The following is a 553,435-nucleotide window of genomic DNA, read 5'->3' on the forward strand; positions in this document are numbered from 1 at the left end:
TGTGGAAAGTAAGCAACTGATTCATAAAGTCCTTGGGATTCAGACAATGATTAACAAATTTGGAAGTCCCTTACAGTAAGCTGACTTGTCAAATGGAAATAGCATATTCCCAGTACTCAACCAGGTTGGCCCAGCTGCATCTTGGGTTTACATGAAAAACTGACACTCCTTCACTGGTGGTAAATTACAGCACAGTTTGGGCATCTGTGGGGAAAATACTAAAGGTTTCTTGAACATTTCTCTTCTGATCAGAAGACTCTCCTCTGACATTGGAGACACTTTAGAAAACTGTTTGAAGGCACCTGTTAAAACAGTACACACAGATACCCTTTGGCCCAGCAATTTCACTTCTATGTATATATTAACAGAAATGCATAAATGTGTATACTGAAGGTCATGTACACCAAAAGACATGTGAGAATATTCTTAATACAATTATAATAATAAAAAACTGGAGATGGCTCAATGTGTAACAATAGAGTAAATTGTGGTTATATCCATACAAAGAAATATTGTACAGCTATTAAAATGAATGAATTAAACTTATAAGAACACGAATGAATTTCACAGATATGATCTGAGCAAAGCAAATCAGATAGTAAATAATAACATTTTATATTATTCCACTTACATAAAGTTCATAAGAATGCGAAACAATTTATGGTTTAGAACATGTTTACATTTACAAACTGGGGCATAGTGACTGAGAAGGACCTTGATGCTAGTAGTCTTCTTATTTCCTGATCTGGGTGGTGGTTATATGGATGAATTTGCTTTTTGAAAGTTTATCAAGCTGTTGAGCAATAATTTGGATAATTTTTCCTCTTTATTGTACTTTAATAAATGTGATTATTAAATAATCAGGGCAATTGATAATAAAATGTTGAAAAAGCTAGCACAAATACACAAACAAGAAAACTACACACTAATCACATTTCTTAATACAGAAGTAAAATTGTAATTTGTCAGATTCACCAGTAAATTAGAAGCAAACGTGCCATGATGAAGTAAAGTTTATTTCAAGAATTTATGTCTGGTTCAATATATCATCTCTTCTAAAGATGCTCAAATGCATTTGAAAAAATAAAATACTCATTTAAAATAATAATTCTTAGTACAACAAATATAGAAACTCCTTTATCTGCATATCTATACAGAGCAGCAACCAATATCACACTTGATTATGAAACAACAATAAAGACCTTTCCAGTAAATAAGCAAAAGATAACTATGTGTGTCACTACTATTATTGAATATTTCTCTAGAAGTCCCAGACAATGCAATAAGGCAGGAAAACAAATTAAATTTAAAGTACTGCCAACTTGGAATTAATACTATTTTTTATTATAAACTATATTACATGACTGAATAAAAATAACAACCAAGTGAAATAATAAATTCCATTGAATAAATATTTAATGAAATTAATGCTTAACATGTTGGATAATGATAAAAAATACATCAAAATCAAGAAGATTCTTGATTCTCTTAACTATAGCAAAATGAAAAAGAAGATTCTCTTAACTATAGCAAAATATAAATTATGGGAATTTTTAGGAAGAAATATATAACATCTATAAGAAAAGTATAAAATTTTGCCAAGGGTTATAAAAGATTAATTGCTGAAATACAGAGAAATGCCATATTTGTAAATAGGAAATATATCTAGTAAAGGTTGCTACTCTCCCATATTAATTTAATACTTAGAGCTATACTAATAAAAATACCACTATTTTGGAAATTTACAAAATCATCTCAAAATTCAATTAGAAAACATGCAGGTGAAAATAGTTACGAGAATTATGAGAGTGAATAAGGATGGATGACTCATGTTACACAACATTAAAGTGTGCAATGAGGCTGCAATAATTAAGATAGTGCTATCCTGGAATAAGAGTTGGCAGGCTAATGAAGCATCTCAGATATCCAGAAATAGGTATATATAGACATGTATGACTCTAGATGCAAAGCTGCAAGTGAAATAAATGGGAAATGGGTAGATTATCCCTACTATTTCCAACCACAGGCATCCATTCTATCATGCTCAATGCAGATACTCTGGTGATACATGTTCTTGTAAAATAGATGTTGTCATATTATCCATCCTTCCTGGTTCTTGCTTTGCCCACTCAGCCCTCTGATCTTAAAACCCATATGGGCTGCTGTGTGAAAATCTAGTCGTCTCTTATCTGAAACACAAGCACTTAGTGGTTTGTGTCTAGGACATTTTGGCTATTGGTTTTTTTGGACAATGGGCACCCAGATTGCCTCAACTTCTCACCATCAGACAACTTTTAATACAGTCCTGTAATATTGGTGATCTGGGCTGAAATATTGGAAATCACTTAGAATGTCTGGCCTTCTCCTTGACTATTTTATTGCCATTTAAGACTTGCATTTTCTCTTGGCCATGAGTTTTACCCTTTCTAGTATGAGACCCTTCCCCTTGGCAGAGAGGCATCCACCCTTTCTGAAAATTGGGTCAGAGTTGTTGGGAATGACCTTGCCATGAAGCATGTGCCTCCTGGCTGTGGTGTCTCCCTTTGTCTGCAAGGCTGGGCTCTGTGTCCCACTCATTGTCAACACCCTAAGATCCACCTGACTCATCTGGAGGTAAGGCAGATTTTAGAAAACAATGTGTGTTTTAGGATCAGTCCAGTAAGGATTGGAATCCCAGTTATGCAAACCACTATCTAAACAGCCTTAACCAAATCATGAAGACTTCCAAAGCCTCAGGTTTTAAATCAGTAAAATGCTACTAATAATACCGGATACATTAGAAGATAGTGAGGCTTAAATTAGGTAGCATATGGAAAATCTACCTGCTGTTATTTGAATATACCACCCTGTTTTTAGAACATACCTGGCTGCAGTTACAGTTTGCTTGTAGACTCTTCTATCCTGGCTCACTTCCTTATCTCCTTTAAATATTTGCTCAAATGCCACCTTCTCCCGGAGTTCTGTCTTGATTGCCCTATTGAAAATTGCAAACTACTCTTCTATTGCTCTCCAGTTTTCTTTTGGCCATAGCACTTTCACATTCAAAGGTTTTGGATAATTGATTTATGTTTATTGTTAGTTGTCTTTCTCCCTTTGCTGGCTCCTGTTGGAAGACCCAGATCTGTGCTTTGTTTACTGATGTATTCCAAGCACTTGGAAGTAATGCTTGTTTCCAGGTGGCTTAGAGTTCTTACTAAATAAACATTTCTTAAATGAATAGTTATATTTATCTTTGCTAAAATCAGAAGGTCCTGGGAGCCCAAGGTGTTTTGAGGGTGCCAGGGTGGGTGCTTGAGGAAGTCAGTCTTGGCAGAAGGCAAAATCATGATGAGGTCTGGGTTGGGGTGGAGGACTCTAGAGGGAGTCCTTATTTTTAGTTACCATCTAGGAGATCAGAGGCTCCTGGGGAGATAGGGGTGGTGGGGTGGATCAGTTAGGCTGAGTTATCTCTGCATAGGGTAGACACTTAATCAAAGTCTATTGGCTGGATTGGAGACAAATTGGCATGTGTTCGTCAACTTTAAATGAAGAGGCAACTATGCCTAGACACCAAGAAATCCAAGATCAAATGGGAAATATCGTGCTTTTTGTCCATCAGCCTGACAATTTGGAAAAGAGCTCAACTTTTTTTTTTTTTTTAAGATTTTATTAATGTATTCGACAGAGAGAGAGACAGCAACAGAGGGAACACAAGCAGGGGGAGTGGGAGAGGGAGAAGCAGTTTTCCCAGTGAGCAGGGAGCAGGCAAGGGGGTTCCATCCCAGGACCCTGGAATCATGACCTGAGTTGAAGGCAGACACCCAATGACTGGGCCATCCAGGTACCCCAAGAGCTCAACTTTTTTTTAAAAAAAGATTTTATTTGTTTATTTATTTATTTGTCAAAGAGAGAGAGAGAGCGAGAGAGCGAGCACAGGCAGGCAGAGAGGCAGGCAGAGAGGCAGGCAGAGGCACAGAGAGAAGCAGGCTCCCCACCAAGCAAGGAGCCCAATGTGGGACTTGATCCCAGGATGCCGGGATCATGACCTGAGCCAAAAGCAGCCACTCAACCAACTGAGCCACCCAGGTGTTCCCAAGAGCTCAACTTTTATCTAAAATCGATCATGGAGACTGATCCTTCTAGTAGTTCAAGTAAAAATGAAGTGTCCATCGGAAAGGGTGGCTCGGGCGACCGTATGAGCAAAGGAGGAAACCCATCCTCAGTTTTCAGGTCAGCAAAATGACACGGCATCTTCTCCCAAGGTCAGGGGAAGCCTGATACAGTTGTGAGTCACTGGTGACTTGGAGGTCAGCTCCATGCAGGAAGTCACTGGCAAAGACTGGGAGCTCAGGTCTGTGGGGCTGGTGGAGTGGAAGCCTGTTAGCTGGCTGTTTGAGCATGTCATGGAGCATGGGAGTGGAGCAGGAGGTCCGGGGTCCTGCAGACTCCTTCTACATTTCTTGTCTTTTGCGCTTCTCCTCCTCCACCTCCTTTGACACTGTCTCTTCCACCTTCTCACTTTCTTCACCGAGCTCCCCTTTTTCTTCCTCTGATCTAGATCAGAGCAGCTCATGCCTGGTTAAGTCTCAGAATCCCTTGGTAGGGGGGGACGTATAAAAACACAGACTGTGGGGACCATCCCTTAGATTCTCTGATCCCTCACTTCTGGGCAGAGGCCTGAGAAGTTACATTTCTAGCAAGTTCACAGGGGATGCTGCTGTTGCTGGTCTGGGGTTCACACTTTGAGAAACACTGCTCTATTGCCGGCTTGCCACCCACTGCTTGACTTCTCCCTGTGTTTCCCCATCCACCTCTGCCTGTCTGTCTCCTCTCATTGTCTTGTGTCTCTATTTCCTCACTAATCTCCCCATCTCTCCATCTGCTGCCCCTAACATCTCCAATTTCTCTTTTATTTTTGCGACTTGAAATCAGAAGCAGGATGGACAAGGAAATCCCAAGTCCTGTTACCCAGCATCTTGCGTCTTGGAATGGCATTCTCTTCTCTCTGACGTTCTTGGATGATCTTCGCCGGCCCTGGTGCTAAAGCCTCCCCGCGTGTGACAGTGACACCCTGAGAGCCAAGGTGGGGACTAAAACCCAGGTCTACCATATGGCAGGCCTTGTGCCTCTGCTCCTCTCTCCCACAGAGAATGCCTGGGAAACTTCAAAGACCACAGAAGTGGGGGGAGAGATGAGAGAAAAGTGAATCCATTAAAAGGCGTAAAAGCTGACAGTTTCAAAAATAATGATCTGGGTTTCCTCTTATTTAAAACTACCCAGCTGCCCCGCTGCTTTCATTGCCGCTGCAACTGACACTCAGCTACGTTTGGAATTAAAAATACATAAGCGCTTTCGGAAAGAGCTGCTAATTTGAAGGTCATTAGCAGCCAAAAACATATTTCTTTTATTTATAAAAAAGGCATGTAATAAAGCTATTAATATTTACTCTCCTCCCTGAGCTCTGGCACGCTTCCTTGCTGCCATGTAAGCTGCTGTCTTGCCTCGGCCCCCACCAGCGTGCCCTCCTGGTGGCCTTCACTTGCTTGCACCTGCCTTATCCCTGACACCTGTCCAAGCCCTCCAGCCCACACAGGAACCTGTGACTCGAAGTGGACCGAGATGGATGGAAATTTGCCATTAGAGTCGGTGAAATGACCCCGTCTTCCAGAGAGAGGGCATTTCCGCAGTTCAGCGCTACCGGGTTCAGAGGCACTTGCCTCAGTAATGAGGGTATTTGGGATAATTTCCCCTGTGGGCTACAGCTGGTGCCCTTGCTCCCTCTGGTCTGCCACAGCAGCCAGGCCAGCATGCCTCCCTGGGGCCACGGTGACGGCCCACAGTCATGCTAGCACCTAGCCCACCGTCCCTGCACATCTGGAGGGAGCCTTCCACACCTTGCCTGGTGCCCCAGGCTAGGACCGACTGGACTTCACACTGCTGTCAACGCCGTGCCCCAGACTCTGCATGTGCACCACGCTCGGTTTCCCTGTCCCCTTGTGGAGCCGGCCCTACTACACAGCCCCACCTCTCTACTCCCTCTCCTCAGCTGTTTGTATTATGAGGAAAATTACTAGAAGATCAGTCTGTCAGCAGCTTCCCTGCAAATCCTACTTGCAAAAGGCAGGGGGGGGGGAGGTGGAGAGGAGGAAGGAAAAAGCAATGAGGCTGGGGGTTGCGGTTGCCATAGAAATACAGAAATGGAGCTGACAACTGAGAAGCATTCCACGAGCACAGGGGATGGAGAGTGAGAGGTGCGTGAGGGGTGATAAACACCATGAGAGGGGCTGCTGATCACCAGGCAGTTACACCAAATATGCCTAGAGGAGACCATGCTGAGATGCGGTCCTGGCCTTGGAGCACAGAGCCTGCCACAAGGCAGGGCTGAGATCATGCAATCACGGGGCAGAAACCGCCATCCAAGTAGCAGAGGCACTCCAGAAAGGCAGCAAAGCACGTGGAGACCAGGTCCCATCCACCCTCACCCTGAGCAATGGAGTCCCCAACTTTCCGGTCTGGGTCAGGCAAGGCCCTTGGTTGGCTGTGTGACCATGTGATTCCTCCTGAAAACCTGACTGATGTGTGGCAGAAGAAAACATATTGATGCACTCCAGCTTAATGTAGTTTCTTTTCCCTGAGATTTATTCCTTTATTATTAAAGAAAAAAAAAAGTCATCTTGGGCTTTCTTAACCAATTTTCTCTCACTACTCTTATTTCTTCTAATTACATGTGTGAGGCAGTCCATCCCGCTTGCTGCTCTTCTCGCGCTGGAGAAGGGACGGACTCCTCGTGGAAGGTGAAGGGCGGTAAATCTTACCAAGCTCTCAAGACACCTCTGGGGCTCGGAGGTCACAGAGGTAGGCTGATGGCTCTGAGGGCCGGGGCAAGGGGGGCAGACAGCACGTGGATCCACGGGGTCATTTCATCGAGGCCAGTGACAGAGGTCCCCTGTGAGGGAGGGTGCTGGCAGCTGTGGGTCCTGCTTCTCAAGCCAACCTCTCCCTAGGCGGATTGTGCACAGTGAGGGGCTGTCTGGAAATGGCCATCGGATTCTGCCAGATCCCTCACCCCGGATGCCGACCCTTCACACACCAGCCTCCTCTCCCCAACTTGGGACTCCTGCCTCCATGGCAGCCCTTCTCACCTCATTCTGTCTCTCCTCCCCTGTGAGACTGTGGTGCCATTAGAGCAAGGACTGGGCCTGGCATTTACAGGAGTCGGTATTGATCTGTGAATGAATAACGCATGGGCAAATAGATATTTGGTACCTCTTAGAGACTCTCTTTGAGTCTTTCACTGCCACTACCTTCTCCCAAGTCACCTGCTTGCATGTATCTCCTTTCCCGTGATCCCATCGGAGAAGGTCCTCAAGTACCCTTATCAGCCAAGGAGACAGAGTCCATGGTGGCAGACTGTTCCCTTTCCAGATGCTTTAGTCCAGGACCATGATCATTTTCACACTGGTAGTGAGCCATCACCTACTTTTCACTTCATAGGTACATCCTGAGGAACTTCCTTCATTTCTAGTTTTCCATATTAAGGGTGGTTACAATCCAGTTACAGTACATGAAACCGCTTTCACAAATGACTGTGAGAGACCACTGGTAAGGACTGTCTGACAAGGCTGATCGGCCAGTTCCAGGATCGACATTCAGTTGGTAAGTCTTCTGCAAATATTTTGGGTTCCTGAACTTTGTCACAGTCTCCCTGACTCAAGCCACTGTCTCTCTAGTCTCCCTTAGGCAAGGTGTTTCCAGGTTGATCTGACTCAAGAGCAGGGGCTTCTAACCACCAGTTGGACCAGGCTTGGCACACGAAGGCCCATGTACCATATGCAGCCTGCCACCTGTCTTTGTAAATAAAGTTTTATTGGAACACAGCCACATCCATTCATCTACATATCATCTACGACTGCTTTCACACTACAATGGTGGAGTTGAATAGTTGTGACAGACACCAGATGGTCCACAAGTCTAAAATATTTACTCACTGGCCCTTTACAGAAGTTCTACCATCCCCTGGATTAGATCTGTTGCATGAGAGTCTAGAAGAGATGCTCTGGATTTTTTTTTTTTTTTTTTGCTCTCTGGCTAGTCACATGACTCAGAACCACAAATGGTTAACTGAATCCTATCACCACATGACAGTTTGCAAATAAGACCAAAGGAATGATGATCATGCCGATGAAATCAGCTGTACAGTTATGCCCCCCTGGGCCAGACAAGTTAATGCTTGGCAAACTGCCCTCTCTGTGAAACATCCTAGCAAGAGAAGAACCCCGTGGTGGGAAAAAACAATAAAAAAATTGTTAATTGTCAAAGTGGATGTCAGAGAGAATATCTTTCAAAGTTGCAGTGGACCCTTTGTGGTTGGAAAATATCAGGTTGTGAGTAAGACAAGAGGTCACCACTGAGCCAAGCAACCTTTCCCCCCACTGAGCGAGGTGGACTCAAGGCTTGGTGCCATCTGCTCTGTTCTGCAGGGAGACCCGTCACCAGGTGCCCTGCTCAGCTGCTGCATTTTCCTTGAGTGAAAGCACAAATAAAACCAAGTGAGCAGGTGGTGTAAACATGATTCCAAAGACTTGTAGGAGAAGTGGCCCAACCTTGAGCCTGGGGTGAGGTAAAATTCAAGAAGAATCATTGTAATCCATATGTATTTTTGGGCCTTTGCTTTCCCTGTTGGAGGCAACTGATGGCAAAGGGGCATGGATTCAGTTATTAGTTCATTTATTGAACAGATCGACTGTGTGAGGGCTGAGCACCAGGCCTGCAGATTCAGCCATAAAGAAGGCATCCTCCCCGGCTTGGAGAAGTTCCCAGTCTGGGATGGTGGGATTACAGATGCGTCAACAGAGCATCATAATACAGACAGCTGACACCATGATGGTGAGAAGCACAGGGCACTCAGGGCCTTGAGGACAAGCAGCAGACCCACGTGGAGGACCTCAGGATGCCCCTGAATGGAGCTGGGGCTTGAAGAGTGTCCAGGAGGCCACCAGGTGAGAGAAGAGACAGGTCAGGGGTTGCTCCGGCCAAAATTCTAGGACAATTGGCAGGGCAATGGGTGTTGTGGGAGGTGTATGTGTGTGGGGGGGTGTGAGAAATGCAAAGAGAAGTGAGAAGGATTCAGAGGTCTCTTAGCCTCTGCTTTTCAATCCTCTCCTTCATGATTAGTTTTTTGCCATATCCACTATTAATTGTACTATCATTTAATTGCTACTTTTTTCTTAAAAACAAGATACTGTTTTACTTGAATAAATTTATTTTGAAAGGAAACATCATAATACATGTGAAAAATGATGTATTTTATGTGATATATTTTTTCCGTTGTGCACATTAAAACATATGTATAACTATTATTTGAAGAATTTGGACATGTATGTCCTAAAGCCCACTTGCCTGCCATTGGTACATTCAGCACTCCTTTGGAAACCCAGCAGGTTGGCCTCTGGGTTTCTGGTTATTAAAAAAAAAAAAAAAAAAAAAAAAATTTCTGAAAAGTTATGAGTGGAAGAAACCTCCCCTATTGACTGATAGGCCCCAATACTGGACTTTAATACAAAGAAGAGATTTGGTTTAGTGTCAGGAAGACAGGCCCCTGGCCCATGAGAATAAGAAAGTAAGTGCCTATGCAACATATTGGAGAAGCTTCCAGAACCCAACCATTGGTCCAATATGACAGGCAGCCTGGAAATCCACCCAGGAGCAAGGCAAAGCTCGATTCCAATCTCTGTAAACATGCAAGGTGAAGGGCAGAAATGATTAAGATGACAGATACATGCAACTTTGAAGTTTAAGAAAAAAAAAAAAAAACCCCAATCCACAGAGGTTAAAGATTGACCTTTATCAGAAAGCAAGAAGACTTTTTACAACAAACCTCAGGCACTAATTCATTTTCTATTTTTAGGTCATGGTCCCAAATTCCCAAAAGTAAAATAAACTAACTGAAAGCTACTATTTATTGAGTACTTCTAAAGAACCGAGAACTAGAGCAAGTGATTTATATGTGGCCCCTCATCTCACCCTTGCAAAAACCTTGTGGAATAGATAATATTACCCCCATTTTACAGACGCAGAGCCTCAGAGTATAAACAAGTCACCTCTGCTATGTGCCAGGACGGGGGGTGACCAGGAGAAATTCCCAGATGTCTCGGCAGCAGAATGATGAATGATTCAGAGAACACACTCCAGGTAAATAACGTGGGTTCAAATCCTGGCTCTTCAGTGTGATCTAGAACAAGCAGCTGGAACTTCTCTGAGCCTTTTTAGTTAACTACTTTTCAAATGGGCATAATAATACCAGTTATATAAATACCGAGTGTTCCTGTTTCATAGCAAACACTCAAAAAAAAAAAAGCAGAAATTTCTATTACCAATTACATAATTAAATTTATGATTATTATTTTTGAGAACTTCTCAAGTGGCCATCATTCCAGCCCCTACCCCAGGAGCACCTCCTTTAATTAGCTGATGAAAAGATTCACTATAGATTCTAAATGTAGAACACTCCCAGCTCTCACTGCCAGACTGAAATATGGTATGGGAGCCCTAATCAGCTTATCTGCTTCTGAAAATCTCCTTATTGTGGTCAGAGATCCCGGAGATGTCTGTGATCAAACAGTGGAAGCCCAGCTGACATGCCAAAGCTCACAGGCCTTGAACACCAGGCACCTGCATGCTCTGTGTCCTGGGTCTGGACCTTTCATGGTGCATGCTGGGGGAGCAGGGCTGGGCTCTCACCAAGCCTATTGTTTCAACATGGGGCCAGGGCTGGGGTGGGGGGGGGTCTCAGAAGGTTAATAAGGAACCACAACAATCCAGGAAGAGGTGGGCTGATTGCTCAGATTTGGAAGCAGTGTGTTTGGTTTGTACAGCTTAGATGTGGGATACCTTCTGAAGTCTTTATTTCTCGCCCATGCTCCTGATGAGAGCAGTTAGGGTCCCCAGCTCACGTGTAGCTGCCCACCCGCTCATTCAACACTTGCCCCAGCAGCTGAACAAGTCAAAATTGCTGTGTACACTCAGGACCAGTCAGGACTGTGACCTGCAGCAGTGAGATCCTTCAAGAACAAACCACATCTCCACCTGGTTTAGTTGGGTCTGTCCCACGTGAGTGCTGAGGAAGCAGCAGCTGAAGAGGCTGGTGAACTGCCCAAGCATGCACCAAGCTTGAGCAGAAAAGCTGAGGGTCCTCCCTGAACCATCGGACCTGCCTTCCTGGCCCTGTAGCAGTCTCACACATGTTGGGTGAATGAATGTGTGGAGTTCTGCTTTGCTATTAACAGTTTCTGCTCCCCATCCCACTACTGTATTTCCTGGGAGTCTGGGATCCTGATCCTGGGCTCTGCCCTATGGCTAAGACCTAACCTTGAAGCACAGATATCCCAATCCCACTGTCCGCCTGGTTGGTCCTGTCATCAGGCCCTTCCATGTATTAGGATGTCCATGAACTTGTCCTGGTTCCCATCCCATGGTGACCAGCTGTGGCCTCTCACTACCATCCTAGCCCAGCCTCTTTCTCTGGGTACACCTTCACCAGACCCATGACACCTGAGCTGGGGCCTGATGGGCTTAAAGGCTTGGGTAGGGGGAGGGGAGAGTCAGGGGAGTCCCCAGAACAGGAATAGCTGTGAGTACAGTTGGAAAGACTCTGGACAGACAGCAGGTGTCTGCTGGTGGGCAGTCTGGTTGGAGAGGGCCTCCCTTTCGTGGTCAGGACTTTGAACTTTGTCCTGTTGGTGAGGGGTCAAAGTCCCATTGGTGGGGGGTAGCCCCAGAGGGATTCTGAGCAAGAAAGGGGACTGGGATGCTTCCTATTCATTTCTTAGTCAACCCTGACACTGTCTGTGCATCCCCTTCATCAGAAACAGGAATGCCTGTTGTCATGCTAGGTTGTGATGGCAAGGCCCATGGGTCCAACCTTGGCTCTTCCACGGTCTGCACAAGAGGCTGTGGGAACTAAGTAATGAGGAGACTGTGAGGAAGCTGGACAGTGAGCCGGAATTCTGCGAGGAGCTCATGCCATCCTCCTTTTTGTTCATTCTCCAATTCCAACTGGACGGGCTGTGCCATCTAAGCTGCTCCTCCCCCTGTGGCTCTCCCTGCCTTCCCGGCCCACTCTCCCGGTGACCCTCCTCTCTCTCTCTTCATGGATTCTGTTTCAGTAGCTTTCAAACATACTCAAGTTTTTCCCACTAAAAAAACCCACAAAATAACAATCACCAAAAGGGGAGGAAGTCCAGCTACCTCCTGATGTTCTTCTCCCCTTTGAAGTCAAGCTTCTTGAAAGGTTGTGATGTCCCGTCTTTCCTCAATCCAGCTACTGTCTTCTGCTGCAGCTGCCCTACGAAGGGCACCCATGACTTCTGGCAGCTAAATCTGTGGACGCTTTTCAACCTCTACCTTGTATTGTCACTCCTTGGCAGGGCTGGGCCCTGGGGCTACTGTCTCCCCTGAAAGGTTTTCCTTTGTCTCCACGGACCTTGCCCACTCCTGGCCTTCCCTCCTTCTCTGCAGTGGCTCCATTTTGATGCCTCTGTGAGCCTCCCTTTGCCCGGATATCTTTTAAATCTGGCTGTTTCTCAGGGTTCCATGGGGGCCCACTTCTCTCCTCACTCTTACATTCTCATGCAGTAAAAACTTCCACTCCCACAGCTTTAATGGCCATCTGGATAAAGGATGACTCCCAAATCTGCGTCATCAGCCCAGATCGCTCTGCTGAATTATAGACCCCTGTATCCAATGGCCCATGGGCAATTCAAATTCATATTGTTCTCCCCCACCCTCAAATTCTTCCTCCTGTGTATCCCTTATCTTAGTGAATGGTATACAAAGGCACTCAGTGGCCCAAACCAGAAACTTGTGATGTCATCTTTGACTCTGCCCTTCCTCTCCACTGACAGCCAATCCCCTTTCATCTTCTATTGATCTTACCTTCTTCATGTTTCTTAAATCAGCCCATCCCCACTGCTACTTCACTCATTCACCCGGGCTATCATCATCCTTTGCCTACGTTATCACATCACTCTCCTATTTAGCCTCCCAGAACTGAGTCTAGTACCCCACCCCCACTCCATTTTCCATTTTGTAACCCGAGTGATTTATATAAAATACACTTCCCTTGCTCTAACCCACTTTCCACCAACAGCATTCAGAAAAATATCCAGATTCCTTATGCCATATAAAATCCTTCATGATCTAGCCCCTGCCTCCCCCTCCAGGCACACACGTTCAGCACTCTAATCTCCAGCCTTGTTCAACAGCCTATCATCCCACAAACACGCCACCTTCTTTGTGGCTTTGGAACTTTTGTCCATTCTGTTCCCTCCACCTACAAGACCAGTTCTACCACTCCCATCTCCTTTCTCCAGTTGGTAAGTGCTTCACTCTGCTTGCAGTTTAGCAGACCCGCCTTCAGGGATGCTAGGACAATGGCAGCACAGTTCTTTGTGCTCCCAAAGCTCTGTCTATTTCTCTGTTGAAGTCATGTACAAAGTTGAGTCCTGCTAAAATGACTGTAACTGGAATTTGTCACCTATTCTGGGTCAGAAAGCCATTTCCAGAGCTCTCGTTTTTCTTAATGTACATGCAAATCTGAATTTAAATAGCAGAAAAGAAAACTAGAGAGAAGAGAATCTTTATATTTTAAAAGAACAAAATAGCATGGGCTTAGTATCTCAGTACCTTGGAAGTGGTTTGTCTGTCCGTAATTTTAGTTCCTTAATTCAATTGTTCCCCCCTCTGGGGAAAAGGTGACTACAGGAATCTTGGAGGAAGAGTAGATATTGAAAGGCAAAACACTCTTGGAAGAAAGTCCCGCCATCCTTTCTGCCCAGCCAGATATCAGCCTTGCAAGACAGGAACCCTGGTTCTACTTTCAGAAGGATGGGCTGCCCTCCATTGATCCTCTTATTTGCCTCTGTTGTACCGAGGACAGGGCTGTGTGCATTGCTGTACCCAGTGACTGACACTCGGTGGACTGCTGCTTTCCCCGGCCAGTCCTCTGGGGAAGACTGTGACATCGTGTGAAAGATGCGGACAGTGTTGAAGATGAGTGTGTTAAACTTTGCAAAACTAAAATTAGAATAGCTTACAATTGACAGCTGCTAAGAATAAGTTGAGAAAGATTGCAACTAAATACCTAGGGATTAATTTTTTTAAAAGGATGCTGCTTGAGGTCATGGACTTCTGTAGGTAAAATAATGATATGTAAAACTTTCTCAACTCAAATTTACTTAAGCCACCAAATACATATTGAGCACCTGCCATGTGTTAGGCAATGTGCTGCGTGCCGGGTATAGAGGTGACTAGGACATGACCTGAGTCTATAGTCTACTCTCACTCTGGGGATTGCCAGAAGTTTCTGGAAGAGAATGAATGCTGGGTGCCAAGTCATGACTCCTAGCAATAGCAAGGGCCTGCAATAGCAAGGTCAGCCCAGGAGGGATGCAGGGGTGAGGGGAAAGGAACAGAGAGCTCTCCTTTTCTCCCAGGTGTATCATGGAGGTCCATTCACCTCTGCTCAAAGTGGTCCCACCCTTCAGCGGGATCTGCAGAACACATCAAGCCCCACCTGCCCCCCACTAGGCTGGCACTCTCTCAGAGGGACTGAGAGTTGGTTCTCAGAGCCCGGTGAGCAGTTCTCATTTGGGAGATCTCTAGTCTTAAGGGATTCCCTGGTGGTGAACAAAGTTCCCATCTGACCTTGATCAACTTGAATAACCTTTTGGTGTGATCCAGCCACCCTGTCCCCCCTTTGGATGACCCTTCTGTGGCTTCAGTGAGCCCCCTCTCCCATGACCAACCTCCAGCCCTACTGATATCTTAGACCGTACAAAAACCTCTGGCTACTCTTGAAAATGACCCAGAAACTTCTATATGGACAACAAGGCATCTCAATGAGTGCGGAACTCCCTGTGACGTGGAACTTAAGCATGCTTTGAACCTTCTTGCTGGCAGAGAAACCTGGCTTCTTCACGTTTACTGCTAGTTCTCCATCATGCCCGTGCTTCTCCTTGCTTCACTTGCCAGGGACCTAATCATACTCTTACGCAGTTGGGGTCAAGGTCATTATCATTTCTGAAATGGTAATGAGGTTCCCAAGCTAGCTCACAAAGGTCTTCTTAGAACAAAATCTAGCTGTTAGAATCCTGTGTTTTTAACTGCACATTGTAGATTCTCACCCTCTTGCCTGATGTCTCACTCTTCCTGCCCTGACTATTCCTGGCGTTCTAGTTCTCAAACCTCACTGGTTTCTGTTCTATTCACAAAAGCATGGCCCAGGGTAACTTCTGTCCTTACTCGATTTGCATTCTATTTGGGAACCTCAGCAATTTCAATGATCCTAGGGGACCTACCTCACTGGCCCAGCTCCACACATAACTTTGTGGGGGGTGGGGGCATGGAGAGGTGGTAGGTGAGAGCGGACATGTGATTTCGGTGGTATAGGTACCTGTTTGACATCTCCGAGCTCCAGTGATCTCCAGAGGATAAAATAAACACCTGCTCTGTAGATTTATCTACTTGCTACAACCCTGCCTTCCTTTATTTGAGGAGGCCAGGGAGATAGCGCAGAGAGCTGGGTCATAGTCTCTAAGGATTTCCCGTAAATCACCTCCCTTCCCATAACCCCTGGGCCAGGAGCACTAGGGAAACATTGGCCACTGTTTTCTGTGCAGTCCTCACTCACATGATCCTTGGGGGCTGTGGATGTTCCTGGCAGAGAAGCCCCCTCTGTCAGCCATATCCTGGGCTACCAGCATGGCCATAGTTTCTGTCTTTTTAGCCTGACTCAGAGGGCCACAGGCCACCACCACTGGGCAAAGTGCTTTTTAAAGAAACCATCTGAATTGGAGTTCATCTGCCAGATGCAAAAGTAGCAGATCTAACCGAAATTCAGAAGCCTGGGATCTCACTACCAGTGAGCACTCTCCCCAAGGAGCTCTTCTGAGGGTGTGAGTAAAGTTTCCTGGCTCCAAATTGTCAACGGGCCAGATACCTCTGTGCAGGAGACCAGCCTCCCCCTTCGCTTTGTGCCCAAGAGGAGGGCGAGGGTTCATTCCTCTCTTTCTGGGTAGCTCAAGAGCTTTAACAGCTATCACTGCCAGGGTCAAGAACTTTACATTGATTACTAATTCCAGTGAGTAGAATGCCAAGATTCCCAAAGTGTGGTCCCTGGACCAGCAGCAGCAGCACCACCAGGCAATTTCTGCTGAGTCGTAAACTCACTGGTTGGGCCCAGTGGTACGTGTTTTGACACACTCTCCAGGCGATGCCAATGCATGTTCAAGCTCGAGACCCAGTGGGATCGTGATGAGAACAAGAGCCCAGTTGCCTGAGTCAAAATCCCTACTCCACCATTGTGTAATGCCGGAAGGTTCTTGTCTCTGTTCCTTCATCTGAAAATTAGGGGTGGACAGTTACCAGCTACCACTTTACAAGATGCTTGTGGGGAAGAGAGTTAGTAGATGTAAAGTACTTTCACCGCACTTGGCAGACAGAACCTGCTTAGCAGTGTTAGGCCCCATCAAAGGCTGATACTACTATCGGATTAGACACAAGAGGCAACAGAGGCTCAGAGAGGTTAAGGACGGACCCCGTGCTACAGAACTCCCCCCTGCCCCTCACTCTCTGTCTTCTCGGTGGGATCTTACAATGAAACCAAACCCAAGGGTGTGGCACGACCTTCACCTTGACCTTGCTTTGTGGACGGTCAGAAGGTGGGCTGGCATTGGTGGAGGCACAGTGAGAATTTTTGGGTTAAAGATGCTGTGTGAGGAATTGGGTGGTAAGTTAAAATTCACTCCTGTGGAAAATTAAGAGTAGATTAGCCAAACTGCCTAGACTTGTAAGACACTTCATGGATTGAGGTCTTTGGGGGTAATTAGCAAATTGTGCATGGAATTGGCAAGCTATTAATAAGAGGAAGTTTTCTCTTCTACTTGCTACATGGCTGGGTTGGGGCCCTTTGCAACCATAGACAAATCCTCTAAGACAGTTCTGTCCATCTCCTCTTAGACTCCAGGGGATAAGCACAAGGGTTATGCATTGAGATGGGGCCCCCTGGCATCAGAGCTGTACTCCTAGGCCCAGGAACCTCTCTGAAGGGTCTTCAGAAGGTATGACCTCCCCCTGTACAATGTTTCCTAAGACTGGGGGAAAAGGCTCATCTCACCTTAAATTTGCATTCAGTAAGCTGCATGGCTCCTTTTACTGGCTCAAGTCCCCCCCACCCACCCAACTGCGTGTTCACAGACATAGCACAAGCAAGCCGTCTAAAATAGGCTTCAGTGGTTTTTACAGAATTGGCCTGGATATGAACTTCCCAAATGCAGTATGCAAACTGAAATCAGGGCTGATGGTCTATTACTGGTGATTGTTTATATCTATCTGCCAGTGGCTTCGTAAGCTGCATATCTGAGGCTTCAAAACCTCATATTTTATTCAGCTCTCCCTTTGGGTTCCATCAGTGAGAGAGAGTCTAATATATTCTGCTTCTTGGGAATCACAAGGTACAGAAGGTATTCCTTCGCTCCCCTTTGTGGGGAAGAAGGACACCTGTTAAGGATTCTCCTAGAACTTGGGGATGGACCCACTGGGGTCTGAGAACACACACTCTGACACCATTCTATGTAAACCCAGACATGCTTCTGCTCATTTTAATTAGACAGATAAAATTAGCAAGGAGATTAAGAGAAAAGGAGAAATTAAAAATATTTAAATGTTAGGTGGAATTTACAAAAGCGAATTGAACAATGAGGTACAAGAAGGAATGCAGAGAAACACAGACACATTTGAAACATTCCTCGGATGCCACACGGCTTACGCCAGTCCACAGATCAGGTAAGAAGAATTCTCCCTTGCCATCTCTTGAATTGCAGATTTCAGGGATGTGGAAGAACATTCTCCAGAAACACTTTCCTTCTCCTTCTCTTCAGATGTTACCAAGAACAACTAATCAGTCAGTATCATTCTAGAATGGCCCACACTGCCTCCAATTCAAACCACTCACCTGTTTCTTGTCTGAATTTGCAAGCTCCTGAGAGTTTTTTTTTTCCCCTTTCATTTTATTTTTCTCCCTGCCCTCTCTCCCCATTGAGCCCATGGGCCAACTGGGCCAGTCAGAACACCAAACCAACAACACTTTCCAGCCCCTTGGGATTTTCGGGGGGCAAAGACTTCCTGGTTCTTCTTTCTTGTTTGCATCTGTTACGAACAAGCACAGTCATTTTAGAAGACAGACATACATGTGTGTGCTCCTGCACACAGAAACAGGTTTTTCTTTTTTTTTTTCCCCAATTTGTGGTTTCTTTTTCCTTTTTGCAGAAAATGCAAACAAAAGAGAAACAAGGTTTTCAATTGAAGGTACATCTCTTCTTCAATATGAAGACATTAATTGAATTGGTTGGATCCCCCATGCAGTGGTCAGCAAGGTCCTTTGGCAACTGACAGAACGACATCTGGAGACTCAGGAGCTGGGGTTTGCTTGAAGGAACTTCCCTACACGAGTCATGAGCAAAGGGAAACGGATGTGGGAGAAGGGAGAGGGCTCGTGGGGAGGAGTACAAAAGGAGAAAAGAAAAGAATGTCATTGGTGAGGAAGAAAATGGAAAACTGCCTGTTTCTTCCCTCTACCTCCTTCCCTTTCTTCCTGTGGATGGGTGACTCCAGACCCCCGAGGGGGGAGCGAGTTTACTCTTGGTTCCCCTGATGCATATTGTTTTGTCTTCACTTTCGTTGAACGTCACCTTTTCGTGCTTTTAGGATCACAGATTGGGTTTCCCACAGCATCTGAAACATGCTCTGTCACTGAGAAGTGAAGGTTGCCCATTAAGAACAGGTCCAATTTCTTCTTCACTGATGTAATGCATTTCTCAGTCAAGAAGCCCATCTTTCCAGAACATTCCACAGTGGTAAACCTCTGGTGTCCTCTTGAGCCTGGTCCTTTCCTTCCTCTCCTCCCCCCAGAAAATGAGAGTTCTCATGCCATTGCCGTTGGTGACTGACTCATCTGGACCCTCATAGAATGAATGCTGTTCAGGATTTTCTTCTGATGACCTGCCAAGGTGACCCCTATTCTCAGGAGGTCTCTGGGAGGGAGAAAGCCACACACAAAAAAGGCACTTTAGTGTTAGGGCAACATTTCACAGATCAAAGCTCGTCACAGAAGGCAAGTTCTTGAAATAGTTGGACAGACTAAATAAAAGTGTTTAAAACCCAACACTCAAGTTTACCCAAGTCTTTGGCAAGCGCCTACCTAGATATTTTCTTGCTTAATCTCACTTGCTTTATGCAGTGGCCCTCATCCCCAATGGCCTCTCCCACTTGGACAATCCTCGAAGTGTTGTGCCCTGTTCTTCACCTCTGGGTTCTGAAGCAGCCCCTTCCGTGTGTCCCTGACCCTACGTGGACTGGAACTTTCCTCTGTTGTTTTTTTGAATACACCAAGCATACACTATATGGGGCTTTAGTTATGCTGTGGAGCTTTCTGCCTAAATTAGTGATCACCCACTGAGATCGGAAAGACGTGGGGTTTGCTGGGTTTTCTGATGTTTTTCCCCTGAGTTTCCATTTTCTGCCTCTGTTTGAATTTTAATGTCATGAATTTTTAAGAAGGGTGATCTCAAAATAACTTTCAAATATCTGCCCAAGCAGGAATCCAAGTAATGTGTTTAGAATAGGGGTTTGGATTGGCTTCATCTTTAAGCTGTGAGTCTTAATAGGATCAAGTTCATGGCTTATATTTAATTTTGGGGAGATCCATGCACCTTTCCCTAGTAAATAAATATTTAGTTAGTAAATAAAATAATAATAATATAGCATTGTTCGAGCACTTCTCATGTGCTGTATACTATCTCATTTATACCTAATGAAGCATTTCATGAATATTGACAAACCACTCAAAGTCCACAATAGTTTAAGCAGTAATTGTTTCTCATGTGCATCCTGTAGGCAGGCAATAGGCCAGATGCTTTGCTTGCACTAGTCCATTAACCTCTCACCACAAACCAATGAGATGGGTACTATTACTGTTTGCTCATTTGTGAACAAGGCAAGTAGGGCTCAGAGAAGTTAAGTAACAAGCTCAAGATCACACAACAGACAGTTGGCAGTCGCGCTGGGTTAGAACTCAGGACTACCTGGTTCTTAGCCACGCTTGTAGAGCTGCTCTTAACTCTTCTTAGCTCCTACCTCTAGGTGCCTATGCTTCCCTCAACCCCTCCTTTCAGCTGGTGGTCAAGCACCTCCGGGCAGCAGCTGGCTCAGCTTGTCGAACTGTCCATGTCTTTTCAGCAAACACTTCTGAGAGGCATGCTTGAATTTGGAATTCACAAATTGTCCTGTAATCTATTTTATTTAGTTGCTCATGTACTTTTTCCATGTTTATCTCTCAAGAAACCAACTACATTGCTCCAATAGTGTGCCGACATTTTTTACTTTGAACTAAATCCCTTAATTTTTCCTTTTCTGGACCAAAGGAAAGTACTACATTTGATTCCTTTAGTTGAGGAGGATTAGGGGGTGATGGCCTCACACTCAGCCATATCACAGTGAGGAAGCATGAGCAGCCCACCAGCGTGGGCACCAACTTCTGCCCCTGATTCCAGGCTCTCCAATCCTCTAGGACATCCACTTTATCTCTGCAAGATGGGGAACCTGGTTTGCCAATGGTAAGTTCTTCTTCTCTTTTTGTGTGTTATTTGTTTGTTTGTTTGTTTTTGGTGGTGCCTGACAATAGTTTATGGTGACAGGGAGTGCCTTGTTTAGGCATCAACAGAAAAATGAACCTACATTTAAAAAATGAATTCTGCTGTTTTGTGGATCGTGGGCTAGATGCATGCTCAAGCCATCTTGTTGGAGAAAGTGGAGGTTCCATCATTTCTGGCAAGAATCGACCTCAGAGAGGTAGAGCAGGACTCCGGGAAGACTGACTGCAAAGCTGTTCCCCAGGACAGAAGCTGCTCCTCTGGGGTTCAGCTCCTGGGGCTGGATGGGACCACCCCTCTCCCCTGGGACCCAGTAGCTGGCCCACCACAGGAGGAAATCTCAGCACTTAGCATGGTGTCTGGGATATAACAGGGGACCCATAAGTGTTTGCCAATTGCCTGGAGGATTTACCGATCCTCTAACCTGGGAAATGTGTGTCACAGGCCACCAAGCCTCATATTGTCCATACGCATTATGGACCAGGTGGCCAGTGAGGCCCCCTCTAGCCGGGTGCGTGTATTCAAAATTTAAACCTTGCCAACTTCAGTCCAGTGCTTCCCAGCCTTGGCTGCACAAGAGTCACGTGGGGAGTTTTAAACATCCCGATGCCCAGAGCTCAGCTTATACCAATTAAACCAGAAAATCTAGCAGTGGAAGTCAGGCATCCATATATATATATTTTTAAAGATTCCCAGGTCATTTCAGGGTGCCACAAAGTTTGGGCATGATGTGCCGCCAGGGCAAACTGGTAGGAGGAGAAGGAAGTGGCCTTCAGGAGAGAAGGCTGTAGCTCCTGCTTTGCCACTCGTGAGCACTGAAGCTTCGGGTGCTAACTCACCTCCTTTCTGAATCTGCTGAGTGCAAGGGGGGAGCTAAGTAATTATTTCCCAAACTACCACACCACGAAACCCTGCCCATCCAAAAGATGGTTCAACAGTATTTAATAATTTTAAATAGGTTTCTTTTTTTCAGGATTTCTCATGGCCTTTACAATGCTAATATGTGTAGCGAATCTCCAAAAGAGTGATAAAGTGTTCAGTATTTCCCAAATTTATTTGACCGGGGGACCTTTTTTCCAAGGAGAACCTATTAACATTTCCCAGAACAGGTGCTGCTCAGAACATTCTTGGGGAAGTGATGGACTAATGGATGTTAAAGACCCTTTCTGGTTCTCATCGTATTTGAATAATTTTAGTTTCCGTATTCCTCCACCCTCCTGTGGGAGCTGCAGACTGGTAAATAATTGGTGGGGGAGGGAAACATCTGCTCATTCACGAGCGCTATCTAAGTACGGATCTGAGCTCCCCACACGTCTGGAATTGTTGCTGAATCAGTGCAGTACCCCTTCCTGCAATGTTGCTGAAGGTGCTGGCTGGCTGTGTCCTCTCCATCTGGATGTTCTTTTTGTTGGAGGAGAGACCCTTGATGATGAGACAAATGACCTATGGCTGTGACTCAGAAGAACTCCCCTTTGGGACCAGCATCGATCTCAGCCTCGCCACTCGAGCCCTCCATCTTTCCAGGGCCTTTCCCCACCAGGCCTGGTTCTAAACAGAAGTGGAGCTCTGGGGGTGAGGCCAGAGAGCAGAACTGGTCCCCTGAGCCACAGCACGGAAGGAGACTTGGTCCCCGCCCACAGGTGGCACAGAGGTGAATGCCCGTCACTTACTCTGATGTCATCTGGGTGACCAGCTGGAGGGAGGTGAAGCCAGCGGTGAGGAAGCTGTCCCTATACTGGACCATTTTGATGGCACTGAGCCAGTCATCCACGGTGGTGAAGGCCGTGAAGTCTGGAATGGAGCGGTCTAGCAGGGGCTGGGAAGGCCTGTGACAGAGAGACAGAAAGAGACAGACAGACAAGGGGGAAGTGAGCCCACAACTTCAAAGGTGTGTGGACAGAGCCACACTCTGGGCAGACAGCAGACTTCATGCAGGTTGAGAGTACCTTGCTGACAGGATGCGGATTACTGGGGAGACCTGCACTGACCCTTCTTTCCTTCAGAACTCTGGTGGTGAGGTGGCCCCTCCCCTGCCTGTGGGCCCTGCTACACTTCAGCTGGGCCAGACAGATAGACTGAGGCAGCATGCAGTCTGGAGGAAGAGAAGGCCTGTTCCTCCTTTGCAAACTGGGATTGAGGAGCTTCACCATCCAAGAATATGGTTCTTTTAAAAATATATGAAGTTTACTATAACCTTCCCAAATCTATAGGTAACATTTAGGTATAGGTAACATTTTTTTTTCCTGGTTCTGTCCTCAGCTAATTGAAATCAATGGAACAGAACAGCCCTCTACTGACCTTCTCTGGCACATTCTCAAAGCAAACACCCCACAAATCAACCCACAAAGCAGGGTTCCACCTTGACATATCCGTCAACCCCCAAGACCCATGCCCAGTCCTTCACCAAGAATTAAAGATGTGACCTCCAAAATCTCTTGAACACATCCATCTCTTTCTGCACCATTACTCCGACTTAGGACCCTATCTTCTCCATCATTATTGCTGCAATATTCTCCTGCCCATCTTCCTCACACATGTTCCTTCTTCTTGACATAAGGTCTACACTGTAGGTGGGCGTTCTTTGAAAAATGCAGGTGCATCATGTGAATAACCCTCACCCTGATCCCGAGCCATGTCAAACCTTTCAATGGGTGCTCGCTGCTCTGAAAATCCAGCCCAGAAGACTTCACAGGGCCTACAGACTCTGAGTGTCTGGCCCTTGCCCACCTCGCCAGCCTTAGCCCTGACCCAGTCCCCTCGTAGACTGGACTCTGAACACACTGACCCTGTCCTTCCCATCCTTGAGGCTCTGCATATGCTGTTCCTTGGCTGGGAACACCTGTTCCTCTCCTCAAATCTTCCTTTCATTTGGTTCATGCATTCCCTCCCTTCAGCACTCAACTGGAAGAACGCTCATCAGGGATGTGTCCCTGATACCAGGTAAGGTATGTGTCTATGCTATCCAACACCATGCACCTCCCTGTCATAGTGGCTATCAAGGCCTCAAGTCTGCATTCCTTTGGGTGATCCTCTGGGTTTGGCACTCCTAAATGATTCTAAGCTCCAATAGGGCAGGAATCAGGTCTATCTTGTTCATTTGATACTGTTGGCAATGGGCACAGAGCTTAGCATGTAAGTGCCCAGTAAACTATGGTTGAAAAGATCAACTAATCAGCCAGCTAACACTGCAGTGTTAGAGAGTAACGTAGAGCTGACTGTTGCTGACAGGAGCCCAAAGTCATTCTGTGCATTCTCTCCTAACAATCCAAAGGCTTTGTCTATGCCCCACAGCAATCAGAGCTTTTACTTGCCAATAAGTAGGCCAAGGTTCCAAGTCTGCAGCTCTACCTGGTGTGGTTAACAGAAAGGGTGCCTTCTGGAAATAGGATCTCCCAGAAGTGGGGCCTCGTTACCACTCCTCAATTATTACAGAGCCAGCAGAAGGTGGAAACCCAGATGGGTATCTTGATATCTGCCCATAGCCCATGCTGGGAGTGGGAAATACTTTAGAGAGGTGAGGAAAAAAAAAAAAAGGAAAGATGTCTTGGAGTTTCTTCCATTGGTGGATAAACTTAGGCACCTCACCCTTACTGTTAACATATCTAAAGGCTAGCAGCCTTGCTATTGGGCCTGCCCCCAGCAGTGCGACCACCCACACCCAGGAGCCACGCCATTCTGTGAAACTCACACGGCGGTGATGGTTGCCACAGTCTTGAGACTTGCCGGGTTCCGGATCATCTTGTCCAGGGTGTTGACAATCTCCGCGAAGCGGGGCCGGCTGTTGCGGTCCTTCTGCCAACAGTCCAGCATGAGCTGGTGCAGAGCAGCTGGACAGTCCATGGGTGGAGGCAGCCGGTAGTCCTGCTCAATGGCATTGATGACCTGCAGTGACGCACATGGGGACAGGTATGATGGGGTGAAGAGACACCAGCAGACATAAATTCATAAATTAGCCCTTAAGGATGGAGCTTCCCTGAATCAGGGGCTTTCCTTCCATGCTCAGGTACCTCTCACCATAATGGGCTGTATATGTACTTGGCCTTTTGCCCTAGACTGTGGGCTCCTGGAAAGTAGGGACCATGTCTCACTGTTCCTTCGTGTCCTCAGCATGTGCAGCAAGGCCTGACATACTGAATCTCTGTCAATGCTTCCTGAAGGATGAGCTTGTGAATGGCTTGAACTTCTCCTCTCTGTATCGGGACATCAGGCACCATTCTGCCTTGTTGGCAGCTGGTGGCACGGGGCAGTGATGGAGCAATGGCACTTGGGAAACCTAGTGAGTCTGTTAGTTCTAAAGGATACCCTGCGAAGCCTGCAGTGGCCTGGTCCTCACACTGCTAAGAGAGGGAAGGGATCAGCATTTGATAGAGAGCCTACTTTGTGTCAGGGCCCTTCTCGAAGCTTCCCGTGCTCTGTTTGCCTTCTTCTCCACGATGCAGCACCATGCATTGGGTTGAAGATAATTTGGCTACGTAAACTGGTTAAGTACAGTGACAGCGGTCAAAATAACACGGTGAGTGAGCTAAAATGAACCTTCCCGATCAGGTTTAGGTAATTTGTGCAGTCTCTGGGGGACAATTTTGTTCAGATTTCTAGATCTTTAAGTACTTCTTCCTACTTTTCATATGTTGTAAGAGTTTTTTATTTTTTTAACACCTTACTTCTTAATTTCCAATTCATTTAAATCAATTATGCTTCTTCTATTTTTTTTTTCATCATCGTGAAGATAATTGTAAACGACCCAGTGCTAAACATGTGAATTTATTATGGTTCCCTCCTACCACAATGGAAGGCCTGGAATACAATGAGCGCCTTGGAGTGATGTTGCAAAAATGTACCTATTGAAATGGAAATGTACTCACATTGTAATATTAGGTAAAAGAGCAGGCGGCATAACTGCAGGTTTAGTATAATCTTGCTTTTGGAAAAAAAAAAACAAAAATCAAAACAAAACAAGAAACAGTAATTACACCCATGCATACAAAAGACCTTGGAAAGATACATACCATGGTGTTAATGACGGTTGCCTCTGGGCAGGTAGACCCAGGAGTGCTCTTTATGTTTCTCTTTTTGCTTGTGTTTTTATTTTCTATAATAATTATACATTGATTTTATATTAAAATAAACAGCTCAAGCACCTTAAACAACAAAGGAAATAATTTGGAGTTCAGGGATTTTCAGGTGTTTTTGCCTCTACTTTAAAAAAATGTCACATTCATTTCATTCTTCTTCTTTTTTTTTTTTTAACCTTGTAGATCTGTCAGAAATTAAGCATTTTCAATCAGTTTATATTTTTACAAATTCTATGCCCAGTATATAGGACATAAAGTAGGGCATGAAATAATACGACCTGAAGTCATTAGAGATAATCAAGGTGTATTATTCCTTCTCTTCTAGGTGGTGGGAAAACCAACAAGCATACAAACCATACCGATATTAGCACTATCCACAAACTGGGGACTGGAAACATTCACTTTATGTTATGCCGCTGACAGATTTTTAGCCAAACTCCTGCCAATCAAATCACCTTCTCTCCTTTTAGGAGGGCATTACAGCCCCACTTCTCCAGGAGGAAACAGAGGCACACAGTGCAAATAACCTGCCTGGGGAACCACAGTTAGGAAACGGTAGGACTGAGAAGACATTGCAGGAGGGTCTGATTTTAAGTCTGGAGTATCCTGAAGCCCTCGTTCCCTAGGCTCTGTTGGGCTGCCACTGTAATCAGCCTGGAGAACAGTCCAGGAGTTGATGTCTTCATGGCAGCAAGCAGGGGTATGGAGCTCAACCAAGTCATCCATGAGGAAGGGTGGCCGGGGAGCCTTTCCATCAGCCTGGCTCATAAATTGGCACCTTTTTCCAGTTCCTTCTAGGCAGCCAGACTGAGGGGCCCTGTCACAAAGTCCCTAGTCACTGTGGAGACAAGTGGGATTATCCATTGAATGGCTCTTCTTGGGTTCCCTAAGGACAAGCTATGTAGGGCTAGCGGGAGGGTCTAGTGTCTATTCTCAAACCCTCATCAGGCTAGGGGCCCCCAAAGTCTTCCAGTGTAGGGCAGCTCACGTTCCTCTAAACTGCTGGCATCTCTGCTCAAATTATTTGATGCTAGAGCCCCAAATAGTATGTATTCCCACTGGCAAGCTTCTCTCCCATCTGCCCATAACCAGAGGGAGCACCAGAGTCCGGGCCCTTCAGCAGGAGGCCCAGCTCTATGGTATGACCCACTGACCCAAGCTTTCCTGGGCAGAGTGCCACGAACGAGCCTGGGGGACCCGTGCACACAGTGGATCATCTCTCTGTAATCTCTGGATCAAATGCAACCGAGCTATGCTTCCCATGTCTCCTCTGCACGCCCCCTCATTGGACATGTTGAAGACTGTCCTGCCATTTGCTTTTGTGTTTCCTCTGTTCGCTTGGTAGACCGTCTTTCTTTTCAAGAGGACATCAGAACCACTGATCCCTCCTCCCCACAGGTCAGCCAGGAGGCAGACCCACACACAGTGCTGGGGACGGTATAGCATCATAGCTAAGGACAAAGACATTGGTGGCCTGGGTTCAAATCAAAGTTTCACTTCTTATTTGCTTGAGAACCTTGGGAGAGTCACTTGACTTCTGGAAATTTCACAGATGAGGTTAGTAAAAAGATTAGATGACATGACGAGGCGATGTCCAGCACCATACACGTGAACAGCAGAAGGCATCATTTCATCAGATGGGGGCTGTCATTCCTACCACGTGTAACACAGTAGCTGTCTTGGCAAAGGGGGTTACTGTTGCACTTCTGGTCACTTGAAGGCCTAGAAGGTAGTGTTTGAGAAGCACCAAGCACATGGTGGGGGAGCTAATGAATACCAGATCCTTATTTCTCACCTTCCAAGATAGAGGATAGTCACACTTGTGTTTACAAAATGGAACTTCATGCCATTTGCTATTTCTGTTAGATCATTTTGTTGTTACTACTTGAATTGATATTCTGGAAGCCATGGATGTCTCTTGTACATTGAAAAAAAAAAAAAAAGCCTTTACTCTTCACCCCAAAGAAAAAATTATTTTGGTCATTAATTGATTTATCTGCTGCTTAAGTCTTTCATTGAAATGCTGTGATTTTGGAGAATTTGACTCTTTTTAAGGATCTGGGTATTTTCCAAATTTTATGAGTATATAACTTAAAATCAAATTAAAACATCATCATTTGAAAAAAAGAACTGTGGTCTTCTAGTGGGGTTTGGGGACCATTCTTGGTCACGCCTGCCTTGCTAACAGATGTGGAAAACAGGGAGGAGACAGGGAGAAGCCCCTTCCATCTGGCCAGCCAAGGGCTGTAAACACCTGCTACCATGTTTGAACTGTGTGAAAAGATACAGACCAAGCTTGGGGGCATAGAGTGGTCATCTGAGCAGACTCTTGGAATTCATCAGAGTGAGTCCTGGGTCCCTTTCCTTGGTCTGTAGCAGGTTGGGATAAATGGCTGTTGAAAACACTGGAGATTAGAACGAGATCAGATGGCATCTCCAGAGAGAAGGGAGAGCGAGGGTGTGGGAGTAAGAGAACCACATGAGGCAACTGTCACTCGGGCAGAATAGGTGGCTGGCTCCCTTGGAATGGTCTGCAGCAACCTTTGGGCCTGAAGGCCAGCACAAGCCAGCACCCTGGGCCCTAGGAGGCTGGGGCAGGGAGGGGGGAGGGGCCACCTTTGTTCCCCTGGACCTGGAGAAGGCAGAGGCTGGGAGGGGACAGGGGCTGTTGGTGTGACCCCAGTGCCTCAGAGAAAGTGACTGGAGCTTCTTGGGAGAGGAGCGGAGCCCCTCCCCGGGTCCTCCCATCCTCTGTGGGCTACCAGTAGCGCCCAGACAGGTCTTTCTCATTAGCGAGTCCGGCGGCACCTGCTCCACCTTCCGCAGGGGAGACCGAAGTGGAGAAGCTCAGTGTCGTGGAGGAACCAGGGCAGAGGGGGTTAAGTCGAGCTCTGATGTTTCAGTAAAACCGCAGCTCCTCTCCACAGACACTGCCACTCTCATTATCTCTGTCAATCAGATCCAAGCAGCAGAACTTCCAAGTTCTCTCTCTGGCTGACAAACTCTCTGTACATGTTCAAAGACCTTCCTGGGCTCCGGAAGCCCAATTACCAGCACTCCGACTTGCCTCTGCAATTCCCTTTCTTAAAGCCTTTCAATTGTCATCTGTAGAATCCTCTACTGCCACCACCTCCTGGTTTCTGACGAGTGGGGCTGCAGCCTGGGGCAGCCGCGGCCCCTCCTGGCTGTCTCTCAGGCCAGGCCTTTTCCGAGGGGGCAAAAGGCACCTCCTTCCATCCAGAGAAGAACTGCCCTCAGGGCCATGTTGAGGGGACTTGTCTGGGAGAAATACCACAAAAGTGGAATAAACTGCTACTTTGCATATATTCCTCTTCCCTTTGAGACGCAGCTCGAGAGTCAAATATCTGGAAAGCCCTCCTTACCTCCTCCTTCTAAGTGTTCCCACCACCCAGTGTACGTGCCCCCGGACTGTGGACACCCAGGGACAGAAGCGGCAAGCACCATGCCCAGCAGTGATGAGTGTTTGCTGAATGACTGATCTGGGAATTCTGGAAGTCTGCTATCGGAAATTCCATTTGTTTTCAGCCTAGGTGAATTCATCTGCTGAGAATATCTTGAATGTCAAATCTCGCCTGGCAGAAGGTTTCAGAATCCATTCTTTGTGTGCTGAATTGTTCTTAATAGGATTAAAGTCTCAGGGAAGGGCCTCCATGTTTCTGGATCCCATCTATTACTCTAACAGTCTGTATGGGACCGGGAGGCCACTGATTTCGTGAACGCAGCCTCGACATCAATTCTGACACTTTCTGTTTTGACATGTTCCAGGGGCAGAGGTGAGGCATGGATAATCAGAGATGAGAGGGGACCCAGAGGCCTCACATGGTCCTGAGACCTAGTTAACCTGCAACCCTTTTACCAGCGATGCCGCAGCACCCCTGGAGGCTGGGAGGAGCCCGTCCAGTCCCCACACTCCCCCTGGGAAAGCTTTCCCGAGCTCCTACACAGCCACCTCTCTTGATCCTCTCAGCACCTGCTGTGGCTCTATACCTCAGGTGGGACAGAGGGCTTGCCGAGGCCAGATTTCTCAAGTCAGCCATACCTCAGAGCCACAGAAGCAGGGAGGTGTGGATAGTCACGCTGGTTGGAGAAGTGTGCTGGGGATGGCCCTGCCCCTCCAGCTGCTAGGTTGGGAAATGCAATAACCGCCCCCAAGGGGATGGGCGGAGTAAGCGGAATGGAGGAATGCTGGTTTAGCAATCTGCTCCGCTCCCGAGGAAGGGCAGGTATTGAAAATACAGAAGCGGAATGGTCTGGAGGAACAGCCCAGGACCAAACGCAGTGTGGAAATCCAGATATGACTTTAAATTGGGGCTTTAGCAAAGCAAATCATCCTCAGAAGTCTTCCTCACCTTGCAGTGGTTATGAAGCAAAGGATCCCATCTGGAACACCTCTGCTTAAAGCATTCCAGATGACTCTTTCCCTTCCTTGCCCACCTCTGTCCTTGGAGGGAAACCTGGAGCAGTGCTGATCCCCTCTGCTCAGATAACTCTGCTCCTGTGGGCCATCTGAATGTGACCAGCTTTGGGAAGCCCCATCAGCTCCTCCTTCACTGAGAGGTGACAGAGCAACCCCCCCACCCCCACCAAAGAGTAGATTTTCAGCAAAGAAGGGTCCTTTAGGATTCCTGTCTTTAAAGCAGAGAGGTGTGAATGACGGAGAAACTGCAACCTGCTCAAGGCATCACATCTGTTAGAGCAGACAGCTCCGCTTCCCCTCTGTCACCCATGGCAGGACAGCACACAGCCTGGGCGCTTTGAAGAAGGGCCAGAACTCCTGCCATTGGGCCTGTCCTAGATCATGGTCCACAGTCATTCAGAACCAGCTCCTGGGGCTTCTGGGTTGGCCCAGGCACCTTTACGGGTGCCTGTGGGGCTATTGGCGTTACCACATCTCCATGCCGGACTCTTGGATTAGCCCAAACACTGGTGTCAAGGGGTTCCTTGTACCCCTGCCCGGACACCTCAGGTTCAGATTGTAAGGCCCTGAGCTGACACCAGATAGGAGGGCTGGCTTGCCACTGCCAATGAGAACCCTTGGCTGGGGATTCATGGCAATCGGTTACCGCCGATACTCACATCTTGGTTGGACATATCCCAGTAGGGTCTCTCTCCAAATGACATGACTTCCCACATGACAATGCCATAGCTCCAGACATCGCTGGCAGACGTGAACTTGCGGTAGGCGATGGCCTCTGGAGCTGTCCATCTCACGGGGATCTTCCCTCCCTGGAAGACAGAGAAGTTGGTCAGCCCAACTGTCAGGTTTCTAGTTGAAGGCAGGAGAAAATGAACTCGGTCTGTATGTCCTTTCCACTCCCCTCGGGCCTCCTACACCTTGTGAATTACGGTAGCCAGAAGAGCCCACCCCGTATGGCTAGCTTTCATTCTGCACCCACGTACAGGGGTTGGGTAGTGGTGGGGGATTTGTGTGGCCCGTGCTAGTCTGACACCGTATCTGGGCACACCTGTGAGGTGGTTGCTGTGCTGGGGTTTTGTTGGTCCCCAATTCCCTGCATGCTGATCCTAATGTTGAGTCAGGGGGAAGCAAAACAAACACAAAAAGGAAGAACATGGCAAGCAGTCCTTCCTGGGGGCCTTCTACTACAAGGTCACACCCTGCTGCCCCCTACCCCATTTTATTTGTGTTCCACCTGTTGGGGTTTGTGGGGGGGTTCCTCACCCTGCAGCTTGAGGACAGCCCTGGGCTGCACTGGGTTGAGCGGCCCAGTGCCAGGTCTCTGTAGGCGCTGGCCACCTTCCCTGCCTTTCGGTGGAGGTTGATATTTGGAGGCTGGAGATAGACTTTTCACTCCTATGTCTGCTTCTCCTTCTTGCCCTCCGAACCCACACTGGATGTTTCCAGCTTGGCTCTCTGCTTGGCCCTTAGCTTGTCTGCCAGACCTTGGCCTGTTTTGAGTACCTAAAGGATGGCTATCCTCCATTTTTTCCGTCAATGTTAGGCAGTGAGCTCTACTTCGTGCCAGGTCCTTTTTGAGGAGCTGGTGTTCCAGACATGAGCCAGGCATGGTCCCTGCCCTCAGGCTACACAGGGAGTGGGGAAGGAAGACAAGAAAACAGACACAGAAAATGTGTCGTTCGCAAGACAGAAAGTGAGGAGGGTGAGGCTGAGGCAGAGACAGGGTGTCTGAGGGCCAGAGTAGACGCCCTAACGTAATAGACAGTGGGTGGCGAAGGTGGCCACGAAGCCACAGGACCAGTGTCCTGAGGGTTTAAGAGCAAGCACCTGGAGCCTTTGCATGGGTCTGGAAACCAGTACAGCCCCATTCAACCTATGTGACCTTGGGCAAGTTACCTAACCTCTGTGTGCAACTCCTTCTCATCAGCAAAATGGGGGGAACAATCTCACCTATGTCATCTGATTGCTGGGGGGATTATGTGAGTTCCTATCCACACAGTGCTTGGGACAGGGCCTGGCATGCCCCATGCATGAGAACTGTTACTCCACTCTATCTTCAGTCCCAGGGGACAAGCAGCAGAAGTTCACCAAAGACGGGGGAGGAGGGAAGCCCACGCAGGTAGGAGTGTATGCAGGTGCCAGGATGAGAACGGGGATGATAACCAGCTGCAAGGGGGAGCTGGACATGGCTGGAGCTTGGCCACCCCTAGGGGGAGGGAGGGGCAGGGGCAGAGAGCAGGGGATGCCCTCAGCTCCTCGAGGTGAAGTGGGGGCACTTGCCAGCACTGCTCTCCCCAGCTCATCCCTCTCTAGAACAAATACGATCCTCATTCTCATGTCTTCCTGCCAAGGGGCAGGCTTTCCCTCCCCAGCCTTTCCCCCTGCCTGGACTCTGCCTGCACAATACACAGACTCCCTCCCTCCCCTCCACAGCGGACTCAAGCCTCCACCCGAAAGAGGCTATATTTATACTGACCGCTCCGGATCTGTTCCAGTCACCAAAGATGCATGTTGGACTTGGGCACAAATACCTCTAAAATGTGTAAGTGGTTAATCTGAGGGCGAGCAACAGAGAAAGGAGCAAGAGGCAAAGTGTATTTATATCTGGTTTCCTGACCGGGTCTGGGAGGAGTAGGGACCCCTACCCGGCTAGGACCTCCCCAGGTACACATCCAGCTTCCTGCAAAGGAGCCAGCCCTGATTTCCCCTGAGGACGACAGCAGGCCTTTGCTGTGGGAGATAGCCTCTGCACAAATGCCAGCGTGACAAATGCCTAGAGGGAAGGCCTGGGCCTCTGCTGCACTCAGCTGCTTTGTTCTCGCTGGCCCCAGAATAGCAGTGGGTTCACCGGCTTTATCTACCAGGCACCCACGTCTGGGAAGAGAGGGGCGAAAATTCAGCCAGTGAACCAGGAGTCATCGAATGCCTGGAGGCCAGGGTCCGCCAAGGGAGTGGACTCCGCACCCTGAGAAGGCTTGGGCCCAGGGGAGGGGTTTCTGTTCTCTCAGAATACCTGGGTTAAGTGAGGCAGGAGAGAGCAGGAGTTTAATTAATGTGACTGTGTGTGTGTGTGTGTGTGTGAGAGAGAGAGAGAATGTGACTGTGTGTGCGCGCGCGCACGAGAGAGCGAGAGAGAGAGAGAGAGAGAGAACAGGGCTCTGTGACTGAGTACTTATCAGTATGTGTGAGAGCAGAGTGGGCGATGGAGAGAAAGCTTGGCTGTGTAGGTCTGTGGGTAAGAGTTCGGGCTTATCTTCTGTGTGTCTGTGTGTGTCAGAGAGGGGGAGGGGCGTGAAGTGGCTCTTCTGAATTTCAAAGAGGTGGTTTGGGAGTCTGAAGGTGTCCTCTCTGCCAAGTCTGGAGCGGACCCCAGGGGCTGCCGGTGACAGCTGTTGAGTTGCTCCCTCTCGCATGTAAAGTGGCGGAGCGGGGCCCGCTGGGCCTGCTGGCAAAGCGCCTCGGCCCTCCCCGCCACCTTGCGCTGCCGGGCCTCACTGAGCACTGAGTCTGGCCTGTCACGGCCACCGCCCCCCACCAATCCCAGTAGGGAGCAGAGCCTTCCAGAAGAGCTGCCCTGGACAGACAGGTGACAGCTTGTCATACCAGCTCTCTCACTTAGCCGAGAGAGCAGGTCCATGCTGACCTCCAAGGCAAACAAGAGGAAGGGGAAGCGGGCGGGCGGCGAGGTGCAGCACAGGGATGGCTGCTTTCCTTCCTGGGAATTTTAAACTTCTCTCAGCCTTTCAAACATCAATTCATCTGTGTTGCCTTCTGATGCTCAGAGGTAATTATGGTGAGGATTATCTAACTTGTCTTTGGTTATGTGAAAGGAAAACTATTAATTTAGGTGTAGTGACCAGCCCCACGGAGGGAGACTGGAAGAAAAGTTAATGGAATGGTGTTACAGCAGGCAGGGGTCTGCTAGAGAGGACAGTCCTCCTGCTGGGAGAGAAGTCTGGGCCAGAAGGCCCAGGGCCAATGTACTCATATGATTGCGAAGTGCTCTAGGAGTCACTGGCTCTCACCAAAGCAGGCATGAGAGCACAGAGAATGTGTGATTTGGGAAGGAGCAGGAGGGAAGAATTCTCAGGGGTTGAGGAACAGCTGAGGCTCATTGGGAAGGAAACTGTGTCCACATGGGCAAAGAAAGGGTGACAGTGGTCTTCAAGGGTGTGCTGTCCCCAGCACAGGGTTTCTTTCTCCAAGACACCAGATGACTGCTATTGCCAGGGACGCGAAGACAGTCTGCATTCTGCAGGGACCCAGTTTCCCCAGAGCTGCCACGGGGCCACTGCTGGGATGTGTGGGAGGAAGAAGAGAAGAAAAGGGAGGAGCATCTCACCACCATCAAGGCCCTAATCTCCCCAACAAGACTTCAGACCCTGACCTTCCACATGAAGCTTTACACTGAGTGGTTGTGCTGCTGAGAAATTCTTCAAAAGTTTGAAATCCACTGCTTTAGAATAATCATGCTTTCATCCTGGTATAAGGCAAACTCTAAAGTGTGTGTGCGTGTGTGTAATTTGATGAACTAAGAGAAGATACTCAGCAGGGGATTAATTCGGCAGTGGGTTATACGAAGCTAACCCACACCTGCGTGGGACCACCAGGTCGAAGGTCTCCGCATAGAGATCCATCAGTCCCTCAGCCGCAGCCAGCCTTGCAAAAGCATTGAGGTGGGACCCACGCTGCCCAGCACCCTGGCGGAGAGGAGGCAGTCCGTGGTGAGACTCAGCTCCACTCTCAATGATCAGGGGATAGCCCCAGTGCTCCCCAGCCAGCTCACTCTCTTGTCACAGTGAGATTAAACATAACAGCTCATAGCTTTGGTTCTAAAACTCAGTCAATTGTGGAGCTTTGGAAGCCAAAGTCTGAGCATAACACCCATTCCCCTTGCTGACAACTTATCCCAGTGATGCCCATAAAAGTAACACTTGCGTGGGCGAGAGGCATTGCTACAGTGCTTTTCTCTGCCATCTTGTGTGAGATGAAGTCTCAGTGGGCATGTAGCAGGAATCAAGACACTCATGAATACTGAGTGTGGTGATAAAAGACTTGTCCGTCAAATACTGGGACCATGCTGCATGAGGAATCCCCTGGAAGTCTGGAAGCGATAGGTTTATGACCAAGAGCATCATGCAATATCTCTGAATTCCACAATAAACAACTCTCCAAAAGGTTTACAGCATATAAAACATATTGGGGTTGTTGGGAAGATCCAGCATGATATATGTGTGAACCACTCAATGTATTATTGTTACCATTAAACAAGATTTATTGGGTTGTGTTTGTTGGATTGTATCCCACTCAGCCCCCCTTCCCCAAAGGAATATGTTCAAGTTCTAACCTCCTGTACCAGTGAATGTGACCTTATTTGGAAACTGGGTATTTCAAAATGTAACTAAGTAAAATGAGATCATACTGGATAAAGAGGTGGACCCAGCAGCCAAAGACTGGTATCCGAAGAGGGTCCTGTGAATACACAGAGACAGATAGGAGGGAACAATGCAGGAAGATGGAGGCAGAGATTGGAATGATGTACCTGTGAGCCAAGGAAGGCCGAGGATTGACAGCAACAGCCAGAAACTAAGAGAAGGGCATGGAACAAATTGTTCCCTAAAGCCTTGGGAGGGAGCGCTATCCAGCCAGCACCCTTGGTTTTAGACTTCTAGCTTCCAGAACAGCAAGAGAAAAAATTGGGGTGGGGGGGGGGGTTGAAAGCACTCAGTTTGTGCTACTTTGTAACAGCAGTCACAGGAAACTAACACATTGAGTATATAAATGTTTCTCAGGCCCTAGCTTAGAAGCACTGTAGCTGAATTCCCAGGTAGCTCTGCCACCTCCTGCGGCCCTTAGGAGGCAGTGGGATTTGGGAGTGAGAGGCACTTCTACCATTTAGACTGAAGGCCAGCAGAGAAGCCCCGGCGCCCTCCGTGACATTGCCTCCGTGCTGGTGATTGGACCCAGCCTGGTATACACGTTCCCTTTGTTCAGCCACGTGAGCATTGTGTGGTGAGGATGTCAAGAGGCAGCTCCATGGCACTTCCCCCACTGTGGTAATGAGGACAAGTGTCAGAAGGCAGCCTTGACCATGACTTTCCTCCTACTCACTGGGGAGTCATGGCACTCCCGTGGGAGAGTCCACCCGCACTTTACCAGAGGGTCCGAAGACCCAGCTGGCTGCTCCAGGCCTAGGGAGCCACACCTGAGTTGTAGAGCTAGAGTTCAAGGCAGCATCGATACCCTTATTCCTGTCAGACTCAGAAAACCCAAACTGGTGGTTCTCCAACTTGGCTGACCATTGGAATCACCCTGGAGAAGGCTGGTTTTTTCGCTTTTTTTTGTTTGTTTGTTTGTTTTTTGTATTTCCTTTCTTTCTTTTTTTTTAAATGCCAGTGGGTATTCTAATTTATTTAGAATCTCTGGTTGTGGTGAAGCCTAAGCACTGGTAGGTTTTAACATTTTAACATGCTTCAGGTGGCTCTAATGTGCAGTCATTAGTCACAGCCACTGGCCTGGAACAGTGGTTCTTAAATCTCAGTGTACATAAGAATCTGGAAGTCTTGTTAAAACACACATCACAGAACTCTAATCCAGACTTTCGAATTTACCAGTTCTGGGGTGGGGAAAGGGGAGCGGGGTTGAGAATTTACATTTCTAACAAATTCCCAGTGTGGTGCCCACACTTTGAGAACCACTGTCATAGACCAGCCCAGCATAAATCAGTGAGGTTTCTTGATTACGGGCTCTGGGCATTGTTAGTGTCTCGGTTGAGAAGGATTCTGAGACTTCATCTGAGCTCAGCAAGGAAGAGGGCCATGGCTGATGAGCGATATCTGCCACGGGAGAGGGAATGAATGGCTATATATATGGTGAGTGTTTGGCAACACTGCACTAAGCCTTGAAAGATCTCAAAATGATGGGGGAGAAAATGTTAGCAAGCTGGTTTCACCAAAGTTTCCATCAAGTATAGTTGTGACCTAAGGGAAATGCAGGGCTTATTGAAGTGAAGTTTCCATTGCACAGAAAGTGTCCCTCCGGAGTGGCCTTTGGACACTCACTGTGCAGCAGTGACCATCCTGACCTGTGCAGCTGGTCAGCCTGGGTAAGACATCTACCATGAACTGTCAAACAGTCCAGACACTGATGGCCCTGTCCTCAGGGTGCATCTGTGGGTTACGCCTTCCTCTGGTTCCCCAGTCACTGGCCACTGCCCGGGACCAAGGGGGTCCAACCATTAAATTAAGAAGTTATATTAGAATGAATGTCTCTATTTAACAGCGCTTGGAAAGTACACTGACCCGTTTCCCCCAACCTAATCAGCAAAGTGATTTTTCCAGATAAGACCGGTATCAGCCAGGAAGGAAAAGCAGGTTCTGCCTAAAAGGTTATCTTTCTTGAGTGTTACCAGCTTCTAACAGCCAGTGGAAATGGCTTCTGGCTGCAGAATTGCAATTGAGTCTATATAATAAAGAGGCTGTTCCTGGTTCCCCAGGAAGCCAGGAATTTGCATGAAAACAGTCTCTCCATCTTCTGAGAGAGTTCATCTGGCCCTGCTGCTTATTTCTTTCCAGAAGCCACAATCTTGATGGTGACACTGTAATTTATTACCATGCTAAGGATTATGATACAACATACAGAGAATTAGAACTTGAGGTGGGAAACAGGCTGCAGGAACAGGTGAGCTTTTGGAGAGGATGGTCTTATTTGTCATGCAAATGACACAAATAACAGAGAAAAGACAACCCAAAAAGACACACTGCATTGGCTTCAGACAAAATTGTTTCTAAATAGAATGTTTTTCAAAGCTTTTCTTGAAGCATTAGTTGCTCCTCCAAAATGAATGACACAATGTATTTCATACTAGTAATAAAATATGTGATTTGAATAACTACAAATGGAGAGATTTACAGTCGGTGGGGTCCTTGCTACCTCTCCCCTGAGCTTTGTGAGTGCTGAAACCCTTCTGTGAGCTGCTGCAAAAGGTAATTGCAGCCCAAACATCATTTTCCAGCAGCTAGAGAAAGGCCTATTTGGACATAAATTAACTAAAAATATGCGGATGATAGTGTGTGTTTCATGTGTGAAGAACAGAAAGGCCACTCGGTGACGTTTCCCAGCTGAAAAAAAAAATTCTGTTCAACCAACCAGACGCTGTCTCTCTGTACTATAGCAGCCGGGCAAACAGCTGTCTTTTACTACTCGCCCTCAAAATAGTCCCTGATGGCTGAGATGTGGGCAGACATTCTTCTTATTATTATTTTTATCATATAGCACTTCTTGAGTTTATAATTAAAAAAAAAAAAAAAAGTGTGGAGGGCCCCAGATAAATAATTCACGGGCTGCCTTCATTCACTTGACCATGGGTACCTTCTCTGGTCCAAGCCAGGGAACAATACCACTTCTGCCCTGAAGAGGGCACTCTCCAGAGAATCTGGAAATGGTCATGGGCTCTGACCGGGCTCTGATCGGCTCTGACATGGCCCCTGACTGGGTCTCTCCTGGTGCAATCCCAGAAACCTGGGCCTTGCTCTCAATGATCCTGAAAAGCCGGCCTCTCGAGTGAGTAGTTGGATTAAGTGGCCCAGAGGGCTGTGGCTTCTCTGCTCTTGACCTTCCCAGAGGCTGGACTGATGGTAACTAGGGAGGGAGCCAGTGCTCAGCAAGAAGGAATCTGCCATGCCACTGAGAGGAAAACAGCCCAGCTCCCAAGGTGGGGTGGGGACGGCAGGCCTCTGGGACCTTTGGCTGACAAGGTTGTTGGGGAGGATCAGGGAACAGGAGAGGGGCAGGACTGAGGAAGGGGCTAGGCAACCACGCTGCTATCTCTCTACCTTCCCTTTCCTGTGCCATGTCCAGTACATACCCAAGGCTTCTCTGAAAAATACAAGAACGGTGCTTTTTCTTGGAGCCCCACTCCCACCCCCACTGCTTCACTGCTGCCTACTCCCAGCCCCAAGACCACCCTAACCAGTTACAGTTCTCTGCACTGACAACTCCTGGGCTTTCCCACTTGTCCCCACATCTCTGTGGCTCCTGTCTCTGTCAATTACCTGTGAGGGCCATCCCACCTTTGCCCCTGTGTCTCCCCCATGAGCTCAGGCACCACACTCTTCTTGCATTGCACTCCTGCCCTACGCATGAGGGCACTCGGGCTTCCTGGACTGGGCCTGCCCCTCTCATGACAATGTGGCCTCTGCTGGCACAGCTCAGAGACCTCTGTCCAGTCATGTGGGAAGCCTATGGGGTTTATTCCATCATCCTCACTGAGTTGACTATCACCCTTTAATTTTTTCCTCCTCTTCACCTGATGTAAGCATCTGACAGATTATCCATGGCAACCGTTTTAATAGATATGCTGGGTATGTTCCTTATTCACAGTGTAATTTTTGGTGCCTGACCAATGCCCACTAGCTACACTTGTAGTCTCTCTTCCTGTCCCCACCCTCCAATAGCTATTTGAAAATAATCAGTCACATTAAATAGCTTATGTTCTTCTGGCCTTCTGAACCACACTCCCTTCTTGGCATGGCTTTGCTCTCAAACAATCCCAGCAGTTATAACCAAGTCACTTAACCACTCTGTCTTACTGTCTCCACCTGCCAATAGGGATAATAATGCTTAATTATCTCAGAGGGGTGTATGAGGAGCTGCTAGCTGACGCTGGCAGAGTGTGAGATGTGCGGCAAGGCTGCTCTGCCTGCCTCCAGCCGTGAGCCCTATTCTCTGGGCCACATGTCCTCCTCTGGTGGGCATGAGGGGTGGCCAGGGAGGGCAGAACCAGCCCCAAAGACCCTTCGGGGAGGCCCGCTCCTTTCCATGTACCTTGCACATTGCTCATGTGAGTCAGTTTTCTAAAGTTCCTTATACAAGCACTGGGAGCTGGTGAGGAGAGAAGCGCAGCCTGTATCCTTGCCCCATCAAGGGTGGGGAGGGCACTTGAACCTGGGTCTTCCCATTCCAAATCCTGCACTGCCTTCTCCTCAGAGCGGTAATGGTATAAATGGGGGAATGTGTCCCTTATGTGGAGGGCAGGTGGCAACTTTTCTCTGACAAATGGGGGAAAAAAGGATTGGCTTCTGTTTACCTTTCACAGAACATGGAGCCCTGGACTCTCAGCCAGGTGTCCTGTCCCACCTGTGCTGTTCCAACCCAGACTGCCCAAGACCAAGTAAGCTTTGGGACACAAAAGGCCAGAGTGTACTGCACTTTCGGTATTTGGGAAACATTTGCTGAGATACAAGAATATTAAAGTGTATCTCCAACTGAAATGCGAAAAAAAACATTCAATTGCTTTCTTTTTAAAATAAAGCATTCACAAGAGGGTAAGTTGTACAGGTCAGGAATAAGAAGACTGATGGGACTCAGTGTGAGCGAGGGAACAGGGACATGGGCAAACTCTCACCAGCTGTGGTGGGAGTTAAATCGGCAAAATATTTTGGGAAATAAACTATTCTCTACCCAAATTTAAAATATGCAATTCTTAACATCACCACGAGGGGCAGATGAGCAACAAGGACACACCACCAGTTAAATAATATAGGATGCGTAACCTGGGTCTAATCTGACAAACATAGAAAAAGGGAGGTTTTATTTTTTTTTTTAAAGATGGTATTATTTAAAAATGCCAATCTCATAAAAAACAAAGGAAGGCTATGAAAATACCCCAGGTTAAAAAACTCTAAATGAACATGACACAAAATACAATATCTGATCTGAGACTAGAAGCTGCACTAGGAAGAAAAGGTGCTACAAATGACATTTTGGGGTCAGTTAACAAAATTACAATACAGACAGTATAGTATTCTTTATTGTAAAATAAATACTTTTATCCACATCAAATGACTGAAATTGATAGCTGTACTGTAGTTATATAAGAAAATGTCCCTATTCTCAGGAAACGCAGAAGGTTGCACTCAAATATATGAAGATGCAGAACCATGAGGTAGCCAACATTTCTTCCAAGAATTTAGAAAAAAAAAAAACAACTTCTATTTTTTGGGAGGCAGTGGGGAAGCAGACAAATGATAAAGAAATGGAGGTGAAGTGTTAATAATAGTGTTAATAATAGGTAAAGAATCTGGAAAAAAGTTATGAGTGTATCATTCTTATTCTTGGCATTTTTATTTAAGCTTGAAAGTGTTTAAAATATGTAAAATGTGCAAATTCTTCAGCCCAGGGATTTCTGTCCTTGGAATTTATTGTACAGAGATATCCATACGGGTGTGCAGAGACATCCATGTAAGAACATTCACTGAAACTCTGTTTGAAATGATACAAGCTACCAGGATGGCCATCCAGAGACAGCTAGTTAGTTTCCAAAGTTTCTTCATACAAAGGATGCCTGAGACATTGACAAGGACAGCAGAGAAAAGTCTCCAAAGGCATGAACTAAGGTACTAAGAGAGTAAAAGTTCACAGTCATGACATGTTCTTAAGTAACACAGCAAGAGGTGGTTTATATAAGATGAGACCATTTTGAGGACCCTCGAGAGATATACACACCCACACCAAACTATTGCTGACAGTGACTTCCAGGAATTGAGAAGGGAAAGTCTGTTTCCCTTTATGCTTTAAACACACTTTGATTTTTTAATGTTTTTAAGCATAGCTTTTATACATAAAACCATAACATTAAAAAAAAAATAAGGCATTCGAGAAACTTCTCTCTTCAGATGGGCTGACCTTCCAAGTTGGACTATAAGCTCCTTTTTCTCTGGCTGCTCTGAGATCAGTCCTCTCCAGGTGTGGGTGGAAGGAGAGGGGTTATGAGAGCCAAAAATCTGATGAGGGGGCTGGTGATAATGGCCACTAAGGAAAGGCTCAAGTCCAGGGTTGGTGGAGCAGAGACCAAGAGGTCTCTTTCCATTGTGAAGAGCTCAGCAGCCTGTACAGCCATATTGCTCCCTGGGTACACCATTTTCCTACTTGGTATCTCAGATTACCAGAGACATACTGTCACTCATTAATTAATTTCTTAATTCAGTTCACAAACAGTAACTGAGCAGTACATGCAAGCCTGGGGATACTGTGATAAAAGAGGAAGGCAGGCCAGTAGAGGGGAGAGAAGAATGCAGAGCTGGCTAGAATATGAAGAGTGTGGCAGAGGCTTAGGAGGGTAACTGAGCAGTTGTGAGTAGGGTGAGTAGTGACATGCAGCCAGGTGCAGGTTGGTAGAACAGCGCTGAGAGCACAGAAGAGGCTGGACCTTGGGCCTGAGTGTGCATGGTTGTTCTCAATCTCTCTCACCCTTTGGCCTCAGATGCAGCTGTCATGTGTAGGTCTGCTCGACAGAACCTTTGGTTGGGGTGCACTCAGGTCTCCAGCTTGATTTAGACTTTGGCCAATGTTGCCAGGATCTCATGTGTCCTTTCACTGATGACTGATGTATTTTTGATATGCTTTAGGATTTATACTACATTTCCCCATTCCTTAGAAAACCAACAATGGAGTTGTTTCTACATTCCCAGACCTAATTTCCCCAATCTGGTGGGTCTAGACCCCTGGTCTTCACCTCGCCGCCCATGAACAAATTTACCATATGGCTGTCCTAAAGGCAGATGGGTTCTTCACAGTGGGAAGAGAGACCCCTCACTTGAGCCTTTCCTGTGGCTCTTGGTGGCTGCCACCACCAGCAACATTCACTGGACTTGGGGCCTTCCTAATCTTGCCTCAGACTTGAAGCTCTGTCTAGGACTGCGGGGTCTCAGTTCCAGAATTTTCTGTAATTATGAGAGTCATGGCAGCACCTCCTGCTCAAGTCCAAAACACCCCATTTTTAGAGGGTTAAGATTCCATTTTATCTGGAGGCTGGTAAACTGTGAACCACCACCACCCAAAAAAACCCCAGTTACTATTTCCACTAGATTCATGGTCTCTCAAGGCCTTGAACCCATACTCACAATTTTGTGGGAGCCTAAAAGGTTCAGGAGATAATCTTCAACCACAAGTCACGAGAAGTCCTGGAAAGTACCCAAGATCTATGGCCTGTGCATGTGATTAAGATGATTAAGAAAAGCCTTCTCATCTGGTCTTGTTGAAGAGCCTCCTAGAGGTTCTACAACCTGTAGGAATATTTCAATATTTCCCAAGGCCTTTAAGACTTTCACATTTTTTGCGGCCTTTCAGGGCTGTGTTTTTTTCCTGTGGCAAAGGATGGGTGGGATTAGGACAGGTGAAGGACAGGACATTCCAGGTCTGAAGCAGAGCAGGTATGAAGGCGGAGAAGTAGGAATTAATGAGCCAGCTTAACTGTGGGCAGAGAAGAGCTTGTCTGTTTCCCCCTTCTTCTGCCCCCCAACCCTGCAAGTAAATCAGACTGTTTACATCAAAAGTGTGAGCAGAGTGGATAGCGATGGAATAAGACCAGGTCTGCAAAGCAACAGTCTAAAACAAGAATTGGGAACAGATGAGAATCTTAATGTTTTTAGCCAAAGGTCATTCCAAAACTTTCCCAGGCAAAAATCAAAGAGAATATGATCTTCAGAATGTTATTGGGCTGACTTTCCAAGTAGAATGAAGGAACATTGAATCAGATTATAGAACTACCATCCAAAATATCAGTGACAAGTGTGACATGGCGGCTGGTGTTGGAAAATATTCATTCTGCAGCCATAATAATAAAAATTAGTTCAGATCAGAGTCATCAATGGATGCTAAGGGGGGGGGGAGAATTTCCACGAAGAGCAGGATGTTTGCACAGCCTGTCTTCCCATGGATTACTTATCAGTTACCAGAGGAAAACAATGTAATGTCTACTGAGTGCAAATATATAGTGGAGAAGTTGGACAAAACTTTGACCAGGTGATTAAAATGATGAAGGGCACATGGATCTCCCATGTCTTGAGGTATAATAACCTAGGAAGTACACAATATCACTCATGCAGGATTATAGCCAAGAATGTAGAACCCGAAGCTAATTATGAGGAATACCAGAAAAGCCCCAAGGAAGATTGTTCTATTAATGAAAAAAAAAGTGACTGTGTTCCTTAACAACAACAACAAAAAAGTCAGTGTCACGAAAGACAAAGAAAGACAGTGGAATTGTTCCAGAATGAAGGAGATTGATTGACCAGACACAATAACTAAATCTGAGACCTGACCCTGGGCTGCAGGAGCTGGAGGGAATTCCCTTCCAGGAGAGACTGGTTTTGATAAACTGAAATCATATCTATTTTTTGGAAATCTTGTTCAAATAAAGTTTGAAAAAAATCTCCTCTCAGTTGATTGGGTATCTAAAGGAGTTCTCTGACCAAAGCGTGGCATTTCCTTTGAAGCTTTTCTTACAGGGAAGCCATAGAAGAGAAACTCAAGACATTTATATCATGGTTTCAATGCAGACAGTAGAAGAAAAAAAAAAATGGAATATGGACAGCATCCTAGCTTGGAAGCTCCCAAAAATGTAATACAATTTCCCTGGGATTTTCTTTAAAGACCAATATTTGGCTTGGTTTGTAGACTCTTGTGCAGGTCTGGAACAAGTATGATTAGGGACAGAAATAGTGACCACAAAAAATAACCTATTCTCATCACAACTGATTGCCTATGGTTTCCAAATACTACTTGTAGAGGCAGAATCCATTTGAAAGGAAAGCTTGGTAAAAGCTCAATATCTAAATTTGATGAAACAGAGACTGCTGTGGTTAAAGCAGAGCAGTGGTCTGGAGCCCGGCTCTGTCTCCCTATCACCCAGCTGAGCTCCTGACCACCCTTGAAAAATCACCTCCTGTGAAGTCCTACGCACTGAACTGTCAATGGAAATTTTAGACTGAGTAATGCTACATCATTTGAAATGTGATGAGAATATAGAAAAATTCCTATTAATCTGGGACTTGGAGAGAAGATCATGGGCCACATAGGCAGAGAGGCATTCTGGAGACTCATATGCAAGAGGTGACACCACATTTTTTTCTTTCCTTTAATGCACAGATACGAACATAACTGTTTTCATTTTGATCTTATTAATGACCTAAACATTTTCCCTGCCTCAAGTGGCTAGGCCTGCTGATGGTTCAAGTATTGATTATGCCTAAATAGAGTGCATGTTTCCTGAAAGTGACTAAACGGACTCTAATCTCCTAATCCAGGCTTTTCTGCTACAATGTCATATAGACATTTTGAAAAAACCTCATATTCTGCCAAATGGCACAATAAAATAACAGCCTATGAGAAAAAATTACATCTGGAGAAGACCATTTAAAATGTAACAAAAACAGGACACTCCTAATAAAAATGCCATATGTACTCCAGTGTTTATAGCAGCAATGGCCACAATCGCCAAACTGTGGAAAGAGCCAAGATGCCCTTCAACGGACGAATGGATAAAGAAGATGTGGTCCATATATATAATGGAGTATTATGCCTCCATCAGAAAGGATGAATACCCAACTTTTGTATCAACATGGACAGGACTGGAAGAGATTATACTGGGTGAAATAAGTCAAGCAGAGAAAGTCAATTATCATATGGTTTGACTTACTTGCGGAGCATAAGGAATAACATGGAGGACTTTGGGAGATGGAAAGGAGAAGTGAGTTGGGGGAAATCCGAGGGGGAGACGATCCATGAGGGACTGTGGACTCTGAGAAACAAACAGGGTTTTGGACGGGATTGGGGTGGGGTGTCGGGTGAGCCTGGTGGTGGGTATTAAGGAGGGGACTTATTGCATGGCGCACTGGGTGTGGTGCATAAACAGTGGATCTTGAAAACTGAAAAAGAAATAAATAAATAAAATAAAAACCCCCCAAAACCTATCTGCTTTTGTAAAAACAAACAAACAAATGGCAACATGGGTAAATTACAACCTGCATTTGCACCAGCCTGTCTGTCCTTGCTTCTGTAGCCTAAGCCCTGGATTTTGTTTTTCCATTTAAGAGACACAGGTCTGGGGGAGTGGGGGAGGGGCAGTCACAGCTTATAGAGATCAGTTTCATCAAAATTACGAATCCGATCTGGTGGGTGGACTTCTTTGCTCCCAAATTAAAATTTAACACGAAAGAAAATGCTTCCACAGTTTCCACACCTCCAGATGCACCAGGTCACAGAGTGGAAAATACAACCGTTCTAGAAATGCCTAAACTAACTCCTATTTGTGTAAAAGAAAGGTCTTTCAGCCAATGTTCAACTTTTTTCTTAAGGTGTTCTCCTTATAATAAGGTTTTCTCTTTCATTGTAAGAAACATTGTCCCTGATTGCTTCAAGACGTAAATAGTCTGGGATACCTGTTTGGCTTAGGTCAAGATCTCAGGGTCCTGAGATCAAGCTCCATGCGGGGCTCTGCCCTAGGGTGGAGTCTGCTGAAGATTTTCTCTCTCTCTCCCTGTACCCCTCCCCCTGGTTGCTCACTAGCTCATGCTCTCTCTCTCTCAAATAAATAAAATCTTAAAAAGAAAAAAAAAAGATGTAAATATCTGGGGGAAAAGCATATGAAACCATAGGGCTCCCACATGCACGTGCCCCCCATTTACCAATTACTGACTGAATGAGTTTGCATCGAGGCAGTGTAACAGAACAGGCTCTCTCCACTCCCGTTTTTAAAAAAAATTTTTTTATTTACTTATTTAAGAGAGAGAGCACAAGCAGGGGGAAGGGAAGAGGGAGAAGCAGGATCCCCTCAGAATTTTGAGCCATGGTAGGGAGCCTGATATGGGGCTCAATCCCAAGACCTGGGGATCATGACCTGAGCCGCCCATGTGTCCCTCTCCACTCCCATTTCTCTGAGGCAGCTCAGAGTTGGTGAGAGCACATGGACCTTTGTCAAGTATCCACTGGGCACCAGCTGCCCTGCTGGGCACTTAACGTATTTAATATCATCCAACTGTCACAGTGATACTGAGAGGTAGGTTTTTATCCCCATTTTACAGGTTAGAAAGTTGAGGCTCCTGAAGTAAATACTTCACACAGGTTACACAGTGTATTAGCAGCCTAGCCAGAGGGTTTCAGTCCCATTGCTCTCCAAGTTTCTGTTCTTTATATCACATTGGTTAGACTTTAGATTAATATCCTACCACTTGAGTTATTAACTAGTTTAATGGAACTAGTTCATGCACTGCTAATTATATTTGTCATGTGTTGTTGGAACAGATTCCTCTTCTCCACCCCACCACCCTAGCCCCAAATTTGGAAAAAATGAGTTTTACTGAGATCGAGAATAATTTATTCTATTTCATCAGCTTTTATTTTGTTACATTTTTATAGGACTTTAGAAATGTATTAAGTCGCATTCAACATAATATTTTTCCTTCGATCTTTACAATAATGTGATATAGACCAAGTATAATATACTCTTCTCATTTGACAAATAATGGAATGGAGCCTTGGAGAGGCTTACCCCAAGTTAACAACTGGCAGAGCCAGGACCCAAACCATGTTTTCTGGCTCAAAATTCATCCTTGTCTTTATAAGGGGACATTCTGAGGGGACCACCCTTCAGAATTACCTACCGTGAAGTCCTGTGCATTGAAATTGTCATTAGAGCTACTGGACTGAGTTATGCTATGTGACTTGAAATTCAATGAAAACATTGAAAAATAAAACAAGGAAAGAATGACTTTAGTGTGTTGGTATTGAAGAGAATGATTACTGGTAGGATAATGGGTATCAAAAGCCAATACAAACAAACAACCAAAAAACCCCTGAATAATGGATTTTATTTTATTTTTTAAATAGGTATTTTTTAAAGATTTTATTTATTTACTTGACAGACAGAGATCACAAGTAGGCTGAGAGGCAGGCAGAGAGAGAGGAGGAAGCAGGCTCCTCATGGAGCAGAGAGCGATGTGGGGCTCGATCCCAGGACCCTGAGATCATGACCTGAGCTGAAGGCAGAGGCTTTAATCCAGTGAGCCACCCAGGAACCCCGAATAATGGATTTTAAATGATAGTGTTTTATTTACTTACTAAAATAATTTTTAATACTGAGAATTACTTAGAATACTAATCATCATTTAAAGAAAATAGAACCATATTGTTTAACAGGAAAAAGTAATTTAGGGCGCATACTGGGGCTTCCCCCCGCCCCTACTTCTACCCCCACTTACCCCTTCTACCCCAGCATTTCCTGACCAAACCTTTGCCCTTTTAATTGCTCTAGGTCAAATATCTAACTACAAAGCCACTTAATACCATTTTATTGGTGACATTGGTTTAAAAGCACATGAACTCGCACTGCTTGGCAATTTGGGGTAGAGTCTCCCTAGATTTCCTGCCATCTGCTAGGATCCCTGGGACAGGCCAAATTTCTTCCCAAAGGAGAAGTTTCAAAAATTTCTGGAGCCTAAAGTCAGGGCCCCCTGGCCACTCCCGACTAAGTCACAGGTCAGAGCCCTGGACCGTGTGCCCAAAATATGCAACTGTGATAGACATGAAGTATGAAAATGTGCGTGAATGAGGCAGGCTCTCTTGGCCCATCAGGTGTGGAGCAGCAAAATGGGAGGCTGTGGGGCCAGCCCCAGGCAAAACCAGGCTGAGGCTTTGCATTTTCGTGGAGAATTCTCACATGATCAATGACTAGAAGGTCAGGCCTCTCTGGTCCCCGTGTCCCCTCACCTCCCCTCTCCCCACTGCTCAGCTCCTCCACCACAAGAGAATAAAGGAATGAAGCCCTGAGAGGTCACTCTGAAAAGGAAGCCAATGCTGACCCAGAAAAGAACTCTCCACCTCCAACAAAGCCAAGAGCTGGCCACGGAGGAGAGGAGAACAGCTTGCAACTCACCAGCCGCATCCACGGCTTTGGACTCGTCTTTCTTTTTCATTTTCTCGAACACCCAGATGGCATGTCTTCTCTAACTGAGCAATATTAGTGGAGGTCCACGTGCATCTTTTCTTTCTTTTTTTTTTTTAATTTTATTTATTTACTTATTTATTTGACAGACAGAGATTACAAGTAGGCAGAGAGGGAGTCAGAGAGAGGAGGAAGCAGGCTCCCTGCTGAGCAGAGAGCCTGATGCGGGGCTCGATCCCAGGACCGTGGGATCATGACCCGAGCCGAAGGCAGAGGCTTTAGCCCACTGAGACACCTAGGCGCCCCCACGTGCATCTTTTCAAAGAGAATCTTCTTTTCCTCTTTCTTATTCTCTCACTTTCTCCCAGGGAAAGGGTTTACTTGAACGCTTTTGTGGGAGGATTAAAATAAATTCTTCACCTCTACAATCCTCCTGGCCCGCTCCCCTGCAGCTAGACTGTATTTGGAGTGAGTTAGCGAGTGGCCTTTGATCAGGAGTCCTCCTACTCTTCCCTCTTCACTCTGCTCTCTCTTCTCTCTCCCTTAGACTCCCACTCTGACTCTATCTTTTACCTCTGGTCCTGTAAACTGCACTGGATGAGAGTGTCTTGGCTGCCTTTAGATTTCAAATTTGGCTTTCTCAGAGGAAGTGTAATATGCTCGCCTTTGAGAGTGCTAGTTTCGAGCTACTGGGGTCTTTTGAAAATCATTCTTGCTTCTGTGTGCTCTCGAAGGGCTGGGTTGAAGAGCCTGGTTTCCCTTTCCAGGATAAACACCTTGCCGTGGAAAGATTTGCTAGACCCACAGGCCTCTTTTAGTGAGGAGGCTCTGTTCCGCAAAGGGCTCATAGGCCAAGCCCTATTAGAAGGCCCTATGAGGCTGAGGGGCACAGGATAGGCATCTCCATCCTTCAAATCAACTTTTCTAACAATGATAGGACTCCTGAAGAACTAGAGGGAGGTTTGCAAAGACTCTTCGAATCTCATGGTTGGTCAGGGGTTTTGAAATTTGAGCAGTTCCTGTTAAGAGTACTTAACCCTTAGGACCACAGGTCTTTGAAGGCAGTGCTCCTGCAAAAAAACCCTACTACCCAGTGAACTCAACAAACAAGGATTCTAATGTGCTTATTTATTTATTATTTACTTATTTTTTACCTTTTGCTTAATTGTCATGCAGTAAGGTTCTCCTGAATCTGGGTAAATTCCAGATGTATATCCAAGACCCTTCATGTCATGTCCTACATTCCATCCTTTCTAGTCCAATTGTGCACCTGTCCAGTGATAAGGGTAGAGTTGGTCTCTTAGGACTTGAAGAAGCTTACTAGAGCTGCCGTAGTGCAGTACCATAAACTGGGTGGCTTAAAACAATAGAAATGTATTCTCTCCCAGTTTTGTGGGCTGGAAGTCTAAAATCAAGGTGTTGATATTGATGGGGCCAGTCTCCCTCTGAAATCCGTATGGGGGAATCCTTCCCTGCCTTTTCTAGCTCGCGGTGTCTGCTGGCAATCCTTGCCTTCCACTCTCCTTCTCAGTCATTACATGGCCATCTCTTCCTTGTGTGCTTCTGTTTAAATCTCCCCCATCTTATAAGAATACTGGTGATTGGTTATAAGGTCCACCTTCATCTGGTATGATCTTGTCTTAACTGGGTTACATCTGCAAAGACCTTATTTCCAAAAAAAGGGTCACATTCACCAGTATGGGGGGAGGTTAGGGCTCCAGTGTATCTTTTTTGGGAGAATACAGTTCATCTGATGACAGGACCCTTCTAAGACTAATATAGCATGATTTTACTGGCCAGCACACCCTCTTCCCAACACCAGACAAATCAGCCTGTTCAGTGAGCACACCAGCTACTTTCTTACCTCTTCAGTTCTGATCAGGCTATTATTTCTTTCTAGAAAACCCTCAACATCTAAGCCCTCATAATAATCTTATCCATTTATCCATCCATCCATCCATCCATCCTATAAACAATCACTGAGTATCTTTTATGTGCCCAGTTTTACTGCTTAGCTCCTATCTAACCCATCTGGAAGTCTACTCCATTCCCCTCTCATCTCAGCTGAAAGCCAGCTCTTTCCTCTAAGCCTGTGGCTCAACACTCTTATTTACTAAGCATTGAATCAGGAAAATAAGCCTACATCTTAGTGAATGATTTACAGACACTACTGCCAATCAACATATTAAAAATAAGTAAAGTTTATTTCCTTCTCTAGCAGAGGTCCTTGCCTCTTGCCAGAAATCAATGATCCCTGATTGATTGGCTCATTGACTTCTTAACTGACTCTCCTTGGAACCTCTGTTGAGAAGGTGAAACCTGGCTCACTACCCTCTGCTGGGAGCACATCATGTCAGGCACTCTCACAGTTCAATGACGCATTTCTTCACAGGGTTCCCCAGACCAGTCCCTGAAGACTGGTGTGTGGGTCTTATTTCTGGTTCTTCTTCTCTTTCTAGAACCCCAGAGTTCTGGGTCCAAAACTACTGTGGGCCCACCTGGGCGGCTCACACAGTCCCAGCTCCTCGGTGCTGACTCACCCTGGCTTGCCATTTCCCCCAACAACCCACGACTGTTCCTACAGTTGCCCTGGGCTTGAACACAATCTTGGCCAACAGCCTCCTCTCCTCCCACTCTGTCTTTGCTGTGACCCATTTGGGGACAGTCCCTATGAGGCACTGGCCATACTGTCCCCCAAATTCTCTCCTCGCTATCCTTGGGTTTCAGCCCAGGGGTTATTTCCTTGGGGTCCAGTAATACATACTTTATACATACTTCCCCACAATACGTGATTATAATTACATAGCTAATTGCTTAATTAGTTGTTTCATGTCATTTTTTTTTTTTTTTTTTTTGGGCCAGGAAAGAACAGCAAGATGCTCACGAGCCATCTGTGTGTTAACTGCTGTGCTTTGCACATACTAAGTGCTTCATAAAAATGTGGTGGCTGGGAGAACAGCTAGTGGAGGCTTTCATGGGCCTACACCCAGGCGACCGGCCCCTCCTCTGTGATGACAGGCATAATGACAGGCACAGAGGGAAGAGGGCTGGGCCTGCCTGGCCCTGCACACCAAGCTCCAAGCAGAGAGATGCGCTCCTGAGAAACCTAACTCGTACCTCACTCTAGCCCCCAAGGGCTCTGAAATCCCATCCTGATCTCACTTGTGCTAATAATATACTGGCCTTACTAATAATAATTATGCTGAGTCTTTTTTAAAAGGGCATTTCAGTCAGGGCCGGATATCCCTAACCGAGCATCTGGTGACAAAGTGACCCGGGAGAGATATCAGAATGAGGAGGAGGCAGGACTGCCGGAAGAAGAATGATCTGAGCTGTGGAGCACGGGGTAGAGTGGCATTTGAATGATTCCTCCTTCAGCTTAATTAATGCTACAGTGAATTTCCAGGGGACCAGGACTCGGTTTTATTCTGCCTGCAATTAAAGGGTCTTCCCTCCTCTCCTTGCTTGTCTTCATTCCTCTCCACTTTCCATCCACCCAAGAGATAGCCTGTTACCCAAGCTCGATGATTGAAAGAAGAGTGAGGAATCATCATTTGAAAACGGCCTCCTGAGGGAAGCTGTGAATCAGACAGGGAGGAAAATCGTGATTTAAATGTAAAAACCGCCAGGAACTATGCGGGGGCGGAGAGGGGGGGAGGCGGTGGTGAGCAGAGCAGGACGTGGGGTCACGGGTCTGAAAGCCAGCAAACCTTTTCAGAAGGTTGAAGGTCCCAGCCTGCGCTGAAACCTGTCAGACAGACGGACACCTGCTTAGGAGCAGCCTCTTCTTCAAGTTGGAGCTGCTAAGTGCAGACAGAGGTGCTTTCTGCTGAAGCCCCAAAGGAAGGATTATCGTCGAGATAATTTTCTGCTTTCTTTGCACCTTTTAAGCATTAGCTACACTGTAAGAAAAAACAATCTAGAACAGCACTATAGCATTGAGCCCACTCTTCAGCAGTAAGGAAAGGAACACGCCCAACTACCTATCGCCCTGCACCAGCTTAGGTTTGTGTCTGTGTATGTCCGCCTCTGGGTAGTCGAGGGTTTGTATGCACATTGCTCCCTGTGTCTCTGTGCTTTTATGCTTCTCTGTGCGTATACTATACTACCTGTGGGTGGATGGGTGTGTGCGCATGCGTGCCTACGTGTGCGTGGACACATGTTTGAGCATGCGCTTGCCCTGAGCGCCTTCCCTGGGTGTGTTGTTGGTGGGAGCCACTTACTCCAGGCTTTAGGAAAACACAGAGAGACTTCTGGCCCTCACCACAGAATTACCTAGCTAGTCTGTCCCCCGGGAGGGCTGTGAATGACACTGGTGGCACCTGGTGGAGCAGGGGGTCTTGGCAGCCTGGGCAGGGAAAGGCCTGTGCTCCCAGCTCTGCCCTGGGTCCCCTGCTGTTTCAGGGAACTGTGAGGCAGATCCGCCACTCCTCTGGCCTGTGTTAAAAGAGAAGGGGGCTCAGACTATTTACAGCACCACTTCTGAGCATGTCAGCTTCAGAGCCTGTAGGAGGCTGAGGCTTCGATTCCCTCCATCTTTTCTCTGTGGATCCCTCCTTTAAAAGATTCCCAAGCCTGTGCCCTAGAGAGGTCAGAACTCTCCATCCCAGACTTGGGTGATCCCCCCAGGCGCCCAGAACTATTTTCCTTCCTTAAGCACTTACTTATAACAGGCGGGGGCCAAACAAACACAATGCAAGAAAACCCTCTCTGGATTCAGCCCCACTCGATGGGCAGCCTTATCACTGATGACCGGAACAACGAGTACGACTGAGCTGTTCATTTATATGATTTTTATTCTATGGAACGGAAGACTCTCCAGACTGAGGGTAATCATAGAGATTCGCTCCCAAGAAACCGAACATGTACCTCACTCCAGCCCCCAGGGATCTCTAGGCCTGATTTAATTAAATCTTTTGTTTTGTTTTGTGTTCCTTCCAAAGCAGCTGATGAATGGGAGGGGGGTTCAGGCTCTGGAAACTGAGTTATCAGGGGAGCCAAGTGGCAGGATCAGAGAGGGTCTTGATCCCTGGAAGCAGGTGCTGGCGTGGGGTTTTGTGGTGGGGACCTCTGCCAGGACCGTGCCTTCCCCGCCTCCTCAGACAAAGGTGAAACTGGGCCAGAGGAACACAGGCTCCAGACTAGGCAGAGACGAGGCATCTACTTGTGGCCTCAGGGCCTTCACACTCTGCTGGGATTGCGGAGGGAGGAAGACTTCCAAGATGATGGAAAATACATTTCCTTTTCCAGTCTGACAAAATGAGGACTCTGTCAGACTTGCTTTGCTTTTTGAAAAATAATTGACATTTCCTGCAATGCAAGTATATGAAGTAAAATGTATGCTCCCTAAAATATCCTCAATGCAGTGGTCCTCCAAGCACGGTTCCAGAGTACTGGTATCAGCATCGCCTGGGTGCTCCACACTTCCCAGGCCCCACCTCAGACCTGCAGATCTGAGACCCTGAGGTGGGGCCCAGAAATCTGTGCTTTCCCAAGCTCTCCAGGGATTCTGGTGCATAGTGAGGTGTGGACACCGCTGTGGCAAGGCATGCAGTAACTCGGCTGCCTTTCTTCCCCCTCTGTCCTGAGAAGTTTTCTTCAAAATCCTTCCATGGTGATCCTATCTCAAGGGCCCTTAATTGTTTTGGTGAGTATCATTTTTTCCCTGGGATCTGGAGGCCCTCCGCTTTATTGTTTTCTCTTTTGGAGTGACTGAGAATAGGGAAAGTTAGAGGATTTTTTTTTTTAACCAGTTATCGTGTATGTCCATCTGTGTATGTCTTACATGAGGTACGGGTCCTGAGAGCATGAAAAGCACTCATGGCAGCATCCACAAGGGTCACATAAACTGTGAACAGAGCAGTACCTGGACTGGGGGTTGTTTCCGGTTTAACATATGGGGTCTTACGATTATCACAAATTCTCACACCTCCCATCTGATGAATGAGGAGACCTAAGGCCAGATTTCCAGAGCACAGAGCCAGTTTCCAGAGCACACACAAGTCCTATCATGCCCAAGAACTATCCTGCCATGCCAGAGAGCAAGAAAGTTCTAGAGAGGATCTTTTTTCCCCTTTTGCAGTTGACATTGCTGAAGGTAAGTCTCAGAGGGCAGCACAATATCGTAGAATAAAGGTAAAATTTTCTGTGAAAGCAAAGGCCCTACAGATTTCAGCACAGAATGGATCATGATTGGAACAGGTCCTATCCCCCAGAAACACAGTGAGGATGGAGGCTGCAGCCTACATGTGATTCCTGGGAATAATGGGGGAGGAGGGACAAGGTCCTGCCTCCATCATGATCTGGGATTACTGAAATTCATCACGGGAACAAGGGCCTCTGCAGAGCACAGGAGAGATGGGACTGGTCTTCCCCAACAGGTTCAGGATGAGCCATGGGGCTAGCTGCTCACAGGGATCACCTTCCAGGAGAGGCTGTCCCTTGTCCCATGGTGAGGATGAGCCCTCCACGCCCAGGGCCCAGAGCAGTGCCAGAGATGAATCTGACACAGATGGGGCAGATTCGAGAGGAAGTGCAACAGCCGAGCCGTCCCCAAGTCAGTCAAGGCAGTCAATGCGGGGAATGAGGGGCATGACAAACAGCACGGAAGGTATGAAAGATCCGGCAAGGGGACAACCATCATGGAAGGACAAAGGTGCAGGTGACAAATCATCTGAGATGCTTCTGCCTCCTGCCAGGAGGGGCAGACGCCCAAGGAACAGCTCTGTTTGAGGTTCACAGAGGAGGCCGAGGGGGCTGAGAATGCCAGCAGACATTAGAAGAGAGAAAACAAGGAGAAGGAGGGACTGGCAGGCATGGACAGCAGAAAGCATCAGAAGCTGCAGAAACACAGGGTGTGGGAGGAGCCTGGGCCCGAGACAAGAGGATGGAGCAGCAGGAAGAGCAAAGGGGAAGGGGCTGAGAGAGATCAGAGGCGCCTTGAAGATGGAGCGCAGTTCATGATGAAACAGGGAGGCCTGCCGGGAGCAGGGCCAAGGGAAGGCACAGCGCAAGGCTGGAGACTTCTCAGACAGACAGCCTGGGGCTCTGAAGGATGGGAGAGTTGACACTACTTTGGCAGAAGGAACCTGGCTGAATACTAAGAAGGGAAGATTTTTCTCACAAAGGGACTGGATGGGGCCTTCTCCTCCTGAGGAGAAGAGAAGCACGCCCTCATGGAGGATAACTTTTGACTTAATCAACAGAAAGTCAGCACACAGAGAAGATCTGTGGGATCCTGTTGGGGCTCTGTCCACCAGTGTGAACTGAGAAAGGGTGAAGATTGGGTTTGTGAGTGCACAGGAGCCCCCAATACAAAGAGTTAATCAAAGATGTGGCACCTGGGGCACCTGGGTGGCTCAGTGGGTTAAAACCTCTGCCTTCGGCTCAGGTCATGATCTCAGGGTCCTGGGATCAAGCCCCACATCGGGCTCTCTGCTCAGCAGGGAGCCTGCTTCCCCCTCTCTCTCTGCCTGCCTCTCTGCCTACTTGTGATCTCTGTCTGTCAAATAAATAAATAAAATCTTAAAAAAAAAAAAAAAAGATGTGGCACCTTCCCAGGTACGTGTGTGTGTGCCTTTTTTCCCTCTTGATAACAGAAGATAGGACCAGTAATAACCAGAATGAGGCCTCTGAAGTCAAACCTTAAGAACTGGTCTATAACACAGGCATGGTGTTCTGGAGTGTGGGCTCGTTTCCTCCCCAAATGTATGTACTAAAGCCCTAACTGCTGATGTGATGCTATTTGGAGGTAGAGCCTTGGGGAGGTGATTAGGTTTAGATGAGGTCACAAGGACAGGATCCCTATGATGGACTCAGTGTCCTCAGATGCAGAAGAAGGGAGATCAGACTTCTGGCTTTTTCTGCCATGTGAGGATTTAGGGAGAAGGTGACTTCTGCAAGCCAGTAAGAGGACACTCCTACCAGGAACCAAATCTTCCAGAACCTTGATCTTGGACTGTCCAGGCTCCAGAAGAACTGTGAGAATACGGGTCAGTGGTTCAAGCCCTCTAGTCCATGGTATGTGGTTAGGACTGCCTGAGCAAACCAAGACACGTGGGGCTATAAATCTGAACACCCTTCACAGGGTTCAGAAATGTTCTGTAAGTCATACAAGTATTAGAAAGTATTAGAGTTCAGACCAGCTCATGTATCTGTTCCTCTTAAAGGGCAGGAATGTTACCTGCAGTAACTCAGAACCCCTCCTTAGTTTAGCGGGTTTATTCCAACCATAAGAAAGCACAAAGGAACAAATTCTATCTGTTCATTATTCCAGGAGCCTGGTGGGAAAGAAATGATCCTGGGGCTAGAAATAGCAATTTAGAGAAGGAAGACCTGGGGAAAAGTATGGTGGAGAATTAAGACAGATTGAGAGATGAAAGCTGAGGGCCAAGTAGGGAAAACTAGAAAACTTTAATAGCTATTAATGAGGTCTTCACTTATAAAGTAAAGCAAGATGTATTAGAAGATGATGATGTTAAAAAGGTCTTGAAAGAACTGCATGAAATAGGGGAATTAAGATGGAATACAGAGGTCTTAAGAACTGTTTTACAGTATTGCTGATTCAGGGTAACAAGTGGAAGCTTTCACTTTTGGTGTGTTTGGGGGGGCGGCGGCTACACTTCCAACAACCAGACTCTCCAGCAAGTAACAACAAAACAGAAGAGAAAAGAAAGGGAAATAAGAGGACAAATGTAAAGCAAAACTGTCTGAGCTTTCCAGCAACTGAACAGCACAAGGTGTGTTTCAACTTTTGCAATTTTAGTCTGAGGATGGTCTGCCCTGTGGCTAAAACTCCATTTGAAAATCCCACATCCTTTTTGGGTGGAAGAGTGAAGGGAAGGAGCCCAGGATAATCAGGGTAGCTGGAGAGTTGGAGGCTGGGCAGGGGACTCCCTGGAAATAAAGCCAGGAAGAGGGAATCTCAAATTCTGCATATGAACTTTTCTTGTCTCCTTGGCTGACCCCTGAATCTTGCATGTATGAGACAGACTGAAAACCACAGGAACTGAGATCTGAGCTGTTGCCTGCTGCAGACATGACAGTTTGCAGGTGGAATCTCACCGAGTTAATTTCCTGTTAAATCAGAGGCAGCAATACCCTTTGGATCAATGTAACAGCACCTAGAGTCTCTACATCATAACATTCATAATGTATGTAATCCAAAACTACTAGACATACAAAGAGCCAAGGAAATGCAACCCATTTTCATGGGAAAGAAAGATGCCAACCTCAGGATGATCTCAGCTTTAAAACAGCTGTTATAGCTATGCTCAGTGAGGTAAGGAAAATATGCTTATGATGCATAAAAAGATAAAACACCCCAGTTGAAAACTGGAAACTATGAAAGAGAGATTAGTAAGAAATCGTAAGGCTAAAAAAGAGGGTATCAGAAAAAAAAATCACTAGTGGAACTTTCTTTTACCAAATGTAGATGGCAAAGGAAAGAATCAATGAACTTAAAGAGAGTTATAAGGAATAGAGAGGAAAAATTGGGGAAAATAATGAGCAGAGCCTCAGGAACCTGTGGAACAGTTTCACAAGTGCTATATACAGGTGCTTGTATTGTACATGGTGTCATTGCTTTGAGGCACTCTACACCTTCACTTTTTTCCTCTGCCTCTTTATATATTAAAAATCAGAAGTTCACACCAATGCCTTCAATTCCAATTCAACACCACATAATTCATTCTAGTTTTGATGTTTTCCAGATTTGTACCTCCTTTTCCAACAGCCATTATCTCCAACATATTTCTCAGTTTCCTTGTAAATAGTTATTTTCCCAACCTTGCTGAGTTGCCAGCTCCCTCATGGGTGTGTCTAGGTACCTGCTAGGGATGCCTCCCTTATTCAAGACATCTATCTTCCCTGGACCTGCCAAGTGGCTTTTGGTTAAATATTAAAGGAAGGAAGTCAATAAAGAATTTCATTTTGTTTTGAAAGAAAGGAAAAGAAGAGATTGGAAGGAAAAGGCAAGAGAAAAACCAGGTTATTATTTTTTTTAATACAAATTCATCATCTTTGTGTCATGTGTATCTCTCTATGTATGCACACACATACAAACATACACAGCCCTGCAATGACTTCCCGTTGCTCTAAGGCCCTCAATTCCATTACAAGGAACCAAGAGGCTGCCACTGATCTTCTTGGCCAGTTTCTTCCTCTTTTTCCAAATTCCAGGCATAGGGGTCCTGAAGCTCCTCTAATGTTCCATTTTCTCTCTTGCCATAGGGCTTTTGTATGTGCTATTTATATCCCTCAGGGTTCTAACCTACTCCTTTCATTTGGGCGAATTATTCTTTAAATCTCTGCTGGAGCACCATCTCCTCTTCTGAAAGCTCTCCTTAACTCTGCTAGGTATGGTCAGATTATATTGTTATTTATTGTTTTATTCAGGTTCTCACAGAATGTAATAGCTCTTATCTGAACTCATAATTATGCACTTATTTGCATATGTGTCTGACTAAAATCTCCTTTCCTCAGTAACCTATGAGTGATGTGAGAGTGGTAACGATGTCTCTTTTTGATCATGATTCTGTCCCTAGCTTGTGAGCAATAGTGGCACATAGTAGATGCTGAATAAATATTTTCCACATGAATAAATTCTTTGTATTTCTAGAAACACAAATTGTTTGAATAGCAAACATGTTATTTGTTTCTATTTTGGATAAAAAGCAAAGCCTGGAGAAATAATATGATAAATATAGTGAGGCAGGTGAACATAATGGCTGAGAAGAATCCTGAGAGCTCTTACGTCTTAGAGTTGGTAAGCTTCATCATTTAGAAGAAAAATGAAAACCACAACAAATGATCTAACTAATGTATACAAGAAAATCAGGTGGGGAAACCTTTACCTAAAACACTTTTTTAAATATAAGGCATGTACAGATGTTTGGTTCATATCATTATTTAGATGATTCACAGTTATTAAAATGTCAATCTTTTCAAAAGTAGAATAAAGGTCCATTCAAACTCCAAATGTCAGTGTATGTGTGTGTGTGCATGTTTTAGAATTGGAAAAAGTGATTTTAAATTATATATGAAAGAAAAGTATTTGAGAACAGCCAACAAAGATTTTTTTAAGGAATAATGAAGGATAACTTACTTTATCTGAACAGTAAAACTTTTGCTAAAGTTATTATAATCAAAATAATACAGATAGTAAAACTTGCACCAAAGTTATCACAATCAGAACAATATGGTTCGGCATAGAATAAAGAAATAGATTGATGGAACAGAATTGAGAATCAAAACATAGTTCACCCAGTGCTCATGCAACTGATGAATCACTGAACTCTACATCTGAAACTAATGATGTCCTACATGTTGGCGAATTGAATTTAAATTAAAAAAAAAACATAGTTCATATATGCAACTTAACATATGACAAGGATGGTAAGTGATTCAATAAAATATGGACAATATATTTCACACATGGTATTGACATAATTATCTATTTACCTGTATGAAACAGGGTAAAAATATATATCTTAATACATTTTCAAAAACAAGTTTGAGAATAGCCCACGTGCCTGTCAACAAAAGAATAGATACATACACAATGAATCACTACAATAAATAGGAACAAACTACTGCTGGACACAACAATATGTATGAATCTCACAGACTGCAGCCAGACAAGAGCTTATGCTCTCTGATTCTAATTATGTGAAGTTCTAGAACTGGCAACACAAACCTATGGTTGAGAAAAGAATCAGAATAGTGGTTGCCTGTGGGCATGGGTAGGGTTGAAATGGAATGGGAAGGCTTACAAGAGAACTTCCTAGTGGCATGGCCATGTTCTGTATCTTGACAGGAGTTTGGGTCATACTGTCATATGCATTCGTTAAAACTCTATAGACGTACACTTAAGATTTCTTCATTTCTTACCAAAAATCTCTGGGATGCAGCACAAGTGGTTCTAAGAGGGAATTTCGCAGCAATACAGGCCTAAATTCAGAAATAAGAGAAATCTCAAAAAACAATTTAACATTACACCTAAAGGAAATAGGAAAGAGCCAATGAAACCCATTGCTAGTAGAAGGAAGGAAATAATAAAGATCAGAGCATAAAGAAATGAAATAGAGGTTGAAAATACAACAGAAAATATCAATGAAACTAAAACTGGATTCTTTGAAAAGCATAACTGACAAATCTTTCGCTAGACTTACCAAGAAAAAAAGGGAGAGATCTCAAATAAGTTAAATCAGAAACGAAAGAGAAGAAGTTATAACTCATAACTCAGAAAACAAAAAGTCGTAAGAAAGTGCTATGAATAATTAGCAAAAATTGGACAAACCTAGAAAAAATAATAAATAGACTTTACCATCTTCTGAGACTGAATCATGAAGAAACAGAAAAATCTGAATAGACTTATTACTAGTAAGGAGATTGTATCAGTAATCAAAACTTCCCAACAAAGATAAATGCTGGACTAGATGGTTTCACTGGTGAATTCTACCAATCATTCAAAGAAGATGTAATACCCATCCTTCTCAAACTCTCAATAAATTTCAAGGAACACTTCTAAGCTCAATTTATGACACTGGCATTACACTTGTACAAAACCCAGACAAAGACACCACTAAAAAAAAAAAAAAGAAAGAAAGAAAGAAAAGAAAAAGAAAGAAAACATTACAAACCAATATTCCCAATTATTTTTAATTAAATATTTTATTTATTTATTTGACACACAGAGAGATAGACAGAACAAGCAGATAGAGTGTCAGGCAGAGAGAGAGAGAGGTCCCATTGAGCAGAAAGCCTGATGTGGGGCTTGATCCTAGGACACTGGGATCATGACCTGAGTTGAAGGCAGATGCTTAACCAGTTTAGTCACCCAGGTGCCCCTTCCCTGATGAATGCAAAAATCTTCAACAAGATATTAGCAAACTAAATTCAATAATACATTGAAAGAATCATATACTATGATCAAGTAAGATTTATTCCAGAGATGCAAGGATGGTTCAACATCTACAGGTCAATCAACATCATACACAGCATTAACAAAATGAAGGATAAAATCATTTCATCATCTCAGTAGATACAGAGAAAGCATTTGACAAAAGTCAACAACTATAACCATTTATGATGAAAACTCTCAACAAATTGGGTATAGAGGGAATGTACTTCACCATAATAAAGGCCATATGTGAACAAGCCCATGGCTAATATCATATCCAGTAGTGAAAAGCTGAAAACTTTTTGTAGAAGAAAATTAGACAAGGATGCCCACTCTTCTCATTTTTATTCAACATAGTTTTGGAAGTCCTAGCTGGTGGAATTAGGCAAAAAAAAAAAAAAAAAAAAATAAGAGGCATCCAAATTGGAAAGGAAGAAGTAAAACTGTATTTGCCGATGACATGATACTTTATATAGAAAACCCTAAATGTTCCACCAAAAAGCTGTTAAAACTAATAAATGAATTCAGTAAAGTTGTAAGATTCAAAATTAATGTACAAAAATATGTTGTATTTTTATACACTAATAACAAACTGTCAGAAAGAAAAATCATGAAAAAAATCCCATTTACAATCACATCAAAAAGAGTAAAATACTTAGGAATAAATTTAACCAAAGAAGTGAAGGACCTGTACAATGAAAATTATAAGAGATTGATGAAGAAACCGAAGATGTGACAAATACGTGGAAAACTATTCCATGCTCATAGGTCAGAAGATTTAATATTGTTAAAATGCCCATACTACCCAAAGCAGTCTACAGATTCAGTGCAATCCCTATAAAAATTCCAATGGCATTTTTTACAGAGCTAGACCAAATTATTCTAAAATTTATATAGAACCACACAGACACACACAAAGCCTCAGAGAGCTAAAACAATCTTGAGGAAGAAAATAGTCTTTGATTACCAACTACACTGCAAACCTAAAGCAATCAAACTGTACTGTACTTGCATTAAAAAACATAAAAACAGAAACAGAATAGGGAGCCCCGGAAAATACCCACGCCTACCTGGTAAGTAATTTATAACAAAGGAGCAAAGACTATACAATGAGGAAAGGACAGTCTCTTCAATAAAGGGTGTTGGGAAAACTGGACAGCTATATGCAAAAGAATGAAATTGAACCAGTATCTTATACCATATATAAAAAAATCCACTCCAAATGGATTAAAGAGTTCAATGTAATACCTAGAACTATAGAACTCCTAGAAGAAAACTGATGGTAAACTCCTTAACATTAATCTTACCAATGTTATGTATTGCACCTGGTGTCAAAAGCAGGGGACACAAAAACACAAATAAACAAATGGGACCACATCAAACTTTTGCACAGCAAAAGACACTATCAACAAAATGAAAAAAACAGGCTATAGAATGGGAGAAGATATTTGCAAATCATATATCCAATAAGGGGTTAATATCCAAAATATATAAAGAACTAATGTAACTCAATAACAACAAACAACCTGATTTTTAAAAATGGCTAAAGGATCTGAATAGACATTTTTCCAAAAAAGACAGACATAATGATGGCCAACAGTAGCATGAAATCTGGAAATGCGTCAACAAGACATGATGGAATGAAGAATGGACAGAGGGACAGATCAGATTGATAGTTATATAATAAATCAGACCCAGCAAGATACTAATTCTAAAACCCAGGCGGTGGGTCAATGGCTACCCTCTGTAAATTCTATCAAACTCTCTGTATGCTTGAAACTCTTCAAAATAAGACCTTGAGAAAAAAAAATTTCAGGTGTATTTAATATTTAAATAATAGAGCAAAACCTCCAGTAAGAGAATACAGGAAACTTTAAGAAGCGCTTTATAACCCTGCAGTAGAGAGAAATTTTTAAATAAACCAGAAAACCCAAGAAAACAAAGAAAAGATGCATTTTATTGACTATATGAATATTAACTACTTTTGGAAACCAAAGGATATCATCAACAATAGCAAAAGAACAACAGATGGGGGGAGGGGAACTAATTGTATCATATGTGGAGACAAAGGGTTAACATCCCTAATATAAAAAGACAACCTGGTGATTCACAGACCTGTACCCTGGGGATAAAAATATATGTTTATAAAAAATAAAAAATTAAAAGTAAAAAGACTTCCTATAAATTTCTAAGAAAATGACAAACAACCCAATAGAAAAATAGGTAAAAACGTGTACAGGTAATTAACAGAAGAGGAAACATGTATCCTAGCAACTGTGTGAAAAGATAGTAAAGTAGTATCCCTAGCACCAGTTGAAAATGCAAACCTGATCCTGGTGGTTGGTATTAAGGAGGGCACGTATTGCATGGAACCCTGGGTGTGGTGCATAAACAATGAATTTTGGAACACTGAAAAGAAATTTTAAAAGTAAGTAAATAATTTAAAAAAGAAAATGCAAACTTACACACGATGAAGTATAATTTTTCATCTTTGGGAAGTTTTTAAAGATTGATCACCTTTGCTGCTGGTAAGGATGGGCACCATACATTCCTGGCAGAGTGTAAATGTTCACAGACTTTTAGAAAAGCAGCTGGGCAGGAAGAATGCCCATCAGACACGCAGGACAGAATAATGAGCTTAGTATGATCCCATTTTCACAAAATAAAATTTTTCACATTTTGAACAATGAGAGAAGTGTGAGAAGAGATGCACCTAGTTATTAAAATTGATGCTTTGGGACATGGGTTGGTAAACTCTGGTCTGGTCACCTGAATTTTTGCAGCCCATGAGCTAAGAATGGTATTTATATCTTTTTAAAGGGTTACATTTTAAATGGTTATATATTTATCTATGTAATACCCTCTGTGTTGCCTCTTGGCCAACAAACCCTAAAATTCTTACTATCTGGCCTTGAAGGAAAAGTTTACTGACCCTGCTTCAGGGCAATTGTGATTTCTTGGTTACTTTTCCCCCCTTTACTTCTCTGTACTGTTTTTATTTTTATAATATATTGGGAGTGGACATAAAGAGAAGAGAGGAAACGAGGGAGACCAGTTAGGAAGCTACTAGAAGGCACCAGGTGAAAGGGACCAGGTGAAAGAGACCAGTGCTTTGGAATAGGGTGGGGACTGTAGCAAAGGAAAAAAAGGAGCAGATTTTATTTAAGCCTATGGGAGTTGTGGCGGGATTGGATGTGGATGGCAAGGCAGAGAGCAATTGAGGCTGTTTCCCAAATTTCAGTCAAGAGATGAGTTGGTGCAACCACAGAGATGCAGAGACTGGGGAGGGAAATGGAATAAACCAGGAGCTTGGCTTTGGACCTGTTACAGTTTCTGACTGGAACTGTGTGAACTAGGTGCTGGCCGTAAGTGACTAGAGCTGCTTGGGCTGTGGAGGGGGAAGCTGGGCAGGAAGCACAAATGTGAAAGGAACCATCATGTAGATGTCTTTCTTCAAACTGTCTGGAAGCAGTAGGGTTGGAGAAGAGGAGGGCACCAAAGATCTGCCTGGTAACACAGAACCCAACCCCACCAGCAACCACTTCTGCTGATGGATGTCTCTGATGCCACCATCCAATGCCTGGATTCCCCCACATCACCTGTTCCAGAATGTTCTTTTCCCATTGGCCAAGGAACACTCTGACCCCTCCTTACAGCCTATGCCCAGATGCTTGCCTCACAACCAGCTGCAGCTGTTTTCTCCATCTGGCACCCACCTCCCTCAGTGGAGAGAAAAGTTCAGGTCCCAGCCCCTCCCAGTGTGCCCTGCCACAGGTCACTAGCCCAGCCATGGGCAGCCACTTTTTATTCATGCCACGTTTTTACCAGAGAATACCAGGAAGGACTCACCAAGGAGCTGGTGTAGGTGGGGTCTGAGGTGTCATCCTGGAGGTAGCGGGAAAGGCCAAAGTCGGATACCTTGCACACCAGGTTACTGTTGACCAGGATGTTCCTAGCAGCCAGGTCCCGATGCACATAGTTCATCTCGGCCAGGTATTTCATGCCCGCGGCAATACCCCTGAGCATCCCCACCAGTTGAATCACCGTGAACTGTCCATCATTTTGCTGTAACAAGACGCAAAGGGCACTGGCATCAAGATGGGCCAGTGGTTAAGCAGAAGCTGAAGTACCATAGGCCTGCTGTTTGTTAGCCTCTGCCTGAGACCAGCCATGCTGCTCACTGTGCCCTTCTCCCTCCCCCACTCCCTCCCACTCCCACCCGCATTCCTCTCCTTGAACTCTCTGCTTTCTCCTCCTTGCCAAGCCCTGTCGATTCCATCTCCAAATTACATCTCAAAGCCATCCATGCCTCTCCATCTCCAATGCCTCCCTTCTAACCAAGTCACCATCATCCATCACCTGTAACAGCCTCCCCGCACCTGCCCCCCTCCCAATCCATTCTCTACACAGTGGCTAGAGCCATCTTTGCAAGACATAAATCAGACCATGCCACTCCCTGGCTTCGAGCTCTCTAATAGCTTCCCATTGCATTAAGGAAAAGCTCCAAATTCCCTCGCAGGGCCCATGGGGCCCCGAGGGATCAGCCACTGTCTCACCTGCCAGCCACAGTGACTAGTGACCTCTCAGTCTTTTTCTAAGCCAAGCTCTTCCGGCCTTAGGTCCCCTACACATGCCATCCCTGCTGCTCTTCCCCACAATCAACACTTACCTGCCTTCATGTCTCCCTTTAAGTGTCCCTTTTTCAGAGACAATGTCTCCTTAACTATTCCCTTGCTCCAAATATAACTAGCACTTTCTATTTCACTGTCTGTAGTGCATTTTCTTTTCTTTTCTTTTTTTTTTTTTAAGATTTATCTATTTGAGGGAGGAGTGGCAGAGGGAGAAAGGGAGAGAGAAAAAATCTCAAGCAGACTCCCTGCTGAGCACAGAGCCCGACACAGAGCTGGAGCTCATGACCCTGAGATCATGACCTGAGCTGAAATCAAGAGTTGGATGTTTATCTGACTGAGACACCCAGGCACCCCAGGGCATGCTCTTATTTTTCTTCTTAGCATATGTCACAAGTTTTGGGGTGTGTGTGTGTGCACACCTGCCTGTGTCTGTCGCTTGACTCTAAGCTCTTTGAAGACAAGACCCTCTCTATTGTGGGCGCCAGAGTGCTCCCAGGGCTAAGAACTTTAATGTAAATAGAAAAAGTTCAATAAATACATGCTCAATTTATGACTGCTCCATCTCACCGTTTCCAGAATTAAATGCTTAAGGCCTCTTCCTTGGGTCCTACCAGAGCTGTCAACCTTGACATTGGGATAACCACACCCACTGCAAAGGGGTCAGTGGCAAGAGAAGCACAGACACAGTGTCTGGCATGTGGACCCTCTTAGTGAATGGGAGCTAGGGCTTCTCCTCAGGCCAACCGGCAGTGCTGCTCTCTCTCCCGTCATTGGTGGGCTCACAATCTCCTTCATGGTTCGATGACACACCTCAGTGAATGAATCATCCTTCCTCCTGCCTCCCCAAAGTCCCTGAGTCTTGGTTTCTGCACCCACTGGTAATATCACTGGTCCCCATGCTGTCAACAACACATTTTCTCTTCTTGTCCAGGCCCAGCTGTTCTTCCGAAGGGCTCTACGTTGTATTCTGTAATCAAAGCATGGCCCAGGCACTGAGATGCTTTGACTGGGGGAGGGGTGGGAGCAGATGGAATGCCCTGGGTCTGCTCTAGGTATGGCTGGACACAGGGCAAGGCAGCCACTCCCCAGTGCTCTCAAGTGAAACACAGAAAGCAGAGGTGGTGGGCACAGCTCCCATTTAGGGAGCACCTGCTTCCTGTGAGTTGGTACACAAGGCAGTCGCACACACTACATCACTTAAATATGCATGCGCGTCTACGAAAGCATTTTCTATGCAACAATCAATAAGGGAAAAGGGAAGATTGCAAAGATACCCTGGTTATTAGAGAAAACCCCAGCCATCAAAAAGTCTAGCCACCATAGTACAAATGTTGAAGACTTCCTCCTGCAAAATTGTAAGCCTGGGTTTGTGTCCCAGGGTCCCGCCACTGGATCTGCTGGAGCGAGCCACCTGACCCCCCCCTCCACTTCTTCCCAAAACACCCACAAGAGGAGAAGCCTCCAGCACACCAGGATCAACACATCCCAGGTTCTAGGCTGCTTTTAACTCAAACCTTAACCCCCTCCCAGCCTGCCTGGAAAGCTCTCTCTGCAATATTTTCTTCTAACCAACTCCAAAAGGAAGTGCAGATCTGCTTTTTTGGAAAGTCTGCCTGGTGTTCGGCACATGGTGCCCATCTGCGAGAGCTGGATGGGCCGTGAGCGGTGCGAATCCTCCTTCTCACTAATGAACTTCAATCAACACCTCCTCGAGAACTTAGCCAGGCTCTTGCTAGCACCATTCATTTTCTCTAAGTAGATCTCTGGGGACCCGCTCCCCAGAAAGTTGTCATGCAACTTCCTTATATTAGAAAATGTATCTCAGCTGAGAGTCACAAGGGTCATATTTTTCCAATTCAGTTTGTTACTTCCTCTCTGTAAGTGTAGACAACAATGTGGTTAAAAATGAATGTCTCCCAAAAGAAGCCAGCTTGTAGATAGATTTTGGGGAGGGGACTGGTGGTGATTGTAAACAACGCTGGGAAAAGAAATGTTGAAAGGATGTGCGGCAATATGTCTGTTTCTACTTTAAATCATTTAAGCGACACGGAACAGCTTTACTATCTGATTTGTTTTAATATTTAGATCAGTCACCCTTAGAGTTTCTGGGGTTGACAAAGGCAGAGAAGTGGTGAAAAGTCCAGGCTTTGGAGACAGACAGACCCAGCCTATGGTCCAGGCTCTGCCGCTCATTGGCTGGATGCCCTTGGGCAAGTCACTTAACTTCCAGAGCTGTCATTCCTACACCTGTAAAACAAGTACACGGTGTCCATTCTTCATAGGATTTTGGTGAAGTTAAGTGGGACAATACATGTGAAAGGGCTTGGCTCAGTGCCTGTAAATCCTAAGACAGCAGCAAGGATTGCTGGTATTATCAGTCAGGCCAGAATGTCTCACAAACCAGCTGGCCCAGGTGCTCAGACAGCTGGTGAGAGGAATGGAGGACACCTGGGGCCAATACTCCAGGTTCCCACAGCTCCCTGGTGTGTTTTGGAGACATACTAGGACATCACCATAGGAGAACCTCGCCTGCAGTGCATTCTGAGCTCAATGGGTTGGCATCTGTAGTAGACCTCCCCCCGATAGTCCACACCCCAACTGTAATAGTGGACGACTGGGGCCTCATGATGCAGGCTGGATATTTGGGTCAGTTAATGAACAAACACGATTTCTTCCATTTCTTGACATTTGAAAGGCAAGTCATACTTAATGGAGTACATTTTGATCCTCCTTTGTGCGAGGCAGGGGATGGTCTATTGCTTTTCAGAGGAGATAAAGGAAGTCCAGAAAGTATAACTGATCAGACTTAAATCACTCTATGTAGCTTTGACTTAAAACAAGTCCAGAATAGTAAATTACTTCTCCACTGGCTTTCCATCTCTGATGGTAACGACTTCCTCAAATGTGTGGAGAAGAAAGCTGCATATAAGCTTTGTAGCAAAAAGTGACATGATTGATTATTGATGTCTGCCATGGTCACAGAAATAGAAAGTAGAGGCATGTATGCCTCAAATATGCTACTCTGATTGGAATCTTTTAACTCCCATCTGGGGTCTTTTCCATGGAATATGCTGACTTTGCAAGAGCTACACATTTTCTTCAGAAACTGCAGAGGAATCACATATCACGATAAGACAGGATGGTGCCTGTTGAGTTCATGATTTCGGCAAAACTTAAAGATATAAACACATGAAGATCGCCTGCCGTGTTCAACTCTTTTATGTTCAGTTCATGGGTGTAACTCCCCAAGAAGAATTTTGAAAGTTAGGAACACCAGCGTCCAAAGAGATATAAGACCATGTTTTCTTGATGACTTTGGAAGAGGATCAGCCTCCACGCTGATCACATGGTAAAAACACCATATAGAGAGAAAAAAAAAATACAGGCCTGGGTGAAGTCATTTAAACTTTCTTTCCTTCGTGAAGTGCTTTCTGCTGAAATTGCTTTCCAGCAAATTCACTGAAGCCACTTGCTGGTCCTTTTATTAGGCTGGAAGGATTTAGGTATTTCAACTTTCATTGACAAATCCACTTCAGGAAATGAAACCCTTATTTGATTTGTTTGAAGAGAATGAGTCATAGATTTTTTTTTTTTTTTTCTTCTTCAACTGTAAGAGACCTACCTCTCAAGATCAGCCAGCTCAAAGCATTTAGTTTATAGTCTGGGAAATTGAGTTAACAGATTTGCTCAAGGCCACCAGGTGACTCACAATGGATCCCTAAGCAGAACTGAGGTCTTGGGGCATCCAATCTGATATTCTCCTCCTGACCTCTGGCTTATGGTCATCTAGTTCCAGCCTATGAATGAGCCTCCATGATAAGAAATGTCCACATTTGACATTGCTCAGAAGCTTCTAAAAGTCTCCCAGTTATGACCATCTGTGGATGAACAAGCAGTGACCACAATGCCAAGCAAGACTATGGCATGGGAAGGACACTGATGAGGGCCACAGGGGGTGCTCCTATACAGGAGCCACCACATTGAATCCTCTAAGTTTGGGGGCCAAGAAGGAAATGTTTAATTGTGGACTTGCATGTTACATAATCCATGGTGCAGATACTTTAAAAAATGGACAATAAAGAACCTACTGAACATGCAGTTAAAAAATAATAATGCTTCTAATCCTTCCAGAAAGTAAGGATTCTATGTCTTGCAATGAGAGAGGGGCAGTGCGTGGGTGGTGAGAAGCCGTGTCCAATGTGCTCACTGGATCCCCCATACTTACAGCCTCTCAGACACTGACCTGGAGCCAGAGCTGCAGCCACTCTCCAAAGCTGCCATGTCCAGTGTAAAGCACCACGACCAGTTTGGTTGGCCGGGGGGCGGGGGGCAGTCAGTTGCACAAACTCTTTTCCTTTCTTCTCTGAATGGTGATCCTAAAATTATACTGCTTCCCAGAAGATGGGCCCTGCAGAACTGCACTGATGACCTACTTTTCAATTTTACCAAGCAGCAGATACATCAATTAATGTTGCTATGCTCCAGGGTTTGGTAGTAAGGCTGAAATTAGATTTATAGATTACCTGCCTCCATGCCGTGCGAGGAGTCAGAAACGCTTCATTTCCCCTCTCCTCCTGGCGCTGCCTGCTCTGGCTGTTCCTTCCTCGTCATCCCTTACCCTCCATTTCCCGCATTCCTCACTTGCCCCTGGCTCTTCTCCACCACCTGGGCTTCATCATCATGAAGAATCCTGGTGTCCCACATGCCCGCATGTCCTGGGCCCCACCCGGAAGGAGTCCTGTGCAGAGCGTCTGTGCAGGGTTTTGATTTTCTGCAGCCTTCTAGGAACGAATCTCCCCATTCCCCTGTACTTTCCAGGGAGAGAGTCTGATCACAGTCCTCAAGTCATGTTGTGACTCGGTGAAGTACAGTCAGGTGACTCGTAGGAAATAAATGGCTCCTAAAAAGGTCTGGAGGCTGGTTCTAGAAAATACTTTTTCTCCTAACATTGTCTGCTATTCACTTTTATTTGGCTGTCTTCATGAGATCTCTGATTACGAATTAATGCCCCCAGGAAAGCATGGTCTATACCCCACTCTGACATGAGGGGTCTGGCTATAAGAACGAGAGACCACGTACACTCAGGAAGATTCCATTTTTCCTGCCATTCCCAAACGCTCTGGTGCCAGAAATGGCTTTTCATGTTTTTCACTCAACCAGCATTTACCACGTGCTTCCTGGGTTAGGTACTCAGAGGGAAAGGGGGGTGTTCAGAATAAAGGGCGTTAAGCCGTACCCTCAAGGAGGCCATACTAGGCAATGTACATCGGCGCCACCTGTTGTCATCTCATGTCCCCCACCAGAAATAAGCCACTACTGCCTAAGCACCCAGAGGAGGCAAAAGTGCGTGCTTGCCCTGCTCAAGTAGCTTCAGTCTGGGCGAATGCAGCTTCCAGACAAGCTCCTCCATGCTGCAGACCCTCGGCCCTGAGTCACTACAGAGCTAGGCCGTGCTGGCTCTGGCCTTTGAACATACTGCTCAGTTGTTCCATTGTACCTGCTTGCTTCCTCTCCCCTTTAGTCTTCGGTATCAGTTAATTCTCCGTCCTCTTTAATGCTTTTCCTGCCTCCTGCAGGAAGATTTACATTCTTCTTGGCTCATGATACCTCTTCACACCACACACAGAAACATAAAGAATCCGGGCAGATGACTGCTGGACGCCTGGGGCACTAGGGTCCTCAGAGAAAGGACCGCTGGGGCATGCTGTAGTCTCTAAGATGGGGACAACAGGACCTCCCCCTCCCATCTCTTATGTGTAAGATGACATCATGTTATTGTCCTCATCAAAATGTGGGGCCCGTTTCCGCCCACCCCGAATCTGGGCATCCTGTCACAGTGGTGGAAGGGTACCGTGGGATTTGAAGCTAAGTTACAAAAGTGGTCCAGCTTCTGCCTTCTTCTCATGGAACATTCGTTCTTGGGACGCAGCTCACTGTGAGGAAGCACAAGCCGCCCACCTGGAGAGATGCCAGCAGACAGCCAGCATCAGCTGCCAGACAGATGAGTGAGCGAGACTTTGGATGATTCCAGGTCCCGGATCTTGAACTGCCCCAGCTGATACCCCATGGAACAGAAGTGTCCTCAATGAGCCCAGATTGCAGATTCATGAACAAAATAAATTGTGGTGAGCCACTGAAATCTTGGGTGACTTGTTAGTTAGCATCAGAGCAATGTCCCTTTCATTCTATAGGCCCAGAACCCAGGAGAGGGCGTGACCGCAGAGTCACCCCATGAATATTTCAAGACCAAGTGTCTGAATGATCCTTTGATCTACAGCCACAGCCACTGTTCAGTAGCTTTGGTGACAAACATAGCCTGCCGCTTGGTATTATCCTCACAAGTCCTTGCTCAGTAGACCCTGCTCTATTGAGATGCTGCCCATGCACCCTCTGCTCACAGTCTCCCCCTAGTCCCCAGCTGAGGCTTTGGTCCAAGGCAGGACTTGCTGGCTGACCTCTGTTCCACCAGCTGCCACTCCCCAGACACCGGCATTGTGGCTGTCCTTGCCACCCCCGCTGAGTCACTCTGCTGTCCCACAGAAAGGCAAGCGGTTCCAGCATGGTTCCATGTGAGCATGACTGACAATGACCATTTACACATCTCCCAGCCATAAGCCTTGAGGACCCCCACACCTCTGCTGCAGGCTGATTTGGAGTCAAGCCCAGAGAAGACCTGTGAAAGCTTGCGACAGTCTCTTCCTCTCCCACCCAGGAACGCCACCTTTGAGGGTGGGTGGCCCAGCCATCGGAAAGGGCAGCCTGTTTTATCTCTGAGCTGCAAATGAAGGGAACAGGCTGATAGGACAGTGCTGGGGAAAGGCAGTGATGGCCACTGGTGTCTGCCGGAGTCACACAGTTGCATCACAGGTGCTGAGAGTCTCCTCAATCTCTGTGATTCATGCAGGTGCCCATGGCCATCCTTCACCCGCCTCTATTCACTCATACTCATCCAACAAGCATTTATCAAGGCCCTACTCCACGCTATCCTCCTACTGAGGGTTCCACAGGCTCCTCTTGTTCTATGCTTTTAGGAACAAATCCGTCAACCCCGCTACTATTTCCAACGCCCACCCACATTTCATTGGGCGATTCCTAAGCAGCAGGCTGTCCTCATGCAGACACCCCCTCCCTGCATCCAACATGCCGTCCATGCCCCCGAGCTGCTCTTACCCTGAGGAAAGAATCCAAAGCACCGTTCTCCATGAACTCGGTGATGATCATGACCGGCCGACTCTTGGTGACCACGCCTTCTAGGCGGATGATGTTGGGATGGTCAAACTGACCCATGATGCTGGCCTCACTCAGAAAGTCCCGACGCTGCTTCTCTGAGTACCCAGCCTTCAGTGTCTTGATGGCCACGTAGATTTCCCTCTTGCCCGGGAGTTTCAGACGCCCCTTGTATACCTCTCCAAACTCCCCTGCAACAAGAATGCAATCATTACCCATCTCCTTCTCAGTCTGCGAAACCACAAGGGCACAACAGTGGTGGGCACAGTGGCGCTCAGAGTGGAATTGTGATGGAAGCGATAGGGATGGAAACCGTGTTCTCCCATTTTAACTACGGTATCCTGGCCCTGATCAGTTCACGGCAAACACAGAGGTTACACTAATATAAGTTCCTTGCCTCAGTTCTTCAAAATAGTTCGGGTAACTAAAATGAAATTTCAGAGTCTATGTGAGTTTGTTTTTTCCTCGCGTTTGGTTTTTCATTTGTGTCCCAGCTGAATAATTGAAATGAAATGGTCAGTTTCACTTTGGCAGACCATAATTCATTTTTAGCAGAGCCTGGCGCAAGAACATCCAGGGGCCAGGGGATATGCTCAGGTTCTTTAGTGCTCTGAATGAGATGGATAGCATTTATGTTCCTACACTGCCCTGAAAGCTTCTGCGTCTACTGGGTCGCCCAGAAAGCAGACCCTGAGAAGTCAGGAAGGGAAGTTAGCAGACACCGTGCAGGATCGAAGAGGAGGGAACAGGACTGGTCAGACTCCCAAACCATGAGGCAACCCTGACCTTATGAAAAGAAAGGAGGAAGCGGGCATGGATAAGGAGATCTCCAGATTGCCATGCCACCCTGGCTGCTGTGGGACTGTCCGTTTCCTCCACCCCTGGGCTACTCCAGAGTACAGAGCACTCATGTCAGGAAGGCCCAGGCTCTGGCCTCCCACCAAGCTCAGTCACTGCCCGAGGCTGCCAGGAAGAGCTGGCCTCTGCAGGGAAACCTGAGGCAGGTCCTGAAGCCAGGGAAGCTGGAAGCCAATGGCTCTCTACACCCCCGGCAGCTGGACAGGCCGTGGTTTCTCTGAGCGAACGTGAGCGGCACACCTCCACGCGTGCCACACCATTTCAACATTTGTGCGGGACCATGACCCAGAGTAAAAACAATTCCGGTGGCTGGTGTTTCATAGCTGCTTTACAAAATCTGTTGAATCTTCTTAAATGGGCTTTCAAGAGCCGTTCTGTGATCTCCCCAGCACTGACATGTGTGGCAAAGGCCTGGCGGGAGATGGGGCACGACAGCTTTCTGCTGGGGGGACCTTCTTCTCTTTCACCTTCAGCTTCTGGAGGAAAATGATGGCGCAAACCGGGGGCAGATCAACGACAGGCCGAATTAGAAAAGCAAGGTAACATCCCCTCTGTGATTTGGTTGGGAGTTCCCTTTGTTTTCTGCTGTGGAAGTCACTGGAAGGGAGCTGCAGGAAAGGGTTTCTTGCGTGAAACTGCTCCAGAGTCTGTGAGATCGATCGGAAGCTAGGGCCGGAGCAGAGGTTGACACAAGCACCATGAGGATGAGTTCAACGTGGACCTGAGGACACAGACCATGTGTGACACTGGTTTCGACAGGAATCAAATGCTGCTTTGCCAAACTGCTTGAAGTCAGATGGAGTCTTGTTCATGTTCCTAGCTTGTAGTGCCCACTGTGGTCCCTGGCATGGGGAGGTGTGTCTATCAAAGTGGGGAGAGCATATTTACTGTTCCCTGTTTGCTTCTGCTTTGTCTGCTCTAGGGTTATGACCTGCTGGAGACTCCTCTAACCAAAAAAGTAGAAGTACCAGTATTTAAAAGACTATTCACTTCAGCATCTCTTTCTACAGCAAAATATTTTAGCCCCACAGCCAGGGAATGGCTGGAAAATGACACATCTGTCCTATGGAATACCAGGAGCTACGGAAAACTAGTAGATGAGTCACACGCACTGACTTCAAAAGATGTCCACACTGTCTTGCTCAATGAAGAAAAAAAGGGAAAAAAGCTATAGAATGTGAACGCAGTATGTACCCAAATGCAGTGTGTGTGTGTGTGTGTGTGTGTGTGTGTGTGTAGAAGAAAAACAACGGGGAGGGCACGCCTGGGTGGCTCAGTCATTAAGCCTCTGCCTTCGGCTCAGGTCATGATCCCAGGGTCCTGGGATGAAGTCCAAAGCGGGGAGCCTGCTCCTCCCTCTGCCTCTGTGCTCTCTTGCTCTTTCTCAAATAACTAATTAAAATCTTAAAAAAAAAAAAAAAAAGGAACACAACGGGAAAAATCCACATAAAATTTATTTTTAACTTCAGATTCTTTGTAAAAACGGTTGCCCTACAAGGTTGGGAATAAGAGTGGGGAAACAAAGCCAATCAACTTAATCTAATTCCGTTTATGTTATTTGAATGGTTACAATGAGCATTATTTTTTGTTGTTCAACTGAGTAAAAATTTCTTTAAAGGTACTTCACAGCAGGAGACCTGTCAGACATGTGTGTGTATGTGCTTGTGTATAGTATGTGTGTATACACATGTGTATATATTTGCATGCACATGTCTACATGTATGCATATGTATGTGTATACGCGTGATCTATAATATGAGTGTGCATCTATAAAATCCATCCTTCTGACACCTTGACCTAGCGAGTATTCAGTAACCACGAGCTGAATGAATACAGATACAGACTGCACATTTGATAAATGTACCAACTGAAGACTATCGGTTAGTATTTCCTCCTTGTTGCTATAATAACAAGTTACATTTTCTTTTAGTAAGAAGACAGTGGTTGAAGGAAAAGATACGGTAATATTTCTTCTTGGAGGAGACCGGACAATGATATCTATTGACTTACCATGTGCCAGGTAATGTGCTAGGCTCTTTGCATATCTTATCTCATTTAATCCTCAGGGCACCCTCGTAAGTTGGGTGTCATTATGCTCACTTTACTGGTAAGGAAACTGGGCCACAAAGAAAACATACCCCGGACCCTTCAGCTGTGATCAGAGCCAGGATTGCTGTCGATGCTCAGCCCTTTTCCCACCAGTGCCCCTCAGCAGGCATGCTCAGCAGTTGCCTAGAGTCACCATCCAGGGACCACCATGCCCCAGCTGTGCTGTCACTGTCACAGCAACGCTTATGTGGGGAACCGCAAACGCAGTGGACCTAGCTCATAGACAGATCTCACATTCATGGAGACTTCCTGTCTGGGAGTCAGATGAGGTCAGAATTTTTAGGAATCAGGATCTTCGTCAACGTCTGCATCAATGTGTGGAGTTGGGGACAATGCCCCAGGTGATTCTGATGTCCCCTGCGACACACACAGGAATGCCCTGGTTTACAACTTCTCTTCTAAATCAGTGGTTCCTGAAGTTGGCCACCCACCACAGAACCCTGGAGAGCAGGTATACTCTGAGCAAAGTTAAGAGACCTGGATCCCACCTCTAGGAATTCTGATTCACTTGTCTGGGTGCTCCCTGAGCCTAGACATACTTCAAAGCTACGCACAGGATCAGTTACATAATTTGTGGGTCAGAACCAGGTGCAAAATGAAACTGCAGGGCTTGTTCAAAAATTATGAAGGCTTTATATACCTGAGTAGAAAGAAAGAACAAGAGGCAAGAGACCGGCGAAAGTGTGGCTTTGGCAAGTCCTATCTGCCTAGACTGGTGTGGCTCACGCTCCTTTCTGAAGTGACAACTGCTATTTCACTGTTTAACCCTGTGGTTGGCTGGTTTCCAAGTGCGGCGTTCCTACTCCTGAGCTTGAAGTTGTATGCTCTGCTGGCGTTGCATCATATAGGTTTTTAAAATGATAAAGTAAAAATGGACTCTCCAGAGAGGATTTTCAGGGCAGTGAATCCTCTCTGCCTGCAACTGTCACAGTGCCACGTGTCATTAGACCATTGTCCCAGTCCATACAATATGCGACCCCGAGAGTGTACACTTCTGTAAAGCATGGACTTGGGATAATAATGATGCATCACGGTAGGTTTATCCCCCAAGGTACCACTCCGATGAGGCCTGCAGAGTGGAGGACGCCGTGCGTGTGCAGAGCAAGGGGTATGTGGGCGATCTCTGTACCTTCCTCTTGATTTTGCTGCAAACCTAAAAATGCTCTAAAAAAAAAAAAAAATACAGATGTTCAAAGCATGTGGTCTCCTTGAGTAGGGAGAGCCAGGCTCAGTCGTCAGTCACTACGGTGGGAGCAGTGTTACTGCCAGCATGGGAAACAGAGGCTTCATACTGATTCTGTAGAGATAGCTCCTTTCCTGTCTGGCAAAGAAATCACTTCATATTCTCCAAGCCCAGAGGTTTTCGAAGGACCCACTGCAAAGAAAGCTACTTAGCCCACCGTCCTCACTAGGAGGCTGTGCTCCATCCTGTCATTACGTGGCCCCAATACTGGAAGAGGGACTAGGGCAGGGAGGGATTGGAGGGAGCAGCTCGTGTGGGCGCCAGCCTGGCCACCCGGCTCGGGGCACATCAACTCCCCAAGCTCAGCTTTCTCAGCCCGACACAATAAAAAGAAAGGAAGGACCACCGGGGCTTCCTAAGGGCGTGTTGAGTGTTGGAGAAGGTGTTTTGTAGACTACACATTGTGGACAGCACATGTGGGTGGCGATTTAAGACACCCACATGTGTGGGGGTGTGGGGGCTGGTACGTAGGGGGTGGACTCTGGAAGGAGGAGCAGGTTTCTGCAAACTAGTGGGACCAATGACAAAGCAGGGCTTTATGCTGGGGGTGGTGGGGAAGTCCGGCTGCCAGGTATCAGGGTTTGGAAGGTGTCCCTAGCTCTGCCTCGGGAGCTAAAGTGTGGGGACTCTGGTCCTCTAACACTGCCAAGGCTCCTAGGGAGTGGGGGTCGGTGGGCATACTGCCATCATTAGTAACAGAAAACCAAGGCCTTCTGTGGCTTACAACCTAAGAGGCTCTGTCCCCTTGCACTTTGACATCGGGTTCACACACCATTCTCAAGAAATTATTTTTGCTTCCTGACACCTTGCCTGTCTTTGTTGTTGCTGTTATTGTTCATACAGTCTTTTATTTATTTTTTATTTTTTTATTTTTTATTTTTTTATATTTTATTTTTTCCCTTTGCCTGTCATTAAGGCCAGAGCTTGCTGTCCAGGATGCTTTGATTTTCCAGGATCTGAGCTCTAAGAGCTTCCTTTTCCATGAGCTCCAAAGCACAGCCATACACTTTGCAGTTTTCAATAAAAGTTCATAATACCTAAAAATATTCTCCACAAATCACGCATTAACATTATATTTAAAGTAGATACTTATAGGAGATGACTGGGTAGTGGTTAGGGTTGATCATTTCTACGCTGATCCTTCACTGACTGATTGCAGCCAGCCTAATTTTGGTCTGGCTGGACTTCAGTTGGCATGCATCTTTGCAGCTGACCTTGGAGCCTCTCCTACCACCAGACCTCCCTTTGGTTAGGTCCTCCCTCTGGCTTCAGGCCAGTCTGGGGGCCAGGGGATCTCAGCAGTGGTTCTCCGGGTGTGGTTTCCACCCAATAGCAGCAGCATTGCCAGGGACCTTGCTAGAAAATGCAGATTCTCCGACTCAACCTGGATCTTCTGGTTCAGAAGCTCAATAGGTGGGGTCCTGTGACATGAGTTTTAATAGGTCTCGAAGAGGATTCTGACATTGGGCTCCAGTTTGAGAACCACGGCCCTCCAGGCTGTCCTCTGAGGGTAAGTTAGCCAGTTCCTACTTCTGTCCTCCGGACGGCTCCTGAAATTATCCCCTACAAGTTTTCAGCTCCTTGCCAGTTCCTCTTTCCTCCTTCCCTTGACAAAACGAGGAAGAAAGAAGTGGTTCAGCAGCATTAAGTGCCTCAACTATTATATATAAAATCAAAAGAGAAGAATTTTCAATTTTTGAAAATGAAACATATAACCTGCTAGCAGGTACTTCGACCGGTGGCTGTTGGCTATGTGCAGTGCAAATCTACACACATTTGCACTTTTTTTTCTTTTTCTTTTTCTTTTTCTTTTTTTTTTTTTTTTTTTTTAGCAGCAGCATTTTGAAGTCACAAACTGCCTTGGGGGAAGAAAGGAAAGCAGAGCTTCTAGTTACTAATTCAAGCTTCCACCAGAAAAGGAACTTCTAAAGAATAAATTTAAACTAGGTTTTAAAGTAGGATTTCCAGCTAGTTTTATCACACTAGCCTGGGCAAGGTAAGTAGGTTATGGCTAAACCAAGGAGAGTAAAACCATGGCAGGCGATCTGCCACCTCCGAGCCCCGCACCTGGGACAGACATTCCTTATTGATCACAGCGCTATTCCTCCTTTTGGCAGGGCTCCCCAGGCCCCATTACTGGGCGGACAAGATGGAATGTGCTTGATGGCCATGGTGTGCATGATACTTAATACCTACAGGGTGACAGTGAACTGATTATCTCTCTTCTTAGGGCTGGCAATGGTCAGGCGACAACTGCCCACCTATAGATGACATTATTTCATAACGTAAGCAAGCACATATGACTGAAAATGCTGCCTATCTTGGTTCTCATTGCTATCCTTAGGTAGGTAGCTGATTATACTGGAAGAAGATGACTGGAGGACGGAAGAATGTGTTCTCTCCAGCAAATGAGGGGCACCTACCCCACGGGCATACTGAATTCTAGGACGAATTGTCACTACCAGTAAGGAAGCTCACATATCCCAAACCCCCAGGCAGAAGTAACATCCCTGTATACTTCACTGCTCTTTCCCAGAACAGTGCCCAAAGTGGCAGCTATGTAGGGGGTTACATTCACCAGATTTGGTTGACTGTGTCTAGGTTTCAATTCTTGCTCTATTATTCACTCAGTTGGCGACACAATCTTTGGCAAGCTATCCTCTGAATGTCAATTTCCTCATCAGTTTAAACACACACACACACACACACACACACACACACACACCCTATCTCACATTAAGGGAGTGAAGTAAGGCAATGTTTGAAAAGTATGTCCACAGTGAGTGTTCAATACATTCCAGTTATTTTAATTGTAAGTACTCAGGACATCTACTTGATATTCTCTTCTTGAAGCCTTTCCTGTTGTGACTCTTATCTAGCATTGAGGCCACCCTCACTTTGATTAAGCCTAGGAAAATCAGACTGGAAGGTGGATTTTCTACCAAAACACCCCCAAGAACCCATCTTCTTCTTCAAAGGAGAGAACCAGGGAGCCTTGTTGGTCCATTCCCAATCAGTGCACATCACAGATCCCCAACATCCAACCCTCTCCCCATAAGCCTGCCTCTCTCTCAAAAAAGTTTTCTGTAAAAATGCTGAATTGGCAGCTACTGGAGTCAGGAGAGGAGATTTGTTAATAAAATACAATTGCCATATCTTCCTTTGGAAGCCTCCCTCTAGTGTCACTTCTACCTACATTTCCATGCACTTGACAGTCATGATCGGGGCTGCTGTGTACAGCTACATAGGTTGCATACTGCACAACCCAGACTGCCATTCATGCTGGAGGGCCCAATTATAGATAGCAGCCTGTTTGATGCTCTGGGTGAATCTGTGGATTGAACTGATCAGAATTAACCAATGCATTGGAGTTGATCTATGGGAGGGCTCCAATGAGTCAGATTCATGGTCATGAAGAGCTGATATTTGCCAGATGCCAGAAGGCCTGTGGCCCTCGTTGAAGAGACCAGTGATATCCATTATCTGCTGTGGGGGATGAAGGCCAGCCTTCATCTCACTGAGCCACTTCTGGAGCGCCAAGTGAATCAGGACTCTTCACCTTCTTCTAGGTTTTCTCCATTCTCCTAAGCTCTGCCTAGTCGCCCCCAATTTTCCTCCCTGCTCTACTCACCCCACCAAGGATCTACTTTCCTTCAACCATATGCAACAAACAGTTGATGGAGCTCCTGAGTGCCACACCAGGCCTGGTGTGGGACAAACAAAAACTCTGAGAATGCGTCCCCTTCATGGAACTTGGAGGGTGATGTTGAGAAACAGGGTCAGATGTTGAGAAAACCCACAGTTGCCACAACTCTTCAGCTTCAATACCTAGACTTGACTCTACTGCCTTTACTCACATGCATGACCACCAACGCCTACCCCTGGGGCCTGGCAGGGTTCCCTCCCTCCAACGGGTTTAATCCTGCGCCCCACATTTCTGGCCACAACCTTCATGTTGCCCCCCCCCCAATCGGTTCCATTCACCATGTTTGGATCCATTTCAGTTGAAGGCTACTTGAGCTACCCTACCACCCAACCATCCTCTCCACACTTCCAAGCAAAGTCCCATAACTTGTCTTCATGCCTCCGAGGCCTCACCCACTCTTCCCCATCATCTCCTTCTGGTCCAATCCAGACACAGCCTCTATCCAGTTTGTGTCCCTAGAGCCTCATTCCTGTCACCCAGCCTGTTTAGATGCCTACCTAAAACTCACCATCCTCCAGGGGATAAAATCCATACCCACGCCTCTGGAATGCCGAATCTCAGCCTGACTCCCCAGACTCAGTACTTGATGCTTACTGTCAGGAAACACCTACCTGTCAGCCTTCTCTCTTCCTTGTTCTCAGGATGTGTCATGTGGAGAGTCAGCCCATCCAAAGCCTTCACATCCTCAAGGGCCCTTAACGTCTCTCTTCCCTGGACTCTCTCCTGCCCTCAAGCCTCTCTTCCCATCTCCAGGCCCATGTGTTCCCTGGGGCCCTCTTTTCAGCTGTCAGTGGCCCACTGTTCTCTCGTGGACCAGCATGGTGTATGAGTTAGACTATCGCCCCACAGGGCAGGGGTTGACAGGTATTGTGCATTTCCCAGAATCCACCACAGTTCAGGCACAGGGTCAGTGTTTAATGAATGAGGATCTTCTTGAACTCTAAACAGAACCCCTTCAGCCACAATCGCAACCCATTTCTCGGGCCCCACACTCAACAGGTATGGGCGGGGTCCTCTGCATCCTTTGAAATAACCTTGCATGGTCTGCGAAGCTGGAATGTGCTAGTAAGTGTTCACTGGGGAGCTCTCCAGAAAGCAAAGAAATGAAGATCTCCCATTTGTAGCATTTGCCAATTCCCACCATGTAAACACCCCTACTGGGGCTGATGTGGTCCCATCCACAGGTGTCACTGAACACGAGGCTAGAAAGAGACATACACTATTAGCTCTTGGGAACTGGTGCCAGCTGTCTCTGGCAGCCTGCAGCTGGAAGGTCATGTTCATTTCTCTCCTTAAGTCATGCAATTTTCCTCTTCTGTCATTGTCTCATTCTCTAATGAGTTTCACAAAAATCTTGTTCTTTCTACCAGTTTTCATCTTTGAAAGCTTAGGTCAAAGGTCATCTCCTTGTGAAGCCTTCCTGATGCCCCTGCTCATTCCCAGAGCAAGGGACTGAATGCTGCTCTGGCTTGGCCCCACAGTGAACATATGACTGGCCGATATCCCACTAAGATTGTCAGAGCTCTGGGGAGGGGAGAGGGTTTCTGTTTGTCTATCTCGGGAGCCCCACGTCCAACATGCAAGAAGTATTCAATAAGAGTTTGTTGGGGGGGGTACCCAAGCAGAGAAAGGACGAATGACTTCCAAGCCTTCTTTTCCTGTGTTGTTAGGATCTGCAGCCCCCTTTTTGCACCCTGCTCCCAGTCAGTCGGGAGGTTGAGAGCGGCAATGCCAACAACACTGTCTAAACATTACCTTACAAAATGCTTTTCTTTTTAACTTGACCTTCACACCAGCTCTTTTAGCACAAAGTAAAGTCAGTCTCGGTGAGGCGGGGTGTGCAGAAGCAAGAGTGGGGAGAGAGGAGAAAAAGAACTGGAGAGTGGGGACTGATTCCAGCTAGAAGCGTCTTCTGGTAAAACTGCATCGAGTTACACATAGTGAATTAATATCCACGGGGATTAGCCCTGGAATTTCTGGATCGTGAGGAGGTGAGCGTCTGGTAGAGGGCGGTCGGCAGCGACCAGGCACAGGTCTTTACCTCGTACTGCTGGGTGTCTCCTGAAATGCTGGACGTATGCATCCCTCCTCACTCCCCCGTGAGCCTCGGAGAGGGCTGACCATCTCTGAGGAAGATGTACCAGCAGTGGCGGCCCAGGCTACACAAAAAGGGAAAGTAAAGGATGGAGCTGGGCCGTCGATTATCCCTTTATAGGCGGCCAGCAGTGGGTGAGCTCACCCCCAATCGTCACTCCCTGGCAGGGTCATAAAGTGAAAAGCCTTTTTACTCTTCCCCTGACACAGGAGGAAGGGGGCCGATGTGTGCTCTCTGGGGTGACATGCAGTCCAGAACATATCGCTCGAAGCACATGACATAAAAAACAACATTAAAATCACTAGCACCATTACCACATGACATAACAACAATTAATAACGTGAGGAAACAGGGCACAGGACTGAAAGCACGCCTCCCCGAAACTCTTTCAAGTTCACTGCAGAAATCTGAGCCCCTAGGAGTAATCCAATTTATCTGGTATCCAGCCTTCCAAGGCATGATCCTTAAATATGTCAGCATCTAAGGAGGAAGAGAAAATTATCTGCACAGAAGTGGAAGTCGTGGTTCGGTAACATATTTAATGAAAGTCAATGCGAAACACGGATAGACTCATGTGGATCAGATTACCGCCAGCGGGCTGGGACTCAGAGGGGCTGGTGGGAGGGGAGAGGTGTGTCCCAACAGGGACAGTTCCAGCAGCCCCCCAGAGATGCCATGAGGGCGGAGCTCTTTAAGAGAGAAGCCAGAGCATGAAAATGGTGGCCTAATGGGGCAAGCTTTCAAATGTGACTTCCAATTTCACAGATGGCTTTGTGACCCCTCAGTGCATTAAGAGAAGCAGTGAATGGAAGGATAGTGACTTTCCTCCTAAAGATAATACATGAAGTGGCTGTCTGTAAGACTTCGACTGAGTGTATTTTATCAAGTTAAAATGTTACAGGAAGAGGCAACACCATGGCTCTCCAAATATTCGTATGAATAAAGCACTTCTAAACGTAGGAACTAAAAAGACGACGACAGCATTATGCATGAAGAGAGCTTGAATAACGGCTAACAAGAACTGGAGAAGAAGAAAAGACAAACAATGTTGTAGAAGAAAATAAAAGTAGGAAAGAGGACACAAAGCAGACACCGTTTTAAGAAGATTCAAAACAGGCAGCAGAGAAGACATAAAGAGGTTACTCATAAAGTGATGATATTTGGGGTTATTTTACTTGTTCACTTTTTAATGTGAGTCCATTGCCAAATTGACTCAACTACTGATCCATTAAGGAAAGATGAAAAATCTAGGTCAGTTTTTAGGTAGGATCTCCTGCTCGGGCAGCTAGTCCTCTGCTGGGCTGAGTTTCTCTTCCAACATAGTAAGATGGTTGCATGCACACGTGTTTCTTGGAAGTGAAATCTGTCTTGGGTTACCGTCCTTATCATAGATCTTTTGTAGAAAATACACTTAGGGGGAGGTTTTTCTCCTAGAAACCGCGGTCCCTCTTCATTTTATCATGATCTCTCTCCAAATGCATTTGGGAAGGAATCTTGATCCAGAGCCCTGGAGATACTATCAGTGAGTGAGACACTATGTCCAGCTTCTAAAAATTACTGTTTCTTTCAGTCTTTTCCACTGTGTACCCTAGATCTCTCTCTCTGTCTGTCCACATTCAGTAGTCCATTTCCAGAGCTATGTCTGAGTTTTTTGAAACTGCAGCTGACTTCTCCGCAACACCAGTCAAGCTTGGCCACCGTGATCAAGACCCCCCCCAAAGATCCCTAGACACACGTTGCAGATGAGTCAGACTCATCTTCTAGGAGAAAGATGTTAGAAGCTCCTTCTCAGTGGGATGACTTTTTATGCTGAAAGAGAACACCTAGGACATTGGGAAGAAGATGCTTGGATACCAAGAGAACAGAAATGAGGGGAGGGGAGAGCCATACCTGCTCCGATGACCTCTTCGATTTTCACAAAAGATACATCAATCTCCTTGGCAAACTCCCGGACAGCTTCGTTGGGGTCCTCGTAAGTGAAGGGGTCAATGTAGATCTTCATCCCTGGGGAGCCTTATTAGAGGAGATAAGCAGGGTTAACATCCCAAAGAGGATATGGTGGTAAGTCCTGGCTGCTGTCCCCAGCAGCAAGGGTATGGCCGGGCAGGTTCCCCCCTAGACAGACTGCCTCTCTGTGCCTGGCCAGGCCTTCCCATCTCCCTTCCCTATGGGCCACACTAGCTTGGTTCTCTGTCCTCTACTTCTCCTCCATATTTTCTTCTCTTTTTGAGCTCTTGATGAAATGTGGAGCAGATTACTTATAAGTGACAGATCGGGACCAGTTCCCACACTGAGCACTCACAGAAGGCAAAGAAACTGATTGATGCCAACCAAACGCATTAGCAGAAAAGTGGTGGTAAAATGGTAGGGTAGATATCAATATTTATCAACTTGACAACTTCTCTGAGTGGAGGCCACCGCTAAGGTTATAACTGACGGCTGTGGCCGAGGCTGCAAGAGGGAGAAGGAGGGATTAAAACAAAGAGAGAGAAGGAGAAATTGCTATTAGAAAAACCTCAAGTTAGAAGTGTCAAGACAGAACACCAGAAGAGAAAACATGAAGAGAAAAGCTTAGAAAATGCTGATAGAGAAAAGAGCAAAGTCTACAGAGGAAAAAAAATGAGGTGGAATGAAAGAAAAATGGTAATGAACGCCCATGCCCTCAGACCCCCTGAAGTATGAAAAATGAATAAAATGGTGAATGAGAAATACAAAAAGGAATATAGACTTTGTCACTGATGTTTACAGTGGCAAGATAAATAGGTGTGCATGGGGACAAGAGAATTGTCACTGCAGAAAAAACACATTCAGAAAGCGGAGAAGAGGGGGACAAAAAAAGAAACGGAAGCCAAGAAACAAATGGATTCACTCACAATGTAATTCTCAACATGTCTGATGTGTCATTAGGCAAAAACTAGACACTGTTCACTTGGTGGTGGTGTGGTGGGCAGGAGAGGACTTTGAAAGCGGAACTACATGGTCTAGCCTGGCATCCTTGTGAAGGGGAGGAGGTTTGCCTGCCCTCTGCAGCTGTCTGGTAGGTGGAAGAGTCAGGTCAGCAGAGTAGGCAGAAAGGCACAGGTGCCGAGCGCCCCTGGTCGGGACCCAAGTCTGAGGCAGTCCCCCAGGTTCCCTGAGCACCATCTGCCCATCCCCACTGCACCTCATCTAGCTGACTCCCAGCCCTATATGCAGAGGCTAGTTCTGACATTTTTCATCCAAAAAACTCTGAGGACTCTATAGCTCCCCCAAGTTTGTGTTGCTTTGGTCATCCTTCAGGTAAGGATTCGAAGTGCTAGAGCACAGTCCAGAGGGAGAAGAAAGATACAGCAAAGAAGTGAAGGGGGATTTTTTTTTTTTTTAAGTCAGAGAGAGCCAGGTGCTCTGCCCAGAAGAACGACTCTTTCTGAAAGATGGTTCATTCCAAGTCATTAAATAAAATCACTCCTAGCATGCTAGGCTGCTTGCTTCAAGTTGGTCAAGACCATGGTAGAACGCTCCTTGGGAACCTGGGAATGACAACATTGACTATGGCATCTGTCAACTGAGATTTGGATAAAGCAGTCAGAGAGATCCCCACCTTTATGTGGAATGTTCTAATCTGTGGGGAATGTGGTGGGAGGGGAAAGAGTGAGAGAGAGAGAGGCAGGTGTTCTCCTTTGCTAACAGTGGACTAGGAGGAAAGTAGGGATGGGGTTCATCTCATTCTCATTTGGAATGAAGAACAACTGAAGAGCACGAACCATTGAAACCAGACTGAAGTGTCTAATGAAAGCAGATAAGCACCAGGCAGCCAAACTTGGGGTTCCACCAGAAGCAACCCCTGGGACAAGTTTCTGAGAGTCCAGTGGCTTATGTGAAAGATGCTCCAACAGCAGTCGGGGCAGGTGGTGGGGAAGTAAGATCAGGCAAGGCAGTCAGCCTAGAAAAAGTGTGTTTTCAAGCCACTTCCTCCCAAAGCAGGCTGAAGCCCCCAGAGAAGTTGGAGGAGCTGGTGTGGGTGACTACATGCTCCAGGGCTGGCCCACCCTGGACGGAGGGAGCTGTGCTGTTACCACCTAGGTTCCCATCAGCCTTCGGGGATGGCCGATCAGCCGCCATGCAGGTAAGCAGGGAGAGAGCTTTTTGGGGAAGAAACAGATGCAGCAGGTGGAAGGTGGCCAGCATGAGCTGAAGGGGTGAGGGCAGGAGGTAAGGCAACCACAGACCCACTCAAAATGCCAAGCAGACAGCAGGTCAGTGTCACAACCTGTGACTTTGCCCAAGTTCTGTGCTGTGCAGAGATGAGAGGAGGGTGAGAGCCAGATGCTGGGGCTGTTAGGCGAGGACAGGATCCCAAAGCCTCTTATTAGCCTGGCATAATGCAGCAAAGCCCCACCCTTCTCTCAGAACAGGTCTCTCTTCCGCTGGTGGCAAAGCTGGCACCTCCCTCCCACGGTGACTCTGATATTACAGAACATATTGCCAGTGACATACCCAGCCAAGCGCCTGATGTACACAGGGAGGGCTTGCACATAGACGTACTCATGGTGATTATCAGTAAACGGTTCTAGGAAGTGTTTGGGGAGGTAGGAAGAGGAAGCAAGGTGAGGTGGTCAGTGGAGGATGTCAGACACTTAGAGTTTATTAGTTACCTTAAAAATAACTACCTTGTTATTTTAGATCAAGGGCTTTTAAACGATGTATGCTAAGCTGTCCTACAGGAACTCTTCCGCAAAGTCTAATTAAACAATCTAGAATGTGCGGTAATGAATGGTTTGCAAGCACAGACACATATAAGGATGAAGGAGAAAGGATTCTGAGTTAATGAGCTTTACGGATATTAGCCCCCATCCATTCTGGGAAGGACCTGTTCCCAGAGGACAACAGCTCATCTGATGGGGTTGGCATTCTTCCAGGCCAGGAACAGGCCACCAAGTGCACCAAGATGTTAGCAAGTCCACACTTCAATGATGGGTGCAGTTTACTAACACGGAGAGGTTTGCTACTTTGCTGGCTTACAGAAATGGGGGTGGGGGAGCAATGTCACAGCTGATTTAGGTTGGGGCTCCTGACTGTCAGTAAAGCCCTTCCCAAGCAGCTGAGGGGGCCACACGGAGGAGCCTAGGAGGAGAGATGCAAAGTGCCTGTGAAATTCCACATCTGGGCGACGGTAAAAATCAGGACTTGTTTTCCCGGAAACTGAAGACACCATTGTCACACTGAGGAAGGTAAGCTGAAATCAGAGGTCTACCAAATGGCTGAGACGTGGGCACTTTTCCCCTGATGAAGATCTGAGAGGGCTGCCCTAGCGGAGGGTCCTGGCCTGACTCCGGCTGGGGACAGAGATCCAGCTCTCGAAATCGGGATAGTGATGTGACCAAGCAAGTGCCCATCACGGCTTCCTGGCATCTACCTCATCCTGGAATAACACAGCTCTCCAGACCTCTCTCCTGCATTACCGCTAGGCTTTCTCAAGTCCCTGAAGATGATGAGAAAAAAAAAAAAAAAAAAAAAAAAGGCACAAAAAAAAGAAAAAAAAGCCTTTAGCTAGGCAGAACAGGTCATTTGTCTTTTGGCTCATTTTGTGTTTCTGCATAAATCCTGCATCAGCCTGTTCCTGCTCCCACTTGCCAGTGAGCAGTTTTTAATTATCAGGAAAATGGTATTTAGTGCAATGAATCACCAGACAGTGAACAAGGAATTCAAGTCAGCTGCGGAGTCAGGCACAGCCAAACATTTGGAGACCAGCCTCAGAAATTGTTCTCAGATTATGAGTGTTGGGGAAATATTATCAGTGGTAGTAATAACAATATCAGATGCAATACAGCTCATAAGATAAGGCATTTTATAATGCTCCGGACGGTGTTTCACATTATTATTGTTGTTAATATTGTATATTTATACTATTTTACAGTTATCGACTTTTTTTCCTTATGTCTAACATAGGTTACATACCTTTGGCACAAAGACAGTGTGTATGGATCTAAACTTCTGATTGCTAGTGCCTTGAGAGACAGAAAAATTCTTCATTTTTATGCTCTTCTAATTCACTAATTTCTATTTAAAAAGGTGATTTGTAGGTATGTTTGTTCTTTGACCTCAAAACCCACCTATGCTATGGCTAGGGGTGCAGCCTGGACTGCCTCCAGCTTTAAAAGATCATAGTCTGAGGAAATTGGCCAAATCTTACCCATCAACCCCTGCTTTAGGCATAGAAGTCTGGGGACAAATGATTTAGCCACTATCCAGAGCCTTCTTGTGTGGTACAGAGCACTCCTGGAAGGAGAAGAAACTCCTGGCCGTTGTTAGTGACCCTACATCACTCCATAAGGGGGCATTCAAAAATGAAGCAGCGGGGACAAATGCTGGGGATGCTGGCAGATATGTGGGGTGTATCTAAAATGTCAGTTAGACCCACTTGCAAGTGTCAGGGTCTCAGGGCTGAGCAGAAGCAGGCTGGGAAAGGGCCATAGGAGTGGCCATAGTGGGTGACATAGGAGTACTGAGAGCTGAAGAAGAAGATGGAGTGCTCCTCTTCAGCCCTCTTGTGCACTCAGAAAGGACAAAATCAGTGCCACAGATATCTTGGGGGTTCCATGGAGAGCAGACAGCCTGGGAGGCTTCAAGAGTGCCAGGAACAACCTGATGCCCCTCTGTAGGCTGAGGATTCCTAGAACCCTACAGTATGGCTCCAGAGAGGTAGTGACTTGGCTTATCCTCAGTCACTGATAACTTGTGTCCCAGCAGGTTTGATGGAGCCATGGGAAAGAGCAAAGGGTGCTTCCTCAGATGCCATTCTGGATCCAAGGCAGACTTTGTCACCTTTGCGACTCACCTAAACATAGTCCAGATATCTAAGCACAAGAGGGAAGCAGTTTAGGGATCAACACATAAAATCTGGTCCCTGGGAGGGACTTCATCCAATGCTCGGCCGCGGTACATTGATTACCCCCTCATTAGCCTCAACGTCGACAGGATGCTGTTCTAGGGATTATGGGAGCTATAGAAAAAGCAGAGCTCATGAGGTTCTTCTGACGATGAAGTCCAGCAGTACTGGGGAGTAGTGCCGGAGAGTCTAGAATCAGGAGCCCACACCAGGCCATGAGCTATAAATGCAGCAGAAACCAGAGAAGACAGACGGCCGTGGATGCCAGTGTTCCAGGTCACTATTCTAGAAGGACATGTCCCACGGTCATGCACTGCGGAGGAAGAAGCCTGGAGCATCTCGGGCAAAGCCAGAGAGAAGCCCACCATGGCATGAATGAGGAGAACGTGGCCAGCTTCAGTGTGGCAGAAGGGGGGACCGAGCAGGCAAAGCACTTACGGACCATCACGGGAGGGCCTTGACCGCGAAACCAAAGGCATTAAGATAAATGCCATCGGACACACAGAGCTGACAACTCTTCCATCTGCAAGGAAGGGATGCACTGAGCACAAGGCATTGGGGAATGCCTTTGACCGGCAGGCTGCTGCGTTCACCTGGATGCTGGGGGAAGGGGCTGGAGGCAGACAAAACAGCTGTGGGGTTGTTGTAGTCGTTAAAGCACAAGATACAGGGTTTTCCACCAGAGTGCTGCAGTAAGGACAAATGAAGAGGCAAGAGAAATTTCAAAGGGAGGATTGGTAGCACTTGCTAAGCATTTAAAGATGGGGGATTAAAGAGGGACAAGAAGCAGCCAAATCAATGCCAAGACGTGTGGAATAAAGTGGCACTGTTCACCACGTAAGGGACTTTGGGCCAGAAACCCCATTGTCAGGGAAGTCTGCACGCGTGCTTTTGCTCTTTGAACATGCAGATGAAATACGTGAGTGCCCGGAAGTCTGTCATAACGCTCAGAAAGGAAACAGAGCCAGAAGTCTAAATCTGGAGTTACGGATTGAGGAGGAACACGGGTGGTGGCTGAAGCTGTTGATGTGATGGGCAGTTTCTTGGAATAAACCTACCAGGAAAGCTTGGTGGGAACTAGACACAGTCTGTTCTGCCTGCTTCTGAGGGCCAAGAAGAGTGCAATAGGTAGTTGGGGTTTTTTGTTTGTTTTGTTTTTTTTGTTGTTGTTGTTTTTGTTTCCAGGAAGGAGCAGAGTTCTTGGGTGCCCAGCCAGGATTTGGGGAAGAATCCAAGAGGGGAGCCCCAAGGGAGGCAAAGGGCCTCAGTGGAAAAGCAGGGATCTGAGGAGGATCTTCCTCCCTCCTTGTATTTGGAAGTTTCACCCATTTTAGTTTGTTCTTAAAACCACAGTAATTGCCTCAGACGAGTCTCCAGCAGAAGGAAAGCGGGCCACAGGCTACTTGCTATTGCACAAAGTACTTCAGGAAACAGAGTGTAACCTCTCCCTGCTTCTTGGCATCAATGACCAGCATAGACAGGTCTTTCCAGGCAAGGCCCGCTGGTTCTAAGCCATCGAAGTCTTGGGAACCCAAAGGCAACAACCAAGGCATTGCTCATAAATTTCCTTGACATTTAATAAGCACCCACTGAAAATCCTGCCACTTTTTGCCCCTGGGGGCCTTTCCTCTACTCCTCGTAGGCCCTCATTTACTCACAACCAGTTACCAACATTCCTGTTACCCCCAGAAGAGGTAGCCAAAAGAGTAGACTCTTTATCCAAAGTAGTCTGCCTCCTCCTCCAACAGGCTCCCCCTGACCTTTACCCCGGTGCCCAAGGTGATTTCCAGCGGGCTGGCTGCTGTTCCTCTACAGTTTTGAAATACATCTACCACCCAGAGTCAGGAAGGATGGGCGTGGAATCTTGGCGAAGATGTGTTTCTGGGTCTAATCTAGGCCAGTCTCCCACCTAGAGCAGCAGTAGGCAATCTAGCCTGTCCTTGAATGCTTCCAGGAACAGAGAGCTTACCTCCCCACAAAGCAGCCTGTCTCTGAGTTGGATAGCTCCAGTTGTGGTGGGGGTGCTCCCTACTGAATCAAACCTCTGCCTACTCTGATCTTTCCCTCGATGGTTCTATATAACTTCATGAAGGATGACAACATTTTCTCCTTTCCTTTGCCATAAAGGTATCATGCTTGATCCCTGCCCATGTTTCTCCAGCACCGAATGGGTGTTTCCAAGTCTCTAAGGTAAGAGATCAGAACTTGCCACCTTCCACGGGCAGGATGCTTGGACAAAAATACTCTTCTCGTAATGGAGATCACTGTAGATGTACTCTTACTAGCACAGAGGATAGTATGTCTGTGTATCGCCTCCTCTGACCTGGGGGACCACAGAGTCAGACAGACCTGAGTTTAAAACCTTGTTTTGCAATGAATTCCAAGATTCTGGACAGGATACCTGTCCTCTCTGAGGTTGTTTTTTCACATGCAAAATCTACTTCATGGGACAGTTATGAGGCTTAAATGAGTTACAGAAGTAAAGTGTTTAACACAGTAAGTACTCAAAACTGGATATTATTTTTACTATTATTTTACATCAATAACAGTGCTTGGCTCTTCACTTGGCTCTATATCACTCATATTAAACATGTGGTAAATTAAATACCTACACATTTTCACACAAACGAATAGCAAGTCAGGTCTCCTCATTTCTGTGTTGCTTTATTTTTGTTTTAACCTAAACATTAGATTCTAGATTTATCCCTCTAACATATCATCTTGCAGATTTCAAATTAGCATTCAAAGCTGTTGGATAGTTCTGAATTCTGATTGTTTTATACAGTGTTAGTTATGCTCTCCAACTGTTACCTACAAGCTTGATAAGCATCCCTCGGCTTGCTTGCACCTGACTCATGAATTTAAAAAACAATAAAATGAACAAGAGTTTGAATTGGACAAGGACTAGAATAAAGCTAGTGACTTCCTACCTGGCTGACAGAATCACTAACCCACTTTCTTTGGGTCTGAACACAAGCTCCGTACTCATTTTGCACTGCTTTCCCGTAGGAGATCATCATATATTCTTGCCAAAATAAAAACTCACTACATCTGCAATTCCTCTTGAAATCACTAAATGTATAACTCTAGTAAATGAGACGAGGTCCCCATTCTTTTTTCTTACTGATCATCTGTGTTTCCTCAGGATCACCAAATTCAGGTTGTAAATGCCCAGGACCCACATGCTTTGGTCTCTACAAGCATTTTGCAGGGATCAAGCTCACACTCCTGTTCTGTCATCTCAGTACTCTGTCCTCTTGCCCGAGGTGGAAATTAGAGCTTTCACTAGTCCCTGGTCACATACCCTGTTTGGTTTTGCTTTTCTCGAGGCTTGACAACAGCTCCGTGATTATTAGCTACAATTGCCTGCAACCCGGAGATGGTTGTGTTAGAGTTCCTTCCTGAAAGGCAAGGGCTTTCCAAACTCTTTCCTTCCCAAACTCTTTCCTTTCTCTCCCCCTGCCCCTCCCCAGTTCAGCCAACTCAGAAATCAGGGAGGCACCAGCTGCTATTGAGTGTGTAGTTGTACAACCTCCATAAATACCAGTAGTATTTCCCAAATGCAGAATCCACTGGAAATTTTCTAAGACAGATTCCCTGGCCTACTATTCACTGGTCATCCTGTTCAGGCAGTTTTTAGGCTGCCGGCAAGCACCTTCTGATATCTGGTTCCCCGAAATCATGAGAATACACAACCATCCGTCTGCCTCTCCTTGGACACTGGAAAAGCACGGTCCCACCCAACCTTGAACATGAACCACAGGCTTCCACGCTCTTCAGCCAAGCATCCAACACTGCATCCAATAGATTCTCTTCCCAACTTGCCTTCCCTCTAATCTCTCTCTCACCCCAATCCAGCCTCCCGTTGACACGCTTATTCACGTGCTGCAGGCTCAGAGGAGGGCCATGAACCGGTGTCCGAGACAGCACACTGCTCTCAAAGTGAACAGCTCTACCATGTCTGGACGGGCTAGAAAAGGTATTCCATCTTCAAAGGTTCCTGTTATTTCTCCTTCAGCCTTTGCATCAGCTTGAAAGGAGGGCCTGGGAGGGCAGGGACCACTGGCCTCTAAGGCACCCTGTGCCCTGCCTAAGGGAAAGAGGGGCGGGACTCTGATGAATGCAGTCGGGAAGCTGTTGTAGGTTTCCTGTCATTCCCTGGGCAGGAGGTCCTCAGAACTGCAGCTGCTAGCCACACCTCACCACGAGGGGCATGCATGTGGGCGGTCCAGGTAGAGTCTGTAATCCACAGGCTCACATGTGGATTAGACATAATTGACCTTTCCGCCTCCTACAGTGGGACCAGAGGAGGGGGAACCAACAAACTACCAGCCAGGTAGTTAGTCCTCCTAGGACTAGGGTTAGTCCCCACTCGGTTCTCACCTGCTGCTGATTGCCGGGCAGACTGAGCTTCTGCCACATGGAGAGAGCATGGGCTCCATAGCCAGACTTAGTGTGCCATCAACCTCTGCCGCCTAGGAGCTGTGTGACCAGGGTAAGTCACTTAACCTTCCTGCATTAGTGCCTGCCTCCCAAGGTGTTGTCAGGGTGGGATGAGTCGAAGGGAGCTTCCAGAACAAAGATCCCACCTTGAGGCACAAAATAGGCTTTTCTGTGGCTAAATATTCCTACTCCTTCCCCATCCTGGGCCAGACATGTCCTCCGTCTGAGTTGGGAGTTTTCTCCTCTGTTCCAAGTGTGTTGAGCTTGACTCCAGCTCAACAGCCTTTCAGCTGTGATTCTCCAACAGTAAGAGCCTGGATCATAGCGAGGGATGTGCACAGCAGAAAAAGCACGAATGCAGTTCAAGGCACGCAACTGTGAGTTTAGGGAAGCAGGTGGCAAGGAGGAGCCAGGGTTAGGGGACAAGATAAAAAGAACAGTCATGAACAGGGGCAAGGATGCTTCCAAAAGGTGAGCGGAATGGAAAAGAAGACAGCCTTCTAAGGCAGCCACGGGAGCAAACTCTGGCTCTGCCAGGGTCAGCAACCACGCAGCTCATCACAGGGGGTGCCATGGGCTCAGCCCCGCTTGCTGGCCGCAGCAGGCACCATTACTGCAGACAGAGGACTGGTTTCTCTGTGCATCCTAACGACTAGGGAGGCCTCCTTCTGTTGGCCTCAGAGGTCACAGAGTCCCCCCAGAGGGGCTCCGGCTGTTGTGGAAGCATACCTCTGTACATATGGCAGGCCTAGCCCACCCCTCCAGAGCAGGAGAATGGCCAGATTTCAGGTTGAAGTGGCCCAATGGGCACCAAGCTGCACTTGGACTCCATGCCTGGGGACTCTCTGTATACCCTGCCCAAAGAGTGACAAGGCTTAGCTTGCTTGTCTATTACAAAGGGGAGCTCCTTCTTAGGGTACCCCATTCTCACCCTAGGTCATCTCTAGGCTCCAAAATGGCATTCCTCCTCTTGAACCCGATGTGGCATCCTCCGCAATCAGGTGGACACAGCCATCTCTAAATGTGACATCAAAAGAGCTCAGAGGATGCCAAATTGGAACTGGACTTCACAGTGGCTCTTAGTATGGCCAGAAGTTAGCCCAGAGCAGGGGGTGGTTGGGAGTGATGTCAGAATCCCGAGGCAGAGGTGGGGAAGCAGGCAGATAGAGAAAGGCCCTCAGGTAATTCTGATGCTCAGTAGGGGGAGGGGTGTGGAACCCTCCCTTGAGAATCAGAGATGGTCCAAGTCTGTGTTATTCAGCTGAGGAAGCTAAGGCCTTGGCTGGAAGGGCAAATGCACATGTTAAAATAGGTAAACGCAACTGTAGATTTTGCAGTGAGGCTCAGAGTCAGGATGTAGGAAAAGATTGAGAACACAGCCCTGGGAAACCAGTTACAACTGGTTAAAATGAAGGACAGAGTGGCCAGGACAGGGAAAGAAGGAAGGTAGATGGGATTCTGAGTGTTGCAGGAACTTTTCTGGTAATCTTAGACGGGGGCCCCTTCTCCTAGTCCCGCACTGTTTGTGCTGCTGCTTGGTCCCCTGTGGGAGAGTTTCAACGCCCCAGAGCCTCCAGGGAGCCCCCACCTCCCTCCCAGTAACAAGTGCCTGGGAACAGCAGCCAGCCCCCGGGGCTCCGTCCTCTACAGACCCATGGCCGTTTCTTGGTCTTGGATTGAAAGCCTCCCAGAGAGCAAAGCCGATTTTCCAGAATAGCCTTTGTACCGCCCCAGCTGGCACTGGCTCCTCTGAGGTGGGGCTGCTGGGTGATGGTCCCAGCCTCACCTTCCTGCCTTGTTGAACCCTTGGAGAAGGGAAGAGTGTGGTCTGGGAGAAATTTTACCCTTGAGCCCGTATTTGCTCCAGGAGCTGCCCACGAAAGGCAGGCTGAGGGTGCGTGTGTGTGTGTGTGTGTGTGTGTGTGTCCACGAGGTCTGTCTTCCATGCTCACTGCTGAGCGAACAGGAAGAAAGGACGGGGGGTGGGGCATTTCACTGAGCAGGGAGGAGTTTAGGTGAAACGCAGCTTCCAGAAGGAGCCTGTGACAGAGCACAGTGCAAAGGGCTGGCATGGATTTCTGGGGGCATCAATGATCCCCATCATCGGGGAATTCAAAGGGAGTTATTTAGAATGAGAACATGGCCTGGGGAGCTAAGTTTTCTGGAAGTGGGGAGGTGGCCCAGCTGACCTACGGGGACCTTGTTCAGATCCTGCAATATTGTAATGACACAGATAAAAGAATCATTTTGACATAGGACTTTATACTGTACATTGGTGACAAGGAATTTTAGTTAGAAAAATATTACACATAGTTTTAAAAAGAGAGAGAGATGGGTAGGATAATGAGTGAGAAAAACTTTTAAAGGTACTGCTTAAAAGAAAACACTTGGGAGATACCCCAACACGCTGGCCTCTTGGGCTCTGCTATCTTTTTAATTCCCTGCATTCATGTTCTCTGGCTTATCTGTGAATTTGGCTAACACATTCCCCAGCCGCTCAATTGGATAAGATAAGGCAGAAGATGTTAATGGAGAACCCTCCATCCTTTCCCACTGAGTCTGATTTCAGGATTCATTGACTTGCTAAACCCAATCTTCTCCCTGCATTCTGTGTCCTATATGGGCTTATCAAGGTGGAAGATAATCTACCCAATGGGCACCCAATGAGTGCCCGCCATGGGCAGACAGCAGAAGGGGCGGGCAGTTTGTGGCTCCGGGGAACCTGCAGAGAGAGGCGTCTGCTGGGGCTCTGGGGGCGGGAAGGGGTTCTGCGGTTGGGACCAGCAAGTCTGGCTATAGGGAGCAGTCCAAGCGCTCACCTCCTGTACCCTGCGGTGGGTATGTTCTTTCTACTCACCTCGGCCGGTGCTATAATGCTGGAGCTTATCGCTGTACACAGCCTCTTTGCTGTAAGCCCGTTTCCTGCGGAGGCAAGCAAGAGGAGCTCTTTCAGCTGGTGCCCAGGCTCGCTGCCCTGCTCCGGTGTCCGCCCAGCTCCCCTGCCCCTGTGGGAGGCTCACTCAGGCGTCTCCCGGGGTTGGGAGCGGGAGCTCTCTCACTTGAACATTTAGCTCCCATCCTGTTTCCTGGCCTGACCACCACCGTGAGCACTCGGATCAGCTTTCCAGTCAAGGTCTTTCAGAGGCCAGGCGGGGCCGTGGGTCCCCCATCAGTCGGGGGCAGACATGCTGAGGACAGCCATCAGCTCGCGGGAACAGCTCCGGGGAAGCCAGCTCCACCGCTTTCCGCAGCAGCTGAATCTGGGCTAAGCCCTGAAGGCAGGAGCAACTGTATGAAAAATTCACAAGGCATCAGGGCCCGCCCTTCCGCAGAGCTCAGAGTTCCCATTTTCCTCCATGGCTCCCCTCTTGCCCGCCTGCCTTGTGCCCTCTGCCGGGGGCCTCCGCTCTCTAGCCAGAGGATGGGCTGCCGTGCAGGATGCGATGCTCAGGTGGGTCAAATGTAATTTGGGAACTGTCACTCTGACACGCAGGGGGAGTGAAAGGACCTTGGAAGACAGATGCTGTTGACTCACAGCCTCGCCCAGCTCTTCGGCACAGAGCAAACACATAATCTGGCAGATTCTAGGCTGCCCACGGAGTAAGACGGAGGGATGACCATGAGATGGACAGCATGTCTGCAGACCGTTAGGCCCCGTCCGGTCTGTGTGGCCCAGGAGGGGCCTGCATGTGGCAAGGGGCCTCCTGGATCTGAGGCGAGCTGGCGAGCATGGAAGCGGAAGGCCTACCTGCTGCAGACGATGGAGATGGCCACCAGTGACACTACGAACACCACCCCGGCGGCCGCTGAGCCAGCAATCAAGGGCAGCTGCTCCCTCAGCTCGGACTTGTAGTCATCTAGGGGAGAAAGAGGCATTTAAGTCCTTCCCACATGCCCTTCCCATACCACTGGGACTCAGCACAGGACACCAAAGACTTGATAAATAGACAGCTGCATGTACATGTAGAGTACAGCTTCTCTGCTTCAGAGCCAGAAGCCCAATGGAAGCAAAGAGTGATCTCCAATCACAAACAGGTAATAACAACTAAAACCAAATGACAGCCACCAAAAAAATGAAATAGCAGCGACAGAGAGAAGCTGAGAACTAAATGCTGATGACATCTGTCCCCACAGCAGAGGTGACACCAGTCCACATCCCTTCATCTGGAAGGTCTCTCCAAGACTGGTCAGTCACACTAAGAGGAAGACTGAAAAACCCCTGCGGGAGTATCTCTAAAACAAAAAGGTGTTGAAACACAGCAGAGCGCACAGACTCATGGAGCAGATTATTTCCAGAATATCTGCGGCCAGGCAGCCCTGCACCAGGTGCAAAGGAACGGCCAGAAATGACCCAGCACTCCACAGTTCCCATTCAAGAACAGAATCAAGGCCTCTGCCAAGGTCAGAACCATGCTGTATGACGCAGGGGGAAGGGAAGTCCCTGAGTCATAGAGGTCGACAGAGCTCGCCCAATGCCTGGCTTTCCTGCATGAAAGCCCTATGCTCTTGCACAAAATCTTTAGTCCCTCTGACCACAGACACTTTTCTGCTAACAAACAAACAAACAAACAAACAAAAATTAAAATGATCAAATTATGTGAGGCATATTTCATATCTACATTATCACAGGTGCCCCCAATACTAATACTTTTTGACCTAATCTGTACAGGCTGGTACAATAATAATTGTGGTCATTCTTTCACCTGGTGCTCCGGACGGAGGCACATGGAGATCAATATTATATGTTCTATTACAATGAGGGTTGCCAGATACACTAAACAAAAACACAGACCCACCATTTAAATTTGAATTTCAGATACACGATGAATAATGTTGTAGTCTAAGTATGCCCCAAACATTGTGCGGGAGATACTCGGACCTAAATATTGTTGACTCTTTGTCTGAAATTCTAATTTATTTGGCCATCCTATATTTTACCCGGCAACCCTAATGGCAGCAGTTCTCTTGAAGCAAAGCTCCCTGTGCCCTGCATCAGAATCACCTGAGCCCGATGATTAAATATGATTATTTCTGGGCCTCTCCTCAGATCTGCTGAATCAGAACCTCTGAGTAGAGAACAGGACATCTCCATATGTACCAAATACTCCAGGCGCTTCTCAGAGTTTAAGAACCACTCTTCAACACCGTGGGTGGAGAAAGCCTTCCAAAGACAAGGATGTGGTTCTTGAGGCCAACCACTCCATAGACAACAATTTTAAAGACTGAGGGTAGAGTCAATTTTCCTCAGCTGAGAGCGTTCTGGAACATATATGTTTAACAAAAAATAATTTGGCACCAAAAAAAAAAAAAAAAAAGGAAATTCAAGGAATCACAGTGAAGAGTCCATAATAAACATCTTTATAACTTAAAAACTTCATAAAGCAATGTGACCTTCAGTCTTTAAAACTGATTTCTAAAGAATGAGAAGCTTCAAGAACCGACATCCTTATCTGTAGAAGGGTCTTCTTCCGCTCAAGGAATTGAAGAATGACTCTCAAACACCAGGGAGCCTAAGAATCTCCTGGACTGTTTGATAAACATGCAAATACCATACTTTATGAGTGGGTTTAAAAAAAAAAAAAGACAGCTAAGCCAAAAGTAGGCACACTGTTGCTAACAGCAGCCCAGGGCCATGATGTCTTCGCCGGCATGTGGTGGTCCCCTGCCCCCCAAAGTGTGGTCTTTGACCCTGGGCAGAATCCCATGGGTCCTCCCTGCTCCAACGACCCTACCATTGATCACCCTTCAGACTCACCTTCGTGCTGAAGACAGGGCCTGAAGCCTCCGTGAACTTAATTACTACCGATGTGTGAACCTCAGTCATTAAGATAAATACTCCTGAATTTGGCCACTTACCAAAACTCTCTTACATCTAGCCCCTCTTGGGTTTATAAAACTTAACTGCCAAATGTAAAAGGAATAGTCTTCTTGGGAGAAATTTGTTACTTCTTGATTTGTCTAGCAGAACTGCCAAGGGCTCAGAGCATTCTGAGTTTTGGGTTTTTAACCCTGTGTACTTCCTGATGCCAAAGTACCCATAAATAGAGATGGTAAGTGAGGTGCAAAGAGAGGACAGAGTCCTTCGGGAACAGGAGACGACGGCCTGCGCTCTTTTCACACCGGCAGCGTCACTCATCTGAGCAAACTGACTGGCCTTTCTACCCCATCTCACCATCCTCAAATTATGAGTGAAGAGTCCCCTAAAAAATAAAAAACACCCTCAAAACGGGTTGCAAAGACCAAACCTATAGGAGCCAGCTCACGTGAAAGCTCATGTGAAAGCAGCCGGGTACAAATCACTGGGAAGGCGCAGGCCCGCCACAGGGGCAGCCCCCGCCCAGCTGGGGTGCAGAGCCCTCATGCTACAAGGCCCACCAGATATTGGCTTCTTTGTAATTTTTCCCAAGAATAAGCACACTATGGTTCTCATGTGAAATAATCTGATCTTTAAAATATTTCTGTTGGGGGCGCCTGGGTGGCTCAGTGGGTTAAGCCTCTGCCTTCGGCTCAGGTCATGGTCCCAGGGTCCTGGGATCTAGCCCCACATCGGGCTCTCTGCTGAGCAGGGAGCCTGCTTCCCCCTCTCTCTCTCTCTGCCTGCCTCCCAGCCTACTTGTGATCTCTGTCTGTTAAATTGAAAAAAAAATAAAAAATAAAAAAATATTTCTGTTGGATTTTTAAATTATTAAAAATTATAATGGGAGTAAATTAAAAAAAAAAAAAACACCTTAAGTCCTATCACATGCCTAGTCTGAGAATTGCTGGCCTAAAGTAAAATGTTCTGGAAGGGCAGACTATTTTGTACACAGTGTAAGTAATACATAAAAAATGAAAGGCTTTCAGTTGAAGAGGGTGAGGATAGACTGATATTTGGAAAACTATCAGGCAACAGCTCATAAACGAATAAATAAAATAGATAGATAGTAAGTAGATAAATAAAAGCACGCACCATGGTAAATGGCTGGTGAAGGGAGTGAGTGAGCCCAAGAAGGTAGCCAGCCCATGCTCAGAGCTCAGGCTTCAGGGAAATCAGATTTCCATGACCGTTCAAAAGGGTGATCTCAGAGGACTGGGACAGATAGTTATAATAGGGAACTAACAAAGCCCAAAGGTGGAAGTATTTTGGGGGACAGACTTTCTGGCCTTGGGGATGGTTGGGAAGACAGTGTCTGTTATCTCTGGTGACACAGAACCTACTGGAGTCCCATCTGAAGCTGCTTCAGATAAGCTGAGCTGCTGGGTACAAGGGACTGCTGGGTCCCCATTCTTGCCCCTTCCTGGGCACCTTAGCAATTAGGCTCGGGTGCTCGCTTCGGCAGCACATATACTAAAAATAGCAATTAGGCTTGGCTCCCAGTGCCCCAGAAGAGGAGATGAAGTGGGAGTGAGGATAAAATAGAGGAGGCACCAGGCCCTGAGCACATGGCCCCCAAGATTCGTGTGGGGGCCTATGACCTTCTGCTCATGGAGCAAAGACCCTTCGAAGGCCAACTCCTGAGATGCCAGCAGAGAAACAAGCCAGACTTCAGGCAGATGCCCTGCCTTGTGAATCACGAAAGTGTGCACGGCCCCTCCAGAGGCAAGGGAGCGGTACCAGAATGCAGTGACAGGTTGGTACTGGGGCTGCAAGGCAGCCTCTCAGTGCTCCCCCTGACTCCCCCTGCCCCCAAGTGCTGGCCCTGTACTAGTTCACTGGCCCGTCTCTTACCATCCGTCAGCGTCTGGAAGCACATCTTGCCGCTGAACTTGCCGTAGCCGGCCACTGTGCGGGCTCGCACTTGGACCACGTATACCATGCCGGGCCGTAGGCCGTCAATCCTTGCCGTATTGGTCTGACTCCTGGCCATTGAGGAGTTAAACTCATTGTGCTCCTGAAATAATGAGCAAGAACAGTTTGTAGCCGGCTCCTGAGAGCCCCATCCCCCGCTGCTCTGCCCTGGAGCTCCCAGGCCCCATGAGTGGGATGCTGCCAGCAGCCACAGGCCCTCCCTCTGAATGGGGGACGGTCTGGCCTGGACCAAGGGCATGAAGAATCAGCTGTGTTTCATGTCGGGGGGGGGGGGTTGCTCTCCAAAGGAAATCTCTGAGCAAACGGCTGGGCTCTCCAGGCCTGGCTGGGGGACTCACTGTCATTCTCTGCTCCTTTCCCTGCAAGGGTTCATGGACAGAATAACAGAACACATGCAGCTTTGCAAAACCCTGTGGTGTCTCAGGTCAGTAGAAGCAAACTGGACAACATCTGCCCTTTTTCTTGCTCCTACTGAGGCCTCGTCTTTTCTCTCCTCACTCAAAATCTCCCGGTTGGTCACTCCTCCCCGTGGCTGTTCTAGACCACCCTTTAAGCCCCCACAAGTCCTAGTCCTTAGCTGAGTGACTTGGCGTCCACTCTGCAACAGAGCCCGAGGCCATTCTGGATAGTCCCTGCTACCCGCAGAGACTTTGCTTCTGCTTCTCACCCTTCCGACTCCTCTACCTATCGGGGTCCCCTTCTAGGGTGCTTCCTCTTTGCTGCGGATCTTATGGAATCTTTCATTTCTGCCTACACGTTTGTAGCCTCCCATTTCTTCTGCTACTCTCGCCCCACCAAATCCCAACTTCTTTTCTAAAAAAAGATCTCTGACCTTCCCTAAAACTATGACCTAATAAAAACAAAATTCCTAAATCTACGTTGACAGGCCTGTCATGAGGAAGCAATTCTAATCTCACATCCCCCAAATTGCTACTTTGCTGTCCCTCCAGGAACCACACCCCCAGACCCACGGCCTTTGCTTAGGCTATTTTCCCTGTCTGAAATGCCTCTCTCCAATGCTCCGTGGCATGCTGCCGGTTCCCAGTGCCCACACTTCTAAGGCCTCCTCTTCCAGGAAGGCTTCCCATGGGCTGTTTTCATTGCTTCTCTTTATCGTTATATCCTACTCTCAGCTCCCTCGTAGATACCAGCCTGGCCTCTGGTCATTTCCATGTGCACATCCTAGAGATTGCGGGTTATCTCCAAGTGTGCAGGAACAAAGGTTTCGAATCTGGGCCTGCCCCTGTTTGCACCATCAATCTTGGAGCAGAATGGGGAGCATTGGTGAAACTGAAGAGCTTGGGTCACGGAGAGGAAAGCTCCCAAGCCCTGTGTGCACATCTGGGGCTCCCTGATGAGTTCTCGGCACAACGGTTGGAGAGGCATGGCGACAAATGCAGGGAAAGCTGATGGTAAGAGGTGCGTAAGCTATATGCTCAGACAAGCCACAGACGTTTGGGAAATTGACCCAGGACAAAAGAATATAGTGTGATGATTTTTTTTAAATGCCATTGTTTTAAAAATATAAAGACGAGGGTGACCTCATGTGTATTCACTCAATCTTCGGGCCAGGTAGCTGCATTCATGACACACTACCATGTGCGGGGAACTACACACAGGCTGCGGAGACCGAGGCATGGCCCCTTTCCTTGGGGCAAATGAGCAGATGCCGACAGTAGTAGTGACGGAGTGACTTGGCAGAAGGCGGCTTGGGGAACTTTGGGGGAACAGCAGAGGGTCACCCATCAGGCTGATAAGGAGGCTGACAGCGATCTGGCAGAAAGAAGGCCGTCCTCTACAGAAGGAATAGCATCCAGAGCTCTGGTCATTACTATCTCAACACACTGGAGATCTGTGACCCGAAGTTACAAAAAGCACCTTACCACCTTGCAAATTAGGATAAAATGCCATCGTTACAAAATCCAGGTAGCAGGCAGCTGTCTGGATTCTCTGGTTTTGCTGGAATCTGTGGAATTAGACGCCGCTTGAAAGAATCAAAACACTGACCAGTCCACTCTTTTCCTGAAAACTGCTTCTTGGTGTATTTGTCTTAGGATTGTGAGGACAAAAACATTACCCCAGAATCACTTTATAGCCCACACATTCTTCAAGAAGTTCAGTGATTAAAATGAGTCGTCCTTGTTCCCTCCAACACCATTAATCAACCTTAGACAAATGAGTGAGAGTGAAGAGCACGGTTGCTTGCCTTTTTATTTTTATTTTTTAATATGGTGTCATGATTGATTTTGTAAGCATGTACGAGGAGGAGACTAGCTGTTGAGGGCACAGACCATGGCGCCCGTCCCCGACACGTAGGACAGGGCTGACGCCAAACTGCCAGAGTGCTCAAGGATTCTGTGCTAAATGAATGAATAAACACCATACTTCACACCGGTTATTGGGACCCATCGATCGAGCACAAGATATTGCCAAGATCTGAAAGGGCTTCTAGGAGAAAATGATCCAAAAATATGAAGGGCAGAAAGTCCCAAGGCCTCACCCAACCCATTCCAGCCCAGACAGTTATTATGAAGAGCAAGTAAACGTCTGAACGCTTAATCACGGAGACAGCTGAGAGCAGGTGTGGCTGCCCCTCCCATGGTTTGCCTACAAGCGCTGACACCAGGAGTGAAAAGTGCTACAAGACAGTAAACAAGAGAGAATGATGAATGGGAGCATATTAAAATGGGAAGGAGATGAACATGGAGAGGCTCTGGGAGTGTCATCAGCTCGACGGCATCTGAGCTCTCTATTAATGAGCTGTTGGAGGAGGCCAAAGCCTCATTGATTCTATTCATAGAGTTGAAATGGAGAGGTGTGCCAAGCACGGATCGAGAGGGTGGCGTGAGGTAGGAGACCCAGGGAGGGTTTTCAGGGCTTGGAACACTATGGTCCATGGCCAGCTCCTGGTTTTTGTAAATAAAGTTTTATTGGAACCCAGCCGTGTCTGCCTTCTGATCTATTGTGTACGGCTGTTTTTCTTCTATGAAGGCAAGTTGAGTAGTCGGGACAGAGACCGTGTGGCCACCAACTTAAATATTTCTTCTCTGGTCCTTTACGCAAAAACTCTGCTGACTCTTGGCTTAGTAGAAGCTGCACAGAATGGAGGCATAGTGGTTTTGTTTCTTTGGATTGAACCCAGGATGTCTACCAGACTGAGTTCTCCTGTGTTTGCATCTTCTAAGACAGAATTCACTGGCCTCGTGGGGCATGGAGGCAGATCATTCTGCTTAGAAGTATCTGCATTTAAAATGAAGATGCGCTCTCATATTTCAGAGGCCACGTTCATTTTGAGATCCTCGGCATCAGCAGAATTATTATCCAGTTCAACACTGAGCTCAGAAGTTTGCGCCACCAGAATATAATAAGAACGTCCGTAGTTCTGGTTCTTTGTGGTGGTGGGCAAGTCATTGGACCTTCCTGGGACTTAGTGCCATCATCTATAAATTGGTTATACCTGGCTTGCAAGCATCTTTCTTTTATTTCTTTTAGGTCTCAGAGTTCATGGATCTGTGTATATCTGGCACATAATAGGTACTCAATGTATGGTGAATTGTGATCACTGTGGTTATTTCAAAATACCCTCGTAGGACAGTGTCTTTTTCTTTCTTTGCATTAGAAATGGTCTAGGCAATGGAACAGATCTTACAGTCCAGCACTTTGTAAGTGAAGTCTAGATAGAGTTCCATAGAAACCTACTGAACAGTAACCAATGCTTGGCCAAAGAATCTTCCGCATTCCCAAGGAAAGCATTGCATCCTCTGGAGTGAGGACTATAATACGCTTCACTGAGGTGTGGAAGGTGCCTCAGGCATGGAGCTGCTGTGCCCGTGTGTCTGTTAATGATTAGTATAAATTACTGAGAAGTAGGGACGTGGTCTGAAATGGGAGACTAAGCTTCCTTCATAGCATCAGAAGTTGAAGTTAATTACAGTGTTTCAAAAGAGGAAGTGTGCATGTAAAGGGAAAAGTAGCTGAGGAGCTGGGGTGTGGGCTGGGGAGTGAGGAGCCCCAGGACCCAAGCAGGCACCTGTCACAAAGCCCACCTCCATCCTGAGGTGGATGCCCTTGGCCCGTGGACAAGGTGGAGGGCAAGTGGCTCCCATGTATTCAGCCCCTCTCCAGCCCCGCCACTTGCCACACCTGGCTCTAGGCTCACTTCCTACCTGTGTGTTTGACAGCAAGTTTTGTTTTGCTTTGAACTTCTTTGTGCAGTGGTTCCTTTCCCCGTAACAATGATACAAATATTTACCACACTGGGTAGTGAGGAGAAAAGTAGGTAATGTTTACAAAGCTTCTGGTACCAGATAGGGGCAGACTAGGGAGAAATTCCTGTGATTTTTCTGAGATGATCTTCTAAGGCTCCAGTTCAAGTGTGTGTGGGAAGTCGGCCCTTGGCATCTTGTTGGTGATTCTGACATTGCATCATATATTGGTCACACGAGATTCCCTACTGAACTCTTAGGTCGACTTTGATGATGAAATGAGACTGTGTGGACAATTAATTGGTCCAAACAGATTGGTCCAAAATCTTGTGGAAACCCAACATGTACTTTAGTAAATGATAGAAGATACCTAGCAAACGAGGGCCCAAAGTTCAAAGCTGCTTACAAATCCAGATGGTTTAGATTACCCCCGATTCACTGAATTATCTGAATCTACTGTCTAGAAACCCTGATGTTCTCTAAATGGAACAGAATGCTCCCTAATTCTCACCTTGTTCATAGGTTCTGCTGAAAGGGCCAAAGGGCGTATCTCCTTACAGACTAGATTAGAGATCCATCTGGCCCTCCACTTTTGGGGACGTAAACTGCTCCCATTTTATGGATGTGAAAACTGTGACCTAGTGTGTCTTAGTAATTGAAGCATGGCTGCATGGCTGGTTAGCTACAGAGGGCACCGGAAACTAGGGTCCTGTTTCCCAAGGCAGTCATGTTCCATTGTTCAACACAACCTCCATGCCAGAGGGCTGCCGGTCTCCATCCCTGATTGTCTTCCGATTTCCACTGTCCCCTGGGTGATTCTGCCAGCCTTGGGGCTTTCATACCGTTTATGTGCTGACACATAAATTCCAGATGGATTTTCCCAAGCTGGTCCTCTCTCCTGGACTGAAAACATGGACCTCTAGCTTCCTGCTCCCCTCTCAGAGGTGTTTTAGACATCGAGTTAAGTTTCTGTCCCTTCCTTTACCTCAATCATGCTCTACCACAGCAAGTCCCCTTTTAGGTAAATGATCAAGGACATCTTTCTATCAGGCCGGGCACAAACCTTCCCAAGTCTGAACTCCAACCTGCTAGAAATCCAGCTGCTCTGTCTTTGGTTTCTGTATCTGAAATTTACTGTTTCCCTGGTCCTCTCTTCCCATCCCAGTGGATCCTCGTTCCACCCCATCATCCTTGTTCTGGCTGATTGTAATCTAGCAGGTTGGTTTTTAATGGGATGGCTGAATGATCCTCTTAAAATAGAAGTCAGATTTTGTCTGTCCTCAGCCCCTAACCCTGCTACAGAGTCCATCTCAGCGGGAGAGCTGAAGTTCTAAGGTCCCACATGGTCACCTCCTTTGGTTATCTCTCTCACCTGTCTGCTACTTTCCCATCGCTTGTACCACTCCAGTCATGCTGGTCTTCTTCCTGCTCCTAGAGTCACTAGTCATGACCTTGCCTCAGGGCCTTTGCATAGGCATCTGCCCCTCTCTCCCCCATTTCACAATAACCTCACCTCTTTCAAGTCTTTACCTGAAACCTACCTGCTCTAAAAGGCCTCCCTTTACCATTCTATTTAATTCTACAACCTGCTCCTCCCCCAATCCTGACCCTCTTGATCACATTTGCGGTTCTCTGCTTTTTCTATTTTCCTTTGCATGGCTCATTTTCTAACATACTCTATGGTATCCTTATTTATTGTGTTCATTTTCTGTCTCCTTCCATCAGAACGTAAGCCCCAGGAGGGCAGGAATCTTTGTTTAGATCATCAATATATCACAAATGGTACATGCCAAATAGCAGGCACTCGATAAATGCTTGCAGAACAAGGAAATAAATCTGGTGTTTTCAGAAACAGTGTGTTGGGTCAGTGTTTTCCTGGGATTTTGCAAATGGTACAGTTTAACATGGTGCCTCCCCCACAGAGACCAAGGGGGCCTGCTCCACAGGGCACCATTTCCCTCCTCTTGGCAGTGTGTACCCTGCTGTGGGTCCCAGGAACAGCTGCTAAAGAACAGTCAGTAGATAACACAGAAATTTCTATTTCTAATAATTTCTAGCTCATCCTTTTACATTTCCGTTTACATGTTTTAATCTCTATAAATATACTAGCACGGCGTTACAAGCATTTATAAATAAACAAACTTATATCGGAAGAACACGGTCCAACACTTTGGAAAACACTGGTCTGCAAAATTACAAAATCTTGGGAAGTTTCGGGGACACGTGGCAGTGTTGTGGCATCTGTGTCAGTACAGCAAACACACGCCTGGGAAAATGGAGTTAGTTCTGGCCCTACCAGCCCACTGAGCCATTTAGATAGTAGGGTAGACTGCAGCCATTTAGACAGCAGAAGATTCTCTCCTGAGAGAATGGCACGGACAGTGTCTAGACTTTGGGGAGTTTTGCCAAGGAAGACCCAACAAACCCTCCCAAGGAGCTTCTGGCCTCCATCAGCAGAATCCTCCTTCCCTCAGGACTTCCTCTAGCCTGCCCACCTGTGCCCTACGCGGACCACCCTCCACTGAATGGCAGCAGACCTCACCTTCTCATAGTACCGGATCTCATAGTCCAGGATGATGCCGTTGGGCTGCTCTGGCTGTGGCCATGACAAGGTGATGCTCCTCATGGTGGCACTGACTTGGTGCATGATGGGAACAGTGGAAGGGGCTGTGGAGAGAGGAGAAGACAGGGCAGGTGAACAGACCCTCAGTTAGATGACAAGTGTGGTCTTTCAGAGATAAATGAGGAAAGAAGTATCTCTGGGTTCAAACCTCCCCTTTCTTTCTCACCAGCTGAGCTCCCTGTGGGTTTTGCCTAACAGAGTACGGATAACAAAGGAGAGAAAAGGTGATACTTTAGGACTGGGAGCATACATGGGGGCGGGGCTGGAACGGGCACAGTATTTTTTGTGCAGGGAGGAGAAAGGCTTGACCCAAAGGAGATGGCTAGAGGAATCCCATGAAAACAGTGTGGCCTGGGGAAGCTGGAGCCATTTAGGGAGGGGGCTGAAAACCAGGGCAATTCTAGGCTTCCGACAGTGGGACAAGAGGGACAAGGGAGTTTCTGAACAGAAGGTGGAGAAGGAATCTTAATTTCCTGTTAACGGGAAGAGCTATTGTAGAGAGGAGAACCTGGAGATAGGGATGTTAATGAGAGAAGAACTGGTCACTGCAGAACTACTGCAATGGAAAGGAATGTTCTAGCAAATACCTCTTTCCCAAACTGCATGCAAGATTTTGCTGCACTTCAAAATACAGGGAGGAGGCATGTCTCAATGAGACATGAACACAGACAAACAGCCAAATTCATTCAGACTTCTGTCAGTTTTCCAAATGAGGGCATTTGCAACAGAGAGCTCACAAATATAAATGAAGAAATGATACACAAACCAAACATTTGGAAACAGGATAATAATTCCAAAATCTGTGAAGTGATTCCAAAACCTCTGTTCGGAAAAAAATATTATTTATTTCCCAATTCGACACTTTTCACACGCTGTAAGTAAAATGAAAACAGTCTGGAAATAACAAATGAGGGTTGTCTTTCTAGGGGAAGAGGCAGGTAATGGATGAGGCTTCCAACTGCGCTCTGCTCAGGGGCTGTTCCGTTTAGTCCTGGCACTTCTGCAGCGATAGGAAGGTCGTATCCTCACGCAAACCCCACTCCACACGGGTTTCTCGGGGGACTGTGGCGGAGCGACACTTACTAGCCTCACTTTAAATGAAGGGATTCCCGTCTAGAGCATGGCTACGGGTCTGGGCGTGGGGGTCACTTTGCTCTCTGCTCTCGGCTTGCTGGGCTCTCAGGGAGTACCGAGGACATGCTGGCCCCCAGGCCAGGGGTAGGGATGCTGAGTTCTTGTCACGAAGATGCTCACAGTCCTGGAAGCCCCAGGAGAGCACAGGGTGATACGTGGTGTTAGGAGGGCTTAGAATAATGGAGTCCACCCAGGACCCTGCACAGTTCCCATTAAGGGCCCCCAAAACACACTTGCAAGAGCTCCCACCCTTGGGAGTATAGCCGACTCATGGCCCCGGCTGCTGCCCTCGGAAGCCACTTAGAGCCCCACCCTCCATAGGCTGCTTCCAGCCATTGACTGAGAGCAGTGAGGATGCTTCCAAAGACCAATTCCTAACCCTTCTGTTGGGCAGCTTTCCCCCAAAGACTCCCCATCGGACTCACCGATACTTCTTTATACAGCGTGGTGGTCAAAGTCTTCCCATCCAGTCCTCTTTCCTGCCCTCTCCCCTTCATTGTGATCTGATGGCTCTCCTGGCTTCCTCTGGCCTCCCCTCCCATTTCCCCAATCTCTGGCACCTCTAATCCCATCTTGATGTCTGCTTCATGGAGGACCTGATTTTATGCAGTCCTGAATCCCCCTATTAAGGATTCTCTGCTGGGCCCTGCTGTGTCTCCAGGGACGGGTTGCTCACTGCCTCTGGGAGCTGTGGCTTCATACTTGGGTAGCTCTCACCAATTTGCGTGTCTTCCTATCCTTATCTTAAATTCGTCTTCTTCTCAACAGTCTCAGTTCCACTGACTAAAGTAATAGTGAATGCTCCTTCTTCCACGGAATGGCTTGTCAAATAGCTAAAGAAACTAGTTAGGTCTCCCCTGAGTTTTTCCTGCTGAAAAGAATGGCCAGATACTGTGAACATTTCTCCCATGACATGTAGTTACCCGAGGTGGCTCTTGTCCAAATGGGGCTCATATTGTCTTTTTAGGCATGTGGCCCAGAGGTAAATTCAATTCTCCCACTGCTGTTTAAGCAGCAAAGATTATTAGGGCAAACCTACCATCTCCCATAATCTGTGTATTATACATCTGTTAATGGGACCATCAAGTTGTTTTGTTTTGTTTTGTTTTTTGTTGTTGTTTTTTTGCATCAAAAACATGTTACTCAAACCATAAAAGACTCAATCTCAAAAAACAGACTGAGGGTTGCTGGGGGGAGGGGGGATGGGAGAGGGTGGTGGGGATATGGACACTGGGGAAAGTTTGTGCTATGGTGAGTGCTGTGAAATGTGTAAACCTGACGATTCACGGACCTGTACCCCTGGGGATAAAAATACATTATATATTTATTTAAAAATTTAAAAGTTAAATAAAAAAATTTTTTTTAAAATGCCCCTGCCATTTGATTCTGAAATTACTGTCAAATCTAAGCTTTAGGTTTCCTCATGGTGCGTTCCTCTTCTTTTGTTTGTAGAGTAAGCTTCTGGCTCTGACTACAGGGATCTACATGTATGTTTTTACCTTTATGGGGCTATATTTGGCCTATGAATCTGGTAAACTGAAACAATTTTTGATCCTGATTCAACCATCAAAGGCACCTTCTCTTCCTCCTAACTTAGCATCATGATCCAGATCCATTAATGAAGTCATTAAACAAATGTTCACGGAGCATCTGCCATGCGCCAGGCACCGTTCTGGGTTCTAGAGATTCCACAGTGAATGAAAAAAAAAAAATTCCCTGCCCTCATGGAGTTTATTTTCTAGTGGAGAGATTCAGAGGCCAGATGGAATTGACCAATCACAAGGGATTTTAAAATAGTAACAAGGGAACCAGTGGAGCAGGGGAGAGGGTTACAGAGAATGCCAGAGTATAGGAGGCCAGCTGGGAGAAGGCTGTAGTTCCAAACCACTGGGTCAGCAAGGCCTTGCCTGAGAAGTCGATGTGGAAGCATGGGGTGGGAGGAGGGGGGCAGACACGCACACACCTGGGAGAACAGCCTGTGAGAGGGAAAGGCCAGGGTCACAGTTCTAACCTGGGAGTAGCCCAGTGTTCCAGATGAGCAGCCAAGAGCCAGTGGGACTAGAGCTGAGATGAGGCTGCAGACAATGGCTCCTACCCCGAGTGAGATGGAGGGCCACGGGAGGGTGGTGGGCCAAGGAGTGACACCATCTGACCTGTGCGTTAACAGCCTCACCCTGGGCTGCACTGCAAATAGAATGCAGGGGCCGTGCCAAGGCTGAAAGCTCTAGCTTCACACAATTGCAACGATCCGGCTGCAAGCCTGTGGCTACTCGGACCAGGTTCGGAGCAGTGGAGGGGGTGAGAATGGGGGTGGTCAGATTCTGAATAGATTTAGCACCTCTCACTGGATGTGGGGTGGGGAAGAAATGGAAGAGCCCAGATGACTCCAAGGTGTTTAGCCTGAGTAACTGGAAGAGTGGGGCTGCCGTGAACTGAGATGTGGCAAGACAGAGTAGAAGCTTCTGCGCAAGGGCGCCTGGGTGGCTCAGTGGGTTGGGCCTCTGCCGTCAGCTCAGGTCATGATCTCAGGTTCTTGGGATCAAGCCCTGTATCAGGCTTTCTGCTCAACAGGGAGCCTGCTTCCTCCTCTCTCTCTGCCTGCCTCTCTGCCTATTTGTGATCTCTCTCTCTGTCAAATAAATAAATAAAAATCTAAAAAAAAAAAAAGAAGCTTCTGCGCAGGCAGATGCACAGATAGGAGGTCCAGACTGGAGACAGTGGTGTTAAGCCATCAGTATTTCAGAGATGCCGAAAGCTGCAGGATAGACAGAGGCCCTCGCGGGAATGAGAAGAGAATATATGATCTACGATTCAGGAGAGGAGGAGAAATAGCCGAGGACCCGGAGTAGGCAAAGCCAATGAGATGGCAGGAAGCAGGGGAGTGGGATTACCTAGAAGTCAAGTGGCAAGGAGTGTCCTCAGGAGGAGGGAACGTGTGAAATGAAACCGCGAAGTTATGTAAAAGGAAACCAGGAACTGAGCTTGGAGTTAGCAACAGGCTGGATGCTTAAGTGGGGATGGCTCATGGCTGGCATTCCTGACCTCAAGGGCACTGGGCAGAGCCAGGGAGAGGAGGAGTTGCCACAGTGTCTGGAGTCAGGCCAGATTACAAGGGGATCCTGGTGGGGCATCAACACAGGCGGTTTGGGGACACCCGCTTCCTCCACCCCTGCCACACTTGCTGCCCAGCTCCATGCTGCCCACAGCCCACGTGGACACACGATTTAATGTGTTGCCAACCACATCAATGCCATATAGGTATCCTCCTCTGCCTTGAGAGCTAAAGCACCATAGATTAGAAATTGGAAAGATTAACCTAGTGGCCTGAGGATTTGATGGACTTGGTTCTTTCCTTGGCCTCTAATCCCTGGAAAACCACCATTCAAGACTCAACATATTTGCCAACCACTGTGCCAAGCCCCCACTCTAGTCACTGGGGACAGAAGGATGAGTTAAAAAAAAAAAAAAAAAGTCACAGCCCTGTCCTGAAGATCCCTGGCATCTAGCTGTGGTTAGGTGGTAAAGAGGTAATCATGGGGCAGGTGATCCAGAAGCAATCCAGAGCCAAATCCGAGAAGAAAGTCCCCGTTCCACGGATGGCAAAGACCTCTGCAGCCAGTCGGTATGTGGACCAGGAAGAAGCTACCAGAGGGTAAGGGTCACCACTGCCCACACTGCTCAGATTTATGGTGATGACAATGTTCCCAGACCCCCTTGCGGGCTGTTTATCCTCACACAGGTCACTCTAAATGTCTTATGTTTTCATTGCGATGGGATTTAACACGTGGGAGGGTAATGGGAGAGTATTCCTCTTCCTCCCTGAAAACCAAGGGCAGCCTACATTTGGTACTCTGACATGGGTCATCACCAATCTGGTTTTTTGGGGTGACAAATATGGATTTATTTTCCTTCTCCAAATGCAAATGCCATCTCTAAATCTGGTGTTTTACGTGTTATGAAACATTCTTACAAAACAAAAAATAAAAAATGAGTTCAGATATCCATACAAACACCACCTTCTTCTGGCAAAATTAGGCAGACGAAAGAGGATTGGGAAGATAAACTCAAAGCAGCAGCCCCACGAACCCGAATATGCTGGTTTCAACAGGAAGTCTTGGCCTGTTGTCTTTTCTCCATAAACTTGCCTCCTCAGATGAAGAAATGGTTTTACTGAATGCTTGAAAGAGTCTCTCCCTCACAAGAGCACTTTTGACTAAATTGAACATTCTACGGAGAGAAGAAAATGAAAATAAAGAGCTCATAAAACTATTAAAATTTAGCAGAGAAATAAATATGGAACTTCTTTTAGAATTAATAAGAATTAGCTTAGGGGTTATTTGGGGGAAAAGGGCACTGAAGGCTCGAGAAGGTTCCTAAAGAGGAGATGCTCCAAAGCCCCAAATATGATCAAAATTGCCCTGTACTCCTTCTTAGCACAATACAGAGGCTGGACCTGATAAGAAATCAGGATGCAAAAAGAAGAGGGGGAGGCAATGCACAGTGTTGTGTCAAGCACCCAGACAAAATTAGCTGGGTTCAAAAAAGAACCGGCACCAGGAGTGCCTGATAAGGGAAGCTACTGCCAGTAATAAGAGGCCCTTTAGATGTGTCAGAAGCAGCAAGAGACTTAAACTCCACTGGTCAAGGGGCTCAGGGAAGGAGAAAATGCAAAGACAGGCTGAGTCAGTGAGTCACTGTCTCTTTTTCGCCAAGGAAGACTTTGGGGAGATCATACTCCCAAATTGCTTTTGAAGCAGGCAGATCCAAGATAGCATATCACATACAGCAGAGAAAGTGTGCAGAATGTTCTCGCCTGAGCTGACAAATGAGATGTGGATAAATTGCCGAGACAGGACGGCCTCGACTGCAAGTTATGAAAGAACTCACAGGTGACACAGGGCAAACAGGGGCCCACACTGGTCACAGGTCATCGCTGCCCGTGGCCTTGGCCAGCCCTCCATTTGTAAGGAAGGCTTCAGTAGTGTTTGTGGTCTGGGAGGGGGGGCGTGTATCTATCCCAGAGTCAACCCAGAATCCAAACCTTGAGTCTTTGTGTGTGGAACCATTGCTGTCCTTCCTCTGGTTCACCTGGACCATGTATTTTATGTTTGTGACCTTCCTAGACCCTTTCATTTAGTTACTGACTCAGTCATATCCAAAGTCTTCCTCTCATTCATTTTGTTTTCCTTATTTAATAAAGGCATTTCCACCCCCCCAACAATTAAGCACCTCAAATCCCAAAATATGAGAATGAGTTGATGCTTTTTTTCTAGGACAATTACTGACTTCTAATGCATTATCTTTGCTTATTAAAAATTGCTTCCTAATGTCTTAATTGATTTTTGTGTCAAAATAATTCTTTCAAACAGCTTTAACCATAATCCATTTGGGGATATAATAAATGATGTAACAGTTTACTGTATTAAATTATTTTATTTAAGATATCAAAAGTACTTAAAGCAGTTTTAAAAAACAATAGCAACACACACATACATTCAAAATTAAGTGGATCTATCGGAGAAAAATGCCTGAAGAGTTTATAGAAAATATGAAACTTGGGGTGCCTGGGTGGCTCAGTGGGTTAAAGCTTCTGCCTTCGGCTCAGGTCATGATCCCAGGGTCCTGGGATCGAGCCCCACATCCGGGTCTCTGCTCGGTGGGGAGCCTGCTTCCCTTCTTCTCTCTCTGCCTGCCTCTCTGCCTACTTGTGATCTCTGTCTGTCAAATAAACAGAATCTTTAAAAAAAAAATATGAAACTTGGGTTTCAAGTTTTGGCAGATTTCATCTTAAGGGAAAACAGTGATGCTTCTGCAGGTAGAAAGCAGACCAGGAACAGTCTTGCTCTGAGGCCACTTCTCACCTGCCTTAGGAGCTGGGGTGAGGGTCACGGCTGAGTCGCCTTCCCCTTGGCTCAGGTGACAGCCCTTGTAAGTCTCCTGGAAGATAAATGACCTCTCTACTTAGGGGGACCTTCATAAGTGAATTTTCCAAGGAGGCCCATAGAAAGAGCCCATCTGCATTGCTCACGATAATCCATGCTGGGCAGGTGGGGGAAGTATTTCCTGGCCCTTCTGCGTGGTACGTGGCAGAGGGAAGGTCGTCACAGCGACCTCTCAGAGAGATGCTGCTATCCCACACCAAACAGTGTGCTCTGAGGCTTAGGAATCTCTTCTAACTTCCTGGGCATATGCTTTTGCTGGGAGGAATATCCCTCAGCTGACGGACATTTGGCTTGTTTACACATTTTGGCTGTTGGGAATAAGGCTGCTAAGGAACATTCATGTAAAGTTTCTGTGCTGACCTAGGTTTGCATTTCTCTTGGGTTTATATCTCATTGTAAAATGGCTGGATCACATGGTAATGCTAACTTCTTCTATTCTTTCTAGAATAGCATTTTCCAGCCAAATTATTCTTGGACTAACCACCCACAATCTGTATACCACAGACCCCAGCTATGAGGAAAACTAGGCAGGGTGAGGAATAGTCAGGATCCTAGAGCGCAGCCCAGGGCAGTAGGAATTGGCAGAAAGAGAGAAGAACTATGGCCCCTACAGATGCCATAGAGACACGTGTGTTCCTATTCTGCCGTCTGCTTCCTGTGCGATCTTGGACTAAGTTCACTTAACATCTCTGGGCCTCAACTTCATCAACTATAAAACAGGAGTATTGATCCTTGTGTTACAGATTTTTTTGAATGTTCTGTGGATATGCCCTGTACTGCCTCTTGCTCTTTCTACCTAAATCTAGTCTGCTAGGCTATGGGATCTCAGCAACCACCTCACAGTCTCCTTCTGGGTCTACTCCTCTTTACATATGCAAAGCAATGCCTGGGCATAGCTCCTGATGTAAATGTGAAAGCACAACCCAGCGACAGTCCTGGGCATTTATCTGATAAATATCTTTGTGGGGATAAATGAACATGTCTACCCAGTCAAGATGGACATGATGGAGAAGAATGAGCTTGGAGAAGGGGAAGGTTCACAGCAGGGTTCCCTAGAGGTTGGAATGATGGATGCTCCAGAAGACAGATTGTTTCCTGTGACATCTCACGATGACCTAAAGTTTTTCTGGGAAGTAATCTAGGATGTAAACAATAGGTTCCTTGTCCTTGAGGACAGGGGGACCTTGTGACTCTGTGAGGGGATGAGCCATGGCCTACCCATCTGATAGTGTGACTCAAACCCAGGTGTCATGGATGCTTTCTTTGCTCTGTCCCTGCCTTTCTCATGGTCTTGTCACCTGTATCTCCTTACTCCTAACATCCTGTCCCACCTCCCTTGTACACTCCTGGGCCTCTTCATGTCACATTATACAGCAGCCAGATTACTCTTTCCAAAGCTTGATTCACGCATGTTATTCTGATGCTCAAAAACCTTCAGTGGGGGGTGCCTGGGTGACTCAGTCATTTAAGGGTCTGACCCATGATTTTGGCTCAGGTTATGATCTCAGCATTCTGAGATAAAGTCCCTAGTCAGGCTCTGTGCTCAGCAGGGAGTCTGCTTAAGATTCTCTCTCTCCTCTGCCTAACCCCATAAGGTGCTTGCGCTCATTCTCCCTCTAAAATAAATAGATCTTTTAAAAAAATATTCAATGGCTTCCCATTGGAAAAAGTCCCAATGTCCCTTCTAACATTTAACAGCATAGCAGCCCCTGACCAGTCCAGGCTGCCCCCCCATTTCCCCCAGAGGAGCCCATTGCTTTCTTTTAACTGCTCCACACACCCTGTCCCAGTAGAACCCAGCTTTGGAGGATCTCTGAAACATCTCTTCATGACCCAGTAGCCTTCAGAGTCACAGATCAGGCCACATGCTGCCCTGCCTTAGTCCCGCTTGACCACGCCCACCAGGGCACCTTGTCCCACCCCCCCCCCCAATTCAAAGCCCTTATTTTAGTGACTCTCATCGGTTGTAATTTCCACCTTGGGACAGTGCACTGTGATCTAACTTTCCAGTTGCTCATCTCTGCTCTCCATCACTGGACTGAACTCTTTAGGGCATAAGTCATGTCTTTAGCCTCTTCCCACCGTGTTAGCACATAATAGATGTTCCATAAAAGTGTGCCCTTACTGTAATGATTGCAGGCTCTTCTCTAACGACACTGAAGGTAAAAGGGTCAGAAAATCATGTACCAATACCTAACATGGATAGTGGCCCTTCGGGGAGGAAGGTGGGGTGGGGTGGGGAGGGGAGGCAAGGGTGTGAACTGCCTTCTACAGAGCACGCGGAGGACAGCATTGAGGAGGCTGCTCCCAGGGAGGAATACAGAGGGGGGCTGAATATAGCAGTTCTGGGAGCCCGGGGACAGGGGTGCCTTTACACGGCACAGAGCCAGAAGCTGGGAGGCTAGGGCTATCCTCACTTCACTGAAAGCTTTCAGCTGAAATGCTACCCTAACATTAGTAGCCTTCTAATTTTTCTTCTTTTTTAGGTGCTGTGGAATCCTTTCTCCCAACCAAATTTTCCTTGAAGCCTTAAAGGAGAAACAGCGCAATTCAGAGCTGCTCTGGGTGAATCAGAAGCAGGAGTCCCAGAGCCCTGAAGCCAGTCCTATTTCCTACGTCCCCAGCCCAGACTCCGAACAACTCACCAAGAGATCCAAAAATTCTGGAAAGCCTCCAAAAGCCCCCTTGAGGCCTCAGATTAAATTATGGGTGCTCCTAAAAGGCATGGGTGACAAGAGTGGGAGTGAGGGGTTGGAGGTGGTGGGTTACCTTTTCCTTACATGAAACACATTCTTCAGAAAAAACTAAAATCTCGATTTATTTTTTTTAAAGAGTATTTGGTTTTGTTTTGTTTTAAAGATTTTATTTATTTATTTGACAGAGAGAGATCACAAGTAGACAGAGAGGCAGGCAGAAAGAGAGAGGGGGGAAGCAGGCTCCCTGCTGAGCAGAGAACCCTGGGATCACGACCTGAGACAAGGCAGAGGCTTTAACCCACTGAGCCACCCAGGTGCCCCTAAAAATCTCAATTTAAATGTCAGCTAAAGACTTCAGGCCCACCAGTACGGAAGACAAAGAAAAAGAGTTTGCACAACGATGAATTGTGCAAATGACGAATTGTGTTTCCTCTGACATTTCTATTCTGGGAGATAACTTCAGGAAGGTGCTGCTCACATAACGGGTTCTCCCTCTGATGATGAAAACTCATTTCATTGCACAAATATGCTTGAATTTTACATTAGGAAGCCTGACTCATTAAATATTTTTGGTGCAGTAACACTTCTGGCCAAAGTAGATTAAACAAACAAGCAATTAGTTTGCAGACTGGATATGAATACAAAAGCAGAATTAATTATTTTTCTAATTATTTTCCTCTATTGTGGATATTGGCTTCTTGACTTCTGCTCCGGGCTTGCCTTGAGATGACCCTGACACGCCCTTCCAATCTTCCTCTTTACCTTGGAGTCAGCTAAGGACAGAGGACTGCTTTGAGGGGATGGCATCATTTTGATTCTGTTGTAGAATATTGGCTGAATCTCCCCCTGGGCTCAAAAAAGCAGGAGTGGGAGAGAAAGTGGGGGTCTTAGGCCCAGGTGGCTGAGTCAGCCCTATATCCCTGACTGGGGCTTCCTTCCTGGGTCCATCCACAAAGGTCCTGATTCCAAGCCAAAGGCAGGGGTAAGACAGCTGAGGGTAGGAGCTGGGGGCTGCTCTGGGGATGCAGGTTTATAGCAGAGGGTGATATTAACTCTGATGTGGAGGCGTTCTGTGGTGGGAACATCCAACTGATCCTGCTAGTTCTCAAAACGGGATCCTTGATCAGCATCACCTGGGAACTGGTGAGACATCCAGAATCTCGAGCCCCACTCCAGGCTACTGGATCAGAAACTCGGGGGTGGGGGAAGGGCTCAGCAATCTGTGTTTTAACAAGCCCTTCAAGGGATTCTGATGTACATTTCAATTTGAGAACTATTTGTCTAGAAATCTAGAAATTGGAATATAAAATTTTGAAAGGACATCTGAGGTTATTCAGTTTTCTACTAATTCTTCCAATTTATGGGTTTAGAGCACTGACGGTGAGAGAGGAAGTGACTTCCCTAAGCCCTTAGCAGGTGAGAGCAGTGACAGAAATGATGGTGCTGGCCATCTCTGCTCTCCTCCTACACTCAGGCTTCTAGCCCGGGGGATGCCCGGCACGGGGGAGGGCAGTGCCTCAGGGAGATTAGGGGAATCCAGACAGGTGGAAATGGGTGGAGCCCTGGGCCAGAGGAAGGAAGCATCCAGCTCATGGGGTCCTGGGTGGCCTCCTATCCCCACAACTGTATGGGTCTCCCTTCTCTTGACTCTGATGCCTGGGGACACCTGTGCCCTGCAGCCCTCTGAAATGTGGCAGTGGACAGTTTCATGCCTAGCACAACTCAAGGTCAGGAAGTGGGCTATGCCCTCCTTATTCCCAGTCACCATCTCCACACTGTGGCTCACCCTCTCTGGCACCCTCTGTTAAAATGTCACTGGGCAGAGCTGCCGCTCTTCACATTGGGAGCACTGTGTACTCACTCTTACCACCATTCCTGACTCACTGAAGACCTGGGTTTCTGTCTGCTCCATCCCAGGACTTGCCCTTTGGTGGATGACTTCCATGTCCAACCACTTCCTGTTCCCCGACCCCCACCACTCTTCCACATCTGCCCATTCTCATGGCACACCTGGATTCAGTTTCACCTGAAGTGGCTCCATTTTCAAAGCCACAAACTCAGGTCTTCTCCTTCCTCCCAGCAACCTCTGACAAGCCCCTGCAACTCTTGCTGGCTCAACCAGCCCTCTCGGCCTTGACTTCCACCCCACACGTCAGCCCTCTTCCTTATGGGCATCCCTCATTATCCAGCCCAGTTCCATCTTTGTAATAACCTAAATGGCAATAATCCCTTAACCCTCAGGCACGAGTCGCCTTTATCTTTTCTGAGGACACAGCCAGCAAAACTCATCTCAAGAGAGATCCATGATTAACTTCCTGCAGGGTCAGCCATGCACTGCTGAGAAGGTCACGTAACAGGGCAGGTGGATGGCTTCGTAAACACGTGATCCCCAGCTTCCAAGGAGCCCTCAGCGCTTCCTGGAAATGAGGGATTTCTCTCCTCAATCCCATCCCCCACTCTCTGCAACGGCCCTGCCAAACTTGCCATGCTCTTTGAACCACCGACCCCAGTACTTCGTGCACCCTCCGCAACCAAGCTCATCTCCCACGTTGTGGAGAAAATACCCAAATGCAGAAGTCGTACCTGGACTCCGGAACTCCAAATGTCCACAAATCACACATGCGCAGAACTGAATCCCCCCCTCCCCTTGCCACTGTCCCCGAACACTTCCGGGGCCCCTGGCATGTCTCCAATGTATTTGCAAACCATCCGCTCATTCTCCTGGTTTGTTTTCTCTCTTCTCCATGTCAGCTGTCTGTGAGACGCCCCCTAGGAAAGCTGTTCCCTAAGCCGCATTTCCAGTCCCCTCTCTGAGGACCTGTGGCCACGTTCAGCCCAACACCCACAACCGCCGACAGCCTTTCCTCCCTTCCAAATTGTGGCACCTCATCACCATGCCTCAAGGCTGCTTGTTGTGCTCAAACTTCACCCTGTTCCTGTGGCACAGCTGTCTCCCTTGTCCTTCCAGTCCTTGTCCTGGGCCCTCACTCTCTCCCAGGGTATCACATAAGCCAACAGACACCGGGAGGTCCTGTCCCCAGCCAGTGCCCTGCACACCCACCCCCTTCCAAGCTTCCTCCACCACAAGCAAACATGCACCTACAAACAAGAGACAGCCGGCTGGTTTATGAGGCACCACAAGACCATGAATGTTAAGTAAGGCCAGAGCAGAGGACACTGTGCTGACGTACAGGGGTTAGTGGAGGAGTGAGACCTGGTCTTTTCCCCTGGGAGCCATAAAGTCTATCAGGACAAGTACAGCCTATGTGCATGAAAAACTAATGCACGTGCAAGAACTCATTGTATCATCCTTGTAACTAGTACAGTTCAGAGACCAATAAGGATTTTGTATGGGGCAGATAGGCTCCCAGGGGGTCTTGTGCCCTTGAGCTCTTCTGGACAGACAAAGCATTTGCTCTGTTCTGAAAGGAAAGGAAAGAAGAGAAGAGAAGAGGGAAGGGAAGGGAAGAGAGGAGGGGACAGGAGGGAGGGGTGAGGATGGGAGAGAGGGGCGGAGAGGAGAGGGGAGGAAAGAGGGAAAGAAAGGCACACACATGTTAAGATCCTAGGGCTCCATTCTTTCGCCGATGTCCTGCAGCTGGGGCCTCAGAAGGAAACTGATCCCAAGGCCTGAGGGTTGGCCAAGAGTCTCCTTTGAACTGGAATAGATTTGTGGTCTGGTGTTGCCTTTATTTACCCAGAACATTTAATGCGCCTTTTTTTCTCCCTCTTTCACATCCGCTCAGAGAAGATGTTAATTTTCTGAAATTAAACACTTAGCTTGATTACTGTTTTGTTAATTGCGGCATTCAAAAACCCCTGGTGCTCCCGCCTGTTTAACATGGCTGGCGCTGTGAAAATGACAGGCACGGAGTTGGCACGCCGGTGGACAGACAGCGCGTCAGTACGCCGTCCCAACCACCCCCAGCTATGCATTCGCTCCAGTAGCTGGGGCTTGCCCACAGGGGAGCCGCAGCCCGGCTCATAGCACAGGGTCTCTCTGAGGGCCATGTTTTGGGAGGACAGTGCCACCAGGAAGTTCCAGGTCTCAGCCACATCTGGAAGAATGTTGGGGCTTAACTCCAAACCCAGCACCCGCCCAGAGATGTGTGATGAAGTGAAGACCATGGAGAGGGCTCAAGCTGCTCCACATGCAGACGCCTGAGCTGAGTCTAAGAAAGACTGAGGCTCTCATTCATACATTTGCTTGATAATTTATTAATCCCTCAATAAACATTTATTGACTTCTGTTATTTCAGGCATCTAGCTAGACACTGGGGAACAAGAGCCAATAAGACGGGTACAGGCATGCTGTCCTGAAGATTACTGTTGGGGCTCACGGAGCTGACATTTGCGGGAGGAGCGCGGGGCAGACACATCACCAGAACCCCTCCTCCCTCCCACCTCCTTTGCCAAGGCCATGGGGCGAACAGCAACTAGCTCATGATCCAACTAGAAGTTCTCTCCGTGAGGTTCCCTCTAGGAGGAGGGTTATTGCAATGTCATTTGGACTTGGGACAGGGTAAGAAACATACTACAATCTCACTGCCAGCAGCCTGTCCCATTTGCACTCAACAAAGCACGGACTTGCAGTGCCTGGCCCAAGCTGGAGTACAGTGAGCAAATGAGCCCCAGGCCGCATGGGGCCTTGCAGTCATCCTGGCCGGGAGGCAGGGCAGGGCATTCTCAGCTGTTCCCCAGCTGTCAGCAGCATCACCAGGCATTGCCCAGGACCGGAAACATGGAGAATACCCACACACGAGCATTGCATGGTCCTGCAGGTGATATCTGTCCATAAGAAGCCCAAACTGGTCAGTTACTGAGTCGTAAAATAGACCACCCAACACTGTCAGTGTTCAGCCTAGTCGCTATAGACTGAGATGTTCTCTCTCAATGTGACCACCTTCTAACCATCGGAAAGTGAAGGTTGGCACCACAGCAGGCTGTGGGACCAAGAGCCCAGCTGACGGGCCCCTAGTGTTGCTTCCCCGCTAGTTGTCTGCTCCCTTGTGACTTGTCTGGGCCTGTGACCCCAGTCCCAGTGAGTGCTGTGGACCAGAATGTGAGCTCCGCAAGGCACAGATTTGTGTCTGTGTTGTTTGCTCCTGTGTTCCTGGTGCTTCGAGCAGCGCATGATGCACAGAAAGCCTCAATAAATATTTGTTGAGAAAGAGAACAGACGGGAGCCCCTAGAAGCAGGAACCCATGAGTCAGGCTGTGGAAAGCAGTCACAAAGACTGTGTTAGATGAATGAATACATTCCCAAAGTTAGAGTGCTTAACTAAATAAATAAACCCCTTTGAGTACGGCTGAATCTCACTGTGCTCCTCTGAGTGGATTGGGGCTGCTGGCATCGTCCAAAGATTGTTCCCTTCAGTTTTCCTTTCAGTTTTTGTTTTGTTCTGTTTTTTTCTTTTCAGTTTTTCCTTTTAGGGGAGGGAGATACCTGGTCGGCCAGCTATCACCACCCCAGAGAAACATCTCTGTACTAACTCCGATGTAGGGACTGAAGGATCCTGGCAAGTACTTCTCAAGGTTCCCTGTGCCTAGCATGGTGTGGTCCCTCCCTCCTGAAGCTGGGGTAAGTGAGAAAGGCTGATTTCCCCTAGAGCTCACCATCTCGTGGAGAGCCCCAAGGTTGAGGAGGGTGGAAGCCAGGACTTTGATTAAGTACAGTGTCACCTGCTGACCTACTCAGCTCAACACACAACACACCGCGGTTGGCAAATATGGTCCGGACCTTTCTGAGACCACTTAAAATTTCCTTTTCAGTGTCAGGGCTTAAGAAACAATAAAAACAACCTTTTTAGAGTTAACAGTGGGAAGAAAGCAATGAAATTAACTATGAAATTGAATTAAGGACAGTGAAAATTTCATTTACTTAAAGGTTTTTAAACTGTTTTTTATTAATTTGAATGAAAGTTTTCTTAAAGTCATTCCAGTCTTTTTAAAGTTCTGACTCAATCTTTTCTCTACTTCGGAGCAAATTTCGCCTGCTAATTTCCAATGAGACCAGCCCCTAAAAATGAACTGGTTTCAGCATATGGATCTTAACACTCCAAATTTCTACAGGCAGCACTGTAATATTGTTTTAATATTTAATTTTGAGATTTACATAATATCTTTCCTCCAAAGAGCTCGATATATTGCAATATCATAAAATTCCTTTTCATATTCAAAGATTATTCTTTATGCATGCAAATACTATATTTAACCAAGGAATGATGCAAATTAGGTGATGTGTTCAGAAGAATTGGTGGTCTAGGTAATTCTTTTGTAGGAAAAGTAGCATCTCTGAGTGACTTTAATTGTCTAGGAGCTTCAATAACACCTTAAAAATGGACAAACTATAGGGGCTTATGACCATTAATGGAAGTAATGCAGTATCTTTGAAACAAAATTAAGTTATGGATTGTGTCTGTGGGCACAGTGAATATGTTAACATCCCACATGCAGTAGGCACAGTGGGTCACACGTGGACCGGGGGTAATATACATGTCAGATATAAGTAAGGCTGATGTGTTCATAAAAGTAAGAGGGCAAGTGCTGCTTCTCTAGACACACGAGGAGGAAAGACGGACGGGCTCCTCTGAGCGGCAAGGTCAGCCTGGCACAGGTCCATAGCTCTGGTTCCAGTGCCCTCATCAACTCCCGGGGACTTTGCCGCTAAGCCCTTCTGGTACCCACTCCTCCCTTGGAGAATGGACAAACCAATCCCTGTCATTTATCTGATGGGGATGACATCGGTCCCAAACAAAGTGATGGAGGGGCCTCGGAAGGAAACAGCTTTGGAAGAGAGTACAGCAAACTGCTGTCTGGCTCAGAAATGAGGCTCATCCCTTCGTCCGTAGCCTGGTTCACAAAGGGACTTTTTGTCCCATCTCATTTGCTTGTCACAACAGCTCTAGGAAGAAGGGTTCATTACTCCCATGTGACAGTTGAGATAGAAGGGATCATGGCAGTTCAGTGAACTTGCACGAGTCCTGTGAAGAGCAGAGAGGGGGTCCAACAGCAGGGTCCCTCACTCTACCTCTGCTGCACTGGACCCAAGTGGTGAGCAAGGTGGGGCGCCTGAGTGGCTCGGTCAGTGAAGCATCTGTCTTCAGCTCAGGTCATGATCCCAGGGTCCTGGGATAGAGTCCGGCATGGGGCTCTCTGCTCAGCAGGGAGCCGGCTTCTCCCTCTGCCCCTCCCCCCTGCTCATGCTCTCCCTTGCTTTCTCTCTCTCAAATAAATAAATAATTTTTAAAACAGAAAAAAAGAAAAAAAGAGGTGAGAAACGTGACTGCCCCACAGTGGAATAAGGCTAGACCAACACAGCACTCTTGCCATTCAGGCTTGGGTAAATCAGATTAGCCTTCTGAATCAGAGGTTACAAACCACAGCTCATAGGGCAAATCCAGTCTTGGGTGTATTTGGCTCTCAAGTGCTTTAAAATTTCCTAATTAGTTGTCAACATTTTATTATTTATTCATTTATTCCTTAAAGATTTTATTTATTTATTTGTCAGAAAGAGAGAAGGAACAAGCAAGGGGAGCGGGAGGCAGAGGGAGAAGCAGACTCCCCGCTGAGCAGGGAGCCTGACACGGGACTCTCTCCCAGGACCCCGAGATCATGACCTGAGCTGAGGGCAGAGGCTTCACTGACCGAGCCACCCAGGCATCCCTAGTCGTCAACATTTTAAATCTAGGTTTTCAGCTTATAGGTTCTGGCAGTGCGGAGCATGGCACCACTTGCCAGAGCAGAGCAGAGGCTGGCCTGTCCGTGGTTCTCTGCGGCCCTCACCACTCTACTGCCTGACGCTTGGCCCTGCTTTGCTCCTCTCCACTGCCTGCCTGGCCTCTTGGGCCTTTGACTGTGTTCTCTCTGGCTCAGATGGTCCCAAATTCACTGACTCTATTTTATTTTGTGGCAAGTTGATTTTTTAGATGTTCTGGTCTGATTTGTCTTATTTATTTTCCCCAAGATTTCCTCTGAGGTCCCCTTCCCCAACTCTGATATTCTGAATCTAGTTGGCAGGAAATAGAAGTAAAGTTTGTCATTCACTTTAATTCTCTCTGACAGCCAGATGATCTGGCCATCAGTCTGAATCTGGGGCCAGGTGCCAGAGAGTGGCTGGAGGAGTCAGTGGTGATAACAGCTCTGTGCAGATCGCTTGGCCACTGGAACAGAGCGTGTTCCACCTGATCTGGTCTATTTTAAACTCCAAGCAGCAGTATGCAGTGCAAGGCTGCATCCCCAAAGACCTCACGTAAATCTGAGCTTGCATAATTCATGACCAGCCCCAACCAAAGATGATGGACATTTTTTTTGACAGCTGAAGTAGCCCAGCTATGTGGCAATAGCTTAGAGAGAGCTTATAACTTCCCTGGCTCACCATAATGCGATTTTTGATCAGTCGGAGAATAAAATGGCCACGAATCTGAGTTTGAAACCTAGAAACATCACTGCCGGTGGTGAGATGTTGAGCAGATTCTGAAAGCACTCTGGCCCATTTCTTCCTCTGATCCACCTCAATTAGCCATGGGCTTGGCACACTGGAGGTGCTTAAAATGGTAATAAGGAACTCAGCATGGACTTGGCACAGTAGAGGTGCTCAAAATGGCAGTTTTCTGCCACTGCCTATGGGCTGGGTGAGGATTTGATCCTGTTACTCTCCAAGTGACACAATATCTTTGCGTAGTCAAGACTATAGACATGACTGGGGCAGTCACAGGAGACAGAAGCCCTCTGCCCCTCTCAGGACCCAAGAGATCCCTCAGTGTCCCCCCAGGGATGCTTGTCTCCGTGTGCCCTATGGATCAAAAGATGATTACAAAATCTCCCACACTCTCGTGTTAGATCAGCCCTTAGGGCCAAGAAAAGCCTCTTGGTAACTCCCTCTGGTGGACTGATGCCAACCATAACCTTTTTACTGGATACCTCAGTCAGCTCAATGAGCTGCCCGCTTCCACTGGGCGGGCCTCACGAGAATGGTGGGAGGCAGCATCAGTGTGGTGTGTCTGGGCAGCCCTGAGAAAGAAGGAGCATGACAATCTCGGATCTGCTGGACAGTTAGAGCTGCATACCCAGCTGCAGACATGGTCTGTAGCTTCTGGCCAAAGGAAGAGCCAGGCTGGAGCAGCAAGCCAGCCTGCCAGGATCGAGTCTGCTATTCATGAACATCAGGCTTCTGATCAAGTCCAAGACCACTTAGCAACCAACTTTGCCAAGCACTTCTCTCATGTGACCCTCACTGACAACCATGGTCAAGCTCCAAATCACCTCGGGGATCACTTAACAGACACACAGTCATCTCTGTCTCGATCCAGGGGCAGAGAAGTCTTCTAGGGTTCCGTGTCACAGAGACGTGGCATGACTTATGGACTTACATGGGTCCATCTACCTTGGCCCTTCATGTAGCAGAGTGATATGGCTTTCACGATGCCTGCTACTTAGTCTCTCTTTCACCTCTTATAAAACTTGTCACTTAGGGGTGTCTGGGGGGCTCAGTCAGTTAAGCATCTGACTCTTGATTTCGGCTCAGATCATGATCTCAGGATCGTGGCATCGAGCCTGGCATCAGGCTCTGCGATGGGCATGGAGCCAGCTTAAGATTTCCCCCTCTCCCTCTTCTCCTCTCCCTGCCTGCCCCCCAAAAGTGTCACTTCCCTTTGTGTTTCTCAACTTTTCTTGGACAGTACAGGCCCAAGTGTTTATTTTGGGGGATCTCCTCCTTTAAAGGAATGATCTGATGGTTAAAAAGTTTGCATTCCCACACAGCTCTGCCCCCAAGCATTGTGAAAGCACCACACTCCTCAGAGCCCCACAGCCCACCAATCAGGACCCGTGTGTCACCTTGTCATTTGTCTCGTTAGAACCACATGCCACCAAGAAGCACCCTTCTCTCATTGATTGTAAACTTTCTGACACCGGAATTCCAGATTCCCAAAAAGGGGACTCCAAAATCAGGGAAAGTTAAGAGAAAAGGGACTGTCAGAAGAGGAACAAAGGGCACGAGAAATCCACTCCTGGAGAAGCAAGTGAGTGAGGATGACGACAGCTATCTTGAATGCTGGCGATGCCGGGCCCCTTGCAGGAGACCCGATCCCTCGGCGTCTCTGCAGCCTGGGAAGGTGCAGATGGCAAGATAAGCAGATGGGCAGGTTCGGGAATAGCAGGGTAAGGAAAGGGAGGGGCAGGAATCAAAGCAAACCGCTATAAGTGGCAGGTTTGTTCGCACATTCTTAGAGAGAGAGAGCAGACAGCCAAGCCCAGCATGACATGACAGGCTGGCAGGATTATTAGTCCCAGAAGCTGGGACACTAAAATATTTCAGCCAGTTTTCCGCCTTAAACTCTCCAAGGGGAACACTGCTAACAAAAGCTGCCCGTGTTCCATGCTCCACGTGATCCAGAAATTACCATCGCCTTTTCTTGGGGTAAGACAGAGACTGTCACAACCTTTGTCTCCATGGTGCTGGGGCTCTGGTCACCAGCTGGAGGCTTCCACACTTCCACGCCTGTTTTCTCACTGCACACGCATGCATGCAAACACGTGACCAAACGCATGCATACAAACACGCACTCACGAACACACACTTGCTCACGGCAACAACGCAGCCATCTGGACAGCCACGCTCTCCTGCAACACCTTTTTTTCTCCTGAGTTCTGACAGCTTAAACCCAAGAATCATCTGCCATCAGAGCCGCCTGGTACTGAAAGAGGCAGAAGGAACCCGAGAATGGGGAGGTGAGGAGCAGACGAGGACAGAGTAGGGAAGAAGAGGTTAAGAAGGGGGAGCTACAGGGAGGGAGAGAGAGAGAGAAAAGGGATGTGCTTGGCTCCAGCTATTCCACTAACAAGCTGTCCTTCTAGCATCTGTTGATTGAGAAAAATCCATAATTCCAAATAAGATCACAGTCCACTGCCCACGACCCCCACTGCCTATAGACTTTCCCTCTGCATTCTTGCGCCGTCACCCCAGGAGGGGAGATTGCTCATTTCTGTCTAACTCCCTTGGTATTTACCGCACATGCACGGTACACACGCCTCAAACGCACCCTGCTGCAGATCTGGATTGCGTGTCTACATCCTGCAAATTCTGCAGTTAATGAGTTTTCTGGGAGGAACCGTGGTCTCCAGGTCTCACTGTATCCCTCACGGTGTCTAACCCACAGTTTGGCACACACATCAGAGGCTAACAAACTCTCCCTTAATAAGGAGGGAGTAATAAGGAAGGGAGTGAGTGCATGAATGGACTGGTTAGATGGATATAAAAAGAAATGGGTTGTTGCAAGAGGTGTAAAAAGTAATAAAGAGAAAAGGTCAGAAGAGTAAGAGATACAGAAATAAAGAGGAGAGAACCAAATGTGTTTTGAGCTCTGCGTGCCACAGGGATGTATGGGCTCTCGGCAGTGATCTATTGCCAATGATGTGAGGTCTCTATCGCAGTGTAGCATTCATCTCGGCAAGCTACACAGGAGGACACACTCTTGGATTACATGGTTTAATTGAAAAGTAACTCTATCACATGCTTTCTGAGATGTTTCTTTCATTGGGTTTTCTGATACAGTAGCACTGGGGTTCTTAATACCGTGCAGGGCTTCTGCCCATTCATCTACCCAACCCCCCACCCCTCTGTCTGTCCATCTATCTTTCCAACGGCATTTGTTGAGCCCCAGCTGAATGCAGAGTACTGGGTTCTACTCCGACTTGGATAGACGCCTCTGCTTTTGTCCTGAGCTCGAGAATATCCCTCAGAATCCAGCTCACCCTCAGGGATGAAACGCTACACCTGTTTCCTCCATGGCCATTAATGTCCGTGGCCTGACCCTTTCTCTCCTGTGAGGAGACCGGAAGGCAGAATGGGTGTGGCCACAGCTTTGTTCCTTCAGAGAGAGGGGCGGGGAGCCAGCCACACAGACAGACAGAAGGAGCACAGATGCCTTCAGACTTACCAGCTTGGTTCGTGGTGATGTTGACGGAGACATGCTGTGGGGGGAAGGGGCTCTTGCTGGACACTCCGTTGACGGCCTGGATGTCGAAGGTGTAAGGGGTGTGGGCCCACAGGCTGCTGATGGACACTCGGCACTCGGTCAGGCCCAGCTGCCGGGGCACAAACTCCACGTTGTCGTCGCAGCGGGAGCAGCTCCGACGGTCCGCGCGGCACTTCCTACAGATGATGTTGTAGGTCACATCATCACGCCCACCTGTCTCCCTGGGCGGGTGCCACTCCAGAATGATGGACGTCTCATTGACGATGGAGATGACATTGCGGGGGCCTGACGGGACACCTGTAGGAGACAAAGAGAGGCCCAGTGAGGTTGGACAGAAGCCTCCTCCTCCAGCCTCTCTCTGTCTTTGGTGTGTTCCCACCACACCATCGTCTTGCACGCATCGTCTCCTGCCCCTCAGTCCCAAATTTCCACACTCCAATCCATCCCGAGAAAATTGGTGGACAGAGATGACAACCTGCCCCAAACTCCCCTGGGACAACTTCTTTCAGTCATGTGTGCCGAAGGAGAGGAGATGCAAGGACCTGGCTTCGGGCGCTTTTGTTCTCAGGACTATGCCACTTCCCCTAGCCAATCTGAGTGTATAGTATGTATAGTTTACTATAGTATACTATAGTATATAATATGTATGTGTATTAGACACTTACTGGATTCCTGTAGAATTCAAGAGTTGAGGGACACAAGTGGCCCATCAAAAGCCCAAACAGATCCTGCACAGATCCAACAGGCATCCTGCACAAAACCCCACACAACTTGGGGTCTGTGTGGTGTATACATCTTGGGCTGTTTCTCTGGAGGACAGGCTGCTGGACCACCTGCACAGATGAATATTGACAGCGCCCAGCTTTGGTGCTTGAGGACAAGACGCAAAGTTGGGTGGGAGCTTCATACAAGCCACCATTTTTGATCCCACAACATAAGAAGAGCATAGGGGTTTGTTCCAGATACTCTACTGGCTGCTTTATACACATTTACATGGGAAGATACAATGATTAATTCAATTGTATAGAAAGGGAAACTAAAGCTGGCTATAGATCACGTGGTCTATAAGAACTGAAGCCAGTATGCAGACCCATGTCCCCCTGACTCCATAGCTCAGACGCTCCATGACAGCCCTATGCTGCCTGCTAATGAAACCAGCTATCTTTCCCTACTAAGAAAAAAGCCGTCTTCCAGTCTGGCCTTCCACCGGTATGGTACTCCAAAGGTTGATGGTCAGATCTGTTCCTAAATAACAGGAGATTTGAACAGACTCTCTCTCCTACAAACCAGCCAGGCTCACTGGGAGTCCAGGAGAGCAGCCCTTTCCCTGTGGACAGCTCTGTCTAAGGCTCCCCTTCATCCGGTGGCAAAGGTGGAAAAGCCTTGTTAAATATGAAATTCTGGAAAGCCTGGTCCTTGGTGGAAAGGCAACCTATTTCTGAATTACTGGCCACATTGCTGGACATTTGATGAAGTCAGAGAATCTGCCCCAAAACAGAACAGATCACAGCTCCTCCGCAGCTGAGCGCTGCCTATCCTCGATGCACCGCGATGCATATCACGGTGAAAACGAATCTTACCCAGAAGCCCCCCTTCTGAATGGTGGGTCTGCTGGAGCAGCCGCCCTGGATAGTAATGCATTCAGAATTCACGCACGTGACTGTCGCCAGCTGAACGAAGACATGTGTAAAATGGTTCATGCTGAAGACAGGAATCAAATGCCAACAAACAAAATGAGGGAATAACAACAAGGTCGGGGGGCACCAGGGAAGGATTCTGTGTTGAATCAGTCAGCAGCAAGCAGCTAGAGCAGAAAGCAAATATTAAATCGGATTCTATTAAAATGTGAAAGAAAATCAGTACGGTACTATATAAAGCCCATTAGACCTGAGCTAAAGCCCAACATTCCTGCACGCTTGTGACAGGGCAGGATTCATGAAGCATTTCTACTGGAGTCTTGCAAATAGCGTTCGAGAATACCCCACCCATCTGCCCAGGGATAAACATCCATCACCTCTCTGGAATCAGCGCGCAGCCCTCAGCCCGGCTGGGAGGGTGGTGGGCGCGGCGGTGGGCGGAGTCTTACTGGGTTGGCCGGCTCCACCCCACGCTGCGCTATTCATTCACGTGCATACTGGCCAGTGCCTGGCTTGGACACGTCTGTTTGCTCAGACAGATGAGATTCGGACCTCAAGCTCCCAGTGGTCCGCGCCACCGCTCCCGGGCTCCGCAGAGAGCCCAGCCTCTGCCACAGGCCACCATCTCTCATACTCATGATAGGTATGTTCCTCGAGGGCTCGCTTTCTGCCGGGCGCGGGGCAAATCCCCTAACACCGTTGTCTTAAAGCGTCCTTGGGACATGGTAAGGCTCTCACTGGAGGGCAGCCTTGGGCGGTGGCGCAGGGACCTGTACTGCCTGGGAGATCACCTGTGTGCCTTCTACTCCAGTCTGAGAGGCCCTGCTGTGCGGCAGGGGGAGGATACAGATGTGGTAGCAGTGAGGACCCCTGCTTGTGGTCCTGAGTGGTGGAAGCTTTAGTGAGATAAAGGCAGCAAGGGAGGAGCTGCTGGGAGAGGCTTTCCCTGTCCCTTAATCCAGTGGAGTCCCTAGCAGCTGGGAAAACCCCAGTCAGTGCTGTCCCATGTCTGCTCCCCACTTAGGAAGAAAAGCGGTGCATTTCCAGGAAGGTTATTTTCATATTTATTTAGAAATAGCCTTCATATAAAGCAACTATGGTCCCATTTTCATTCACGGCTGCATTCCAGAGAAGGGGGTGTGAATGGGGACCTATAAGTCCCACAGTTACTGAGTCCAGAACGGCATAGAGTGAATCTTTTCCTTTCGAAGAGCTCTGGGAGAACCCAATATGTTTTGCTGTGTGTCTGCAACCGTAGAGGTGTGTCTTGTTATCTCTGAGCCCAGCACAGTGCCTAGACTCACAGTGCAGGTGGCCCAACACTGGCTGTGATCCTATTCCTCACTCATTCATTCCTTTAACAAATATGCCAGTGTGGTTCTGGGCTCTCAGGGGTTAGGAAAAAGCTGAACAGAAACCTTGAGATAAGTGAGATAACTCAGGTAAGAATAAGGGTTCTGAGATAAAATAGGTTAAGATTGCCTCCCAACAATGCTTAGCTCCTGCTCCCTTTCTCAGAAGATCGGCTCCAGGCAGAGCAAGCTAGGGTCCAGTGTCTGGGTGCCTAAAACACCAATGGTCCCTGGTCTCTGTTCCATTGGCCTAATGCTAAGAGCCATGTATCTCCTGTGCTTGGAGAGTCTAACCAGAGCAGGTTCGGCTCTTGAATAAACCTCCTTAGGGGGAGGTGCTGGGCCATCCTTCCCCATCCAAACTGCACTCCCTGGGCTTGAGGCCTTACCCCTGCAGGGAGCATTTGTCCTGCACCAGAGCTCCCAGCAACATCCCCAGGAATGAGGCCAAATGAGACAACCACACAAAAATGCTAAAAAAGGGGGAGTAGAGAGGGAAGTCAGAGGGAGAAGAAAATCTGTCATCTCCGTCAGCAAAAGCCCTCAGTGCGTGCAGTGGCAAGGCTGGGAGCCACAGTCTCCTTGTCTAAACTCCCTGCTCTTGCGTCCATGTCCTCGTTTTTCTTAATTACATACAGACAGGCTTTTTGAAGCTTCTCTGATCTGTTGCCACGGTTACTACTGATGAAAGCTTCCTGTGAATAGGGCTAAAGAGACTCAGTCCTTTTAAAAGATGGGAAAACCACTGAGCTGGTTGAAGTGGGAGGGGCATTGTAGGTCCTGGGTTATGAGGTTGGGGCTCTGTATTTTCCAGAATGTGCCTGAGAGGTTGGCTCAGCCTGCATGAGTACAGTTGGTATTGGGACCCCAAAGAGTTAAACAGAAAACATCCTTCCGGAGACACAGGATTGGCCCAAGTGTTGCCATATTGAGAGAGAATCTCCTGCTTCTTAATGTGATTTAGGCCAGATGATTTCTTTTTTTTTTTTTTTAGAAGAATGGAAAGACAGGGTGGGTGGGAGAGAGTGGGTGAGTGTATTTGTAGGCATTAAGCTGGAAATAAGAGCCCTCCTGAGTAATCAAAGGGAAAATCTGCTGAAGATAGGTAAGCCCTGAAAGCCAATTCCTTTTTCAGGAATCTTAATAAGGCCTGTTTCCTGGTCTTGGAATTTAGATGTGAACTTCAGCCTGGTTCAAGGTGCCAACCAGGCAGGGTGCAGGCAGCTGTATATTGCCACAGCCAGGGTCTACAGCCTTGCATCCCTTCCCCTGGGGACCTGGTAGATGACAATGGTGATGTGGTAAAGCTTTCCTGGGCGCCCCCATGTGCAGGCTGGGATCATGTTGCTCTGTGTCTAGCCAGAGACGGTCTTTTCCACATTGTGTGCACAACCCCTTGAAGAATCTAATGAAAGCAATGAAGATTTTCCCAGAAAAATGGACAAATTCTTGAACACATGTGATTTTTTAGAGGCTCCCAGGGATTCATAGCTCCTTGTAACTAACCAGTGAATGTCCTTGATGTTCACAGCAACCAAATTCACAAATATTCTCTTGCTGGTGAACCTTGAGAAGACAATCTTCTAAGTCTTAATAGTTTCATCTGAAAAAAGTGGTAGTTTTGAGGATGTAATGAGATATTATACCCAAAGAGTTTAGCTGTGTGACAGGTACACAGAAGACCTCCATAAATATCATCTTCTATTATTAAAAGTATTGTCATTATTAGGTGATTTGGAGCCCCAAACTGCTCATCCAGTTAAGACTGATCTTATGCAGGCCCTCATTCCTTGAACAGAGACCGCATGTCCAGAACTGTGCTGGGCCCTGTGAAAGCCATGAAGATATGGCAGTTACAGCCCATGATGCTGGGAAACCCAGATGCTTTCTAGGGAGGTGAACCCCCTTACCCATGGTGTACTGGGAACTGTGGACACATACAGGTAAGGATCAATGTAAGCAATGCAAACACAAAGAGTTACAGATGTCTGAGAAAAGGTTAGATCAACGTGGAACAAATACTCAGGGATGGTGTCTGGGCGTCTTGTCTACAGGTTGGAGCTATAGAAGGAGAACACCTTGGAGGCTATGGGTTACGGGTTATGAGGTTGGGGCTCTGTATCTTCCAGAATGTGCCTGAGAGGTTGGCTCAGCCTGCATGAGTACAGTTGGTATTGGGACCCCAAAGAGTTAAACAGAAAACATCCTTCCGGAGACACAGGATTGGCCCAAGTGTTGCCATATTGAGAGAGAATCTCCTGCTTCAGTGCTCCAGTGTATATACTTTAGGTCCCCTAACACCTGTAAGCACATCCAGGAAGGGGGAGAACCCCAATCGTGGACATGGGGCTATATCTCCAGAATGGGTCCTGCTCTTTTTAACCTCTTTGTGCATCTTTATATCTGCTCCCTGACCGCCCAAGAAGTAGTCTGGCTTTGACATGGTATCTGGGCTTCCTTGTTCTCCCTTACCCTGTGGGCAGGGAAGGCCCTCTTTTACTCCCACAGCAAACTATGTCCTCTACTCAATCTTCCTTTAGGAGAAAAGGTTGAGATAGGGTCTGGGAAGGAACCAAGAAGGAGAGTTGATACTCAAGACTCTTAAATTTTGTAAGTCAAAAGAATGTAGAGAAATGTTCTTGTGACTGAGAAGAGTCAAGATGATAGTTTGGGAAACTGATTGGATACTTTATGTGGGCTAAGGGTTAAGAAGCAAAAAGAAGGAGATTGGAAAATGACATTGGGAAAAGGATGGTGTAAAAGGTATGGTGTGAGAGCCCAGGTAGTCCCAGACTGGTTATCAAAAATGGCAGTACTATTGGGACAATTCTTTACTTACTGCTCACCATGACATAGTTACATAAGGAACCATGTCTGAATAATTGGGAGGCTTCCTGGAGAAAGGGTGAAATCCTTTGAGATTTTATAGAAAGATAGACAGGAGTCAAGGACAGAGACAGAGCTGGAAATGGGGCTGTAGATGTATGATGAGGTCTTGTATGGAGGCAAAATGTGCAGAAAACTAGGTCAGGCTGGTTGTTATACCTTTGCCCTTAATATAGTACACAGGGCTGAATGCAGGATGAGTTGGAAGGTAACGTAAGCCAAACGAGAGAAATTTTGCAGAAAAATGGTAGAATTATTGAATAAACATGAAGTCAGTTTCATGATCAGTTGTGGTTCTTTCTTTGGTAACTTGTTGTTGGAAAACAATACCAAACAAACACACAAAAAACCCCTCTATTCTTTAAGCTCCATGTGTGACTATGATACTTCCCAGGCAAAGTTCAGCTCTCTCTCTCTCTTTCCCTCCTGAGACCAATTCCTCTTCCATTGTTCTTGCACGAGGTGTAGAATTCCTGGGAGAGAATGAGCACTGTCCTAGAGGAGAAGGTTGTAATGGGGTGCTTCATGATGGTTCAGAACCTTGGAGAGGGGCATATTCCTCTATTCAATAGTAACAGCTAAGAGAGGCTTGGGATCCTTACAGAAAGGCAGACCAAGGACTGTCTATAGTTTGTGGGTGAGAGTTCCAGCCATTTTGAACACCATTTGCTTACTATGAAGATAGTAGTGTGTAAAGTTCTGAGGTGTTCCTTCCAAAGAGTCATGCTGGAGGCCTGAGGCAGCAGGGCTAGAAAGCTGAGGGGTGGGGCAGGCACCCTGGTTGTTCCCTCAAAATGTAGGCTGTCCTGCTGGGGTAAGGAGGGGAGGTTGATGAAACCTGGGGAAATCATTGCTTCTCTTTTCCAAACACCTCTGGATCCTGATATTCTCAGAGACAATTTTATGCCACCTTTGGAAACAGTTTCAAATGAACCCAGGGACATAGGCTTCCTGTGGACAGACACCTGTGCCATCTGCATAGACATCAGAACAAGACACTGATTGGTGGAAGTCACTCGCAGCGTACCCCTAAGTGAGTGATTAATGGCGGCTGGTTTCCTAGAGCAGATTTCTGCAAGGGCCTCTGAAAGAGCAGAGATTTGGTTTCCATTTGGTGGTGCTCTGTATGGAATTCTGAGTTTTGTTTTAATAACAGACCCTGTAGGCAAAGTATGATCTTAGGTATTTGGGTATGTTCTTTGATAAAATCCCATCTTCCCAACATTTGATGTGGTAGAAACTATTACCCCCATTTTACACCTGAGGAAACTGCTGCTTGGAGATATTAAGGAGCTTGCCCAAGTCATGTGGCTGGTGAGTGGTGGAACCAAGACTTGAAGACAGGCCCGGCCAGTCCAAAGCTCATCCTTAGCAACTCTTTTATCCCGGGCGAGGGCACCTGAGGGCATAAGGTGTAGGAGGGATGCCCATGAAGGTGGGTGCTGGGATGGGGGATGGGTCTCTCAGGGTGCCAGGAAGCTCTTGTTCCCGAAGCATTTCGGGGGCTTCCCTGGAGACACAGAGCCACGGCAGTTCCAGCATTGCGCTGAGCAAGTCTGCACGTGTTGCTCATTAGGGTCTTGGAAACACTGGGCCTGTACTCAGGCAATTCTCCTAATCATAACAGTTACTAATAAGAAGAAATGATTAGTCAAAACAAGGAGGGACCCTGCTGAGAGGGATTTCGGGAGCATCAGAGAACCCAGTGTTATACATTTCACCAAACACCAATGTTGGTAGAAAGTACTCCTTGTTTCTCCTGCTTCAACGGAGCTAATTGTCTGAGAGAGAGGGGGTGGATTTCACTTTCTGGGAAACAAGACAGGGCCTCTAGCTGGTCTAAGCTGGAGCCCAAGTATCTAGTTGCTACAAGGCTGCAGAAGCCCTCAGGGAAGATAGCTGAGCTCCCTGGACCTAGAGAGACAGCTCATTTGAGTAGGATTGTCCCCCACCACTGCCTATGTGGGGGGAGGGACACAAGACTAAACTTCTATTCATGGTCAGAGGTGAGGCCAGAGAGAGGGAAGCTTTGACATGACTCCCTCCTACAGATTCCTTGGGAACGCTTCAAGGCAATGAAAGCTACAGGTCATGTCATCCTAAAGACACGGACTTCCAGACCTCTTTCCTAGCCCTGAAATGAGGCTCAGAGGCCTTGTGGAGTCGTGAAAGTAGCACATAGAGAAGATCAGGGCTGAGGGCCAGCTTTGCCACAGTGTGACCTTAGGCAGGTCACTTACATTCTCTGAGCCTAATCTTTCATTGACGTGTGACTGGTCAATCTGACACATTTAAGGAGACCACAATGTACTATGCCCTGTATATAAGATTATGCTGTTCATAAATTCACAGATACCTGCCCTGAGGAGTTCAAAGTCTCCAGGGGAGGTGGGCACCTCTACAACAGCCCCACTAACTGAAGGCTGGTCGAGATGCACCCCTAGAAGCATGGATTATTCATTCAATTTTCCTTGGGAATATACTGAAGGACCTTCCAGCCATTGTCCCTTTCAGTTCCTAAAGAAACTTGTGCTGTCCCTCTCCACGTATACAGGAAAGATCCGGGTTCTATAGACAACAATCCAAGGTTAAGGGAACAAGAAAGGAAACTGGGAAAGTAGATATTCCTCCCAGAAAATTATAGGTCATTCAAAATCAAGTCTTCATTCTGAGAATTCATAGACATAGTTATTCTCAGAACAGGGAGAAACCTGGTAGATCACCGTGTGTCCCTAGTGGTGAATGCCCTCTACAGTCCCTATGTGCTTGGCCAGCCTCTGTTTGATCCCTCCAGTGATGGGGAACTCACTACTCCCACCACTAAGGAGCCATCTCTTAATGATAACCATAACCTATTTAAAAATATATAATGAAGGGAAAGTACCTACTTGCAATAGCCACAAAACCCATAAAATACCTAAGATTAAATCTCACAAGGCCTGTGTAATAATACCCGCATGAGGACAACTATAAGACTTTACTCAAGGGCACAAAAATAGACCTGGTTACCATGCTCCTAGATGGAGAGGCATATCATAAAAATCATAAAACTGACAGACCTTCCCAGGGCAGTCCATACATTCAGTGCAATCCCAGTCTCAATTTAATAAGATTGTTAATGAAAGGCGCCAAGCTGATTTCAAAGTTCATCTTGAAGAAAAAAATGCTTGAGAATGGGCAAGACATTTTTGGCAAATGGATAATATGTAGGGGTTTGATTTATAAGTTATTGACATGTTTATAAAGCTATCATCTTTACAATAGTTTAGAAATGATGCCAGAACAGAACATTCTTTCAATGGGAAAAAAATAAAGATAAGTATATATAGGCATTTAGTAAATAATAAAAAAGGCATCTCACTAACATGTGGACAATTCAGGTGGAGCTGATGGGATGTTATTTTAATAAGATATAAGAACACTAGTATCCCATCTTAGACAAAAATAAATGCCAGATGGAGGAAGGTGCTAAACATAAACACTATATAAAGAATTGAAAGAAAATATAAGAGATTGTTTTTATACCTTAGAGTGGAAGGACAAACACAAAACCCAAGCAAAAAGTCAATACACAAATCCCCCAAATCAGAAAGAAAAAGATGGTCAGATCTGAGTTTAAACATTAAAAAGATCAATATGACCAAACAAAACAAAACAAAACAAAAAATACCCATAAATAGAGTTAAACATCAGCGGAGGCCTGGGGTGGGGGTGTGGGGGTGGACAGATGTCACATATAATTAATGGGCACCTAGAAATCACATTTTTTTTAGTAGAAAAGGGACAAGGGTAATAAACAGTTAATTCTCAGAAGACAAAATAAACTGGTCAAGAAATGTATGAAAAATACACACTGATTTACAATTAGGGCAATAGTAGTCAAAATTACTAGGAGATCAGTCAAATTGGCCAAAAGTAAAAGCTGGCCTGTGTGTGGAGAAGCAAGATGGAAACACTCGCGAGAGGTGTAGATGGGTTGAGTGTATGCGCCCACCAACACAGCCACTCTATTTCTGGGTGAATTTCTTCCACGAACACCAGCGTGTCTGAGCATTTGTGCAGTAGGGTTGTTTCTATTAGGGAACCGATGGAGTCAGCGCAAATACTCACCCAGGGGGCCCTTCTAACACAGCAGAGGGCACTGGTGCCTGCCCCTGCCGATTCTCTCTGCCCCACCCTCACAGAGGACAGACACCAGCATGCAGATCATGTGACGAGTCTTAGCCAAGGAAATGCCATCCTGTGCTGTTTCAAGTGGGGTGTCATTAGCTTGGGGCCATGCCACCTCAGAGACAGAGATCCTCCTTCCTGAGGGAAGCAGCCTCACCCTGAGGGGAGAGAGCCCTGAAGCCAGGCGGTGAGGCCTGGGCAAAAATTGGGCCCAGCCACTCACTCACTTACGTGCAAACCCTTTTGGGCTCCGGTTCTCTCCCTTGTAAACGGGGGATAACAGTAGCACTTAGCTTACATTCTGTGAGACTAATTGAGGAGATCTCCCATGTCAGGGACTCAGCACGGCCTCCCACGTGGAGAGACCTCAGTTCACACTGGCTATTATGTCCCTCTTATTAGGCACTTACATTCCCGATCTTATCAGTCATCGTGGAGCGCTGGAGCACATAGCACCTGAGGTCCACTCAGAAGAGGTCTTAGTCCCGGAGCAAGGGCTACGGGTAGGTGCACGGCTACCCTCATCGGAGCTCAGCACAGATCTTTCCACTGGGCACGGGCATGGACACTGCCCTTTGCTCACAAGGAGAGCAAATTCTCACCTCACACATGGTTCCCCCTTTGCTGGCCAGCAGACAGTGTGCTCTTTGTGGAAACTGAGCAGCCCCTCTATCTGTGCTCACTGAGCACTGTCAGGGTTTGGCGGCAACCACAGCATCCCACTGCCCACAGCCCACTTGCCCCTGTCAAATCGTCCACCTTCTGCATACGTCTGGCCCAGCACAGCCGGCCTGTACCAAGCTTCATCTCACTACACAGATGCCATGAAGGCCTCATTCCAGACGGCACAATTGAACATCCTTTGTCCCCATTTCCAAGGTGACCAGAGCTCAGAGGTGACCCAGAGGAACTGTTCAAAAGGCTGTCTTGGGCGTCTCTTGCAAGTCTCAGAGGGCAGAACTCCACTACCACCCTGATCCTGACCTTCCCTCTAAAGAACGGGGTGGGAGGACAGAGGGACCTTTGTGTCCAGTTAGCCTTTGGCTCTCTGCCCCTTATCCTCAAAGACAAGCCATTCTTCTTGATGTGACTTCAGAGTCAGAGCACCCTTGATCGAGTGGCATGGCTTCTGGCACAGGCTGCAGGGGAATCCTGGTCCTTCCACGGGCTGACTTCAGACTGTAGCCTTCTCCTTCTCTGCAGAGTCATCTGTGATCGTTTCTGGGGAGTCCAGCCTTTAAGCCCATAGCCAATCCCATTTCATAATAGTTCTCAGGTGTCTGGCTCTGATAGGGCACTTTCCAGCCAACTGTCTGGTAAGTTTCTCAGAAGATGAGACACACAGTTTCAAAATAAATCACTACAAAATGCCTGCAATCCCAGTCCTATGCCACACATAATTCAGAGAGCCTGGACATACCCAAACTGACTATGAGACCCATTTTGTTCACTTGGCCCACCTTCCCACAGAATTCAGAAGCCCTCGGAGCAGGCACCACAAGCCTCTTGTTTGTAACTTGCAGTTAGGGAGTGATCTCTAATTACTCAGGGGGCTTTTGTTCTCTGGACAATATTTGTATGCCTTCACACTAAGTTGAAATTGGCTTCCTTCTAAATCTTTGATGACAGGCCAAGACAACTGGTGTCCTGGTCTTTGTCACACACAACTGAAGCTATGGTGATGTATGTGGGTCTCTGGTTCAGGCTTCTTTGCCATATTCACACGTATTACTAAACCGGGAAATTTAGAAGGTCACAGTTCCGGTTTGGGAAAGGACTGGCTGATAGCAGGTTTCTAACAGAGCAACTGGAGGGCCAAGGAATGAAAGATGGGGGTAGAGCAAGGGACCACACCCCCTGTTGCCCATTATGGAGTTAAGGATTGATTCCGAACCTGACTCTCAGACAGGATCAGTGGTCAGTAGCAAGGGGGTGGGGTGGGGTGATATGGGATTCAGAGCTGACAGTGGTGACCTTGAAAGGTGACCATAAAGACAACAGTGGCCAGAAGTCTAGTAAGGAGATACATCCAGAACCCACTATGAAACTTGTGCTTGGCTCTGACTTGGGTGTCAGAAGTGGATCAGGGTCTGATATTGATCTACATAGATGGAAGGGAGGAAACTGGAGGAAGTCAGGAGGCCATCCGGAAAGCACCCGTGAGGATCTGGGGACCAAGGTGGTCTGCACAAATGATACAAAGATTTATGATCACATTAATATGTGGGTGGAGACAGGGAGGGATGCTGTCACAATACAGCCAACCAAGAATGGCTCTCCAGCAGTATTGCTCTAAAATGCCCCCCTCCACACTTCTAGTCTCTTCTTATTTTGGTCTATTCAATTTCAACGTGACCCAGGCTCCCCTCTTGCCCTTATTCACAGCAACCAAAACAAGGACAGTCCTTTACTGAGCACTTACCACATGTTTGACACTGAGTTAGGTATTTTCCATACATTATCACAGTGGGGACAATAACACACAATATCTTCATTTGATGGAAAAGAAATGGAGGTTCAGAGAGTTTCGGTAATCTCCCCAAGAGCATACTGCCAGGGAAGGGTGGCACCGAGAGTCAACCCTGGTCGATCTGCTTCCACCAGCCGGGCTCTTACCACTTGACCATGTGGGGCACCTACTGTGTTGGAGAGGATCCAAACAATCAGACCAGCGTGTCACAGGGCTTCCCGTCCAGTAGATGGAGAGAGAGCCCTATACCCGAATAGGACTAACCAGTGTAGAATATTCAAGAATATGCAAAAGCAAGGCATCTTCCTTCCTTCTTGGGGATGAGTTAAGATGGGGGCAGAGGACCAAGGATTCAGAGATCCTTATTTCTGATTGTCTGCAGGGAAGATTTAGGAACCAGGAGCTGCAGCTCCCATCAAATTCCAGCATGCCTCCCGGACCAGCCCCATCTGGAGCCAGAACTGGCAAATTTGGCATCGGAGCCATCGCCCCAAGACCGCCAAGGAGCGTCCATGCCACCACAGGGACCTAGAAACCCAATGCAGTCAGTTTCCTTCCACATTTTCAAACAAGAGAAGAGAGCAAGTTAAATGAATATATTTTACCACAATCCCCTCCTCTTTCTGAAACTGCACAGTAAAAGCAGTGCTTTATGGGCCTCCTGCCAAGAGGGACAAGAACTGGCATGTGTCTCTAAGTGTAAGTCAGGCCAAATGACATTGTTTCTTTTTCCAAATGTTTATGAGTCTGCAGAGAACAAGGGTATATAGAGAGTAGGACTAGGTTTCAGCAACAATAACTGAAAAAGGTAAACAAATCCTCGTGTACCAAAGGAGGAAATGTTCGCTAAATGGGAATGCTACTGCTTGGGTTTTAGCTCAAAGTAGGGTAAGTGACTCTAGTAATAGTCATAAAATAAAATAGTTTCTTTCCACTGGGTGCTTCCTGTATGCCAGACCATGTCCTAAATAGTATTATGACATGTAATATAGCCTTGACAACACAGGAAGGCAGACACCCATACCCACTGTATGAATGAGAAAAGGAAGACACAGAGATGCTGTGTCACTTGCCCCACATCACGCAGCTGGCAAATAGCAAAGCAGGATTTGAACCCAGGCACAGACTCTAGAGCCCACACTCCTAACCATCATGCTAACACTTCTCATTTGAAAGATGACAAAAATCGGTATTCAAAATAAGGTAGACTTGAAAGAGCCCTATGCATAGGTCCACAAGACAAAATTTCTGAAGTCACATTCATCAGGGCAGGAAAAAAAAAAAAGACCCAAATGGGGAGTATTTCCTGAAGGAACAAATGGGATCATTGGATATGTGGTGGCCCGGTGTCTGGTGGGAACTAGGGCATGAGGATTGCACCCCAGTAAACAGTCAACAATATCCCAGGCACAGGAGAAGACCCATCACATTTCCACCAAACCACGCTCTCGGATGAGGGTCGCATGGTTCTTTCTGGCTACCACACCACATCTCAAGAATGTTCTTGATCAATGTGAGAGACTCAGGAAAGGCCAGCTAGGCCGGTACAGTTCGGGACCTCATGTGTCATGGGGAACAAAGAACCTAACAGGCGTTTAGTCTAGAGAAGGTGATTCAGGAAGGATGAGGAAGTTGTCCTTAAACACTGCATCTGCTGGCCCAGGGAACATCGGTCCTCAGTGGTGGACCCACGCTGAGGAGGGGAGGAAGGCAGGCCCCAACCCAGGGGCCAGAAGGCTCCCCAGTGAGGGATGACAGCTGCCTGGTCATGGAGCTGAGCTGTCTTGCAAAATCTACCAGCTGTCTGTCATCGCAACATTCAGGTTGTTGGAGAGAGAGGTCGACACTGAGGACGGATTTGGGTGGCAGGACCTCGAAGGCGGCTCCGAATGTTAACAATTTGGGACTCCAAACGTCCTCGTGATGAAAAGCCCACAACAGAAATGGAGCGTGTCCCTGGCTGTCAGCTTAAAACTTTGAGCTCTCCAATGTCTCCTGAGGGTTAGACCCACTCGGGTCAACAACTGTGAAAGGAAACTGGAGATGATAGAAGTGTAGAAGTGTGTTTACGCAGGCAGCGCTGACCCTTCTGGAGATGGCAGCGACAGTTATAAATAGCTTTCAGCTGGCTGTCACCGTCCCTCAAGCTGCACCCAGGTGGACGAACCAGCCAAATCCAGGCAGCTGGCAGGGCGGGGCGCCCTCCGACTCTTGTTCAGCTATGACCCTTGTTGGAATTTTTCTTCAAGGAAAACACAGTCTGCCTCCTCTATGAAAACATAAATGATGTATTTTCTTCGTGGGCAGCATGCATCATGCATCAGAGTAAAATCAAGCAGCTCTTTACCTCCAGAATGGGAAACATGGGGTATGGCTTCCTAAAGCCCTGGTCAGCAAGAAGTAAAGCAACCCTCCCTCAATACATGGCAGTTCCAAGATTTACAGGGGTAGACACTTTTGAAGATCGGCCCTGAAGTACGTAGGCAGACGAACCAGCAGTCCCCAGCTGACAAAACTGGACCCCTGTCTCAGGAGGTCTGTCTGTGATCCTGGGGGAAGGGGTGTCTCCCTGACCTGTTGGTTTGCAGTTTGGCACCCCCAAAGGTTTCCTCTTGGCTGAGCTCTTGCTGGCTGGGGTGGAAGCCCAGCTGAGTAATGAGCCCATCAGCCCTTTATATCATTTCCCTGCGCAACCCTCTGAGCTCAAGTGAATGATCCCCACCATTCACTTTCCTTTTGCCTCAGTTTCCCTCTCAGCCCTCTCTGAGCCTGCTCTAATCAGGCCATGCTCCCTCTTCTGTTTCCCATCATTGCCCACAGCCCCAGCTAATGCTGTGTCCTGGAGTTTCTATACCACCCAAAGTGAAAAGGAGGCAGACACCGGGGGTGTTCTGAGAATGAGTGAGACCCTCCCCGGAAGCACACAACCACGGATGTACACTCACACTCACACCCATCTCCCAGCCCACCCCCACTCTTCCACATGCAAGTATTGCAGTCTCTGTCTCTCTCCAGCCTGATATACGGGCGCTAAGGGGAGGGGCAGGCACTGTGGTTCCTGTCTGCAGAAATTCACCTGATGGCCCTTCTCCCCCAGGAGCCATAAAGCAGAGGGCAGAGGAACTCAACCTAATTCTAAAGCAATGTTCTCAAAATTCAGCATGTTTCAGAATCACCTAGAAGGCTTGTTAAAACTAAGATCACCACCTCCCCTCCCCCACATGCTGAGTTTCTCATTTGGCAGGTCTAGGGAGGGGCTGAGAATTCATATCCCCAACCAGTTCCCAGGTGATGTTGAGGCTGCTTGCCCAAGGACTGTATTTAAACACCGCTGCAGGGAAAAAAAAAAAAAAAAAAAACAGAAACAAAAACCATCACAGGCGATCTTGGGGAGCATGGCCCAGGAGGACTCAAGACTGGTGGGAGAAGGTTTATAAGCCTCTGTCCTTACAGACTTTTCACAATGCCCCAAAGGCCATGAGGCCTGGCTGCAGAGGACTTCCTTGTTTTCCTGCCATCCCAAAGCCCTTCCCACCCTCAGGGGCCTGGTGTCTTCCTCCAATCCACCCAGCCTGCTGGGGAAGATCAGGGTCTGGGCAGCACCACACCCCTGACGCAGTCCATCCAGAAGGAATAACCCCTGCATTGTCGCAGGGACCAACCTTCTGCCCAGGACAGTTGGGATGAAAGAGGGGAGTATGTGCAAAAATGAAGCAGGAGCGGTAGGAGAGGGAAAGTGGAGTGTGCAGAGATTGGGGAAGGAAGAATGGATTTCTGTCCTTCTCTGGGGGTGGTCAATTCTAGAGTGAAAGCAAATCACCACCATTGCCATGGCTATTGGCAACAACCTCCTAAGAGCTACCAAATTTTAGCTCTCACATGTGAGTTCATGGCCTCAGAGGCAGACAGACCTGAGCCTTCACCCCTGGGCTTCACTGACATCTGTCATGTAATTCTCACAAGCTCCTGATGGAAGTTCCGTCCTGCTCACACCGGCTGTGCTGGCAGGGCACAATGCCAGGATTCATACCCAGAGCCCCTGCTTTACCACTCAGCCTCCCAGCTTCTCTGTGTGAGTCAGCAGGGGGGTCAGGGGGTCCCCGGGGTACCCCAGAGGGCTCACATGAGGGGATGGCAGAAAGTTCCAGAGGACAAGACAATAATCTCTCAAGCCCCTTCCTCATCACATTTCTATGATGAAAACTGCAGTGGGAGATCCACTGCATGTGAAGAAGAAATAAAGAAACAAGACAAGCACTAGCTTGTCTCTGTGATCCATCAAAGTTTCTTCCATGTGGGTGACAGAAAAAGGGTTTTGTGGTCAGAAATGTAACAAAGAAATTATTTTTACACCACTCCTTCTGCATAGTTTTTCACAGACAGCAATTTTATAAGGGATAATTATCTATTTTCACCTGCCTCATAAATTCCTCCTTTCCATTTCGTCCCCCAGTAAACTAGAAATTATTTAAAACTGAAGTTGTGCATTTTGGTGCTTGGCTTCACACGGCTATGCCCTTCTCCACCACTGCCCCCCTCACCGCCCGTGCTCCTGGCAGTTCCCTTTCTCCACTGACCCTGTCACATATGCCCCATGCTGTCATACCCTCCTGTGAAAAGAAGCATGTCTGATCCTGAGGAGGGGAACAAGCTCCTGCTCCCCAAGGACTGAAAGCCAGTCTTGCTGGCCACCACGCCTGCCTGGCTTCCTGGCCCCTGGGGAGCAGCTGGAGTCTGGAATGCTCAGGCTGTACCTCCTTCCTCATTCCACAGTGCATCTGGTCCCAGTGACTACCCCCTCTTTGTTTCCATCAGTCCAAGGTGACTGTGTGGTCTAGGGCCACACTATGGGTTCTGCTGGAATGCCCAGAGCAGGGGTCCACCTGGACTGGGAGAATGTCACTTTTTTATTTTTAGAGCTCCAACATCCTCGCATGCTGGAAGCTTCTGTATCTGCTGTAATCTTCACACTTTCCAGGGATGTAACTAAAGCAAGTGCTAACATACATTGAGAGTTTACTATGAACTAGGCATCGGGCCAAAGACTCTATAAAACTATTTTGCTTAATCCTAGCAGAGGTGTGAGGACGATGGAGAAGGAAGAAGGGAGGTGTGTGTCCCCAGAGCGGGATCAGGACCGCTACCAAACTGAAGCACAGGGCCCATCAGGCTCCCTCCTCTGACTTTACTCAGAGCTCATACTGGTCCCTGGGACACTACTCTGGGGAACATGCTGAATCCATGAAGATCGTCAAAGACAACACTGGACCCACAGGCCTGCTGCCAGGGACTCTCAGAGGTCAAGGGTGCCCTAGGTTCTCCCAGGACAATAAGAAGAAAATGAAGAAATGCCCACTCAAGGGTACAAAAGCCATCAGGCACTCTCGATGTTTAGATTAATTGAGAATAAATGAACACTATAGAACTACTATGAATGTATATGGGCTGATCCCAGGAGACTAACAGGATTCATTAAAAAATACTAATTTTATTGCACTATAGGTATTTTAGCTTTGTAAAAGAACACATTTTAAATCATGAGATTCCTTATAAAATCTTCAATATTGTCAGGGAATGAGTATGACTGATGATATAATCCCCGTTAAAGATGATGGCAATGGGCCAAGCCTGAAGCCTTCCAGACTTCAAAGCCTGAGCTCTGGGACTTCTCCACCACCCACCTAGACATTACACAAGCCCACTGAAGGACGAAGCTCCCCCTTACCTGGGTCTTCCCTGTGCCCTGCTAGGCCACAGTGGCTTTCTGGCTGGATGGATGGATGGGAAGCCTCACTTGCAAAGTTAACAATCACCTGTGCCCTCCCCTCCCCAACCACAGCCTCCCAGGGTGGGTCGGGCCCATGCCTGGCTGCCTTGCTCTACCTGAGAAACCTGTTGGTGCCCCCAAGGCTATAGTGCAAGGTCATGTCTGGCCTCAAGAGCTCCAGATATGCTTCCTGTGTCTGAAAAATTATTTACTGTGGTGATGTGCGATGCCTTTTTAAGAGAACAGATGGCACCTCCAATTAGAATGCTTTAAAAGGAAACCCTAATGAGATTATAAAAGCCAACAAATTGACTTTTTCATACAGTACTTCCCTGGCACACAATAAATCAAATATATAATGAGCCTCAATAAAATAATGGGTTTATTTACACTTGTTTTGCCTACTGTTGTGTTATAGCCCAGCCTGGCCTCTGGGTCCTTCATTAAGGGCTTGCTCCTGCAGGCCAGGACCAGGGGCTAGAAAATGCATCCATGAGTTTCTCTGGGGACTGACCACACAGACAAGTGTGGCTTGAACTTGGCAATTTCTGGTCTGGCCCTAGCGTCCCACATCTGGGCGCATAAGAAATAGAGAAGCATGGGAAGGGTGTAGGGATGCATACAGGCAAGTCTAGCGCTCATCCCCACTCTGGACGAGGTGGAGAGATTTTAGTGGGGCCATGGGGGATGAGGAAGAGGTGCTTACCCCACAGCTAGCTGGACCAGAGATGGGAGAGGAAAAAGCCTGTAAAGTGTGATCTTCATGAAATGAACTCAGGATACAGGTAGGCAAAGCAGAATGAGGGTCTGCAATGTGCAGACTGAAAGCTTTGGGACATTGCTATTTATTCCAGGAATTGGTCCTTTGGTTCAAGTGCTTCAGGTCAGGAAGCTGGAAGACAAGACTTGAGAGGTAGATGGGAGAGGAGCTGTATATCTATGAAGACAGCTCACATCAGCATTCTGAGCATTTGGTCATCAGCCTACCATCCATGTAGGTGACCTTAGGCAGGAGCTGGATGGATTTACTGGGTGTGTCTGCCAAAGTGGGAAGCTGGGGGCCCAGACTTTTATTTGCCTGAGTTAATCTACAGAGACAACTCGGACAGCAAGGCAGAGTTCATGTCAGAAGCAAATGGGAATGGTTTTAGGAAGGGAGATTTGAGACCCTGGGAGTACACTTTGGAACTCATGAAGACCAGTCTCCAGTATGCACATCCAGCCAGCAGTGATTCAATTTCGAAGGAAGAGCATTAAACCATGCTTCACATGCTCACTGAGACCCACAGAGGAACCCCAGAAATCAGTGGGGATGATACCACCACAGAAAGACAGGGACTCCAGTCAGCAGAAATGGAATAATTTCTGCTCATATCAAGCACCAGAGAGGGAGGTCTGGGGAAAATCCATTTACAAGAGGATGAGCTTTTCTTCAGTTCAAATCTATAAGCATTGATCGATCTCAGAACCTTGATCTAGAAGATACTTTCATTCCTCTTCTTTCCCCAGCAAAAGTTACATACTCTACAAGGCCAGAATTAAGTTCTTCTTTTCAGAGCTGAGTCATTTTTTTCTGTCCATCAAACTACAAGTGTTTTTGAAACATTCCCTTTGTGCCCTTCTATCCTGGGGGTGGGAGGAAAGAATTTGGTTCAAAGACGTAAAGGGAAGTCTAGGGAGTCAGGCAACAGCATCTAATGCAGAAGGAAGTTGTAGCAAAACTAGAGGCTGACCTGGAACACTGACTTCTAAATATGATGAGAATACTTAAAAAAAGAAAATCCCTGTTTTAGGACTACAACACTTAAGAGAGTGGGAACACGTTCCCTAAAGCACTGTGAAGTCAGAGTCAGTTCTTTTTATCCATCCATGATTGTGAGAGAGAAGATGAGACAAAATTCTCCCCTCTCCCCTCCCTGAACCCCACCCAGGAAATGGAGTTGCCCCCATTCACCTTTGGTAAAATGACTGCCTTCCCTTCACAACAGAGAATGGGAGAGAGGTGAAGCTGAAGCATGAGCTCCAGATTCTAAAATCTGCCTCAGAGATGACTGCTGTGGCCAGAGCTCTGGTCTTATCATTTGGCAGGGGCAAAGGTGCTGCACTCTACTGGGCACAGGAAGGGCACTGGAATTATTACAAAATACCTGGGCAATTAACAAAATTATTAGACTCTGAGAAGAGCCTGGACACTGAGATACAGGAAGTTCAGTGAAGATAGAGAATATTATCAGCTGTCAAGACCAAGCGGGCTTCTTGGAGGAGGTGGCTAGGAATTATTGCAACAGCCTAGTGGATCTTGATTTTGCACTCAAGAACTCTTGAGGCTGTCATTTTTAACATCTGGTGGACAGAAGGTGTCTTGCTTCAGTGGGAGGAACACTCTCCCATTTTTTTAAAAGATTTTATTTATTTATTTATTTGTTTGACAGAGTGAGCTAGAGAGTACAAGCAGGGAGAGCAGCAGCAGAGGCAGAGCAGGAAGCAGGTTCTGCCCAATGCGGGGCTCGATCCCAGCACTCTGGGATCACGACCTGAGCCAAAGGTAGACACCCAACCAACTGAGCCACCTAGGTGCCCCGTGAACACTCTCCCATTTGAGAGGAAGAGGTAAGAAAGAACATAATAATCTTGATTTTGTGCTATTAAGCATAGGGGCTCTGTATGCCCTGTCTTGGAGCTGTCCGCTTCAGCACCACAATCAGCATTTCTGCTTTGTGCTGCAATCTGGTGTTTTAGTCCCCCCTGCCTACCACTTGCACTGTCAGGGAACCAAACTTCACAGCCCAGAGTCCTTTCTAGACACTTACTAGTGCATGCCACTTCTGGGGGGTCAAAATCCGCACGGTAATAGCCGGTCCGACAGGTACAGATTGGAGACGCTTCTGAAGGGGATCTGCTGTTGGAGGGGCAGTGGGAGCACCCCTCAGCTTCCTGGCTGGCCTTGAACATCCCGGCGGGGCAGGCTGGAACACAAAGAGACCATCTGAGAATTAATGGAAGAGTGGCAATCAAAATCAATTCCTTCGATAGGGAAATTGAAAGATTCTGTCCCCCTTGAAAAAGATATTGAGATATACCTCCTTACACAAAGTGAGCACTTCTGATTGAGGAAACCCATATTTAATACTTCCAATTCTTTAAACATCCTTAGTGGAATACCTTCCATGGTACCAATGTTCTCTCTCACTTGAACAATATGAATAATGATTCTTCCCTTTCAGGTGTGTCGAGAGATTTAATTGAAAAAATGAATCTAATGTGTAGCTCAGTGTCTGGGACATAAGTGCTTTATAAATGGTTATTCCTTCCTTCTTCCACCTGGTTAACTGCCAGGGCCTTACCCTGAACCACTCATTGAAAAAAAAAAAAAATCTTTCCTAATATCCTCGAATGGGAAGGGTTCCTGGTTTATAAATGAATGGTATGCATGGTTCTTAAATGTCATGTTGCAACACACGTGAGGGTCACTGTAAACTGTGTTAACAAGCCACTTGTTATGAATGATGGTAAAGAACTGAAATTCATGAGTGATTCTTTAAAAAGAAATTAAAGTGATTTCAAGGTCACTGGCTTAACAACATCATTTTCCCTTAATTGCGTTTTTAAATACTTTGTGGGGTGTGGCAAAAAAAAAACAAAAAAAACAAAAAGGCTTTGCAGGCAGTGCTCCAGTGAATGTGTCATGCACTTGGTGTCGTCTACCATGTATATGGCAGTGGAGAAGGTTGGGAATGCCTTGGACAGCCCAAAGCCCACTAGAGGTACCCTTGGACATGAAGCACGTTTTCTTAGTCCTCTGTGTGGTCAGTCTATGAGGAGCTATGCCCCAAAATGTTTGGCTCCAGGCCATCCTTTGGGCTTTCACCATGCTTCATCTACAGAGACCTTCTACTCCAGACATCTGGGCTCCTCACTGCAGATTCCTCAAAAGACTGTTCCTGTCTGTTCTACTTCCCTGGGGCCCTTCCTCATCCTCACAGATCTGGGCTCTTCTTGTCCCTGGGAAACCTGCTCACACTCATCCTCCTTGGAGACAGAGTAAAACTGACTGCATGGTTAATTTATTTGGCTTTCTCATTAATTCATTCAATAAACATTTATTGTGAGTCTTTTGAGAATCTGACCCAGGGAATTTAGAGAAGAGAGCCTGCCTTCAAGGAGCTCTTGATCTAGTGTAGTCATACAATTATAACAGTGTGACTGTTGCTATAACAGAAGTACTACTATAATGGCTTCTACTTACACAAAGCTCATCTTATCAAATATATTGTTCCCTCTGGAAAGTACCGAATACTCTTTAATAATACCAGTGGCCACCATCTGTTAAACATTCTTGTTAAGTGCCTTGCATGTATTACTCTATGGGGTAGCTATTATTATATCTATTTTGTTAATGAGGAAATCGGGATACCGAGAGGTTAAAAGAGTTGCCCAGAATCACACAGTGGGGGAAATGATAGTGATGATATATGTACCAACTATTTGAAAAATACCCACAGCTTTTCTACTGAGACAAAGAAGGACTATTTCCTATGCTAGAAAAGTTTTCTCAGCCCTTTGCTCACTAGAAGTAAAGTACAGGGTATCAGTTACTCTGGAAATGCCCTGGGGCAGGAGCTCATCTCTGATGTAAGGTAATTTCTGGAATAGAATGCTCTGGGATGGCATAGCCCAGGAGTGTTCTGAGTCTGTGTTCTTTCGGTTGTTAACACCTGTCACTTAAAAAAGTGTTCTGTGGCCAAATATTTTGAAAATATGTATTGAAAAAGTTAATCTCATTTTTTATTACAGAATTTCTCTGAACTTCCAAAAAATGGAATATAGAATGCTGTTTTCTCACCAAGACGCCCTATTTTGTAGAGCGTCCCCTGAGATTCAAGTTCCATAGAAGACACTAGCATAAATGTTGTCTAGATGATCCAAGAAGGTTCTTAAAAATTTCTGCTTGCAACCTACATAAAAATGGACCACTTGCTGACCCACCTCAGCACATTCACAAGGAACTTCTCAGCAGAAATAAAAAGTTACATTTTTGCTAAAGACTCAACAAATAAAATGTCAGCAGTGTCCCTGAATGGCAAACCCAAGGTAGCCTAGAACATGGCTTACTGATCTGTCTTTCCAAGCCCACTGAGGAAAGACTCTCCCTCTTTCTTTCTCTTCTTCCCTTTCTTCTTCCCACATCTCTTCCTTGTCTCCCGTAAGAAGCATTTGACCCTTTCCCTTATAAATCACCCAGTGTTTCTGGGCCATTCAGTTCTGGAGCTTAAAAATACAGAGAAAACTCAGGCCGGTGCTGCCCGAACACTGCAGAAGCCTTTTCCCTGGAGAGTGGGGGAGGAGAGAGTGGTGAATCACATGCATTCACTGGGTCCTCTGTTACACTGTAATTTCCTTAATGTACCAGCCCGAGAGGAACAAGGTGTTTTCACTTTCTTTTCAAGCATTTAAAAGCCTACTTGGTTTACATTTAATAAGTTAACAGCATAAACAATCATCCTGATATTCACAAGTAGCAGCGGATTTAGGAAGTGACTTCCTCTGAGATTTCTGATGGGGGAAGGTCAGAACTGGGTGCCCTGAAGTCTCTAGATGCTGCAGAGTCCACAAGGAGAAGAAATGAAGGAGAGCAGGTCCAAGCTGAACTTTAGGGCAAGAAAGTTAAAGATTAGGGAGAGAGGTCCCAGGAAGGATTGTGATTCCAGGAGAGTAAACACTGGGCAGTGATCAGTCCTGGGTCCCATTCCTGGCTCTGCTGGTTCCTAGTTGGGTGACCACGAGAAAGTATGTAATACCTCAGAACTTCAACCTGCTGACCTGTAAAATGGATCTATAAAAAAGAAATACACACTTCTCGCAACTCCCACAGGTCATGAGAATTTAATAAAGTCAAATATGAAAGTGTACCTAGCATTAAATGATAAATAATGCTAATTTCTCCCTATATCTGCTTACCCACTCCCTACTGAAAAACACATTTTCTTGGCTGGAACTGTCAGAATGCAGGATCAGAATATAAGCTTAGAGTCCCAAAGCAGGCAAATCAATCTTGGAACCAGGTGAAGAATGTATTTCTGAACAGATTATTTCTGTTTTGTATAATGGAGGATAATTATATCCGTAAAATATATTTTACATGTAATTGTAGAATGAATGAATCTCCTTAATAATCAGATGCCGTAAGTTAACATTTTAATAAAAACCTATGTCTAGGCATCCCCTAATTTATAAAGAAGCAACATTTCTAGGTTCAGTTATTAAACTTTCAGATTATCACTTGTAAGCACACTTGAGCTATATGTTCTCATAGAATTAATGCTTTAAATAATGGTTAGAGTGCCAGGCTAGCCCACAAAGCCTTTTTAACTCATCTTGTATCAGACACCACTAATAAGAAATGGAAGTTAACAACATTGTTATTTTACTAGAAATTTAACACAGAAAAATAAATAAGAAAATTATGCTGCCCCTTGAGAAAATGCAGCTTTAATTAGAAGTGATACATGGAGCTCCCGGGGAGATTTAAACAAAGAGTGTTTAGGTCAAGGGAAGCAGAAGCAAATGGTCCTAGCCTGGATAAGTCACAGGAGTACGGAACGCCGCTAGGAGTGATACAGTGAAGAATGGCAGGCAGTCCGACAGCCTCCAGCAACATAGCTGCCTAATGGCTCTACAGTTTCACAAAAATAAGAATACTGTGATGGAGTAACAAAGCACATCCTCACACTTGCAAGTCACTGCAAGGTAAATGAGACCATTTTTAGTTTTAATATCATTAAAGCAAAACTCAGGGTTTTTAGATCTCTTGATTTAAAAAAAAAAGTGTGGTCAGCACTCTCACTGTAGCTATGAATGAGCCCCTCATTCAACAGATGTTTTCAGAAGACCTGCCCGCAGCTGGGCACCTTGCTGGGAGGCCAGAGGGTAGGAGGTGGTGGGGGGATGGGCAGGCATTGGGAAGCACCCTTCCAGGTGGGGGAGGCAGACAATGGAAATGAAGGCTGACTCCGGCATGGCACGATCTGTGTGATACTTGTGCGTACACAGGCTGGGGAGGGTGGGGCCGGTCAGGCAGGATGTGCCTCATAACAAGGACCCGTCATTACGAGATGAGGACCATAAGCAGCACTTTCTTGTGGCAACTAGGAGGCCAGTCTCAGGAGAGGCAAAGACAAAGCAAAAAGGGAAGAGGTGGCAGAACAGGAGAGGCAGGAAGGGAAATGAGGTCAGAGAGTGCCCAGCCCAGCCCGGATGTCAGGATCTCAGCCGGAAGGGTCTCATTACTATTCCAGGAGGCGGGTGGGAAGAGAAGAGCCGCACGCGCTGTGAATTGGCACAAGCCCTTGGTCAGTGAGACACCTGTGAGCGGAGGGTGGTGGTGGTGGGGTTTGGGATCTGTCCTCAGTGCAGCCCACATCGCTTTGCTTCCTTAAGAAAAGGGGGCTTGCTTCCCTCCATTGCAAGTGATCGCAGTTCAGACAAGCGACAAATGGAGCTTTTAGGTGGCACGTCCTCACACAGGCATCTTTCCCCTCCCCCGACTCTGGCAGAGAGGAAGAGACAGGACCCGAGTTCCGGGTCCCTAAACCTGTGCTTATTTGCCATTCCCCAGGCAAAACACACAGCCTTTCTCTCCCCTTTCAAGTGACAGGGGACAGGTACAGGAGACCTATAGCTGATACCCGAAGGTCACCTTGAAATGCCCACCCAACTTCTCAGAGCCTCAACCATGTAACAAATGGCCTGGTGCTTACAATGCTCCGGAGGAGCCCCTCCCCCCTGTCCCTGCGCGGAGGCTTCCAGTGACACTAAATCCATCACTACGGTACTATTACTTTATAAAGAAACAGATTAAGTGTCTCATAAACAGTGCAGTGATTGGGATAATGGAAAGCGCCTCTCGTCCCCATCTGCAGCATCGGGTTATGAAGCATTTCCAAGCAGCCAGGAAAAGGAAATTAATAGAAGCAAGAGGGAATAACCACTTTTATGCAATTTCCTCAGGAGATAGTGGACCATCTAATCTTTATTGGGGCCCTTTAACCTGTCACTCAGCACTCACCGGAGCCTCTTTAGCTCTCATGATTTTTCCCCGATATCTGAGGAAGATAAAATGAAAACCTCCAAACATTATTTTATAATTTTTGTATGTGGAGGGCACGTGTTGCCTCTGACCCTCCCCCATCCAGTGAAGCCTCAAAATACAACATTTTTATGCAGCAGAAATGCAGGAGAGCTTAACTATTCCCGATGCATGGCGCAGAGGGTCATAGCTACTCTGCAGGAAGGAAATCTCTCCTTGCATTTTAAATGTGATTCTTCTCTCCACCACTGCCTTCTGTCCTTGCTTTCTTTTTAATAATCTGATTACTTCTCCTGATCTAATTTTTTTCCCCAAATGAGTTTGCAAAGGTTCATGCCAATGAATATTCATCCCCTGCTTAAGAACCCGGTGCCTTTTTTCTTGAAGGCAGGTGCAGCTCAGCAGCTGGCTCAGGAGGCCTGTCTGCCTGGAGGGGCGACCACGAGCTGGGCCAGGCACTCACTCCCGGTCAGGAAGAGGGGCTCAGAGCCCTTAGCAAGGCTCTCTACTCCCCCAAACCTCCCCTTCCTCTCCACAGTCTGCTCCCGCTCTGTGAGAAAGGCAGAAGAGCTCCCCACCCTGTCCCTGTGGGCAGCTGCTGAGCACTATGGGACGGGTGAGGTGGTGGCAGGTGGGGAGGCACAGCGGTTCCTGTAGTGCACGGGCACAGCTCTGCACAGCTCTTCCTACCGGCCTTGAAGCCTTGCGTGGAGCCTGGTATTTGGAGTCATCCCTGTGACTGACTCTCCAATACCTTCCCATGATTCGTGGTGGGCACCATGGGTGACTGACTTTGGAACTCCAGGCACAAAACTCCATGGAAGGGAGGTGGCCCTGGCCCCCTGTGCTGAGATTCCCCTGTCCACTCTTAGTGGGCAGTCTGCTTCTCCCGGAAGTGGATCTCCCTGAACAACCCCAGGACATCGCCATGGGAACTCAGCCGAGCAGGGAAGATCAGAGTGGGCTGTTTACAGAGAAAAACCCTACACCAATGGTGGAGGTCTTGAGGAGAGTGAAGGGGAGCTGGGAAGGCTGCCTGGAGAAGGTAGACATGCACAGGCCTTGAAGGACAGGTAACAGCAGATGCAGAAATGGGAAGGTGGGGCAATGGGTAAAGAATGTGCCCAGACAGAGAAAGCAGGGCTCTGGCTTGCCTAAGGAAACCCTGGAGGGTCCTTCTGATGGTTTTAGGAACCCAAAGCCTTTAAAGGAGCCATGCAGGAGGCGGGCTGGAGGCATTTTCACTTCTCTGTCGACCTGCACAAATGAAGCCAACTGGGCCTGCAGTTTCTGCCTCCCTGGGCTGGGTGCCAGCTGTAATGGCCTGTGCAGAGGGGATACTTAGCTGTGTCACACACTTGTATCACTCGTGGTGACACTTGCTGAAATTGATGAATGCTGCAGGCACCACGACGCAGACAAGACTGTAACTTCCCGTGCTATTAAGCTGCTCAGATGGCAGCAGCAGCTGTGAGCCTAGAATGCATCAGTCAATGTGGAAGTTGGTAAAAAGGTGGGGTGGGGACGGAGGCCTTTGCCTTGGTGGAATGGGAGTGGGGAGATCACCGAACAGGACTGAAGGATGACTAATAGAAAAGCAGCATCCCAAGGGGGAGGGGCAGCCACTTAGGTTCTTATCAGCAACGGCAGCCAGGCACAGCACAGCCAAGGTCAGGTTCAGACGTGGGAGGCTATTTGGGCCTCAGAGCCTCTCAGAAGGGAGCTCAGAGCTCCATCCTAAAGTCTCAGCCTAAGGTCAGTGTGGTTAGAGAGGTGGGTTGCCACAAGGCCAACTCAGGTGTTTCCTAATGATCTAGGCCGGGGATTTTCCAACGGTGGTCTCCTGACCCACAGCAGGAGCAGCCCCTGGGAACTTGCAGAAATGCAGAGTCTCAGTCCAAAACTACTGAATCAGAGACTCTAGGGTGGGGCCCAGGAATCTGAGTAGCAGCGAGCCCTCCAGGAGAGCTTGAAGCAACTCCATGTTGAGATCCACTGCTCTAGATCTCCTGGTAGAGTAAAAACCATGGCCTTGGGCTCTGAGGAAAACTAACTCCTAACAAGTTGTATAATCTTAAGTAAGTTACTTAACCCCCCAAATCTCAGCCCCGTCCTCTGTAAAACAGGGTGCTAGGGTAACTGCCTTCTCACAGCTCTGTGGAGATCCCTGTCATGTACATAAACTTTCTGGAATGTGGCAGCTCCCCAGTAAATAGCAGCTGTGATTCAGGCTGAGGAGCAGGCTGAATTCAAAGTATTTAAGCCGACCACTTACCATGGAACTGTGCTAGGCACCAGGCTACCTGGATGAGCACACCGAGGTCCTTCCCTGACAGAGCTACATCCTAGTGCAGGAAGGCAGACTCTAAACTAGCAATTCCAGTGGTGGGCATCCATGTGGGGAAGCCAGAGCAAGGACCCAACCCTGTCTGGGAGGGTCTCAGACAAGCAGCATCCAAGACATGAGAAAGAAATAAGAGCCTTATAGATTGGCAGAGGTAAGACGGGTTGGTGAGGGGAGACGTAGAACCCTCCACATGGACAGAGCAGCATGTCCAAAGGCCCAGAGGCAAGAATGGGGATCCAAGAGCAACCTTTCTGTGGCCAGGCAGGGGACAGACATGAGGTGGTCAAGGGGCAGGTGGCAAGGAAGAGCCTGTCTAGAGAGGGAACCTGAGTTTGTGTCATCAAGTCTCTGGGCCTTATTATCATTAGGTCCATGGAAGCTACTGGAAAGCTTAAAACTGGGGAGAAAGGCAATCAGGTTTTTGTTTCTGAAAGATCACACCGGCTGCTGGGTAGAGAAAGGACAGGAGGGGTGTGGACAGTTAGGGGTAGACACAGGAGCCCAGAAAGAGTGATAATTACCAGGGTAGTGGGAACAGAGAGAAGCAGAGGGATTTGAGAATCATTAGGAAAACTTGGTGACTCACTGAGACCACTCATTCATTCAGCAGATACGCACGGAGTCCCTTCTGGTGCCAGAAAGGCCACCCTCCATATTCCATTCACTTGCACTGGACATTTTCTTCCTTCTCGAGCTCCCTTTTAAACCTCTAGGGCCCTGGCCATGTGTGCCCTGTCTCTATGACTTTGAGGTGGTTGGGAGTGACATTAGGAAAGAGCCCAGGCAGGGAAGGCGGGGTGAGGGCTCACTCAAAAACCAGGATTGGTTTGGCTCCTCCAGGAACTGGCTGTGACTGCTCCCCAAGTCTGTGACTGCTCTCCAAGTCTGTCTGTCCTCTAACTGCAAGCCTGCAAACAGGGCTCAAGCAGACCCTCCACCAAGGAGGGGACTCATCAGTCTTCAGATTCAGGAATCCTCAGCCAGAAGAGCCTCCTAGACTTGGTATTGGGACAAGGAGGAGATCCAGGCCTGCCCCTACTTCCTTCCCCTGGACCCTGAGGGTGCAGCACTACCTGAGCCCCTCCCCTACAGGCCACCTGGACAGCCAGCAGCTGCTGAAAGCCCCTGGTTGCCTCCTAAAGCTTTAGCCCAACCCAGATTTTCCCTTTGATATGTGAGTCTCCTTTAGTTTCACAGAATGCATCTGAGGGCACATTCTAGGTGCCCTGGGTTAGAGATGGGAGTCACTTTCCTTACATCAGGGAGAGAACAGAGCTATTATTGAGGAGTGGGAACAGATAAGAAGGGGATTAGAGGTGGGAGGGAGCCTGGGGGAACCCCTAGTCCAGAGGCAGCAAAAGTCCAGATGGGGATGGAGTTCTCAAAGTGTTGGGCTCCAAGGGCAGGAGGACAGTCAGTGTCATAGCCAGGTGGTGAAAGAGGTGGGAGGGCCTGTGCAGGGGGCTGAGGTGGGGGCAGGGAATGGGGGGGGTCTGCCCTTTAGAAAAGGGCAGAAGCACCTTGCCAGCAGCGAGGACAGGCCTCTTTAAGGTAGTATGTTCTACTCATTTCCCTCTCTATCCCCGGGGGATGCTTCACAGAGCCCCTGGGACCCAGTGAAAGGAAGGTGAGGGTCAGATCACTTCAGCCACTCCAAGGGGCCCCAAGGTCGTTTCTTCTGATTGGACCCACTGGGCCACCAGGGATGCCACTCCTAGGTTTCCATTTTTACACCAGGGGGGTGGGCAGGGAATCCCCAGATGTCCCCTCCCCAGGCCCTGTCTCCATCAGCATCAGAGCTTGGCTGCCAAAGTTCTAAAAACACCATCAATCTGGTAGCTCTGGGCAGCAGGCTAGGGGGACATATGCTGGTAGTCAGGCGGCTTCCCACATTTTGAGACTGAAGTGTTTACCCTTTGAGAAAAACCTATTTTTAAGTGCTTCCCTTGACACAGACCTTGATGGATTCCCTAAAGAAATAATTTATAACCAACCAAGTTCTTCAGATAAACGAAGATGACTTCTCACTGTGTTTCTTCAGGCTGGACAATGATGAGAAGCCACCCAGGGCTCCTCACTCTTTCTGGGGGCCAGAGGCACGGGCTGGCCACCTGCACACACACAGATGGCTGGGTCTGGTGAGTCATCACACCCAGAAAAATAGCACTGCTTTCCTCTGTTCTCTCTGCTTTTCAGAGTGAATATGGGGAAAAAAAGAAGAAAAAGATGAAAGATAGGAAGAAGAAAGGAACAAAGAAATAAAGAAAGACACCAAAACCCAACCATATTTGGGGGCATCACACAAATATCACTTCCCCTCCAAAACCTGACAAAGCAAATCATACACTCTCCTCTTGGGAAAGCTGGTTATTGTTTTTCCCTTTCCAAGCTTCCTCACCCTGGGGCTGCGGCTGGTCCACAGAAACACAAGTAGCCAGAGTGGGGAAAAGGCTTTAGAAATACCTTAGAACAAGGGGTGCCTGGGTGGCTCAGTGGGTTAAGCCTCTGTCTTCGGCTCAGGTCATGATCTCAGGGCCCTGGGATCAAGCCCCACATCGGGCTCTCTGCTCAGCAGGGGGCCTGCCCCCCCTTTCTCTCTGCCTGCTTCTGATCTTTCTCTCTCTGTCAAATAAATAAATAAAATCTTTAAAAACAAAAACAAAAACAAAAACACACAGCTTAAAAAAAAAAAAGAAAAGAAATACCTTAGAACAAGGTTAGCCAGCAGAACTACCATCACTACCTTACAGCGGGCCATGGCAGACATCGCTAATCAATCACAGCTCTCACTCCTACTCCACCCAGACCAGAGCTCTGAATCCTTAATACAATGCCCCAGGCACGGGCTCCCATGGACCAAAGATGGCGCATCCTGTACCGATGATGGGGAAACTGAGGCTCAGAGAAGGCAATGAATGACTTGGCCAAAGGCACACAGTCAGCAGGGGAGAAAACGAAGACACAATGCCTGCTCCACCCACCCACATGGCCCCTTATCAGGACGAGTCTGCTGCCTCTCTGCAGGGATCACCCCCATCTCTGCCCCCACCACCCTCACCTCCTCCTTCTTATCTGTGGGGTCATCCCCACAGCACAGCCACCTCTCTGGTTGGGATGCCGGGCACCTAATTATGCTCTCTGTGCGCATCCGAGGAAGAGCTGCATTATGTTTAAGTAAGTGTAGCTAAGAGGTGCCACATCTCAGGAGAAGGTCAAGGGCTGCATATGTATAATATAAGATTAAGATTTTTCCTTTCTGTGGCGTACTTGATAAAATAATTTTACTGTGACCTTTACAGAAACCCAGGAGTAGAAATGGGCACAGTGGAATTTCCAGCTTCTCCCCAGGTCACAAAGTCATAAACACATAAATCTGAAACGATATTACCCACCATTCAAGTGGGACAAGTGAGCCAAAGAAACAATTTTTATTTTACGGTAATGATGGAGCAAATGCTTTGAGTCTGAAATGCTCAAGCTGTATTACCAGGGCTGTTTGACAGATAAAAGACAGGAGCCTTCCTCCACCCTGCCTTAGCCTTGCTGTCAGCAAACAGTGTGGCCTGGGCCTCTGGCAGAAGATCAGAGAAAGCGGGGCTGTCCAAGGTCACAGAGGAATCACAGTTTGGTCTAGTTGGCTCTGCCACACCCTTGCCAGGTAGGCTTGTTTTGCCCCATCTCAGAGCCTCATTTGCAGGGACAGGGGAAGGAGCCCTTTGCAGGTGAAACGACCATATGTAATATAAGCAATACTGAAATAATAAGGTTATACTCATCCCTGAAGATTCTCCAAGCAGGAGTGAAGGTGACAAGGCAGGACAGTTGCCTGACATTTATCCAAAGGGCCGAAGGCAGACAAATTTGGCAGAAGTCGTTTTTTCTGCCCCATGGCTCTTGCTCCAGAACCTCACAGAAACTGCAGTAGCCTCTGATCAGAGAAATGGGGGTTCATGGGCTCTAGAACAGGGAGGGTGCCCTCCTCCTGAGCCCCTGAGCAGGGCCCACACGAGGAGGCTGTGATCAGCCCCGTGGCTGCTGCACTTGCAGCAGCTGGGAGAAGGCTCCTGCCGCAGGGGGAAGGCAGGAGAACAGGGGATAGCTGTGTTCTCCAGAGCGACCATTTATTCCCAGGTGCTGAGAGGTAATTTCCAGAACGCTCAGTGTCCTCCCTATTTGCAGTTCCTGGGTGAGCGTTAGCATTACGAATTGCCTTTAGGTCTGTCAGTTAAACATGATTAAGGGAGAAGCTTGCAGCAAAGATCAGAGGTGTTAAGGGTGCACTTAGCACTTAGATCTCAATGTGCACTTATGGGAAGAGCCATTCCACTGAAGGCCACGTCAGGGAGGGCCTAGGGAAGGAGCAGCAGGTGTGGACCCAAGGGAATGTAAAGGGGAGGAGTGGGGCCAAGTGGGGGCAGGTCCTGCTGAGCAACTTGGGAAAGGCCTTGCCCACAGGCAGCAAGCTGGACAGGAGCCCATTACACTGGTTGCTTCCTCTGCGGCGGAAGGGGCCTGCACTTCCTTGCCCACCCTTCACCCCTACGCCTCTGGGCCAGGCCCTTATGCTAAATGAGAGACTAGGCGTGTACTACAGAGCACAGGGTAGGGTGGGATGCAGGCCAGCTCGCCCCCCACCCTCTGCACCTTTCTAAGGTGAGGTCTATGGGCTGGCACACTGACTACTACCTTGCTGAAACTGGTTATAAAGTTGTGTTGAGGGGTGCCTAAGTGGCTCAGTCAGTTAAGCGTCTGCCTTCAGCTCAGTTCATGATCTCAGGGTCCTGGGATCGAGCCCTGCATTGGGCTCCCTGCTTTGCAGGAAGCCTGTTTCTCCCTCTTCTCCACACTCATGATCTCTCTCACTATCTCTGTCTGTCTCTATCGAATAAATAAATAAAACAAAATAAAATAAAATTGTGTTGGTTTTAACAGCAATAGTGTTGTCAATAGTAATAATAACCAGTATTTATTTATTTATTTAGAGAGAGCGAGCGAGCATGTGTATACGTGAGTGGTGGGGGGCAGAGGGAGAGGGACAGAGAGAATCTCAAGCAGATACCACAGTGAGTGTGGGAGCCTGACCTGGGGCTAGATTCCTTGATCCTGAGATCAAGATCTGAGCCAAAATCAAGAGTCGGACGCTCAACCGACTTAGCCATCCAGATGTCCCAATAACCATTATTTAAATAACCATTTTTCATGGGCCAGGTGCTCAGCATGACTTCATTTTATACTCATAACAGCCCTAAGAGACACATGCTACAATTGTTCCCATTTTGCACATTTGGAAACTGAGGCTCAAAATAAGGTCTGCAGCTTGTCCAAGGTCCCTCCGTCAGTGGTGAAGCCGGGAATTGAACCCAGTCTGCCCAGCTGACTCCAGAGACTTGAGAGCTCATTGGTGGGAGTGTTTTACAATCAAGTAAATTTCCTTTGAACCAACAAAAGCTAGTGTGGATCGCGTTGAATATAGACTATGGCAACATCACCGGTGGAGACCAGGGTACGAGCTTCGGAGTTATAGGCGGCTCTACTCATAGCCACAGGGACTGAGTTCTGTCAGCTTTTTGAGTTCTGGCTTCCTCGTCCATAAAATGGAGTAACAATGGTCCTGGTCTCCCGTTTCACCAGCAATGACATTATGGCTCAGAGAGGTTAAACAGCTAGTGATTTTCATGGCTAGTCCATGGCAGAGGCAGAATTCAAAACCAGGTCTGTCCGGCATCAAAGCTGATGCTCTTTGTAGTTATTTACTGAGGCAGGTTATTCGTGGGCGTGGGGGGCACTCTGTATACGGGCATGTGCGCTAAGATCCAAAAACACAGTCAAGTGCATGCAAGTCTAGATGAGAAGCTTGGGGAAGGGACAGTATATTTCGTCTCTGCTTACTGAAGGCACCTTGCCCTCCTTTTCCTACTTCCAAAGGGGTGTCAGGGGGGTTCTCAAAAAAACTACATCTATGTCATGTGCTGACTCCGACACCCCTGAGTCTTTGCCTGCCTGCATTCCCGACCAGATGTAAAAGGGTGATGTATGGATGTGGTCACTGCATACTCTGCAGAGGCCAGCTCTGAAAGGCAAATTCATCTTCCCAGTGGCTTCTAGTGACCAGAGGGAAATGAAAAGGGTGCAAATGGTGGGCTGGCTGCTTTTTCTAGAGAATCCTAGAGAAGTTGAGCAGTGGGGTGTGCCTGTGGGTAAGTGGTTACTGACACTAACTGCTCCTACTTCGAATGTGTGCCAGTTTCTGAGTATGGAAGGTATTGACCTGACATATGGGCCCCTATAATTATTATGGTTTACTGACAGCCAGTGCAAATATGCACAAGAAGCCTATCAACCTTTATGCCCACTTCCCAGATAACTTCAGGGTGGAGAATAGGGACAGAAGAAGCCCACCTGCTGTCCGTCAGCATTAGGGGCCATGGAACAGTGAGTGCCAAGGAAACCTCATACAATATAATCTGGATTTCACCATCATCAGGCTAATAATCATTATAATCCTATGAAACTTCATTACTGAATTCCCCCTTTACCATTTCCACACGTAACGCTCATTTGTTAATAACCAAGATAAAGGTCCATAAAACAATATTGCTCCCATGTAACACGTCTTCCTCCTCGCTTTCAATAAGAATCCAGAATTTCATCAGAGGAATGTAAGCGCTTCACCAAGATGTGTCAATTATTTCAAGATGACAGGTATTCGATTCCCAAATTCATCAGTGGGGGCTGAAAATGTATTGGTTCATCAGGCAAAGCACATTTCTGGAAGCGCTCTCACCATTTGGGAATCAAATAATAATTGCAATACCAACACCTTGACTTTCTAATGGAATTTTTCAAGGAGCTAAAGCATTTTGACACATTTCCCCCACCAACCCACTGTCAGATTCATCTTCTTTGTAGGCTTCTGAAATAGTCAAAGTACTAATTTTATTTCTCCCATTTTGCAGACGAAGAAACTCAGAATCTCAAATTTGAAGCTGAGTGACTGCCATAAACCAAACATCTTGGGGGCAAAGAAAAGATATGCGGTGCCCCTTTCACTCCGGGACCCCAACTGCTTCACCACACGGCTTTGGTAACATTGCTGCCTGATCCAGGCCCTGGCCTGGCCACTCCAGATACAGAGCAGAGTATGCTGGAGTCCCTGTTCTCAAGGAATGCAAAGCCTGATGGAAGAACCAAATGCTAACTGTAATTAGCTTGAATAATGTGAAAAGAGAAGCAAGTATCATAGTTGGGAGAAAAGAGGAAGTCCCCTCTCTATGATAGTTGGATGAGAGGGAAGACCCCTTGAAGGAGAGGGTGGCTGATCTGGGTTTTGAAGCATGAATAGGAGTTTACTAGGTAGTAAAATGAAGGGAGACATTCCAGTTAAAGGAAATGGCTTGTGCAAAGGCATGGTGGTAGGAAAGAGTCAAGGATGTTAAGAAGTTTGACAGAATCCTTATTGCATGCCCATTACCCACCTAGTGAAACGGAAGACTTTGTTTTCATGCGGAGAGATAGCAGAGGTTCCAAATAGGCTGGAGTTAGTCTTAGAGGGGGCCATAATGTTAAACTGAGTCTCAAAATAAGTAGAGATCATAGGCATGTTTTAGGAACACCACACTCAATCCCCACTAGTGCGTCTCTCTTGATGAGCACCCCCCAGGTAATCCTTCTTGCCCTCTTCCTTCTGTCTCTCAGAGGTAAGCAGAGAATATCTTGGGCCTGGATGATTCTGGATGGGGGCCTATGGAGAGCTCAGCCTGGAGTGGGGCTGCCCAGACCTCTTATCCCTGAGACGGATGGGTATCCTCCTCATGCCCAAAGCAGACCTGTCTGCATTCTCTGGGACCTCTTCTGTGAGATCAAGACAACAGAATTGCCAAGGGACCCTTCTATGAAATAGTCTTATTAATAAGTGTTTGTGTTCCCTTCTCCAAATTCATGTTGAAGCCCTAATCCCCAACATGACGGTATTTGGAGATGGCACCTTTGCGTCATAAGGGTAGACCTCCCCCCATGATGGGATTAATGCCTTACAAAAAAAGAAAGAGACAGGAGAGACCACCCCACCACCACCACCACCACCGCCCTCCAAGTACAAGCACCAAAGAAAGGGCACGTGAGGATTTCAGAAGACACCTATTCACAAACCAGGACTCGGGCTCTCGCCAGACACTGAATCAGACTGCAGCACCTTGACCTTGGACCTGCCAGCCTTGAGAACTGTGAGAAATCCTTGTCTGCTGTTTAAGCCCCCATTCTGTGACACTTGGTTATAGCAGCCCAAGCTCTGACAGCACGGGCACATCTTCCTTCTCTCCAAGGCCCTGGCCTCTCCTCCAGGTGCGTGCTGCTTTCGTCCCCGCCCCCATGGAGGCCTCCTCTCTGCTCCGAATCAAAGCTGTACTTCAGTCCTTCCTGGGCAGGGCCCAGTGTGGATTTATGATTTAATTTGTGTGTATGGCACTAAGAAATGATTTCTGGGCTGGTCACTTAAGAAATGATTAAAGACCATCATTTCCAACCCACAGCACTCCCTGGGGGAAGGCAAGCAGTTCGAGACAGAAGGAGGTGTTGGTAATGCACTGAGACGGACACGTGGTGGAGGATGCTGGTCATAGTGGGGGAGGGGCGGCAGGGGGTTGGGGAGGACAGGCAGGGAGGGCGCGGCCTGGATGGCTCGGCCGCTGCAGCTGCTGGAATGAGCGTGTATGCTCGGGGCACTGGATGACACCCCAGGACCAGGTGAGCCACCCCCATCAGACGTGTGTGATGCTTTTCTCTGTCCAGACAAGCAGATGCCATCCAAGGCAGCCACAGTGTCCCTCCTTCAGCATCTTTACAATCTCGGAGCCATAAACCTGGGCCGAAAGGTGGCTGGGGATGAAGGGAGAAAACAACTCATAACGGCCTCCATCCTCCACAAGCTTCCCGTGTGCTGACACAGACCGGAAACCCTCATGCAGGAGCTCTAAATCACCCCCGACATCTCTTCCAAGCAAACAGCCGAATGTCACACGGGTCCAGTTTACGAGGTATGGCTATAAAGTGCTGGGACCAGGTAATGAGCTTGGGAAGACACTTGGCTCCCCTCCAGGAATGCCTCAAAGTCCGAGATCTTCTCGGTACCTTGTGCATTAATCCCCCAACTCAGGCACCGCAAGACAGAGCTCTGAGCCCCGGACCCTCTGGCTCACGGCTGCATATTCCACCTGTGGCCCCAGAACATCACAGGAGGAGGCAACCAGGTGGCAAAAAGCACCCCAAGAGTTGATTGCACACTCCTGGCTTCCAAAACCAGCTCTAAGCCCTTGCTACCTGAGAAGTCCTAAGCAAGTCCCGCTGTAGCTTTTTGAGCCACAGTGGGATCGTCGTGGGGGCACTCCCTGCCTTTGCTGTTGATTGGTGAACACACACGAGGCTTGATTTTACTATGAATTACAGCTTCCAAGGCTGCTAACCTGAGCCTCTCGAACATCCATCATGATAAATGATACTTTGATTTTTATAAGCTCCTTTTATTCTGAATAGCAAAAATAACTGCAAGAGCACATTCTCATTTATGTTTTACAACATCTCTCAGCAGAAGGGACAGGGACAGCGAGGCCCCTGGGAAGGGAAAGCTGAACCTCAGGCCAACTCAGCCACTAATGGGTGTGAGCCTCTACTCTGGACCACACTGAGCCTCTGAAGAAATGATGGTTTGACCAGATTCATGGATCCACCTAACCCTTTCACCCACGCCTGCTCTCACACCGTCCGCCCATCACCCAGCCGCACTGCACACGCCTGTATTAAGCAAGGGCCTGTATGATCCAAAGACAAGCAAGGAGTGGTCTGTGCTGCAAGCACCTCCCGCCCTGATCTGGAAGACCTCCCCTGGCTCTGAGGGGTTGATCCAGCCCTGAGGACCTTTCTTTCCAGGCTGTACCCACAGGTCAGCGGGGGCACCTAGAAATTAAAGGTCGTGCTCACCCAGCATGTTGAAGGCAAGGTGGAGACTGAGCTCATCTGGATTCAGACCTCCTAGAGAGATTTTCCCATTAGTCCGCGGGGCTTCTCCATCAATAATGATACCAACCGTAATGAAGATAAATATTTTTGCAATGAACTGTCGCTTTTTCACATGGGGAAAAGCTATTCAAATTAAAGGCACTTTGTCCGCTCTCTCTCTCTCTGTCTCTCCCTCTCTCTTTCCCCTTTGCTTTTATTTCATTTTCTTGGCATATCTCTGAGCTAAGAAAAAATCTATTCCTGAAAAGGAAGAGGGAGGAACCATATCCAGCTAAGATTTTACTCTCTGCCTAGATGAATTATTTCACAGTTTTGCCACCACAAACACAACCCTGTGTGAGTGCCACTGTCACCTGCTCCTGGGAAGTGAGGGGGCCCTAGGATGGGACTGGAGACCTGGGGAGACCAGGGCCTCTGGGACTGCCTCAGGCTTCCTGGAAAGCCAGGGAATGGGGCAAGAGGCACCAATAATGTGAGGGACTCATTTGGCCTTTAGTATCATTATTTTTAACGTGTAGGCTTTTAACTTGACCCATGTAGCCCTCACTTCCACCTACAAGGCACAATTAAAAGCTCCAGTTAGAGAAACGGGAGGCTCACCACCTCCCATCTGCCACCCACTCCCCCATACCTGCAATGAACTCAGGAGAATCTTCTCCTTGTGACAGAGAGGAACCTCACCTCACCCCACCCCCTCTCACTCCCAGCCCCATTTCATGCCTTTTCTGTTGGGATCCAAGGCTTGCCCTAATTGCTTCATCCCCTCTTCTGTGTTTTCAATCTCAGTGGGTAGGATATGTCCTGTAGACGGCCCACATACAAACATCCCATGACCTGTTGCTTCCCCAACCCTCCCTCCCCTCCCCCGCAACCCAAAGTCACCACATCCTGCTGTCTCTACATCCCGAGCTAGCTGTCTACCTGCCTGCCGGCCCCTCCATGCTGCTCCCCGTTCCCTGCGTACCTCTTCCCGCCGGTACCTAACAGGGCCCAGATACTCATGTTAAATGAGCAAAAAAGCGGCTATAGGCAAGACAAACTTTTAAGACTCAGACTTTTTTTTTTAAACTTTTCCCTACTATGTGACCGTCAGTGACCTTCCAAGATGTTGCTAATACAGATCCCACTCTCTGGATGCTTTTCTCACCCATCTCTGCCCCTGAAATGTGCCCATCCCCTACTCCTTACCTCACATTTCCCCTTAGCCAGGACTGTGTCCCCCGCTTCCCGGTTGGCATGAATATCTCCTACCAGAATGCCCCGGGCACCAGCAGTGCATTTGTATGCTGTCTTCCCCACCAACGCTATCTGTCTTGTATTATAGCAACAGGATATGGAGTCAAGGAGGCCACAGAGAGATCCTGGCTGCCCCTCTACCAGCTGGGACCACAGGCGAGTCACCAACCTCTCCAAGCCTCAGGCTCCCCATCTGTATATTAGGAATAATCACAGCTCCTATTATCATAATAACAGCATATAATGCTAGTACATAATAATACGAGTACTAACTGGTACTGTTGGAGATTAAGCATGATACTCTATGTAACATTATTTATAGACTAAGCAGTCAAAAGATTTAACTCCTCACTATCCTCCCCTTCTTCCTCCTCACCACCAGGGGCCACTACCGTCATCATCATTTCCCACTAAACCCTAAGTTTCTGAGGGCACAGGCTGTCTCCAGGACATGTGTCCAAGATCCTGCCCAACCCAGGTGGTGGCTTTGGGTGCTTGTTGAATCAAATTCATTATAAGATTGTCCATATATCCCCATTGGCTCTATGGCTCCCGTGTCAGTCCCTGGTGAGCCTCTAGTCCTCCCACTGAGCCCCTGGCTTCCCCAGCCTCTTCCCTTGGCCCTGACCCAGTTTCAGGGGTTCTCTGGGGGCAGCACAGAATTTCCTATAATGCCGAATCTCACTTCCCTGCCCATCACCCCTGCTGGGGAGGGCCTGCATTTAATGCCTTCCAGCCTGGATCTCCTGCTGAGATCTTCCCATTCCTGCCACTGCTCCATCTGCCTCACAGAGAGGTACCCAGGCCTCTGATTCTCCTCCCCAAGGAGCCGTACAGCTTGGAGCTCTCTGCCCACAAAAAACGATGGTGTTGTCCTGCTGCAGTTCCTGTCTCTGCACTCATGAGTGAGCAAGGCCTTTAGGATCTTAAAAGAGGCAGATCCCCACCTCCATGGATTATCTGCTGGGAAATCGGCCCCTACCACATTTTATGCTTCATTCAGGCTCACAGGGGCATGGCATTTCCCAGAATGCTGGCCTGTGGATCTGGATTAGAGCTCACCAGTGAGAGGGGAAAGAGACAGCGGCTTGGCTGTGGCTCTCGGGCAAGGGTGGGGAGCAGCCCATGGGTTTGGCCACATGGGATGTTTTGCAGTGACCTCCAGCTCTTTCGTCTGGTTCTGCCTCAGTGTTAGAGGCAGCTATGACCATGGTCAACAGGGTGTTGCGATTACAGATTCTCTGAATTTGGTGGCCAACTTGAGAGGACTTGATGACCTAGTCTGACCTCTATCTCCCCCACTCTTTCAGGAGGTTTGCATTCCTCTAGCAAATTTGATTCTACTGGAAATCACCTGCCATATTTTGATGTCAATTCTCTTCCTCCTCCCAGCGCACAGCTTTTTACTAAAATAGGTTAAAATTAATTCTTCCCAAAGACCTCCTTTTATGCCACACATTCTAAGAACCTGTAAGGAACATACCCAAAGGTCCCAAGAATTTGAAATTCCTCAAAGACCTTGTGAGCTTGGCGGATGGCAGACAAAGGGTAAGGTGAAACCCGAGGCTGGGCTGCCCCTTCTCCCCACATGATTCTCCTCACTTCCCTAGGAGATGGGATGGAGATTTGGAATGGAAGATTTCTATCTGAACCAGAAGAGGTTGGGTGTGAAAGCAATCGACACAGAATACACAGGGGTTACACACCAGGGGCTTCGCGAGAGCTCCACAAATCCTATAACTATATCACTGAATTCTTAAAACAGGCCAATAACCATGCATGGTGATAACGCCAAAGGGCCACTGTGGACAAGGGCTTGCGCCGCTAAGGGCTTAGCTACGTTGTCAAGTTTGATTCTCCCCCCAGCCTACAAAGGCAGTGCTGTCACTACACCTTTAAATAAATGTGGAAACCAAGGTACAGTGGGGTTAAGTGGCTCATTCCAGGCCCTACAGCGAGCTGTAAGTGAAAGAATCAACATTCAAGCCGGGCCTGTGTGGCTCTGAAGCCCGATGGAAGCTTAGAGCATGTGGGGGCTGAAGCCTCCAATCATGACCTCCAGCCATCTCCCTTGCAAGTGATGCCAACCTGCTGGCACCTGCTTCTGTGTCCTCTCCTTTTTTTTTTTTTTTAATTTTATTTATTTATTTGACAGAGAGAGAGATCACAAGTAGGCAGAGAGGCAGGCAGAGAGAGAGGGGAAAGCAGGCTGCCTGCTGAGCAGAGAGCCTGATGTGGGACTCGATCAGGGAAGCTGAGATCATGACCAGAGCCGAAGGCAGAGGTTTAACCCACTGAGCCACCCAGGTGCCCCTTCTGTGTCCTTCTAATGCATGCTGTCCCCACCCCCCACCCCCAGACCACACTCTCCTTGTGTTGTCCCAACGTGGCCCTGTAAAGGTTCTGCCTTTGTCCCTCCTGAGTGTCCCCAAGGATAATTCCATTAAAGTCATTGACCCCTTCTTGAAAAGAAAATTTAGCTTTCACCCCAAACCATTTCTTTTAGAAAAATCTGTCTAATCTGGGTTGGGGGCAGGTGGTTCCTGTTCGGATCTCCCCTGCCCTGTCCACCTTCTGCCCCTTCTTAACTCTATCTGGCTCAGAGCCCCTCCACCTACTCTGGGAACCTCCCCCTAAAGCCAAGATGTCTCCCCACTCAGAGCATCCCACCTGGACCCGGATTCGTGGTAATAATACCCCTCCCCCCAGCCACCTCTTCTCCCACCCTCCCTTTCCCAACCATGCAAGTAATCCCCCACCCCCTCCCAGGAGGATGGGGCAAGCCAGGGAGGAAGAGTGGCCACAGTGATTGTGTCCAGGGAGCAGTGCGCCTCTTCATTTCCTCCAGCCCCCCAAAGCCACCCCAGATAGACACACTTTCTGCTAAAACAGTAGGTGTGTTTCACATCTCCTCTTCTAGCCAAGGAACATCTTGGAGGCCGGGGCCCCTCTGGACATGCATAGATGGGCTTGGGGTGGTCATTTCTGGTCCAATACTCCATGCCATCCCTATGCCCTGGGGAAGGGAGATGTCTGTGGTGACGGGTGACAGAAGGCAGGAGGGGAGGGAGGCAGAAAGAGAGCCGTGTCTGGAACCTTCTGCAGCCCCTCCAAGAGAGGGTACACGGATGACAATTAGCGTGCACACAACCACACATGCACAAATTGCAGAACCATTATTCTGTAATTTCCATAATGAGGACTTTGGAATAATAATCAAGTTGAAGGGAAAGGGAAGAAGAACAGGCCCGAGGGAGCTCAGGACTGCTCTTCCAGGGCCGCCGTGCCCAGCTCTCCGCCCGCACAATATTAAATAAAAGGCTGGTCTCCAGGAGGCAAGAAGCGGATTGAGGCCTCCTCTTACACAGGGTTTGGAGGCAGAGCCTTTCAGAGCATTTGTGTTAATGGGGTCAGAGACTCAGTGGTGGCAGGAGCAGGCAGAAGTGTCCTCACAAGGCATACCTAGATGGGAGATGCTGGTGCCCCTGTGAACAGAGGCATGGGCCTGTAGACGGAAGTATGGATCTAAACTGGATGGAAGAATGGGACCCATTTAGATGCACACACACCCTGTAAGCAGGTGACCATCATTCTGCAGACACAGAGCTCTATGATGGACTCATTCTAGCCCTCTGGGTCATCACTGCCAAGCCCAAGAGACGCACAATTATCTAAGTATACGTTACAGTGGGTAACCTGTTAGTGGGAGGTTGGGTTTTTAAACTCATGCCCACAATTCCCCAGGACACTGTTTTGGGTTCAGCATTGTGCTGTTAGACACTCGGTGCTGGAGGTAACCATTCACAAGTACTCTTATCCCGAGGTCCTTCTTTGGAGGATACTGCAGTTGCAGAAATCAAAGAAAAAAAAGGATCAGAGAGGGAGTCTGGCAAGATCCATGAGACAGATTCTGCCCAGGAAGCCAAGCATTCAGAAGGTGCTCAGAAAGTACAGGTTGAATCTGAAGCCACACTAGGAAAAGGTAAAATGTCTCCTGAATCTCAAGACTCTCTTGTCACTGGATTCTTGTAGGCCGAGCCCCCTGCTGCTGTGAGCCCCAATCTCCCTAAGAAAAATGCATGATCAGGTTTTTCTGGGCAAAGCACAAAGCAGCTCCAACCTCCCTCTGCTTCAGTCCACCTCCCTCTTACACAGGTGGTGCCTTCTCTTTGGTTCTTGGCCATCAGCACCCTGACCTCATAGACTGCTTTTTTATAAGACACCCCCTTCCCCCAAGCTGGCTGTGGGCAAAGAAAGTACTGGCTTTGCAGTGCCCACACAAGAGTGTGCAAAAGGATGGACAGAGCTGCTGGCCCAGGCATCCATCTATGTGTGCACTACAGATGCAGCATCTGGGGCCAGGGAGCTAGGCTCAGTTGCCTTGCCCATCCAGCTCCCCTCCCTCCAGCAGACAGGTTCCCAGGACATGACCCTGGAAGGACCCATGCTTTTCCTGTGCCCAGAGCATGTCAGCTTCTTCTCCTACCCCTTTCCCTCCTCTTCCCCTTGCTGGGTCCAGTGGATGAGTTTGTCTTGAAGACCTCCAGCCTTCTCATAGTGGGCCTTTAAGAGTCTGTCTTCTTACCAATCAAACCCACACTAGGCCAAGTATGCAAGAACCAGACTGATTGCTTGGGCTCCAAGCCAGGCTCTGCTGCTGATGGCTTTCCAAACCTTGGATAACTCGCTTTCCCCTCTAGACTTCAATTCCATCATTTATAAAATGCAGTGATAACACAGCACCTACTTCAAAGGATTTTGTAAGGATTGAGTGAACTGATGTCTATTACATGCTTTCTATAGGGTCTACTACATAATAAGGGCTCCAAAATTGGCCTCTGAGTTCTGAGGCCCTGGTTCATACTCAGAAGTAAAGGACGATAAGCCAACAGCAAGGGTCAACCTTCCTGGGGAGCTCAATTCTTAAACTCCAGCAAATTCAACCCAAAAGGCCTTAGCTGCTCCTGAGTGTCCTACTTCCAGTTGCTGGCTTATGGTCCCTAGACGTACTCCAAGGACTTCTCTAGTTCTTCCTGTGTACTCTGTGCCCCACATGCTGCTCCTTCAGCTCTCCTGACCCCACACTCCCCCCACCCTGTCTGCTCCTTCTACCACATCTTCTTCCCTTTATTTGAAACCCTTCCCCAACAAGGTCAAGCCCAGCCGGCTCATTGCCAGGGACATACACCAGAAAAACAGGGTAAGCCCATCAGAGGCCAGAACCCCAGGTTCTAGGACAACGGAGAGGGTGGGAGGAATGACTGACATCAGAGCTGGGGATGGGAGCTGTGACAACAGTCAGGGAGGCATGGTGGCCAAGGGGGTGCAGAGAACAGGACACCCATGCCACGTGGGACAGGAAGAGAGAAGGAGCTACAATGGGAGGAGGCTGGAAGGAGCTGAGGCCTAAGGGTTGAACTGCCTGCCGCTGAGGCTGCCACTCCCGCAGGTGGACGCGGAAGGTGCTCTGGACTCAGTTCAGTGGGCTGGACCAGGCGGGCTCTGCACCCTCGCCGGAGGCTGAGACATGCCTGTTGCATGTTCCGAGGGGTCCTGAGCCCAGTCTCCCCCTTTCTCCCTCTCCTCCTTGGTACCTTTAACAAAGCACATGCTAGAGTCTACTTCTCTCCCTTCTTTTTTTCTTCTCAAATAGTTTTATGGAGGTACAATGCGTATACTACAAAATTAATTGTAAGTATACAGCTCGAAGGTATTTTCATAAAACCTTGTAGAGTTGTGCAGCCATCACCACCATCCAATTTTAGAACACTTCCATCACTCCCCAACGTTCCCTCATGACCCTTTGTTGCCAAGATCTGCTCCCAGCCGCAACTCCAGGCAACTACCCATCTATTTACTCTTTCTACCAATTAGCTTTTTCAGGATATCTCATGGATTCAAGCTCTATTTTCTTTGCATCTGGAATCTTTCATTTAACCTAATATTTCTGAGGTTTGTCCATACTGTAGCACAGATCAGCATTTCACTTCTTTTCACTGATGCATAATGTTCCATTGTATGGGCATACCACATTTTATTTATCGATCTGCCCATTACTGACATTTGTGTTATTTCTACTTTTTGGCTCGTACGAATAATGCTGCTGTGAACGTCTGCATGTAAGTTGTGTGGACCCATGTTTTCATTCTCTTGGGTGGAAATTCAGGAGTGGAATTACTGGGTCATATGGTAAATTTAGGTTTACTTTAGAAACCACCACTGGTTTCCAAAGTAGGTGTGCAATTGTATGTTCCCGCTGGTGTACAGGGGTTCCACTCTTTTTTTTTAATTTAAATTTATAGCCATCCTAGTGGGTGTGAAGTGATACCTCACTGTGGGTTTTTGATTTGCATTTACTTGCTGACGGATGATGATAAGCATCTTTTTATGTGCGTATCAACGACTTGCCTATCTTCTTTGCCAAAATGCCTATTCAAAACTCTCGTTCATTTATTTTTTTTTAAGATTTTATTTATTTATTTGACAGAGAGAGATCACAAGTAGGCAGAGAGACAGGCAGAGAGAGAGAGAGGAGGAAGCAGGCTCCCTGCTGAGCAGAGAGCCCAATGCGGGACTCGATCCCAGGACCCTGAGATCATGATCCGAGCCGAAGGCAGCGGCCCAACCCACTGAGCCACCCAGGCACCCAACTCTCGTTCATTTAAAAAATTGAGTTGTTTGACTTTTTTTTTTCAGATTTTATTTATTTACTTGAAAGAGAGAAAGAGGGAAGAACATAAGCAGGAGGGACAGAGGGAGAGGAAGAGGGAATCTGAAGTGGACTTTGCTCAGCTCAGAGCCTGATGTGGGGCTTGATCTCAGGACCCTGAGATCATGACCTGAGCCTAAACCAAGAGTCAGACACTCAACTGAATGTGCCACCCCGGTACTCCTGTGTGACTTCTTATTAATTGAGTTTTAAGGATTCTACATATTCTGAATATAAGTCCCTTATCAGATTTATGAAGTACAAATATTTTTTTTCTCTCATGTCCACGCCACATCTCCTAATTTTCTTAATGGTATCTTCTGAAGAACAAGAGTTTTAATTTTGATGAAGTCCAATCTATTGATTTTCTCTCTTATTTTTTTAAAGATTTTATTTATTTATTTGACAGACAGAGATCACAAGCAGACAGAGAGGCAGGCAGAGAGAGAGGAAGGGAAGCAGGCTCCCCGAAGAGCAGAGAGGCTGATGCGGGGCTTGATCCCAGGACCCTGGGATCATGTCCTGAGCTGAAGGCAGAGGCTTTAACCCACTGAGCCACCCAGGCACCCTGATTTTCTCTCTTATTGATTGTGCTTTTGGAGTCCTGTCTAAGAAATCTTTGCCCTAAGGTCACAATTTTTTTTTCCAACAAGTTTTATAGTTCTAGTTTTTGCATTTAGGTCTATGATCCATTTTGATGGAATAGATCTCATGAGGAAAGGGTCTGCATTTGCTTGCCTTCCATACGGATCTTCAATGGTCTCACCACTCTCTCTTCTTTCTAAATGGATGCCTGGAACCATCTTGTGGGATGGCTTCCCACCACCGATGGGACTCTGACCATCCGTTCATCCCCAGGTGCCTCAAGTGGGAGAACAGTCTGACAGTACTCACAAGGTACTGAGGAGAAAGGTGTGGCGCTCTTAGCATGCCAGCCCCTTGCAGGGCCCAGAATATACCTTCACCCTCTTAGAACCTTCTGCCCACCATTGCACACCCGGGAAGACAACAGTGGTAGAGAACTAGAGAACTGTGAGGGTAGTGGATGGAGGCAGGATAGCACCCTCCCTTCCTCCCAGAAAGGGGGTGAGAAGAACTGAAGGTGATGACACATACATTACCACACCGTCTTATAAGCTGAGGTCTCATCCTTGGTTAATAGAAAGCCCCTCATCCTCCAGCTATTGGCAGCTAGTGTTCGGAAGCAGGGAAAAGAGACATTCCATCACCTCTGGATACCTCATCAGATGCATGTGAACATCAGATAAGCTGATTTCCTCTGGGGAACTTGGGTCACATGCTGACGGAGATGGGAAAGTGGGGGCCCTGTGATCAGAGGACGGGATGCAGACAACAACTCAGCAGCAGGTCTGCTCATCAGAAAGCTCCCGTAATGCAGGCTATCGATTCTCATGCAATCTAACCCTTTGCAGACTAAAAGGAAAATGCCAGAGGACTCTCTGGCACTCTGAATGTCTGAATTCCCAGACGGGCAATGCTGCCAGGGGCTGGCAAGGCTACTTCTGCCTCCAGGGAGGGCTGCAGAGACAGGCGGGGGGGGGGTGCACTGTAGGTGAGGGAGCAGCCCTGTTAGGAAGTGTGGGGTCAGGATGGCTCAGGCATTAAAGCTCTAGGCTCCTACACACAGAACTCACTGTTACTTCCTTCAGAGACCACCAAACACTCCCAGAAATATTTCTTAACCTGGTGAGCACCCAACCCACTGCTCCCACCAAACTCTAGAAAGCTTTCAGAGAAAACAGCACACAGAATGACAAATGTATTCCAGTCATGGTTCCTTGAGAGCTGCTGGCTGAAGTATGTCCTGGTGGGCTCTCCCTCCTGGCCTCTCCATCCTAATTCCCCTCAACATACACCCTGCACTCCTGCCTTGCTTGCCCCTTCTGACATGTTCATGTGGCCTTTACCTAGAGGTCACATGTAGTGGGGAGAAGGGAGAGGATCCCATCATATAAGAATTATTTATTTTTTTGAAGATTTTATTTATTTATGTATGTATTTATTTATTTGAGAGAGGGAGAGCACATGACTGGGAAGGAGCAGGGGGAAGGGAGAGTGAGGGGGGAAAGAATCTCAAGCAGATTCTATGCTGAGCATGGAGCCCACAGGGGGCTTGATCTCATGACCTGAGTCAAAACCCAGAGTCAGGCACTCAACAGGCTGAGCCACCCGGGTGCCCCGCATCATAGAAGAATTAGAAAGAGCCCTGGTAATGACCTGGTGTCATCCCTACATGTGCAAGTGGGAAAACTGAGGCAGAGAGGGATGGTAACTGGCCCAATCCCATAGCATAAGAGCCTGAACCAGACTCAGGTCAGTGCTGCTGTTTCTGGGCAAGTGACCAGCACCTTCTCAGGTGGGAAACACATCAGTAGGTTTCAATAATGAAGTGATTCAAGATCTAATTAAAACTGTTTTGTTCAGTAGCAGATGGATAGGAATATTCCTAAAAGCAGGGCTTGCTTTTTACTTATTCAATTAAACCCCAGAGTACTAAGTAAAAATTCAAGGAATAGAATTAACTCAAGAAAAAAATCATGCGATGGTTTTGCATATGTAATCTGGGACTATAAAGTCTGGAAAGAAAAAACTGAAAGCCTATAGAAAGTTCTAAATTTGCATTTGTTCAATTATTCACTCATTAATTCAACATATTTCTATCGATTGAAATGCATCAAGTCTATTTAAATCTACAAGCTCCTGATGATACTTAAAACACAAATCCTCACTGGTCAACTTGGGAGGATGTAGGAACCAAATTGTTATGTTGAAATCTGATAAAAGAAAGAATCAAACCTTTCTCTGCCTTTTCTATAGAAACTATATCTTAGGGTAACCAAATAAGTAATGACAGTAAACTTCTTCTAAAAGTATACCAGCTAGTATATGCAAAAGGAATGACAGAATTAGAATGTTAACATTTTGTAAACTCGAATGAAATACTGGATCTGGACAATAAGAATCAATACCTCTAATATCACAAAAGGATGACCAGATACACTGTGCCTCTTGATGGGGGAATATGAGCCTGCAGTAGTATTATTTTCAAAGGGACCACACTGAATCTAGTCAAATCTCTTCCTTCCAATTTGCAGGAAATGCAGGGGATAGAGGCATACATCAAGCAACACCTCTGGAATGAAATTAGCAAACCTAGACTAGGGGGTACCCTGCTGGACCTAGTTTTTTTCAACAAATACCTTTCAAGAAAAAAACAGAGGGTTGCAGAGAGAGCTACAGATTAACAGAGACTGAAAAGGAACCATAAATCAATTGTAATTTAAAGACCTTCTTTAGCATCTGCTTCAAACAAACTTAAAAACAAAGCAAGACATTCAGGGAATTCTGAAAACTCACTGGATATTTGATATTAAGGGTTTTTTTGTGAATTATGTGATAATGGTATTGTAGTTATTTTTTTTCCCTAAAAACCCCTTATCTTTGCGAGATATACACTGAAATAGTTACAGATGAAGTGATATGATAACCGGGATTTGCTTCAACACGGGGGATAGATGAAAATAGACTGGCCTCAGGTTGATAAATTGTTAAGCTGAGTGATAAGCAGAAGTGGGTTCATTATACTCTTCTCTCTACTTCTGTATGTGTTTGAGATTTTGCATTATAAATATGTTAGAAGATATATCTTTGAGCTCCAACGAGGTGGCAGGTGCAAAAGATGCAACAACAAGCTAGACAAAGAATAAAATTACTCTCACAAGGCTCACGCGAGGAAGAAAAGGGGAGGGGGAGATGGACAATAAGTTAATGCACAAACATATTTCATACATTGATAAATGCTTTGAAGACAATAGGGGAAGTGAGGGGTCCGGAACAAGGAGTGGAGGGTGCTTTAGACTTTAAGGTTAAAGTCAGTCACACAAAGGATCAGGGAAAATAATTTTCTAGACCAAGGGGGTAGTAAGTGCAAAGGCTTTAGGCAGGAATGAACTCAGGTGATAGGAACAGCAAGAAAGTTAGTGTGGCTGTACCCCCGTGGGCCTGGACAGAGAGCAAGGAGACACATTCAGAGAGCAGAGTGGGGTCCGGTCAAGGAGGGTTGGTAAGGAACTTATTTTATGAAGAAGAGGAGAGGCCATGGCCCTAGGGTGGAGATGGAACAAAGTAGAGACAGAAACACATTCTCAAGTTAGGGTCGACAGAATTTGGTGGAGTGGACGCAGGGCCGGGGAACCAAGAATGACCTAACTTTTTTGATTCAACACCTGGATCTGTGATGATGCCATTTATTGAGATGCTAAAGGGTGGGGTGCAATGGATGTGAAGGAGACAAGAGTTCTGAGTGGGATGCATTGAGTTTGAAAAGCTTATTAGCTGTCCTAGGGGAGATGTCAAGTCATCAGGTGAATATATGATTCTTGAGCCCAGGTCTTGGCTGGAGATGTAAATTCTGCAGTCATTAGCATATAGATGGTATTTAGAGCCATGAGCTTTTCACTCATTACCAAAATAAAGCACTAAGAGGAACAACCCCCTCCTTTCTGAAGCCACCCCTGAACCTCAAATGAAATGGTGTTGGAACAGAAAGAGGTGTCACACTGCTTTAAATGGTCAACCCCCAGAGCCCAGTGTATAAGGCTGAGCCCATTTTGGTCCAGTGCTCCCCTTTGTGGATTTTTGGAAGAAATGGGTCCACATGAGTCCACATGAACCCTTCCCCCATCTCAGTGTATTTAAGTCCTACTGTCTTTAAAGACATATATATATATTTGAGAGAGAGAGAGAGAGAGAGAGAGAGAGAGACAGCCAGAGAAAGAACACAAGCAGGGGGAGTAGGAGAAGGGGAAGCAGGCTTCCTGCTTAGCAGAGAGCCCTGGGTGGAGCTGATCCCAGGATTCCAGGATCACCACCTGAGCCAAAAGCAGACACTTGAGGATTGACCCACCCAAAAGACTCTCTTAAAAAGTCATTCTATTCTCATGAACGTTTCCTGTCCTTCAGATTAGTGGGAAACAATCTCCCACTCCTCTCTAAATCTCCCTGACTTGAGATCTTACGGCTGTCAGCCTTGTGCAGTGGTTATGTGGGTACAGTCTCCTGGGAGCAGAGCTTGCGGAAGTCTCACGTTTGTCCCAGCACAAACGGAATGGGCATTTGGAACCTGGATCTCCTTAGCAGTTCTACCAGCGGAATGTATTCTGTTGGTGAAGAAGGTTTACAAGCCTTGTGCCAACGCAGAGACAGATAAGGTCAGCAAAGGGAGGTGGACAGAGGTCAGGTCACCTTACTGTTTGAGGAAGATCCTATGCAAGGAAGTGATTTTGTTGATCTCAAAAAGTCTCCAGGTTTGCAGAGAGAAGAGAAAGCACAGACCAGATAGGCCAACTGGCCCAACAGGCCACACTTACACTATAATATAATGAACACTTGTCCATATGCACCATTTTTGACTATGTGCAAAATAAAGCCTACAGTCTAATGTTCTTTTTCACCTACCTGTCTCAGGCGCAGAACCTCGTCTTCCGTGCCCTATGCCCACCTCCAACCCATCAAGCAAATCTCAACCTGTATTTTAGGAATGTAAAGTAATGCAAACATTTGTCTAACATCGCAAAATCAGGGAATTAAATTAAATATAAAAAGAATATATCACAAAATTATTATTGAATAAACTGTTAAATTATTTTTGTGTATAAGTTCTTCCATCATCTCTACCTCTACCCATCCCAACCCCAAATCCTCACAATAATAAGCAAATAACCTGGGCTGATAAAATGAGAAAGGTCACCTTGCAGTGGTCTTGCCAGTCCCTGCCTTACCTCCCTGTGGCTGGGATTCTTTCCAAAACCCTAGAGCTCAGTCTCCCAGTGGCCTGGCCCATTCTACTGCCAGTAATACTGATGGGTGAGCCCAGAGACACTTGGCTTTCTACCTTGGACATGATCAAAGATCAAAGCCCCACTGATCTGGGACAGGTCAGGTGGATTCTGGGGTTCGTGGCATAGTGGCCCTTCAGTGCTACCCGAGAGATGAATGTGGGCAGCCCTGAATGGCAGATTAGCCAGGAGTAAAAATCAGAAAACCCCAGAAGTTGACCAAAGTCTCCGTTCACAATGTAGGCCAGACTGACGGATGCCGGTAGGCATACCAATGTGCAAGGTTTCCTCTGGGAGGCTTATTTCCCTATACCAGGTTGGACACTGTGGTTTCTGACCCACACAGTATCACACACACAAGTCACACACAAGTCCCATTCCATGGCTGTGGTTTCATTCATGCTGTTTCAAATTGGTAGCATTCACATTTGACAATATTTCTTTCCTAGTTAAACTAATTTAGGAAGTGCTGCATAGCACATCTCCCTGCAACAGACTCAGGCTACGTGTTCTCAGAAAGGCTCTGAAATTCCCATAACAAAGAAACCTGTCCATGTTTGATTTAGTATTTCTCAGTCATTTGACCACACAACACTGTGTCTCACATCTGCTTAAGACACTTGGGGAAACACTAGTAAGCACTTCCATGATCCAATCAGCTGAACTTCTGGAAGCACCTCATGTCAGTGGGACTCCAATTACCAAAACTTTTTTTTTTTTTTTTTTTTTTTTTTTTCAATTACCAAAACTTTTAATACAAGGTCACCTATGTCCTGTTTCGGAGCAAGAGCTGGAGGATCAAAGTGATTCCATGAGTGACCCAGGGTCACACAGCTGACAATAGTAGAAATAACAACAGGACTCGGGTCTCCAGAAACCAGGTCAGCGTTCGGGCTCTGGGAAGACATGTGTGAGCAAGCAGACCAAGCCTGAGCCCACAGAACCTACAGTCAGCTTCAGTCTGACTTACCAGTCTAAACTGGTAAGCCCTTACCCAGTTCTGAGGCCTGCTTGCAAGCATATTCACGGCCATGTGGCTTTCCTCTTTGGAAGATCTAGTATGATTCCCTGCCCCACAACATCCACCTGTCCTGCTGCTGGAGGTCCTGTTCCAAATTCTCTTCCCCTAGGTTCTGGGTGATTCTCCACAAACTCACGAAAAGCAGGCAGCCTGACAGAGAAGAAGCAGAGAGCCCTTAGAGAACATCTGATCAAAACTGGCACCTGGCGACCCACAGGAAGGTTTGGCTTGGCTTGGCTCTACTCAGAGGTTCTGTTTTGTTTTTACTTGAGGTAAGTGTCTTAAGAGAGTGCACTATAAAAATTAACTCAAATGCATGAAATGTCTAAATTTAAGAGCTAAAACTATTAAATACTTAGGAGAAAACACAGATATAAATCTTCACAGTCTTGAATTTAGGTAATAGTTTCTTAGATATGACACCAAAAGCACAAGCAACAAAAAGAAATAACACACAAATTGGATTTTATCAAAATTAAAAGCTTTTGAGCTTTAAACAATGCTAGCAACAAAGTGAAAAGACAACCCATAGAGTTAGATAAAATAGTTGCAAATTATATATCTGATAGGGGCTAGTATCTAGTGTCTACTAGTATCTAGTATACTAGTGTATGCATATATATGTGTGTGTGTGTGTGTGTGTATATATATATATATTTTTTTTTTAAGAGTTCTTAGGAGAGCTTGGGTGACTCAGGCAGTTAACTGTCCAGATCATGATTTCAGCTCAGATCATGATTTCAGCTCAGATCATAATCTCAGGGTCATGAGATGGAGCCTTGCATTGGCGGGGGAGGGGGGTGTCCATGCTCAGCAGGGAGTCTGCCTGAGTCTCTCTCTTCCTCCCTCTGCCCCTCCCCCTGCCTACATGCACACACACACACACACACTCTCTCTCAGCTAAATAAATAAGTAAATAAATGAAGTATTTTTTTTTAGAAAGAGCTCTTACAACTCAACAATAAAAAGACAAATAACCTAATTAAAAATGGGCAAAAAATGAAATAATTTCTCTGAAAATGTATCAATAGCCCCACTAAGCACATGAAAAGATGCCCAATCGCATTCATCATTAGGGAAATGCAATTTCAAGCTACAGTGTGAGACCACTTCACATCCCTAGGACAGCTATAATCGAAAAGATGGACGGTAACAAGTGTTAGAGAGGATGTGGGGACATGGAACCCTCATACATTGCTGGTGGGAATAAAAAATGGTTCTCCACTTTGGAAAACAGTTCTTCAATTCTTCAAAAAGTTAAGCATGGAGTTGGCATATGACTCAGAAATACCAATTCCGAACCTCAGAGAACTGAAAATGTATGTCCACGTGAAAACATACACACAAATAAATGTTTGTCATTATTGATAAGGGCTAAAATGCAGAAACAGCTCAACTTCTACTTCATGAACAGATAAACAACGTGTGGCATATCCATTCAATGGAATAGCATTCAGTTATAAAAGTAATACAGTACCGATACATGCTGTAGTGTGGATGGACCTTAAGAACATGATGCAAAGTGAAAGCAGCTAGGTACACATATTATACACAATATGTGTATATTTACATATATATATATACGTATACACATATTGTGTATAATATGTATATATACATATATGTATATATATGTATACACAATATGTGTATATGTATATATGTATACACAATATGTGTATACACAAGACACATATTATACACAAGGTACACAAGACCACATATTATATGATTCTATGGGAAATGTCCACAGTGGGTAAATCCATAGAGACAGAAAGCAGATTAGTGGTTCCAGGAGTTGGGGTGGGGGAGAGGAAATGGTGAGAGCCTCCTAATGGGTATGAATTTCTTCTTGGGAGGATGAAATATTCTGGATCAAGACAGTGCTGATGATCGCACAAACTTGTGAATGTACTAGAAGCGCTTGTGTCTATCCGCATCGCCGTGCTCCTGGCTCAGGCCTCACAAGCATCTGAGAACTGTGGGCGGGACTGAGTTTCACCTTATGCGTGAGCGTCGTGGAGCCCAAACAGGCCAAGACACTTGACCAAGGTCACACATTAGCAGCGGCTCAGCTGGAACCAGAGCCCGCATCCTCACACCTCAGGGCCTTAAGAGCCTGCACCCCTTCCCTAGGAACTTAAAGCCTTGGAATGCTATTCGGAATAAAACACGTATTGGCTTCTTTCTCTACACTATCACCACCCTCATCTACTCCCATGAGGAAGCAAAATAGTGTCGTACCTAAAGCAGGTAAAAAAACCCACGATCACCCAACAGACACTGACAGTGAAGCTGGGAGGCTCGGCAGCTTTTGCTCCGCAAAACCCCCGCGGGGTGCAAGGCCATGCCTGTGCCTCACCTTGCCTTCCCTGGTTACTCTCGTCCTTTCCTCCTCACTCTGTTCCCCTCCTTTCTCTGTTCCCCCCACCCCGCTTTTGAGTTGTTTCAAGCAGGTGGGAGGGAATTCACTCCTCAAGTAATGGCAAATCAGGAGACCTCCCTGTAATGGGGTGAGCTGCCAGGGATCACCCTACGGGAGGAAAGTGACCCATGTCATAATATCACAGATAACGTGGTACTTCAGGCACTCTTGGTGACACCGAATTCTAAATGTCAGCTTAGTTGCTGTGAAGCAGTAAATGACTGTGTTCACTCAGAGCGGACTCCTGTAATAAAATTGTTCCCACCTCAGAAGCCAACCTTATAGAGAGGCGGAACGTAAGTTGCCTGGTTTGATCACAGAACAGAATTTGCACCGAAGAATCTGCTGCACCACAGGGACCGGGCTGAGACACTGCAGGCGGTTCATGAAAAATATTTGCTAATGTGATTTGTTTGGTAGGATCCACAAGGATCATTTTTAGGAGTGTGAGGGAGTTGTCGAGTTTAAAAACCAAGAGGTTCTCCCACACTGCTTCTCCAAACTGTATTCTGTGAGGTGTCATTGGGTGTTCTGAGGAGAAAGCCTTCCTGTGGCCAAAAGAGTTTAGGAAAGGGTTAATACTAAGTGCCCCTACGGGAGCCTCAAGGAACACCCTGGAAGACAAAAAAGATTTGTGGGGTCCTGCGGAAGAGCCTCACCCACAGGCACTACACTGTTGCGACCACAGACCCTTTTCCACAGAACCCCTGTGTCAACTGAAGGAGCAAGAGCTCTGGGGCGGTCAGTGGGAGATGGCATGGCTGAGCCAAGGTGCCCAGTGCTGAAGGCCGTGCTGAAGGAGCTTCTGATGCTGGGGATGGTTGAACGGCAGTGGCAAGGAGGCTGTTCTGTAGACTCAGGGCTGACACACAAAGGTGGGATGAGGAGGGTGGTGGGAGCGCCCTCAGGGTTGTGACTGCCACGTGCCCCCCAGGGGGCTTATGTGGGAAGAGGGCTGGAGAGGCTGCTCAGACTGTTTTTACAACAGCAGGAGAGCCCTGCCTAGGAGATCCGCTGCAGTGGGAAAAGCAAGTCAGCAAGGGAACCCTTACCGTGGCCAGGCCCTCCCTCTGCCCAGGGCCTGCAGTGGCCCATGGGCAGCAGAGGAAGGGGCAAGGAGGAAAGCAGGGCCGAGCTCAGTGCCCGGCCAGGCAGACCAGGCCTATTCACAGCCCGGCCCCAGCCAGCAGAGGGGCTGGACATTGGTGCTGAGACAGGGCACTCACTCACCTATGCCACAGTCATCGGGAGAGCCGAGGAATGAGGGAGACAGTGAGGCAGACAGAGCCCTGGGCCAAAGGGTGCCCCGGAAGCCTAGGGTGCCAGCACTCAGCTGGGGTTGGCTTCCTCCAGCCCAGGAAGTGGCTGCTTCACTCCCCTCTCGCCCCATCTGTGCCATCCACCATCTGCCTGACCCATGGCTCTGGGAGCCTGGGTGTGCCTCTGCAGGAGTCCCATCTCGCCCCGGAGAACCGTACGGGCTTTTCAGGGAGCTGCCTCTCCGGGAGAAATCCCAATGTTTCGGTATTTGATTGCTCTCTACAGCTGATCAAATGTGATTTTCCAGTTGAGAGAGAAAAATAAACTCACTAAAAAGAAGGCGGCTCAAATGAAGCTCATGTCAAAGACAAAGCCAGAGCACAATGCCCTAGTGGGTGGGGCGTCAGCCCTACAGCCTAAATTGTCCAGAGCTTTCAGGAAAGTCAACAAAGGACAGGATTGTGTAGCATATGCATGCTTACACATACAACCCTCGTGTATGTGCAGACACACGCATACATATGACATATGTTCACGCATATCAGGGAATTGGATATTGAGATTGGAAAATGCGGTCGCCACGCTCAGGAAACCTGCAAGGAAGAAACAGTGACTAAAGCCTTGGGAGCCGGGAGGACAGAACCCTTCTGAAAAGCTGGATGGGGGAGCCAGTCCCGTGGAGAGAAGGAGGGGCAGGAGGGGCAGGAGGGCACTTCCAAGCGTCACAGATGGAAGGCATGGCAGAGACAAGTCCCTCCACAGACCCAGGAGGGTTGTTTAAGAACGGTATGGGGCTGGGGATTCAGGGATGTGGGGTCTGGGGGACATGATAGCCCCACTGGTAGGGTGCACCAGAAACTTCTCAGAGGAGAAAGGAATAGCAGAGAGGGAAGAAAGAGAGATAGGAGAAAGCAGAGGGGAGAGACTAGGGGTGCCGTCCCCCAAGCAGGGGGCAGACTGAACCCGCTGGCCTCAGCACTGGATGCAGAGAGCTCGGGAGCAACTCCCATAGAGACCACTCTCTATCCCCTTCACCTGCCGCCGACCCCTCTGGCCTGTGATCTCTTCCTCATCATCCCCTCTCCTGTATGCCTTCCTCGTCCAGGGACTTCTCGTGAAAAGAACTCTCTCCAAAGATACCCTGGGCAGCACGTGGCCCCTGGGGCCCATGTGTGAAACCAGGATGCCTCCCAGCTTGCATTGGCTCCTTCCCAGGTCCCTGCCTCACCGGCTCCCAGGATCCGAGGTAGCAGTAAGGATGTGGCCGTGCTGTGTGTGGGGTCTAATGATGCCCAGTAATCACTTCGTCAGGAGTCACTGAGCAGGCTGGGAAGGCATTCTCCATGTCACCCTCTGCATATGTGGATGTCCTCCTCCCAGCCTACCGGGGTGGCTGTTGAGCAGAGCTGAGGAGGGACAGGTTGCTCTGAGTCTGCACTTGGGTGGGAATCTTCTCTCAGCTGAGCAGGCCCGGGGCTCGCGTCGCCTCTTCCCTCCTCTCCTCCTCAGGCTCCCTGCTTCCAAATAGCCCCGCTGCCAGAGCCGAGCCCCCGACCACACAGCCTCCACCCCCTCCCCACCATCTGTCTGCGAGGGCTCCAAGAGACCCCAAGCAGCTCTGTGTGGCCAATGCATTTGGAAGCATGAAATCTGTGGGAAATCTAATGAGAGCAGAGTAGAACAGAAAGGCAGAATTCAACTTCTTGCTCCCAGCCCTGAATTTAATGTTGCCATCTCACGTCTGCCTTGTTGTAGGCCTGCCTATCCTTGGGAGAGCCCCGGGGCACAGTCAGCAACCCTGGGCTGGTCTCCACGCCAGCTCCAACCCTCCAGGGTCAAACACACAGCACCGCCTCAGCTCTGCCCACCACAGGCCCTTCCAGGGGCTCTAGGGAGCTCGCATGCCTGCCAGGGTGGATGCATTCTGGGATGAGCCCAGCCAGGCTGCTCTGTCTAAAGCAATGAGGGGTGTGTTAAGACTCTGCAGATCTCCTTCAGCCTGGGAGGCAGAGGAGGCCCAGGGCTGCAAGCAGGCCCACAAGGCACAGCGCAATGCAGGAGGGAGCCCCACCCCTCCTGCCGGCAGTGGTAGGCACCCACCCAGTGGGGGCTTCAGGGGCCAAAGGATCCAGCTGTGCTGGGAGCAGCCCAATGCTTTAAGTGATATATCATATTCTCTGGTTCTCTGGTTACTTGGTATCGGTGACCCGGGCTCAGAAGTGGATGCCACTCCTTCTCTGGGGCAGTTAGTGTCTGATCAGTGTGCTACTGGGGCTAAGATGGGGGTGGGGATGGAAGAGATGGGCTGGGCCACAGGGGTGTGAGGGAGAACCCCAAGTGGGTGAGCACCTGGGGGAGCGGCACTGTATGTCTTCTGCTTCCTGATCCTCTGGGCCACAAGACAGGGGCACAGATGGGGATACAGAGGGACTCCTTCTAGGCAGGGGGAAATGAGGCCCATTTTCACACCTGTGCAGTGGAGGCCTCATGGTAGAAATGACAGCAGCCATCCCCAATAGCAGTCCCAAGGGTCAGGCTTGTGCCAGCCTTGACTGCATGGGCCCATTCATCTTCAGAGGTGGGCTCTGCCACTTGCTAACTGGATGGTCATCGTGGACGAGCCCCAGCCACCTCAACTCCTCATGCGTTCTCATCTTGAAAAAATGGGAGGCATGGTATCGACTCCATATGGCTGCCTCCCAAACAAGCAGGCCGCGCTTAGCACAGGGCTGGCCCATGGGACAGCTCACTAGACATGAGCCAGCATTCTGAGTGAGTCTTTCTGAAATATGTACCCCAAAAGGCAGACGAGATGTAGGTGCAATATGTTCTTTGAAGTGTTATGCATAGTCATTTTATGAAAAGCAGATTCAAACCAAATGTCCAACATTACAGAAATTGTTTTGTATAGGATATTATACCCAAAGGTAGACAGCCAAATGGATGGCCATTAAAAATAAGGTTCATGATTTTTTATATCAAAAGGCTTAGACTAGATTGTTAGGCACAAAAGGGTAATAAACAAGAAAGAGAGGCGGCAAGTTAAAGTAAACACACCAAAATATTAACAGAACCCTGGATACTATTTTGCCTACTCCTTTATTGTGTTTCACTTCTTAAATTTTTGACAGTAGGCATCTGTTAATTACATATTCAAAAAGCTTAATTTACTTGAGTAAAAATGAAAATTGGGAGCCAGAGAAGTATTACGTAGGATGGAAGGCACAAGGAGCTAGAAGGCAAGGGGAGCATAAGGACAAATGGACGTCTTTGGAAGAAAGCGTCTCCACAATCAGGAAAACACCCAGAGAGGAAAAGATAAACCCATGCAGAGAAAAAGAAAATTGAATCTATAATAAATTTGGGTTTATAAGGAATAAATATGCAGTGTTTGTGGAAATTGTGTTGCATCTGGAAAAAAGGACGATAAATATGTATACGATGTAAATCTTTTATGATAAATCTGTGAAGATCCGACGAGCTAACAAGCATGCTAGTGGGTGCTGTGTGAAGGCCAGGGATCCCTGCAGACGATCAGGGTGCTTGCTGCAACGGTGGCAAGTTCAGCTGGCCATGTGCAGAGGTGCCTGCTCTCCTTCACTATGTGTAAGGCCATGAAGCCCTCCGGCCATGAGCCCTGCTCAGCTCATAGCACTCCCACCAGGAGCCCTCCCAGTATCGGCCCAAAGCTCTCTGAATTTTCCTCTCCAGCCCTGGCTTTCCAGGTTTTCCAGAAAGACCATCCTGCTCCAGCCCCAAGTCAAGCCCCACCCCGTCCTCTAGAACAGACCCAGGATGTAAGAGTTGAAGACGGAAAAGACGTGATCATTTCCTCGAAACAATGTGCTAAGTGCTGTGCAGAGAACTGGAGGCCCAGTGAGGAATGGGACAGATGTGGTCTCCCTGAGGTTAGATTAACACCAAGGTACCTGGTGCCAAGTCAGACCTAGAGCAGGTGCCTAGGCCTTGAATGAATGAGGAGGATAACTTAACAATTATTTTATCCACAGTATTAGGGTTCTCAGAGAAACAGAACCAAAGTTCTATAGGGTGTGGGTGTGTGTCTAGTGACAGAGACAAAGAGAGAGATTTTAAGGAATTGACTCATGCAATTATAGAGTCTGGAAAATCTGAAATCTGGAAGACAGGTCACAGGCTGAGGACCAAGGAAAGAGTTGTAGCTCAAGTACAGAAACTGTCTACTGGTGTAACTGCCTCTTCCTTGGGGGAAGTCAGCCTTTTTTCATTTTAGCTTTTTTTAAAATTAAGCTCTTCAGCTGATTGCAGGAGGTCCACCCACACTATGGAGGGTAATCTGCATTACTCAAAGTCTACCGACTTAAATGATAATTTCATCTAAAAAAATACTTTCACGGAAACATTGAAAATAGTGTTTGACCAAACACCCAGATCCTTTGGCCTAATCAAGTTGATGTAATAAATTAACCATCACACCTACCTGATTCTTTCACTGATGAGGAAAAACAGAGAGAAAAGAAAAGAAGAAACAGGTCCTTGGAGACAAAAGGACTTGCCTATACAGAGCTGACAGAGCCTAAACTTGAATTCCTCTTTATGTCTAAGCAATTTCTCTCTTTCACTCTTCTCAAGTAAAAGCAGTTTTTCTGTCTTTCTCTTTCTCTAACCAGGCTTTCCCTACAAACTAGAAGTCTGATTTCCAGAATTTATTCAAACTCAGAGACCCTCTATCACGCTGATACATTTTCCAGAATCTCCAAAAATATTCAATCAACACACAGCAGAGATGCGTGCACGGTCTCATCAGCCCCATTCCGTGAGTCTGTTTCAGCCTCTGACCCACAGCCTTTTTCCATCACCCCAGTCTGATGTCTGCTGTGACTGGGGCTGAATGTTGACCGGCTCTCTCTGCAAGGGTCTGGAATTTTTTTTTTTTTTTTTTTTTTCTTTCCCAAAGGCTCCAACAGGACTGACTCCTGCCTGCCTCGGACAGATTAGCTCTGTTCTGGCAAGGGGTTGTGCTAAACTATTAGGTTGATCTGTACAAAACTGCTGATGTTTGACCTACAGAAATAGCATTTTCATACAGTCCAAGAAAAAAATGAGCTCATCTTTTCCTGGTCAGACCTCACTTTTCTCAGTGTCCTGTTTTCTGCAGAAAGAGAATCTCTGCTCCCTCGGTGGACAAGAATGAAAGATGCTGTTATTAAAAACAATCCAAAGTGATCTGAGAAGTGACAGCATCTCTTAGAGCAATGAGGTAATGCCTCCAGCCTGCCTTCTCTGCCGTTTAACTTCCTGACAGGAGCCCAGAACGTGAACAAATTGATTGTCCTGTACAAAGTCAAGTAAATAAATAGCAATGCTTAATGCAATCATTTTCCATATTGCCTCATCAAAACCCACAGAGCCAAAACCATTTATGAATTACGTAGGCCCCTACCGTTGTCATCTTTTAGCACGTTGCTCTCAAAGATGCCTGCGGGTGGGGAAAATAGAAGAGCAGGTGCTAATCAATCTTGAGGCTATGATCAGAATTGATTTAGAAAGATGACAGCTTGCTTGAGCCATTCCTAAATTTCCAAGAGGAAACCTCCAAGGGACTAAGTCATTAATACGGAGATTAATACAGAGATAAGAAGGAGGCTGGGGGGGTGGTAATTATTAGGAAATAACTACCCTGGTGTCTTTGTCCTGCTTTAGGTTTGCAAAGAAAAAATAAACTCTGGGATGAAGTGAGGATGATTAAGGACCCAGGCCCTGAGGAAGGGTAGGCCAGAATGAAATGATCCTTGTAAGCTAGCATCTACCTTGTTGCATTTCTCACTTCCCTTCCTTCTGGCCATTCTCAAAGTGAGGATAATAGAGCCCAGAAAATCAGGGATAGAGGGATTATTACATACAGTGGTAGACACTTGACTTATTCCATCAGCAGCTAGGATGGATCAGCAGCTCTGAGGACATACTCCTGAAGGAGGTGAGGCCCATAGCTGTGAGGGGCAGAGACCGTGACCTAGTAATTAAAGGGAAAGGATGTGCCCCAGGAAGATCGTGGCTACAACATTACTAGGCTGTGGTATGATGACATAATATGAAAATTCCAGTATATTTTAATAAAGATAAATTCGTTTTCATCGGAAGGACTGTCCTTTATTATTCCGTCCTTGCCACTTTTGAAGGTGTGTGTGTGAAGATTAAGGTGTCTTCTCTTTTACAGAATCAACAATGGCTGTAGACAGCCATTTTATTTTAGTGGCTTCCTAAGGAAGTCATAGCTAAGTCCAAGTTTAGGCTATAAAGTCAACACCTAAGGCAAAAGCCCCCTGCAGCAGCCAATATCATAACCATGCACACACGATAGCTTGTCTGCATCCCTGTATCATTCCTTCTAATTTGTTCTTAGGTCAGTTTGAAGGCAGAACACTCACTGCACTTGAGCTTACACTCATATTGGTCTGTGAATATTAAAAGGTTGGGGGGAGAGGCAGGCTTCACTCCCAGGGTCAGGCCCTGCAGACTGCTTGTCCTAGGGTACCATCAGAAGCTCACAGCAGAACAACACTGTAGACTCAAGGCTCATTCAACTTTTGTCCCATTTCAGGTTTCCAACCAGGAAGAACACTCAGAACACAAAGTTCAAAGGTCTAGATGAGAGTCCACGAGCCCTGAATGCCTCCCAGGCAGGAGGGTGGCTTAGTCTGCTCTGTCCCTACAGAGAGCCTTGCCCAAAGTGGGTGTTCAGAACTGTCTGATGAATGAATGAATGAATGAATGAATAGCCATGTGCTTACTCCTCTGTGATCACATGCGTGGGCTTAACAACCAAGCCCACCGGGGAGGGAGGTAGGAGTGACCTGACTTTGCGCCTCCTTACAATGCCAGAAGAAGCAGAAGCCACAGAAGTCCTGTAATCAAGGAGCCCTCAGCCCAGCTGTGGAGGCCATGGGCCACTGAAAATGGGGCTAGCTCCTAGCATGAGAGTGCCCATGGTGGAGTTGTTGGCGTGAAGACTTGGCTACCATTCCCCCATTTTCCCCACAGCACCTGCTTCAAACCCAAGGTCATGGGCCCTTAGTGAGAGGAAGAGACTTGACATTGGACAGACTAAGGAAGGTATCCCTCCCCTCTTCCCCTCAGACTTCAGTCTGCAGTCACACCTGTCCTCTCTAGCACCCTTGCCCTTGCCCTCCACTGACCTCTAGAGAGAACAATCTCAGGTTTCCCCATCTCCTTCTTAGAGTCATCACTCCTCTGAGTATCTCTTGCCTTTGCTGATGCAGTCTGGTATCTGCCATCTCCATGTATTAACTCCCTCCATAACCTTCAAATAACCATCTCCCATCTATGTTTGGCAAATAATTCTTTGTTGTTGGGGGCTGTCCTGTGCCTGCAGAATGTTTGACAGCATCATCTCTACCACTATCTGCCTGTACACCCTCCCGTTTTGATAACCAAAAGCCAAACAACTCCCCTCCCCAGGGGAAAAGGGGAAAAAATTCTCAAACAGGGAAGCCCCTGTTTGAGAATTGCTAGTCTAGAGTGAAAAGAGGCAGTTTTGAGGTGTGAATAAATGTTTGTTAAGGGAAGGAACAAGTGAACAGAGGAATGAATAAATGAATGAATCAGTCAATCGATCAATGCACAGGAAAGGAAGCATACCGCCCCCGGGGGAGCTCTGGGTGCATAAATGGAGAGCTACAGACAGAGAAGCAGTTAATAGGTCAGCTGGTCCAACCGAGACCCTGAATCCTCAATGGGCTTTTGCTGACTGTGCAGTTTGATGCATTTCCAATTAATAAGAAGACTTGCAGATGTCAATGGACCTTCAATAGGGACACAGGAATGGGGCCTCTGATAAGCCGGGCTGCGGAGTATGACACAGGGAAGCTCAGGCACCTGTCGGTGAAGGCGCCGATTCATTTTCTTTGTCAAGTTTGCAATTTGGAATGACAGTTTCTCACCTTCTGTTTCCCCAGCTGCCATTTGCAAAGGTTACTTGCTCTAATTTGCTCGGCACTTCTCCTCCTCTGACCTCTCTCTAAGCTTTCACTCCTCTTCCTCTCTCTCCCTCCATCAGGGCCTTTTTTGGAGTGGACTAGTCTGCTGGGGGCTCCCTCTGAGGGAGGAACGGTGAACCTGTGCTGTTAAAGGTCAGCAGACTCCCAGCAGGAAGGGAGAAGGAAACAGAAGGCTTGGGGGCGTAACCACGCACTACCCCCCACCCCTTGGCTCTCTGGACATCTCTGTTCTCTCTCCGCCCTAGGCTCAGGGCCGCAGAATGTGAGCCAGGGCTGGGGATGCGGACAAGGAAATAGTTCAGGAAGAGGTAAAATAGTCTGGGCTTTCTTGTCCTCTAAGCTAAGAATAAGTCCTGCCTAGTGAGTGTCTGGACAATGCCAAGCATTTTACGATTATGATTTCATGTAATCTGTCAGCAACCTTATGGAGCAAGAGTTCTATCCTTCACTTTGTAGGAGAACAAAAGGGATTTAGAAGTTCTCAAATTTAAGGGTGCATCAGTATCACCGGGAGTGCTTGTTAAAACACGGATCGCTGGGCCCCACCTCCAGGGCTTTTGATCCTGTAAGTCTGGGTTAAGGCCTAAGAATTTGTATTTCTCAGTTGGAGGACTCATGCCTTAGACTAGAAATCTAATAACTTACTTATCACACATTTGCCAAGGGCCAGATATGAATGGGAATCAGGTCTCCTGGATGGTAGAGTCAGAGGTAATAACCTGGCATCATTTCAGGTAACCCTATGAGGCAATAAACCCCATTTTTATAGATGGAGAGATAACCTAACACTCATTATCCCATTCATTAAATATTTACCAAACGTCTATCACATGCACTGCCATGTGTGACCTGCTGGAATGCACACAAAAATAGGAAGCTGTCCTCTGTGAGCATATGCGTCCAGAGAGGGAGAGAGGCACAACCCCCCAAAATTATAATAAAGATAGAGATTTGTTCAGAAAGAACAAAATATTTGTTAGAGTAGCCATTCCCAATTTTGGGAGGTTCCAGGGCCCCTTTATATTCTTAAAAATTATTGAGAACCCCAATAATGAATTCCTTGTATGTTCACACAAATAACCAAATTTTATTAAAAAGATAACTACATTTTCAAAAAAGGTAAAAAGGCTGGCATTTTTTATGGTTTTTGCAAATCTCTTTAAATTTGTTTCAACAGAAGATAGCTGGATCCTCACTTCTGCTTCTGCATTCAATACAATGTAATATGTCACTTTGATTGACATATATGAAGAAAATTGATAAAAGAGAAAAAGAAAAAAAAAGGAAAAAAGGTAAAGAGAAAGTCATTGTTGTAGCCTTTTCAGATAATTGGGGCTCTTCTGTGATACTACACCAAAACTCAGTAAGTTTAGCTGTAATGTGTATTCTTAAACCTGATCAATGGAAATTTTGCGTTCACATTGCATTAAAATAAGTTCATTTATTTTGAGTTTTCAAAGGAAGATCTTCCAAATGCTGACACTTTATATCACACAGTATCAAAAAACTCTTTTCATTAATATCTCCCTTTAAAAATGGGAATCCATCAGAATCATAGAGGAGAACATAGGCAGTAATCTGTTCGACATCGGCCACAGCAACTTCTTTCAAGATATGTCTCCAAAGGCAAAGGAAACAAAAGGGAAAATGAATTTTGGGGACTTCATCAAGATCAGAAGCTTCTGCACAGCAAAGGAAACAGTCAACAAAACAAAGAGGCAACCCACGGAATGGGAGAAGATATTCGCAAATGCCAATACAGACAAAGGGCTGATATCCAGGATCTATACAGAACTCCCCAAACTCAACACACACAAAACAGATAATCATGTCAAAAAAAAAAAAAAATGGGCAGAAGACATGAACAGACACTTCTCCAAAGAAGACATACAAATGGCTAACAGACACATGAAAAAATGTTGATCATCACTAGCCATCAGGGAGATTCAAATCAAAACCACATTGAGATACCACCTTACGCCAGTTAGAATGGCCAAAATTAACAAGACAGTAAACAACGTGTGTTAGAGAGGATGTGGAGAAAGGGGAACCCTCTTACACTGTTGGTGGGAATGCAAGTTGGTGCAGCCAATTTGGAAAACAGTGTGGAGATTCCTTAAGATCCTTTAGAAATTAAAAATAGAGTTTCCCTGTGACCCTGCAATTGCACTACTGGGTATTTACCCCAAAGATACAGACGTAGTGAAAAGAAGGGCTATCTGTACTCCAATGTTCATAGCAGCAATGGCCACAGTCACCAAACTGTGGAAAGAACCGAGATGCCCTTTAACAGATGAATGGGTAAAGAAGATGTGGTCCATATACACTATGGAGTATTATGCCTCCACCACAAAGGATGAATACCCAACTTTTGTATCTACATGGTTGGGACTGGAAGAGATTATGCTGAGTGAAATAAGTCAAGCAGAGAAAGTCAATTATCATATGGTTTCACTTATTTGTGAAGCATAAGAAATAACATAGAGGACATGGGGAGATGGAGAAGAGAAGGGAGTTGAAGGAAATTGGAGGGGAGACGAACCATGAGAGACTATGGACTCTGAAAAATAATCTGAGGGTTTTGGAGTGGCAGGGGGTGGGAGGTTGGGTGAGCCTGGTGGTGGGTACTACGGAGGGCACATATTGTATGGAGCATTGGGTGTGGCACATAAACAATGAAATCTGGAATACTGAAAAAAATTTTTAAAAAATAAATAAAAATTTTTAAAAATATATACAACTTAAAGAAAAAAAGGAAGCCCTCAAATTCCCTAAAACTCTAATTTTACTTGAAAGCTCAAATTTTATCATTAGCAACCAATACCTTCAGTGCTTTTTCATTAGAATGGTAAGCTCACTCCTTAATTTTCAATGCAATCTCTGCCAAATATCCAAGTCCGAATAACTATAATTTTTGTGACCAATATTCTTGCAACTGAAAATGATGTTCCTTGAAAAAAGTGGCTAGTTCCAGGGTGCCTGGGTGGCTCAGTTAGTCAAGCATCTGACTCTTGGTTTTAGCTCAGATCGTGGTCCCAGGGTGGTGGGATCAAGCCCTGTATGGAGCCCTGCATCAGGCTCTGTGGTCAGCAGGAAGTCTGCTGAAGATTCTCTCCTTCTGTCCCTCCCCTCACTCACTAGCTCCCATGTGTGCATGCACTCTCTCTCTCTCATAAATAAATTGTAAAAAAAAAAAAAAAAAAAAAAAAAAAAAAAAAAGAGGAAGAAAAGAAAGAAAAAAGTGGCTAGTTCGGCTTGCAACTCAAATAACCACGTGAATGCTTTTCCTTGAGGCAACCATGATACTTCAGTTCGCTGGAGAAGTGTGTTATTTGGACTTAACCACTTCGTGACACAAAATATTGAAAGGACATGTACTCAAGGGTCAAGAGGTAAATGAATTACTAACTTCCACTGCTTCATCAAGGACATTCTTAAATGAAACTGGCTTCGGTTTTTTGGTAGGAGGGGGCTCGTTTTGTTTGTTTTTGAGTGATTGCTGGTAAAGAACAGAATGACTACTAGTGTACTCTGGTGCCACTGCTTTAACTCTTGCTTGGGCAAGAACTAAGAATGCCAGATTCAGTCAGGCAGATCCCATTTTTACCCACCATCTATGCAATTATCAACACAGTGAAATAGGCAAGTGGCATGTAAGTTTCATTATGAAGATAGCTCTGGCCTTGAAAGACCTCTTAAAAGGACCCCATGAGGGGCCCATGGAGCATACTTTGAGAACCTCTGTACCATAGCATCATTAAATTCCTCAGCATTTCTCAAATACCTCCTAAACACTTACCTATCTTGGTCATACCCAGCCTTGCCTCTGAGATGCATCAAGAGATTAAGCCCATCAAGAAAAGAAAACACAAAGGTAGACATGTAGGGGAAAACATTTCAGGCAAGACACAGTCTATACTGCAATGCAGCCTGTAAGCATATAGTTGAATTAAGCAGGCAGCTTAATTTAGTGCCAAAAACATCACTTTAAAAACAACCAAATGTGTTAAGACATTACAGACCCAATTAATATGTTTTCAAATAATAATCAGTAGCATTGTTAAACACTTACTAAGGGAAGACACTGTGTTAAACCTTTGCCTATGTTATCCTTCCTGATCTTTCCAACAACCCTATGAAACAAATATAATCACCTCCATTTACAGGCCAGGAAACTGAGACTTGGGGAGGTAAAGTGATGCGCCCCATATTGAACCACAGTAAATAAGAAAGCCAAACTGTGATTATGAGCTTGCTTCTGTCTGACCAGGAAGCCGGTGTACTTAGCCCCTCAGCGCTGCAGTCTCTTGGGCACAGCTGACCACAGGGCTGAGCTGAAGTTACTCTGCTGCTTGCTGGGGGCAAGATGCTGGCCTCCATCCATGGGGACTGTCCCTCAGGGCAGATACAAGCACAGCTGCTCTCCTCGAGGACAGTTCAGCTCTGCCACTACGATGACTCCCGTTCCCTTTACTTAGTACAGCGGTAATGACAGCAGCTAACTTGCCACCAACCACAGGGCTCCCCACCATACTTGTATCCAATGTATGGATACCCAGAAAAGTCTGCCCCTCAGCATCCTGGGGAACTGCAGCGAATCAGGCAACAAATATGAGCAGACCTCTTTTTTTTAAATTAAGGGTTTGAAAGTAAGACAATTTCAGTTTTAATTTCCAGATAAATTCACTAATCAGGACATATATTACACAAAATTTACCTTGCTAATCTGTGACTGTCTTACTCACTCTCAGATGAGTCTGCACCCTCCACCCCCAGCCAAAGTCAGCCTGGAAAGAGTAGAGTCCTGAGGAGACCCCATGGGCAAGCTGGGGTGAGCTCATTGGGAAGCTGACATGTCCCATTCTCAATGCTCCCCACTTCACTGTCCTCCTCCTGCCCTAGGCTTTGGGCCACAGGCAGGTCAACCTCTCTCCTGCTTCTTCCTCCATAGGCACTAATTCAGGAAAGGACCTGCAGAACACGGTCTGAGGCACAGGGAACAAACCACGCACACTGGAGGCAGGATTTCCACACATGCAAAAGGCTTCCACCAAAGGAATGCATCTTGGGAATTTCTGGTGTGGAGATGGAGCAGGAATGGATGGAGCATGGCAGAGATAGGGAGTCCTCAGGGCGTCCCAAACCAGGCAGATGGCTTGGGGACAGATGCTTCCTCAGACAGGGAGGTCAAGGCAGAAGATGTGGAGGGCCAGAAGAAACAAATGAGGAGAGCTGATGCCAGAAGATTCTCCATCCCACATCTTGGCCCTGGGGAGGCCCAGGTACATAAGCGTGCCTCAAGGCTTTCACATTCTGAGAGAGATATTTGTGCACAATACAGAGCCCTATTCTAGCCTTGATGAAGCTCGAGACTGGTTAACTAACAGTTAACACATTAGAGAGAAAAGAACCTAACTGTATTTAGGGGCTTAGATATTCCATATTCCTTTTGAATTGAAAGTAGCATATAAACAAGAAAATAAAATCTGAGACGTCAGCTTCTTTATCTCCAACTCAATAGTCTAACGTTTGCTGTTTGGCATGGAGAGCTATTAATATGCTTAAAGACAGGGCATGAGGGGATGAGTCATGAAGCTTTTCCAGATCAGCTTAAGAACGCACTTGCGTTCTTGGACAGGCCAGATAATAAGGCGCACCTTGCCTACCTGCGACCACTGACCTTGGTGCAAGTGAATTTCTTGAGAAGAAACAACCAGCCCAAGAAAGGCTGCCTTGCAGACTCAGCAAACCTCAGGTCAGTGCGCAAGACCAGACCACCACTACGGGAGGGGCAGTCCTCTGGAAGGGTTCTAGATTTACCAATAGAATATAGGAGGCCTACCCAATTGAATCTGAATTTCAGTAATTTTTATTTTAAGTGCAAGTATATCCCAAATATTGCATAGGACATGTACTGAAAAATCATTCTTTGTGAGAAGTCCACGTGGGACATACTTATACAAAAAAACTATTCATTGCTTGTCTGAAATTTGAATTTAGGCAGGTGTTCTGTATTTTGTCTAGCCACCCTATTCTCGTGGTCTCAAACCTTAGCCTTCACATTTTCACCTTCTTGCTTATGATACCTGGTGGTCTGGAGCTTCCTTTCTGTTTTCAGAGAGGTTTCTTTGTTCAAGGCTGCGAGGGGAGGCTAGGACCGTGGGGTTCTTCATGCAACACTAGTTGGAAGACTTGGATTTGAAAAACTGTCTTTGGAGAAGTGACTTAGACAAAGGCAAAGAACCCAGCATCACAGTACATGTCCATGGACCACAGAAGGCTCCCTCCATCCCAGCAGTTCCGGGCCACATGAGTAAACTCCAGGGCTACCCAGGGGAGGCATGGGAATGAGAGGGCCAGGAGCTTTTCTTTTCAGGGCAGAGACAAGAAGGGAGGGAACTGTAGTTGTAGCTCCAGAGTTTTAAGTAATTCAACCAACACAAGCACCATGAGCTGTTGAGGGGTAGAAGGATCCTTCCCCTCCTGGTTGACAGAAACCCAGGGAATGGGCCCTAGGCAGTGGAACACACATCCCTTCCCAGCAGGGAACATCTGGCCACAAAAGAAAATCCCCTCTGAGGGGATTCATTAAATAAAGTCCAGGCTGAGCCTTTCCTAAGGGGCTCCGGGCCTTCTGCAGTTGGATGCTCACTAATCCCCATAAAATTCCAATGCGGTAAGAAGGGGAAGGAATTATAGATGTAACAGTGTTATCAGGAGGATTCAGGCGGATTTCTCCTCGTTGACTTCCTCTATCTCCTCCTCCTACTTGTCAAGCTGTTAAGAATAATGCCTGGTGCACGCAGAGTGCTTTACACTTTAAAAAGAGCTTTCAGGGCACGACCTTTGAGGCTGGACAGAGCAGTGACCTGTGTGGGCTTTTCATGGCTCCTTCTTCAGTGCTTACAGTCACATTCACTGGCCTGAACACCCTCAGCCTCTGTCCTCTGCCATGTGTGGGTGCACGCATGCGTGCACACCTCCGGGGACCTGGACATGCCCATAGACACAGATGTGTCTCACCCATACACCACGTGTGGTTCCTGTTCTCCTTGCAGGTGGGCACATGGGCCTGCAGCTCCCCAAACAGCCCCAGGCTCCCAGGACTCAGTGTCTTTGGGTGGCCCTTCCCCACGAACACCACCGGTCCTCAAAAGGGCAAGCCAGGTGGCTCTCGGGACATCACATGTTGGGGGTGCCATGCCTCGGGCAACCCTGCCTGAGAGAATTCTGGTTTACTGAAAAAACTTGAAAGGATGGCTTGGATTTAAGGCACACCTACTACACACCATGCCAGGCCTTTTATGCCTTACTATGGAGAATGCTTCACAATTCTGCAAGGAAAGGAGTGCTGCCCCAGTTTTAGAGGTGCTGGAACTAAGATTCAGAGAGAATCAACCTTTGCCTGAGGTCACACAACCAGAAAGTGGCAGGGCTGGGATTTGAACCCAGAAAGTCAGACTCCAAACTCAGACTTCCATTATGTACAAAGTTTTTGTGGGTCAGGAATTCAGACAGAGAGCTGTGGGGTGATTCTTGAGCTCCACATGGCCCTGAACAGTGTCCCTCAGTGGTACTGAGCTGGTGGCAGGACCAAGCTGGAGGCTCTAAGATGGCTTCACCCTCCTGCTGGCAGCTTGGTAGGGCCAGCTGGTGAGCTGCTCTCAGCCAGGCCCATCTTCCCTGGCATCAGCATCAGGATGTCTCAGTACTCTCACTAGCAAGAGAGCTAGAGTGTTATATGGCGGCCCACGGCACCAAGAGACCAAGAAGGAAGCAGCACATGCTCTTAAAAGCAAGGTCTAGAAGTGAAGAAGTGTTGCTCTTGCCACACTCTGTTTGGTCAAGCTGCTATGGGGCAGCCCAGATTCAAGGGGAGGGTAAATGGGCCCCATCTCTCCCTGGGACAAGTGAAGATTTGCTACCATCTCTTTACCACCCCAAGAGACAAGTAAACCCACAGGTGTTCCATAAGCTAGGGCCTGGCCAGGCTACCCCACTGGAGCTCCCAATGGCCAAGATGCCCCTCACATCTATCCTGGCAAGGGGGATGGAGGGAGCCTGCTTGCATAAAGGGGGGTCAGACTGGAGGTCTGTGACAGGGCCAGATATTCCAGGGGCTCTTGGGCTGGAGAATCTGGAGAGTGTAGACACTGAAGACGACAATAAAGGGATGGGGCCTGATAAGGGACACGAGAGGAGTATTCTAACACTAACACCGAATTCCTGTCACTCTTCTGCAGAAGTCATCCGACCATTCACAGGCTAAGGAAGCTGAGCAAATGTGGCCCGATGAAATCCACTATTCCACCCAACACAGAAATCCACTATTCCACCCAACACAGATCAACAAGTACCCATTCCGTGCAGACATGAAAATCCACATTTCAACCTTGTATCTCTTGGCTTACTCGGTAATGAGACTGTTGTCCCAAGTGATGATGAGATACAATGGCAAACTGTAGCTGGTTCGTTCCTTCTTTTTCAAGCAAGGAGTGCAAAATACCTACTCTACACAAGTCAGCACCGGTGAGGGCTGAGGAATGGCTGAGGTGCAGACGCTCTTCCCCGTCATATGCAATGCCCCAAATGCTCTGAACTTCGGTCTCTCCTTGGTCTATGTGATTTCTAAATCCTTTCCAACATTTTGACATTGGTAACTAGTGCCAATGACCTTTAAAAGCCAAACTCATGCCAAACCAGTCATTTTCTCCCTTACATACTAATGAGCGCTTCTCTGCATATTCATCTTCAAAGGACATCACCTCGAGGGGCTGAACCCTCTCCAGTTTTCAAGGCCAAGACAATGAAGAATTCCACCAAATACCCTAGAGGCCACAGTCTCGTCTCACTATTCATCCCGTCTCATGGAGATTTGAAACAAAAAGTAAACTTCTCATCTTCAGTGTACAACTGGGGTAAAGAGATTTGAGTTTCAAGATGATTTGTGGCACTGAAAATCCTCTCTTTTTGCTTCCAGGCTTGAGCAGATACATCAGCTCCTTGGAACTGTGCTAATTTTCCCATTCAGGGGCCTGGTGTGAGGTTGGCGGCATCCCAGGTCAGGACAGAGCCCCATGCCTTGAGAAGTCTGATTACAGAATAACCACCCACCCATCTTCTGGGAGTCCAGTTACCATCCCAGAGCTCCAGTCCTGCCCACTTGGCCTGGCTTTCCACTACCTGAATCAATCAAGGGAGGAGAAGCCGACATTTATGGCTATATCGTGATTGCTCATCAAGCCTGGTGCCCACTTTTGCAAACCTCTGCAGCTTCGGATCCCAGCCACTTCCATCCATTGCTATATCCTCCTCCAGATCCCAACCGGAGAGTCCACTTCTGGGTTTCCTGAACTGGCTGCCTGTCATCAGCAAAACCTATGATTCTAGAAGTTTCCTAAATAGGCACAAGGTCCCCAGTGACTAGAGAGGTTAAGGGCTTATCCCAAGTTTTGGCATATCTTCAGGGGAAGGCAAGCGCCATGACACCTAACAATGACACTGTCATGGCGGCTGAGTTAGGAGGATGCCCTCTGTCTAAGGGCAGGGGCTAATATTAAGCAAAGATAGCTCCATCTAAGATGTTCAGTCCACAGGGGACACATCTCTCTCAATCTCAGGGCACAATAATCTGTACACAGTAGGGTACCCACATGGTAGACATGGCACAGAATAGGAAAGTAGTGAGGAGCTCCTGACCTCACAGGCCATCAAGCTTGTCCCCCAGCTCCATCTTAGCCAGTCTGGACAGGTGTGTGCCAGTTCCCACTTCCTTGATTAATTCCCTCCCTATCCAAATCAAGCAAGCCCTAGCAGCTTGGACTGGCCTCAGCCTTCCCACCCTTGAAGTGTAATATGTGCCCGAGGCTTTGATCAACCAGAGGCAGCACTCCACCAACCTTCCCATACTATTCACATCAGTGGCTTGGTCTGCCTTCCCCACCCAACAGTGGGCTCCTGGGGGTCAGGAATAGTTTCTCGCTTGCAGCCTCAGCATTTAGCCCAGTGTCTGGCATCCATTGGAGAGTACTCAGTGGATATATGTGAAATTAGTGAGAGGAGGGAGATGGGTGGCTGGAGAGAAGGTGGACAGAGAAGTAAACTAATGTTAGTTCCTAATGGGATTTCCATGCACTCATGTCCCTCCTTTCCTCAAACCTGTGGACCCTTCCAGACCAGATACTTTGACAAGTCCCATGCACCAACCTCCCTAGGGACCACTTTTCTCTTCTTTGTGTCACAGCAGAGTTCTGGCATGTTACCAACAGGCCTTCATGTGGGCCAGTCACCTGACCCTTGCACAAGTAAATAGGTTTTAGAATGATGTATGACTCAGGAATCATGAAAGGATGTCTGTGGCCACAGGAGATGCCAAGATGGGGTTTCAGGGCTGATGGACACCAGGCCTCCAGCTGATCCATCTTCTCTCAGCAACAGGAGCCAGGCCCATGGGATACATATGAGAGCAGATGTGGGGTTGGCTGGACAGTCCTGAGGGGGAAACCATGCTCAATCGCAGAACCTACTAGATTCCAACCACCTTCTTGAATTACCCAAGGATGTGCTCCCTAGAATCTACTTTAAGAACAAAAGACCCCCTAATTGGAAGTAATTCGCTTTCCCGGGCCCATTTACCATTGCACGTCATTATTGTAAATACTGGCTTGGAATAAGAGACTTCTTTTCTCCTCAAGCAGTTCTAGCATTCCCTTCCATGGCATTAGGCAGCAAAAATCCCAACTTCATAGGTAATAAACCAGTCCCTCTCAGTAGGAAGGGGCAGCAGACAAAGCTTTAAGCATAAAAGAAATCACCCCTAACAGAGGTGACTATAGGCTTCTCTGCAGCCTCCCCAAGGAGAGAGAAGTGTGGAGGGAAGCACAGGGAAAAGGGTTGTTTGGCACAACTCGTGCCCACTCTGTGAGCAGCAAACCCTAGGGCACAGGCCGTGTTGGTCCAAATCCCAGCGGGGTTAAAAGAATGAGCCAGAGTGTGGGCACGGAGGAAACAAATCCAGAGCTAGCTTAGAAATGCTGGTGAGCTCTCAGCAGGAAGGGGGTGTGCCCATGGGAAGATCACTCCAGCCTAGATAGCCTGTGAAAACTGGGCTTCCATCTCGGCCTCCATCTCAGCCTCCAATATACAGACTCCTTCCTTCTTCAGCTGCATTGGCAAATCCCTCTCAGTTGTCCTCCTCCTTTCTGGCCGTAAATCCTACTCAAGTCCTACAAGCAGGGTCCATTTCAAAAGTTGTGGTTTCAAAAGGCACCATGTGATAAAACATGGCAGCTATAAGGGCTGAGGGCCCCCATCTAGCAACCTTAGGAAACACTGCTGTCCAAAGCCATGACAGCCACCTTGACAGTCACCTGAGCTCACATGCATGACCTCCCTGGGCAAAGCCACCTGGTAGGACCTGGCAGGACCTGGCCCAAGTCCCTGTGGCTGTGGCTCAGAGCTGAGCCTGGTCAAGGCCCTAAATCCACCAGCGTGGTTTCCCCTTTGGGGTTCTTGTCTCCAGTCCTTTCCCAAGCAGACAGCAGTTGTCTCCCACAGCCTTGGAACCTGGTTACAGGCGCCCAGTTGGGAGCCCACGTCCACGCCCAGGATTCCCAGACTTCCAGGTTCAGGATTATCCCCATGAGATCCTTCGCAGCAGACAAGGCCATACCTTCCAGCTTGCCTGCCCTCTGCCCTCCCCAAAAGGGGGTGCATATATTATCTCCAATAGACCATGAAGGTCTGAAGGAGGCAGGCTGATTTACCAGAGACATAACCCTACAGTTGAGATTGTGTCAATATATCTTTGCATAGTGGATTCTGAAGGATGCCCCCTATTTCTCTGCTAAATCATATACATTTAAAGTCCCCAAATGCTTAAATAGATATTTATCCAGTAAATCAGCTCCGCTTTGAACTGACTCATTTCTTTCCTGCAGAAATGCAGGAGACAGTTGCTAACCTTGTTTTTCTTTCTTTCTCCGAGGGGGAAAAAAAAAAAAAAAGAAGAGGAGCAGAGAAATGAAATTCTGAATAATGAATGTTTAAATATTGACGAAGGTTTGACACTAATGGTGTGAGGGAGAGTGTGTGGCACGATGTCTCCGCTGTAGCAGGAGCTACAAAGGGAAGCGTTTTGCTAGAACCTTTCAGGCCCCTTCTGGCAACTAAATTCTCGGGATCTGTGACACATTATTTAGAGCTCCAGGGCCAGGGCTGGAGCAGGCAGGAATCAGACGGATGCAACAGGAGAGATCGAGTGATTTATTAGTCTTCATTTCCGGATTCTCACTCTCAACCTATTTGCAAACATTTTATTCAGAAACAGCAGTTGCTTCTTTTTAAGGGATATTACTCTGGTTTGAGCTATTTCCCATCTTCCTGGGAAGATATTAAAATCCATTGTGCATGAGGAATTGGGTCCTCAATACCAGGCCCGGCTCAGAGTTCTCAGTCAATGGGCTCTTCTGGAGCCTCCAAACCCTTGTGCAGGTTGTGTTTTTCCCAGGCATATTCCTCAGAAGGCTGAAAACCATCTCCCCACTTTGTAGCCAGAAGGGTCAAGGCCTAGAGAATCAGCACAGCAGACAGAGCAGCTATGCTGAATGTTTCCTGCAGGGTTGGGGTGATAGCTGATTCTGGGGACTCAAACAGTGGAAGGTCCCAGGGGGAGATGACCTTTCCCAGGAGAGGCCGATGCCCTGTCTTCAAGGTGAGCTTTGGTGTTGAGTTCTTTGAGTCTCTCCTCTGCCTTCCAGTCAAACCTTCAGCAAAGGATTCCAGATTCTACCCTGATTGTCAACTTGCAGGAACGGAAGCTTCTGCAATTAAAAAAAAAAAAAAAAAAAGAATCTCCTGCCATACCCTATCCCAACATAAAATGAAGCCTGGAGACTCAGTCCTTCTCTGGCAATGGCCTCAGATTCCACTTCCTCTCCCCAGGGTGTTAGCCATGGTCTTCAGACACATGGATTTTTGCCACCGAAGCCATCTGCATTCAAATCTCTGACTCAAACCCAATAAATGACAATACACAACAGAAAAGGTGTGAGTTCTCACAGACAAGGAGAACGGGGAAAGGGGACTCAGCACACAAAGGCTTGTATACATTTTTGGCGGGAGGAGTGAAGACTGACTTTGAGAAAAGGGCCACGATGTCCACGCCTCTAAAGGGGCTGTGTAAGTGGCTGGGTCGCTGGGTCCCCCAGAGGCACAGCTCTCGGAATGGGGGGGGTGAGGGGTGCAGGTACAGATGCCTCTGCTCCAGCAAACAAGCAGATAAATAAAACCCCAGGTGGACACAGGTCACATCAGCAACGCGTGAAAATAGCAAAGGCAAGACCTAAACCACTAAGTGGGCAGCAGGATGAGAGAGCAAGTGGGTGGGAATGCCGAACACACTTTCGGGACGGAGGTGGGAGACACTCTGGACCTTCGGAGCATTTGGGAAATGATCTTGGTTATAATTGGGCAGATTCGGTTGAGTCCGTGGATAAAAACATAGGCAGTACACAAAAATACAGATAAAATGGAAAACACGGGGAAACCATTATTCCCAAATTTTATAAAAAGTGTGTGAAAAGGAAAGTCACCGTATACTACTCCACTCAGCTCAGCATTGAAAAATAGTTGTATTAATATAATCATGTGAGCAGGACATGGATCTCACCAAAAAGTTATGAATAGAGATGGACAAACTAGATAATCATATATTCTCTGCTGCACACATATCACTTCCCAAAGTCACATACATAAAGCCAACATGTTACAGACAAGTAACAGAACAATAGAGAGATGCGTGCAAAAGAAGAGGAAAAATGCGGAGAAAGGCAAAATACAGAGCCAAATCCTCGGTCATCAAAACAGAGGGTCCAAATTGGTATGAATAAATAGCATGCTGAGCATATAATTCAAAAAATGGAAGGAGGTATGCAAAGCAGAACGAAGTGTCAGGGAGCAGGATGGGGTTGGGAGAGGTGGGCAGGAGAAGGATGCTCTTTCTTTTTGGTACAAATTGAAGTTTTAAATCCACTACTTTGGTAAAAATAAAATCAATTCAAACAATGAAAGGCTGCCACTCCCCCAAGGGGTCCCACCACAACGCGGAAGGAGAAGGTGCTAGTCCACCCCGTGGGGTGGGACAACGGGAGGCCAAACACAAAAGGACCCCCACTCTCAAAACACATATTCTGTTCTGGCTAGGAACGGATATACGTTCTAAATGCCGGCGACATCAATTCCTTGTTTCTCAACCATGCTGTTGAAAGGTTTCAAAGAAGGTGGCTTTAGCAGATAATTTGGAATTTTCCCTCTCCGGGATTAAAATAGAAGAAGTAAAAATCACATTTCACAACCAGAGCCACACTAGGGCCCTGTTTTCATTCCACCGCACAGTTTGTGACATGAAAATAAACAATACTGGAAAGGAGGTGTTTCTGTGTTTTTCCCGAGTCTCTTGAGATGAAGTTGGGCAAAGGGTACGCAGCCAAACTGTTTTTCACACCATGCCTCGACTGAGTCTCACACTTCTTTGCATTTAGAGGGGATTTTCATCACTGCCTGGTTTCAGAATTGACTAGGTGTAGACGGCAAGCTGCGAGCGCAGCTCAGTCATCATTAGCGCGTGTGGCCTGAGAAAAGTGTCTTTGGGTCGGGAGCAGCTGACCGTGTATTTAAGGTGGCAGAGGGGTCATTTTTCAGTGTGGCCCAGAGCAAACTACTTCACTGGCCATCCCAAATTACCATCTGAACCAGTGATACATTCACCCCAAACACCAGCATTTATATTAAAAACAATTCCCCTAAGAAACAACAAAAAATTTTTTTTAAAGAGCTTGAGTATCAAAATGCACAGAGTAAGACAGTCCACGGCACAGGGGAGTGGTGTAAAACAGTGTCCAGCTGGCCACGCCTCCCAAAGGTTCTCCCCGGTTCCCATGAAAGACCAGTAAAAACCAGGCAAGTAAAAACTCAAATGTTACTACGTTAACTACAATTTGATATGGTGCTAAACCTTGGGGGAGGTCCACCAATCACAAAGCCGCAGAGTGGAAGTGAAAACACAAACCAAGGCTCACAGAGACATTTTTGCTTAATCTGGAGCCCAACTGAAATAAGATAAGGAGAGATGTTCAGTTCCCGCATCTGAGTTCAGAACACAAGTTCATGTCTCCCTCTGTTGGGGAGATTCTCCACAGGAGTCCATTTTGCTCCCTAGGACATAATGTCTTAGGGATTCTGGGACTATCACGACTTCAAGGGAAAGGACCCTCCTGGGATCTCATGGGTAGAGAACCACAGAGGCTGCTAACTGTCCTGGGAGGCACTGATGGCTCTCCAAAGAAGAGTCTAGACCAGCATGTCAGCAGTGCCAAGGATGAGGAAAACTGCTGTAGTGCAAGGGAAATGTATTTGAAGGCAACGAGAATGCCTATTTCCCCAGCATACTGCCTCTCTCTTTCTCTGTCTCCCCCTGTCCCTCTGTCTCAACACACACACACACACACACACACACACACACACACTCACACACAGCTCATATACATCAATACATTAGGTTTGAAGGTCCTAATAATGCTATCTACAAGAACTGTTAAAAATCTACAGCCATTCAGGCAGAAAAAAAAAAACAAAGTAAAAACAAAGCAAAACAAAAAGTGATCTAACCAGTGGAGAACTAGCCTCAGACCACCTCTGCAATAACACAAAGGCAAGAACAGGAGACACGAGCCAACACCACCTGCCGAGTTCTGCAGGAATTGGTTGTGGCTAGAAATGTTCAGTTCAACCAATACGGGGCATGGTCTAAATGCAGAGCCACAGAGGCATTTCGAGATATGCATGAACTCTAACATTCTAACAGGTATCTTTTGGAAGAGAAAATGTTACTTGAAAGCATACTCCACTGACTGAGTGATGAATCAAAATGAAGCATTCCGGAATGGGAAGCTGGAGGTGAGCAATAAAACCCATTTCCATGTAAAGTTCTCTATAGGATTAATGTAAATAATGAGAATGAGAGAAAACAAATAACATAAGTAATAAGGGGACACAGTTACAGACAGTGTTTTCTTCTTATCCAAAAAAAAAAAAAAATCCCTCTGTATAGCACTGGCTGAAGAATTCAAAAATCTCAACGAATTGGATAGTTTTTCTGGAAAATGTAAATTATCAGAGCATGACAACAGAATAAAACAAAAACCTTAAAAAGTTGTGTGAGGGGCCCCTGAGTGGCTCAGTGGGTTAAGCCTCTGCCTTTAGCTCAGGTCATGATCTCAGGGTCCTGGGATGGAGCCCGGCATCGGGCTCTCTGCTCAACGAGGAGGCCTGCCTACCTACCTCTTTCTCTCTCTGTCAAATAAATAAATAAAATGTTTAAAAAAAAATTGTTGGGAGGGTAGAATTAAAAAAAAATAAAAACTACCAAAGTTTATATCTGAAAAAGATTCTAAGACGAAATACTTTGACAGGGAGAGTCTTTTGAACTTCTAAAAAACAGGTAGCTCTGTGCTTTATTAACATTACCTTTTTAAATACATTATAATTAATATAGCATACTATTTAATATTAGATATTAATAAATAATATCGATATTAAAGTATATATAAAACTCTGGTCTGCTTTATGAAGTTAGTAAAGCCTTATACCAAAATGTGCCGATACAACTAAAAAAACTAAAATAAAAATGTGCATACAAATACAGATGTAGGCATCTCAGTAAAAGCAGCAGGTACCAAATACATCATTCGCTATGACCAACTAAGGTTTATTCTCAACATTAAAAACAGATTTTATTATTTTATTAACATTAATCAAAACAACATGTCAATTGAGCAGCAAGGAAAACAATACACTTTTAACAAAACATACTAAATATATCCTTCTTTACTATTCTTTCAGGTAAATAAACATTATTTTTCTTCTTAGTTTTTTATTTTTTAAACTTACACTGTCCTTAATAATGAAACAATTAAAGTCAGTTTCATTAAAAATAGAAAGAAAATGAGATTGTTCCCTCTCACTAATGCTTTACTCTTTTCTGGAAGATCAGACTAAGGCTATAAGAAATGAAACAGAAATTAGAGATCTAACTATTAGAAAGGAAGAAAAAATCATGGTTTCAGACTGTATGATCAGACATAGAAATTACAAAGGAAACAACTGGAAAATATCTCATAATTAGAAAGAGGGTTCAGGGATGTAGACTATTACAAAGGGAGGGTGGGAAAGAGCCTTCTTACATACTAGAAATAGCCACTTCAAAAATTGGCTCACAACAGCAATAAAAAATAGGAAAAGCAATCAAAGATATAAGAATAGCCTTAAATTGTGGCACCAAAATGAAGAAAATTAAAAACATCACTAAAATATATAGAATAAGTTTTGACAAAATGGGAAGTTGTGCGCCTGGATGGAACACTGAATGTGGTTAATTCCTAAAATGATATATGACTTTAAAATAGAAGCAATGAAATTACAAGTGGCTGTTTGGTTTGGGGAAGGGAAAGGCACTGTTAAAAAGAAGACAAGGAATTGTGGGGGAAAAAGTTCCAAGCTCTTCTGCTGGGACGAGTAAGGTGAAGGAATTAAAGCCTGTAGAAAAAATAAAGAGAGGTAACTTGTCTCATAACCAGACGGTCCACTGTTTTACAACTGTTGGAATTAAAATGCACAGCACTGGCGCAATCATCGATAAACAGAGCCCTGCAACAGAAGAGTCTTGAAATAGACCTAGTACATTTAAGAACTTAATAAATTACCAAGAAAGCCGTACAAGTAAATGGGGTAGAAATGCACCGGGACAATTGGCTATTGGAAAAAAAATTAAATTAGACTCTCGCCCTATTACTATTTACTAAAATACATGCCAGGTGGATTGAAGAGTTGGTATAAAAACTAAAGCCATTTAAAATGGGACTATATCCATATATTACTTTGAGATTTAATTATTCTAATGTTTTAATGAAGCATTTAAAAAAACTAGCAGAAAATATAGTTGTAAATTTAACTGAAGGACATTCTAAGCATAAAAGCCCTGAGGAGTGAGGGGGTAGATCACGGAAGGCAAGCTCAGAACGCTTAGTACATAAAAATTTTAAACTTCTACTAGTAAAAATCATAAGCAAAATTGAATGGTGAATTGAGGTGCTAAGACCTGCTACAACCTTGAAAACATTCTGCCAAGTGAACGAAGCCAGATACAAAAGACCACATATTGTATGATTCCATTTGTATGAAATGTCCGGAATAAGCAAATTTAGAGAGACAGAAAGAACATTAGTGGTTGCCAAGGGCTGGGGGGAGGGGAGAGCTGAGGTGAAATGGGGAGTGACTGCTGATGGGTATGAGGTCTCTGTTTAGGATGATGAAAATATTCTAAAATTGATAGTGGTGCTGGCTGCACAACTCCATGAATATTCCAAAAACCACTGAATTGTACACTTTAATGGGGTGAATTGTATGGTATATGAATTATATCTCAATAAGGCTGTTACCAAAAAATTGAATGGCTAATAACCCAGCTGGGAGAAATATTTGGGAAAATATTAATAACCTTGCCATAGAACAAGAATCAAGAATAAATAATCTTGATTAAGAATAGTGAGTAACATTGGGCAAAATCGATGAACAAACAATAAATGACAAAGAAGTTCACAAACGGTGTGTATTCTATCATGTTAGCAGTGATTTAAGAAAGAGTTAATGCTCAAGGCAGAAGATGTGAAGATGCCCGAGCAAGGACATTCTTCTCTTCTCTGGGGCAAAGCCTTTGTCTGGAAACCATTCTGGGAAGCAGCTTGGGAATAAGCATTCAGGTCTACTCCCAAATACACATCCCCTTTCTTCATATCTAGGAATCTGTCTGCAAGAAATAAGCACCAAGTGCCCAAAGATTTATGTGCGAGGGTGTTCACGGCATCATTATTTGTGGATATTTATAATATCTACAAATGAGGATGAACATCAGTGCGCAAAAGGGGAGAAATGGTTAAATAAATTATGGATCAGCCACAAGGCTGAATATTATGCAGCCATTAAAAATGATGTTTTCAAATAAATTTAATGACAGGGAAAATGATCACAATGTAATGTTCAATGGATGAAGGATATAAAATTGCTTACAATATGATCCCGTGCACACACAATGCTAAAATGAAATACACCAAAGGGCTGGCAGAAAAGATCTCTAGGCAGTGGCATTCTGGGTGATTTTCAGTTTTTCTTTATATTTCCCGTATCATCCTTGTTTTCTACAACAGGCACACTTTATTTCTGTAATTTGAAAACAAGAAATGTTATTTTCCGGAAAAGTCATCTGCAGATATGTCTTTGGCCGGAAGGGATGGATAATGGCAATGCAAGTCCTTTAACAGCTGGTATCTGCTTGGTTCTTACCTCTCCTCCTCTTCCCTTGCCCCCGAGAATGGCAGGGAGGCAGGTTCAAAGGGCCACCCACCCTCCCGGTGGCTGCTCCACCCTTGCTGACCAGGCTGACTGTGTTAGTCCATGCAACCCACTACAACCAAACCCACAGCCTGTGTGGCTTGCCAACAACAGAAATTATATTTCTCATAGTTTTGGAGGCTGGCAGTGTGAGATCATGGTGTCAGCATGGTCAGGGGAGGGCCCTCTTCCTGCCTGCAGACTTCCTACCACGTCCTCGTGTGGCAGAAGGGAAGAGAAAGCTCTCTGGGGCCTCTTTTATAAGGACACTAATCCCATTTGTGAGGGTTCCACATTCACAACTAATCAATTCCCAAAGGCCCTATGTACTAATACCATCACCTTAAGGTTAGGGTTTCAACATATGAATTTTGGGAAAAAGCACGAATATTCAGACCCTAGCACTAAGGGTCCCTCATTCATATGCTCCAGCTCATCTAGGCTATCAGGAATAATAATGCTGATATCACTGAGAAGCCTGAAGGTCTTTGAGGCCAAAGTGGTGTTTATTCTAACAGAGCTCACATTAAAAGCTCTGAAAAACCTTTAGAACCCAGTGTGAAGAATGTTGCATGATTAGAGAAAATGTGAGAGAGATATGTATATATTATAAAGGAATATATATATTCCATTGTGTATACTGTGATATAATGGAATATTATTCAGCCTTAAAAAGGGCTGGAAATTGTGCCACTGGTGATAACATGGATGAATGAACCTGGAGAACATTATGGTCAGTGAAGTAAACCAGACACAGAGATCCATATAGTGCCCAATTTCACTTATCTGTAGAATGAATATCTATTCATTCTATATACGTTCTATGTACACATTCTATATTCATTCTACACACACACAGAGGCACACACACCCAACTCACAGTGACAGACAGTACAATGGTAATCACTAGAGGCTAGAGGATGGGGGGAAATGGGGAGAGAAAAGTAGAATGGTGGTTGGTAGGTGCCAAAAGCTGGGGCGAGGGGGTCACAGGGAGTCCGTGTGTAATGGGGACAGAGTTTCAATTAGGCAAGATGGAAAGAGTTCTAGACATGGAGGGCGGGGATGGTGGGACAACTATGAGAATGTACTTATTACTGAAGTACTTGGTACTGAACTGTACACTTAGAAAATGGTTAGGAAAGTGAGTTGTATGTTGTGTGTATTTTACCACAATAAAATAATAATAATACCTCATGGTGGAATTTTCGGTGTCTGGAAAAGGTGGGGAGGACTCTCCTCCCTGTCCCCAAGCCTGCTGCTGGGAGTTAGCTGGCCCCTAACCCCAGGCTAGGGCCACAGACTAGGCAGGAGAATGCCATATGCAGCCTCCGCATTGGGGGTTCGAAGCACTGCGGGCAGAGTTCGGCTGGGGCGTCTGTGAGGGCTAAGCCTTGGTAGAAAGGCAGGATCACTCTGAATACACAGGTTCTCAGGCTGCCTTACCAAAGGCCTCAGCCTCTCTAAGGCACAGCCTCAGGCCAGAATTTTCTATCCTTCAGTCCCCATCATCTGGCAAGACACACTCCTGTCTAGCATTGAGGAATATATGAGGTCATCACGCAAAGCCCATGTACCACCCCTGTCACACGGTGCCATTCGAAAAGCATCTGGAAATGGGTCTATAAAGGATATCAGTCCTGTCTATGGGTCTATAAAGGATATCAGTCCAGTCACCAGCACTGGAGCTCCCGTCATGCCCCACCTCAAAGTGCAGGCACAGAAGACGCACCTGCCCAACACAGCAGTGAGATGAACTTAACGTGCCTAACCTTATTGAAGGAGGGTCCCTCCTGGGCCCCTTTGTTCATTCATTCACTTATTAATCCCACAAGCACATTTAGAGTGACCACAGTAGGCCAGGTCCTATGGTAGACATTTGGGAATGCCTTGGAGTGCCTTGGTGGCTCAGTCAGTTAAGTGTCTGCCTTCAGTTCAGGTCATGATCTCAGGGTCCCAGGATCGAGCCCCACATCTCACTCCCTGCTCAGTGAGGAGTCTACTTCTCCCTCTGCCCCTTCCGCCTGCTCATGTGCACTCTATCTCTCTCAAATAAATAAATACAATCTTAAAAAAAAAATACAGCCCTTGACTCCAGTGTAGTCAACCTCTAGAGGATAAAAAAGACTAAAGAGAAGTCCAGTGTGGAGGGCCCTAAGCACAGACACTTCCACAGGGACGTGGGAGCAGAAGGCTGCACATAAAGGGTTCTCCCACCATGGCTGGGGTGTCCCGCAGTGCTCCCCCACCCACCCCAGACTGGCTGGGGCACTGTGGGGAGCCACGGGAAGCTGATAGCAGTCTGTGCAGCTGTTGGGACACCTGAGCATTCCGCTTCCGCCACACAAAGCCCACGTTTGGCTTCTCCTGCCAATTCCACCTCATAGGCACCTGAATTTAAGATTCATCAGAGGGCTCCAGCTGCCTGGGAAATAATGATTTATTTTCTCTCTCACTTACACACACACACACACACACACACACACACACACTATTTGCAATCCTTTGTTCTCTGTTTCCTACACATTTAATTACCTCAGGATAAATCTGATTTCCCCTCTTGGAAAATCTCTCTTTTGTTTTCCTTTAATTTCCCGTTCTTCCACATTGCCTTTGACAAAGTTGGGAGAGACAACCGAGACAGATGAGCGCAGAGGGTGGGAGAAGCTGAGAAGCCAGTGCGGCCTGTGGAGGAGGGTGCCCGGATGACGCAGGCCGCCTCAGCTCCTGGACCGGAGCTATAAATTAGGAGAAGTGCCCTGTACTTATATTTAATTCAATAACTAACACTTACTCACATAAAAATAACTTATTTTCATTCTGGGAGGGTAAGGCCTAAATTTAAACAATCTTTCCCAGCCTGCCTGAGGAAAGCGTCTGCCAATTCTGCCTCCTCCTCCCCCTCAAGCTCAAGGCCTTCATCCGCTGCTTAGAGAGAAGGGAAGGGAGTCATTGCCTAGCGAAAGCCCCAGGCCTGAGGGGAGAACTGCCTGGGAATCTCTGAAGGAAGAAAATACTCCTGGCCAGGGTCCTGAGAAATAAGCCTAACAGACATTTTTAAAGGAAAGACATCATCAAATGGATGGGATGGAGGCCATGCATGTCTCATGAAGTTCCTGTTCTGATCTTGAAAGAAGAGTGGGGGAAAAGGCTACTGATTTCCTGGCAAGTGGGAGGAGCCTGAGCCCTTGGAAGAAGGTCTCTGTCACCCAGGATTCAGGGCCTGGGCCAGAGCAGGGATGGCAGTGCCCCACCCCCCACCCCCACCCCAGGTTGCCAGGCCAGATTCCATCTGTCCTTCTCATTCTTGGGTGGCCCTGGAAGGGCAATGCCCTTCTCATCCTCTGAACCCTCGCCTTCCATTCTGACTTCCACTGAAAGTGGCTCTCCCCACACACTGGCCAGAGTGGTGGTGCTTGGGGTGATTAGTATCATTTCACCTGAGTCAGATCATTGTTTCCCTCCTCCAAACTCTGGAGGGGCTTCCTTCACATTCACAGGGGAAATAAGCTTCAGCCCAAGCTTGTGTTTCTGGAAAGCCTGTTTTGTTGGCAAATGGTGAATGAGAAAAAAGACTGAAGCTACCAAATCCTACTGACCCAGCTCGTTGGGTGAAAACCCCAGGCGCCCAGCATTTCACATGCAATTCACATCTGTGCTTTATTGGAAAACAGGGAATGTTGGCTGGAAGTACTTCAAGGTGGGCCAAACCTCCCTGCTTTGTATAGTTTCAAGCCATGGAGGCATCATTGATGCGGCACCTGACCACTCCAGAGTGAATGAAGGCTCTCCAATTTCCAAATCTCCATCTTTACCTATATAGGATGGGGCATAGCAGGGCTGAAGAGCAACAGGGTTACTTCTGCTTGTCAGAAAGGTAAGTTGAGGATAACTTATCAGCCCCACACCACCTGACCCATACTTACTTCTCAGACCTCATTTCAACCTTGCCAAGCCCACCTCAGGGCCTTTGCATTTGCTGGGTTTGCCTGGAATGTTCTTCCCCAGTATTAGTTCCTGTTTGGTTTCAAATATTCCTGCTTTCGGCTCAGACAGGACTTCCTCGAAAGCAGCCCCAGCCCCAGAACACTCTCTCCATTTTCCTTCCCAGCCCTTGTGTTAAGCTGAAATCCTTGTTACTCTGTTGCTCAGCCCCTTTCCCTCCCACCAGAGAAGGAGTGGGCTATACACAGGATGGGGTTGAGACTAAGAGGGTCTGCTTCCCTCTTCTTTTCTCCAGGGTCATGGCCAAAGAGAAGATCCATTAAACACAAACAAGAAACAATTACACGCCTCTTGCTAGAGAGATGTATCAAGCTTGTGGCTATATCTGGGCAGAGCCTGACAGTCCAGTGTGTACTCCTAGTCTCTCTACTCAGCCCTACTAGCCATGCCCACCACTTTTTCCTCAGGCTCTACCTCTGACCTGATCCTTCTTTCTCCTAACCTCCTCCTGGTTCTTCTTTGAAGGGTTAACTTAGGAAAACAAAACAAAACAAAAGAAAACAAAATTCAAACATTGCTTCTTAACCTTGGCAGCTCATGGGAACAATCTGGAAAGATTTTTAAAATGCCCTGCCCACACCCAGGACCAGTTCAGTCAGAATGACAGGGGAGTGGCGGGGACTGGAATTAGTATGTGTTTATAATCTCCCCCAGTCTTCTCAAGTTTAGCCAGGTTAGAAACCCCTAGATCAGCACTTTAGGGATGTTTACTAGCTTTCTTTTGGGGGATGACCCCTGCCTGCTCTTTGGGACATGCCGAAGACCACTGTGCCAGTGCTGACCAGCAGGGAGTCTGACGCTCCGGCTGATGGGCACTGAGAATCCCAGTACCTTTAGGGATGGAGAAGCGAGCCGGAACAGCACAGAAACTGGAAGTTGGGAACTATGGCCCAGCCTGCAGGAGACCACAGTCAAGCTCTAGGCCCAGATGGGACTGCCTTGCAAAGGAGTCAGGATTGGAGCCTATGTACTATGCGGGAGCCTGGGGTGCTGCCTGGGGGATCCTAACACCCCGAAACGTGTACACACCTGCCAACCCAGTGTCCCTTCACTCCTAAAGACAGAGAGTCAATCTACGATTGGCCATGCCCAGCAATACTCTCCCGCTTGAGGTCTACTAAATAAGAAGAAAGGAAAATAAAATGAGAAAGCAAAAACTAGACAAAATAGCTGTAATAACCCATAAAAGAATGGGTGATTTGTGCCCACAGGAAAGCTGGGCTCTAGGTGAGCTGCCGCTATTGAAATGCCAGAACCTTGCTTGACACTCTCCAGAGGCCTGCTGGGCACCTGCTTCGTGGACATATGGTACATGCTCCCACCAGCCAGGCAGCCTTCCAGATGCGACTCATGTGGAACAGTGATCTGGAAGCAGGACGAGCTGGTCTCCTCCATCAGGGCCTAAGCTCCAGGAGGGCACATGTTTCCTAGTGCTTAGTGGAGTGCCTGCTTCCAGCATACACTTGATAACCACTGACTGAATTACAAATGGGTATTTCTTAATCCACTCAGTAGGTATGGTCTTTCTGCTAGAAGCAGCCTTCCCTGAAGAGGCGGACTCAAACTCAGAACCACTCTCATAGCAGTGAAAATTCCTAGCCATAGTAATAGAAGATGACTGTGGTTAAACGAAGGAAACAGAAAAGGAAGGCAGTCTTTTCGAAGGCCATGGAACAGTGCTCTGAGTCATCAAAAAGGCTGGGTGGGAGACTAGGCAGGCTGGGCCCCAGAGCCTAGATGGTACCCCATGGTCTGGGCGGGGCTACACGTTCCGACAACCACTCTGCCCTGCCCACCCTCCAAGTGCATCTGCCAGGACTTAATGTTGTGACAAATGTCCCAGCTTTCCTGAATCTTCCAGCCCATCCCTCCAAAGTCAAAGCCTTAGTCAGGAGCATCCAGGTGGCCGAGTTAGCCGGTCAGGTACCCAGACTCTAGCTCCCCAGAGGTGGAGAGGAAGAGCTCTCCAGGATTTCCTCACACTCTCCAGGACGACAACCCTCCCCACCTCCAAGCAGGAAGGGGTGTTCCAACTCCGGGGGGCTGCCCCTACCCACCCAGACATATGTCCACTACAACACAGAATCCCATCTTCAACTTCCACAGCGACTTTATTCCATCAGACTTTTTTGAAGTAGCAGAGTTGAAGCAGGAATAAGCTGTCTCACTAGGTGTGTAACTGAGTCAGTGTTAGTCTAGTGTTTACAATGTGCTAAATCCACAGCCAAGAGGAAACAGCTGCCGTTGTAACTTCAGCCTGTGGTTATCGAGGAAGGCTGGGGACACGCTGGGGACACCGTCTAGGGGAGGTGTTTGGACAGAAGGTAAGCACCTTTGGGAGCAAGCTTGTTTCCAGCCTGTGGCCTGGGTGTGGGGGGAGCAGCAGCTGCAATTTTGGCTGAAGGCAGGGGTCAGGACAAAACTTTTCTTTCTTAGCGGAGTTTAGCCCCAGGGATTCTCAGCCCAGTGGCTGACACCTCCTTCCATTCCCCTCCCTGCTCTCACACAAAGAGTGTCTGTCTACATCTGCAGCCAGCTCCCCCAGATGTGTCCTCTGACATCTGGGAGCCACGTCAGCACACGGAGGTGATGCACGAGGCAGGTTGCTGTCTCCCAGGGCTCGCAATCTGCTCACCTCCCGTCCTCCCCAACAGGCAGGCACAGATTCCATAGCCATCCAGTGAGAAAAGTGAGCAGAGTGTGGCTAGGGAGGCACCACGGGGAGAGAGCACACTCTGCACCTTCCTTGACCCCCAGTAGCTGCTACAAGGGTCCTGAGATAATGGGGTTACCATCATCCATTTTAATGTTTTTTTTCATACAAACAAAGCAGGTCAATGACTCCCATTTCCCCACTCTCAACTTTCCTATCTCACAAGTGGAGAGGATACCCCTCCTGGTTGGCATGATCCTACTAAATGGGTTAAAGGTGGGGGGGATTCTGGAGACAGAAAGGCCTTCACTCTGGTGTGGTTGGTTGCCACACTTTTTTATGATGTCATGGCACGAAATTAAAAGAGGGAGGTCTGGCCCACCTCGAGGTACTTCCAGCCAACATCCTGTTTTCTAAGAAAGCACAGATCTGCAAAGAACTGCATGTGAAATGATGGGTGTCTCTGGCTTTCACCCAAGGAGCTGGGTCAGTGGGTTTGGTAGTTTGTGCCTTTTTTCTCATTCACCATTTGCCAATAAAACAACCTTCCCAGAGACACAAGATGAGAAGCCTGGGGTGAAGGTGATTCCCCCTGTGAAGGAGGAGTTGGCTTGGGGAATCCTCAGGACTGAGCTGCTACAGCTGCAGAAACGGGGGCTGTGGGGACACAGTGCCCGGCATTTGTGGGCCATGGGTCCCCCTTGCTCCCCAATAACCTTGTTGATCTGGGAAAATAGGCCAATTCAATGTGGACCAAGTTAAACCACATCCCGGACTTGGCTAAGACAGAAGAGTAGAGGAAAATAAAACGGTTCCTTAGGCCTTCTACCTCGCCCCTCTCCACATCTCTGACTAAATGCACAAAGGAAAAGGGATTTTTCTTCTAGGAAGAGAAGAAATATCAGCCCTTATTAAAATAAAGAGACAGCCATCATTATAAACCACATACAGAAAATGCATGTGGGAATTTGGGAGAATACTGAAAGCTGGCAAACCCCTCAGACTTTGGGCAAGAATTGGATTTCTTGGGGTGCCTGGGTGGTTCAGTGGGTTAAACCTCTGCCTTCAGTTCAGGTCATGGTCTCAAGGTCCTGGGATCAAGCCCCGCATCGGGCTCTCTGCTCAGCAGAGAGCCTGCTTCCCTTCCTCTCTCTCTCTCTCTGCCTCTCTGCCTACTTGTGATCTCTGTCTGTCAAATAAATAAATAAAATTAAAAAAAAAAAGAATTAGATTTCTTCAAAGACAAATGTCACATTGAGAAAGGCCCCCCAGCACATGAGAGTTGCAAAGTGCAGAGGAAAGGGTGGGAACCTCTGGTCCAGCCGAGAGGGTGTTCTTCTGTTTCTGTATCGGCCTCCTGCTGCCCCCATCTCCAGTGCTCCTGGGCAGAGAGCCCCTGGGCCAGAGAAACTTCCAGAAGAGAGTGTGGAGGATGCAGGGAAAGAGCTTCAATGGGCCACAGCCCACAGCACCCGTGACAAAAACATGCACCCCTGGCTCTCCACCCACATAAGCATCATTGTTGTTCTGCAGAAGAGACACCAAAAGTAGAGCAAAAACCATTCAAAGGCCTATGGGAGAAAGGTTTCCTGAATTAAGAGTTTGAAGCTGCCATTTGAAAAAGCCAGAATACATCCCCAAATCAAATCAAGACACATCCTGGTGAGGTACTAAACCTCAGGGCTAAAGAGGGACTCCTCTGGACATCCTGGTGGAGAAAGGCAAACAGCCTGAAAGAAAGAAAGAAAGAAAGAAAGAAAGAAAAAATTAATTAATTAACACTTAACCTCAACTGACCACAGCAATGTTCAATGCCAGAAGACTCTGAAGCAAGGTCCACGATTCTGAGCAAAACAACATTAGGTCACCTCTGTATTTTAAACCCAGGCAGTTGCTCACCCCACCCCTCCATGCACACCAATAGGCATGTAGATGCAGGTACTGTCAAGAATGCGGCCATTCAGCGAACACAGCCCCAGAGAGCTCTGAGGGCAAGGTGGGGGGTGGGGGCGGATGGAATCTGGCTGACACTGAAGTGAACAAAACATGTTAGAACCTGTCTGTCAAAGTGTGGTTCTTGGGGCAGCAACATTGACCTCGTAAGGGAGCTTGTTAGAAATAAAGACCCTCGGCCCCACCTCAGACCTACTGCACCAGAATCTGCCATTTAACCAAACCCTCAAGCGCTTCCTATGCATTGGAAGGTCTGGGACTCCCTCGGCTTGAATAAAGAATCTGTAGCAAAAGGCAGGGAATGGCACTGAAGGGGGAGAGGGGGACATGGCAAAGCCCCTGGGCAGGGCACAGAGCACAGATGCCCACAAACCTCGTCGTGGTAAAAATAGTGGCGGAAGACATCCAGGGCCTGGGGTGCAGGGAGCAGCAGCAGACACTGTGAAATTTTAGAACTGGGCGGGGGTCGGGGGAAGAATCACATCCTTCCCTCAAATAAACAACTTCACAGAAATTCTTTCAGAAATTAAAAACTTGCAATGAAGAAAAATATTTCTGAACTTCAGCACTTTCTGAAGTTCCATTTGAATTTTGTTATCTATTAAATTCAAATCAAATTAAACATATTGCTTTTAATTTAAAAATGTGTACAGTAACATTCTATTTTTGTAAAAGTGGTTCAATTTACCTAATTAGCTATCATTCTATCAGAGAAAGAGTGCGGTGATGATGTTCACCAAATGTTAATTTCTTCTTCACGGTGGAATTTGAAGTAATTTTTTCTTTCTCTTTCTCTTTTTCTTTTTTTGGGCACGTTTGTATACTACCTAATTGGAAAAAAAAAAAAAATAACAGGCTTGTATTTGCTTCACCAAAAAAAGAAAAAAAAAGTTCTTAAAAAGCATAATCAGAAAGGTCTTTGTTTAGGATAACAGATTTCAATGATGTTCTAATTAGTACTTAAATTGTATCAATCTTAAGGAAAAAATAATTAAAATGAGATTAAAAGAAGTCAGATTGGGAGATAAGCCAGCTAAAAACTGAACTATTCTAGGTCCAATAAATAGCATTTTCCAGTACCAAGATGTTAGGACAACTTTGCAATGCTTTGCAGTAAGAAGTTTCTCTGGCTGCCTGGGCATGTGTCTATAGCCTTGGCAGCAGCCCATCCTTAAAGTGGCCCATCCCAGATGAGCTAACCAAGGCCTATCTTTGCTTCCCTCTCCCCTCTGCACCCCAATACCTAGATATAGGAGAGCCTGCAGATTGTACTACCTTACCTTACAGGAAAACACTTGGAGCTCTAAGAAATGACTCTGAGACCACCGGTACTCAAACTCTGAGAGTTATCAGAATCACACCTGGAAGCAGCTCCTAGATGGTCCTGATGCCCACCCACCCCTTCTAAATGTGAGGACTGAATCAGACTCTGCAGATGGGGCTGAGCCTTGGTAGACTTCCGGTCTTCCTGGAAGGCTCTCATGGCTGCTGGGCTGAGAAACCCTGCCCTAGATCACATCTGCTCCTGGATCTAAGAAGGATGTGGGTTTATGCTGCTTCCTGCTCCCCAGGCAAGCCAGAACCCTGCGTCTCTGTAGCACAGTATGATGGCTACACAAGTCCATCCCCCAGCTGACCATGCCTGTCCAGTAAGGGGTCCGCTGGCACTGAATGCACTGTCTTGCTGACACCCAGATATGTGACTTATGTTCCCCCTTTGAAGACCCACTAAACTGCTGCTGAAGATAATGACTTACACTGAAGTTGTCCTTTAGATCAGTCTCATCTTTTCACAGCTGAAGCCACTGAAGATGAAGGTGTCAGGTGGTGGCAAAGCCCTCCCTCCAGCCAGACCTTTTCCTGCTAGCCTTGTGCTAGGGAATGCCACCATGCATTCAGAACAGAGGGGGATACCTTTGGAGAGAGATTATCAACAGCTATTACTATTAACAACTCCTAGCAGTTGCATTCCCTCTCCCCACTTTGCGCAGAGAAAATTCCATAGGCACTGCTGGCCCTGGAGAGATTACCCTGCGATCTGGAATCCCTGGGATTTGCCAAGTCCTCTTTCTAGAAGCTGAACATGCCAGTGCACGCTTTGAAATTCCCTTAGTAGTTCGATGGAAGCTGAGCTTCCCAAGGTCATAGAAGTGCAGCACTTAGGAGTACACACACTGGAGCCAGTCTGCTTGGGGTTAAGCCCGAGAGGTGTGACTCTGGGTAAATGCTTTCACCATTCTCTGTGCTTCAGTGTCCTCACCTGTCAAGTGGGGTAATAATTATTCCTGACTCACAGGATGTGTGAGAATTACATGAGTTCATGTACGCAAGTGTGCTTAGGACCATGCCTGGCATCTGGCATGTGGTAAGCCCCACACATGTGTTCATTATTTCTGCTCTCATATTGTACCTACATGTCTGAAGGCAACCATCCTTCTCTCCTCTCTCAGTTTCACACACCAAGCCAATGTTTGTCCTGAGTCCCCTCATTTTCACTGCAGAATCTACTTCTTCCATGGCAGTCAGAACTCAGGCTCTAATAGTAGCTGTCCCCTTTTGTCCCCCGCACCCCAATCCCTTCCCACAGTCCCGGTCACCCTGATTTCAGCAGAGTCTGAGCCCCGCATGATATCACCATGAACATGAGAGTTGGCCGAGACTTCAGCCATTAGTAATAATTCTGTTAAGTAACTGTATCCTGTCAGCCTTGAGAAATGGGATGTTATCACCTGACACTGTCCTTGGTCCTGACCTAATCAACATTTTAATCCATGAAGTGGAGGAAAAAATATTTAACAGAATGTATATCAAATCAGGAAGTGACAGAAAGCTGGAAGAAATGACTAAAGTGCCAGTGAGTGAGCTAAGATTCACTCAGATTGATCGCGGGGGTTTGGAATTCTGGACTGAAGCCAAGAAAAGGTGCTCTCTAGACAGGACGAATGCACATAAATCAAGGAGCCGTGGCTCCGCGGCGCACTACATGAAGGAGACCGAAGCATGACGGGTGACTATGTGCTCTCTACACTGACCCAGGACAGAGCCACATCCCGGAAAGGGCCAGCCACTATTTTCTCAACTGAAAAGTTTCCTTCTAAAGAATTCTGTGCTGTTGGGGAGGCCACAGGATAATAAGAACCCAGTGACCAGAGTGTGCTAAGAATTCATTTATCCGTGGATCCATCCACCACCATCCCGTTTCAGGCTTTATCTTTGCAAGTCACTGGCCCAAGAGCAGCTAAGAGAAGGACCACACTTGTCCTGGTTCCTCAGAAGGTCTAGGATTATGGGTTGGAAACCAGGAGGTGCATTTAATGGGAGCTTAGCCTTCATAAGGATCAGGAAGGAGTGAGCCTCCTGTCACCAGAGTGTACAGAGTGTACAGAGGCCTTCAAGGCTGGGAAGGGAGCATATCAAGGACTCTTGTTGTGTTAGGTCGCTGGGCACCTCAGCCTCTCTTCCAAGGTGCCATTCCATGGGTCCATGAATCACATGATGAGGTTGATAAGGTTGATCAACGCAGCAGGCTGACCTTACCAGAGGGAGGTTGGGGAAGGAGGAAACTGAGTGAGAAATCCTTCTCTCACACCCCAGCCAGCCAGCCCTCCCTTATGCCTCCAGGCTGCTCCTGACCTGTCTCTGTCTTGACCTGGGACCAGGGTGACCCCTGATCTGTGAAGTCTCTGACGTTCCCCACACATATGGTATGAGACCCTAAGACAAAGACATACTAAATTTACAAGGGGCACCATGTTTCCGCTGTCAGGGTAGCCAAGATCAAAACGCTGACTATCACACTGCGCTTGGCATCAAACCAACCTCATATCTCATGGGTCAGAGCATTACTTATCACAATCTTTTAGAAGAAAATTTGGCATTATCCACCAAATGTAAAATTTTAAATGTATACATTTTAAATACACTCACTCTCCCATTCTGTAACCTCATTTCTGGGACTGTATCATACAGATAAACTTGCATCCCTACAGAGCGCTCTGTTGTATGAAGAGTTCACTGCAGTATCCTCTTTCTCTTAAGGCTTCAGTAGCATATTCCTGTCTTTCTTTGTCATTTCTTTGTATTGTGGCAAATCCTATATTATAGGATAATTATCAATTTGACTATTTGCCGGTATCTCATTCAGTGCCATTAAATATATTTATAATAGCCATCACCACTATCTACATCCAAAGCATTTTCATCATCCCTAACATAAAACTCTGTGCCCATCAGATAATAACCCCCATTCCCTTTTCCCCCATCCCCCATAACCTTTATTCTTTTGTCCCTACGAATTTGCTTACTCTTGGTACCTCGTACAAGTAGAAGCATATATATTTGTCCTTCTGTGTCCAGCTTCTTCCATTTGGCATACTATTTTCGAGGTCCATCTATGTTGTATCTATCAATACTTCCTTCTTTTTTACAGCTGAATAACATTCCGTTGTAGATATACCACCTCTTGTTTCTCCATTCATGTCCTGATGGACACTTGGGATATTTCTGCCTTTCGGCTACTGTGAATAAAGCTGCTGTAAACATTTTTGTACAAATAGCTCTTTGAGACCCTGCTCTCAATTCTTTTGTGCAGTATTCTTTTTAACGGCAAAAAAATTGGAAACAAACCAAATAGTGATTAATAGGAGATTTGTTAAATAAGTTATTGTATATCCATACACGAGAGTACCATACAGCCCCTTCGAAGGAGGTAGACTTACGAGTTCTGGTATGGAATCATTTCTAAGATCTTACATACAAAGAGAAGAGGAGGAGGGGAGGAGAGGGAGGGAGAAGAGGAAGAGGAGGGGAGGAGAGGGAGCAGCATGGACAGTGGTGGTAGCAGGAGGAACTGAGTGTGTGCTTGATTTATAGACTGTCTCTGGAAGGCTCCACAGGAGCCTGTGAGAGCAGTGCTCAGGAGGCCACGGGGCTCAGGGTCAAATGTGAGAAAAGACTTACTCTTCACTGTATGCCCTTTGTACTGCTGGAAATATTTTAATGAACTGAACGTATTGCCTTCAGAAAATTAATCAATATGATTTTTAATTGGCATGTGATCACTTCAGATCTTGAATTTAGTCCCAGCAGAAGGAGGGGTGTGTGACAGCCAGGGAGGCCGCCTGGAAAGTGAAAGCCAATGCCCATCTGACACTGATCGCTTCAAGTCCTAGAAACATCACTGGTTCCCCATCTTCAAACACTGAGCTCACCGTCAAAAGCCTCCCCAGTGCCTTGTAGTTTCTCAATTCCAACCCCCGTGTTTCTTCTTTTCTTCCACCTCTCCCTAGAAAAGTCATTCTGAGAGCAGCAAGGTGAAGGGTGTGGGCCCACCCTGCTGGAAAGGGAAGCCGCAGAGTGAGGCTTCAAAGTCCCCAGGCTACCCTGCCCCGGGGAGGGTCACGCTTCATCCGGAGAGACCCCTGGAGATGTCCAAAAGGTTTCTGCACAGAGCCAGGGGGACGGACCTCACAGGATAATAATCAAATCATATTTGAAAATGAGATGAGGAGAGGGGAGTCAGAACAAAAGCCAGTGAAAAGAAAAAGAAGTTGGAAGTCGCAGAAATTGGTGCTCTGTATTCTAAGGACTTCCTGGCTCCTAGCGGGGTTTGAGATTAGTGTTGATAATAGCTTCACCATAGGACCACAAAAAAAATCAATGGAATTGGGACCGAGGCAGGATCCATTTATCTTCTTGGGGTGAAATAGAAGGTGTGATTTTAAAAAGACAAATTATACCGAATGCATGTAATTGATGTGCATACACAGAATCATGCAAGGAAGGCCAACTGCACACAATCGCACAGTATCAAGCATTATTCTCATCAAGAGTTTCTTGTAACAATGCCAACCCCAGGGCACAGTTCAAGTACTCTGGAGAGCAGTACTAGGAATTGAGTTCTAGAATATGCTGCATGATTTTTGCATGGTTAATTATTTGTTTGAAAGGACAATGAAGAATACTGAAAGGAAAAGCCAATTTGCAGGTCCTGCTTTATAATGAAACTGCTTGGTTGGGACAGGACTCCAGGGATTACTTAATCCATCCCTCTGCCTCTCATTTAAATGGACTGTCTACACCTCACATGAATTGTCTCCTTGCTTAAGGGCCTTGATTTAAGTGAGTTTTCCTCATTGAACTAGATATACACTCTCGAGGGCAGGGATGATGGCCTCATCACCTTTATGGTATCGGTTCCTGACACACAGAAAGTTCTCAAAGATGTTTTATCTATTAATTGATTAATTAGGTAATTAAGTAAGAGCTTGTTTCTCAACCCAAGAAGGCTCTTGTAAGTCACTGTGTAGAGCTGGCACTTTCATGACCAGCTTTCTTGTCCAGCTGACCGTGCCAAGCCAGTGTAGTCGGGTTCAAGTCGGTCCTCAGAGAGGCTGATGACCCGAGAGGGGGTGGGTGGGGACACAGAGGGGAAGACGGACAGCCACTGCCTGGTGTCTGGGGGGCTGGGGGCCTGGGACGAGGACCATCTCCACAGAGGTTTGCTCTGCGCCCACAGCCCATACACTTCACATCTCTGGAGACAGAATGTAAAGCAATACCCCACAATACCCGAAGGATGAGGAAAAGTGGGTTTGGGTCCAGAAAATTCCCTCTCCTGGCTAAATCAAAGCTACTTCCTAAAAGCCTTCCTCAAGCCTTCCAGAAAGGAAATCAATGTTAGCACATGGCAGAAACTCCCCTCCCTCCCCGCTAGCAGGAGGCTTTCAAGGCTCCCTTGCTGGCCACCCAGCATCCAGAGGAGAGGCTTCTTCTGCCCCTCGGTTGGGCCTCAGGGCTGCCCAGAAGCCTTTTCATTCTTCTCCTTTGTTCTACCCTAGGCCTGGCTGTGCCCTGCCCCCTCCTTCACAAGGAGGCAGAAAGGGGGCAACCTCCCCTTCTCTCCTGCCACCTTCAGGTGACCCACCACAGCCCATGGCCCTCCTGTCTCCCCTGACAGGTGCCATGTGCATGTCCTGCTGGGCACCTGCCCGACCCAGTGGGAGGCAGCCCTTGCCCTCAGGAGCTCTCGGACCAAGCTTCCTCTCCACAAGGCTGACTTCACCCTCTGAGGAGCAGAGTCAGAATGGCTTTTTCAAATACTCCTTCTCAGTCTACAAATTGCTCTTTCTAGTCACGACCTCCTTCCCTTAGGATATAAAGCTGATCAAATCTTCCCCATTCCAACAACAGCAACATCAGTAACCAAAACAAAAACCTTCTGGCATGCTGATTTCCCCTCAAGCCCTCTTTTTTCTCTTCTTTTTCTTTTTAAATCTGCACAGCACTGCTTCCTCTTCCTCAGCCCACTCAGCCTTCCGACTTGTGAAAGGACTGTCTCCATCTTCTGAAAAGACACATCGCCAGTGATGGCCCAGGAGGGCCAGTACCTCCCTCAAGACTCTTCTCAGCCAGCTGGCCAAGCCCACCAGGGCTGACCTGTCCTTGCTCAGCCTCCTCCCAGCCCCCTGGGCTTCCTCAGACCTGCTCTGCTCTCCCGACTTCTCCACCTGTGTCTTCCCCTCCTGTGACTTCTGTAGTCTCCCTCGCTGGCTTATGCTCTTCCTCTTGCTGCCGCCATGTCCCTCAAAGTCCCTCTGTCCACTCTCCTTTTCTCCTTTCCTCTATATGTCCCCTTTCTTGGCAATCATATCCTAGTTTAATTAAAAAAAAAAAATCTGTGAAACACTATGCACGAGGCCCTGTTTTAAGCACTATTGATGTCGTGGTGAGTTATAATTCTCTCAAAAAGCTGACAGACAAATGTGTATGAGGGGGGCAATAAATGAATGATTTAACACACTACAGAAGAAGAGTTTGGGGCTCAAACTGGGGCTAGCAGCCCCCGAGACAGTTACAATCTTTGAGTACAAGTATTATGATGTCAGACAAACAGGGAAAGCTCATGACAACGTTCTTCAAACTAATACTGAAAGATAGTCTTGTGTCAGAGGTGGGGAGAGGTAGAGCTGCGCCAGGGATGGATTCCAGGTTTAGGGCCCTGACTCGACTACCTGAAACAGAATGCCCAAGAGAAAAGGCAGTAAGTGCCAAAGGCACTGTCTCAAAGGCCCAGGGCGGCCACAAGTGAGGAGCTGGGCTACGCTGAAGGTCAAGGAAGTTCCCATTTCACTCCTAATGCCCTCTTCCCTTTCTGGAACATGCTGCACAGATCACAGCTGCCCAAGGTCTGCAAGGGCCATCGAGCATCTGAAAGCTGCTGCCCAAAAGGGAAGCAGTAGTGGGAACGGGTGAGGATAGAAACACCCAGAAGTGGTGCCCACAGGGAACTCTCTTTTTCACATACTGCACCAGATGAGGAGAACCAAAGAACCAGATGCCGCTGGCCAAAGGAATATGCCCCCCACAAGCAGAGAAGAGACACATCAAGGGAGACATTTTAGATATGAGCAAGTGGCAGGGGGACTTGCATGCGTCAGTGTTCACGGCTGGCACGGAAATGAGAAGGGAATGAAATCACCCTGAAAGGGGGCAGAAAGAGAGCCCCGGGGCAAGTCACCCCCCCCCCCCCCCGTCTGTGCAACCTCGGCAAGTCCCACCAAAGTCTGTCATGCTCCAAGTCAAAGGGAAAAAGCCCACAGACACCAGAATAGGGACATCATTCAGTTGACTCAGAGGAAGAGCACACCTCTAAAAGGAGATAGCCCAGCATGCAGCAGAAAAGTCCAGGAAGCTGCACAGCTCCTCAGTAGTATACAAGAAAGCCTGGCTTCTAAGCCAGAGGAACACAGAGCCACAAGAAGGACCCGTCTGCAGGAGGAGATGGAAAGGAAGCTGCATTCCAAACGGAGACACAGCAAGGGAACGAAAACTGCAATCACAGAAGCAAAGCCACTTTGCAGGCAGGGAAGACTAGCAGCGGAGCTTCTGAATATCAAGTCAGTAACACAGAAAACAAATGGGAAAGAAATTACAACAATATGGCAGAAGGTGAAAGAGCTGGAAAAGAGAGAATGAAGAGCCACATGTAGATAATGCGGGTTCCTAAAATAGAATCCACAAATGAAGCAGAAAAGAAATGAAAGATATAATGTAATAAAATGTTGCCAAGCTAAAGATAAAGGCCTGTGTGTACAGACAGATGGGCTCACCAGGCAAAGTCAGCGAAAAGAGACCCTAGGCACATCACAGAAAATAATAAAGATAATGTTGGAGAGAGAGGGCAGGCTGCTCCCACGTAGAGGTAGGAGGCTTCAGACACCTGATATGGAACAGACCCGAGGGTAGAGAAGAACATGGCAGTGACGCAGGGGGCCTTTCCGGTCCCGGCAAATTGTGAATGACTCAGAGACAGGTCAGCTGCTGGAAAACAAGTTAAACCCCTACTTTCTATCAAATCCCCCAAATGAATCCCTACTGGATTAAATACTTAAATGAAAAATGGAGCCATTAATGTAAATAGGGTAAAATAGAGATGAATATTTGTGTAAGTTTAGGGTGAGAAAGAACTCCTCAAGAAGGAACCAGAGGGAATAACACACGAGGAGAAAGACTGATTAACAACATAAGAATGTTAAGATCCGCAACAAAGATACAGTTCTAAGTCAAATTACAAAACTAAGAAAAAATGAAATATATACGATGAAGTCTGTATCATTCCAATCAGTAGTAAAATGGGTAAAGAATAGAAACAGGTGAGGAAGTGGTGATGCAACATGAGGGCTTAAGGGGGTAGGAGAAGAATCAATGAAACAAGATGGGATTGGGAGGGAGACAAACCATAAGTGACTCTTAATCTCACAAAACAAACTGAGGGTTGCTGGGGGGAGGGGGGTTGGAAGAGGGGGTGGGATTATGGACATTGGGGAGGGTATGTGCTTTGGTGAGTGCTGTGAAGTGTGTAAACCTGGCGATTCACATACCTGTACCCCTGGGGATAAAAATATATTATATGTTTATAAAAAATTAAAAATTAAAAAAAAAAGAATAGAAACAGGCAATTAACAATAGATGAAGATATAAATATGTATTTAGTCCAACTGGTAATCAAATTTAAAAATTTAAATTCAAAAAGCTAAAATTTAGCATTTTTCAGCCATCAGACTGACATAGAATCAAAAGAATTATAACCACCATTGTTGGAAACAGGCGGGGGTCGCTCGTGGGCATCCAGAATATGAGGGATACATCATTAATACAGTATCTCTGAATGGTAACTGGAAATTTTTATCAAAAGCCTTAAAAATAGGAAAAACTTTAAGAATTCTACTTGGAATTAATTTTTAGAATAACATCCACTGAAGTTATCAAAAATATGTGAATGAGGGACTTCATCTGTTATTGTTACAGCAGCAGGAAGAAAAAGTAAAATGATCTCGATGTCTCAGTTTAGTGAAATAAGTCACTGAATTTAACATTAACAAGATAAGAGAGACACCCACTGACATAGAGGGGGAAACAATATATTGCAAAAAAAAGAAAAGAAAAGAAAGTCATGAAAATATATGACACCATTTTTTATAAAAGAAACACATATACAATATACCAAAACATTACTAATAGTTTTGTCTAGAAGGCAAAGTGACAGATTTTTGTTCTTTATGTTTACTTGTATTACTTTTTTTTTACCATGAATATGAATTATGTATGAATTATTTGAAACTTATTTTAAAATACAATTAAAATAGCCTAGAGTGCAATTGCTGGGTCATGTAATAAGCACGCACTTGGTTTTGTGAGAAAGCATGGCATTGTTTTCCAGAATGGCACTGGCACTGTATGAGGGATAGTGTTTCTCCACATCCTTGCCAGCATTTGGTATTATCACTATCTTTAATTTTAGTGATTCTGATAGGTATGCAGTGATATCTCAGTGTGGTTTTACCTGATATGTCCCTAGGAGTTAAGGATGTTGAACACCATTTCGTGTGCTCATTGTCCATCTGTACAAAAATGAAAACTTATGTTCACACAACATCCTGTATGTGAATGTCCATAGCAGCTTTATGCATAACTGCCAAAAACTGGAAACAATGCAAATGCCTCTCAACAGGTGAACAGTGGAAACAACTACAGTACATCCAGACTGTAGAATACTACTCGGCAATAAAAAGGACCACACTATTAATACACACACAACTTCGGTGATCTCAGTTAAATTACACTGAGAAAAAAAAAAAAAAAAAGTCAATCCCTAAAGGTTACAAACTATAATTTCATTTACACAGCATTCTTAAAAAGACAAAATTATAAAGATGGAGAGTGGTTTGGTTGGCAGGGATGAGGGGGAAGTAGGAGGGAGAGAGTCAATTGTGGCTGTAAAAGGGTATCTCTTGGGATGCTTGTGATAGCTTGCTCTGTATCTTGACTGTGGTGATGGTCCTCTGATTCTACGCATGTGATAAAACGGAACAGATCTAAGTACATACACATACACACGAGTGCATAGAAAACTGGTGAAATCTGCATAAGTGCAAGGGAGGGTTTCAATGTTAATTTCCTCATTGTGATACTATACTACACTTCTATAAGATGTTATCACTGGGGAGAACTGGATAAAGGGCCCATAGTTCTATCCATATTATTTCTTACAACTGTCTAAGAATCTGTAATTACCTCAAGGTAAAAAGTTAAAGAAACAATGGGACATAAAAATGTACAAAGAAAGTGCAACAAAATATGTGTCAAGCCAGAGTTATGGGAGAAGCCCCCGTGAAAACTGGAAGCTGGAGAGGCACAGTAGGGATCTTGCCCCACAAGCGATTCGAGGAGGTCTTCCTAGGTTGCAGTCCGCAGGGACTGCCATCAGCCAGAGCATTCCCAGGCACAGAGCAACAGAGGATGGGGACGCAGCCTGGGACCCTGTGATGACTGTATCTCCAGGGGGGATGAGAAGGAGGACAGACAGGGAGAGAGGATGCCCTAGGAGCGCCCAACTCCCCCCCCCCAACTTTGTTGTGTTATTTTATTTATCATATTATTCATTTATTTATTCATTCATTCACTTCTTCAACAAATATCCTCCATGTGACAGATACTGCACCATGCCCTAGGGATAAAATGATAAGTAAAAGACTAACCTTGCCCACCCCACTCCAGCCAAGATCTTGATGCAGGGCAAAGCAAACAGAAATAGCAAAGACATGATTGTGTGATAAATGCTGTGATAGGGGATGCGCATGAAAGAGGCATCCAAACCTGGAAGGCTTACTGGAAGAGGTGACATCTGAGCTAAAGCCAGAGCATGAGTGGCAGAAAGCCAAATGAGTAGAAAGTGGGGGAGGATGGCCTTCAAGGTAAAAGGAATTGACAGTTTGTACAGAGGCCCAGAGGTAAGAACACAAGTCACAACTCGGGAAATACAAGCATTAAATGTAGCCGAAGAGTTCATCAAACCCCAGATCCCACAGCACCCTGAATGCCACGCTAAGGAGTCTGGCCTGATTCTTAGGGAGATTGGGGAGCCACTGACACCTTTTCCACAGAAGAGGCTCATGATCAGACCTGGGTTATAGGAAGAACATTCCGAGGGCTGTAAGGGAAATAAACTAGGGTGGTGCAGGGAATCCCAGCTCCAACCCCCACCTGTGCTTCAGGACTATACTGCATGGCCCTCCAGAGCTCCCACACAGTTCCCTGGGCATCCCGTGCTGCGGTCAGCACATGGCCCCCAGGAAGCATGGAGTTCCGATGGTTTATGGAGTCCTGAGCTCCTGGGCCAAGCTCTCTCCCATCCCCGATCAATTGCTCCCTGTCACAAGCTGATCTTGCTCCAGTTCTTTACTTTCTGGATCATAAAGTTGTCCTCTGTGTGACTTAGGAGGCTCTCTGGTACTGGGCATTTATAACCCAGAGATACCTGTGCAGTCAGCAGCCCCCATTAGTGTGCTGCTTGACAATTTAGCTGTCCCCTCCGAGGCCAGGAGCAGATCTATCTGTTTCCCCAGGTCTTGCTCGCCTGGCACAGGGATGAGACTGGCTAGCTTCCGGCCTGTGCTATGGCAGCAAGGGCGGCCGGCAGCCTGTGCGGCTGTGCTTCAAAAGAGACAGGGCAAGAGCTGTGGACAGGCCACCTGGCAGCGTGGACATGCGGGGGGCGGGGAGGATGGTCCCCTTCTGGCCAGGCAGGCTTCGTTCCGGGCCTCAAGATGTCTGCCGGGCACACGTGCAATCTGGGCAAAGGCTTCCAGAAAAGGAAGTGGGGGCAGGGGCTGCTGGGATGGCGGAGTGGGGAGAACACCGGGCAGCCCCAAATCCTGGTGAGAAACAAGAGGCAGAAACCCACAGACAGGCTTTTCTCATTAGTGGTCTCTAGGGGCTACAGGAGCAGAGCTGGTGTGGTTGGGGGAAGAAGAGGGCCTGCACGATTCTGTGCCATTTGCCATCTCACTGCAGGTGGACAGATGAATGAGACAGGTTTTGCCCTCAGGGAGCTCCCAGCATGGAGGCGGGGTGTGACCAGACCTGACCCTGCCACCATCTGACTCTAGACACTGTTTTCTGCAGGAAGCAATTCCTGAGGCTGTGGGTCCAAGAGATTTTGAGGGCATTACTTTGGCAGCCCAAGCACTGGTAAAGATGCCTTTCATTAGGGCTGGATCATGTTTTGCTGGTATTCAAAGGCTTCTGGCAGTGCCTGGCACATAGTAGCTGCTCAGTCAATCCTGGTGGGATGTCTGTCTCAGGAAAGCTTAGTCATACCGCTTTCACCACACTGACCAGAAACTTGGCATCGTCATCCTGAGACCAGAGGGAAGTTGGGAGCATGCATCTTTGGCCACTCTCTTGGGGAGGCTGGTCCCAGACGCATAACTAAGTTCTCATAGGCTTGCAGCCTGAAGTGAGAGATTCCTTCAGCGCCATGTGAGAGCAGATCTCAGACCTTCAGTTTCCTCCCAGGGCCACCCTTACGTGCTGGACTGGTGTCTTGGCACCATAAATCATGGGCTTCTACAGCCACGTGTCTCATTCTAGGTTCCAACACTGAGCTCATTTAAAATACAACCTTTAAAAAAAAAATTAAAAGAAAAAGAAAAAGTCAGTTTTTCCTCACAGGGCACCTGGGATTAAACTTTCTACAATGCAGCTGGAAAAAGTGGAGGCTTAGTGAGTCACGAGGAGAAACGGGGAACTGGAATCAACAGCCGTGGAAACGGGCCTGCTTCCAGACTCAGCCATCCAGGGGAAGTCCCAAGAAAGTAACCGCACACTGTGACTTGGAGAAGAGAATTTCACTGCGGAGAGCAGAGCTCGGCAAATAACAGAGGCTCGGCCTCCTATAATAGGTCTGTGAGGGTTCCTTGAGGCCTCGACATTTGAGCTGAGATGTGACTTGGGAATGGCGGGAAGACAGGGAGGCGTGAGCCAGGCAGAGGGATCAACACTGGAAAGGCCTCAAGTTAGAAGGGAATGTGCGTCAGACAACAGACTGGAAGCAGGCCCGCAGGAGAGACAGCCAGCAAGGGGGAGCAGTGGTGCACACGGGCGTTAGGTGTGAGGAAGGCAGTCTACACAGGTCTGCAGGATCACTCCGGCACAACCGATGAGTTAAGGTTCTGAGAAACCCTCCGGAACCCCTTATTTTGAGTGTTGGAAAGGAGCAAGCTGAAAGGGTCTTTTTAAAAATCTTTTTCTTTGGGGGGTAATGGCCTTACAGAAAGATAAGTGGCAGGGCTCCCCTCGGAAGCAGTCAAACAATTCAAACACCAAGGCTTTACCCCCACTCCCACCCCAAACTAGAGGAAAACGAGCCCTGGCTAGAAGCATTTAACAAAGTCCCAGACAGAGAGAAGACATCATGTCTCCTTCCAAGACTGTGAACAGATCCAGAAGAGGTTCCCTCTTCCTCCGGGGTCCGGAAAGGGGAGGGGAGGGCTGACCCAGCCCTTTAACAGTGGCTCAGGCAGAATGGGCAGAAAATCAGAGAGCGGCAAGGTGCTGCCTTTGTTAAGAGCATCCACAATGGATTGAAACAAGATGGGATCAGGAGGGAGACAAACCATAAGAGACTCTTAATCTCAGGAAACAAACTGAGGGTTGCTGGGGGATGGAGGGTAGGGATAGGGTGGCGGGGTGGTGGACACTGGGTAGGGTATGTGCTATGGTGAGTGCTGTGAAGTGTGTAAGACTGATAATTCACAGACCTGTACCCCGGGGCGAAGAATACACTATACATTAATTTAAAACAACAACAACATGATTTTTTTTTTTTAAATAAAGAAAGAAAGGAGCTGTGGGGTAAATATGCAAACTCACGACTGACTGTATGAAAAACAAGAAGGAAATCCAGAAACAGAGCGTGAAAAGAAACAAAAAGAATTCAGTAGGGAAGAAAATTCAGCCGAAGAAAGAGAAGAGACTCCATAAGGACTCACTCTTGGGAGAATTCCATAATACAAAAGCTCAAGACCAGATGATAAAAACACCAGAATAAAATTAGAAGGGGAGATTGCAGAGTTAAAGAAACGAGGTATGGATCAAGAGAACAATATCACAAAACGAATCTAGTAGAAATGGCTCCAGAATTGATAGAGTTTAAGATCGCACGGAGTTCAATACATAAAAAAATAGGTGATAGCAAAGAAAAGGCTCCGAAGAATCTATGGAGGACAACTGTTATTCCTAAACCAGAGGCCCCAGTGGGTACAGATGGGGGGAGGGGCAGGTGTGGGGGAGGTATTCAAAGAGCTAATAGGAAAAAATATTTTTGAAAAAACGAAGGAATAATCAGCAGAGTCAAAGGCACAGGCTGGTGGAGTTGCTGAATTCAGAGATAAAGAAGTGATCAGCCGGGAGAGGAGCGCGCAAGTCACTCAAAGGGGAAGCGTAGGCGAGCGGCAGACGCGTGTATAGTGACATTTCGCAGGCAGGTGTTCCCATCGATGTAGCACCTCAGGTAACGAAGAGTCCTGCCACGGGGAACAATTACTTGATAATGAAATTCACTCAACCAAGAGATAAATTCAAATCATGAATTCGGCATAGAGAAGTCCTGAGCGAGCAACTGGGAGCCATTCCGGTCTTTTAAATATGGAAATACGATGCAAACATTCGGACATTGCTATAAGCCTCATCATGAAAAAATAATTAAAAAAAAAAAAAGTTAACAGAAACCAGGCCCCAGGGCCAGGGAGCAGAAAAAAGAGAAGTATATGGATTTCCTCGTCGTGCAGAGAAAGGGGTTACAGGCGGCTACTTAAAGTTGAAATATGAAGTTTAGAACAATGATTCACATCTCAACATCTTTATAATATTCTTTCTTAATCTTAAGAGAATCTTTCAGGAAATAATATATTTTGTGGTGAAGAAACAGTTATCAAATGGAGCGATTTCCTCCATTTTGTATTCGTTTCTTTTTCTTCAGATATATTTAAGCAAAATTAAATTAATGTTTTCAAGATTGCCATTATCACGGCTTCCCAAAATTAGTCCTGACTCGCCATCTATCTTTCCAGTCATAGCGAAGATGGATGATAGAGGCATATATAAAGTGGTGTTGACCGCAATTTAATGATGGTAGTTTCTGGATTTTCTAAGCCATTTTTTTACTTTTCCTCACTATACTTTTTTTTCTCTTTCTTCTCTTCTCTGAAATGTTAATAAAAATGTGCTCCTTTAGTAAAAACAATGACACTTTCCTAAACATATAAATGCCACATGAAAAGGAGATCATAACATGATGCGTAAGTTGAAAGTAGTAATCCTGATCTCCATGTTAGTCATTCTTATTTACTAGCCTCTATTTGCTAAAGCATTTTCAGAATCTCCCTTTGTCACAGTTTCAAAAAGGCATCTGTAATTCTGCCCTGGTGCAGTAATGCACATACTAATTTACTTTTTTTTTTTTTTTTTTTTTTTTTTGCCTCATCTTGTCCCCCAATCAAATATTCAGATTCTTTCTGATTTATGTCACCTACCACTCAGGCCCTGACTCTCTGCTTCCACTGGGATGCCAGAGACACACAGTGACTGTGAAGTTTGAAGCATTTTCAGGAATCTTTATGTAACCTCCTCAGAGGAGCTCCCTGGGTATCTAATCCCTCAGCCTGCTTAGGCTGAGACTAATTCCTCTCTGGAATTATGGAGGGAGAGACAGCTCCTGGCCTAGAACTCTGATCCCAGGTCACGCACATCCCAGTCCCCTTCCCAGGGCACCCTCAGAACGGGAAGGCATCCCAGGTCCTCCTCCAAGACCGTGTTGTAAAGCGTCTGGTGCCGCTTCGCCTTCCACTCACTCTCTTTTCTCCTACCGCCCACCAGTTCCTCTATTTCTAAATTATCTCCAGCAGCAGTGACTCAAAACCTAAGGATCCTGGAACAGAAATTCTCAGAGTATACAGAAATAAATCCAAGGATACCAGAATTTCATAAAAAGAGAATCTGTGTTTGGGGAGGGATTACCGTACACACAAATCCCTGTAAGTAATACAAGTAAAAAGCACACGGAGATGGCCACCTGAATGCTTGTGCCACGTATCTGTCATGGCCCGTCCGGCTAGCACCCATTAGCAATCAGCAGGAGGGTGAGGGGGCAGGCGTCTTCTGGTATCGATGGTCCTGTTTTCAGTGTAATGGTGCATTCATTTACTCCGGTTGCTCTTATTAGGGCAGTTAGCACTTCAAGACACAATTTATAGAACCTGACAGTGATTCGTTCTGCTCATGTTTACCCATTTCATTAGGCTAACGGCTCCTCTTCAAAAAAAAATGTCGTTAGGCTGTTCTAAGACTACGGTCGCACACATTAAGCTGAAGACATAGGGATGTCAGCGTTCCATTCATTTATTTGTTCCTCATTAGCATCTCCTGAGCTCTCGCCCACTTTGTGCCCAGCTCGGCGCCCGGGACTTTGTGTTCATTCTCTTCCTGACAGGCATTTCAAAACACAGAGCCTTGTGCAGCAGCACCAGGAGACGGGGGTACTGGCTTTGACAGAAGAGCGAGGACCGCCCCCCTGCTCCCGTCTCAGCAGAAGGCAGCTCCTTCCTGGCTAGCAGCTCAGACTCTGGAACAAGGCCAACCTCCGTAATTCCTGTCCAACCTTGGACCCGCTAGTCACAATTCCGGGATTCAAGGTCCTCCTCAGCAAAACGGAGCTGACAGAAGTACCTCTTCCAAAGGGTTGCTGTCTTCGTCTGCTTGGGCTGCCCTAACAAAACACCACAAACTGATAGCCTAAACAACAGACGTCTATTTTTCACAGCTCTCGGGGCTGGAAGTCTCAGATCAAGGTGCCGGCAGGTGAGAGCTCTCTCCCGAGCTCGCAGATGGCACCTTCTCACTGTGTCCTCACACGGCCTTTTCTCTGGGTGTGTACAGAGAAAAAGCTCCAGTTTCCCTTCCTCTTCTTATAAGGCATCAATTCTATCAGATGAGGGCCCTGTTCTTATAACAGCATTGAACCTTACTCACCTTCTTAAAGGCGCTCTCTCCAAACACAGTCTCGTGGAAGGTTAGGGCTGCAACATGTGAATTTTGTGGGGACACAATTCAGTGACTTCTGGGATGATTAAATGAGCTAATGTACGTAATGTACTTAGGAAGGACAGCGTTTCTACACACCACATGCATCATGAATGTTAGCAATTACTATGAGTGAGATTGCTGTTTTCAGAATATTGGGTCATGATAAGCTAAGGTTTAAAGAACAGCAATTGCCCAATATTTCATGGTTCCCTCCAGGTGAGTATTCGGATAAGGTGTATAAGGAAAGAAAGAAAATATCATTCATCTTAAGATCGGTTAGAACAGCTATTCCCACACTTAGAGCTGCCAGAAGTGACAAAGCTGTGTAAACACAAGGGATAAATGTAATGTAGTGAGATTTTCACAAAGGTGACATCTTCATGAAGTTTTTCATAAAGATTAAATTCTCAAGTGTTTAAGTTTTGGGATGATATTTTTCCCCCCTTTTTATTTTGGAAACATGTAATTAGGCTTTCTAGAACTCCGATTACATGCATTAAGTTGAAGACAAAGGGATCTCCTGCCTTGTCCTTGTTTAAGTGTGAAACTAACCTCCCTTTAAGAAATGATGCACTGACAAGAGATAACAGCTCTCGTGTTATTATTTGGGCTATGTGTGTGTGTGTGTGTGTGTGTGTGTGTATGTATATATGTTTTAATATCCCTAATGGAAAGCTTTCATTGGTAAACTGGTATTCTTTACCTCATTTTTGGTTTAAAACTCTGGAGCCCCCTAGGCTGGACTCTGGTCTAATGTGAACTAAAAAAGCAGAGGTCTCTGTCCCCAGCCTCCATTTTCCAGATAAGTAAGTAGGACCACGACCTTGCTTGGATGTTTCCAAGCAATCCAGCTGATGCTGAAGCCCAGTTGGTCCCTCAGGCTAACATCCGGGGTCAGCTGCGTGTTGGCTGGGATGCCTGATGTTGTACACACAGACACATATCGATGCATACACTTATTTGTGAGGGTTGGCAATTAAGAAAGCCTCTTTTAAAGCTGCATTGCGTTTGACGGGAATGACTTTAAAAGAACCAGCTAAAAGATAAATTACCCTGAACAGCCTGAACTCCGGCTATATTCTCTGAACATTCTGTCACCGCTTCTCCCAAATGAGAAAGATGGTTTCATGGCATAATCATGAGGGATTCTCCCAGAACTCACATTCTTTAATTTTCTTGAACACAGTCACTCCCTGTGATGGTGGGATGAAGCTGAGGAGTTGGCCTCTGAATGACCACATGTGGACCTTTTATGCTAATCCTGAATTTATCATCTAAAGCAACGGTCAAAAGGCAGACGTTCTAATATATTTGTGTCTCATTCCTGACTTGTCGCGTGTGAAGTCTGGGTCCGATGGCCACTATCTGGGGCAAGCACATTTTCTGCTTGGCTGGAACTGTGTGTGACTCCTGACCAGAGACTTCCCAGCAGTCCCCAAAGCCATCTGCTGTCATGAGGAAGCCAAAGATTTGGGTTCAAACCACACTGGTCTCAGAATTATGAGGTGCTGGGATCGAAAGCCAACAGACAACACTGACCCTAAGCCATCCTGGGGAGGGAGGGGCAGGCATTCTTGGGAGGAAGGAGCCTCAGTACAATAAAATTAAGAACGACAACAATAACACAAGTAACCTGAGTACTAATACTTCACAAGGGTTTGCTCCATGCTAGCTAACATGATGAGCATTTTGCTCACATCATTTAATCCTCCCTACAACCCTATCGGGTAAGCTCTACTATTATCCCATTTTATAGATGAGAAATCTGAGGCATAACTAGCAAGTGGTGAAGTAGATATAGAAAAGTTCTCATTCCTGTTTTCAACAAGTTTTCGAATCTCTGGAGAAATAAGGTATAAAGGGTCAGCTCAAATCAATCCTATCAGAAAGCCATCTTTAGTTGCACTCCAATGAACCCCACTGAGAGACAGGCCAAGGATCCTGGGGTCAAAATAAGTTTTACTTAATTTACTTAACTACTGAAAGTTGCTCAGAGTAGGCACCCAAGTGTCAGGACTGGGAAGCCAAGTTCAGCCATACAATACGAAGGACTTAACTCAAAATGTGACGCCAGAGTGATGGTTGCCCCTGGACCAGTGCCCCCTTGGAGTAAAGTCTGGGAGCCACAAACTCCCTGAGGTCCTGACTAGGCTTCACACCCTTCCCCCAGTGCCCGGGAGGCCACGCGACCTCCCCAATCCTGGCCACAAGGGGGCGTATGACACGACTATTACCCCTGCCGCTTTACCTCTCCCTTGGCCTCAGGCTTCACCCTCACTCCCTCCTCACTGGGCCTCTTATAACACACCCCACGGGGCAGTACACCAAGCTGTTGCCTCCAGAAGCTTTCTCCCCATGACTCCCCTGCCCCCCTCATCCCAGGAAATGCATGTCTACAGCTGCAGTGAGAACCAGTCTAATGTGGCAAGAATGGCCCTAGGCCGGCCCTTGGCTGGAAGCTCTGAACCCTCTGGAGCTCTGAGACAGGGCCCTTCCGGGCTGGGGCCTGGCAGTAGCTTCTCCCGCTGGACTTCTCAGAGAAGCTCCTTGGAGAGCTTGATATTCCATTTGGTTGCCTGCTCACCAGCTGACATTGTCCCAACTACTTCCTGGTCTTCTCGCTTCCACTGGGCCTTGCTTTTTCCCATTCTCCTTTCCCAGGCCTTCTATCCAGGCCTCAAGCTGTGGAGAGTGGCTCTCTGCAGACTGCCAACGGGCCCACTGTCCACAAGGAGGGTGTGCCTCAATGCGAGGGGTAGAAAGCCAGGCAGCAGAGAGTTCTCAGCTGGGGGCTGCTGGGAAGATGAGTCCTTGCCCCAAAGAGGGCCTGTTCTCAGGCCTGCCCTTGCAACTAGTGGTGAGAGGGGCCCAGGGAGTGAAGCTCAGGGTCAGGAGTTCTGTCCTTGCTCCTACTTCTTCATCCCCTGGACACCCCATGGAGATTTTTACCATGAACGCATTACAGGTAAGAAACTCCCCGGGCCACCCAAGAGTCACCTGTCCCCTCACCCACACCTCCCTGAATATACTCTTTACCAGACAAGTCCAAAACAAGTCACATCTACCTCACCCTCAGGTCACCCCGGGGGCCGACCTGGAACGTAGGGCAGAGGGTCACCCCCATTTTGCAGATCAACAGCTGAGAGCACAGGTGCAGCCATCACACAGGGTAGCGGCAATACTGCAGAGAGATCCAAGCTTCCTGAATTCTATTTTTTTTTAAGATTTTATTTATTTGATAGAGAGAGAGAGATCACAAGTAGGCAGAGAGGCAGACAGAGAGAGGGGAGAAGCAGGCTCCCTGCTGAGCAGAGAGCCCGATGCGGGACTCGATCCCAGGACCCTGAGATCATGACCTGAGCCGAAGGCAGAGGCTTAACTCACTGAGCCACCCAGGCATGCCCTTCCCGAATTCCTATCCAAACTTCCACAAACCAGCTCTACAATGATATGTATCACTGCCTGGGCAAATGGTCTGAGGATAGGGAAATCCCTCAGAAAACCAACACCCTCCCCTGAGGGCTTCCCTTGAGGAGATGCCAGGCTCCTGATGGGGAGGTTTTGGGGCCCAAGGACCCAGCTAGCCCCCTTGTTCTGCATGGGCAGCATGGTGAGGAGGAAACTCACCAGCTAAGTTTCTGAATCTCTGCCATGACCCCCAACTCCAGCCTGCTCCCCTTCGACTCCAGGTCCCTTCTTGCTCGGAAGGAGCTTTCCTACTTCTCCCATGGGCCCCTCTTCTGCAGAGATGGTCTGGCCAGAGGATGAAGCGGAACCCAGATGGTGAGGGAGAATTAGCATTGAGCCCCACTGAGCCATGAAGGGAACTGAAGAGGTGAATATTTTACACCTGCAATTAGTCACACACGCAGAACTGTGCTTACAACTAGTTGCACCTGCAAGTGGTTAATTGCTAAATAGCAAATGCAATTAGGCACTTACACATTATCTCCAGGGTGAAAGTTGCCAACACAGTAGTCACTAGCATATGCATGGTCACACGCACACACACACACATACAGGGGCACGCATGCATATTATTTAGAGAACCACACACATACACAAGCAGACACATATACCTGCCGCATACACACACACACACATACCCATGAGCATGATCACATATTCTGGGACACACACATACATACAAGAACAAACACACCCAGGTCACACGCACCTGCTCTCTGATGTAGGAGTAAACACAGAAAAAGCAATTTGGCTCTCAAGGCTGGAGTCTAAAAGACACTATGGAGGGAGGACCCTTTGATTAGAACATCAAGAAGCTGCCTTAGAAGAATCTAGGTTAAGCCAAACCTTCCACCAATGTGGGAGACCCAGTCTAAGAAGGCTCCAGCCCCAGAGAAGAGCAGCACGGGATTGCAGACTGTTCTTTTGGTAAAGACTGAGCAGTCGCAGAAAACAAATTGGGCCTGGCACACAGGGCCGGGCTGCAGCAAAGGTGGACGCTCTCAGGCCTCACCATTGTGGATGCCCCGTGGAAACCATTATCTGACTGCACAGGGCGGAGGCTAGCTGTCATTCTGGGTGGTTGTTGTTTCTGTTTTGTTTTGTTTGTTTAAATCTCAAAATACTGCTTTGAAAAGTAATACCCAAAATCAGAGAGTGACCTTTAAAAATTCTGTTTAATGCTTCCTTCGTAGCCCTTTCTTCCTTTTCCTCCAGTTTCTCTGAGCTGTGATACTGAGTTGTCATAGTTTTCAAAAATATTTCCTTTCCAGCAGCCGAGTGAGGAGGAATACATCTGTGTATTTAATTGTAGTCGGCTCAGACGTGGTAGACTGGAGAAGCTCTTCAGCGGTAATGAGCCACGTGGAGGCTGCGAGCCCAGCTACTCGAGACTTGGGGAACTTCGCTGCCGGTGGGGTTAGAAGAGCAGCGCCGCCTCGGAGACTTTGCTGATAGCTGGGTTAAAGCGCAGCACCCCGATTTATGGGTCACCTCTCCGCGATCAGAGCAGGAGCTGCCTCCAGGAGCGGCCATGCCGCCATGTGCCTTGCTGGCCAAGACTCTCAATCCGGGTTCAGAACATCAGCTCCTCCCCTCCCCTCCTTTGCTCTTTTCTTCCTCTTTCCTGCCTCCCTTCCTTTCTTCTCTCCCTCCCTTCGTCTCTCCCTCCTTCATTCCTTCATCAAAAAGGAATCGAAGAATTCAAAATCACTGGAAACGATCTCTGCCTTCTAAGTGCTCATAGCACGACTGCAGGGAATAATCCTGGTTTGTTTTATAACAGATCTCAGACACAGAGGGAAAAACTGCATGAGCATTCAAGTGAAGTGCAGGGGTGCCTGGGTGGCTCAGTCAGTTAACTGTCCGACTTCAGCTCAGGCCATGATCCCGGGGTCCTGGGAGTGAGCCCTGAGATTCAGGCTCCCTGCTTCCCAGGGAGCCTGATTCTGCCTCTCCCTCTGCCTGCCGCTCCCCAAGTTTGTGCTCGTGCTCTCTCAAATAAATGAATAAAATCTTCTTTAAAAAAAGATAACTGTAGCGCAGCCATGGAAGAGTAAGGGCATGGACTCAGGACAAATTTAAACCTCAACACTGCCACTTAGTAGCTGTGAGATCTTGAAAGTGACTTAACCCCCCTCGGTTGTAAATGGGCATAATACAGCCAACAACTCAAAACTGTAGTGAGGGTTAAGGTGAACTTTTAGCAAAATGTGTGGCTTAATGTAAGGGCTCAATAATAATTCAATAATAATTGTTGTTATGCCTAACTAACCACCAATGACATAACATCAAGGAAGGACCCATTGATATGGGCTGTCTTCATGGGGAGTCTAGCTATGGCCTGGAAAAGGTGGATAGATTTGAACAACTCCAGTAAGATTACAAATTTCTCTAGAGAAGAGCACCCAGGATGGATGCTCACTAAGTATTAGGTGGGTGGCTGAGGAGATGGATAGTTGCGTGTAGACATGCATGCATGAATGAAAATGTGGAAAGGAGGAGGAGGACATTCTAAAAAGAGGGCAAAGTTGTGATTTAAGGAGAACATTGTGGTAATCATGTAGCATCAATGCAATTTGTCATTTCTTCTAGTTGTGCTCCAGGGACGTGGTGGGATTGTGCTTCCTGGACCATCTGAAGTAGGAGTGACACCATGAGTGTAGTATGCCAATGAGTTGTAAATAGAAATGATGTATGTCACTTCTAAGCCAGGACATTTAATTATCAATGTTGGACCCGCCAGAGTTCCCTCACTTCTGACAGAAGATTTTCAATGGCATGGAACATAACCTCTGCCAACCCATGATAAACAACACTATGAGGGGGAAATAAGCATGTGTTGTTGGGGGACTATTTGTTATTGCAGCATAACTTAGCCTATGCTGACCTGTACAAGTACAATGGCTCATGAAAATCTAATGACAAAATCTGGTGTGGCTGGAGGGCAGGTGAGAACAGGTGTGGGAAACAAGGTAATAAAGGTCATTTGGGGCCACCATTGACTACCAAGAATGGAGAAATTGGTCAACACGTGTCCCAGGGAGACCCTGATGTGTCAGTACTGGCTTGGCACAACAGGGAGGACCCTGTAGGGTCTGATCCCCTGTTTGTCCCTGCTCATCTCCCCGACCCAACCTTGAAGAAGGAGCTCACAGATAAAGCATTTTGAATTTCTAGGAAGTTGTCTCTGCAGCCTCTCTCTTTCAGAGAGATTGTCGATCCCTTTATTCCTAAGGATTCTGCCAGAGGAGGTATCCTCCCTCTAAGATGATGCAGCATTCTAGCTCAGGAGTAATGGGCAGAGAATCCCCAAACCATATATTACTCAAGCCCTGGGCCCAGCAAGGCACCCAAGAAGACACCTGTATGCACTGAGTATTTATTCCCAGCAGAGGGTGGCAAGGGCCCCTTTCTCTCTGACCTGGTAGTGCCAGGGAGAACTAAATGGGACAATCCAGAAGGCCTGTCTTCCCATGTGGATGGAGAAAGCTAAGGTATCCCCAGAGCCCACTGCTAGTAAATCTCTCCAGATGTTCTCTAGTCCATTCACTTTCTTCCAGATAGCACTGAAGCCAGAACAATCTAGGCACAAGAGAAGAGCTCTGCTGTGGTTCTAAAAATAGGGCTGCAAATTCAGGTACCCCTCCCATTGTGGGGTGGTGGTCTGTGTTCCCTTTTCTTGAATTTGAGTGGGCTTGTGATTTCTTTGACCTGGAGGGTAGGGCACAAATGATGAGGTGTGGCTCCTAAAACAATGTCACAAAAGCTACATAACTTCTTCCTTCTACACCCAAACATTCTCTTCTGGAGCCCTGAACTGCCATGAAAAAAAAAAAAAAAAAAAAAAGGATAATTGTGCTCTAATGCCACTATGAGGAAGTTCAAGCCACATGGAGAGGGCACCTATAAGGATTCCAGGCCAGTTCTAGAACCCTTAGCTGACTTCTGCCTTCTAGTTATCCCAGGCCAGGGGCCACACAGGTAAGTGAAGAAGCCTTCAGATGATTCCATCTCCCAGCTGAGGCCCCCACCATCTTGGAGCAGAGGCACCCCATCCCTGTTGTGCCCTGTCCAAATTCCCGATCCAGACAACCTGTGAGCATAATAAAAATGGTTGCTATTGAAAGAAGGAGTTCACTCAGAGGAGTGAAATGGTGATAACAGAAGGGACTCTGCCAGTTAAGATCCCAGTGATGTTCTGTGGGGACAGCCCTAATACCTTTCACATTCAGGTCTCAAAGAAATAGCGAATAACAGATGATTTAGGGCAGGAGGATTTGGACTCAAACACCATCTATAACCATGCCCTGACTGGGATGGTCTCGGGCTGGTCATTCGGCCACTCTTGTTTCCATTTCTTTTCCTTCCACAAAACGGGAATAATCATGATCACAGTAGTAACTTCCTCACAGGAGCGTTAAAAAAGTAAATGACAACATACAGACTGCCAAGCCCTGTAAAATGTTTGTTGTTGCTGTCAGTACAGTGAAAGAGGCCCTTTGTAAAATGTTTTTTGTTTTTTTTTTAATGCAGAGAATGTAATCTTAAGCTATTTATGGAGAAGGGAGTGAATTACATACACGCACACACACACATGTGTGTGCATGCACATACACACCCTTGGCTGCCCCTTTCTGAAGACAATGGATTCCTTCAGAACAAAAGTCTAAAGTTACAGAGAGAACTGAAACACGTCAATCTGGTTGGTTTTTTTTTTTTTTTTCTTTCTTTCTTTCTTTCAACACGCTCCTTTACCAAAGTTTTAAAATTACACAATAGCTTCCAAATATCTAATCACTAGATTTCTTCCTCTTAAGATTCCAGGTTAAAAATAGCTTAAATACACTTCTTCCATCAGTCAAATCATCAGGTAGAAGATACTGCACGATTCTAAATATATAAGTTGAGAATAGTTCTTTTCCCCAAAGAAAAGTCCTCCAACATCTCTTGACTTTGTTTCCCCCAGGGGCTTTGACGAGCTGTACTGTGGGGCCAGAGATCCTGAGTGTCTGTCTCGCTTCCAGGTGCCAAGACGGAGTTCCCTTGCCTGGCTCCACCCTTGGCTGAGACAGCATGTTGCGGGTGGAGAGTCAAGGAGGCCACTTCTATTTTATGCACCTTAAGCCAGATGGCAGCTCGAGTTCTGCGGAGCTCCCACACCCCCGTCGTACTCATTCACTCATCCCACAGATCATGCGTGCTTGTAACACCCGCACGGGGCCAGGTGAGGGAGTGTGGAAGAGATCTGGAGGCTGTCTGTCCTCAGGGAGCACACAGCACTGTGAGGGACCCGGAGAGAGGACGCTCTGCCACACAGAGCAGGGACTGCCACTGGAGCTCATAGTCACAAAGCCCTGGGGACACAGAAGCAGGGGCTGCTCACGTGCCTCTGTGGGGGTAAGGCTGGAAGGGCTTTGGAGGGATGGAGCCACAGGAGCAGACCTGGAGCTGTTTCAGTCAAAGAGAAAGAGAAGGGAGATCCAGGAAGAGGAGAGAGTGGATCAACGGCACAGCTGACAGGACTCACTTCTGGGAACCCCTGAGCCCTGTCTCGCTGGAAGCGTGAAGTAGGGGTTCAGGAGAGGGTCTGGAGACGTAGCCAGGGACCAGGTTACTAAATGCCCTGGCGCTACGGGGTGTATGTGGGGGGGAGCATGTCAGACTTTATCCAGAAGCTGTGGAGAGACCTGAAGGGTTCGGCACAGGCAGCCAGGGCCAGCTTTACTTTTGAGGGAAATTCCTGGGGCAGCCCTGAGGCAGATGCGCTACGGTCAGGACAGGGGCCAGGGAGACTAGAGAGGTCCACCTGCAGTGGGATAGGGGCAACGGAGAGAAAGGAAAGGCTCCAGAGAGCTTCCGCAGTGAAATGGACAGAATCTGGTAGCTCAATGGCTTGGGTGGGGGGTGGGGGGTGATCCCCTGCAGAAAGAAGGGAAAGGTTTGGACCTCCACCAGCAGCCCCAGCCCCCTCAGAAGGGGCTAATTCAGCCACAGGCTGATGTGTGGGTGAGGTGGAGATGCCAGGCTCCTTCAGCCTGACTTGCACTCTGAGGACCCTCCAGATAGGCCTGCACACCACAGGAAAGAAAACAGAGGTCAGAGAGGATGCTGGGCTAGTCCCCGTCATTCCTCCTTTTGCGGGTAAAGCTATCCTACCAGCCTGGCCTGGAGAGGCTCAAGGCCTCTTCCCAGCCCTGAAGGTTTCCTACATTCACTGGGGGAGCAAGCCTCTACCCTCATGCCTCCCGTGGGTAAGCCAAGGGATGCCAGAGGCATCTTGGGAAAAATAGAATACTCATTCCTTCAGTGGTGGGGGTGGGAGGGAAAGCAACTGAGAAGGCAGAGGAGACAGCAGGAAGAGTCACGGAGAATGAACCTGGTATGGAGCATCTCACCCCAGGAGCAAATTAGGGACCCTGGGTAGGGGGACCGTAACTCTGGTAAACTGGGGAAGACTGACTGTGCTTGGGAAGACCGGTGAAAAACCGGCTGGGGGACATGGGAGAGGAAGGAACAGGAGGGTGTCCTGGTCACTGAAAAAGAGTCTGCCAGAAACATTCCTTACCTAGCTATCATTCCTGAGAAGAAAGTTTGAAAAGAGAAAAGTTTGAAAAAGAGAAAAGATTTGGGACGAGTCACCGTGGTGTGGGCCCCAGAGGTTTTATTAAAGAAATGCGGCAGGGGTGGAAGGGGTGCTGGGGCACCTGGGTGGCTCAGTTGATTAAGCATTTACCTTCAGCTCAGGTCATGATTTCAGAATCCCAGGATCAAGACCCACTTCAGTTCTCCCTCTGCCCCTCACCTTGCTCATGCTTTCTCTCCCTCTCTCTCAAGTAAATAAACTCTAAAAAATCTTTAAAAAAAAAAAAAAAAAGAGAGAGAGAGAGAGAAATGTAAGATGTCCATTCTGCCCAGGACGGCTCCTGTAGGCCATCCTGCTCCACCCCAGAGCACCTCTTTGCTGAAAGAAAACAGGTCAGGAGCTGGGCAGGGCACAGGTGGGTTTTGATGCATCTCAGGCCACGCCCTGTGACAGGGCCTGTGACAATGCAGAGCTCAAACTGAAAGTCCACCCGGTGCCTGCTTCAGCGTAAGTTGTGGGTCAGCAGCTTCAAGTGCCTCTAGTCCTCCACTCTATTAAGGCATGGAGGTGGGAATGCAGATGGAGAAACTACAAAGACACATCTGCCTGTGTTAAAACATCCACAAAGAAGTCTTGGATGTGTAATTTTGGTACAATGGGTCTCCACTAGAAGTGAATGCCCTCTAGGGCTGACATTGCAAAGAAAAAGGATGTGGCCCAGGGTTCAAAGCTACAAAGCCTCCACCTACGGTGAGGTTGGGGACAAATACCAGAAGAGAGGTATTTGGGCTACTGGTTTTATTAGGATTGTTGTTTCTCTTATGGCTTCGGCTATAAAGTTCTGCAGGTGTTAAATGACAAGCCCTAACCTTTCTTTTCCCAGAAGCACTGTTATCCTGGACTGCAATTTTACAGAAAATGTTGTTTAGGGAAGTTGTATGTGGTGTCACTGAAGAAATGCCTTGGCCATTTGGAGTATCATAGGCATGTGGAGAAACTGACCCCCAGAAATCTGATAATGAGGAACAGTTTACCTGGTGAAAAAGGAAGCAAAATTGTTCTGCAACAAAATTGAGACAATATGAGAATCTGCAAGCAGGTCCCATGGCATCTCAGGATGGTTTGATCACCTTTCAAGCTGCCTGTAAATTGGCCCTGCGCAGTGCTGCCTTTACTGAGCCAGAGGAGGAAGCTATTCTGTATTTGCCAAAGGGCTCCCAGGCAGTGCCCAGGGGGGCTGCATCAACCCAGAAATGCCCTCAACATCTCCCCCTTGCCCCTGCCCAGAAGCCCGGGTCAGATGAGCTGTGGCAAGTCTCCTATTCTCCCGGCTGCTTCCATGGAGCTTTGAACTTATGTGGGTAAGGGGTGGTCATGATGCACAGCTGTAGCACCCAAGGAGGGGGAGCAGATCAAGCCTGGTGACAACCAACCAGTCCATCCAGAAGATCCACCCCAAGCATGGGAGTCAGGACCTTTGGCCACAGATCATCTTGCTTCCCTGCCTTTATTTTCTGTTCATCCAATATCCTCATCTATTCCATTTATTCTGTGGGTTTATTTATATACGCCCAGCCTCATTCCCAAAAAATATTTAATGCATCCTACATGTGTGAACACATGTGCACACACAAACATCCCTGTAGGCAAGAGGCTGCCTTTCCTCCTCCTCATTCTGCTCCCTTAGATCTTTCCATTACTCTATACTTCAGATCGTTTTTTAGCCCACTTCCCTTCACTAACTTTTTAAAAAATATTTTATTGATTTATTTGAGAAGGAGAGAAAGAGAGCATGAATGGGGCAGAGGCAGAGGGAGAAGCATGGTCCCCACTGAGCAGGGATCCCGATGTGGGGCTCGATCACAGGACTCCAAGATCATGACCTGAGCCAAAGGTGGAAGCTTAACTGACTGAGTCACCCAGGTGCCCCAAATTTCATTCATTTTTATGGGTGAGTAATATTTCATTACATACACACACACACACACACACACACACACATACATATCTGCAGCCAAAGGCCAGGCACACAGCACGGGTGTCCAATCAGTACATGCTACACACATAGGAAGAGATGAAACAGCCCCTGGAACCCATCTCTGATAGCAGAGCAGCAGAAACCGTGTTCCCAGCAGTAGATTCCCCCCACTGCTCTCCTGCAGCCTGCCCCCTACTCCATAAGTACGTCTGCTTTGTCTGTGCTCACTCTCTGGACATGCTCTTTAACCTCATCCTCCAACCCAGGCCGGTGTGCAAGGCCCCCCCTTGCCAGGTCTTCTGCCTCTAGACTTGGGCTTGAGGAAGTGAGGGCGGCCCTGACCCCACCACTCATTAGATGTGGCATCGGAGGTCCCTGAGCTCACTGAGTCTCCGGAAAAGAGTTTCCACCATCGACTCCTAACTCAATAGAACAAAGTCAACAGCTCTGGAAACAGCTTTCTTCCTACATTTAAAAATAAGATCATGAAGAGTCCCCCCCAGAAAAATCAATTCTGGCTTTTTAAAACTCCCAATCAATATGATGTGTGAAAGTTCTCATTAAGAGAAAGGTGGGGGAGGTCAGAGAAGCAAGGAGAATCAAAAAGGAAGAGATGGAGAGCAGGGAAGACAAGAGAAAGAGGGAGGCTGGGTGGTGGCCAGGAGAAGAGTGCCAACAGGAAGAAGGACAGGGACGTGCGAGAGGGAAACAGAGCAGCTCTGCCAGCAAGGAACTGGCTGCACAGAGAAATGGGGCTGCTGACCCTCCAGGGCCCACAGGCGGCCTCCGGTTCTTGGTGTGTGTTGTGGGCGGGGTGGGGGGGGTGGCACGGACAGAATGGGGAAGAGATAGGCAAAGTGCTGTGAGCAGGTAAGAACTAAAAGCCTGTCCCATTGTCAACTGAAGAGGAAATCCAAAACTCTTAAGAGAAGAGGCAGGAGTTCAGGTAGGCCTGGAAGGGCTGCTGAGACTTGAAGTTGGAACTGCAGAGTTGAAGGTGGGCGGGGCTCTCCATTCCCCATGACAGGGCTGGGAAACAGCCCTGGTTAATACATGTTCACGGCTCCCTGAGACGCAGCAGTGGCCTAGGCACTTGGCGAATGTCTGTTCACTCAGTTCTCACAACCACTTTAGGAAATGGGTTACTATAATGCCCATTCCACAGCTGAAGAAACTGAGGGGCAGAGAGGTAAGATAACCCACCGAAGGTCAGACAGCTATAGGAGGGAGCAACAGCATTCAAACCCAGAGCCCACACTCTCAACCGTGCTGGGCTTGGGGCCTGTGGTACTTGTGTATATGTGCGCACTCTTGACTTCTTGCCTGAGAAGGAGTTCATAATTATAACAATGGGGAGCTGTAAGAGTTTGCAAGCACGGGGGAGGACTGGGCCAGTCTGGGGTTTAGGAAGACGTGTCTGGAGACAGGAGGTGAAGGCAAAGCACCAGGGCAGGATTTGGGTGGTGACCTTTGCTACTGGCGGGGTCTCTAATGAGCAAGATTAAGGCAGAGACAGGACAGGCCCTCCAGCCCAGGTGCAGCTCTAATCATTCTCTAGCACTTTCTGAAGACCATTCCCCAACCAAAGCACCAACTTTCCACCAGCCTTTGGATATCCCTTCTACAGATATGCTTCTCTGTGTTTTTCCAGGTCAGACAATGCTTCCTAAGGTTTCCCTGAAGGGATAAGGCCTTAGATCCTGGAGCTGCAGGATTTTCCTCTAGGAGTCAGTATTGAAGTATTCCAAATTGGGTTCTTCGGCAACGCCCACACCAACCCAGCCCTAGCACTCTTGGGCATTCTATATCTGCCCAGATGATTCCTTTTGAAGAGCAGAACACAGACAAGGAAAGCTCTGCTCAGCACAGAAGAAGTAGCTAAGCAGAGCCTGGCCTGGTGCTTTGAACCCTGGTCAACCCTGCCCACACCCATCTATTCCCACCCTGCCCTGCACCCTGGGGAAGGCAAGGGAACCAGCCAGCACAGCCAGATAAAGAAGTCCCTTTGTCGTACTTGGCTCTACGACAGGCTGCAGACCCAGGTGTCACGGCACCCAGAGGCCCACGAGCATCTGAGCCCACAGAGGGTGCCATGGGGTGGGATGTCCCCATACCCGAGGAAGGAGAGGGACTGCATCAGCAGCCCCCAGTCCAATCCGGCATCAGATTTGTTTGTCCTCTGAATCTGCCTCCAAATGTCTCAGTTGATGGAGTACCCACCCTAGCTCTAGAAGGTGTGAGAAGAGGAGTCAGACCAGGCTCCCCTGAGATGGGAGCACGTGGCTGAGCCGGGATGAGCAAACGCACACCTCCCAGAGTCAGAGCCCCTGCAGGGCTGTCATAGACAAGGTAAGGAGACCATCTGGCCTCATTCCCATTCGGGAAAGGCCTCAAATTCCTACTCAGTGAGATCTACTCACAGGACTGAAAGGAGAAGTCCATACAACTTAAAACTGTATCCCATTACCCAACCAGCCTGCCTCTAGGGTTCTGGACATGAGTACATATCATGAATCCCATGAGTATCTTTTTGTAGCATTACACAGAGTGTTGCAATTTTTGTGTTAAACGCATTTATTTGTTGAAAACAAACATTTAAATCATGCCACAATTTTTCGTAACCTTGTTTTGACTTTACCTCTTTAAATACAACACACACACACACACACACACACACACACACCACTGAGAAAGACTTAAAGACCTAGACCCTCTCTGTCCAGCCAGGAAGCCCTACACACAGCATTGGCTCATAGCAAGGATGCTCTCAAGTGGGAGGAAGGGAGTGCAAGGGGGAGAGGAAGCCTCTCCTGGAGCAGGTCTTCTGGGAGGAGCCAGAGGAGAAGGTGTGGCCAAGGACTGGTGCCCTCAGGGGAAAGGAAATTCCCAGACCCTGCTAGCTTCTGCTTCTGTTCTGTAATTAAGATCTCTGTTTAAGCTGGTAACACTTAAGAAAAAAAAAAAAAAAAAAAAGACAAAGGAAGACACTTCAACCAGCTCTGCTTGGGCTTCTTTTCTGTGAATTATTACAAGTGTTAATGGGTGTCTTCATTAAAGTATAATTGAAGAAATATTACAAGTTGGGTTCCTCCACCCTCATAGGTCTGATGACTCAAAATCACCAGCTCCTCCCACTGAACTGAAGTAAATTTATCAAAAGGGAAAAGTAGCCGCCTCGGTCCATGCAGTGGTAGAAATGAGACAGAAATTGGAGACAACATGGGTTTGCTTTTCTGGGAACAAACATGGTATGTGACCAGATTCCAAACAGACCAGGAGCCTTAGCTGTTCTGAGATCACCAAAGAGCAGGACTAGCTGAACAGAGGGCTGTCTGCCAGGACCCACTGGACCTGCAGGGGACCAGTTTAGGGCAGGAGACTGGGGGTGGGGGGTATCTAGAGGGCCGGCTCCTCTGCAGCAAGGAAGGAAAAGGACTAGCTCCTTCTGTAAATGCTTCCCACCAGCCCTCACCAGCCCCTCTTGACAGACACAGTGGCAGCCCTCTCATCCCCTCCCCCCAACTCCAAACTAACATTCACTTTCAGAACCGTGTGCTTGCTGTGGAAATGCAGGCTTCAAGTGCCCAGCAGCCCTCTCCCCACCCAGCTAACCACACTGTTGCCCCCAAACTACCAGATAAAGAATTTCTAGAGCAGACCCCAGGGAGACACGAGGGTATGCACCTACTCCCCCTGCTACTGGAGAAGCCTGGGGCAGAGTGATGTTGGAACTCAGGGTAGGGACAGAATAAATATGAGGGCTCCTCTCTGGGGGACAGGAAGCCACTCAACTCTACACCCCAGTTTCTTTGATCCGCTCTCCTTTCTTTGGGTCTCTCCACATCTTTGCACTGTTTGCTTCTCGGATTCCCTGGGCCTCCCACTTGATAAGCTAAGCCTCCTTGCTGGAACTGAAGCACTATTAGCCAGTTGAAAGCCTCCATTCTAGCCAACTTTGCCGCCCAAACAGCTTTCCTGCGTTCCCCCTGCCCTGACAACCACCTCATCTCCGAGCTGCTCCCAACACCCAGAATTGAGGGCTGATTAGAATTTAAGATAATTTTCCCAGGGCATTAGAGCACTTTCTTTCTTTCAAGGAGTATCAGGGTGAAAAAGGGATAAAGCTTAAGTTTCAAGGGACAAATACTTTAAGACTGAGAGGGAAAGCGGTTTAATTGCTTAAGTTCTTATTTGTCTCAGACAATATGGTGGGCGGGTGGGTGAGCGAAGAGCTCAGAGCTGAGTGTTAACTTTGACAAACCTGTTTGGCCTGACAAACGTGTGAGACAGGAAGGCCTGCGCCCTCTCTCTCTGCAGCCATGTGCCCTAGGCCGCCCTATCGAACAAAATCAGTAAGTAAGCTGTATACTACGTCAGACGTGGTCAGTGCTATGGAGAAAAACAACACAAGGGAGAGGCGGTGGGAAGGCTGTGAGTGGGGTGGTCCACACCATGAGTGGGGTGGTCAGGTCAGGGACCACTGAGACAGTAATACCCAAGTAAGCCTTGGAGGAGGTGAAAGACCCATCCCCACAACCGGCTGATGTTGGGACAACTGGACTCAGAGGCAAATAATAAAAACGAACCTCAATCCAAACCTTCTACCTTAAACAAAAGAAGACTCAAAATGGATCACAGACGTGCATGCAAAACCCAGAAGTATAAAACTCTTAGAAGATTAACATTAGGAGAAAACCTTTGTGACCTGAGTTTAGGCAAGGAATTACTTCACTGGACATGACACCAGAAGTATGATCCATAAACCTGGATCAATGGAAAAAATAATTGGTTGGAGACACTGAGGAAAAAAAATGAATAAATTCTCCAGACAATGGAGTATTATTCAGCTTTTAAAAGAAATGAGCTGTCAAGCCATGAAGAGACATGAGGGAAGCTTAAATGCATATTACTAAGTGAAAGAAGCCAACCTGAAAAGGCCGCATACTGTATATATCCGTATAACATTCTGGAAAAGATGCAAGCATGGAGACAGTGAAAAGATGAGCAGTTGTCAGGGTTAAGGGAGGGAGGGATGCATGGGTGGAGCACGGAGGATTTCTAGGGCAGTGAAATTATTCTGTATGACATCGTAATGGTGGGTACATGTCATTAGACACTTGTCCAAATTCACACCGGTACTACACCGAGAGAGAACCTTAATGTGAACTATGGACTCTGGGGGACTGTGAAGCACCACTGTAGGTTCACTGATGGTGCTCAGTGTCCCAGGCAGGTGGGGATGTTGAAATGGGAGAGGCCATATACGTGTGTGGGCAGCGACACATGGGAGATCTTGGTACCTCCCCCTCCATCTTGCTATGAATCTAAAACTGCTCTAGGAAAAACAAAGCCTTCAGTAAAAACAAAACAAAACATTTAATGGATAAATTTCATCAAAATTGAAAATGTCTGTTTTGTGAAAGGCACTGTTAAGAGAAAGAATAGACAAGTTACAGAGGAAAATATTTGCAAGCCACACATTCGCATATTCAACAAAAAGACATATCCAAAATATATAAAGAAACCACAACACCCAATAGTAAGAAAACAAACAACCTAATTAAAACCTGGGCCAACATCTTGAATAGACACTTCGCCAAGGAGGATAAACAAATGGCAAATAAGCACATGGAAGATACTCAACAGCATTATTCACTAGAGAAACACAAAGAAAAGCCACCCTGAGATACCTAGACACACCTAAAATAACAAATACCGATCACACAGAGGGCTGCAAAAGAGGCAGAAAACTTGGTGCGGTAATGCCAAAGGGAACAGCCACTCTGAAGATCCATCTGGCGATTAAGCCCACAATTTCTGGATGACCCAGCTATCCCTCTCTCGGATATCTGATCTAGAGAAGTGAAAACGGATGTCTACACGAACTCTGTCCGTGAATGCCTACAGCAACTCTATTCATGATCACCGAAAACTTGGGAGACAATCCAAATGATTTTCGACAGGTGATTGGATAAACAAATTACTGAGCATCTGTGCCATGGAATACTACTCAGCAATAAAAAGCAACAAACCAGCGATAGAAAACGGCCCTTCCGTGAACATCATGGGCAATACACTAAGTGAAAGAAGCTAGTCTCAAAGATTCGCCGTATCGCTCCACATAGAAAGACGATGCAGGGGATGGAGACTAGATCACTGGCTGCAGGGCTGGGGCTGGGAGGAGTCAGTGACTAGAAAGCAGGATCATAAGGCAGGTCTTCTATTTTTTGTGGTGGTTGCACAAATCTATGCATGCACTAAGATTCATAAAACTTTCTCCTAAAAAAAGTCAAATTTTCTATATGACAGGTTTTTTTTTTCAAGATCTGTTCATTATTATTTATTTAAGAGAGAGGGAGAGAGTGGGGGTGGGGTGGTGCAGAGGGAGAGAATCTTCAAGCAGACTCCCCGCTGAGCCCAGAGCCCAATGTGGGATTTGATCTCATGACCCCAAGATCAGAACCTGAGCCAAAACCAGGAGTCGGGTGCTTAACCGATGGGGCCACCCAGGTAGGTGTCCCTCCATAAAACAATTTTTTAAATGAAATTTAAAGTCACAAAAAATTTAAAATAAAAAGAATTTCAATAAAGAATTTAACCTTGCCATGACCAACTGAGCAAACTCATATCCATTTATGACTAGATGGGTGGCTTTCACTCTCTCCAGTGACTCTGTGTTAAAATACTTTATGGACCCATGACCCAGATCATGTTATCTAAGCCTTCTTAATATTCATTGGATCTCTGTGCATTTACCACATTCTTCCCACAGTTCTGTGTCTCAAGGGAACCAGCACCAAAGAGAAAATCATGCTCTGGCTTATTTAATAACAAAAATGCTGGTAACATCAACATCCATTTTTGAATGCTTGCCATGTGTCAAGGTCTTTGCAGAGCTCCACACAAGCAGACTCTCATGGCGTCTTCACTTCACAGCCAGCTAGAGCCCAGAGTTAAACCACCCATTAATGCAAAGCAATACTGAGGCCCAGGGGAGAAACCCTGCTAAGAAACGCAAAGCCAGGATGGAACAACCCGAGCTTTCCCGCCGCAGGCTCTGAACAGCGCCCCATCCATGGCTATCTTCTCAACAGCTTTGCTGATCTGTCTTCATTGCGCGGTGCGTGGACTCGTGTCCTTGTTTCCCCAGGGGGGTCCTCGGGCAGGGCTGAGGAGGGCTGCACTGAGCTTCCTGGGAAGCATCCTTGTGTGTCAGAGACAGGTGTTCTGAGTATGGAATCCTGAAAACTTCGTTTGGGGCCTCATCTCAAGGTCAGGGGATAAGGAAACTCTGGAAATGCTGGAAAGTTCCAGAGAGGTCACTCTGTGTTCCTATGGGTAGCCATCACCTTAAACAGCCAGTGGCGGAGAACGAACTAATGATAATCCTTCTTTCCACGTTCTATGTCCTTTTCCTTTCCTCCTCCCTGGTGAGTTAGTACCAATGTGTGTCATGACGAGGCTTCCCTGTTCTCGTCCACATTTGTTCACCTTCACAGGAAACTCGAAAAATCACCTCATTCTTTGAATGCACAGGGTACTGACATCAAAATCCTTCCTTATCTGCGTCATCCGTCCTTTGAGCTTCTGCCTGGAAAAACCTGCACCTCTGTAGAGGCCTAGCCACTTGGTCACCTGGCTCTCCAGAGGCAGTCCTCCAGGGACCTCCTGACCTTCAGAGCGAGCCTGGCTGGAAGGTGGGAAGGGTCCGTTCTAAGCCATGGCAGAACTGCCGGACAGATGGCCCTGCCCTGGCCCTGTGCTGTGGTGTCCAGAACCTTCTATGGGTGGGGTGGGGGTGGGGGCGGATTTGCAGAGCTCAGGGCTGGGGCAATGTCCAGTCCTAACACAGGCTGCTGTTCCCCTAGCCACGCACCTCAGCACACACACACATCAGGGCTGCTCCTGGCCAATTCAACAACACAGGCTGGGCAAAGAAATCACCTGGTGAACCAAGAATAGGAAAGAGTGGGGAGAGTGGGGAAGCCCTGAAAGAAAGTCTTGATTTGTCGGGGGCTATTTCCCAGCTCAGGCTTCCTGATGACTCAGCTGTTCCCGCCTGGGGAAGGTTCTCCTCAGCCAGCAAATCCCCCATGGAAAGCCAAGCCAGTGATTTCCCACTAGCTATCAGCCAGAACAAAAATTACCCATAAAAGGACACATTTAAATGCACCCCCCCACCATAGAGACTATTGTTTATGGGGCTATTGAGAAAGTGAAAATAGGAAAGCAAAGGTCGGTGGGCACCAGCAGTGGGAGTTACAAGAAATTCTGTCATTTCTTATTTCCTCCCCTTCTATCATGAGAAGTTAAGACAAAGCCCCTCTACCATTCTGAAACAGCAGCTTTGTTGCTTATTTTGTCAAAATATCCCTCCGAAGCCCCTTCAGCGCCCCCTCCCCCTTCCTCAGCGGGCTCTAACCAGCGGGCTGATTTGCACAGGGGCTGCCTCTCCCCAGCACCCCCTTCCAAGCTCACTCTCATTCTCTTGCTCTAATTAGCAACTGCTTTTTTTATTTTTGTATGCACGTTCAAAGACAGAGAGCGAGGGGAGTGAAAGGGAGAAAGCAAAGGTCTGTGTGAAAGGAGAGAGCAGATGGCTTCTCCCTCGCCCCCTCTGTGTCCCTGGGCCCCCGTGTTGGCAAACAGCGCACAATGTCTGTCTACAGAGCTCTTTGTGGCCTAGAAGGAGGGGCCAGGACACAGTTATGGGCAGGGAAGGAGCCTGTGGGGAGAGGCCTGAAAAGGCCCTGCCCCTGGGGGAAGGCACAGTAGGGAGGGGATGGGGGCCCTCAACCCACTGGATGTCCAGGGGCAGTCTCCTCTGCCTACTTCTCCTGGGTCCTTAGGAAGTGGGTATATGGCTTGTGTACTAATGGGCTACCTTCTCTGGGGAGCCAAGCCATTGCCCCAGGGCTGTGGAAAGTCCTGGAGAGAAGTGTGATCTACTGCTCACTTTGGTGCTGTCAGGACCAAATACTTGAGTTTCCATTAAAGGAAATTCTTAGGTGAGTGGGCAGAGGTGCCCACAAAGGAGGGGGGGCATCATCAACCCCAAAGACAGAATCAGTCACTCTGACTGGGAAAGTTAAATTCAACAATCAACAGCTTTGGTTGCTGCTTTTAACCAGTAGCTGAACTAAAAGATTTAAAGGTCATTAGGGAAAAAAAGGAACCTCGAAAGAATTCTCCAAAGGGGAAAATAATCAAGAATGGGGTTGAAAAAGCTGAAAAAAGGCAGAATATGCTCCAGAAAAGCAAAGAAATGAGCACAGAGAAGCAGGGCATTCTATAAAGACAGCTTAAAAAAAACAAACAAAAAAAGAAGTTTCTGTTCTTTTTAATAAAATGATCTCATTATCAATATGTGTGATTATATATTAATAATTCTGATGATAAAAATCACTCTTGTAATATCTGCAATTGATTTCAATGATAAACATTGATTTCCTATATTTTCTAAATGAAAGAACTCGTTTTTATTGCAATTTGCACCTAAACAGTTTCCTACGGAAAAAATAAAAACAGTGAATGGAAAAAACCATCCATTCATTCAACTCCTACCAATGAAATGTGTTTCTCTTTTCTTCCTTTTTGAATCAAGTCCAGAGAGAAGACACACAAGAGAATAGAATAAATGGAGGAAAAGAAAGCAGGGAGACCAGCTTGGCCCAAGATATGAAGGGGAAGACAAACAGAACCAGCAGGGAAAGAAAAGCCCCAGGTCCCAAGGACCTCCGTGTCCGGATCAATGCAGGCATGTGTGGGGCAGACCCAAAAACCAAACAGAAACCCTCAAATCGCCTAATTCCCAGAACAGACAAATTTTTGCCAAGTTCATGATTTGGCAGGGCTGTTGCATATTCCCTACAATTTCAGTGAGAAGCTCTATCCATCTTGTGCAAAGAGCAGATTGTCACTTTTCACTTGCAACACACACGTTGCACTGACCTTATGTCCTCTGTCAAACTGAGGCATTATCACCGGCTTCTAGTGAAAGGATTTCACAACGTATGGGCTTGAGGCCATTCTGTTGATTTTGTTCTGGGCGTGTGTGTGCATAGCGTGTCACTATATTGGACAACAGACAGACAAGGCCTCTGCCATCACTGGTTACTTCCTCCATCTGGCTCTACCATCATCACCTCCACAAACACAGGCCTCGTCAGCGACTCCCGCCTGGTCCCTGCCTGGTTTCCTCGGAGCTTGTGTTACTCAGTGCTCCTGGATGTTTCCTTACACATCCTCCTGCAAAGGTTTTCTCCCTCCTCAGCGCTCACCCTGCTCTCACAAATTTTGTTTTCGATGCGTTTTGTTTGGTCCTCATTTAACAGATGGCACAGAATGGCCATTTGGGATGCAGGGAAACAGCAGGCATGGACCTGCCCATGAGGAGTGTGGGGAGGAGGAGACTGAGGCTGGCTAGAAGATGGAGGAGGAGGGGTTCCCACTTCCAGCACAGTCCCTCCATGGACCTCCTGGATCATCCCTAGTCAATGGGAAATGCACATCTAACTGAGGACTTTTCCTTGGGTCCCTTAGTGAAGGATTGTATCTCAGCCCAGATGGGATACTGAAGCCCCAAACCCCACCACAAATCACAGATGTGCCCCTAAGGAATCTTGTTTTTCTCCAGCTTGGAGGGGGGGGGGGGGGGGGAGGAGAGTACAGAACGGTGGTTACCAGCCGGCCCCAGAGTCCTTACACTGTGTGACCCTGACAGAGTTACTTAGCTTCTTTGTGCCTCGGTATCTTCCACTGAAAAATGAGGCTGATAACCATATGTACTCATAGGGCTGTTGTAAGGATTTAAGAGATAATGCAGGGAAAGATGGAGGCAGAGCTTCTGGTACATAGTCTTTGCAAAAGAAAGTCAAGCTGTGTTAGTGGTTCAGTGCAAGCTGGAAGCCAATCCAGAAAGGTTGGTTCTGTACCCACATTACAGACCTCACCATGGTCTGACAATGAACCAAGGCACTGGCCTGAAGAGTGTGTGAACTGTTTCCTTAGCCTAAGTTCCTGGGGCAAGTCAGCATTCTTTTCAAACATCAGCCATTTGCATATCATCTTTACTGGTTTTGGCCATATCTATGAGCTAGGTTTTTTCATGTATTTTTTACTATTTTTCTTTAAGTTGACTTATTTTTTTTTAACCTGAGTATATTTAACAGAAAACTCATGAGGAAGGAAGTGGGTAGAGAAAAGGAAGGGGCAGGGAGGGGAGAGAGCACAGAGGAGGAGAGGGGAGCAAGGAAAGGACAGAGACGGAGTGAAACAAGGAAGGGAGGAAGGAAGTCTTCGGCCTCAGAGAGAAAGAAAACCCGCAGAGCTGGAAGACAAAAGCCACAGAGAGAAGGAGGCAGTGAGCAGCTTCCCAGGGCTCAAGGCAAGCCTGCTGGCAGAAACAAAGCTGTGGGAGGGCTGAGCTGGGGCCTGGAGTGCAGCATGTGCCTGCTCAGGGGCCGGGCTGAGGCTGCTGGGCAGGTCTGCTGAGGGTGGGTTTGTGCAGAAGAAATGAAGAGAAGGCTGAGGCAGGTGAGGGCTACGCGCTGGTGATTTATGAAGGGGCGGTTTAGAAGGATCCACCAGGGAGTGCTGAAGCCCCAGGCCCCAGAAGTAAGCTGAAAGAACTGAAGAAAAGAATGTGGGGTAGGGTGAGAGGTGGGGCGCCTGGGTGACTCAGTCGTTAAACATCTGCCTTCAGCTCAGGTCGTGGTCCCAGGGTCCTGGGATCGAGCCCCACATTGGGCTCCCTGCTTGGCGGGAAGCCTGCTTCTCCCTCTCCTACACCCCCTGCTTGTGTTCCCTCTCTCACTATCTCTCTCTGTCAAATAAATAAAATCTAAAAAGAGAGAGAGAGAGGTGAAAGATGTGTGGGGCACAGCAGGGCTGCACAGGGCAAGCAGCAAGCCCAGAATTGGCTCAGGCAGGAGAGGAAGGATGGGAGAAGTGAGGTGTATTTCCCATCAACTCTGGCTGGCTGGCTTTCCTGGGACTGGACTCGGGGAAGGGGCTGGCCCTTGAGCACCAGCATCTGCACCTGCCCTGTCCATCTGCAGACCGGTCACCTGCCACCGACTGAGACATGCCATCATGAATGAGCATCATGCACCAAGATGGCCTGATGCTATGGATGGACAAAGCGGATAAAAGCAGGATGCCCGGGGCACCTGGGTGGCTCAGTGGGTTAAGCCTCTGCCTTCGGCTCAGGTCATGATCCCAGGGTTCTGGGATCGAGCCCCACATCGGGCTCTCTGCGCTGCAGGGAGCCTGCTTCCTCCTCTCTCTCTGCCTGCCACTCTGCCTACTTGTGATCTCTGTCAGATAAATAAAGAAAAAATCTTTAAAAAAAAAAAAAAAGGCAGGATGCCCTGCGGGAGCGAATGAGACAGTGGAAAGTGAAGGGTAGACCATGTCATACATGGAGGGAGCGAACCCCAAACGTCTGCAATGAGCAGACTCACCTGATTTAATGATGTGTCAAACAGGCACTCTTGTCAAGTCCTGAACAACTCCTGAACGGGGCAACACGTGGGACTCTGCCACGGTCAATGCCCCTCATAGCAAGACAAATGTAAACTGAAACCACAGTGGGAGACCGATTTTCATCTATCAGATTGGAGAAGATAAAAATGATGGACATTTCATTCTCTTGGCCAAAGTGTAGGGAGCAGGAGCTCTCTTACACCCTTGGAGGGAGAAAAATTAGTAGAAAACACCTTTTTTGGGAGGACTGTTTGGGGATAGCTATCAAAATTAAAAATTTTTATACTCTGATCAGCAAATTTTCTAAGAATTTCCTATGATCTTAGTTCTTAGAAAAGTGCCTGGCACGTAGAAAGTCCTCAATAAATATTCATTGAATAAATTAATTAGTGAATTTGACTCACAGATAAGCTTGCACACAAGTACAAAGATAAATGCAAGGGTATTTGTTGAAACATTGTTTAGAAATAAATAACAACAACAAAAAACACCAGGAAGCAATCTAAATGTGTGTATGTGAAGGACCAAAAAGGCACACCAGTTCAATAAAATACTACAGAATCATTTTTTTTTCAGAATCATTTTTAAAAATGAGGCAAATGTCTTTATGATACAGCCAAGCTACTGTTAACCTTCATCGTTAAATAAGAAAGGGGTGTGGGGGGGGCAACTAGATGGAAAGCTCATGTAATATGGCCCTGTGCAAGTGGGGAAAAGACAGGTCTTCATTCGGGGATGCAAATGCATACCCATTCTCCACAAGAGAATTTCAAAAACTGGAACAGCAAAGGACCCTGTTGAGGACCAGAGTGGGAGGGAAACTATCTTTTCATATGTACTACCTGTTCAAGATATTTTTTTCTTTTTTGAGAGACAGAGAGAGAAATCATGAGCAGGGAGGTACAGATGGAGAGGAAAATCTTAAGCAAACTCTCCACTGAGTGGGGAGTCCCACAGAGGGCTCGATCCCAGGACCCTAAAATTATGACCTGAGCCGAAATCGAGAGTCAGACACTTAAACAACTGGGCCACCCAGGTGCCCCCCAAAATATTTTAAAATAACAGCAAAGGTTAACCTGGGGGAAGAGAGATTTGCACAGAAGTTCCCCCCAGGGACGGGATCAGTGAGCCCCTGATTCAGTGCTAGGACGAAGGGATCTGATGAACCAGGCTGCCTCAGGAAGTCCAAGTGTCCCATCTCTGGAGGCGCTGGGAAGCAGGCTGGGGACCACTGTGGAGAAGCAAAGTGTTATCTGGTGGGTTGAACTTAATGTCCTCAGAGTTCTTACCTAGCTGGGAGGGGCTACCCTCCATTGGGTCCCACCAGGGCCACAGAACCCCTTGTGGCTCTCTTGTCCTCTGGATATTGCAAGCACTTTCTGAGAACTAAGAATGTAGCAAATTCTTAGAAGCGAAACCACTCCATCTGAGTATAGAAGCATAAAGGGCATCAGGAGCAGCCCAGTAAGTGCCTAAAGAAACAATGAGCCTAAGCACCGCTCAAGCCACATGAACTCATGAGTGGAATCCAACTTGACTAAGGAATGGAAGGCCAAAACTGCCCAGGCTTGCAAGGATGTGAGCAGAGTAGGTCCCCAAGGGTCATATCCAAAGACCAAATAAGTCCAGCCCACCGCAGAGGCCAAGGACGGGCCAAAACCAAAGGACCTATTTCCCTGTCCAGCTCTTTCCTTGAACTAGGCCCTACCCTCAAGGAAAACTTATTAGGGCTAGGATTGGCCCTCCCTGGCCCTAAATTTCTGTCCTGTGATTCCAAGAAGCCTCTTGAGACTCCCCATAGTGCCTCCTTACCCTCATGAACCTCTCCAGGGCCTGATGTGGCTGAGTTGATTTCCTCCTGATTCCCTCCTGACCATGAACCATGAGCACACATGCACACACACACACACACACACACACACACACACACCATGAGTCCCACACATCTTCAGCTGCACATACTCATTCTGCAGCAGGCTGAGAGGGCACACAAGAAGGCGGGATGCTCCCTGTCATAGGGGAGAGTTCCTGGGGACTAGAGCCAACCTAGACATAGTCCTCTATAAAAAGCCACATCTCCCCAGTATTTGGTGACTTGCCCTCATTAGCTGGCCCTGGAAACAAAAGGCTCTGTTGCCCCATTAGGTAACTGATACTCATACTCTTAGTTCAGCCAGCAAGGAGAGGGCAAACAGGACCTCTGCAGGTAGAGACCCCTCCCCTAGAAAAGGCCAAGAGTGCCCCCAACTCACTGCTCCTGTCAAAGTGCTCTTGGCAAACTAAGGTTTGCTTCTGGTGGTTTCCTGTGTCTGGGAGGCATCCCTTCTCTGTTGGCAACTTCCCTGGGCTGACTCTTCTCAGTCTTCCTTCCCCAGTGAATTCAGGGAGAAATGAGACCCAGGAGCATTAGGGCACTGTCAACACAGCTTGCTGGTGGCCAAAGGTGGTGGAAAAAGAATTCAGATCATCAGAGCTCCCTAGGACTCAGAACTGGAAGACTCCACACCAAGCAGGCTCTAATTAAGTATGATTTTCATCTTCATGCTTCAAAATCAAATGTAGTGATTCTTCATCCAGGCTAGGGACTTTGTGCCAGTGTCTGTGCTCAGGTAGGGACTTCCCAGCTCCAGAGAGAGATGGGAACAGGAGGCAAAGGGTTAAGTCTAACCACTACCCTGCCTAAGCTGGGATTCAGCCCTAGGGGGCCCAGTAGAGGGCTACAACCAGGTCTCCAGCCCCCAGTCCCATCACCAGCCCTCTGTACTTTTCTGTTGGCATAAAGCCTTAGCCCTCAACTTTCCCCAGGAGCTTGGGGTTGCCCCCCACCCTGAGAACTCGTGCGCCTTCTGGATGGCCTCCCAAGCAGATCAACATATCAGAGTATCTGGAGGGACAGTCTTGCACCCAGGGAGTGATGGTCAATGTGGAGGTCAGTGCTATAAACAGTGTGGAAATGTAAGCCACACACCATGGCACCAGGGAGCCCGACTCAAGAAAAACAAGGGACAACACAGATGCAAGGGAGGGAATCCATGAGAGAACAGCTGAAAAGTCTGACAGTCCTGAAGATACATGTTGTGTGTTGAAGGATGATTAATTTCAACAAAATCCAGTCTCAGATGCAGGGGCCAATGGTAGTCTCCCCAGACCAGGGGTTCTGATCCCTGCTCTGATGTTAACTAGCCAGGGATCTCCAGACTGGTACCCACAAACGCTCTCTTTATGGATGATATGGTGGTCAGTAGCTATGGTCTCTCAGCATCCCATACACCCACCCAGCCCGGGGAGTTTCAGACTCTCTGGGTCTTCATGGGTCAGTGAAGTTGCCGTGCGTGACCCCAACTGAACCGCTAACCCAGTGACATTTCCACTGCTTACAGCCTTTGAGTAATGACCGCGTGGTGTGTCTGTCGGCATCTCTGATGGCACACATTTATGAAGTCATGGGCTCCCACCCAGGGCAGCTCTCAGGCACCGAGCAATCAATCCCAGTCACTCCAGCACTGACCTGGGAGAATCACAATTGTTTGTTCAACACTAGTGGAATTGGGGTGCTTCTAGCCTTGTTTTTCAAAGGCAGAGGGGCAGTGCAGAAACACAATGGGACTTGGAACCCAACGCTCCCCTTCTCTCCCCACCCTTGCCATGCCCTACCACCCCCAGGGTCCGGGATGAGTGCTCACGCCCCATACGCCGGAGTCCACGAGGCAGTGGGGCCTCCTTCCAGCTCGGTTTGCTGTTGCTCATGCCGGTGTCACAGCCCATTAAATCCAGCCAATTACATTGGATTCCTCTCTGGAGGGCACTGGGCAGGGCCACCGTAGGGAGTAGAGGAAGCCCGAGAGACTTCTAAATGAAGTAGCCTGTTGGGAAATCCTATTATGAAGCTCATCTTACAATACTGTGGTGTTAATAACCTTGGCCTCCCCAAGCCCTGAGCAGAGTTGGTCTCCCTGGGGCTTGAGAGGAAGCTGTCTAGTGCAGGCTTCCCCTCACTCCCAGCCAACAGCTGATGGGCAGGAGCCAGCGGCCAGGGTTCCCCAGTACCCTGGATGCAGCTGTCAGCTCTGTGCACGCATGCATGTGCACACACACACGCACACACCTTCCCTGCGAGACCCCAACTTCTCTTTCAGCACCAGGATGAGGATGCTGTGGTGACCCAAAGCTGGGACCAGCAACCCCAAGGGAGATGGAATTGGCCCCAGCAACTTTTTTCAAGGGGAGCAAAATTAGACACATTTTTCCTCCACCTTCAAATCCTGCAGATTTTTCGTCTCAACTCCCCCAGGCTTATAAATTGGCTCATCGCCGCCGCTCAAGTTGACAAAGGCGCCGAAACTGTTGAAAGGTTCAAAATGTCCCTTGGGTTTCCAGGCATGAAGGAATTTACATGTAGGTGGAAAATTACCGAGGAAAAAAGTCCCTATTTGGAGAGAGAAGAGTGCAGAAGCAGGGAAGAAAGAGAGGAGGCCTCTGGGGCGATGGCAGCGAAGAGCCTGGCCTGCAGAGCGCCTGGGAGGGCTGCGTGAGACAGCCCCGGAGAAGGTTCAGACCCTGCCTCAGGGCTTTGACACACGTTGGGGGTGGGATGTCTCTCTCTCTAGTGAGAGAGACAGGGATGCAGGAAGAACTGCTCTGGTCTTCTCTAGAAGTTGTCAAGGCCCTGCCAACATCCGGAGTTGGAATAGTCTCAGGCGACCTGAGGGCCCCCTGGAGAAGCCATGTGGATTCCTGGTTCTGGAACATGAATCCTCAGCCCCAAGCCTGACTGGCAGGCCCTGAGCAGAGCACAGGAGTCCTCCAGGTTTGACCGTGCCCTTGAGGACAGCAGTGGCAGCCCCGATGAGTGTTCTCAGGATGGTCCCAAGTGACCCAGCTGGTGTCAGCCAGCAAGGAGGGCCATTCCTTTCAGTAACCCCAGACAGTCCTCCCTCAGCTTTCTGCCCCTCTTTCCTCTGCAGGCTTCCTAGTAGCTCAGCATGTCAGGGCCCCACACAGTCTTCCCAACCCCTACTCCAGGGGCAGGTATGCTCTGAGCCTGTCCTCCCTGCTGGCTCGCTGGCCTTGTGCTCAGTTCACCCCACCTCTAGCCCACTCCTTCAGTCCCTTTTCCCAGGCACCTTTACATCCCTTTAGAGGTACCCTTTCTGCAAATCCCACAGGCCCCAGATGGCTTCAGGGACCTCCCCCAACCCCCCTTCTCCTATACTCCAGCAACATGGATGGTTCTGGGGTTCTTGGCCTGGGCTCCACTTGGCCTAACAGTATATCTCAGAAGGGGTCACCTGGGGATGTCATTTTATAAAACCTTTCCTGTGGGTTCCCACACTCACCCTAGGATCAAGAATCATTGCTTCAGATGACCATCATCTTCTAGTCTTCTTAGACCTTCAGCTCACACAGACCACCTACTGCCCCACCTGCCTCAAGGCAGGCTGCATGAGCCACACCTTTCAAATGTGTGTTAACTGACCCACTGACTTGTTGAGGGACAGTGACTCACATATGTGCAGATCCCTGGTCACTGCCGGACAGTCATGGAGCTGGGCTTGCACAGGCGCAGGCAGGTAATGACGGAATGTTCACATGACCTGCTGACCTGTGTCCCTGGGTGGGGATTCCACACACCACCTTCCTTCTAGAATCTTACTGCCTTAGAGGCCAGAGTCAGATGGTGTGTTTTCAGGCTTAAGGGCTTAAGCGCAATGACATGGCATCACGTGGCTTCCAGAGCATTCTCACATCCATTATCTACTTGATTTACACACCCTGATTGGCAGGCAGAGAAGATGAGGCTATCTTGGGGAAGAACTTATCTAAAAACCACCAGAAGCTCACAGCAGAGTCAGGTCTAAAACCAGCTCCTGTCTCTGGGGTAGGCTTCTTCTGCTTAGATGCACCCTCTTCCCCTTTCATGTCCCTGAACCCCCCTTGAGTTACAGCACCAACAACGAAGGCCTGAGCCCCATGGGTCAGTGTGTGCCCTCAACAGTTGTGAGCCTGGGATGGCCTATTCCTCTGGAGCAGGAATAAGAGAGGATGAGAGGGAAGGTCGTGGATAGAAAGGTCACTGTCATTCCCTGAGTCTTGGACAGGGCTGGAAAGGCAGGCTGATGAGGAAGCTCCTTTTGGAAGCTCCAGGGAATATACCTGGGAGGGAAAGCCAGGCCCTCAAGGAGCACTCAAAATCAAGAAACAAAATCAAGAAACAAAATCAAGCCCCATGGGTACATTGCTCCAGTTAGGATCTGTCTGCCAGAGGCTGTCCTAGCACCTGAGACCCATCCCTGGGCCCCTAAATGGGATCCTGTAGCCCAGCTAAGAGGCCTGCCCATGCCAGGTTCCCCCTAGCATCAGTCTCCACCCAGCCATCCTCCCTGACACCAACTTCAGATGTTGCAACATTTCAGGGTCCACAGAAAGAGCTTGCCAAACACCAGCTCTCAGGGTTCCAGCCCCAGGAACTGACCGACTGCAGGGACCCACACAGAAAACTGACATAGTCATCAACCTAAGTAGGGAAGGTATGGGGCGGGTAAAGACAAAGCTATGATTGCTCATTAATCCACTAGACTATGAGCATAAGGCTTGAAGCTGGGGCAGATGGATCATTTTCCTAGTAATTAACAATTTCATAGATGGGGTCACAGTCACTGGAGGGCTAAGCAGGTTACTATGATTCTGCCTGATCGGCTAAACCTGTGTACACAGAAAGGATGAGTTTGGCAGAGACCTCAGGTCATGGAACCCTCTAGAAAGTGCATCTGCCACTTGCCACATATCCTAATGTATAAGAGCCCCCCCACAGCTGCCTCTGCCTGTCTTCCCTCTCACCACTACTCTCTTCAGAACAGGAGCAGCTCTAGACCAGGACCATTCTTCACTGGCAGGGCTGCCTCATTGATCACCAGGTGTTTCTGCACAACTGAGTGTCTGGTCCCCATGACTCTGACAGGAGAGGGTTCAGCAGATGCAAAGGGAAGGTCAGAATCAAGTTCCTGCCCATGTTGAAAATCTGTCTTGCCAAAAAAATAATGTAAAGTGTATTCTACAGATCTGACACAGGCAAAGGCCCAGACTCAAATATCCAGAAAAGAAAATATATCAGGTCAATATAAATATGTGAAGCCCAGAACCATCCATGACAGATACTCACCGACAGCTCTCTGACATCCCCATTCTCTGCACTGCTGGCCTCATGAAAACAGGCTACACTGGGCAGGCTGCCCCACAATGCCTGTGAAGGGCTACATGGTGCCCATCTGACAACACAGCATGGAGCTGCCGAAATGGGTGGGGTACTCTCACTTGGAGACACACTTCAGGCACCAGTCACAAATCCTCCCACCTGCACTGCCCATCCCCCTCCAAAGGGTACAGAGTCCTCCCAAGATCACCGTCCATGGCCAAGGCCTCTTCACCTCCCTGGGGCAGCCTGCTAAGGCCTGGGAAGGGAGCTCTGGCTCAGCCATCAGAGCCAGATGGCCAGCAGAGCCAATGGCTAAGATCTGAAGGAAGCATCTTGAAGTTCTTGAGACAGAAAAACAAAGGTGCTTCTCTGCCCTTCTAGGACACTAAGCTCAGCCAGGCTGCTGGGCTGCAAGACCCATGATGCCACCGGGCTTGCAACTCTCCACTCTTAGAAATGCCCCCAAAACATGGCTGCCTGTGTCCCTAAAACAGAAAAGTGACTGTGCATGTCCTCTGCATTTCCTCCAGTCTCCAGTGCATTTGCAATAAGCAACCCGTGAAATCAAGTCAGGTTCATAACAACTCTAGATGAGGCATGTCCACCAACAGTCAGAAGGGGGTTGGAGCTGGGTGAGGAGAATGGAAAGAAACCACTTGGATTTACACATTTGTCTCCACAGGCCCTCCCACAGCAAACCAAGGAGGTGACTGACATGCCACACGGATGGCAGAACCCCCCACAAAAGAAAAGTTCCAATTAGCCCAAAGAAATGAAAACCTGTTCCTGGAGGTGCAATTAAACCAGAACCAATCAATGCTTGCTCTGGTTCCTGTCATTCCGCTAGAGAAATAATGAGAGAAAGGAGAAGGCCCCAGCCAGCAACTGCAACATAGCAGCCCACTGAAGCTGGAGAAACCACCAGAACCCTTGCAAGCGTGTCTGGCAGCTGCTGCACCTGTACCTTTAAGAATCCAGCCCAGTGCCTGGGTCCCAACTCAGGCCCTGACAAATGTCCAAGAGGACACATCCCCCCACCCCCAACCAAGAGGACAAAGAGGAGCACGGTGGGGCCGGACAAGTCTGGTGTTAAAACTGTCTGTCTTGATTCATCACTTGATCTGGCACTCTCTCTCCTCTGTTTCCACACCATCCATCAGGGTACCATAACCAAGAAATCCAATAAAGACACAAAGGCCTAACATTCTGCTCTCAGCAGGCCTCAGAAAGGCCACATGAGTGCCCCAGCCCAGGCAATTAGCTGAGTCCAAAGGACTGCAGGGCTGATGGGCCTTAGTGAGCCTGTGCCTGGTGCCTGGCTGCATGCATTTGGGGAGCAGAGAAGTGGGAAAGGAGACAGTCAAGGACAGCCTTGTGCTCAGGCCAGAAGGGGGGTGACATCAGGGAGGACAACTGACAGGATGCTCACGATGGAGCTAATGCAGCTGCAACTCCAGTTTGTCCCCCAAAGGTCTGAAGCAGCCTAAATGATGCACTAGGGTCAAGGCTGTCATTTCTGAGGTCTATGTGAATCTGAAACTTTGACAGCTATAGGCAAAACTTCATAAAAGAAAGCAGTCTTCTCTTCCCCAACTCTGGATACCCTCTACCCATGTTCAGCTTCTATGAACTTCCTAAAGAAATGAGCCAAGGACTCTCTAGACCCTCTTACTGACTCTCAGAGAAGAATCTCCAGCCAGCTCAGCTCATTTATTACCATGTACTGGACATGATTTCTCCTGGAGTGAGGGGAACCCATGTGAGCACACAGCTCCCCAACACGCCCCAAGCATCATTCAAGAAAAGGTAATACAATAGCTAGTACCACGTTCCCCCATTTCTGGAAATGGATCTCCTGCCAGGACACATGAAAGCAAGCCCCCGTCCCTGCCCCAGGACTTGGCATTGAGCTGCTGGAGCAAGACCACTAAGCATAGGACTTTGAGTTCACGAGCTGCATGGGTCCAGGAACAAGTTGTGTAAAATGGAGAAGCTGACCCGAAATGACCTAAAATAGTTTCCAAATTCAGTCACTTCTCAACTACACTTGAGTGAACTGTCCACGACAACCCCAATCCTCCATGTCTTAAAGCACAGGCTTAACGCTATGCAGGGGTGTGTGTGTCTAGGGGAGGGAGGATGGGAAGGAAGGGGAAGAGAGCACACGTATACATGTGAGAGAGAATATGAAAGTTCATATCCCCAAACTAAATATAACTGAGTGGTTATTAAGTTCTTATCTTATCTACTGTTTGGAACCCTCTCTATCTCCTCCCTCACTGTGAACACTTGACATTCTGGTTGGACACAACTGAAACATCATGCCTCACGCTGTGGACACAGGTTCCCCAGAGCTTTATAATTAGCCATTAGGCACTTCTGTTCCTTTGTGACCCAGAGCTGGAGGAGGGGAAAATTCGAAGATTGGTCCCTGCCCCAGGTGGACAGGAAGCAGAGGCCTTACAAGGCCTTTGGACTTACCCTTGCAGGCCACACTGTTCTCAGCCTCGTAGCCAGGCTTGCAGGTGCAGCGCCCAATGGGCACCATCCACTCTCCGTCCCCGTTGCAGTAGAGTTTGATGGGCACATCTACTTCCTCTGCGTTGGGGATGCATGTCCCCCGAGCAATCACCAGAGATGTACTCTCTGCCCCCGTCATGGTCTCTGGAAACACGGCAAAATTCTGCACAATGCTGGGACACTTCTTGAAGAAGACACGAACAGAAAGGAGAGACATACAGGCTCCATAATCCTGGAACGCGAGGTAAAAACCATTCCGAGTCAGAGGCCCAAAGCTCCTGACTTCTGTGTTGACCTTCATCAACCTTCCCCCAAAGTCCACCTGGGAGAAGCTCTCATCTGCAGCGATAGTGTCTACTTTGAGGTAGGGGGCCTCAGACCAGAAGGCCGACTTCTTGGTGGCAATGACTGAGTCAGTCTCATAGTAGTACAAGTTGAAAGTTTCCTTACAGGAGCCTGGGACGTTGGGGAGGCTGCTGCAGTCTCTCACAGTGAAGCGCATCTCCGTGTAGATGCGGTGGGCCCCCCGTCGGTTGATGAAGGTGGTGAGGAGCCAGTTGTTCTGGTTGGGCTCGAAGACGTTACACACTTGGTAGGTGCGGATGGTGTTCAGGTTTTCATCGTAGCCACTGACTTCCTCCCACTGAACCGGGAGGGCCACGGGTGCACACATGCGAAAACACAAAAGAGAGAGTAAGAAGTAAGAAGACCAAGAGAGCAAAGCAGAGAAGCCTGGGGCAAGAGGGGGCCTTAGGAGCTCACCAGCCCGGCTGCTTGACCTAAGACAGGAACGCTACTAACCCTAAGTTGCTTTTAAACACTTCCTCATGAGCCAACTTCAAAGATCTCTCTGCTGGCCACCCTGAAATAACAACAGACTTCCCTCTAGAAAGCCTACCTTCATTCAACTAACAGCACCCCTATTGGGACTACGGCTCATTACAGTCACAGGGACAACTTGCAGCTTCCCGCTCTGGGCAACAGCAGGGACTTGAGACCTCAGTGCCATGGCCTCTCTTCCCCACAGCCACTCTGTGGATTAGGGGTCTGACAACAGAACACCCCTCACCTCGGAAATCAGCTCTGAACCTCTTTCCTTTATTGTGGTGAAGCTCTGTTAGGGTCCTAAAAAGCATATGAATATAAGGCTCTTCAGAATTTCTCAACAAATGTAGAGTTTCAGAAATTTTTGTTTTACAACATCAATCCCTTTGAAAGAGTTAGACCAGAAAACTTGTAGGAGTAGGGCCTGCTGAGATTCTTGAGGAAGCAAATCAAGCTTCATTGTGTGCAAACTTCTAGCAGGGACCGGATGGCAGGGAATGCTGGGGGGTATCATGCAGGAGAAAGGAGGGCTTCTTAGCAGGGGAGAGACAGCATGCTTCACACTGGAAAAGAAAACTCATTTTTAGCAGTCCTGTAGGTAGGAAGAAGAAGAGAAACATTGCGTTTATTAAGTTCTGTCTCTCGATCTTCCCTATAGCATTGAAAACTAGATACTGTCACCCCCAATTTACTAATGAAAAGATATGCAATTTGCCCATGGTCACACCATAAGAGGAGACAGAATAGAGAGGAGATAGGAAAGTGCTTTGAACGGCCAGATGCACCTACTAACTTATTTCTGTAACGGGCAATATGGGGCAGGAGGTCCACAAAGGCACAGCTTCCTTAACCACGCCATTCTGTGGCAGGAAACAGAGAAGACCTACCAGGTCCTTCTTTCTTGCTTGGGCTGGAAGAAGAAATAGCTGTCCCTACTGGGGAGCTCTCAGGACCCTGACCTCAAGAACTGGGAGTATTCCAGGGAGTTTCAATGCATCTGTTAAATTCTGCTCAGTTGGCCAGAAACAAACAAGGGACAGAAGAAATTAAGCTTCCTAAAGTGAAAAGAAAAAATAAATTAAGATCTTTGATCTTAATATTTAGCAGTGGCAAAAAAAAAAAAATGGTAGAAAATAGTAGCCATTTCTCTAAATACTGTGCTAATTGCTTATTGTTCACAGTGTGGAGCTGAAATGGACAAATTAGAATTCTTCACTTAAAAAGTTGAAGTCAATCTGGGGTGCATGGGAAAGAGATGCACTTGCTTCCTGCACAGAATTAAGTCCCCTGAAGGAGCCAGAGGGCCAGGCTGTCCTTCAAGCATAATGCCAGAGCATCTAAAGACCAGGCATGGCATGGGGGAAAAATGGGCAAAGGGAGAGCTGACCCAACCCACCCAGGCCTGCAGAGTAACATCCTGGCCGCTCCTGCTGCCCAGGGCCCCACCCCCGAAAAACGTGAGTAATGGTCCATCCAAGGCCCTTCTTCCCCCACCTCTGCCAGCGCCCCAGGGGAAAGTCCCTTCCCCAGCCCGATGTCCCAGGTGAGCTCCTTCCAGATCCTTGCACACTGCACACCTCAGCTGAACTCTACTTAATTTCTTATTGATTCTCTAGAAGTCAACGAACCCCTTTTTATTCCTTCTTAAAGACTGTGTTATGTTCTATTTCAATGTGTTTGTTAAAGTTACTTTCTGCTTGTCTGGGTTTTTGGAACCAGAAGCAAATATATTAGGGCGAAGTTGCTGACAGTGGTTTTAGTTCCTATTTTCAGACCTCTCTCCCTTTCATGGCTGTTTCGAAATAACATTTTCCCCGTGGACCCTATGTGAATTCGGAGGGAAGGACGGGTTTGTTCTGCAAGGGTTTAAACAGCAAAGTCCCCATCTTCTACTTCTACTTCAACCGGGCTGTGTAAAGTCTCAGCACCAACACGGGGCACCTTTGTCAATGCACAGGTGAAGCCTGTGGCCCCACTTAGGAGAGGAAGCTTCCCAGGCAGAGTCCCTGACTCTGTAGTAGTCAAGACTCCCTCAGCTTCACTGTGCGGGAACAGGACTGGAAGCCCACCTTTTGAGGCTCACCTTCGCACTGAGACTGTCACCAGTAGTGAGTCTTAAGTAGACAGAATGAGGCATTTCTACTCTTGTGGAGCTGGGATATTGAGAACATTTATCTTAGGAAATGACACGGATTGGTATTATAAGACCCAACAGAGGTAATCGCTTCCAACATTAACCTCTCTGGGCCTCAGTTTTCTCATCTGTAAAATGAGGAATCATACTGGGTGACCCTGAGTTATAAAATTCTACACAGATTTAATTGATTCCATGGCAGCTCCTAAGGGAGGGATCGAAGCAAATTAGGAGGAATGCTGTATATTCAAAGGGAAAGGGCAGAGAGAAATTGAGAGAAAGGAAAAATAACTTCCTGATGTTTGGGGAAAGGAGAAGACAGAGTCTCACATTCATTTCTTCCTTTCATTCCCCTGCCAGTGGGTCCGACAGGGTTTGGAAAAATAAACGTGCTCAGAGCGGGCTAGAGGAGGAATGAAAGCCTTCCAGGCAAGTGGCCATTAGGGTTGGGGGCCTTGAAGAAAGGGAGTATTTCAGCAGACAGAGAGAGAGTGGAATGGCATTCCCAGCGGGGAGGGACAAACACTGTTATTTGTTTGTGATATGCGGAATCAGCCTCCTTGCTTTTGAGTTATACCTCATTCATTCATCAATGAAAAAATAGTATTTACTGAACATGAACTTTATGCCAGGCATTCTATTAGCCACTGGGGATACAACGATATGAAGCTTATAATCTAGGAAGAGAAATAAAAATTAGACAAATGGTTATTAAAGTAACTAAATAGTGACAATTGGGGGGTGTCTGGGTGGCTCAGTGGGTTAAGCCACTGCCTTCGGCTCAGGTCATGATCTCAGGGTCCTGGGTTCGAGCCCCGCATTGGGCTCTCTGTTCAGCAGGGAGCCTGTTTCCCCTTCTCTCTCTGCCTGCTGCTCTGCCTGCCTGTGATCTCTCTCTCTCTCTCTCTCTCTCTGTCAAACAAATAAATAAAAATCTTTAAAAAAAAATAATGGCACTTGGCTAATTGCTATGAGAGAAAATGACAAGGTGCCAAGAGAGGGGATATAACGGATACACAGAGGAGTGTCAAGGGAGACCCTCCAAACTGAGAGGTGGTGGTCAGAGAGGAGTTAGAAGTGTGTATCTGGAGGTGGCTGAGAGGAACAGAGAAGGAGTGCAGCATCGAGGTCCAGGAACAGCAAGTGTAAAGACCCTGCAGTGGGAAAATGTGGCCTGGTGCCATTGAGTAGTGTCACTGGTGTAACAGAAAGTCATAAAAAGCTAAAGGTGCAGGAATAAGCAAGAGGAGAGGATGAGTCTGGTCTAGAACTCTGAATTTCATCCTGGGTAACTGGAAGTCACTGATGAGTTTTAGTGAGGAGAAGCACAGGTGATGAGAGCTGAGTTTTTAGATTTCTGTGATGTAGAAACTGGATTGGAGGGCCACCCCAATAGGTGGACAGGACAACTGGATGTGCATGTAGCAGTACCAACAACACAGGATAGTAGGTTGAACTAGACCTGTAGAAACTGAAAAGGTATCCTGGGGTAGAATCTCTAGGTTCTCATGGGGCAAGTGTTGGGGAGGGGCCAGAGAGGGCCTTGATAAGACTACAGGTCATGCATTCCCTCAGCACTCTTCCACTCATCAGTCCTACCTCCCCAACCACACTTTGAGCTACACTGTGTTCCCAGGCACACTGCTTTCCAGCTCTCTAAAAAAGAGGAGCCTTACCAGCTCTGGATATCAGAGATATCCCACAGATGTGTAGAACCCAGATTCTTTCAGCCAAGGTCTAGGCTAGCCCCGGTCCCCGGGAGGCACGCTCACTGCCTGTCCCAAAGCTGATGTCCTAAAGGTCTCTGTTCGGTGACAGCTTCTCGGCCTCACCTTCCAGGCATCTGACCTATGTTTCTTGTGTTCCTTTCTATAATTGTCTTTTTCCATTAAAACAACAACAAAGTACCATGACTTTTTGTATCAGCCAAAAATTAGATAAAGGATCAAGTCTTGGTAAGAATCTGGAGCAAAGGGTACTCACAAGCCCACCGGTCACAGTGTGCCTAGGGGAATCTTTGAGAAGTCTTATCAATAATTTCTCTCAGCATTTAAAATGTTGGCCGCCACTCAAATCAGTAGGGAAGAGGTACATCATTTTAAGAAATCATTGTGATGACTGAGTAGCCATCTGGGAAAAAACAACTTTGCCTCCATATCTCGTTCCTTACTTCAGGATAAATGCTTAGTGAATCAAAGTTTGAACATTAGAAACAAAACCATAAAAATACTAAAAGAAACTATGGAGACAATTTATGTGCAGTAATTATGACATGAAACTCAGAAGCCACAAATGAACAGATTGATCGATTCAACTCCATACAATTTTTCTTTTAATGGCAGAAAAAAAAAAATGGCCAGAAGTAAAATCAAAAGAAAAAAAAAAAAAAAGGAAACATGCTGGGAAGGAACTATTTAGGGAAAGGTATTAGTTTCCCTTAATATATAAAGATAATCTATATATCAATAATAAAATACAAAAATAAGCAAAGGACGTTAACAAACTGCTCACTAAAAGAGAACTCATAAACATATGATAAGATACTGAACATTATTCAATATAACCAAAATGGAAATTAACCACATTGTGATACTTTTTTTTTTTTTTTAAATCTGTCAGATAGAAGTTTGATAACACACTGTGTTGGAGAAGGTGTGGAAACTAAGCACTTGATCTATTAACTAGATGAAGGGCAAATTGGTAGAGGCTCTGTAAAAATTCTGGTTTTCTTTATCAAAATTTTATTTGCATATACCCTTTGACCGAGCCATTCACTTCTAGGATCAAGCCTCAGATATTCTTTTATATAGACAAGGATAGGTATGAATAGTTATTACCCGCAGCTACCATCATCTCTAGAAGTTTATGCTTGCTCAGAACACCTGGAGGTGGCTGGGCCTCAGCGGATCATGGGCCTATGGACCGTGTAGCAGCCTTCTCCGATTTGCTCTGAGTGGGACCTCTGGGAGCTTTGCACAAGCGTTGTAGGAAGAACCATTAATCAAGACTGAAATTCTCATCAACCAGTGGGACAGGGACTACTGAGAGTCTGCAATAATTTGACTAAAAGAAAACAAGGTCCAGGATTGTTCTTGTGCATCTTTATTTGTGGGCTAAGATTTATAAAGCACACCATTCTGACTCTAGTCCTCCGTTCTTAGAGCTCTCCACCAGATTCCAATATGGCACCTAAGACCCTTATTAATGTCCATCAACTAGTAAACACCTAAATAAAATGTAACGTGGCCAGAAAATGGAATACTATCCAGTTATAAAAAAGAATGAGGTGTTGATAGATGTAACAAGGATAAACTCTAAATCGTTGTGCTATATGAAAGAAACTTGACTCAAGAGACCACATATTGCACAATTCCATGTATATGAACTGTCTAGACAAGGCAAATCTATAGATAGAAAAGCATTAGTATTTCCCTGGCACTGGAGATGGGAATGGGCAGTAGCTTCAAATGGGCATGAACAATCTTCTGTGGAGGTGATGGAAATGTTCTAAAATGGGACTGTGGTGATAACTATATCACTTCCGTAAACTTACTAAAAATTATTGAACTGTCCAATTCAAATGAGTAAATTTTATGACATGTAACTAATACTTCAATGTAGCTTTTTAAAGTCCTCTTTGGGGCGCCTGGGTGTCTCCATCAGTGAAGTGTCTGACTCTTGATTTCAGCTCAAGTCCTGATCTCAGAGGCAGGCTCTGCGCTCAGCGGAGAGTCTGCTGGAGATTCTCTCTCTCTCTCCCTCTCTCTTTGCCCCTCCCCCTGCTCACACTCTCTCATGTGCACTTTCTCTCTAAGATGAATAAATAAACCTTAAAATAAAACTCTTTGTTTTCTTCTGGTCCAGCTGACACCTTGACAACCACAAAAGGCATGCCCATTGTAACTTTAGACCCCTGTGTGACCAAGCCACTGAGCCAGGGATGCCCTTCTCACTCCTTCATCCCTATATCCCAAGTGACCAGTATTTGCTTGAGCAAGTTTTACTTGTGGATGAACAAGTGATGCCCGAGGTGAGGCAAAGATGGCAACCAGAGAGGGGACAGGTGGCCAGGGAAGTGGAATCCCCATCACTGATGCTGGGAGCCTAAGGAGAATCACCAGCGTGGTCCAAAGATGAGATCAGAACCTTGGGCCCAGGAGCCCACTCAAGGACCCCTCGATTTTCCAGCCTGGCATCAGGCAGGTATCAGGCCAAAACACCCTCCGTGTCTAACACACCCCCTTTGTCACTGTAATTTGCCATTTCTCCCAGAACAATACTCTCCTTATTTGGCTTCTCCCTCACATCCCCATGACCACGAACTAGGGATGGCATTACTTAATGCCTGGACTTGTGCCCTGACTCGCTGTTTGTCAGAAAGTAATGACAACAGACCAGGCGAGAGATGGCAAGGGTTCAAACCAGGGCCACATCCTCTCACATCTGCGCCCAGAGACAGTGCCCATCCCTGCCTCTTGCTGCTGTTGTTGAGGTTCTGATGGGCCTGACACCTTTCTTCTATCCCACTCTTATGCCATCTCCATTCCTCCAAGATGCAGAACCAGAGAGGAACAGATCTGGCTGGAAACCACTGTAGGTCATGCTGATGAAAACCTTTTGTTGACAGATGGGCAGACTGAAGCCCAGGGACATCCCATAGCTGGCCTGAAGTCAGGCAGCTGGTGGGTGGTAGTTTCGAGCCCTCGGTGTGGCTCCCTCCCGTGAAGGGGCTCAAGTACTCTGCCCTCTATGACGCCTTCCTGGCTTATACACAGCTACCATGTTTCTGGATGCTCACAGCATGACTGAGCTTTTCCACACAATTTAGCATTTCATAAGACACTGTTTTGAACTATTTGTTAATTGCTCCGTGTACGACTGTGGATTCCCCTACCAGGCTGTGAGCTCCTTGAGGACAGGGAATTATGTTTTGACTAATTTATTAGTTGATTTCGACAAGCAAAATAACTCCATGCATTTAGCTTTGCAGCACTGGTATCACACAACTGCGTTTTAATTCAGTAATGTCTGGGATCCCTGAAATCCACTGGTTTCTCAGGAATCCCTTCTCCTTTCCCTTTATGCCCAGAGAGCTGCTGACCACACCCAAGGCTGCAACCACCTCAGGTCTCACCCATCACTGACCTCCAGGTCTGCCGGGTACCCCAGGCTCTCTACCCCAGCTGGCTGCTGGATGCCTCCTGATGAATATTCCGCATTCCCCCATGCTCTCTGCAGTGCTCCTGCACACAGTTGGCCCCTCCACCAGCCAGGCCCTATGCCAGCTATCCAGGAAGCACTCTAGACTCCGCCTTCTCCACTTCCATTCCCCATCTTTGGGTGGAGGTGCCAAACCCAAGTCTCCTGTCTCCTCCAGAGCTCATTCACAGGGTTGGCCCTTTCCCCCTCCCCCGCCCCCTGCTGAAGTCCCTCCCCCTCCTAGTCACTCTGCCAGTCCTTCTCTTTAACTCCCCTGCCCCAGTGAGTTTTCTAAAACACAAATCCACCTTCCCTACGGCTGGCCCTTAGCAGGCTGCACTGTGTTGGGGACCTCTCTGTAATCCCAGCACCTAGCCTTCAATAATTACTCTAAGATTGAAGGAATGAGCAAGGCCCTGGTCTGTTTCTTAAGTTCTCTGTCTCCTTAGCCCCAATCCTTTCTGTGGACTTAGTGCAGGTGACACCTGGCTGGCTAACTTGCGCCTGGGAAAAGAAACAAAGCAGCTTTGCACAACCAGCAGAATATTAATAGCCTTTGAAAGGGCACTATTATTGATGCAAATGGACCACCCGTCCTTGAATCCTTGAGATAAGCGTAGTAAAGAAAACAATGACATCCATCAGAAAGTACTTGTTCAGGCTTTGAGACTGTGACTTTGATGTACGAGAAAGACAGCTTTAGGTTCCTCCAAGATCAGCGGTTGTTAAACCTGCTTTCTGGAAGTCAGGTGTCGTAGGTCTGTTGCTCAGGAGTGGCCGGTGTATCCCCTATATGCAGGCTAGCTGTGTGTGTGTGTGTGTGTGTGTGTGTGTGTGTGTGTGTGTAAAACATGCTGTTCCCCTTCAAAACCACTGCCGTGAATTCTACCTGACCACCTACCCTGACTTCTAGAACAACCTTCAGAAACTCGAACGCATTCTTTAACCTCCAAGAGTGAATCTGGATTTTAAAAAAGAGGCAAAAGTCATATGCAGCCAAATCTGATGAGTCAGATGGATGAACAAGCTAAGAAAGAATATTCCTTGCTCAAAAATGAAGACCTACTACAGAATGAAGTTAAGAGAATCTAGCTGATTCCCCTGTATGTCTCTGAAGACAGTTCCAAGCACGGAGCTGAAAGATTTGTGATAGTTACCAGCAACCTGGACTGCTGCCCCAACACCCTGTGTAGAGCCTGTCCCTCCCGAATACCCAGAGGCTACCACGTCTGCATCCTATTAACTGCCCTGAATAAGCCATTTCCCATTTCCGTGGCACCTGGCCAGGAAGGCCACTTCCTCTGGACACTGCAGCGAAGGAAGAGATCATTGAAATTGGCTTTGTGGCTTCTATTAGCCTAACAAGAACCTAGCTATTGTGATTTGTATAAAGCCCAGTGCATTTAAACCCACTTTTTAAATAAAAGGTTTCATAATTACTACATCCCCAAGCAGTGTCCTGGGTGTCAGGGAGACCCAGCAGTGAGCAAGAGGCAAAGTCCCCGCCCTGGGGGCCTCATACTCTAACAGAGCAACCACAAAGATGAACAGCCAACAAAGGAACAGTATCAGACTGTCCCATACTCTTAAGGAACAGGTAAGGGAACAGAGGGATGGCTGGCAGTGGGGTCCTCAAGGAGGGGGTCCTCTTTGAAGCAGAGATCTAAATGACACACTAGAGCCCTCAGCCTGGAGGGCACACGAGGGAGGGACATTCCAGGCTAGAACAAGAACGGACTCTCTGGAGCAGAAGTGTGCCTAGCACAGGGCCAAAAGACCCTGGAAGCAGGGTGACTGCCAGATGGCACAGGACAAGGGGCAGGGAGGAGGAGAGGCAGGACAGGTTGCCAGAGGCCGGTGGCCGGATGCCTGTCAGTTACAGCTCTGTAACCATGAATGACTTCCTGAGTTTCAGTTTCCTCATCTGCAGAAGACCGTTTACCTCCATGGGTGCCTAGAGGACCGAGATCATGGGAGTAACCCATCCTGCTCCAGGCCTGAACGGAGCTTCCATTCAGTAAGGACCCATTATCATTCCCACTTGTGTCAGCAGCAGCCCCATTGCTATGTCAACCGCAGGATCCACCTCTGGCTGACGCATCGGGATGTGGAAATCATCTCCTCCATCTTGAATAAATAATCCCGTCTCTGGTCAGCAGAAGGGCCGGCCGAGAGGGCCGAGTTCCACCTCCACACAGACGCAGAGGGCCAACCAGGGCCCCCTTTCCTGCCCCTCCTGGAATCTCCAGGGCGTCCTCTGGGCAGGGCTCAGCACAGGTTCCCTCCTCTCAGCTAGGCAATCCCCGGAGGCATCGTCCACTACCAGCTCAAACCACAGGGAGAGGAAGTTGGACACGGCGCCCAGGCTTTGGTCCCATCTGGCAGTCTGTATTTGGGCACAAACTGCTGTTTGAAGGAACCTGTTATTCTGCAGACTGTCACTGCCAACACGCCCCATGGAACCATATGGAACGTCCCCGGCACTGCCCAATCAGAGGAAACCCAAAGACCCACTTTCAGACCCCAGTTAGAGATGGCTGCCTCTCTGAACAAGAAGCCCACTGAGGCTGGGACAGCACACAACTTCACAGAGCCCACAGGAGGCCCCCGATTCTCATGGAGAAGCAGATTTCCTGGGCTGGGCCAGAGCCACCACTCCCTCCCCCAATCAGCCTGGACTCCAAGGCTCCGGTAGAGACAGGACACTAGGCTTCAAAGAGCTGGGATATTAGACAAGCTAGAGGGCTAATTAAAATGTAAAATGTGGTCCATGGGGCATAAATTCCTACAAGCCCTGAGGGATCTACCATTTAGTACACCAACCAACCAAAGCAGCGATTTACTCAATGGCCCCCCTGAGGGCTGCAAGAGAGCTCACCTCCCAATAGCCTTCATTTCCCTCCCAGATGTGCTGGGCTGGGAGGACAGGAAGGGCCCCCCACTCATTACCACGGCTCCCTGTGGCGTGCCCCAGAACTGGACCTGCTATCAGGGACTGCTTTAAAGGGCTTTCCTCCTACAGGGGTACGAGGCTAGGCGTTCCCTCAACTACATACTCTGTGATGCAGAAAAGCACAGGGAGGGGGAGAAGGGACACAGATATGGAAACAATGAGAATATGAAAAACATACTCATTGTTTCCCAGTGCAGTCTCTAAAAGTCTCTACAAAATCCTTTTAAGAAAGACTAGAAGGTGGGTGGTGCCTGGGTGGCTCAGTGGGTTAAGGGCTCTGCCTTCAGCTTGGGTCAGGATCCCAGCGTCCTGGGATCCGCCTGCCAGAGTCCAGGAGGGCTCTCTGCTCAGTGGGGAGCCTGCTTCCCTTTCTCTCTCTCTCTGCCTGCCTCTCTGCCTATTTGTGGTCTCTGTCTGTCAAGTAAATAAATAAAATATTTAAAAAAAAAAAAAAAAGACTAGAGGGAAAAATACAAGAAATACTGTCTTGAGGTGGAAGCAGGAGAGATGCCCCCGAGCGGAACACATCCTGATGGCTGGGAAGGAGATTTTGGTTGGGATTAAGTGGCACTGCTGTCACCATGACTAACTCTTGCACTCCAGAAGTCATGTGACCCCTGGCTTAGCCCAAGAGTCCAGATTCTGGAGTCAGACCAGATGCAGCTGTGTGACCATGGGCAAGTCCTTAAACCTCTCTTAGCCTCCGCTGCTCTAACAGGACCTACCTCAGGAGATGGGCATGAGGATTAAATATGACAGTTCATGGCATACTGGACTCCTGCAAGTCAGTTATTATGGGTACCAGCCCTCCAGAGAAACATGCTTAGCCTCTCTCTGAGCACAGGTCTGTTATTTTTCCTTCAAAGTCTTGGTTCTCGGGGTGGCTCAGATGGCTGGGCATCTGCCTTCAGCTCAGGTCATGATCTCCAGGTCCTGGGATCGAGCTCCATGTCCAGCTCCCAGCTCAGCGGGGCATCTGTTTCTCCCTCTCCCTCTGCCTCTCCCCCTGCTTGTGCTCTCTCTGTCTCTCTCTCAAATGAATAAATAAAACCTAGGAAAAAAAAAAGTCTCAGCTCTCCTTCATGGTATGTATGATCTATGACTCTTCCTTGTCTGTCTGGTTGTTTGCCCCCCTGTATCATCTTTGATGTGTGTGTGTGCGTGTGTGTGTGTGTGTCCATGTATGGTTGGGTGTGCTGACTGTGGCCCAGGTGGGACCTGTTTGCCCTCCCTTGGGTATGCCCACCTACCAACTGTCTTACGGGCACCGGTGGGCTCTGCCCATTCCCAGCCAGGGTGCACAGCTCTCGCTGCTCAGAGATCCCAGGGCTCTGGGAGCCCCACTCAGGGAGGGTGAGGCTGGCTGGGCCCAAGGTCCAGATGGCATGCATCTCTTTGCATCCTGGCACATTTCACACCCCGGTCTCTGCCAGCACGCCAGGAGAAACACTGCAGGCTTGTGCCTCGGGAGGGGGGTTCTGGTCCACAGCCCCCGGGGCCACTGTAACTTCCACCAGGCAGCAGCATCTCGTACCAGGCCCTGCCTGGAGTGGGGTCCTCAGCCATTATGACAGCTGCTGCTGCTGTTGACACTGCAACAGTGACAAATTCATCCTTCTGACAAGATCCCTTTAAATAATTCACAGGGAGCTAGGGATTAAGACACTGTTTCTCTCTGTCTCTGTTGGGATTTAAAACACCTCCAGCTGGGGTATTTAAAAAGAGGATAATGGGCTGCCCCTCTTGGGTCTCCCCTCCCCCTTTCCTCCTCTTTCCCATTTCCCAAACTCAGCCCCCACCCCACCAGCCAGCCCCATAACAAGGAGGCCCAGAAAACAAGAAAGAAAAAAAAGGAGGGAACCAGTGCTTGGCTGGTCACTATGGCAACCATGGCAGGGTATTCAGCTGTCATTATCCCAGTGCCTCACACATGTGATTATCTTAAGCTGTCGATTGAATGTGGTCCTCACTGGTGTCCAACAAGGCCTTGTCGAACAAGGCAGGGGCGGGAGCTGCAGGGCCCCAGGCCCCAGCTGCCTAATCCCACCCTGCCCAGATCTGGGTTCCACTGAGAGGAGCACAGTTACCACTGGGAGAAGCTGAGCACTTGTCACTGCAGCTCCAAGGGATTTCTGCTCAGTAGCGGAGGCCGGCCCGAAGCCGGGCCACCACACTGGGAGAGGGGCTGGGGACACGGGCTCCTCACTGCATGGGGGTGGAGAGTTTTGACTGCATGAGGACCAGGCTGTATATGGCCAGCTGGAGCCATCCTGGAGACAAGAGAGGAGGCCAGAGCAGGAGGAAGAGGTTGGCTTCCCTAAAGTTCTTGGCTTCCAGCCATTCTCAGAGTGGAGAATTCCCATTTAGTGCACTAAAATCAAATCTAGCCCAGGGAGAGGACACAACGCCCTCCATTCTGTCTACTCCCTCCTGACGGTGAGCTTGTGGCCACTGTGTGTGACCCACATCAGGGCATCTTTTCCTGGGACTGTGGCTGCTCAAGTGTGGTCAGTCTGGGAAGCCTGGGGAGGACTCCGATCTCACTCCTTTACCTCCTCGACTTTGCTACAGATTGTCTTTGGGCTGAGGTTCCCAGGTCCACAAACATTCTTTGAAGAACATGATTAAGGATCACCCTCTTCAAGGCATGCTCTAGAGTTTCCAATATTTCTTTTAAACTCAGCTCCCAGAATGAGCCCATCATGGCAGGGGCGCTCAGGCCGGTGCCACACACCGTGGGCCTGCCATCCTCTATGACTTGTATTAGATGACTGCAAATCCCACCCTCTCAGTCTGGCCTCTCCTGCTTCTGCATCCTGTGGTCATTTCCAATGGAAAGGAGACCAGCCACATGCAAGGCCCCACCCGCTAAGGCCCCGCCTACCTGGGTCACCCCTGGCTTGTCACTGCCTAATGAGCTATTGACACCTACTTGTAAATGTAGCCCATTGCCAAGGACCATCCTGGCTTAAAGGCAGAGCTCCCCCGTCCAACATCTTTCATGTTGGCTGTCCTTTGTGACACTGGGAAATGTGTCAGGCAGGCCTGTCACCACCGGAGTGGTGAGTGGGACAGGGTCCAAAGAGATGGGGATGTGGCATGACCAGAACCCTCTCTATTCTATCAGCAGAAGAGCACCTCCAATGGAGCAGGGGCTGGTCCTACAGACTGCTGCTGAGGCCACTGGAGAGGACAGAGCAACTCAATGGGACCCATCCTGTCACATATCTCCCTTTTCAGGAGTCTTCACTTCCTGAACATTCGCAGAGGCCCAGGGGTGGAAACTGACCCACAGGCCCCTCCATCACGGCCTGGAGCCAGCCATCCCCAGGGGCTACCTGTGTGCTCCTCTGGATACCTGCCAGTCCTTCCTGGTCCCCCTCCAGATCCTCCTGGACCTGCTGCTCCCTTCCTCCTAATCCACACATCACCAACTATCTGTGCTTATAAAAAAATTCATGGGTTGCTTAAAGAGCACCCTACTCACTAACACCCAGCTCTCCCAAACCTACCCTTTCCCTTTGTAGAAAACAGGGAAACTTTGGCATCTCCTTACTCCTGTTCTCCAGTTGCTCAATGACATAGGACTCTGAGATCCCTTCCTTAATGGCTTCAGGGAAAGATGTACAAGAGTGAGCTTTGTGACCAGACAAGCCTGCGATCGATCAGTCTTAACCACACCTCTAAATAGTCCTGTGACTCTGGAAAATTGCCCTGAGTCCCAGGGTGGCTCTGTAAAATGGGGAGAAACACCATCTGGCTTGCATGGCCCTGGTGAAAGTTCAGTGAGGTCATACTGGCTGTTTTCAGTGCCTGGTATACAGCTGGTGCTTAATTAAGGGTGAGGAGTAGCAGCAATGGTTCCCACTATTAGGAACAACAGCAACCCGGTTATTAATAACAAGGTGCACCCTGGGACGGTATCCGCCCAAAAGCAGTCTCTCTACAGCGGTGCAGGAATGCTGATCTCGAGCCTCCAGGGCCTCCCTCTGCCAGCTCACCCCACACCCCAGGCCAGTTACGCCCTTCCAACGAGAGCCACTGCAACCACTAGTACTAGCTAGGGCAAATGGTCCTGTCTGAGCCTCAGAGTTTATAAAGAAGGTAAACACTCTCTAATCCTGCCAAGCACCGCATAAATAAGATCTTACACTCTGCAACAGGGCAGAAAAGGGGCTCAGAGAAGTTAAAGAACTTAAAGGAAAATGGAAATAAACCCAGGACGTTAGATTCCAAATGCTGGGCTTGCTCCTTTATGATACTACCAGAAGTACAGGAGTCCTCCCCTTATCTGTAGGAACCTTTTCCAACACCCCCAGGACGAGGCCTGAAACTGCGAGCAGTCCCCAGCCCTATGTATGTTTCTCCTGTGCATCTGTACCTAGTTGAATTTCTCAATCAGGCACAGTAGGAAATTAACAACAAGAACTCATAATAAAAGAGAACTATTACAACAATCTACTGTAACGAAAGTTATGTGAATGTGGTGTCTCTCTCTTAAAATGCCTTTCTGCATGGCACTAAATGCTTAAATGTCTACGGGATGAGATGGAGGCAGGGAAACGATGCAGGTACTGTGACCTAGCGTTAGGCTGCAACTGACCTTCTGACGGTACATCAGAAGGAGGATCCTCTGCTTCGGGACCGCTGTTGGCTGTGAGTAACTAAAACTACGGAAGTAAAACTGCGGGAAGGGGCAATTCCCATACGGGGGGATTTGGGCCTAAGTATTCTAGTACTTCCGGCCATAAGGGGAAGGAAAGCCAAAGGCCTCATGGGAGGGTTGCTCTGTTCCCACTGAGGCCAGAACCCTGTCTCCTGAGCTACACTCAGTGTCCCCACCTGTTTCTGCCCACTCTTACCCTCCCTTCTTCTTCCATTTTCTTCCTACCCATCTTGGCTACACCTCTCAACTCTGCCTCACCTTCCCTCTAAAGCTTTGTCTTACCCCATTTCTTTCCATTGCCAAGGCAGGCTGTGTGAGGGAGCTGTGAGTTGGGCTCTCAGGGCACTGAGCCCCTTCTGCCCCGCCTCAGCTCTGTCCTGGCACCTGAGTCAGGAGCCCCGTTTCCTTCCACAGCCTTGAGAGCCACTCCTGCCTTCAACCTGAGGGGATCTGTCATCAGGCCTTTGGTCCTTGGGCTCACCTATCAGTGGCAGGAGGCTTTTAGCGCTGGAACGAGGGATGTGGTGGGGTGACTGCCTTTCTGGGGAAGGTTTTAGAGATGAGGAAAGACATGGGTCTGTCTGGGCAAATGAAGGTTAAGCCTACCTCCACAATGGAGAAGGTTCTGGTGACCCACCACAACTCCCAAAGTTCTTTAACAACAAGCTCTAAGAAGCATGTCTCCCTTCATTTCTCTCCCTCCTGCCCTCCTACCTGATCTCCACACACGTACACAGTCATACCCCACGTATTTCAGCAACCACTATCGTAATTAGTCTGTAACCTACTATTCACCTCTGTTAGAGGCCCACACATGCCCACGAAGAAGATCTCACACAGGAGCCCCAGGAGAGAGCGATCACACTTGATGAAGCTGGGCAGAAGGGTAAGCTTGCTGTTCATCGGACCCACCTCTCCTCCCCTGGGGACCCACCCAGCCCCAGCGACCACACTCTGCCCAGGGCAGCATGGGGCGCCTCAGCTCCTCTCGGACTCTCTTCCTCTTCCCAGGGCCCCACCTCCCTGGCTCCCATGCCTTTGTCTATCAATGTCTCTGTCAGGCAGGTGATTTTAAACTTCCACTCCTAAAAGATGCATATTATATAAAAAAATGTTTTAAGTGCCTCGGGGTGTTTTGTTCCTCATTGCTTCATAAAAGTGACATTAATAGCCAGGGAAGAGCACTGCTGAGTGCAATTACACAGGATGTTTGAGGTATGAAAGCTGTTTGGAGCCTGCTAATGTTTCCTAATTACAGGCCTTTTGGTAGGGAGAGAAAAAGATAAAGAGTGGGTGGGAGGCCCAGGGTGGGGAGCTCTGACTTATCTCTGAGGTCACCTGAGAAGGCCAGGGGAGGGGAGGAGCGGAGGGAGGGAGCGGGGAGGTCAGAGGCCCGCTCCCTGGGAGGCCAGACCTCTCTCGGTGGAGAAAGCAATATCCATTCCTGGTAACAGCTCGAGAAAAAGATACCATCCATCTCTCGCACTGTGAGAGAAAACCATTTAGATACCGAGCCTGGATTCGAGGAGCCCATAGCAACGCAACCTGGGAGTTCCTTCTGAAGCCGGCTTCTGGAGCCGCCACAGTGGGCAGCGTTTCATTGGGAAAGATAGTACTGTGTGGTTGTCAGCAGGAAAGCAGCCTGAAGGAGGTTAGACGTCTGCTCTGGCACTTTCTATCCATGTGCCTGGAAGCAATTTCATAGCTGATTCTGTGCCTTAGTTTCCTCATCTGTAAAATGGGGCTGTTGCGAGGATTAACATGGTTGGGGCCCACACAAGAAGCCACACCAGCCTTCATACCAGCCAGTTTCACGAGCCAGGGCACTTCCTTTAAGACTTGGTCGGGCTTTTCTGTCACTGGCCACCGGAGAACCCTGACCAATACAAGAGTGTGGCTTCCAGCAATCAGCGACCAGGCCAAAGGCCCCCAGGTCCCAGGCAGTGGTACCAGTCTGAGAAAGGATGACCAACCCCAACCACCTTTGCCCGCCTGTCCCCCGGCAAGGCCTGAAATTCAAACACCATAAAGCGCCATTCACAAAATCATTTTGCCCGGGGCTAAATTTCTCTTGGACTTGCCTAATTTAGCTCAGGCTTTTCTGTCTTCATTAACATGATTGAGTCATCAAATAAAGAAAAGAGAAAATCCAGCCCTCCACAGGCTTAGTACTACACTAACACTTCATGAATGTTTACGAAGAGAAAATGTTCTACTGACTTGTTCCATCTTCGGAGAAAGGTGCCGCGCTTGCCGGACCGAGGAGAGGGGCAACCTGCAGCGGCGAGGTCCAAACGCCCAGCCCAAGATCCCACAGCTGGAATGGGAGCCAGTTTATCTCATGCCAAGGCCTGGGGGCTTCAGGGCTCCTCCAGAGCTTCTCATCCATCAGAAAGACAAATTTCAATTGATTTTGAGTGGCCTTGGAACGAACGGGGTGTTATTAGAGCAGATTCCTCTCCTGAGCATGCTTTCCTTATTCCCATGATAAGGGGCAGCCAGCAGACGTGCCTGGAGGACTGACAGATGTGGAGTGAGAGGCAGCCGGGGACAGCCAAGGGTCCATGGGGGTCCACAGGTGGCCAGCAAGGAATGGCCATGCAGTAAAGCCCGCGTGTTCCTGCGCTCGTAAACGTGTCTCTAATGTCAGGACTTAACTGAATTAGCGTGCTCAAATGCGTGCCGTTCCCTACAGTGGCCCCCTCTGGAAGCTCTGCCACTAAGTCAATAACCCTCCAGTCATTTAAGATATTTTCAGAACTCTAGGACCTGCCTACTGCCTACAACAGGGGCATGAAATGAAATCAACTCATTTAACTTCACACACACACACACACACAAATATACAACCACACACAGACACACACACATATATATACACATGCAGATGACTGTATATACACGCATATACATATACATCCACACAAGCATATACACATATGTATACACACACAAACACATATATGTAAGTGCACATATATACACACGCACACATATAGACAGACACACATACACAGGCACATACAGATGCATATATGCAGGGACACACACAGTCAGTGAGCTCATCCTGAAGGTTCACTGGGCAGGGCTGTGGACTCCTCTTTCCCTCCTTTTTCCATCAAATTCCACTTACCATGATAAAGATTTGCCGAAATTAAAGGAGTGAACAGTATATGTCACGGGCCACAAAGGTGGTTCCCCAAGGCAGTGCAGATGGAGTTGGAGTCTAGACACCCATGGAATGGCCTTTGAAGATAACTCTGATAGGTGTTTACACTCCCGCTGCATGTCCCACAGACAGAGGCCACCCACCGACCGGGTACACAGGGCCGGCAAGCCCTGGTGAAACTTGGAAAGTAAAAGAACTCTGGGGCTGGACTCCCAATAAGCAGCAGAATAAGTCCCCCTGTCAGAGCAACCAGGGCTTGCTTTTCTAATCTACCCCCCACCCCAGCATCTGAGAGCAACTGGCCCTTTCTGGTAAATGTCCTGGTCTCCTTTAGCTGGCACCATTTCCATCACCAAGTAAGCTCTCTAAAAAGATACTGACCAGGGCACCTGGGTGTCTCAGTGGCTTAAGCAACTGCCTTTGGCTCAGGTCATGATCCCAGGGTCTTGGGATCAAGCCCCACGTCCAGCTCCCTGATCAGCAGAAGTCTGCTTCTCCTTCTTCCTCTACCTGCCTTTCCCCCTGCCTGTGCTCTCTCTTTCTCTAACAAATAAGTAAATAAAATCCTTAAAAATAAGTAAGCGGATACTGACAACTAATTGGGTGTGGAGAGGTCTACAACAAACATTTTCTTAGGCTACAATAAACCTAAATTGAACATCTTCTAAGTTCAGGACCCTGGGTTGGCGATGCAAAAAGCATCCAGAATGCTCCTCATTATTGGGCCAACGAACATTTATTGGAGCCTGTCCCCTGGAGCCTACTCCCTGCTGAGCCGATGCTGGGCACCAGAGGTGCAGAGATAAAGCTGCTATACCCTCCAGCCCATGGGGAAGATCATATGTCAGCATCTGGTTAGCTCACAGAGTGATGGACAGTATGTCAGAAGTCAGCACCAAGCCCCCTGGGCTTTAAGAAGAGGACACCTTACTGGGCCCTGGTGGACAGGAGCATCCAGGAGGGCTCCCTGAGGGGACGAGAACAGAGCTGACACCCAAGAGTGTGGGAGTGGGGAAGAAAAAGAGTAGGGAGGGTCAGGCAGCATCCAGAAATGGCGGCAGACAGCTGGGAGAGGACCGTGAAGCCATAAAGACCACTACTCACTAAGTGTTCACTGGGGGGCCTCCCTGAACTCTCCCATTGCCCAGAGGCCCTGAACAGCGAAGGTCATGGAACCTTCTGGAAGCAAGGGTATGGGAGAAATAAATGAAGCTAGCCCGAGGGAGGGGTCGCCCGGGATACGCTTTGCTGGAAGCTGAGCTCCTCCCTGGCATTTGTGACTTTATAAACGTTACTTTCTCCTTCTGCTCACCAGGAGGCCTCCAATTCAGGTTAAACCTAAAGGCCATGAATTAAAGGTGCAATTAGATCAGAGAGCAACATTTTGCATTTGGGCACGAATACTTTCCGTTTCTGACATGGAATATTATGATCCACTCTCCAGCAATATAAACGAGAACAATTTGTGGGCTCTGTGTGGGTGGGCAGTCCAATTCCTTCCCACAGCTGGTAGTTCTCAAACACAGCAGGGAAGACACCCAGCAAGCCCCATAAAAGGAAGGGTCCCATGGGGAGCCCACCTCCCAGGCCATGCACTGTGCATAGGGTTCACTGTAATGCCAGTCGGGCCTCCTGGCAGAATGATGCTTCTTCAGGTCAGAGTTAATTCAGTTCCCTGGGGATGCCCCAGCTACCGGAACAGTAACAGCCTACCCTTCTCCATCTTAAGCCTGCAGGCACAGTCTCCTGGCTGCACACAGGCTCTGAGACCTCTGCCCACTTTGGGGACGTCACCACCCCAGTGGGTCCTGGAAGATGTGGGTCACCCATCCAGCCTCCTGACTTCTCATATGCCTGAACTTGGCCCCTCTCCCTGGATCTCTTGACCACCCAGAAGTACTCTTGATCTCTTCAATCCAAGCCTTGACTCAAATCCACAGTCTGGGGTCCTCCTCCAGGCTCATGAGACTGCCATCTGGGTCCCTGCACTTTGTCACAGCGGTCAGTCCTCTCCCGGCTTCACTCTTCTTCTTGCTGAGTAGATGCCATGATGTAAGACACTATCCACCTCCGACCGATGTCCTCAGCTCCTTACTCCTCCAGGCCCCCTGTTCTTGCATCTCCATACCTCAGGATGATCCCACCAGCACACTTCCTCCTGTACAGTCAGCAGCTGACGGGGGCCTGCCGATCGGGCGTCACAAACACATGGCCTGCAGCCACAGCCTGGCCACACTCTTAAACACACCTGCCTCTCTCCAGCCCTCCGACGGCGGCAGTTCCTTCAAACCTGCCCCTCTCTCCTAAACGCTGCTGCCCAAGACCCCTCGCCCCACCCTCACTGTCTGAACCCATCCTCCAACATCAGTGAGAAGATAGATCATTGGAAGAGTTTTCTGTTTTATGGCTTCAGTCACCAAACCTGAGCAGTTGCATCTCTGTGCAGGCCCCTTATCTCTGTCCTGCCACAGAAAAGGAGTCCCTTTCCCTGAAAGGTCAACATGTCCACAGCCCCATTCCTTCCATTCCCGTGTTTGGTCTTCCTTCCCCTTCACAAAGTGCTGTGTCACCTCTCCCTGCTCCAGACACTCCCTGGGAGAGAGCAGGCATGCCCCGGGCTCCCCTCCCTATGGACGTGTGCTGCCCGCCTTCTGATTCCACTGCCCATGAGTTGAGTCAAGAGCTGGCAGAGCTGGGTTGTGGGGGCCCTGCAGACTCCACGGGTCCCATGCTGAGCACAGCCTCTTTCTTGCACAAGCTTTCTGCCCCTCTTGTGTCCTCCAACTCTGAGACTGGCACCATGACCTACCCACTTGTCCAGGTCAGAAGCTATCAACAAGTAGCCAAGTCAGGTCATGAACCAGGTGTCCATCTCCAATGGTAAACAGAAAGGCAGAATCCCAACTAACCTCAGAGGTTACGGGATAACCAAGAGGTAATAGAAATGTGGGGTAGACATTAGTCCACACTAACATATAAAAATGCAAAATTTGCAACTGTGCACAGTGCTACTGGGGAAAGCTCCCTGGCCCTCGGAGGAGCTGGGATTGGGACACAGCGTGGTTGGGGATGCTGCGAAGGTGTTCCTCCAGATGGGCCTGGAGATGACAAAGAATCACTCCAGTGTTTGGCCTTTACAACCTGGTGAAATGGAGCCCACATGTTTCATGGGAGATGAAGAGGGGGCTGAATTCTGCTCGGGCCAAGCTTCAACTGACCTGCCTGTGGGCACCCAGTGCAAGATGGGCTAGGGACACATGCTTGGGAGCCATGCAGTGTTCAGGGAATTGGGGGCAACCATCTAGGATGAGGACAGAGAGAGGTGGAGAGAAGGTTTGAGATGGAAGCATAGTTCTTGGTCCTCCCTCTTCACCCAGCTAAGGGCCAGCCTGACACTCCCGGCACTCTCTAGAAACCAACCAGGCTCTGAAGCTGCTCAGGGCACAAAGAGAAGAACTACCTGGCTGTATGTTCTCGAGAGAAAAGCCTGGGGAACGGTGGCTGAACTGGGCTGCTAACCAGTGGGAGAGCAAAAACAGAGCAGCCCAGCCAGCTGCTGTCTCTAAAGGGCACCACTTGACTTTGATTGTTTTCCTAAAGGACAATCTTCCTTGGGAAAGGAGAGCCGACGTTTAAAGAAGACAGGTGGTGTGTACAAAAATCAAGGGGAAAATTAACCATAAATCATGTCAATGCCTTGTGAAAACACAGGCCTTCAAACAATAATGTAATTTGTAAAAGAGTGGCAAGTTCTTAACATCCAGCAGCCTGAAAAGTGGCTGCCTCATTGGCTTTGCATAGTCCCTCCCAGAAGTGGGAAAGATTCTCGAGTAGCCCACAGTGCTCCCAACAGAACTGGGACTTGGGCACTGTGGGCAGGATTGACCCCTGCCCTGGGCCCAGCTTGGAAACCACCAACCAACCCATCCTAATCCTTGTCTTCCTGCCCTAAGACGGGATGCTTGCTCCTAATGGTTGGGGGGATTCCGTAACTGTTGGGACTGTTGGGGGGAGAGTGAGAGCCAGGGAGTGTGCACAGCCTGCTGGGCCCCTAGTGGTCATTGAGAACTGTCCCTACAGCACAGGTTCATGACAGGCCTGTTTGTGCCTTGTTGTGATGTGTGCCACAGGATATAGACAGGCTCTGGGCTGGAGGCCACCAAAGGCATGGGCCTTTTGGGAGGAGATAGGGGCTTCACCACCCCGGCTGACTTGGCTACCTCTTTGGGATGAAGAGTCCACTCACTGCCCTACCCTCTCCCTTGGTGATTAAACCCTGCAGTGAGCCAGTTACTCAGGCCAGGCTTCTGAACATTATCTCCCTTCCTCTGTCTCCTGCTCTGTCCCCCTGCTGTCTATCCATGGCCAAATGCTGCCAGTGTTTCTGCCTTTGCTTTGCTCTAATGGTCCTCTAAGTATCCTGTTTTCATCCCACTCTTCTGACCCACACAGGACAGCTGGAAGAGGCTCTTAAATGCTTTCTCTCAACTGTTCCCTGAAATCCTATCAGCAGGTGTGGCCGTGTTATTCTCCCGCCCGGGATCTGTCCATTACCTGCAGGACAGAATGGACACAGAAGCCTCAGCATGGCAGGCACAGTCTTCTACCACCATGCCCCATTCCAACCCATACCCCACCTTGGCACTGTCCATACCCTGCCACATTCCAGAAACACAGATTCCCCTTTCTCATGTCTTTTCATGACCCTATTCAACTATGGCTCCTACTTGGAATATCTTTGCAGATTTCCCATTCATCACCCATCAACCCCCTAAACATTCTGTAAACCCCAATGGGCATGTAACTTTTATGCAAAGCCTCATGGGTCCCTCCTAAGTTCCTCACTCCCAGCTCTGGGCCATACTTGCCTGCTGATCTCTCTACTGCCACAGAGAAAAGATATACTTTAGCCTATCCATGAACATGGTAGCCACACACCCATGGGAGGCCATGAGGTCCTCAGAGCTCGTCCATTCTTATAGCTAACAAGGCCTGGCCAGGCACATGAACACCGAACAAGTGAATCAAGAGCAACTCTCTAAAGCAAGCTCCAGGTGAAAGGAAGCCTCAGCCCTTCTGACCTCCAGCTCTTCCTTATGCCCTTATGTCTTGGCAACCCTGTGGACATCACAAATTTCTGATCTGTGCCAACACCACCAGCTTGAGTGCCTAGCTCTCAGCAGCTACTACCCCTGTCCCCACACAGGTACAGTCCTAGTTGCCTGGGGGCCAACTCCTTGAGGGACTGTGTCAGGAGATGGCCTGCATCACCACACTGGGGAGCAGCTCAGATCTGAGACCCCTGAAGCAGATGGGCAGGGGACACAGCTATTCACACCTCTATCCCAATCCCCCTCCGAAGGTCCAGCTCTAGCCAGACTCTGCTCCCCCAGCCATCCTACAGGCCCGGGACTACACAGCAGGATTAAAGGATGGATGGATGACACTCACCCCTGATGCAGGATTGGCCGTCCAGCCCAGCTCTGCAGTAGCTGTCCTGGTGTCCATTAAAGTTTCTGTGGGTCAAAAGAGAAAATCTGGTGAGTCAGGAGAATTGCTAGATGGTCACCCTTATGGTGATAACAAGGTTACTTATGACTACAAATGTCAGTGTTAGGAGCCTTGAGCCCCTTTGTGAAGTCTTAGGCTAAGAGGGGAAGAGCTTCGTCAGGAAGCCACAGCTCAGATCTCAGGGGTCCTGACACTGCATCCATTGTTCTCTCCCTAGAAGCCTGGAAGTCTGAAAGGTGCCTGCACAGGATGAAGCCACCTGTCCGGAAACTTCACCCCCAGCCATGGCTTCTTCCCAGGGTCCTCTTCAAGAGGCTCTTCCATGGCCATGTCAATCCAGTAACCAAATTTAATTCATTCCTTGAACTCCCTGGGCCACGTCTTTCTGCCCTCTTCCTCCCTGCTGGGCTCACTCTCCAGCCTCACCTGTCGGCCTGCACGTCTCCCCCACTTTGTCCCCTGCCTCCCTTTCAGGCATCCATGTTGACACCCATGGGTGGTGTCCCATGAACTCCCCTGTCCCCAGCCACTCTCCCAAGACTCAGCCTCCCTGCAAGTCCCTTTGCCCCTGGGCCCAAATCCACGCCACCCCTTCCCCCAAGACTCAGCCGGGTCTCACACAAATGTACCTCCCAAGTCCCTGTGACCTGCTTCCTGGTTATTGATCCCTTTCGCCATTCATGGAAAGAGCACCTTGACTCAGCTGTGATGTGAACTCCAGGGAGCTTGAGCTCCAGGGAGCTGTGACAGTAGCTACAACTCATACACCAAGATCTCCGGGCACATGGTGACCACAGACTTGTTCTTCAGGAGAACAGCTTTCTGGGAGAGAGCAGTAAAGCATCCTGAGCACAAGGCACCTCCCTCTTTTTTCTTTTTTCTCTTCAGTCTCTTACTGACTGCTGTCAGCCCCCACCTCTCAATGGAAACTCTTCCCCAAAAGCTACCCATGAGCTCCTGATCAGCAAAGCCAAAAGCCTCTTTGGGTTTTGTTTTTTTTTTCCCTCAGCAGTTTTATTGAGGTGGAAATGATGCACAGTAAACTGCACATGGTTAAGTCATACAACTGAATACGTTCTGACATATATTTATACATGAAGCTGTCACCGGCCTCAAGATAATAAATATATCCGTCATTCGCAGAGATGTCCTTGTCCCTTTGTAAACCCTCCTTTCCTCCTGCCCCTGCCCCACCCTATCACTGTCCCTAGGCAATAGTTGGCCTTCTGTCACCATCGATTGATTAACTGGGATTTTCTGAAATTTTATATAAATAGAGCATATACTATATTTTATCTGGCTTTTCTCACTTAGCATAATTTTAAGATTGATCACATTGTGGGCGCCTGGGTGGCTCATTTGGATAAGCATCAGACTCTTGCCTTCGTTCGGCTCAGGTCATGGTCTCAGGGTCCTGGGACTGAGCCCCGCATCAGGTTCTCTGCTCAGTGGGAGGTCTGCTGGAGATTCCCTCTCCCTCTTCCTCTCCCCCACGCTCCCCCTGTGCTCGCGCACACTCTCTCTAAGTCACTAAGTCTTCTTTTAACAAAAGACCAATGAGGGATGACAGGGTGGCTCAGCTGGTTAAGCCTCTTCCTTCGGCTCAGGTCATGATCCCAGGATCCTGGGATCGAGCCCCGCGTTGGGCTCGCTGCTCCCCCTGCCTATGCTCATGTTCTCTCTCTCTGACAAATAAATAAAATCTTTAAAATAACTGATCGTGCTGTGTGCATCAGCAGTTCATTCTGATTTATTGCTGAGTAGCACTCCCCCGCGAGGACACACTACAGCTTGTCTCCCCATGCACCTGCTGCCCCGAGTCTGGGGGCATTCACGAGAGTGCGTGAACGTTCCAGTTCCTCCACGTCCTCACCAACTTGGGGGGCTCAGTCACTTCTCACCTGGGCCATCTTCACAGGTGCGTGCTTGTAGCTCATTGTGGCTTTTCCTTCCCTTACTGATGAGTGATGTTACACATCTTTTCACATGCTTCCTTGCCATCTGCATGTCCTATTTGGTGCAGTATGTTCAAGATTTTGCAAGTTTCAAATTTCTTATTAAAGAGTTTGGAGAGCTCTTTGTGCATTCTGGATGCCAGTCCTTTATCAGATATGTGCTTTGCAAATATTTTCTCCTGCTCTGCAGCTTGTCTTTTCTTTCCTTTTTTAACAGTGTGTTTCAAAAAGCAGAAGTTTTAAATGCTTAGGAGGTCCACTTTATCAACTTTTTCTTTCACTTGTCTGGTGTCATACTGAGAAATCTTTGCCTAATCCAAGGTCCCAAAGGTCCTACCTAGGTCCATGATCTAGTTTGAGTTTCTTCTTGCATAAGGTGGGAGGTGCAAATCAAGTGTACAATTGTTTTTGTCACATGGATATCCAGTTGTTCCAGACAGGCACCTTTTTAAATTCACCCAGTGGTGCTGTTTAGGCTGGGACCACCCCCCCCAGGGCGTGTATCGAAGGAACTGCCCAGCTGCACAGGCGCTCAGCAAACAGAGGAGGGGGAAACAGCCATACATATGTCATTTTGGCCTTTCCCTCCTCTATTTCTGTTTTCTCCTGAACCCCCCTATTCTGTGTTCACTGCTTCAGGCAGGAGAAGGGAGACATGAATGCAGAATGCTGTCACAAAATTGTGGGCCGCTTGGGAAACAGAAGGACTCCTGGCACAAACCAGAGAAGAAAGCCACCCTATGGGCAGGGCAGACGGAATGAAAATTGCAGTGATGAATGAGGATCTGTGTTGAGGAAACGGGTTCGCTATCTCTCATGTCCTAGTGCCCCACCCCAGAGAAGGGATCGTGGGAGCCTGTCGAGGTGACAGGGCCTTGCACACTGAGTGTGCCAGCATGGGAGGTTGCAGCGAGCAACCCCACCAGGTTGACATGGCTTGGACGGAGCAGAGGGAGCCTTAGGTCCCATCAGGGCTAACAAAAGGGACCCAGAACCACTAAGAGATGATGTGCATGAACTATAAGCAAGGGTCAGATGGGGTGTGGGGTGTCTTAATGGGTGCCAGTGTGGATAGGAGTTAAGAGGACCAATGAGGCAGCTTCCTCCACAAGTTGGTACTACACAGCCCGCCTATACCCTTGGTCACACTTCTGTCACCCCAGGGGGAATAGGGTAGGCTCTAAAAAGCAAACTGAAGGGAGTAAAGGAAATACAGCAAGCTGTATTTTTTTGCCCATTTGAGTCTGGGTTTGGGTTAAGAGTCCTACCCCACGCATATCTGAAGGAAGGCGAGCACTGGAACAGACTCCACCAGTTTGTTTTCTCCTCTGATTCTTCTGACAGCTGGGGAGGCTGGGCCCTTCCTGGAGCAACCCTCCCTCTCCCCCTCATCTCCACTCCACAGCACTAATAATGATCATAATGACACACCGAATTTACATAACACGCTTCTCAGAAGACACTCCATGAGGCTCTGCAGAAATTCATCTCCATGATTAAAATGCCTCCACCAGGTGGCCTGGGAGCAGGAGCCAGTGAACCCCTCTGACAGAGCTGGGGACCTGGGCACAGAAAGGTGCGGGGCTTTCCGCGAGGTCACACAGCCTCCCACACCGATGCCATAGCTCCCGAGATTGCCGCCCATCAGGCACATATGAACTTTCAGGGGCTCTACCGGGGCTCTGGAGTCCGGATGGTGGGCTTTGCTCATAAAGCCGAGAAACCACAAAAGCACCCAGAATAATGTATCACAACCCACTTTCACCACAGGACCAAGTTGGAGCAGTGGTAAAGAGACAGAGGCAGCAAGGGAAATGGAGCCCAGAGACAAAAATAAGAAGTAGCCTTCATTTCTAAGCCTTCCAAGGACTAGTGCATCCGGTTAACCACATTAATATAATCTAAGACTTCATTATATTCACAGTCACCTACTCCAGGGCCATAATTGAAACTGTTCCTAAATAATGTTTTCCATCCACCCTACTGGACGGAAGTTGCAGCAAGAGGGATCCATTTCTCCGCATCCTGCCGGTTGTGGAGACAGAAGACCACAAAACCGTAAACCATCCACTCGATATGATTAAGGACAGTTTCTTTGCTGGCACAGAGAGCTCCTGATTATGGCATTACATTCTGGTGGGGGCTGAATAAAAGTGATTTGAGGAGGTTTACATCTCCCTGGAGAGGAAAAGAGCGCTCATTTGCATTTATAAAGCATATTGAGAGCTCTGGCAGAAAGTTATGGTGGAAGCACAATTAAATATTTACCATCACTTCTGCTCTCGAACAGTGGCGTGGGGACCGGCCAGCTGGAGGTGCATGTGTTGCTGTCAGATCTGATGCCTACGGGGGATGCAGCTCTGGAACTTCCGCCCACAGCCTGGCCTCTGCCCTCTGGGAGCGAGTCCTCACTGCCCACGGGAGGGAGGAATGCTGGGAAGGGCACGCACATCAGGGGAAAGAGGGCGCTTCTGGGGGCAGCCTGGGTCCAGGTCCCACTTCCACCACACTCTTTCTCTGTGCCCCATTCTCTCCCTCCTCTCTCTCTCCCTCCATCTCCCTGCACCACCCCCCCATTTCTTCCTCAACTGTGAATGGTGTAGAGCCAGCTAATACACAGGCCTTGGGGGGCAGGGGAGGGGGGATGAAGCAGGCAAATATGTTGTTGTTGTTGTTACTATGATTAAGGACAGTGGTTAAGGATACTTAACCACTCCAAGCTTCAGTTTCCTTAGCTATGCAAAAACCCTAATGGTGCTATCTGTAAGACACCCAGAAGACATCTGTAAGACTCAACAGTATTAAATATCTAATAATATCTCATCTACCTTCTTCCTTGCCATACCAAAGAGTAACATGCTGAGGATACAGTAGCCAGTCCGAGGGGTGGGTGCCCTGGAAACATTCGGTCTAGTTTGGGGAGGGACAAGAAGCAAAGTCACACAGGGCATCCTATTCTGGGCGAGCCCATGTGAAGGAGACAGAAATCCAAGGGAACGGATGGGGTTCTTCCATGTGGGGAATGAGTGGGCCCATCCCGACAGGAAGGATGGAAGATGCAGGCCATGTGGAGGCAAAGGGAGACGTTGTGCCCTCTGGGATGATGTTGAGCAGTGGGGAGGGGAGAAGGATGGAGAACTCCACCTGGCTCTTGGGACAGAGCGACTCCCCAGGGCAGCAAGGGCAGTGGCAGAAACAGGCTGATGGGAATGAAGTGGGAGACATCTACCCCCAAACATATGAGAGGGCGAGGAAAACCCGAGCAAGAGCGGAGGGGAGGCCATGAGGGGAGACAGAAGGGGCCCTCTGGGGAGCGCTGGCTAGGCTGGCAAGAACCTGAGGACTCAGGCACAAGAAAAGCCTGGCGGAGAGACCCCATGCTCCCAGGGAACAACTTCCTTGCAGTGGCTTTGATATGGAAACCCTCTGGGTGATATGGAAACCCCCCCTACTCTGGGGCCTGGGGCCTGGAGGTCCAGGTGGGTGGCTGGGTCAGAGACCTCTGAGTGGAGGAAGAGGCAGCCACCGCCTGGTGGCCCTCTCTGGATGGGCACCTTGGGATGTACTGACATTTGGGAAGAATTAGATACCCATCATGGTGAGAGAGAGATAAATAAACCCTCTCCTTACAGCTCTGCCATTCTTTCTGGAGAGACATTAATCAGACATTTGGCTGAATATATTTAAAACATCCTTCCGTGGTGGTAACAATGTAAGACAACATATACAGATGGAATCAGGGCTTCCGGGCCTTCTCAGAGCAGGGCCTCGTGTGTGTTGGATAAGGCGAGACCGTGGACCTGCGGAGCACGGAAGAACCAGCAACAGCCACACAGTCATTGCCGTATGCCGCTCTTTGGGGCCCCCCCGGAACTCGGGCAGGCCAGAAACCACACCGGGTGTCCCCACAAGAAGCAAGCTGTGGTTACATACATGCAAGTTACTGAGGGGATCCTCGCTGCCCAGGTCCCTCCCAGAGCCTTCACAAGGGCTTAGGATGGGTGGGAGAGGCCTGAGATGGGTTGGTATCAAGTAGCTCTGGGGTCCATTCAGTGAGCAATTCCTGAAAGCAGAGTGAGCCCCGCGCAGGCATCAGAGACGGAACAGAGGGTAGACACACATCCCACCCCTCAGGGAGCTTGCAGGCAAGCAAGGGAACAGAAATTAACCAAACCCCCGTGCAGATAAATCTGCATTTATAGCCTCAGTGAATGCAGAAGGGGGGAATCCCAGAGACAGTTGTGAGCACAGACTAAAATGACAGGGGTACTGGAGGCTGGCGCTCAGTGGGCACTCCCTCCTTCCTTCCCATCCCCCCGATCACCACCCCTACACACACACACACTCACACACACACACATACACGAACACACGCACCTGTCCTAAGACAGAGTTCTCCCCCACTCCCACATCTAGTGTGTGCTGGGGACCAGAATGTGCTGGGCACATCTGACCACAGCGAGGCCCTCTGCCTTTCCAGAGATGCCCATGCTGCCCTCGAGACCTGGACTCAGCAGGGCAGCCTAAGCCTCACCTGGAGCCCACACTCACCAGCCATGACCCAGCTCCCCTGCGGCCTTCCACTCCTGGCCCTGCCCCATGCAACACAGCAGCCTGCCTGCAGAGAACTCAGCCCAGCCTCCCTGCCTGACCTTCTTCAAGGCTGTGTCCTGTCTTCATGGATCACACTGTATGATGCCCTCATGGCTTCCCTCTGGACTCTCAGCCCTTGACACAGGCTCCCAGAACCAATAGCTTCTAACCTCAACTTCTCACCCCATGCATACTTCCTGCTGCCAGTGCAGGACAGCCACTCTGCGATCTTGTCCCTACTCCTCTGGAATCGGCCTCAAGCTGCCTTCTTGGACCAGAGGAGAGAGAGGCTTTGTCAGCTCTGGGTTTGGGATGAACTGGTTGAATGTGAATTGTTGAGGGCATCCACCAGTCTCACGGCCCCAGTTCTGGCAGAACCAGCCTGCGCCCAGCACAGCTATAAAAGGCTAAAGCAAGAAAGTCTTCCAAGGAAGCCTTGCACATCGCATCCTATGTGCCCAGTCTTTCTGCCGCCCTTCCCTGGAGCCCAGGACAGAAGCCTCAGAGGCATTGAGCTGTGATTCCCTGTTCCCCCTTAGTCTCTTCACAGCACCTGCCATGCCCCAGGGACTCCCTCTCTGCAGGGCCTTTTGCAGCTGAGAATTCCTTTCCATTCTCAGCAACCTACCTGTGGTCCGCACATGGGGACCACACAGATGTCTCCGCAGAAGCCCCCATCTCAACCATCGGCAGCCAATGCAAATGCTTCAAAAGCGATACAGCCCCACCAAGCAAAACGTTCAGCCAACTCTGGAGTCCTGGGTTCCAGTCCCAGTGCCATAGCAGACACGCCAAGCAAGTCACATGTGAGCCCCAGAGCCTGATCTCCACGGGCAGAGGCATCCATGAGCCACCCAGAACCATGCCCGGAGAGATGCGCCTGGTCTTAGCTACACGCATCGGGCTAACACTCATTTACCATCTTGGCCAAGCGTGAACTGTTAGGTAAGAGAAGCTAGTATTAGAGAAGTCTCCACTGATGGATGCGTCGAAGTGGCCGGCGAGGAAGAGAAGCAAGCCCGAGTAAACAGATGAACCACTCCAGCCCATCTGCTGACTGACGGACTGACTGAGTCAGAACAGGCATCTGAATGATAAATACAAACTGTGAAATCTGCTCTTTTAAGAAATGCACAGATCAGTGCAGTAGCCGCCCCCCCTTCTCTTTCTGTTTCTTTTATTTTCCAAAGTGCAATTAATTACTGTAAACAGAAGGAAGCCACAGCATGGATGGGTCACCGCACAACAATGTGCCTCAAGGAGTTGGGACAGCTCCCCATCTGCACTCGGCCGACACGGGGTACAGCCTGAGAATATGCACAAGGCTCAGGTTCTGGTTTGCATCCCTCCGAGGGCTCTACCAGGGGTCACAGGGCAGCTGACCGGAGCATGGGGACAGAACATGGGCTATTCGGCTAGGCAGCTGGAACGGGCTGGAGATAAGTATCAGAAGGGCTGCTGTCTCTGCCCAGTCTGGCCTCAGACTTGGTACACCACTCAAAACCACCTCTGTCCTCTCAGGCCTCAGAGGGTCACTCCTGGCTCCTGGTTCTTAAAGTGGTTTCTAAGAAACACAGCAAGAGAGCAAAGAGCAACTCTCTCAGGAGATGTGCTATCTTCCCAAGGCTGCCACAAAGCACCACAACCCGGGAGGCTTGAAACAACAGACATGTATTATCTCCGTTCTGGAAGCTAAAAGTCCAACACAGCCATGCTCCCTCTGTGATCCAGAGGGGAGAATCCTTCCTGGCGTCTGGTGGTTTAGCGGCGACCTTCGGCACTCCCGGGCCTACAGGTGCAACATTGCAATCTCTGCTTTCATAGCACCTGTCATTGTCCCGGTGTGTCCGTCTTCACGCAGCTATCTTGCAAAGTCACCCGTCAAGTTCGATTAGGGGCCCATCCCACTTCAGTATGACTTCATCTTAAGTATCTATACCCACAGTGACCCTATTTCCAAATAAGTTCACATTGTGAGATGCTGGGAGTTAGGACTTCAACACAACTTTTTTTTTTTTTTTTTTTTTTGCAGGGGTGAGGTGGGGGGATGAGTCAGTCCATAGCACAAGGGTAAGATACCAGGGAATCAAGCTGTAAGGTTTTCTCCAACAAATAAATACTCAGGCCCCTGCTGGGAGCTTGGCAAATAGAGATGCAGATAAGGCTGGGGCCTCCTTCAAACACACCTTTCTAGGATGCAAGGCACAGTGTTCCTCTGCTCCTCCAGATCCCCTGGCCACCCTTCTCCTCCCTGTTCTTCCCAGAAGGCAGACCTTCATAGATGGTACCCACTGGGTCCTTCACCACGGGAGCTCAGAGAGCTGGGGACACAGAGGTCAGGGTACAACCCTGGCCCCTCCCTGTGGAGCTGGCTGGCAGCAGCTGGTGGCCCTCTCTGCCAGCAGGGCCCCTCACCTTACCCTCAGACCACAGGTGGGAGGGTGCCCCACCCCTGCTGCTCCCTAAGTATCTCCGGCCATGCTTGCTGCCTTGCTCGACCCGCCAAACCCTCATGACCAGCCGCTTCATTCGTCTCCCCTCAGTCACCTCTCGGGGCTGCCAGGTGCTCCCACCAGGCCCCTGACGAACCTCAGGGCTTACATCCATAGCCCAAGGTAGGCAGTCCTGCACCTCCTATACCTCTTGGCCATGTCCTGTGGCACAGTACATTGGAGCTGGCTGCCTGCAGAGGCCTGGTCACACTGGACTTGAATCACACATGCCCAGAGGTACGTCCTGGCCCCACAGGTCTCTGGCTGCCTGACCTTGAGCGAGTCACTCAGAGCCCTGCATCTCCCACCCAGCCAGCCCCCAAATGAGGATACCAGCACCCACGTCTTGTACGAAGCATTCGTGGGGAGCCAGCGAGATACTATTCACCAAGCCCTTGTTGCAGCCTCCGATGAGCTGGAGTAGGTCCTCAAACCGCAGCTGCGGTTTGGTCCTGGTGTGGGGTGTGGCGTCCTTAGCTACACCCAGTGGGATGGTGCCCGTCGCCAGACTCCCACCATAAGACCACTCTGAAGGACAGGATTTGGCTCCACCCAGCCCTGGCAGCCTCAGCTGGTGGAGAAGCCAGACTTCAACCCCCAGCTACCCTCCGGTCCCACCACAGAGAGGCCACTGGCTGCAGCCTCCTTCTCCCCACACACACTGTACATGGAGGGGCCTGGGGCACGGCCACAGCCTCTGTAAGAGCTCACTAAATGCTGCTCCCACGGACTCCTGCTGAGGACCAGCCGGACTCTGTGTGGCCCTGCTCCGTCTGAAGCAAGGGGCAAGGCCAAGGAGAAGGAGCCCAAACAGCCGAGTGGCTCCCCCTCACCTCACCCCCAGACCCAAGCTGAGGCCCAGAAAGCAGGGCTGGGCTTTTCTGGGTGCCCTGGAGCTCAAGCAGAATACAAGCTGGCAGTGAAGGCATTCGTCACCGGCTCATGGGCCACACCGCAAACCCAGCGCTCCCAGTACCGCCCTCGTCTACACCCTGCTCCTCTCCCCATGATGGCGCTAGGCAGTGGGTTCCTCTCCCATCTACTGTCTCATGTCCTCTGTGGGGAGGCCCCCAAGAACTTAGGATGAGTCTCTCCTTACATCCACACCCTTGGGAGGAGGTCAGCAAGCAGACCCTCCACTACCCATGGAGTATTCCCAAGGGGGCGAGGTTGGGGGTAGTTCCTCAGAACCTAGGCAGGATGACAGCAGGGTCTGTCCCGCGACCCTCCCAGACGAGATGCTGCCAGTCTTCCCAATGTCTGAGGCTGCTGGGCTCATTCTTGACACTGGAAGGGTTTCAGCAGTATCCTTGTCTACCTGGAGGGGGAAGCTCTGTGCTGGGCCCTGCCCACGGGAGACTGTTCTCATGAGGGGCTGGGCACACAGGACCCTGCATGTACCCTCCCACCACCCCTGCACAGCCACCACCCATCCTGTGTGCTCCCCACCTTGGCCTCCCCACCCGGGGCACAACTTCCCATCTCCACGCGGCTCCATGACAGGCGGGGGACTTGAGCCTGCAAGGACTGAGCCATTCTCCAACAAGGGAGAAGCCGCGCACAGGTGAGACTAACACAGGAACAAGGAAAGGGGGAGACTAAAAGCCTTCGTCTGAGGTACAAAAATCCCACAAACACTCACAATCTTTATTTTGCCAAATTCCTTCTTCCACCTTCTTTGTCTTTTGATCTCCATCTGATCTCCATTCCCCATTCTGATAACTGTATTCCCTCCTCCTTTAAGATGGCCCAACACCCTCTCAGATCCACGTGCGCCCTCCGCTCCCTGAGAATATGCCCCAGGCAGAGAACCAAGAGGAAAACTGGGAGTCACCAGCCCTGGCCAGGGATCTCCAGATCTCTTTGGTATCAAACATCTGTAGGCACCAGCCACACTGACCAGATCACGTGAGCAGGCAGAGGCAAAGCAGGCTTCTGAGGCTGCCTCTGGCTGAGGCCTGACTGCGGGCTGCTCCACCTGCTCCCGGACCAACAGGCGTCCCGTGGGCAGCCGGGGGAGGGGGGTGGTATTTAACCAGACCTACTGCTGAGCTGGTTCTCGGGCCCTCCCCTCCTCCTGACTCCGATTCCTCCCTGACGACAACATGGGACACACTCTTCTACCTAGTCCAGCAGCAAAGACACACACACACACACACACACACACACACACACACACAGCAGGCACAGGGAGAGAAAGGGGAACAAGATGGGGATGCAGTGGTCCAAGGACATCACTGAAATCAGCACCCACCACTGACAGTACAGGCCCGGACGGGAGCCCCCAAGGCCAATCAGTACTTTACCTATTTGCACTTGTGTGAGGAGAGTCAAAGAACGGTGAAAACTGAGGAGCCTGGCATTTCCCAGCCCTCTGGCACCACGAGTTCTGATGGAGATGAACTCTGTTGGCCCCCAGCCACTCGGACATGCCCATGAGTTGGTGTCCGTGGGACATGGGAAAGAACCGCACATGACAAGCCCACCGCCCCCGCTTCTCATGGGCACAAAGCAAGACGGCCTCTTCCTTCTGAGGGGTGCAGGTCCCAAGGGGCATCAATCACCCGGGAGAAGCGCCGGGAGGAGAGCCCGCATGCCCACGCAGGACTGTCTGCAGTCCCCACAAAGGCCAGCGATGGACGGTGGCCCAAGCTCGTTCACCAGAGGAACGTGCTGCCGTCTGCCTCCCCTTCCAGGCCTTCCTGGGCCCTCATCCTGGATCGATCGGTGGCACGGTACCTCTCTGAAGTCACTGGCACTGCGGACTGCCGCCAGGGCCTCTGCATGCACTGGTAGCAGTAGAGAACCCAGTGCCCCCAGCTGGGGGGATGGCTACAGCCAGGGTTCAGGGGATGTGTTGCATGAGGGGCCTCCCCCGTCAGACAGGGGAGAGACAGGGCTAGCCAGGCAGGCTCCGCACATTCTCCTGGACACATCCTGGACCAGGCTGGGGTCGTTGAGTTCCCCAGGGACCCCCCAGAGACGGCCCAGAGCACACTTTGGGGCTGCTCCAAAGCCCACCTGCTCCCAGCCGCTGACCCTCTTTACTGACATCCTCCAGGGGTCCCCCGTCCTCAGCACCACCAGGCTGGGTCTACTCTGGCCCACGCCGTGGCTCTCCCCTCATGTGGCCTCATGCCTTTTCACTGCGCACCCCACCCCGACTCACAGGCCTCCCCATCCTTCTCTGGAGAGCCAGCCTGGCCTACTGCAGCCTCCCCACACAGGCCTCACCACCCAGGCCCCCCGGATTGACTCTGTCCTCACCCCACCCTAACTGCCCACCCACAACCAAACTCCTCCAGCCATGGTTCGTCTCTCCCCTTCCAGGAAGCCTGCCTAACTTTGCTTTCCTCCTGCCCCTGAATATGTAGCCCACCCCCACTTGCACCTCAGCTTTGTAGGGCCTGGGTTCTGTGTCATCTTCTCTGTGATTTCCTGGCCCAGCGTTCTGTAGCTTCTGTGACACCACTCCCCTCCGCGGGCACCTTGCATGGTGCCTGGCAGTGGCAAAGCACAGCCCTGACCCATGGGCACAGCTGTGTGGATCAGGCCTGGGTTCAATAGCTATAGGCAGCAGGCAGAAGCCTGGCCCCTGACCCAGGGGGTCAGACCTGGATTCTCCAGGCCAGACATGAATGCACACAGAGAAGCCCAGGTGGAGTGTCAAACAACAAGGATACTGTCCAGGGGCCAAAAAGCCCTCAAAGATGACTCAAGCCACCAAGACTGTCCCACCTCACCTCCGCACAGAGCCGCCACTCATTGCAGGCCTTGGTCATGGTCTGCTTTCACTGTTTCACCCTGCACTGAAGGACTGATTCGGAACTGCTCTCGACCTGCCATCTGTCCAGGACTAGCCCTGTCCTGTTGCACCACGTGACTGCTGTTAACTGCACAGAGGGTCAAAGGGACGCAAGGAGTGATGGAAGAAATGGACTGCCAACGGCCAACCTCAAGAGGAGCCTGCCAGGGAATGGCTCCCTCTTAGCTATGAGATCACGGTTCTGGCCTCCCTGAACTGTGCTGCTGTGGGGGGTAAATGGGGTGATCCCCAAAGTCTCCTCCAGCGCTGCCCTCGAACTCCATGGATATTTCCTGCCCCCAAGAATGGACCTCTTGCCCCTCCATTTCTCCTTGTCAGGGAAAGTCCATACTGACCTACCTGTCACTCGTGCCCTTAGGGCCTCCCTCTCACCACCAAGGTGTCTTGAGAGAGCCCCGGGAAGATTTCTATTTGTGTTTCCCAATCAATAGCATTGATGGGCTCCTGGCATCCAGAATTTCCTGAAACCTCAAATAGTTTCAGTGTCCCAAATGTCCTCCCTGGGCCTTGTAAAACTCTTGCAATGCAGGTCTTTGTGCAGAAATATCTCCAGAGGGATTTGAAGTCCCAGGCAAAGCTACCTTGCTGGCCTGCAAGGAATGCTGCTGGGTTTTCACAACCGGAGGCAAGCAGGTCTGGTGGCCATAGGGTCCAGTCCCTGCTCTGGCTGTGAGCATCTAATCTGCCCTTCACAGTAGGGAGGGAGGGCGGCGGGGGGGGAACTTCCCAGGGTAGAAGCTGTGACTCTCCTGCAGCTTCCAGGGCTTTGCCCTGTAGGAACTGGATAAATTCGACATCAAAGCCTGGGGGTGACAGGCAGAGGACAACACTCTCAACTACAGAGGAGACCTGGGGCCTAGGCCTGGCTCTGCCATCAGCATGTGGCATCAGCCTGGATGTGTCTCTGCCTAGTGCCCCTGATGGATGATGGATAAGGTGGCTGATCATTCTTGGCCCTTCTGGACTGAGGCTCTACCCTGAGTGGCTCCTCATCTAACACTTGGCAATGGGGGTGGGGGACCTGGAAGTCACCTCCTCCTCCTTAAGGCGGAAGCTCAAGGGAGAGTCCTTCATCAACTTGGCCCTCCATTTCCCTGTTAGGCTGGAGCAGAGGATTCCTTGAGAGGCTGGTACCACTCAACTCTCTTTCTTGGTTTTCTGGCCAAAAAAACAGGCTTCAGGAAAAATGATCCTGCAGCACTCTTCCTTCTGAACTGAGAAAAGATCATGCACAGGGGCATCAGGATCTGGAGCTCTGTTCCGTGTCTTCCAGCTTGAACATGATAAACTTGTCCAGATTTCACTTACATCACATATCCAAATACACTGGGGAATGGGCTCCAAATCTGGACATTACTCTCTGTTCAGAACCTCTCAAGGTTTCAAAAGCTCCAGAAGCTTGGTACTCTCCTCTACCCTAAGCCTGAGCTTCTGATACAGCATCCTCATCAGCTGATCATACAGTGTCTGCTTACATTCCACCGAAGATGAGCCACTCACTACTTTTCCAGGCTCGCTGTTTTCTTGTCGATTGCTCCAACTGTCAGAAGCCTGGCTCCTTGGGATTTCCTTTCTTTGGCCCTTGTTGTGCCCCTGAAACTGTTCTTCTTTCTCCATGGCAGCCCTTTGGATGATGAAGAGATAGGACCTTCTGAGTTTTCTCTGTCCCCCACATTCTGGGTTCCCTCAGCTCTTCTTTCAGCCCCACTGCCTCATTTGTACTGTCCTGATGGGACAGCACCCACCATGGAGCTCAAATGCTTCCCATAGCCTGAGCAGCCCAGAGGAGGGAAGGGGACTATCACCTCCCTGATGGGCACACCCTCCCTTTCGTCTCCCTATCAATTCCCTTAAGAATACCACTGAGCCTGCCAGGGTCTCCTGGCATGGGTCTCCTGAGGAGAAATGTGGCTTGCAATGCTCTGGATCCTTCCCCAGGCCCCAGGACATGATGAGCCTCCCCTCTTCCTTTGCAGCCCCCTTCCCTTCCTCACTCCCCCCACCACCTCTCCAGCCTTCTCCTGCCTGCACCCTCCTTCCTCTCTGCACCATTGTTGATGCTTAATAGAGTGTTTCTGGAATGAATAGTGTTTTCAGCCCTGACTGGGATTACATCCGGTCTTTCCCAGCCTCTTCCCGTCCTCATGAGCACGGGTAGAGTTCTGTGGAAAGCTGGCTTAGACAATGGGCCAGTAGTTTCCCTTAGACCTCACAAAAGCCCCATTTCCCTCCACGCAACGCAGAGTAACAGGCACAGGGAACAAATCCCCTTCCTTTCACATTGCCCAAATGGGATACAGTCATGGGGTCCCTGTGTAAGCAAGGCTAGAGCCCTAGGTCCTGGACCCCGGGAAAGCTCACAACAAGGGCCGGCCCCTCTCTAGTCAGACCTCCCAGAGGCTGGGCGAGACCCCCATTCCATGCATTTATTAGGGATATTAGCACTTCCGTGTCTGACACATGGAAGTCTCTAGATGCATTCACTGAAGGCCCCATATCTTGTGTTCAGAATATAAGCAGTGAGGGCTTGCAAAAAGGAAGTTAGGATACACAGTGCTGGGCACTGTGGGTTCTCTGAGGAACGCGTCCAGAAGAGAAGAGCTCCCACAGCCCATTTACATTTGGGTGAATTAGCCAGTGACTGAATCAGCGTAGGACCAAGATGCTGGTGAGGCCACCAGCCTACAGGGGAGAAAGCTTATCTGCAATGTATTGGTCCCAAACTCTGTGCCAGGAGACCCCAAATTTCAGGGCAGCCATGTGTTAGAGACTCAGAAAGGGAAGGCCAAGTTGAGGTGTGTGGGAGGGGGATAATGCAAATGAAGTAACCAGGGGCCTGGATGGTTATTCCTCATTTCCCAAGGACATTCAGTTGGTAATATCTACATGCGGTCATGTTCTAGGACTTTTATTAATTTTTAAATTGTGTAATACAATCACATGTATGCTCATTCTTGTAAAATGTCAATTCTTCTTAACCTCCTCCTGATTTCCATCACCAGCACTACTGGCTGGCTTTCTCGGGAAGGAAGGGCTCATCATTCTCCACATCATAAGTTTCTCTAATGTATGTAACGAATGGAATGATGATAAATGGCAAACAGAAAACTGTGTCCCTCCTGGAAGGCTCCTCAGTGTCTCATATCTTAGATTTACCTCTTAGCAAAATGATATGGAAATTCACTCTATAACAGCCAAAAGTCAGGGTTAAATCTAGGAAAGGTCAGAGATAACTGTTTTCTTCATGTTTCACTGTGTTCCTGTCCTTCCTTTTAAAAAGATGATGCAAAGCTTCACTTATCAACTGAGAGAATCCATACCTGCCTCCTTTAGAGGACCCCTACCTAGCCAGCTATGGTGCAGCTTAAGAGAGCAATGGAGTTGAAGTCAGAAGACATGGGTTCTAATTCACATAGATAATGCCAGTGTGACCCTGGGCAACCCACACAACCTCTCTGAGCCCCAGATTTCTCACTGATAACATGGGTACAATATCCTATCTCTCAAGGCATATGGAGATCTAAGGATGCTGTTCTGTTCCACTGATTTATTTGCATATTCTATTGCCAACACTGCACTCTCTTGATTGTTGGAACTTTATGGTAAGTCTTGAAGTACTCCAACTTTGCTCTTCAAAATTGTTTTGGCTGTTCAAGGTCGTTTGTCTCTCCATATAGACTTTAGAATCATTTTGTCTCTGTCCATAAAATAACTTGCTGGGACTTTCCTTAGGATTGTGTTAAATCCATAGCTCAAGTTGGGAAGAAGAACTGACATCTTGACAATATTGAGTCTTCCTATCCATGAACATGGAGTATCTCTCTATTTAGTTCTTCTTTAACTTTGTTCATCCGAGTTTTGCTGTTTTCCTCATAATATCCCATCCACATCTTGTTAGATTTATATGCAAATATTTCATTTTAAGGGGATGCAAATATATACTTTTAATAAGTAGCTCTTAGAGTTTATAAATAATGGGTTTTTAAAAAATATTTTATTTATTTATTTGACAGACAGAGATCACAAGTAGGCAGAGAGCAGGCAGAGAGAGAGGAGGAAGCAGGCTCCCCACAGAGCAGAGAGCCCGATGTGGGGCTTGATCCCAGGATCCTGGGATCGTGACCTGAGCCGAAGGCAGAGGCTTTAACCCACTGAGCCACCCAGGTGCCCCATAAATAATGTTTCCACAGACATTATCACATCTTCAGAAGACTACTGAGAGATAGGCAAGTGCCCCACTACTTGAGATCTTATTACACACACTAGCCATAGTACCATCAATTGAATGGTTCCTGGCTTGCATTCCCTAGACCTCTGCGGGTGATACACCATCTTGTCTGGGAAAGAAAACACACTAAGGGATGTTCTCCAAGCTGCTCAAGAGCACATCCTCCTAGGTGGCCTTAGTTTACCACCCAGGAACTGGGCTGAATGATGTTCACTACAATGGTCTATGCTGGCAGTTGGCAAACTTTCTGTCAAGGAACAAAGAGTAAATATTTTAGGCTTTGTGAGCCATAAGATTTCTGTTGCACCTATGTAAATCTACTGACACCATTACAGCATGAAAGCAGGCTACAGGCTCCACTGGGCCCATGGCCTACTGCTTGCCCTACTCATCATCTAGATAGGCAAGGGCTCTGGCCTGGACAAATGTGCTGACAGAATTTCATCAGTGAGATTTAATTTTTTTCTTGTAATTTTTGATCAACTCATTCATTATTTTAGCATACAATGATAAAATAGTCTTCGAGCTATCAGCACACTTACAAACTTCTACAGAAATCTGTGTGACCCTTTAGAACACCAGAAAGATACCAGCTGCAACCCTGGGGATATTTAGTGAACAAAAACAAAATTAAATATGGTTTATATTTATAGGTATTCTAAGCAAAGTATACCTATGGAAGATGACGGACCTAACTCTGGTCTATGATGCTGTCCTCATGGGCTAACTGGTTTGCACCAGATTCAGGAGGGAGTTTAAGTCCTTCCTAGAAGGTCTGAAGGGAAACAGGAGAAACGTGGGGAGCCCAAGTCTCACTCACCACAACTGAATTTTCAGAGAAACATGGGTAACTAGTTTGTCTGTCAGCTGGAGATCTATAGATTTGGCACCTCAATGGAGAAATGTTGCCATAGGAACACTCAGGAGGGCCGCAGGCCCTGGGCCTAGAGAAGAGTCCCCTTTGATCTGATGGAGCCATCATCAAAGGCACAAAGTAGGTGATCAGTTGAGAGAGAAAATGCAACATAGCAAAACCAGGTGGCAGAAGGAGAGAAGCCAGCAGATGGGCAAAGAGGGCTTTGAAAGAGAAGCCAAGAGTAAGATGCTCAAACAATACAGGACAAGGCCTGCCCAGGAATCATGGAGAAATGGCAAGGCTCTGCACACCCTCCACTGCCTTAGAGGGCAGCCGGGAGGTAATGGACACAGCAAGGCCCCCATCACCACAAAGACTGAATTTATGCAGGTATAACCAAAGAGTACCAGGAATGCCAGCAACCCCCAAAAGCTAGGAGAGACTCATGGAATGAATTATCCCTCAGCGCTTCCAGAAGAAACTAACGTGGCCCTACCTTGATTTCAGATATCTGGTCTCCAAGAGGGTGAGAGACTAAACCTCTATTGTTCAAAGCCTCCAGCTCACAGTGATCGTGTACGGCCACTTTAGGAAGCTAATCCAGCCAAGCATGGAATGCTCCCCCCATGATCCCAGGGCCATCATCTGTCTTGTCCATACCGAGATCCTCAGTCCCAGGCACACTGTAAATACTCACTACCTGCTCAGTACATGGACAGCCAGGGTGGCTGCAGACCTTGAGCTGGCTGATAGGCGGTGCCTGGGCCTGGGAGTGGGACTAGGGGTGGAGGTGAGCTGGTGGAGGCACTGGCCTGAAGGTGGGAGGTCCCAAATTCAGGGGCGCTGGGGCAGTGGAGTAAGGAAATGTGGCAAGGGACAGCCGAGGTTGGAAGGCCTGTTGGAAGTAGTGACTGGGTCCTAGAAAGCCACGACCTTTGGGCTTTTGACTGTTTTGAAAAATGCCCTTATCATCTCAGCCTCCAAAAGAATCCTTGGAGTTTCCTAGTACAGACTACCAGGGCTCTGGGGAAGAGCGAGGAACGGGCAAGCCTGGAGTGGTTAGGGAAGATTTGCTGGAGAAAAAAAAAAAAAAAAAAAAGATCCAGACACAGGTTGGATTATGCAAAGGATTTGGATGGAAGAAGAAATAAGAGAATGGAGGGTTTGTAGCAACGTTTCCCAAAGGGCAATCTGTGGAACTGGGAAACGAGAAGATATATTCCAAGGAAGTGGTCAAATTAGAAAAGTGAGCAAAACCAGTGTCTTTACCGCAAGACTCTTTAGAGTAAGGATCAAGGGGCGGGTTGCGCAGTGGGGCTCCGGGAACAGACCCTCCTCAGCAGCTGCCACGGGACGAGTATTCTGGCTGCCAAGGAGAGGGAAGGTTAAGTGAGCAGCAGAGAGTGACCGTGGCTGGGCCAGTTCAGGGTGGGTCGGCAGAACAGGGGCCCCATCCTCACCATTCTCAGCCTTCCAGCCACATGGCTCAGGAGCTGGGTGTGAAGCGAGAAGCAAGGAAGGCCCAGCGTGTGGCAGAGACACACCTGGTAAGAAGCAGGAGCTTGAGTGTCATTATCTCTTCTCTGGGGAAGAAGAAAATGCCCTAATAAACAGAAGAAGGCAAGATGACAAGGCATGCACTATGTTAATCTTCATTTTATATACTTTAAAGATGAGCTTAATGACAACGCTGCTTTAAAAATATTTTTTTATTTATTTGAGAGAGGGAGAGAGAGAGATCGAGAGAGCTCACACATGTGAGCAGTGGGGAAGAGCAGAGGGAGAGGAACAAGCAGGCTCTACATGGAGTGCAGAGCCCCTACGTGGAGTTTGAGCTCATGACCTGAGATCATGATTTGAGCTGAAACCAAGAGTCAAACCCTTAACTGACCGAGCCACCCAGATGTCTCAACAATGCTCCACTTTGGCCCAACTATCATGCCCCAAACGGCACACTGATCCTGATTTGGTCCATTCTCAGCTTAATCTGTGGTGGGAATCTCTGCCCCAGCTCCCCAGACTGTGCTCATTTCAAGAGGTAGCAATGGGAAGGAAGCCCATGCCTGGGGTGATGTGCTTGACCATTCCCTGAGCACAAGCCAGCCCAGCTCACCCCCTACCTCATCCTCAGAGCCACATATGCTCCAAAGATCCCTGCCTCCTAGCATCTTGGGACCCTGCAATTCCCTCCCCACTCCTAGCCAGGCAGTACAGTAGGCTGTACAGTGTGGGAAGCCCTGACAGTCCATATTGGCTGGTCCCCTATAAATCTACTCACCACAGGCTGCCTTTGCTCTCCTTTCCTTTGCACTCACCTGAGTCTCTTTACCTGGTGGGTGGTTCTACAGATGTCCTGATAGACAAAGCCTGTGGGTTTCCCAAGGCAGAATTCTGCCTCCTACCTGGGTTGGCACTGGCTGGAAATCAAGAATGCCCGAGTGACCACACAAAAGCTCAACAGCCTCTGGGAGGCTCCTGGGCTCCCTCTACCAGCAGTTTTGGTAGCCCCAGGGAGGAAAGTTGAGGGCAGCTGATCCCTGGTGGTTTATCAAGCTCTTCCATGTTATAAAAGCAACTTACAAAATGTAACTTACAAAAGCATTCAAAAGGATGCCCTTCCCAAGGGAGGGGGGCTTTCTGTGGTTACTGGACCGTGAGACAAGCCCTTACGATGGCTCAGCCTCACCACCTACCACTCAGCTATCTCTGCCTCCACATGGCCTGAGGGACTGCCCAGTGACAACCAGCAAAGCTGTGCTCTCCCCATCACTTTTGCCTGGCAGATCAGACGTCTGTGTAGATCATTCGTTCTCAGAATGCAGCCCCACTAATAGGAACTGGATACATGCCCCAGGTACAAAGAAGAGCTAGACACGATTGACTGAAACAAGCAACTTCTGTCAAAAATAGATCTCTTGGGGCGCTTGGGTGGCTCAGTTGGTTAAGTGGCTGCCTTCGTCTCAGGTCATAGAACCCAGGATCCTGGGATCCAGCCCTGAGTCAGGCTCCCTGCTCAGCAGGAAGTCAGCTTTTCCCTCTCCCTCTGCCTGCCACCCCCCTGCTTGTGCCCTCTTGTTCTCTGTCAATAAATAAACTCTTTAAAAAAAACTAGCTAAGCTTGAACACATGCTATCAACACTATACTCAGATGTTTTAAAGCAATTTTTAAAGTTCATCTCTGTAAATTCCATCAGATGTCTTCCCTGACCACCTCGCAGCTGTGATCAGCTCAGCATTCATTTCCTCATGCCCACGTGTGAGAGCCACAGAAGCCAGCTTGGCCCTACACCCTCGAATCCCTCCACCATAGCCCCTCCGCTGGGAGGTGCTTCTCCCAACCATGACCTCATCCCCACCACAAACTGACCCCGAGCTCCACAGCATCCCTCTCCCCACACAGGCTGTGAGGGATGTCCCTCTCCATGGCACTCACCTGCTCCCCAAAGAACTGTGCCTCCTTCTCACACCTCCCCGCCCTCACCACCCTCCTGCCCCTCCCCAACAGGTGCCTTCTTTCCAGAACCACCACAGAAAGATGAAAAGGACCCAGTCCCTTCAACACAAGAGAATATTTTGAACAGAGAATTAACAGCAAATTAAACTGGTTTCATTGTACTCATTCATGCACAAAATGAGTGTGGGAGTTAAGTGGAGAAAAACCAAACAGGCAACGCGTTGTGATAATCAGAGGGTAGAACCCAGCCTCAGAAGGAAATGATCACTGGGGGGAGGAAAACCCCACGCTGCATGGGCTCCTAATTGGTCTGGAGCTCGCCTCTCCGCATAGCCGACCTCCTTTCCAGGGCCAGGAACTCCACAGGAGCTGGACTTGCGGTGAGCGCCTCTGGGCAGGGCAGCAGCTGGAAGGCGGACACGCCCTCCTGCCCATGCCCAGGTATGTGCCTCTGTCCGGGGAGGGGGAATCCGCAGCAGAGGCTTGCACTGCCCCTGCACCCGCTCAAGCTGCACTGTTACAGCCACCACCAGTTAAGACCCCTATTCCTCCAGTCTGTCTCCATCTCAGGCACACTGGGCTGTGGTGGGGTCATGGCCAAACTGCTCCGGCCTGCGAAAGACATGCGAGCCCAGCAGTTTCCTGCGGTTTCGTCAGCATCCCGGGATGAGCAGAGAGCATCACAGCCAGCCTCTAGAACCCCGAACGATTTTAAATAGCCTCACAAATCTCTTTGCTGCCAGCCCTGCCTGGTTCATCCGTTATCTGATTCCCCTTTCTGGCAGGTACTGGGCCCCTCTCTTTGCAGAGGCCTCACCACGGCCATCCCTAGAAATGCACACAGCACTCTGGCTGGCAGGGAGGGAGGAGAGCGAGAGCACCCTGCACCTCTAGCCCCCAGGACCTGCAGAGAAGGGGATTCTCAGAAAGGGCAGCAATGAGCCTAGGCAAATCCATTTTGAATGGCAAGTCACGCGGCTAAATGTGCTCGTCTCACTGCACATGCCCACACAGCAGGCCTTGGGGCAAGCTGGCGCTTCTCTCTGGGCAGACGGCCAAAGAGGCCGGAGAAGGGAGCCATGAAGCCCCCCGCTGCTCCCTGCCCCTCCCTCCTCTCACAACCACCCCGCTTTCCCTGCCAAATAGGACCTACCGCCACAGCCAGATGCCAGGAGCTGCAGGGGTGCCTGGAATGCAAGAGCCCCAACTGGAGCCACGAGCAGGCTCCTCAGGGTCTCACCTGCCTTAACCACCTTGCACAAGACCTTCTGCCGTCCTTGGTTTGTCAGAGAGCAACCTGGAACTCAAAGTGGGGTGCTTGCATGTTCATTTCTATTTCTTCTCAATACATAAACGAAAAGGAAAGGAAGAAATTGAGGTGAGTCACGCTGAGCATACCGATGGCCCCTGATGCCCTCCCTTGGGCTATGGTGGGGTCACGCGTCAAGTGCAGCTTCGGAGCGGGTCCTGGAAGAAGCCCGGAGGTCAGCATGCAGAAGAGTGGCCAGAGGGCCCGAGCTGTGTGCTCATTTGCAGGGTGACATTAGCGGCCAGTGAAAAGCACTGACAGGTCCCATAACCGGGCTCAGACTGCACTAACCCTTACCAAAATGGACCTCTAGGACCTTTAAAACCTTCCTGCAAAGAACTGGCAAGTTGTACCATCCCCGTACTACAAGTGTAAATAAAGCCCATGAGTGTGAGGTTGCCGACACTTGCCCTACACCCAGTAATCGCTCTTCATCAGCCACACAAGGAGCCAACAGCCATGCCATCTAATCAGATATGAAAAGAAATGGGTTGAAAACATCAAATAATCAGAAAGGCTATTTGAAATATGGATATATACTGGCTCTTGCTAATGATGAACCTTTCCCTGAATGTATATTTTGCCTGGCTGTAGCAGCTAATGAGATTAAGAAGGCATGTTAATCATGGCAAGATACTTTAAAATATTATTTATTTCATCTTTATCTGATTTCTACATAATTTTTACTTTAGTGCATATATTAAAATGCACAGTATATGTTAGTATACCCGCATGCACACATGTACACACAATACATAAATGTACAAGCACAGGAGGGTGTGCCCGACCCTGGATCCCTGAGGCTTCCCGCCATCCTTCTGCCGGAGATTCAGGCCGATGCCCTCTACTCTCTTCCAGATTCCCAGCTCCCTCTTCTTGCCTGTTTTGTCTATCACCTCTTCTCTGTGTTTACTCTCAGGATACCCTCCAGAAAGCCCATTTGCCTCCACCCCCACTGCCGTCACCCACCCATGCCAGACCCCTCTTTCTTCTGGACAACAGCTTCAACTTAACTTCGGTCTTACCCACTCTCTTGTCCCTCCCAAACCCACCCTCCGTCTTACAGAAAGACAGACAGGTCAGGCTCCCCAAAATACAAATGGGATCATAACTCTCTGACCCTAAAGCTTTCAACAGCTTCTATGGACCTGGGGGGAAGAGTCCCAGCTCCTTTCCCCTCCTCCTCCACATCGTCATTACCAATAACACCCACTGATCCTTTTCTCTCGCCAGGCACTGCTGCTACATTTCCTGCGTCTGCTACCTCTCTGAATGTCCACCACCCTTTCCGAGCTGATGCAGGTACTCTGTCCACTCTGCAGACGAGCCCGAAAGAAGTGAAAAGACCTCACAGGTTCCCGCAGCTCAGCGCTGTCTCCGTGCCCCGCCCCAGCCCTCTTTCACTCCAGCGTCAGCTTTCCCACTGCTCAGAGCTGTTCTCAGTGCTTCCAGGTCCTCTCTTACGCCCAAGCCTTGGTTCACGGCCCCCTCCTTCGCCTTCCCTTTCCCATGGTGACTCCTCTTGGCACCTGGCTTTAGCCTGGATGCTGCCACCAATGACATGTCTCCCCATCTAGGTCATAGCCACCAATGGCTGCTGAGCCAGCAGGTGAAAAGCCTGGGGGGAAACCAAGTCAACCCAAACCCAATCGGGCCTCCGACCCTAACTTTCAGTGTACAGGGCGTCCAGGAGCCCCAGCAGCACACTGACACCACGGGGGCATTACCCGCAAAAGCCAGACCCCACGGAACTCTCTGGGATCCACAACTGGCTCATTCAACAACTGAATTATGGGGAAAATAGGGGAACCTATGGATTAGAAGAGACAAGCCAACCACAGGTAGATCAAAAGCAGGTAGATCTTATATGAATCTTGATTTAAATAAACCAACTATAAAAGCTTTTATGAGACCAAGTGAAATTTCAACACTGACTGGATATTTGATAACACTAAGAAATTAGGGTTAACTTTTTAGATATGATAATGGCATCGTGGTTATGTGATAGAAAATGTGAACATATTTATCCATGTAACAATTATTAAATTCTGCTTAGTATGATAAGACCAAAGGATAAACACTTTTTGAACACAAGTTGCCTTCCCCAAGCTTCTAAGTATGGATGAGGTATTTGTATGAAATCTCAAAGAAGCCCTGAATTTTCCCCTCAGACCCCTCACCACACTTTCCAGTAATGATTTCATTAATGCCATTGTTCCCCCCAGGCAACCGTAAGCTGTATGAGGGCAGAATGTGCCTTTTGGTCAGCGTGGGGTCTTCTGGAAACATGTATGCAACACACACTCACGCACAACCCCTACACAGACCCATAAGCACCTCCACCCACACATGTGCCCCTCCCACCTCTCTGCCCAAGGCCACCTCCCCACTAGACCCCATGAGCCCAAGCAGGAGAAGTCTCCATGACATTCCACAGGCCCCTCCAGGTCACTTTGGAGTGTGCTTCATACACCCTTACTCATCTTCCTCTCCCTTCCATCACCCTCAGTTATCTCTAACCCACCCTACATACACATCATTGCCAGAGCCTTCTTCCTTAACCATCACTTTCACATGGCCTCCTCTTGACTCAAAATTCTTCTTAGGATAGAATCTCTACTCAACTAATCAGAAAAAATGGGCAGCCAATAGACACAGGCATCATGCTAGGCCTACTGGCTGATTGAAAGTTGTATATGCTAAGATCCCTGCTCCCAAAGGCCTCGGTTTCTCACAGTCAAAGCAAGCCCATCTACTGTGAGCTTACCCGAGTCACCCCTCGTGCTTTCCCCAGCAGCCTAAGGGACGGGCTGTATTATCACATTCCTATAGATAGAGAAACTGGGCTCAGAGATGAGGCCTCAGAACCTACTGCCACAAGAGCCTGATTCCAAGGAAGGTCTTGTCCAACCCTGAAGGCCAGTCTCTTAGGATGGATTCATCAGGTTAGATACCAGTGACATCCACGACCCAGCTGGCCTATGTCCTGCCACTCCCAGCCTGGAAAGAAGCTCTGGGTCCATCAGTTTCCCCATCACCTCCCAAACTCACCAGGTATCATTATGACTCCCCACCACTGCTTCTGCTCTGCTCCTACCTAAAAAGCCCCTCCCCTCAATAAACCCAAAGGGTGTGTGTGTGTGTGTGTGTGTGTGTGTGTGTGTGTGTGTGTATGTTGGGTACCTGAAAATAAGGAAGAGATCAACTTTAGAATGTGATCAACACCCCCTTTGGAAGTATATCTATTCTATTAGATGCAAAGAGGTACTTGCGCTGGTCTGAGCCCCTGAGTAGAAGTATGCGGGTCAAAGAAGCACAGAAAGGAATTCTAGGCAGAGGGAACAGCAAGGGCAAAGACAGTGAGGCATGCAAGAACTGTGTGTCCGGGAGACCCACATGCTGCTTGGTGTAGGATCTCAGATGCACTGACAAGAGCAAATGACCACTCAAGCCAACCTGAGTTAGCAACTGTTTCATTCTCTGTCTAGAACATCCAGCAAAAATGTCCCATAATCGCCAGGATCCCATGGCTGAGGATGATGATAAACATGGTGATGAGGTTGGGGCGCCTGGGTGGCTCAGTGGATTAAGCCTCTGCCTTCGGCTCAGGTAATGATCTCAAGGTCCTGGGATCAAGCCCCGCATTGGGCTTTTGTTCAGCAGGGAGCCTGCTTTCCCTTCTCTCTCTGCCTGCCTCTCTGCCTACTTGTGATCTCTCTTTCTATGTCAAGTAAATAAATAAAATATTTTTTAAAAAATGGTGATGAGGAGGACAATGAGGAACTTCACGCAACAGGAGTCCACCATGTCTTTTCTACTCCTAACCCCTGAGAAGTGCCTATGTATGAAGAGCCCAAGGGCCTCCTCTCACCCTCTGCCCCATGGATCAGTGCACTGGAAAATTAAGAAAATCAGAACTGTTAAATAGGGGTGCTTACCTCATCTGCTGGGAGCCCAGTAAGACCCAGCACAGGACATCCTCCAGATCATGCTGCCCCACACACAGAGCCCTCCACCTGCACTCACTCAGGGGACTGGCCAGAATCAGAATTAGGGGCGCACTAGACCTGAGCTCCCAGTCAGCATGCCAACGACCCGGAATTGCAGGTCTGGTTCTGACAAGGAAGGGAGATATTGGGGCTCTCCCATGCCCTGGGGGCTGAGCCCCTGGAGGCTGGATCCACCTCCTAAAAAGCTCCGGAGCTTCTCAGCTTGGACGTGAAATGACACACACAAGAGGGCAGACATTTCCAGTCCTGAGCATCAGCTGTCTCCGTGAGCAGACAGACCCTGCTCTCCTCCACAGATGGGCGCCTAGAAAACACAGCATCGATTCCAAACCACAGACTGTGCCGAAGGCCCGTATCACCTGCTAGCATGCTGACTGCCGATGCTTGCCTGGGATCTCCTGGGAGTTTGCAGCTTCGGGGCTGGCCTGCCACCAGCGACAGAGAGAAGCCAGATCTGTGCCACCAAGCAAGACCATGGGGTCCACAGGAAGGAGGAACCCGTAGAGACCAGGCTGGAAATCCCACAGACCTGGCTTCTCCTCCCAGTCCTGCCTTCGGCACTCAGTGCCGCTATGATGAAGTCATTTTTTCCCATCTGAAAATGGCGCTGCTCATGTAGTCCCTTTATAGGATGAACCTTGGAGGCGACAACTATAAAAGTGTAATTTATAGAAGGCTGGGCCTGAAGTGGCTAGGTGGGATGACGAAACACTTAGCCTTGTGCAGCCACACCTCTCCCTTCAGCCATGACAGACACTGCAGCAGACCTGGGCACACCAACCCACCAACCACAATCCTCACGGCAGCCCGCCCAGCGGATATACCAACCGCTGCTACTGGCACAGGAGAGAGCATCCGTGTGCCCTCTCAGGATTCACTGGGGCCAAGCCATGAATCCTTGAGGGATGCTTAATGGTGAAACCCAGAGAGTACCACGGTCCTGGGCCAGGGTCCACATGCAGTATGGGCTCCAAGAGAAGAGAAGGGAGGCTGCCTACAGAAGGGGCTCTAGAACCCTCCCTTCATCATAGCACTGAGACCCAGCTGCCCACCAGAAAGACGTTTCCCCCTGCAGAGGGAGGGCACTTAGGCTGGTGCCCCAGAGCAGCCCCCATCTTCCCCAGCTAGTCTGGGGATTTCTAAGCCAAGAGGGAGGCACCTTTGGGGTAGGTAATAAAGGTCCCGAAGAGAGAAGTGACCAACCATCCATCATCCATTCCGTGCGTCAGTCAACAGTGTAAAGAAGGGACGGGGGTTGGCTACTTCAGAGCCAGGGGGAGTCGGGAGAGGCAGGGCAGAGGAAATGCCCCTCTGAGTTCTAGATGAGTCATGAAGAGACTGGCGGGGAAGACATTCTGGACAGAGGAACAATGGTGCCTGAGGATTGGACACACCTATGGGGGGAGGATGACCTTCAGGTCTTATATGTGACCCCACCACTCTGCTTTGCTGGCTTGTAGTCTCATTCTCCTGAAGAGCTGCTGCTGCCTGGGCATCACCCCACGACCCTGACCTCCCTCCGCCATGGCTCTTGGCCTGAATTGGGGGATGGGGGGTTTCAGGGGACACCTGAATTGTGGCATCCCTCCCTTAAAGATGCTGTAGCCCCTCACGGTTCCCCACGCCAAAAGGAGATGGAATCCCGACTCCAAAGAGTGACGAACAGACCAAGAAGAAAACTGCTCTCTAAGAATGAATATGGTGAAGGGGACGGGGTGTGCCCTAGACCCACCAACTAGAACCCTGGTTGTGGGAAAGAATCAGGGAACAACTCTGCCTTTTCAGGAAAGCTCTCCAAGGCGCAGTCATTTTACCAAAACGCCAGAGCTCCCCCCTATATACACAGCCTGTGTGGGTCCATGCCCCAACTCTCACCCAGTCCTGCTGGTGACAAGACAGATACCATGTGACGAGAGTGACATTTGCCAGGAGGGATCTCTCCACTGAGCTTCTCCCACATGCCATCACAAAGCTGAACCACCAGGGCTGACCTTTCACCACTCTCAGCCCCTTTGAATCAGAGGGCTCCTGTGGGGCCCCAGGACCGGGGCCTGCAGACGCCAGCCCTGCACCCAGATTGCCACCTCAATCAACACCAAACCCATGGTGCCTTCTAGCAAGTCTGCCCAAGAACGGCTTCCCTCAGAGCCTGATGCTACAGGGAACTCCTGAGGAGTAAAGCATCCAAGAGTCTTCAGGGCAGAAGACATGGGCTGGAGTAGGGTCGACTATGGGAAAGTCTACAGCGGAGACCAGCCCGCTTGGGAGGAAACCATCAAGTCACTCAGCAAGGAGAAAGGGGAGCTGCAGCATGCCAACAGGGGCGGAGAGGATGACTTTCAGGGTAATAATAGTAGTGTCCACTGCCACGATGTCAGCTATCATGTTATCATGATGCTCCTAGTGTGGTCTCTGTGCCTCTACGGACAGTCCTCAATGACCCCAGGCGGCAGGGTCTGTGATCGCCCCCCCGCTTTACTGATGGGACAATCTGCACCCAGTGTGCCAGGTTATGAGAAGGAGGGCACCAAGACAGAAGGAAACTGGTCGAAGAAGCAAGCAGTTCAACAACACCCCGCAGATGCACATGAAGCACAGACTGGGAGTCCTTGAGGTCACTTCAGCAGGGAGGACTCAGAGGACCTTCTAGGACTGTGGGCAGCCTGGAGGTCTGGACAGTCTGGCTGGGATCTCAGAACCTCTTCCCCTGCCCTTGAAATGCCGTACACCGGACGCGGTGAGCCATTCAAACTCTTCTATTCTCACATCTCCCTCTTGCTACAACTCCCTGCAGCTGGCTTCATGGAACGAAGTTGGAGGAATCCAAGAGAAGATTCCAGTGCCTTGCTTCTCCCCAACCCCTACCTCACCCTCAAGCCTCATTTGCCCATTCCAATGAAGACTGGCAAAGGCTGCAGAAATTGGAAAGGCAGAGGGTGACTTCATGGAAGGACCCGTGCACCCTTCATTTTGGATTTGAATTGTACCCACTTCCCCTCTCCCTGCCCATCCATTTCAAAATGCAGAAGAAAAACCTGGCATGCTTTTCCCTACGATTAGCCCACTTTCTCCAGCAGTATAAACCTGAATAGAAACTTAAACTGCCCTTCTTAACATTCGGGTGGTTTTTCCTCTTAGAGCTTATACTCGGCAAATTCACTTCTGCTTACATGAGTACTAGAAAGATATTTGAGCATGTTTAATGGGAAAAGTACATGTTTTCAGATTCCGTATCTGCACACAAAATGTCCCTAGCACCATATTTTACTTTCCAGCCTCTTCCAAGCCTAGAAAATTTCCACTTCAAAGCTGTGGCTTTCTTATTCTCTTTGAGGGGGAAAATGCATGGATGACAGTTAAAGATGATTCTCTCGGAACTCACCCACCCCTGCACGTGACAATGGAAGGAAAGGAGGTCACTCTCCAACATCCCCCCCTCACGCACTGGCCACCGAGACCATTCCTGTATCCATCTGGACCTTGGCTCTCTGTCATTGGGCAAAATGTTTAATTCACTGGGCATCCAGTGAGCCAGCAAATGCAGAGTGAGAAGACAAGATAGAGGCGGCTTTGATCTCTGTGGGGGTCAACTCCTGGGGGCCAGGCTTGGCCAGAAAAAGCAAGACAGCCCACGGGGCCACGGGGAAAGCAGGGGCAAGCGGAGGCCATAGGGCTCGCCTGATCCAGACTCCTGTTTTGCATTAATTTCTTTTAAAGGACACCTTTTAAACTGCAAATCTCCACAAGAGAGGGGGCTGATTATTAAAGCAGAAGGTTTGGCTCTGCTTTAGGCAGCCTGTTTCCACGCAGAAGCCCAAGGCTGGAGGCTGTCACTCCTCTCAGATGCTGGAGATTTACTGAACTCAAACAAGAAAGGGAGAGGGCCTAGCAGAACAGCCACAGCTCCTCGTTCCCCAAGACAAAGAGAAAATGAGAAACTACAGAGAAAAATACCAGTTAGGGGAATCAAACCATCAGAAGGGGATGTTTTCCAGGAACAAAGCGTTTGGCTCTTCAACATAGCTCTGCGGATCAGAGATGACCACAGGAGAAGGCAGGGGAAATGTACTTTCTCTGACTGATGTATTCATAAAATGCGGAACTAAGGAGTGCATCTCGAAAAGCCCACGGCAGAGAGTCTGGGGAGAGAGGATGGTGGGTGTGCTACGGCAGAGCCGTTGGTCCAAACAAAACTCCCCATCCTTCCTCTAGAACCTTATTTCATTTGCCAGAACCCAAGAAAACAACCAAACCAACAACTCTGGGCTTCATGAACACCACTGCACAGGAAGAAGGGTAAGAGAGAGTACAGACGTCAGAGAAGAGACAGACGTACTAGGTGCCACGTTTCCTGGAGGGGAGGGGCAGCTGAGATGACCTCTTGGAAGGCTTGTAGGCTAAGCAGATTCAGCCCTTGTATTTCTGCTTCAGAGAGTTCAAATCGTATCCTTGGAAGGGCCTCAGACGCAGAAGGTGCTCCTAGGAGTGGGGGGTATTGAGGTAGCACAGTGAGTTGGGTCTGCCCACAGCCGTGGCTGGGCCACCACTCTAAGCTGCTTCCACAAGCCACACCATAACAAGCTCAGATGTGGTGACAAGGGGAGATCCCCATCTGGATGAAGTCACCAGCCCAGCTCTGTGACTGTGAAGTGAGCCCATGCACGCCGGGCTGCGGGATCCCAAGTTGGAAGAGGCTCAGTCCCTATTCTTCAGGCTCTAACTCTGCTGGGGAGAAACCAACAAGGGCTCACCTCGGAAAGAATGGGCCATGCACAGTAATAAAGTGGGTAAGTGAGGAGGGAAACCAGAGGGAGCTCTTTGAGGCAAACCTCTTCCAAAAACTTAGTGAAGGAAGACAAAAGCCTCAGTTGCTTTTGGCATTGCTTCCTTCTTTCACTCGGTCCTGCTCGCAGGTACTTAGGAAACCACAGCTCTGCAGATAGAGTCCAGAATGAAACAGACAGGAGCCCAAATCCCAGGCAGTGTGTGGTGTGGAGGGACAGATAGGTCACCCTCAAGGAGTAGCCCAAATACTCATGTCATGACCACTGTGCTAAGTGACACGGATGGCAGTGGGTGGTAAAGATAACAGGACTTACCTCACATAGATGATGACAGGCTTCCTGGAGGAAGCAACTTTCTAAGCCTAGGGGGATGAGCAGAAGGGCCTGATGAAAGAGGGGAGCTGGTACCTAGCAGGACTGTCAGGCAGAGGCAAGGTTGAGGCCAAAGTCTTCATGGGGTCTGGCATGTGTGTGGGGGTATGGGGTGTGTGTGTGTGTGTGTGTGTGTGTGTGTGGGGAGAGAGGATGGTGGGTGTGCTACGGCGGAGCCGTTGGTCCAAACAAAACTCCCCATCCTTCCTCTAGAACCTTATTTCATTTGCACGTGCAGAACTGGGAGTACACACTTGCACTGGACAAAATGGTAGGGCGGACACAGGCAGGCTGGGTCTCACAGGCCACATCAAGATGTTCTTTGTTTGGATTTATGGCTTGTTTGCTTGTTTTTCTACTTTATTCTCAGCACAAAGGAAAACCATTGAGAGTGTGAAGCAGAATGGCCCAGGAATGGATTTGTTTATTCCTCATTTCAGTTATCAGAGTTCAGGCTTACTCTCTTTATGTGTATTTTGGATGCAAACAAGAAAGGTTTTATAAGTCTACCTTTGCTAATTGTACAACTAATTAAGTCTGTAATCAGGATAATCTCTAGGCCCAAGAACATCAGCACCTAGGACAGCACTACAGGGAGGTAGATTGTCCTGAGGCCATCTCTTCCCACATTATTGTAAATTAATTGGTTCTCAGACGGATGACTTGTGATTTTTCATTATATTTGGCTAGAAAACAATGCAGAGGGCAGATACCGTGTGTGTGTGTGTGTGTGTGTGTGAGAGAGAGAGAGAGAGAGAGAGAAAGCATGTGTCTCTGGGCAGTCTGGACACACCCTCTGTTTGCAAGAGGCTTGATCCAGGCTGAGCAAATGGTGTTGAACTTGCTGGGGCTCAGCAAAGCAATCCATTTATTATAATTCTGCTGAGAAGAGGCCCAGTAAATCAAAGAGACAACCTGACTGCAAACAAATTACACACCAAAAGATAGGATGGAGGGAGGGAGGGGGGAGCAGAGTTGGTACCCAATTGGGGAAAGCAAGAATAAAGAGGAAGAGTATGGGGAAAGCCAGAGAATAGAGACCTACAGAGATGCCTGGAGTCAGAAAGAAATACAAATGGAGCCTAATTTGTCTGTCAAGAAGAAAAAGAAAAAGAAAAGCATCCTACCAAGAGAAAAGCCATTTGCTGGTAACCTCTAACTTACAAACCCTTGACTTAAAAAACCAACTGCCCTTTGTTCTCCTGAGGGGTCACCTAGGGATTGATTGATGGGTGGTTGCTTTCCCCTTGCAAATGCACAGAATTCTCTTTTCTCATGCAAATAGAGAAGGGGACCTCTTCTTAAATGCAGAGTTAACCTGTTCCTGGTGTAAATAGGCAGTCCAGTCTAAAGAATCCCCCAGAAGCATTGCCCTTTTGAAAGTAAAGATGCTCTGGCTGAACAAGGTCAGAAAAGAATGCACTTCTGGGGAGGGTTCAAGCATGGAAATCAGCTCAGGTTCTTGTCACAAGACCATGACAATGGGTGACAAGCTGTGGTAGGGACTGCCACACCCACACCCCTTAGTAGGAACATTAAGCAGTAATGGGCTTCAAGGCCAGGATAAGGAAGTAGTTCCACTACTACTTAAAACATCCTTTCTCTGGGAAAATACACTTCTGAATCCAAACAGCTCCCTTATAAATTCAACTCCAAAAAATGAACCTGCTTAGAAAACTGGGAATATCTTCTAGTGAAGCAGTAAACAGAGCAGGAAGGGGGTTGGGAGAGGGTCCACTTGGACAATGAGTCATGCCACAGTTCTCCAAAACTCACTTATATGGAAGAAAGCCTGACTAGAGAGAGAATAACATGAGCTATATAACAGGAAGCCATGGTTCAAGGCCATTCTCAAGGAATCTGAACGACCCCCTCCTCTCTGACATGCTATCCTACTCTGTGACAAGCTGATAGAGAAAATCATCTAGAAGGATGAAGGTCTATGGAACATTTGGGGACCCAAATAATCATAAGAACTGTCTCTCAGTGTAAGATTAGGACTCTAGCAACCCAGATCCAAACAGGGTACCTCACACATAGCTCCCCAACACCAACACAGGCCTTTGAAATCAAGCTTGCTTATGGGTTTCAGTGCAAAAGTCCTAAATAAATTACTGACAGAGAATTCAACAACACACTGAAGGACCAAATGGGGTTGATTATAAAGCAAGGATGGTTCAATATTAGAGGATCTATAATACAATTTAACCATATTACTGGATGCAAAAATTTATCTAAATATCTCAATGGACACCAAAGAAGCAGTAAGTAATACTCAGTACTCACTCTTGATTTTTAAAATCTCATAATAACACATGAATAGATGGAAAAGCTATAGACCTTCTTCAACACAAAATACTTAACGGAACAGCACCAGAATTTTTCCCATAGAAATTAGGAACAAGGCAAAATGTCCACATTTACCACCATTATTTAGCAGTGTTGTAGGACATTAGGCAAAACAACGAGTCTAGGAAATTAGATATATAAATTTGAAAGGACACAAACGTGGTCAAGTAATATGACTGTACCTGAGGTAAACCTCAGACAATCCACTTACAATCTGCTCTGAAGAGTAAAGCGGTAAGTTACAAAAGTAATATATAGAAAGCAATGGTTTTTATCATTACAAACAACAACCAATCATAAGATAGAACAGAAATTTCATATAATTTTCATATATAAATTTCATATAAAACCTCATTTATAAAAGTAACAAAAAGACCACATACCTGGAGATACACTCAATAAGAAAAAAGAGAAGTTCCATATTCTCAGATAAGAATTCTAAACATCATAAAATGTTAATTATTCCTAAATAAACCTATAAATTTTATCCAATAAAACCATTATTTACTTATATGATCACTTAGAAATGGTAATGCTAATTATAAGGTTAAAACAGAAAAACAAACAGCTGCATCCACTGTATAAAGCAGTTTGACTTCAGCTAGGAGGGCTGAATAGCTGTAAACAGGCTATTCCATTCCTAGGTCTAGACCCGAAAGATCCAAGGGAAATTCTTAGACATGTACAAGCATGTCAGCAGAAGTACAGTTTATAATGGCAGAAGATCGTATACAAGCTGATTGCCCATCAACAGTAAAATGAACAAACTGTGGTATTTTCATGCAATAAAATGCCACACAGCTGTGGCAATAATGGACTATAGCAAGTTGTCTGAACACGGATGACTGTCTCAAACATACTGTCGAGTACAGAGTAAAAAGGGCAGAGATTCAGAAGAATCCATAAAGGACAACACCATTTACATAACATTTAGATATATCTAGATTACTGTTTTATTTAGGCCCACATACACAGGCACTGTAAGTGAAGAAAATGCACAGAAATAAAAAGCAGGGAATTCAGTGACCACCTGATGAGAGGGGGGCAGGGGCTGAGGTGAGGTGAAGGGTGCTTCTGCATTTGCAGACGAAACTGGAGACATTCCAGAAGCTGTGTGGTAGGTAGGTCAGTGTCTCTAACACATTTTCTCTCTCTCTTTTTTAAAGGTAGCATTATTCTCCACACTCTTTATAGGTCTGAAACATTCTAGAGTAAGATAAATTAGAAAGAATAGCCAGAAAAGCTTTCATAAAAGAACAATAAAAGGCCACTAGTCCTACCAGATATTCAAACAGATACTCATGCCATAACCAGTGTAGTATTGGCATTGAAAGATGTCTGTTAATGGGATAAAATAGAACATTTAGAAATTTTCTCACCTTTCTTTTTCCAGAGGGCTGCCTACTTCTCCTAACACAACACTTTCTGTATGGGAGTCCTCCTCACAGTTTTTCACCCAAATATCCCTCCTGACAAAGGGTGGTGAACAGAGATCTGCAGGTCTGGGACCGCAGCCCAATGTGGTCCACTATGGGGACAAAACTTCTTTTAAGACTCAAGCTTTATTGCTGTCATGAATGCAGAATGCGCAATCTACTCAAAAATAGTTCTTGTTTGTAATTACTCCAGCCCAGGCCATTATCTCATCAGGCCTGGCCTCTTGCACCTGCTGCTCGTGGGTCCCCTCCCCCAATTTCCTCTCTCACTCCCCTACTCAATGGATAGAGGGATCTTTTAAACACGTAGACCATATCCATTCACCCTCCTGCTTAACACTGTTCGACAGCATCCCATGGCACTCAGTGGAAAATCTAAATTTTGCACCACACCTATGACTGGATCTTAAGGGGTCTACCTCAACTCCCCCCGCTCAGCCCTCAGGCCCTTACATTCAGTCCCTAGCACTAAACTTCTGTCTGCTACTGGAATCTGTCAAACCCCAACCCCTTCAGAACTTTCGCACTATCCTCCTTCCCCTTCTAGAACATTCTTCGAAGCTCAGGAGAGCAGATGTTCTGTCTGCCTTGTTCCTTCCTGTGTCTCTGTTCCTAGTATGGTGCCCAGTATGCATCACTAAATATATCTAATGAATAAGCAAAGCTCATGTGGCTCAGACTGACGTTCCAGGAAGATATGGTTTATTTCCACAGAAGAGGAGGTATCTTTTACTAGAGGGACTAGAGATAGAGGCCACAACAGACCACAAAATGTTTTAACCGCAGATCCTCAGGTGCCTTAAAGAATCCCTCCCCGATGACACTGAGCTCACCATGGAGACCTTCCAGGTTGGTGTGGAACCAAGGCCATTCTAGTGCACCTGAACTGTGCATGAGGCCAGACGAGGCCAGGTACAGGAAGACCCTGTGCTCCGGCGGGTTGTCCCTGTGTGAAACCACAGATGGCTGCCTGTCCGGGGCTATTTCTCCCCTACCCCTAGAAAGGATTCCCTCCACCCAGCATGCCTCAGCTACCTCTAATGGCTGCCTCAAGGGAAGGGGGCAATACCCCAGAAATGGAACCTTCCACGCAGCTTCCCATGCAGCACTCCCAGCAAGAGGAGCACAGGTTTTTCACTACAACTTTTGCCAAGAGGAACTGGGGAAGACCGTCAACACAAATCCAGCCTGCCCCCCTAAAATCAGAAGCAAATCCTTCCAGGTAGAAAATATGACCTGTCCTCTTTAGAATGGCATTTTGATAGCCGTGTGATGACAATTCTGATAATATAGTTCTCTCTGCTTACAAGGAGCTCTAAATACTTCGTGGATATAGTCTCATTAATCTTCAACTTTTATTAACTTATAAAATGGATCATTCTGCTGAGTTAAAGCAAACAAAAACTTGATTTCTTCAATCCTCACTCTCTCCACAACTTCTTTGCATTATTCAGATTTATAAGTAGTTGTCTTGGTGGCCTTTGCTCTAACATCAAATGACATAAAAGAAAATAAATATTTGATCTTCTTTCCTATGCAAGTGTCATTCCCTTTCTGGATACCCTGTGTCCCCAGTCCAGTGTGGTAGATGGTTACAGCAATGGCCCGCAGGGAATCTTGCCACTAATGTCTATGCCTCTTGTAATGTGACTTGCCACTCCTTCGCTCAATAGATGGGATCTGTCTCCCTCCATTCTCGAAGCCAGGCTATCTCTGTGGCTTGCCTTGGCCAGTAGTATGTGTGGGAACTCAGAAGGCCTAACAGCTTCCACCCTTGTCCTCCAACACTGTGCCCACCATGCCATGAAGACGCCCAGTGGACCCACCAGAGACGAGAGGTCACATGGAGGAGAACAAGGCCCCCAGCCAATACCCAGCACCAACTGCCAGACACAAGAGCAAGACCACCTTAGGGACCCTGACCCTTCAGCTAAAGGCAGCTGCACAGGTGAACCCAAGCAAAGCCAGAGGAGAAAGTGTTTTATACCATTACATTTTGGGGTGGTTTGCTAGACAACAATGGAAAACTGTTGCCCTATGTCTGTTATGCCATGATTCTGCATCTCTAATTTCTATTTTCTGATATCCCAGTTTTCTTCCAGGTGAACACACTTTTTGGAAAGGAGCACCACTCTGACATACCTCACTTCATAACAGCCTCTGGTCTTGGCCAGAAGTCATGACGCCTCCTCAGACCCCACCAACCTCTAGCTGCGTGACTCACAGTAAGCCACTGAACTGCGCTCTGCTTCAACTCCCTCACCTATAAGATAGGGATAACCATAGTACTAACCCAGGGTTGCTGGGGGCATAAGAGAAAACATGTGATCGGTTTGCCCAGTTCCTAGCACATTCTGAGAGCTCAAAAAATATCAGCTGCTATTAAAACCACAAAACATTTGTTCAGGAATCACATTTATTGAACATTCTACCACATGGTTAATTGCAGGAAGAAAAGAATCCAACATTTTACAGAGCACTTTCTCTGTACACGGATCCTTATTGCTTCTTGTCTTTACACTGACTCGCCACGTGGGCATAGCCAGAAAACAGTGCTTGAGTTCGACTGTCCTCTCTGTCACTCACATGCTGTGTGACCTGGGATAAAAGACTCAATTTCTCTCTGCCTCAGTTCTCCCTCACCTGTGAAGCCTGGAGATTAAAAAGTGCACTTCCCTTCTGGGGCTGTTGTAAGAAGTAAAGCCATTCTTTCCTATCAAGCAACCAGAGAGGAGCGGGACCCAGGAAGTGTTCAAGAAGGAAGAGCCACACGTCATAATCCCCCGGTTCGTATGACGGTGCTGGGGCTCAGCAAGCATGAGTAAGGTGAGTGGGGCCACCAGGTCGGAAGCCGAAGAGCTATCGGGCTCCATGCGGGCTGCTCCTGCCATGGTCACACTTGTGAAAATGGGCCCCCAGACCCTGCTGCTTTTGCTGGACTCCAGCAGCAGAGCCAACTTCTTCACACCTCCTATGTTTTATCTGCAGCTAAATTCACCTGCTGAATCACGTGCTTCTCCCAGAAAAGTTATTTTGTTTTGTTTTTTTAATCAACTCTTTCACCAACCCGCAGATCCCTGCGGCACCTCTTCTGCAGATGGGGTCAGTGTCCAATCCCACCCAATCTGGGTTCTTGCTGTCCAGGCTACGAGCTCTCTCACGCTGCCCCTCTTCAGGCTCACACACCACAGCCCCCGTCACTCCAGCTCAGTTTCCAGCCTAGCCACCCTCTCTCCCATGTTGGCAGAGTCGCAGCCCCCAAAGAACTCACTGACCTCAGGAGCGACAGGACACACCTTTCCTCAAAGGAGTCCCTTAATCAGAGAAGCCTGGGGGACACTCCTCACTCTCTCCTCCACCAAGAGTTGGATGCTCAGCCAAGACAGCAACAATTAAGCCCACTCCCTGACGTGGCTGTCTCCAAGGTTTCCCAAACTTTTGAGGCTGTGAAACCCTTCTTCCTCGCAGTATCTGTCCTGCTCTGTGAAATACTCCTTGGGGGCCAGGTAAGGCAATTCAGTGAAGGAGAGCCAGAGTCACAGGAGTGGGGAAGAGAGTCTGTTGCCTTCTGTTCACTGGGATCACCCTTCAAATATGTAAATACAAGCAGGTGGATGTGGGCATATATATTTTTCAGAAAAGAAGCCTGAGAAACTGTTCCCTGTGGTGATTGCTGGGGTAAGAAACGGGGAAGCCGACTGGGGAAAAAGGCTGCCGCTTTTCATGCCACACTTTTGTCTGCTGCTTGAATTGCAAAACATTATGCTTATACTATTCCGTTGTCATTTTTCTAAGGTCCACAGTTCACAGATGCTCTGGGCATTATTCTTCCATCTTTTGTCCTCCTGTATTTCCTTTCGGATGGTTCCTATGAGCATGTCTTTGAATGCACCGATCTTTTCTGCAGTGCCCCATGCTCCGTCAGTCCTACCTGGTGCACTTCTCATCTCAGGTGTTCATCTCCAGATGTTCCATGCGGATGCTTTTCTATCTTCTATGTCTCTCCTTCCTGTGTTCATGCATTCCTCCATCTTCTCTTAGAACCTAAGACTTCTTACTTCAGTTACTTGGGAAATTCAAGCCAAAGGCAGGATGGACATCCTTGTATCTACTGCTTGTGTTTCCTCCAAGAATGGATGTCAGTTTCCAGCAGGGTTTTCTTTCTGTAAGTGTTCAATAAATGTTTGCTAATTGACTGACTGTATTTGGGAGAGCAGCTCTCAAGAGGTGGATGGTTCAGTTTCCATGCATTGGTCCAGCACCCGCCTTGGGCTCTCACGTGTCAGATGTGGGCACAGCTCAGCGAACCCCACGCAACAGAGGAAACTGAGAGGCTGGCTGGCCAATATTCTAATGCCCCGGTCCCTCGGCCTCATAAAATGAAAGAGTCAAATTGGCCAAAGGAAATACGGTCCGGGTCATCTGAGTCTTTTGAAAGGAAATGGTATTATTAACTCATATCCTGTTGCTTGTTTATGTTGATTTTCGATATTTTGTTTAACAGAACTGTGTGCGGAGCTTGCACGGACTTTGAACCCCAACTAATTAGAGCCCACCATATTCTCTAGCAAGAACAGACCACCTTCTGATCAAATGAACTTCTGAATCCCCAGGAAGGGCATCTGAGAAGCTGTGGCTACAAGCATATATTTTCAAAGAGTTTAAAGAAAGCTCACACTCATTGATTTATAATAAGCATATGCATATAAAAAGGCTTCTTTGAGGCTTCATGAAGTGATGGAATTGTGCTTGCTCATGGACTCAGAATTCTTCCAGCTGTGCACTGTCCAACAAGGAACATTCGATTCCCCACTTCCGCACACTGTCACTGCACTTCAACATGTGGCAGTGGGGCCCACAGCCTCTGACATGTGGGACTCAGCCGCTGGTGCTTCACGCTGGGACACTGCGCGGACACTTGGACAACTTTGTTCCAGCAGTCTGGTCACAGCCACAGGGCCTAAGACCTAGAAACCAGAATAGGAGGCAACATGGGGCAGTCCACTCAGCTCCAGAATGGCGGACGGGGGTTCAAATCCTGTCCCTTCACCACCTACCTTGTATGTGGCCTTGCCTAGACCACTTAAATTAGGTGGCTACATTTCTTCACCCCTTAAACTCAGGAAAATGGTTTGTGGCTCAGAGAGTTACTGTGAGATGGTGTATGAAATACATTTAGTCCCCCAGGTACCCAGGAAGGTACCCAAGGGTTACTCTTCCTGACCATTCTCTCCCCCTAACCAAGGCAGGGCACCTCCTGCCTTAGGAGCACCTTGGCCCCACTGGGAGCTGCCACAGAGGGTCAAGGATAACCAGAGGTTACTTAGGAAGGTCTAGTCTCAGAACAGGGAGCCATCCCCGTGTCCAGACCCCCTCCTGGATTCCTCTTCATGAATGAAGCAATGTCCTTAATTCTTAGGGCCAGTTGTTAACAGCCAGCCATGTTCCCCTGTCCTCCTCCAGAAATCTTAAATATATCACTTGACCCTTCTAAGAGGGTTTCAGGATGGACCAGCTTGCAATTCCAAAATTATGAAATACAAGGATTAAGCAGGATGTTTTCAAATTCAGTACTGGAATCCCCCTCGATATTTCTGCCAGGAGGTTGCACAACCTCTGTTGGGATGGAAGGCTCATGATCCCCATGCCAGGGATGGGGACAGCCAGAACCCAGACCAGAGAGCTGGTGTACCCCCTGCGGTTGGGAGCCCTCCTTGCAGGGACTCTCACATCTGCCTCTGAGGTTTCTCCTCTCCAGCCTGCCCTCATTTCCTCCACGGGTCTTCTGGGGACAGACTTCCAGTGCTGCTCCTTGGAGCAGAGTATGGTTTGTTTCTCCTCCTTCAAAGTAGAGTGCTAACACATCAGGATGAGCAAATTATGAATATGGGTGAGCAAATCAGGAATATGTGAGCTTGTATATTCCTTACCATTCCTAAGACATGCTCATTCCAGGCAGAAAGAACTGTTCTCACTGAAAATCCTTCTGCAGGTCTCCGGCTCCATTGGTTTAGAGGAGATGTTCTCCCCGCCCAACACACACACACACACACACGCACACACACGCACGCATGTGTGTGCAAGTTGATTCTTCACGGTGAATCCATGGTATAGCCATCTGGACACTGATGCTTCATAATTGGGAATTTTTTTTATAGCTTTAATTATTTCTTCTGTTCTCTTTTCTTTTTTATATACAATAAATCATTCTGTTCCTGAGAGAGGAAAAATAAAAAGATTTTCAAAAGTTATGGCTGTAATTTCAATAGAAGGAGATTGGGCTTTGAGGAATATGAGCATTTGTCGTATTTCCTGAGTCCATTTTTCATCCCCACTGGTTAATGAAGATGTTATTTCTCTCTCACTTTTCAGTTAATTTCTGACAAGTGTCTCTTTCTTTCTTTCTTTCTTCTTTCTTTCTTTTTTAGTTATAGCTGGTTATATGCCCCTCAGTTCATCCTTCTTTTGTATGCTTTATGAAATATTCAGTTCTTCTTGATAGGATGAGGTTTGATTCACCCCTGGCTGTGATTAATTGTGTTAGTATTTTGGGACCTAATTTATGTTTATATGATTCCTCTAGTGTTTCCATTTTCTTTTCTAATTACCCATTTTTTCCCCATCTTTTTTCCTGAAATTAGTACTGAATTAGCTTGCCTCTGATTACAGTCTTGGATGCATCCCAAAGAATATTGTTGGACAGCTCCCCATTATCATTTCGTTCCATGAATTCTTTGTTGGGTTTTTGCAATAAAGCTTTATTAACCCTCCGTGAACCCTTATTTTCGCTTGCTCAGTCCTCTTTGATTGGAAGCTGTGCCAGCCCATGGTCAGACGTAGCAGTCGCTCCCACGTTTTCTTCTCCCGCCTGCCAAGTCAAGCTCTTTTTAAAAAGTCAGAATTCCGGGGATTAAAAATAAGATCTATGCCTGTGTTAAGGGGCTGACTTCTCTAAGAGGCTCTTCTTCATTCTCAATTATTCATGTATTTACCATTCTGGCGCGGACGTCCATTGAGGCAGCTCTGCTGATGGACATAAGCCAATTAGCACTGCTTGGCAGGCCTCCTTCCCCTGTGGATCTTGTCTGGTTTATAAGAGGCACCTTCGGGAGAGCATTTCTTCTGGACTGGCTTTGCAGATGGCCAGCGCTCCATCTCAGCCAGTGGTCTCTCCAATGGCCCCATCAGCCTGAGGCAGGCGAGGCCCCAGAGGAAGCCACTCTGGAATGGGAATTTATCTCATCCATTATCAACCAAGGCACCTTGATTTCAAGTCAGCCTGGGGTCCATGTTTTGCTTCTTGGTGGGCCTTCCTTTCAGAGAATCCTCTGCTCCTATCTGCTGGCACTCACCTCCGTGTCCTGCCCTGCTACACACACATCTACATACAACATGCTACCAGGTACATGCCACACACCTGCTATCCATTTCCATGGGAAGCACACCCACAAACCTCTTCCCAAGGAGGCTTTGGACCCTCTGCCTCTCTAGGAGGTGCCATTTCCTACACTAAAGATGTTAGTAGGAAAGCTCTAGGCCATGGCTAACAAAGGGTTCTCCCACAACCAGCAAAGGCTCAGCTACCCAGAATCCCCCAAAAGGGCAGAGTGCTCAAACTGTTTGGACCAAGGCCTGTGTGATACCCTACCCTTGATCTGCTGAGGCAGGGTGAAACCAGTGTTAATCCAGTGATGACCAGCATTATTCCTCCTAACTGCTTCCCAATTTCAGAACCCTTGGCCATGTAATTCTCACACCACCCCTTCCTCTCAAGATAAAGCAATAACAGCTCTTCCCTCTTGAAGGAAGGACCCAGAAGCCCAATTCCAAGCTGCTAACCTTCCTGTGAGGACACACCTGGGATTCTCACCTATGCCCGGAAGGCCCACAGGCCGCCAGCCTCACGGCGAGGCTCTACACCACAGAGGCACATCTGCTGTGGCCTTACTCTGCCAGGCACTGGCTAGGGGCTCTCACAGTGGCCCTGGAAGAGGAGTGTAGACTGAGCAGTGGGATGGGCCTAGCTGTCTGGCCCTGTGGTTCCTGCCTATGGGCCCTCAATGCCATACCCTCTGAAGTGCCTGGGGCCACGTCTTGGTGGCAGGGAGGGCTACTGCAGTCTCCAAGAAGAACTCCTGATTGTGTTGACACGTGGCCTCCACTAGCAAACCTGCACCAAGAACCTTGTAGACCACTGACAAGAGGGATAGACAAAGGAGAAAAAATGGAACCAGCCTTCACCTCCAATGGGGAGCACACAGGAGGTGCCTAACAAACCAGCCCTTGAAGGCATCCACACCAAAGCATCTTTGTTGGCTGAGGAGACTGGTATAAACCAAGAGTGTTAGCCACTGCTAACACTGAAGAAACTCACTTCCACAGGATTCTGGGAGCAAAGCAGCCCAGTCTGCGAGCATGGCACCCTCTCATTCTCCAGTCAGGCCTTCAGCACTTAGAGAACAGCAACATCCTCTTCACCTTTGGTTCTGTGTTCATCGTTTGGCCAAGTGGTCCAGTTCAGTCCAGAGCAGAGCATTTCCCCCTCGCCAATAAAGCCGCTTCTGACCCCGGAGCAAGAGACACAGTTGTAACAGCTGGGACAAAGGAGTGATGTGTGGTGTCAGGGAAGGTCTACCAACTCCAGCATTTGGGGTACATATAAAGGAACAGGAATCCAAGATTCTCAGAGAAGTCCCTTATTAGTTGTGCTTCAAATCTAAGATGCCCGCTGGGCCATGCTGATTTTTCAAGGCTCATTTCTATTATTCTCTGACCTTCTTCATGTTGGAAATTTCTTCAAGGATGGACCCTACCAATGTCCTTTTGGGATTTGATTTTGTCTGTTATCTTGGCATCAGGCTAGGTTTCGATAAAAATCATTCTTAACAACTTGGTGGACTTGTCTTATCTCTTCCAAACCTTTGTCCAAACCAGATTCCCTTCCTCCGAAGTTCAGAAAATGGGACCAATCTCCCCCCTTGAATCCCTACCCTTTGCATTTCTTGTTGGACTCTCTGCTTAGTAAATGTTTTTGGCTTGGAACTGGGATCAGATGGTTTTTCAGGCTGAGCAGTGACCCAATGATTCCAGTTTTTTAGATAGTCTTCAGACCTGGGGTTCACTCTGGCCAGCTGGGTACCCTTGGATATAGTGCTCTATAGATAAGTCTCAGGCACACCTTCTGTAAAATGGGCATGGAGAGTTGGGGGAAGTAGGGTTTCCTGGGTGAGCACTACTGGTGACACACAAAGCAATTTTAGGGTGAGATGCCAAATACCACACTAAACCATACTGAGTGGGTGAGGGAGAAACACACGTGGACGTCCCTCTCAACTCTCTTTCAATTCTTCTGATTGCCTTCAGGGAGACAGTCTTAGTTTGGGGGTGGTATTTCTTTAATACCTCTTGAACATGTGATATTCAAATGTAAGAAAACAGGCTTTACCTAAGCTTCATATTATATTTCTCATTCGATATATCATGACATTTGTCCTTTGTTTATTGCATATGTCCAATTTCCACAGACTAGACTGATTTAAACTTGATTTTTACAAATGAACACACTTAAATTTTTTTAAAAAGTGAATCAATAGTTGCACAGGTAGAAGGCCCTTTGTCCAAAATTCAACAAGGCGGTTGCTGTATGAATGACAGAAGTTTAGGACATGCTGGGGTCGTTGGCACTGAAGGTCCCTTGCACCCTCAGCATGGGTCTCCTGACTGAAAAAACCCACTACCCCTGTATATAGTCATAGTTGTCACCAAGCCTGCCTTCCCACCAGCTGTCTGGAGCCCAGAGCAAGTCACAGCCTAGAGGACCCTGTCCCCATGGGCTCGGCCCTCCAGCCTAGCGGGTTTGCCAGGTGCTCAGCAAGAAGCTCTCCCCTCCAGCGGTGGACCTGTGATGCCAACCCCTGTTGTCACTTCTCTCCATGGCAGTTACAGGTTTCAAGCCTCCCTATGACCTTTAATTACTTTGATATAAGCCACCAATTACCCCTACCTCACATCTGGCTGGTTATCCACTAAGAGAAGAGCAAGTTTGAGTTTGGAAGAAGGAAAATCAATTATTCAGAAGAGCTCATTTTACCTGAGCCACCTTCTTAAGAAACTACTTTAAGAACAGTCTAGAATTCTGCTGCTCTCAAAAAAAAAAAAAAGAAAAGAAAAGAAAAAAAAAAACAGTCTGAACTTGTTCTTAAGTCACAAACATCCCTCAGAAAGATCCACAGAGATGGGACCAGAACATTGCCCAGAAGTCCCAGCCTTCCCACAGCCATCCTCAGCTGGGCAGTGAAGAACGGACTCCCTCAGGCTCACCAGCACCATCATTTGGAGTACTGGGGCCCAGAGACAGGAGGAGCTGGCCTTCTCTCAGCCACTCTCCTGGGATGCATGTGATTCACCCCAACTTCACCTGGCAGCCCCAGGTGCTCAGGGACAAGCACTCCTACTGCTAAAGGAAAGGAGGAAGGTCTAGGACAGTGACTTCTGCCTGACTGCCTGACTCCCTGCCTTGGTGGTGACACTATGAGGCCTAGCACAGCCTTCCTAGAAACCCCAGATAATGTGGTTGCCCCACAGGTAAGAGAGGCTGAGGTAACACACAGTTCCCAGCGCCCTACAGTGGAGCCACCCAGCACATGTGAGGGAGGGGGAAGTTATAGGGAATAACCCTGAACCCCTATATTTCACAAACTTGGGTTCTTTCTTATGAGGAACAATTCTTTCTTATGAGAAACAGTTTCTTGTGGCATATCTCCCACTGGAAGGGATCGTGTTTCCACAGTTAGTGCCTTTGGAAAGGTTGGTGTTACGTACGTTCAGCTAAGGGCCCAGGGGAACTGGCTGAAGGCAGAGGTCTGAGGGTCAGAGAGGATAAGGAGAGGTGCTCAGAGAGGAAGAACACAGCTTCAGGGCTGGCCCTGACCCTGGGGGTTCATGGTGCTGGGCTGATTTCTCTCCCACAGGAAAAGAGCCAGCTCCTGTGGCAAAGTGCTATGCACCACTATCCTCGCTGGGCAGCACTGTCATCCTGTCCGTGACACAACATTGTCAGCTCACAAAGGAGTGGATCTAAATGGAGGCTCTGAGCAGAGCACAGGACCCGCAGGATCTGGGCCAAGGTGCCCAGCAAGGGTCCATGCCTGTTGCCAGGATCACAACCCCCAGTTCTGCCAGCCGACTCCAGACTCTTGTCAGCGCAGATCCACGGGCGCAGGAGCCGGAGGCTGGACCTCATTCAGTGGGTTCACAGGCACTGAGCCCCATGGGGTGCAGGCCCAGGGTCAGATGATGAGTCAGAGTTAAGTGGGACACACGCTCCGGTCTCAGGGAGCCGAATCAATACATTCACTTTTCCTTTAAGTTATTTTGAGTTAAATTTCTATCACTCGCAAGCCTACAAAGGCTGAGTCGTGAAGGCTGGGCAGGAGCCTGGCAAATGAAGAGGGATGAAGGAAGAAGAAAGGGCACATGGGAGATGAGCGGGCAAAGCCTGGGAGCCATGCACGGCCCCCGGCGTGGTCTGAGGCCGGCACTGGCCAGTTAGCTCCGGGAGCTTAACAATGAGGCTCTTGAGGAGGACAGGGGCGGGGGGCAAGGGACGGCCCCCGAGACCTTGGGAACCATGACTCTGGTCCTGAGGGGATTGAGGAGCCCCAGCCGACAAGCCGGGGGCACAGCTGGGCCCCCTCCATCTCATCCCCACCCCCGCCCAGCGCACGGCTTATGTGCCTCTCTCATGGGAAAGCAGAATTGACAAGCTAGGGGTTGTGAAGTGGGAAAGTGATCAGGGTGATTTTCCAAAGCTCCCTCTGGAGGCCGTGTGGACCCAGGAGCAGAAGAGGCCCTGTGGCCAGTCCCCTGATCCGCTCCATTTCAGAGGTCCTTAAAATGTCTGCTCAAAAGACCTGGGGAAAATAAGTGTTTGAGAACTGGAAGAGAAATAGGTAAATGTCACCTCGTCACTTAGGCGCAGCGAGCCCTGTCATCTCTGGCCTGCTAGCAAGCGTTAGCTCATCACCACGGTGAGAGGTAGTTACCATGGGCATCCTCTCCACGCGGAAGGAGGCTCGATGGTGCCTATGACTGTGGCACGGGCGTCCAGGCAGTTCCCTGAAGGCCACCGCCTCCACTCCCTGTAATTCCACAAGAGCCCCGCCCTCCACAGGCATCCTCTCCCCGCTGCCCACAGCGCCTGTCTCCACTGCCGGCGGTGCCTCCATCTGCCCCGCTCTGCCTCCCAGCTGGCCTTCTCCTCCCCTCCGCCCGCCGGCACACAGTCCTGCGGAGAGAGCAGGCGGGCAGGTCAGCTGTTCCTCGCTGATTCACCTGGAAAGGGATCATAGACAACGCTCGGCTTCTCCCAGGGAGCCAGCAGGGCCGCAGGCGGGATTCTGAGTGGAGTGGCCCTGCTTCCTCGCCTCGCATAACCCAGATTCCACCCAGGTGCCAGCAAGTGCCAGGGGAGCCCGATCCCTTGGGAAGATGAGTTCCTAAGAATCCTGGGAGCCAAGCTCTGGACGACATCCCGGAAGTGATGCACAAATCCTGCCCACTGGCCCTGGAAGCCAGACAACCATGAGAAAGCAGGAGGGAGCAGACTGCGTCCCACAGATGGGCCCCTGGACCCAGCTGTACTGGCTCAGTCCGATCCACAGGCGGGCAGAGGAAGGGCCCCTAGGTGACCGCAGAGCGACAGTCCGTGCTGTGCAAACTGCCCATCGGATGACTACAGTAACGATCACGGCCCACGGGTTGGGGTTCCTCGTCCTGAAAATTCTTCAGCAAGAAAAGAGAGATCTGTCTCCACATCAGGTCTGATTTCTATACTCTCAGACAAGGACAAAGGGAATTACTGTGTGCCCACAAGGAAATCAACCTCCAAGTCTCCCCAGGTCCTCCAGGCCTCCCTGCTGCCTCTGGAGCCAAAGGAGCCACGATTCCAGTGTTATCCACAGACTTTTATAGCGGGAGGCAAGGGAGCAGCCCATGATGCTTTAGAAATCTGTTGCTAATGTTAAAAAAGCAAAGATTTCACATTTTTAAAAAATCCCAATTTCCAGACTGTGTTAAAGGACATTTGAAGATGTGGTCCAGCTTGCTCCTGCTGGAGGTGAGTGGCAGGCCACGGCAGTCACCCTGTGGCCACCAGCTAGCTCAGCCCCCCTGTGGGCACCACCATGGCAGCCTGCTTCTCCAGGAGCACAGCAGGCAGGAGGAGCCACTGAATTAAGGGGCAGGACATCCCCAGTTGCATGACTGGTAGCCCCAAGCAGAACCTTGCAAATTGGCAAGAGCATGTGATGTGTCCCCACGACCATATGTCTTCCATGAATATAAACACTATTATTGCTGAGATGCAGACTAGATTAAAAAAACAATTACTGGGATTGGCTGGGATTGGCTATTAGGATACAGATAAATTCAGTATATATCCCCAAACCATCTGGGTAACTTAGATGTGGCAAATATACCCCCAGAAAAGTTTTCCCTTACTTGAGGTGAAGGTGGGGTAAATCAGGTATTAAGGCCAGTCTAAATTACAAATCCTTTATCATACTCAGAGCATCAAGATGTTCTGGTCAAGGAACACAAGAGAACCAGAACAGAAGTGAAAGCCCTACCATGCCCCTCATATTCTTTCTTTCTCTCTCTCTCTCCTTCTCCCCCGCCCCACTCCTCCACCCCCATTCCTCCCTCCTTTTTTTCTCTCTTGGGCATGAGTTTTCTCATGTTCTTTCAATCCCTGTTATAGCACAAGCAGTTAAGTTGGCATCATTCTAATTGAACAATTCAAGTTTAAGGGTCTACGCTGAGACAGAGAACTCCAACGGATGTGTCAAATATCTAGAAATGTCACTTCATGAATTTTGGCTAGAATGTCAGCCATGTTGGGTCCGTGAAGTGTTTCCCAGTCTATCCCCACTCCTGCCCACAGTCCTCAAGTTAATCATTCAGTCGTTTATCCACACAGCAAACTGTGCAAGCCACTCACAACCCCGAGAGGGTTCTCTTGGGACACCAGGCCTGTGCTAGTCAACGGATACTAAGAAAAATGGTGTGTCCCGCCTCATGGGACACCCCGCCTGGGGGGGTGGGAAGGAGACATGAGGGAAGATCCCCCTCTAGTGCTCTGTGATATGTGCCAAGATGGAGAGAACCACTGGGGTATTCACCTGTCATTCTAATTTATGGCAACACATTGAAGGAGCTTAAGCAGGGAGTGACATGATTACTCATGTAATTGAGTAAATAAGATGTCAAGAAAACACTGTTCTGTCCACAATATTGTTAGTTGGATTGTTAGACAATTGGCAGCCCCCACTCCAGCTCTCCTTTATTTATTGGGAATCTGTGGTGTGTAATGGGATAGGTTGGTCATAAAAATGTCTAATTGCTGCATGTCTTTCAGCTTTGCATGAAAACAGCAGATTCTGCTTACTGTTTCTGGACTCTCTCGCAATCCGATTAATTGCACTAGGTCCAAATTATAAGGAAGAGAAGAGGCAACAGGAGAGAGAACTAAGACACTATTAGGAGAAAGGCCTCTCCCTTGAACGGGAGCCATATTTCAAACGTGCCTATAAAGGCCCACGTAAACCACGTCAAGGTTACTTTGTGAGGTATTCTGGAGTCCCCTGAGAGGGCGGGACCATCAGTTCTTTCCTAGAGAGGCAAAGCCTTTACCCTGAATTCAGCAAGCCTTTGTCAATTTGTTGTGAGAGGTCACTTTTATTCTCAGGTGTCAGGTGAGGCTCAGAGCAAACAGAATGTACCCAAGGCAAAATGAAGAGGTGAGATACAACCAGAAAGTCAAGGATTTTACAGAAGGAGGGATCCCCTCCACACAGGGGAAAAGAGTAGGTGCAGGTGGCTAGAAGGGCAATTTGGCAGCACCTGTGCTACCACCTGGAAACACAGCATCCAATGATTGCTATCAACCAGTAACCCAAGTGGCTCCATTCTAGTGCCTCTGGACTTTTCTCAGAGCCTGCCCCTGCTTGCACTGGTAGCTTAGTGAAATTAGCTGTATGAACTCCCCCAAGTAGGCTGGCAGTGGGCCACCAAAGGGCCACGCTGATGTGGTCCCTGTGAGGATAACCCACAGCTGCAGACCAGCCACTAATCACTCTACCTGCGTTCCACACACTCACACATGTTCCCTCATCTGCAGCTAGTAGGATGGTGATGATGATGGTAACTGCAAAGACCCAGGGTCCAGGAAGAGTAACCCTCTACAGCATTAGCCATAAGCCAGTTAAGTAGTATCTTCCCAGGGGAGCCTCTCCAAACTCACTGTTTTGAGAGGAGCACCCAAGTGGGTTTGTCCTGGTGACATGGCATGGCCTTAGAGAAGACCATTGGAGCAAGATGAAACTGGTTTTGAAATGCATCTCTGCCACCTCCAAGTCTGGATGACCTTAGGCAAGATACCCGACATCTTTGAACTTGAACTTACTGTAACATTGAGCAAATGAAACCTACTTTCGTAGATTATTGTTGAAATTAGAAAAACACTTGTTCATGAATTCACTCAAGAGACACTTACTGAGAGCCCACTACATCCCAGGCACTGTGCTAGGCCTTGTTCAGGGCAGAATCCACCTCCACCCCAACAGTTCCTGCTCCAGTGGGGTCTAGACCTCAGTGCGTGTAAACATGTAAGATAATTTTGGATCATTATAAATGCTATATGTATGACACAGCAAGAGGATAGGATAAAGAGCGGTGGAGAGACCTCTCTGAGAAGATGGTGTTTAGTAGACCCTGAGTCCAGAGGAGTCAGTCCTAGGGAGCCCTAAAGGAAACCATTCCAGGCAGAGGGCCTCAGATGGGAAAAAAGCATGGTCTGGTAATCGGCCGGAAAGGTCTGTGTAGCCTGGAGGTCCTGAGGCATGGGAGACAATATTGCAGAAACTGGCAAGAGCCAGAGTCCAAGGGGACCTGAGGACCATAGCCCAAAGTTGAGGTTTTACATCAAGTGTAACAGAAGATACTGGGAGGTTCTGCACTGGAGAGAGAGTTCCTGACTTAGAATGGGTGAGAAGGAACTGGAAGCCACGATGCTTATTGGTAGGGAGGCCAAACACTGTCGCAGCTAGCACCGAGTGGTACAGGTGGAGGGAAGTGGACAGATCCAGGAGTCACTCTGGAAGGAAAGCCAGCAAGGTCCCTGGGTAGACCACATGAAAGCCATGAGGGCACGGGAGGAACTAAAAGTGACCCATGCTCTGGGGCTTTGATGACCAAGTAGATCATAACATCATCGACTGTGGTGTAAAGAATGGCGGAAGAACAGCTCCACTGTGGACCTGCTATGGCAGAGGGGCGTGTCAGACATCCCCGGGAGGGACCTGGAGACAAAGTGGAAGGACATGTTTGCAGTGAATGGATAATCTGCACTGGAAAGAAGTTTGGGAGTCATCTCTGTTTCACAAGTATTTCAAAGTCCAAACAGTGGTTGAGATGCCCTAGGGAGCCCTATAATATATAGTACAGCACACTCAGTAAAGGCTATAATAATAACGACCGTACACAAGGGCGAGATGGCCCCCCAACCGCCCCATTACCTCTTGATTTGTTCCCGGCAACTGAATCCACGTTGAACAAAGAACTCTGAGAACTCCAGAGCTTCCCACCCCATCCCCTCCCCCTGGGGCCAGTGTCTGGGGACCCGTGTCTGCTGAACATTTCCCTTCTTCAGCGCAGCCAGTCCTCTAGCCCAGAGAATTGGCTGAATGGACTCAGGTGTGGCTCTGACTGTGAACGGAGACCACCTGCCTCGCCCGGGGGCACACAGGAAGTAACAGGGAGAGGTGGGGTCGTAAACAAGAGATGGCCTCCTCGTCAGGCCGGGAGCTGTAGACACTACCCAGCTCCACTCCATCCCCTGAGCTGTAGCTGGTTGAGAAGGTTGTTACCTGATCTTGTTTTAGTAACCAGGTATTTCTATGGCCTCCCTCCGGCCTCTACTTTTCTAATCTCTGCTACCTTAGTAAGCAGAGGCCTAACTCCCCATGCAGTAACTCACCATGAAGGACCATGGTCGACACGGGCTGGAACAGGGGGCTGAGCTCTTCGAGAAGCAGCAGCCTGCCCCATGTGTGGACCAAACTTGGGCTGGGAAGAAAAGAGGGAGCTCTGGGATCCTGCTCTACCACTCCTGAGCCATGTAAATGAGGCAAGTTGCTTAACTTCAGAGAGCCTCTGTTTCCACACTGAAGACCAGGGAGACATGGCTGGGAGGAAGCTGATACTTCCTACATGCATACTCTATACTGGGAACAGGGTGGTTCTCATTTCATTTAATCCTCAGGTAGGCATCCCTGTCCCCATTCTACTGATGAGGATTCTGAAACATGACCCACCGACGTCTTGGGTTTTCTGAGGCTGGAATGTTCTAGTACACTGAGGCTGGGGTCAAGCCATCCCAGGCAGTGTTAGGTGATGCCAGCCTCTGCCTGAGATTTTGAACTCTGTGGGATCTGAAAATATTGTGCCTGCCTGGGTCCCTGTACAAAGGGGTCAGCAGCATTTTGGCCTTCCTGGGCTTCTGAAAACTTCTCAGGTGACCCAAGAGGTACACTCCCTTTTGTGAGCTAGAATTACACCGTGCTTTGCTCTGCCAAGGGATGGCCTCCTCCTCTCCACCCCATGCTCTAATGGAATATGCTTTGAGTGGGCAGACTGGGGCTATGTTTTCCTAACCTCCCCAGCTACACCCCCGTGAATGCCCTGGGCACCTTCCTAGTTCACATGGGATATCCACAGACCCTGGATGTCAGGTCTGGAGATAGACTTAAAAATCATTATGTCTCCCTCTAGACTGTTGGCTCTCCTTGGGAAGCCAGAGCTCACCCTCTCAATATCCACTGCAACTGGGCCATCCTTGCCAGTCATTGGAGAACAAACTCAGGCAGTGGCAACTCTCTTCAATGACCTTATCTGATTTGCCCATTCTACCTGTTTTTTCTATTTGCTCTGTCAAATGCACTGATCCAATGCCCACAGCCTTGTGGCAGCTCAAGGAGACTGTTATACTCAGGGCCCATGAGCAAAGTAGACTAATTACCCTCAGTATGCTGTGTGTGTCCCCACTCTGTTTGTCAGTTGTATACTTAATTTAATTAGGTATGAATAAACCTATGAAGTATAAATGTGCAAAAGAGCTGTTGCTTCCATGACATGGAGTTGAATGCTTTGGAAAGATAACAGATGCAAGCTACTAAGAAATTATCCCCGTTTTGGACAGGGAAAGTCAAAGCTAAAAGATCAGAAACAGCAGCATGAAAAATCTAGTGGATTTTGTACTCAAAATTCTTGAGGGTCTTCAAGTTCTTGCTCCATTAAAAGAAACCAGAAGTGACCATTGTCAAGGGAGTGCTTTAGGCGGCCAAAGCCAAGTGACCCCTGAGCACTTGGCTGAACTCGGGGAGTGATTCAAGGTAGGGTATGGGTTTAACCTGACCAGGTCCATCGAAGGACTCTTCTTAGAGGTTCCAGAACAACAACTCTTGCCGTCATTCCCTACTGACTCTATCCTGGAAGGCCATGGTCCCGCAGCTGCCTGCAGCCATCTTGGAAGGTCATGTGGACGGTCTGGGAGAATGGTATCACCCCAGAGGGAGCAACCAACAAGGTGGAGAGAGAAAGTAGATCCACAGCACTGTCTGATCTTCCTGGTCCACTGGGAGACTCATAAATTTCCTGTTGGTTTCAACCAGGTTGGATTGGGCTTTCTATTACCTACCTAGCTTTCTCTTCTCTATGATTGTTCTTCCAGTCCAGCTTTCTGGACAACTTCTCCTTCGCCTTCTTTTCCATCATCCAAGCTAACAGTGGAACAAATCTCCTCTTTCCAACAGTCCTGTGAAGAATCACTGTGAGGAAACTGAGACATGGAGACATTCAGCAACTTTCTCAAGGCTACACAACTTGTAAGAGGCAGAGGCAAGATAGGAACCCACAAACTCATCCCTCTGGTTGGAGTTCATCAAGCCCTAAAGGTCCCTGGCCTCAAATGCACCATGGAGCCCATGACAGCTAGGGGCATAGCATGACAGAAAGCCTGCTCTGTGGATTCATTATTTTCCCATGAGGAGACTTGATTCTGTGCCTTATACAAATGTCCATTATTCAAAAGACCACAGGTATGTATCCCACTGTTCAGTAGTCCATGTTCCATGCTATATGATAAATGACTTGAAGACAAGAATGGGTCTTATTCCTATTTGTACTCCCAGAACCTGACACACAGTAGGTGCTTCATAAGCATCTAACACACTAAGCTATGCAAGTCGGGCCCCTACTCTGTATATTCCACTTCCCCAAACCTCCACCATACCTGCTCCCTTCAAAGACCAGCTTCTCCAAGGATTCTCCCTGATTTGTCTAGACATTAAGACTACCCCCTGCCCTGGCATCAGCACTGTACTACTCTCCCCATTCCCACCCTCTACATCTGTTTCCCTTCCCTGTGGAGCACAGAACCTTTGCATTCTCTGTAATCTTCACCACACATTACAGCTGCAGCCCCCACGAGGCTGTTTCTTTCCTCCAAAGTATCCTACTTGGAAGGAGGGTAAATTACCACCCAGGGAGCAGTGGTGCCTTCGCATGTGGTCTTGGGGTCCAAACAGCTGAGCTTCACGCATGGTGATTAATTGATGAAAAATGATTAGAGTCTCCTCTCAGTTATACTCCTTAAGTTAAAATATAACTCTTTTGTTAAAAGAGCCCAGGCAGAGATCCTAAGTAGCATTAATCATGTCCACATTTTAAAATCTGATACATAATTTAAGAATAAGAGGCAAAGAAAGATAAGCACTTAAGTATGATTTGGTATCTTTTTGTTAAACCTTGACTCATCGATCAACTCCTCATCTAACCCTCATCATCTTCCCTGGTTGTGGCAGAACCCCTCCTTCAAATCTCCCTAATTGTACATTTAGAGATAAGGTCTTGCTCATGGTCCTCAGGGTACACTCAGGGTACATGGTACAGGGTTCCAATTCCCCCCACCATCAGTGCCCCAAGCTCCATTTCCACTACAGGCAGAAGGGACTGTTGGTACCAGAGCCCCTGGAAAGAGGACTCCAGCATGCGGTGCCCATAGCATTTCCCTCAGATGCCCCAGGAGACCAGCCTACTGTTCCCTCAACCTTCTCTCCTCACTGTCAGCACAGGACCCAATAAAATGTGTCATGACACAGCACTCCCCAATCAGGCATTCCCCAAGATTTGATCCTTGGCCACCTACTTCCTCTGTGCTCCCTCTTAGAAGAGTTCACCCATTACTTCAGCTGAATGAGTCACCATCTTTTGCTTCTGTGAACTTTTGACCAAAATCTTGAACCCAGTTCCAAGCTTGAGATTAACTACCAGCATTAGGAAATTGAGGCCAAGGGAGGTGGAGAGTGGAATTCTCCATTCCCAACACTAAGTCAAATCTGAATGCCCAACTCTGAATTAATTAAGCACATTTTCCCCAAGGCTCTTCTCCGTGACACTTCCCAACACCAGGCGAGGAGCCGGAGTCATGTGGTGTCTGTCCTCTTACCTCTGAAACTGAGTCAGCTTCTGAAGCTTGTTGCCTCCTCCTTCTCAAGGCCACCAGCACCTCTCACTCCCTTTTGTCTACCTGCTCCTCCCAGCCTGGGACCTTGGGATGCTCCTGGAGCTTCTGCAGTGGGGCCCAGCACTTCCTGATTAATTTCACAGAGCCCCACTGTGGTTAAACCAACCTCTTTACTAGTCACTGTCTGATGGTGCTTCTGTGATCTGAGCCATGGGATACTGGCAGAAAATACAGGCAGAAAATGAGAAGGAGTGTAATATCTTCCCCTGACAAAATATATACATGCATACACATACATACATGCATATACATATAAAGTAGAAAGATGTCAATATTTCAACATGGTATTTTCAGAGGGAAACTAAAGATCTCTGTCCAGCTAGAATCAACTGTAACTAAATTAGGGGGATTCACAAGGTGAATGAATGGATGTGCCCCATCAGCGAGAATGGTCACACCCAGAGAATAAAAAGAAGCTTCTCAGAACTAAGACATGGCCTTTCGAGGCTGCCCCCCCCCCCACATGCACACATGCATTTCCCATTCTCAGTGGTAAGGATAAGTCCCGAGGTATTCAGGGATACATTAGGACTGGTGTTCCATAGCCCCAGACTGGCCTGCATAGCTCAGAATCCAGCCTGCCAAAGGGAGGTTTTCTGCCCCTTTGCAGTTGCCTGATACAGGGTATCCTTTCCAGAGAGCTTGGGTATCTGCTGTCCTTGGGAGTTCTGCTCCCAGGGTAACAAATACATAGGGCTGGGTCCACCTATAAGACCCTGGGAGGCTGAAGTGTGTGATTCTCCCCGGAAGAGATGACTTTGTCCTCCACATGCTGATGAAAACAAATTTCCAGGTCTGCAGCGCTAAGATCCAGCTCTCCACAGTGGTGAAGAGCCCTATGAAGACCTAGGAAAATATACGCCAGCTGCCTGCGGATCCTCCTTGGTCCTGGAAACTTGACAAAAATCAGCATGAACTTTGGAATAACAGACCAGGCTCCCCTTCTACCCACTCTCACCTGAGCAAGAGCTAACTCCTCATGACACCTGTTCAGATGACCCTAGGGCCCTGGGAATCTCTCAAGAGCTTGACCACCAGGCTGGGCAGAAGGCAGTGAGTACCAGGCATAAGAGAAATGATCCCTCCCTGTGGGCAGCTCTCCTGAATCCTGGACCCTCTTCACCCCAGTTCTGAGAAAAAGTCCACTTGGTCCCGACTTCCATGACTGACACTATTTGGGTGATGCTTTTGTTAAAATCAAACACAAATGGAGACATGCCTTGAAAATCCCCTGAGCAGACAAAACCAGGTTAGTCATATGAGCAAAGCCTGATTTAGCTTATGTTGCAAGACAAGTGAGGCTGAGTCAACCTAGGTCACTTCCTGCAAATGTGTCTGAAAATATAAGTGAAATTTAATGTGTTCCCCCAAGTTGACCTGAGGTAGCCACTAAACAATTCACTTTCATTTAAGAAAATTCTAATATTCTAGCCAATCACCGTGAAGAACAGCCATTGCCTTCATGCTACTTTATAACAATATTATATCTGAGCCTCATTCCATGTTTTGGTTTGAATGCTCCCAGTTTGCAAATTGTCTTTTTCATGTGTGCACAATAAACTTTTACTAATTAGTACTTCAGTGATTCATGGGTTTGACTTCTGGTTTTTTCTGAACCAGATACTTCCTTTGCCACATACAACTGCATTCAAAATTTACAATTTTGAAAAAGCTAAATTTCTAACTCATTCTCACCATGCCATCCACATACAATATCTAGAAGGGGGAGGAATGAGGAGAGAGACAGAGGCATTTTTCTGTAACTGGTCCAGCCTGTCTCAGCCTTTTACCCACTGTCTGGAGATGGTGTTGCCTGGGACTCAGGTGTGAGGCCAGAGGCAGGAGGACTCTGCTCACCCTCCACCTGGACATGGTGTTGTCCCTGGTTGCATGCTAGCTCAGAGTGACCCCCATTCCTTTCCCATTAACCACCTCAAAGATTCCTTCTTTTAACAAGCCTCAGTGAGAAAGTCCCAACCTTCCCCAGATAACTCCATTTCTTAGCTTATCCTTCTTGTATGCATAGGTTACAGTGAACCATGTGAAATTGCCAGAATTCAATCATTTCGACCTTTAAAAATGGATTTAGTATGGTTTAATCCAACATAAGCAGGTGTGAATATAGAGTCTAATTACCCCTTTTTTATTCAAAAGGTAACAAATTAAATACTCTTGTTTTGCATCTTGCTTGTTTGACTTAATAAATCTTGGCAATCTTTCCAACCCAGGCCATTGAGAGCATCCTTTTTTTTTTTTTAAACAGCTGCAGAGTATTATTCCATTGTGTCGATGTTCCATTAGTTATTCAACCAGTCCCCCATGATGGACATTTGGGTTGTTTCCAATCTTTTGCTATTATAAACAACAGAGCAAAGAATTATCTTGAACATCATTTTGCACAAGTATATCTGTGAGATAAATTCCTAGAAATGGAACATCAGGGTCAATGAGTGTATGTATTTGTAAATTTGATAGATTTTGCTAAAAGGCCCTCATTAAGAATGTGCTAATTTACATTCCCACTAGTGATGTTTGAGAGTTCCCAGATCAGTGATTCTTAACATTTTTCCTTTACATCAGTGTTTTCCGAAGTGCAGGTTGTGACTCATTACTGAGTCACGAAATCAATTCTGTGGGTTACAATCAGTATTTCTTAATGGAATAAAATAGGATAGCATATAACAGAATCAAGAAGAATAAAATAAAAAATACTACATTGCAGGGACCGAGTGCAAAAGCACCCAGTCTGTATGTGAAAGAGATTCGTATGCTAATCTGGAGGGACTGGCTGGAGGGGCAGGGGACATCTGGGACTCTCTTTGGAGACAGAGGTGCTGGTGGATGCCACTGTTGTACTCTTCACCAACCTTGTTAACACAGGTGAGCACCCATGGACGTGGCAACCTACTGCTGCCTTGCTAAGGCTGGTGGGAACAAAGAGTTGTGGTGGTCCTCCAACTCCTAGCTGAGGCCAGTGAGCATGGGTCATAGAGCGTTCTCCTGCTCCCTTATGAAAGCCCATAGACCTATGCAGACAAGGCACTCTTCTCTCTTGCTAAAGCCAGTGGGTGCAGAGACATGGCATTTTCCCAACTGCCTTGCTGAAGCTGGCAAGTGTGTTCCACCCCACACATTCTCTGGCTGCCTCATTAAGGGCAGTAGGCACATGCAATCCACACAGGGAATGTTCCTTGATAACTTGGCCCTGTGGCCAAGGGGGCTTGCATTCCTGGGCTCCACAGGACTGTAACAATTGGAAAGACAGTTTTTGGCAAGCCACCACCCTCAGGACACTGTACAGAGAGCAGATGGAAACACACCACCAGTCTTCCTGTGGCAAAGGCCCATTTAATGTGTCCTGGAGCTTCAATCTGAGGGACAGGTTTAGGGTTTTCCATACATTTATGGGATACAGAAGGACCCTCAGGGAATGTAAGCAAGGAGATACTGTCCTTGCACACTCCTGTGGTCTTGCAACAGTTCAAGAGTACCTCCCAGAAAGAAGATTATACTCTTGTTTGGAGCCCCAATTTTTTTAACTATCACCTGGGGCCACCTCCAGATCTCTTGGTCTAGTGGCTGACAGGGATTTTGGTGAAAGCTCTACAGGACTGTATGTATTTGCATAATTTAAAAGCTGCTACTTGAGGGTCTCACTGTCAATCAACCTGAATGAGATCCCTCCCTTCAGAACACTGACATGTCTTGGCACACCCTCAAGAATGGGGGTATATCAAGAAAAAATCAGACTGTTTAAACAATCACAAAGGTTCAGGAAGTAACAAAGATCTAAGAGAAAGCTGAGCAATAAGGTTCATCACCTACACAAGGCCACTCCTTCAAGACTGGGAGAGTACCTGTTTTGCTTAATACATAGAAAGAAACACAGAGAGCCAAGAAAAATGAAGAAACAGAGGAATATGTTCCAAATAGAAGAACAAGACAGAACCTCAAAAATGGACCTTAATGATAAAGGGATAATCTATCCCAAAAGAATTCAATGTAATGATCATGAAGATGCTTGTTGAACTTGGGAGAAGAATGAATGAATACAATAAGAACTTCAACAAACAGATAGAAAATATATGAAAACACCAAACAGAAGTCACAGAGCTGAAGAATAGAACAACTGAAGTAAAAAATACACTAGAGGAATTCAACAGCAGACTGGATGAAACAGAAGAATGGATCAGCAAGCTGGAAGAAAGGGCAAGGGAGCTCACCAAAACAAGGTAGAATCCTTCTCCTAACCTCGGGTAGAAAACAGACATCCAGGTCCAGGAAAGTTCCAAATAAGATAAACCCAAAGAGATCCATAGCAAGGCCCATTATAATTAAAATGTCAAAAGTTAAGGATAATAAGAGAATTTTTAAAGTAATCATAAAAAATCAACCTATTATGTACAAGGGAAACTCCATTAAGTCTATCAGATTTTTCAGCAGAAACTTTGCAAGCCAGAAGAGAGTGGCATGAAATATGCAAAGAACTGAAAGTAAAAAACGTCCAACCAAGAATACTGTACTTGGTGAGGTTATTAATAATTAAAGAACAAATAAAGTTTTCCAGATAGGCAAAATTTGAAGGAGTTCATCATCATTAAACTGGCTTTAAAAGAAATTCTAAAGTGATTTCTTTAAGCTAAAAAGTAATGGCACTAATTAATAACAAAAACACATGCAAGGGGCGCCTGGGTGGCTCAATGGGTTAAGCCTCTGCCTTCAGCTCGGGTCATGATCTCAGGGTCCTGGGATCGAGCCCCGCATCGGGCTCTCTGTTCGGTGTGGAGCCTGCTTCCCTCCTCTCTCTGTCTCTGCCTCTCTGCCTACTTGTGATCTCTCTGTCAGATAAATAAATAAAATCTTTAAAAAAAAACCACACATACAAGTAAAAATGTCACTGGAAAAGGTAAATATATAATAAAAGTAGTTGGTTAATCACTTCTAAAGCTAGTATGAAGGTTAAAAGACAAAATAATTAAATTAAAACTGAAATAACTAGTTAAGGAATACATAAAATAAAAAGATGTAAAATGTGACATCAAAAACATAAAATGTGGAAAGAGGGAGTAAAAATGTAGAATTTTGGAATGAGTTCAAATTTCAGTTGTTATTAACTAAAAATACACTGTTACATACACATAGGATGCTGTATCTAAACCTCACAGTAACCACAGAACAAAAACCTGTAGTAAACACACAAAGAAAATAAAAAAGAAATCTAAATATAACACTAAAGAAAGTCATCAAACTACAAGAGAAGAAAAAAGGAACAGAGAGAAACTACAAAAACAATAAAACATCTAGGAAACAATAAATAAAATGGCAACGGCAATAAGCACATACCTATCAATAATTACTTTAAATGTAAATGGACTAAATTCTCCAGTCAAAACACACAGAATGGCCGAATGTATAAAAAAACAAGACCTATCCATATGCTGCCTATAAGAGACTCACTTCAGATGTAAAGACACACAGACGTAAAGTGAAGGGGTAGAATAATAAATTTTATGCAAATAGAAGTGAAGAGGTAGAAAGGTAAATCTTATGCAAATGGAAACTAAAAGAAAACTGTTGTAGCTGTATTTACATCAGACAAATAGACTTTAAAACAAAGACTGTAATAAAAGACACATATGGGCATTACATAACAATAAAGGGATCAATTCAACAAGAAGATAAAACATTTATAAATATTTATGCACCCCACATAAGAATACCCAAATATACACAGTTAATATTAACAGACCTAAAGGGAATAATTGAAAGCACTACAGTAATAGTAGGGGACTTTAACACCTCACTTATACCAATGGATAGATCATCCAGACAGAAAATCAATAAGGAAACACTGGCTTTAAATGACACATTAGACCAAATGGACCTAAAAGACATGTACAGAACAACCCCTCTAAAAGCAGCAGAATACACAATTTTCTCAAGTGCACATGGGACATTCTCCAGGATAGATCACATGTTAGGCCACAAAACAAGTCTCAATAAATTTAAGAAGATTGAGATCATATCGAGAACCTTTTCCACCTGCTTAAAATCAATTACAAGAAGACAACTGGAAAAATCACAGACATGCGGAAATTAAACCACATACTACTGAGCAACCACTGGGTCAAAGAGAAATTTAAAAATACCCACAGACATATGAAAATGGCAATACAACATACCAAAATCTATGGGACACAGCAAAAGCAGTTCTAAGAGGGAAGTTTATAACAATACAGGCCTACCACAAGAAACAAGAAAAATCTCAAAAATCAATCTGCCTTTATACTTAAAGGAAATAGAAAAAGAACAAATGAAGCATACAATTAGTAGGAGAAAAGGAATAATAAAGATCAGAGCAAAAATAAATGAAACAAAGAGATGACAGAAAAGATTAATGCATCTAAGAGCTGGCTCTTTGAAAAGATAAATAAACAAAATTGACAAACCTTTACCTAGACTCACCAAGAAAAAAAGAGAAAAGCCTTAGGTAAACAGAATTAAAAATGAAAGAGAAACTAATACTATAGAAAAACAAAGGATCATAAGAGACTATTGTGAAAAATTACATGCCAACAAATTGGACAACCTAGAAGAAACTGATAAATTCTTAGAACCATACAGTCTCCCAAGACTGATTCATGAATAGAACATCTGAATAGAGCATTAACCACCAAGGAGAGTGACTCTTTTAGTCAAAAACCTCCCAAAAAACAAAAGTCCAGAATCAGATGTCTTTGGTGAATTTTACCAAACATTCAAATATGTAATAGCTATCCTTCTCTAACTCTTCCAAAACATCAAAGAGGAGAGACTGCTTCCAAACTCATTTTATAGGCCACATCACCCTAATATCAAGACAAGGACATCAAAAAAGAGAAAATTAGTGGCCAATATCCCTGATGAACATAGATGCAAAAATTGTCAACAAAATACAAAGCAAACCAAATCTAACAGTACATTAAAAGAATCATACACCATGATCAAGTGTGATTTACTTGTGGATGCAAGGATGGTTCAACAACTGCAAATTTGTCAATGTGATACATCATATTAACAAAACAAAGGATAAAAATCATATGATCATCTCAACTGATGCAGAAAAAGCATTCCATGAAATGCAACATCCGTTTATAATCAAAACTCATGATAATGTGGATATAGAGGGAACATGCCTCAACATAATGGTCATATATATAAGCCTACAGCTTATCACACCATATTAAATGGTGAAAAGCTGGAAGCTTTTCCTCTGAGTTCAGGAACAAGACAACGATGTTCACTCTTACCCCTTTCACTCAATGGTATATCATATTGTAAGTCCTTACTGGTGCAATTAGGCAAGGAAATTTAAAAAAAGGCATCCAACTGGAAATGAAGAAGCAAGACTGTCACTATTTGCAGGTGATATGATTATATACTGAAAACCCTAAAGACTCCCCCCAGAAACTATTAGAATTAATAATTAAATTTAGTAAAGTGGCAGGGTACAAAATCAATATACAAAAATTGGTTTTGTTTCTATATACTAGCAATGCACTATCAGAAAGAGAAATTAAGAAAATATCACATTTACAATTGTACCAAAAATAATAAAATATTTACAAATAACTTTAAGGAGGTGAAAGACCTGTACACTAAGAACTGAGAAATTGACCTGTATCCTAAAAAAAGAGAAATTGAAGAAGACACAAATAAATGGAAAGATATCCCATGTTCATGGATTAGAATTGATTTGTTAAAATGTTCACATTACATAAAACAATCTACAGATTCAGTGTAACCCCTATCAAAATTCCAATAATATTTTTCACAGAAAAAGAATACACATCCCCTAAAATGTTCATGGTACCACAAAAGCCAAAACAATTTTGAAATAGAAGAACAAGTCTGGAAGCATCACGCCTCCTGATTTCAAATTATATCACAAAGCAATAGTAATCAAAACAGTACAGTATTGGTATAAAAAAAGTCACTGATCAATAGAACAGAATAGAGAATCCAGAAATAAACCCATGCATATATGATCAATTAATTTACAAAAAAAAAGGAAGCAAAAATATACAGTGGGGAAAGGACGGTCTTTTTAGTAAACGATGTTGAGAAAACTGGACAGCCACATGCAAGAGAATGAAACCAGACCACAGCTAAGCAAACCACCAACAAATGAAAATACAACTGACTTAAAGGGAGAAGATATTTTTAAATCTTATATCCGATGAGAGGTTAATGTCCAAAATATATTTTTAAAACCTCATAAAACAATAGCACAAAAATAAACAATCCAATTAAAAATGGGCAGAAGACATGACAGACATTTCTCTAAAGAAAACATCCAGATGGCCAACAGACACAAGAAGAGATGTTCAATATCTCTAGTCATTAGGGAAATGGGAATCAAAACCACAATGGGATAACACCTGTCACAATGGCTAAAATCAACAACACAAGGTTGGCAAGGATATGAAGAAAAAGAAACCTTCGGGCGCCTGGGTGGCTCAGTGGGTTAAAGCCTCTGCCTTCGGCTCAGGTCATGGTCTCAGGGTCCTGGGATCAAGCCCCGCATCAGGCTCTCTGCTCAGTGGGGAGCCTGCTTCCTGCCTCTCTGACTACTTGCAATCTCTGTCTACCAAATAAATAAATAAAATCTTAAAAAAAAAAGAAAGAAAGAAAAAGAAACCTTCACGTATTATTGGTAGGAATGTAAGCTGGTGCAGCCACTCTGGAAAACAATACCAAAGTTCCTCAAAAAGTTAAAAATAGAGCTACCATATGATCCAGCAATTTCACTTCTGTGTATTTATCTGAAGAAAATGAAAATAGTAAGTTGAAAAGGTATACGCACCCTTATGTTCATCACAGAATGATTTACAATAGCCAAAATGTGAAAACAATTTGTGTCCATTGAATGAATAAAGAAGATATGGTGCACACACACACACACACACACAAATACTACTCTGCCATAAAAATGAATAAAATATTGCCATATGCAGCAACATGGACTGACTTTGATGGAATTAGGCTAAGCAAAATAAATCTGAGGAAGACAAATACCATATGATTTCACTTATATGGAATTCAAGAGACAAAACAAATTAACAAACAAAACAAAACAAAAATCATAGATACAGAGAACAGAATGGTGGTTGCCAGAGGAGAAGGGGATGGGGGAGTGGGGGAAAGGGATGCAGGGGATCCAGAGGCACAAATTTCCATTCATAACAGAAATAAGTCATGGGGATATAATATACAGCATGGTGACGAGAGTCAGTACTATTGTAGAGAATACTTGAATGGTACCAAGAGAATAAATCCTAAAGATAACTTTGAATAATGACAGATAGTTCTTGTGGTGACCACTGATGACAGCAAGACTTACTGTCGTGACCATTTCACAATGTGTACACATATCAAATTTTTATGTTGCATACCTGAAACCAATGTGATATTATGTCAATTATACCTCAATAAAATATATTTTTTTAAATGCCATATTGACTCGCATATAGAAAAAGTAAGCATGTTTTGGAGAACTTTTGTTTTAGAGATGAGATACAGATGTAGATAGAGATACACCCAGAAAACTCACACACGCACCCACACATGTTCGTGCACACGCGCAGGCACACACACACAGACATACATACACAGAGGCGTGAGACAGTCAAGATAGGAATTTTTTTACCATACACCGTGGTCAAAAAATTCAAAATCTTAGATCTTGAACCTCTTTAAAAATCAGAGGAAAACTGCAGAAATGCTTCTGAGAAAAAGTGTCAAAAGTCTCTGACCTTTGGGAGGCCCCTGCAGGAACCCACCCCACCCCCTCCATTGCCTGAGGCAATGACTGGGAGCCCAGCAAGGACAGGCTGGTGGGTTTTTTGTCTTCACGTCCACCACAGTCAGCCCAACTGGCAGTGAATGGGCATTCCCAAGACATCTGCTACACTGAAGAAATGAACAACTGTTTCCTCCTGACACATCACCTCCGTATGCCTTCTACTGCTCCCTCAATTTCCTGGCCATCGTGAGACGGCCCCCCACCTGCTGCTTTGGTTCTTATGAAAAGTAAGGAGAAAGAGCAGGTTTCAGGGAGACAGAAGAATTAATATCTCTCCTTCAAGTCCACTGATGGCTTTTTTCCTCTGAGCCTATGGCTCCGTAGAGAAACAGAGCCATCAGAGAACGAGCGGATGGGGAGGCAGAAGGGAGGGGAGCAAACTAGAATGAGAGGAACTGGCAGTGTGTGTGCAAAGGTATCCCAACAAATGGAGGAAAGGCCAGCCAGCCAGCCAGCTCAGGGAAGAACCACAGCCAGCCGGTTTCTAAAGTCAAGGAAGCCCTTCCTGACAGCTGGGAACAGAGGCCCAGGTCTTCCAGAGCCTTCTCCTAACACTGAGATTGCCAAGCACAGTCCAGAAGCCACAGAATAGGGCATTAAAGGAAAGGAGGTGAACAGAACCTCATACAAAAGCAACTAAAGGCAGCGGGGCTCTGAGGACAGATAGAGGAGGCGAATAAACATAAAAAGGCCCAGTGCTGGGGCGGGGGCTTGCCCCTGAGCTACCATCTCTGCTGTTGTTAGCAGAATAGAGGACAGAAGGCACCATGGTCCCTAAAGTGTTTTCCCAGTGAGATAGCCTTCATCCTGACAGGAGCAGAGGCGCTCTCATCTCCCATAGCGCTGCTCCCGGGCCTCACCTGCCCGCCGCCCGCCTCCCGAATGAACGCTAACTCCAGGCTTCGAAAAGGGACCCAACCGTGTTGCCCACTGTTATTCCCCGTTTCATGCAGGAGGTGGGTGGGACAAGGACACGGTCTGGGCAGAGGACAACTGACACGCAGCAGGTCTGCTCTTCCTGGTCTCTGCATTAAATACAAAGCTGTGTAAGAAGATACAACGTTAGAAAGAAGGAACAATGCTTCGCAGGGCATGCCACACCTGTTCCATTTCCAGGCTCCGAGGTAAAAGAGGAAATTCATAATGCTGAGTTTCTTTCCCAAAGCTCGTTCCAGGAGCTCTGGAATAATAGCCACTATTCCCCGGAACCACGTACAGCGAAAGACTGTTAAGTCTTTAAAAACCCAACACAAATATTGATTCTCCTTTTACCTAATTTCTTCCTTCTTTTGTTCCTGGTGGAGCTAGCTGCCACTTAAGAGCCCTGGATTTAAAAGACTAGCGCACATGAGGTCATATTGATTTTCACCTAAGAACTCCCCTGCCCTTGAAGTGAGCTCACATCAGGTAAGCAGGGGTCCAGGTTATGGCCCAGTGGTCCCAGCCCCCGCAGGCAGGGAGTGCTGGACAGAGACAGAAGCGGCTCTTTCACACACTGACACTTTGTTCCTGGCAAAACAGAACTCATCCTTAGAAGACTGAAATATAAAATTCTTCAAGTTTAAAAGTTGATGGGTAATTACAAAAAATCGTGGATAAAAAGATAAGCAAAGGTCAACTGCTACCCTTTAAAAAAAAAATGGTCAACTACACAAGAAAGATACAACTTCAGGCTATTTTTAACTGATACTCTGACTTCTACAAAGGAATTGAGATGGCTGTATATATCAGTAATTGCAATGGGATGGCAAACAGACCCATCGAGGTCAACAGACTTAGAGGAGGTGCAAGAAGACTCGTCTAAATGGGCCTTGGGGACTGGGTGGTCAGGAACAGCTTCAGAGAAACATCTTATTACTTCCAGCAATTCACTGGTTAGCTGGGAGACTGGAGTGGCGGAATAGAGAAACTTTTACACACAGGCATGTTGAGAGATGAGGAAAGTAGGGGGGCCCGGGTGACGTGAAGCCATGAATGCCAGGTCTGCAAGGTCAGGGGAGCCTCAGACCCGCTCCAACAGATGTCCAGGGTTCCTTGGAGCTAAGCCAAACACACACACACACACACATATAGTGGTTCTCACAGTCATAGCCCCAAGGACAGCCCCAAGTTCCATCCTAAGTGGAAGGAACACAGCATCCACAAATGTTTCTATGATTCTGAGTCCAAGTGACTGCCAGCATGGTGCATGCAAAGTCTTAGAGTGTGTCTTGCAACCCATCCTACTCTGGGCCCCAGGAGGACAGTCTCCGCCAGCTAGTACCTGCTGGGAACCCTTTTGCCTCCAAGAGGAAGAACAAAAGTGTCACCGACTATGCCAGAAAAATGAAAAACTCAGTAAGGGAGATGTCCTGCTCCCAGGGTCCAAAACCAGCCTTCAGTTTCTTGATCTCCAAACCCCAAGATCTGCAACAGCTTGTCCAGCTGGCCCTCCAGCCACTCTGTGACCAAGGCTGGTGCTGCCAGTTCACCAGACCATATCGGCTGCTGTGGTTGGGAGCACTTAGTGTTCTATTTTAATTGATGATATGTGTTAAGCAGTGTTTCGATTTAATTAAAGTTTTATTCTAATTGGGTATCTATTTTTTTTTCAACTTACAAGATTTAAACCAAAGGGAGAATAACAGCCTGTCCAGAAAAATAAATCTATGACCAAACAAGCCAGCATCCCTTGGGAAAACTGTGGTTAAGACAGAAGTAAATCTATTACAGGGCTCCAGGGAGAAAGACTAGGGAAATCCATAGGATACCCCGCTCTGACCTCTTTGGGCCCAACTCAAACTGCGCCCTCTCCCTCTCTGTTGACCCCAACTCCAAACCTGCCCAACCACTCCTTCCCCAGAGAACCAGGGGCTTCTCCTGGACACCCACCCCTGTGCTACACACCCAACTGGTGTTGCCAAGAAGTTCTACCACCCCTCACACTGGACCCCCACACTCAGGGAAGGCCCTGGGCAAGCCCTATGCTTTCTTGCTTCCCAGAGCATCCCTCCTTCACCCAGGTCAGTCAACAGTATCTGAGACTCAGAACTGATCATGTGAGGAATAGCAGTGAGACCGAAATGGATGTCCTAAGGAATCCCTATAGAGCAGAGACCCCACCCTTGGTCTGGCTAGGAGGCTGCTAAGTATTTCTGAGGGCTCCTCTTCACCTCTCCAAAATGAATATCCTAGGTAGATCCTGGGCAGAAGGCCAGGGACCACCACCACGATCATGGATGAGCCTTTCTTTTAACCCAACAGTGCTGAAACACATCTTTGCCACCTCTGGGGTGTATTCTCTTCCTGTGTCTCCCCGTCCCCAACCCCTCATCCATGCCCTAACTCTTCCACATCCCTTCTTTCCAGGATAGCTTCCTTTTCTGGAACCAGCATGGCTCTCAGTACCCTGTGATATGTTCGCCTCCCCTAGCCCGCACTGCGGATCCTATTATTTAGATCATGGAAACTCCATGAATGTTCCCTACAGAGAGGGGCACAGCCTCGTTGTCCCTGTTGTGGAGCCACCCCACCATGCCAGGAAGCAAGCTTGCCATACTCACTCTTTCCACCTGCTTCGCTGCTGCTCACAGTCACGTCCCACGGACTTGACTACTTTTTTCTTAAGCACCCTGGCCCTCACCAACTCTAGAATGACACAATCATCTTCCCATTTCATCACCTTCTTTTTCCTGGTCCAGGGTCACCCCCTGATCCTCTGGACCCCAAGGTGGCTCTATATGTATATGATCCCTCCGAGCCCCACTCCCCACTCCACTCACTCCTGATTCCCACACGTGCAAACCCAGTCCTGCTCTCCTCCTGGCACTCCAGTCCCCTGATCTCCTCCCGGGTACCCCATTCTTCATGCTCTCCCTCCTCACCACCTCTGGTACACCCAGGCGAGCACCAAGTGCCTCTTGGGGAAACACAAAAAGTAAAACAAAACAGGCAGCAAACTCATGCAGATTAAGCAGTGAGCCCTGAGGTACTACTTTTCATCCTATTAAATCCAGGGTGAGCCGGGGTGCACGGTGGGTGTGATGACTGGTGACAGGCTCTAGTGTCACTCACAGTGACAGCACCAAGGAACCTTTTTGGAATGCATTAAGTGGAGCTGTTTATTATGCTAGCATTAGGTTTGAAGGTCCCTGTGGTCAAAACTGTGCTTGAGGGTCCCCATGGCACCATGCTGGAGACCACCATGTCATCTTTCCACATCTCCAAGCAGCCCAGAAAACAGATGGTTTCTTTCTTTGGCTGGGTGCCCAATGAAGCAGTTGGTACACACTTAGGTGCCAGAGAACACAAAAACCTCAAATCTTTAACATCAGGAACTTTAATGAGGGTGTGGGGAGAGATTTCCAGAATGGGAGGCTTACAGAAGGGAGGTGGGCTGAGAAGTCGGCAGAGCCTGTGCTCCTTACCCTGTGTGCGTGTGTGTGTGTGTGTGTGTGTGTGTGTGTGTCTGTGTCTGTGTATTTCTGCCCTTCTCTTTCGTTAGAGCTGAATTATGGTCAATTAAATGTGCATGTGATGTGACTCTGTACTTTGAACAGCTATAAAGATATTCAGAAATTATCCACTCAGAGTTCACCAGAAGAAAGAAAAAGCCCTATGAAGGAAAGCTAAATACAGATATTCTTATCCTAATTTCATGAAATGGGGGTGGGGAGCGGTTAAATATTATAGAGCCATTTGATGGACAAAGACAAAGCGATCAAAAAATGAAAATTACAGAGATTATGTAGAGCAAGGAAAATATGAACATTAAATTTGTATGCATCTGGACAGACTGGAAGAGGAGTCACCAAAAAATGAACTCGAGGATTTTATGACATCAATCATTATCATAAAAAAAGGAGAAAATTTGCAAATAAATGCCTGTTAATTGAATGAGGGATTGCCCTTGCGTAGGGAAATTCGAAGTCCTAATAGTGCAGCTGGCAGGCTCCACGGGTCCATAAGACAGGGTCTGGAGGCTGGGAAGAAAAATGCTATGAATCCTATTACTGGCTGTTGCAGGCCCCAGCAGAAGGGGACAGCGGGATCTCCGCCAGGGGGTTGGGGGCATCAGGCTTCACAAAGCAGCAGCCTGGGAAAAGGCCTCTAGAGATCTCAAGTCTGAGACCAGTAGACCCACATCAGGGTTCAGACCCTACCACACATCTTGATCCAAATGAGCTAGAACAGTCTGGAAGCTTCTGCCACTCCCCAAGTTAACGTTGAGCAGGATGATTGGGGTGGAAGGTGCTGCCCAAATGAGTTTCGTTTACGCCTTCTGATAACCACCCGCCCAAGGCTGGGTTCGAGAAGAATTTTCTCTATTTGGCAACCACCACTTGATGGCCACCCAATGAGACCTAAGGAGCAATACCTGGAGAGGGAGGGAGGAGAGAAGATGCTACACCACATGACCCTAGGTCGGCCCCTAAAACAGTCAGAACTAAGAGAGGCTAACGAGAAGTTGGGCACAAGAAATCAGGAGACATTCAGGGTGTTTTCCAGCCCCAAGGAAGTGAATGGGAGGAAGAAAAACCCCTCTAAGTCAGAGGTGGAACCTCCCTGAATTCCCCCTCCCTTCTCCCAAGCATCTCAGCTCCTGTGACCGTGCAGGTGGGGAGGACCTGGATTCCCATGCTCGGGTGGAAATGGCCCAGTGCTTCAGAGAGGTCTGCAGGCTGGTCTTTGGGGAACAGCTGTGCGGGAGGGAGGTCCTAGCTGGCGAGGGGCTGACTGGTCCTGGCTCCAGCGCCATGGCTGACTCTACGGTCACTCACCCTCCCCGTGCCATGTTGTTGCCTCGACCATCAGATGAGTGGACTGGACCAGCTCTCAAGGGTCCTTCCTTGTGCCTGTGTCTGTCATTTCCTGCTGTTATTTCTAGCAGCCTTTCCAAAGTAGAGAAGCTTTCCCATGCCCTTTCCTGGAAGTGATTTTTGAGTCAAGTTACATAAGTGCCAGGCTCCTTATGTTGGGGCTACTGATGGGAACAGATTTTAAGTCATCCTTTGCCATGTTGAGTGCAAACACACCATCACTTCCGTGCCTAACAACACCAGCCATCAATGAAACTTCATAGTTAGCAGATGTTAGCAGTAATTACCTAGACATCACATACATCCTCCCTGCTTAATTACTCAGCTGTGGTAGCCCCAAATGCCCTCCCATGTGCCGCTTTGAGTGCTCACATAAACACACTTGAAGCATTGCCCTTGATTCTGACCACTCAGAGAACCAAATGAGCACTTGGGATGACAGCAGCATGGGCATCTGGGCCCCAAGCAAGGAGTGCATATCACCCCAACCTATGGTGATATCTTTGAGTTGACAATAATGGTGACAATAACGTTGATGGGGCCCTACAATGCTTGCAAGAAAAGTTGTCAGCCTGAAGCAGTCCTGGCAGAATTAGGTGGGGGATGGAACAAGCTAACGCCCCCTGGATGGCTTCCAGAAAGCCTGCCAAATTGGTATCATCTTTCACGAAATCATCCCAGACCAGGTCAGACCCACAACTGCAGTCATGTTTGCTAATAACATTCACATTCACAAAGAGTGATGTATAACCAGGATGCCAATGTGTTGCTTTCAGATGAAATGAGTACCCATCCAGGTAACCAGAAATCCTCTATGAGCTCACCAACACACTCTCTCCCTACAGACAAGCTGCATTGAGAGTCACATCACCCAACAGGCACAGGGCAATTGATGATAGAATTAAGTATTTAGGGCACCTGCCTGTCTCAGTCAGCTGGGCCCACAACTCTTGATTTCAGCTTGAGTCATGATCTTGGGGTCCTGGGACCTAGCTGGGCCACCTCCCTGCAATGCCATGCCAACCCTTGCATCAGGCTCTGCACTTAGTGGGGAGCCTGCTGGAGGATTCTCTCTCTTTCCCTTTCCCCAGCCCCTCCACCCGCTTGCATATACATGCATATGTGCGCACGCTCTCTCTCTCTCAAATAAATAAATAAATCTTTAAAAAAAGAATGAAATACTTAGCAGCATCAGACTCCATAAGGCTCTGCCTTCACCTCCACCCTAGGCATCACTTCTGAACAGGTGCTTGGGACAAGCACTGCCCACCAGCATGGTGCTGGGATGGACACTGCCCGTTTTCTTTCTGTTCACATGATGAATCATCCCACCTCTCCTTACCTAGTGCCATCAGGCCCAACTTATTTGCCCTCTGCTCAGGGGTACATGCCAAGCTGACATCTATTTTTTTTACAACATTAGTTTTTGACGTAGTGTTCCAAGATTCATTGTTTATGGATAACACCTAGTGCTCCATGCAATCCATGCCCCCTTTAATACCCACCACCAGGCTCACCCCTCCCCCTCTAAAACCTTCAGTTTGTTTCTCAGAGTCCACAGTCTCTCATGGTTCATCTCGCCCTCCGATTTTCACCCCCTTCGCTTTTCCTTTCCTTCTCCTAACGTCAGAGGAAACCACTGAGTGGATCAGAGGCCAGCACCAATCCCAGGGCCGACATTCTCAGCCAGTCATCAGACATGATATGGCCAGCTGGGAAAGGTGACTCACCCACCAGATCGCCTCTATCAGCATTAGGAAGTAAGACTTGCCAGGCTGAGGCAGCTAGAGGGAGCCTAGGCCACGTGGAAGCCAAGCTGGAAAGAAGAAGGAACTTAGAAGGAGGGAGAACACACTGAGAGAAGAGGGACAGCACACACCTGGTGGGGAGCAGACACAGGGGGGGACAGGCAAGAGGAAACTCTGAGCCTCAGGCTGGGCAAGGAGCAGCCCGGGCTCTCCCAGGAGCCTGCCCCAGTAGAGCTCACGGGACACTGCCGTCACAGGGCTGGCTCACCCAGCTCTCCCTGCCTTTACCACAATGCCCTGGCCAGCCGCTTGGGAGGGTCTCAATTCCCACACTTCCTTCTCGAGATTCACTTTACGCAACAGAAATACACGTCCTTCAGTGAGAGGTGCAAAAAGTAAAGTCTTCCCCTTTTTTAACCCTCCTTCTTATCTAAACCAGTGCTGTCCAGTAGAAATATAATACAAGTAATGTATATGATTTCAAGTTTTTCAGGAATCATTATGGACACTAAAAGAGCAGAATTAATGTTAATGATTTATTTATCCGAATATGACCAAGTTATTACCAGCTAAGCATGTACTCAATATAAAAATTACTAAGATATTTTATTCCTTTTTTTCATACCAGGTCTTCAAAACCTACAGTATATTTAACTTACAGCACCTCTCGGTTAGGCCTGAGATGGAGTGGCGTGCAGGGAAGCTGAGCTATTCCCATGGGGTGTGGCCATCGGCTCCTATCCCCACCCACACTGAGTGCCAGGGCTGGCCTGCAAGGGGAGCCTGAAGAACCTGGCCCATCAGGCTCGTGGGTGCCTGTCCAGGGCCTCCCTCTCCTGATGCAGCCCCACTGCAGACCTGGTCCCAGCTGCTGGCTAGGACCACACATCCACTCCCCTAAACCTGTCTATGGATATCCAAGCCCATGGCAACCCCTCTTTTTCCCACATCCCAAAGTGGGGCTCCGGGGTACTGGCACTCAGTTCCACCCTTGCCTTCCTCTCTCTTTGTCTTCCTCCAGGAACCAGAGCATTTTCTTATTTGTATTCCCAAGTGGGTCCTAGACCCTCATAATTTAAGGCTGCTGTCTGTAGTCAGGCCACTTGACTTTGGATCTTGGCTCCCCCCATTAGTAGCTATATGACTCAGAGGCTTTAACCCACTGAGCCACCCAGGCACCTTATATGACTCAGAATAAACTACTGGACTCCTCTCTTCCTCTCTTTCCTCTTCTACAAAATGGGCATAAGCTCAATACTACCACCTCTAGAGCTGCTTTGCAGACTGAATGGCAAATACCCATAAAACACTCAGAAGAATGCCTGCTACTGGGTCAGGGCTTACCAACATGAGTTACGACAGTGGAGCAGAAACTTCTCTAGCTCCCATCTTCCTTTCCCCCTACTGTGCCATATGTTCCTCCCTCCTTCTGCCACCATAATTGGAGGAAGGACTGTATGGAAATAAAGAAGCCTATAAATATAGAAAAATGTATCAGGGGATATTCCCTTTTTAAAGATTTATTTATTTGAGAGAGAGAGAGAGAGAGAGAGAGAGCAAAAGGAAGAGGGGCAGAGGGAGAGGGAAAGAGAATCCCAAGCAGGCTCCACGCCCAGCATGGAGCCCAACTAGGGGCTCGATCTCATGACCATGAGATTATGACCTGAGCCAAAATGAAGAATCAGACGCTTAACTGACTACACCACCCAGGAGCCCATATCAGGAGATATTTCTATAATATCATTCCCATTGTAGTCAATATATATCAATCAGGTCACAGCCCATTCGGTAAGCAAGAGCCAGCTTGTTTCTTTAAGGTAACTTCTCATATCTTTGCTCAGATGAGTGGCAGGCTGTCATTCAGAGGATACACATTCCCCTCATTTCTAACACCTTCTAGTTGCCCCCATATTCTGCCTACAGGTTCAACAGGTAAGTTTCTTCCCATCTGTGGGATCCAATGGGCACCTGTGAACTTCCAATATGTTCAAAATCCCCTCAAGGATCTGAGGTAAGTCTTCCAAGGCAACTCCAACCCAGGCCCACATGTCTTTCACAGCAGTCCAGAGCCTCTAGCTCCTGCAGGCCTGGCCTCACTGTGGGTTCCAAAGCACACTGGAAGTCTCTGCCTGTAATCTTACATTTTATTTTATTTATAAACCACTCTGTTCTAGAAGATGTAAGGCAGGTCTTACAAGAATTATGTAAAGTACTATAAGATATCTAAGCAACCACATAAAAAATACATATTGTTATCTTGTAAGTTACCATACTCTATATATAATGTGGTGAAATCATCTGAATATTGTGCATATGTGTTGGATGCACATGCATGTCTAGAAGAGTCACAGGTAAGCTAAACACAACATTTAAGAGATTGCCATAAGGAGGGGTAAGGATTATAAATGACTTTGTTTTTTCCCCTTACACTTTTCTATATTTTCTTAACTTTTTGTCGAGCATCTATATTTGTTTTATAAGAAGAAAAGCAATAGAGGTGCCTGGGTGGCTCAGTGGCTCAAGCTTCCACCTTTGGTTCAGGTCATGGTCTCAGGTCCTGGGATCGAGCCCCGCATCAGGCTCTCTGCGTGGGAAAGCAGGGAGCCTGCTCCCCCCCCCCCGCCTGCCTCTCTGCCTACTTGTGATCTATGTCTGTCAAATAAATAAATAAAATCTTAAAAAGAAGAAGAAGAAAAGTAATAAGAAGCCTTTAAAGAAACACAGGTAGGAAAGAAAAAAACCAAACTAAAAATAAAGGCATAATCTGGAGCCCACAGTGAGGCTAAAATAACTCATTTTCTATAGCGAAGCCGCATATTTGGAGCTGGATTTTCTGACAGTCAGTGGATGTGGAAACCCTGATCAGCTACCCGGGTCACGGGGTCCACAGGACATAAACTGAATGATCGCTCAGAAAAGCCCAGCCGTTCCTGATATGGAAGCCTAAAGCGAATGCCTCCCACGGGTCCTCACAGAGGATGCCATGAAATGCGATGAACACTGCCAACGACACACTCACAGTAAACACCACCAAGACTTTCCCAGGGCTGTTCGTCTAAAATCCCTCGCTGCTGGCTGACGGTGCCCTGCCGAAGGGCAGAGCAGTCAAAGCAATTCCTTGCAGGGGTCACAGTGGATTGGACTGAATCAAAAGGGCGACATTAGAGGGTCAAGATGAGAACCCAGATCACCTCTCAAGGAGCCTCCTCCTTAGCTTGGCTCTCTCGGCTCACCGCACATAGTCCCCTAGGTCAGCAGGCACGATCCTACCTCTCTGCCCCAAAGAGGCTGCAGACGCCGACTCCTCTAGACATTTGTTCATTCCACACACATTTGCTGAGCCCCTCCTGGGCACTCCTGTCACACAGTTACTCCCAGTAATCCCAGATCCGCCACACGCCCAGGGCTCCAGTCAGGCCCTCTGCCCCTGACATCATCTTGGAGCTTGCAGCCAGATAAACACCTTTTTTTTTTTCTTCACACAAAGCCTTAGGTTAATCTCCAGTGCAGGAGAGGAACATGTGTGCCTGCTTGCACACCAACAGTAGGGGCTCATGGGAAGGACTGTGTGATGGCTGGGCTCTGGTCCTGGTCGAGGAGAACACACTTCACAGAGGTGTGAGATTGCTCGCGCGTGGAACCACTGTATTTCCCAGTTTCACTTTAGTTCTGGGTGGTGGGACCCAGAGCCTTTTCTTCCTCCCCAGGGCCTTCTCGTTTCCCTACTCCTATGAGAAGAGGCCAGGAATATGGCTGGACCACAGTGCTTCTGCTGGGGGTCCCCCATCGGTCTGCCATAGCTACCAACTTTCCAGCTCCACCCAAACCACAGACCTCTCCTCTGAGACCCAGACCTACACACCCATCCCAAGTCCCCCAAACATGGCAGTCCTCCACCCTTTCCCATTTTAGCAAGTGGCACCACCATCCACTGGCTCTAAAAGCCAAAAACCTGGGCGCCATCTTTGACAACTCCCTCTCCCCCCCCGCTTCCACAGCCTTCACTAAAAATTGTTGATTTTGTTCCCCAAAATGTGTCTGCCATTTCTTTTCCTTTCCAGGGGCACTGTGAGAGGCGGCCCACAGGCACCACACGAAAGGGGGTGTCCTCGGGGGTACCCGCAGCCTCCACTGACTCTGCTGACCCAAGCGGGGCAGGGGGCCACACAGCATAGAGGAGCCCAAGCGCACAGCGGCTCCTCAAGCCAGCCACTTTCCACCCTCCTTTCTCTCCCTCTGACACCACCCGCTCCAGGGGCAGGCTCACCTTGCTCTCTCTCCGCTTTTCCTTCATGTCTGCCCCCACTTCTGTTATTACCTTGTATTCTGCTTCTTTCTCTCCCACTCCTCGGCCTTGTCTCCTCTCTCTCTCCCACCCCTCTCTCTCTCTCTCCCCGACTCTACTCTCTTCCTGGTCTTCAGATGTGACAGTCACAGAAATTCAGAATTGCTGGTGACATCATCTGCCCATCTGACTTTATGGGTGGGAACGTGAGTCTCAGGGTGGGAAAGCGGCTCCCCATTCTCATCGCGGTTGGCAGTCATCAAGGTCGACGGTAGGAATATCCTGACCCCGCCCAATGCTGATTTTTCTTGTCCCTGTCCCTTACTCCATGTCTGTGAGCCACTGCTGAAGACAGAGCCAGTCATTCTTCCTACAACCCAAGTCAATAATCAGGATGCTTGGGGATTCCGTGTGTCTGTCTGTCTGTCTTTCTCTCCCCCTCCACATTTACTGCACACATGCGCACCTGCACCCAACATTTCAGAGGAGAGCGTTTTCACCCTCTCCAAATGTTCCTTCTGTGGCTTTTCAGGTCTTCAGTTCTCCTCCAGTGAGGCTGACGTATTCTGCTATAGTTGGCTGTGCCCACAAAAATCCTTTCAAAATCCCATCACTTGGCCACAAAGGATTTAATAAAATACCACCAAAAGGGTGCCCAGAGGAAATACGGGGGTGGGGGTGGGGTGGGGAGTAAGTGCCTGACCCTCTGCCCTTCTCTCCTTGTAGCCCCATATGGTCTTGGCACAAAAGGGCTGCAGAAATCCAATAACATCTTCGGAACCCATCCAGATTTACCACAGCCATCTGTGAGAATGCTGCTCGCCAGGGTGGGAGTGTCAGGGGGTGTTGTGGCTGCAGATTTAGGGCCCGGGCAGACTGCCAGAGGAGTGGGCGGCCGAAAGGAGGGGACCACTGAGGACAGCGGTGAGAGGTGGGGACAGGGGGATGACGGCAGATGGCCGTGCACGGTCCTGCGGAGACCGCTTAAAACAGGTAAGAAAACACCCCCGAGGTGGGTTAAGTGCACAGCCCGCCTGCACAGGATGAGGGAATCTGAACCTCAGTTCAGAATCTGAACTTGGACAGACCCCGAAAGTCCTGGGGTTCTCCTGCACATCCATCTTGGGCCAGAGTTTCAAAACAGACAGCGAGCAAAGAAGGATGTGTTAAGAACCTGGGCTGGTCCTCAGGTCCACAGATGCACGTCAGGTCTCCGGAGCCTGGCAAAGGACGATAGCTTGGCTGTGAGCATGGACATAGCTACAAGATGCTAAACAAGGTTATAGGTTGTTGGGTTTTTTTTTTTTTTTTCAAGATTTGGCACCATTATGGGGTTTTCAGCCAACATAATTCATGAAACGTGTAACAAGCGGGATTGCATACTTATACCTTCTTTTATAAGACAACATGTGAACCAGCCTCTGAAACAAACTATCCCTCGTCACACCCTGAAAAGTGACCACAGGGCCCATGGGGCAGAGCACCGAGGACAATGAGCACGAACCTACAATGAACTGGCAGTGGCCCAAGGAACAAGGGTGCGGAAGCAAAGACAGCCCACATGACCTTGCCATACATGCATGCATCGAGTTCGAGGCGGACATCCACCAGGAAGGGGGGCCTGCTGTCCAAAGAGGGGCTCCAAAAGAGAAGTTACAGGAGGAGGGGATGGGGGATGGAGAGAGTGGAGAGTGAGCAGGCAGAATGAAATGGAGGAAAAAGAGGTGGGGGGGAAGCAGGGGGAGCACCAGGAGGAGCTGGAATGCACAGGACTGGGGCCCTGCGGGGAAAAGGCCATGAAGATTGGACAGGGGAAGAGACCCCAAGGAGAGCCCTGAAAGGAGTCTCTCCAGAGATCTAACTGCTCTCGGAAACCGATCACTGAGAAGGTGGATTTGCATGAAGGAGATCTTGGGAGCAACTCCTCCGTGGGCTCCCAGCAGCCAAGATTCTTCCCTCCACACAAGGCCTGTCCAGCCCTGGGGACCCCGGTCTCACTTTCCTTCTTGGCCAGCCCCAGCCAGAGCCTGGAGGGACACAGAACCAGCACCTTCCCTCCCACATACACTCAGACCTGCAGCCCAGGAGGAAACAGGGCAATGATCCAACAGGGAAGAGAGTGGAGAAAGGCAGTTCCTGATGGGGTGGAGGTCACGGCCCATCCTTCCACTGTGATGCAATTTCCCTTCCAGCTGCTTCTGCAGGGCTGTCCACAAGGGGAAGGGGGCAATCACCCTCCTGACCCCGGACACCCCAGCCCAGGGCATCTGATGTGGCTGAGCCTTGCTCCGTGGGGAGACTGTCTGGCCTGCCCTATGCCCACACAGCAGCCACAGGGATCCCCAGCAAAGGGGGAGAGGGGTGGGTTATGACACCCCCAGCCCCATTAGACAGCAAGTCAGGAATCCCTGCAGCTTATGTGGGCATAACCTGCCTCTCCCTGCTCAGGCATGATCCCCAAAGCCCTCTAGGGCCAGCAAAAGTGGCTGGCACCAAGATGCCTACATCAGCCCCCAGGTCCTGTGACCTCTTCTCACCTCCATGCCTGGGACATGCTCCCCTTCCTGCCCCATGACCCCCCATCCCGTTTCCCAGCCCTGGCTGAGAGCAGTCTGTGAGGGCAAGCCCAGAGGATACTCAAGAAGACTGAGGGGTCCCCAGCCCTCTAGGCCCCCAACCTCCTTTCTCTCAAGTCCCAGACCTGGGCAGTCTCCCCAGGGGCCAATGTGGAGGACACCCTTTTTACTCAGAGAAGCTCTCAGCCCGCAGGCTGGCTCGCCCCCCTGCACTGGGGAGGACAGAGGCCGGGCCCTCCTCTCTCTCCTCTCCAGGGAGCTCTGTGCTGCTTTGATGTGGAACAGCGGTGACAGGGCAGTAACCGGTGGGAAGGAGTTTTAATGCTGCTGTTTTAAATGACAGCCATTGTTCCTTGGCAATTTTATGATCAAGGAAAAGAAAGAGGCCTTTTAAGAAGCAATGTAGCACATTTAAGAAGCCCTAGAGGATTGGTGGAAGGTGAGAGAATGTAGTGGCTCCAAAGAGAAGGCAGAGTCATGCAGGCGTCAGTGACCTCGTCCCCTCCCCAGTGACTCCCGACACAGCCGAGGGACCCCTCCTGCTGGGTGACCCCCCAAAGCTGGGCCTAGCAGACCTAGCCCAAGTCAGGGGTGATCCTCTTCCCAAGGCAGTCCTTCTCCCCGCAGCAGGGGCTTGTAGAGCAGAGCTCTGGGACACACACCCATGTCCATGCCCTTCCCTTTCCCTGTTCAGCAAAGACAGCAATGTAGGGAAACACAGTTACTCCAAAGAGCAGACATGGGGTGATGGGCCCTGCAGCACAGGGGTCTGTAGTGAGGGCTCAGCTGAATCTCCAGACACAGCTGTCCAGCTGGTCTGAATGGCTTCCAAACCCTGATCTCCTCACTCTGCCCTCAGCATCCCTCTGCCTTCTGATGGCAGCAGCAACAGCTCCCACTGTGCACTCTCCCCTCTCCAGAGCCAGAGACGGGGCTCCCCTGTCCAACTCCCAGGTCCACCTGCTGGCCCCCCTTTGTGCCAGCCACAGGGGCTCTGAAGCCAGACATCTCCCCTGGGCCAGCTGCCCTCCAAACCTCCCCCTTCTGACCCTGGCCACTTCACCTTCCAGGGACTTCTCATCTCTACGTAGGGACGCTCTACTTCTACAAAAGCTTAAAGACCCTTCTCCATCAAGTCTTCCTGGTTGTCTTCTTAGCAGTCTCTCCTGAGTCTAATTCAGTGGTTCTCAAAGTGTGGTCATCGGTATCACCTGGTTCAAGAAGCAATTATTTTGGATTCCACCCAAAAGCCATGCCATTCAGAGGTTCAAGGTAGGGGAGCAGCAATAGGTTTGGACAAGCACCCCCCCCCATCCTCCAGATGATTCTTTTTATGTGAAAGACCCACTGGTCAGGAGCGTGGACCTCTGCTACCGGTGTGCACCTTGACACTGGTGGCCTGGGCACCACACTTGAAGACCCCCCACTTAAATCTCTGGGATGCACCTGTCCAAGCAGTTCATCTGGAACTCAGAGCTCCTGCCTTAGGCTCAGGTGTGGTCTCTGCAGGGCAGGGCAGTCCGGTCTCTGTGGGCACTCCACAGTACTTGGCCAGGGCTCAGCAAGTATCTCTTGCCCTGGTCACGATTCTCCCACACCCCCTTCCCTGGGGAGCTCCTGTGGCTGCTCTGTGGGCACAGGGAAACAGAGGCTGTGACTTCTGGCAGCACACTCACACCATGAAGAAACAACCTCAAGCCACCAGAGGTCTTCTCTCTCAGGGAAGAACAGGGGAGTGTTAGTGGGCTGCAGGTCCTGGAGGAGCTTCATTGCAGGAGAAGCCCTCCCTGCTGGGCGGCTGGTGCCCTGAGGCTTGGCTTGGAGAGTGGCAGCCAACTGCAGCAGGGGAGGGAAGCGACAGCTGGTGATGGCTCCCTCGAAGTCTCCGGCACCATTATCACATCAGCACCATAATGGCAAGAAAAAGTTATTTCTATTTTAAATTGTCAATATTAATCTAATGCTCACGATGAATGGAGTGGTGATGATAAATGGGGTGTTTAATAAAGATGAAAGCTCCAGCAGCCTAGGAGAAAACCCCCTTTGACTTCAAGTTATCGTCTTGATTAAAATTTCCATTTTATTATCCTAATCAGCAATCTTTGTTCAATGTGCTACAATTCCTATTTTCTCCACTTAGAGAGATAATTAACAACACTATAAACATATTAAAAGTAAAATGTTTATTAAGACTGCTCTGTTATCCATATTTAACGTACTTTTAGTAATGCTTCATGGAGATAACCCCCGCCTCCAGGAAGACTTCCCTAAAACCTACCTCAATGGAGAGGGCCCGAGGGCCCCCAGAGAACAGTCCTTGTCTCGGTCACACAGTCCTGGGTCCAACAGCTCTGTCAGTTTAAATCAGTTCTCTTTTCACAATATTCAATCTGACATCTCTTCATGCAAAGCATAAGAAACTCATTAATCTCTGTTAGGAATGTGTGGCTGGGACAGAGTGGAGACACAAATGGGAAACTGAGGCCTACAGAAATACAAATATTTCCCCAAATAAATCACGTTGCGTCTCCTTGGAATTGAAGGTATGATGAGCAAATAGCCATTAAGCACCAATCATGAGCAGGCTCAGTGGGAGGAAGCCACAGAGCCTCACAAGCCAGGGTCTGACTCCAGGCAGGGGCACACCACGTCTAAAGGCTACAGTGGGAAAATTGCTTAAGCCTGATTTTTTTTTTTTTAACACAACATTGATCCTTATCCAGACACAGAATGTGAGTCCCCATATAGGACATCTGCCCCACGTACTACAGAACACTGGAGCGAGCTGGACATGGTCACCTTAGCTCAGCCGATGACACTGCTGGGAGAGGCACCCTCTGCCAAGGGCCTTCTGGTTTCCTCCTCCTGCCTTCTTCTTGAGCTCCTCATCCAAGGAAGACCAACAGGCTCAATCCACCCACCTTCTCCCACCCACCTTCTCATGTCCTTTAAACAAGGCTGATTCAACACCAGACATGTCCTCCTGCAGCCTCCAGGAGTCAGGAGGGGCCATGAGAGGCCACTGTTCCTGGACAGGACCTGGGTTTGAAAGCACTCTGGCACAGATCTCATTTAATCCTCTCCAAGGCCTGGGAAAGTAGGTGTCATCTGCGCATTGACGGACAGGGGGACTGAGGTTCAGTGAGGTGAGGTTCCCTGCTCCAAGTCACACAGCAAATGGGCAATGGCAGTGCCATCTGAGGGCAACTGGTCCCCTGGGGAGTCGGTGCTCTGGCATAGTTCTCCAGCCGCCAGATGAATAGCGACCTCTGTAGTAGGAGGGGAACCAAGCCTTGTCCTGCTTGTGCTGAAAACTCTTAGGGGCTCCCGTGAACAGTCTCTCTGTCTCAGATGTGTTTTTCCATGATGTGTGTGCTTGAACCTGGGTCACCTCCGGGTATCCTGGAGCCTTCCACAGGGAAGGCCACGTTGTATTAATCAGTGTGAACCGGTACATGCCCTCTGACCCTACGGGAAGGCAGGCATACCAGAGTTGACAACACTTAGGGAAATGAAGGAAATGGCAGTCCACACAGGCCCAGGGGTAAGGGCCATTAATCTCCCTTCACTGAAGGAAATGAAATCATTATGTCTGCAGCTCCAGAATCCAAGAGAACAAATTTCCTGCCAGGATAATAAATGGATTCTTTTGTGTTCGCCTTGACTCCTGTCACATGACCCTCCTGAACCATTGCTCCTCCAGGTGACTTAGCTGGGTAAATATCCAGAAGTTTCAGTTTCAACTTCTAAAATGGACCAGCGAGTGGCCCTGGCTGCCCTCAGCCTTCCCTTCCCACACCATGGCCTGCAATGTTGAGCAAGGCCTCCATGTCTTTCCATCCTCCACAAAGGTATTCCTAAAGAGGACTGTCCCCCGCCCTCCTCCAAGAGCAGTTCTCTGTGAATTAACTCCACGGAGAAGAGGCGGGTCATTTTACCGTAGCTCAACAGGCATCACACAAGAGGTACTTTGGCAACAATAAAGAGCAGTAAATATGGGCTATAGAGTTCCCAGGACCAGCAGAGGAGCACCCGGGCAACACTCCTGGTGATGTGCGTGAAGGGAACAATGGAGGGCTTGGGAGGGTTCGTGGAGGCAGCGTTACAGTCAACCTGGGCTGCACTGGGCTGCACTAACATCCCTCCAAATGGGACCCCGGAGCCCTGCCCTGGCGGGTCACAGTGTGCAAGCAGTGATCCACTTCGTAACGGGCTTCTGTTCATGCACAGCACTTGGGTACTTGTCTTCTAAAATGGGTCTGTGCTTGCAGAGAGAAAGTATTACTGGCTTGATAGACCTAGGGAAAACCTGTGTGCTGATCATTGCCCTCCTGTCCCCTGGGCCCCTGAGAAGAGGCAACAGAAGCAGAGAAGGAAATGCAACTCTGGGGTGCAGGTTGGCCGCCCCACTTCCCCAGGGGTGTGGCCCACTGCAGCAGACCTTCTGCAGATGTGGAGAGAAATGACCACAGGTCTTCTCTCCGATCTGGGCGAGGAAACCGCCAAGTCCAAAGTGTGTGTGTGCGTGTTGTGGGGTGGGGAGGAAATAGTCCTAGTGACCTTACCTCAAATGTGAGGATGCTTCCTCCATGGGGGGTGTGAGAGGGAAGCCAGAGATTCCTGCAAGAGCCCTCCTGGACTCTACAGAAACACTATGATGTGAGGGCTTTGGGGTAAAAAAGAAAAAAAAAATGGATAAAAGTGATCAGTGGACAAGAAAAATACAATGTCAGTGTGAGCACACAGATGACCACCACCATGTGACAGCAGGTGGGTCACCTCCCCAGAAGAGATAAGACCCTGAGATTCTAGGGGATGAAGGAAGTGGCTAGGCTGTCTTGTCTCTACTTAACCTTGGCTCCCTGCCCCTGACCAGACAGCCTCAAAGCCACAGTAAAGTGTCACGAACACCAGATCCTCCACCCAATGTCACTCCTCTGGCTTCTACACCTGCAGCTCTTCACTGATGCCTGCCATAGCTCTCGTCTACAGGATTACAAATTGTCTATTTATATAGCTGTCTACTCTACTAGATGTGTTTCTCCAGAGCATGCATCATGTTTCATTTATTTCTGCATCTGTATATAGATGGATGGATGGATGAATGGATGGATGGATGGATGGATAAACCAGATTACTCAAGGTGTATTATCATCATCAATTCCACGTCTTATGGAAAGAAATAAAATCAATAGTTGCAAACTACTACTCCAGGCTGGGTATTGTTGTAGATGACTTCTATACCTTATCTTATTCACACAAATATCCCAAGAAGTGATTTTTATTTTATACATTTTTTTTCAGATGAGAAACCAAGGATCAATAAAAGAAAGCACTATACTTGAGCCCCAAAGCTAGATCTGCATGAGTCCACATCCAGTGTTTAAATGGATCATGCCATCTGTCAGCCATCTTTCAGATCATAAGTGCAACAAACATTTGTTGGGCACCTGCTGTGCACCAGGCGTGATGCCACACATGGAGGACTCAAAGACAAATCCAAAGTGGATTTGGATGGAGCTCTTGGGTTGGTAGGGGAGGAAACACAAGCTCTCCACAGACTCCCCAGCCAAGAAAAAGCTGATCACATCAAAAAATTCACAACCAGGTAGAGATGCATGGCCAGAGCAGAGGGAAAAGATTGCTAACTCTCTTTTTCAAAAAGCAACTGCAAAGGTGGGCAAAAGTAACAAAACAACACTTTCAGCACTCTGGAAATTTATCAGAGACCATCTGAGAAGTGTTTATGTTTCAAAGGTGGAACTTTGGATAAAAACAGTGGGAATCTGTGTCATTCTTGGTAGGGCTGCTTTCTCCTCCTCACCCATCCCCCAGCTCAGCTGACATGGAGATTCTTCCAGGAAAGGAAATGACATGAGAATAGCAGAGGTGTGGGGTCAAAGAGGACTCACTTGATTTGGAGTAGCTGATGATGCCCACATCCAGGAACACTTTTAGTAGAAGTAAAGATCTCAGCAGGAATGGCTGTGGTCATGGATGGGACAAGCACATTCCTGGCTGACAGAGGCTATGCATATATTCAATGAAACCAGAGGAAGACCCAAGATAGCCACATACTACTGGTCAGCACTAGTGCTGTACTTGCTCCTAGGAGAAGCAAAGTCATAGCCAGACTATGTTTCAGGAGTGTATGAATTTTGAATGTGCTTTTCTACCCACACACAGATCCACAAGCAGAGAATGGAAGACTTACTGACACCAAATACTGGAACACAAACTCTTTTTGACTGCTAGAAGATCCCTCAGCTACCCAGGTTGGGGGGCCATTCCCAGAAAGTAAGCTTAAACATAAAAACACAAATTAAGAAACAAAAACCCAACCAACACATCAGTGGCCACACACTTCAGGGGAGATAAATTTCACAGATTCAGCCCAGGCAGGTTACTAAACAAATAAATAAACAAAACAATAACAGTCTTCAAGGGGAAAAACAGAACCCAGAGTTGCTGAATGTATTATCTAAAATGTCCAGTTTCAAGTTTAAAAATTATGATACACCTAAAGAAATAGGAAAGTGTGACCAATAATCAAGGGAAAAAAAAAGTCAACAGACACTGCCTCTGCGTCCCCAGATATTGGATTCAGCAAAGACTTCAGACACTACTATAAATATGTTCAAAAACCAAAGGAAACCATGTCTACTGAATTAGAAAAATGTGACAATGATTCAACATGGATTTTTGCTAAGGAGACAGAAATTATAAAGAAAGAACCAAATGACACTGGAGTTAAAGAGTATAAGAACTGCAGTGAAAACTTACTAGAGAAACTCAGCCAAAAACTCAAGATTGAAAAAGGAAGAATCAGTGAACTTGAAGACAGATCAATGGAAATTACCATATCTGAAGAACACAGAAATAAGATTAAAGTGAAAAGAACCAGAACCTTGGAAGCCTGTCAGATAACATTTAGCACACCAATATATGTGTGATGAGAGTTACAGAAGGTGAAGAGGGGAAAAGAGACACAAAAATTTCTGAAAAACAGTGCCTTAAAACTTTTCAAATTTAATGAAAAACATTGATCTATACACATTCTGGAAACTCAATGAACCCAAAGTTAAGGAGACTCCCACATAGATTTACCATAGTCAAACTTTTAGAAGACAAAAGAGGAAATGTGAATGCAGCAAGGCAAAAATGATTTATCACACACAGAGTAAATCAATCCAATTAATACTGACTCCTTTCCTGAAATGGAGTCCCAAAGATAGTAGAATGATATTCAAAGTGCTCAAAGAAAAAAGCCTGCCAACCAAAAATTCTATATCCAGTAAAACTATCCTACAAAAAAGGCAAAATAATAAAGACATTACCAGATAAACAAAGACAGAATACATTGCTAGCAAACCTGCCTTACCAAAAAAATAGTAAAAGATGTCACTCACGATGAAAAGAAATGAACCAGAAGGTAATGTGAAAACATAGGAAGACTGGTAATGGAAACAACTAGTAATGGAAAGCAAGTAAGTTAATATATGTAAGTATGTCAGTCTTCTCTTAATGTCTTTTAAAAGCACAAGATTATGAAGTAATAATTATGACACTGTATTGTTGAGTTTATAGCATCTGTAAATGCAACAGATACAATAGGAATGTCACAAAGAACAGGAGGGCACTACTTCAACCAGATGATTAAGGATGTCGGAGGTATTACGAGGTGGTGACAGTGGGGAAAGGATTCCAGGCAGAGAGAACCAAACAGCCGAAAGTGTGGAGATAGGAAAGTCATGTTTGAGGCAGAGCTAGTTGTCTGATTTGAGGGCCAGGTTGGATAAGGTTAGAAGAGTTGCCTGCAGGTAACTTAAGGAGACCTGTGGAAAGTCAGACTAAGGAAACAAGACTGATTTTCCCCCATTCAAAAGGAAACTGGAGGGCTTTTTGGGTTTTGTTTTGTTTTGTTTTTAAATCAGAGAAATAAATCTTTCTAATCAGTGCCTCAGGAAGTGTCTTCTGGCTATAGGCACTGCAGGTTCAGGTCCCAGATGGAATGAGTGCTGTGATGGTACCAGCTCCAGATGGCATGGGCATGCAAGAGTGAGACTCGTTATAAGGAGGTTTGCAGGATCCCACCGGAATTATACGTCCAAGATGTCCTCTTACTTTTATTCTCTCTCTAGCTCTCAAAGTTGCTGCTGATAAGCCCATCAAAGCATAAAGCAATGAGGGAGACCCTGAAGAGTGGACCCTCAAATAAGTAAGGGAGTAAGAGAATTTTTTTAAAAAATTTTTAAGTAGGCTCCATGCCCAGCATGGAGCCCAACATGGGGTTGAACTCATGGCCCCAAGATCAAGACCTGAGCTGAGATCAAGAGTTCAACACCTAACCAGCAAAGGCATGCAAGTGTCCCATGAAAAAATCTAAATAAATCTATACACAACACCAGACATTCTGATAACCACCTCAAATTCCCTCATTTAAGTCTGAAAGGGAAATTTTATTAAATGCATTTATAAAGGAGGAGCCTGAGGAAATATTGATCTAAGGTTCACACACGTGCAAAGCAAAACAAGATTGTGTGTGCCTGATTCACTGCTCACTCTTCCCACCATTTCAGCCAGCTCTTCAGGTGAGAAGGTCCCCACTCCCAGAATCAGCTCTTGCAGTCAAATCAATGGTGAAATGAGTAGAAAACTATTTAAGCTAGACTCACTCCTGCCTCCTTTCAGGAATCATTCATCTCTGTCTGTGTTCCCTAGAAAGCAAAACACCCAGGCTCAGCATTGCTCAGTGGTGAGCAGCCTAGTACCTCCCACCTACCTACCTGCCCCCCACACACACCCACGCACAGGGACATGTAATTTTTCAGGTAAGAGAGCGCCATCGCATGCCAAAAGCGCAAATACCAAGAAGAACATGGCTGTTGGGACAGGAAGCCTCGCCTCCTCCAAGGCTTCCAGCCTGGGTCTGAACAGGCAGAGCACCTAGTGGTTCTGGAGACATCCTAGCCACTGTTTGCTGTTCCCATCAGAGCTCCTCAGAGAAATCACGAAAATGCCCCAGGAGGAACAGGCGCTTCCAGCCATACTGCAAAGCCAGTGTGTTCTGCCTCTTCTCAGCACACACATCCTCATCTGGTGGGGTACAGAGAGATGAATACAGACTGGCGGGCTGCTGAAAGTGTGGGAGTCCAGGGAGAGAGTCCATTTCCTAGAAGGAGCCCTTAGATGAGGCAGCACATCACATGCAGTTTAAAACCCATCCTTCCATGGGACGCCTGGATGGCTCAGTCAGTTAAGTGTCTGCCTTCGGCTCAGGTCATGATCTCAGGGTCCTGGGATCGAGTCCTGCATAGGGCTCCCTGCTCAGCAGGGAGCCTGCTTCTCCCTCTACCTGCTGCTCCCCATGCTTGTGCGCTCGCTCGCTCTCTGTATCTCTGTGGAAAATTTAAAAAAAAAAAAAATCTTAAAATTTAAAACAAAAAAACCCTTCCTAATAATACCTGCCAATGACAGCTCAGAATGAGCCAGTCTGGAAATGAGCTGGAGAGCCATGAGTGGCCAGACCCACTAATGTCCACCACAGTTCTGGAAGCTTCTCCAGGGACTCTTGAAGGGAGGGGGCCTCATATCTGCCACCAAAGGAGAAGCCGAGTCAGAGAGTCAGGGAACTGGCATTTACAACATGTACCAGTTTTGCATGCTATAAAATGGTATCCACATTACAACTTTCTCACCAACTTCATAAAACACATTTTATTGGTATTGTTATGGTCCTGATTCCGACAACTTCATAAAATTTTTCCTTCTCAGGAAGAGGATGCTGTTACACACTCACTCATTTGAAAGACAGAAGTTCAATTGCCAAGGCCCATTTAATTACAGCACGCTAAGACAGCATACACAGACTATTTGTAGTGCTTTAGTTTAGAGGTGTTTAAGGCATCCAAGAACCAGACTGATTTTATTTGGCCTGCACAGAGATGTAAACAGAGGAAGGAAGGAAGGAAGGAAGGAAGGAAGGAAGGAAACATACATACATGTTTTTGTCAACATTTAAAAATTGGGAATCACCCCCTTGAAAATCCAGAAGACGAGGCAATGTCCATATAACTAGATGGGGCATGGGCTCATCTGTCTCCATGGTCCCCACTGGCCCACCACTTACAAAACCTGTAGTGTCTGACAGGCATGAGACCCTGTTCCAGATGAACCACATACACTAACACAGTAGTCTCCTAAAGGCCAAGCCCTGTGCCAGGCACCATGGGGAAATAATCAAATCAGACCTGGTTCTTGTGCCCTAGTGATTCATTCTGCTTGAGGAGACAGACACACAGAAATAACAGACCAAATGAGGAATGAGAACAAGACAATAATGGAAGAGCCAAGTGGAGATAAGGAGATTTCATAGGGAGAAACAGAGGAGCAACCCCTGCCCCAGCCCCAAGACCTCCTAGGGGGAAGTCCCAGGGTCCCTAATGATGTGTCAGTCCCAGCCCATACTAAGCTAATCCTCAACAAAGCAGAAGCACATTCTACCTTTCACTTGTTTATTCCCAAAAGTGCCCTAGGCACACAGTAGAATCACCTGGAAGCCTTTTCATCCCTCACAGAGACAGGTCCCACCATCTAAGGAGTTGGGCTCCCTTTTTGTGGGGGTGAGAAGAGTCTGCTCATGGGGATATAGAAAAGTCTCGACATCTGTGAGATGTCCACAGTACTGCTCATTCTATTCAGGGACCTCCTGGCCTGAGGCTATGACCCAATCAACAGACCAGGATTAGGCATCCTTGGTCTTGTGCCTGAGGTGTGGTACAGCGGGGCTTCCAAGGGGTCCAAGGGCAGAGAAATTTTAAAGATATGCCAGAACCCTCTCCTTGAAACCTAAAACCTTTGCCTTAACTCCTGTCACATTCCCTTCCCCAGGACTCCCTCTCTTCCACTCCTGTCTCATGATAGGCAGTGGCTGGTGACATAGCCAGAACAGCCAACAACAAAGGAAGACTCTAGAGTCCAAGAGGAGGTCAGATCACTCATTCTAGCAGTGCAAGAAACAGTCACTAGCTAACAAGGACGGTCAGGGAAGGGCTGAGCCTGCCACACACTGATGCTAGGAGAGCACAGGACCTGCAGAAGCAGCAGCAGGGGGGCAAGAAAAGCAATTACTTGGCCCCACACAGTCATGTTCACATTCTAACCCTGAGAGTTCCAGGTTATGTCTTGGTCTGTTAACCTCTGCATCTGCAGAGGACGGATCGTACTTGGGGTTTGTACAGTTAGAATCAAACGAGGTGACATATGCAAAACACTTAATACAGTGCCTGGCACATAGGAGGCATCATGTAAATATTAGTTCTCTTCCACCTGAACATGATTTGATCAATCAATGGATGAATATATAGTGGAAAAAAGAATTTACTTGAACATGTGCTAGACCACTTCTAATTATTCCATTCTTGTTTTTGTTAGGATCTCCCTGGGCGTGGAGTGCTCACCTTTATTTTCTAGCATCAAAGTTACATGCCAAAAACCTGCCACCTTTTTATGTACTTCTCTTGTAATTAGGGTACACTGCCATCAGGTGGTGGTGGTTGCTTTGGGCTCAACATCAAGGGGGCCGCTGGTGCTCAAAACTCGTCTTAGATTCAGCTACAACGAAGAGTTTTCCAGATATGAATTTTCAAAAAGCAAGAAAGGCTATATATGATTGATTTGAAGATTCTATTGAGTGAAAGATTTGTTTTTAAAGGAAAGTGTTAAGCAATTATTCTTCCATGACTTTCAACCATAGTATGAGAGAAAAGGCTTTACATTTGGGCAGAATAGATGATGTAATAGGAAGACCAACAGGATAATAACATTTTAGCATAAACTGCTAGGAGACTCTGTAGAGAAGACACCCAGGAGATGTCCCCAAGAGCCAAAAATAAGCCCAGGAAAGCTGTGAGGAGACAAAAGTCCAGGACAGAAAATCAGGAAACCAGGATTTCCCTTGGACTCTGCTTCTGACACACTGTGAGGCTCAGGCCAGATCATCAAACTTTTCTGTGCTCAGTTTCCTCGCTATAAAAGGAAACGATGGTATAAATGATCTTTTATGGCTCCCGTGACCTCAGCTGACATGAATCTTCTACATTTCTGTGCTGCATTTCCCTGACCCTTGGCTCTGTCTTCCCAGGTAATGACAAACCTCACCTACAGGCAGATCCCAGGCAGTTGCATGAAACGTGATTTGGGGGCCTAAGGATATTAAGGGGCAAGAGTGGGATACCAGCACAGTCCAGGACGAAGGAGTCCCTAAAACCTCCCCAACAGACCCGAAGCTCAATCCCACTCAAAGCACACCCCTGTTCTTTGCTCCCCCTAACTCCCGCCCCCACCACTTGCCTGTTCTTGGGGTCGACCCAGGTGCCATGTCCTCTTCATACATGGCCATGTCCATGGCTGGGTAACGTCCAGTACCTGTTCTGTGGGGCAGTTATCACTGCTTTCTCATCTAGAAAGCATGCATGCCCAAAGGAGAAACAGCATGATGAGACTATTTGTGTTCCCTGCTTTCCCTTTAAATTTTCCTTGTATGGACAGGGTAAAACAAACAAACAAACAAAAACATCAAATAGCCCCTAACACCTAGCTTTTTCATATGGACTGATTCTCAATCTTTGGCAGCCAGGGGAGAACTTTCTGTAAGATTCTGTTCCTTTGAAAAAAACCATGCTTGTATAAATATGAGCAAGCAATCTTAAGGAAGCCCCAGACCAAGAAGGCCTCTCCTTTCCCCACTAAGGTTTAGCCCTGCAGGCATCCTTTTCGCACAGCTGCACACCTCCCCTGCTCCAGCAAAGTCTCCAGGGCAAGAATGGTGGCCCCCTCCCCTACCAGCACCTGAGCAGCTGAGGCACAGTACCCCGAACCCTATAGGAACCAGCTGGTGGTCATTTTTGATTTTATACCTACAACATCTACACCCACATGAACCAAGAGAAATGATAACCAGGGATTCTTTAGGAGCAAATCAGGCTTTAAAACATCTATTTTTTCTTAATTAACCTCAATTTAAAAAACATCAATTTGCCTTTTTATAGCCAAAAAGATACACTACAGTTCAAAGACAGAATCATGAAGTAGGAAATATCCTCTTCAGTTAGGAGGTACTTGAGAGACAAGGTTATTTTAATCTTCTAATGGAAAGTCCAACAAATAGTTCCCAATATGCTCCTGACACATTGATTGCTGCTGGTCTCCATGCAGAATGGGCTACAGCGACATGAAGGACTAGCAATCATCCTTTCTCTGTATCAACTCTGTGAGTCAAACCCCAGGGTGAACGTGTCAAGAGGTAAGTATTTGCTGATGACTGATTTCAACAAGTTAAAGTCATTTATCTAAACTCATCAGAATATTTTAATGATAAACCAAGCTTTCATTAACAGTAGCCCCCTCTATAAACAGAGAAACAATGTCTTCTTTCTTTCGACAAATTTATTCGACATTTGTCACTTGGGAATTGGAAAGGCAGGAGAGCTCCTATTTCTTTTCCGGTCAATGAATTAGCAGGAAGAAGAAGGTAAATGCTGAAGTCGCTATGTAATAAAAGACATTAAGTTTCTTATCTTGATTAAACTTAAACTGATTCATATTTACTGTGATTTTTTAAGCCCGCATTTCATATTCATAACTGAAATACTAACAATGTGTGTGCATGTTTTTGTTAAAATGTGCTTTTGTTGAATGTAGATATTCATAATGTATAAATATGTGGTTTTAACCAAAGAAAATAATTTGAATGCCTGTTATTTCTGTTATACTTTATTTGCCTAATAAAGCATCGTTTTAAAAAATTCACCCAATATATATCACTTCCCTGCTAGATTGGAGATGGTATCCCTCTTAATTTACAAATATCTGCTTCAATTTGTGTGAATAGAGAAAATTCCTAAAAGATTACTGCATTTTCAGATGCAAAATTAAAAACAGACAAATGAAGTTAATTCTTTAAATGCACCTTTAAAAAAAAAAAAAACCCTGCATCTGATTAATGAAAAGCAAAATCTATTATTAAAAATTTACTTTTTAATTGAAAAAGCTGAGTATAATAGGTGTTGAAATCATGCCTTGCCTTGACTCTCACTATCAAATCAACCCGGGAACAGTTATGGACTGATGGTGCCTAAGGGAAGCTTGGCATGGCCTGCGGGAGCTAGATGGCTGTGCCCACCAGGTGGACAGCTCTCCCAGAGCAAAGGCCCATCCTTTCGCCATCTCCAGACACCCTCTGCATCAACTCCCATCTTCAAATGAAATGTGCAGAAAAGACACGAACTGCTGACTATGACAAAACCTTCCTCTAAAACCTTATTTATGAAAAAGTTTGCTGACTCTTTGTAGGGTGCCAGTCATTTCTGTATTTGGACCAAAACAGCTCCCATACCTGAAGCCTCCAACCTATGACCAAAGGAGGCTGCCTGCAGGGAGACAGGAACCCCCAGGTTCTGACGAAGGGGAGGCTGATGTGGGGCTGAGAATGCAGGGCTGATGTGGGGAAACCTGGGCAGCCTCGACACACCTTCCTCACCCTTCGTCCTTCCCGGAGCCACCACTGAGCTTTCGTGGCCTGTCCTCTCACCCCCACACAAGTCTGTCCCCCTTGGCCAGAGGTATCACGTGCTGGGATTGGAAGAACTCGGGCTTTGGAGCCAGACTTCTCTGGACTGGACTTTGGCTGCCACTTCTACTTATGTTGGGCATGTCACCTCGCTTCTGTGTGCCTCCAGGTCCTCAAGTATAAAGCGGTGTGGTCAAGATTCAAGACAATACAGGGAAAAGACACTGGCCCAGTGCCAGCTACAGGGTCAACATCGATAAATGTCATACGCACACATACGTGAATGTGTTCCCGTGATCGACTCCTATGCAGGGCTGGCCAGAGCAATCATATGAGCTGGCCTCTGCAATCTACCACCATTAAATGCTGTCCAGCTCAGGAAAGAGGAGGGATCTCTGGGGTTTTGACCCCAGACCTACTGGGACAGACCTGTTTTCTCCAGAGTCCCTACCGCCTCCAATCTGACGTGCCAGCATCTCTCCCTGCAAGCAAGAGTATGGCTAAGGCATCAGGAGTAACAGACCTGCTCACCTGCTCAGATGTTAGCGCAGCTTCCCCCTTGGTCACCTGACCTCTGACAGAATCAAGAACCTGAATCCCAGACACCTTGTGGAAGCCAAGACAGGCTGCTGAACCATTATGCACATGTCCAGCCAACCGTGAGGGAGCGCCTCTAAATTACCCCCTGTTCACTTGACTGGGGAAGAAGCATTTGTTTTTATTTTCCAGGACAGACAGTCAATCACTCGTATGTGGCAGAAATAAAGATAAATACCACCCATTGAACTTTAAATCAAAATGCTAATCCCAGGCTGACTTCTCTGTCAAGGTCTGACACTGAAGTAATTCAGCAGGCTTTGATTATACCCAAAATTAATGCTCTGGTGGAGATTATGTCTATTAATCACAGATTTTGATGGTGTGGCTACTCGTGTTCCTCCACTGGGTAACATCCAAAACTGCCCGAATGGCCAGGAGACCTTTGGCTGGGTGTCCTCAACTCACAGATTATAAGGCAACCTCCAGTTGGGAATATTTGAAAAGACCACTTGATGTTAACAGGGAAAAAAGGCCCAAAGGGTAGGGCCATCCCTAAGAAGCAGCTAGAAGGTGACATGTTCTGAGCATTTAAAAAAAAAAAAAAAAAAAAAAAGACAAGCCCTGCTCTGTCTTTACGAAGCACCAAGCAAGAGAGACTGGGACTAGCCAATCTGAATGCAGCAGAAAAGAGCCAAGAGTGGACCCCGGAGATGACCACAGCCAAGACAGTCCCAGGCAACCTGCCCTCACATCCCAAAAGATCACCCACAAGTCAGTTTGGTTTCTGTAGGAAAAGAGAAGAGGAGAGGAGAGGAGGGAAAGGAAGGGTAGGGAAGGGTAAGGAAGGGTAAGGAACGGAAAGGAAAAAGACCTTGACCCTTGACCCTTTAGACCCTAGAGGTCTAAAGGGGACAGTTAGGAATCCAGATTGGAACACCAAATGCCTATTTCATCTCCATAGAACTGGAGCCCCTAAATCTCCCCTCAGTTTGAGCCTCTCACTCAATACACACTGATTTTTCGTTTACCGTTTATCAGGCTCTATTCTAGGCTCTGAAGATATGCTTGAACAAAACGGAGTTAAGATTCCTGTCATCATGGCATTGGCATTCTACGAAGCCTAGAAATTTGTCTGGTCCAGACTTCCATACTCTGCCCAGAAAGTCACAGAAGCTGGTGTTTCCTCTGCATGAGCAGAGACTTCCGGCCATCAGCCACACAATTGCCTGGGGAACTTTCTTAAAGGTAAATGGTTCCCTGCCCAAAATGGCAAGTCCGTGCTTCCTAGCAGGTTCTGGTGGGCCTCCATAGTCCCTTCTACTTAGCCGTCCAGACTCTGTCACTTGAGAGATACACACAGTGTTGGTCTGCCTGGCTGTTGGCCATTGGCTCCACGCGCGTGCCCCACATCCCTGCTCTTCGTGGGTCAAATGCCTCCTCACCCTTTGAGACTCAGCTTCAGAACAGCTCAGCCAGGTCCCTCTGCTCGACTCCACAGCACCCTCGGCTTCTTACAGTACCCGTATCCACCACACTGAGTTGCCACTGCTGCTCATTTGCTCTTTCTCTCTCGAGACTGAACTCTATTTAGCCTGAAACAGTGCTTTAAATGCTCTATAGTCCCAGCACAGTGTTTGGAACATATTAGGTGCTCAATGAAAGTTTACTATCCTGAACCAACCATATCATAAAACCTAACCACCCTTTAGTACATTGTTTCCATGGGAAAATTGTGCTCCAAGTTCTGCCTGGCCTGTCAGGGTCAGCTTGCCCATTCACAGTCCCAATGCAAAAAAGATTGGTCCATGTAGCATATTCTTTCCTGTGCTGGGCCTCCCATCAAACCAGAGGCCCTGGCAGGATCACAGTGTGGGGCCACCAGCAGATCAAAGCTGCAGAGTCAAGTTGGGTTTGCCCCTGCAGCCTCACTCATGGGGGAGCGAGAGTCCCAAAGGACCCCAAGATGGTTTTTGCTGTATTTTGGCTCATGGCCCTGGGACATTATCCCAGAAGCTGAGCATGAAGGATTTGGGTTAAACCACAGCTTCTGAAGAAACTCAGACTCCTGACTGTAAACATTCAGATCTCTCCTTCTCTACAGAGAAATTAAATTCATTTATAAAGGATTTTTAAAGTAATTAACTAACTACGAATTAATAAATAAAGAATAAACCAGAATTACTGACCACTGCTGAACCATACCCAATACCAGCACTCCCTAGAAGTGCAAGCCACATCGACCACAAATGCATGGCCATAGCAGTAAGTACGCAGAGTCATTGGGTTAGACAAAGGCATCCTCTGCAACTCTTCTCTGGTTCTTGTGATTATGTCAAGAAGAGAGCTTCAGCTGGGGACCCGGGTGTCATTAGCACCTCTCTACCACTTACTCATTTCAATTTTTTAAGCAACTGAGAGCAGGTTTCAGACTCAGAGTCAAAAATTAGATTTCAATACCATCAATCTCCATGTCCTTCTGTTTACAGTCACCCACAATTTGTGAAAAGTGAGATTGTTTTTCCCTGACAGTGGTGAAATCAAGTTTTCTTTTTTTTTTTTTTAAAGATTTTATTTATTTATTTGACAGGGAGAAATCACAAGTAGATGGAGAGGCAGGCAGAGAGAGAGAGAGAGGGAAGCAGGCTCCCTGCTGAGCAGAGAGCCCGATGCGGGACTCGATCCCAGGACCCTGAGATCATGACCTGAGCCAAAGGCAGCGGCTTAACCCACTGAGCCACCCAGGCGCCCCTCAAGTTTTCTTTTTGAAATAGATTTATTCAAGATTTCAGTGGACTGACTTAAAGACAGCTATCATGTGTACGCTAGCCCTGATGGTAATAGGGTTTAGGGGGAATCATGGAAGTGATGCTCAGATGGCAGGATCTAGGGGACAGAAGAGTGTACGCTAGCCCTGATGGTAATAGGGTTTAGGGGGAATCATGGAAGTGATGCTCAGATGGCAGGATCTAGGGGACAGAAGAGTGTACGCTAGCCCTGATGGTAATAGGGTTTAGGGGGAATCATGGAAGTGATGCTCAGATGGCAGGATCTAGGGGACAGAAGAGTGTCCCCAGTTAATACGGCAAATTTTGGAGGAGGTATGATGACTCAGACACTTCATCTGAGGATCTGGAAGTTCAGCTGTCTCGTGACTTGTCCCAGATTTCTTTTCAGCCCTGTTCTGGACATGGAATCTGGACATGGACATGGAATGTCCACGGACTGGACATGGAATCTCCACATTGTTAAATAAGGGAAGCTCAGAAGCACATGTTTCCTTTGTAACAGGGGATGGGGGAGCCAATAAATCATATAAAACTGGGGGGAGGAACACTGGGCCGAGCCACAATGGCCTGAAGTCAGAGAAGGTAGAAGGTAATTCTCCATTTGTATAGAGGCAACCTTTAGGAAAGCAAGGCGATAAAGAGTCAAACTGACCCCAGCCCATAGGAAAACATGTCCTCAAGGAAGTGGAGGCAGCTTGTGGTAACTTCATTGAAGATGCTGGGAAAGGGGGCACCTGGGTGGCTCAGTGGGTTAAGGCCTCTGCCTTCAGCTCGGGTCATGATCCTGGGATCCTGAAATCGAGCCCCGCATCGGGCTTTCTGCTTGGCGGGGAGCCTGCTTCCCCCCATCTCTCTGTCTGCCTCTCTGTCCACTTGTGATCTCTTTCTGTCAAATAAATAAACAAAATCTTTAAAAAAAAAAAAAAAAGATGCTGGGAAAGAAGGAAGAAACATCAGAGGGGAAGAACAGACCAGAAGCAGACATGCATTGCTTGCTTAGGAGGGCCATGAGCCAGTCTGTAAACCTGGAAAAAGTGAGGTCAGGAAGGGATGGGAAGGCACATAAATCTGCCTAGCTATGGGCTCAGCGAGCCAGTCCAGGATTGTGGGATCAGGGCTCCAGCTCAATAAGCCATAGCTCCCTTGTTAGATTTTGGAACCCTGTGGGACCACCCCTGGTCTTCCAGCTGCTCTCCCAAGCTCTGGAGAAGATTGGAGGCCATGCCTATAAGTGTTTTCAGAGGGCTGGGAAGCAATTTGCCTGGAAAGGGCACTGGATCTCAATTATGCCTATGAGGTGTCCTCTGAATGATTCATCTCCTCCCTAGAGAACACTCTGAAATTTCTTTATTCTAGAAGGGTTTAAGAGCAATTCTCTAGTTGGGCTAAGGGTGCCATAACAGTTTATCTGAGAGTAGGAAATCACTGTCCACTTCAGAAAAGGATGGAGTGACATGTGAGCCAATGCTAAGTATCTAAACCCCAAGTCCTGAGGCCTCAGGATGGGAAGGGCCTTCTGTGAAGAAGGTACCTTCTCTACCATTCTCCACCTTCTCTACCTTCTCCACCCTTTCCCAGCCCATCTGCACCAATACCCATTGTGCAAAAGGGATCCCTTCACACTGAGGAATAGGACCAATGGTAGCTAGTGAGTCTGCATGTTTAACAGACCACAGTCTTAAGAAACCACAGCCTTCAGAAAACAGTAGGCTGAACACACAGGATCTTCTTCTCCTCCTTTAAGTGTGTGGGGGTGGGGGGTGGGGAGCAGAAACCCAGAGCCATAGAGAGAATGAATAGGGAGAAGACTTCATTAAATTCCTCTATGAAAGCCCAAAGACAAGTGGTTCCTTCGAAGCAGGATGGAAAAAGTCATCGGCAAGAACACAGAGAGAGTTACAGTTAAGAAACAATCTAGAGAAGGGCTGTGGTGTTCTTCTCTCCTCGATTCTTAAATGTTCACTAGATCTCTGAGGAGCCCCACAACACAAAAGACAGACAAACAGGAAAAATGGTCAATTCAAGAAATAGTTTCTCTCGGCACTTCTCCACCCCTCCAACCCCCACCCCCATTAAAAAATTCTCTAATTGGTACCTTCAGATAAAAACAAGGCATTGGATGCAAGCAGCAAGAACAGAACACCAGACACACACACACACACACACACACACACACACACACACACACAGGAAATACAGACAGTGATCTTATAAAGCTTAGAAAATTATTGTCAAAATATACATATCTTTCAAATGATGGTTGCTGGATGAAGCAAAGGAGCTCTCCCCACACAGAACAGGAAAGCAAAAGCAGAGTCATGGGGCCCATCCTGGCGTCCAGCTCCCATGTTCATGCTGCCAATGCCAAGTCTACCTTCTATGCACCCTCTCTTAGAGGCTACTTGAGGTTGTGCTGCACTTGAACAAGGGTGTCAATCATGAAAGAGAAAGACAAGGGCCCAGGACGAAGAGAGTGGATCAACCCACGCATGAGATCAGAGCTGAGAAGTCCTGCAGGGAGAGGGGGTGCTGTGCAGCAGCCCTACAGAAAACCAGCCCAGACTGGAACAGGGGGTAAAGAACTCCAGGAGATAAGTCTCTGGAAAATGAGGGGGTGCAGTCTCAGTTCCATACTGTGATAGAGTGTTTGGAAACACTTTGGGGGAAACTTATTATAGGGTGAACCTGGGGATATGATATTAGCATATATTACAAAAAGGAAGGAAGGAGGGAAGGGGCAATCCAAAACTCCCGGAGGGAAAAAGGACATGAAAGGCATCATCCACACGTGGAACAAACCAAATGAAGGCATAAATCTGAGCAACTGACAGCATTTGAAAAAAAAAAAAAAAAATGAAGGGGTGCCCAGGTGGCTCAGTCGGTTAAGCCTCTGCCTTCGGCTCAGGTCATGATCCCAGGGTCCTGGGATGAAGCCCCACATCAGGCTCCCTGATCCACAGGAGGCTTGCTTCTCCCCCTCCTTGTGTTCCTTCTCTCACTATCTCTCTCTCTCTGCCAAATAGATGAATTAAATCTTTAAAAAAAAAAAAGACAAAATGAATTTTTTTTCCTTTAGCATTTATAGAAAAATTAGCAAAGTATGAGGTCTATACCTTTGAAATAGTACTGCCATAATATTGTATCAGGGCTAAATCCCTGTTTTTGATCCTTGTAACTATGATTATGTAAGAGAATTTCCTTGCTTTTAGGAAACAAACACTGAAGTATTTAGGAGTGAACAAGCATTGTACAGGCAACTTTCAAACAGTTCAAAAAACAACTATGTGTGTGTGTGTGTGCCTGTGTGTGTGCAGGGGAGGAAGTGTTAAAACATTCGCGGCTGAGGAATCTGAGCGAAGGGCTGTATGAGTTCGCTGGGGCTGCTATAACAAAGTCCCGCATGCCGGTGGGGGGGGGGGGCTTTCACAATGGAGTTGTATCTTTCAATAGTTCTGGAGACTAGGAGTCTAAGGTCAAGGCGTCTGTAGGGCTGGTTCCTTCTGGGACTAGGAAGAATCTGTTCCAGGGCTCTCCTCTAGCTTCCGCTAGTTTTCTGGCAGTCCTTGACATCCCTGGGCTTGCTGGTGCATCACCCCGACCTCCGCCTTCGTGTTCTCATGGTATTCTCCCTGTGTGTGCAAATGGTCCAAATCTGTCCTTTTTGTATGGACACCCGTCATACTGAATTAGGGGATCTACTCTACTCCAGTATGACCTCATCTTAATTTAATAAATCTGCAATGACACTACTTCCAAATAATGTCCCTTTTCGAGGTATGGGGTGGGGGAAGGACTTCAACATATCTTTTATGGTGGGAGGAAGGGGGATAGAGATAAAACTCAACCTATAATAAGGGTATAATGGAGTTCTTTATACTACTCTTAAAACTTTACTGTAGTTCTGAAATTATTTCAAAATTAGAAGTTTTTTTTAAAAAGGTAAATGGAGGGGCACCTGGTTGGCTCAGTGGGTTAAAGCCTCTGCCTTCGGCTCGGGTCATGATCTCAGGGTCCTGGGATCCGGTCCCGCATCGGGCTCTCTGCTCAGCAGGGAGCCTGCTTCCCTTCCTCTCTCTCTGCCTGCCTCTCTGCCTACTTGTGATCTCTGTCTGTCAAATAAATAAAATCTTAAAAAAAAAAAAAAGGTAAATGGAAAGGAGTTCTATCTAAGAAGCACTGAAGGGGAAGTTGTGCAGGGGAGGACAGCAATATTGAGGGAACCATCTCAGATCCATGAGGTTCTAAAAGCCCACCAGAGAGGCAGCTGCTGAGAGGCACCTAGGGGAGATGAAAAAGTCCCCATGCCCCAGGACAAAGAAAGACACCCACCCCAAAGAAAGACTCAGAGGAGGCTCACTCGGGATTTGGGTTAAGAGCACGAACTAATTTTTTCCCCCTTTGAAACAAGCATAGAGCCTGGTGTACTTGCCCAGCGTCTCAATAGATGCTGGTGGTGGTTAATTAGAAGAGTGTTGCTAAACAAAGACGCTAAATAATTGTGTGTTTCACAGAATTTTATTCCTTAACTAGTATCTCTTATAAATAGCACACTCCATATGAGAGTTTTCCATTTATTCAAATCATGTCTGAAAAATAGCAAATTTGTACAGCAATATTTCATCGACGGAGAGGAGGATGGGGACAGTAGGTACGTCCCAGAGTATGAGCCAGGGGAGCGAGAGCCCCAACCTGCCAGCCTCAGGCAGCTCCTCTCTGAGCCACCCAGACATCCTCCTCTAATGCCTCCAGAGACGGGATCCAGCAGTCACCCTGCGTGGCCCACCCCAGCCTCTGTCACCCTCATAGTTCTATTCTCCTGCAGTACAGAAAGCAGTGGCATGGCATCTTCCTCTCTAGAAACTTCCAAACTTGAGAGGTATCATCAGGCCCATCCAGGTGTCCAGGCACTGGCTCACTATCCACATGTGCCAAGACTATGCTGACCAGTCTCCTAGAAAGCACCATCAGACCCTTTCCGTCACCTTCAGCATCCTGGCTGGGGACAGCCCGGAGTCCCTAAGCCAGCCTGAAAGAGGCATTCTCTGGCCTTAAGCATCTTGCTGGGCTCCCTGGACAACCACAGAGATTGGGAAGGGCACCAAATAGGATTTCCACTTCTGGCTGTGCCATTAATCCACTGCCCGATTCCTGGGGAATGAATTCAATCTCAGATTCCTAATCTGTAAAATAATTAGGTTGAGTCAAATGCTGGGAATTAATACACATTTTCATGGATAGTAGCCCAACTGAGGACTAGTCTCTAAGAAGATTCTAACTGACTAGGAACAGAGCATAAGGACAACTTTCCAGCCCAAAAGGCCCTGTTTGTTTTAATCCCACTTGGGGAGCTAGGAAGTACATGCTTGACTTCTCGGGATATCACTATGTTCAGTCATATTCATCACTGGTCTATTAAGATCCCATGATCATTTTTGTTCCCACTCCTACATAGTCTTTGCCTCCATCCTTTGCTGCAGTGATTTTCACCAACTATTCACCAAAAGCCCAAATAGCACTGAGATATGAATTCTGCACATTTATTCCAACTTGAACATAATCACTTTTCTTGAAAACTGTCCAAGGTACCAAACAGATTTCTTTCCTCAATGGGGTACCAAATAAGGAAAAATGGAGAAACAGATCACAGGACCTCAAGGAAGGAAGCCTCTGGGGCCTGGTAGCCAGGAAGCCTTCCTCAGTCCAAGGAGGTGTGAAATAGGCCAAAGCAGTATGAGGGATTCATGTGGGAAGGGCAAACAGCAGGAGCAGGGAAAAAGCATCAGCAAAGAGATGCTGGTGGGGCAGGGGAACACCCATCTGAGAAGCACCCCAGCCAGAACTTGAGGACTCAGGGTGGGGAGCCAAGAGAAGACTACTGTCCTACCTTCATAACTGCCCCCTGTACTCGATGTAATTTCATCCCTACCCCCATCCATGGCCCCCAGCTCCCTAGAGGAAGGAGTCATCTGGTCCCATCAATGAACTTCAGCACTATGGCATGGTGACTGGTTCAGGGATAAGCATGTGACCTAGGCTGGGATCCAGAATGACCCTCAGGACAGTGCAGAAACCAAGAAGAGAATCTCCCTGTTGCTGTTGTAATGAGAACAACAAACCTGCTGCCCATGATGGGAGAGCATGAGGTCAGCCCCGAGGAAATGGGGCAGAGGCTGAATCAAGCGAGCATGCTGACTCCAGCCATGCCTGAAACCAGCACCACCCTGGGCTTGTAATTACACGAGCCCCTAAGGGGTACGTCTATGTGTGAAGATGCATTGTTGATTTACTATCACTCAGAACTGAAAGAATTATCCTGGACGCAACCATGAGCTCAGGTTAGAGAGAAGAGAAAGTACTAGACTAGGATGTTAGATAGACCTGGCCTCCAATCCTGGCACCACCACAGGGCAGCTGTGTGAGTCTGAATAAGCCACTGAGGTTCCACAAGCCCCAGCTTCCTCATCTACAAAACGGGCATAATTCACCAGCTGACGTATGCGGGAATGGAGCCTCCGTGAATAGTGGTAGAATCTGTGGTGCTCATACTTGATGCCGTGGGAGCTGCAGCACTCTGGGGAGAGAACTCACTCGAAGGAAAATGTGCATCACATTTGTCAGTGTGGGCACAGTATGGGCTTGGAAGAGGGAGTGAAGCCAACCCAGGCAGCCCATCGCATGCTGCTCTCCAGGTGGAGAAGAGACAACACACCCCCTGGGTGTCCTATTGGATGTTGAGTAGAGAGCTGAGGCCTCTTTCACACCATGGATAGCACCTGCTGGGGAATAGGGATGGTGCTGAAAAGGAAGTCACTGCACCTCAGCCACCTTTTCCCCAGTAAAACAGATAAACGACCCCTACCCTCTTTCTCTGGGATTGGGTGGTGAATTAACTCAGCTCTACAAACTACCTTATACTCCCTGTGGAAAAGCTGTGAGGTAGCTACAAGGGGTGATTAATTTTATGTCTCTAAATGTCTCCGTATCATTTGCCAAAATGATGATTTATTATTTAGACAACCTTTATATTTCCAAGGGGCTTTAAAATCATTTATAGTGGAGAATGAAATAAAACTGATTAGGGCCCTGAAAAACAGGAGTGTTGCAGAAATGCACAAGAAGCTGGGGGTTATTTATCCAGAACGAGCGAAGGCAGATGAAGGACACAGCAAGCATCGTCAATTACATGCAAAGCAGCACTGCTGAGCAGAGGCCCAAGCCCTGGCCCCTATGTGACGTGGATTAAAGAAATGCAGAAAAAAGATGGCCATGCATCCAGACTGATATTTAGGCTAGACATCAAAATAATAACAGGAAGAACTTCCTAAACATACACTACTTCCAAGCTAGGCATCTGAAAACGTTTTCTAGCACATTTTATGGCAATAATCCTATCAGGGAGAAAATACAATATAGAAAGCCAATGCAGATACCATCAAAGAATGACCACATTCCTCAAGGAAGGGCAGAGGATGAACAACGTAGTAGAAAACTGGGAGATAAACGTATTATTTAAGGAAGAAAAACCACCACCATGTGCTATGAGCCAAGCCATGTAGAAGGTGGAGACTGGGGTATATATAAACATGGAGGAAACATGGAGATGACTTGGAGGCACCATGAGTTGAGTCAGAACCAACGACTCTATCTCCTTTCCTTCTTGAAAGTCTTCCTAGGCCACTAGGTGGTGGTGTATGTGGGTCTCAGTGAAGCACTTCACAAAATGGCGGATCAGCTGGAGAGCTTCAGGCAGAGACAAGTACAAATTGGTGGATTCACAGCTGGCAGAACGGTAGCCAAAGAGGCCCCAGTAGAAGCAGCATCTCCTGCGAGATTTCTCAGGCTCTGCTCTCTTTGGCATTTTCATCAGCCACTTGGATGAAACGCTGCAAGGGACACTCATCCAATCTCAGTTGCTGGGATGCTCAGCCAAAACCAACCAGATGAAATGAACAGTCCTGCACGCTTAGGTTCAAAACGATCCCATCAGAGCTGGAATAGATCTGGCTTGATGGGCACTGATGTTGCCAAACTACAGACCAACCTCCAAGCTTGTGGAGTTGACTGACAGATGATCCCCCATCTCCAGGATGCCCTTAGAGCAGGATTCCCCAACAGACATGCCACTGGCCATGTCCTTGGGATTTGAAGGTGTAAAGCCTTGAACCCTAGGGCTCACTATGGGAATGATCACATGCCCCTTTGGTCACTGGGCTAGGGCCTGCCTGTCATGAGACAGGGTTCTGTCTCATGACAATATCAAGGGATTGCTTGTGTTCCTGTTATCTACTCTGTGTAACAAATCACACCGGACATTGAGTGGCTTGAGATAATAATGTGTTATTTTTGTTCTGTTGGTTGATGGGGCTCTGCTAGGTAGTCCCCACCCAGGATTGCTCAGAACCCTGCAGCCAGTGTTGGTAGAAGCTACAGTCATGAAAGCTCTTGCCAGCTTGATGCCCAAGTGGCCCACTCACATGGCCAGCACCTGGTGCTGGCTGGCACATGGAAGCTCACCTGGTGCTGTCAACTGGTGTCCCTCCACAGGGCCTCTCCATGTGGCTTGGGCATCTCACAACACAGCAAATGGGTCCCTGGAGTGGGCTTTCTAAGATCACAGTTCCCAGAGCCCCAGGTGGAAGCTGTGAGGCTGTGTATGATCTAGTTTCAGAAGTCCCAGAACATCACAGCTACCACATTGTATGGGTTGAGTGAGTCACCAGGACCAGTCCAGATTCAAGGGGAGGGGCATAAGAGTCTAGGCTGGCAGAGGCCCAGTGCTGAAGAGCAGGTGGGTTGGCAGATACAGCTGAAGTCATCTCTGCACAATATAATGGGCCACAGATTTGAAACCATGAGGCACCATGAAACAATGGCAGGTGGCAAGGGTAGGCAGTGCTGGTGTGTGTCACACCCTGCTAACCCCAGACCTAGACCCTTCAAGTGCAACATGCACCAGCTGGCACTCTGTCCCAGCATGCTCGGCATCTGCTCTCCACCTTCCTGTCTCCTTCCAGAAACCCACTCACCTCCCAGCACTTGACCAGCTCCCCAGTCAGTCCTGTCTCACTGCCATCTCCACCCTGGCACACCACATCAATGGGAATTAATCACCTCACTATGCTGGACACACAGAGAACCAACCAGCACTCCATTGGCTGCAAGTGCCCAGTATTACAACAACAACAAAGTATGGTTCTTTTTGCAAATATTCAAAGAAAACATTCAGGGAAATCATATTTGTTTTGGATTACTGAGTGAGTTTGCAAGCTGAAGAATTCAATGATGCATAAAGCTCATGTACTTGTTCCAAGTGTCAGTGGGTCTCCCTTTTAAAAAGCAGCAGCAGATGCTGGGGGAAGGGTGGACGGAAGGCCTTCAGCATCTGTGCTAACAGACCACGTTTGACCTCCTCTCCTCCACAGCACCCCACTGCCCTGCCGGCTGTCCCTCTGCCATTGAAGGCACCTGTCTGTGACATCACAGTCTGTTGCCATGGAAGCTGATGCTGTCATTGACTCTGACTTCAGATAATAGAATTTCTTTGTATTCACACTCTCCTGAGAGGACATCACTGTGGATCATCACATGGCCAATGTTCAGTATGACACTTAGCAGCTAACAGAGTAATCATTAAGTTCCATGCCACTGATTGCCTCATGGAAATAGAAGAAAGAACCTGCCTTTATTTTGGCCAAGCTGGGTCTTAGTTTTCACAACTGTAAAAGGGAAATGAGAAGGCTTAGCCTCTCCAGTTGCTATGAGATGTATGTATGGGCCTGGGGTTGCAGAGTTTGGGGCAAGGCGGGGGCTTGGTAGAGAAGGTAGGCCTTCTCTTCTCCCAGCCCCCCAGAGCTGACTTAAAGAGCATGTGTGGCCCATTTCAGCAGGAGCCCTGGCAGGTACTGGGGAGCTGGGATAGCAGCTGGAAATTCTGAGCTCCTGAGAGCACCATGATGATACAAACTCTGCTGTGCCTGGCCCCCTCCCTCTCCTTCTCTCTTTTTTCTCCAATTCGTTCTAAGTGCTTCAGTCCAGAAAGGGCTGCATGAAGCAGACAAAAGACATCCTTAGCTCCACTCTACCTCCCCATGTTCCTCTCTGCTTTCCTCCCTCCTTTTCTTTCTTCCCTCTTTCCCTCCATGCCTCCTCCTCTCTCTCCTTCTTCACTTCCAACACCCCGCAGTTTAGAGCCTGACCCTCCTTCAGTCCAGAAAGATCTTTCTCCCACCATCTTGGGCACTCCCTTTCTAGCCCCACTGGCCCCATCCGAGAAGACCCGAGCAGCCCCGGATGCTCTAGGCAGACTCTGGGGATTGCACGGGGGCTTCCCTCCAGCCTCCTGGATGGGCTCCCACCCTAGACTGCTAGAGAAATGTGCTGGTTTTCTCTGGAAACATCTTGCTCCTTCCAGTTCTCAAGTCCAGAGTGACCTCCTCCACCCTCTCCCTTCTGTGCAAGCTCGGCCACTCCACTCACCACACTCATTACTCACAGACGACACTTCCCTTCTGGGAGACCCTAGCCTGTCCTTGTTTTCTGGACACTTCTCTCTGAATTCGCTTCCTCCATTAAGGAGGCAGGTGAGTCCGCTACACCAGTTCACACCTTCTCCTCAGAGATTTAATGGCTTCCAAGAAAAAGCAATCATCTGAGAGGCCACAGCCTCAGGGACAAGTTACTCGAGGTTTCAACCCAGTACGTGGAAGCTTGCAGAGTGAAGGGAACTAGGAAACCAGGTGTCGCAGGGGCGTGAGAGGTGGACGAGTCCACCCACGGAGGGCGCTTCTGCTTCCTTCTTGGCCGGATCTGAGGCAAAGTTGCAAGTCCTGCTGAGAAATCAGCCCAGTGTGATCCTTGGGTAGACCATCTGGGCTCATTTATGCCAAGTCAAAGCTACAATCTGCTCCCCCAATTCCCACAAACCATCCCAGCACTTCTGAGAAGGACACAAATCTCTTCCAAGGTGACTTGGCGGGGGGGGGGGGGATTTTTAACAGCAAAAGGTATGCTATTTAAAAACAGGAGGGTCCCTGATGTAATTTAGATCTGTCGTCTTTGCAAAATGAGGCAAAATAAAAAAGGGACGTGCTTTGGTGCTGGAGGGCTCATCAGAACAAGGAGGGGGAGGCTGGAGTGGTCTTGCTCACAAACAATACGGAAAAATATCCTACACATTAATATAAGAATCACGGGCATTCTGGACGGGTCAGGGTGAGGTCCCGACTTTAGGGAGTAAATCCTTTCACAGTGGGAATGAGAAAGGAATCCTACCTACCGGCCATTGTCCCCACCCTCCTGCACAGGCCATCTGCCTGTCACAGTTCAGCTCACCTGGAGCCAAGGTCTGAGTGTCAGGTGGTCCATATCAGAGTGGACAGATGCCAGGGGCCTGGGATCCTAGGCTACGGGGTGTCTCTGGAGCATGCCCACACCTGGGGGACAGCCCTGCAGCCTCCAGTGTGGTGACATGGCCGGTGGGGACCAGGAGACCCAGTTCCAGGCAGGAGGTCAGTGGGAGGGAAACGGGGTGTCTCTGCCAGCCGAAGCACCCCTTTAGACATGGCACACACTCCCCAATTCCAGAAGTGCAGCAAGGAGACCTCCCAGCTTCTGCACTCGCTCCAGACAGCACAAGACCTTTGGTGACCCCTCTTCCCCTCCGCCTGCCCCACTTTAACACTGTGTCACCTGCCGTGTGACCCACGTTCTCCTGGATACGCTGTCTGCTCTCAGTAGCCCCAAATGCTGACCCCCCCATCCTCTGTGCCCCATACAACTGTCCCCAAAAGCAGGCAGAAAGGGGGTGACCCAGAGGGCTGAACCCCAGGGACAGGACAAATAGCGCAAGATGTCCAGCCTCCCAATTCCCCCAGTTTCATGGAGCCCACCTAGAGCCCCTTCCTCCTACAGAGGACAAGGTTTCCATTGCATTCAAACTTTTCACACCCAGAAAGTCCTCAGAGAAAGAGACATAAGCGCCCCCCGCCCCGAACAATCACAGAACGATGCCACTCCCCCTCCTCACCTATGGCTTGGAAAGGGTTGTTTGCTTCTGAATTTTGTCTTCTTGTGTTATTACAGTGCAGCCTTATGGTACTTTCGGTTTCCAGATTTCACCTTTTTTCTCATCCATGTGGGTTTACCCTTTTATTCCACCATGATTTTCATCCTTGTCTTTTTTCTTTACTTGAGCCATTTTCACTTTTCACACATTCTTTTAAGCAGTTCAATTCCCTGGTTGTTACCACTTCATGATCATTTTTTAAATGTCTCTAGATTCTTAATTCTAATGCGTTTCCTTAATTTTTAAAATCCGTTCTGCCTTTCAAAGCTTATCGATTCTTGTTGCTTTTATCCAGCCGCGGAACGGCAGGTGCCAGTGCTGGGAGGCAGGAGGAAGCGCATGGGGAGTGCCAGGAAGAGAGGAGGCAGCCAGGGCAGGGGTGCACCACGGGCGGCCCAGGCAAACAGAAGTAAATAAAAAACAGCACCAAGAACTTGCTGTTGAAGAAGCCCTTCAGCCCTAATTATCCTAGACGCTTGTCTCTGTGTAGAATAACATGAGAAGTAACTCTCCCATATTCTGCCTCTACTTCAGAAAGGCAGCCAGTTTCTGGTCCAAGGAGCTGCTCTCTAAACACTGGAAGGAAGGAGGAAGGACAGGAAAGTAGTGAAGAAGGAGGGATTCTCTGAGCCCTCTCAGGTGGACAGGCCTCCCCTGGGGGCTGGGAGATTTCACCTCTGTCCCTGGCTGATACCACCACCTGCTCTCCAAACCAGCACCCTCTTCCTCACGCCGCTTCTCAGCAGGTGTCTGGGTGGGACCGCTGGAGAGAGGAAGGGATGCATCACCCCCCCGGCCGAGGGAGAAAGGAACGGGGGTGCCATCTCCTTTACTGGCATAGTTCCCCAAGTGATGGGAGGGGACAGAGTGCCCACTGGCCCTCATTGGCTTGTGATATGAGGAAGAAATAAACTAACTTGTTGGATAACACATTTGGGATCAGTTGTCACAGCAATTAGCTGACACTGGCCAGATCTGAAATTGGCACCAGGGGTGTGTCCATCTGTCCTCTGAGCTGGGCCCATCCGAGCAAGGCACAGAGCAGGAGGTAGGGGTGGCAAAAGCAGGGTAGGGAAGGAAGCCACCATCCTCCAGCCTGCCTGTCCCAGGGAAGCACCCCACAAGGGCAGAGATGAGAGGCACAGGGCTGCGGGAGAACTCGTTCTAGGACAATCACCTCATCCACAACAAGAAGCTGTGAGGGCAGTGTCTCTCCAGTCTCCAATGGGTCCAAGAGGGAGACCTGGCTTCTCCAAGCAGAGCCCACACACTATAGCCTTGAAGGAGAAGGGAAAGAAAAGAAGCATTGATCGAGTGCCTACTACATACGTGGCACTGTAGTGGGCACCAGACATAGGCTATACTGAAATCCCCATAAGGAGGTATTACTCATTCCATTTTGCAGAGGTCAAACTGACTGCCCAAGGCCCACACCTCAAGAATGGCCCAGTGAAGACGGGCACCTGCTCTCTGAGACACCCAAGGAGCACCACTCTACGTCCCTTGTGGAGTTGCGGGAGGTCAGTAAGAGGACAGGACCGCTGGCTGACCCATGAGCTGGACCTGGGCAGTGGCAGCCACACACTCCTCCCCATTCTTAAAATGTACACTCTGCCCATGTCCCCACGGTGGGAGCCATTATCAAGGACACAGCATTGGGAGAGCAATGCAGTGTTGAGGCTATCTGGATGGTATACATGTTAAGGCTTCTATGTAAGATATTTAAGATTCTGGGGGACATCTGTGTGTCTCGTGACACCTGAGAACAGCCTCATACAGAAGTTCCTTTAGTAAACCTGCCACTACCGATCTAGAGCAGTCTCCCTCTTTCTTTGGTCTCTCTGGCCTCCAAATAGGACCCAGTTTGCAAACCAAGACATGGGAAATGGGGGGTCACCCGTGGAGGCACACATCCTGCCTACGCCTGCCAGCCTGTACAAGGCACTCATGCACAAACAGGAGGCTCCAGCCCTCGAAGCACAGAGAGGAGAGAGACACATCAAATGGAAAACCCCATGTATTACAGAAATGCAAGGTGTGTTGGTGCCTACCCTATTCCCATTTCTCTGCATTCAGTGATGAGTTCATCTCTGCATTTGGCAAAACTTCCACCTGACAAAGCACTCTCCTATCTGGTATCCCACATGTATAGATCATTTCTATACTGCTCAGATGACCACTTCTACTCGTACACTGACCACTAGGCCTCTCATGGTAATCTGAAGATTGAAGCTGCCCCCACTTCCGACCTCCACCCTATTTCCAGTCAGGCTGCCCGCTCCCCTCTACTCCTTCATCCCTGATCCACTCCCTGCTCACCCTAGAACACAGTCCTGCCAGAGGGGAGGCCAGGGGTCTGGTGGGCTCCCAGGGAACCATAGCACTGTGCTCAGTAGCATGGTCAAAGCATGCTCAGGTAACCTACTGCAAGCCAAGTAAACCCACCCCACCTGGCTGTCTGCCCGTCAGGCTCTTAAAACACAGCAGCGGGGACTTCCAACCTCATTACCCAGGAGCCAGCCACAGGTGTCCCTTCCCGCGGAGTGACAAGTCAAAGGAAGGTGAAAGCAAAAATCTGTAGTCATGGGCCTGTAATCACCCAGGCGCGTGAGATAACCCCCCGCAGGCATATCCTGGTACCTGGTTACGTCTACCCTTTCTATGTCCTTCCTCTCCACATGGCTCTTAGTGGAGTCAGGGGGATGGATAACCTCACAACTCTTACCTGAACCAGGAATGGGGCAGGGAGTGGAGCGGCACTGGAGGGCCATCTGTTTGAGAAGTAGGTGGCTAGGAGCTTGGGCAGAAGATCTTGAGAGGGGGCGCCTGGGTGGCTCAGTGGGTTAAAGCCTCTGCCTTCGGCTCAGGTAACGGTCCCAGGGTCCTGGGATCGAGCCCCGCATCGGGCTCTCTGCTCAGCGGGGAGCCTGCTTCCTCCTCTCTCTCTGCCTGCCTCTCTGCCTGCTTGTGATCTCTGTCTGTCAAATAAATAAATAAAATGTTTTAAATTTAAAAAAAAAAAGAGAGAGAAGAAGATCTCGAGAGGAGCTAGACAAGGAGGAGCCCCTCTGCCTGTTACTACAACTTCCTCCTCTGGGCCAGCTGGGCTTCCCAGTTTTCCCAGCTTTTGAAGTAGCAAATCCATTACGTCACAGTTAAGGGACAAGGCAAAAAATAAAATAGCTAGATTTATTAATACACACACACACACACACACACACTCTTGATCCTTGAACCCAGAGGCAAGGAGGTCGAAGCCTGTCAGCCCCACTGGACTAAGGATGAAGAAGAGTCTCAGAGACATGATGCGACTTTCCACGTTCACCAGAAGGGAAATGTGAGCCAGTTCTCAGACCCCCAGCACCACGTCTCTCTCATGGAGGCATCCTTTCAGTCTAAGGCCAGAGAGGGACTCTGCGCTTCCCCTCCACCATGACAGAGACATAAGCGCCACCCAGCACCAATGGAAGCCACCACACCACGTGCCTCCTTCCCAGCCACACCACCCCCAGGCCTGAGAGCATTGGGGGTGGCTGGCCCTTTAAGGGATGAAGGAGCCGCACTAACTCTAGAGTTGGAGACTTACTGATATGGCTGTACTGAGAACAAGTACCAAGAGTGTACTCTCCAGTCGCCCCCAATTTCTAGGGCCATAAACTTGGCATGTCAGCAGACTGAGTGAGGCCTTCAAACATTTCTAAACTTTACTTTCTTATTCACAAAAACAGGCAGCCAGGAACAGGCCAGAGTTCAAAGATTTTATTTTGGGGATACCTGGGTGGCTCAGTCAGCTAAGCACTGCCTTCAGCTCAGGTCATGATCCCAGAGTCCTGGGATGGAGCCCTGAGTCAGGCCCTCTGCTCAGTAAGGAGTCTGCTTCCCCCTCTCCCTCTGTGAACTCTCTCTCTCTCTCTCTCTCTTTTTTGCTCTTGCTCAAATAAAATCTTTCAAAAAAATAAAGATTTTTTTCAAAAAATATTTATCCTGGTTACTGAGGGTTTGGATGTTCCCTTAAACTGTGCACACAAGATGAATGCCTCACTCTCCCCACCCTAGTCCTATCCCTATGCCTTTCCTTCCCCACAAACTGGAACTCTGGTCCGTGAGAAGTCTTAGAGACACGGGAGGAAGGGAACAATGGGCCACAGGCTCTTTCCTTGCTAATCCAGGGCTATTGGGACTTAGTCCAGACCTGCTCACCTAGGGTGACCTGGGAGATCCTGCTGCCCTGGCATGGGTTTCGGGGTCAGTGATGGCAGGCTGCTGAACATCACCCCAGCCCTCATGTCTGTGTACCAGCTTATGGAGACTTGGAGCCCTGGCCCTCTGTTTAATGGACTAGAGGAGACAGAGCCACACACCAGTAACCCACGGGCCAGACAAGGCCTGGCAGGCAGGGTAAAGGCGGGGACCTGGAGGAGGTGGCCTGGAGATGTGTTTAGATGAAAAGAAGGACACAGGAGAAATGAGGATGATAATGATTATTGCACGCTTCCAGAGGGCTGTCTCATTAATAATGCTCAGTGATCTTAACAGGTATGTGGTATCATCCCCACTGACCAGATGAATAAACTGAGGCAAGAAGAGGGTGAAGAGTTTGCCCCAGGCCAGAGATGGAGCTTAAATTCAGATCCATCTACCTCAGATGCTCTGCCAGACTACTTCAGGAAAAAAAAGATCAGCTCTATCTGACCTGGAAACAATTCTGGAAAATCTGGGTGGCAGGAGATGAAGAAACCGGGTACAGAGGATACGGTGTCCAACTCCTTCACTTAACTTTGGCAAGTTCTGAACTTTGCCCAGTCTCCATTCCCAACCTCCCCCAAAACTGCGCACTAACCAGTAAATACGGTAAAATATTAAGACTGTGGAATCTGGGTGCTGGACAAGAGACACTCACTGCACTATGACTTTGCGGTACTTTTAGAAATATTCATAATAAATTGGGGGAAAAAAAATGTCCCCAGGTCAAAACTGATATATGACCGCATCAGAAAAAGTCCCTGGCATCAAAACAGCAGACTAAAAATAGCTCCGTCAAACAGCTGCACCAACCCTCTCATGGCATTGTGAGAATATAAATTGGTTCAGCCTTTTTGGAGGGTATCCTGAAACATCCATCAAACATTTAAACAAGCCATGTATTTTTAAAAAACTTTTTTCACACAGAAAAGTTGCTTGAATAGAACAAAGAACCCCCATGTACCTTTTATCCTGATTCACCAATTTTTAACATTTGGCCAATTTTTTCTTCATTCTCTCTTTCTACACATATTTATGGTATAGTAGGATATTACATATTTCATGTATGCTACTGTGTTAGACATTACCTTCCTTATAGTACATACACACACGTTGATTATTTTGCTTGTTTATTTTCCTCCATGAGCCCTCGGAGAGGAGGGTGCATACATCAAGACAGCAAGGGTATTCTCTTCCTTGGCCGCAAAATGGTTCTCACATTTGGAACATTTAACATTGCTATGACACTTCCATATAAGAACCTCTCCCCTGATGTTGGGAGCCCATGGTCAACTGTCAATTGTCCAAATACTGTCCTTTAGAACTTTTTAAAATTTTTTTTCAATACGGGATCTAGTAAAGGATCATGCATTATATTTACTTCTTGGGTCTCCTTTGTTCTTTTAAAATCTGGAATGGCTCCTTTAAATAAATGCTCAAAGGAAGGTTTATTGGGGCACCTGGGTGGCTCAGGGGGATAAGCATCTGCCTTCAGCTCAGGTCATAAGCTTGGGGTCCTGAGATCAAGTCCCACTACTGGCTGCCTGCTCAGTGGGAAGTCTGCTTCTCCCTCCACCCCATCCCCTGCTCCCTCCACCCTCATCCTCCACCCCCCACCCCTGCTCATGTACACTTAGCACTTGCACATGCTCGCGCTCTCTTTCTCTCAAATAAATAAAATCTTTAAAAAAAAAAAAAGGGGGGGCTGCTTCCCTGACTCAGAAATTGAGAGCCTTGGACTCGACCTAGGTGGATTTGAATTTGGTCACTATGAGGCAGTTCCAAGGGGCTCTCAGGTGAAGCGCACAGACCACCCACAGAGCATGAGAGCAAAGAAAACAGCTAATGGAAAGCTGGTCCAGAGCACTGCAGGAAGCCTCTTGCTTTCCTCTAGGTGAGTCATCTAAGCAGTGTGACCCCAACCCCAAGACTCAGGATGGAAGAGTGATGCCGAGCCCTCCCTATAGGAACAGATCCTGGGTTCTCTAGAGCCAGGAGGTCCAAGACAGAAAGGCATACACCATAGAGACAGAGCTCTCTGCCAGGTCCCCACACCAGATGATGCCAGCTTTGGGCAGGACAAGTCTGGTTGGAAGGAAAATCTATGCCCTGCCTCCCCTACTACCACAAACTCTCCTTTCATTAACATTTGGCAAGGTTCTCCTCTTCTTTCAAAGTTATCCCCTCCTTCAGGAAGCCACCCTGGTTCCCCTAACCTACTCCAAACTCTCTGTCCTCTGACTCCCCACAGCACTGACTGCCTCGTTGTACCTCTGAGCACTCACCTGACCGTAACGCTACTCCAGGCACCTGCCTTTCCCTGCTAAGTACCTTCCTTTCCTCTCCCGCTGCCATGCCTCCACTTCTGCTACTTCTTGCATGATGTACTCGCCACCACTCTCCATCTCCATTATGAGAAGCCCAGTTTGCCCCTAAGATTCCTCTAGAAGCAGGCCTTACAACAGCATCTCCTCATCTGAACTATCCTCGGCACCGGGTGTCCCAGTCTTGCCTCCACAACCAGATTTTCAGGGCCTCCTCTGTTGTTATTGCTTTGGTTTGAGCTGAGTCCCTGGCTTTATGCTGTGGGGACACCAACATCAGCCTCTCCCTGAGTGTCCTATGAAGTGTAACAGAGACCCAGTCCCTCCATTCGTCCATCCATCCCTCCATAGTCACCAAGTGTCTTCTGTGTGCTCGGCCCTGGGCTGGATCCTGGGGGACCCTCCAGCCCATACTGCCCACAGCTAGAAGGGTAACAGCACCAACTGCAGCTTCGCTCTTGGGGACAAGAGGGGCTTGTGAGAAGCGATGTGAGGCCTAGCTGAGCACACCAATCCCTGGTGACACCATGGCAGGCCTCAGCATCCTTGCCACGCGTCGCCTCCCCCGCGATTACTGTGATCACCAATCATCACGCAAATCATGACAAGCCTATTGAAGCCCACACATCATCACCAGGGTTGCAAAGCCTGTGGCATCCTGAGTCTGTCACTGAAAGTTCAGAAAGGAGTAGAAAGAACCTTCCTCAGCTTGAATGCAGCACAAACCAGGACAACTGTGACACCACCCAGGGCTGGAGCAGCAGGAGCGAGGTGAGGAGAAGCCTGGGGTGCCGAGCCCTGAGAGTCTGGCCTAAGCCTGCATATGCTTTCCTGTGTAGGATCAGACCACCTTTCCTAGGATAATCACATTTTTCTTCATTAAAAAAGAAGAAGAAGAAGAAGAAAGAGGAGGAGGAGGAGGAGGAGGAAAAAATAATAAGAAAACCCTGGGGAAGCAGGGAATGAGGATTTCTGCTGATTTCTGCTGCCACCATGGACATACAGCTCCCCCTGCCATGCTGGGCAGGGGTGGTGGCACAAGTCCTTCCTTCATACATCCCCAGGAATATGGCAGAGACCCAGAGGTTAGAACTTGGGGATGACATATGGGAAATAAACATGGGGAACACAATCCTGGATCACTCAATGGTTTTCTATGGAGGCTCACCCAGGCCCATAGCAACAGTCCACTCTCCAAAGTCCTGACCCCTGTCTAGGGATGTACTTCATCCCCGATAACTGATAACCATCCTTGTGGAGAAGATCATGGCCCGTCCCAAGCCCCACTCCAGGAATAAGACCCAGCACATAACAACCTATGATCTTCTCAGCACAACACAGCAACCCAATCAGGCAGAGGTGGGGTGGCATTTCTCTGTTACCTCCAAACAACCATTCAAGTCAAAAACGGACCTGGAACAGACAACCCAACCACAAAAATGGATAAAAGATCTGAACGTCCCTTTCACCAAAGAGTATATATGACTGGCTAAGAGGCACGTGAGAAGCACATCATTCGTCAATAGAGAAATGTACATGGAAACCACAATGAGATGCCATTATGTCCCCACCAGAACAGTTAAAATTTAAAAGACTGACCACATCAGCTGTCGGTAAGGATGTGGAGCACCTGGGACTCCCACACATGGCTGGTAGGAGTGCAAGGGGCTGCAGCCACTCTGGAAAACAAATTGGTCGTCTCATAAAGTCAGACCTACACTTACCATCTTCTCCAGCAATTCCACTCCTAGGTACTTGCCCAAGAGAAATGCAAACCTATGTTTCATTCTGTGTCCACATGAAGACATGTACTCAACAGTAGCTTTATTCATAAAAGCCCAAAAATAAAAACTAGAAAAAAAATGCCCATCAACTGTTGGATGGCTGAACCAAGCATGATGCATTTGTGATGGGATGGTACTTAGCAATAAAAAGGAAGGAACCGGGGCACCTGGGTGGCTCATGGGTTAAGCCTCTGCCTTTGGCTTCAGGTCATGATCTCAGGTGCTGGGATCGAGCCCCGTCTCAGGCTCTCTGCTTGGTGGGGAGCCTGCTTCCCCCCCTCTCTCTGCCTGCCTCTCTGCCTACTTGTGATCTCTGTCAAATAAATAAAATAAAAAATCTTTAAAAATTTTTTTAAAAAGGAAGGAACCAGTGATACACCAACAATCTCAAACGCATGACGCTAAGTGAAACAAGGCAAACATTTGCTGTGATTCCATTTACATGAACTTCTAGAGAGCCAGAAATCAGCTCAGTGGTTGCTAGAGGCCAGAGGCAGAGGGAGGGGAAGGACAGTGAAGGGATGGGAGAGCACTGAGAATGGTCTGTATCACGCTGTACAGAGGCCAAAGAACCTTATTCCTTTGCCAAGTCTCAAGGGATTTATACAATTAAAGCGGGTGAATTTTATTATACATAAATCACAGCTCAAGAAAATTTATTTCTTTAAAAAGAATGGACCCAGGTGGGGATCAAGGTGTGTCTTTGTTGTGATGCACCCTGGGTGATGCACGGAAGTGCTGAATCACTATATCATCCACCTGAAGCTAATATCACACTGTATGTTAACTAACCAGAACTTAAATAAAAATCTTAAAAAAATTAAGATGAAAATTAAAAAATGGACCGACAGACTCAAAAAATGATTTTCAAATCTGGGAAACTCAGGGCTGACATTCAGAAAGTACAAGCTGACACAGCCATGCTTGTTCAGGTTCTGAAATACTTCCACCCCTACTGGTAAATCCCCACTGCCTGGGGCTTCTGGTTATATCCTTGTCTCCCAGGACCCAACAACTAAAGGTTAATCCCAGCCAGCGGGGGTCCTCCTGGATCAGCCAAGGCAGACACCCGTTCCCAGGTCAGTGACACCCAGGGTAAAAGTTAGACAGAAAAACAGATGGTGCGAAGCAGGGCTGTAACTCAGTTGAGAGCTGGCTACTTTGCTGCTGGGCTTACATCTTTTCGGTCCTGCATTCTGAACAGGGGTGAAAACAGATTCTTGGGGGATAGAGGGGAACAAAAACACTTAGATATTACAATGGTGTAAGGTCCTTCCAAAAGCCCCAGTATATAAACACATGTACAGTGTGTCTGTAGTATTAACATTTCACAGTGTCTGGAGTGCTTAAGAAAATGTCTGCAAAGACTCCGTAGAGCAGCAACAAGAAGAATGGGGCTGAGAAACAGTGGTCTAGATGCAGATCTCCATGGAGAAAGTGATGCTGCAAGGCAGAGCCCCAGCCCACGCGTGGAACTGCCACCTGCTAAGAGGACCTCTGCAGTGCCCCCTGCCCCAGGTCATCGGTAGTCAGGTGACATCCTCAATTGGATATGGGGGTATATGCGCACACTTAGAATGTGCAGGAGGGAGTGGCCACAGGAGCTCCCCTTGATCCTTCTCTCTGCAGGACACATCTTCATGGGAAAGCCAGTCGGTCACTCACTGGCCTCCTCTGAAAGCCAGGAAGCCAGCTCAACTGGCTCAGCAAACTCTCCCCAGGACCCCCCGGGGCCAACATCCAGCTAAGCCCAGGCCATCGAGGTGGCTGCAACGGAGACCACACCACGGTCTGCAGGGACCCGAGTAGAAATCCAAGCACCGCACCCCTTTCCTCCCTGATGTCCTAGCTTTCTGGAACCCGCAATGGCAGAACTGCGTGCGGCACGTTCAGGGTTTTCTGCCGTATTAAATAATGAAGACAACTTCCAGAGGAGAAGAAAATCAGCCCCGTGGCTGAGTGGCCTGCTATTGTCAAGCTCAGCCGAGCCCGAGACTCCTCGGGAATGGCTGGCTTTGTAGACTTATACATTATGACAATACCATAATTGTTCTTTCAGTCTCTTCCCGATATTTAATAACAACGTGAAGTGGGAGTCGCAAAGGTCAGCCCTAGCACAGAATGAGCTCTGTTCTCATTGTCCTTTTCTGAATAGTGTCTTCCATTTGCCAGGCTGTTCCATGCCCGTGAGCCCTGGCGGCGGAGGCCTGGAGCTGTTACAGAAACAGCACCACCTTCTCAGGGTGGGATATTCTAATTTGTTAAATGGTACAGGGTCACTGTCTGTCTGTATCTTCTGCATAAACACACACACACACATGCAGAAAGACACACACACTTGAGATATTCACGTGGGCACTTACTCTCCAGTTAAGTGAGTACTGAAATGTACTAGGACTGCAGACGAATAGAGCCGTGTAAGTGCACTAAAAAGAATTTCTTTAAACTGATCCTGAAATATCACCACCTAGGTAGCAAGGAGAGGGCGGTGGTCACTCTGCAGGAGGCAGCACATGATGGTGGGCCTGGAAGCCACAGTGCCCTGAGCTCAGGTCTGCCCCTGGCACATTCCAGGTGTCTGCTCCTCTTTGGGGAGGTCATTTGACTTTTCTGAGCCTCAGCTATCAGATCTGTAAAATGGACCTAACTCATGGCCCATCTGAAGAAGACAAGACTCACTTCATTGTTGAGATCTGGGACTCTCTCTCCTCCAAAGGCAGGTATTAAAGGAGAGTCTTCAGGAGCCAACAGGTTCCTGGGGGCACTTGGGCACCAGGGTCGCCTGCAAGCCCACGTGCTCAGTTAAGGTGAGGAGGAACCGCGTTGTAATTCCAAACCCGTGAGCTGTTGTGAGTAAGCACGTTTTGTGTCTGAGCAGGACTCGGTTTCATAATTCAGACACCGTAAAAGAGGGCAACGTAGCCCTGGTGGGTCCGTGTCAGAGAGCAGCTTTGTACCTCATCCTGAGGGTATGATAGTTGCTAAGGAACCATTGAGATGCAAATGAATTGGCAAATACTTAGCAGCAAGATATCAGAAAAGGGTGGGGAGGGGACGCTCTGAACAAGTTAGTCAGGTGAGTGAAAGGAAAATTACTTTCTTCTGATTGGAAAAAGAAAACCATGGGTTTTCATGCAGAGCAGAAGCATTGTGCTACTGTGTTAAAAAAAAAAATGAACTGTTCTTTTTCTGCTTGGCTAGGAGTAGAAGAAAGTTGGAGCCAAGAGCAGGGAACTTGGAAGGGCAAATGGAGTCCTCCTCTGATGTATTCTAAGCAGATTCCTCAAGAGAGGAAGAGACAGCTAACGTATGAGGGGAGAAGTCTACAAAGGACTCTGAAGACCCGCCATCTTTATGCGCGTCTCAGAGCCTTGACAAAAAGTACCCAGAACAAAATATTCTACTGATGTAAAATGGAAATTCCAGGTGAGACTAAGTGCAGATGGATAACGCAGGGAAATGAAGGGAAATGAGCCATCCCATTGTTCCTAGGAGGTGGCATTTCTTTCATTCTTGCTCTCCACTGGGTATACAATTCAAATGTAATTATCACCTTAAGATGTTCTGATAGCTAGGTCGGAGGCCAGAGAGCTACAGTGAGAGAGAGGGTCCCTCGCACCGTATTTTTTCAACTTGCCCCCAAGAGGAGCCCTTCTTCTTCAGAGCCTGGTTGAGATACCCTTGCCTTAAAATCACTTTGCCTTTAGCCAAACACGCTACTATTTGTCCCCTATTAGATGCTCAGGGATAGAGGGAACATCCTCATCAAGAAAGAAGCCACTTGCCCAGCCATCCTGGGTTGTTACTTTTCTCCATGACCTTCAGTTTCCCCAGCTTTTCCCAGATCTTCCACCGGGACCACCACAGACGGAGCACCACCCCCCCATCAGCCCCTCCTCTACCCATAGTCCCCATCCTTTTCTTTACTGCTCTCCATTACGTCCCATGATTCAGTTCTGCAAGAAGGTTGAATGGGTGTGGCATACCAGCACCCACCCCTGCCTCTTGTCATAGCACCCATGACTTTTTGTGGGGAGCCGGTCCTCATTTCGGGCCATGTGCTGGGGGGGGGCTGTCTGGACCAACCCTCTCCCCCCAACTCTAGAGATGGGTAGTGCATGCCTCAAGCCTGGCCATTGCATTATCCCAGTGACAGCCTGATTCCTGAGAGGGGCTTAGGGCCCAAGGAAGGCCAAGGAGACAGAAGTTCCAGGGCTTTTGCTAGGAGGAGTATTTCTGGAAGTGAGCATTTCTCGTTCTGTGGAAGTTTCCAGAGAATGTGCATTGGAGCTGCCAGTGGCCATAGGACTATCTTGCAGAAGGCCTGTCTGAGGATGAAGTCTACATAAATCATTCTGTCCATTGTCCCTTCAGATCCATTCTCTACCTTTCTCTGTTCTCTCCTGAGCCTCAGGAGACTGACCTTTCTGAACCAGGCTTCCACGCCCCCTGCCTTCTTGCTGAGTTCATCCCATGGTAAGTGCTGGCAGGAAGAGAAAATGCAGAGGTGAAGGAGTTCAGGGACTACAGCGTCCCTTCTCCAACCACGCATGATCTGGGCAGCGGATGAATTCCTCCATCTATGCCCACAGCTCCTGTCAGGGAGCCCTTGCCCATGCTACAGCTCTTGCCAGGCCCCAACAGCCTCACTCCCTTCCCTTGCCCTCCCAGCCATGGGGAGTCCTGGCTTCCCACTGTCGTTTGCCCCTAGCTGCATCTCTCCCCTCAGGGAGTCCCTTAACCCTATTCATAATTCTGTAAAGAGTCTCTTCGCTAAACTCACCTCAATCAACCCTTTGAGAGTACAGTCTGTTTTCTGCCAAGACCCTGGCTGACACAGACACAGAGCTAAGGAATGAGAAAAAAGAGACAGCCTGACACAGCCCTGGGGGCCCTAGACATCCTCATAACCAAAGTCCACTATCCAGTAATAACAAGCACCAGTCATCACCCCTTACCCTTTGCTTTCCTCCATCTTGAGTTGAACATCTCTCTCTACAACTAAAGACATGGCCAATAAAATAGGCAAAACCCTTGATGGAGAGCTGCAGATGTCCACCTTCAGGAGACAGAGAGTAAGAATAATTCAGTCTCGCTTTCTCATTCCTACCCACTCCCATCTCTATCTGACACATTTCTATCCATCCCCCAGGAGCTTCACCCTGGATCAAGAGATCTAGAGTCTCTCTCTCACACATACACACAAGCACACACACGCACATACACATGCTCCTTCCCCAAACCCTTCCCACTAGAAGTATGACCTCTATCTGGTCTCTCCTAGCAGTTGACATATAATTGTTATACCGCATCTGTCACAATCCGTCCTACGTCCTATTATCTACAGTCCGCATGGCTCTGTCTCCCCCACCAGTCTGTTAATAAGCGGCTCCTTGAAGGAACGGCTATGTCTTCTTTACCTTCAGGTTTTCAGCATCAAGTACAATGCTTCTCATGTAGATGGTCTAGGTGGTCCATAAATGTGTTCCGCATGAGTATTCATGAAACTCATGGCTCCTACGTGAAGCTGTCAGTTCTGTCTCTTTGCTCCCACTTCTCATGTCCCTCTTATAGAATCTGGGCTCTCAGGTCTGGCAGTGGCTCAGCCCTCACTTGGAAACCTGGGATGGGGCTGATCGTCCCTCAAGGGAGCCCATTCTACCTTGGTCCAGCCTGGCTGTAAAGAACACCGTAATCAAGCCAAAAATCTATCTCACATGCCAAGTAAAGCTAAGCCTGTTTGGCAAGCCCAGCCTTCACGTGCTCACAGAGAGAGGCCTTCCCTTCCCCACCTTCTTCCTCATGCCAAGCCATCCAAGCCCGCACACATCACTTTCTATCCCAACACCTTGCTTATCCCGTCATAGCACTTTCCTAAAATTCTATTCTATGTCATTTGTCGTCTTCATGACTGTCCCCCCAAGAGCTGGGACACTTCCTGTTCTGGGCATGGAGCCTAGCGCATAGCAGGAAGCTAAGAAGTATGTGTTAGATGTTGAATGAATGACATGCCATCTCTCCTCCCCCTCCCCAGCTTCTCCCTAAGTCCTCTCCCGTCTTCTTCAAACCATTCTTCTTCTGCGACTTCTGCCAGCGTATTTTGGTTATCAATTGTTGCGTAACAGACCAACCCAAAACTTGAGAGTTTCACATGGTGACAACATCTATTTTATTCACAAATCTGTGATCTGGACAGGACTCAGGGAGGACAGCCTGCCTCTTCCCACTGGGAGTCAGCAGATAGCTGGAAGGATGGGAGTTGCAACCGCCTGAAACCCCCTCGCTCTGACGTCTGGCATTTGGTGCTGGCAGTGGGCTGGGATTTAAGCTGGGGCTGGGGCACTAGAACATCTACACGTGGCCTCTCCGTGGCACCTTGGCTTCCTCACAGTATGGTGGCTGGGTCACAAAGGCAAGCATGCCAGGAGGGAGAGAGAGCCAGGCAGAGGCTGGGATCTTCTATGACCTCAGCTCCAACGTTACGTTACACAGGATCACTTCTGCCCTATTCCGTTCATTACAGTGAATAAGAAGGCCAACCCATATTTCAGGGGAGAGGAGCTGGTCTCATATTTGATAAGAAGGGCATCAAAAATTTACAGAGATGTTTTAAACTGCTGCACGAGACATGATCTCAGGTTTTCACACACTAGACACTTACTGCTGCTACCTCTGTGCCACACGCAGAGGATACCGTGCCCATTAAGATAGAGCCCCACCCTTCAGAGGCTCACAGCTCTGTGGAGTACCCTGCGAAAGCAACACGCAATGGCAGACCAGTGGGGAATGCGCTCCCACAGAGGCAGGTAGAGGCAGCTGTGCAGGGACATCGAGCCACCTAATCCAGCCTGGGGCTGGAAAGAAGTCTTCCAGGAGAAGGTGACTACAGCAGGGAATTCTAAAGAATAAGTTAGGGTTTGCCAAGGAAAGCTCAGCGAGAAATTGCAACTAAAGGTGGAACAGGCAGGTGCAGACCCAGAGGCACAGAGCACCAGAAGCTCCTTTTGGCCTCTGCACAGATGGACAAAAAGAAAACGGGACAATGCCCAGGTGTGTGTACCTGTGTAGTGCGTGTGCACATGTGCCCAGGTGGAGCAGGGGAAAAGAAAGCAGCTGAAGATGCTGCTGCTCAGAAGGACAGGAGGAAAGAATGACCGGGACTGGGAAGGGTCTTGGATTGGTCAGAAGATGCTGGAAGAGATCCACACACGCAGCAGCCAGGATAAACTGAAATACCAAGCTGTGATCTGACACCTAAGTTTGGTCTGATCAATGCCCTACACAGGTCCCTGGGCATCTGCCAAAGCTCACTGGATTTTCTGATGAGGCTGAGGCCCTCTTCCTTGCCCCAAAAGTTATAGTCTATGCTCCTCCATCCAGACCCTTTGGATGCATTGCCAAAGGAGCTGAAAGCATCCCTGGATGTCTCCTCCTCCTCCCTTGCCCAGTGAGGCTCCTCCTCTCTCTCCCCCCTCCTCCAAGCTCACCACCCAGTTCCAGCCTCAGCATCAATGAGAAAGCCAAGGGCAAAGGTCTTACCTTGATGTGTTAGAAAAACAGCAAGAGGAAAACAACAGAATAATTAACTGCAGGGCCCGCTGCTTCTCACAGATAAGGCATTTTCTCTGCTGCCACTGTCCGGTGGAGCTGCCTGCAATTATTCCCAGTCCTACTGCTCAGCCCTTTCTGCAGTCACAGCCCCAAGGGGGACCAGCCACAGGCCAATGAGACTAGCACACTGAGGGGCTGCTCTTCTTCCCATCCTCCCACATACCTCCTTCCATGCTCAAAGCTGATGCTAAATCCCAGGGTCTTCCTACAATGTCATGCTGTCTGCACCTGGCCAGGTGGGTGGGAGCAGCCAGGATTCAAGAAGAAACATAACCCCAAGCAGGACAGGACCCACAGGACAAAAGCCAGGGAGGTCCCCAAAGGTGAGCACTCTCAGCTCCCCCTTCCCCTGGAAGCTGAGCCTGTGAAGGCGGCTCCAGGAGACCCACAGTGGCCTTGCCCCCACACCCCGCTAACACCCACCACTAAAAGCCAGGCACAGGTGCGGAACTACAACCACCTAAGCAAAAGAGCTCATCAGAGTCAAGAGCTAGATGGACACACAGCAAACAAAAAACCAATAATGACCACAGTGGGGGTCTGATTGTTGGGGAGCACACAGGAAAGACAAAGCGCTTGCAGGAAAAGGCAAACTGGAAGGAAAAGAGGTTTTCTTCCGGCTGGGGGCACAGGGTCGGGGGTGGGGGGACCATTTCCAGAGAGATAAGGAAAGCCTGGCCACAGAAGCCTGAATGTGGAGACCCTAGCACTGTCTGGGACCTTTGACAGCACTTGGCAGAACAGTGAACAGCTGGTGCATAATAGATGCTCCCTGAATTAATTCCTGAATAAGCAACATTAATGGAAAAGGTGCCGACCTGGGAGGCAGAGGCCTGAAGAGTTGTCCCACTTGTCGAAACATCAGTTTGAGTCTTAGCTCTTGAGTCAGTTAACTTAACCTCTCAGAGCTTTGGCTTCCTCACCTATAAAATGGGAGAATGGATGCCTGGATATTAAGGGCATACGCAGGGACCAGCATGTGGTAAATGTACCATGGGCAGGTGGAGTTTAGTTCAGTCCTGGTCCTAGTACCACCAAGATACAGGATTTCTGGAAAAGTTCCTTCCCTTCAGGTCCGACCCCTAGTCTCAGCTCCCCAGAGCTTCTGAGAGCCCCCAGAGGCTAGTGCTAGGCTACAGCCTGGGGCCCCTGCTCCCCTCACGTGCCCCCTCCCCTCCTGGCCACCTGCCTTGCCCATTTCTCTGCTTATTATCACCTCCACTGGGGGATGGAGAAGCAGAGCAAGGAGGTTAAATTCAAATCAGTTACTTTGTCACTTGCTGTCAGGAAGCGGGAGGGGAGAGAGGAGAGCCTCTGGGCCTCAGGTGCAATCTGCAGGCAGAAATGAGTGCTGGTAATTCTCAAGAAATTTCCTACGCGTGTCCACATTGGCCCAGTTCTGCTACAGAGAACTCCAGGGGAACCTTCCATGAGGGGACAGTGCAGCCTCCCTAAGCAGTTGCTAATGGTGTGTCTGGGCTGCTGGGATTTCACCTGACCCGGAGGAACAGTTTTACAGGTGATGTAAGGGGAAACGGGTCCTTCTTCCTCGCACCCTTCTTCCCCTTTAGCAAATGGCTTGTGCTGAAGCCCTAGTCATCAGCAGGTTCTTAGAGCACAGTGAAGGGCTCCCAGACCTTCAGCTCTGGGCACTCTCTCACAGAGCTGAGGGACACTCCTTGCTGGCTGGGGAGTGACTGAGCGAGATGCCTTCTGGTGGCTGTGGAAGTGAAGCCTTCTCGCTCACTAAGCTGGAGGCAAACTGACAAGCCAGTTGCACTGAGAGACAGCTGACAGATGCTACTACGTGGGACCAGCGGGGACTGTGGTTCCAACGCTGTCTGCACCGCCCACATGGGCCTGGGCCTGCTGCTGGCCCGTGGGAGGGCCCTAGAACAGGGCCTGCTTGTGGAGGGCACCAGGTTGAGCCCCTTCTTGATGCTAGTCAAGCTCACCCTCACTCATCTCTGATGCTCCAAAACGGGGTCATGAGCCACCTCTGCAGTAACTCCACCAGCCTATGAGGAGTCCCACCCCAGCCACAATTACCCAGGGGGTCACCATGGCCCAGACAGTTCTACAGTTGTCTACTCCCCTGCTTCTAACACAGCTTCTACCCCAGGGTTTGCCCCCCACCCCCAACTCCCGCTATCTTCTCTCCCATAATGACCCCTCCTCTAGTCTGAGTCAACAACGAGAAAACTGAGGCACAAGGAGAGAAGAGGGCTAACCCTGTGTCTGGCCGCTCCCTGTGGCTTAGGTCAGGAGGAAAGCATTTTTCCATTAGCAAAGAACCAATGCCAACCCCCCAACCCCTGTGCCCCATCCTCCAGACCTCCCTGGCAAGTGTGTTCCCGTTTCCCCAATCCTCAGAGGAGCGATCAACAAAATCAGCCAGGCAGCTCAGGCATCAGGTGTCAGAGGTCTTTGATGGAGCAGGTGGCCCTGATCAGGCCAGTCAATGCCCCCTCTCCAAGCACAAACACACTCTGACCGAGAGCCCCAACTGTTGCTGAAATTGAAGTGGAAGCCACAGAAGGAGCTGAGGAATTTCTCATGTACTATTTTGCTTTTAAATATGAAATCTCTCCCAGGGTGTTACTTTATTACTATAGTAATTTCCTCAGAAGGGCAGGCATCCAATGCTCTGCTTCCCCACCACCTTTGGAGACATGGAAATCTGATAGAAATATTCAGGTTGCTTAAGTGGCTAGTGCAGAAGAGGGAGACATAAAGGGAGCTCTTCCAAGGAATGCAGACTCCTGAAATCCAGGTGGAGGGATGTGCTCTAGACTGTCAGGTGGAGACAGGTAAGGGTACCGTGTGCCCCATCCACCACCCCGGGATGCATGGGGTGCCCAGGCCCATCTCCTCTGGGGCCACTGGCCTGTAGTCATTTCTTCCTTGGGAGAGCTGGCCAGGGCAGGGAGAGGAGGAAAGACACTCTAGTCCTTCTAGATTCTTCTAGATTCTTCTAGTTCTTCTAGATTCCTAATCGGAAGGCATGAGGTGGTTCAGGTCTCCAACAGTGGTGTGTGTGTGTGTGTGTGTGTGCGTGTGTGTGTGTGTGTGTGTTTAGGGCGGGAGTAAGGGTAGGAGGTGGGAAAAAGGGGCAAGAAGGGAGCTACATGGAGACTGGTGTTCAAGTTGAAGCACTAAGATGATCTCAACACTCATTCTTCTCCCATGATCACCCAAACATGAAGTGCCCAGTAATCAATGAAGTACCCAATGGCCAATGGCTGATGAGCAGCTGGAATTCTTCCTGTCCCTGGCAGGATATGAACTTTTCTTCATGCAAAACACACAGACTTGATATAGGAAGGTGGATGGTTATGAACATAGACTCCAGAACCTGACCACCTGGGTTCAAATGCACAGCCACTTAACTAGCAGCACGACCCTAGCAAATGACTTACCTACCCTGTACCTCAGTCTTCTCATCTGAAAAATGGGAGTACGGTTGAGAACAACACCTACCTGATACAGTTGTTGTACCAATTAAGTGAATTAGCTTATGTCAAGCACCTAGAACAACACCTAGTATAAAGCGTTGGCTATCATTGGCAATTCCCAAATATACTGGTGCCAGGCTGCCTGCCTCTGAATCACTGGAGCCCTTGGTTAAAAATGCAGATGTCCAGGCCATTCTGATGTAGCCAGTGCAAAAGGGAGCCAGACTACCCAGGATTTCTGACCGTAGGCTAGCTGAGAACCACCCTCTGAGCAGCGGGGGTTTGCAAGAAGCACCTATATCAGGATCTTCAAGGAGACCAGAAGCCAATTTTCAGAGTCCCTTCAGACCTGAACTTTGAGGGTGAGCACCCAGGAGTCTATAACAAATTGCTTAGTTGCCATGAGGCTTCCTGTAGCCTGAGAACCACTGCCCAAGATGATCCTCCCCTCTTCTGGCTTTTAAAATTGCTTCCACCCTTTGCTCACGCGGGCACACACTTTGCTCCTGAATCTGAGTGTTAGTAGAACCTCTTAGAGACTAGCTATACATGATACAGTTGATGGTTTTGATTCAATAATAAGAAAGTGTCTTTGACTTTAATAGCACCTTAATTTTAAACAGGTATGGGTATGTTCTCACAACATATATGACCTGTCCAACTTCTAAGGTTGGAACAGGTAAGCACCACAACACACTGTACCGAGAAAGACACTCAGCCAGGGGACTAGGAGATTTCCCCAAACCATAGAGTGGGCAGATGAAGATTCCAGGTGGAGGCCCCTGCTTCACAATCCAGCCATCTGTCTTCACCTCATGCAGACCTCAGCCCCATCCTCATAGCCAGACCTCATTCCCGGCCCTGCACCTCCTTCCACTACCCCAAGTCCACAAAATTCAGTCAACCAGAGAATAGGTAGTGTCTGGTAAAGGGGACCCAGAGGAAAGGGTCATAGCACTGTCCTGAGCTTCCTGGCACCACCCTTCCTCTTTGGTCCAATCTGTTTTATCGAAGATTCCTTCTAGATGGGTAAAATTGTAAAGGATGCCATCTCATGTCTCTGCCTCATGGGCTTTTCCCAAAGCTCAGCTTGGTAAATAGGATCCGTACTGGTGAGGGGCCAGGGCAGGGGCTCTGAGAGTTAGGTCTAGGTCTGCACAAGTCAACAGAAGGCTGCAGAGACTGGGGCAGGGTACTCTGGGGCCCAGTAGGCCTTCCTCACGCTCCTGGGTACCACAGGTGGCAACTCTGCTCTGTCGACCCAGAAGGTTCGAGCTGGGGCTGGGTCCCACCTCCACAGCTATGTGCCCTGCCAAGAATTTTCTCAAGCAATTACCCAGAGCTGTAATGCCCTATCTCACCAGCATTCCCTTCACCGGCTTGAGGGGTCCCTCAGCAAACACTGAGTAATAGCCACCTTTCCATGATGCACAGAAAATAAAATCACCTAATAGGATTTCCTCAAATTTACTTTTCTCTCCCAGACATTTTTTTAAATCTTTGGCGCCTGCTACCGCTGGTAGGCTCAGGCACACTTACGGATGCCTACAACAGATGCACACACAGCAAAGAAATAGTCGCATAAAATGCAGAAACGGCCAATCAGTGCCTACCAGCAGCCTGTGGCAGACACACAGGTTGAGGCTGGGGGTTTTTCACCACGAACTTGTAATGGAGATTTAAGCCTGTATGGTGTAACTCAGTGCCCTTGCATTTTAAGGTGGCGGATGCCACAAAGGGGCACAGTAACTGAGGCTTGTATCTATGCATCAGCAACCTCTCCCGTGAACCCAGTGTTTGTCAAACCCCAAGAAATCTACCACCACATCAAATGTACCAGAGTGTTCAAGGATGGCAAGCCCAGGGCTTCACTCCCAGCCACACCTAAGCGCAGGTCTCCTGGGGGTGCTCTGGCCAGCCAGTGTCCGGACACTGAGGCCACCTGCAGGTACATGGTCATTCGTGGATGCCAGGGGGCTGGGAGAATGCTATAAGCTTTCAGTGATGCCGGAAGGCTGCCACCCAGAAGGCCAACACGCTTAGTCCACTATGAGGGTGGGGTGTCTACTGCCAGCCCCACATGTCCCACGGCTGCAGAAACACCTCGAAAGAAGCCCAGGCCTCCAGACCCTGTTTGGAAGAGCACAGGCCAGACGGAAGCTCAGAGAATGCAGATGGTGGCCTTCCCTCATAGACCTCACCAGCCCATTCTGAGCAAGCTCCCAGACCCAGTGTGAAAAGACACCGGCTCGTCTGGAGACTTACAGGCCTGGCTCTGTGTCCAGAAGGCCAGAGGATATCAGCATCCCTGCCTCCCAAACTGCCCCATTCACCCCCTGAAAACAGACCTTAAAAGCCCCAGAAAGCCTTCTCCCTGCAATGGCACCTCTCTCCCTACAAGCCCGAGCCACTGGCTGGAAATGGGGAAGGGGAGGAAAGGGGTGCTCGTTTTCAGTGCGGGTTTCTCACACCCCGTGTCAACTAGACCCTTCCTTCCTTCCGCCCAGGCAGAGGGTCTCATAGGGGCCTGCCTGTCTGGCCAAGGGTCCCCAGCTGGCCCACGGCTTCCACTGTCCCTTTGTTCCTGCCCTGGCCAGGGCTGAGGACATGCCTGGTCTTAGAGCTGCTGTCCCTGGGCCACAAGGCCCTAGAGCAATTCCACCAGATCCCCCACCACCCAAGGGAAAGAAGACAGACTCCTTAAGGGGCCAAAGGAGCAAAGAGAGGCGCCGCTAGCCACAGCAGAGTTTGGGAGGGATCCACTGTCTGTGTAGGCAGTTCATTGATCCACTTTTCTGATAATTATTCCTCACTCATCACAAACCAAATGACGCTGGCCCCAGCCCAGCCAGGCAGGCGGGAAGGCGGCTCCGTGTGTGAAGAGGAGAAAATGAACCTGCCTGTGTTCCTTGGAGGAGAGATGGGAGTGAATGGTGTGTACTATCCCTGTGCACTGAGCAGGGACGATGGGGCTGCTTTAATATTCTGCTGAATGTGGCGTTTCTTTTAACCCTTGCTGGAGAGATTTCCAGCCTAGAGACTCAGTTACTAGCAAAGTTTCTGGGGCTGTGCGGAGAGAAGGACACAACTCCCACAACGTGAGCCACTCCAGGTGGCCCAGTGACAGGGCCCACATACAGGGTTGGGTGTGCCGGCACAAGGGCACCCTCCCTCGGGCAGCTCCAGCCCAGCACACACAGAGAGCTAACGAAGAAGAGGTCTCAGAAGGAAACTACCCGCATCCAGACACCTGGTGTGTTGCCACACACTTGCTCTCCCAACAGTTTTGCTCGCATGCACGTGCCCTCCTTCATCAATGGAGACCCAGTGCCAAGAGCAGGTTCCCAAAGTGAGCACCCGTCTGCTTTCAGTCCCACCCCGCTGGCGGGCGCGAACAGCGGCCGGTAGGACCTGCCGCCCCAGCGTGACAAAGTCCAGCCTTGCCTGGCCCGTTGCTCATGCTCGCTCACCAAGGTTCTCTTGTCTGCTTTGGAAGTGTACAGCGCTGTGCCCGTCCCATCTCACCTGCTCCCGCCCTTGCCCCTACGGAAGTCAAACCCGACCGGCCAGCTCTGCTCTGGGGTGTCTGTCTCCCGCGCTCCACCCCGCTCTTGTCCCCGCACGTCCCCAAATGCAACCCCTCCGCACAAAGACCAGCAGCCAGAAGGGCAGCGGGAGGCAGACAAAAAAAAAAAAAAAAAAATGCTCAGAAAAGCAAGTGAGAGCTTTCTAGGCGTTCATCGTCGCACCCCGGGGCCGTCACCAGAACGAACACTGGACGGAGCGGTCTTCCCTACACCGGGAAGGAATCAGCCCCGCCCCGGGATCCCGAATGCCCCAGTTTGGCTGGAGAAGGGCAGCGCTTTCCGGAGGGGTCAGTGGCGCTGGACCACGGTATCCGCGGTGGGGGCGTTTCCCCCGGACAACCGGTAACAGCTTGGCGAGGGACGGGCACCCTGGCCGAAGGACCCTCTAGTTGGCAACGCGGCGCGGGCGCCGGGTCCCTCGGTGGAGTTTCAGCCCGCCAGCTCCCGAGAAGCGCTGCCGCCAGCCGGGCCGCGGCGGCTCACCGCCCCCGACAGTTGCTTTCACCTCGACAACTCCGCTCGGCTCCCGGACCGAGAGCAGCGTTCGCAGGAGGGGTTGCAGCCCGCGCTCTGCAGCGGGGAGCGGGGGTGGGGGAGGCGCGGGGGGCGGGGAGCGGGGCAGGGATTTCCCACAGGGATTCGCGGGCTCAGCGGAGCGCGGGTGCTCCCGGCTGCGCCCCGCGCGGTGCCCGCGGGGCGCGCTGGCCCGGCCGCTGCCCGAGGCTCAGCCAAGGCTAAGTAGCAGGGGGAGTGTCACTGCCCGTCGTCTCCCAACCCGCGAGTCTCCCTTCCCGGGCGAAGGCGATGCCGGGCGAGTTTCGGCCACACACATCACCCACCCACCGCATCCCCGTTCCCAGGCTTAAGAGGCGACAAAGGTGTCCGCCTCGCCCCGACTTGACCCAGGAAAGCTGCAGCTCCACAGGCTCCGGGACCACCGAGGGTACGGCAGTGAACTCAGCCCCTCTCGGCAGCCACTTTCGGGGCATCGGGGCAGAGTTCCTCTGGTCTCAGCGCTCGGCGCTAGCCCGCGGAGCCCAGAGTACCGGAGCCCGTGGAGCCGGAGCTGAGGAAAAGAGGAAAAGGAGAGGTGGCACATGGCCACCTACGCGCATCCGTGGCCAGGACAGGAGGGGACCCGATAGGCGTCCGCACTCCAGGGGCTGGAGAGCCCGAGAAGCCCCTTGGTCCCCAAAGCCCGGCGCCCCTAGAGCTTAGGAGCCTGCACCGCAATGCAGCGGGCTCCGCGCTCCCGGAGCCAAGCCGAGGCTGCGGGAGACCCGAGCTGCCCGGGAGCGCCGGGGCGCGGGAGGGCCGGGGGCTCCGCGAACTGGCTGGGGGCGCTGGGAGCCAGCCGGGGGGCGCGCCAGGGGTGCCGCCCCAGCCTCACGCTCCGCCGCGGCCGGGGCTCCCCAACAGCCGTGCCCCCGGGTCGCGGGAGGCGGACGCCTTGAAGCCGCCAGAGCAGCCCGGGGATGCAGGCTCCAGCCGCCAACTTGCTCCGCGGAGGCTACGTTACCTTCCATCGCGGCCACTGCGGATGCCAGGAGGAGCAGCAGCAGGCAATCCGGGGCCATCGCCGGCCGGCGGCCCCCGGGCCGAGCCCAAGCAGAGGCGGCCGCGCGGGGAGGGCGCCGCGTCCCGGGGCGCCGCTGCACTCCCCGCCGGTGGCTTCTCCGTATCCTTTCGCGCTCTCGCTGGGACCGGACTCCCCGGAGCGCGGCGTGGGCGTGGGCGGGAGTGTGCGCGCGTGGGGCGGTGCGGGCGCGCGTGGGTGTGGGTGTGCATGTGTGTGTGTGTGTTTATGGGAGAGGTGGGTGTGTGCGTGCGCGTGTATGTGAGAGAGAGGGCGAAGGAGTGTGAGCTGGGGAGAGCGCGCGAGTGTGTGTGCGTCCTGGTGTCACATTGCGAGCTACAGCGGAGCCTACGAAAGGACAGAGCCGGCCAGACTGACGGGGGAGGGAGCGGGATCCCCCACCATCAGCTCTCTCTCCACCCCTAACACCTCCTGTCCAATCAAGGAATCAAACCTGCAAAATTCCCCCGTCCAATCAGGCGCGAGCACCTCCTTACACAGGCATTGTTAGTTTAAGAAAAACTTTTGCTTGCTAGGCTGTGCGGGAGGGCTTGGAAGGCGCTAGGAGGGGTCCGGGCTCCCCCTCGTGGTGCTCTCGGAGAAGCGCACGGGCCTGCCCTGCTCCCCTTGCGGGGACCTAGGGATACTAGTGAAGCAGTCAGTTCAGGCTCATACCCTTCCTTACAGCCCACCGGGACTCGGTGAGCTTTAAGTGATCATTTCTCCTCTTATTTCATCTTAACGACACATACCCTGGCTACCCATAATAGCGCAACTGGAAAGGACACCCTACCGCTCCTATTCATAGCTCTTCACCTTCTAATAGGGTATGTCTTTTATTAATTCTGTTTAATGTGGGTCTCTCCTTATTAGAACAGAGAGGGTCTCCTTTCTTGGGATTCGTGTGTGTTTTGCTCACTACAGAAAGTCCAGTGCTTAGAACAGTGCCAGGCCCGTAGAAGGTGATAGCATGTATCTGTTGAATGAATGAATGAATGAATGAGGTTCAGAGAAGGTGTGAGCAGGGCCCTGGATATGCTTTCTGCCCAACTCCTTGCTGCCCTAACCCTTCACAAGTTTCTGGCTGTGCTTAGTTTTCACTTCTGAATACATTCTGTGAACGTCCACGGAGAGCTTGACCCCAAGAGTCAACTCAGGTGGGAGACACTGGTGGCCACATGGGGCTGGGAGGAGGGACAGCAAAGGGCTTTGCAAGGTGAGGCACTGAGAAAAGGCCCCTGATTGTGGGTGAAGCCTTGAGAATGGGTTGGAAGAACTTGAACAGACAACAGCAAGGGGACAGGACCTTGGAGGTAAGAGTGACTCTCCCAAGCCCAGCTCCCACGGCTCTGCTTTCTCTTCCTGTCTCTGGAGGTAGCCAGTGTTCTAGATCAAGAACCAACCTTGAGACTGTCATGTTGTGCTGGAGACATGTCCTCACCACATCACCCCCACCCCAGACTTGATGATGGCCTGGTCCTACAGGGTCAGGGAGGATTTGTTAGGTGGCCTCCTCTAACAGCAACAAAAGCCTCTACCCCACCAAGCTCTCCCCAGAGCTGTCAGTGAGTGAGTTAACCATGGGCAGATGTGGTGACCACTTGAGCACTCTCTGTCCTCCCCAAGCTCTGCTAAATCCATTTCCCACCTGTGTGTGTAGTCTTTCCTTTGCTGGGGCTGCACCCCCTCAGTCACAGCCAGACTCATCTCCCTGTCCTGACACTGCTTTACTTCCCTCCCCACCCCCACAGCCCTCATGCTCTCATTCATGCTGCTTTCCCCTCCCCCCACCCTTCATCCCACCCTGCCTCCGCACCTGCAAGGGGGCACTCCATCTGTCTCCATTCCCTCATCATCCACTTCAACGCCATGCTGGCTGCCCTCTGCCCTGCTCTGCACCACCAACATGTCCCAACATCTCTGGAGCTGTCCCCATGGGAACGACCCAGCCTTGGTCACCCATCACCACCATGGATCCCCAGCACCCTCCCACATGGGTGACCAGCAGCTCTCCTGCAGCCCTTGCCTCCCTTCCCAGGGTTCCCTTGTTCCTCCTGTCTTACCACTTCTTCCTGATCCCTCTTTAGCTCTCAGAAGCCCCCTCACCAGCTCTGTCCCTGGACCATCTGCTCTCTATGTCTGTGGACAGCTCCTTGCTCTATGGCCAGCCATCCCCTCACTCCTAGACAGAGGGAGGAGTCTGACTCTTCTCTTCTTCACCAGGTCACAGACTTCTGAGAGGCATGTCCTGCAGAGCCCACCTCTGCCACATCTCCCTCCAGTGCCCTTGTCCCAAAGCCGTGAGCCTGTCCCAGTTCCCGCCATGCTCCTTACCCTGGACAACCAGATAGTCTGAACAGCGGCCCAGCTTCTATCCTTCTATCCCACTAATCTTTCTGCACTCTGCTGCCAACCTAATCTTTCTCAAGCCAAACTTGATCTTATCTCTTCCCAGCACAGAAAACTAGTGGCTCCTCACTGTCTGCTAAAGACAGACCAACCACTCTGGCATAGCATCCAGACTTCTCTACGGGCTCCCTAAAACCTGCTTTTGGGACTGAGCGGCTCAGCCAGCCTGGTCCCCTCACCATCCCCACCCCCCACCCCCAGGCTCCCCTTTCCCTGCACCTGGCTAGTCACACACCCACCCACTTACTCAACAAATATTTATCCAGTACCTGTGATGAGCCAGACAGGCCCTTGCCACGTGGGGACATGGCAGACACGGGCTCTGCTCTGAGGGATCTTACAGTACAGCGGGAAGGGTGACAAAGAGGCCGTAGCATGTCAGGTGGATACTAAAGCAACCGGCAGTTAAAGGGTGTTAGTGCCGTTAGACATGAGGAGAATGGCTTCTGTTTATACACCATATGCATACACGCCTTGCCCTGGAAGTTTCCATGCAACCCTTAAATGGAGTGAGTTGAGCTTCCTGCCCTCTGCTTCTTGCCAAACCCCTCCTCTGCCTGGAAGTCTTGATGTCCCTCAGCTGGTCACTCCCACCCACGATCTCATGCTACATCTCTTTGGATGGTACTGAGTGGCTCTTCCAGACCTGCCTGAAGAAGAACTGACCAGTGTCCAACAGCAAAACGTTGCTCCTGGGAGGACCCCAGCAGATCATAAGCACAGGGACCCCAAGGAGACCTCTGCCAGGGTCTTTCACCTGTACCAGGCAAATAACACAAGAGTCTCTGACTTAAGGTCTACTAAACCCCCAAGCTTCACCCCTGAGGCTTTTAAGTCAATAGGGACACCCACAAATATGATTCTATGGCCCCCATGCCAATTGATTCTGCTGCACACGGAGGCTTGAGAGTCACTGTTCTTGTCCAGGTATTTAAAACTGTGTTCTCAGTTCATCTCAGGGGACAGTCAGGGCGGGGAAGGGGGAGGTGCAGACCTCACCTCTGTTCTGGCAGCTTTTTGATTTAAGGGCATCAAAACCAGGTTTTGTTGGAAGAAAAGGTTCTGTGGCAAGAACAGGAGGAGGTAAGGGGGAAGGAAGAGGGGTTAAAGGAAAGGGTTGGTTGGATTGGGGTGGGATTGGGACACATAAAATCAGAGGGGGCAAGGAAAACAGCATTGATGACTTTGAGAGTGTGCTGGTGGTTCAGGTAAGAATATCATCAGTTTAGGGCTTTTGTTAATTTCTCTAATAACCCGAGGGATTGACTTTTCTTGAGCAAGTTAAATATTAATTTAGCTGTGCAGCAAATTGATCTTTCGCTTGCAATGGGTTGTGATTTGCAAATATCCCTGAAAGCACCATTGGTTGGGCAACCCAAGCCTGGTGCCTTTTTTCCCCAAAGCATCTTCTTGGCAACTTTGTTTTTCTCTGTGATGTCAAACGCTCACTTGTTTTCCTGATTAATCACCCAGCTATTTGATATCACGAAGTCAGTCCTTCAAAGCCACAGATGCTCGCCTCCAAGCCAGCAGCTAAGGGGTCCCAGGAACCCAAGGGTAATTTGACCCTTCTTCTGGAGCTCACAAGCCCTTTTGCTTAGAAGATTGGGGCAACCACCCAATTCACCCCCACCGCTAAACAGTCTGTCTAAAAGGTTGACAAACACTTCAAGGGAATGTAATTGTAAAACTTCCCCTGATAATTCTATATGTTATAAAGCCACCCTATAGGAAGCACCTGCTCACCACTAACCCACATCCCCTCTGTTGTAGTTTAAGCCTGTTTTCCTCTTTCTACCCAGTTGTAAAGCACGTAGACAAACCGTAGCCATCCTGAGGATGATGATATGGCTATCTTGTACACGAGAAGATATTAAGTTGCTCCCTTGTCCCATCTTTTTCTTTTTAAATATTACTTAACTGCATAAATGAAAGGTTTAGTTATATGCTCCACGACCCAAGCTACCTTTAATTTGATTCTTAATCTGCAATATATATTGTCCTTGATTCTTTTTGGAGAAGCAGGTGAACCATTTACGAGTCATTTAAAACATTTTAACAATGGGTAATAGACAAATAACAAGAAGCTTCCTTTCTCTTTCGTTCTTTCAACATGTATTGTACAGCAGTGCTGTGTTGGAAGCCTGCAAGGTGCTGGGGACTCAGTGATGTTTGTGACTCAGTCACTCCCCTTAAGGATCTCATGGTCTCCCTGGGAAGAGAGACATTGAAATGCATTGTGGGACTTTCTGTATAAAATGGCCTCTGGCTAGAGGTTTCCAGCAAGCATTTCCTTGCTTCTCAGGAACACATCCCAGCAAACAGACAAATATGAAGACTCCCACTAACGAAGTGAATGAACACTGACAGACAACCTAATTGTCAGGATGTGGAAGGCACTGACAATACTTATAAGGCAGATGAAGCCGGATGGAGAACAACCTATCAGGCACATGTATGACATATGCCAAGTTCTCCTCTATAAAGAGAACCTGCTTTAAAGAAATAGATAAGAAGATATGTTGTAATTCCCGCTCTGTCAATACCTGACTCAGACACCCAAGATCTCTACTAACCAGGGAATGGAGTAAATGTTCTTTATTTTGTTGCTCCAGCTTCACACCAAATGAAGAACAGTTTTCTCTGGCCAACTTCCTCCCTTCCCCCAAGGTCTTCTTATACCCAGGAATGAGAAAGGCGACTGGGCAGACAGACGGACTGGTGAAAACACAGTGTACCGGATGTGAAGAATGGCCAAGAAACTGGAGAAGACACAGTAATAACTATGGAAGTTGGGCAGTCTTCTGAGTGTTGTTTTCCTATGACACATAGGATCAGAACACCAGAGAGTCAGGATGGTGGTGAGGGAAAGACGCCACCTAGTAGAATGGATAGACACTCGATAAAACCTGCTGGCAACTGGCAGTTGGACATTGGCTGGTTGTAGACCAGTGTAGATCTAAACAGATGATTCAACCATCAAGTAAGAGAGAGATGGATGGCCCAAGGCCAATCTACTCATCCTGCCTATCAAAAAACAGCAAGAACTAGTTAGTCTCAAAGAAGAGTCAAGACATCCATGGTCTGTTAGAATACTTCAGAATAAAGAGCAGGAGCAGCACCTCCAAGACCCAGAGGAGAGCATCCCTTTGAAAATGAGGCTCTGTACAGTCAAGAGATATTTTCAGGAAGCTTCTTGGCATGCCTGAAAACTCCATGTAAAAGGAACAAGCTTACAAGAAAGAGTTTAAGCAGAAAAGACAATGGAATGAGAAAAGGGAAGGGAATAGAGAAGCGTTTTCAGGAAATGAAACCATACAGTGTTGGGATCTATCATCACATTGGTGTAGGAGTGAAGAGCAGATGTGAGCTGTCGAGCAATGAATGAATGATAGAGAAGACAGACTGCAGAATCTTTCCAAGAGTGAATACAAAATAGACAGAAAAAGGAAAAACATTGGGAGACAGAAAATTGAGAACCAACACATATAAAAACTTGCAAAGTATGGGGGACTTGAAAGAGTCCCTAGGAGCATTCTTTTTTTTTTTTTTAAGATTTTATTTCTTTATTTGAGAGAGAGAGAGATCATGAGAGTAGAGAAGTCAGCAGAAGAAGCAGACTTCCCGCCGAGCAGGGAGCCTGATGTGGGACTTGATCCCAGGACTCCAGGATCATGACCTGAGCAGAAGGCAGTTGCTCAACCAACTGAGCCACCCATGTGCCCCCAAGGAGCATTCTTAAAAAGGATATCAGTACAAATGCCATGGAAGTCTTGGCAGAGCTATGAAGGAATCAAACCCATCTTAGCTGAATAAAAGCCTGATAGTCACATCTAGGTAATGTCTTTGAACCATAAGGATGTTTTTTAATGAAATCTTACATCTGTATATGGACACACATGAACAAATAGATTGCCTACAGTAGAATAAAGATTGTTAACTTGATGACCTTAAGTTCCAAAAGGAAATGGCATCAGAGATATAGAGTTTTATGAGGGAAAACTATACTTTTTGACACACAAAAAATGTATTTCCAGAAGATGAAAGCAATAAATGTTTTAATTTACATTTTCAGGTACTAGAAAACTTGTAAACATTCAGAAAAAATTTACTTGAAAATATATCCAAAGGACAAAGAGATGAAGTTTGGTGACAAGTAATAAAATCAAAGTCTAAATGTTTGCAAACCACTTATAAATTGAGTTGAAATGTCAAAAATAGTCTCAATAAAGAATATACATGTTGTTAAAAATTCTAATTACAAAACCCTAAATCTAGTAACTCGAACTATATTAATTAAGATCAAAGAGAAGAGCCGTTTTAGGAGGGATAGCACAGCTATGTTGAAATTCCTATGGGTGGGATTCAGAAGAGGGTTTTTTTTTTTTTTTAATGCTCAAATCTTACAAATACTGAAATTGCTTTAAAATAATTAAAGTTGGGGGTGTGTGGGTGACTCAGTCAGTTAAGCATCTGCCTTAGGCTCAGGTCATGATCCAAGGATCCTGGGATCAAGCCCTACATAGAGTCTCCACTGAATGGAAACTCTGCTTCTCCATCTCCCTCTGCTGCTTGTGCTCTCTCTCTATCTCTCTCCAATGAATGAATAAAATCTTTTTAAAAACTAAAGTTGTTTTAAAACCAATTTAAATAGTTAAAAGTTTTCACAAATACTAGAAAAGAGAAAAACAAAATATACCCCTATGTTTTTTAAAAAATGAATAGAAAAATGTTAAATAAATAGAATGGAATTTATTGTTTAAACAATAAGAATTTACAAGAAAGTACATAATCACTTCCAGTAACAAATACAAATGAACTGACTCTTGATTTAAAAGACTCATATTGGCAAATAATAATAATAACAACACCTAAAACAAAGAGAAAAATAAAGAGTAAAAGAATAATTTTCATTCATGGTAATATTATAAGTTAACCAGTAAAACGTTTTGCTAAACACAGCTAGGAGAACTCAATAATATGTAAAATAGCTGCTTCTCAATATATTGCCAAGCTTAGAAGAAGTATTCCCAAGGGCCTAGAAACAAAGAAGCACTAAAATCCTGAATGATAAATGTGGGAGCTTACCCCGCAGTGTGGGTGGGGGTTAGACCCTGTTCTGGGAAATCTAATAGCTTGAATTTTAATGTACGTCAATTGGAAACAAGGCTTGGAATGAATGCAAGGCCGAAAGTTGGAATGGCAATCACCACAGAAAGCTGAGGCTTCAAGTTGCAACAGCTCCACTGAAAGAACGGACTGAGAGAAACATTTACTACTCTCACAGAGGAGAGGAAGGAAACTTGCCCCTCAGCCTGGACAGTTCCCCTCAGAATTCCTATCTCGGCTCTCACTTACCTCGGTTTGAGTTCAGATACATACTACTTAGTTTTACATCTCCAAAGGCAAGAACTCTACTGAAAAAAATCAGTTGTAAATGGACTGGCCAGGGGAAAAGCAAAAAGCACACCTCTTCCACAAGATTTCCACAGATAAAGCCCTGCCAGACGTGAACTCACAATCCAAAATCACAGGACACAAGAATCAATCTACCTACCTTGAGCAAAACTCAGCAGGCAAAACAAACAGGATTAGACTCCTATGAGTTAAGAACTAGCAAAGAAAGTCTTTTAAATATCAATATTTTAAAGAATAAGACACTATTAAAAAAAACCTATAGATTTGAAAGAGAAGCATATAGAAAAGGAAACTAAAAACTAGCTGGATAGGTGAAGAGGTTCTGTATCCCCAATAGGTTCACTGAACTTCAAGGTAAATCTGAGAAAATTAACTATAATGCAAAGGAGAAAAGTAAAGAGATGTAAAACATTAAAAAGAGGTTGAAAATATGACTGCAGCATAGAGAAGGCTATAATTTTTTAAATACTTAGGAGAGAATCATAGAAGGAATATTGGGAGGGGCAAGATAAACAATATTAAGGGAAAATAGCAGATAACTTTCTAGAACTGATGAAGGAAATGAATTATTCAGATTGAGGAAACACAGATTTTAGAAGTCCTGAGTAGAAGAAACAAAACCTATCTATGACCAGGCAAACTATAATGTACTGCAGGACACCAAAGACAGAAAAACATCTTAAAAGCCATCAGAGCAGAAAGACAAGTTACTTGTCTTCCAAGCAGCAAAATGTTTGGTACAGAAAGAAAAGAACTATACACTTAAAATGTTATGTAACCTAAAATCCCATACCCAGCTAAAATTTTTTTAAGACTGAAAGCAAGACTAGGGAATTTACCAGCCAGGTGCTATCTTTGAGACCTACTTAAGGAAATAGCTCAGGAATAAGGGAAATGAACTCAGAAAAGCAAAGTAAGATGAAGGACACAATAATGAGTAAAAGAACAGGTCAATGTGGGTCAATCTTTGGAGTTTATAAAAGCAAGGTAATACTAAAATACTGAACAAGAGCAGCATCTAAGTTAGGAGTTTAAGAACTAAAAGTGTTCTAAAACCCAGATACCATTCAGGAAGCAGGCAGAGATGCTGGATAATTTTAGATGTTGTCAAGTCAACCATGCTTTAAAATTGTTAAGGGTAAGGATGCCTGAGTGGTTCAATCTGGTAAGTAAGTGTCCAACTTAAGATTTTGCCTCAGGTCATTATCTAAAGGTCAGGAGATGGAGCCCAGTGTCAGGCTCTGTGATCAGTGCAGAGTCTGTTCGAGATTCTGTCCTTCTCCCTCTGCCACTCCCCCTGCTCGCTCTCTCTCTTTCTCTTTCTCTTTCTCTTTCTCTTTCTCAAACAAATAAGTAAATAAATAAAAATTTTTAAAGACCATGTAAGTCATGGGGGAGATACACTATGTTTGTAAGGAAACTGATGGTAATTCTCTTTAACTTTAAATATAAACTTAGTGCAAATACAAGAAAAGTACCCACAATATTTTTGAAGAATTTGACAATTTGACACAAAATTCAAAGGCAAAAGGCAAGAACAAATTTTGAGGACAAACAGAACGGACAGCACAACTTTAAAAATATGGAAAAAATGTGGAGGAAAAATCCATGTCAAGGAAAGCATTACAAAGTACTGGGGGAAAAAATCAACCGATCGATCAATGTTGCTGAGACAACCTGAAAAAATAAAATTAAGCTCCTCTCACACCCAACACAATCAATTCCAGTCAATCAAAAACAATTATGAAGAGCAAAAGTTTCAAAATATTTTTAAAGAAAATATAGGATAATATTTTAATGATGCGGAGTGGATGGTGGAGGATTTCATAAACAGGACGCAAAAGGCACAAATTACAAAGGAAAATATAGGCATATTTGACTGCATAAAATGAAAAACTTTGGTACTAAAAGACACCATAAACATAGTTAAGCCACACACTGGGAAAATATTTGCCGCCCATTTAATTTAAAAAGAATTAACATAAAAAAAAGAATTAACATCCAGATTGTATCAAGAACTTGTACAAACCAGAAAGAAATAAACTCTTTGAAAAGTGCTCAATTCCTTGCATTGGCAGAAAATACACTAAAATTGAAAGGATTGATTTCAAGGCAAAAAATGCATTATTCTCTATAGGGGGATTGGCGTGGCACCCACACAAAGATGACACACAGACTCCTGACATGTTCCTGATTTTTAAACCAGGCAAAAGGACAAATATTGTATGAGTCTACTCATATGAGATACCTCAGGTAGGCAAATTCAGAAAGACAGCAAGTAGATTAGAGGTTATAGGGAAGTAGGTATGGGGAGAAATTGCTCAATGGGTAGAGTCTCTATTTGGGGTGATGAATGGGTTTTGGAAATAGATAGCAGTGATGGTTGCATACTATTGTGAATGTAATTAATGCCGCCAAATTGTACACTTCAAATGGTTATAATACAAATTTTATATTCTATGTATTTAACCATAATTTTAAAAGCAACCCAGTATTAAAGAGGGGGAACGATCCGAATAGACTTTTCAGACAACAACTAGAGTTCATAGGAGACAGAGCAATGGGAGCTTTCATACATTGCTAATGGGAGTATCAGTGGGTTCAAACATTCTGAATAGGAGTATGACATCACTCGGGGGAGTCGAGCATGTGCTTTCTTACCTATCAGAGTAAATACAGTCTGCCATAATGCAGATACTAACAATAAAATGGCTCGAAGGTAAAAAATGTGTTACTGTCTCACATATTAGCCCCAAAGTTTACCATCCTGCTCAGTGGGACTACTTTGACCCTCATGATCATTCAGGTAGCTGGTTCTTTCTAAGCCATTGCTCTGCCAGCATCTAGGACTCTGTTGTTTTCTGCAAAGCTGAAGTCGGATCACCACCACGTTTGGGTTTTAGGCTGTAGGAAGAAAGAAGAGAGCACAGAGGAGGTACAATCATAGCCTTCAAGCTCTGATCCCAGAGTAGCAGAATGGGAACCACTGAGATTCCATTGGTGAGAACTCGGTTGCATAGCCACATGCAACTAAAAGGGTGGCTGGGAGAGATGTCTGGCTGGACAGCATGGGGGCAGATGGAAAGAACGGACGTGGTGCACAGCTAACGATCTGCACTACACCCCGGGACTGAGCAGTTTCACAGCGGGGTATATCTCGGCAGCACTTACGCACATGCACACCAGAAGATATGCACAAGGAAGTTCACGGTTGAGCAATTCATAATAGGAAAAAACAAGCAAACAGCTCAAATGTCCATCATTGTGAAACAAAAAAATAAATAAATTTAGGTCTATTGTTATACAGGAGCAAAAATGAACGAATTACAGTCACACTATTGGGAAGATGTTCCTAAGGCAACATCAATATTCAACAGAGTGGTAGGTATTAATAATTAAATTGTGTGTTATACACGCATATATACATATATATGTACTTCTATTCATTATTTTGTATATACCTGCCATAGTAAAGTTACCTCCTCACGATGAACTATATATCATTTTTCACCCGACAGGCTGGTAAAAACAAATGTTTGTTAATAATAAATGCAGGCAAGGATGTGGGCAGATGGGCAGTAAAAGTATAAATTGCAGTTTTATTCTGTAGGGCATTTTGGCAGTATCTAAGAAAACCTAAATTGGGCGTCTCTGTGAATTGCTGTTCGCTGCTCAGCACTAATCTAGAGAAAAAACTATGGAGGCACATAAGGAGGCCTTGAGCCAAGATGTTTGGTGCAGCAAATTTTAAAATAGCACAACACTGAGAATAACCTAGAAGCCATTAATTAAGGAGAAGACTAAACTCTGATCCAGCCATACAACTAAAGATAATACAAGGGTAGAAAGAGTGATGTGCATGTATCAGGGCTTAATGTGAGTAGGTCTTCAAGACCCCGTGTCCCGTGGAAGGGCAAGTTGCAGAAGAAATGAGAGAAAACAGTATTAGATTTCCCATAGGCTGTATGTGTATCTCACCTCATCCAGTTGTGTGTGTGTGTGTGTGTGTGTGTATACCTGTTTTGTATGTTTTGAATTGTTTCCAAAAAGGATTTGCCATTTAGAAAAGCCTACGTGAGCAACTATTGCTTTCAAATATTAACCTTAGAAATATTTTTAAACCAATAAGAGGCTTCACCAGCTAAGACTAAATGAAGAGATGATACAAGTCATCTATTTACTACAAAGTATTTCTTGAGGGCACACAATATGTCAGAATCTGGGGTACAGCAGAGAATTACAAAGTCTCTTCTTTACAAAATTCAGTCGTTTGAAGGACTGAATTTTGCCGGAAGTGAGAGTTGGAAATCACAGTTACTAATCGCTTCCACGTCTTTTTATGAAGGAAACTCTTTGGGTTTTACTTTTTTTAAAAAAAGTGAGTTAATGGGACAAGTCCAGTAATTGTTCAAAGCCTCGGCTTACCCATCTGAAAAACAAAGTGAGTATATACTCTGCTCAAAAGTCAGTTAGCAGGAGCTTGAGAGTTCACAGTCCTTCTGTTTATGGAATGCTCTGAGTGGTTAATCAAGGAGAAGAAATGAAGGCAATTTATCTTGTTCTGCACAGAGAGTCCAAAGTATGAAATGCTAACATTATAACAAGAAACACAGTCCAGATCAAAATACAGTTAGATGATCACACAACTAATTGGAGGGAGGACCAAAGGGGACTTATTAATGGTAAAATCCACAAGTGCTTTATGAGAGGGTCAATACAAAACGTGGGCCGTTTTCAACAACTACACCATCGACTTGATAATGCAATGAGAAGCACGCTACTTAAACTTTTTGCCTTTTGAAATCTTAGAAAAAAACAGAACTGAGGATGGTTGGTTTTTCTAACGATTAATTGACAAGCCACAGACCGGCAAGTTTGGCTCTGATCTCATCTCATCTAAACGCAGTCCTGTTCCCCAAATAGCATGGGCACGTGTGCCCTGGCTTGTCTGTCTGCTCCTCTTCCTGCCAGCATCGGGGATGGTTTCACGGGCCTTTAAAACACTGGCCCAGGGGTGCCTGGGGGCTCAGTTGGTTAAGCGACTGCCTTCGGCTCAGGTCGTGATCTCAGGGTTCTGGGATCGAGCCCCCATCAGGCTCCCTGCTCAGTGAGGAGCCTGCTTCTCTCTCTCCCTCTGATGCTCGGCCTGCTTGTGCTCGCTCTGTCAAATAAATAAATAAAATCTTTAAAAAACAAAACAAAGCAAAACAAAACACTGGCCTAAAACCTCCTTCACCACCCGAGGCACCTGGGCCCTATCTCCACCCAGTCTGGAAAGCCACCAGCACCAGACATGGCCCCACTTCTACTATTCCCAGCTCTGCTAACTCCCCTCTTGGCCCAGGACCAGCCAGGCTTGCAGCAGCCCCTCCTTCACCTACTCCTAACCACCACCCTCCGACTTCAACCAACCCAGCTACCCCACACCATACAGCTTTGCTTGTCTCCTGGTCCAGCCTGGACCCCTGTAGTCAGGCCAGGTTACTACCAGAGCCTCTAGAATTCAGCTTCCCAATGTGGTTCTCATTAGTCACACGTGGTTACCAAGCACTCGATATGGGGCCAGTCCAAATTGAAATGTACTTTCAGTATCAAATATACTGAAATTGACACCAGCTTTCAAGGATTTAGTATGAAAAAAATGTAGTATCTCATTGATAGTTTTTCTATTGATTTCATGTTAACTTTATAATATAACACAATTTATTAAACTATTAAAATGAACTTTTCCTGTTTTCTTAATCTTTTTTTAGTGTGTTTACTAGAAAATATGTAGCCTACATTATATTTCTTCTTATATTTCTTCCCCAACCAGCTGCTGACTGGAATTGTGGAAAACAGAATCTGGCTCTCCAGGGCCAGGAGTTCAAAAGGATTCAGGGGTATCCAGGCCCCACAGAGGGGCCTGTGGTGTAGGGCATCCCAGAGCGGTAGGCTACTTCTAGGGAGGTGGGTGAGAGACCCAGTCCTACTACACCACAGATATCTCTGCCCACAGAAGACTGCATGGGCAAGTGCTTGCTGAAGAAGCAGCTGCCATGTTGGTAACACCTGGCATTCATGCCGTCTTCAGCCTTTAGTGCTCTCTACATAGACCTGATGTGGGAAAGAGGGGGGTTAGGGCAGATGCAGAGCCGCACATCCATAGCAGAATGAGGAGAATGGAAAAGAGAGGTTGGATCACTCCAGGAGGGGACGTGCCATTCCACACAGAAAGAATGATGGAGAGAGAAGGACTCACTGTCTGAATAGCTCCACCAATTATCCAGAATGACCTCCAGGACCAAATAAACAAATGAAAACTTGAACACACTATGAAGGAATCTGAGGTTTCCCTTCCCCTGGAGATCTAGATAAATTTCTCTTATTCCGTACCCCAGAGTCAGATCCAGAGACAAAGATTAGAATAAGAGCCCATCCAGAGGAACACTTTACTGACCGGTGCACCCAACCCCCAGCTGGGAATGCTGGCTGCCAGCAGCTCAGTTGAGCCCTTTTCTGGAGCATTGCCTTTAGCCAAATGGGCGCTGACTCACTTGGAAGGATCTGCCTGCTCTCTCCCACCCTTCAGGACAATCTTCGGGAAATGTCTAACTGAAATGGGGGGTTAAAGGCCAGCTCTTGACTCCAGGATAGACCAACTCGTACTATTAGTACTCCAGAGCTTTCCAAGGGATTTGGCTGAAGCCAGTCTCCAACCAAGACCACAGCTTTGCTCAGCCCCCTTTCCCTGCCCTTTCCTACAGGCCTCTCTCTTCTCCCCACTAAGTCACTTGAGTAAGATACCCTTTCAGACTCTGCTCAGACTCTAGGGACCTCACTAAGGCCAGACAGAAAGGAAACGTGGATCAGTGAGGTGGGGGAGCCAAACAACAAAGGCGAGGCAGCCAATCCCAATGTACGATCAAGACAGTCACCACCGTGGGTGACTAGGGATTTATCCTGCACAGTGTAGAACACGTACTTAAGAGTTATCCGACCCAAAGGAAGCAAGGAAGCTGGGGTATTTATCTACCAATTCTCCCCAGACATCAGGTCAGACCACCAGGGTGGGGAACACCAACTCCACGGCACTTCCAGCTGCCTGAGGATCGGGGGAGGGCCCTCCAGTGTCCCAGAGAAAGCCCCTGGGCACCAAAGCTGGCAGTTGGGGTCAAGCCACTGATGGAGGTGCTAGAACTAAGGAAGCATGGGCAGGGCTTAAGAGATTTCAATGCTAAGTCATTAACTTCTGCTTCATGAGATCAAGGCATGGACGTCCGCAATATCCAAAGGTACCAAACTGAGGTACCAAACTGACTCACTCAGACTTGGCCTTCCTTCTGTACACACACACACACACACACACACACACACACTCCCATACTCACCATTCTCACACAGCATTTGTGTGTGACGGAGACTTCCCCAAGGGTTCAGCAGTGATGAAGGAGGTGATTACTTGGCAGAAATAGAAACGGCCTCAGAGATAACATTCTGTGTTCTTGTTCCAAGCTACCCATGTGGACCAGAGCCTATCAGGGATTCGGGAGGGCACAAGGGCCTTTCAGTTGACGGGATTCACTCTCCTTAGAAGGGGTTTACAGATTAATAAAGCAATTTTCCTCTCTATTGCATTAGTATCATGGTATGTCATTATTCTGCCTTGAGTTAAGAATTTAGTTTTAAGTTTGTATGCTAAATTGGAGAGTAAATTCTTTGCATCATTTCTTTGCCTCATGACTTAGCACAAGGGAGGGAGCAAGAATGCAGATGCCGGCAGCACCCAGAGAGCCTGTGGAAGAGACCGAGAAGGGGAGGAAGTCAACATCTGCCTGTTGCAGGAGGTCACTGAGGATGTGACAGCTGGTTGAGGCAGACCCTGGGCGACAAAGGTCCATCATCCCCTCCCCTATCCTTGGAATACAAGTCCAACCACTATTCCCACAGCGGGAGCTGTTTTCAAGGATTGTTGAGACCATGTGGACAGTATGTGTGACTGAACCTCATTAAGTTCTCTACCACAGTTTTCGAATTCTGGCAGGAAGATGCAGATATCTCACTTTGGGGCCAAGACAAGCCTCACTTGTAAGTTCTCTTGCTTATGAAACCTGCCGCCTACCAATCTGGAGCAGCCCGCCTCTTTCTCCAGCCTCTCCTTGGCCTCCGTATATGGGGGCCAACTTATGAACCAACACAGCCACATGGGAGAGAAGTGTCTGATAGGAAATGATGCCCCAGGGCATGCCAGTGGGGGCTGTCTCCTTGCTTCTGGCCCCCAGAGGATGTTACTTATCACTGCTTCCCACCCCTGCCCCGTCTCTACAGCAGTGAGGCGAGGCAAGGTGTTAGTCAATGATTTCTTCAGCATGTATTTTTTGAGCCCCTATAGAATGTTGGGCACCAAGGCTGAGCACTAGAGAAACAAGGAGAAGACAAAGCCCCTGTTCTTATAGATGTTAAATTGTAGAAGAGACAGACCGTCCCCTCGAGAAACTAAACAATACAAGTAAGATTATCCCAGAGATGCTAACTGAGACCCACGTGGAAAGTGAAGCACTGCCTGAGAAAGCGGCGCCTTTGCTGGGATGAGGAGGGCGACTGCACCCAGGGCCGTGTGGGAGGGCATCAGTGAGGACAGAACACTAACCAGTAAGCAGAACTATCAGAGGCCAGGGGGCGGCGGTGGGAGCGGAGCCTAGTGAAGAGCAAAGAGCTGAAAGAGTCTGACGTGAGGTTGGAAAGACGGCCAGCACTCAGCTGTGTGCGGCCGTCTTTGTTCTGGGTTAGGCTCTAAAATGGTATTTATGGAGATGTTGGCTGGGGGAATCACTTGGGACTGGGGGTAACATGGCAGGTACACTTGACTTTTCCCCCACCCTTACCCATGATAACAGCAATGCCCAGAACTTAATGCTCAAAATAGCCTTGGCTCTATGGGTGCTGTTTTTTTCTGGACTGAGGGAGTGGCCTGAATGGCCTCCAAAAGTCCCTCCCAGCCAGACCACGTAGAGAAGGCTCTACTTGCTCCAAAAGAGACTAACCCCGGTGGGAAGCGAGGATTACCACGTTGCCCACCTGGTAGTGATGGCTGGGTTTCCTGACTTTTCTGAGGCCTGGCCCCATTTCGGAATGCTGGTGGCAGCAAACGGGAGCAGGATCCTGCTGCCTGGGGGTGGGGACGCATGTGGGGAAGCAGCTACACGTCTCGCCTCCTGGGATGTCTTCATGCTTGTGGGCACTATTGGGAGGCTGGGGCTGGCAAGCATGTTCCAGAGGGGTCTGGGCATCTCTGGGCACAACCTGGGGTATAAGAAAGAAGAGGCCAAAGCTGCCATCCATGCTTTGGAATAGACAGCCCTTCCTGGGAGATGTTCACTGACCACAGTGCCTTGGTAGCACAGGCCCAGTTAGCTATCTCCACCGATCGAAAGCCAAATTCTCTTCTCCTCATCCCAAAAGATTGCCAGGGGCATAAACTGGGCCACAATCAAGCCTAGTTGCTGGGAACAACCCTTTAGCTTCTGAGACGACCAAGCTCTCTGCTCCCTCTTGGGAATAAACTCCATAAGGAAATGCTTGCCCTTTGCAGATGAGCCCGAGAGCCATCTTGGAATGTCGAGTGAAACGGTGTGAGCCCCTCACGGCAAAGCTGCAGAAACCCAGCCGCCAGGGGTGCCCTCGGCAGGGGCGCGCAGAGAGAGCACCCCACATCCAAAGCTAAAAGTAGCTCTGAGTCCTTTCTTCATGGAACATTTCCAAACCACATGGGGAGATAATGGGAAATGGAAAGGGAGAAGCAAATGGAGAACAGGAGAGAAGTGGGAAAGAGAAGGGAAAAAAGAAGAAAAAAAAAAAAACAGAAAAGTGAGAAGTTAAAGAGAAGCCTCGCCTGGCTCTCTGTCAGCTGGTCTCCCCGAAGCGACTGGCACCCGTACAAGGTGTCCACAAGCCACGTGTCTCCCTCACAGCCATTACAGTCCCCCATTATGGCTGGCTAACAGAAATCAATCTTCTTAATGCTGCCTCGAACAGAGAGGGAGGCCAGCCAAGTCTGGCAAGAGGATCCAGCCGTGTATCAGCTGCACCGGGTGTCTGGCAGGAAAGGGTCAGGTTTCTCCCATCCACCTCCTCTCCTGGCACTGAGACAACACAATGCCCACAGTGCCCGCAGGGGACAAGGCAATGGGGTGGCCAAGACTGATGTTTCAGACAGGCCTGGCCCGGATGCCTCTGCTCAGCGTGCCTACGTCCGCTTCTACCCCGCCCACCTTGGATGTCTGGATCCACTTTCCAGCACAAAGATGTCTGCAACTTGATCTCACCAACGTGCCTGCAAACAACCCTCAACACCATAACTCCCCCGCCCAAGTCAGGGAGCCAGAATGCATATGGACTTAAGAATATCCTTTAAGAATATTCTGGATATTTCTCAAGGGTCAGTGGCAAGCCATTAGAAGATAAAGTCTTCTGGATCTGATGCCTTGCGAGGGTGGAGACGGACCCAGAAGCTTCTCTTGGATGGAGTCAGAAATCCAGCAGAGTTAATGGTGTGGAAGCAGGAAGCTGGATTTTCCTACCTTGAGAACCTCAGCCAGCTGTGAGTCTCAGCGTGGAAGTGAGGAAGTTGATTCCCGTTGTTAGCATCTGTCCAAAAACATTCTTAGTTGCTTTCTGGCCAACGTGGATTGATAATTTTGTTTCAGATTTGGGGATGGTTACTAAGGGAATGGAGAGAAAAGTGTTTGCTATGTAAATCTTATCATTGTTTTCCAAATTAGCATCAACACAAGCTGTAACTTTGAAAGACTTTGAAGCTAATTAGCCCATGTACGAGTAAGACAAAACAGACACAAGAGGAGAATTCCCGAGTGGGTGACAATACTGTTATTTAACTATTTATAGTTTTCTTTTGCCACTTGATAAGAAGAAGATGGATGCTAAGTGAGAGAATGGCAAAGACCCTGTGGGTAAGGAGGTCAATTCCAAGGCCTCCCATCTGCCATGCTACACCTGAGCAGTGATTGCATTTGCAAGGGGAAAAAGTAGAAGCACCTTGAATGGTGCTTGATGACAAACCAGTGTATATAGCCCCCAAATCACAAGGGGACAAGAAGTAAATCCTAAAATCAGAGATGAGGATGAGAAGGACCACCAAGTCCCGAGAATAGAATCAGGTTAGTGGAAAAGAAATGGAAGGTGAGTAGAAAGGATTGCAACTCTTCTGAATGTTTGCCATCTTTAATTTCCACTCTAAATAACGCAGCTTTGATGATGCGATCTTTTTGCCAGAGGCAGTCTACATTTAACGACTTTAAGACCAGTTTTCATTTTCTAGAAAAAGAACGTAACTTTGGGAAAAGAGTATGTTAGGAGGCGGTGATCCCCAAACTCCCATGTGCCAGGGACACCAGTCTCTGGGGGGTTCTATTAGAAAATCAAGAGCGTCACTCGTGGACATCAGTCAGGGACTGAATGGGTCTTGAGGGGAACTAGTAGTATGAGTTTTCACTCATCTTTCCAGGAGGTTTCAATGGGCAGCCAGGTTTTAGAACTGTGGCTTGGGTCTCTCTGTTACCCACCCATCAGAGAAGCCTGGCTATTGGACTACAAAGACAAGGTACCACTCACACTTGGTAACAGCTTACCTTACAGGAGAAAGCCTCCCCAGGAGAAGAAGGGTAGCCAGCCTAGGGAGCTACATTCCCTGCTGGTGCCTTTGGGGGACAATCTCTCCCAAGTGCAGTCAGGTTGTTATCAGAATCTAGTTCCTTAAACTTAGAGAACTGAGGTCCCCATCACTTTGCTGGCTGGCTGCCAGGGCTCCTCCAAATTAGTACCCAGCAACCAGTCTGGTCCTGGCACATGGCCCTCTTAGAGTCAACAATAGCATATTTGATCCTTCTCGTGCCTGGAATCTTCCTGCACCCTCCTCTGCTTTTAAGGGCTTGTGGGATTGCATGGGGACTCACCGGGACAGCTGAGGATAATCACCTGGCCTTAGAGCCAGCTGACTGGCAACCGTAATGCATCTTCAAAGTCCCTACACAGCAGTACCCGAGATGAGTATTTGACTGAATAACCATGGGGCTGGAGTTTGGAGACACATCTTCAGACTGGTGCCTTCCCCTTGCTCCTACCAGCTTGTCCTGCTTCCGCCTGAGTGAGGACTCAGTGAAACTATTCTTTCCCAGTGTCACACACAAGCAGTCAGTAACTGGACACAGAGCGCTTCCAGCACCCAGGCCTGCCCAGAAATAGGGAGGGATGCCAATCCCAACTGAGAAGAGAGAAGGGTTCTCAGAGCCTTCTGGCACCATGAAGATGAAGAGAGGGGAAAATGCCTCTGGTCCCCATTCAAGCCTTTCATTGCCTTAATTAGAGCTCCAGTAACAGTGAAGCAAGGCTTGCAAAATTAAGATCTGTAGGCAAAGTCTGCTGCAAGACAAACGCGGTCCTTGTTCCTGGGAAATTTGGGTCTGACTAGCTAAAGATAATCCTCAATAATGGCATAGCATGTTACAGACACCCTTCTGACTCATGGCCTCTAGCCCACTGGCCACACCCCAGCCACTGAAGGATTATCCACCATGCAAATCTGATCACGTTCCTGCCTGTTACTAGTCCTCCTGTGGCTCTCCACTCGATGCCAAAGATTCCAAGTTCCTTGAGTATGTCAAAGGCCCCCCAATCTGGCCCCTGTTGGTCCCTGAAGCCTCATTATTCCTGGCCTCACACTGTGTCCTGCTTGAGTGTTCCAAACTCCTAAGGCACATTGTGACACTCCCTATCTCCATGTCTTTGCTCTGGCTGACTCTGCCTAGATCTTTCCCCCCAGTCTTTGGAGAATCTTTAATCACCCAACACTCAACTCAAATGTCTACTCCTTCAAGAAGGATCTTCTGTCTCCATGGCTAGGCTGGATTAGGCACCCCTGAAGGTTGATTTCCAGTTATGCATCTATTGCCTCCCCTAGACAAAGAGGACCCTGGACTAGCCAGCTACCTGGTACAGCATAGGCATTCAAAGATGTTTGCTTACAAGAACATGAATAACGCCTGTGACAAGAACATGGAGAACTCAGACCCAGATCTGTGCACTGGAATGATCTGCGTGGGTGTCAGGGAAAAGCAAGAGCAGGGTTCAGTTTGCAGACCTTGTTTCTTCACACACAAGGCCCATTGCAAAATGAAAAGGCAGGGCCTGTTAAGATGTATCAGACGTTTCAAGACAGCAGTACGTTAAAGCAAGCAGGCTGTTTGCAAAGGTGGAGCCCCACGTGACTCTGCAGGTCCTGTGCCCGTGAAAGTCGGCCTGCCAGCCTGCAGTCTTGACGTGGGCTGAAGGGTGGCCCCACACGGGCCGCAGTCCTCATCTTCCATCTCCCCAAAACCCTCCAGCCTGACTTGAAATGCCTAACAATTTAACCTTTCCATACGGTCTTTTAGTTGAAGGGGGACTGTAATTCAGCCTCCCCTTTAGCGAAGAGGTAAAGACCCCAGCCACGTGGTGTTGCACGTCTATGCCAATAGCCAGGGACCCAGATAGCTGAGACACAGTGGTGGAGAAGGACGGGTCACACCAATGTGCCTGCGTGCACAGCCAGCCTCTCTGTGCAGCTGGGCCCACAGGTGCCGGGCAGCAAGATGGAGCCAGCCAGCAGGGCTGTGGTGCCAACCAGTTGGGGCCCCAGAGCACAGCAGAGTCTTCTTGGGGAGGGGGACATCCTGGTGGCAGCAGGATGGGCTCTGGACAGAAGCAGTCTGTCCCAGGCACACACAACCAATGATGGGACTTTCCCCTGAGGGGCCAAGAGCTACAAAAAACAGAGATCTCTAAGCCAGTTTTTTTAAAAATGCTGTTGGGTGGGGGTGGAGAAGCTCTCACGGGCCGCCACAGAGTGTGGGGTTGCGGGGGTGGGGGGTGGCTCCAGATCACGGGAAACCTGGACCTGACCTGACGGCAGCCAGAAAGGAAAGAACCTGTGAGCCTAAGTTTCTCCCTCAGTGTCTCTATGTCGTCTTCCCACATGTTCCCTCTGCCCAGCACCTTCGGCTGCAATTGGTTTCTGTTCTGACACAGTGGGACCATGCAACAGCCCCCCAACCCACCTAACCACCCTGTGCTGGGCTCTCTGTCCCTGCACTGCGGCTCTGGCCCATTCTCTGTGTGTCCCGCATTCCCAAGGGAGGAGTCTGATTTGCCTGACATGAGCCCAGGCATGGAGGCCTTCGTGGCTGGCCAGAAAGCGATAGAAGACCATCACTGGTCTAACTAGCCATGCACAGGTGATAGGTTATAAGGTTATAGTCCCCAGCCGGGCCCATGCAGCCTCCCCTGAGGGCAGGTAGGCAGGAAGGACCCTTTCTAGCACCAGACAAAGCAGTCCCTGCAGGGTTGCCCTGGTGGTTAATGGTGCGGACAGACAGGAAGGCAGTGGCACTGGAACAATCTTCATGCTGGAAAGGACAGGCTCTCAAGAATCAGAGAAAGGGCTTCCGGTCTGGAAGAAGACACCAGAATTGGGTACAGGAAAAGGCAGAGTAAGACGTGACTCCTGGTCACAGAGTCTCTGCTGCATCTCTGACCCTCTCCCATTAGAGCTGTCAGCAGAGGAAAACTATAGGAGAGGTTGATCCTAATACCAAGAAAGACAAAGAAAGAGGGAGCCGAGCACCCTGATCCCAAGTCCTTCTATGGTATGAGCATGTTCAAGCCCGAACATCCTTACTTTCCACACAAGTTGATCCACACAAGCTGTATATTTTAATAAACATATTTGAAAGTCATGGGGAGCCAGGCTCGGCCAATATCTTCACCTTCTGACCTTACTGCGACGAAACGACAACTAACCCTGAGAATAAAGGTACTCATAGAAGTGTTGTTAAAGGCATTCTTCAAGGAGGCCAAAGCGGCTTCTTGGAAAGGCAAGTATGTCCCATTACCATTTTGTTTAAATTCTTTCACTTGTTTACTTACTCAATAAATATATGCTTACCGAGAAATGATTCTGTGATGTGCGTTCTGTGGGATCAAATCCAGATGCCCCAGGACAACTTACAGTGTCTATCCAGCCTCTGCCTGCTTCTCCAGTCAAGCAATCCTCAAAACTGAGTGGCATCAGATCACCTGGAGGCTTGTTAAAATAGAGATGGCTGGACCTCATCCCCAAAGCTTCTGACCCAAAAGGTCCATGATGGGGCCTGAGAAGTTGGGTTTCCAATAAGTTCCCCAGTGATGGTGATGCTGGTGGTCCAAGGACTACCAGGGGAGCTACTGCCCTTACTTCACCTTGTTACCATGGCCAGCTCCAGCCTCTCTCCCTACTCCATGGCCTCCTCTCACACACAGACGCCTTCCCACTACTACTGAACTTCTTCTAGTTTCTATGTCACACCATGCCCTAACTCTCACAGATCCTTACACATGCTCTCTCCTTTACCTAGAACACAATCCCTCCCCACATTCCCCTGTCTCGCTCTGCTGGATGATCCAACATAGATGTCACTTCCACCAGGAAGGCCTACGTGACTACTCTCCTCTCTCTTATTTGCTTCTCACATGTCACACTGGGCTGGGCCTCCTGCTCTGAGCTTTGGGAGCAGCCTGCACGTCCCCTCCTATAATCCTGAGTGCACTGAATCATCAGAGCTGGTCTGACTGATCCTCTGTGAGGGCAGGACTCAGATCACCCTTGCCACCATTTCATCCTCAAGACCTGGCCAGGAAGCAACAGGTGCTCAGCAAGTATTTGTAGAATGAATGAACAACATAAACCTGATCATTGTCTTATGGAGATATTAGCTTACACTCATATTAGATGGGATTTTAATACCTTATACCTACACTACCACAGTGGTTCTCCAGATTTGATTCCCCCCAGTAACATCATGTCACCTGGGAACCTCTTAGAAATGCAAATTCTTGGCCCCATCCCAGACCCTCTGAGTTGGAAGCTCTGGGGTGGAGCCCAGCAATCTGGTTTTACTAAGGCTCTGGTGGTTCCAGGGCACTCTCAAGTTTGAGAACCACTGCACTGCCATATAATAAGTTCTTAAAATCAGTGGAAATACTTAAGTATTCTAAAGGTCAAAGCGCTCTCGGGCTTTGGTGAAGGGCACTGACCTGAGAACGCTCCTACACAGAGGTCTTGGGTTTGGTCTACACTCGTGAGGAGATGTAACCCCAAGTAGTCCAGGTAGGGCCCATAATTATCTAAATTATTAATATTTATAAAAGAGTTACTCCAAGGATGGAGGAGTCACTGCGGACGAAGAGAGCTTGGAGGGGAGACAATCACTCTGTCAGGTGAATAATTTGCAGATCAAACAGAAAAGCAGTGACCAGGAAACCCAGGTGAGATGAAAGTTAGTTTCATGGAAGGAATCAGAAGCACGGGCTTGGGGAAGTATTCAGTTCACTGGCGAGCTTTGGGGAGCAAGTATTTCCAAATTCTGTGAGCTGCCCCATCATGAGACGTCAACACAGTAGGCATGAGGGGTGAGAGCTGCAGAAATGACCGACATTTGGCCACCGGCGCCTCAGGGCTCATGAGGAGGCTCCAGGCCCAGAGTGGGGCCACAGGAGGGGTTAGGAATGACAAAACCTCGGATGGGGACAAATGGAGGGGGTTGGCACTGCCCAAGGCAAAGACTATCCCATACTCTCTCCAAAGTCGGGGTCAACGAGGCCAGGTCCTGTGATCTAGGGGAGATCAGAACACAGGTGGCCTCAGAAGGCTTTGGAAAGAAGAACTCCAGCCTGAATGTGGGGGGCTTGTCCCCGAAGTCCTACCAGAAAGTGCACACTTCCCTTTAAAGACTCAGAACCTGCCAACTCGTGCCACTGGACATTGAAGCAAAATGGAAAGAAGAGTCTAGCCTTGCTTGTTGAAACCTGACCAGCGGCACCCTATAGATCTACCATAAGCTTCTCAGCTATTTACCTCTGCACGGTTTGCTCTCAGATAGTCTTCATAAGCCAACAGAGCATACTCTACACAGTGAACGAAGCTAGCCTTGGGCCGTCTTTAGGACCCCAGAAGTGGGTAGAGGAGGCATGGATCTGTGGTCTTTGCCTCCCTACCTGTGTGGTGTTACCCCCAAGAAAGGAGCAGGGAGGGGTGGGATTCCCCCCACTAAAACCAGATTTGCCACATGGAGCCAGAAAAATCATTCAATGGGTCACTGAGAAAGGGACCTTATTTAAATTGATCACTTATCCTAAGTTAGGCCAAAGGTCAGGACAGAGAATCCCAAGATCCCCTCAGATATCTGGTGGAAACAATTTGATTCATGGGAAACCAACTGTTGGGAAAAGAATATGTGTTATTGAGGTAGATATTCCTCCGATACCCAGCTCATAGTGTGAGTTCAAGCAAGTGACAGATCCTCTGATTCTCAGGGTTGTCTCAACCCTGAAATAAAAATCTCCTAAGCAGGGTTGTTTTAGAATTAAACAAGGTGTCCCGGTATCTCTCATAGACACCCAATAACTCTTATAGGTACTGACCTCATGCCTCTTGATTATGGAGACCCGCTTGTCTGAATCCTGTTTCATAAAAGGAAGGCAGCATGTAATGCCACAACATCGTCCTGAACTATGGGAACGCCACAGTTTATAATGATCCTTGTAAATGACTTTTAAAATATTAATGATGAAAGCATTCTTGCCTTTCAGTTGGGTTTGACGAAGTGCCTTTGCCTTTTTCTTGACTATTAGAAATATGATAAGTACACTGCCAAAAATCACCTGATGAGCTTTCTGAGACCTGCCCCCAACCGCACCACCCCAGGAGGAACTTCTCATCCCCACTTATTCACTAAGTCCTAAAATTTTCACTAGAGATATTTTTTTTTGTTTAATTTTGTTCTGTTTTGTTTGTGCTGAGGACATCCCCTGTATTACTTTGCCCATAACAAAGTACCATAAAGTAGGCAGCTGATTCAACAGAAACGTAGTGTCTCGCCATTTGGGAAGTTCCACTTCCAAAACCAAGGTGTTGGCAAGGTCTCACACACTGCTGGGGGCTGTGAGGGAAGGATCCCTCCATGGCTGTGAGGGAAGGATCGCTCCATGGCTGTGAGGGAAGGATCGCTCCATGGCTGTGAGGGAAGGATCGCTCCATGGCTGTGAGGGAAGGATCGCTCCATGGCTGGTGGATGGCTCTCTTCTCACGCCATCTCCCTTCTGAGCAAATTGCCCCTTCTTACAAGGACACCAGTGATATAGAACTGAAACCACGCTTCATTTTAGCTTGGTTGTTTCTATAATTACCTTATCTCCAAATAAGGTGACATCCTGAGCTCCTGAGGGTCATAACTTCAATATGAATTTTACACAACTCAACACCTAACATCCAGCAAACTCACTCATGGACATTTGTGCCAAGTGGGGGGTGAGAGGGCCACATTAGCTGGCCCAACTCCTTCAGAGAACAGCACATTTCCACAGTGGAGGGGAGAAACTTGCACTCCGGATACAAAACTTGTCCTCAGGAACACCTGCCCTGGGAAAGCTAAGTAGGAGGACATGCACTTGGCCTCAGACTGATTCCCTTTCGGGAATCCCACCGATAAATTTAGAGACTGGACCTGTAGGCTAGGCCTATGGCTGATAGGCCTATGTTCACAGCTGTATTAACCATCCTGGAAGCAAGGACCTTCCCCACAGTGGCATCGATGGCCCTGCTGGTTCCACACATCATAACTATATAACCAAGGAGTTGGTAGCAAGGTTTCTCACTTCTCATTCTTCCCTGCCAGCAACTCTGTTAAATCTTAGGATAAGAACTGCTGGAAGGCTTTGCTCTTGCAGGAATAATCAGGAGTAGGCACACAGTTAAAGGAAGTGAGTGTTGTAGGTAAAATATGGAGAGAAAATCCCACAGGGTTCCCCTTACTTTCCAGAATTTAGAGGAACTCCCCAAAGCATCTCTACCTCAGGGATAAAGGAGGGGGACAGAGGAAGGGCTAGGGCACCTACCAGGATTTACACAGAGAGCAAAAAATACGGTAAAGACAAAGAGGCACATCTTGGGAGACTGTGTTCTGCATCTCTCAGACCCATCTGAAGCTTTCACATCGGGCCAGGTGGACAGTGCCCAGCGGCTGTCAGACCCCTGCCCTGAGTGTCTCACCCCCTCGCCGCCCAGAGCGGCGGTGCCTTCGCTGACAGCCTTCTCAGCCAAAGCATGGACTCCCCTTGCCCTTTCAAACAAAATGAATGTTTCTTGGTTCCGCTTTAAGGTGAATCCCGGAGACACCTCCTCTGAGCCATCCTCTCTGAAGGGTGCACCATGCCAAGGGAGCCTCCTGGAAGGAGTCCAAGTCCTGACCTTGCCCTTCCAGCTGCGGCAAGCCTTTCCACGCCGGGTCCTCTCCCAGCCTCATGCATGTTCCATATTCATGTCTATGAAAATTAAAAGCCCTGAGATTTAATTAGGGGGATGCACTGGGAGAACGAATGGGCAGAGCTTGGTAGTCAGCCAGAGGGAGACTGCAGGCTCAGGGCTGGGGCTGTCTGAACATTTAAATGGAAGAAGTCAGTGCCTATGCATACCCATCACCCCAGTGACCATGGCAGCCCGTTCCGGTCCTCCCTCAGACAGAAAGCTGAAGCCCTTTTGCCTGAGAGGGTTATCATTTAGGAGCAAAAAAGACTCTTCTGCCCCATTTTAGCAACAGTCTTTTGAGCAACGAGTTCAGTCATTCCAAAGAACTAAAACTCCAAATCCGGGGAAGGGTCCTGGCAGGAGAATTCAGTAGAGAGTGCTGGGAAAGCGGGCCATGGGCTCTGAGGCACGAAGCAAGCATGAGCCTCTGTGACCTTGCAGCCATGGAGAGAGGCCCCAGGACAGCAGCGCCCCTTCTAGGTCTGCAGGAATCAATGAGGAAGCTATTTGCACTGGATGCTGAACTCCTCTCAACCCAAGGGCCCAAGAGCGTTTCTGGCTCTGGTGTGGCCACGGACTGTGTGATCTCAGACAAATTCCTTAGCCTCTCTGGTCTCCACCTCAGGGCATTGTTATGAAAATGGCATGAGCCCATGATGATGCATGAACATCATCCCTAGCAGGCACGTAAATGCTAACTAGCCCTTTCAATGATTGTATTCCTTCCCCGTAACACTGGCTTGGGGTCATGCTTTGCAGAGAGACACCAGACTTTGAAGAGGGACTGGAGTGGTGACTTTTCCTTGGGCCAGTTTCTCGACCCATTTTCTCATCTGAAGAATGCAGGCAGCATTACCGCCTCCTGCTTGAGGTCTCAAAATGACACCAGGAAAAGGAAAGCGCTCTGGGATCCCTGATGAGGCAGGTGTGTATTTTTACACTTGATTCAAGAGCATGTTCCCTAGAGTCAGACTCATCATGCATTCTGACTGTCTTTTAAGCAATTGCTCAACCTCTCTGTGTGCCCGTTTTTCACCTGCAACAGAGGAACAATAAAAGCAGTGTAGGTGACCAGAAAGATGAAAAGACAGATGCCTGCAAGTTTGTTTCTTGGGGCAAGAACTTTTAAGCTCTACTCTCTTAGCAGCTTTCAAAGACACAGTGCGGTGTTACTAACTGTAGTCTCCGTGCTGTGCGTTACATGCCCAGAACTTATTTCTTCTGTCCCTGGAAGTTTGTAGCTTGTGACCACCTTCAGTTTTTTCAAAGAGAAATCAGTAATTATGTGTGGTCATCGAGTATTGTGGGGATCATTTTACAATAGGTACAAATATGGAATGATTTGGCTGTGTACCTGAAACTAATAAAATGTTGTGTGTGAATGATATCTCAATAGGAAAAAAATCATAGGCGGACTGCACAAAGGACAAAAAAAAAAAGTTGAGCTAAATGCTTAGAAGAGTGCCTGGCCCATCGTAAACCCTTGTTAGTCTTATTATATTGCGGGTTTTGTCCTTATTGTTATCAATAGTCGCACACACAACAATTGGGGTCCTATTTCTTCCTTTAGGGTTCGTGCTTACCCGGCAAGGCCAGAGACCCAGTCCCCTATATAAAAACCAGAACACTGGGAAAGTGACTTGGTCTCCCCTCCTCCCGTGGTAGCCACCCCCTTGAACCAGGGCTTCTCTCCACACCACAGTCCTGTGAGGCTGGCTTTCCTGGTTTCATGTTTTAAAATCCAGGTGCTATAAGTCAGCATCGGGCCTGCCTGTTTTCTGCTCACTTGGATGCATTTTCCTGTTGTTGGGAGCTGAACGGGCTCATGTAACAGCCCGAGAGGGGAATGAGGTTTCCCTTGCCAGGAAAACCCAGTGGGTGATGAGGCCGGAGGCAAAAGCACGTCCTCTCTTCCGGGCCAGTTCGTGCACAAAACACCGATGAGCCAACAAGGGGAGGCTCTGATGCCTTAGAAGTCGTGGGTCCCAGGCAAGGAGGGCTGCTCTTTTAACCCGGAAGCCAAACTCTTTCGGTCAGAGACTGTGTCTGTTTCCTGATGCCACTCTAGAAAATCACTGCAAACTCAGTGGCTTAAAATAACGCACATTTCCTATCCTGTGGTCTGGAGATCAGAAGTCTCAAATCAAGGTGTCTGCAGGGCACATGCCTTCTGTAAGTCCTGGGGGACCAGTGTTCTTGCCTCTTCCAGCTGCTGGGGGCTGCGGGGTTTCCCTGGTTTGTGGCCGCATCTTCCAATCTCTGACTCCACCTTCACAGGGCCGTGCCCCTTCTCTCTGTGTCTTTTTCTCTCTCCTGCCTTTTGTAAGCACACTTGTCATTGGATTTCGGGCCCAGCCCATTCATGAAGAATGCTCTCACTCCAAGATCCTTGACAACAGCTGCAAAAACTCTTGCTCCAAATAAGGTCACATTCATAGGTACTGGAGCTGAGGGTGTGGGTATAACGTTTGGGGGGTTACCGTTCAACCCATTACGGAAGGAATTGTTGGATACATGAGTTAATGAACATGGCATGTACCTTCTCCTTAATAACTAGGACCCCATCCCATGGAGAGGTCCACGTAGGGATGGTCTGTGGTCCGGAAGAACCCCAAACCATCCCCAGCTTGGCCCTAAAGCTCAAGCTGAGTCCCCAGAGAAGTGGGTTTGAGTGGTTGAAACATCAGGGGAACAAGGTTGCTGTGGACTGGAGCAGCCAGAGGTTTGGCTGACAAAAAGCAAGAAAGGAAAGACTGTCCCAGGCTGGCTCAAGATGCTGCCATAACGGCCAGTAAGGACACATCTAGGGGTCTACAGGAGTGGCTGCATTGGAACAAGCAGGGCCAGAGCCAGGCTGAGATGGGCCCAGCAAGTGGGGGCTGCAGAAGGCCAGGCAGCTGGAAACCTGCAGCCAGACTCTTCCAGCTGAAATAGCCCATCAGGGAGACCGGTGCAGCCTCATCTTACAGATGAGGGAATGGAGTCCAGGGAGAGACAACACCCACTCCCTCCTTGAGCTGTGATGGTTCATGAGGCAGCTGCAGCGAAAGCCCTTTCTTTGTTCCTGGTCCAGGCCCTTCCCTCTGCATAGATGGTGTCACTGTCTCCTGTGTTCTGAGGAGTCACAATCATGTGACCACATGACTCAGAGAATCATCTGGCCCTATGGTAGAGGACAAGACGGACATAATCAGAGTTGAGCGCTGAGCTCAAGGGCCCCCGAAAACAAAGCTAACCAGAAATGTGAATAAGAAGTGGGTGGGGGAAAACTGACTGAATGCAGTCTTCTTCTGATGGAACCTGATGTTCATTTTGACAAGAACCTCTTGATACATGTCTGTGGGAGCCAAGGCTTCAGGGTAAGGGCTACCTCCCCCCGGGGAAGAGTCTACAAGGTAGAGGAGAGAAAAGAGGAAGGGGCGAGCTAGGGAGGGGATGGAGATGTGGCAGGGCTGGAGTCTCTGCAGAGCTCCAAGGAGAGACTTACTTTGTGTGGTTGTCGGACAACACAAGAGGGGACATAAGCAAGGTCGGGGGCAGGGAAGGCCATGAAAAGCCTGTGTCCAGACCGCTGCAGTCACAGAACAGAGTCTGGGAACTCCCAGATTGTACAGTGGGGGTGAGCCAGGGCACATCCCACCCAGCTCTCTGAGGGCCAAGCAGGTCTCCCAGGTGACACTCAGATCACATCTTTTCGCCAACAGGAGCCATAAATGGTGGATAATCAATAATAGCTGCAATCAAGGGTGACTTCATCAAACAAGTTGGGACTCTAAAGCTTTCTGCTGTACCATCTCTACACAAAGCATTTGCCTGGGCCCCATCCTAGCTCAGGCCCAGGCGCCCAGTGGCACATGGGGGCACATGTGTGCTCACGTACAGTTTCATCCTCCCCAGGCTCTCACCACCTCCCTGCTCTCCTCACCCCTCATCTGGCTCCAGGGCTCAAGCCCCCACATCAACCACTCCTCTCACCCAGCGCCAGGGCCCCTGCTGCCCCCTTCCTTCCCTCCCCTATCCATCCACTCACTTCTACACCCCCAAATCCCTCCTCCAAATCCTCCACCTCTATCATGGTACCCCCAGTCTTATAGGTCCGTCTTTCCCTGATCCTCTACCCCCAGGTGACCATCCCCTGCCCCCTTCCCTTCATGGCTAGGGGTCCTTCTTCACATCCTCAGCACCCAGACTGCCTTCAGCTCCTCTCCAGCAGGACCCTGCATTCTTCCTCTTTTGAGGACTCAGAATTTTGGAATAATTCTTAATTCCTCTTTTCCTACACCTGCCCTTGATATTCTGCCAGGCACCAAATTCTGTGCCTATTTCATAAATATCGTTGAATTGAAGTGTTGATAAAATCACCTTGTGGTGGGAGCACAGAGTTCTGAGTTCTAGAACAAGGTCTAACACTAACTATGGAACTCTTTATGGATCTCAGTGAGCTTATCTGTGAAGGGGGGGTTTGAAATAGGAGAGCTTTATTGACTCTGGCAAACACTGTCCCTCACCCGCTCCTTATCCAGTCTCTTTGTGCTCCTTGGCAAAACAATGATTCTGTCTTGGGTAGTGATATGCATCCTGGGCAGCCAGTCCTAGCCTAAGGGTAACGTGTGCTGTATCCTGCGGGTCCTCCTGGTCCAAGAGTCATCACCAGCCAGGGGTAAAAGCTGCATGCAAAAGTTGCCATGCAAAAGTCGCAAAAAAGAAAGGCATCTGCTTGTTTGATGTTTCCATGGGAAGAGAGTGGCCTACATTTAGAGGCTCAGAACCCTGGGAGTTGGACAGACCCTGAGGTCCACAGGGTCCCAATTCTGGTTCCACTCAGACACCCAAATAGTGTTATGACAATCTCTCTGCTATTGGGTTATCATCTGGGCCCATACAGAAGTTTCTCCTACCTGTCCCTCTGAACTGGAAGGACAGGTGCCAGACAAGTCTTCAGATGTGTCAGATGTTCCCTGTCCCCTGTGGCTCCTTTTTTTCCAGATTTAGCTGGAACTTCAGCTGTCAGGACAGGACTGGTTTCCAGATCCCACAACATACCAGTCCTTGAGATGTACCAAACATTGCAGCCCTCCATCCCTGCACATAGTAGGACTTGATTTCCCACACCAGGTTCTTGATAACAATACTCTTCTTAACGACTTAGGGCCCAACCCCCAGCACTTTGTATAGTGTTCAGTGCTAAGAGGAGAATTCCCCAGCTGTTCATGGACAATCTCTTTGGGAATGGTCACTGCACAGAGGCATGGGCCCTCTTCTCCTCTGATCTTAAACTGAATTCAGGTAGGCTGGAATACAGAAAGTCATCTGGACCAGGAACACTCAAAATAGTCTTTGGGGTGTTGAGCAGAGACTTTCCCCTCTGCTGGGCAAATGTCCCAGCCCAAAGGACTCACTGACCCACAGGAGCTCCTCTGTCCATCCCTGCCTCCAGTCCGATGACTCTAGGTTCGCAGCAGGACCACAAGCGCCTCCTGCCCTGTGCATGGGACTTGGCCTAACCATAGACCACATCTTCAGGCCTTTCTCCAAACCAGAGGCAATCTTCCCCCCACCACCTCCCAGAAGCAAAGTGTGAATACCTCTTTGTGCCGTTTCATTAGCGACTGTTTATGGGAACTATGTGTTTGGGGGCATGCAAAGCCCTGGTGCGGTTCTTGCAATCATTCCGGCTTCAGACACTCAGAGAGCCAAGTGGACATTCAACTTCCAACTACTTAGCAGCAGTATCCCAGCAGTGCAGGGATGTGACCAAAGCTGGGGGTTCCTCTCAGGGATCTTCTCCCCAAAGGGAGCCAGGCTGAAAATGGGAAGGGAAGGAAGCCGAGATTCGGTCACAGCCACAGAAGAAACACCTTGGGCATGGCTGGGGCAAGCTCTGCCATGTGGAGACACCCCAGCCCCAAGCAGCTGGTACGGGACACTGAAGAAGGAAGAAATGATCTCTCCCCATCTTAGAGGCCAATCAGCCTTGGAGTAGCTCTGGCACACCCCTTAAGCCACATTGCTCTGTGCATATAATATGGTGGACCCCATTCCTTGTCTCCGGCAGAGCCCCTTCACCCCCACAGATGCCCTCTAGTAGTTGAGAGGTGAGGGCTCAGTCGCCATTTGCAGACTCTCCACTAGAGGGCAGCTCTGAGAGGGGCTCCGCTACTCTTCCTGGGAGCTCTGAGGGCCTTCAGGACTCAGGGCTCTGGAAGGACTTCCCAGATGGTGGAGGGTGAGGCATCCCCTCCACTGTTCTACATTCTGGGTCCTCCATAAATCAGGTCTCTGAAGCCACATGGCCCAGCACCCTCCGTCTGAGGTAAGAACAAGCTGACCTCACACTCTGCTGTCTTAGAGGGCCCAGATGTTCTGGCCTCTTCTGTGGTGAAGAGGGAGCCCAGGGTTCAGCTGAGATCTGAGAAACACGTCAAAACAGCCCATGCGGCCCCTGAATGTCCCTTTCAGAATTCTCCAGAGGTTTGCTTCTCTCAGAACCACAGGGGAAGGATGAAGGGTTTTACGGGGCTGACATCTTGCTTATCCCAAGCTAAGAGTCACGAGGTAGGACCTGGAGCCTTTGTAACAAGACAAATGAAAATGTGGCACGAGTCTAGGTGTTGGCTTAGTGAAGCTCTTAGAAGAAAGCCCAGGTTGTAGAAAACACAAAATCAGGGCTGCTCTGGTCAGAGGTGGATAAATGAATCCCACCCTCTGAGTAGCCCGACACTACCCAACCTCTCCACCTCTGGCTTTGAGTGCCTCTTGGAGAGGCTGAAAGTCTCAAGGATTCAATTTGAAAATCATGAGACAAGGCATCCTGAGGCCTTGGGCATGGTCATAAGACCAGGCATCCGCAGGCCAACGCACATGGGCAAGTAAAGGGAAGGAGGTTAGGAAGCAGGAGGAGACCCTCCTCACATTGGGACAGTCCATCTGTTGACAAGATGAGCTGTGACATCTGCAAAAACCCTGGGAAAACTCTGGCCATCTAAATAGGTTCCTGCCTATCAGGAACTATGAGCCCGGCTGCCACTCTGGCTGTCACAGGCTCAGCCAGAGCAGCCTCAGACACAAGGACTCCTTGAGGCCAAGATATGGCCTCACCTGCCCAGCCAGGTCCAGGCCCTGTGCCAGGATGCAGGATGCTAGGGTGGGCAGCAGTGTGCTTCATTCGGCCCAGGAGGCAGGGGCCCTGAGCCTGGCAAGACCTTTGGGCTCAGAGACACTGTTTTGTCAAATTTTCAGAAAACACTCGAAGGAGCATTTTACATTGTCCTAAGGGGCTCCCTAAAAAGGAAGTGGATCTTAAAATATGCATAGCAACAAATAAACAAACGGTCCCACACTCATGTGCACATATAAAGCTCACAGGTACAATATGAGCACCCACCCCAGTGTGTGGCTTGCATACTTTTGTGACCCACCTTACAGTGCCCCGAGGCAGTATTGTGAAGATGGGTGGACCTGGGCCAAGAGCACTCTGTTGCTATCTAGCTCTAAGTCCTCGGGGAAGTCACCCCACCTCTCTGAGCCTTTGCTTTCTCATTTGTTAAAGTGCATATGGCAGAGCCATCCACCTCCAAGGCTAATTACGGGGGCTAAATGGGAAGCTGGTCTACAGAGCCCCCGTCTGAGATCTGTGACTGACCATGTGTGTGGACACCCAGGATGACAATGCTCAGTGGCGGGGGGTGGGGGTGCTCTGGAAACAAGAAGGAGTTCACCCACTCTCTCAGTTATGGACCATGGCCTGGGCAGCCATCATCGTTTTTAGGGTAATTTTCTAATCCAGCAGCCCCTGTGGAATGAGGGTCCTCAACCAACGTCAGAGTGCCTGCAAGCATGGAGACTGTCAGAGGGGATGTAGGAAAGAACATTAAAGTTCAAAGCCAACAGCCAAGAAAGAATTCTTGAGATGGCTTTGGTGTAAAGGTGATTTTATTAAAGCACGGGGACAGGACCCATGGGCAGAAAGAGCCGCTCTGGGGTCCTAAGGAATGGCCCATTATATAACTTTCAAGTTGGAAGAGGGTTAGGGATAGCATAAGTCTCTAAGGAATTTGGAAGCAAGGTTTCCAGGACCTTGAGGGGGCTAGCCATTGTTAGCAAAGGATCATTTATTACTGTCTAATAAAACCTGAGTCATGAGACCCTTCAGATATATATGGGTAGGTCATATGCTTGGGGATGATTGCCAACATGTGTCTTGGGGGGTTTAGAGTTAAAGGAAGTTTCCAAAAGTGTTTTTATATGTTAAAGTAGACTTAAACAATCCCTTGGAGGGAATGAGGGTTGGCTAGGATTGTCTTCTGTCCTTAGCAAAGTGTCAACATCAAGGTAGCTGAGTCCCCAGAAGAATGTCACTCCGCCTGTTTCAAGGACTTGTCAGTGGGTTCTAGGCAGTAAGGCAATTTAATAATCTTTCTTCTGCCTTTGCTTCCCATGTCAAGAGGGATGGAACTGAGCACCTCTGCCTGCCTGCAGCTTGTGGGGAAGACCCAGCACTGAACCACGAGGCCCCGTGGAGGGAGGTACTGCCTGCAGGGAGACAATGCGGGGGAAAGAGCTGGGATAAATATAGAGAAAGAGAAACCGTAAATAGAGCAGTGACAGATGCAAAAGGGAATGAGCAGAAATGGCCTGGGTAGAAAGAGCAGCTTAGGAAGGCCACACAGAGACAGACAGCCCCTGACAGACAGACAGACAGACAGAGAGAAGGACAGCCGTCCAGGACCATGGGCTTGAGTTCCCACACAGGCACAGGCGCCCACGTGAGCACAGGGAGGAAGGATGGAAACACAGAGTCCCGGCCGCCCATGACCTCTGAGCCCATTTCCTGCCTGGACACCCCAAGGACCTTTCTCTCCCGGCAGGCACTAAGTTTCTGCCAGGCCGCTGGCCACCAGACCCGCTCCGTGCCCGGGCAGCGGCAGAGCCCGGCGGGGGCGGGCAGGAGGGGGCAGCGCAGGTCACCGGCAAGCCCAGGCAGGAGGTGCAGGAAGACATGGGCTTCAAAGAGCTCTGTCCCCCGGGGGCCGCGGGCAATCACAGAGGGCCTGCACTTGTCAGCCTTGCGTGTTAATGGCTTTAATGAGACCTGGTACAATTTTCTCCCTCGAGAAGGTGTTTTTCTTCTGTGATTCCTGGCCCTGGGAGCCTGTACCTCTTCCCTGTCCTGCCTTCACCTACTCTGTGGGGGAGTGCAGTGGAAATTCTTTGTCTTCTTTTTATGATTGTAATTAACTCCTTCCAAGGGGGATAAATGAACATGCTGCCCGTGTACCTAATCATCTGCCATCCCTCTGGTAATTCACCCAGAAGTGGAGTCGGCAGCTGTCCACAGCTATGGAATGGCGGGGAGCAACAAGGGGAAGGGAGGGAGGAGCGGGGGGGAGGGGCTTCCCGCTCCTTGAGGGGAGAACGGTGGTCATGCTGCGTGCTCACACACGTGTTGTGTATTTACCTCCAGTGCTGGGCTCGTGGCAGTCATGGTCACACTGAGTAAGGGACATGCGGGGCTAGGCAGGGACAAATAGCTAGGCAGCTGCATGACCAGGCTCACAGCCATCCCAGATGTGGAGAAATGCTGAGGTGGACAAAACCAGAGAGAAGGGAACATAACCAGACCACCTTGTTTCTTTTGTTGCAGACAAGATATTTTCATGATAGTGACAAATTGACCACTGAAAGTGAGCAAACCTCAAAGGAGAGGTAAACATGGTGCTACCAGTGGTGACCCCCAAGAAGATTTAAGTTCCCTGGTCAGTTTTCTGTAAATTACAGACCATAAAAGCCCCAGGTAAGCAACTGTATAGGGACCCCTCTCTCTCTAGAGAGCTTTTTTCCCTTCCATTCTGTTCTCACCTTCACCTCATAAACTCTCACTTCATCGTTTTGTGTCTGCAAGATTCATTCTTCGACTCAGTGGGACAAGAACCCCATAAGCCTGTGACATCAGATACAGCCTCTGCCCAGGGGACTGGTATTTGGTGACCACACGCAAGGTGTGATGGGGACAAGTTGTCTTACCTTCAACTATGTCCTTTCGAAGTTCTCCTATTCCCTCCTATCTTTCTGAGCATGTTTCTTGGTCTGTCTTACTGATAACTGTTTTTCCACTTGCCCTTAAATGTCAGTCTTCCCCAGGTGCCACTCGGCTATCTTCTCTTGTCACTCTGAAACCCTAACTCAGGAAATCCATTCACCCACAGGACCCACTTCCCAAGAACACCAGCCCCTAAGCCAGGCCCAGGGGAGCAGAGACCTTCAAGGAGCTCAGTCTTCCAGAAGAACATCCAGAAACAAAACAATAATAAAATGATGAGCTCGGTGCTCATTGGGATATAAGAAGGGTAGAGGGAGCCCAGCATATTTACCCTTATGTGGAAAAATGAAGGTTTTCATAGAACCTCAGACAGGTGTTGGGATGGTTAAGTAGCAGAAAGTGCTCACAAAGGAGCCCAGGAAAATGGTCAGTGAGTGAAGACACATATGACAGCCTAAGCCAACACAGAGACCCACACCAGTGTCCAGCTTACACCTTTCTCTCTGGCTGCACACCTATCCCTCCCCACAGGCCAGTCCATGTGGGCATCATGGGCACTGAAAATCTAACAGATCCCAGTGGAACGCATCACTGATCCCCAGCTGTGCTCCCCTTAGTGACAACACCACCCTTCACCCATTGGTCCAGTTGGCTGAGCTACAACTTGGGTGCCATCTACACTAGTCACAGTGTCCTGAAAGCTCCGGCAGGGTCAGGCTGGGCATGAAAACTCCTGAACTAAAAGTTAAAGATAAAAGGATAAACATTGAATTCTCATATAACCCATTACCATACACGCCATTCCAACTCATAGATAAATACACAAAGTAATTGAAAATGGACACTCAAACAATTCTTAGTACACAGATATTTGTAGTAGCACTATTCATGACAGCCAGAAGGTGGTAACAGCCCAAATGTTCCTCAGAAGACGACTGGATAAATGGAATGGGGTGTGTCTATGAAAGGCCATCCTCTTTAGCCACAAGAAGGACTGAAGTTTCAATGCATGCTATGATGTGGATGGGCCTGGAAATCCTGCTAACAGAAGGTCACGTATTATGTGATGCCACTTACATGAAATGTCCAGAGTAGGCAAATCCACAGAGATAGAAAGCACACTGGTGGTTGCCAGGGGCTGGAAAGAAGGGGAAATGAGAAGTAACTTCTTAATGCTTGCTGGGTTTTCTTTTGGAGTGATGGAAACATTCTGGAATCAGATAGAGGCTATGGTGGCACAACATTGTGAGTGTACTAAATGCCCCTGAATTGTTCACTTTTATGTGGTTAATTTTATACTATGTGAATTTCACTTCAATATTTTTAAAGGAGCCTGCAAGGTTTTCCCATTGATTTTGGAAATAAACCCTTTTCTGTTACCAGATTAGGAATGCCAGCACTTCCAGGCAAGAAAGGCTGGCAGTGTGGACACTCAGGAGGGAAGATGGAGCCAAAGGATCGAGAAATGCCTTACAGAAACCTTCCTTCTCCTCTAGACCCTTCCTCAGAGGAGTTGGCCTCCCCCCAGCTGCCCCCATGGGGAGGCTGCATCCTCCAGAAGTTGCCTCCAGGGTCAGGACATTTATTAGCAGGGAGGGAGGTGCTCTGGCCAAGCAGCAGGCTGGAGACCAGCGGGAGGCCCCTCCCCACCAAGGCTTCCAGCCTTGGTCAATGACTGGCCTGGTCTTGGTTAGAAATGCTCATGCTGGAAGGAGCCCGGAAGGGCTTGCCCTGGGACTGTTAGCCAGGTGATGCTAATGCTGATCTAGGGTATTGCAGGCTGCAGGATTCAGGAAAAGCAGCAAGCCACGTAAAGCAGATGAGATGGGAAAGTGATGTTTGACCGAGTGGGGGACTTGCTTCCAAGTGCCCCCTCTCTCCAAGCCAAACTACAATCCAGCAGTGGCTGGTAGCAAGAGCTGAGCTGACCCATTAATGAGCCCTCCACCAGCAAAAGGTCCAGGGCTGGAAGTTCAGGTCTGTCCATTCTCTTGACTCTGTCCATGTCTGCCTAGCTTCCTGGCCTCCGGATTCCAGCTGGAGATCAACTTTCTGCTTGTCTCTCATTTTGTTTTATCATCCCACTTTATCTTCCCTGTGCATTTTTCCTTTCCCTGAACAATTCCTGTCACTCTTCTAACTAGGAGGAGAAAGAGATAGAAGGAACAAAGGGAAGGGGGTGGGGAGGTTCTGCCAGCCTCTCCATATAATCTGGAGATTTTGAGATGGGGATAGGATCCACCTGGATGTTTATATTGTTTTTTCCCCAAATAACTGAAGTCCTGTTGATTCTCCATTTCTCCTCGCCACTCCCCTCTCCCCATCTCCACACAACTGCTTCAGGACCTTCCAGCTTTCCCTGGAATCACTGCAGCAGACACAGCCTTCTGGCCCACCTACCTCTCTCTCCCAGCTCCTCCTTCTCCATCCCATCCCAGAGGACATCTGAGAACTTCCCTTCCCTACATCAAAGTGTGGTTTTGGACCACCAGCCTCAGCAGCCCCCAGGAACTGGTTTAAAAAAAAAAAAAAAAAGCAAATTTGCAGGACATGCTGCAGACCTACCGATTCAGCAACTCTGGGCAGGGCCCAGTAATTTGTGTTTTAATAAGCTCTCCAAGTGTTTGTGATACCTGCTGAAGTTGAAAACCACTGACCTACTTGGGGCGCCTGGGTGGCTCAGTTGGTTAAGCGACTCCCTGCAGATCAGGTCATGATCTCGGTCCTGGGATCGAGCCTCACATCGGGCTCCCTGCTCAGTGGGGAGTCTCCTTCTCCCTCTCCCTCTGCTGTTCTGCCTGCTTGTGCTCTCTTGCTCTCTGGCAAATAAATTTTTTAAAAAGTCTTTAAAAAATAATAAAATTTTTTAAAAAGAAAGAAAGAGAAAGAAAACCACTGACCTACTTAAAAGCTTCAGTGGTTCCCACTGCCAGGCCCAGACTCCTTGGCACGGCTCCCAGAACCTCTGGGACTCCCTGTTGATCTTCTGAATCCTTCCTCCTCCTCCCCACCCTTCATTACTGTCCCCGCCCCCAGCGTACCTTGTGTCAACTCCTCCCACCTGGCAAAGACACCCTCAACAGGGGCTGTTGTGGGCCTCAGTGCCCTGCCCCTCATGCTGGGGTGCCCTTCTCCCCTCTCCTCAGAGCACACTGGCCACTCCTCTGGGTGTCCCCTCCAGCCTAGTCTCCACACCTACTACTCAATATCAGCCTATCCCTCTCTGTCTTCCTAGACTATTAGCTCTTGGAGGGCACGACCACGAGTTTGCACTTTTGGGCCCAGCACCCTGTGAATATATGGCCCCCGAGTCAAAGCCATGACTCAAGCCCTATTCCCTGGGCTGTCACAATTTCCCTAGACACACACTGCCACATAGGCATGACTGTTTCCCTTTAATACTGGGTTTGCTGTCACTGCAGAGATGTTGCTGGGCTCCTGGAGGACACACAACAAGCTCCTTGCAGTTCTTCCAGACCCGTGCCCTTATTAACATGGCTTCCGGGGGCATCCAGACTGTGTGAAAAGAAGGAGGGAGTTGGAGTCCAACTACCTGTGTTGGTACCTTGTCTCTGCCACTTTCTATCCCTGGGACCTCAGGAAAAGCTCCATGACTCCATTTTCTCTCCTATAAAATAGAACTATAGATCTAAGTTTAGATAAGTATATGTCTTTTTTTTTTTTTTTAAGATTTTACTTATTTATTTGAAAGAGATCATGAGAGCAGGAAGGGTCTGAGGGAGAAGCAGATTCCCTGCTGAGTGGGGAGCCCAATGCCGGACTCAAACCTGGGACTCCAGGATCACGACCTGAACCGAAGGCTGTCCCTTAACCAGCTGAGCCACCCAGATGCCCCAGGATAAGCATACATCTTAATTTGAATCCACCCTGAAAGCAGAGCCTGAGACAAGGACTAGGATATGGGTAATTTACTTAGAATGTTAACACAGAGAGTGGGAGAAAAGTTTTGGGGAAGGCAAGGCAGGTGAAATGGAGCACCAATACAATTATTGCTGTAAGTAGTCAGACCTCCATCCTGCTGGAAGCCCTGAGAAGTGTATGGGAAGCATACAGAATGCCCCCGCAAGACTGTCCGTCCAAAGGACAAGAAGTAGACCTCCCGTCTCCCATTGGTTAAGGACTGACATGCCCACGAACGCCACCCTCCCTCCTCCAGACTGTACTTCTGAGGTGTCCTGTTTGCAGATGTGTAGGTTTCAAAGCTTCAGGCAACGCTGGACACAGACAAGCAGAGACATGCGAGGGGTGTTTGTGGTGGGACTTGAGCTCATGTGGAACTTTCCACTGTGGCTTCAGCTGAAATCAGAGGTGGGCTGGGAAGATGTGAAATGGGGCAGAAAAGCATCTGCTCCAGTCTGTGAACACACGCTCCCACAGAAAGCCACAACCACTTCTCGTGTGACCCTTTCCTCTGAACTGAGATTGCATAGCCCTCTGTGTCTCCACCAGACGGGGCCGGAGCCAAGTCTGTCTTGCCCATCCCCGTATCCCCAGTGGAGAGAGAGCTCTGCCCACGAACATTCTTGAAACCACTTCTTTGTTGAATGCCTGTATTTGTTGAGAAAGTACCTCTCCCACAGTGGATACCCAGGACATCAACCGCAGCACTACTCAAACTTTCTGAATCAAAGGACAGAATGCACTGGTTTCTTATCAAGTTGTAGAGAGTCACTCAAGATGAGTGGTTGGAATTCCTTTTCCATCCAAGCTGGAGTAACAGAGACCAAGTTTGTCCTCTGTCCTGGAACAACTACAAGCCCACACAAAATATACAAAACAATGGTTCTCGAGACATTGGGCATTGGGCAGTAGAGAAAGGTTATCTCTGAGAAGCAGGAAACTAACTGAGATGAGCTCTGTGATGGTGCTGGTTTAATGCTCATGGAAAGTCTCTAGGCAGTGGCAGGAAGCAGGGGAGGGGGTACGGGATTGGGGGACACATCACAAAGGGACATGAGGAAACACTTAAGGGTGATGGATATGATCACTACTTTGACTATGGAGATGATTTCACAGGTATATCCATATGTTATAACTTATCAAATTGTTTCCTTTAAACTAGCCATTTTATTGTAAGTAATTATACTTCAATAAAGCTTTTTTTTTTTTAAACATTTGAGGGGACTGGTATTTCTGCTCAGGTAATGAAGAATAATCTACATTAGAAAAAGGCATGCAGAAACTCATTAAAGAATGTATAAGCAACCCATAGCTTTCCAGCAAGATGCTCAACTCTCTGCTTTTTGACAAATAATATTCGTCCAAAATTTGTATCCAGTTTCTAGGGAGGGTTCAGGATTTGGCCAGCAGGCCCAGAGAAACTGAAACACATTTGTTAAGTCCCACATGAGTCTTTCTCCCATCCAGATCCAAGCCAGTTGCCATAAAAGGGGCTTATCCAGCTCACGAGGCCACCTTCCAGACTATCTTCCTCTGGAGTTTTAACCTTATTCCCCACGTTCCACTGCCTCCGACAGCGAAGCCCCAGGTGGCTCCTTCCCACAGCTGCCCTGCCACACCTGCATCCTTACCACCATCTTTCTGAGATCTCTTTCGTTGGATGCTCTCTGCACCCACCTATCACCATGCTTAAGGACCACTCAGGCTCCCACTCAAAGGCCAGAGCCCTCGGTTCCTCCACAGATCACACAGCCCCTTCCTTCCCACTGCTCCGCTCTGGGCAAGGAGAAGGAGGAGGACCCCTGCAGAGCCGCTTGGTTCCCGGTCAAATGACTCCTCCCAATTTACCACCAATTTCCCTAGAAGAGTGGTTGAAGTTCTTAAAGAAACAATTATTTTCATTTGATTTTTTTAAAGATTTTTTAAAAATTTATTTATTCATGAGAGATAGAGAGACAGAGGCAGAAGGAGAAGCAGGGAGCCTGATGTGGAACTCCATCCCAGGACTCTGGGATCATGACCTGAGCCGAAGGCAGACACTTAACCGACTGAGCCATCCAGGTGCTTTCCATTTGATCTTATAACCACCTCCTTCTAAGAATCCAAAAGTGTCGCTAAGGCGCTATGCTGCGGTGTATTCAAGCTTAGCCTAGTGTCCCCTCCTCTGCAGGACCTGAGGCTAAATCTGGCCATAGCACCAAATCCCTTCTGTTTTAATCTGATCTTTCTTTTTCCCCTCAGGGCCCTGATACCCTTCTTGACAATCTGGCATCAGTCTGCAGGATACATTCCCTCCTCACCCACCAAGCCCCCAATACTGAGTCTACCCTCAAGCTATAGATAAGTAAATCTCAGTTGTGTCCAGGGCTCTGTTCTTTCCCAGCGGAATTCTCAAATGAAAGTGGCACAGGGTGTGTTTGGGGTGACCACAGGCTCAGATTAATAGTTCAGGGTGGCCCACACAAAGCACGGCAAAGCCAACCATGGCTTCCTAGGCTCTGTCTCCTACCCCAACACTTCTGGGAGTGAGGGCAGGAGGAGAGGGGGTGCTATGGGAGACAAGGTCGTAAATTATAGGGGATTACATTAGGAAGTCCTGGGCCCTGGATAAGGAGAACTTGTGCTCCACTGGAATGTGGATGGAAGTGTGTCAGGAGGGAGAGCCTGGGAGAGGAACGGGGGAGGCAGCCTTCACCCAGTTCCTACTGAGGCAGATAGGCTCAGCTTTCAAGTTGGGTGTCAGGCTGGAGTGAAGAAAGACAGCTGGTCTGATGACATTCACGGCCCCATCTTGTGACATTCCAGGTGGGACGAGAAGACTCAGGTCCAGTCCAGTGACTCCATGACATAAGCCCAGTAGTACCAGGTGCTCAGAATGTGGAAGAATCCTAACCCAAACAGTTCGAGAAGTTCTAACACCCCCTTATCTCTCTTCCCACAGCCTGGCCCGAATTCCCACCCCTCACGTGCGTTCCCACAGCAACATCTCTGCCTCCAGCCCTGGGCCCTACTGGCCAGCCTTGCCCATTCCTGCTACCAGGGAGAGTTTCCTAAAACAACTGCGCCCACGATTCGTGCTGCCCACTGAGGAAACATGTGGTGCTGGCCCCCAGCCACCCTTAGTCACACACCTCCTGGCGTCTCCCATCCACCCAGTCCCACGTTTCTGCCACTCGGGACTTGTCCCCATCCACCCCACGCCAGACCCTCTCATCCTCTGTGTTGTGCGGGCACAGAGCCAGAGGAGAGGGAGTGGTGAAGATGCAGGAGAGAGGGAGAATGACAGAGGGAAGGAGGCCCAGGGGTCAAGGACAGTGGAAGCTGGGAGGACAGAGTGGCCCCTGACTGCCCATGGGCTGGAAGACAGAGAATGAAAGTTGAAGGACATTATGTCCTCAGCCCCCACTATCTAAATTAAGTAGGAAACAGGATTAACTAAAAACTGCAACCCAAGGGGCCCCATCCCTCAGAACACGCATGCACACTCACACACACTCCCACAAGTGCATGGACACTCACACGCTCCCGCGGCCTGCTCCCAGTCCCCACCCGTCCTCAGAGTATTGTTTGTCTCCCTGTGGTGCAGAGTGAGCCTCCGGAGGCAGAAACGCAGATTTCCTGAGAATCCCTTCAGGAGGCAAGTCTGAGGACCCCCTCGGGGCCTCGGAAGAGCAGCAGAAGGGAGCAAACAATCCCAGAAACACACGAACATCCTTACATTTTTAGTTTATGATAACGTTTTCGTTCCAGGACTGTCAAGGAAATAATGGGCTATTTAATAATTTGCCCTGAGACAGTTAGAAGAAACTCCTGTCACACACCAAAACAGACTGAGATGGGTTTAACCATGATACAACCAGAAAAAAAAAAAAAATAGGTAGATGTCTTTTCTAAAAATCATTTGACGGTGAAGGCTTTCTAAGCATGGAGCAAAGGTAGAAACCATCAAGAAAATGATGATCAGATCTGACTAAGTGAGAAATTATTATAACCCTCATTTTGCAGAAAAAGAAGCTAAGGCCAAAAAGGTTCAGAGAGTCAGCCAGTGTGGGTGCTGACAGCCAGCCTGCCCCTGGGACATATTTCCCTGAGAGATGAAAGTCTTCCAAGGCCATTGGATCAGCATCTCAGCTCCAGTGTCCCCTGGGGCCCAGCAGTCGGGGGACGGGGGGCGGGGGGGGGCGGAGAAAGGGCTGGAGTAGTCGTGTGAGGGAGAGAGACCCTACAGAGATGCATCAGGAGGGCGAGCATACATCCCAACTGAAGGACACAGTGTCCCCCTGCCCTGGAAGAACTGCAAACCCATGCCAGCAGGTTTGAGGGACTTCCTGTCCGATCTCCAGAGGCTCAACAACGGAGTATTAAGCCTCCTGTTATATGTTGACATCGGGGAGAAAACAAAGTGAAGGCCACAAACCCCAGTCTCCAGGCAGAGTGTGGAGGCAGGCAGGGAGAGGCAGAGGTAGAGGGCGGGAGGAGAGGGGGTGCTATGGGAGACAAGGTACTGAGGGAGCCTGAGGGAGACTGAGGGAGACTGAGGGAGACCCTTGGGTACCCCACTCTGTCGAGAGGGGTTTCATGTTACAGGGCGAAACTGGGAGCTGCCCTCAGCTTACACCCACCAGCCTGCCCACTACCATTCTTCCTCAGACACCTGATGAGTAACATCCAGATATAACCAGCTCAGGACCTCTCCCTCTGTGCTCCAGAAAACAAGCTGAAAGGAACAAAATGTCCTGGAAGATTTGTCAAATAGTCACTTACAGGTGCAGCCCTCCCCGCTGCGGGCTACTATCTAAGTCTCTTCCTTAATGTCAGCCCTCGTTGCTTGAGGGGAGTTAGCGTGGAGGGACCAGAGGGCAATGGCGTCAGTCTTAGTTTTGAGTTCCAAATCAGTGTTCCTCAGCTTTCACATGTAAAGGAATCACCTAGGGACCTTGTTAAAGGGAAGATTCTAGTTTCAGAGCTCTGGGGTAGGGCTGAGCTCCTGCAGTTCTCACAAGCTCCCAGGCTGCTAGCCGCCAGACCACATTTTGAGTACTAAGGATCTGAGGTCTAGATGTTCAGACAGGAAAAAAGGGGGAAATTTGTGGGGTCCACACTGACCTCGAGACAATTGGTAAAAGGGAGAGGGGAAAGCTAGATAAACGTTTCTGGGATAAAACTAACATGACCATGGTATGTTTTTCTTACTTGCTGTTGGATTCAGATTTGTAGTATTTTGTTTAAATTTTTAATCTGTTTCCTTGTGTGCAATTGTTTCATCGATCCCCTGTTGAAGGACATTTTGGTGGTGTCTAGTTTGGGTCTCTTCCAGATAAAGGTGCTATAAACATCCTTCTGCAGGTTTGAGTGTGAACGTAAGTTTTCATTTCTCTGGGATCATTATCCACGAGAGAGATTTCTGGGTCTCAGAACAAGTATATATAGAGAGACAGCTTCTTTTCCGATTCTCATACCTGAATGTTCACTCTTATCCAATTCCATTGGCTAATACTTCAAAGACAATGCTAAATCATACTGAAGATAGTGGCCGTCTTTGTCTTAGTGGGAATACCTCCAGCGTTTCCCCATTGAGTAGTACTCTGACTTTAGGATTTGAGGTTTATATTATTTTTTCATGCTAAGGAAATAATTGGTTTCCTAGGGCTGCCATAACAAAGTGTCACAGACTGGGGGTGGGGGGCGGTTTCAAGCAACAGAATTGCTCTGGAGGCTAGAAGCCTGAAATCAGGGTTGGCTTGGCCACACTCCCTCTGAAACCTGTAGGGGGGATTCCTCTCTTGCCTCTTCACAGATTCTGATGCTTTGCCAACAGTTCTTGATGTTCCTTGGTTTACTACACCTGCAGCACCTCAGTCTCTGCCTCCGTCGTCTCGTGATGTTCTTCCCTCCTGAGTCTCTGTCTCTATGTCTCTTCCCATAAAGACAATGATCATATAGGCTTAAGCCCCCCCCCCCCCGCCCGCCACACTCCTGTATGACTTCATCTTAACCAATTACACTGGCAAGGACCCCCTGCCTTCCTTTGTACGTTTTTCTTGAGAAGACAGACAGAAACTTAATTTTCTTATGCACTTAAGTTTCATAGTTTTCCTGGAAGCCCTAAGGATTTTTCTTTGTCTATACCATCTAATATCTTATGTCTCAGATTTAAGATTTGATCATTTTGGGACAATCTTCCATTTACACAAGTAAATGTGTTGGGAGACAGTTGTCAGTGAGTCCTTCACGTATCTGTATATATTTCAAGTGAGGTGTTGACTGCCCTCTGTTCTAGAGGGTCTTTTCAAGGAGGTTTGTGGAGCAAACAGCTTCAGAAGATAGAAACACTGTTGCCCTCTGGGACAAAGAGAAGACATGCTTATGGGCAGTATAATGAAGCAAAGGGAAGGGATGTTTCTCACCCGTTATAAAAATGCGGGTTCCCTAAGCTCAGAACTTCTCTCTTGCAACGTTGTATGTACAGATAGCACCCAGCCCTCTGCATGCCACCCTTGAACACCAGGGCTTAGGGAACCAGTGTAGAAATGACTACACAGTGGGTGTTGCTGTGAAAAATATCTTATCTTTAGTCTCTGGTCTAGGAGGCTCATATTTTCTACTGACATCCATAAAACTGGCAAGCTAACTTATTAGCTTACAGGTAAGATAAAATATAAGACTTTACACCGTACTTAACAACATAATGGGCCATTTCAATATAGTTATTTAATTTTCTCTTATTTCTGGAAAGTTTTCTTGAATACAGTTTTAAATGTTTGCTTTGTTCCTGGGCTTTGGTCTTTTCTTCTAGGGACTCCAAATATAGGTAGACTGAACTTCTTTGCCCATCTTCCATTTCAGTCACTTTCTCCCAGAAGCATTTTCTTCTTTCATTATTTTATTTTTGTTGTTTTCATTGTTTTTCCTGCCTTTCTTCAATGTTCTTTAAAATTTTTCACTTCAACATATTCCTTCTCACATGCCTTCTCATTTATTCTTTATTTATGAGATTGTGTTGCCTTTTTCTTCAATTTCCTTCCTAAGTTTGGTCAATTCTTATTGCATTTCTTTATATGTTCTGTTCATTTCTGTTTTTAGGTTTTTAATTTTGGTTCTAATTTTTTAAATCTCCAAGTGCTTTTTTAAGTGTATTTAATTCAGATTGAAACATGTGTTATCAGTTTCTTCCATTTTGTGGGTGTTTGTTAGGGAAAAATTTTAATCAGCTAGTAGTCTTATATGGGCTTAGTTTGACTTGTTTTTTATCTTTCTTTTTTTTTTATTCCTGAGCATAGTGTGGACTGAGTTCATAGTTTAAGAGTATCTCTTTCGTCGGTTTGATAAAGTGCAATTTCCTTATAGATGATGATGAAGGGAATGAGAAAGGTTGGCATTTCTTGTTCCTTTTTCATTTCTGCAAGATCAGTATTTCTCCTCTCTTACTATATCACTGTGACATAGTCTAGTACACTTGGATATGATTACTATGTCAGTCTATAAAGGGCATAATTCATCCCCATTTATTTGATTATCTCCTAGGAGCTATGCTTCTCTGTAGCTGCCATTTCCAGCCCAGCTCACTTCCAAGCCATCTTCCCTTCAGCTGATGCTGTGAACTACTGTATCCCAGACCTGCTTTCAGTATTTTGACACTTAGTGTTGCCTTTATTTTTCTGGGAGTGATTTTGTATGTGCTTTGTCTATGCCTTCTCCTTATTTCCTTTTCACACATTCTTCTAAGCCTCTTCTCCTCTACTCTCCTCCCCTCAGCTCTGCGGCGACAGCAGATGCTCTGCTGGAGCACAGCGTTTATTCCTCAGCTTACAGTTAGTTGGAAGTTTATGGTAGTCTCCATCTCCAGTGATGTAAAGGTGTGGGTCAGCGATGATTTTATTTGTCCTTTCTCTGGACTTAGTTGATCTTGCATGTGATGTATAGAGCTAAAGAGATCAGGAAGCTGCCCCGATTTTTCAGACCTGGAAGCTCTCCCTTATTCTAAGTATTTTAAATGTCCATTTTGAGTACTTTTTTGATACATAGTTATTTAGAAATGTGTGGGGCTTTTAAATTATTTTTACCAATTTTTTCCTCCCTTAATTGCATTGAAGTAAGATATGCGGTCTCTCTGCTATTGATTCTTTGAAATATACAGAGACCTAATTAATGCTGGTATTCTGATTCATTTTTATACATGATCCTTGTGAGTTTGAGAAGAATGTAAAAGCTCCAGTTTCTTGTTGCATGGCTCTCCCTATATATCCACTGGATGAATTTTGTTAATTATATTGTTCAAATATTATGAAAGATGTGTTGTTTAGCTGATCTATTAATTATTCAGAGGTATAACAACCTAGTATTATATATATTTGTTAATTTATCATTGTTGGTCTGTCAAATTTTGCTTTATATATTTCTTTGAGACTATGTTATTAAGTATATTTGAGTTTACTGGTTATCTCTTCCTAATGAACTGAAGATTTCATCATTTTATGTTGCCCCTTTTCATCTTTAAAAAAAAAACTGATATTACAACCCATGAGCATGGAATGTCTTTCCATTTCTTTGCATCATCTTGAATTTTTGTCATCAATGTTTTATGGCTTTCAGAATACAGGTCTTTCACCTCTTTGGTTAAGTTTATTCCTAGAAATTTTATTGGATTTGGTGCAATTATGAATGGGATTGTTTTCTTAATTTCACTTTCTGCTGTTTAATTATTGACATATAGAAATGCAACAGATTTCTGTACATTGATTTTGTATCCTGTGACTTCACTGAAATTTGTTTATCAGTTCCAGCAGTTTTTTGGTGGAGGTTTTAGGGATTTCTAAATATGCTCTCATGACATCTGCAAATAGTGAAAGTTTTACTTCTTCCTTACCAATTCAAATGTCTTCTATTTCTTTTTGTGGCCTAATAGCTGAAGCTAGGACTTCTGATACTATGTTGAATAAAAGTGGTGAGGGTAGATGTCCTTGTCTTGTTCCTGACCTTAAGGAGAAAGTTCTCGGTTTTTCACCATTGAGTATGATGTTCACTGTGAGCTTTTCATATAAGGTCTTTAATATGTTGATATATGTTCCCTCTAGATTTAATTTGTTGAGGGTTTTTATTATAAATGGATGTTGTACTTTGTCAAATGTTTTTCCTGAAACTTTTGAAATTTCCATGTGGATTTTATCCTTTCTCATATTGATGTGATGTATCACATTGATTGTTTTATGACTATTGAACCTCCCTTGCATCCCTGGAATAACTCCCTCTTGTCTGTGGTAGATGATTTTTTTTAATGTATTGTTGAATTTGGTCTGTTAGTATTTTGTTAAGGATTTTTGCACCTCTGTTCATCAGAAATATTAACCTATAATTCTTTTTTTGTGTGTGTGTGTGGTGTCTTTATCTGGTTTTGGTATCAGGGTGATACTGGCTTCATAGAATGAAGTTTTCCTTTCCTTTTCTAGTTTTTGGAATAGTTTGAGAAGAAAAGGTGTCAATTCTTCTTTAAATGTTTGGTATAATTCACCTGTGAAGGCATCTGGTCCTGAACTTTTGTCAGTTGGGAGTTTTTGATTACTGATTCAATTCATTGCTGCTGATCAATTTGTTCCAATTTTCTAGATCTGCTTCAGTTCTGCTTCAGGTAGGTTAGATGTTTCTAAGAATTTGTCCATTTCTTCTAGGTTGACATTCCATGCTCATGAGTTGGAAGAACAGTACTTGTTAAAATATCTATACTACCCAAAGTGATCTATAGACTCAGTGCAATCCCTATCAAAATACTGGCAGCCTTTTTCACTGAACTAGAATAAACAACCCAAAAACTTGTATGGAGCCACAAAAAACCCGGAATAGCCGAAGCAATTTTGAAAAAGAAAAACACAACTGGGGTAACACAATCCCAGACTTCAAGTAATATTACAAAGTGGTAGTAATCAGAACAGTATGGTACTGGCACAAACACAGATACCTAGATCAATAGAACAGGATAGAAATCGCAGTAGAAAAAAGCCCCCACAATTTATAATATAGTCAATTAATCTTTGATAAAAAAGAATGAATATATAATGGGAAAAAGTCTCTTCAACACATGGTACTGGTAAAACAGGTCAGCTACATACAGAAGAATGAAACTAGATGACTTTCTTTCAACCACACACAAAAATAAACTCCAAATGGATCAAGGACCTAAATATGAGGCCTGAAAAAAAGAGGGCACAGGCAGTAATTTTTCTGCAATTAGCTGTAGCAGCATTTTTCTAGTTATGTCCCCTAAGGCAAAGAGAAATGAAAGCAAAAATAAACTATTGGGAATACATCAAAATAAAAAGCTCCTGCAGGGTGAAGGAAACAATCAACAAAACTAAAAGGCAACTTACGGAATGAGAGAAGACATTTGCAAATGGCATATTTGATAAAGGGTTAGTATCCAAAATACATAAAGACCTTATATAATTCAGTACCCCCAAAATAAATAATCCAATTAAAAATGGGCAGACCTGTATTCTGAAAGCCATAAAACATTGATGACAAAAATTCAAGATGATGCAAAGAAATGGAAAGACATTCCATGCTCATGGGTTGTAATATCAGTTTTTTTTTTTTTAAAGATGAAAAGGGGCAACATAAAATGATGAAATCTTCAGTTCATTAGGAAGAGATAACCAGTAAACTCAAATATACTTAATAACATAGTCTCATAGAAATATATAAAGCAAAATTTGATAGACATTTCTCCAAAGAAGACATATAGATCACCAACAGACACCTGAAAAGATACTCAACATCACTTATCATCAAGGAAATGCAAATCAAAACTACAATGAGATACCACCTCACACCTGTCAGAATGGCTAAAATCAAAAACAAAAACCAGTAAGTGCTGACAAGGATCTGGAGAAAAAAGGAATCTCTGTGCACTGATGGTGGGAATGCAAACTGGTACAACCAAACAGAATGGAGGTTCCTCAAAAAAGTTAAAAATAGAACTGCCCTATGATCCAGTAATCATTCTGTAGGGTATTTACCCCTAAAATACAAAAACATTAATTCAAAGAGATACATGCATCCCTATGTTTATTGTAGCTTTATTTATAATAGCTAAATTATGGAAGCAGTCCAAGTGTCTATCGATAGATGAATGGATAAAAAGATGTGCCATACATATAAAATGGGATATCATTTAACCATAGGAAAGAATGAAATCTTGCCATTTGCCACAACATGGGTGGAGCTGAAGAGTATAATACCAAGCGAAATAAGTCAGTCATAGAAAGAAATACCATCTGATCTCACTCATATGTGGAATTTATGAGACAAAAATAAACAAAAGATAAAAAGAGAGAAAGAGATAAACCAAGAAACAGATTCTTGACTATAGAGAACAAACTGATGGTTACCAGAGGGGAGGTGGGTGGAGGGATGGGTGAATTAGGTGAAGGAGGTTAAAAGGTCACTTCTCATGATGAGCACTGAGTAATGTAAAGAATGGTTGAATAACTATATTGTACACCTGAAACTAATACAACACTTTATGATAATTATATTGGAATTAAAATTTGAAACTTACTAAAAAATATGATATTAATATAGGTATACCAGCTTTGTTTTGGTTATTTTACCTGGCAAATATATATTTTCCAACCTTTGATTTTCAGCCTTTTCATGCCCTTTTCTTTAGTGTGGCTTCTGCAAACAGAATATGTATAGATTTTTTTAATTGACTCTAATAATTCTATATTTTAGCTACAGAGTTTGGTATATTTCTATTGTGATTATAGATATATTTATATAGATTAATTTTTTCTGTATAAAATTTTTTATAGAATCATTTATATGGAATAATTATACAGAATTTTTTTTATATAGAATAACTTACTCTTTATTAATTTGAAGATTTTTTTTAGCAACTCATTTCTCTTGCTGTGAAAAAAAACTGTTACCTGGAGTTTTTCTATTAGTTACACTTTAATTTTTCTTCTGTCAAATCCAAGTACAATGAAATATATTGTTACATACTTTTGGGTGTGTGTGTCTATATATATACACACACGTATCTACTTATATCTATTTTTCCTATAGTGAGCATATATGAACTCTGTAATATAAAAATTATTTAGAGATAGTTTAATCTATAAATGGATAGATAAACGAATAAATAAAAGTTATACGGAATTGATGTGGTTACCACCAGGTAGACTTACCAACAGCCATAAAATGGAAGTGGTCTGAAGGAGGAAACTGCTCAATCCCTCCTCCCCTAAATGTTTCATAGTAAACATGTGCAGAAAGGAATGGGTGCTAACAGGAGTGTCTGACCTGAGCTCCTGTGATAGAGGTTCAGACTTAGCAAATAAAAATATGACATAGGATATCCTAATACTAAAAATTTACATGGATTATGCTGGGGCATAGAGGGGAGCAAGAGGGCTCTTCCCTTTACTCTTCCCGCCTCCTCCCTGCTGAACTGAGCTGAAATGTACGTCCTCTATTTAGACTCATTGTCTCCTATTTGCTAACACTCGCTCGGGGGCCCTTTTAGCATTTAATCTAGGGACACTGCTGCCAATGTGCTTCAGCGTAAGGAAGTCAGCCCTAAGGGACTCCAATCTGGCCCCTTGCTAACAACTCTCCCACCACCTCCCCCGCACCAAACACACACATACGCCTAGACTTTCTGCCCCTGTCGGACCTCAGAAGCTGGCACTGACCAAAAACACTCCACACTCAGTGATCGTGGCCAGGCACCGCCTCCTCCCTGAGCTTGAGAAGACAGCTAACCAGTTGCATAGCAGGGTATCCTTTAATCAAAAAAACGACAAATGGATTAATTCCAGTGGGTCTAGGTCCCCCCAAATCACTGCGAAGTCCTCCTGGATCTTTTGGTCACCCCTCCCCCCTCCAAATCGTTACTAATGAACTTTCCTGCTCCCAATTATTCAGAGGTCCCACTGTTTCCTCTCCTTCGTAAAATAATTATAATAAGCTAATAATTAACTATTTTGCATAACACTCTAAGTTCCTGGTATATTCTTCCATTATATCTATGATTATGTCTCAGTCCAGCTCAGAGAAAACACAGGCTCCGACTCTAACAGGCTTAAGTCATTTACTAGCTTGTGATGTGGGCCAATTAGCTGACCTCTGAGATGTCTTTCCCTCGTCTATAAAATGGACAAGTACAAATGACTCCTTTGGGCCACACCTTACCTTTTTAGAAACCATTCAGACTACTGAGGGGAAATTTTGTGAACTCCACATTTGAATGAGATCTTAACCTTTTAGAAACCCTAATGATTAACAGAAAAAAACTGGAAGCTTCATTTGCAGCAGAACTAGGAACCGATTAGCTGATTATAAGATATCCACGATGGAATATTATGTAAGCATTACAAATCAGGAAGTTCTTTAATCTTCACAAAAATAAGAGGTAGATTTTATTTTAATGAGAAAAGCAAGGTGGGAACTGGTATGTATAGCGTGGAACATTTTGTATAAGAAAAGAAAAATATAAAAATATATTTCATTTTCTTATTTTATATAAACAGTACACAGAACTTCATAAAAGTAGTTAAATCTGGTGTGAAGATGGGGGATGGAAAATGTAGTGGTTCAGGGAAGGGGTGAGAATGAGATTTTACGTGACATATCATTTTACACTACTTTGATTTTGGAACGACTTACATAACTTCCTCAAAAGATAGATAGATAACTTATTCAAAAATAAAAATTGAAAGTTGAACAGAGGGGAGGTAGGTGGGGATGGGTTAAATGGGTGATGGTTATTAAGGAGGGCTCTTTAAGGAGGAGCACCAGGTATTGTAAGCAAGTGTTGAATCACTAAATTCTACATCTGAAACTAATATTACATGATATGTTAAGTAACTGGAATTTAAACAAAAACTTGAATAAATAAGTAAATAAATAAATATTTGACACAAAGCCTACCTCTAAAAATTGTGAGTTAAGTAAGAGTATATACATGGTATGCATGTTTGTGTAGTGTGTGTGTGTGTGTGTGTGTGGTGTCCAGAAACCTACATGGCATATAATGGTCATTCATTAAATGTATCACCCTTCCCTTTTTATGGTTATTTTTCTAATTATTAAATTATACAGCTGATTAGAGAAAACTCTGCAAGTCAGAAGAAAGTCTAAGGAAAAAGAATCATGCATTATCCCACCCCTCAGAAGTAAATCTGTTAACATTTTGCGTATTGCTTATCAATCTTAAAATTCTATCTAAGCATTTTTACGTAGGGCAATATACCTAAAAGCAAAGATATCCTTTGCAACTTCTGTTTTAATATGTGTAGTATACTCCATTGTAGCAATGGCCTTTCTCTTCTGTTCACTTGTCTATGTTCCCATGGCCCTATCAAGTACCTGAAGATAGGGGCTGTGTCTTCTCCATCTTTGTGTCTCCTGTGTGTGGCTTGCTGAGGGATCTTGATAAATATGTGTTGGAGACATGCCCAAATTAATTACCCCAAAATCTTCTAAGTAGTTGCTTACTGTTGGGTGTTGGGTCATTTCCAGTTGTTTCTATTCTCCTGAATAATGCTAGCACAGTCATCTGTGTACATAGATCACAAATCATGACACGTGTCTTCACTTGTTTCCTTAGGCAAAATTCCTAGAAGTGGAATTACTGGCTGAATGGATAGGAAAAAATTGAAGGTTGTTGAAATCACATTGCTAATTTGCCTTCCAAAAAGTTGTCCCGGTATGCACTCTTAGCAGCTGCTCAGAGGAGGCCTGGTACTGACGCTCCTTAAATCTTTGCTCATTGCATGGGAAGAGCAAAGGCATCCTACTGCTTTCATTTAAATGTCCTTAATTGTTTCAATGAGGTTAAACATGCTCTCCAATCTTATGAAACATGGTATTTTTAACCAGTTGTCTGCTCACACACTGTGTTCATCTATCCACTTTGGACCTTCATGATTTTCATGTTTTTCTTCTTTATTTTCTCTTTTTAAATTTTGAATCTCCCTGCATATCTCTCCCCTCACAGTTTACCTAATTGTCTCCAGGGAATTTTTTGGAGGCTAGGGAAGATTTATACTGTGGAAGATTTCCAGCCGACACAAAAGTAGAGAAAATAGTACAATGTACCCCCACGTTCCCATCACCCAACTTCAACGATTCCAAGCACTTTGACAATTTCATCTGTTTATCTGTTTCTTTCCCAACACACACATAGAGACATTTAAAAAAAATTTTTTTCTGAGGTATTTTAGGCAAATCCTAGACATCATAGCATTTTACCCATAAATATCTTAAGAATTTTTAAGCTGCCATATGAGTATTTCTATATAAGTGCAGGGATTGACTCCACAATTAGGAATTTATTTATAACTTTTAGAATGCTGTCCTCTATCATTCCTCCACATTTAGTTGATACTTTATATCAAACGTGGCCTTTGTCCTTCTTCAGCCCCCCTGTGTGTGTTCCATGGGGCATTGGTGAAATATCATTGCCATGCACTTAGGACGAATGCATGGCCAAGGCCTTGCCAAAGTCATCCAGATAGGCAGGACAGGAGAATCACCAATTTTGCATTTGCTGAGCATGTAAACCACTCACCTCCAGGCCTGTGTTTAACTAACTGCTTGCCCACCTTCATCAAACTCATAATTCAACAACATTAACACCATTAAATCTTAGTTCGTCTTCATTAAACAGTGGCTTGTGTCGAGAGGAGCAAATGGGTTTCTTCCCTTTCCCTCTCTGTTAAATGGAGCTTTCTCTGCCACATTGGAAGCCACAAATCCCACTGCCTTCCCCTTTGCAGACTGGGCTTCAGGTAGTGAGCAGAACTCCAAGATGGTGACAGTATTTTGATCTCCTCTGCTGAAACCATTTTTATCCAATTTCAAGTCTCTGTAGAAATCAGAATCCAAGCAAGCGGCCCCACGTGTGAGGACTAGAGGAGTGCAGGGTGGAAAAGGACAGAATGAGAGAGAGAGAGAGAGAGATTGTGAGGAAGACATGTCGGCAAGACAACAAAAGTCGTTTTTTAAAAATAAGTGCTTGCAAAGACATAACTGCAGCCAGGCTGGAAGAGGAGAAGCCCGCGCCACCCCCCTGAGCTCCAGCCAGCCATACCCTGTGCTAATCCTGGTGAGAGGAACAGGAGCCCTTGGAATCTGAGCCTCCGGCCTGACTTCAGCATCTGGCGCGGCAGGCTGGGGCTGGAGATCCGGGGAAGTCATGTTGTGGGAGTGAAGAAATGGCAGCTTGTCAAGGCCCATGACCAGCCGTGGCCTGGGTCCCGGGCGCCCTCCAGAAAAGTCAAAATCTCCTTCATTGACCAGCATTGGCATTCAGGTCAAGCTTTCCCCCTAGGCCCACCCTTTAGCATCTCCTGGCCGGGTGTGCTGCAGGGAGAGCCTGTGGCCTCTCAGCCTGCCCCTAATTGTGGCGGGGGCGGGAGGGGGGGTGTGGCATGCACACAACACCCAGTCCCACTTTGGAACCTGGAAGCTGCAAAGCCCCTTGTTTAAAATGAAGCCTGCTGTCTAGTGGTAAACAAGCTGGATTCTGGGAATTAAAATGTCAAACCCGACCCAAAGCCAGGCCTTTGCGAACAGGCATGGTGGCCAGGTGGCACCCAAAAAGGTTTTTAAAGACTCTAGGTCGGCACGAGGTGTGTGAAACCAGAGCTTTGCCTTGCTGTGGAAAAAGCTAGGGGAGGACAGGAGAAGACAGGCTCTCTCACCATGAAACGTGTTTATAGGAGAATCTTTGGAATTAAAATAGATGCACTCCCGAAATAATCTTGTTTTGAAACATCAGAAATCTTAGGAAGAGGAAAAGGCTATCAATACACTTACCCTTTGAATCTGTTATGGCCCTTGCTATTTATAATGTTATTTTTCCTCCAGGTGGCTTAAAATAATCAACAGACATTATCACATTAACTCTTGCAATCCCCCATGCCCTTCCACGGACACCTCACCTTCAGGGCTTCAGAGGACACAGTCCCAGCTCTGCGAATGTGGCCTCTTCTGCCCTCGCTCCTCCGAGCCCCCAGGCCCGCCCAGGCCCAGGAGAACATCCTGGCTGCCACCGTTCTCAGCCTTTCCTCATCGGCACCGCTGCCAGGTGGCAGGCAGCCTGCTGGAGAGAAAGTTTGGAGCGTCAGAGCCGCAGGACCCTAGAGACTCCTGAGGCCCCAGTGCCTGCTGCAGTGTCCTGACCTACCAGTGTCATCATGAGGCCCAGGGCAAGTCCCTATTCTCAGCAGTAAAGCTCAGGCCCTTACAAATTGTGTACCTTTTAAAAGGAAATTAGAACAGGGGAAAGTTCTTCCCAAGAAAGGTGGGAAATGGCAGCCCACGCAGTATGTGCCTGCTAACTTTTAAGACTCGGGATTATTCATATAACGATTTATATTTTCAGCTTCTCTTGGAAAACCTGGGGTTGGTGCTCCCCAATTTGGCTCCCAAACCTCAGGCCTCAGAGGTTGCTGAGGGGCTCTGCCCTTGCAGCAGGAAGCAGGGCTCTCTCCGAGGGACCCTGGGAGTCCCTGAGTGGCCATACCACTTCCCGGCCTCTGATAGGCATTTGGAATAGGACCTCTGGCAGGCGGGGGAAGGAGCAGACTTCCTGGGGGGTGCATCTTAAGAAAAAAAACTACATATACAGACTTAAATGCAAAATAAATATTTAGAATGAGAAAAGGAATGACAGCAAGTTACAGTTTTTATGACAAATACCAATGGCGACAATTAAAAAGTGAAGACAATACACACACACTACACACAAAATCTAGAAAGATAATATAATTTAGAAAAATAACACTTCATGGCATGACACGGATCTATACTACCTTTTTCCTATAGTTTTTGGCTGTGTACTCTGATTTTATCTCCATACAAAATGATTTTATAATATTTTCTCTAGAGAGGGCAGATAGACATTCACTCTTTCCTCTAGATCAGCTGGTTGAAATTTGGTTTAAATTATTGATAGTTTAGTGAAGTTTCTTCTAGCTTGGCCCCTCATTATCGGTAATGTTATGTGCATTTTTATGATTGTTGTCAAATTTAGAAAAACTTCTGTCAAGTTCCTTTCATCAATGAGCTGCTCCAGTTGTACTTGAAGTCTGATGTACTTCCCTGAGCCTGTGCCGGTGGCATAGGAATTCTAATCGATTCTATTTTACATAATTCTTACCAGAAAAAAAAAGGGGGGGGGATGGATAGTACAATTATAATTGTATATTCTGCCTTATTGAGTATATGCTTATATCAGTGAACTTCTGTGTTGGCAAGGCATTGAAAAGAATTGAATCCACTGCTTACAATTTTATGGGCCTGATCATCCGAAGAGGATCCTGCCAGAGTCTCTGTACATCTCAAGCCTTGTTCTTCCTGCATTCCCCAAATGCTCATGACCTGCATGTGTATCATGGTGCTGGGAGAGGTCACAGAATGGGTAGGAAGAACATTCTTGGAGGCCATTCCTAGGCCAGCAATGACTTATCCTTGAGAGTGGCACAAACCCCAGAAATATATCCCTCTAAACCCAAACTAAATGCATCCCAATTTCAACCCGCTTTACAGATGCTAGCAAAGCCCTTGGCCACTCCAACGCCACCTGATGCAAAGAGGTCTGGCCAAACAGAAGAGAGAATGAACAGGGACAGTGGTTGTACTGTTATAACTCAAATCCCTGACCTTTGTAAATTTAATAAAAATGCAGAACCATTTGCACACATAGTGAAGGTCCGTCCCAGGGCTCTTGAAAGCGACCTGGCAAGGAAGGGTCGTAAGGTTGAAGCTTCACCTGCTTCCAGGTGAACTGGCCTCCAGTGGGTAATAACAATCTCACTCCCCTGCTTTCTTAAATGGAAAAGAAAGAGGCAAAATCACCTGTAGACCTGCATTTGGGATCTAAGCCATAACACTGTGTGAGCATCCTGTACAGCAGCCCCCCTAGTTGGGGGCTTTGTCAATTACTGTCAGTTACTGAATTTCCCCAAAATGATCTTTCTGGGTTTTGTCAAAATCCGAATCTTGTGGAGGAAATGCATCTGACATATGGCCATGGTCCACCAGCTATGGCCCTCCTGCAGAAAAATGGCAGAGGCCTGCTGTGCTGGTGGGAGGCCCTGATGCTACAGATAGAGAGAAGGGAGAACTGTCCACAGTTGTTGGGGCCATAATTATACTCCCCCTAAGCCATCCTCAGCCGAGAGCTACTTCCACTAGCTCAGAGAAGAGTCCCAGCTTGAAGGTGACTCTCCCATCTCTTCTCAAATACACAAGCACAGCCTTCTCATGGGTCTTGCCTCGTGTATTGATCAGGGGTTGCTTAGTGTTGTGTAAACACCCAGCCCAAACCCTTTGGCTTGAAACTACCATCATTTACTCTCAGGAGTCAGATCGGCTAGAGAGGCTCTGCTTCCCGCTACAGGACTGTGGGTCTAGGTTTGTTCCACACATCTCTCATCCTCCTTGGACCAGAGGACTAGCTTAGGCATGTTCTTCTTGAGGTCATGGCCAAGGTACAAGATGATGAGCACAAACATGTGAGAACTCTTAAGACTTCAGCTTGGAATTGACGAACTATGGCTTCCATCCACATGTCATTGGCCAAAGCAAATCAAACAGCCAAAATCAACATGAAGGATGTACAGGGTACTCCACTCATAAGTCTGTGGCAAGGGTGTGAATGCAGAGAGGCGTGAAAAACTGGAAACAGTTATTTAATCTACCGCACCTAGGAAGGAACACAGATGACAGATGGACAAGGCCAGCAGCCCACTGTAAAGATGAGGGAATTGGGGAGTGCCACAGATAACACAGCTTTAGCAGGGCATTTGGCAAGGGCAAATGTGGACAGCTGGGTAGATTTATTGCCGAACCACGGTGCCCAAAGAGCATTGACTAACGGATGACATCCATCTGGAAGAGGTTTACAGTGGCATACCATGGGCTTCTACTCTGCTCCATGGTTTTCATCCACATTTTGGATGTAAGTATTCAAATCATGTTTTACCAGATTTTCAGATGATACACAGCTGAGAGGCATGACTAATGCCCTTTGATGATGAAATCAAAATTCAAATTGGTATCAACAGGCTGCATCTATGAACCTAAAATAACAAAGATGAACAAGTTTTAAAAAGGAAACTAACATTTGTTGAACACCTACTATGTGCCAGGCACACATTTTATTTAATCTTCCCAACACACTTTGAAGCAAATAGTGTGCTCTTCTTTCAGATTAAAAAGCCATATCCCAGAAAAAAAAAGTACAAATTACATCCAAATCAAGCAAATGGAAGGAAATAAAAAATTAGCATGGAAATTAATAAAAGAGAGACTCGAGAAACAATAGGAGAAAATCAACAAAACCAAAGGTGGTTCTTTAAAAAGATCCACCAAACTGACAAACTTTTAGCTATGCTGATCAACAACAGCAAAGAAGGAGAAGGAATGAGAGAGAGAGAAAGAGAGAGAGAGAGAAAAAAAAACTCAAATAATTAAAATCAGGAATGAGAAGACATCATTACTGATCTTACAGAAACAAAAAGAATTATAAGGGAATCCTATAAACAACTGTACATCAACAAATTAGAAAACTCAGGTGAAATGGACAAATTCCTAGCAAGACACAAATTACTGTGACTGACTCAAGAAGAAATAGCAGATCTGAATAGACCTGTAATAAGTAAAAAGATCCAACTGGTAATTTAAAATTTTCCTATAAAGATAAGTGTCCTAGGCTCTGAGGCATTCACTAATAAATTCAACCAAACATTCAATAAAGAGTTAATGCCAATTCTTCACAAAACTTTAGGAAAGTTAGAAGAAGAGGAAACACCTTTTAATCCATTCTGTGAGGCCAGTATTGCCCTGATATCAAAACTAAAGATGTCTCAAGAAAAAGAAATCCTACAGAACAATATTCTTTGTTTTTTATTTTATTTTTTATTGTCTTTATAACACTATAACACTATATTATTGTCTTTATAACATTAGATGCAAAAACCCTCAACAAAATAGCAGCAAATCCAAGCCTGCAACATATAAAAAGAATTATATGCCATGAGCAAATGTTATTTGTCCAGAGAATGCAAAGTTGGTTTAATCTTCAAAAATCAATTAATGTAATATAGCATGTTAATGGACTAAAGAGCAGAAAACATAAGATCATTTCAATAAATGCAGGAAAATTATTTAACAAAAATCAATACCCTTTTATGATAAAAACTCTCAACAAACTAAGAGCAGAAGGGAACATCTCAATCTGCTAAAGGACATCTATGAAAAATCAATAGCTAGCAGTATACCAAGTGGTGAAAAACTAAACACTTTCCCAAGACTAGGAACAATATAAGAATGTTCATTCTCTCCACTTCTGTCTAATGTGTGCTGGAGGTCCAAGTCAGGGCAATGGGGCAAGACAAAGAAATAAAAGGTATCACAATTGGAAAGGAAGAAATAAAACCCTATTTTCAGATGACATGATCTTGTTTATAGAAATGCTAAGGAATCCCCTTAAACACTATTAGATTAATAAATGTATTTTTTTACACTAGTGATTCAAATTCAGTTGTTTGCATTTACTAATTAAAATAAGTAACTAAGATTAGAATTAGGAAAACAATCTCATTTACAGTAGCATCAAAAATAATAACTAATCAAGGCGCCTGGGTGGCTCAGTGGGTTAAAGCCACTGCCTTTGGCTCAGGTCATGGTCTCAGGGTCCTGGGATCGAGTCCCACATCGGGCTCTCTGCTCAGCAGGGAGCCTGCTTCCCCCTCTCTCTCTCTCTGCCTGCCTCTCCATCTACTTGTGATCTCTCTCTGTCAAATAAATAAATAAAATCTTTTTAAAAAAATAAAAAAAATAATAACTAATCAGGTATAACTTTAACAAAAGAAATTCAAGACTTATTGTTATTGAGAGAAATAAAGTAAGATATAAATAAATGGAAAGGCATACCATGTTTAATGTTGGGATAGTTAACACTGTTAAGATGACATTACTCCCTGAATTAATCTTCAGATTCAATATAATTCCTATCAAAATCCCAGCTTCCAGGTTTTTATTTTTTCATAAAGTGGAAAGCTAATGCTAAAATTCATATAGAAATTGAAGAGATCCAGAATAGTCCAAATGATCTTCAAAACAAAGAACAAAGGTGGAAAATTCCCATTTTCAAAACTTGGAACAATGCTAGAGTGATCAGTACTGCATGGTACCAGCATAAGGAAAGACATATAGATCAATGGAATCGAACTGAGATTTCAGAAATAAACTCTGACATTTATAGTCAATTGATTTTTCACAAGGAGGCCAACCCCAATCAATGACAGAAAGAACAGTCTCCTTAACAAATAGTGCTGGGACCATTGAACATGCAAAAGTGCGAAGTTGGACCCCTACCTCATTCCATAGATAGAAATTAATTCAAGATGGATCACAGACTTAAATGTGTGGCAGCAGAACTGTAAAACTCTTAAAATAATGCATAAAAGTAATTCTTCATGATCTAAGATTTAACAATAGAGTCTTAGAGATGACACCAAAAACATGAGTAACAAAAGAGAAAACAGATAAATCGGACTTCAGCCAAATTAAAAACTTTTGTGCTTGAAAGGACATTATCAAAAAGTAAAAAGACAACCCACAGAATGAGATAAAATATTTTCAAATCCTTTATCTGATATAAAACTTGTCTCTATAGTAAATAATTCCTATAAATCAATAGTAAAAAGACAACCCAATTTAAACAGGGGCAAAGGATTTGAAGACATTGGTCCATGCAAGCTATGGCCAATAGATACTTGAAGAGATGCTCAAAATTACTAGTCATTAGGAAAATGCAACTCAAAACTACAGTGAAATACCATGTCATACCCACTAGGATGGTATAATACAGACAACTTGTGTTTGTGAGGAATTGAAGAAACTAGAACTCTCATGTGTTGCTGATAGGAATTAAATGGTGCAGTTATTTTGGAAAACAGTTGGGCACTTCCTCAAAATGTGCAGTTACCACATGACCCAGTGATCCTACCCCTAGGTATATGGCCAAGAGGAATGAAAACACGCATCCACGCAAAGACCTGTACACAAATGTTCATAGCAGCATTTGCTATAATAGCTTGAAAGTGTGAACAATACAAATGTTTGTCTACTGATGAATGAATACCCACAATATGGTACATCCATACAGTGGAATATTATTCAATAGTAAAAACAAATGAATTCCTGATACACTAAAACATAACAAACCTTGAAAACATTGTGCTAGAGGGAGGAGCAAGATGGTGGAGGAGTAGGAGACCTAAATATCATCAGGTACAGGAGTTCAGCAAGATAGTTATCAAACCATTCTGAGCACCTACAAACTCAAGAGGAGATCAAAGAGAAGAAGAGCAACAATTCTAGAAACAGAAAAGTGACAACTTTCTGGAAGGTAGGACATGCAGAGAAGTGAATCTGAAGTGATATATGAGAACAGAGACAGCAGGGAGAGAGGCCAGCTCCTGGGAAGCAGTGGAGAAGTGGAGCACAAAATCCAATCTTTTAGAAGTCTGCTTCACTGAGAGACATTGTTCCAGAGGCTAAGTCGGGTTGGAGGAGAGGAACCCTCCCAGGGACAGTGTGGTCTCAGGTCCTGCAGGGTCACAGAAGGATTGGGGGTGTCTGAGTGTAGCAGAGCTCACAGGTACCAGAGTGGGGAAGCCAGCTGCAGAGACGGAGCCGAGGAATGAGCTCTCAGCTTGAGGTTACCTTAAACCATGATCCCAGGCACAGTCGGACAACTACTTTTCCTGCAGGAACCACACAAGCAGCAGATCCACAGAGACTGCCTCTTTTCTTCTCTGAGAGGAACAGCACCAGGGTACACAGCAGGAATCTTCTGGGTTTGGAGACTTCAAAGAGGGCCATGCACCAGAGATAAAAATGCTCTGTCACAGGCTTGGGTGAGCATGGAGTGTGGCCAGAGACCAGGGAGACAGGAGGGATTGACTGCTTTTCTCAGAGGGCACACTGAGGGGTGGGGCCCCGAGCTCTCAGCAAATCTGGGCTGGAGATTGGGAGGCCACCATTTTCATTACCATCCTCCAAAGCTGTATGGAAAGCTCAGGGAACAAAATCTCCCAAGAAAACCAGAGCAGATTACTTAACGTGGCCCCGGGCAAGGGTGATGCAATTCCGCCTTGGAAAAGACAGTTGAGAATCACAGCAATGGGCCCCTCCCCCAGAAGATTGGCAAGAACATCCAGCCAAGACCAAGTTCACCAATCCATGAAAACTGCGGAACTCCAGAGTTAGAGGAATGCAACACATAGAATTCATGGCTTTCCCCGCCATGATCCTTTAGTCTTTCAAAGTTGAATTTTTTAGTTTTATTTTTTCTTAGTCTATTTAAAAAAATTTTCCCCTTTCCTATTTTAACGTTTTTTACCTATTTTATCTTATCAATACCTTTTTAAAAATCTTTTTAAATTTTCTTTGTCATAGTCATATTCTATCCCTTCATTGTATTTAGCCTTATTTTTTGTATACATATAGGTTTTACTTTCTTTAAAATTTTAGGATACAGTTTCTCCTAACATATCAAAATATACCCTAAATCTTGTGCATGGTTTTGTTTTAGTCTCCAGCCTGATCACATTCTTTCCTTTTTTTTTTTTTTCTTTCTCAACCAACTTCTTATCTCATCAGTTCCTTTTTTAGAATCCTTTAAAATTTTCATCTTTACAATCATGTTCCATCCCTTCATCATGTTTACCCTTATTTTTGTATACATATAACCAGTAAGGAGAGTGAAGCAGTCATCAAAAATCTCCCAACAAACAAAAGCCCAGGGCCAGATGGCTTCCCAGGAGAATTCTACAAAACATTTAAAGAATAATTAATATCTATACTCCTGAAACTGTTCCAAAAAATAGAAGCAGAAGGAAAACTTCCAAACTCATTTTATGAGGCCAGCATTACCTTGATCCCAAAACCAAACAAAGACCCCACCAAAAAGGAGAATTACAGACCAATATCTTTGATGATCACGGATGCAAAAATTCTCACCATTATTAGTCAATAGGATCCAACAGTAAATTAAAAGGATTATTCACCACAACAAAGTGGAATTTATTCCTGGGCTGCAAGTTTGGTTCAACACCCTCAAATCAATCAATGTGATACAATACATTAATAAAGGAAAGAACAAGAACCATATGATACTCTCAGGAGATGCTGAAAAAGCATTTGACAAAGTACAGCATCCTTTCCTGATCAAAACTCTTCAAAGTGTAGGGACAGAGGGTACATACCTCAGTATCATTAAAGCCATCAAAGAAAAACCCACAGCGAATATCATCCTCAATGGGGAAAAACTGAGAGCTTTTCCCTTAAGGTCAGGAGCACAGCAGGAACGTTCTCTATCACCACTGCTATTCAACATAGTACTAGAATTCCTAGCCTCAGCAATCAGACAACAGAAAGAAATAAAACCCACCTGAATTGGCAAAGAAGTCAAACTCTTACTCTTTGCAGATAATGTGATACTTTATGTGGAAAACCCAAAAGACTCCACTCCAAAACTGCTAGAATTCATACAGGAATTCAGTAAAGTGTCAGGATATAAAAGTCAATGCACAGAAATCAGTTGCATTTCTATACACCAACAATAAGACAGAATAAAGAGAAATTAAGGAGTCAATCTCATTTACAAATGCATCCAAAACCATAAGATACCCAAACCATAAGACACCAAAGAGGCAAAGAATCTGTACTCAGAAAACTATAGTGTACCCATGAAAGAAATTGAGGAAGACACAAAGAAATGGAAAAATGTTCCATGCTCATGGATTGGAAGAACAAATATTGTGAAAATGTTTATGCTATCTAGAACAATCTACACATTTAATGCAATCCCTATCAAATTACCATCCATTTTTTTCAAAGAAATGGAACAAATAATCCTAAAATTTATACGGAACCAGAAAAGACCCCAAATAGCCAGAGGAATGTTGAAAAAGAAAACCAAAATTGGGAGCATCACAATTCCTGACTTCAAGCTCTATCACAAAACTGTCATCATCAAGACAGTATGGTACTGGCACAAAAACAGACACATAGATCAATGGAACAGAACAGAGAAGCTAGAAATGGACCCTCAACTCTATGGTCAACTAATCTTTGACAAAGCAGAAAAGAATGTCTAATGGAAAAAAGACAGTCTCTTCACCAAATGGTGTCGGGGAAATTGGACAGACACATGCAGAAGAATGAAACTGGACCATTTCTTTACACCACACACAAAAATTAACTGAAAATAGATGAAAGACCTCAATGGGAGACAGGAATCCATCAAAATCCTTAAGAAGAACACAGACAGCAACCTCTTCAACCTCAGCTGCAGCAACTTCTTCCTAGAAACCTTGCCAAAGACAAGGGAAGGAAGGGTAAAAATGAAATATTGGGACTTCATCAAGATCCAAAGTTTTGCATAGCAAAGGAAACCATCAACAAAACCAAAAGCCAACTGATGGAATGGGAGAAGATAGTTTCAAATGACATATCAGATAAAGGGCTAGTATTCAAAATCTATTAAGAACTATCAAACTCAACACCCAAAGAAAAAATAATCCAATCAAGAAATGGGCAGAAGACATGAACAGACATTTCTGCAAAGAAGACATCCAAATGACCAACAAACACATAAAAATATGCTCAACATTACTCAGCATCAGAGAAATACAAATCAAAACCACAGTGAGATATCTCCTCACACCAGTCAGAATGGTTAAAATTAACAAACCAGGAAATGATAGATGTTGGTGAGGATGTGGAAAAGGGGGGACCCTCCTACACTGTTGGTGGGAATGCAAGCTGGTGCAGCCACTTTGGAAAACAGTATGGAGGTTCCTCAAAAAGTTGAAAATAGAGCTACCTTACAAACCAGCAATTGCACTACTGGGTATTTACCCTAAAGATACAAATGTAGTGATCCGAAGGGGCATGTGCACCTGAATGTTTACAGCAGCAATGCCCACAATAGCCAAACTACAGAAGGAACCTAGATGTCCATCAACAGAATAATGGATAAAGAAGAAGTGGTGTATATATATATATATAATGGACTACTTTGCAGCCATCAAAAAACCTGAAATCTTGCCATTTGCAATGACATGGATGTAACTAGAGGGTATTATGCTAAGCTAAATAAGTCGATCAGAGAAAGACAAGTGTCATATTATCTCTCTGATATGAGGAATTTGAGAGGCAGGGAAGGGTCTTGTGGGGGGCGGGGACAGAGAGGGAAAAAATGAAACAAGATGGGATCGGGGAGGGAGACAAATCATAAGAGACTCTTAATCTCAGGAAACAAACTGAGGGTTGCTGGGGGGTAGGAGAGGGTTGGGATGGGGTGTATGGGTGATGGACATTGGGGAGGGTATGTGCTATGGTGAGTGCTGTGAAGTGTATAAGACTGATGATTCATAGACCTATACCCCTGAAGAAAATAACACACTATATGTTAATACAAAAAAAATTATGTTAAGTGAAAGAAGCCAGACACAAAAGATCACATGTTGTATGATTCCATTATATGGAACAAATTCCATTATATGAACAAATCCATAGACAGAAGGTACATTAGTAGTTATTTAAGGCTGAGGAATGGGGGTAAGAAGGGTATGGAAACTGACAGTTAATAAGCATAGGATTTTCTCCTTCAGGGGAACAAAAATTCTCTAAAATTCAAATGTGGTATTAGTTGTACAGCTCTGTGAATAAACAAAAAACACTGAACCCGGGGCACCTGGGTGGCTCAGTCAGTTAAACATCTGTCTTCAGCTCAGGTCATGATCCCAGGGTCCTGGGATCAAATCCCGCACCGGGCTCCCTGCTCAGTGGTGGGAAGCCTGCTTCTCCCTCTCCCCCTCTCCCTGCTTGTGTTCCCTCTCTCGCTGTCTCTCTTTCTGTCAAATAAGTTAAAAAAAATTTTTTTTAAGTAAAATAAAAAACACTGAACTGTATATTTAAATAAATGAATCGTGTGGTATATAACATATCTCAATAAAGCTCTTTTTAAAAAAATTGACTGCACAGGTACCAAAAAAAAAAAAAAAAACCAGCACTTATACTTTAACATGCAGGCAATTCACCTGGGAATCTTTTAAGAGGCAGTTTCAGATGTGTGGGTCTGGGATGGAGCAGAAGACTTGCCATTTCTGCCAAGCTGCCTGTCTCACATCTTGAAGAGCAGGGCCCTGAGGAGGTTAAATAGCTCTTTCTGGGTCAGATAGCGAGCAGATTCTGGAAGCCTGAGTTCCATTTGTGTGACAGCAGAGTTGCTGACTAGTGGTAAAGTAAGCAGTGGATGAGGCCTGGCTTCTCCTCAAGTGTGAGAACAACTCTCTGGAACCATGACCTCAATGGCTCAAGATTTCATCCCAGGCACTGAGACTCTGGAGGCGGAAACTGAATTACTAGAAGTGGAGAGTCCATCCCAGGGAGGAAGTCCTGTTTCCTAGTTAGACTCCAGTCTGATCTGATGGCCCCCAGAGTCCCAAGTCCAGATGTGGGAGCCACATTGAAGAGGAATCCCAGGAAGTGATAGTTGGCCTAGAAGAAGATACCCTGAGTGGTGAGAAGATTGGAAACCTTGTCACAAGGGGAATGGGTAAAATGCCTGGTGATGTTTATATTCCAAAAGTAAAGATGCAGCCAAGTGATGCTGGGCTTATGAGAGGGCCAGCCTAGGAAAGAGGAAACGAAAACTATCTCTGTGACCCAGAGGGCAGAACAAAGATTTAAGAGGAAGGTTGCAGGGAAGTCACTCCAATAATAAAAAGGTAATGTAATTTTAATAGTTAAAAGCTTACTAGGTCATTTGGGACTCGGAAACCAAACACAAATTGGCTTAAGCCAAACGAGAGATTTGTGTCTCATGTACCATGAAAGCCCAGAGATCGGTTTTAGGCTTTGCCTCTTTGCATACCGTCTTTCTCTATGTTAAGTTCATCTCCAGGCATGTCCTCCTTCGGAGGTGCCAACGTGGTCACTAGCAGCACCAGACCTAGGTCCTATCAGTTTAACAACACAAAAGGTGACTATCTCTTGCCCAAGGGTTCCATCAAAACTCCCAGGGCTGACTTCTGCTGCCCAACCTGAGTCACATGCCCATGCCTGGTTACATAAGCCATCACTGTAGACATAGTGGGAAACGTGACAATTTACCAGGCTCGGATCATATGCCTGCCACTGAGGCTGAGAGGTAGGGTCTGTCCTGCCCACACCCCAAGGACGGAGACTGGAGGAGAGGTGACTCTTCAAAGAAAAAAAGAAAATAGCCTGGCTCCTTTTTACTGAAGGGAGAAGAGAAGTTTGTTAACAAACAAACAGATTTCCATAAATTGCAAATTGAAAAGGCTTCTTTGGGAAAGGGAGAGGGAGAGAGAGCCCCATCTCTAGAGACATCCCAGCAGAGGCTAAATGATCACTGGCGTCCTATCCAGCAGGGAGTTGTGGATGGGAGTCAAATCCTACGCAATGATCTCTAAGCACAACGACTCCATAGTCCTCTTCTCATTCTCAGACCCTTGCTTCTACCTCAAAATACCTTGCATCATGAAAAAGCTTCCCAATTCATATTACATAGAATTTTTCAAGCCCTATGAGAAACAGACACGGTTCCTTTTGTCTTCCATTTTACACCACTTTTCATGGCCTGGATGTATAGTCGCTCTCCGTGACTGGCCTTGGCCTTTTGTCTTTACCGTAATTAAAGATGCTATCCCCAAGGACACACGGAGTGAAGCTTCAGCGGGGCATTATCATCTCTCACGTATTGTTCTTTGGCAAGTCACCTCTTTTCAAGGTGAGGTGCTTTGTTTTACAAGAAAATAAGATCTCTCGAGCTAACTGAAGAAAGGAGTGTGTGTGTGTGTGTGCGCGCACACGGGTGCTGGTGTGTGTATGGAGCAGGACAGATATTGTAAAGATATGGCACTGTTTGGGGATATCTGGGACAGGAATTGCTGCCAGCCAGCAGTCCTCAACAGAAACTAGAAACAGTCCCCACAATCAGATGGCCCTGGGACTTCAGCAACAAGATCCACATGCTCTCCCAGCACACTGCCATTATTCACCTGGTTAGCCACTGGCCACGTGTTTGACTCTTCCTACGCAGCCACCAGCTGACCTGCTTTTCAGTCTTGTTCTCATGTCTGGGAAGAGGAATATCATCGGACCACCTCCTGCTCTGCCCCCAGACAATAAGCCAACCCTGTTCTAAAGCTCTACCCTTCTCCAGATATCTGTAGCCAAGAGAGGAGACACAAATTTGACAGCCCAGGCTGGTCTTCTGTGACCAGGCTGTAAGTCTGTGGGTAACATCTCTGGAACGTGGTGGTCACCTACCCAGACCACTCATGGTGGTCACAGCCCAGATTTGTCAAGTGCGCCCCTCCTCTTGCGCCCGAGTATTGCAGAGATTTGGGCGTGCCACCTCCTGTTCTCCCTGTAAGTTACCAACCAATCGAAATGGTGTAGACTGATCAGGCCATCAGGCAACATGGAATAAAGACCTTTCCAAATGACGAGGGCAGAGGAAGTTGGGAAGTTATCGCACATGGCTCTGAAGACAGTGCCGGGAAAGGATTTCGGCCTAAAGAAAAGGAAGAAACTCATCAAAGCTTGGGTGCTTCTGCACCTCCAGCCTATGGGAGAGGGGGGCTCATGCCTGTAAGTCCAGGCTCTATCCAGAAAACGGGGCTGCCTGTGTGGCTGACTGGACCAATCCTAGGAAATCCCAGCCATGAACAAAAGAAATTGCACTTGAGTCCCCCAGTGCCCTGCTCAGAGACTGACCCCCCTCCAAACCTCACATCTGCCCCCTGCAAGATTTTCAGGGGATTCACCAGGGAAAAGGCCAGACCAAGATGGCTAAGGTATCAGGAAGAATCGGGCCACCTGTGACTCAGCCACCTGCTCCTTGCTGCAAATAAGGCTGAAAATAATCTGCTAATGTAAGAATCTGCCAGCCTACCAGCCCCAACTCAAAGACACCATTCTGGTGAAAATAAGCAGCCAGAGAGACTAGAGGGAATTCTAGGGGATTAAAGGGATGCCCTGGTTCCAGGCACTGCAAGAGAATTGGACATAGTAATTAATGGAATCTTATAAAACAAATTCAAATTGATCAGTCAGTAAACGAGAGTTTTGCCACCCAGACTGAAAGCGATTTAAAGGAGCATAAATTGAGTCAATAATAAATGTGGAAGGAGACAGGAGTCGGGACAAAGCAACCAGTGTAGCATTATTGGAGTCGATGTTATTTATTATAGGGGATTAATAGCAATAAAAAAAAAGGCTCCCATGACAAAGCCTTTGAAAGAATCTGCAATGTAAAACCGAGATCTATAAGTAAGATCTGGCTTTAGGAGCTTAATTGAAAATATTAAGTGGGGAGCAGCAATTTAATTAAATATAACGATGATGGTAAATTGCTGGGTTTTATTTAGTCATGGGAAGAGAGATCTAGAACAAGGGCTCTGGTGTAATGAGAATGTTGGGAAACACAGACATTTTTCTAAAGAGGACATTCGCGAAGCATCGATTGAGAACTGCCTGCAGGATAAGATACTCTCCCAAGACTCCTTGTTTGGTCAAGGCCCTTTGGGGTCTGTCTGTCTCCAACACCACCCCAGAGAGAAAAACCCATGCCCCGGCTGTACAGTCCTCCAGACATCAAGCCCAACCCTGAATGTGCAGAAGCACAGGCCCCACCCCACGCCCATCATGCACAGAGCAGACAATGCCAGTAACCCCCACATTCTATACGCAAGCCAGTAGAAGAGGGAACTCCGGGAACCCGGAGGAGAGCCTTTCACCACCGGATTCATTGCTCTGATGAATAAGAGAGGAGACTTATTAGAGATTAGAGGGGGAAAACTGCTTAACTCCAGAGCCGCTGCCCTCCAAGCCCTGTGCCTAAGTAGAGGGTCCAGAACATTCCCCAAGCCTTCGGCAGTGCCACCAACACGTCTCCTCCCCACCGTTTCTTTCAGCCTCCTCCTCACTGTCTCTCACAAGAGGGGCTGCAGCCAGGCGCAGGCTCCATGTGGAGGGCGAAGGACAGTGGCATCCTGGCCACTGGCAAGGAGAATGCACACAGACTCCAGGAAGGAACCATGAGCTAAGAAGAGGCGTGATGACTCTCACAGCAAGACACACATGGCACATGCACAAGGGTGATGGGCACTTCTCCTCCTCGGCGCTGAAGACTTGGGCCAGCATCAGCCAGTCAGGAAGCCTTCCCTAAATCTCCCGCCTCCCCCCAGCTGGGGTCTGGACATCCTCCGCTGGACTCCCATGATACTTTCTGCAGAAGCTTCTTACCCAGGCACTCAGCCTGCTGTTTTACCCTTCCTAGCTGGACTGCATCTTGTTCTTTGTAGTCTCCCCAGTTCCCAGCAAAACCAGGCTCGCTGTAGTGGATTGAATGGTGGAACGGCAGGGTTTGGTTTGTTTGGGGGAGATCTAGTCTTCAGAGTCCGAGACTGGCGGTGATAGCTACGGAGCCCATGACCGTCCAGGCGAGCTGTGGGCCAAGGAGAACCTGGTACTGCCTCAGATGCCTACTTATGGTGGGGGTGGATGTTTGAGGGTGGCAGAGGACTGTCAAGAGATGCCTGTCCCAGCTCTTCAAAATACAGCCTGATTCGGTCATCTCTTCATGCTGCTGGACTCTGAAGAGGTGGGTACTTTCTGAGCACCGGGAGCAAGCCAGAGACAGGGCTCGGGCCTGTGCTCTTGGCTGGGGTGGGGGAGGGATGCATTCGGAGGGCATCCAGTGACACAAGATGGGACATGAGTTGGTACAGGCTGAAGATGAGTGATAGGAACGTGAGGGCTTCTACACCTCTCCATTTTTGTGTATCTTTGCATTTTTCCATAATAACGTCATTTTAATAAGATACAACTTAAAATTTAAAAAGACATGAACCGCAAATGATTTTCCCTAATGGTCTTGCTCTCTCCCCATCTCCCCTAACACAATGGTTCTCAGCTCTGCGACCTCGACCAGCAGTATTGGCATCACCTAGGAACTTCCAAGATAGGCAAATTCACAAGCTCACAGGGACCTATCAAATCAGAGACTCCAGAGTGGGACCCAGCAAACTGTGCTTCACAGGTCACCTAAATGATCCCACTTACGTTTGAGAACAACTGCTCTAATGTATTCTCTTTAAACCTTCAAACTTGTGATTTCCATGGATTGGTGATATTCCAGGGTGTTGCCAGTCCCCGCCTTCTCACCTGGAGGAGAGTGTGTTTTCCCCACAGCTGGCACCCCTGTGGTCCCTATCTCAGCTGCAGCCAGGCTCACATGCTCAGGATCCCTCACACAGAGGACATGAAGAGGCCGAGACTCAGTATTCAGTGGGTTCGGCCCCAGGCAATCATGAACATTTACTCTGCATGGGCCAAGTCCCAGGCTCTTGCAGGTTACGTCATTTGATAATCTCAATACCAGGTACTGTGATTCCTTTCATCTGACAGAAGAGGAAGTGAGGCTTAGTTAGATGCGTGGTGAAGTAGCTCACCGAGTTCACCACGTGAGCAAGTATCAGAACCAGGATACCACGAGACACCCCCATCGTATATTTGTGTCCCTTGTCTGGCTCTGATTGACATCTCACTTCCAGGACCAAAGCTGCACCTGGCTTGAACCCCTGGGCCTCACTCCATGATTTAAGTGTATATCCAGGCCCTGGAGGCTGGGACTATAATTTATTCATGGCAACATCACTCACCTTGTCAGGAAGCTTCCAGCTGCAAGGAATAAATTAATGGGCCTAGACAACAGGGAGAAGCTATCACCTCTTCTAACAAGGGGCTCCCGGGTAAGGTGGCTGTGACAGGTTAAGGCAGTAGTTCCATGGTGCTATGAAGGACACAAGTCCTCTCCCTCTTTCCTCCCCACCATCTCGGCTTGTACCTCTCTCCTGAAAGATCACCACTCCAGATCCCGGCCGTGGTCACAAGATGGCAGCTGTCATCATGATCAGACAGGAAGAAAAAAGGCTATTTCTGCTAGACATCTGCTAATTCAGAGTGAGGGGCCTTTCCCAACAGACATCTCCTCATGTCACACTGGCTGGAAGTAGGCGACATGCGCATCCCTTAACCAATTGCTGCCAAGGGGAAACAAGAAGGACTGGATGAGATTAGCCTACTTGGATGGACCCCTGTGCTCCCTCCCTGGTGGAGATGTGGACAGTCCAACACAACTGGCCAAAAAGGAAGAGGAAGGGAGAACTTCTCTGGTTCCTTCCCCAGGAGCCCATACAGGACTGTGGGGGAAGAAAAACTCTTCTAGGGTACAACCCCAGAAACTGAAAAGCAAATGTTGAGTCATGTAATCATGAAGTTCCAGCATATTTGGGCCAAAGTTTCCAGAGAGAAACAAATAAAGGTGACCCACAAAGGATCTGGAATGAAAACGGCATCAGACCTCCAGCCAGAAACTTCTCACAGTGAGTCAGAAGACAGCACCACGGGGCCTTCAAAGAGATGAGAGAAAATGATGTCAAATAGTCATGTTACAACTCAGTCAAATAATTATAAATAGTTGAATTATTGATCAGTGTCAATAAAGACATTTCCAGATATTGAACAGATATTCAAGGTCTCAGAATCATGTACCTTTCTCAGGGAGTCACTGGAGATCATGACTTACCAAACAAGGGAAAATGCTAAGGGAGAGGAGGAAATCGGACCTGGACAGAGGCGAATTCCTGAGACAGCATGAAGACCATTGGGTGACAGCCACAGGTGTACAGAAGGCCTGGAGAGGAACTGGGAGGGATGGAAAAGTCTGGAGCAAATGCCCCCAAGAAGACGTGAAGCTGGCACTTCCCAATGATGTTGGGAAAAGAAAACGCAGCGATTTAGTGATAGAGATGGGAAGTTAAAGCAAATAAAAAATGAGGCAATTATCCCCTTCCCCGCCCTCCCAGAAAACAATAAGCAATACGTTGTTAAAGAATGGAAATGTAATCATGGAACAATAGGCTGCTTAATTATCAATTACACTCATAGTCATACTATTGTGAACACTGAATATTTATTTAATCAAATCTTGTGATCAAAGCATATTGAGAGAAGGGAGGAGTAGAAGTGTGTGTGTGTGTGTGTGTGCGTGTGTGTGTGTGTGTGCGCGCGCGTGTGTGTGTGTAAAGGAGCTAAATCCAAATCTTGAAATAACAAGTCCGGAGATAATATTGAAGCTGGAAAATCAAGAAACAAAGTACAATTGTGTCTTTTCAAGAGAGGTGAACAGAAGAAACCAGTGCTAGGACTCTCTTGAAAATAGCACGTTAGGATGGAAGACGTGAAGGAGAGCCACTACCAGCCAAACGGTGCTATTTGAATTATTCAACTCTGTTCCTGTTGTTTTATTTTATTTTATTTTATTTTATTTTATTTTATTTTATTTTATTTTACAGAGAGAGATAGAGAGAGCACAAGTGGGGGGAGGGAGAAGCAGGCTCCCTGCTGAGCAGAGAGTCCAAGGCAGAGCTCCATCCCAGGACCCTGGGATCATGACCTGCGCCAAAGGCCAACACTGATGGGGGGCCCGGCATCGGCTTCCCACACAATCTTCATTTGGAACAACTGATATCACTGAAGCTTTTGAAAACTCCCAGGGAGAAACCAAACAGCCCCTTCCAGGTGGGTCTCACGCCTCCAGTGTGACCTTTCTGTTTCCCTGACACCCACAGCGGCAGGCCCATCATGCAAGGTTCCAGGGGCTGTGAGCAGGTCCTGGGGCTCCTGACAGCCTGAGGTCTCAGGGCCGGTACTGGGCTACAGCACGTCTGCCGGGATGAGGCCCTGGCCAGGCAGAAACCAAGCACGGGTGCCCCCACCCTGTCCAGCCCCAGACCTCCTCACCCCACGCAGCACACTTGTTTCCACCTCGGGCTCCTTGTGCCAGCCAGCCTTCCCACTCACGGTCCCACTGAAGCCAGGGCCATGGGTGGAATGAAATTGAATCCAGACGGAAAAGACCCCTTGTTCAAATCCGCGCCTAAGCCCAACCAGCTGTATCTATGATCTCTTTCTCTGCCGTCCAGTGGCACCAGGAATGGGCTAAACACTTTATTTACCCTTCTTACTCAAGGAGGCTGAATGACTCGCCCCTGTCCACAATAGGTAATAACTACCAGCTCAGCTCTATTGGCTCCAAAGTCTGAATTCTTTCCTTTTTTCCAGACTGTCTCCAAAGGTGGGGAGGGATACATTTTATCCCCAGGAGGGATGCAAATTTTCCCTGGAAGAATATTTATAAACATCACTATACTACACAATGTTCCTTTGTTGATTCAAGAATGGTTTATGCAAGGTCTGAGGCTAAGTGCAGTGCCTAGACTCAAAGAGGCCACAGCCCCATATGGATGGAAGACACTAGAACAAATCAGCACAGCTCTGCGATAAGCAAATCTGGCCCCCCACTGGTTTCCAGGAGGCCTCAGCAGCCTCTCCTGTGCTGTGGACGTGTCCCATGACTGGCCACTTAGCAGCAGGCATTCTGCTCCCCACTTCATTCCCTCTTGTCCAGGGCTGTCCACTGCTGAGGCCTCAGCTATCTCCAGCCACCACAGCAAGAAAGCTCTGGAGTCCTGAAGCCCCCAGAATGGGGCTGTAGCATCTAGAACCTGACGGCTGAGGCCACATGGCCTTCTGGACCTGAAGGGAAACTCTCTCACCCGGGGCCACAGCAAGGCTACTCCTGCGCCCAAAGTCTTTCAAGGTCTCCATTGAAAAGTCTCCTTTCATCCGAACCTGAAGTTTTAAATATGTCCATAGGACACTGAGCTGGGAACAAATGCAAGTGACAGTCCCTCTAAAGACAGAGGTTCTTCTCCTCAACCTAACTCCTGTCTGTCTCCCTCTTCCCAAGAAGCAGTTTGGTCCCTCATAAAAACAGTCCAATCCCGCCTCAGCAAATCTTCCAGACACGCACTGATGTGGCTGGGGACCAATGGTAGGCGGATGCCCCAGGACACACACATGTCACACACCCTCAGGCACATGCACGGCTGTCCCTCCTTGCCCACCCTGACCCATCCTGCCTGGTCATCCTTCCACAGTCAAGGCCCAACACTCTTGGACCTTATCATTTGGGTGGGAGGCTGCAGAAGGACACGTGTCCTCCCCACACCTCAGGTCAGTGCCCCCAAATTTCAAGAGATACAAATCTGTAGCAATTGATGGTTATGGAATAGAACTGAATCAGAGAATCAGATGTACAAAATGGGAGATATTGCCAGAACCGTGTTTGTACCGTGATAGGGTAAAAGGCACATGCATTTCAACCAGCCAGACATTGCAGAACAAGGAAAATGTAAGGGCCATGCCAAGCTTAGAGGGGCGTCCCTGCCGGGCTTCTCAACAACCACGTCAGTCACTCTGAGTCTCTAAGTTTCCAGCCTTCCTGACCGCTCCCTGGGTGACCCATCAAGATAATGAAAATCTTCCCTATTCCCTCAGGGCCCTGGCCTCTGCTAAGCAAAGCTTTATTGTTGTGGGAAATCCCTAACCAATCGGACAAATTAATCTCTGATAAAAGATTCATGTAAGGATGGCAAATGGATTTCATTTCTGCTGCCAGCCATGATTGATTGGGAGGGCTACCTGGAGTGCTCATTTGCGGGCTGTGGCCAGAGCTTAGCCCAGCAAAGCAAGAGTGCCGGGATCGATTCAGGATGTCTGCCCCAAGCCCTTCGGGGGAAAATGCTACCGCAGGTGCTGCTTGTCTGCCATCCTAGGGTTAGCGGCTGCCCGGCTGCCCTGGGTTAACCTGCCCCTCCCTCTAGCACATGGCCATTGGGGGAAGGAAGTCTTATTCCTGACAGCAGAAGACCTTGAGCCCATGCGGAGTTATTAGAGTAAGGAAGACCCTATCAGCCCTCTTGGGATGGCCCTTTCCGTGCTCCGGGAAAACCTGACCCCAACCAGCAGTATCTCAGAGGGTCCTCAGGCCAGGGTGAGAGAAGCGCCGAGCAGCCATCGATTCCAGTCAATCTCAATGAACATCATTAACTTGTACCCTCCAGGGTAGTGACAACCATCCATGTGTGGCTAATTCGAATGGTACATTGGTGGTCCAGCCCAGGCACAGGTGAGCAACCAGCACCTGCTCTGGGGATTTGGATCCCAGGAAGGACGGTTGGAATCTGCTTCGGCACTTACCAATGTGAAAGGACCGTGGCTCAGTCGTGTCCATGAGCCCTGGGTACACCAAGGCTGCACCATGGAATTCCTGGAGGTTACTTTTGGTTCATTTTGTTGCTTTTCCAGGGCTGGTTATGCACCTGCTAAAGTAGTTAATAGAAATGGCTCTGAAAAGCTAGGAGGAGCCTGGGGACATTGTGTTGGACCCTGTCATTCCTGGAGCCTGGGTACGAGGTCTAAGAAGTTAGGGGAGAACAAAGCCCATTCTGTCTGCTTCTGTGGGCCTGGCAGACCCTGGGCTGTCTCCATCCAGAGACAGATTACAAACTCCTGCCAGGCCCCCCTCTCCTGCAAGCCATGGCCCTTCCATTCTGGGATCCACACACTATTTGCAGAAGCTTCCAGCCCATGGACAAGTCCTAGCTTGCCCAGTTGGTCCAAATAAAGCCCCTAAGGACCATGATGGCAGATTGGCTCATCAGAGAGGTGCGCTGAGAAGAGTCTCCTGGAAATAGCAAGTGTGAGCTAGCTCTCCCTGGCCCCGAGAGAGACCTGTGGTATAAGCATGTTCCCGTGGCAGGCTTGGGTTTGGAATGACTCTTCACCACGATGCTCTCTGGAGTCACCCGGGATGCCCTTCTAAGATGGACGTCCATCAATTTCACTCTCTTTCTGTTTGTCTTTTCTGTTCTTTATCTAATTCTGTCTTCTTTTCTCCCTTCCCTCCTTCTGCTTTCATTGTCTCTGTGTACAAGCGTCGATGTCTACTGGATGTCAGGTGCAGCCCTGGCTGCCAGAACACAGAGATGAGCAAGGCCCAGTCCCTCTTCTGCCATCTCTCAGCAGGAAATGGAGATCATAAACCTACACGCACAGAAGTCCATGGCAGTCGAGAGCACAGGGAAGGGGGCACCCAAGCCTGCTACAGAGAATTTGGCATCTGAGCTGGAATTTGAAGGATTAATTGAGTTTGTTAAATGGGAAATCAGGTAAGGACATTTCCAACAGACCCTGGAATGGATAAAAGCAGCCAGGCCAGAGAGAATATGCAGTGTATGGGCCAGTGTCAGTCTGGGTGGTGAGACTGAATAGTTAAGTAACAAACATGGAGAGCCACGTGTGCTGAGACAGGATTTTCTCCTGAGGTCAATGGGGACGTTCAGTCGAAGGAGGAAGTAGCCCACTGGATTGACCGGAGAGACTTCTGGCATTCAGGCAGGGTATGGAAAGTTGCTGCAGGCCACCTTTCCTCCTGCAATGACTAGGGAAAAAAGGGAAAATTGGGGAAAAAATTAAAGATCTTTTATTATTATTATTATTATTTTTAAAGATCTAAGAGTACGATGGAGGCAATGAAGTCTGGATGAACTAAAGTCCAGGGAAAGAAAAGCCTTTGCTAGGTGAACTGATGAATGTTGGCTCTCTTCTTCCTTGGGGACTCTTGCCAGTTCAGGGCACAGGCTGGTGATGGGACTTGGCCCAGCCAGAGGAACCTTACCAAAGAAAGAGGAACAAGGAAAGTCTTCAAGGTCATACAGGCTGGCTGATGGACTGGAAATAAGAGGAGCCTGTAGGCAAAGCTGATTTTGACCTAGGACAGCACTAGAGGCAGGGCACCAGGACTGGAAAAAGGAATGAAGTCTCCCTCCCACCATAATCAGAGGGAGGAGGGTTGTGATAAACATGCCATTCTCATTTAGGATACTTCCCAGAATTTGGGGGTGCCTGGGTGGCTCAATGGGTTAAGCCTCTGCCTTCAGCTCAGGTCATGGTCTCAGGGTCCTGGGCTCAAGCCCTACATCAGGGTCTCTGCTTAGCAGGGAGCATTGCTTCCCCCACCCCCTCTGTCTGCCTTTCTGCCTACTTGTGACTTCTCTTTCTGTCAAATAAATAAATAAAGTCTTTAAAAAAAAATAGGACACTTGCCAGACTTTGAATATACCCAAAGTGGAAAGATAAAGATCTAAGCTCAAAATATCAGTGGTGTTCACTGTGGTAGTTTAGCTAAATTGGAAATGCCTTTCCCAGAATTCTTTTCCATGTTTGGTACCAGGTTATGGGGGGAGGGTCACAAGATAAATTTGAGATTTGTAAAGTGGATTGAGGCAACGGTACTCTGCTGATCTAGAGCAACTTCTGGCCCATCACTAGACACAGATGCAGTAACCATCCATGGAATCCCCCACCAGCTTCCACAACTTCATAAGGTCTAATCCATGTAATTATTATTCCCTGTCATTCACATTGGCTCTGCTGCTCTGATCAAACTCTAACTGATACACCAGAGGTTAGCAAACTTCTTATGTAAACACTTTATTTAATAATAATAAGTATTATTATGTAGTAGACATATATTTGTTTTATTTATTTTTTAAGATTTATTTATTTATTTTAGAGAAGGGGTGAAAGGGAGAGGGAGAGAACACCAACAGACTCCCCACTGAGCACAGAGCCCAATAGGAGCTCAGTCCCACGACCTTGAGATCATGACCCGAGCCAAAATCAAGAGTCAGATACCTGAGCAACTAAGCCACCCAGATGCCCCAATATATATTTATTTTATAGTAAATATTTACTCACATGCCTTGCCGACCAAGAGGCAAAAGTGAGGATATTATAAAGGTATTTTCATAACAAAAGAGAAAACAGATTTCCACAAATTTTTGATTAAATTCAAATTGCGGTAGACATGATTTTTTTTTTTTTTTTTTTTTTTTTTTTTGTAATACAGGTCTACCAATAAGAAGAACGGACTTTTTAGGACAAGATAGAATTTCACTTGGTAGGGATTCCCCTACAAAGTTAATGCTCCCCATCACTAAACAGATTGAAAATTTTCATCTGTAAAAACCATTCTTACTTGTGGGCCATACAAAATCAGGCAGTGGGCAAGATGTGACTAGTGAGCCATTAATTTGCTGGTCCTGTGATAGGGAGGAGGAACTTTCAGGGCTGCATACCAGCAGACTATAAATCAAAACTTCAGAAAGATTTCACTCAAGGAACAAGGACAAACTACAGATACGCTGGGTCTTACTAAAACTGCAATTGTTTCAGTTGGATTGAGGTGGTAGTCTTTCTACCCTATCCAGCTTACAAAGAAGGAATGCTTGCTGGTTGAGAAGACCATCCAAAGCCTCCATGATTCTATTATACATGATGACCAGTATGTAATGGAAAATTACTAGATATGCAAAGAGACAAGAAGATGTGATTGATGGTAAGGAGAAAAAGCAAATAAGAGAAATAAGTTAGAACACTTTAAAACAGCTATGATTAATATGTTAAAGAAAGTGGACACAGCTGAACAGAGGCTTAGTAAACCTAGAGACAAGGTAATGGAAAATATCTAAAGTAAAGCATAGAGAGATTCATCTGAGAGAAAGATCGTTCTGGCTACAGGGTATAGGATGGATTGCTGAGGACAAAAATTGAAGTCAAAATACATTTAGGGGATGAGTAAAGATTTGCTTTCTCAGGCCATCTAAACGCAGCCAGGATGAGGAACAAATAGCACCCAAAGCCTTCTTCTCTGCCTCCTTAAGGAAAAAGGACCTTATTCATCCCCTCCCCCCCATAGCCTTCCTCAACTAAAAGCAAATAAAGTCAGAAGTCTCTTGGAGAACATCCCCATCTCAGGGTCAAACCAGGTCTCTTCATTTCCTTCTAATAAAGGTATTTCTAGTTTGGCTGAAAGAAGGAAGAGAGGAGGAAGAAAACTTTAAGTTTCTCCAGATTTTTGGCTCTTCCCTGGGCAGGGAGGGAGACATTCTAGGCTCCAACCCAGCTTGCTGACTATCTCTTCTCTTACTGGTTCCCAGAATGTTAGCAGAGATTCTGCACCACCAACTCCCCTCCTGAGAACCAGGATTTTATGCAGTTTCTAGCTGATCAGAAGTTGTGAAGTGCAGCCCATCCAGATCCTGGCAAAAAACAACTCCATATTAAAACCAAAGAGTGAGCTGGTGGGTGGCGTTGGGGGTGGGGGGAATTCCCTTCAGAGGGAAAGCTCTACATGATGCTCATTCATTCAGCAATGTGAAACCTCTACTATGTGCCAGGCATAGGTCTAGGCCTGGGCACACAGCAGGAAACAAGACAGGCAAGGCTACTTGCATTCTGACATATCTCAGGCAGGTTAATAATTTCGTATAGTAAATAAACACACAAGCAAGAAAATACCAGTTTGTGGAACATGTTATGATGAAATTAAAATGGCATGATGCAATATAAAGTAGTAAACTGGGTGGCCAGGGAAGGCTTCTCTGGGTTGGTGACATTTAGACTGAGATCTGAATAGTAAGAAGGAGCCGAACACGGGGAAACCTGGATTAGGAGCATGTCAGCCTCCCCTGCCTCGCAAAAAAAGAGCTTTTCAAGCAGAGGAGCTAGGGCAAATATCCCGAAGGCTGATGTAGCTAGAGGGCAATGGGTGCTGGGGAGAGGAATTAAAAAGGAAGGTGGGAAAAGGGGGAAGAAGCTACTTCTGTAAGTTCTCAATCATCTTGACTGGGATCCTTATTTTGTGTGCAACAGGAAGTCATCAAGGATCTAAACTACACAAAAGAGCCCTCTGCATTTCTTCCCACTGCCCTCAGGCTTGATTTCATGGCCCTGAGTCTCTGGTTATTCATGAATCCCATTCACTCCCCACATTCCTCTACCCCTTACCCTTTGTCAAAAGGCTCAGGCCAAAATTCTTGGAGTCATCCTTTGACTCTACTTCCTTGAAACCCTAAGAAAATTCTGTGGGGTTTACCTTTGATGTATGTCCAGTATCCAACGCTTCTCATCAGCCCCTCTGTTGCCACCCCCATGTAAGCCACTGTCATCTCACACCAGGGTGAGCAAAACTACTTTAAACAAAAACAAGAGGCTATTTCTCCTTTTGCCCTGACAGTCTTTTTGCTACACAGAGCGAATTTCTTGAATGGCCAAGCAGACCAGTTTACAACACTCCCATGCTCAGAGAGCCTCTTTGGTTTCCATCTTCTCTGGATAAAATCTGAAGTTCCTACAAGTGTTTATAAGGTCTCTATGGTATCCCATCCTCGTGACTTCTCTCCCCTCACCACCTCCCACTGCCCTTTGCTCTTTCCATCCCTGGGACCCTGGTCACAATAACGCTTCTGCTCCGGGGCCTTCACGATTCCCTCTGTCCTGAACACTCTTTCTCCAGATAGCACAATGTATCTCCCTTCCTCCAGCACATCTAGGCTCAAAGGTCACCACTCAGCCGAGCCCTGCCTGCCTACACTGTTGCATCATGCAAACTCTCCCCATCTTGACAGTCTGTATCCTCCTTACCCAGCTTTACCGCTCATTTTTTCTGTAGATCTCACCACCTTCTAAAACATTCTACAATCTTCCCATTTATCATACAGTAATTGATTATCATCTGGCCTGTCCCCCAATGTGGATGAATTTCCGTGAGGGTGGGTGTCATGTCTACTTTGTTCTCTTTATGTCAAACCCCTGAAGAGGTATTTAGCATGTAGTCAATGCTCCATTAGTATTTTTAAATGAACACTGTTGAATGTATTGATAATTTTAAAATTTCTATCCTATGCCCTAGATCAGCATAGGTCATGACAATCATTATGCATGACATTATTTACATCCATCATATGTCACTTGATCATTCCAGAAAGGATTTTTTGAGGCGCACCTGGGTGGCTCAGTTGGTTAAAGGTCCGACTCCTGATTTTGGCTCAAGTCATGATCTCATGGTTGTGAGTGTGGAGCCTGCCTAAGATTCTTTCACTCTCTCTCCCTCTGCTCCTCTCCTCACTCATGCTCTCTCTCAAATAAATAAACAAATCTCTCTCTTTAAAAAAAAAAAAAAAAAGGAAAAAAGGAAAAAAAAAAGAAAGAAAAGAGAAGACATTTTGAAAAAAAAAAGTTTGAACATTGTATGCTGAACACAATTGCACTACCTGGGCTTCCAAGTTGAACATGATGGATTGACTACATGTGTCCTCCCCGAATTCCAACAAAATGACAAAGATGAGGTAAAAGAAGAACGAACCCATAAAGACAAAAAGAAAAAGAGGGAGATGACAGTGGACAAGACATATGAACAAGGTGTAACAGGGAAAGAAGATGGACAAGGGTAGCCATATTGGCACACCAACCAAGGGAGAACCATGCTTGTCTGAAAGGAAGGAAGCCAGGAAGAAGCCTGTTCCTGCCTCAGCATCTAGAACTGGAAGAAAGGAGATGGCTGTGAAGGCTGTCGTGGGTGGGGTTGAACATAAGAGAATGGGTTGAAGACCTGTGTGAGAGACAGTGGGATCCCACACCCCTCCCTACCCACCTGGACAGCAACCTCATGTGGACTGCTGACTTCATCTGACTTGGGATGTAGCTAAATTAGAAAGATGTGATTACCACATGTCTGTGTGATTGTGTGATGGGTGGGGGAGATAAGAGAGATAATTCTTATTTCATATTTGGAATTCAGTAGAAAATAGGTAAAGCATAAAAGTCAAATATTAGCAGTATAAAGATGGTGGCAGCTGCTGAAAGCTGGAAGTTCTCACCTCTGGGAAGCGTGAAATGTGACCGAGGAGGGACGGGACAGCAGCCTGCTGTTGTCTATTAGAAGCTTATAAAAGATTTGTCTCTTAACACTGTGTCCGTATATTACTTTTGTAAAAATAAAAATTGCATTTCTGGCTGCTGTGTGGAAAATAGATTGGGGGAAGGCAAGAATGGAACCAGGGGAACCCCATAAGTGGTCCAGGGGAGGGGTGATGAGGACAGGGCTGGTGTGGTAGGAATGGGAGTGGAGAGAATGGGATGCATTTGCTAAGTTCACAGCAGAGTCAAAAAGACCTCCTGGAGGACTGAATATAGGTGTTAAAAAGAAAGAGGAATCAAATGTAATTTCTAGGCATGTGGTTGGAGCCTCTTGGTGTAGTCAGGGTGGAGGAGAAGCAAGTGTCAAAGGCACAATATTCAAGGAGGCCTTTGCTCTCAGGGCTATGAAGGTACAGATGGGCACCTGAAGGCGAGGGCCTCCTGAACTATTGTGCTTACCTCATTCTGGTCCCAGCCTTGACTTGGAAGGTTCTAGTGCTATTTACTGAGATGGGAAAATGAGTGGCAAAAGCATAGGAAGTCACAAGGGAGGACAGAGAGTGAAAAATTTTTAGTTTGAACAAGCTATGAGTTTTCATGCGGTACAAGTCTGCAGCTCAGGGGAACGGTCAGGTCAGAGGTGGAAATTCAAAGGTCTCTGCATAGAGTGATCCTTAAAGTCATGGGCCAAGACTGGATAACCCAGATGCAGTGGGTACAAAGAGAACTGGAAGGACCAGATCTGAGACACTGTAGGCTGTAACAATGAGGAGGAAAGAAGGGAAGTGTAGACGAAGAAAGGGCAGCCAGGGAGATAAGAAGAAAGTCAGGAGGGGCCGGTGTTCCAAAGCCAAGAAGAAAGCCTTTGCAGAGGAGACCATCCCGAAAACTTCACTCCCCAACCCTTTACAGAGATTGTCTCTGTGAGGAGGACAAAATGCTTGTGTCCTGTCTTGCCCAAGGCTAGTGTCCATGTGTCCAGCTGGGACTCTGGGCAACTCCAGCTTCTCTCCACCCGTGGTGTTGCCTCACCGTCAGTCCTGCTCCCTCCCAGCTTCTGGGTCACTGCCTTTCTCTGCAGGCTGTGGTCTACCCATTCCCCAGGACTTCACGCACCTCCTGTCTTCACCCTTGCTTCCTAAGGACTGGGCTGGGTCATTCATTCAATGACTGTTTATGAAGCATCTAATGTGCCAGCAATGGCACCAGGCATAGGGAATACAAAGGTGATTAGGACAAAGTAGTTACCCTGAAGGACTCGTTGCCTGCCATGACATTCTCTGCTCTGTGTGCCTTCAGATAAAACTCTGCCCAAGTCTGCATCCTGGCTCTAAGACCTCTGGCCAAACCTACAGGAAGGCCTAGTGAAACTCCTTGGAGTGATAAGGAACCCAAACATTTCCCTTCCCATGGCATGCAGGCTCATTGGAACATAGACCCATCCATTTTGCAGAAAGGCAAGCCCAGGAGGGGCCGAAGTATGGGCCCATTCAGCCCAGATCCTATATGGTGACTGGCACATGGTGGTGCCTGGAAGGTGGATGGATGAATGAAGTACCTGCCCTGAATTAAAATAACAATGATCTTTGGCAACAACAAAAACAAATACATAAGGAACCTTTTCATGGGAGACGATGATGAAGGTTGTCTGCTGGAGGGTTGTGTGCAGGGTCAGTCTGCCTAAAGGAAGGGACAAAGGAAGCCCAGAGATCTCGCCCCTGTGGGACTCCCTGAGCCCAGGCTGAAACCATGAACCTACTCCCTATCCCATCTGCAGCCTGATGCTCAGCTGGGTCCTAGAGCTAGCTCTCCACCCCACATTCTCCAGAGCGAGCATTTGGAGCTTGGACAGGCCTCTCAACAACCTCGGCCTGACCGGCAGCAGCTGCAAAGGCCCAGCAAGAGATTGCAAGATTGCATTCCTTGGGGCGGGAGGGGGATTCCAGGCCTCTGGATTTCATGCCAGGGAAATTGGCCCTGGAGGTGGAGAGTGGGGAGGGCAGCCCCAACCTTTGCAGCACCACAACCCCCTTCACATGGAAGCCAGAGAAGCTAGCAGATGGAAAGAACCCATTTCCTGACCCATGGTTCAGCTAAGGGACTGCTCAGCTCTTCAGCCAGCCTTGTAGGACTTTGCAGAGTCAACTGTCCAGGCACCTGTATAGTTACCCCAGCCTGAGCTGCTTTGGGAATCTCTCCACATGGCCCATAGCTACCCAGCCTGCTGCTTTTAAAGACAATCCTGTTGAGGGCTCCCTCCTGAAGTCAAGTTGGGAGGTGTGCCCCTGGGGGTCTGGCTGCAGCTTTGCATCATGTCCCGGGGGCAGAACAGCCCGTGCACGTGGTCCTCCACACTGGACCTGCTGCACAGCCATGCGGTACACACAGCCTCTCTGTCTGAATGTGGAGTCGCGCCTGTGTCAGGGGACAACCCTCCCCCACACCCACTCTACGGCCCACCCGAGAACTAGCCGCTGCTTCTCTCCCAGCCCCGCCAGCTTCATCTGTGTTGCTTTTCCTGATAGCACAGTAGTTTATTTCAAAGTGCTAGTATCGATGAGAACAGGTCTGGGAAGCTGCATGCCGCTGACATGGAGGTGGGAAGCCGTGGGCCTTACTGAAGGAGCCAAACCTGCGGCCCCGCACGGAGGCTCATCAGACGGGCAGCAGGCTGCGTGCATGTCATCAGAAGCAAGAACACGTTAAAGAGCATTGTGGAAAATACACTGTGAAAGACTATATCTTGTAGGAATGGTATTTATGTTTAGCTCCCCTGAACTCCTTCCTCTCCCCCACCGCACCCCCTTTTTAAGATTTATTTACTTATTTATGTATCTGAAGGGTGAGGAGAGGGCGGGAGAGAATCTTAGGCAGACTCCACACTGAGCAGGGAGCCCGAGGCAGGGCTTGATCTCAGGACAGGAGATCACAACCTGAGCCAAAACCAAGAGTTGGATGCTTAAGCAATTGTGTCACCCAGGCGCCCCCCACCCCACAGCCCCTTTTATATCAAAACACTCTACCATATGGCCTGTCTACACCCCCCGTCTGTGAACACTTCTGGGAAGGTGCGAGCCCACAGCCGGGCAGCCTCTGCCCTAGCAGGCAGCGTGTGCCTCGCCATCCCAAACATCCCGGGACAAGTTCTGTCCCACAGCATGAGGCAAAGCCTCCAGCCAACACACTAAGATTTTCTTTTTTGCACTTCTTCCTGTCTTAAGCCAAGATGCTACTCCATGGGGCTGGTTTTCACCCTATGGACTCGTGGTAAGAATTCACTCCCCTTCTCACAGGATGTACTTCAAACATCCCAGGGCAGCTTCTCTGTTCGCACCGCCTCCCTTTTCAAAGCGAAGGGGTTCTCATCTCAATCGTCCCTCCAGGGAGTGGGTATCCACATCAGACCAATCACTTGGCCCTGGACGTGTCCTTTTGTGTCAAAGCCCCTTGAACGTGGACTGGTGCTTTGCAAAGGATACCAAGGCCCCTGACAATGTTCCTAGTCTTATTTCCATAGTCTGACTTCTAGAAATCCACCCTAAAGAAATGATCAACATATGTAGCCTAGGGTTGCTCTTATGGCTCTTCCCTTGAAGTGCTGGCCTTTATTACACGAGGAATACATGATAAGGGGGGGGAAATCAGTTATGTCTTGTCCACAGAGTGATGCAGCATTATACAAGCATAAAGCACTGTCTCTGCGAGGAATTGGGAACCAAGCAAGATGCATAATTATATGCTCAGTATGACGCAGATGCGCACCCATGTTGCACACTCACACATACATACACACACAGGTGCATGCACAGACCCACCCCCAAAACAGGAAGGAACACCCTTAAATGTGAGCACTGGGAATATGGGGAATATGTGTTGGTGGCATGCTGAGTGAAGATTCTCTCCTATTTTGTCTGTATTTCTAGAATATTCTACAATAGTGCTCGCTTCGGCAGCACATATACTAGAATATTCTACAATAAGCATTAACTACTTCTTGTTTGCAACTTGAAAAGTTACTGTTTAAAATAGAACTGGACACAAGGCCCTCATATTGTTGGCCCAGCACAGGGCGTCAGTCACTCCCCCAGGCTGTGTCCTCGCCTCCCGTGTCCTGAAGCCTGATAGGCACAGACCCGTCCGCAGCCAACTGCCCTGAGGTGTTTTGGAGGCACTGCCCTTACCCAGTACCCCTGCTGGCAACACCACGGGACATGTTTTTGCCCCGAGCAAGTCTTGTCCCAGACAGAGAATGCACACGCAGCAGGAGACAGGAGATCGTGATTCAAGAGTAAGTCATGGTTGTGGAATAAAAAAAAATACCGCCCGCAGCAACAGGCCTGCCTTTCACATACTCCTCTTGGGGCCAGATTTTGCCAGCCATTACCATACACAAAGGGTGGCCCTGTGGGTGCATCTCACCCATGTGGGAAGTCCCCGTGAATCTGTAAAAGAGCCCATCCAGGAGGTTGTCTCTTCCTCAGGGACAGGGAGGACAGCAATGCCAGGAGGCCATGGGAGGGGTCCAGTGAAGCTGTAAGAAGCCAGGAAGCCCTCCTGGCTGTGTGACCTGAGGCAAGTTACTCAGCCTCTCTGAACCTCAGCATCTCTTAGTCCAAAAGGAGGATCATCATTGGACTGTATAGGCTGGTAGCTTAGAGGATTCACTGGTGCAGTTCTTCTAAGCACTCAGAGTAGAAACTGCGAGCCATCAGTGTTCGCTGGCCACATGGGGCAGACCAGGGAGGGGACCTGCGTTGACTGCTCAGGCCATGGGGCCTATCACCCTTCTTTCTCTGCCCTTGAATAAATGCCCTGTGTGCGGACAAACCACACAGAAGCAGAAGGGCATGCACACCAGGATCTGCGTTTCTCTCTGGGACTGGTGCAGAGCGCCTTCTTTCCCTCGGGGGCTCCGCTGGGCCCTAATGTGGCACCTCTGCTGAGCGGTACCTCAGGCCCAGCTTCCCCACCTGCCAGGACCCACATCCATCTGCTCGCAAAGACCAGCTGGGCCCCAGGCTCCTCCTGTGAGTTGAGTATCTGGTCCAAGGCAGCAAGAAAGGTCACTGCCACGTGCGGGCAGGCCCCCGCTCTCCGTAAACTCATCTCTCAATAAATGATGAGTGTTGTCACATCTCACTCGAGAAGCCAGAACAATATATGCTCAAGCCTTTCCAATCAGGATTGTTCCCACAAGCCTTTGGCTTCTGTGGGGGAACATTTGGTTTAAAAGGAAATGGAATTTCCCCTTCAATATTCTTCTTGGATGACAGGTCTGTGATTGGAATCCAGGCATGAAAAATCATGCCCCGGTGGTTATTTCCATTAGTGGCTTCTGACTTTGCAGGGACACCTGGAGCACAGAGCACCCAGCCTTTCCCACCTCCCACTCCCCACCCCCACGGCTCAGGCAGGTCACGGCTGGCTAACCCAGGGCTGCTTGAGATTTCAGAGACCCATGCTGTCTGGTTGGGAACTTGGTTAACTCAAGTTGGCAAGAACCCATTACCTGGTCCCTCCTCACATCACTGTCCCCCAAGCCCACAATCAGGTCGAGCTTTCTTCCTCTGCAGACATGATGCAACTCCTGAAACTCACACAGGGGTGCACACACACACACACACACACACACACACAAAATGCTTGCGTCTCTGCCTGCGACAATCATAGGGAAGGACTCATTGTCACATAAGACAAAGGAATTGTTCATTGTCTAGCTTGCAGGATAGCAGAACCCAGTGAAGGAAATGGACTTGCGGCCAGAAGAGGAGTAAGATGAGCCCACACTCAAGAACGAGTTCTGGAGGAAGGTTCGGTGAGAAAGCATGATGGCAACATGGTAGCTGGCTTGGGAGTCTGGCTCTGGTCATAGCCTGGGAGCCCTGGAGGGCAGTTACACATCTCCGTCCCTCAGCCCCAGCACAGGTCCAGGCGCAGACCAGTGCTCAGGAAATGTTTTTGGTGATGGAAAGAAGGAAGAAGCAAGAGCATCAGGGTAGCTAGCTTCATGGAGACCTGGGTGCTGTTTTCCTTAACTTCAGGCAGGGTTTGCAGAACAGCAATGTGTGTTTGCTGAGCAGGATGTAAGCCAAGAGGAGAGGGGTCCTCTGGGGCCAGATGAGGAGGAGCCTGGTCTGATGGCCTGGGGCAGGAGCACCTGCTACACAGTACTCGTACCCTGCTCCTGGGCCAGAAGGGCCAGCGATGCACCTGCCTGCCATCAGCTTGGAGCCCATGCCAACCGCCCCCCGCCCCGTCCTTTACAGAAAATGGTGGCTATGCTCAGGAGCCAGATGATTTGCTTCCTGGGGTGGGGGCTAGAGGCCAGGGGACCAATGGAGAAGGTTAGCATCAGGGCCTGGGTGAGGAGCGTTGCCCTCATGCCCACAGTATGGCTGCCAACACCTCTCAGGATGCCATTGCCTCCTCCCAGCACCCAGAACCCTGAGCATCCCCCATCCCCCAGCTCCAGTACCTGTGCAGCCAGTGGCCGTCAGCAGGGGCTTCTTCTGACCCACCACCAGGACGGGGAGGACTGTGAACTCACCACCCACTAGTCCCCAGGAAATCAGACTGTGTCCGTGCAGTTGAGGCGAAAGCACCCGCAGATTGCTGCCCGAAGACAGCCCTCTCCCTGGATCCCCTTCGCTCCAGTTCTGTCGTATCTTCAGAGAAGAGTCTGGTGACTGTGGGCAGAGAGGACGAATCATTTCTCCACAGAGGCTCTTGCCTCCTGGCAATGTCTGGGCCCCAAGAGCGTTTGTAAGCCAGACAGAGGTGGGCCCATCGCTTTCTGCTCCCTGCCACTTTATAGAAAGTATCTTTCTAGCCAATAAGGAAAACAAACAACACCTTACATTGTTTAGGAACTGTGTTTGGCAACAGAAATCTAAAACCCAGTGAGGACTGACATACAGGCACGTGAGGGCAGGCCCTGGCCCGGGGGCTGGCCCATCCTGAGAGCCGCACCTCAAGGAAGCAGCTCCCCATCCTACTGCAGCAGCCACGCAGCCTGGATTCGTCTGTTGTGGGGCTCTAACCCCCATGCTCTTCCTATTACGTGGCTTTTAAAAAGTCGGGTGAGGTTGAGTGCGGTTCCGTCTCTTGCAACAGCTTACATGGGAACTGCCTACTTCCCATGGCCTCTTATTCCTGACCCAGGCCCCATGGAGTCAGGATTTATTCCCAGGGGAGACAAACACTGGGGGGATCCCCCGCAGCAACAAGGAGGAATGGTGCCACCGCCCTGCTTTCTGGGCTCCCCCGGGGTGATAAGCTGCACACTCCTCCAGCTTCGCACTCCCCTCCCTGAGCCGGTGGCAGGCTCAGCTGGGCTAGGTTAGTTTCTCCCAAAGGGGCACATAGAGCAGTAAGAAGAGCTGGCAGCCTTGGAGAAAGCCGATGAAGATGGAGGTATACTTGGTGGGAATCAGAAGATGCGTGTCCCGGTGTAGTTTGGGAACTTGTCCACGGTACATTCTTCCCAGGTGACCAAAGTTGCTTCCGTGAAAGCCGAAAGAGCTGTGTGACCTGGGGTGAGTCACCCGACCTCTCTGAGCTGGGGTTTGCATTACTGTTGCAAGTTTTGGTGATAAGGACAGCACCCACATGATGTCTGGCACACGGATAACACTTTTCTTAGCTTTGTCCTCATGCCAAAGATTACCGAAGGGAAGGAGAATAAAATGACCCTGCCCCAATCCTTTGCGTTGGGGGAGATGCTAAGGTTTCGCAATTAAGAGAATGAAATTCCATGCTGGATGTGCCTAGTGCAAGTCACACTGCGTCCGCTGGGTGCAGGTGGGCCAGTTACCCCAACTCGTTAGCCTGTTTCTGCAGCCCTGCAGCGCTGCCCATGAGAGTGCTCCGCTCGGCAAGTGTACTGTAAGACTCTGAGGAGTACCGAGAGCCCTGAGCCCAGCTTTTCACACTAGCAGGACTCTCTAGCATTGGCTGATAGCGTAGCCAATGTTACTAGCTTTTTCTGACCTTTCCCCCAGTCAGGGGCTGCCCTTAGCCTTGCTGAGGTGGGCCTGCCTCCAGGAGGAGTCTGCACTATGTCAGGGTGGACAATGGGGTACCAGGATGACAGGAGGGCAAACTGTAAGGCCTCTGGCCACGGGAGCCCACTGCAGCCCCTGCTGGAAGGCCTTTGGCCAGCCAGCACGTCGGCCTGCCAAGGACGCTGCTGACCCCAGCCCAGGTCAGATGCGTGCCTGGTCGCCTGAGTTCCCCAACCCCTCCCAGCCCAGGACAACAGGTGTATGTGCTCAGTAACCCGAGCCTACCTTCTGAGGGCCCAAGCAATTGAGAGAGGACAGACAACTCTTTCTTCAGACAACCACAAGGCCAATAAACAAGTTTTCAGGGAGACCATGGCCAGCTCAAGATTCTGCAGGGCCGGCTGTCAGTTTGGGGATTATCCAGGACCTTTGCTTTCCATAACAACAACGGTGGCAGCAACCAGCACCCTTGGCTGAGCCTCCCATGGTGCTTAGCGCTGCCCCCGGGTCCTTCTCGTGCTATTTCCCTGTTCTTCCTTCCCGCAGCCCTGTGCACAGAATGACCGATAGAAGCAGAGACCCCAGAGTCACGAGGAGCGGCCTTCAACCTCAGCTCTGCCGCAGGCTGATGGTTTGACCCCTAGCCAGTCAATTAACCTCCTGGAGCCTCAGTTTCCTTGTCTGTAAACCCCAGCTGATGATACTTGCCTCACGTGGCTTTTGAGAATGAGATGAAGTGATGTCGAGGAGATCAGTAGCCCAGAGCCTGGTACAGGGTAAACCATCAATATATGCCCCGAATACATCACTGGAACAGGGCCCCCACTTTAAGGACAAGGACATAAAAACACACTCAGCCAGAACCAGAAGTGTTCTGACAGGCTCATGTTTTACCCACTGTGTCATCTGCGGGATGTCTGGCTTATGTCCCCCAGCCCCGGTTACTCTGCTGGTGGACAGAGAGTAAATTATTGGATTCAGGATTCCAGCCCAAAAGAAACATAAAGTACCAGCTGATAGGGGATGGCACTGACAGCTTCTTATTGCCCAAATTGTCTTCCTGCCCCTAAATCCAGAACATTCTCCAGAAAGGGCTGAAGGTGAGTACACAGAGATGAGATCCCAAGGTACTTGTTCCAAACACAGACTCTTATCAATACACAGAAAGCCACAGAACACATGTCCTTGCCCAGACCCTGGGGCAAAGGGCAAAGGATAAAAGCCGATGAGAACCCTCAGCCAAGGCACACTGTAACTGTCCCCAGAGAGGAGCCCTCGGTGTGTGTCTGCGTGAGTGTGCTCACTCAGATGGCATGGGTCAAACAAAGACCTGTAAAGGGTCCAAGGGACCACGTTTCCCCAAATAAAGACTTAATTATCCTAATAATTGTTTCAACTTAACATCACTTCAGTTGGTATAAATGCATTTCTAAATAAGACGTTTTGTCATGAGGTCATGCATTTTCTCCATGCAAACAATTTTACCCATGACCTTGAGTCTATGAGTTTAAATCCATAAAGGTCCGTTTAAGCCATACTATGTTGGCAGTACCGTGTCTTTCAGCAAATATGCCTTTTTGTTAGAACACAGCAAACACGGACAACCCAGTTAGACATGATATAATGCCTACCCAGCCTCCAACCCTTGCCCTTCTCCACTCGGGCCACATGACACCTAGAGGCCTCTGGACCAGCCCCAGCTCCAGAAAAGGTCCTGATGATGGGAACCAGCAAGTTGAGCACCCCTCTTACCAGTGCTGGGTTTAGGAATCCAATCGGCACCTGGCATCCCTCTGGTGACTGTCACGTGTCCAGGGAGGGAGGTGAGACCTGAGTTGGTCCGTGGACTGAAGGAACATTCTTTCGTCCTGCGGGTGGAGGAGAGAGCTCCTTTCCGGGCGATGACACAGAGCACGGCGTCCCAGTTGCTGTAGGCAGGCATCTTGCCGGCACCAGGGAGACCGCCAAGAACAAGCAGTAACGGAGGAAAGCAGAGCAGAGAGATTCTGGGGAACCCGAGCCTGGGCCTCTCTGTGCCGTGCACTCTGCCCTACCTTGGGACTCTCCCTTTGCAGGATGGTAAACTCCCCTCCTTTGCCGAATTGGAGGGAGTTTTCTAAGGCGGGAAAGCATCCCTGTGTGGGAGGAGCTATGTCTGGAGATAATGGAAGGGGAGGGACTCTCTAGAGATAGTGAGGCAAAGAAGGAGGCCGTGCAAGAAGGTAAAGGATTCATGATGGGGCCGGAGCTTAAGCTATAAAGATGGAGTTATTTGACCAGAGAATCAGGGGGAAAGATGGAAGGAGGTCTAGATCCGAGCCCCAGTCCCCGAGGGGCAAGGAAGGTCAATGTGGAGAGGGGTTTCGCATAGCTAGAACCACACAATCAGTCCCAAAGAGCTGACTCCCCAATTTTCAGGGAAGAAGTCTGGGAGCAGGAGAGAGACAGTGAGCGCCATGGGAGAGGACAGTCGGCCGCCATGGTCACAAACCAGCCTGTGACCTCACATCCCCGGGATCTGGGCACCTTCTTAGGGTCTGTGAGCAAGTCTGAAACTACAGCCCTCGTAGGCTGCTTGTACCATCTGCCAGGGGCTTCCTTCCAGGCCCTGATATACATGAGAGAGATCTTTTTCCTTTCCTCCCAGTCCAAGAGAAGATGTTCTTAGCTGTTCTCAAGGCCTCAGTCAACACGACGTTTCCTCCATGGCAAAAGCCAAATGAGAAAGAAAAGCATCTTCCAGCAACTTGCTCTCAGGAAACCTTAGAGTTTCCCCATCTGTTGCTGTGCCTGCCTCACATCCCTTCCTCCCGGGTCTGTTAATAGCTCCCCTTCTTGCCCTGAGGCAATCTGGTTTGCAGTGGGTGGGACCTACCCCAGGTCCAAGGCCGGGCGTGCGGCTCAGGTCCATCAAGGAGAGCATTGCATCTCCCGGCCAAGGGCAATTGCTTCCTGTGCGGGCAGGTGACCCCAACTGGCCTATCTGAGCTAACGAGATAGAGCTGGTGGTAGGGAGATGTGGGGAAGAAGGTTCTTCATCTGCTAAGCCTACAAACGTGCTAGCCACCTTGGAGCTCCTCGGGGAGCCCTTGAGAAGAATCTGCCAAAAATGAAGTGAATGTAGAAGGAGGGAAGCAGAGGAAGAAACAGACTGAGTTCTGATTACATCATTCGAGCACCGTGTCTAGAGCCAGTGACCAGGGCTTTCCACAAACCCACATAAATGATACATTCTCTAAAGGTGCACTATCCCTTCAGCTGGTTTTCTAGCACTTGTAAGAGATGGAGTTTGGGTTGATAACAAATTTCAACCTTAGAAGAGAGTGATTTTGCCTTCTCTCATTATTTAATTCTCGGTCCTGTATAAAAGCCAGGTTATTCCTAATGTCATTAACTGCTTGCTGCCTGACCTTGAACAGGGTCCTCTCCAAGTGCCCTCATCAGGAAAATGAGGGCATTGGGCCCTATCTCGCAAGTTCCTTCCAGCTCTGAAACTGTGGACTTCTATGAATAGTCTCTTAGCAACCTTCACACTCAGAATTAGATACAAAACTATTTTCTTCAAGAGAGCGGATTCAAAACATTAAAATAAAACTGGAAAAAGTTTAAATCAAATGTCAGATGATGAAAACCACGCAAGGCCTCTTTCCTCTCGCAAAGCATAGAACCACGTCGTGTGGCTGGGGCACCTGCTAGGTGCCGGTGCCTGAAAACTGCCACCACCCCCACCCCCTCCCACGTCCCTTCTCCTGAGGAATTCCCAGGTGGGGCTGCAGCACATCTATCCCATTGGGCCTTTCAGAGATGGGATACGAATAACAGTTAAATAATCCTCAGATGGGTTTAAAAACCAAACTGTGGTTGTTTTGTCCATGGAATCTAAGTTCCCTTCCCCAAGCCCTTTAGCAACTCTCTGTCACCCAGGTGCCAGGTGAAATGCCTGCTCACAGGCTCCCCTCCCTTCTCCCATTCCTGCTTACTTGCACAACCTTGGCTCATCACTCCATTTCACGGGGCCTCAGTTTCCTCATCTGTAAGATAAGAGGGTAATAGTACCTTCCTCTGAGGGTCGCTGTGAGTCCTGATTTAGGAACATCCCAGAACAGTGCCCATAAGCTCCGTATGAGTGTTTGCTCTTATCTTCACCATCGTTATCCCGGAGGGACTCCTCAGTGCCAACTGATGGTGGCTTGGACGAGGAACAAACAGGTTAAAAGCATGAAGTTCTCAGAAATCATTCACATCCTGTAGGTTATCAGTAAATACTTATTATCAATGGTGTTCTAGAAATATAAATGCAACAATTCAGGAGGAGTAAAGAACATGGCCTGCTCCCCTTCCTGCCATTTCTGCCCACCCCAACTCCCCACCAAATCCCTTCTGCTTAGAGCTTTTGCTACTGGCTCTCAGGGCCTAGGCTTTCCAGTTAATGATGATTTGTAGCTCTTGGTATACATTTTCTCCCCTTGGTGCCTGATACCAACTGCTCCCAAGACAATTGCACACTCATTTCTCAATTATGTCTATATAGGCTGAAAGATACCCAGAGTGAGCAGCTGACCCCACACTTCAATTCCCTGGGGCACCCAGAGTAACAGGATTTAGGAACCAATTCTCCTAACCTGCTCTCATATGAAACAATGGATAACTCAGAAAGACTATTTATTGAGAATAATAGGAAACAGATTGGACCAGATCCCCAGTCCCCGGTATCACGTAGAGAATTCCCGCCCAGAAGACTCACCTTCTGGGCCCCCAGAGGGCTGCTCACTGGGTGCAGAATAAAGTGGGCTGGCCCATCTGGAGGCATAAACCCTCCAAACAGCACGCAGAGCAAAATGAGAACAGGCCAAGGGCCCGCAGAACCGGCTGCTACTCTTGCAAGGTATGTCAGCTGGGTGACTTTGGGCAAATTTCTAACTGCTCCGAGCCCGTTTCTCCCAGTGCAAAGTGGGGCCATGATACTCACATCCCACGGAGCAGCTGTGGGAACTGATATCATACAGGTAAAGTACTTGCTACGCCAATAAATGGTACACTTCTGTGGCTTTGAATGGCCTTCCTCCTCTTGGGAACTATTTCTGTGCCTACAGCCAGCCTCAGGCCCTGGATCCAGTTGCTCTGCCCCTCACACAGATGGACATACTCCAAACAGTTTTCCTGCTGCTGACCCCCCCCCCCCCCAGTTTCTGCCATCTCCTGCTGTAACCTCCAGGCAGGAAAAGTAACCTGTGGTTACTGGAAAAGTAACCACACCTTTTATTGTGATTTCTACAGGCTTGTGGCCTCCGTGAAGCTTCTCTCCCTGCCCTGGGGCCATGTGCACCCCAAGATTAAGATCCTCCACCTTAATTGACTCACTGTGGCTTCTGGGCCTCTTGTCTGTGCTTGGCTGGTGCTCCTGCGCCCCATGATTTCTTAGCTGGTTCCCAACAGTAGCAGAGTAATAATCCCTCGCCCCGCAGTTAACAAAGTGCCGCAGAACAAAGTGACATGTTCTCCCTCAAACGGTCACGGAAGGCTAATTCCACACCTCCTCATCCCCCTCTGTGCAGGTCTTCCTCAAAGGACCTGCTTTCCTGACTCTCTCCTCAAATCAAAGGGCCCTCCCAGGAGCTGGGCCTGCAGAGCGCCCACCTCCCCTCTCTGTTCAGCTCTCCCCATCCCGAGCCTCGTCCCTCGTCCCTCATCCCAAGGCCCACTCCTGTGTGTTCCCAGGCCTCTGTCCTGAGAGCCACCTGTCCCCGGGCTTCACTGACAAGTGCCGCTGGCCTGCAAAGCTCCTATGGGCTCTGCCACCGGGGCAGGGGGACGAATTAAGAGACCAGAGTTGAAAGAGAGCAGTCCGCTTCAGAAGCAGACTCTAAACAGACTTGAACTGCAGAAAGTTTCAAAGGCTCGCGCTGAAGTCCTCATAGAGCTCCCGCCGCCTCTTCTGTGAGCTGGCGGTCCCAGGCCCTTTCAGATCTCAGAGCCGCCTCCTCGCCTGGCCACCAGCTCCAGTCCTGCCAAGAAACCAAAGGGCCTTTTGTGTTAAAGCTTTTCAGTGGAAAGAGACTGGTGGGGGGCTTTGGACCCTCCCAGTCTGAAACGTGAATGTCTCATAACCCTGCTAAGTTGGAAATTCTCTACCCTTTCCTGCCAGGAAATGATGACCGTCTTGAACTGGAGGGGGACTCGGTCATATGTCTGCACAGGCTCAACCAGCTGGAGAGGAGACAGGCTCAGGAAAGTCTTCTTGTCAGCCCAGAGCTCTCGGGGGGGGGGGGCAGTGGCCCTGTTGGACATGCTCACCGTGGTCCAGAATCCTCACCTCATCCCTGTGTCGCTCCCCTCACAGCCTCCTTGGATGGTGCCTTCGCAGGACTGTTCCTCAATGTTCCTCACACCATTCCTGTGTTTTGGGAAACTTCGCAGTGCTGACAAGTCTAGGACTATCAAAAACTGAACACAAATAGATGGTCACACAGAGCTTTTTAATTTTTTGTTTTTTGTTTTTTTTGTATTTTTTTGAAGATTTTATTTATTTATTTGTCAGATAGAATAAAAGAGTGCACAAGCAGGGGGAGCAGCAGACAGAGGGAGAAGCAGGCCTCCTGCTGAGCAGGGAGCCCTCTGTGGGGCTCAGTCATGGACCCTGGGATCATGACCTGAGCCAGAGGCAGTCACTTAACTGACTGAGCCACCCAGGCATCCCGACATAGAGCTTTTTTTTTTTTTTTCAAGATTTTATTTATTTATTTGACAGAGAGAAATTACAAGTAAGCAGAGAGGCAGGCAGAGAGAGGAGGAAGCAGGCTCCCTGCTGAGCAGAGAGCCCGATGCGGGACTCGATCCCAGGACCCTGAGATCATGACCTGAGCCGAAGGCAGCGGCTTAACCCACTGAGCCACCCAGGCGCCCCCGACATAGAGCTTTTTAAAAATGTATCTACATCTTCGTCTGCTCCAGGGGTGCTGACATGATCCACTTTTATTGTTCCCCAGCTCTGGAGACCAGAAGTCTAAAATCTTGGTGTCCGTGGGGTGGGATTCTCCTGAGCCTCCGGGGTTTGGGGGGAGGGTGCCTTTCTGCTTCTTACGGCCCTTTGTCCAGACGTGCACCTTGGGGTACATTTAAAAAGAAAAGGCCACCAGTCTCACTGGATTACGGCCACCAAAATGGCATTATTTTCCCTTAATTACCTCTTTTAAAAGTCTTATTTCAAATACAGTCACATTCTGAGGCACTGGAGGTCAGGACTTCAAAACACGCTGCGGTACTACCCTCCCGCAAGGGCTCTTCACTGGGCTCTTGTTTCAACAAAATAGTTAACGTTTTTCTCTTTTAAGAACATATACATTTCTATGGGCTCAATTGTGCACCCCCAACACACATGCACAAATTCCTATATTGAGGTCCTAGTCCCCAGGGACAGGACCCTGGCTGCGCTGAGACACCTGAGGGCGGGACTGGTGGAGCCATGCTGTGCGGCAGGTAGCTGTGCAGCCAGAAAGTGCTCAGACGCTTCCATCAAGCAAGGAACAAGTGCAAGCTTCGAACAAACGTCCTAATGAGCCTTGGGCAAGTGACTCAGTGTTGCTGACACACAGTTGTCCCTTCCGGACAACAGGGCTAACCTGTCCTGAACACTTCATGGGGAAGCAGGGGAGAGCAAATAAGATAAAGCAAATACGGGGCAGTCTCCTGTGAACTGTGAACCGTAATTACGCCAAATAAGGGAAAGTTATTAAAACTCGTGTTTCTTTTTCGAGCAAATGAACATGCTCCCCACCAAAAGAGGACTTCTCCAAAAGCATGACTATCGCTGGTGGCATTTCTTAAGAGCCGGTGTCTCATGGGTCCATATGTCACAAACTGTACTTGTCCCAGGACCTGAATGAGCTCTGGGGGGTGGGTGTTGGCTTTGTTCCAGTGAATGGTATGTGTCAAAGGTTCATCCCTGCTGGATTGGGGAACTGCTTCTGCAGAGGGGGAGGTGTGGCCTGAGCCAAGTCCCAGCAATGTGGCGGACATGACCAGGCACTGGCATTCTTGGGGAGGGGAGGCAGGGCAGAAGTCTATGATGGGTATGGGCAGATCTGCAGAAGCAGCACGGGGTGGTGGGTACTGGCCATCCCCTAGAGCTGGGTTTGAATCCAACTGCACGTCTTTGGACAAGGTTCTTACCCTCACTGTGCCTCAGTGTCCTCATCTGTAAAATGGAAACCATATGGCACCCACTGCATAAGGTTGTGGTGAGGTTTAAGTGGGTCATATATGAAGAGGTCTTAGAGTGGTGGCTGGACCATGGTGAGTGGCCAGGGAGCTGTCACAGTTCACCCTGTTCCTTCATTAAGCATCGACTAAGCAGCTGGTATGTGCCCGGCACTATGTTAGGCACACAGCCTCGCCCTCCAGAAGCACACAGTATGCATAGATGTGAAACTGCTTAAACAATTTATCAACAGTCTCTCCGAGATAACACCTTATGGAAACCAGGAAGAGCACGTGACCTGGCCTGAATGGAAGTGGAGGGTGGATCAACATGGGATGGCAAGTCAAGGAAAGCATCACCTGGTCCAGTCTTAAGGAGTAGGAATATCCTCGGAGAGGGCTGAAGGTAGGAGGACACCACATGCAGAGGGACATGGGGCAGTGCGGTCCCCTTGGCAACCAACCAGCAAGCAGCTCTGGGTCGGATGAGCTTATGCCTAAGTAGAGATGACAAAGGACACTTCTGAGGGCCAGGAGGCTCAGGTGCCCTGCCAATGCCTTGGACTTGATCCCATGTGGGTCTGAGCAGGGAGTCGCATACTTAGATTTGTGGTTTAAACCTGAGCCCAGCAAGAGGTGGAAGTGGAGGGAAGAACTCTAGAGGGAAGAATGGAAAGCGAGCCAGGAGCAGACAGGACCGGGGGCCATCGAGATGGCGTTATGGAGAGAGCAAGGACACCAAGAATACTTACAAAAGACATGCATGGCATGAGGTGACCGGGTGACTATATGAAGAGGGGGACAGAGTGCTGGGTCCATGAGGGGGCCTCAGAAAGAGAAAGAGAAGTGGGTTAGAGGAGGACAAATCGGCCATGCTGGTAGGGGGTCCAGTTCTTAGTCCCGAATTGGAGCATGGAGGCAGCAGCCCAGGGAGAGGGATCAGAAGATCAGAGCAGAGGCCAAGCCCAGGGTCAGGGGAGGCGCAAGCGTCCAGGAATGAGGGGACGGTGAAGGGACCTCTGGGAAGCCAGGGAAGACAGGATGCGGCAAGGCTTGACCACAGGGGGGCAGTAGAGTGTCCATGGGCTGTGGACGGTGACCTTCTTCCCTGTGGGAAGAGCCGAAGGGGTGGCTAGGAAGCAGATTAGCATATATGGACCATGCTCTGGGAGACGTGAGTGAAATGGGGAAGACAAAGGAGTATGCATGTAGAATCGGGGGAGGACTAATTTTTAAGTGGGAGAAGTATGAACTCGGACCAGCAGGGGTAGATGTGGAGGACGGGAGCAAAAGGGGCTGCCTGAAAGGCCCAACCCTAGGGAGGTCAGAGGTCATGAATGCCAGCCTGGGATCCTTTGGGGGTAAGTGACAGAAAACCTGATCTACCCTGACCTAAGAAATGGAGAATCTGTTGGCTCACGTAACTAAAACATTCCAGGGTAGTCTGAATTCTGGCACGGCCTGATCTAGGGGCTCAAGCCGGATCACAGGATCTGGCTTCTCTCACTCTGTCTCCTGTCTCAGATTCCTCTGTCGACCCCATTCTCAAACAGATGCACCTTTTTTTATTCTTCTTTTTAAAAACAGATATAATTCACTTATAAAATTCACCCTTTTAAAATTTTACAGTTATTTTAACTATATTGACCATGTTGGGCAACACTCACCTCTGTCTGATTCCAGAACATTTCCATCATCCCCTCACCAAAAACCTATACTCATTAGCAATCACTCCCCCATTTTCCCCTACTCCTGGCCCCTGGCGAGCATCTGTGTGTGGCTTTGGGAGGAGTGTTTTCATATAAGAGGCAAATAACTTGCAAAACTAATTGTGAAAATACCTCGTAGAGTCTCAAAAATCATATCCAGGTTGGTTTATCTAGTTGGTAATAGATAAAAACCTTTTCTTGTGCTCAGAAATTATTCTTCAGTCCCTAAATTCCATCTTTTTAAAACGCACTGGCACTACTTTTACTTAAGATCTTTGACCCAATTACCCAGGCATTTAAGTCCTTCAGAAATGATGGAACAATGACTAAAGAGTTTCACCATGACTGAAATCACCATCAGCCTAATCAATAAGTAACAAGAATTGAGGCACAGTTAGACTGGTGCAGCATTGGTGTTATGCAAAATGCTTAATGATTCACACCACAAGGGAGCTGATCAATCAGAGCAGATTGCAGCTGTCAACAGCCCGGTGCACCCATTCCATAGGCAAACTGGCCATAGAGTGAGGCCCAAGAACCACTGGTCATTCCTGCACTGCCAGACCCTTGTGTTATGTGCCTGACAGGCATCAGGGCTGGAGGAGTGGGTAGAAGGAGAAGCCAGGACATCACCCCAGCACAGTGTCTGACCAGAACCCCCAAAAACAGGCTCATGAAGAGGAGAAAAAGCTGTTCCTCCAAATCCATGGCCTGTGTTTCTCTGCCTACTGTAGAGTCTGACTTTATATATATATATATATATAAAACACCAATGCTGCACCAGTCTAACTGTGCCTCAATTCTTGTTACTTATTGATTAGGCTGATGGTGATTTCAGTCATGGTGAAACTCTTTAGTCATTGTTCCATCATTTCTGAAGGACTTAAATGCCTGGGTAATTGGGTCAAAGATCTTAAGTAAAAGTAGTGCCAGTGCGTTTTAAAAAGATGGAATTTAGGGACTGAAGAATAATTTCTGAGCACAATATATTATATATATATAATATATATAATTATATAAATATAAATATATTATATATATATAATTTATTTGACAGACAGAGATCACACGCAGGCAGAGAGGCAGGCAGAGAGAGAGAGGGAAGTAGGCTCCTTGCTGAGTAGAGAGCCCGACTTGGGGCTTGATCCCAGGATCCTGGGATCATGACCTGAGCCGAAGGCAAAGGGTTTAACCCACTGAACCACACAGGCACCCCTAGAGTTTGCCTATTTCACTACCTTTAACTTCAAAGATTGAGGGTCCATGAGACCAATTTGTATAAGACAAATTCTTTTGGGTGTTGGGGTGAGAGTGAAGGTGGTAGAGGTGATGGAAATGGTGTTAGTGGTGGAGGTGGTGGTGGTGGTAAAGGTAAAGGTAGTATTGGTGATGGTGGTGGGAGGAGATGGTTATGCTGGTGGAGGGGGTCATGGGGTGGAGATGGTGATGGTGGTGGAGGGGGTGATGGGGTAGAGAGGAGGTAGAGATAGAGGTGGTGATGGTGATGGTGGAGGAGGCAGTAATGATGGTGATGGTGGAGGTGGAGATGGTGATGGTGAGGGAGATGGTGATGGTGGTGGAGGGAGTAATGGGGTGGAGATGATATAGAAGTAGAAGTGGAGATGATGATGGTGATGAAGGGTGTGGTGGTGATGGTGGTGGAAGTAGAGGGGAAGATGGTGGCCTCTTGATAGAAAAGTAAACCAGTCCAAGGGAAAAGTAGAGAGTGCTCTCACCTCTGTGGAAATCTATAAGATGTGAGTACTTAGAAGTCCACATGAAGAACAGTTAAGTTCAGTGAAAAGAAACAGAAATGATTTTATCATGGGAGTTAACTGGAGACCACTTGGACAGAAAGCCATTCAGAAGTTGGGAAGGCCCACTTTGCTAAAAGCAGCTCGTTGTTTTAAAAATCAAGGTGGCAGTGAACTCATACTGCCACCCCCTATTTGTCCTCCCTGCTCTGGGTGGACCCAGCTCTTGGCGGTCAAGGGCCACCTGGCAGCTCCCCTCTTTACTGGCTCACACCAGGACAACCTTTCTCAGTCCTCACCTTCCTCCTCACACCGAGGTAGACAGCTGCATAGATGGGGAGACCCATGGTCATGGGCTTCATGGCTTCCTCCATCTATGACCATGGCCAGGGTCACAGAAGAAGCAGCATGTCAGAGCACCCCAAGAGTTCACAAAGTACAGACTTGGATTTTATAGGCCCCAAGCTCCTCCTTCCAGGGAAGCCCCACAATGCAACCCTTGAGCACACCCTGGAGGACCACATCTCCAGCTCATGGCACTTCCATCAGGGAGGTCTGAGCAGAGGCCTGGGAGCTGACGTGTGGAGGCTGCCCACAAGTCCTTCCTCAGTGGCTGGAGCACAAGGTTTGCCTGCTTCCTCATTTGGAGCCAAGGAGTCCCCTTCCAGGATGTGTCACTAGGCAGATATGCCCGTGACGCAGACCCATGGCTGTTCCACTAGGTTTTTCATACTGCCGAGTTGTGAAATACTAAAATATATGTATTAATCTCTGCCTCCAGAGTCTGCCAATACTTGGTCCCTGAGCACAGTTCCCAACACAAAGCTCCTAAAACCCTTGCAATTTCTTGGATGACAGGAGGCTAGGATGAGAGGATTCTGGGAGGCCTCCTGCATGGGAGCGGGTCACCAGACAATCCAAGTCATGATTACAGGCTTAAGCCCCAACCACCATCCTCCAGAGGAGGAGACTGGAGCAAGGAAATGGGCTCATAATTTGTCATGACTGTGTGGGGAAGCCTCCATAAAAAGCCCAGAAGCACAGAGCTCAAAGAGCCTCCAGGTTGGTGAGTACCTCTATTGGGAGGGTGGTGCACCCCAACTTGGCAGAGACAGAAGCTCCCGCACTTGGGAGCCTTCCAGTCCTCACCCTATAGATCTCTTCACCTGGCTGTTCATTCCTAGCCTTTAAAATATCCTGTGTTATAAATCAGCAAGAGTAAGTAAACTCTTTCCTGTGTTCTACTGTGAGCTACTGAAATATACCATTTCAAAGAGTGACATCCCACTCATTTTTCTGGAAGCAGCCCGTGTGCTTCCTGAGACTATGGCCAGCTGAGTGACACAGCTTCCCAAATGTCCTTCCCCTTCTCATTGCCTTGAAACCATTCCCCCTTGCCTCCTGCTGTGCTGGGATTACAGCCCACCCCAACCCCTCTCAGGAAGTGTTAGCCCAAAAATATGCTCCAGGCTCCGTTTTCTAGAACTGTCTGGAAAGACAGCTACCTAAAATGCTCCTCCTCACTTCCACGGGTGTAGGTAAGAAGTTTGAGGGTGTGAAGGGATGAGTTTGAAGGGTACTGCCTGGGTCTGTGCTAGAGATATGAAGGCTGACCTGGGGATGAGCTCTTACAGTGGGGAGTTGGTATCTGCCACGACCACCGTGAGCTGGCACTGGTGGGCCTGGGACACTGATTGGATGAGGATAGGGGAGGAACTAAGATAGCTGCATTTGTGATCTCCACCTGAGAGCCAGTAGAACCGTTCACAGAAATAGGGGAGAAGCTGGGAATTGAGCATGGGTGTTAGGGTAAGACAGACGTGGAGGGCAGTCCAGGCTCTGCCATTTACTAGCTGTGTGCCCTCGGGAAGGTCACTTTTCATCTCGACCTCATTTCCTCTCCTCTTAGATAGAGAGAGTGACGGCCTTTCCCCTGTTTAAGCAACGAATGGAAATAATATTCAGCACAGAACCCGGGCCACAGCCCGAGCTAGATAAATTAACTGTCATCTTGTCTTTATGGCCTTGGCCCGGCTGCTGAGTTTCCTCAAGTGCATAGTGGTTGGGACTGACTTGTGACCTCCAAGGTGCCTCCCTGTCTGTCCATCCAGGGGTAGACAGAGGGCCCCAACATTTCCTGGGGCACTGGTTGGTGAACCAAGGGGTATGGGAAGCCTCCAATGCTGTGGAGAAAGTTCCCTCCGAGCCCTTGCCCTTGGCCATTCAGGACCCACAGGGTAGGGAGGTGGGGACGGGACAGGGGGACCCATTCCTGGCTCCTCCTGGTGCAATGTTTCTGAATGTTATTGGTGTGACCCTACACTAGAATTTCCTGGGGAGCCTGATGGAAATGCAGATTCCTGGCCTCCTTTTGACCAGCCAGTCAGACTCGGGGATGGACCTGGCACCTGAACTTGAATGTACCCCCCAGTGATTCTGCTGCCCACTAACCCCTAAAAACCATCATCAGGACCCCAGACCCAGGAGCCCAGGGTCAAGTGTGACTTCTTTCCTCTCAATGTGCTAAGGCTGAAAGGGCCATGGTTTATGAGGCCTCTCCTTCCACCAGGAGCCTGGCCAGAAGAAGTACCCTTGTCCATCTCTTCCTCCAACCCCAGGACCATAGCACATGCCCCCTCTTTATCTACCGCCTCCAGGAGTCAGTCTCTCTCTATCTCTCTCCCTGACTGGGTCTCTCTCTCCATGTCCATCTTCCCCTGTCTCTCTACTTCCACATCTCTCCCCCTCATCTCTCTCTCTCTCTCTTGATTACTCTCTTTGCTCCTCTGTTCCTATTGTGCTCTTCTTCTGTCTCTCTTTGTCTGTCTCTGAGCCCTGCTATTTCTCTGCCTGCCTCTTTCTCTCTCTCCTTTCTCCTCTCTCTGTCCCTCCATCTCTTTGTCTCTCTCTGTCTCTGTGTCCCTGTCTCTGCCTCTGTATCCCAGTTTCTCTTTGTATTCCATTCCCTGTCTTCTCTGTCTCTGGAGGTCTCCAGGCTGCTGGCTGGGAACAGATGGCTGTCAGGCCTTGGCCAGAGGCACATGTCATCACAGGCTCCTCCCTCAGTGGCAGCTTTTCAGCCACCACCTGGGGAGTGCAAACTGTCCTGCCACCAACAGGTCCCTGTCATCACTGCGCTCCAGAGCCTGGCCCAGCCCTGGCCCAGCCTGCCTCAGGTAACCCTGTGAGAGGCAAGGTTCCCACTTTGCTTATGCAACAGCCTCTCCATGGACCAGAGGCCCCAGCCGAAGGGCAGAAGGATGCAGGGGTGGGGGCAGAGACCTCCACCCAACAAGCTTATCCCAGGCACAGCCTTGGGACCTGGGGTTCCTCCATGGACACAGACTTTCACCCGCTCCCCCTTTCATACCAGGACATGGAGGAGAAGAAGCCAGGCTGGAAGAAGAGCCCTGATGTCCCCTGCCTGGTTTTTCCCAGACCAGAAGGGCGGGACCCGCAGTGGCCTCATGCTGTGGACCTTAGGCCAGCCCAGCCCAACCTCATTCTGCAGAGAGTGCCGGATTCTGGTGAGAAGCCAGGGCTCCCCACTCCCATTTCCCATCCTGTGTTCTGGCCGTTCCTCTCCCTTCCTCCCTGGAGCAGACTCCAAGGCAACCTGGGGCAAACCTCTGCACTGGATGGGGACGAGGGGGCAGATGTCACGGGATCCCTCATTTCCTGTGTGCCGTGGAGGAGACCAGCTGCTGAATTCAGAACAGCTGCATCAGGCAGGAATCAACACTCCCATTGTTTGGAAGAGAAACCAAGGCCCAGAAAGGTGATGTGAGGCTTCCAAAGTCCCACCGCACCCAGGTGGCTTCGTTAAACACCACACACACACCCCGGGATTGCTTTAAAGGAACCTGTGCTGCGGGTGGGAGGTAGGCTGCTTGAGGAAGGCACAGATGGACAGCACCGTCTTGAGAACCGCCTTATACACACTGCCTCCCAATATTCCCGAGACCCCATAGTGACGGGCACGCACGGGGGCTGTTTCTGTCCTCGCTCGTCCCATCCGGTGTCCCAGAGGTGCCCTCACAATGAGGGAGTGGCTGTCTGTCTGTGGTTGTATCCCATATTCGGGGACAGAACGGGCCCCGTTTCAGAACAGGCACTGCCGAGTGCCAGCCACATGCTGGGCGGCACCCTGCACCCTCTCACTTCGTCTTCTATCCTGGGCTCTAGACATCACTGCGGCCAGGTTACAGATCAGAAGACTGAGGCTCCCACTTGCCTGGCAATGCTGGGACTAGAGCTCCCTCATAAGTGACCTTTTTAGGATGAAAGCAAAAACAGCCAGCAGGACCCCCCACCCCCACCCCAGACCCAGGGAAGTGAAGGGGAAGGCAGAGCCCGGGGGAGGCAGGAGAGGCTCTGCTGGATGGAACCGGCCTAGCAGGTGTCCAGATGCCAGGGAGCCAAGAGCAGTCCCCGCCATGTGGGCTCAGACGGAAGGCCTTAATTTTGTGGTTTTCATGCATCCAGGAGGCCACTGAGCCTGGGAGCTTCCTCCAGGGCCTACCCTTCCCTGTCCTCAGCCCTCTCCCTTCATCCCTCCTGGCTGGAGGGAGGACAGGCAGGATGCAGTGGGAGAAGGCTGGCTCATGTTTCCCCCTCTCTTCCTGGCAGGGATTACATGGTGAGCAAGGAGTACAGCTGAGCTGGCAGGTGGGCGGCCTGGTCATGCTGAGGGAGAAAGCTGAGGAGGAAGGACGGCTGAGGTAACCGGGGCCTCAAGCAGCCCCTCCGTGTACACGTCCCCTCTTCCTAGCCACCCTGAAGCCACGGGACCCAGCTCCAGTACCTAGGCGCCTGCATTCCATTCCCCTAAACTCTTCAGGGTAGGCAAAGCCAAAGCCAAATAGTATCTCGACAGACAGACACACACACACACACTGACTTCAGAGAACAGAAGACCTGCAAGTTTGGAGGAGACAGCAGGGCTCAGGTGAATGAGACCTGTGTAATTCTAGAATCTCTCATCTGCATGCCCCTCCCCCAGTGCCATCATATCTCCCTCTCCACGAGCTCCATAGCTGTTTCTAGAAACCCTCAGTTTGGTCAACTGCAGAGCTACTTGACCCCACCCAGAGCCCTCTCCCCGAATGTCCGTAGAGACCGTGGTTGCCTGGGTCACCCACCTAACCATCTGGAAGTCCTCCAGCCCTGGGACGGTGGTTGTCAACACTTACAGTTTACCAGGTGGCCAGGGAACAATTTAGTGGCACCAAACAATGAGAACTGGGTATGGATCCAGAAAGTGCCAGGAGCGATATGTCAGTGGGAAACTGCACCTCCTGCGTGCCAGAGGGGCCTAGGGCTGGGGCTCATGGACCCCTGGCTGAAGCCCTAACAGAGAAGGGGTGAAGCTGAGCTCTCTTCCCTGGGGCTATGCTGGGACTCCAGAGTCCCCAGCCTCTCAGGAGGAGAGCTTGGACCAGACACGCAAAGCAAAGCTGGATGTTGGACTGATGTGCCAATGCCTGTAGATCTGCCTAAGGTGCTTGGTGCATCCTCTCAGAGAGACTCCAGGGCCAGGAATCTTCCAGAAGGACGCTGGATCTGGCCCAGCCACAAAGGGATGCTCCAGTTCCACATCAAACAGGTACAATCAGGCATCAGACTCCAATAGCAGTCCGCGCCCCCCTCCCCGCAACCTCCTTCTCACTGGTCACCATAGGAGTGACTGTGTGTTCCTATCCAAACACACTTCAGGCAACGCGGTCCAGAAGTTAGCTGTCAGACAGCATGCTTTCCACTTGTCCTGGACCTGTTTGCTTCAGGCTCTCATTCTGATGCTTTGTGTTAGCAAGCATGTTCAGTCTTGCCTTGTTCTTCATGTTTTATTCATGTGGAACACGTGCCCTGAGTCCCAGGTCCTCATCTCTAAAATGCAGGGAACTACCTCAAAAGGTTGTTGGAATAAGTAAGATTAGTGAAAGTTCCTAGCACGGGTCCAGCACAGAGCAGGTACCCAACACATATTTTTTCCTTCCCTTCCTTCCTCCCTCCCTCCCTGCCTCCTTTTCTTATTTCCTGCCTTCCTTATCCTCCACCCGCCCTCTCTCTCTTTCCATTATTATCTTCCCAAACTGCAGGGTCTAAGTATCTTGACTGAGCATCCTACAGCCCCCTCTTCTCCCTCATCTCCCCAGGACTCCCTTCGATTCCACGGCTCCCTTCAGCAGTGGGTCCACACTATTTTCTAGGTCAACTATGAGAGAGACTCATTCATCTCTGTGTCCCCACGCCACCAGACACAAGGTCTGGAGCCCAGTGTCTGGTTCTGGGTGGGACGAAGGATATGGTAATGGGTGGGGAGCAAATGGGCGAAGAGATGAATGAGTGGGTGGGTGGGTGGAAGCAGTTCGATGCAAGGGATAGGAGAATGGGGCTGGCAGAAAGATTGAGGGGTGATGCTCAGGTCGAGAGGGAGGCATGGGTGAACGAATGACTGAGAGATGGATGGATGAGAGGGGGGCTGGACGGCCCAGACAGATCGACGTGAGGGAGTATGGGAAAGCGTGGATTGTTGGAGGGTAAACAGATGGACAGAAGCACGTGTCATGGCGGGCTTTGCACTGAGGCAGGGAGGTGCAGAGAGCTCACGTCGATGCTTTTCATCCCAAATCAATGTTTTCACTGTCTCCTTCTGCTCTCACACTGTGAAGATGTGGCAGGGAAGGAAGGGAGTGGCTGACAGCAGCTGGAGCCTGGTACTATCTTCATTGCAGATTTCCCTAGCACTGGCTTGGGGAGTCCGGCCCCCAGACTGCCAGCATCCCAGTGCTCAGAGCCACAGGACTGGAGAAAGGCCAAGTACACCCTGGCCCCTCCCTGGCCATTCTGGTCTCATCCTGGGAATATGCTTTCTAGAAGGGAACTGACCATGTGAGCAGAGTTGACCGTCCTCGTGCTCAGCATCAAAGGCTGGAAACCTGTCAATTTCAAGTTCACCTCCTGGTCTGCCTCTGCCACAGGGCAAGCTTGCATGCAGGCTATGCCGAGGTTCAGCCGCGACTTGTCTCTATGCCGTCTTCGCTAAGAGGTCTTGAGAGCCACTGTACCATCCTCACTGCTCATTCCAGGGATGGAATTCCTGGCACCGAATATTCCTCGGTCTGCCTCTCTGAGGGAAATGTAGAAAAAAGTGTAGAAAAAAAAAAAAAAGTGTAGAAAAAAATGTCTGTGTTTAAATAAAATGGACAATGAGTATTAGACACTCTGACTGTCACTTCAGAGAAAGAGGGGTGTATTCGAAAACAATGGTAGACCTTAATCTAGGACACTGAGCTTGAATCCAGGCTTTACCACTTCCCAGCTGTGTGGCCTTGCACAAGGGTCTGCAGCTCTCTGAACCTCCATTCCCTCACCTGTGAAATCAGGATAATAGTTGATACTGCTCAAACCTCTGCTGGGCTGCAAGGGTCTCATTGGGAATTGGCCTCTCGTCTGGTCCTTTTGCGTTACCCCCACCTGGGGAGCCACCCAGAAGCTGATCACCCCTTCTGCCTAACCTTGTCTCTTAGAGGGTAGAGTGGGGTCTGTTGGGAGGGAACCAGCAGGCCTCAGGAGGGGAGCACGCCCCACTTTCAGATGTCTCTAACTGGGACTATGCATAATCATCCTGACCTCAATCTTTCTCGGTGAATTATGGAAAAAGAGTTCTCTGAAAAGGAGACATGTGCAAAAGTTCCACTGGGCTCCCTGTCCTCCCCCTCATTTCACCCTAACCAACTTAATAAGGACCATGGCTTATTAGCTGTTCCTGTCCAGCTCTCCTTGTCCTGTGCCTGCACACGTGAGACTAAAAATACCCGTGGCTCCTATTAGAAGCCGTGCCCCGGGGACAGGCAAGGCTGGAGGCTGCACTGACTGGAAACTGGCCCCCTGGGATCCAGGTCATGGTGCCCATCCCATTTGGGGTCAACAGGCACAACGCCTCATTCTGACAGTAGCCAGGGGTCTTCAGGAATAATCACAAGGCTGTTCTGGCTTCCTTTGTGTTTTCACACAGACACTCCAAGGCTGTCTCCCAGGGCTGACCCTCCTCACCACCTCATCAGACAATCTCTCAGCACCCAGGTGTGAGTGCTCTCTCCCCAGGCGACACAGGGCGACAGGAGTCATTCAGAGCACTGCCCTGGGCCCCGCCTCTGGGGAGGCTGGCCTAAATCTCAGCTGGTAGGTGGAAAAGACCTCTGTGCCCCTTTTCACTAAAGCAGGCAGGACGGCAAGTGTGTTAGGCTTGGTGGGAGCCATGGGCCCATCTAGAAGCCAACGTTGACTCCCTGGGAAATCGGCACCATCCCATTTCTTGATCCTGTTTCAGTGTCAGTAAAAGGGGCATAAAGGTGTCAGGCCAGCCTTCGGCTACTGTGGGAATCCGTGAGTTTGTGGAAGTCAAAATGCAGTCTTCTGTACAGGAATCACTGAGCACCAGGGAAGGAACCCTGCCGCAGGAAGTCCGCGTGCGGACTCTTGTTTCCCTCAGAGAGGCAGACCGAGGAATATGCGAGGGGCATTTCAATAGCTCGGCAATAAACACTTGGCGAAGCTGAAGAGGTAATCTCTCCATGGGCTTTCATGTGCCACTGGATACCTCTCTTGGCACGCCCGGAGATATTTTGGAAGTGGTGGTGAGAGACAAATTGATTCTCATCATCTCCATCCACAGGAAAAGGCCAAGAATGCCATAGTGTATAAAGACTCCAAAATTTAAACTCCCCGGGACTTGGGATGTAGTGTTCCTGCATTTGCACATTGTGATGTCAAGGAGATGGGATTGTACTAAGCTATGGACAGGAAAAATAAGGAGAATCAATGAAGGCGTCATAGATAGAAATACTGAACCAGGCTGTCGGGCCGGTCAGGGAGAGAGACAGGTCAGAAAGGCTGGGAAAGGGAATGGTGTTTAACAGGAAAGTCACAGCTCCTGGCTCCTGGTTGGGGCAGGGTGGAGGTGACCGCATGGGACTGAGCGGTGCTGTTAGAAGTAAGCACTCCCCAAATTCATGCTCCAGATGGTTCTGTCAGCAGTGGGAGAAGGTGCCTTTAGAGCTGCTTGTCCTTGGTTAACCTCCTCTTCCATTCCCTTACGGTCTGAGAGAAAGGCACAGAGAAGCAAACGCTATAAACCCCCAGAAGGCTGGTATGCCTCCGGGCTATAGGGGGAAGTCGTGGCTGGCGGGGATCGCTCATTCTGTCCAGTTTGAGTCAAACATTTATTGAGCACCTCCTGTGTGCGATACACACGGAAGGCCCAGTGTGGGGTGTGGGGGAGGAAGATGGGAGGGAATTCAAGAATGAGGAAGACCATGACCCGGCCCTCCAAGAGCTTAATGCGGCCTGAGGCCAGGCAATCACTTCACCATACACTGTGCTATGAAGTAGAAGAGACCTGAGGTGGTTTGGAAGAGTTGGGGTCTTGTTTTGTTTTTTTTAACTAACATTTTTTTAAAGTTTTATTTATTTATTTGACAGAGAGGGAGAGAGAGAGAGAGAGAGAGAGCGCACGCACAAGTAGGCAGAGTGGCAGGCAGAGGGAGAGGGAGAAGCAGGCTCTCTGCTGGGCAGAAAGCCGGGGAGTTCAATGCCAGGACACTGGGATCATGACCTGAACAGAACGTAGAGGCTTAATGACTGAGCAACCCAGGCACCCCCTCAAACTAACTTTTAAATGTCCATGCGATTCCAAAAGGGGAACTGAGGGGGGTTAAAAAGAGAGGCAACTCAGAGAACTGGCATCTTTCAGGGGCTCCAAGAATCAGCGTGACCAGGAAGGCTTCAGGGTGGAGGTGAGGGCCAGTGTCAGACTTCAAAGGATGGCCACACTGTACTTGTCAGGAATGTACAAACACGCATTTCAGGAAGAAGTGACTGCAATGGCAAATTCAGAAGTGGGAGCAAGCCAAGCCAGGCTGGTCAAGGCAGCCTAAGAAGCAAGTCCCAGCTTCCGAAAAGGTTTCTGGGAAAGTTCTCTGGTGCCTCATGTAACAGTTTTTCCATATCAGCAGAAGCGAGGGTGTGAAGAGTCTACAACATAGTCCGTGCTCTTTACCGAGTTGCCCCACTTTCTGTGCACCCCTCCCCCACTGTACCAATGCAGAATACCACGTCATGTCTACAAATTGCCTGCAGAAAGCCTTCCATGTATTGGCTTTGTTTGTCACATCTGTCTAGAGAACACAGAAACCTACCTCCTGAGATCTCTAGAGGGCTGAAAGAGTTAAGACGGGTGGTCATCACTCTTTCTTAGGAAAAGCTAAAATGTGAGTCAGGACACACCCTTTCTGGTGAAAACCTCATCACCAGAAGCAAGCCTCCCCTTGTCAACCATTCCCCATCTCCAAGACAGCTCAGAGCTTAGAACACTGCGCCCACGGATATATCCCATCTTCAAGCAAAAGGGTGGAAGCAGTGTAGATGACAGAAGGACATGACTGAGTGTTCCTGTAATGGAGGATAAAGGCAACAGTACACCATTTTTGACTGTTCTTTGTCTTTTTGCATCCTGAAATTTCCAACTCATTGTGATTAAGATAATTAAAGGTCTGCCCGAGAATAGAGATAGCCCCTGGTTTGTCAAAGCCTAAACAAGGATGTGGATGAACCTGTTGGGTCAGATTGTGGAAGTTCTTGAATTCCAAGTTGTTTAAGATGGTGTCAGGATGGTGGGGCTAGTATGTTAAGGAAAGCCTAGAAGCAGAGAGGCCAGGTAAATGTGCTTGGGGAGTAATGGTCACAGCTGTGGCTGCCGCATGTGTGAGTTGGCAGGGGAGGAGTAAGAGATGACTCTATAGAATTAGGCTGGACCCAGGGTATAAATCACAGGCTGAGGGTCTGTTCTCAGTCCCATTGGTTGGGGTGGGGGGTTGTTGAACCCTTCAGAAGCTGAGGGTATATCTGGGCGGCCCCTGCCTCCATCACTGACTTGTCGCTTTGCCTGTCCACCTCCTCACCCTTAAAATGAGG

At 47.8% G+C, this 553,435-nt stretch overlaps 1 protein-coding gene across 1 annotated transcript; it reads right to left on the minus strand.

The window, feature by feature from the left end:
* Positions 1–17,622: 17,622 nt before the first annotated feature.
* Positions 17,623–437,236, minus strand: EPHB1 (EPH receptor B1). The gene is made up of 16 exons (XM_004762462.3): positions 436,794–437,236; positions 301,697–301,761; positions 277,261–277,942; positions 152,456–152,611; positions 131,325–131,660; positions 109,533–109,657; positions 102,705–102,867; positions 98,745–98,853; positions 97,854–97,918; positions 85,576–85,698; positions 73,618–73,865; positions 65,666–65,881; positions 30,854–31,003; positions 24,373–24,566; positions 22,355–22,510; positions 17,623–19,067 (listed from the first exon to the last, which is right to left on the minus strand). Exons 1-16 carry the CDS (start codon positions 436,849–436,851, stop codon positions 18,959–18,961), a joined length of 2,955 nt encoding a protein of 984 aa, XP_004762519.1. The 5' UTR covers positions 436,852–437,236; the 3' UTR covers positions 17,623–18,958.
* Between the last annotated feature and the right edge of the window lie 116,199 nt (positions 437,237–553,435).

Source organism: Mustela putorius, unplaced genomic scaffold (genome assembly GCF_011764305.1).
Source record: "Mustela putorius furo isolate JIRA1106 unplaced genomic scaffold, ASM1176430v1.1 tig00003834_pilon_pilon_pilon, whole genome shotgun sequence".
Taxonomy (NCBI): Eukaryota; Metazoa; Chordata; class Mammalia; order Carnivora; family Mustelidae; genus Mustela; species Mustela putorius.

What these genes read in the sequence shown, in the direction of transcription:
- EPHB1 (XM_004762462.3), bottom strand. Translation starts at nt 436,851, where the DNA reads ATGGCCCCGGATTGCCTGCTGCTGCTCCTCCTGGCATCCGCAGTGGCC. An exon ending in CGCAGTGGCCGCGATGGAAG is followed by an intron (nt 301,762 to 436,793) that starts GTAACGTAGCCT and finishes TTTGACCCACAG; the next exon opens with AAACTTTAATGGACACCAGG. An exon ending in GAACAGTGTGGCCTGCAAGG is followed by an intron (nt 152,612 to 277,260) that starts GTAAGTCCAAAG and finishes TTTGTGTTCCAG; the next exon opens with CCTGCCCCGCCGGGATGTTC.